The sequence below is a fragment of the Cyprinus carpio genome, chromosome B20 (genome assembly GCF_018340385.1).
Source record: "Cyprinus carpio isolate SPL01 chromosome B20, ASM1834038v1, whole genome shotgun sequence".
In the NCBI taxonomy this organism is placed as follows: domain Eukaryota; kingdom Metazoa; phylum Chordata; class Actinopteri; order Cypriniformes; family Cyprinidae; genus Cyprinus; species Cyprinus carpio.
This window is the reverse complement of record NC_056616.1, coordinates 6,742,533-7,246,665: the sequence shown is the minus strand read 5'-3', so window position 1 is coordinate 7,246,665 and position 504,133 is coordinate 6,742,533. Positions and strand designations below refer to the sequence as shown.

The 504,133-nt window shown below is 36.7% G+C and overlaps 24 protein-coding genes, 1 non-coding gene and 2 pseudogenes across 44 annotated transcripts in view; 15 read left to right on the top strand and 12 right to left on the bottom strand.

The window, feature by feature from the left end:
• The window catches only part of LOC109113311 (mRNA decay activator protein ZFP36L1-like), a 4,889-nt gene extending 168 nt beyond the window's left edge, over positions 1-4,721 (top strand). The window contains exons 1-2 of the mRNA XM_019126099.2: positions 1-66; positions 1,833-4,721. The exon at positions 1-66 is cut by the window's left edge and continues 168 nt beyond it. Of these exons, the coding sequence (XP_018981644.1) occupies positions 16-66; positions 1,833-2,837 (1,056 nt within the window). The 5' untranslated portion in view covers positions 1-15 and the 3' untranslated portion in view covers positions 2,838-4,721. The remainder of the gene's footprint in view (positions 67-1,832) is intronic.
• rad51b (RAD51 paralog B) lies at positions 3,945-50,768 on the bottom strand. Its single transcript, XM_042747077.1, is given in 12 exon segments — positions 3,945-7,230; positions 7,558-7,619; positions 27,138-27,216; positions 31,318-31,427; positions 40,872-40,944; positions 48,431-48,614; positions 48,876-48,993; positions 49,582-49,720; positions 50,130-50,234; positions 50,327-50,440; positions 50,527-50,578; positions 50,580-50,768. Coding segments are annotated over 12 exon segments (1,137 nt in total). The 5' UTR covers positions 50,609-50,768; the 3' UTR covers positions 3,945-7,158.
• A 3,259-nt stretch (positions 50,769-54,027) lies between these two features.
• LOC109113312 (cysteine-rich protein 2-like) lies at positions 54,028-63,512 on the top strand. Of its 2 annotated transcripts, XM_019126100.2 has the most exons (8): positions 54,028-54,204; positions 58,023-58,117; positions 59,911-59,968; positions 60,229-60,354; positions 61,083-61,151; positions 61,300-61,394; positions 61,798-61,855; positions 63,040-63,511. In XM_019126100.2, exons 1-8 carry the CDS (start codon positions 54,162-54,164, stop codon positions 63,102-63,104), a joined length of 609 nt encoding a protein of 202 aa, XP_018981645.1. In that variant the 5' UTR covers positions 54,028-54,161; the 3' UTR covers positions 63,105-63,511. The 2 variants fall into 2 exon arrangements, with proteins under 2 accessions (XP_018981645.1, XP_042603410.1); XM_042747476.1 differs by lacking the exon at positions 58,023-58,117 and having other exon boundaries at positions 54,063-54,204; positions 63,040-63,512.
• Positions 63,513-64,537: 1,025 nt separating this feature from the next.
• On the top strand, positions 64,538-68,413 carry LOC122141140 (retinol dehydrogenase 14-like). Its single transcript, XM_042747475.1, has 2 exons — positions 64,538-64,962; positions 66,788-68,413. The coding sequence occupies exons 1-2, from the start codon at positions 64,609-64,611 to the stop codon at positions 67,403-67,405; spliced, it is 972 nt and encodes a 323-aa protein (XP_042603409.1). The 5' UTR covers positions 64,538-64,608; the 3' UTR covers positions 67,406-68,413.
• Positions 68,414-68,423: 10 nt separating this feature from the next.
• On the bottom strand, positions 68,424-92,667 carry LOC109113309 (brain-enriched guanylate kinase-associated protein-like). The gene is made up of 7 exons (XM_042747478.1): positions 91,715-92,667; positions 86,971-87,055; positions 77,978-78,139; positions 74,932-74,998; positions 73,987-74,094; positions 73,788-73,868; positions 68,424-71,361 (listed from the first exon to the last, which is right to left on the bottom strand). Exons 1-7 carry the CDS (start codon positions 92,595-92,597, stop codon positions 69,976-69,978), a joined length of 2,772 nt encoding a protein of 923 aa, XP_042603412.1. The 5' UTR covers positions 92,598-92,667; the 3' UTR covers positions 68,424-69,975.
• Positions 92,668-102,240: 9,573 nt separating this feature from the next.
• Positions 102,241-107,459, bottom strand: LOC109098375 (cytosolic 5'-nucleotidase 1A-like). The gene is made up of 6 exons (XM_042746953.1): positions 107,230-107,459; positions 106,966-107,133; positions 106,048-106,177; positions 105,694-105,816; positions 105,307-105,491; positions 102,241-104,038 (listed from the first exon to the last, which is right to left on the bottom strand). Exons 1-6 carry the CDS (start codon positions 107,350-107,352, stop codon positions 103,673-103,675), a joined length of 1,095 nt encoding a protein of 364 aa, XP_042602887.1. The 5' UTR covers positions 107,353-107,459; the 3' UTR covers positions 102,241-103,672.
• A 5,711-nt stretch (positions 107,460-113,170) lies between these two features.
• Positions 113,171-123,868, top strand: LOC109098374 (annotated as a pseudogene).
• A 3,684-nt stretch (positions 123,869-127,552) lies between these two features.
• kcnk5b (potassium channel, subfamily K, member 5b) lies at positions 127,553-136,581 on the bottom strand. The gene is made up of 5 exons (XM_042746426.1): positions 136,242-136,581; positions 131,845-131,956; positions 130,907-131,073; positions 130,645-130,813; positions 127,553-129,767 (listed from the first exon to the last, which is right to left on the bottom strand). The coding sequence occupies exons 1-5, from the start codon at positions 136,425-136,427 to the stop codon at positions 129,061-129,063; spliced, it is 1,341 nt and encodes a 446-aa protein (XP_042602360.1). The 5' UTR covers positions 136,428-136,581; the 3' UTR covers positions 127,553-129,060.
• A 10,482-nt stretch (positions 136,582-147,063) lies between these two features.
• Positions 147,064-164,345, top strand: LOC109105242 (YLP motif-containing protein 1-like). 3 transcript variants are annotated; one of them, XM_042747338.1, is made up of 21 exons: positions 147,064-147,825; positions 149,350-149,550; positions 149,812-150,009; positions 150,159-150,727; positions 150,817-152,910; positions 153,017-153,143; positions 153,259-153,415; positions 153,498-153,587; positions 153,670-153,832; positions 154,046-154,200; positions 155,280-155,434; positions 155,514-155,576; positions 155,866-155,985; positions 156,074-156,250; positions 156,392-156,475; positions 156,593-156,676; positions 156,779-156,856; positions 161,873-161,924; positions 163,091-163,215; positions 163,494-163,674; positions 164,006-164,345. In XM_042747338.1, the coding sequence occupies exons 1-20, from the start codon at positions 147,358-147,360 to the stop codon at positions 163,638-163,640; spliced, it is 5,307 nt and encodes a 1,768-aa protein (XP_042603272.1). In that variant the 5' UTR covers positions 147,064-147,357; the 3' UTR covers positions 163,641-163,674; positions 164,006-164,345. The 3 variants fall into 3 exon arrangements, with proteins under 3 accessions (XP_042603272.1, XP_042603271.1, XP_042603273.1); XM_042747337.1 differs by having other exon boundaries at positions 147,066-147,825; positions 154,046-154,203; XM_042747339.1 differs by having other exon boundaries at positions 147,067-147,762; positions 154,046-154,203.
• A 6,948-nt stretch (positions 164,346-171,293) lies between these two features.
• LOC109087652 lies at positions 171,294-178,765 on the bottom strand (annotated as a pseudogene).
• Positions 178,766-179,337: 572 nt separating this feature from the next.
• On the bottom strand, positions 179,338-180,901 carry LOC109047314 (SAYSvFN domain-containing protein 1-like). 2 transcript variants are annotated; one of them, XM_042746777.1, is made up of 3 exons: positions 180,473-180,901; positions 180,200-180,380; positions 179,338-180,101 (listed from the first exon to the last, which is right to left on the bottom strand). In XM_042746777.1, exons 2-3 carry the CDS (start codon positions 180,362-180,364, stop codon positions 179,784-179,786), a joined length of 483 nt encoding a protein of 160 aa, XP_042602711.1. In that variant the 5' UTR covers positions 180,365-180,380; positions 180,473-180,901; the 3' UTR covers positions 179,338-179,783. The 2 variants fall into 2 exon arrangements, with proteins under 2 accessions (XP_042602711.1, XP_042602710.1); XM_042746776.1 differs by having other exon boundaries at positions 180,453-180,900.
• A 27-nt stretch (positions 180,902-180,928) lies between these two features.
• Positions 180,929-183,506, top strand: LOC109047312 (protein C10-like). 3 transcript variants are annotated; one of them, XM_042746778.1, is made up of 4 exons: positions 180,929-181,033; positions 182,456-182,544; positions 182,628-182,804; positions 182,877-183,506. In XM_042746778.1, exons 2-4 carry the CDS (start codon positions 182,493-182,495, stop codon positions 183,014-183,016), a joined length of 369 nt encoding a protein of 122 aa, XP_042602712.1. In that variant the 5' UTR covers positions 180,929-181,033; positions 182,456-182,492; the 3' UTR covers positions 183,017-183,506. The 3 variants fall into 3 exon arrangements, with proteins under 3 accessions (XP_042602712.1, XP_042602714.1, XP_042602713.1); XM_042746780.1 differs by having other exon boundaries at positions 180,994-181,012; XM_042746779.1 differs by having other exon boundaries at positions 180,994-181,130.
• Positions 183,507-185,094: 1,588 nt separating this feature from the next.
• On the top strand, positions 185,095-301,449 carry LOC109113829 (disks large-associated protein 2-like). Of its 8 annotated transcripts, XM_042747167.1 has the most exons (14): positions 185,095-185,404; positions 185,892-185,946; positions 238,473-239,626; positions 249,618-249,832; positions 254,043-254,199; positions 255,848-256,067; positions 271,547-271,582; positions 278,594-278,653; positions 283,080-283,438; positions 286,506-286,591; positions 286,756-287,159; positions 290,109-290,200; positions 291,998-292,150; positions 293,643-301,449. In XM_042747167.1, the coding sequence occupies exons 1-14, from the start codon at positions 185,387-185,389 to the stop codon at positions 293,856-293,858; spliced, it is 3,225 nt and encodes a 1,074-aa protein (XP_042603101.1). In that variant the 5' UTR covers positions 185,095-185,386; the 3' UTR covers positions 293,859-301,449. The 8 variants fall into 8 exon arrangements, with proteins under 8 accessions (XP_042603101.1, XP_042603105.1, XP_042603099.1 ...); XM_042747171.1 differs by lacking the exon at positions 185,892-185,946 and having other exon boundaries at positions 185,096-185,404; XM_042747165.1 differs by lacking the exon at positions 185,095-185,404 and having other exon boundaries at positions 185,763-185,946.
• Positions 301,039-302,639, bottom strand: LOC122141105 (potassium voltage-gated channel subfamily S member 3-like). The gene is made up of 2 exons (XM_042747173.1): positions 302,342-302,639; positions 301,039-302,227 (listed from the first exon to the last, which is right to left on the bottom strand). Exons 1-2 carry the CDS (start codon positions 302,490-302,492, stop codon positions 301,683-301,685), a joined length of 696 nt encoding a protein of 231 aa, XP_042603107.1. The 5' UTR covers positions 302,493-302,639; the 3' UTR covers positions 301,039-301,682.
• Positions 302,640-306,899: 4,260 nt separating this feature from the next.
• On the top strand, positions 306,900-314,417 carry LOC109045068. Of its 3 annotated transcripts, XM_042747095.1 has the most exons (22): positions 306,900-307,085; positions 307,161-307,213; positions 307,292-307,384; positions 307,467-307,591; positions 307,744-307,884; positions 308,091-308,144; positions 308,791-308,958; positions 309,035-309,131; positions 309,209-309,426; positions 309,500-309,650; positions 309,738-309,835; positions 309,914-309,946; positions 310,032-310,149; positions 310,443-310,644; positions 310,867-310,982; positions 311,058-311,227; positions 311,296-311,396; positions 312,956-313,086; positions 313,335-313,524; positions 313,600-313,762; positions 313,864-313,975; positions 314,044-314,417. In XM_042747095.1, the coding sequence occupies exons 1-22, from the start codon at positions 307,045-307,047 to the stop codon at positions 314,112-314,114; spliced, it is 2,646 nt and encodes an 881-aa protein (XP_042603029.1). In that variant the 5' UTR covers positions 306,900-307,044; the 3' UTR covers positions 314,115-314,417. The 3 variants fall into 3 exon arrangements, with proteins under 3 accessions (XP_042603029.1, XP_042603027.1, XP_042603028.1); XM_042747093.1 differs by having other exon boundaries at positions 306,901-307,085; positions 309,738-309,946; XM_042747094.1 differs by having other exon boundaries at positions 306,902-307,085; positions 309,738-309,946; positions 311,305-311,396.
• A 20,213-nt stretch (positions 314,418-334,630) lies between these two features.
• LOC109113317 (ammonium transporter Rh type A-like) lies at positions 334,631-343,757 on the top strand. The gene is made up of 10 exons (XM_042746392.1): positions 334,631-334,946; positions 339,489-339,672; positions 339,898-340,048; positions 340,346-340,493; positions 340,598-340,764; positions 340,863-341,000; positions 341,089-341,210; positions 341,305-341,378; positions 342,102-342,175; positions 342,305-343,757. The coding sequence occupies exons 1-10, from the start codon at positions 334,646-334,648 to the stop codon at positions 342,377-342,379; spliced, it is 1,434 nt and encodes a 477-aa protein (XP_042602326.1). The 5' UTR covers positions 334,631-334,645; the 3' UTR covers positions 342,380-343,757.
• A 1,415-nt stretch (positions 343,758-345,172) lies between these two features.
• Positions 345,173-347,454, top strand: si:ch211-22i13.2 (uncharacterized protein LOC553945 homolog). The gene is made up of 7 exons (XM_042746964.1): positions 345,173-345,396; positions 345,704-345,773; positions 345,848-346,003; positions 346,087-346,145; positions 346,370-346,459; positions 346,609-346,701; positions 346,932-347,454. Exons 1-7 carry the CDS (start codon positions 345,394-345,396, stop codon positions 346,980-346,982), a joined length of 522 nt encoding a protein of 173 aa, XP_042602898.1. The 5' UTR covers positions 345,173-345,393; the 3' UTR covers positions 346,983-347,454.
• A 2,959-nt stretch (positions 347,455-350,413) lies between these two features.
• Positions 350,414-357,116, bottom strand: LOC109045066 (protein RD3-like). Its single transcript, XM_019062942.2, has 3 exons — positions 356,314-357,116; positions 354,284-354,615; positions 350,414-351,954 (listed from the first exon to the last, which is right to left on the bottom strand). Exons 2-3 carry the CDS (start codon positions 354,568-354,570, stop codon positions 351,588-351,590), a joined length of 654 nt encoding a protein of 217 aa, XP_018918487.1. The 5' UTR covers positions 354,571-354,615; positions 356,314-357,116; the 3' UTR covers positions 350,414-351,587.
• Positions 357,117-370,731: 13,615 nt separating this feature from the next.
• On the bottom strand, positions 370,732-377,307 carry slc30a1a (solute carrier family 30 member 1a). 2 transcript variants are annotated; one of them, XM_042746487.1, is made up of 2 exons: positions 376,471-377,307; positions 370,732-372,417 (listed from the first exon to the last, which is right to left on the bottom strand). In XM_042746487.1, the coding sequence occupies exons 1-2, from the start codon at positions 377,081-377,083 to the stop codon at positions 371,525-371,527; spliced, it is 1,506 nt and encodes a 501-aa protein (XP_042602421.1). In that variant the 5' UTR covers positions 377,084-377,307; the 3' UTR covers positions 370,732-371,524. The 2 variants fall into 2 exon arrangements, with proteins under 2 accessions (XP_042602421.1, XP_018981651.2); XM_019126106.2 differs by having other exon boundaries at positions 376,480-377,305.
• Positions 377,308-377,893: 586 nt separating this feature from the next.
• On the bottom strand, positions 377,894-384,378 carry nek2 (NIMA-related kinase 2). Its single transcript, XM_042747465.1, has 10 exons — positions 384,176-384,378; positions 383,969-384,092; positions 383,433-383,650; positions 381,641-381,881; positions 380,900-380,982; positions 380,653-380,779; positions 380,160-380,382; positions 379,498-379,552; positions 379,276-379,352; positions 377,894-378,381 (listed from the first exon to the last, which is right to left on the bottom strand). Exons 2-10 carry the CDS (start codon positions 384,065-384,067, stop codon positions 378,170-378,172), a joined length of 1,335 nt encoding a protein of 444 aa, XP_042603399.1. The 5' UTR covers positions 384,068-384,092; positions 384,176-384,378; the 3' UTR covers positions 377,894-378,169.
• A 2,439-nt stretch (positions 384,379-386,817) lies between these two features.
• On the bottom strand, positions 386,818-412,146 carry lpgat1 (lysophosphatidylglycerol acyltransferase 1). Of its 3 annotated transcripts, none has more exons than XM_042747466.1 (8): positions 411,706-412,146; positions 410,283-410,535; positions 401,438-401,556; positions 401,203-401,298; positions 400,752-401,028; positions 397,722-397,848; positions 389,074-389,180; positions 386,818-388,973 (listed from the first exon to the last, which is right to left on the bottom strand). In XM_042747466.1, the coding sequence occupies exons 2-8, from the start codon at positions 410,518-410,520 to the stop codon at positions 388,822-388,824; spliced, it is 1,116 nt and encodes a 371-aa protein (XP_042603400.1). In that variant the 5' UTR covers positions 410,521-410,535; positions 411,706-412,146; the 3' UTR covers positions 386,818-388,821. The 3 variants fall into 3 exon arrangements, with proteins under 3 accessions (XP_042603400.1, XP_042603402.1, XP_042603401.1); XM_042747468.1 differs by having other exon boundaries at positions 411,577-411,716; XM_042747467.1 differs by lacking the exon at positions 411,706-412,146 and adding an exon at positions 410,671-410,826.
• Positions 412,147-426,518: 14,372 nt separating this feature from the next.
• On the top strand, positions 426,519-426,630 carry trnal-caa. The gene is made up of 2 exons: positions 426,519-426,556; positions 426,585-426,630. It is a non-coding gene; the product is annotated as a tRNA-Leu (tRNA).
• Positions 426,631-434,007: 7,377 nt separating this feature from the next.
• tagapb (T cell activation RhoGTPase activating protein b) lies at positions 434,008-450,605 on the top strand. Its single transcript, XM_042746321.1, has 14 exons — positions 434,008-434,173; positions 437,185-437,270; positions 437,567-437,737; positions 440,802-440,966; positions 444,770-444,811; positions 445,077-445,161; positions 445,358-445,408; positions 445,633-445,702; positions 445,982-446,130; positions 446,711-446,872; positions 447,001-447,110; positions 447,413-447,593; positions 447,963-448,071; positions 448,801-450,605. Exons 1-14 carry the CDS (start codon positions 434,126-434,128, stop codon positions 449,994-449,996), a joined length of 2,625 nt encoding a protein of 874 aa, XP_042602255.1. The 5' UTR covers positions 434,008-434,125; the 3' UTR covers positions 449,997-450,605.
• LOC109057964 (proline-rich receptor-like protein kinase PERK9) lies at positions 440,983-443,669 on the top strand. The gene is made up of 3 exons (XM_019075185.2): positions 440,983-442,451; positions 442,888-443,067; positions 443,161-443,669. The coding sequence occupies exons 2-3, from the start codon at positions 443,049-443,051 to the stop codon at positions 443,541-443,543; spliced, it is 402 nt and encodes a 133-aa protein (XP_018930730.1). The 5' UTR covers positions 440,983-442,451; positions 442,888-443,048; the 3' UTR covers positions 443,544-443,669.
• A 10,238-nt stretch (positions 450,606-460,843) lies between the features above and the next one.
• rsph3 (radial spoke head 3) lies at positions 460,844-465,624 on the top strand. 2 transcript variants are annotated; one of them, XM_042747133.1, is made up of 9 exons: positions 460,844-461,119; positions 461,574-461,661; positions 461,860-462,001; positions 462,489-462,634; positions 462,864-463,067; positions 464,801-464,963; positions 465,086-465,172; positions 465,266-465,348; positions 465,544-465,624. In XM_042747133.1, the coding sequence occupies exons 1-8, from the start codon at positions 461,007-461,009 to the stop codon at positions 465,319-465,321; spliced, it is 999 nt and encodes a 332-aa protein (XP_042603067.1). In that variant the 5' UTR covers positions 460,844-461,006; the 3' UTR covers positions 465,322-465,348; positions 465,544-465,624. The 2 variants fall into 2 exon arrangements, with proteins under 2 accessions (XP_042603067.1, XP_042603068.1); XM_042747134.1 differs by having other exon boundaries at positions 461,086-461,220.
• Positions 465,625-470,281: 4,657 nt separating this feature from the next.
• LOC109099227 (ezrin) lies at positions 470,282-492,039 on the top strand. Its single transcript, XM_042747464.1, is given in 14 exon segments — positions 470,282-470,469; positions 471,986-472,059; positions 476,218-476,301; positions 479,174-479,269; positions 481,349-481,623; positions 481,756-481,839; positions 483,342-483,488; positions 485,143-485,239; positions 486,420-486,583; positions 487,436-487,566; positions 489,213-489,373; positions 489,461-489,553; positions 489,742-489,897; positions 491,780-492,039. Coding segments are annotated over 13 exon segments (1,668 nt in total). The 5' UTR covers positions 470,282-470,469; positions 471,986-472,047; the 3' UTR covers positions 491,948-492,039.
• Positions 492,040-494,260: 2,221 nt separating this feature from the next.
• LOC109085147 (synaptotagmin-like protein 3) lies at positions 494,261-500,541 on the bottom strand. Its single transcript, XM_042747103.1, has 11 exons — positions 500,413-500,541; positions 498,031-498,212; positions 497,681-497,896; positions 497,495-497,562; positions 496,696-496,750; positions 496,499-496,580; positions 496,341-496,413; positions 496,113-496,231; positions 494,953-495,084; positions 494,554-494,720; positions 494,261-494,435 (listed from the first exon to the last, which is right to left on the bottom strand). Exons 2-11 carry the CDS (start codon positions 498,177-498,179, stop codon positions 494,276-494,278), a joined length of 1,221 nt encoding a protein of 406 aa, XP_042603037.1. The 5' UTR covers positions 498,180-498,212; positions 500,413-500,541; the 3' UTR covers positions 494,261-494,275.
• Between the last annotated feature and the right edge of the window lie 3,592 nt (positions 500,542-504,133).

Here is a 504,133-nt window from a genome sequence, read left to right as displayed (position 1 = left end):
ACCCCCGATTCGACAATGACTGCAACTGTTGTGTCCTCCTTCTTCGACTACGAAGTGACGAATAAGGTAATTTATATTTTTGGGAAGTCGATTTAAGCGTTTTAAAAGTTTAAATGAGTGAGTAACAGCTCAATATCTCATAATCTTTATGCACAAAATGTAGCAATTGTCTGAGATCCTGTTTTCTACACCGATGTCAAACTTTTCTGGCTTATGTGCGCGTGCGTGTGTTTAGAGAAAAAAAGTGGGACGGGAATCTTGCTTTTGTACTTTTATCTAGTCTTGTGCTTCTCGTGATCTGCGGTTATCGATTGCTAATCGATTAGGAAAGAGTAAGGAAAGCTAATAGATTAGAATAGTTTAATTCATCCGCGTTTATGCGTCATCAGTAAAACAAGTTGTGCATTATTTGCCCTGGATTCGATTAAACACAACACGGAGGAAGGTTTCATTTGAATTTAATCAACTAGTGATTCATTATGAGTAACATATTGGGGTTAGACTTCAACTTTTAATAATTAACCTTTCTTAACCACTGTAGGATTTAATCAGCAATTTTGGTTGATTTATGGCATATCAGTTTAGTTACATGTATCTTTTAAAATGATCTATAGGTCAGTTGTGAGCATATGAAGCTATCTGTAAGCAATGCAACATTGTACTGTGTGAACATGCAGCTGTTTTGAATGCAGGAACGCGCCCTGTGACGTAGTACTATGGTTTTCAGCAGAACGCTTTAAGGGGCATTCATGCAGGGCGCGTTCTTACATTCAAAATAGCTGCACGGAATGAAACTGAACACAAGGCTTAAACCGACGATAAAGGGGTTGTTAGCCCCAAACTTAAGAACAGTTTACTCACGAATGCTATTCCAGTGCAGTGTTGTATCTCTTTCTTCCAGAAAACACAAAAAGGAAATTGCATTTTGATTTAATTATAATGGATGGTGGTGTTTAAACTCGTAACAAAAAAAAAAAAAAAAAGTCATTATTGCTATTAATCTTACCCGCTGCTGTTGCTCTTAAAGGCCATTCATTTCAAACATCGGGTCGCTATCACGTGACATACGGGAACCAATAGTGTTTGGCATCAGTAATATAGATCAACCCTAATATGTCCCTCCATACTTTAATAGAATCAACTGCTAATCATCTTTGAGAGCTGTTACTGATGGGAATATTATCAGTCAATAATGACTTTAATTCCTCACAAAGTGCTGTTATTTGACCTAAATAGAACTGGAGTATTGTTCACTATTCAGCATGGAGTTTTATACGGCAAATAAATGACAATATAGTTTTTGTTGAACTATTGGCATAAAACTTAACAAGCCACCTGACACTTATTGAACAAGAAAAAAAATATAATACAACAAAATGGCCAGAGCTGTCCAACAGACACATATGTTGTCTATTGTGTTCTTATCCCCAATACATTTATAAAAAAACTAAAGGTTTTGTAACTTTATTACAGTAGAAAAGGGCTTTTGTAGTTACTGGTTGTGCAATAAATTATCATTGTATTGCGCACAATTTGTGCAGTAACTGGAGATGATACATGAGTCTTGTGCATTTTCATCTTTTATGACTTAATAAACCTTTTACTTTTTAAGAGATTGCTGGCTAGGTTAAAAGTTCAGGGTTATTAGTTCTCTCTCTTCAAAAAACAAGCCTTAAAACAGAATTAAATCCAGGCCCTGAAGACCTGACCTGTAGACAGACAATACCATCAACACATAATAAACTCCCACTGGTGGTATCTGGAGCAAAGGGAGTCATAGTCATGCCACATTTTTGAGACATTGTTTTTTTTTTTCTTCCCTTGACTTTCAGAACAATAAGGTGATGAGCTACAACAGTCCCCTCTCCAGTCCCCATTTACAGTCTGTCCCCACCACCGGTGCCAATACCCCTTTTACCCCCACCGGGTCCCTGCTGGACAGGAAGGTGGTGGGTACCCCTTCAGTGGGACTCTACCAGCGCCGCCACTCCGTGTCCATTACCAGTTCCAAATCAACGCAGAACCAATTTATCAACAGCCTCAAGATGGACGGCTCGGCTTCAATGAACGGGAGCAGCAACAACAAGGAGAACCGCTTCCGTGACCGGTCCTACTCTGAGAACGGGGAGCGTCTAAGGCCGAGCAACATCACGTGCATTAGTGCCAACGGAAACAGCCAGGTCAACTCAAGCCGCTATAAGACCGAACTCTGCAGGCCCTTCGAGGAGAACGGCACTTGTAAATATGGTGACAAGTGTCAGTTTGCCCATGGGATGCATGAGCTTCGTAGTCTAAATCGCCACCCCAAGTACAAGACCGAGCTCTGTCGCACCTTCCACAGCATTGGTTACTGCCCGTATGGGCCGCGCTGCCACTTCATCCACAATGCAGAGGAGCGCTGTGGACCCCCTCCTCTCTCCGCCTTCAACAAGATGGAGCGCCCCCGCCTTCATCACAGCTACAGTTTTGCTGGTTTCACAAGCTCAGGTGGCTCCCAGGACAGCCCGACCTCTGTCACACCTCCGCCCATATTTTCCACCGAAGACGTCAACGAGTGGCCCAGCAACCCCTTCACTTACTCCAGTCAAGAGTTTGCCAACTTGTTTACGCCCAGTTTAGGTGGCACCACTGTTCCTGATCTGCCTGGTCCTCATTCTCCCACCGCACCTTCCTTCTTCAGGCCAATGTCCGAGTCACCCCCAAGCCCTCCGGATTCCCTCTCCGACCAGGAGGGTTACCAGAGCAGCCTGGGCAGCCAGAGTGGATCCGAGTCACCTGTGCTGGATGCGACACGTCGCCTACCCATCTTCAGTAGACTCTCCATCTCTGATGATTAAAACGGAGGTTTCAGGTGTGAGAGAGAAAGCACAGAGAGAGCTGGCGAGAAAGAGAGTAATTTTCCTCCTAGCAATCCCTTCCTGTCCTTGCTTTGTTTACAGCAGAGAAGTGGACTAAAGTACAGTGTTCCCGTAGCCACTGAGTCAAATCAGAAAGCATTCTACCCTGTAGCATCCACCTTCGGCGTATTTCCAAGCCTCCCTAGATGTCTTTAACACGCATGATGTAATGCAAAAACAACGAACTGTTCCCCTCAAGGCCCACTGAATCATTGAGGTCTCAAAATCCTCACTGGAACGTGTTAAACAAATCCATATTTAGTTCATAATGTTCGAACTAAAAAGCAAGAGTTTTCAAAATTGTTCAAGGACCTTCTTGTTTGAAGAATCTACTGAATATTATAGCAATGACGTGCTTTACAGACCTGGAAGTGCCACTTTTCTTGCGGAAGACCCTCGCCGGTAGATCCTCGGGACTTTAAGTGCCTATCAAGCAATTAGTTTCCTACTTGTTCAATCACATTGATTTTGGGAGATCTGGGGTAGAAAAGATTTAAAGAAAAAGAATCAAACCCATCTTAGATTTGTATGAATCATTCTGAAAGATATTTGTACGTCTAGTGGTGCTAAATGCGCTGTCACCGTGGTAATTATCCCTAGAACATGTGATCCCTTGGGCTAAAATAGTGTGTTCTGGTTGTTGGGATTATGTAAAAGAGATGATGTGTGAGAGAAGATGTCCTTCCTGTTCATGTTACCACTAAAGATGTGACTTCCGTGGCCACTAATTGTTTCGTTGCAAACAGATCGTTGAAATGTTCTATCATTAATTCAATATTGTATTTCCCCCACCATTGTTATAATCTAGTTATTATTGCATCATTACAATTATTGTTGGTATTTTCTGTTTGCAAATGAGAACTTTCAAACGGAAAGTTTTGCTTGTCAGTGCTTATTTAACTTATCAAAATGTATTTATTGCTGATTGTAAGCATTTTTTATTTTGTTTGTATTTATCTGGATAATGAAACAATAGAATATATTTTCCTTTATATTAAATTATGATCTTCCGTATTAATCGTAAGATTGTGAAGACCTTTTTTTCGTTAAGTTTCAACAGTTAATATATTATACTGCAATGACATTTTGTAACTACATTTTGATTTATTTTTAAAGTGAAACTTAATTTAAAATGAGAATGCAAAGAGGATTGTTTTGCATTTTATTTATTATTTTTCTCCCTAATGTTGGACTGCAGTTTCAGGATGTTTATGCCTTTATAATCCTTTATTATTTGGCTCCGACCGTCTAGAATGTAAACCGAGTTGTCTTGACAATAACAGTCCTGTGCCTGTGATTTTAGAAATCTGATGTTTAGACTGGGATCCTCTCATTAAGACTCCTTTTGGTATGAACAAATCATAATCAATAAATGCATCATAGTGCAAATCTCATGACCCTTGCAGTGGTCCGAACCTCTGATCGCAGCAGCATTTCGATCTAAATGGACGGTTAATAAGGGAATTGTTAAATATGCATTTGTGTTATCTATTTTGCCCATTTTGAAACCATGTTATGTATACCAGCAAGCATGTGTTGTTTTGATTTGTTATGACTCAAAATTCTTATTTATTTACAGATTTTGGACCACTTCTACTTGCTAAGTGCCTAACAGTACATTCCAAGAGTCTTGAACCTTTTTAGGATTGTAATCCAGAGTCGTTATATAGATTTTAGTTGAAATTCGAGGTTAACAGGATTGACATTGAGCGAGCTACAGTCGAATGTGTCCTATGTTAGCAGCTACTGCTGTTCACATCAATATGTTTCTTTTGTAACGACAGATTGCAGTTTAAATCAATAAAATACCTATTTATAAGCAAACTGACCTTGTCTTTTTTTCTGCCTCAAAACGGTTTCAAAAAGTTGTTTTCTTTAGTTCATCATAGCAAGGCCACTGGCTCTGATACTCAACTCTAATTCAAACAGCTGTGCTTATTATTTCATGCCATATTTTGACATTCTCTCTGGATAAATTCTTATTCCTCCACAAACTTGCATTCCACACTGATCCCAATACAGCTGAACGCTATGAAACGTGGGGCTGTTAATGAACCAGCTAAACAGCTCAAACTGTTTTCCTGGAAAAGTGCTCAAACACAGGAAATCAAAATTCTGTCCCGGCCCAGTAGTAAGGATGTGAAAAGCCCCTGAACTATGTCTTTTCCTGGCACGGATGTCTATGGCTTTTTGAATCTCATTCAAAAGTACTGGCAATGACGGGACTACTAGATAGAAAGCACAGGCCCCTTGAGAACAGACAGTTTGTTACTGTAGTAACAGTCAGGAGGGGTCTTGTGCTGGGACTAGCAGTCTATAGTGCATGTTTGCTTCCTACGTCACCGAACAAGCATCCATGCTCTGCGAGCACTGTCAGTCTTTGCTTGGTTTTAGTTTAATTTCTCTTTTGAGAGAGAATTCCTGAGGAAAGCTGTGATCATGAATACAATCATAGCAGATAGGAGCCAGATGACCATATGTGTAGTACAAAGTTCAGCAGTTTCACTGCTTTAGCCTTTGGTCTTTAAAGAAATAGTTACCCAAAATGGAAAATCCTGTTGTCATTTACTAATCATATTAGATATAATAAAATTAGATATTACATTATGGTTTAAAAGTGTGGGGTCAGAAAGATTTTCAAAAATAAATGAATTCTATTAAATGGATGTAAAGTAACAGTAAAGACTTTTAGATTGTTACAAAATTGCATATATTTTAAATAAATGCTGTTTAATTTTCCAATTATCAAAGAATCTTTTAAAATTGTTCATGCTGCTTACTGAAGACTAGTCAGAAAATTATATAATTTATTTTTACTGTATATAATTGTCATTGGGTCTTTTTCATGAGGAAGTTAACAATGACATAATATAATTTTTTTATGTGAGGCAAACCTTTAAAACATTACATAGCAAAGCATAACAGCAATCAAGTGCTTGTCATTTTTGGGAAAAGTGCTGTAATTGTTAGTTACTCTTTCTAGAACACACACTTGACAGTCCGTGCCCATTCGCACCAGGGCTGTGGGTCACTATGCCTTTAAGAACAGACATGAGAAATAAGGCCAAAGTCGCAGTTGAGCAATACTCGCTTAGACTTTGTAATTCCTCTATCAGCTCTTTTTTTGTTGAGTGTTTCAGAGGGCAATGAATAATCAAAAAGAGCTCTGCTCTCGAGTTCACAGTATCAGAAGATTGAAACTATTTGCACTAAAAGGGGCATTTCGGGGAGTTTCAAGATTAGGGAACGTGTGGTTGTTGGTTTAACCTCAAGTCAGTGCAATAACTAAATAAGACTTTGAAAGCAGAACAAAACAAAAGGTTCTGAACAGAACTGACTTGAGGTCAAAAGCATCCAATTTCATCAATCCAAAAAAAAAAAAAAAAAAAAAAAAAAAAAAAAAAAAAAAGATTCAAGGCTAATTGAAATCTACTGATATTCGACATCAAGCAGATGTGTGCATGATCTTTTTGTGTGGCTGGTTTGGATGAGCACTGATTACTGTGGACTTTGCACCCACGTCAGGATCTCATGACTCTCTACTCTGATTTTTGCCTTCTGGTTTGCAGGGGAGGAAGGAGTTTCTTTGGAAGGAAAGAGTTTTTTCCTCCATTCGCTACAGGCAGCGATATCGCCACAGGTCAACCATTAAAAGATCTGTCAAAACATGTCAACTCTCAGCCCGCTTACGGGGGGAAGGGAGGAGAGATATACAGAAAGAGGATAAAACAAAAAGATAGACAGAAAGAACACCTACTCAGCATTGCGTGTTTGGCTGTCACAACTGACTTTATCTGCTGGCCGAGAGCTAAAGATGTCACCGCCGTCTGCACTGTGAGCAGAATCTGCTAATGAAATCAAAATAATTAAGAGTTTGGAAGACCTTGAGTTTGCATTTATTTATGTTGGAACTTTATAAAAGCTGTATTAGGAAGGAACAGGTCATAAAATTAAATACAAAGAATGTGTCAATGCGTATCTGTGCACATATACAACCAAAAGCAAAACAAGGCAAAAAAGGAGGAACCACCCAAAATAACACCATTGTTCATCTAATCAGACAAACTTCCCTTTAAGGCAGAGGAACCATGGGAACAGGAGTCATGGGAATAGAAGCCATGGCAACGGCCAGTCAGGGTCAAGAAGCGTTTGTCCAAGACTCCTGTCTTATCACACGAGCAGCGAGAGGAAAAATACGTCTGTCAATCAATAGCTGACTGATGTTGCAGTTTTCTAACTGGATGAAAACTAAGGTAATGTTCTACAAAGTCCAATCTGTCTGCTTTGTGTCTGTCCACCACATGTTCCTGCAATGTTTAACCATGGCTTGTACCTGAAAGAAACGATAGAGCAGTCATGGTGTTAGGAATAGCTATGGTGGATGAAAAATATTAAATTCTGTATACCTCATGGTAGTCACTATAGTCACCAAATGACAGTCGAAATAACCTTGATGTTCAAATGCATCATCACACATCGTTATCTTCAGATAATGGACGGCATTGAGAGTTGAACTGACATAGAAAACATTAGTCACTTCACATTTGTTTACTGGCCTTTAAATAGGGCAATAACAGCCACTGCATTCTGTGGCCAAAGGAAGTTCTTAACAAGTAGAAGGTGTGGCTTGGGAAAGGTTGTAGATCAACCCCGTCCTCACTCTGATTGGCTGAAGCCCCGGATCTGTTCCTTGGTTTAAAACACTTTCTGGGTTTTCGTTCCCTAGAAAACATAAAAGGATAAAGATTAATTTTGATATTTTTTGGTGTGGTTTAAACCATGAAAACAACTAAGAGACTAAAACTGTGAAGAGACTTCAATATAGAAAAATAGCTATTCTTTAAACAATAAACAGACAGTTTGTGTGGAGTGTGCAGACTTTTTTCAATTGTTTTACTTTTTGGGGGGAAAAAAACCTGCAAATGAAACAATTTTTAAAATTCCTTTAAGTAAGTATATATATATTAGGGATGTTTTGGAAGTTACTAAGCCAATGTTTTCTAAAAATAATATCAAATAGGAAAATAATATCAAAGGCATCTTTTACTCCGGGGCGGCTTTAGCCCCGTTGTGCCTTATATATATATATATATATAAATATATATATATATATATATATATATATATATATATATATATATATATATATATATTTATATATTAGGGGTGACCCCGAATAGTCGACGATTCGATGCTTTGATTCGAGGAGCCTGATTCGACTACCAATCTCACAGTCAAATATTTGCGGGGTGTTATGATTATGCCATATGGAGGTCAAATGTCTGATTTCACATAGAACTACCGGTTTTCTCCCAATAAGTTAATATACAGCCTTTATGATAAAGCTGTAAATAAGAATCTGAAAAGAAAGAAGCTTCAAATAAATATTTTAAAGTGCGTGAATAAATATAACCACCCCTATAGATTTACGTTTCACTTTCCATAATCCATGACCAATGGCGAAGCATCTTGGCGGAAGGGATTTAAAACTTTAACAAGACTCAAACTGACACAGGCAGAGACTGGATTTTTTAGATCAGATAGGGTACAAGTGATTTCAGCCAGTTTATATATATCGTGGATATATTATTTACCTGATATAAGATGCATTTGGTTGAGTCAAGCGCTTCATTGTAGTACTATGGTGATTATCTCTTCAGTGCGCAGCGCGAGCAGGAGCAGACACGTTCATGTGCATTTGGGCCCTTTTTGCAGATAGCCTATAAGTCCTAATATTAACTTTATGTTGTATAAATAACAAAGCGTATTCTATATGAAATGATGAGTTTAATCCCATTGATGAAAAACTTGCTGTCAAATGCGTCACTCTTCTGGTCATCGTCAGCACACGCAGCTCAAAACAGAAATGCAAAACATTAATAACTACTATCATATAGGCTAACATTATAATTGGGAATTGTTAGAGTTTCGTTGACGTTTAGTGTCTTTTAATCAAAACATAAAACATTATTTACCCTGTTTGTATCTGCGAGGCGTTCGTTACACATTTTCCCTGTGTGTTAACATCAGTAGGCTTTATGTGGCTGTTAAATGTCTGACTTGACTCAATGTATTTGCCCCGCCCCCAAACATATGATTCAACTATCAGTTGAATATCGGCAAGATTCGAAAATTATTAGCAATATTAAGAGTATTTGGCATTTTCAATTAATGTAGGCCGGTTACATTCTTATTTTATTAGGCCTGTTATTATTATGAAGTTACTTTTATTATTAAATTAAGATTACAATTAAATTATAACAAAATAATAACCAATTAACTAAAATGCTACAAATATAAAAAAAGATCATTCAAAACACTCCTCGATTAAAATGTTTTAAAAAAGGTCTTTTCACAAAAAAAAGTTTCTTCTCATTTTTTTTTCCACTATGTATGGGCCACAAGAGAAATATTAAGGGAATAAACTAAAACAGTTGTACCGTTATCAGTATATGTTGAAGTAGATCAGTAGTCTCTGAGAGAATATGTGCGTCAGATGCCGAAAGCTCTGCCATTACTCCGTCATTTCGTTTTTACTTTAACTTTCTGCATAGTGAATTAACTGAAATTAAGACGTTCACCGGGAAAACTCATGCATAAAGTTTGCACATTGCTTCTGTGATATCCATTGGCTCACCTTCTTGCTTTAAAACAGAAATATTTCCAACGTTGCACAATAACCAATTACCCCGCCCCCTGTATCGAAAACGTACCGAACCGTGACACCACTGCGCCGTCGTATAGAACCGAACCGTTACACCCCTAATATATATAATCACAGAGGACCCCTAATCACTGTCAGTAAGTACTATTTTATTATTATTTTAATTATAAGTACTTTATATTTTATATTTAAGTATGAAGACAACATGAATACAAATGATTTCTTTCTAAAAATTGCCATCTGCAAGATTTCTCTTTATCCCTATATTTGACCTATGAGCAATCCTTTGTGCTAACCACTGTCCCCCTAGTTTACCTTATTAGATTTAACTGGCTCATGTTTCTGGTAAACGCTACAAAAAAAGACTCCAAAACAGACGTGACAAGAAAAATAGGGGTTGGTTTTACTTTGGCACAGACTGACATCATGAAGGTATTATACTCATATATACAGTAAACACATAGACATCAATTTGAGTGAAAGTTTGCGGGAGGAAATAAGGCCTCCACAGAGCCCTAAGGTTGATCCCCCATTGTAATCTATGGTGCTTTAAGTCTTGGTAAGGAAACCCGAAGCGGTTAAACATCCAATATGAATTCCCATAAAACCCAAGCAAACATACTCCTAGTGAGCAGCTGAGGAAAATGAGTGCCAAATTTAATGTGGCTAGGTTTGTGGGGGACGACAATGTAGAACATGGCTAAGTACACGTCCAGCTATGTTTTGCTACTGTCATTCCTGTGGCCGTGACGCTCATTATGAAACCTCTTGATGCCCAAACTCTGGTTTTTCATGAGAAAAACGTCTCCCATGAGGCTGGATGCTAGTCTTGTTTCATTTTCAGTCCAAACCTCATGATGGGGCCCTAGAATAGAAGGCAAATACATGAACACCAAACTTCCAGTGAAGCCCCATCAGCAAAAATCTGTTCAGTTGGAAGATCACTGTAGGCACTCCCTGCATTGCTTATTTGTAAAAAGCTGTTGCATCAGGACCATCTCTGTTACATGGGCTTTCACTGAAAAAGAATGATGTCTGTCGCTTTGACATCACACATCGCTATCAATGTGAACGCCCTTAAGACCAATGTACAACCTTTGAGTGATATTAGCATCCCACACACTGGCAGCTTCCATGCTTGGAGTAATAACAGGCATGACTGATTTCTCCAGTACACCGTAACAATAACAACCAGTAAAAACACATGACACATCATAACGAGGGTTTGTATTGGATGAATCCTTCAGAACTGACTGCTGATTTCACGTGGCTGGTATTCCAATGTTCTAAGCATGAACATGCTGCTTACAAACATTATTATTTACTTCATCTGGTTGCGTTTCCATTGCATCACTCTACGCCGCCAAGACTGATCCCCTCCCTGTACTACGGCATCTATTCAATCTGGAGATAAGCAAACCCATAAACATACTTGAACAGAGTGTAGACGGATGTTGACTGGATCTCCCAACAAGCCTCTATATCAGACGCAACACATTAGTTTCGAGAGGCAGCGCCCTGCTAATACCATGAAGCAGAGTGGTTGGGAAATGCTCTCCAGCAAGTAGGCCACTCATACTCATGTGCTCTGCATTTTCCATTTGACTGCCTCTGTACAGTAAGGCCTCTGTAATCACACCAGCAGCTTCAGACAAACTGTAAATGTTTACATATGCCTTCAAGGGGGCCGATTCAAATTCACTTCATATCCAGTCTTTCTCTCACCCTTTGTCACACTCAGACAAGCGCACACTGTGCTGTTAACAAGAATAGATGAGAGCTATTACGCTTTTTTATTACTCCATAAAGCAGAACACATGGGGCAAGTCCTTGCTAGAGTGCCGAGACAGGAAATAGCGAATGGAAACCTGTAGCTTAGGAGGGGTGTTCATGGCCTGACGCTCACCGTTCTTCATGCTGCCCTTTTGGAAATGGCATATAAGTGCTTTGAGAACTTAGTAGCTGCATGAAGTATTTCAGATTTAAAAGAAGTGACCCGGTTCGCGAGGCCCAACTTGTTGAACCAGGACAAGCACAGAGCGAACAAGAGACGACTTTTCTCGAGGGCTCTCATATCGACCCCTGCGACTCTGCCTCTTTGATTTATGAAGCTCAGATGCAGTCTGGAGGGCTGGGAGAAGGAGATAAAAGGTTTCTTGAAATGAACACCTTAGTGAAACCTGCTGCTGTATAAGGTAACACAGAAAGGGCCCCCTCACCTGGAGCACCGCTGTCCAGAAAACTTCTCATTAGGGGGACACATCAGTCTGGGCACTGAGAAACCAGAGCTGCAGAGAACCTGTCAGCCCCATCAGAATCTGTTTCTGCACTTGAGTAGTATGTCTTAGGAAACAGAAATGATTTGCAAAACCCCCGAGCTATTCTGGGTTCAGTCGAAACAAAACCCCCACAATAATCAAACCAAACTGCTAAATTACAGAGATGAGCAGCTCGAAAAACGTCTCACAATCATGGGAGCCTTTACCCCGCAGAACCACAGCAGCTAAAGGCATCCAGATCCAACACTGATTGCTAATAATGAGTCAGTGCGGTACTGGCCAAGACACATGGTACAGCTCTGTAAAATCCCTCTACTCCTCACCCTGCTGGAAACATTGAGTCAGCCAAGGCCTTTTGTTTCAAGTTTATCTGTGTGAAAATAATGTGAGGCTTCAGCTTAGACACGCTGGGGGGAAAAATGCTACTTTCATGTTGTCCAGGCTTCAAATAAGTTGAAAACAGGCTGTAGGTCCAGGATCCTCTGCCATGCTTTCCTGACAGAATGAAGAGTTTCGTTGTTCCCTTGTTGTTCCTGCAGATCCCATTGAACTCACAAATCCTCCATGTGGCCTGGCAAAGGGGCAGCTAAATAAGGGCCTCGTTTTGTCCTTTGTGAGCCAAGGCTGGGGACATCAGCAAAAAATGTTCTGAATCAAAAATGCTCCATTTCCTCTGTGGAGATTTGAGGACACTGCGGCTTTTCAACAGAGCCAAAATATGAAGAACAAAAAGGGGGGATTGCAGTTGTGTAATTGCCCTTACATAATCTCGATATAAATTTAATGAATTGGATGATAACCATCATTGACAGTAAACACCATTGTTTGCAGGCTTGTTTTTCATTTGAGGTAGGGTCAGGGTCGTTCATGTAGCTCGACTTAACCTCATTCTTTATAGGCTAGGCCTTGGGGATCAGGAAGAAGAATCCAACTGACAGGGCTCTGTCTGTCTGGGTTTGACTGAAAGTTACTGAACAGCCAGTTTTACTTTCAGGGGTTTTGGTACCCATGCATGAAATGCCCTCTGCTGAAAGAGGAACACTGAGTCCTGGGAGTACGGACATCTGCAGCTGTGACAGGGTGAGTCATTCTGTTTAGCACTTAAATAGAAGGGGGTTTCTGTTCAACAATGACACTGACACACAAGTACAGACAGAAATCTGCACATGTGCTTGTGTGCACACAGACATACACTCAATGAGCACTGGTAAAGCACCATCACCTGTGAAACTAATTAATCTTAAGGGAAACATGGCTAATGCTGAGGCTTTCGTTTTGGTTTCTTTTCATATTCACATGGATGCACGTGTGGCTGGAATACAGAGCAGCAGCTGCAGTCCGAGATGTGAGCAGATGACAGTTCCTAGAAGAAATCCTACCAGTTCTTGCATGTCTTTTCACCAATTGATCAGGCAAGAAGGAATGAATTTCCAGAAATTACCCAACACCTGGGTAAATCAGTAACCGAAAATGAACCGCCTCTAAGCAGGACAATTCTCTCAATGACTCTCTAATAGGAGCTTGGGAAGTGGCTCAAAACATAACTAAAGTGTGAAGTTCAAAGTTGTTTTGGTTACAATTTGGTCAGGTTCTGGCTCCTCAAACTTTTGCAAACAGGTTGGTTCTAAGTTGGTCATCAATAACAATGCAAAACCCAATTTTGCATTAATGTATATCTGATAGTCTAGTCATTGAAAGCACATTGTAGATACGGTTCTCCAGTTGGGCGATGTAAAAAAGGATGATTTTCTTTATAAATCATAAAGATTTTCTTCTAGAGAAAACAAGCAATTACACAACATGAACAAAATGAAACATGGCAGTCCAGAAATATGATCTTCCAAACAAAATAAAAGTAGGGGAAGGTATGGGAAAAACCCAGAATCCAAGAAAAAGAGAGAAAGTAAAAGTGGAAAAGAGGAACACTGACTTACTGGCTGAGAGAGGGAAAGTAAAACTGGGATAGAGGAGAGCAAATGAGAGTTAGAAGGAGGCAAAGAAATGAAAAGTCGGGAAAGAGAAAGAGAAAAGGGAGAGGGGGAGAGAACAAAGCCATCTTTGTGTGAGGCGCTGAGAGAGTGGAGCAGAGCCAGGGCTTAGGGGGTGTTGCACAAGAGTACACTGACTGCATTCCTGCAATGTGATTATGGCCGCATTTAATTTATTCTCCTGCAGGAAACACACTTAACCCTTCACTGTCCATTGGCTCGCATCAACTGGCCTTGAACCTGGTATCTTTTCCTTTATAATTATCCAGTAAGTGAATATTATGCAAGCACAACAGTTTAGTTACAACCTAACGCGGCTTGGCAAAAGAACCAACAACAGACTCTGTAGTTCCTGTTGATTGCTTTACAGTCATTCATTGACTTTGCTTTGTGTTTTGAGGCGTCAGACTGCTCTAAATCCAGGCTAATTCGGCCTGAAGCTATAACGCTGGGGATTCCCAGCACTGGATATTCTTTAGGTACGCAAAGGCAGATCTGAAGTGAAACTTCAAACATTTTATCTGAAACTAAAAGTATTTAATGAGGAAATTTGTTAGAAAAACTCAAACATGCCAAAGCATGTTTAGGGAAGAACTTGATGAAATTTACCTGGAGGGCACAATTTTTTGGCTGGTCTGTAAGATTTTTGAGAATATGGTCGCAAAATTTCTTTCTGAAGATTTTTTGATAATTATAAAAATATGAAGAAAGAAAGAAAACTTGTATAAACAATGTAAAAATCTAATAATAAATATACTTAGTGCATTTTTATTAAGATCATAGTAAATTCAGAACAATATGCATTTTTAACCAACAATTAAGTATAAACTAAAATGCTTTTTCACCAAATATTTATGAAAGCATCAATGTATATACTGTAAAACCTTTTCTATTTTCACAAATGCATGCAAAGAATAAAAGAGTCCTGATCTGACACAGAAGCCCAACAACTGAAAGCCAACAGAGTAGACTGTGTGTTGAAAAATGTCACTAAAGGGGTACCCTGTGCATTAAAAAGTGACTCCAATGGGGTCCTGACCAAGCTAGATTTTTTTATTTTTTTTTTAAACAGCACCCATTCGGCCTAATAATGGAAATGACCAGAATCAATACAATTGTTCTGAATGATCTAATTTTAGGCAACAACAGAGAATTCTACATTTAAGTAATTTCAGAAGATCTGCATAGAAAGCAAGAAAAAAGTTTTGCAAAGTGTCTTGGGCAAAGCTTGATTTGTTGAGCCAAGCTTGATGATCATGGCTGCTGACCTCTTTGGTTAGGTCTGTTTCCCAAATCCTGGAAGACCACACACATATCTGTCAGCTAGAGAAGACAACCCCTATTTTGACGGGCCCACCCTAGCTCCCTCTATGATTCTGTGTGTTTACACCTAACACAGAGAGAGGGAAAATGAGATAATGAAGAGAGAGCAGCACATCATTGGGGTTGACCACTCCCTAAGGCCACAAATATAGTAGCCTACTCATTCTTGAGCCACCTTTTCATATATTCTTATACACTCCCCTCTTCAACAACTGCACTGATCTCTACCCAGTTGCTGGGAATAAAAAACAGGGGCAGTTGAGAGAGAGAGGGTGGGTGGGGGAAAAACCAATGCTGGACTAAATAAAATCTCATCTCCAAAGGATCAAAGTTGAACTTGGCAATTTAATTCCAAGAGGATATTGCCGTTCACAAAGGCTTCCCTTTGCCTCTAGCCATCTAGGCCCGTTACCCCTCTCATTAAAGGCACAGTCTTAAACTGTAGTGTAGCAAGTGGAGCAGCATTATCCCAGACCTGCTTTTCCCTGCCCATTACGGAAAGAAAGCTCTATCAGTCTAACCACAATCCAATGAGGTTGGACCAACACTACTGTCATTTAGATTTATTGCATAACAATTTTCCAACAGAACCTAATAGAGCATAGGCAGGGCTAATGACAAATATAAATTCTCATTGTTTTAGCTGTACCAGTACAGCTAAGTTAAACTTCTCAGGAAACATAACTTATTTCAACGAGGCTAAGTCTTAGTGCAACTGGAGCGAAGACTGCAGAAAATTCAGCTTTGCCATCACAAGAATAAGCTACACTACACGATTTTGTGATGCCTAAACGTAGCATTTTTCATTTTTTTTTAGACACAACTGAATAAATTAATAATAATAATTAACTTTATTACAATTTTAAATAATTAATTAAATTAAGAGCCATACGTGAGCTACATCACATCAACAAAACCAATTAGGCTACATTCACACTGCAGGCAAATGTTGCCCAAATCTGATTTTCTTTGCTCACGTGACTCAGATCTGTTTTTGTCATGACACAACAACACAAACCCCATGGAATCTAATCTTTTCAATTCTGATTTGTGCCACTTCCATATGTGGTACTAAATCCGATCCATGTCAGATGTTTTGCAATGCGACCGCAGTCTGAATGGTCAGGTTGAATTTCATGCAGCTTTTACGTCACTCTAGATCGACATTCGTCATAATTCTGAGCTGATGGGAGACACTTCAAAGATTTTACATACCCAAAGTTATCAAGACAGTAGCGAAAGGTAATCAGTGGAAGTATGATGTGTCAGAACTCATGTGTATTACAGTGACAACTCTACAAGCAAAACACATGGGCTCATATCATAAAAGTTTCAAAACTCTGCTTTCTTTTGTCACATCTTGTCTTTATTTTTTTATATTGCCTGTGCATAATTTTGCTGGCTTCTGCACCAGATCACGCTATAAATAAACGCATAATCAATTACATTACCTCCTCTGTGTTTACTTCCGTATGACGGCGCGCTGCGTAACTGTTGCCAAATCCATATTTTCCCCGCGGAATTGGGCTACTTTTTCCTCTGTTGCCGTGGGATGTTTTTCATCTTTTTAGGTTGACGCAACCCCACTAACGCGATGTTTACCTCCCTGAACATGATTAGGCTAGTTTTGGACTAGTTTTAAGAAAGAATTGGGAGGATTTTATTGTGAAAATCTGGAAACCCTGTTCATCATCACCGGATGTGGCACCACAAAATGGCAGCCAGAACACTGAGCCCTGCAACTCTTCTGATGTTTTTGTTTGTTTGTTCTGTTTTGTCATTCTTCTTCTATAAGTTTTACCGGAGACTAACTCCTTAACATTAAGCAACACATCCAAGACAATATTCCGTTTTTTGATTATTCAGACATTTTGTTGGACATTTTAGTCGGAGGTACAGCCGTGTTGTTCAAACGCGCATACAGATGCAGAAGAGGGAAATGCGCCGGTGCCCTGATTAAGCTCCGTGCTCGCGGCTTTCGAACTGCACTTCCAAGCATTCATCTCGCAAATGTCCATTCCCTTCCTAACAAAACGGATGAACAACTTCTCCTCACCTGCACCAATAAGGACTTTTCAAACTCATCATAAACTGTAAACCCTTCTATTCGCAGTGGAAGTTTTCCTCTTTCATTCTCGTGAATGTGTACATGCCTCTGGGCGTGTGCATAAGCGCCGCAATACAACAGCTGGATGAACAAATAACTGAAATGGAGCAAAGGTACCCAGACTCTATTTTAATAATTCTTGGAGATTTTAACAAATCAAATCTCTCCCGTGAACAGCCAAAATACAAGCAGCACATTACGTGTAATAGGAATTTGGCTACAGTTGTCGTATTCCTCTTGTTAAGCCACTCCTGAACCACAAACAACGTCAGAGGCATCTTACCTGGGCTAAGGAGAAGAAGAACTGGAGTGTTGCCCATTAGTCCAAAGTCCTCTTTTCAGATAAGAGCAAGTTTTATATTTCATTTGGAAACCAATGTCCTAGAGTCTGGAGGAAGGATGGAGAAGCTCATAGCCCAAGTTGCTTGAAGTCCAGTGTTAAGTTTCCACTGTCTGTGATGATTTGGGGTGCAATGTCATCTGCTGGTGCTGGTCCACTGTGTTTTTTGAAAACCAAAGTCACTGCACCAGTTTACCAAGAAATTTTGGAGCACTTCATGCTTCCTTCTGCTGACCAGCTTTTTGAAGATGCTGATTTCATTTCAACCAGCAAGGATTTGGCACCTGTATACTTTGTATGCGAAGGTCACATTTGCGCATTGAATTTGTCTTGAGAAATCAGTTGTTCCACAAGGACTTGGTTTAGAATAGAAAATGAAGAGACAGAACAACAACAGCAACATAGTACTGGATACTGCAACAAGAACAGATGCCCGTATTGACAAGCGCTTGTGTGAAGGAGTTATGAGATAGCAACAACTTAAGTTTAAAAATTCAAAAGACATTTTATTGGACATATCTTAAGGAGACAATAGGGCAGACACTGAAAAAAGATGAAACTTTCTAGAGCTCACATGTCGACCACCTGCATCCGTGCATGCTATCAAATGGAGTATACTTTGAAAGGCTTTGTGTTTGACTGTATGTCTTGGTCTTGTCTTGGACAAAGTCTTGACTTATACTCAATCCTCCTCTTGCATGCATCTCAATTCTGACTCTAAGCTACACTACAAACCAAAAAAAAAAAAACACTTTAACTACCTACCCCAGTGCACTTAACTGCTTCCTATGCTTTACGTCACCATGGCACTGTCCACGAGATAAGACTGTCCAGGGCACTTCAATGCTCTGTCAACTACAATAGTGGAAAATGTAAAGATTTTGAAGTTTTTTGCTCCTTGGTACTTCAGATGATTTGTGTTTGATGTCCTTACTCTTGCCCGACCAGGATAACATCAAGGTACACTATACATACACCATAGTTAGAAGGCTTTGCAGAAAGTTTCAGTGATTGGTTCAGTTAACTCTCTGTGGTTGACTATGTGGATACGCGTTTTGTGGCATATTCTCCTGATAAGAATATCGAAAAGAACTGAAATTACACTTTCAGTTTTGATCATACAGATAAGAGCAATACATCAATCGAATCTGTAAAGGGTCTACTTTTATTTGTATACACACATAATAACAAAATTTTGTGCATTTATAAAATAAAGAAAACAGAGTGCGCTGCCTGCCACCTTGGTTCTGCATGATCTTCATTTAGAAATGCATCATTAAAATGAACTGTAACTCAGCAAATACTCAACACAGAGACATGAGAGATAGATCTATGGAAAGCTTGACATGTCTACTTTTAAACTGAGCAAGTGTTATAGAAAACAAATATTCTGTAATAAAGTAATCCATATGAAACCAAATCTCCCTTCATTATATCTAATGCAACCAAGCCCACGCGCCGAGTGCGCTATTGATATTACAATCGTCTATGTGAAGCTCGCGGCGGGTAAACGCCCACCTCACAGCAAACAAAGCAGCGAGACTGTACTTCATGTTTTTTAAATGTTACTGTTCGCTTCGCGCTGAGATGAATAAGACATAATTCACCTCAATAAGACCGCTGAGAGGAATAAGATTTGGATTACCTCAGACAGAAGAATGAAGCGGCTTGACCCAGCAGAGATCATAAACATGAGTAAGTCTTTTTTAATATTAATCTACTTGTATTAGTTTTCATATAACTTGTACACATTTTACTAGTTAGACTTTTTCCAAACTATAATTCCTGACTAAATGTATAATCAAGTGAAACATTATGAAGTTTCATTTACATCATTCATTTCACGATGCCAAGATGTTTTTTTTTTTTTTTTTATGTTCAGGAATATAGCCTATATGTTTATAACTATATATATTGTATAGGCTCACATACAAAGCATGCTTGTGTTTTTAAGAATGTAACTAAGCTTCTGGTCATGAATATCTACTCTGGTGTAAATATTTTGAATGTGTTATACCCCGTCATTGGTGTTTGTGATCATCTGAGGTAAAAAAAAAAAAAGTGTATCAAGTAAGCTGTAAATATCACTGATAATAAATGTGCTATGTGGTAACTGTGTTCTTTTTTTCCCTATAAATTACTACTAGTATCAGTGACCATCATAATAATGTTAATAATGCAGTTTATTTGCGTAAACAGCATGCTTACTTTTTTATTTCAGATAAATGATAACCTGTTGCAAAGCGAGCCAATGCAAATAAGCAGCCCACTCAGGAACCTGGAATACAGCTAAGACCAAGCGAGGCACACACTCCCATCTCTTCAAAGTCTCTTCAAAGAAGTATGTCCTTTAGAGCACATAAACAATATACATTTTGGAAATGCCAGGTATATGATGTTCATTTATATATTTCAACATGACACAATACCAGTCCAAACTTTTGAACAGTAAGAGTTTTAATGTTTTTGTAAAGAATTATCTTTTGCTCACCAAGCCTGCATTTATTTGAGCCAAAATACAGAAAGTTGCATTTGCTAAAGCAGTAATATTGTGAAATATTTTTACTATTTAAAATAACTGCTTTCTATTTGAATATATTTTAAAATGTAATTTATTCCTGTGATCAAAGCTTAATTTTCAGCATCATTACTCCAGTCTTACTCCAAGTGTAACAATATACACTATACCATTCAAAAGCTGGGAATCAGTACATATAAAAATTAAAACTTTTATTTAGCACACAAGTGATGATAAATACAATAATCATGTTACAAACTATGCTGTTCTTTCAATTAATAATAAAAAAAAGAAGGATGAAGGATGATCTGAAGGATCGTGTGACTGGAGTAATGATGCTAAAAATTCAGCTTTGAAAGTCAGCTTTGATTGTTCCTAATAAACTGTTTAAAGGCACTCTTGGGTAACACTTCATTCTTCTCCACCTTTGCCACTTCACCCATTGTGTATGCACATGAGCAGACATGCAGTTCCAGTTGACTAGGGGTTGCCAATCCTGCTCCCGGAGAGTTTAGCTGCAGAGTTTAGCTCCAACACACCATCTTGGAATTTTCTAATAATCTGGAAGACCTTGATGATCTAATTCAGAATTGAATTAGGATTGGAGTGGAACTCTGCAGGATAGTGCCTCACCAAGAACAAGACTGGACACCTTTGCAACAGACTTAATTGCATGTTCAGGAAAGGGGCTAGTCAATTTTAAAATTGTAGTGGAGGAAAGCTAATGCTAAGGAAACCTGATATAGCAGCCCATTTCAGTAGAGATCTCTGCTGGGTGTTTATTTACAAATGAACAGGAAAATTATTGCCTTCAACACAAAGACAAGGTGTTGATGGTCCATGAAATAGTCTATGGAACTATTTCTAAATGTCCTGGAGGTGCTGCCCAATAATAATAAACCATTTAAAGACAATCCACATGAATTTAGAAGGGGTGCCAGTGTCAATCTCTGTGGTGGTGGATTGCCACATGATACCCAGTAGTGCTGCCACAATAAAAAGCTACATTCATATCCATCTGAATGACCGGGTTATGCCACTGGCTATGAACATACAGGAAACCTAGACATTCCGTATTTAGCTTAAGCTAATTTACCTTTGCCAAGAATTCAGGTGTAAGAAGTTAAATCATTTCAATTAAAAAAATATTGAGACCAAACTAGACTTTTAAAAAAAAGGTCAACTTCAGCAAATTGCACAACATTCATCATCATGTTGTACAGAATGCTGTACTCATATATTCAAATGACTAGCAAAGATACATGTTTTTTTTTTTCCAAGTTTCCCGGCAAGACATGAGTGGTACACCACAATACGTCCTCTTTGCCAAATGGCAATTCTACCATTCTTTAATGACTTGGCCTTGGGCCTTAGTTGGAAGCAAGCACAACATTTGATTCAAATATATTGGATTCCTTGGTAGAAATCTTCTAATGCGCATGCTTAGTACTAGATTTGAAATCATTAATAAAAAGCAAACCATGATAAACTGCAAGTAACAAACAAGGAAGGGAAAGTCATTCAAATCAAGAAGTCCCATTACAGAAATATATTTTACAATCCCTTAGCCGGAATAACAATTCAGCAATTCATACAGTGGAAATGGTAATAAAATACCTCACCTCATTTTTTTTTTGAGTAATGACAAATATATAATATGAATCTGATTCTTGACTCTGTAGTAACTGATCCAACACTGCAAAAGAGTATTTCCTAACAAAAATAAAAATCTTTAGCACTACTTCACACATGTATATTTCTCCGCCCACTGACCTCATTCAAACAAAGGTTTCTATATGCTTTAGACTTAAGGGTCAACTCTGGACTAGTTAGGTTTTGTTAGATAAATAAAGCTCAAGAGTGTTGTTCTCAAAGTGGCAATTTGCAAATCTTAGGTGATTAGCAGCTAATCTGTTACCATTATGAAAAGGCTTGTTTGTGATTAGTTGATAAGACATATGAGGCATAATTTTGTTCTTACCTTTTGTTCTTTTAAGAATATGATGTGGACAGTACACTGTATTACTATCCGCATTATGACCTACATTATTCATAGTGACACATTTGCACACACCTTTACTAAAAGTCTTAGTAGCTCATTATGTGCTGAGTTATTAAATGCTCCTGATATTTATTTAGGCATGTAGCTCTAAGCTCAGTTAAATGAATCAGCGTGTGCTGAATAAGACTGAGAGACATATTCATGATTAATGGCAGCATGCTCCTATCATCTGGCGCTACGGCGTTTACTGTAACGTATGAAAGCAGGTTCGAGTCACTTCTCGCTCATGGTGAGATGAAAAGGGCGACCATATGGAGACAGACAGACAGATAGACAGGCAGACACCAACACACACAGTGCCGTCCAGCTCTTCTATTCTGCAGTGACAGCATGTTCCATATGTGCTCCATGGTGAGTCCCAGCAGGCTGTTAAACAATCCTGTATCCATAAGTGAAATCCCAGACATTTGAGATCTAGGGTAATATCTCTTTTGTTCCTTTCTCTCCTCTCCATTTTGCCTTGAATTAGGACTGCATGATTATGACAACAATGATCGATTATTTATCCTAACATTACAACCAATATATTTTCATTAATAGAATTGACATACTTATGTAGTGGTCGACCGATATTGTTTTTTTGACAGTCGATGCGATATCTTGGAAAGCAGGGGGCCGATAGTTGACATAATTATTATTTTTTTTAATTAATATTTATGAAACTTGAAATCATTTGACAATGCATTAAAAAATAAATATGTAAAATAAACATACTTTAGATGACAAAGTATTTTTCACAAATAAATATTTAATAAAAATATAATTAAAAAGGAAGTAAACACTGTAATCAACAGGGCACTCAGTATTCTGGGAAGTTTGTGTGCTTTGGGAAAGATATTTTATTCAAATAAAGCCAGGCTAACATGCATTTTACATACAGCACACAGAGAAAATGACATGAATATGACAGTGGGCAAATGCATAAAGTGCAGCATAATTTGAAATCACGAGTTTAATGTTTAAAGCGTTCAATTCACACTGACCGACCTTCGGCCTTGGCAATATATCGATCAACCACTATACTTATGTAATTATTTGTATGGATCAACTGCATGTCATATTCTTTGCTTAGTTAACAAATCAGAAAAAAGCTGAGAAGTATTCCTCAATTTATTAATATTTCAGTAATTGAGTTATGTACAAATGCTTTGACTTATAGGTCACTTTTTTACACACAGACTATACCTTGCAATGAATCCAAACAATTCTAAATGAGCACCAATGCTCTCATTCTGGATCTAAAATTTCTATTATGCCACCATGAACGCAAGTAAAACATGAAACAATAAAGAAAAATATTACACTACCGTTCAAAGGTTTGGGGTCAGAAATATTTTTCGTGCAAAAAAAAAAAAAAAGGAAAAAAAAAAAGTATGCTCACCAAGATCTATTTTTTTTTAATAATAATAACTACAGTATAATAATTACTACAGTAAGAATGGTAATATTGAAGAATATTATTCCAATTCAAAATAACTGTTTTCTATCTTAATATATTTAAAAATGTAATTTATCCTAAAGCTGATTTTTTAACATCATTACTCCAGTCTTAAGTGTCCTTTAGAAATCATTCTCATATGTGGGAATAAATGTTGAAACATATCAGAATGATTTCTGAAGAAAAAAAAAAAAAAATAACTGACTCCAAATATTTCAACACTATGGGAACTATGGGAAATGTGACAGATGGTGAAAATTGTTGGTCTTGACATTTTCTGACAAAGTCTGATGTAAGAAGACCTTTGGTTTTGTTTCTTGCCAGGAACTTTAACTTTAGGCTTATTTGAAATTTTAAACACTGAGATTAACTAACCATCTCCCAACTTCCTTTAAAATCACATAAAAATGTCTCATGACATTTATGGAAAAGGAAGTTATGCAACATGGAGGGATGACAGCAATACATAATGAGTTAAAAGTAATGATATCATTTGTCGAGATGAGGCATCATTTACTGGAGCGGTTCAGTATTTAATGTTAAACATTCAAAGGTTAAGGGCCAAAATATTTATTCCAAGTGCATGTTTTCCCATCGTTTGTAAATGAGAGACATCTTGTGTTTTTAAGCAGTTGTTCCACTCTATCCAGCTGTTTTTAATGCAAGAATGCAATTCACATAATTTAAAAAAGTAATAATAATAATACTTTTATTAAGCAAGCACATATTAAATTGATCAAGAATGACAGAAAAGACTTTAAAATAGTTATAAAAAGTTTATATTTTAAATAAATGTTGTTGTTTTTTAAACTCTATATTCATCAAATAATTCTTGGGGGAAAAGTAATGGTTTCCACAATTACAGAAATTAAAAACAATATTTTAAATGATAAAAATATTTAACAATTACTGTTTTTTACTGTATTTTTTAATAAAATAAATGCATCCTTGGTGAGCATAAGAGACTTACTGTATACAAATCATATATGTCACAGCTGGAGGAAGAGATGTTTGTTTCAGATATATAGGAGGAAGTCAAGGTTTCTATTATTTTACTTATTTGAATTAGCATTTTTGTCATCACCCATACACCAGTAACCAACCATAATTATTTCTGGATTATAGTGAAGTGCAGAGACGTGTTGGGATCAAATATTGGCAGGACGCATTAGTGTATGCGTGTGTGATTGACTTGAGGACATTGTGTAAAGAGCTCAGAGAGAAGTGTGTGAATAGTGGCTTTTCTCATACAGGGGCTTTATTTGAAGCTGGAAGGCCTTGTGTGCCACACATCAAAGATGCACTTGTTGAGAAAGAGAGAGACTGATTAACACAACTGATGCAGAGAGCCAGACCACAGCCAAACTATTCAATAGCTGGATTGAACTGGACACACATAAGACTCTCTCACTCTCTGACACACAAACACTTCATAGAGAAGCTCTGTCAGTAAAATACAGACATAGAGAATTGCTTAGACATAGCCATGCATCAAAAGACAAAATTCTTGGCCAAAACTGAAAATTCAGGACTGAACTGGGCCGAAAATTGAAGGAAAAATAATTAAGTTAGACGTTTGTTTGGAACAAGTAAGCAAATTCGACAAAGTAATTACAAGTATTCTCCCTTTAGGTGAATGTACTACCATAATATCAAGGTTCAGCATTAAAATTATTGGATAATATTTGTAAATTATTACCCAACTATATGTTATATGTACTATATACTGCATGTATTATATGTAATTATTGATGTTTGGCTAATATAAACACATTTGTACCCTATAAAGTGCAAAACAAAGGATTTTTAATTTACTTATTTAAAATAATACCCCAAATGTCTGGGGTACATACCAATTGATTGATCAATTGAGTCATTGATTTATTGATTGAGATTTTTGATTGTATTTTTTTTTTCTATTTTACAGAATCCTGAAAAATTTACTGTATCTTTCTGCAAAATTATGCAGCACAGCTGTTAAACAAATGTATAATGAAGGATCATGTGACACTGAAGAAAACTGAAAATTGAACTTTGCTATCACAGAAATTCTATTTTAAAATAGAATGTGCTTTTCAGATGTGAGCTGATTTCATGTTGAATATCCAATTAACCAACAAAATGATTAAAAAAATTAACAGATTATCAGAATAATTGTTAGTTGCAGCTCTAACCTTTTTTTTTTTTACTACATTTCACATAAAAAATCTACAACACCTCTCAAAACAAAAGCACCAAATGTACTAATTTAGTACTTGCTTCCTCTAATAAAACCCAACAAAAACAAGAACAAGCTCCTGAATGTGAGCTCATATCAGCTGTGGCACAGACATTAACAGGAAGTGTGAGCTGTTTGACTATTCTTTGTTATTAAATTATGCTGAACTGATACCACTGATATCAATCATAGCTTTCTGTAAAAATGCATAAGCAAACAACTTCAATTCCAAACTTCAAAATGAACTCGGGTACATCAAGTTGAATTACTTTTGAATTCTCTTCCAAGTGCTGTTAAAAATCCACCACACATACACCACCATAAACCTCTGCCGAAGAGCCAAAACATCCCCACTATGTTTTTCCACTGATATCCTGTTTCCCATTAAAGTTTTGTGGTGTTGGGAATCCACACAAACCGCCGCGAGGTAAGCTGTGAAGCCCATGGATGAATTCAAATGGTCCTGACAGGACAGCCAGAGGTCCTGGACGTTAAAATGCAGTGGGCAGAAGTTCTGACCCAGAAGGTTTAACAACACAAACCACACACACAAATAAGCGTATTTGTCTTATTAGCGTTTTTCAAACCAAACGTGGTATTTTTTTATGATTCAGATTACTGACACTCAGTAAAAAAATAATTCAAATTTGAGTTGTGACTTTCAGTTCCTAAAATCTAGATTAGGCTGCAACAACTGAAATCTTGCATGACTAAGACAAAACTTAACCTTAAAAGATATATTTTATATCCCATAGACTGCCAAGTAAATAACAGTGTCAAGGTCCATAAAAGGTATGGAAGTCATCGTCAGAATACTCCATCTGACAACAGATGTGCAATCTGGGTTAAATAAAGTTACGGGAACACTTTTTGTAAGCGAAGAAAACAAAAATAACAACTTTATTCAACAACTTGCATGTCTGATGGCAGATGGAGTATTCTGATGACGACTTTCATACCTTTTATGGACCTTGACACTGTTATTTACTTGGCAGTCTATGGGACAGTCACAGGCCTCCCGGTTTTCATCCAAAATATCTTAAATTGTGTTCTGAAGACGAACAAAGCTTTTATGGGTTTGGAACAACATGGGGGTAAGTGATTAATGACAAAATTTTCATTTTGGGGTGGAGTATCCCTTTAAGAATCATTTTCATTTCCACTGGTACTTAGACCTGCACTTACCTGCCTTACATCGGTGTCATGTTTTAGCATGACATACTGTGATTATTTCAGGAGATTACATGGGCATGAGTTCATGAGGTTCAGTTTTGTCAGTATGCTGTCTATCTAGCACACTCACCCTCAAGACGGATGCCCTCCTTCTGAACGGTGTAGCTCAGCATGGCAAAAGGGGCCACAGGTGACTTGGCTATGACAATCTAAAACAAGAAACAAGAAAAGATTCAGAATGAGTAACGGAAGGGCTCAGCGCCACTTCAAAGCCACAATATCAATATAAGGCCAAAGTTTAATAACTAATAGATAAGGCGCATAATTGACTTGAATATTTTTATGAATATTCATACTGCATTTAGTAAAAATGTGATACTGTGAAATATTATTACAATTTTAAATAAAAAAATGTAATATATATATATATATATATATATATATATATATATATATATATATATATAACCTATTTTAATATATTTTAAAATGAAATGTATTTTTGTGATGGCGAAGCAAAATTTTGGCTAATATGATACTTTTGAAATAAGAAGTCTCTCACCAGGATTCATTTATGCTCTCAAAAATATAGGAAATTTAGTAATACTGTGAAATATTACTACAATTCAAAATGTTCATGTTAATATATTTTTAAAATGGAATACATTCCTGTGAATTTTCAGCATCATTGCTCCAGTTTTCAGTGTCACATAATCTTTAAGAAATCATTCTAATGCTGATTTGCTGCTCAATAAATATATATTTTTGAGGAAACTGTAATTTTATTATTATTATTTTTATGAATAAAAGTTCAAAAGAACAACATTTATTTAAAATATTTTTGGTAATTGGACCTAAAATTTTGAACAGTAGTGTACAAACAAACAAAGAGCCCAAATGAAGATATTTAAAAAGGGCTTTAAAAGATAATGTATTCTTTATTTTAATTTTATATTTTAAATAAATAAATAAATGAGACAACGCTTACATTTTTATTTTTAAATAACCACAACATTTATGTATAAGTCAGGAGACACTTGTTTTCCGCCAGCTTATTTTATTTACTTTATAACAATAACAATAATATTTTATAATACAATAATATTTAATATAATATAATATTTATAATATATTATAGTATATAACATTATTGTTTAGTAGACTAAATAAACAACCCTAATAATACTACTTGGAGTAAAATTTTCACATGACTGAACTCTTTCCCCCCAGGCAACAAATAAAGGCATTTATGTGGCTGCTGCGTCAATGGGCATAAAAGCAATCACAGGATCCTGTAAGAAAGCAGCAGCATTGAGTTTCCAGACTCAGCAGAGTCTGCCGGCAACCTGCGTCACTGCCTATTAGAGATCCTTGAGAATCTACGTAACTCTTTTTGTCATCAGCCTCTAATATCGAAACCCTGCACTGGGGTGTGGCATCTTCAAAATGAGACACATTAGTAAAAAACTTACTCATCAAAACTCAAAACAGGAAATGGGAGTGAGATGAAGGACGCAACTGTCTGCTTACTGTTGCATAAACACACGACGGAAATGATTCAGACTCCCAAACACAAGTAAACAAACTAAGCTTTAGTGATTTCTACTTAATACGACTGCAGTATTCCTTGGGACTTCATGAGACCTCTCAAGTGAACCATCCACAGACAGCAAGCCTCGCTCTAGGCTTATTTGCAGGGATATCCGGTTACCTGTGGTTAAGAACGAGTTCGTTTTTAAAAACCTGCTGCCAGTTGCTTTGTGTGAATGTAGTTCCTTACTGATGCACTGTGACACACAAACACAAAGCTTCCTGGTCACCCAAACCAGCCTAGTTCTCTTTACTTTAACCCGAACACACATCTTTCATGTAAGGAAGCTGCATGACTTTACCTCTAGTGGATAAATTCCTGAGTAAATGGCTGAAAAGCAGGGAGTTTCTGAGGGTTTTTTTTTTACTGAAGTGGCCTTGCCAGAGCTACTGAACCACACAAAAGAGCCAGGCACCATTACCTTCCTTGTGTACCAGCAGTTTTGGACCACTGCCTCTCTATCAGTGCGCTTTTCTTTAGGTGGGAGCTCAGTCGGAAAAGAGAAAAACAAAGTCCTCAGGGCTCTAAGAGTGTAGGGGCAATGAGGTATGCCATCATTTGACAGGATGAAAACAAGTAGGGCAGGCCTAAAAATCAGAGGGCTGGTGGAGTAAGCAATTTTCTTTCTTTTAAAGCTGGTCTTAAAGATGAAATCGCTGGATGAGAGCAGTTTTATTCCCTGTACTGACAACTGATCTATATATGACTGGATCGCTCATCACGTTCTAAACTGCCAGCAGGCAGTGAGGCCACCGGAAGTGTTCGATCCGCCATCTTACTAATCCCTACCGCCAGAGAGCACCATTGAGTCACATTCAAACCGCTGACCTAAAATCACCCGATTTGAAGCAAATCAGTCAAACGGGACTAGTTTTTATGTTATGTGTATGTAAATTAATGTTTACTTCAGATGTTATCTGCAGTGTTTACCGTCTTTTGGGGCAGTATAAGCGATATATTTAAACCGCTTAGGTGGGTGTGTCTGCTGCGCACTGATGACACAGGTAACGATCCATGAACATAATTATTCAGGAATTATTAAACATGAACGTATTAGTATCAGAAATGGATTTGAATATATTACAAAGAATAAAACAATTATGTTGTTAATGTTGCTCTATAATGAAATGAAAAGCTTAACTTACTATATTGGAAATAAAGCTTTATGTCTTTAAATCCAGACTGTATATAGTCAGTTATTTCTCTGAATAAATTCTGATTTCAGAATGAGCACTTTGTTGTTTGTTTTATATGTTGAGGTCGTGTCCGTCTGATGTTTATCATGTTCATGATGTTCGCTACTGTAATGAACGTAGCTTTTTAATAAGTAGGGGATATTCCCGACATTTAAAAAAATAACCGTTTACATGCCTAGGGTGTTTTCATTGTAAGAATGTACAGGGATACTTCAGATTTAAAAACGCTGACTTGTTAGGTGATGTTTTTTCATTAAAATCATACAATTTCCTATTAATTAATTGAACGTTTACGCACACTAGGGATTACCAATATGGCGGCGCGGCGGCTTCACTTTCATGACGTCATGAGCAATCCAGTTCTATATTATAGATCAGTGGTACTGACACATTTGCTGGAAGCAGGAAGTTTAGGTGGGACATATTGAAGATACTTTCCCTTAAAAAAAATAAAATTATATATATATATAAATATAAATATATATATATATATATATTATATATATATATATATATATATAAATAAATATGTGTGTGTGTGTAAAACAGCAAAATCATGATTTGCAAGTTGCTAATCAGCTACAGGTATTGGGGAATTGACATGATCATTCTAGAGAGAATATCATTGGACAAACAAATGGTGTGGTGCAAGATATCATCAATACTGATCATTAATACTAATGCATATATGTCTACTTAAAGGGTAAGTTCACCGAAAAATCAAAATTATGTCATTAATGACTCACCCTCATGTCGTTCCAAACCCGTAAGACCTCCGTTCATCTTCGGAACATAGTTTAAGATATTTTAGATTTAGTCCGAGAGCTTTCTGTCCCTCCATTGAGAATGTATGTACGGTATACTGTCCACGTCCAGAAAGGTAATAAAAACATCTCCAAAGTAGACCATGTGACATCAGAGGGTCGGTTAGAATTTGTTGAAGCATCAAAAATACATTTTGGTCCAAAAATAGCAAAAATTATGACTTTATTCATCATTGTCTTCTCTCCCGGGTCTGTTGTGAGCGCGTTAACAACGCTGCTGACGTATTCTCTGGTGCGCCCAATAACAAAGATAACACGTCGGCAGCGTCGTACGTCAACTGTCACAGCAGTCGCACTCACAAAAGACCCGGAAAAGAAGACAATGCTGAATAAAGTCGTAATTTTTGCTATTTTTGGACCAAAATGTATTTTTGATGCTTCAACAAATTCTAACTGACCCTCTGATGTCACATGGATTACTTTGAAGATGTTTTTATTACCTTTCTGGACGTGGACAGTATACCGTACATACATTCTCAATGGAGGGACTGAAAGCTCTCGGACTAAATCTAAAATATCTTAAACTGTGTTCCGAAGATGAACGGAGGTCTTGCGGGTTTGGAACGACATGAGGGTGAGTCATTAATGACATCATTTTTATTTTTCGGTGAACTAACCCTTTAAGTCATATCAAGTCTGTTTTTCGAAAATTTAAACAAAGTTTTGCTAACTCACGCAAAGGAGTAAGAAAGCGTTTACCTGTCTCCGTTCTGTGTCCTCGTACTGGACGATGAGGCGTGTGTTAACACTGTGACTCCATGTGTTTCCCAGCGCCGCTGTCACAAAACCTGAGTCCTCCTCCTTAGATACTGAAGGACAAAACAAACAAACCAAAAAAAGTCAGGGTTCGACCTTAACATTTGTGCCAAATTAGAGTAAAAACTCAGTTTAGTATATAAATAAAAAAAATATATATTTAAAATATATATTTTTTAAATAATTAATTGGACAATCAGGTAGTCACTTTATTATAACTTTTATAAGATGATGTTTTAAAAATTAATTGTAACAATGATCAACCTAATCTCTCTTAAAATTACTTGATTAAAATTAAAACGACAAACAAAAACAAACTTTTACTAAAAACAACAAATGCGGAAAACTGCATATGGATATATTTTGGATGCATAACATTTTTATTCACAATAACCATACATAAATTCCTTAGAACAGTTTCATTAATTTGAAGTTTTTTTTTTTTTTATTATTTTAAATAATTGTAATATAAGTGACCAAAATCTGAAGAAACAATTTTATTTTGTGCATCATGTTTTTGTTTTGGTAAAATATTCCACATTTGTTGGTTGTTAAAAAAAAGTGTTACACATATTACTATAGAAATATCCATATGCACTTGATTATATGTTGCTTATGAACTTGTCATTTATTTAGATAAATTAGCATTATTAACATTTAAGAATTAACATTTTTAATCTTTTAAAAAAGACTCTTTACACTCACCAGTGCTACATTTATTAGATAAAATCTGTAATACTGTGCATGTATTTTAAAAAGTAATTTACTGCATTTTCCACATCATTTCACCAGTCTTGTATCCCATGATCCTTCAGAAATCATTCTAATATTCTGATTTGCTGCTCAAGAAACAGTTATAACTATTATCGATGCTGTAAACAGTTGTGCTACATAATATTTTTTGATGAAATATTTAATACCATTTCATAATCAGAAATAAATATTCATTTCTCATTTCACCCGCCACTGGGAGGTTAATTTTAGACTCCAGCTGTTTCTGCATATTGCTCCATTTCACAATCGCCATAACTCACTCATCCACTGTGAATCACTTGAAAACTTTGAGCCATTGAGTCATTACTGTGGTTTAAGGATTGAGTGCAGAGCAGATGATAAGCCCGAGAAACAATGAAAACACTTTTTAGGTCACACACCTGAGGAAGTTACCAATGTTACTATTGACAACACTCATCCAGGTCTTCTTCAAACTGCTATGTAAACACACCTGTGTGTTTTTGTTCGCCTGCTGTGCCACAACCAGAAACAGTCAGGGCCTCTGAGGTCACGGTCTGAGAGACTTTCTCATGGTTCTTTGTTGTGCAACATTTAAGCACCATGCTGTAATCTGGCACTACCATTCACAACTGTCACTTCAGCAGGTCTCACTTCCTCAAAACATTTCCTGTGGAAAGTCGAGTGCGGGAGAAACCTGAAAAGGCTGGCACGGCATGTCAGTGAACTGGATGCCTGGAAGGCACCTCCTCTGAAAAAAACAACATCCTCAAACAACCTAAAAAATCTGGAAACAATAGACAACCACTTTACAGCTCCAGATCGGGTTGAGCTCTGTTTCACATCAACAGATAAAAAAGGGCTACTTTACTAAACAGTGCCACTTTTCACACAGAATTGCACACCAAATCACGCTTTATTTACTAAACACATGCAATCCTGCTTAACCGGGTGGTAACTAGACTGAAATAGCACCACACCTGTAAGACTTTAGTTCATCTTCAAAACACAAATTAAGATATTTTAATGAACCCTGAAAAATTTCTGCTCCTCCACTGAAAGCCTATATTTCACCAAAAAGTTGACGCTTCAAAAGGTTTATAAAAACATCCATATAAATCCAGTGGTTTAATCTGTCTTCTGAAGAGACACTATTGATTATACAATGAACAGATTTAATATAGGCTTTTATTCACATTTAAACACTGATCAATGTACTTACCTCAACTATGGTAAACAGAAGCTGCTTGTTTGATACGAAGAAAATAAATTTTTTTGCTCACATCAAGCAAGTGCGGTTGAGCTTCCGTGTTTACCATGTTTAACATGCTCTATGTATGTGCATTGATCAAAGACTTGCATGTGAATTACGTTTTTTTTTTTTAAATGTTTTTATGAACTTTTTGAAGTATCAACGTTTTGGTAAAATGGAAGGACAGAAATATTTCAGATTTCATTACAAATCTCCATTTGTGTTTCAAAGATGAACAAAAATTTGGATCATAGGGGTAAGTAAAGGCCCTGATATACTTCAAACGAAGTTCGTTTTCGTTCTTCATTTCGGGGCAAAAAGAAGTTCGAAAAGGCTGAGCGACGGTATACTGTTAACAAACTTTCCAACACCACTGCGCTGCTGGAGGCGGGGTGTAGATTAATATAAACATGTCTCACGACGCTCGCGTGTATCCACTAAACACAAGAATGATGAAATGATGAAGTGTAGGCAATCTAGGTGTGAGACGGGCCCAAATGATCAGAATATTATAGACAAAAGAATATTGATTAGCAGCAGTTCAGAGTCAAGTATCAAGTTTGAAATACAAAAGAACCATAATCAGTCCTTTATGGGAAGTGTGAATGGCTCATAGTCTGAAAACTTGAGCATGATGTGGGAAAAATATTGGAATCAGTCTGTTACTTTATTTTATTAGCGTTCATTTATTTTATTAAACAGGATAAATTGTTTTGATGAAAAACAAAGGTTTATTATTTTATATTCATTTGGCATTTCATTTATTGTATACCCTTTAAATTCGCTAACTGAAAGAACAACAGCAGCAGTATGGTGTAACATTTATTTGAAACATGTATTTAGTACTTGCTACCTTATATCTTTACTCTTTCCTTTCATTAATTTCATGGCTTTGGAAAACTTGTCTTCGATGTTTCTCTGTGTTGCTTTTTGCATAACACCAGGTCGTCAACACCAAGTTGAATTCGTTGCAATTTCTTTCTAGGAATGAAATACTGTCTCTACATCTTTAAAGTCTGTCCGCGAGGGATTGTACAGGTTTGGATATATTTGTGCAGCTCAGCTATTCGACACTCCAGTGTATTCAGGAGATGTTGCTCTCCTTAATGACCTCCGCGGAATGAGGAACGAACTCAGAAAAAAAAATTGCGCGTCAAAGAAGGTGGAGTTTCAGAACACACCCACCGATTGCGTAAACTTCACAGACCAATGGAATCTATAAGGTGTTTAGGAGTTTTGGTGAGCCATTTCGAACTGCCAAAACGAACTCAAAATGAACTTTGTTTTGGCCTGATTTTGTTCAAAATTATGTCATATCAGTTCATTCTTCGATTTCGTTTGAAGTATACCGGGGCCTTAAATGTTGACAATTTTGAGTTTTGGCTGAAATGACCCTTTAATGTGTCTATTCATCACATCTCGGACTCGCTCTGTCATTTCATACTAACACAACTGCTGCCATTTTGTAGGACTGTAGTGAAAATTATCTTTTAAAAATAACATGAAAATTAAGTATGCCTCTTGCTCGATTCGGTATATGTGGTCTAGTCAGTATGAGGAGATATGGCCTCATGTCCATTGTTGCACAAACTTTGTTAAATTCCTTGACGTGCTTTACGAAAATGGTTTGGTATATCAAAAAGCTTTTGATAACTTTTTGCCAATTTTGGTGAAAACAGAACAAAATGTGTAGGAAGAATCGGAAAAGTAAATATTTAATTCTTGCAAGAATTTAACATTGCGAGAAAATCTTGACCTGTAGAAATTTATGAGCCAAGGAATCAGAAGAAAAGCTAATTTTGCTACTAGACCTACAGTTAAAAAATTATTAGCAGTAATATGAGAGCAAATCTGGCCTATTGGTGGTGCTAGAGAGTTTGAGATAGACTCCAAATTTCCTATGGTTAATATTGAGACTGTCCTCTATCTGTGTGCCAAATTTCATGACTTTCCCACAAGCAGTTCTATGGGCTGCCATAGTCTTCCAGATCGGAGGAAGAGGAAGAAGAAGAATGACTAACGGATACAATGGGTGCCTAAGCACCTTTGGTGCTTGACCCCTAATTACTGTAAAGACCCCATATACAGCAAAGTTTCGCTTAGAGGGAAAAAGATGCTCAAAACACACAAGCAGCAATATATTGTTAACGAACATCCAAATGTCTTCCATGCTTCTGAGAGCAAAGTTTAGGTAATATAGGTATGTGCTCCACTCTTTTTATTTATTTATTTTTTTATTGGCAAGTAGCTGCATAAGAAACATTTTTGTAAAATAAAAACTTACATGTATCCAGATATGTGTGTAAATGAGCATTCATTTTAAAGAAACAAGTGCAAGTAAAATACACCAGATAGTGGTAGTATGCTGTATCCTCAGGGGCTGTTTACACGGCAACGTTTTCAGCAAAAAACGGGAAACTTTTTATGCGTTTTGCCTCTTCGTTTACACGACAACAGTGTTTTGAGGACTGAAAATGCATATTTTTGAAACTGGTTTCAAAGTGCAAGTTTTTAAAAACGCCACCGTTATCGTTTCCGTGTAAATACCCAATACGGGAATCTTTGAAAGCACTGATGTCATGTGTGTGCGTAGTACATGTTAGGTGTGTAGACATGCACAGTACGTGTCGATTTTAAAGGCAAGCGCGAACAAACACAACAATGGTGGAGTACATGGTACTGTTGTTGCTGTTTAAGAGTTTGCTGACGCTTCTTCAGCAAAGTGTGGATTTACTTCACCAATATTACAACCAACAGCGCAGACACATCATATACATCATATAATCGTCACTTCCCTACAGGTACTGTTTACTAACAAGGTGATAGCGCCAACTACTGGCCTGGCATACGTTATACAGGTTTTTTGGCCACTTTTCCCGGATATGTGTAAACACAAATCGTTTTGAAAACGCTGTTGTGTATATGTGAAATTCAACAAGCATCTACATCATTGTCGTGTAAACATAGCCTCAACCAGAAAGTTAAGGAACTGCACCGTGTGAATTGCATTCAACAGATTTTGTGGGCACGCCTGTGCTGTTATCTTATTTGCATAATTACTATAGTGACTCACGCCTTAAAACCGTGTTCAAATAAACAGCACTATGAGCAGGCACAACTCATTCTGATGTCTGAAAGAAATGCACACTAATGAGCATGCGTTTTAATGTAAGTTCATGGTAATAAGGTTGGAGAGGGCCAGACTAAACAAATGTGACGCCCAGTTAAGACCCAACTTCTTAAATCAATGCTCTGGGTTCCAGAACAATCCGCCTACACTCTCCGATCTCAACAGAAGCGATGGGTGCTTTCCCACACTGCGTGACAGCAGGCCTATTCACAGACTTCAATCAGTCTTTTTAATAATCCACAAATCAGTTATTACAGGATACAATTCTTGTTTGCATCAAATTCAGCATGTCCAAATATTTTTCTCTCATATACTCTCCATCATCTGGGGAAAATATTTGTGAATGTCTCATTGATGTTGTAAAGCTCACTTGCTGATTTGTTTTACACATACTGTTCTTTTCCTCAGTCACAAGTAGAATGTGCAAACCTATATGCTTTCATCAGTGGGTTGTCTGAATGACTAGTCGGGTTTAAAGATGCCTATGTAATTACACTGATTTAAGGTCAGATCCAGCACATTGATCAGATGTGTTTTTCAGGGGGCGATCACAGAGGATTCATTTTTGTGTTTAAAAACTGCTTTAAACTTTGCACAATCATCAATTTGCATTGGATAGGGGGTAGAAAGAGTCGTAAATTATCGTTTATGTGATGCACTCACATCAAAACCATTGTGCAGTGCATAATCTAGTTCCGTTCCTCATTGCAAAAAGGGCTACTTACATATGCCAATTTATACAGTAAAAAAAAATTAAAAGGTTACCTTATTATATATGGTGAAAAACTGTACGTTTTAACATCGTTAAACAATACATGCAATTTTACTGTTCATTACTGTCAAATCAATGGGTTTTACAAATAAATATGAAATATGAAAACTGCAATTCCCAAAAATCCCTGCATAACACGTTTTATATAAATAATGTTGTTTCTTCTTATTTTTGTTATCAATAATGTACATTTTGTGTTACATTTTCTGTTATTTAGGTTATATTTTTGCATTATTTTAGTGTTTATGTTAGGATCTGATGGTGTTTTGTCTGTCATGTGACCCTGTGCACTATATAAGTATTAGCTATGATTTATAGACTGGCTAATTACAATTAACTCTGATTAATTATGTGAAAGTGAAAGTGAAAGTGACGTGACATTCAGCCAAGTATGGTGACCCATACTCAGAATTAGTGCTCTGCATTTAACCCATCCGAAGTGCACACACACAGAGCAGTGAAACACACACACACACTGTGAACACACACCCGGAGCAGTGGGCAGCCATTTTATGCTGCGGCGCCCGGGGAGCAGTTGGGGGTTCGATGCCTTGCTCAAGGGCACCTAAGTCGTGGTATTGAAGGTGGAGAGAGAAACTGTACATGCACTCCCCCCACCCACAATTCCTGCCGGCCCGAGACTCGAACTCACAACCCTTCGATTGGGAGTCCGACTCTCTAACCATTAGGCCACGACTCCCTCCTGCTATGCCTCCTGTATTATTATGGTGTTAATCAGTACATTTTAAGGTAAAAGGTAAATTTAGGTAGTTTAAGTAGACTGGTATAATAAATATATTAGGTATCAACTGACCGGCAATCTCTTGTGAAGCCAATAAGGAAGTGACTAAAACTGCAATTCATCGACTGGCCGCTTGAGGCTGGCTGCAGAAGGGAGTCAGTCCCATAGACTCCCCATGTTAAAGTGCCCAACTTTACAGCAGAAAAAAACATGTTTACAGCCTGGTTCAAAAAATGATTTTGGTCTATATAGCTAATTTTGCCCTTCATGACAACTGTGTGGGGGGGGATTTTTTTTTTATAACCCATCCGTTTAAATTATATTTAATATATTTAATATTTATGTTTTCATTCAAAATATCTTAAATTGTGTTCTGAAGACGAACAGAGCTTTTAGGGGTTTGGAACGACATGGGAGTAAGTGATTAATGACAAAATTTTCATTTAGGGGTGGAGTATCCCTTTAACTACGACTTTTGCCTCAATAAACTCCTAATTTGCTGCGTATTAGTAGTAGTAAGGTAGTTGTTAAGTTTAGATAATGGGTAGGATTAGGGATGTAAAATATGGTCATGCAGAATATGTGCTTTATAAGTACAAATAAACAGCCAATATGTTAATAATAGGCATTCTAATAAGCAACTAGTTAATAGTGAGAATTGGTCCCTATACTAAAGTCTTACCAAAATATTTATTTTAACAATGTTTCAAACAAAATCAAGTCTCCAGAAATGGAGGAGATAAAACAAAGTGAAACAAAGTCTTGTTTTTTTCTTAGTGAACTACACAAAATAGCCTTCTTATCAATGTTCCAGAGGAGCTCAGAAGTGAATCACTGTGGCCTCTTTTACACACAGACGGTGGGGAGCCCAGGGCCTCACAACTGAACTGCTGTCTGCTCATGCTACAAGCACTCAAATCACATCTGACTCCAAAAGAAAACACATTCATCTAAAGCCAGTAGCTGATGTCTAATAGAAAAAATGGTATTTGATCTAAAGCGGAAATGGTCAGTAAAACTGCTGATCTGTTATGATTGTACGTGTATTGGCCTCATATAAATAACAAGCGTGAAGCAGTAGCAGAGAGCAACTACTGTACTATTCTGGACCATAGTCAACATCTTAGATTCGACTATGCAAAAAGATACAAACTGCTAAGGTTTGGCCTCTTGTCTACAGCTTCAACAAAATACCTCAAAGGGAGTTTCCATTCCCAAGGCCAAAGAAAAACACATCTGCTTAATAACTGGCTGTTTGAGAACCAATAAAACCCTGTCTTAATCAGTTCCTCTTAGCTACAAAGTAAAACAACAGCTTAAAAAGCAGACATCCTTATTTGAGGTGCTAAGAGACGTCCAAGTTCCTATCATCATTTATTCACCCTCATGTAGCTACAAAAGAAAATATGACTTTCTTTTGTGAAAAAAAAAGAGAGACTGAAGTAGGGATGTTGCAATATAGCGACAACTGTGGTATTTTTCTTATCAAAATTTCTATAGATATTGCAATAATATTTGTTAACGTGAATCATAGCGTTCAATTTTATCATGCCATTTTTCCAAAATTCCTATAGATCATTCAGAGCATTAGACTTCGTTATTACGGCATTTTCTTAAAAGTTCTATAGATATTGTCATTATGATATTGTTAATGTGAATCATAGCACTGGGCTTATTTATCATACCTTTTTTTAAATTTACAATAGATCTCACAATAGTATTATTAATATGAATTATAGTGTAGTTATCATGATGTTTTCTTTTCATTTCTTTACTATGGATATAACGTGAATTAACGTGACTTTGTAATGGCATTTTTCTTTTCAAAATTTCTATAAATAATATCGACTGTGAAGCTCCAGAAATGATAAAAGAGTACCATAATTGTAGTCCATATCGACTTTATTTCAAGTCTTTTTAATCCATGACATCTCTGTGAGATATCATAATAGAACAGACACAAAATTTAAGTAGCTATGTGTGAAAAATTCACAAAAAGCATTCATTTGATTTTAAGATTATCACTTGTGCCCATTCAAATATGGCATCTCAAAGATATTCAAGTTATTGGTTCTCCTGTGTCTTGCGACAAATCAAGATACTTTAAGCATCAGATAAAACGAAAAGGATGGAGAGAGAAATGCAGAACGAAGAGATAAACAGGGTGAGGCTGTATAAGGGCTATTCTTTCCCCACATAATCCCAAGAGATAGAAAAACAGATATCGTGTGCATGTGTGAGAGAAAGAAACAGAGAGTAAGTGAGTGGGAGAAAGAGTCACCATTAACCCCACCTTTCCGAGTGGAACAGTGGGATGTAAAGAAAGAGGTGTCTGGGGGTAAAGTTACAGGCCACAAACATGTGCCTGGTAGATAACACAAGAACAGAGCTTGTATCTCTTTCCTCAAAGCTTTGCCCCAAAACTAGACCCTTTCCCACTGTTCACCTGGACATACGCCAGAGGATACTTGCTCAAGACCATAAATACAGTGACAGAAGACACGGGTCACTGCACAGTCATGGAATCAGAGATGTCATGGGATTCGCAGAAGGCCCAGACAGGTTTGTAGAGCGGGAGGATTGTGGTTTCAGCCCCCTGGTTAGAGTAATACCATCTTCTCCAAGGCCAATGATGTAGTTCCAGAGAACCTACAACAGCTGCTTGTGTGGAAGGTCATAACTGATGCTCATTTGTCCCACATACCATCTCGGAAAGGCTCGGAACGATGGCTTCCATTAGCGAGATCAGAGAACGGCTCATCAGGGAGGGGTGAAACAGGGGTGAAATATCTGGTCTAAATTTCCACCATCAAAACCCTTTTACACAAAAACATTCTCCACAAACATCAGTGTAGACTCTAGTTCTTACCATCTGCCTGATTCCACTGAGCACAGTGAACCTTCTCGCTCACATGTGTGGTGATCTGGTTAGTTAAAACCACCTGAGGGAGACAGAAAGGAAACATCTGTACTTGAGTTCAGTCCAGTTTGAATGGATCACACAAAGATGAGAATAAACACATGTCACTATGGAAGTTCAGCGGACACTGAATTTATCATAACAATACTTAACAACTGTTGACATCACTGGTATATACAGGTGCTGGTCATATAATTAGAATATCATCAAAAAGTTGATTAATTTCTCTAATTCCATTCAAAAAGTGAAACTTGTATATTATATTCATTCATTACACACAGACTGATATATTTCAAATGTTTATTTCTTTTAATTTTGATGATTATAACTGACAACTAAGGAAAATCCCAAATTCAGTATCTCAGAAAATTAGAATATAACTTAAAACCAATACAAAGAAAGGTTTTTTAGAAATCTTTTCAGTTTCAATGCAGCTTCAGAGGGCTCTACACGATCTCAGCCAAGAATTAAGTGTCTTATCTCATGAAACGATCTGTCGTTTTCTAAAAAAAAAAGTCAACTCGTTTACACTTTAACCACAAATGCTCGACTTCACACATTACTAAGTCAAGTTGGATATGTCACATGTGACGCAGGCGGAAGGACCGACCCAGTATTTACAAAGCAAACTTTATATAAAAAAAAAGGTAAATGATGATTTTGAAGTTTGAGGAGAAAATTAGATGTTTTCGCCCTACCCTGCGTTTTTGAACCAAAGTACACAGACGAAGAACTAACCACGTAATGTGATTACGTAAAGTTTGAATGGATCACACAAAGATGAGAATAAACACATGTCACTATGGAAGTTCAGAGGACACTGAATTTATCATAACAATACTTAACAACTGTTGACATCACTGGTATATATAGGTGCTGGTCGTATAATTAGAATATCATCAAAAAGTTGATTTCACTAATTCCATTCAAAAAGTGAAACTTGTATATTATATTCATTCATTACACACAGACTGATATATTTCAAATGTTTATTTATTTTAATTTTGATGATTATTACTGACAACTAAGGAAAATCCCAAATTCAGTATCTCAGAAAATTAGAATATAACTTAAAGCCAATACAAAGAAATGATTTTTAGAAATCTTGGCCAACTAAAAAGTATAAAAATGAAAAGTATGAGCATGTACAGCACTCAATACTTAGTTGGGGCTCCTTTTGCCTGAATTTCTGCAGCAATGCGGAGTGGCATGGAGTCTATCAGTCTGTGCCACTGCTCAGGTGTTATGAGAGCCCAGGTTGCTCTGATAGTGGCCTTCAGCTCTTCTGCATTGTTGGGTCTGGCATATCGCATCTTCCTCTTCCCAATACCCCATAGATTTTCTATGGGGTTAAGGTCAGGCGAGTTTGCTGGCCAATTAAGAACAGGGATACCATGGTCCTTAAACCAGGTACTGGAAGCTTTGGCACTGTGTGCAGGTTCCAAGTCCTGTTGGAAAATGAAATCTGCATCTCCATAAAGTTGGTCAGCAGCAGGAAGCATGAAGTGCTCTAAAACTTCCTGGTATACGGCTGTGTTGACTTTGGACCTCAAAAGACACAGTGGACCAACACCAGCAGATGACATGGCACCGCAAACCATCACCGACTGTGGAAACTTTACACTGGACCTCAAGAAATTTGATTGTGTGCCTCTCCTCTCTTCCTCCAGACTCTGGGACCCTGATATCCAAAGGAAATGCAAAATTTACTTTCATCAGAACACATAACTTTGGACCACTCAGCAGCAGTCCAGTCCTTTTTGAATGGCTCCCATTTCGAATCGAGACGCTTCTGACACTGTCTGTTGTTCAAGAGTGGCTTGACACAAGGAATGCGACAGCTGAAACCCATGTCTTGCATACATCTGTGCGTAGAGGTTCTTGAAGCACTCACTCCAGCTGCAGTCCACTCTTTATGAATCTCCCCCACATTTTTGAATGGGTTTTGTTTCACAATCCTCTCCAGGGTGCGGTTATCCCTATTGCTTGTACACTTTTTTCTACCACATCTTTTCCTTCCCTTCCCCTCTCTATTAATGTGCTTGGACACAGAGCTCTGTGAACAGCCAGCCTCTTTTGCAATGACCTTTTGTGTCATGCCCTCCTTGTGCAAGGTGTCAATGGTCGTCTTTTGGACAAATGTCAATTCAGCAGTCTTCCCCATGATTGTGTAGCCTACAGAACTAGACTGAGAGACCATTTAAAGGCTTTGCAGGTGTTTTGAGTTAATTAACTGATTAGAGTGTGGCACCAGGTGTCTTCAATATTGAACCTTTTCACAATATTCTAATCTTCTGAGATACTGAATTTGGGATTTTCCTTAGTTGTCAGTTATAAACATCAAAATGAAAAGAAATAAACATTTGAAATATATCAGTCTGTGTGTAATGAATAAATATAATATACAAGTTTCAATTTTTGAATGGAATTAGTGAAATAAATCAACTTTTTGATGATATTCTAATTATATGACCAGCACCTGTACACATGTGAGTAAAAAACAGGCAAACAAATTCTAGCAGGGCCTCCAGCATGACCATCATTTTAGCACATATCACCTTAAAGGATTTAAGGTGTCATCCAAGATGTTAAAGTCTTTCTTTTTTCAGTAGACAAGAAACAGAGGAAAACATTCCAGGATTTTTCTCCATATAGTGGACTTAAATGGGAGCCAATGGGTTGAATGTCCAAATTGCAGTTTCAATGCAGCTTCAAAGGGCTCTACAAGATCTCAGCCAAGAATTAAGTGTCTTATCTCATGAAACGATCTGTCGTTTTCTAAAAAAAAAGTCAACTCGTTTACACTTTAACCACAAATGCTCGACTTCACACATTACTAAGTCAAGTTGGATAGGTCACATGTGACGCAGGCGGAAGTACCGACCCAGTATTTACAAAGCAAACTTTATATAAAAAAAAGGTAAATGATGATTTTGCAGTTTGAGGAGAAAATGAGATGTTTTCGCCCTACCCTGCGTTTATGAACCAAAGTACACAGACGAAGAACTAACCACGTAATGTGATTACGTAATGCGTAAAGTCACACATGCTCATCGAAGAGCTAATGCAAGACAAGCATTTGAGGTTAAAATACACATACTTTTTTTTTTTTTTGGTTTTTGGTTTTTTGACAGAAAATTATGAATGTTTTAGTAGATAAGACTGGCTAGGATAGTGTAGAGCACTTTGAAGCTGCATTGAAACTGCAGTTTGGACCTTAAACCCACTGGCTACCACTGAAGTCCACAATATGAAGAAAAATACTGGAACGTTTTCTCAAAAACCTTAATTTCGTTTTGACTGAATTAAGAAAGACATAAATATCTTGGGTGATATGGGGGTGAGTAAATTATCAGGAAGTTTTATTCTGGAAGTGAACTAATCCTTTAAGGCCAGCGTCGACAGCTGATCAAGGACAGTATGTCACCTCTCAGATATTCCAAGACCCGCCAAACGCAAATCAACATGTTCAATCAATCCCCGGCAAACACTTACAGAGGTAACACATTGATTAAAAAACACTTGCCATTTGTTATACATATTTATAGAGCGCATCAGTTGTGTTCCGGAAATAAAAATGCCATTAATTTTCTCCATAGGGAAATAGATTTTAACAATAACTGATAAACCTTTAAAAACAGACCTGTTATGGGCTCTAAGATTGCTTATCAATTGTATAATTTTTGTCGAACCCATCTGTTCACACTAATTAAACTTAAATTTAACAATCATGCATCATAGCAGAATTCATGGTGAAAAACTACATTACCCATGATGCTGTACAGAAAATCCCACCAATCAGAGAGTCAGTGAGCAAAGTGGGCTAAAAGAGATATGTAGCTCCACCCACTCCCATGAAGCGGTCTCCTTATGCTCTCAAAATACTTTGTATATGCATATTTTGCATAGAACTTAAAACATATTCTTTCTATAGATACAGCCAACATCTTTTAAATAATATTGTAGTTGTATATTTCTCCATTGTATATATACGAGAATATATAAAGTACAAATGGAAAATGTACTGGGAATATTAAAGTACAAAAGTCTCAACATGTAATTACATTGTAACAAATATAATTTATTAGTTATGTGATTTTCTATTAGGGCTTTTCCAGAAATATCCACAAGGGCCAGGCAAGGGACTGTTGCTTACAACATGATCTATTTTAACTATTAATTATGGAGTTCATTAAAATCTAGCTGTATGTCATTCACAGTACTTAAGCTTACACTGTAAAAGACAAAAAGATGGAGCGAAAATTGTTGTAACTAGGTCGATGTTCTGATTTGATTAAACGCGGTACTTGCTTGCACTGGTGTATATCTTACATGGCTCTCTTTCTCAAATATACACAAATAAAAACAACCAGCCAAAACCTAAAACATTTCAACATTCCTTTATATGTATAAGGCTTGGGAGAACAAACTTAATAACCTCATTACGGTTTGGCTCTAGGTGCTAAAGTGTAAGGTTTTATTTTGGGTGACCTATTTTACGGTTATGAGCTTTTATGTCTGTGAGGGGGGCTATAACATAGTTACCTACCTCTAGGAGTTATCTAGCATGTGGTTTCATGTTGAGGCCCATTTCTACTGCTGTGGAAAGCTGTATTAAAACTCACTTGTGGCCACTGGCAGTGTCAGGCAGACATTTATTGCACTGATTTAAAACACAAAAGCTATGTTTAAAATGAGCCTGGCTGGAGGGGGACCACAGGCAAACTGCAGATCAGATGAGCTTGTGTTTACAGCCTGGGATGTCCTCTGAGAACAGTCGACTAGTTATTTTGAAATAAGGGAATGCCCAGTATTTTGTTGTAGCACACTATTTAAACTTGATCCCAATGTCAACAAAGAACGAAAATAGTCACGTTCTAGTTTGCCTTAAGTAACTATAAACAAGACCTGTAACGCATTTGTAATGCAACCCAGATTAAATTATTGTTTGTTAATACAGAAGAGTACAAACTAAAGTCTGAAAATCAGAAATTTAAAATAGAGTTTGAGAAATACTATAAATAAGATTAAATGCAGCCATTAAAGCAAAAAGGAGACATGCAAAATACTAAAAAGCTTATGTTAACTGCTAATCTTTTGCCTTTTCAGCAAATTATATCATAATTTCATAGTTTATTAATTCTGTAATAAAACTGAAATGATTATCCATTGTTTAAAAAAAACAGTGAAATATAAGCAATTAATAAAATTTATATGGATTCCTTAGAATTCTATGCTTCTCTATAATAATATTAATAATTTAAATATTTAAAATCTGGAAATATATATTAAATACAAACTAAATTAAATAGAATCAATTAACAATCATGAATTTCTTAGTATTTTATATGTTTATCTATAATAATGATAATAATAACAATAGTAAAAATAATAGTAATACTTTAAAATCATGATTTGCTGAAAATATTTTTAAATAAACACAAAAATAAATACAAATACAAAAGCAATTAACAAATTAACATTAATTAGCATTTTATATTTCTCTGTAACAACAGCAACAGTAGAAGTAGTAGTAGTAGCAATATTAAGAATAAAAAGAACTTAAATGTTTAATTATTTGCTGGAAAAAAATTTTATTGAACAGAAGCTAAAATTAATAGAAATATAAAAGCAATTAACATGACCTTGTTGTTTTATATGTTTCTCTATATCAATCATTAACATTGAAATGATTAAAATATAATTTGCTCAAAATATGTATTAAATTAGAAAAAAAATAATAATAAATTGGACCCCACTGTATGCATTAATTTGTACTAGTCAGTCCCTCCAGGATTTTGCGATCGCAGAATTTATCGCAAAATCAAACAAACTCCGCAATTTATCGCAAATTTTCGTAATTGCCGCAAATTTTCTGCAGAATTTGGGCTAAGACGCGTCCCGTGACGTCATCGCAATTAGTAAAACGCATTCAGTCAAAGAAAGGTTGTTTTCTCAGTTTCAGAAATGGAATGGCGCAGCACAAACCGTTTATCTGCTCGAGCCGGACCCGCGGGCTGATCTCGATCAAGAGACACTGATATGCACAGCGCTGGGAGATCGAGCCGGACCCGCGGGCTGATCTCGATCACGAGACACTGATATACACAGCGCTGGGAGATACAGTGAAGAAAGCAGTCGAATTCGCCACAGAATCAACATCTCAAATCTTGTGAGAAGCATTCAAATTCGGCGCAGAATTCTGTTAAAGCTACAGATATCAGAACAAATGCCTCTGATGTGGAAACCAGGAAAAACTTTGTTCAATAAACACAAATCTCCACCATGGATTTAACAGTAAAACTACAGGAACTACTTGTGGCAGAAATGATCTAATGTTTTCAAGTGATTTTTAAATGCTTCACACAACCTTTCCCAGGACTTCAAAGCTTTGAGTATTACCGAATTTGAAAGTAATTTTTAATGTGACAATATTTTTTCATCCTTCATAAGTTTCTACCTATGAAGTTTCATAATGTAGGAAAGCAAACAATTATTTAAAAATAAAAAAGATATTAAATGCCCACTAGTAGATGGCTGCAGAGAAGTACTTATAGGCCATTTCCACTCCCTAATATATATATTTGTGTATTCATTAAATCATATTTAGAAATTATGAATCACAGTAATGAAAGTACATTTTATCAGATATAAGACGTATGCTAAAGATCTGGGAAACATCTGCTGTGTACTCTGATAAACGTCTAATAAATGTCTATTTGACATCTGATAGAAAACATCTTAGAGACGTACTGCAGATGAACAAGCACCCTTAAAATACATCTTGCATAAGTAAATGCAGACATTAAAAAGATGTTTCTGAGATGTACATGTGCGATTAGGGTCAGGTGCTGTGCCACCTTCTGTAGAACTTTATTGCACTGGCGCTGGTGTCGTCAAATGTTAGTCTGGAGACCTACAGTGGTTCTCAAAGTCAGAAAAATCATAACAGTGCTCGAAGAATGTTGTCTGTGGTATATTTTCACTGCAAAACAATAAGAAATGCTGCAAATTTTCCGCAAAATCAGTCATTTTAAGCCACAAGAATCAGAAAAAAGATCCACGAAATCCTGGAGGGACTGACTAGTGGATAAGAGGAATAGACAGAGCAAAACCTAATCCAGGATCGGCCCTCTAGCTGTTATACTCTTTATAAGCAGGAACCGGAAAACCATATTCCGGTGCAATCCTACCTTTCCTCTTCGAGATACAAGGAGGAGAGTAAAGGCTTTCATCTTTAAAGATCTTAGACTAGTGCGGAAATTCCCAAGATCAGATAACATGGACATGGAGCAGGTTTTGTGTGAATGATTTTCTGGAGTGTTTTTCTAATTTATCGGGGCTCTCTGCTGCCCTCTGCTGTTTCAAATATAGAGGTGACCTAAAATACAGCACTGAAACTCATAAACGTAAATCTGTAGCGACACCTTGTGGTTGAACGTACACAAGTGTAAGATTTGTGCAGAAGTCAGATATGCACATACACACAACCATGTAAACAGACTCACTGGGATGCAGAAGGCCTGCGAGAGGTACTTCAGTACGCCGGCTTCCTGGCCCAGTAAGTTACTCCTGAACGTTAGATTTCCCGGCAGCGACGTGTCAAACTCCTTCCTCACAACAGAAGCCACAGAATCCAAAATAACAAGCCCCGCTCGACACGCAATTATGTCTTCCTCCAGATGCTCCAGCCTGTGCAACATCAATAAAACGCCCCACTAATATGTGTTCACAAGCTTAAATACAGCCTGGCATAACTACAGAGACTATCATGACCTCATTACATTCATTTATGCAATAATGCTATAGTCAATCCATTTATAAGTCGGAGTGAAACTGAATTTAAAAGAAAAAATGACCGGATTCATTTCTAGGTTAACTGTTACTTTGAAAGTACAGTAAACTGAATGAAATATAATTAAATATGTATAGGTGTTTGGGAAGTGTTCCTACCTATTCAGGACATCTTGACAGGTCAGTTCCCTGAAGAGATGAACACGAGACGCCATCTCCAGCAGACGCTCCTTCACCGAGAAGAATTCTGGGAATCTGGCCTGTGCCATTTCCACCAATTAAGAGAGGTAGTCAAGTCAAGTCAAGTCTGCTTTATTGTCAATTCTTCCACATGTACAGTACATACATACAGAGAATCGAAATTGCGTTACTCTCAGACCCGCGGTGCATACACATAACACTAACAGTAGAGCCTAAAAATCTAGATTAAATATAAAATATAAGATACAACTATACAATAAGGGAATGTAAAAAAAAAAGACATAATAAAAAATAAAAATTAAGTTAAATAAAGCAGCACAAGGCACATGGCAGATTGAGTGCAAACCAGTGAACAAACAGTGCAGATAAAAAGATTTTTAGTGCAAAAAAAGCTCATTCAGTCTGATTAAAGTGACAAAAGGGCTCAAGAGCAGTTATTTTATTTAAACTGACTGATGAGGTGGTAGAATGACGTCAGACCAATGCTGAACAAAGTAACTAGTACACCAAATCTTAACAAAGTGACTGGTGCATGTCATCTTAAATTACCTGGGGATGTGGGGCAGGTGCAAGGAACCTGGGAAATTTCTTGGGGGGGGTGTAGATGGTTCATTTGAGAGAAACACAAAAAGTAGACGTGAGAGAGTGATCAGACGTTTTAAACACCTTTCAGCAGAGAATGCCGACTCTGTGTCGATGAAGATGACCCCACTGTCCAGACCTCCCATACTCCTCGGCAGTGTAGCCAAAACACTGAGCATTATACACAACTGAGTCTTTCCACAGCCTGACGGGCCAGTCACCTGACGAACAACACAGACATGTCACGATAGCGCACCCAGAAATCATGACTGGCATAACTTATGCACTTTCCAAACCTTTATAATGTTAAAAGTACTGTACTTGTGTGCTACATTTTGTCTTTTGAAGACATAAAATAGCTTTGTGCAGAGAAAATAAATCAGCCCTTAAACCAAATATTGCACAAGTCTGTTCGAAATGTAAATCAAACAAAAAAATATTAGTGTATGTTTTACAAGAAAACACCATTTCAGTTTTTCTAGGTCCGAATTCCATGTTTAAATCAAAATGTAACTTGCTGTTTGTTTTGAAAATGATTTGACATAATGACCAAAGACATCTGATTGTCACTGAATAAACACTTGAGTTCTGAGGGATCGGTGACCTAAATCAGATGCAACGGTAGACTACCTCAGTGAGAGCACCCCGTGGCAGTCCTCCACGCAGCAGTCTGTCCAGGGCAGGAAGTGATGTGGAGAAACACAGCTCTCCCTTCTTCCTCCACAAATCCCATGCCTGTCATCATCAAAAACACATCACTCACTAGTAATGAAAGACTCCTCGAGTTTAATCATCGGCAGGATCTGCTGATGGGGTCAGAGACTCACGCTGCTCACAGCCGGTGCGCAGGCTTTACTGAGCAGCTGCAGGAGATCCAGAGCCGCGGGGTAGCTGAGTCCAGCCAGGCGCATGAGCTCCACGGGTGTGGTGGACAGGACATCCTACAGGTCACAGAGCACACACGCTTACAGCAGCCTCCTCCATTCATATAATAACAGATCAGGAGGTTTGAGGCAGGGTCTCTCACCTGGCAGGTTTCCAGCTGATGGCGCTTGAGTCGCTCGCAGAGCCGTTGAGACGCCCGTCCTCCGTAACTTCTTGCTTGCCATTGACACAAGAAAACCGTTATAAGAGTTATGCTAACGTTATAAAACTATATAAAATGACACCCTTCCGTAACGAGTGCACACATGACACAGACAGCTTTAGGATTAAACTTTTCCATGAAAAAAAAAAAACGTTATGAGTTTTCAAACAGCGAAGCGCGCCCGGAAGCAAACGAAAAAATGTAGTGCATGTGGATTGTGGGTAATGTAGTTTATGATGTAAACAAAGCCGGGTTTTTTTTAACCTACAAAATTCATTTTATTTATTTTTTATAAAGAGAGTATGACATCTTAATTTTATTTCACATTATTATTATTATTATTATTATTATTATTATTATTATTATTATTATTATTTACAGCGCAAGACAGGGAACATACCAAAGATTGTAGTAGTGCTGTCAAACGATTAATCGCATCCAAAATAAAAGTTTTTGTTTACATAATATATGTGTGTGTGTGCTGTGTATAGTTATTATGCATATATAAATACACACATACAATATATATTTTGGAAATATTTACAATTATATACATTTATATATATTATGTTCTTTCATTTTATATTACATATAAATATATTTAATATATAAACATTTATTTTTCTTTTCGTTTTTGTTGTTGCTGTTAAAAAAAAATAAACATATTAATTTCATCTACTTGCCATAGCAACATGTCCTATTTCGTTTCATTTTACTTTAAGTAGGCTACTAAAATATCCAAATAAAATTAAACTAATAGATTAAAATGAATAATAATAAAAATAATAAAACTAAAAAAAAAAAAACCAAAAATACAGAAAATAAAAAAAAGAAAAAATAAAAAAAAAAAAAAAATAAAAGTTTAAAAAAAAAATACCAAAAGCCATAATCGTTTATCTTTTTATTTATTTATTTGCATTTAAAACTTCCCTAACTTAACTTAAATTGAATAGAAGAAAGAATGTAAAGTGTGTGTGTTCGGGGAGGTTTTATTTCTTCCATTTACATGTACTGTGTGTGATCAAAAGCATATTTTTCTTGAACACTCTTTATAAAAAAGGTGAAAAATTTGATGATTAATCATGACACTGAAAGAAATGATATTTATTCATTGATAAGGATATGCCATGAAGAGTATGACTGCATTAGTTACATTTATAAGGGAGGTTGTGGTTAATCCTAGCTAAAAACAAATAATATAAATCATATTTGCTATATTTTATGTTTGTTTTGGCTTGGTTAAGTGCTTTCCTCTAAACCTCTTAGTGTTTTGATAACCTTTGTGTTCCTCCCAAGTTATTTTGTCATGCCTCCCTGTCAACTCTTCCCTCCTAACATCAATACAGTGGAAGTCTTTTTTATAATTTCCTAAAATTTGAATAATCCAAATAATCTTGGGAATTTTCTTAAGAGTTTTAATTTACACCTGCATGGAGGAGAAGCAAGGTGTGACGGAATGCATCAAATTTCTGGAAGAAAGAGACATCATTGCATAAGTCAAAAACAAAAGATCTGAAATGAAAAGGTTTAGGTTTTTAAAAGCACATGGGAATAAAAAGTTCAAATGTTCATGTTTTTGCTAAAAAAAAAAGAAAAAAGAAAAAAAAAGCAAGGCAATGAAGATGACAAATTTAAATGAAAACCATTTATCAGACTATTTTAGCATGATAAATGTGAGGGGCCAAAGTCCCCATCCTCAGAAATAGTTTATGGCTTTTGAAAATAAATATGCTTTTTTAGAAGGCATAATGGGGAGGCCAAATCAGCTGACCAAGTCTCTGAGGACATATGTGTAATAAAATCAGCACCAAAATACAGCAGTATTTTATTTCTATGGTATAGAGAAACTCGCTGACCCGTCTTCAAGCTCACAGACTGTATGAGCCACCAGCTCTGCTCTCATGGCATCTGACGGCCGGTGTGAAGTCTGACTGAGACACACGGGAGGCCCATGTATGGACAAAGTATCAGGCCTGTCTTTCACTATCTCTGTACCTGCTAGAGATAAGCACCCTGCCTGTTCATGACACTTGGTGAGGGTCTGGATAAAATACACAGAGAGGAATGACTGCAGATAAATCCAGCCAATACAGAAAACATATTTTGTTAAAAGATTTATTGCAACAGAACAACCAAAACATAATGATGTCACTTATTAATTATAAATATCAAACTACAGTGTCTTCATCAGTTTACAGCTTAACTGTATACAGAAACACAACATGCAAGACTTTTAGAATGATAAATAAATGGCCCTTGTTGTTCATTATCAGTGGTTGCTTCATCTGTTGATGCACTTTATTTGTTCAGTTGTTATTCTAGTTCTGTAAACACTGTAATGGCACACAAGGGTCAACATGGATAAATGCAAACAGTTTGAAAAGCATCAGTGGCATTCTGTCCATCCTCTTATCCTCTGTTTGGCTTTGCCTTTTATAAGAGGGTCAACAAACAACATGTGTATGTCTTTGTGATTTATTCGGTCTGCAAATTAGGCCTTGTTTGCATATGTCTCGATGTAGGCATAAAATATGCTGTAGCCTTTGTGTGTGACCAATGTGGAAATGTAAAAAATAAAAATAAAATTAGGGCTGCAAAACGATTAATCATGATTTATCACATTCAAAATAAAAGTTATGTTTACATATGATATGTGTGTGTGTGTAATGTGTATATTTATGTATATATAAATACACATAGCTAAATGTATATATTAAGGAAGAATATGTTGGATTTATATATAAAATATTTATATTTATGTATAATACACATTATATACAAGTATAAATGTATATAAAATTTTTGTTTAAATATATATACATTCGTGTGTGTATTACACAGTACACACACATATAGTATGTAAACATAAACTTTTATTTTGAATGCGATTAATCGCAATTAATCATTTTGCAGCCCTGAATAATTTTTTTTTTTAAATCAACACAATGAAATGGTTTATCAAAAACGTGGCTATTGAAGTCTAAAAATGTAATTAGTGCCATCAAAAGAATAAAAAAAAAAAAAACAGTTAAATACATCAATCTGAATTAAAACATTGATTTATGACAAAGTAATAGGACGACTCAGTCATATTTGCATGAAATCTCAATTTTAAAATTGTATTCTCCTGAAAGTCAGACAGCATAAACTTGCATTGAACTTCTTAAAGTAACTAATTTAATCATTATATTATTTCTCATAATAAAAATTCATTGAAGTCATTGGCTATTGCATTATTATATAATGTAGGCTATTTGTAGATATGTATTAATAATATATAAATTGTTTTTCAGTGTAGTATTGTGATGAAGTAGGTATTGCCATATATTATACGGTTTCTATGAATGGCACGATGTCTATATATGACATCGATGTTTAATGAAATGAAGGGTGAGCACATTTCACGCGCCCGCTGCGCTGACGTCATCGAGGGAGGGTCCGCGCTGGCGATCTTGAAAGGGAGGATGCGCTCGCGCTTTTGAGCATCTCTACAAGAACGCGCGAGTCGCATTCACTCAGATCTGAATAAAAGACATCGTGCTTAAATCAAAGGAAATCCCAGCTTCGCACGGAACATGGCATCTAAATGTCCCAAATGTGACAAAACTGTTTATTTTGGTAAGTCTTCAATTTTTTTTTCTTCTATTTCGCAATGCAACGAATAAAACAATGCAAACGCCTGTCTGCACCGTAGATGTCTTGTAACCTTAGTGTATGAATGTACTTTTATCCTCGTATGCCTTATAAATAATCTCTGCAAACCACTCAGATAGTAGTGTGGCACGAAATTTTAGTAAATTAATAACGATGTATGATTAAGGTCCACCTGATTGCTGCATCAAGCTATTTTATCTGCTGAGTATTTTATTTGCATGGTAACCTATTTGAGAGACCAAATTGAGCTCGTGCAGTAAAATAAACTCAATGGAAATCACCACTGTATAGCTACAGAGAAGAGAGAGTTTTCTGATTTAATAATGGATGGCGCATGAAATGTAGGATAAAAATGAATGAAATATGACTGTATAATATATTACACGACACTATTAATGCTCATAATCCCATTGCACTAGAATAGCTATGCTCTTTGATTAAAACTGGTGACTGTAAAACATGAAAGAATAATAGCTAATTAGGTTTTCAATAGGCTATGATACTTTTTTTACGTGAACAGCCATGAGTGAAATAAGTATGCAATTAGCATAAACCAATAAAACCACCACAAATTGAAATGCAACCACAGTCAGTCTGATTTGACCCATTTTATGAGTCCTGTAAACATTCTCACTACCTTTACTTTCCCTTCATTCAAAAACCTAATTTGAATGGGGTGTGTAACACATTTTGATTTATTGGAAAATGTTAAACAGAGATGTTTTATCATGCTTTTATCTCATGATTAAATGTAACTAGGCCAAAATTATTTTCAGCTGCAGGTGTCATTGGCATTTGTCCCCACACTGTAATCAGTCATTGTATGAATTTATTATTTATCATTAACAGCAGACAGCTAAAATTAAGACATTTATTTATTCATTCATTAATTCTGTTCTTCCAAGGCATAAAATCAACATGCATGATTAGAAGATTAGAAATTTTTTGTTTGTGCTAATATCATATGCTGAGCTGACTCCCTCCCTCTGAACACTATAATAATTCAAATGTGAGATCCACTTTGTCTCTGGCTGCTACTCGCTCACTTGAGACTTTCATAGCTGTGACCTGAGAAAGCATTCTTGTTCTTTTGATTACATCAAATAACCTTTAAGTATGCAGCTTGTCACGCGGCTACTTTTAAATGGCTTTTAGGGAAAATGCTTTTTGCCCGCACATGTATTTATGCCATATATAAGAGCAGTTTGTGCAGGCCTTTCTCTTTCCAGTCAGTGGTTTTAGGGAATAGTTCACCCAAAAATGAAAATATACTCACCCTCAGACCATCCAAGATGTAGATGAGTTGTAACAGATTTTAAGAAATGTATTATTACATCACTTGCTCACCAATGGATGCTCTGCAGTGAATGGGTGCCGTCAGAATGAGAGTCCAAACAGCTGATAAAAACATCCCAATAATCCACACCAGAAAGCTCTCTGTTTTAGACAATTTACAAATTTATCATTAAGATGTTTTTAACTTCAAACTGTCGCTTCTTCTGGCTAAAATACAAGTCCTCTATCCATAATATTGAGTTTTCTGGTGAAACTGTTGTTTAGTCTGAATCAGGAGAGAAATATGCACAGATCAAGCACCATTTAAAAGCGAAAATAGTCCAAATTAGTTCTAAACAACAGAGAAGACAACAAAGGATGGACTTTTTCACTTGAGGAAGTGTTGTTATGGATTCTAGACTGGTATTTTGGCCAGAAGAAGATTGTTTAAGTTCAGATCGTCTTAATGATGTGTTTGTTTCTTACAAACATGCAGCTTTTCACATCACAAGACATTAATTGATGGACTGGAGTGGTGTGGATTACTTGTGGATTTTGTGATGTTTTTATCAGCTGTTTGGACTCTCATTCTGATGGCACCCATTCACTGCAGAGGATCCATTGGTGAGCAAGTGATGTGAATCTACATCTTGGATGACCTGAGGTTCAGTAAATTTTCATTTTTGGGTGAACTGTTCCTTTATTAACCTTTTTTGTTTTTGTTCCATGAAAGTCATTAAATTATTTAGATTATTTGTATTTCTAAAAAATGTTTATGAAGTGTTTGCAACCTCTGTAACTTCCTGTCAGACTGCAGTTTGCCACACATATCCTCACTATGGAAACAAGTTATTTGATACTCAGGTTAAGAGGGCACCATGAAAGCATTAAACAGAACTGAAAATCTAGAGACAAGGACTAATTATTGTCTGTTCAACTCTTGCACATTTGTCTGCAGCAAAAAAATAAATAAATAAAACATTCAGTTTTTAATCTTGTTACTGTCCTGCTGTGTTTGTGAGCACAAAGATGGAGAAGAAAATAGATCAGATTAAAGACAGACAGTAATATTGCATGGATTTAGCATGAAATAGTCGCCATAAAAGCAAAAAATACATTAAAAAATATATAAATAATAATCATGTAATTTTAATAAATAAATATATTTCCATTTTAGTTGCCTGGAAACAAGGCAGTGGAAAATTGTCAAATTGCTTGTATTTGTGATGGCAAAGCTGAATTTTCAGCATCATTACTCCAGTCTTCAGTGTCAAATGGTCCTTCAGAAATCATTTTAATATGCTGAATTTCTCAAGGAGCATTTCCTGCATATACATTAAAAACATTTGTGCTGGTTAATATTTAGGTGGACACCATGATATATATATATATATATATATATATATATATATATATATATATATATATATATATATATATATATATATATATATATATATATATTTTTTTTTTTTTTTTTTTTTTTTTTTTTTTCTGGATTCTTTGGTCAATAGAAAATTCAAAAGAGCAGCATTTATTTAAAATATAAATCTTTTATAACACTTTTATACCATAAAAAACTTGCATAACCCTTGAGTGTCACTGACGTGTGTGTATATACTGTATAGATAGACAGACAGACAGATAGATAGATAGATAGATAGATAGATAGATAGATAGATAGATAGATAGATAGATAGATAGATAGACACAAACACATGGTATATCATGCAGAGAAAGATTTTTTTAAGACAAATAGTCGCTAGAACCGTTTTTATAGGTTTATTCAAAGTCAGCCCTTCTTTATTAGCCGGTTTATTGCCTTATGTGCATCATGTGCTTGCAAAATGAAGAAAACTGATTTGTTACCCTGAGGCAACATCCTGCAACAGAACTCACAAAAATAAACACAGTTCCCTAAACATCCTTGAATGGATTTCACAAAGTTTGACCTGAAATGTTACTGTGCAGTTCTTCAGTCTTAACTCAGAGAGACGTGACACTGCTCTGTGGAGATCGCCTCATGAGGGTGTTCTGTGCTCCCTGAGGCACGTGCCTGGAATATTTTGGCCTCGATATGACAAGGTCAGATTTGATAAGAACCTTTCACTCTATGATAGTGTTTCGCAGTCATCCACATCTCCCAGACATCCTCTGTGAGACAGTAAACAGACGGACATTAGGCTTCACATTATCTCTCACTGGACTCAGTTAGACACATTAAGATGCGCACTGACAAAAGACGAAATGGATAAACACATTTAGATGGTCCAGAATAGACGAGACACCGTCAAAGACGAGACTCAAACCACCATTTCATAAAAGCTCTGATCTTTGCCAGGCACCATTACAGTAAGAGTCTCTACGGAGTAATTTCAGCTCAATTGCTGGCTTCAGGGAAGAGTTTTAACACTTTTATTAAAAGAGCCCTTTAAACCATCATCTTAATGTACATCTTCAGATGAATGATGATCTGAAAAGGGAATAAATCCCTTTGTGTCTTGTAGCGGAAAAAGTAACATCCCTGGGAAAAGACTGGCACAAATTCTGTCTGAAGTGTGAACGCTGTAACAAGACCCTGAATCCAGGAGGACATGCAGAGGTGAGACGAAGACAACAAAAAACACAGTAAAAGACCGTTGAAGATAAAGATCCTATTAAATGCACTTTTCCTTCATGTATATTTTCCACTGACTTGGAAGTTGCTGCATCATGACATTCAAATGTACATTTATATTACATCTAATGTCAGCGATGTTGATTTATTATGGAGCCCCGCACATGACATGCAAGAAAAAATGAATAAATCGTGCGCACGATTTACTAATTCGCTCCCTCGATGTACTAAAACGTGCACACCATTACTATTTCCCTCGTTTGCCAAATCGTGCGCACGATTTAGCAAATCGAGGGAACGAAACAATAAATCAAACCAAACGAACTAACCAATAAATCTCGCGCACTATTTATAAATCGAGTGAACGGAATAGTAAATCGAGGGAACGCAATAGTAATCGTGTGCATGTTTTAGTACATTGAGGGAACGAATTAGTAAATCGTGCACACGATTTAGCCTACAATTTTTTTCCTGCATGTCATGTGGGGGGCTCCATAATTTATAGTTTGCGAATTCAAATTTTTATTCTTATTTAGCAAATTTGTTATTTCTATTTTTGAGCCTAAAATGAAAATACGCAAACAAAGCGAAAAGCACAATCAAAGTGCTTCGAGTCTGTAAGTAAATCACAACAGTTCATGATGCTGTTCAATTGTGATCATGACTGAATCTGTGTTTCTGAACAAAACGGTTTAGTGAAAGATTCAATGACTCACTCATAAAGACAGTTCTGGCTGAATTTGGAAATGTTATTTGTTTGTTTAGAACAATGCATAAAAATGTCAGACGGGCTAAATAAATATGCTAAATTGCTCCTGAAAGTAGGTGTAACTTATAGAAAAGCAGAAGTACAGTACCCTGTTTACTATGGTACACACCTCTGAATGAATCAACTGGCATTAAATGATTCGGTTGAGGGAATGGTTGAATGATTCACTTAAAAAGTGACTTGTTTCCATTTGCTGGTGGATAAATGTAACCTTCAGAAAGGTTCTTTTGCAAAATGGGAAATTATATGCGCATGAAATATTATATTAGTGAGTGAAATAATTTGTTAATGTCAAACACACCTCATGATTCAAAACTTGGTGTTGCTAGGCTGGGGTTGTTATGGGTAGGGACAATCTCATTCTAGAATGTATGCATTTAAAGAAGTGCACCAATTGAATTGTTTTGACTAACAAAGTTCTTGCTTATAATAACAAGTACTTTGTTATTCGATATTACATTTAAATATATTTTTTAATGTACTAAATTTCAACTTTGCCATTACAAATGTGCAAATACAAATTATTTAAATACAAGGCACACAAGTTTTATTTCATTAAGGTATTTTCTAGTTTACCATCAATGCTTATCACTTCATTTGGCTGTATTGGGCAATCATATATTTTAAAGATAATAGAAGTAAATATGTAATTAAATATAAAGTCCTACTTAGTCCAACTAGTTGCATTTATTAAAAATTTAAATTATAATACATTTTTCATTTTACTGTAAGATTCCACAAAATAAATGTCAGAAAACATTACTTAAATTACCACTTAAATATACTCTTCTAAAGTGTATTATTTCCATAATAAGATTATTTTTAAAAGTGTAGCCTAATTCTTTTTCACAAGGGCTGGTGCAGTTGTTTGCTCTTTAGATGTTGAGAATATTTCATGCTTTAATCTCTGGACAGCATGAGTGTTAATTTTTGATGACAACAGACAAGTAAGACAGGAACTGGATGCCTAATTAATCTCAGTGATGTGCTTTATTCCTTCTGTTAACAGCATGATGGGAAGCCATACTGCCACAAGCCATGCTATGCTGCCCTCTATGGACCAAAAGGTGCAGTACATCTAATTAGTCCCTCAGATTCATCTACTCATAATTTGTGGGGCTTGCAGCAAATAGGACACTCTTTCCTTTGATGCTACAGATTATTAATGAGACGGACAGCCTGCACAAGAGCAGCTTAAATATCTGAAAAATGAAAATTCTGTCATCATTTACTCAGCCTTGTGTCATTTCAAACCTGTATGACTTTTTCTTTTGTGAAAAAAGATATGTTAAAGAATTCTACTGTACTGCCTGTCATACCCCTGTAGGCGTGAATATCGGCGGGGCTGGGTCATATGTCTATGACGCACCTGTCAGTGAAGACACTGCCCCTGTTGCAATGGAAACCAAGCCCAAAGCTGAAGAGAAAAAGGCTACTAGGGGCCCAGTGAAGGGTGAGTTTGTATTACTGTAGACAATAATGCAGAGACTTAATATTACACAACACAGCCTACTGTATTTGTTTGATAGGCCTCTAAATTCTCAACACGATCAAAACTTGCCTAAAAAAAATGTCTACTTCATGACTTCTGTTTATAGTTTATAGCATAATTCTAAAATTGTCCACCTTCAGGTCATGGTTTGTTTCTGCTGTGAAATCTTTAATGATTTTTATCAAATCAGTAAATGTATAAATCACTTTTATAACTGAAGCAAATTTTTCATAAGGGATAATTCACCCAAAAATGAAAATGACATCAATATTTACTCAACCACAAACTGTTCCAAATCTTTCTGAGTTTCTTTCTTCTGTTGAGCACGAAAGAAGATATCTTGAAGATTGTAGATAACTAAATAGTTGCTGGTAGACATTGACTTCCATAGTATGGAAAAAAAAAATAATAATATGGAAGTTAATGCCAACCAGCAACTGTTTTGTTTTTGGGTGAACTATCTTTAAATTTACTATATATGTTGGGTTTAAATACACCTTAGCAACCATATAGCAATGCAATTGTGACATTTGCATGGACAAATTCACCTGTGTTTTCTAGAAGAAAGTGGGTGGTGATACTGAGTTCTATATTATATATTAGGATTATTACATTTATGGTAATTAAATGTTAATGTCATTTAAATGACTGATATTTTTGAGAATAACTGTTTACTTAATATTCTCCAGCTGCAAGCTTCAGTTCGTTTTCTGGTCAGCCGAACATCTGCCCAAGGTGCAACAAAACAGTGTACTTCGGTAAGCGCTGACATTCAGACAGTAAAGTTCACCAAATGTGGACTTGTGCTGGAACTTGTGTGTTCAGCAGTGCCGGGACATACATTAGCATTTCCTGAGGTCGCCTGATGCTTACAGAAGGGCCTGTGTTTCCTTCTTTGTGTTTCAGCTGAAAAGGTCAGTTCCCTGGGTAAAGACTGGCACAGACCCTGTCTGCGCTGTGAGAGGTGCAGCAAGACTCTGGCTCCAGGCAGCCATGCAGAGGTGACACTTTCAATTGAAAGACCTGTTGATTCTCATATGACAAAAACAGCCCAAAAATATATAGCAAATTTTAAGTTCTACTGTATTTTGGGCATGTATTTTAATCTAAATCATTTATATTTAGCAAATTATAAAAATACATTTTGACATTCTCTTGCCCTTCAAAGTACATTTTGAGATCTATACGCATTTAAAGGTTTAAACTAAATATATTTTAAGTCTAAAAAACAAAAATACTTGCTTATATTGTGATATTCACTACATATATGTACATGTATTTGAAATATAATTTGGTCCAAAAAGAAAAAAAAATATCTGCATGGATGGAATAGAAATGTGCAATTCATCTAGATTTGATTTAATGTGATTTAATAGTGAACATGGGTTCTGTTTTAAACTACAGCACGATGGCCAGCCGTACTGCCATAAACCCTGTTACGCTGTTCTCTTTGGCCCGAAAGGTACATTTCCCATTGTTCATTTTCCAATTTCATTATCTTACACATTTTAAAGGGGTCATATGATGCAATTTCACGTTTTTCTTTGTCTTTGGAGTGTTACAAGCTGTTTGTGCATATACAAGATCTGTAAAGTTGTAAAGACGAAAGTCTCGAACCCAAAGAGATATTCTTTATAAAACTTAAGACTCGTCCACACCCTCCTAAAACGCCTCATTAAAACACGCCCCCACATGTCTATGTCACTGTGTTGGAAGATTTAAATAACACTGCCCAAATGTTTACGCAAAGAAAGAAGGCGTAACTGTAGTATTGTTGCTGCCACCGCCATGTTGTGGAGACGCTGTGTGTTTCCAAATATGGTAAGGGCCGTAACATTTCCGTCACATGCTTGAGGTATTCAGCCAATCACAACACACTGGATAGCTGGCCAATCAGAGCACACCATGCTCTCCAGAACAATGAGCTTTGTAAAAATCGGCATAGAGGAGAAACAATAATGTACAGTATGTAGAAAATAATATATTGTTTGAACCTTTTAAACATTGGTTTACACCAAATACACAAAATCATGTTTAGCATTATCATGACCCCTTTAATTGCAAGTGTCTATTTTAATGTTTCAACTTTCCAATTACATTTATGACAATAAAATATCAAAATATGAGGGAAATAATGTTATATTGTCATTCAGCATAACAGATATATTTCTGTAAAACAATATAGGCCTACTTATTCTGACCTGCACTTAAAATATTTAAAGGAATAAGTGATCATGCTACATTTTATTATCATTTTTAATGATTAAATTCTTACTGATAAAATACTTGGTTGAAGTGGTTTCAAGGATAGTGGCAAAGATTGGTAAAAAAATTTAAATTGAAAGTAATTAGTAATTTGGGGGGGGGGGGGGACTGCACTGTTATCCTTAAACAGGGCTTTTGTAATTTAACGATTCTTGATTTAAATATGCCTCAAAAGATTTTTTGAACTATCGTTACACTGAATGACATTTTTTTTTTCTTTTTTTTCTGTAAAATCATACACTCAAAAAATGCTGGGTTGTTTCAAACCAACCCAGTTTGAAACAACCCAGCATTTTTCTGAGTGTAGTAAACTTTCATTGTTTTAATGCTTGAAATATTCATCTCTGACCCGTGATAATATCATTTGCTGTTTTTGTTCAGGAGTGAACACTGGAGGTGTTGGCAGTTACATATATGAGGACCCAAATTCTGAGAGCCAGTCCTAAGAACCACAACCACAGCAGCAGTATATCTTTAGCAACCGTAGATTCAAGCCTCTTGTCTGCTTCCTTTAACTCCACTTCCTCTCTTTCTTGAGTCTGCACTGATCTTGTTCATCTACAGAGTGCCACTTAATTGTACTAAAATGAGCTAGTATTACTACTTACTAACAGGAATACGTGTTTAGCCTTTTTGCTGTATTTATATATGGTTTATATATTTTTAAGAATGTAGTTAAGGTATTGATTTTTTTGACTGTGACATTGAATTACAGGTAACACAACAAAATTCAGTTTTTGCCATAAGTTCTAACATATGTTTAGTTGTGTAGCACTTTAGCACACTTATTTATTATAGTTTACTGAAACTACGTGTATGTTTTCTGAACTTTGGACTTAAGGTCTGTTTATGTATTAAAAAAAAAAAAAAAAAAACTTTGTATTTGAAAAAAAAAAAAAAATACTGTTAAGTGTATTCAGTTGTTTTATTTCATTTCACTTTTGGGATGTCTATTTTTGTTTGTTTATTTTCTTCTTAACGCCATTCCAGCATCTATATTCATGACGAGAACTAGTTAATCCATACTCAAGTCAATCTATACACAAGTCTTCAATTCACCTAAACTGCTCAAACCGGGGACCTTCTTGCTGTGAGACAACAGTGCAAACCACCAAGCCACTGTGCCACCCTTGGATGTCTATAAGAAAACTACATTCACCAAAAAAGAAAATTATTCTGAAGCTGGAAACAATCAATCAATCAATCAATCAATCAATCAATCAATACCAACTCTTAAAAAATCAAGCATAAATGACAAATAATTGTGTTCAGTTAAAAGGAAGGAAATGCAGAGGCTCTTATATTACTATAGGCCCTATAATAATATAATTTAATCCCAGATAGCACATATACATCTGCAAGATGTCTGGTAAAGATCACTTGATCTGGAAAGCATCTGCTGTGTATAAACATCTGGCAGACGTCTGTAAGATTTCAGTTTTACATACATTCACAATCCTAAACATCTTAAAGGCATCTTCAAAACAACTATTTGACATCTGATAGAAAACGTATCATTACTCATTGTAAGTCTCTTTGGATGAAAACGTCTGCTTAATGACTAAATGTAAATATAATGTAAATGAAATGTCTTATAGACGTATTGCAGATGAGCAAACAGTCTAAAAACTATTGCAGATGTCAAATAGATGTCTCTGTGATGTACGCGTGCTATCGGTGATGTGTTGTTGCAGTCTATATATTATTTGTTATATCATAACATCAAAGTGTGCACAGAATAGCCTATCGAAGGATCTGTCACAAATCATGATGATAGCAATGAATGAATGTTGTTCAACTCTTTTCGTGTAATAAACTAGTAGGTTGAATAGTCAACCTCAAAAATATGAAATACATTTTAAGCATACCAAAGCAGTGCATTCTGGGTAATGTGGTCCGCTGTGCTCACGCGCACGCTGTCATTCAACACTCAGCAGCATTCCTGCACTGATGTCTGCTGCGGTCATTTTAGCCGCTGTCCTCGGCGGGGGGGTTTTCTGCATTGCCCGGAGAATATTCTGCAGGCGGAAAGCGCTGAAATTGCTGCGTTACCCTACGGGTCTGATGCGCGGAAAGACTGTGATAGTGACCGGGGCGAACAGCGGCATCGGGAGGGCGACGGCCGCGGAGCTGCTGAAGCTGCAGGCCCGTGTGGTCATGGCCTGTCGGGACAGACAGGGGGCTGAAGAGGCAGCTCAGGACATCAAGAATCAAGCCAGTCCGAATCAGGGAGAGGTCGTGATCAAACACCTCGACCTCGCGTCGCTCCAGTCTGTGCGCAGCTTCTGCGACGAAGTTATCAGGGTTTGTTTACAACGGTCTCTTTCTCTTTTAGTCATTGAAACTAGGTTGCATGTCATTAAATATTATGCTACAACACCATGGAGTATGAATTAATGAACGCAGAAATGGCTCTGGCAAAAACTATTGAGAAAATGGCCAAATTAGTTCACAAAAACCACGGAAAGTGCTTACACTTACATGTTGTGTAACTAAAGGTCAAGCACTGAGCCCCTGTGTTTCTGAGTGAAATTACCTATCCAATGTCCTGAATATGATATGAAATATGATATATTTTGTACTCTTCCTGTAATGTTAACCATATTACTACAAATAAACTGTGGCAACTTAGTTGTAGCCACCAGTCATGAAAAAATACAAATTAACTTGCAGTGTTCAAAGCACGTATTAATGGGATTGCATATTATTATCAGCACTTATTATTATGGTAATTATAGTAAATTCTATAGTGTTTTTGAACCATACTATAGTAAAATACTTGAATTAATGTATTGTGGTAATTCGGTTGCTGTGGAAAAATAACAACTGTAGTAATATAAACAAATTACTTGACCCAATACTGTAGCCTACTAAGTTTTCTACAACTATAGGGTCAATTATGGAAATTTTTTTGGTTAATGCGACCTCTGGTATTTTGGTGCCTTGATAAATTGTACATAAATAAATAATGAAAATAGGAGGCAACTGGGCTGATTGTGACACTTTTTAGCCCTGACAATATTTCACAGGTTTGATTTATTTTAAAAAGTACATTTCTGGTTAAGGACACACATTATTGTCTTGACAACAATGGGAACCTGCGATTAAATATCCATTTAATAGATTTTCATTAAACTTTAAACGAAACCGCAAAGGTGGAAAAAATAACACGAGATTACATGAAATTGTTACACTGTTATTTTGGCCAGCAGAAATTGTAATTAATGAATTATATGAAATTGTAACAGATTAGAAGTATCAGATAGATTAGAAGTATCACTTTGGTTGAGACTTGATTTTGAAGGGCAGACTTAGGGTATTTTCACAAGGTCTCACTCTCAAATCTGTGAAACAATCCGTCAACGGTTCGCAGTGAAATCTCAAATTGTTGTCATGACTTAGGCTCACTCATATGAGGGATTTGTAATATTTGGGACTTGCAGTGTGTATAAATGTGCCGACTGCCTTATTTAAAGCAAAATAAATCATTTCCAATTACATCAATTTTTCAGTCTTTCCATGGTGTTACATTTATTAAACAATTTTAGGTAGCATATTTATCAATAAAAACGTATTTGATAAATTAAATGAATCTGTGACACAACACATGCCAACAGGCCTAGTTAATATGTATCATGTCTTATTGGTTTTACTTAAAACCTCAAATCCTTTTAGTTACTGACATACAGCCATTGTAACAACTTCAAGTGACAATTTCCCATGACAAATTCACATGATTTCCCATGTAGATTTAATAGACATTTATATGAAGCCATTTTAGTTACATTTTCTGCAGCGAGTCAATATCTAGCTACACAAAATTCTATTGGATAGAATAGCATTCTCCCTCTTAATAGATATACCTCAAGTCCCATGAAAGCCTCCTCAGGCAGCCTCCTTGAGGTCTTCATATCCACAGTTTTTGCCTCTGAAACAGCATGCCAGAAGACTTGAGGATAGAAGTCTATCTGTATTTTTACATTTTAGTCTTAACCAAGCTAAACGACTGTACCACATAATTTTTTATGTGTCTAAAGTTGTTTGTTTTCTTTATTGCATTTGTACACAAAGTGTGATTAGATGTGGACAAACTAAAATTTCTAAACTCCTAATTGTGTTACAAAATTAGGAAGAGCCAAGGATTGATGTTCTTATCAACAACGCTGGTCTCTACCAGTGTCCCTTCAGTAGGACAGAAGAGGGCTATGAAATGCAGTTGGGAGTGAACCACCTGGGTCACTTCCTTCTGACAAATCTTCTGCTGGACCTCCTGAAACAGTCGGGACCCAGCCGTATCGTCGTGGTCTCCTCCAAACTCTACAAGTATGGCAGCATCAACTTCGAGGACTTGAACAGCGAACAGAATTACAACAAAGCTTTTTGCTACAGCCAGAGCAAGCTTGCCAACCTACTGTTTACTCGCGAGCTGGCCCGCAGGCTGGATGGTACTGGGGTAACTGTAAATGCCCTCACTCCTGGTATCGTAAGGACCAGATTGGGCCGGCACGTCAACATCCCCCTGCTGATAAAGCCTCTTTTCTCACTGGTCTCTTGGTTGTTCTTCAAAAGCCCACCGGAGGGTGCTCAGACCCCACTGTACCTGGCATGCTCGCCTGAAGTTGAGGGTGTGTCTGGAAAATGCTTTGCTAATTGCGAAGAAGAACAATTGCTGTCTAAAGCCACCGATGACCATACTGCTAAACGGCTCTGGGACCTGAGTGAAAGCATGGTGGGGCTTAGGGGTTGAGGGGATGAAGCACAACCACTTTTCACAAATGTGGCAAATGCAAACTTCGAACATCAGTGCATTGGATTTTTGGGGAGTGTTTTTGGCCAAGTACATGAGGGACTTACTGGATAAGGGACAGGAAATTAAAATGTCCATCTGTTCCCTGTATCTTTGCTGCAGTGTTTTCAGAGATGGCCTCAGGCTTGTGACTCACTTTTCTCTGTGAATGAGAGCCTGAAAGTATCGAGTCCGACATATCCCTTGAATACAAATGACAGGAGCAACGTGCCCAGGAAACACATGGCTCAGAGCTAACTTGAATACAGAATAGCATGTACACCACTGCATATCTCTCGATGTAGATTAACCGGTGATTTGTGACCAAGTTATTACAATACATCAATATAGTTTAATGTTGTTCAGCAATTAATTTGACAGACCTATTCTTCTCTGAAGTGAATTAGTCACACTTTAGTCTCCCAGAATATAATCTTCTCATAAGGCTGTGAAATAAACCTGGCAACTCCCACCCTGTGACTCATTTCGAGATGTATTTGAAAATGTTTGTGACATTTCAGTGTCCAAACGAAATTAAAAAGGAAACACGTAGGTTGTGGCTCTCCATATAGTGTGGTGTCACTACTCAAACAAAAAAGTGAATCAGAGTAATGGCTGCATACATTTCATTTCCTCATATACCTCTGTGCATTAGCTGTTATTAGATAAATTTCATTCGCAGTGGAGCTGTAGGGATTTTACTGGCTACTGTCCTTAATCACACGCACTATCATGAAATGTTTTGAGTGTAAATGCTGTGCTTCTGTTGTTCTGTAAAGACTGAATAAATTAAATGCTGGAAAGAAACTCTGTCATTTGTGGAGGAGGACCAAGGTCCTTCCTTTGTATGCTGCCATTGACATGCAACAAGGAAACATTTCATGAAGGAAACAGAACTCCAGATTATAAATTCTTCCCAATACACAAGTCTAGCTTTCTAACAGTAAAGGAAACAAAAAGAGAGTTAAAGAGACAGACATGGTGCAACTTTTGTGCTTTATTAGATATAGAAAGCAAAACAGAAGAAACAGAGTCATGCATCATTGTGTCAACTGACACAGGATCCCAGCTGATTAAGAAAGGAGAGAGGGATTGAATCGTGAGGTAGAGAGGGCCTGAGGGAGGGGCTTACAGCACTGAGGAACAAAAGAGAGAAAACATTGAAAAGAACAATCACCTCAGAAATCCCATCGCCCAACAAAACACATCAGAAGTTTAAAAAAATGCCCAGTGCTTTCAAGTTGTACTTGTTTGATGGTGTAATAGATTTGAGTTGAATCAAATCTGTTTGAAATAGCAATAGATTACACGTTTCACTTTGGTTGAGACCTGATCTTGAAGGGCTGATTTGGGGTAATATAAATCCATGCAGAGTTTATTCTCAAAAATATTTTCACAAGGTCTCGCCCACAAACCTGTGGAACGATCTGTCAGTGGGTCATTGTGAGATCTCAAATTGTCACCATGACTTAACTTCATTTGAGGCATGTTTAATTGTTTGCAGCTTGTATAATTGTGCTGATTGCCTTATTTATAGCAATATAAATAATTTACAATGATATAAATTTTTGAATCTCTCCATAGTGTTACATTTATTAAACAATTATAGATATAGCATACTTAACAATAAATACAGCTATTCATAAATTATATAATAAAAGATCAAATTTCTTGTTAAAATTAGCTTCTTTTTTTTTTTTTACATAGCATGTGCTGTCCATTCACAAACCTTTATGAGCCCAGAAGGCTTTTGGTAAAATAAAGTAAATCTCTCTCTCTCTCTCTCTCTCTCTCTCTCTCTCTCTCTCTCTCTCTCCAGACAAGTTTCCAAAAATTCATAATGCACCTAATGCACTTAAAATACTTTCTCACAAACCACACAGAACCATTAATAAACTGTCAAAATAGGCTATACAAATAGTGCTGAATGTTAGAGCTTCATATCAACTGTAGAAACATGAGCAAGTAATGTTCGATGTTTAGAAAACACTTTAACAGATACAGAAATAGAGAGAAAAATGATAAGAGAGCTGATGGACTAAAAATATTCAACAGAAAATCCCATCATGTGTTTGGCTCAAACTGTTGCTTAACATTCAAAACCTACTGACAAAAGAGAGTAACCAGGAAACTCTGCTCTTAGATTAGTAGAGTATCACAGAGCTGTAAAAGAGCGTAACCAGGAAACTTTGCTCTTAGTTTAGTAGAGTACCACAGAGCTGTAAAAGAGCGTAGCCAGGAAACTCTGCTCTTAGTTTAGTAGATTATCACAGAGCTGTAAAAGAGCGTAACCAGGAAACTCTGCTCTTAGTTTAGTAGAGTACCACAGAGCTGTAAAAGAGAGTAACCAGGAAACTCTGCTTTTAGTTTAGAGGAGTACCACAGAGCTGTAAAAGAGAGTAACCAGGAAACTCTGCTTTTAGTTTAGAGGAGTACCACAGAGCTGTAAAAGAGAGTAACCAGGAAACCCTGCTCTTAGTTTAGTAGAGTATCACAGAGCTGTAAAAGAGAGTAACCAGGAAACTCTGCTCTTAGTTTAGTAGAGTACCATAGAGCTGTGCCTTGGTGAGACTGTCCTTACGTGACAGCCCTAGTGTGCCAAATTTTTGGTATGGCTGTTGTGGAGGAGGTGGTGGGGTTGTTCCCTGAGGGGACACGCTGTGCCTCTCGGGTTGGTAATGCTGTAGCTCGGCAGCCATCTCCAGAGATCCATGGTCCAGTGACTCATTTGAACTATTGGGACTTATGTCAACATACTCCGTTGTCTGGCCCCCGGCTGCCACCCCACCATCCTTGGGGCTGTAGAGGCTGTGCTCAGACTCTTGGCTATCCTCCTTGGAGTGGTACAGGTGAGGTTGGCTTTGCTGCTGCCGTTGGCCTGGGCTGCAATCAGGGCTGGGGCTAGAGAAAGGATCTACTACCCCAGCATGATGGTGGTATACATCACTACCCTCCTGGAAGCTACTGTAGAGAGGACCAAGGCGAATTTTTGCAGGGCGGACAGAGAAGTGCTGCTCAGAGAAGCTGTAGGGTGAGGCCCGCCCAGGACTGCGGTATGAGTGGGCACTCAGATCTTCCACACTTAGTTGCCGCCACCGACCAATCAGCTCTTCTTCCTCAGGAGCAAAAGCACTTCCACGCCGACTGTCACCATAGGTGATGCTGGGTGAGGTGGAAGGTGGCAGGGGCTCATAAGGTTCACTGTAACAGGAGGACATTGTTCTACTGTAGATGGGTGAGCTACCATTCTGATGGTGGCTGGACTCAGGCGGTTGAAAAGTGTGGCCCTTGGAAAAGGCACTTGGACTCTCCCTCTCCCAGGAAGAGTCACTCTTGTGCTCATATTCACCCCCATCCCTCCAGTCCATGTAAAGGGCTTGGTGGCGTGGAGAAGATGCAGCACTGCTTGGGGGATCCTGACCCTTGTCCTCTGACCCTCCTCCACTAAAGCTGGAGTAAGAGCTAGAGCCTCCTCCCAGAGAGGTTGTAAACTTTTGGAAGTGGTCCCGTGAGAAGCCGGGCTGCAGGGACATGGATCCTTCTTCTGGGTTGCTATCAGTGGAGTTTTGGGGTTCATACACTGTCCGCTGTCCATGGACGTCCATGCTGGGTCTGCGCTCTCGTCTCCGTTCGTCAGGGCAATAAAGTGCTGTGTCACTGCTGTACAGGTCTGATTTGTAAGTAGCTCGGAGGCCAAGGCGCTCAGTGCTACCCACAAGGCTTGTGCCCACAAGGAATCCCTGGCGTTCCTGGGGTTGTGGGCTGGGTGAGCGAGAGGCTTGACTGCTGCAGACCTCATCCGGTTTCTCCAGGACCTTAGCAATGACAGAGGCAGGCACTGTGTCGGCATATGGGGAGTGGCAGAGGGAAGAACCCTCCATGTGCAAGCTTACACGCTCCTGAAACTCTGCAGGCAACTGAGAGAGAGTAAGACAGATTTCCATTAGATGGACTCAATGATCAATAAGAGATGAAAGACTCGCACACTTAGAGAAAAATGTAGGCTCTTATGGAATCCTATTTGGGAGGGATAAGAGGGAATAATAGCTTAGGTGAGGTCAATATCCTTAAGAGGCAGTAAAAAACATACAAGAGATCACTGAATGGAATCAAAGTACCCAGTGAACACGAAAGTACATTTGCAAAGCAGACAGCCAAAGATGTTGTTAAAGGCCAGTATTAAATCTTCAGACAAGTCTGTACTAATGGTCTTTATAAGTACATGGTTTTTAGTATTTCATTTAGCAAAAATTGGCCAGAGGGAAGAACCACCGATTTCATTGCCACTGACACTACACACGGAGTACTAGGCATCAATCCAATATCACAACTCTTTTTAACTCTCATTTCACCATAGCAACAAGAAGAAAGTAAATTGCAGCTAATTAGCTAGCAGAACATGTCTAATTATAGAAACATAAAAAGAGAAGCAAAGACAAAGCAAAAACTGTATTCCTTCAAAATCAGTAGGGTTGGTCTCGGTACAACAAATCCAATTTGATATCTAATTCATACAACATCTGTTGACCTTCTGAGTGTTGTCACTTCTGAGACTTTTTAAACTGCTTTTAAATTTCTCTATGGTTATTCAGAAAATGTTTCCTCATAACCACGAGACACCTTGTCCAGCTATGTCCAGCTATTTTAATGAATGCTTTCGTGCCTTTGGCATTTTCATATAAAACAATATGCAAGGCTGAATTCCTTGAACACATTGTGTAACAGACACATTGGTGTTTCCATTCAAATATATCTGCCAAATATGAACAGGTTTTTACTGCAGGCAGCATTCCAACATAAGTCTCTGTACCAGACATCATGGGAATGGCATAAGGCTTGGAGCAGATTTGAAGAATAAACTGCCAGGTTTATTGGCACAGTATTACTTAAACATCCTCCCACTTTCACCTTGCCAGAATAGTCACCCATTCTTAATTGGGACAGAACCTCAATATTTATTTAAACAAGAACTTAATTTACTATGGTTGACCTAAATATTAGTAGATTCCATTAAATAAAAATAACCCTACTTTATGATTTCCTACAGTCTTTCAAAAAAAAGTTTACTGGTTAAATGACATTGCACTAAAGGGGATAGTTGAGTTTATTTAGATAAAATATCTTTTGAAAAAGAGATTGTGTGGATGGTATCCAATTAGGCTATATAAAGACCTTGCAACAGAAGTTGTGCTATAAATAACTATTATCCAACACAATGACAGATCAGATTGTACATTTTCTGTTATGCTCTTTTGTTATTCATTGTTGTTAAATAGAACTATGCAATTACATTTCAGAATGTATATTTAATTTTTAGATACTTAATATTAGCATTTTTATTTATACATTTTATATATATATATATATATATATATATATATATATATATATATATATATATATATATATATATATTATTTTTTTTTAAATTTTTTTTTTTTAATTAGCTTGATTTCTGAAGGATCTGTGATACTGAAAGCTGAAGGCTTTAGCATGAGAGGAAAACACATTTTAAAATATTCAAAAAAAGAGAGCAGTTCTTTCAAATTGTAGATTTACGGTTTGCTGTATTTATTTATTTATTATTTTTTTATCAAATAAATGCAACCTAACTGAGCAGAAAAGATTTGTTTCAAAATCACAAAAAAACTTACTGACCTTTTTATTTATTTTTTTTTTTTTTTTTTAAATATATACCCTATTTTAAAAGCACATATTTGAACCCAAATATAACAGCCCACAATAGCTCATAAATAATTTTTAAAAATATGTCATTGAATGCCACATGAGATTCATGACATATTTGATTTGACTTGAAATACCATTATCATTAGTTTCCCCAGGAACAAAAAAGCCACGTGAATATAAATTAGGCTATATTTATGAGCGTTGAATGAACTCTTGAAATTTGGCATTCAAACCAACCGCAGCCAAACAGCAAAAAAAAAAAAAAAAAAAAACTTTTACAATAGCTGTTATAATCAGTCGTTCAGTATCTTGCCTTAAACTTGCCATAACCAAACTCGCCTTAACCAAATGCCCCCCAAAAACACCTCAGCACCCCCTGATGCTCTCCAAACGCCCCCTAAGGGCTGGTACCACCCCCGTTGAGAAACACTAGGATAGATACTTACAGGATGGAAAATTTTTTAAAATGTCTACCAGTTAACAAGAAAGAAACATTTTTATAAAATAATGGTTAATTAAAAATATTTTCCCTTGAGTAAGGAAATAATGAAGGAACTAACAAGTTTTTCATGTCACAAATTACTGCATACTGTAACACCCATAAACAAAACAATATTGGCAACATCTACTCAGCAAGGTTTGTCTGCCAACTTACCTCAGATAACTGGGCTCTGTAATGTGACTTATTACACTGCAAGAGCTGTGCAGCAAGGTTACAGTCCTTTCTGTACAAGTCCTGTTGAGAGTGGTAGAAAAGGAGCATTAGTTAACGAAAAGCTAATACACCAGCCTTTAAAATACCTCCATTAAGCCTCAGTGTGCAAAAGGAATCACATTGTCATTATTTCTCTTACATTGTCTTCTCTCAGTTTCTCAATGGTCATCTTAGCTTCCATGAGATGATTGTTAAGGACGATGATTTCTCTGCTAAGAGCCCGTTTCTCATCATCGTGGTGCTGTGACTGGATTAAAAGGAGCACATTTTCAGAAAAAAACCCTGTGATATGCATTTGCAATGATATAGGCCCTAAAAGACCACCAGTATGAACAGATTAGTATGAACAGACAGTTTCACACTGGGAGAAGTCAGTGCACGTTTAGTTATTCTAGGATACACCTGCAGCAGATGGGAATTAATTGGTATACTGAAAGGAACATCAATAGAAGGCCGATATCAGATGATTTTCTTTTCATACCTGAACCCATAACCTTCAGGGTCATCAATGACGTCTTTATGGGTGCAATCTGTTGCTAAAAGAATGTGTTTACTATAACAAACTCAGAGTAAACCCTGAGGGGTGGATCCTAATACAGACATGTAATGGTCATACAATGTACTGCAGCAGGCAGGCTAATTATAATTTGAACTTCAAATTAACAAACAGGCTGTGATGCAGATTTTGCGAGCATAATAGACTCACTATCACACTGTCATGTGAAGGCGGACAGGCTGCTTTAATGGACTATAATTAACGTCAGGGGCACCAGTGGCAGTGTATTGATATTCAAATAGACTCTTAGTGCACTCAGCGCTATTGTACATGTTTAACACATTCCCTAATCTGCCACACCAGAAAACACGAACACACATGGACAGAAGTGTGGACAGCGATGTAAACACTTTCAGCCGAAAACCCATTTAAACAGGAAAACACTTAAAGAGGGAGATGAGTACTCGTAAACACATATGCGAACAAAAACATTCGCACATTAAAACAAAAAGCAGTTTGTGTGCATTCACCCAGACACCTCTTGTATAATTTGTGCTTTTTTAGTGCGTGGCCGATGTATGCACTCACATTTCGGTGGATTTTATCCTCTAAGTCCTGGTTGATCCTCTGCAGTGCTGAGTAACTGCTCTGTATTCTGTGGGAAACACATGAGCAAAACGTGTTTTTCAAATCCAGCACGCACAGGAAGGTCTTAAATGCCTGCCTTATTTTCTTAGACACGTCTATTAGATAATCAAATGTCGGTTGCCAAAACTTTCACCACCTGTTCATCTTCCACATTATATTATGGTATCTGTTGTGGCTTCAATTCATAACATTTTATTTTACAATGGACCAAGGAGCCCAACACATGGCCAAGCTATAACTGTATAACTGACTCCTACGCACTTGGCAATGGCCAAGTGAAGTGAAACAATCTCTGTGTCCCAATTTGCTTACTATCCATCCACAATAGTAGGCCAGGTTAGAAACAGTGAATCCCAAATTGAAGTATGTTTAAATATTAGCGCAAATGCACCTTTTTAAATGAAAAAAAACAGGAACATGAGAGCAGCTGCCAAAAAAAAAAAAAAAAAAAAAAAGTATATAATGTGAAGAAGTCTGTGATATTATCTATTATTCACCGTTTCTACCTAAACAGTATTCAAAGCTAAATGGTTACTATTTTCTCCCCAAAGAGAATTAAAGAGACCGTAAAGGCATAATGCAGAGTTGTGATATGTGTGTGTGTGTGTTTGTTTGTTTTTCTTTTCTTGAAAATGTTGAAGGTTCACTGTAGTCAATATGGCAGGCATCTCAAATGGATACTGACACCTAGTGGTGTGGAAGCAGCAAAGCCAAACATTTTCGTTTACTGATGATAAAGGCCCTGTCCCAAATTACACACTTTATGTGCACTTGCAGTCTTGCAGATTTACAATGACCATCACGTGCTTGTGTCCGTCAAGTCCACCCCTGTCCACACAAATGCTAAACCACAGCTTTTTCTATGTGGATTTTAAATGGGTTTTTGGTTAAATGCCTGCATTTTTTAGGCAAAATACTTCGGCAATTCATCAGTGTTTTTACTCGTCTTGAAAATGGCAGTTGCAAGTGGTTTAAGGGAACTACATGGGGTTGTCAAAAAATTTAATGTTTTCATGCAAAATAGGTAAACTTACAGCATCTACACTGCTTCTACAGCCTTGTTGTGTTTCTAATTGCACTTTTGCAAACTATTCAAACTCAAACTTTCAGGCAAAATGTTTTTTGGATAAAGAATTGTCAAAAACTTAATGGTGGTGAAATTAAAGTCATGTGAATGTGGTGTGGTTGGTTTAAACAACTTGTTTGATTGTTTCATTTTTATGATCAGTTTTTGCAATAAATACCTGTGACTGTACTTTTAATTTCCCTGTTATGTGTTTTATAATGTTCAGAAGTGGGAAGGTTTAGGGTAGGGTGGGGTTAGGTGCTCCAATGAAAGAATACATTTATATAAAATGGTTTCTGTTTTTACAAATGTGTGCAAACCATTAAATTAAAGCAAACAACTCAAAAAAATGGAGTACCCTGCATGTCGAAAAGTGATGCTTAAGGGGTACCCTGAGCATCAAAAAGCGATGACAAGAGGTCCTGACCAAGCATCAATTTGTGACGAGTTGGGAGTGAGAACGTGTTGGATCTCAACTTGGCAACCCCCGTTAACTAAGTAGATGTAAAATTAAAACAGTCTTTGTCAGGTTACTGATATGATATTTTTCAAAAGTACTATTTATTTCTTTAGTAGTAAAACTTTTTTAATAAAGCAAAAAATACTAAGTGCAACTTTATAATACATTCAAAACACCACTGTGAAAATAGTTTCTATTGGATTAAAGTCAGGGATTTGACTAGGGCAATCCATAACCTTAATTTTGTTTGTTTCTAGCCATTCAGATATGGACCTGATTATGCATTGGTGTTGGATTCTGTGTGAATCATGCCCTGCAGCATTACCCAATTATGCTTTATATTCAGTTCACATGCAGATAGTCAGACATTTTCTTTAGGAATTATCTAATATATAGCAGAAATTATACTTCAGGGGTGTGTTTCCTGAACAACAATGTAACTCTCTTAATCACTGTAATACGATGCATTGTTGGAGAGACTAGCTACTGTTTCCTGAAAACGGGAACTTTGTCACATATGTCATTCGAAACCACATTAGTTAGAACTGTCATTAATGATATTAAGCCAATTAATGCTGTAATTAATGAACATGTAATATAAGGACTACTTCACTATTTTTGTTCTCCGTTATTTAGCTGTATTTCGCGGCTTCCCCTACATCACTCCAGGTTCCCCCGTAGTAGTATAGCAAATACATGCATATGCAAATTTCAGAAATTATGTTTTAATTCTGTTAACAAAGTAGAAGACATAAACAAATGTGTTAATATATGGAATGAACAATATAGATTACACTACATGTTAGCTTGTGTATTTTGCTCAAGTCTATGTCCTACTAGAAAGAAAATATGCTTCTAACCACAGGTTGAGAGCTGTAGCTCCAGCCACACAATTTTGTAATGCTGTTTGCGAATGCGAATGTTCATTGGATTTATAGATTTGGAAAACTATGTTGTTGAACTATGTTGGTAATAATGAAACTTTTGACCATAGTTGGCTAATGATGCTTTTGGGAAACACCCCAATTTGACAGCTGCAAAAATATCCCTATACAATAACAGTGTGGCCATCAAGATTTACTGTTTACTAACTTCTTTACAAGAAGACTTGCAACCTACAAAAAATGTAATTTTGATTATTACCTACTATATAGAAAAGAAGTAGGCATATTTGGACAGTTTGTAAATACTTTGTGTTTTGACTAAACATTAAGATTGTTAACATATCTTTATCGGCATCAGCTGTTGGCCAAAATGAGTTGAAAAATATCAGCCTACCGCCAAAAATCCAATATTGTGCTTCCCTAATATCTTTTGCAACAACAGCAGGTACATACTTAAAGAGCATAATAAACGTAGGCAAACTGAGAGCCAAATTGATAAATTGTTCAGTTAGTTACCATATGTGAATAGAAAGCCCCACTATATAGGCCAGATGCTATTGTATACGCTTGTCTTACCGGCGTAATTTGTCGGTGAACTTGTCGAGCTCCTCCTGGGCTCGGCGCAGCTCGGTCTCCAGGTACTGCCTCGTGGAGTCAAACTCACGCTCTAAAAGCTCCAGCTTATGAGTGGTGTAGGAGAGACGTTTGCGCAGGTCTTCCTTCTGTTCCTGCAGAGAGCTGCATTCATATGTGCATGTGATTACATTTGCTTCATATGACAAAAACTGACAAAATAGTCCCAGAATCTGTTCTGCATGGATCAGGCAGACATTCAGTATCAATAAAGGGAATGCAAAATCAGTTGTTTTGTATGAATTACACCCTTAGTTTGGGCCAGATTTATTAATGTATACTGCTTCATTGTTGCTGACACGATCAATAACTGTCAAACAACCCACTGATCACATTTAGTGCAACCCAAACACACTTACATTAAGAGTGCCTTGGTAAATCAGGTTTACTGACCTTTTTAATCCCTAACACTCATTTTTCCCATTTCCCACATTGATCCTTAGTCACATGACCAATGCCATGTACAGACGGTCTATTTATAGATCAAACACGCAAGCGGGGATGGGGTGGGAGAGAGGGATGGAACCAAACACAGCTTTTTACGATATGCAAGAGAACCACTGACAGCCCTAATGGTTTAATATTGATGAACAGATGTTTGGTGAACGGTAATGACTTTCTGGCTGTTGATAGAGCCGACGGCTTTCAGCATGCCACAAACCTCGCTTGATCAGATGGCCAGACAGCACGTGTCTAAAGCAGTGAGGATGTAACATGTCTGAGCGATAAATGTACTGGCAATCGATACACACATGTATGTGAAAGCAAGCACACACAAATCCAGCACAGGACAGGATATAGCAGAACACACAACACACACTGTTATCAGTGCTGATGCCTCAATACAGACAGGCAATAAGCCAAAGCATTAAGCCTGACTTCAAATGAAAGCTAACAAAATGTAGTATGGTGACACCTTGGTAATATTATGAAACTGAATAAATAACAAATTCAAATGTCATTGTATTCATGGTATTCCATGAAATGTCAATGAACACCATGGTAATACTAATGTTCCAAAATAATATGATACATTTCTAAAGAACAAGCTGGTACTATACTGTATATACTGTATGTATATATATATATTTGTAGCATACTGTATATATAAAGTTGATCACACTGAAAATAATTTTAGTCTGCACATGAACCAGTGAATTAAAAAGATGAAGATGAAATGGTAAAAACTAGGGCTGTCAAACGATTAAAAGATTAATTGAACAGATTTCTGTAAATAATTCTGAATAATTGAACATAACTTTGAACACTAAAAATAATTTTAGTTTGCAAGTGAACTAAAATAAACCAAAATTCATAAATTGAAATAGTAAAAATTGCACAGATTTCTGAAAATAATTGCATATAGCACTAAAATTTGAACATTAACTATAATTAAACACGCATACAATGAAATAGTTAAAATTAGGGCTATCAATTGATAAAAAAAAAAAAAATAGCACATATTTCCAATATTTCAGTATTCTAAATGTTTTCTCCAGTCTCTATATTTCATGGTAGCTTGCCATATTTGCATATATGCCAGTTTGTACTATTAATTCAAACTTTAACAATTACTGAGAAATATGTGACAATTAGCCTGCTCTCTTCTACATACGATGTCTACACTGGTCACAGTCCAAATATGACACTGCGTGATTTGTTCCAAGTGTTAGTTTGTATATTGGTTTAGTAATTTCTTTAAACAGCCCTATTCAGCACAACAATACTACATACATAGTCACAAGTGGATTGATGATGGTCCTTTATGTGTGTACAGTAGCACATTCATTGGTCAACACTTGTAGCAGCAGCACTCATGATGGTCAGTATGTCACAGCTCAGCACTTGATGGAGATGAACATGGTCGACGGGATGACTGTGGTTGGCAGATGACAGGGTTGAGAGAGCATCTTACCTCTTTTTCTGATGTTTACAACCATTTCGAGAGGTTTTAAGGGCTGTTTTCCCAATATATATCTTTTTCATGGTTTTTCGCAGTAGGCCACCTCTCATGAAGGTCTGTGTATAAATTCTCCGCTCCCTAAAAGGGATTCCACTTATTCCTGCTTGAGTCTGAGGTTACGTTTCCCATGCAGCCCTGACAGACCGCTGGAGATCCTGTCAACAGAGCAAAGAGAGTGGCAGGTGGCGCTTGCAATCATATTACAAAATAATAGCGACAGCAATTAAGAAAGTGTCATCAAACTTGCGATTCATCTCGAAGCTTCATGCGTGAAACTGTCACGGCGAGAATGAGCGTGCGGCGACAGGCGTAATTAACCTCTTTGGGTCGATGCCTCTGTGCTGATGTTTCGGTTTGACTGGAGGTCCCTCGCACAGGTGCGATCGTGAGCGGCGAGATGAATTAAGGTAGGAAAGTGATGAGACAGCTTGCGACTTCATCAAAAACATTCACATGCAGAACTTTACGTGTGTGTAGATGTGCCTAGTTAATATATAGAGTACTCCAGTTTGGAGAATATTTATACATTTACACATTTATGGCAAATTTTCCACTAATAGGGTTCGAAACAAGGCCCGGAACTATTCAAAAGTTTGAAAAGATGTGCTCAAACTTCAGAAAAGGATTGTCAGCCTCATTACATTTTATACTGGCTACTGAATATTTATTTTAGATGAGGTTTGCAATTTTTGCTGAATTTGTTACCAAGATTTGGAGCATGCTAAATTTGTTATTCTCTTGAAAGAAGTCTCCTATGATGAGCAAAGCTGTATTTATTTAATTGAATATACAGTAAGATTAATATCTCTTTCAGTGTTGCATGATCGTTCGGATATCATTCTAATATGCTGATTTGGTGCTCAACATTTCTTATTATGTTAAAAACCTTAAATGTTGAAAACACTGAGCACATTAGAATGATTTCTGAAGGATCTTGTGTCACAATGAAGACTGGAGTAGTGATGCTGAAAATTCAGTTTTGCATCAAAGGAATAAATTACCATTTAATATATATTAAAAGATAAATCTTATTTGAATTGACGTGACATACAGCCAAGTATGGTGACCCGTACTCAGAATTCATGCTCTGCATTTAACCCATCCAAAGTGCACACACACACTGTGAACACACACCCAGAGCAACGGGCAGCCATTTATACTGCGGCGCCCGAGGAGCAGTTCAGGGTTCGGTGCCTTGCTCAAGGGCACCTCAGTCGTGGTATTGCCGGCCCGAGACTCGAACCCACGACCTTAGGGTTAGGAGTCAAACTCTCTAACCATTAGGCCAATTCTACGTCTTTGTGGAGACATTTTGTCCCCAAAACATGGCTAGGTCCACGCACACACACACAAATACAAATACCTTTTATTTTGCACAAATACTTGCACTGAAAGACATAATTTTTCCAGTCTTCCTGTCGCCTATTTCCATCCAGTCCATCAGGTGAGGAAGGAGAGATTTTTGTGACAACTGATTATGCATTTCTCTTCGGTTTCCCCCTCCTCTGACTCATCGCACACTCCTTTTTTCTCTATCCCATCTGAATCACCTATATCTCCCTATATCCTCACCCACAAACATTTACCACATCACGAGGGGCAAGTATAACCCCTCAGCAGGCCACGGAAGTCAATGTGTCTTATATCACGGGGGGCTGCAGCCGCTGCATTGGCTGCATTTGATCTTTCAGAAAGAGTGGCTGACATCTTAGAGGCATGAAAGAAGTGGAGCTGGAAGATTAGAGGGGCAGGAGTGAGACGGAAGAAAGGAATGGGACTTTGTATTCTGCTCCTCTCAACGCAGAGACATTATCTCCCAGAAAACCCCCTCATCTTATGTGCACATATGGCTGCACTGACATACATCCCATGATGCACCACACATACACTCGTGGACCGACATACACCTCACAAAGTCTGTGGATCAACTAAACAAAATGGAATCAAATTGGACGAGGGTTGCCAGGTCTGCGTAACAAATCCACTCCAATTGTTAATTAAAATTATCCCTTTCGCAAACCCTAACCGTAACCCTGTCCATATAGTAAGTACATGTAGTTAATTAACATTAATCAGTACTTAAATGTATAATTACACTGTAACAAGGACACATTGGCTTAAAATAAAGTGTAACCCTGTGAATATATCTTTAGTTAGATGTTGTCATAGGAAAACCAAATCAGTAAATACAGTAGTTTAATGTAAGTCTTTCAAACCTAAAATATTCAAAACCGTTTAAATGTTTGGGGTCTCTTATGCTAGCAAAGGCTGCATTTTTTTGATCAAAATATAGTATAAAATCAGTAATATTGTTAAATATTATTATTATAAATATACATAATTATTTATCATTATTACCAATCTTGAAAACAGCTGCTTTCTTTCATTTATTGGAAACAGTCACTTTTGATCAATTTAATGTGTTCTTGCTGAATAAAAGTATTAATTAATTTGAAACAAATTTTACTGAAAATTGGTAGTGTACAGAACACAACCAGAAATTGATTCACGGTTCAGTGAGGTAGACAGTAATAGTACACTTCCTGAGCGAATCTAATTCAAACTTCTAACTCATGAGTAAATTTGAGTCTGTTTCTTGAATTTTTTCACTGATTCATGAAAAAGAACTGGTGCAGAATGAGGGCATTTGTTCAAGAATTTGATCATGCTCTGCGCGACCACATATAAATACACTCACAGTTCTCCCATGTGTCACCAATGCCGGCTAGATTTGAAATGACTATAATTATTTTAGTCACAGTCTGTACCTATTTATAGTATTTTCTCAGGTAATTTTTCTCAAATCAGTTCACTGAGGCAAAAGTCAGAGGAAAACTTTCTATAGGAAAGTTTCTTATAATTGTAAAATTCTGAAGCATGTTTATTTTAAAAATTTTATGTTTTTATAAGTAACTACAAAAGAACGTTTGGGGGTGTGAGTGTGCGCAGTTTGCGTTGTACACCAAAACGTCCAAATACCATCAAGTTATGTTTACCACAGACCTTATTTTACTTGTGAATTGAAAAAGCCCATTATAAATCCCATAGGAAAATCTTGAAGGGGAACGCATGGCGCGTCTTCTGGGTTTTAATGTCACGATTGCAGCACTCTATTAACATTGACCAAATACTCAGCAGGAGCAGCCTAAATAGCTATTTCCACATTACTTGAGGTTACTGTTATAGCCAATACAACCCATACCTTCAGTCTCCACGTTCCTGGCCAAAAAGCCTCCTCAAACGTCAAGTCGGAAGTACTCCTCCACAATCACTTGCAAACTCACATTCAGGTCTGGCTCCTTTCTGGCATAAAAAACGCCCACTTTTTACAATGTGCTAAATTCCCAATGGATACAATCAAGTCGTGCCCTACTTTATTTTTATTGTTTTTCTCATTGACTATTTTGTCTTAATCTGAAATACATCACATTATGGAAATGCGATGATTTGTGAATGCCATTTCATTCTGACTTTAAAAAGAGAAGCTATGAAATTCACACAAAACACAATGGAACAATCCAGTCATTTATCTGCACTGACTTGATTTGTTGTTACTCTCTCTGTCTCTTTCGCCCTCTGTCTCTTGCTCTCACTTTCAATCTCATATCATCCCTCCTTCCACCAGCCACCCACTTGCAAACAGCGGGGAATAATTTTGGCTTAAATGGATTATGCGGCCTGCAGATGGCAGATAAATGAAGAGGAGAAGAATCAGGACAGTCTATCCGGGCAGAATTGTGGATGAGCAACAGAAATCTGAGAAGCAGCAGCAACACGTCCCGCCGAGGGCCATGATAAAATGTGTCATGGTGCCCAGCGAATCAACTGGGAGTCATTTTTGCCGTGGGATTTAGATTAATTTTTGTAGAAAACTGCTTGAAAACTAGGATAGGAAACTTTGCGGGACGACATCTCGTCAAGACACCGAATGAGATGAATTGTGTTGTGTTCAGGTTTTCATCAGTGCCTAGCACCTACTGTTTGGTACTTTCGAAACCAATAATGGTTAATAAGCTATATCAGCATCTCACAATGGGTCATATTTTACATCAAAATTAAAATCAAATAAATAATACATAAATGACTTGCATTTATATTTAGGATAAATTATTGAAACAATTAACTAATAAAATAATTAAATAACCATTTTTAGTAGGAATTATTTTCATTTGTGAAAATAGTGTATATATGTTTATATAAAAATATCAGTAACACAATGCAAAAAAATTAAAAAAGCATCTTTTTTTCAGCAAAATATATTTATTTTGATTTAAAATACAACAAATTAAGTGACATACGTACACACACACACACACACACACACAGAATACCCCTGAGATGCAGGGATCTGCTAGTATATAAAATATTAAATCTGCAAGCCTGAATGTTGGCAGGCTGAATGGTACGTAGACATTTCTGAACATGCAGGGATATGTACACATACAACAGCAAACAGACGAGCTCACAAGTGTTAAAAATAGCAGCACCAATTGATTTAAAACATGTTTTAATAAACAGTTCTTCAGAATAGATGAGAACATCAGAGCCCAAGGCTGCAAAACATGGATTGTTTTCAGCCACGTCGCTGCGGATATCAACAGAATGATCATATGCAACAGTTTTGGACAGTCTTAACTGTGCTGCTGTATGATCAGAAGTCACTCTTTAGTGCTACACTGATGGCATTCAGTAGCCTGGGAAATAATCATTACGTTTCAAAGACCCTCGCCGTAATGTGTTTACACAATAGTTACACCGCAGATAACATGAAGCAAATTTCTGTTACTCTAATAATCTCATAAGCATCATTGTAACATAATATATGTATGTACTATATATGTTTCTAAACATATATATTGCAGACTGTATTACAAAACTACAATTTTACCATGTTTTGAAATGGCAGACCACGCTTGCATCCCTATTTTAGACATATCTCAACACAGTAAGTCTGAATCATATTTTACCTTCAAAGAAATTATGTGTTTTGTGTAAACTAAATAAAGCCTGTTTCATATTAAGAATAGTTTGCAATGCAGTAAGCCTATTCCACTAGTTCTCATGAATGTATTAAAAAAACCCGCCATATTTAAAAGACAAATTATTTATATATGATGTTGGTGTTTGTTGTACTTTCTTTTTAACCTAATTTTTAATAAAGAAAGAATGTGTCCAGACAGGATGAATTGCATTGCTGTGTAACAGTAATGAGAATCTAATGAGAATCTTCATTGAGAATAATGAGAATTACAAAATAACTAAACTAATCATTTGGATGTTTTACGGGCTGTGCTTAATTGTCATGAAAATAAATGTTATAAAAAAAATACAGTATATAATATATATATACATATATATATATATATATATATATATATATATATATATATATATATATATATATATATAGATAGAGAGAGAGAGAGAGAGAGAGAGAGAGAGAGAGAGTTATATTATAAATATAAATATAGTTGAATTCTAAATTAAAATAAAATTTAACAACAAATGTATACAGTAGTCTCTATTTTCTACTAGTTTTATTGGGTGAAAACTGATGTGCACGTTTTTGACAGGCTTTTGACAAGTTTCACTCATTTATATACAAAAAGATAGTATGGTAACTTGTAGAAATGTAACTTCCTGTCATTTTAAATATCATACCTGAATTAAATGTGAATGGATCTCGTGCTTTTTTACTGCGTGGAAGAAGAGAAAAGGACCGAGAAGGAGCGATTTCAGTGTATTACATCAGATTTGCTGCACTGAGGGGTCAAGGCCATGCTGGCCATTTGCAAAAAAAGAATGATAATTGGTGTTTCACCTTAGGTTTGCATATTCTGTCCATCAGCCCTCATGTACCACCTTTGCAGAATCATCGCTGACATAATGATTCAGACCTTCGCACCCTTTGCCTGCGCTTATTCCACACAATGCAGCAACATCCCCTATGGAGCCATTATAACAGAAGTTAACCAACAATCACTACCTTAATACTCAATTAAAATGACTTGTTAATTATTCAGTCCAGCACTGGAAATATGAACATGACAGATTATATTTTGGTGCACTGTTAACTTAAACCACCACCTATACTAGATTCTACGTTAAGAACTGCATTGTCCACATAGATGATTAGGTCTGCTTTTTCAATATTTGTATGCATTTTAATGTATCTATTGCAGTTTAGTTTAATTCTTCTAATTAGTTCCGACATGCAGGCAGGCAATGTTTTAGGAAATGAATGTTGGCCTGCTGTTCCGCAAACTGACATCTCAATCGAGGCGATCCACTGTGACAAGAGGCTTTCATCATGGATGCAGAGTCCTCACAAACACATTTACTTAGCACTTTTTCATTTCTCTTAGCAACACAAAGGTGAAATTCCATCAGCATGACTTAAAGCGTTTCTGTTTCGCCCTGTAATCTATTAATAATTCATGCGAAGGAGGGGGAACCCCCAATAAATCCGTCAAGCTTCCCCCACCGAGCTTGAGTCATACCCCCCCCCACCCCCCACATGACTTCTATACTTTAATATACAGCAACGGCAGTTCACACTTATCATGCTCATAAATAATATCCCAAGCCCCATCTGTGAAGTTGCCTTAGGGAACTGTGATCTGATGACAGCACATGCATGGCTTGAATCTTCTCCAGCCAGTGGAAAGGTGCCGTTCAGTTTGGGAATGGCCATTATGTGGCTTTCTACATCTCTTCATCCTCGGGATGCACATCGTAAAATGCAAATGTAACTACTCAAGAATACTCGGATGTGATCCACAATGCGTTACCAACCCAAACAATCCGAGCTTCCAGAACAGACTGAAGCTTTCTAAGCAGCTAAACCCCCATTTTCTGGTGGAGAACGCGGGCATTGTTGCGAGGGTGAATTCCTGCTGCAGTCCAGGCATCAGGGATGGGAGAAAGAGAGGGGTAGAGGAACAGAAAATCACAGAACGATGAAGCCGCTTACCTTATGGTCTGCATCTCCTTGTCCGAAGCCTGGAAGAAGGAAGAAGAGGCGATTAGTGAAAGGAACGTGCGCCTGGTTCCCGAAGCTGCCAAGGCATCACTGCGCAGTCTGAGGCACACACCGCCGCTCTCTCTCTCTCTCCTTCTGTCTCTCCCTTTTCTCTTGCTCTCTCTCTACCCAATGGTGCCAGTGTACTTCTGCACCGATCTCATGTGTGAGGAGGGGAGAAATCTTGACAGATTAAGTGCGAATGGAAAGGACAGTCGTAGCCAGAATGCAGATACACAACATCATACACGCCGCCCCCTCTCCTTCCTCCTCCCCGAGAGAAACTCACTCATCGACTTTGCGAAGATCCACAGGATGTGAGGACAGACAGCAGACCAGAGAGAGGGAGCGGGTGAGAAAAAGAGTGTGAGAAGGAGAGATGGTGAGAGAGAGAGAGAGAGAGAGAGAGAGAGAGAGAGAGAAGGAAACAGGTGGGCTCATCTGTTGATGAAAGAATCGGAGAGAGGGATGATCCACTTTCTCTCTCACTCGGTCTGTCTCTCTGCCGCCCCATGAATAATGCAAGAGTGAGATTATGTCACATTCTCATTCAGATTTAGTGTGCAGCAGTGACCAAGGACCGTTCCAGTCCTATTAATTCAACACCAGGCAGGCAGAACTTGATCCAATGTGGTATAACACATCCAAGCTAGTTTAATAGTTTACAGGCCAATCTAAATGATAGATGCTATGTATAGTATGATAATTTTGAAAAGCATTTATTAATACATGAAGAGTTTATTTGCAAAACCACATAACTTGGATAACTTAATCGTGTTTTTTTATTCCCAGCATTCTCATTCATCTCAATGGCAGCTGACTGGCTGGTGCAGGCAGCCCTGAAATAACTGGATGCGTCCATCTTTGCTGCTTAAAGACTCAGAAGTCAAAAAATTCTTCTGGGAAAAAAGTGCTCTAATATAACAGAGTATTTTTTTGCAATTTATATATTTCTTGCAAAAAAAAAAAAAAAAAAAAAAAAAAAAAGATTATCAGTGAATAAAGACACAGATTGTTCTTTTGACCCTGTGGACTTTTTAAAAAAAAATTACATAAAACACTTTTACAGTTTTCATATACTCACAACTTTACTGGTTTCATCACTTTTCTTACTTTTGTAATTTTTTCTAAAATGTATTAACTTTTTCACCACATCATACATGATGCATTTTGTTTGATAACATTACGTGACGTAAATGACAGCGGTGGAAATTATGTTTTAATCATTTTTGGAATCAAAAGCAATTCATTTGTCTTGGTGAGGCTAAATTCATAACCAGCAATTAATCTACCTCAAATACACAATTACATAATATTTTTACACTTTTTGCATAATTTGACTATATTACAGATTTTTTATTAAAATATTCTGTTTACAAGTGATATTCACATACTTTTTAAAATTTCCTTAACACATCTCATGTTTCTCATAACTCATGCATTTAATTACACTAAGTAAAAAAAAAAATAAAAAAAAATACTATACACATTTTAAAAAATGAAGGTTCATTATTGGCATCTATGGTTCCAGGAAGAGCCTTTAACATCCCTGGAACCCTTCCGTTGCACAAAATGTTATTTATAGTGGAAAAAGGTTTTTAAAATGTTTTCCCACTGTGAAAATAAAAGGTTATTTAAAGAACTGTTCACTGTTCATCCAAAAATGGTTCTTTATTGCCATCACAGAAAAAAAAAAAAAAAAAAAGGTTTTATGGGTTTACGGGCAAAAATAGCAGCAAAATGACAACAGTGGAAATGACACCACAACTGTATGTAATTCATCATGTAGTCTGTAATGAATTGTCATTTTGGTAAATTTTACAGACTTTGTTTTTTACACAATAAATGTGAGCCTGGAGCACAAAACCAGTCATAAGTAGCACAGGTATATTTGTAGCAATAGCCAAAAATACATTGTGTGGGTCAAAATTATCGATTTTTCTTTTATGCCAAAAATCATAAGGATATTAAATAAAGATCATGTTCCATAAGGATATTTGGTAAATTTCCTATCATTAATATATATCAGATCTTTTGATTAGTAATATGCATTGCTAAAGACTTCATTTGGACAACTTTAAAGGCGATTTTCTCAGTATTCAGATTTTTTTGCTCCCTCAGATTCCAGATTTTCAAATAGTTGTATCTCAGCCAAATATTGTCCTATCCTAACAAACCACACATCAACGGAAAGCTTATTTATTCAGATGATTAATAAAATCTCAATTTTGCAAAAAAAAAAAAAAAAAAAAAAAAAAAATTGACTTGGTTTTGTGGTCCAGGGTCACAAATGCAGTTTATTACACTCTGTCCATCTCACCCTGTTTAGATCATCATATCAACATAAAATATAATATGCAGCTTAGTAATAATAACTAATAACCAGTTTTATTATAAATCAACCCAGGACATAAATGTGCCTGAGTTACATCATCGCCAAACACTTGGACCCCAACTCACGCCAGTGTTGCCATGTTGGACTACTAAAACAAACAGCAGTGTTTAGACAGCATCACAGAGCCACAGTGTTCACTCAGTTCATGAAATACTATTAAAAATGACACAGTAACACTTTAGATTAGGTATCACATATTCCCTATTAACTAGTTGCTTATTAGCATGCATATTACTGGTGTCTTGGCTGTTTATTAGTAATTATGATGCACAAAAGAATTCCTTATAATACATGACCATATTTTAGATCCCTTAAAAATGCCTAAACATAACTTCTACAACTACCAGATAATGTTTTAGGTAACTCTTAGTGAATAGTGAATAAGTGTTACGTTTCAAGATCCATATTTAGCTTTTTGTTGAGGAGCCATACATTATATTAAAATGTGGCACTACTGTAGTTGATGACGTGAAGGTTTGCTTATTATCTGCAGTGTCCTTTAAAGCAGGAAATCGACTCAATCTTCTAATATAAAGATCAACCTCCTCTTCAAATGAAGGTTGTTTCTGGCAATGACTGGAAATCTCACTTTCCGACAAATGGCAAGGGAGCTCTGCAAGTTTTATTTGACAGGCACACACACACACACACACACACACACACACACACACACACACACACACACACTCTTCTCAGACACACACAGACTCGTCTCTCTGCCCCCTCACCGCCCACCTTTTTTCAAGCAGTTGCTAAGGTGACGGCAAAGACTGCATTTTAATCAGATAATAAATTAAGGCAACGATTTTTTGTGTGTGTGTTCCACAAATGAACGCTTTGTGAATTTAACAGGTAAACATGTTTAAATCACTTAAAAGTTAACAGGTTCAACAAGCACATCTGGAATAATGAAGCCTATTGAATAATATTCCGTTCCCTGTGTGTGTTTTGTGCTTGAAAAAGTGCACCGATTCAGCACGGCGTGATATAACCGCACACATGTTTATCTACACTACAGTTATGTAAAACTACATTGATCCAATTAGTTGCCAGATACAGTATGTGATCCATACAGACTAGTGAGAAACCTGCCTCCCTTAGCGTTGGATTAGTTATTGATCTGATTATCCTTCACACATACAAGAACAGAACGGGACAAAACCTGCATCTCGTTTACACTTTAATAAACTCCTATAGACTATTGGCTCACATGCAGTGAGAGCATAGGAGAGGATGTTGAGCTTCAGGAACATTACAAATGTAGCACACACTACGACATGTGGCTGAGTTTTGGTCTAATATGATAGTGAAGCGCCATGGCTCAATTCTGGAAGCCTTATCCTTTCAGAGCTCAGCTTGACTAAAAGCTTGATTCAGTAGCAATGCCTTCTGATATATTTATGAGTCAGGGACAGACTGCATTGTTTACTACTGCTGCGGTTTGTATGATAACGCATCCTACACAGCCAGGCCTTTATATCTCCAAAATGTCTGTTGAGATAATTGTTAAAGGGATGTTTTTTATTTTCTTTTTTTGGATGGCAGCAGTACCTAAAGAAAAAAAAAATATTGCTCAGAGGTTGTTCTTTTAAAGCGCAGGGGACTTTAAGGACTTTATTGATTTATTTGTAAATCAGCTCATATATTTTTACTAAACCTCTGTAGAAGAAATCTAGATAAGGTAACTGTTGTCATATAACAAGAGGTATTCAATGAATATTGATAGCAAAGCTTAGATCAGTGGTTCTCAAACAGGTGACTGGGGTCCATTTGAGGGCCCAACTTTCAGGGGGACACAAACAGGCCTATTTATTATTATTAAGTATAAAGTAATTATTATTATTAATATATTAAAATGGCAAAAAATAATAATAATAATTATAATCAAAATGTAAACTGATTGTTTTCACTCTCAATATTGTTTTTATTGAATAACATACAGTTTTTGAAACTTATGGAAACGCATAATGAGTAATAATGATCAATAATAATGAATCAACAATAATGAATCATGATTTTTTTTTTTTTATATCAACACTGCCCCCCACAATATATTATATTTGGCAACTATATATATATATATATTCTATGCAAAAAAAAAAAAAAAAAAAAAAAAAAAAATCCATTTAAAAATAATAAAATAATTAAAATAATTAAAATAATAATAATAAAAAAATATATTATAGTGATTATTAAAAACAAAAAAGTGACAGGAATGACTTACTATGTTGATGTCCCTGGGAAGGGAAACAGATCTGTAGGGGTATCTAGAGAGGGTTTCTTCTCTATAGAGCAGCGGACTCAAAGCTCTGGTTCTCTGGATGGGGTTTGGATGACTTTCTGAAGGACTCTTAACCTCTCTTCTCTCATTGCTCTCAAATGTGATGGCCGTCTCTTTCTTGGTCTCAACATCCTTTATCTGGTCTTCTCTTCGCACAGAGTCGATGTCCGTCTCCAGGTAGGCTTTTCCTACAGTCTCTGGTGTACCTTCTTCATGCATGCCATCCACGGATTGGATGCTCTGCAGGGAAAAATCCACGTCCCCTGGCTGCTGTTGAGTGTCTGGGATCCTGGACTTGCTGTTATTGTGACTAGAGATGGAAGAGTTAGACCAGAAGGATTCAGTCTGCCTGGACAACATGAACAGGCTGGTAGGGTGAAGGACTTGGCTGCTCACTTCATCCAGGAACTGCGAGAACTTCAATTTGGCTTCGATTTTTAGTTCTAGTTGATGCTGTAACTCAGCAAAATGCGACATGGCCTGTCCAGAGGTCACGTTGACAACTTTACTGGAGCTCCTCCCTTCCTCCCTTCTGGTCAATACTGCCCCCTGCTGGCAGCTCCCAGTTTCTATAAGGGGGCTATGCCCTTTTTGTTGGTCACAACTTTGCTCTACTTCATGGCATCTGTTGGTGTTGAGCTTTAGGCAGGTGGTTGCCTCTGAGCCCATACTATCCCAACTAGAGGCCCGTGGACTGCTGCTGTTGCTGGTGTTCTTTCCGCTGGGACTGGAGGTGAGGCTGCTTGACTTCCAGCTGGTGTGTCCGGCTGAAAGATACCAACCCACACGTCCTCGAGAAGAATAAAACTTCTGAGAGGAGGTGGATGAGTTGGAGGAGGTCGTGGAGCTGCATGATGTTCTCCTTAACTGGAGCTGGTGGTACATGCTGCAAGCGGGATCCATCGCCCCATCAAACTCAGTATTCCTGTTGGCCTGAGCCGAAGATAGGAAATGTCCACAGGATCTGGTGCCTAGACAATGAATGAGCACGAAACCCAGATTTTAAAGCATTTAGCCCTAATCACTGCCCACCGTCTGCATTAGCGGCTTGGAAAAACTCAATATTTAGGCCACAGAATCATTTGGTCCCCTGGCTGCCATATACATGGAAGAGCAAGTTTATCACCCAGATTAGAATCCAGTTCTATTTAGCTAACAACAATGGAGATACTGTTATGAATAGTATTTTGGTCAACGACAAAAAATGAGCATCCAAAAAAAAAAAAAAAGGGAATTTTAAAACAAATAAACAAAAGAACTTAGAAATGTACTCTTCAAGTTAATTACATATGAACTGACATTTTCAAGGAAGTTTAAATTGAATGATTCTAAAAATGTCATGGAGCAACCATAAATTCAAAATAACCTTTTCCTTACAGCCTTTCTTTAAAAATAATAATAATAATAATAATAATAATTTTAATAATAATTTATAATAAATGAGTGTTGAAAGCACTGAAATGTAATAAAATAAATGTAATTAATTATTTAATTATAATTATAATATAATTACTTATAATTTTCCCATTTGATGTTTTGTGTGTGTGGGTCCAAATGTTTTTCAAAAATTAACAATAAAAAAAATAATAAACTTTTCCTGAGGAAGGCAGAATTTTCTTTTCTTTTTTTTCTTTTTTTGTACTTTGTACTGCATTATAAAATCAGGACGTTAATTAACACATTTCGGACTTTATGCCGCCAATAAATCTTAAAATTAATTTTTACTAATTAAATTATTTAACTAATTAATTCTAACTGAGACATTTCATAGCAATTGCTTATTATTGCTGTTTTGTTGATTCGGATTGCTTCAATTGTCCTCATTTGTAAGTCGCTTTGGATAAAAGGATCTGCTAAATGTAATGTAAATGAAATTTTAATTCATAAATTAAAAACATGCTCCGTTGTATTCAAATATGACCCGCATTTTGCTCTAAAAAGCAAAGAGAAGTCTGTATTCAACCAATAAATCAAAGCTAGTCAGGCACATGCAGATCAAATGAGTAAATTTTATGAAGAGATGTGTTTGTCAGGTCATGAGAGAAATTGCTTTAGAAATTTGCCCTTAATTAGGTCAACTATTGATAGCACAACAGACTATATATATATATTTTTTTTTTGAACTTCTTTCTTTCAGGTCAATGCTTTCTACTGAAAACATTGATCACAGATGACCAGATAACCTCACACACTCATTTTAATGGCTGAGAGTTTAACATTTTCATTAAATGTAAGGGAATCTGTCGCACAAGCATTTGATTATTTGTTGTTAGTTGTGTAAACCAAATTCATTATTTCCTGATAATATCACCATTACACATTATCGACCGCTCCTCCCTCCACTGTTTGAGACTGAAGTGACGAATCACCGATGACTGGTTTTAATTAGGCTGCTTGTGTGGCTAATAAGTGTGGCAAAAGTTCAACACAATGAAAGATGGCCTTCTGTGATGTTACATCTGTTGAGTTTCCCATGCAAAAACACCCCAGCTGCAGTCTGAACAAATAATCTGGACAAATCATCGCCTCTGTTGTGCCTCACATGTCTTTGAGACATTTTTTTTTCTAAATCACCATGCAAATTACTTTACTGCCATGTGTTTTTACACAGACTTGAAGGTTAAAGGAACCTATTATGCAAAATCCACTTTTACATGGTGTTTGGACATATATGGGTGTTGGCAGTGTGTGAACAAAACCACCCTACAAAGATAAAAATCCACCCATTCCTCATTTTTTTAATACCCTTTAAATTAAGTCAGTCTCACTTGGCCTGCCATCATGATTCTCAAGCAATGTGACGTCACATTGCTTAGGCCCCGCCCACAGTGGCTGATTGACAGCCCTGCATTGTGATAGTTTCCGCCTTCAGCAGTTGTTCGCTGTCCTCCATTTTTTCCGTGCTCGAGCAGCTGTAACGTCAACAATGTCTCGCAAGCAATCCCGATGCTCTGTGTTTGGATGTAAGACATCTGAGCTGCTGAGGACGCTGTGGATTACTTTCAAAATCTACCTAAATACGTCTATCACGCTAGACTTCTTTGTGAATGTCACGTCATTATAGTGCTTAAAGTTTTAACCATATTTGTGTGTGTACATTAAGTATTTTTTAACTGATCAGCGCCGTGCTTGTGAGATTAGTATGTGCCATTCGTAGCGTGACATTCGTTCGGTAGCGCAGTACCGCACTGTTTTGTCCCACTTTTAATGCACTTTCAGTGCATTTGGCTTCCCATGTGTACAGCTAAGCACTGCTTCTCTCGCTCTCAGTTATGTTGCTTCTACCGGCTGTGTATTGCTGTAGATATGCAAGGCAGAGAGATGTATATGCGACGCCCTCTTCTAGAGAGGGGGTGGGAATATGCAGCTCATTTGCATTTAAAGCGATACACTCCAAAACAGCTCTTTTAGACACACCCCAAAAATTTAAATTTCCAGCTGTTATAATAAATGATATTTTGGGTGTTTTGGGCTGAAACTTCACAGACACATTCTGGGGACACCCAGGACCGATATTTCATCTTGTAAAAAGAGCACAATAGGTGCCCTTTGGTAGTGATCTAAGTGTATATTAACAATAAAATGCATGGTAAATCAATATTTTCTAAATGAGAGGGGCAGAGAGAGGGACTGGAGGAGGTTTGGAAATGAAAAGGGAGTGAGGGAAATAATGGCACTAAACCAGCTAAATGATTACAGGAGGCCTGTTCATGAGTAATTTTAATTTTATTGAGCAGAAATGTTACAGAAGGGAGAACACAGTAAAAGTGCTGCTGATCACGCTGACTTTTTCTACAACCTGCATCATTATGACTATAGCTAATGTTATAATATAACCAAAGCTAGAAAATGTATTGAAACCAAACCCTCACAGATTTCATGATTCTCGATATCATATCAAAGCATATAGTGCTGGGTAGATTACTTAAAAACTGTAGTCTGTTACTGATTACAGATTACATGATGAAAATTGTAGTTAGTAAAGTAATAGTAATTGTAGGGAATGTACTTTTTAGATTACTTTTTTAATCTAACTTCTTTTAAATACATGTAAAAAAGAAAAGAGAGAAAATGTATACCATTTTCTATATCAACATCAAATTTTGCCATTTTATACCTCAAAACAGTTGGGAAAAGTAACTTTTAAAAGTAATGCATTACAATATTAAGTTATTCCATAAAAAAAAGTAATTAATTGCATTACTTTTTGTGACCTGAACAGGGTTTACATGTTTATTTTTAATACCAAGAAAATTAAAAAAAATGTTGCAATTGTAAATGCCCTTTCGCACTAAAAAATTAAAGGGGTCATATGATGCTTTTTTAAAGATCATTATTTTGTGTATTTGGTGTAACAGAATATGTTTTAATGTTCAAAAAACAGATTATTTTTCAAATACTGTACATTATTGTAGGTCCTCTATGCCACGCCTCTCTCAAACGCGTCGTTTTCTACAAAGTCCCTCCTTCTGACAAGCGCAGACTGCTCTGATTGGCCAACTGACCCAGTGCATTGTGATTGGCCGAACACCGCAAGCTCTCGCCGGAAATGTAATGCCCCTTTCCATAATCGCGAGCTTCATGCTTCAAAATAAATGTAAAGACAGTTAATAATGTCCTTAGTTTTACCATCAGTTCAAGCCCGAAAGGGGAACAGAGTCACGTGACAGACACAGTGATGATGCTCTTATGTGTCTGCAGTACACAAGCTACTGACGGTTAAGACAGCTGACTCCACTGTGTGAAATCGCATCATATGACCCCTTTAATAAGCCTCAAGCTGAAGGAAGTGCCTCTGCACTTCACTCGCAATTTCTCTCAGTTAATGGGAAAACAAAGTAACGTAAATTTGCAAATTTGAAAATTTACTAGTTACTTTGGGGAAAAAAGTAATTTGATAACTTGCGTTACCTCCCATGGTTACCCAGAAAACTAACCCAAGTCCATGGTGCTACTTACTGCTGTGGACGTTGCTAAATATAGTGTTGGCTTGAGGGCATTTTCACGATTTCCCACTGGTGCTGTGCTACAAGCCCAGCCTTCTGCACACGTTCAGGCAAACAACTCCTTCTGGGCTCCTTCTCGCTGCCAAATGTGGGAAGAACCCGAGCAAAGGGGACCTTTATCCCACAAGGGCTGCAGATCTCTATTATATGAACTGTACTTCATAATAAGTGGACAGTTTTAGATTCTCCTATGATGAATGTCTTTAATAATCTCTCTATTTTCCAATGGTGCCAGAGGCAAATTTAGCCCCACACCTTCTGACAGGAAGACGATGAGGTGATGGGACCCTTGAGAGCCTGTAGCTGTGAAATTGATTCCTGTTACATCAGCACAAGTGGGGATAATTGGTGATGGCTCTGCAAAAAACATGCTCTCTGTTTTCTCCAATAGACAGTCCAATCTTTCACCATCAGGAATCCCCGGAAGCCTATAGGAGACCCGCTGAAACAGGCAGGTGTGGGATCCTGGACTGGGATTTAGTTCTCAACTGCTAAACATGAGTATATAAACTTCACTTGTGAAGATGTACCACTTGCTCTCTGTGGTGCACTGCAGTAACCATAAAACCTCACCTTTATTTACTCAAAGCTAAGCATTGACCGTCTCTACATTTTCCTCATCTGACAATCGGTGCTACCCTTTGGATTTTTACCTTTAGTCTTGAGAGATCTTGTCTTTCTGGGACCCAACAAATTCTATTTGTCCTTGACAGAAGGCATTTGTTTATCTCCAGAATTTTCATAGACCTGACTGAGGGATTTGGATATGAAAATTGCTCATCATAATATAAATTGTTATGGAAATAACAATAAAACGAATGTCATGGAAAGGGGAGCAGTTCTGATCGATACATACTGTAATTTATATTTGATTGCTTTTTTAAAAATTGTTTCTACTGAGTAATCAAAGGGTGATACAAGCAGAAAATAATTTATTTATTTATTTATTTATTTAGGGGTGTGTGTGTGTGGGGGGGGGCTGGTAATATTCAGGTTCAAATCCTAATATTCAAATAAATGATATTTGTATTAAAGGTATTAAATCTTATCAACATAAAACTTTTCAGGCATGTGTTTTTTTCACACTTAATTTTTTTTACATTTTTTTTTTTTTTGGGATGTTATATATGTAGAGTGTACATTTCTCAAAGTGTTATAAATCAAGAAGAACAACAATAATATTACTACTAATAAAAGTCAAACAATTATTAATACAATACAATACAATAATACAGATATTATTGTTAATAGACCAACATTATTATTATTATTATTTAATTTTTTTTTACTAAAACAAAAAAAGGTGATTTGTAAGTGAAAAACATATTTCATTATCTTGCATTAAACAGAGGACCAAAAAAATAAAAATTCATGTCTCTTATGCATCAAACTGTATAATGACAAAGCCATAAAATGGAAATATTTTTTTCTGAGTCCCAGAAGATTATTCTGTTAACACACTGCTTTTCTCTCCTCATATTGTGTGATCTGCAGAAACGTTCTTTCTTATATATGTTCAGTGCTCTCTTTAATCCTTCCTTTATCATCCAAAGTCTCGATCGTAAGATGGGTGCATTTGAAAACACTGGCAGGCTGATTTATTACAGGTAATGTTGTGGGAATTAAAACAGTAAATCATTACCCCCCACAGGAGCTCTATACCTTTCAGCATTGCCTTTACGTAGAAATGTGTTACACAATTAAATTAAATAGAAAACGTGGGAAAATGACAGGCAGGCGACAAGCTTCCCCAGAGAGGTGGGGCTTGGTGCTTTGGATCATAGGGGAGCAGTGGCCTTACTGGACTAGGCATGATGTTTTGTAGATGCCAAGAAGCAACATAGTCATTGTGTGGTACTGGGACAGATTTAAATATAATTCAGGAGAACCCAGCGAGCGCTGGAAACTAGAGCTGTCAATCATGCTTTTATGAATCTTTTAAAGGCTTCACTGTAAAAGTCATGCTGTCATGGTGTTTTACTGAGTACTGGTTCTGGCTCCTGTTGACCTGGAAACCATTGTGCTCTGGGAGTCCCACAGGCGAAACGAGGGTTGGTCTGACCTGAATGCATTTCATTACATTACATTACAGAAAATGTGAGGGAAAAACACTAGTGTGCTCAGTCTGTGGGTTTGGCTTACAGTGTAAACATAATCAACATGCAAGGGCTCACAGAAATAGTATTTCAGATCAGTTTTAAGATGCTTCCTCATCATCTTTTCTTGAAGCACTAATAACACCATGAAACAAATTTTTACAAAAGTGTTTTGCGTTTATTTAATATATATATTTTTTATGATGTTTGACATGCTGAATATGAAAATCACTACTTTTTGTGCATCATGAACAGTGTCACACACAAAAAAAATATTGACAACTTTAAAATGTTTTTACTCATGCATAAAAATTATAAAATAGCATGCATAATAAAATTATGAATTAAATAATTTAAAAATGCATATTACTGAGCTAAGAACAGTTTGACATAAACAGTTACTAAAAGTCAGTCGTGCAAAACTTCAGAAGTGTACACTGGATGATTTTTGGCTTTTATGACTTGTCCCACGATATTCTGGAATGTTCCAGAAAACACTAGAATATTACATAATATTCTAGAATGTTACAGAAACTTCTAGAATGTCCCCATCCTTGCGAAATCAAAATATCTTTAGCATAAAACATACAAAATTAGTACAAAAACGTTTCTGTACTAATGTTTCATAATAAAACATTCAAAAATTTACCTGATCTTCAAATTTGCCAAAATATTTATGCTACATGAAAGTAAATACTGTAGTACAATATTAATTAGCACCACAGAATTGCAAAAGAGCTTAAGTGAAACAAATTTTTGTTTAATCCACTTAGCGTTCACATTCAAACCGCTTTGGTAACTGGATCAGTTGAATCATTGTTTAGTCTTTTTTTTTTCAAACACTAACATGGTTCGAACTGATGCAATACCAAAGATGATTTATAATCACAAAGCGTGACCATTTTGAACACACCATACGCCGTATCAACATCACCAATAACACCTAACTAAAATTCATGTTTCACATAGAGTCTCAGTTACACTCTGAAATATCCAAGCGCTCAAGCATGACTTTCTAATGCTATTACACCCACGCGTGTCGCAGCCACACTTCTCCCAATCCCCAGAACGTGCAAACTGGCACATACACACGTCACCTCAGCCGCAGAAATATCACCTCTGACTGAAAGGATAGCACAATTCAGCCAGAACTGTGAGTCTATGTTTTATGTTTAGTCCTCTTTCATGAACACTAATTATAGTGTATGTGAGGTTAAGCTTCTTTTGCGGGAGCTCAGGGCGCTCACTGACTGTAATCCATTGTCATTAATTATGTCTCAAACATACTGAGCCCACTCACTTCTCCTGGAGTCAGTGCTGAAGTATCCATGGAAACTGGAGGACAGGCAGAGCTCATAAAGAGAGGCAGTCTGTTGCCCAACAGAAAGAGAACGGACTAATGCTTTAAGGGGCTTGGAAGGGACACTGGCCCCTTGTGCTTCAGTTTTGGCTATATTCACCGTTTGGAATTTCCTTTCAACTGTGATATGAAACATTTCACTAAATACGAAGGGTTTTTCATTTTTCATCTTGGAAGAAAAATTGTGTGGCCTATGGGATATCAAGGCTTTTGGATTAATGGCACAAACATACTTTAGTCTCATAGTGCCCTCTTCTGATTAGTACAGGGATTTTTATTGAAGCAATGCTGATTTTAAAGGTTAGTTATTTAAAGTGACCCAAAAATGAGAATTCTGTCAGTATTTACTCACCTGTTTGTCTTTCTTTCTTAGAACACACACACAAAAAATGATATTCTGAAGAATGTTATAGACACTTTTGAGTACGGCGCTCGTTGTCATCTGTCTTGAGACTATGTATTTCTACAACAGATTTTACAGATTTATGAATGAACTGCCTTTTTTAACATGAATGAGATTTTTTTTCAAGTAAAGTAAAAAATTGTATAAGAAAGCACATCGTACTTTTGGAATCAACATTGTCCTGTAAAAAAAAATGACATCATACAGATCAATTTTTATACATGTTCCAAACAACCTAAAATGAAATCAGAAACATCTAAAAAATTCACATAAGTTTTCAATATTCAAATTGAAACCTTCAAGCAACTCTTCGAAAGGGTAAATTTTGTGTAAAATTTTATAGGATACCTCTCTAATTTCATTATTAATAAAAACTTATTTGTTATTGACCATATTTTTTTCCAGTTAGCATTTTCATATTTAGTAGACCAAAACATTGTTGAACAAGGTAAATAGTTTGTTTTTAAAATATTTCTAATATATTTGTTACTGCATTTATCTATTACTATATTAATATCCCCAATAAATATTGTTGTTTAATTTTATATATATATATATTGTCGATAAATATTATCAACGTTTACAGGAGAGAATCCAGGATTTCAAAATAGTGATACAACTCTGCCAGGAATTGCATTAAAGATAATAGAGTATTATTTTGGCCTCACAGGGATCATACATTTATTGTTATTGAGCAAGACTTAATGACATTCACATTACTTGATTTGACTTATTTTTACATAGAAAGGGCAACAGCGCTCCGCATTCAAGGAAATGATCATTTATGTTTTCATAACCGCTGGCTAAATCAAAAGACGAAACTAAAATTAAATCATCTTTGAGAGGAAGGGGGCTCCTGGTGTTTCAGGGGCCCTACACAGCTTGTGTATTTTGTGTATAGGGAGGATCGACTCTGATAAAGCGTACGGATTGCTTTTTGGGAGAAAAAAAGAAAAAAGGAAGTCAATACCTTTGAACATAAATGGATGTTCAATAGTGTCAAACGCTTTATAGAAATCAATAAATAATATATATATATATAAAATTATCTGAGATAAGGTGTCTATAATCAATTAAATCTAAAATTAATTTGATATGATTTCCAACTCCAATATAATGGCCTTTCAGAAAACCTGACTGCTCTTCAATTATTGTATTTACATTTTTCTTAAGTCGTTTTGCAAAAATTAATGAAAATATTTTAGTATCATTTAAAAAACTAATTGGTCTCCAATGTTCTAAGAACAATTTGTCTATGTTAAGCTTGGGTATAAGTGTAATTACCTCTTGTTTTAGTGATGCGGGCATTCAGTTGCTTCTTTAAAGGCTGCCAATAAAAAGGGTGCAAGGTCATTACAGAAAGTTTTATAAAACTCCCGTCAAGCCATCATCAATGACATATTTTGGTTATTTCTACAATTCATGGGTATCATTTCATTAATTATTTTGTTTTCATTTTATTTATTTTTTTTCTTAATAGATTTTCCATACGATATTGTGAATTTCCTTATTTCAAATTTAGTTTGTTCCCATAATTTCCCATAAGTTTGAATCAAAGAAGTGTTATCAGTATTTAATAATTAAATTCAATGTCTAATATTTTAAAAATCGAAGCAGCACATTGTCACAATTCTGTAACTGCTTTGGAGCGAGGAGCAAGGAACGTGGAGACACAGGAGAATTCTCAAATAATAGTCTTTAATCATCCAAAACAGGGAACACAGGAAGGACACACACGTAGCACTTCGACGTTTAGACCCGACAAACACAGACTCAACAGACTGGAAGTAAATACATGGGGTAATAAGATAATTGGGAGGAACTCAGGTGAACAGAATGACTAATTAGACAGAACGAGAGCAGGAACATAACAAAATATGTAATTCAGTTCTTTTAAATTAAGAACAATAGTAAAGTTCTTAAAGTCAGAAGTTGTATGGACTACTTTTATGGCTCTTTTTGGCCACCATATCCTATATCATTGTATGGAAAAGAGCAGCAGAAACATTTTTTTAAAGCATCTCCATTTGTGTTCCAAGTAACGACTCTCTTTTGTTTTTTGTTTTTTTTGTCATGTAAAAACCTTTTTTTATCCCAATTACAAGTCTTGAGTTCAATTTTATCTCAACCCAAAACAAAACAGCCTTAAACCAAATCAAAACCAATGTAGCATAAAATGTAATTTAGTGAAACTGCTTGATCACATTTGTAAACATACAAATGGCAGTGCATTTACATGCAGGGCTTATGTTGACATCATGTAACAAAATGATCATGCAATTCAGTGACATGCAACATAACCTTAACACCAATCAATAGTGTTTCTGATCATTTTAATACAAGCAGAGACATCAACACATTATGTAACTGCCATTTGCAAAATGTGTGGAAAGCAAATTAACCCTGGAGAACATCGATGAGAACATAGCACCACAGTAAACGTTTGCAACCACGAAGCAGCATAATGGGCAGATGAAAGTCCTGAATTTCAGAGAATACTTTAATAATGATAATGAAGGCCTCACTTTAATGAATTCTGAAGTGATGTACTTTCCACCTCAAAAATAAGTGCATTTAGAACAGCCAGATAATATAAATTATGAAAATCTATTGACCAAAAACATTTCAAAGTGTTTGTTTAAATTTTCAAGTTTTAAAACAGGCCTCTGTTTATATATAAAGTAATTTTATTTCTTGTTATATGAACCCCATAAAAACAAATCTCTTCAAAATATTCCTTATAAATACAGCATCTATATATCTATATAAAGACTTATAAAAAATGAGATAGATAGATAGATAGATAGATAGATAGATATATTGTATAAGTATGATATGAGTTAAAAATGTATCAAATCACTAAACAGTAAGCCTGTGATATGTCCAATAAACTAAAAATAATTTTTCAGCATTATTGCTAATAAAACAATTTCATTAGCAAAGTTTTTGCGTGGAAAAAAAAAACACTTCTGTAGTATACTTCTGCACAGCAGTTCCTATGAAATGTTTGCATTGTACAGCATTGAAAGTAAGAGAAAGATGTCTTCATCTCAACAATATAAGCTATATAATGAACTCCCTTAGTGGCTGACCTGTGACATCATTACGGTCTCTTATTTCTGCTGCTTTTCTGGTTCAATCAGTTTTCCTTTGTTATATTTCTGTCCTATCCCGTATGGCACGTGGGCAGCAATAGTGCCCATCTCCTTGGCTCCCTCAATGTGGAACATCTGGTCGTCAAAGAATATGTGCGGGCGAATCTTCTGCAGCAGGGGCCCTTTAGGGGCCCCAGCGAGGAACAAAGCCTCATCGATCTCCAGGCCCCAGCTTCTGAGTGTCTTAAGCACACGGACCCCAGAGCTGGCTGCGCTTCTGGCCGTCACCAAGAAGGTGCGGATAGGGCAGTTCAGACGCTCGTTTTTGGCGTAGAATTTCTTCTGGAGCTTCCCTAGAGCTTCCAGAAAGCACTTAAGGGGACCCTGAAGAAGAATAAGAGGGGAGGAGTGTGTCAGCCAATGGGATTAGAGTGAACCTGATGATCTATTATTGGCAAGTGCTTATGCTGGAACAATCACAGCTGCCCATTTAAGAGTCTGCATTCAAAAGTTGAAAAATACTGCCTCCACAGACAGCATATAGAGGAATCCCACAATTGTGATTGTGTCACATCCTGTCTACTAAAATACTTTAATCTGTCGATTTTGAATGCAGCATATTTTTCTATAATATCCCACCATCCTGTGCATTTGATTAAAGACAGTTGAGGTCAAAAATTAAAGTGTCATCTGAAAGTTGCAGTTGGTGGTCAGTTTGTGTGTAAATGTATGTTTTTGAACAACGTTTTCCATTTTTATTTAATTTGTAGTGAGAAAATATCATACTAATTATATATTTGCTTAATAATCACCAAAGCTCTGTTTTGTTTTAGATCATAAGACAGTTAAGGTGCGTTCACACAAAGAACGATAACTATAAAAGTAACTATAATAGTTAGGAAATATGCTTTTGTTTCATTGTCTGCCACTTTTAAGGCTTGTCCATGCAGGAAGGATTCTGATTGGCTGTTAATGTTTTATTGTATATCAACTGGAAAAATTAGTTCTCAAAATGATTACAATGATAGTTTTTATCTGTGCCATTATCATTATAGTTGTAGTGTGGATTCTGCTAATCTTTTAAATTTAGAATGATTTTTAAAATCTTATCTCTATCATTGCTATAGTTATTGTCCTTGGTGTGAACGGGCCTTTATGCTGTTAGTTTCAGGAGGTACTTTAGCCTGCAAATCACTGCCTGTAGTTGCATCACAAGTCAGCTTTCGATGCAGCTAGACTCCAGAGTATGTTAAAAATGACCCTATGGAGAATCATGTGGTGTTGTATAAATAGCATGACCCTGAACCCATTAACAAAAATCCCTTGTACGGTATGTAAAGAATCTTCTATAAAGGGTTTGCACGACTGCTCATTTTCACTAGTTGATATTTATTTATTTATTTATTTTTTTTTTTGTAGAAAAAGAACATCAGCATCTTGTCCCAACCAGTGACTTGAATGCACATGACATTATAATTACAACTTCCAAATTCATAAATATAAACTTCCCAGGTGGACTGGAACACAACATACTGTATTCTATGTAATGTTACTCAGCTACACAAACACTGTGTATTTGAACTTCTGCTGCTGCTGTATAGAAGCAAAATAAAAGTCACGTTACCCACATCTAGTAGAAATACCTGACATACCTGTGCGAGTGGTTTATTCTCATGTTGTTTCTCATGCTCAAAGAATGTGTCCAGGCCATGCTGTTTCACTATGATCTCCGACTCATCAGAGAAGAGCACAGCATCCCCATCGAAAGCCACGCGCAGCTGAGTCTCAGACAGCTGAGACTCTACATCAGGCTTAAACATGATGGCTGCTGCTATTCCTGTCATGGTGAATGAAACATTACAGTAGTCCCTTTACTGCAAGCCAAAAACACTACAGTATGGGGAACATCATTACTCTGAATGTGCTGTAACTCCTTGATTAATCTTAAAACATGCCGTCAATTTACAAGGTTAAATGCTTCAGTTTAGCATGCATGCTGTAGTTGTTGCATTACATTTGCGTGTTCATCATCAATTTACCCTCCTCAATGGCCTCCTGGACTTTCTTGGAGTCTTTGGAGAGATACAGATTGGTCAAGTAGGCCTTGAGGTAGCCAATTGGGCTCTGACCTCCAGTCATGCAGAATCGCTCTATCGTCAGATCTGTAAAAGAAGAATTTTCATTTTACCACTCAACTACTGTCTCTTGTAGTAAAACTTCCTTGTTGTACATTGTGCTGTGTTTAAATGTTGGGTGTATTTCACAAAGACAAACTCCTGCAAGCTTACCTGGCCAATAAACTTTCAGTTCCACTTCAGCTTTTAACTTTTAGGGGTTGCTCAGAATTATGATGTAACATCTAGACCAGAATGCAGTGAAAATGACAGACCTACCATAGTGATTTATGCTGTTTATGAGTCGCACGCCAACTTGGGCGTGATTATTGGTCATGAGAACAATGTCAAACAGCTCTTCACTGTCTGGATAGAGATTCCTCAGCCGTTCATTTACAGCCATCAGTGCCTGTGTGAATATTACAAGAAAGAAACTCTTGTTTTCATAAGCAAGCAAGCAAGCAAATAGCGTATAGCAACATCAAGCAGCATAATGAACTGTATTTGAAGAGTTACAATAACTGAAACAATTGGCACCAGAAACCTTGAAACTTAAGACGAGCATTCCCACTATTTTATGTTTAAAATTAAGGTGGAAAGATAATAAAAATTTATTATTTAATCATGTAGGACATGGGAATGTGGTCCTGAAGTGCAGCCTCCAGTATTACAGAATAATACTATTGCAAATATAGAATGCTCCCATTATAACTTGTATGTCTGTAGTATTGACAGCTTCATTGTTTATAACTGCGGTGTTCTAGTCATTCTGAATCATTTCTGTAGCGAAAAGTTGGTTCCAAAGAACCAGCGATTCAGCGGTTTTATTTATTTATTACATGCTCTATGTGTTCCAATAAAGCTGGCACATATTCTGGTTTGGTGTGTTTATTGTAATCTCTTGTGTCCCAGTTTGCATTGCAGTCATAATTCGGCTCTCAAAATTATAAAGAAATTTAGAATGTCAGTTTAAAGTACTTTTTATTTTTCATAGCAAAAAAATAAATATAATATACTTAAGTAAAATGAATTTATGTGTTAAACAAGTTTAAATAGTAATATTTAATTTTATATTTTACATGTTTATAGTAATAATGTATTTCTGAAAAGAATAAATAAATACATTTAAACTTAGTCTACATACTGTATTAATTTGTGGACGATGTTATTCTAATGTGTGGATCATGTTATTCTCACTTTAACGAAAGGAAAGGCAGGTCCTTGTTTCAGAGGCTCATTCTCGTGCTCTTGCTGATGTTGAACATACTTCTCCAGTCCTTCTTCATCAAATATCTTCCTTTCTGCCACCATATCAAACAATGTGCGGGAAGAAACTGCGATGGTAACCGCATATTTCGGCTTGGGCTGTTCAAAGACACGTCCAAAAACAACGACAGTCAAACTGGCTGCAACTAATGGTGTAGCCTACAGTATGAGCATAACGCCTTACTGAACACTTACGGGTCTCGGTTTTGTTGATTTTAAGTTTTCAAAGTGCGCTTTAGCAGCTGCCCAGTCCTTTTCCTCTTGTGCAGCAGCCTTTTTGTCAGTTGAAGCCGCTTCTGTTTGTTTTATTTCGCTCATTGTATCTTATTAACTGTAAATTGTGTGTTAATGTTAGTGTGCGTGCTTGACTTCCTTTGTTGAGGCAGGGCTGGATGTCAGACATCGCGGAAATGTGAAGGGGTTGAATGCTGAGAAGGGGGCGTTCCGTTTGACGCAGGACTTTTGTGCTTTCACTCACAGCAGAGACTAGTCTGAGATCCACAGCCAATCATTTATGTTCATTGTAAACATGAGGGTTTTATCGCCAAGACCGTGTCGCTTATGTTCTTGTTATTAAAATAGGACAGCTTCGTTTTTTCTGTGACTAAATGTTTGGGTGTGTAATAGAATAGAATAGAATAGAATAGAATAGAATAGAGACTTAAATATCTATGTTTTTAATTATTTTCATTGTCTGATTAACACTGTTGATCTAATGATGGTAATAATGGTATAAAAATGTTATGTATTTGTAGGCTATTAATCATTTGCATATGAATCAATTATATTTTCCTCTTTAATATTTGCAGCACGAATTAAACATGAATATTTGAATGCATGCATGAAAAACGAATGTCTCATATTAACTATAGGCAATATAACATGATTTTATTATCATAATTTTGATTTTATTCTTTAAAATATTATGAAATATTATGAAATATTACTGAACAGTGTAAATAGAATCTATAGCTATCTGCACTTAGTGTATATACATTAGTATATGTAGCATATTGTTAAAAATCCTGGTAATTTAACTAGTGTAAATAAAATTCATTGCTATTTTCACTTAGAGTAATTAGCATCTATCGATAAGAAAATATGCTGTTTTCACTTAGTGCAAATAGCCGCTGCCGCTGTTTAATGGGTAAGAGAGAGAGAGAGAGAAAAGACACGGGCTCCAGTCGGACTCGAACTGAGAATTCTGATAAGCTGTCAGACAAGGGACATTCAGGGAAATTGCAGGGAAATTAATTTCCTCATTTCAATTAAAAGTTCTCAGCTTGGCGGGCCCCCAATCTTCCCGGGGCCATATGCACCTCCACACTCAGATGCTACACCACTGCCATAATGTATTTCCATTTGGCACAAGTGTTCAAATGGGCTTGAAGACCACAAGGCTGTTTAGAAATGTTCATTACCTGATGGGACACGTGATATAAAGTTTTTACAGTGCTTTATTTACACAGTACAATGGCGCAGGTGCGCTCACCACACACCAGCTACAGGTGGAGAGAAGAGAGAGATAGAGCCAATTCAATGGATGAGGATTATTAGGAGGCCATGATTGACAAGGGCCAGTGGGAGGAATTTGACCAGGACACCAGGGATACACCCCTACACTTTACAAAAAGTGCCATGGGATTTTTAATGACGACAGAGAGTCAGGACCTTGGTTTAACGTCTCATCTGAAGGATGGTGCTTGTTGACAGTGTCCCTATCACTATTCTGGGGCATTAGGACCCACACAGACCACAGGGTGAGCACCCCCTGCTGGCCTCACTAGCACCTCTTCCAGCATCAAACAAGTTTTCCCATGAAGTCTCCAGTCCTGGTACTGACCAGGCTCAACCCTGCTTAGCTTCAGTGGGCAACCAGTCTTGGGCTACAGGGTGATATGGCTACTGCTCCATATATTGCAACCAAAATCACAAATTTCCATAGGTGAAAAACAATATGTGAGTATACTTCACAGCACTGGTAAATCAATAAGTGAAAAAGTACCCAGATGACCTTCTAGTCTACTTCTGTAGTTTTTGAATTTGAGACAGGCTAATAATCAAAGACCCTATATGCAGGTTACACCAGTAGGAGGTGACAAGTGACTGCTTTACGCACTAATAATTTCATCAACCAATTCGTTCAAAAACATTCAGAGTTAAAAACACTGATTCATTCTTTCAGACAGCAGCTTTTTACAGTAGCTGGACAACAAGTAAAAACTCCTAAAGAATTTTAAGGCACTAAATGACATAATTTTTCTTACATCAGTCGAGCTCCATTGAGGCGCCAGACTCAAGCAATTCCACCTCCTCAGTTGTTGAGGCTTCTGCATGGTCTCTGAATAGAGCGTGGGATCAAATCCCACTTCTGACAAGACAATTTTGCAGTGAATGGATAAAAGTAGCTCAAACATAATTTAAACCAAAGTTATCATTTCAGTAGGACATTCTAAACACTGCAACCTTCTGCATATGACTAAATCACAGCAGTGCTTATATCTGGAACAGCAACTGATATCAACCAGCTAATACGAGTAATTTTAAGGGTTAAGATCATGTAGAAATAACTGAACATTGCCACTACAGTGTTTGTGTCACGCGTGCTGCAGCATGCATCGCTGTCCCAGCATCTCTCCTCCCTCTCACAGCATGGAAACACTTTCTCTCTACGCCACACCTTATCACGTCCCATTCACAGCGTCATGGCATTTGAGGGTGAGTATCATCACTGACCAGCGTGGGTAGAGTACAGCGTGATCTTTATAGGTAACAACATATGACAGGGTAGGTCTGAACGTATTTTTTTATGTGAGACGATTAGGAATGTTAAACGTAAGTGGTTTTATTTTTAATAGTAAGTTCTAACTTGGCTATAGCTGGTTATGTGCTACTTCACCAATGCCCCTGTTGAAAAAACAGCATATGCTGGGTAGGCAGGTTTTGAAGCTGGGATGCTGGTTTGAGTTGGTCATGTGCTGATCCTAAGCTGGTCAGACCAGCACATGGGATCAGCTTAAACCAGCTGAAGCAGCATCCCAGCTTCAAAACCTACCTAACCAGCATATGCCGTTTTTTTTTTTTTCATATGGAGTAATGTAAGCGTATTGCTTGGAAGCTAAATATAAGAACACAATAACGCTTTTTTATTCATGTAGGAAAAATGCATGTGTAAAGAGGGTAAAATCCTTAATTCATAGTGTGCTTAAGTTTTGTTTGTCTGTTTGTTTGTTTATATTATGTCGTGGCGTTATGGTCAGTGCTTTTATAGGTCTCCATCTATTTGAAAATCTGGAATCTGAGGGAGCAAAAAAATCTAAATATTGAGAAAATCGCCTTTGTCCTAATGAATTCTAAGCAATGCATATCACTAATCAAAAATTACTTTTTGATATATTTACAGTAGGAAGTTTACAAAATAACTTCATGGAACATGATCTTTACTTAATATCCTAATGATTTTTGGCATAAAAGAAAAATCTATAATTTTGACCTATACAATGTATTTTTGGCTATTGCTACAAATATACTCCAGCGACTTAAGACTGGTTTTGTTGTACAGGGTCACATTTATGCACTATTTTTTTTTTTTTTTTGTTTGTTTGTTTTTTACTTTTCTTTTATGTAAATTATTTAAAATTAATTAATTAAATTATTCATTTATTATTTTGGTTTTAGTTTTAGTATTTTAAGTTTTTTTTTTTTATAATCTAATCTAATATATATATATATAAATATATATATATAATATATATATATATATATATATATATATATATATATATATATATATATATATATATATATAAATATATAACAACACTTAAAAAACTCAAATTTAAGTTCTTAAGTCCTTGACATCTTCTCTAGCTCTCTCTAGTGTTCTTTTGTGAATAAACAATCTGTCACTATTAAGAGAAATTTAGGCTTTTTTCCCCCGAATCACTTGATAAAATTCACAAAACTGATCTGAATGATTCGTTGACAAATCCGGTAGGCCTGCAGTTCAGTCACCATTCATTTTAATTGCATAGAAAAGATAGACCAGGACATTCTTCAAAATGCTTACTTTTGTGTTTCCAAAGAAATATCAAAGTCATATACGTACGTTTGGAACAACATGAGGATGAGTAAATTATCCTTTTTTATTCAGTCATTCTTTTCTGGGTGAACTATTGCTTTAAGAATGGTATGTGACAATATTAATGGAAAGAAAATGAAAGAGCTTGCACCAGAAAGATATAGTGCTCTGCCAACCAGCACACTGTATACAAAATCATGCTCCTGTAGCTGGTTCAAATATTACAAAATATGAATACTCTGTTACACTCCTTCGAGAAAGCTCTGACTGAAAGTGTGTGTGTAAGAGAGATATGCATCATCATTAATCTGAATGTCACTGGCAACATTTTAACAACTACTTATTTTAAACTATGTCCCTGCAGTGCGCATATAGAATATGAATTGTCAAATCAGTGACAAATAGAAGAGAGAGTCAAAGAGAGTTAGTAGGCACTTTCTTGATTGCAAGAAAGATCCTGTCCTCAGGTGAAGGGCGGAACTGTGGTGGTCATGAACTCATCTGCACTAGAAGGGGTGAGAGCATCTTCCTCATCCACGATAACATGCACTGATTGCTCCTGAATATTTATTGTATAACTAATTTATACTTTGTAATAGATCAAATATTTTTGCGCCCCCTCACCTTCCTTGTCCCACACTTCTATCAATTATGAATGACCTATCAGGATTGGTAAAAACAAGGGTCATTATTAATTAAAGTCAAAGAACTGTAAGAACATCAAAAAAAAAACCAATTTGTAAAAAACACAATCTGCTTAACGTAGATACTGATATTTAAATAAGCATATCTTTGTCTCCCGCTATCACAGCCACAGAGCAAAGGAGAAGATTTTGTTACATAACAGTAGGCAGCAGTGGAAGATTATGGGTGAAATGTCAAAAATTCAGCGTAACGGCTTTGCCTTATGGGATTTGAGTTCATTTGGATTAGTAAATTGACATTTGCTTGCATTGTCACATTATGGGATAACTGTACTGTTAAGTACAATAAATTTTCTGTAGTGAAAAGATCTCTGTACAAAATGCTATTTAGTGCTATATAGTCTAAACTTGTTGGTGTTTCAAGTGAGCACTACTTAGTGGACGTGTCTTAAGTAAATTTCAGTGTCTCTGAAACGTATCTTCCAAATTATTCTGTATAATCTGTCAGCCTCATGATATCCCTATCTATCTATGGTCCAGTTAGCATGTGGACATGTGTTTGCCACTTATATACGAGTCAATCCAGTTTCAGGTTAACGTAGGGTAGGTTCCAATGGAAGGTCCAGTGGTTTTGTGTGCACAAAGTGTGAAGGGGCATTCAGTTACCTTAGACTTGTGAATTATTCATCACTGGGAGAGATAGATTCAAGACAGGTGCTATAGATTCACTCACTGCAAGAGATGGAAGGCAAACCTTTTAAATATGGCCTAATTGATCTATGAGGAATAAGGAACATTGGCAGATGAGATATAAATGTCCACAAACTGACTAAAGAAGAGATTATTGGATCTAGGAGATATCAAAGGACTCCTTGTTATCTGCAGATTGTGGTAATATTTGCTGGAGTGTTGAGTGCTTTTAAAGTTTTTATTTTTTCTGATAGTAATGCACAGGTTTAAATAAACTGTGACAAATGTATTTTTCATGGTCTGTTGAAGAAGCAGAGAAAGTCTGTGTTTTACTCTCATGTTTCTACTATAAGTTGGAGGTTCATTGAAGGTTTATATTCAAAACTTATCTTAGTATCTACTTTAAAAATACACATGAAAGATACATGAATGATTTTTATGAACAACTTATTACTGTGAAATTTTCTTTATTAGTCTATCTTTGAAGGGGTCCAAAAGTCTGAGACCACATTGAAAATATAGTAGTTTTGCTATGACATAAACTGAATAAATAATTTAGCTAAAATTTTCATTAATAAAATAAGGAAATTTGGCACTTCTGGTACAAAAGTTTAGATTACTGCTTTGTATTTTTTAAATTAAGGTTTCACTTAATCTTAATTAATCTTAACTTAATCTTTAAAATGTATAATATTAAAATGCAAATTAGAAACATCTTCACTGTTGGTCATAACTGTTAGTCCCCACATTATTTTGGTCTATACTGCACATTTAATTTCTTAGTGAGTTGCAGTTGTAAAGGTTTAAATTTAGTTAAAAATGCTCTCAGTGATCTTATGCAATATATAGAGGCCATTAGTCATCTGTATGTTTTTATAAAAACATGAAAGTAATACAACAATGGCAGTGTGATTTGTCCCATATTGACACTGAAAATAACTTTTCTTTTAAGGACATGATACCAAGGTTTATTGTTCTGTCATCATTGGAGGAAATCATGATAGCATCCATCACCATCTACAAAGCTTGTCTGTTATCTACAGTAGGTAGATCAAATTCTCAACTCTTGACCTTTACTTTCCTCAGCTTTTGTCCTCCAACCCTATGCTTTCTCTTTCTCTGTTTCTCTTTTTTCCTTTAGTATCTCCTGAACTGCTAGGTGTCCTGTCCTCCATTGCTGTCTTCATGGTCGTGATCACTCTGCATTTTCTTTACCTCAGCAGCAAGCTTTCAGTGGAGAGCCCAAGCAGTGAGCTGCCACGTTTTGAAGGTTTTAACAAAGGTTTGCAAGGTAAATACTTAAAGAGTTTTCAATGAATGAGTACATGTGTATGGCTGTGTATCAAATCCCAGTGAGCAGACCCTCTAGCATTTCTAAGGTCCATCTAAAATTGTAAATAAAAAATAAATAAATAAAAAAAAAATTATAAGAAATTGCAAAATCAAGCATAGCGTCAGTTCTGTCAGGCTGCGTTAGTTAAGCTTGCATCAGCTGACTCTAAGCTGATCCATGTCTACCTATATGAATGCGACACCTATCACAGCACTCATATATAAAGTCCTTCAGTATTATCACTAGCTTTCGCTTTGCTCAATAGCTAATTACCCACCTCCATCCCCAACTCCTCCTCTCGTCAGTCAGGATTCAGCCTTCTGATGCTCATTGAATCAGACTAATTTCTTAAATGTTACATTAACTTTTAAACCTTTATGATATCTGCAATACATTCATGTGGGTCCTGTTCTGTTTACCCTGGGGGGTTATTGCTGCTCTTGCCCAGAACGGAACCATACCGCCAATCCAAACTGTATGCTAATTGTAATTGGACTATAGTGGTCCTGAAAGAAAACTACTTAAAATATGATCAATTCAGATCCTAGAGCAAGAGCAGGTTTAGACACCCCTGCCTTTGACATCACAATAACATATTTCTGTTAATTATGGCAAAAAGAAGAAAAACAAAAAACAAAATAGTGCCTTTGGTTTTGAAAACAGCTGATTAAAAGCTAAAATTAAGGTATTATAAACTTAATGTCTAATGTTTTTTAGGTTTAACATAAGGTAGCTCCACACTATGTCCGTTGGAAGCAGTGACGTCATATGACACTTTGTTGAGGTTGGGGTAGATCAATCTGCCCCGAGTTCACAGGTCGGATATCCGAATTCAAGCGGTGTTCCAGACGTTATTTCCAAGTAGGAGGTGGGAAAAATCCTAATTTTGAGTTGTCTGGAATGCAGCATAAGTATATATACAGCCAACTTACAATTATCCCACAAGAGTTTTTTGGCATCCCTCTTCCACCCCAACTCCTCACTCCTAACTATTTCTATCCCAGCTTGGGATATGTGGGAGTCCTCTGAGTTCGGGCTAAATTCAGAACTCTGAGCCCTCCACTCAGACAGCATGTGAAATATTCATACTGTTTGCTCTATTTGATTATATTTAAGTGCGGACTCATGAATTTTGGTTAGAACAGGGGTGTCCAATCCTGCTAATGGAGGACCACTGTCCAACGAAGTTTAGCTCCAACCCCAGTTTAACACACCTGAACCAGCTAATCAAAGTCTTACCTGGCATACTAGAAACATTTAGGCAGGTATGTTGAGGCAAGTTGGAGCTAAATTTTGCAGGACAGTGGCCCTCCATGGCTGAGTTAGGGCACCCCTGTTTTAGAATGTTGGCCACATAGGCAGTAGATGTCAAGTTAGCTCACTAGGTTTTAAAACACTTGTATGTCATCCTTGTTCCTTAAATAAGATATGCTTATAAATGAAATGTTACTGGTGAAAGATCCTAAAGATTAATGTATGAGCTGACTCTTCAACAGAATTTGTGGTCAGTTAGCAGACACACCAAAGGCACAAAGCAATGGCATTTTTCAAGAGCTTCCAACAGAGCCTTCCTTCTGTCAGTTCCCTCCTGGACACTGTCTCAAACACTGTCTCTACTGCTGTGGATGATTTGTCCTCTGCGGTGAGTGATGTCACCTACACTGTCAGTGACCAACTAACAGAGCAGGTCAATACAATCATCACCAAAGTACAGACTGAAGAGGATGACAAATCCAGGAAAGAGGATGCTGAAGGTTCTTCAGAAGAAGTCCAAAAGGAGAGGAGGAACAGCAAGCTGAAGCATCAGGAGACAGAAGGTAATGCTGCAGACAGTGGAGAAGGAGAAGGTCGAAAAAGCCGAAAATTGAAGAAGAACTCTATGTGGAATATTGAAATAGTTGAAGAGGAAGTCCAGAAGGAGAAAGAAAGACAAGAGGAAGCAAGAAAAGCTGAGGAGGAGGAGTGGGAGTGGTGTTACGCTCCCTCTAAAGGTTGGTATCGTAAAAGGAGGGACCCAAACCAACAACAAAGCTCATCTCCAACCTCAGACAATCAGAAAGAGAACAATGACTAAGCATTAAAAGAAGCAGAGTCTGTCGCTCAGATAGAAAATGCTTCCTCATCTGGCAAACACAAGAATGAAGGTGACAAACACAATGAAAATGCTAATGGAATGCACCCAGGTAATAGTCAGGACTCTCAGGAAATTTCTGGTGATACTAATATATCAGCATCAAAGCAAGAAAAGAATGGAGAGCACAATAGTGTTGAAGAAGATGGTACAGGCAGAAGAAAATACCAAGGAGGTAAAGGTGAGACTGTATGCTGGACTTGTGTTGTTCTCTTCTGACGAGATGGATCTATATCACTGGTTCTCTTTGGTTTTTCATCACTCCCTTGATTCCACACTAGTCTTCAACCAAGGACACACAAATGAATCTTTCTCTTTATAATATTTGCTGTCTTACTCCTGACTAGGGCCGTCATAATGGGAGAACTTCTAAGAAAATTGTCTTGTGACCAGGATGGCCCACTTGGGTTCTCAATGGTAGTGTTTCCCATCCCAGGTCCCTGAGTACCCCCAACCCAAAACTGATTTGAGAATATCATAATACAATCGATTTTTTTCCTGCTTACATGTTCATAGGTGATATCCAATCTGTGCTGCATGGGAGAACAAAAAAAAAATGTAATTGGGCCACTTGAACCATGTGATGTAAATGCGGCCATAATGTGCAGAGTTGGGGGTACTCAGACTTGTACCTGGAGATCTATCTCCTGGCATAGTTAATCTTCAACCCTAATCAAATACACATGAACCAGCTACTGAAGACTTTCAGGAACACTTGATAAGTATAAACATTTATGTTATTGCAGGCTTGGAACTCTTTAGAAAGACAGATCTTCAAGAACAGGAATGAGCATCCCTGAGCTACTCATTGGACCCAGGAAAGATGGGGCTTAACTATAAAAATTTTGTCCCAGACCTTGTGAATTTTATTGACGGCCCTGCTTTTACTGGTGTTTTCCTATTTATAGGTGAAGTGTATAAGGTTTTTGCTGTTAAAATATTTTCATAACCAATTTTGACAATTAGAGATAACTTTAAGCCATTTATTGGCCGACTTCTCATAGAGAAAAACACTGTAGCCAACTTTTCAACTTCTAGCTCAACAAAGCATATCACATTTGTGGTGGTGTTACCTGTTTGCTCAAACTTTGAAAGTGGCTTCGGGGTGTGATGAAGGTTTGAGTGTGCGGGAAACCTGTTTGCAAACAATAATTATTTTGTGTTTGATACCAGTAGTTTGTTTGGTGCTGCCAGAGTCTCAGAAATTATACACTTCACCTTTAAAAAATTATGTTAGTCTTAGTCTTATTTTCATCAAATACAAATACAAAAGTTTTTAAATACCATATGCAAATACAGGCTATTTTCAAGCATCTGGGGAGAATTTGTAAGATTATAAGTTATTAATTACTTAAATTTCTATAGCTTCTTTCTGTCTCTTTTGTATTTTTTGTATACTTAAACTATCATAGTGATTATGAAGACATTTTTGTGTTTGTGTTTCTTTTTTTTTCTTTAAGAAGCTGTTAGCTTTGAAATCTGTGTAAAGATTTTTTATATATTTGTCTTAAAATACAAGCACATGGGTTTGAAATTATAAGAGGGCAAAAAAAAAGAATAAGGACTTCTTCTCCTCTTTCAAACAACTGGTCTGCAAAAGCTTTACTGTAAGATATTTTAGGGCATTTTTAGAATCTGAATTTGTAGATTTCCACTCTTTCTTAGATGGGTTTTTTTCAGAAAAAGGATCATCTGAGAGCGAGGACGAAACACCAAAAAGACACATGGACTCATCCTCTCATGAGCAAAGAAGTGGGTGGAGAGACAGGGATGCTGAGAATGAGGATTGCAGCAGTGAAGCCTATGCTGAGCAAGGTAAATATTGTACACTGACTGATGAAATACTCTTAATTATGCTGTAATTATCATGTAATCTTATTTCATTGTTTCGCTATCCAGTTAAAAGGAAAAAAGATTCAAGGTCCCTGAATGAACATCAGCCTCCACCATACCAGGACAAAGATGATCTCAAGGGTGGCTCAAGGGGCCGCACTGACTCAGCAGAGGGCAGTGGAATTGAGATCAGTGAGGGTAGTGAAGACCCTGAGGACACAGAGAATTACCTGAATAAGGGCTATGAGGAAGATGCACCTATTGACAGCACAGCTGTTTTGGGCCCGGAGGTGATCGATTCGGCCCATCGTTTCTGATGTATTCTTCTATGAGAATCATGGCCCCACCTTCAGATTCACTGATAAAACTGTCAAAATCTACAGTGATCTATGTCTCCAAGAGACCTGTTCACTGCAGTTTATGTTGAGAGAAATATTTGTAAAGGTTTTTTTTTTCACAAATCCTATGTTTTTTGACATGAGATTTTTTTTAAATTCATTTTGTTTTCTTTGAGTCAAAGTATGCAACGGCAAACTGATAAACAAGACACTTGTCTTCCATTTCTCTTTTTTACCCATTCCTGTCAGTTTGGATTTCCATTCACTGGTGTCCTCTTTTTAGACCATTGTGAAGTAATATTTTCAGTTGATTATTAAAATTTAATTTCATTGTCACATGAATGAGTCATATCACTGCTGGATTTAATTATGAGGAGCAAGGAGGACAGTTCAAGGATTCTCTGGCTGGGGTTTGGCTCATTTTGTCCACATCTGGTAAGTTTGCCTTTGAGTTTGCCTGTAATTGGAGACACTGAAAGCCTGAATACTGACATATACTACTCATACTATACGAGAAGCCAGGCTACTTCAGTGGGTGCCGTATCATGAGGAACCATATTGCTTGATCTTTGGAGATAAAATATCATAGTAAAACTTACGTACGAAACCCTCGTTCCCTGATGGAGGGAATGAAGACGTTATGTCAATGACGACATTAGAGGTCTTACTTGGGAGGCCATATCCTCTCTGATTAATAGAAATTGCCAATGAAATTTGGCTAGTGGATTTTGCATACCTGAGCCACTCTCCGTACAAACGGGTATAAATAGGTGACAAGTGCATCCACTCATCAGGTTTTATGCTGAGGAGCCAAGAACTTGTCCTTTGCAACCAGCGATGGTTCAAGATTGTGGCATGGGAACATAACATCTCCGTTCCCTCCATCAGGGAACAAGGGTTATGTATGTAACTGAGATGTTCCCTATCTGTCGGTCACTTCAAGTTATGTCAATGACGACATTAGGGGTCCATGGAAAGTGCCCCAACCTGATCCCCGTCACAACCCTATGGCATTCCAAATGTTGACAAGCAGCCGCATGTCAGACAAATGCTATGCAAAAGTCGTAACCTTCCCACCACCCCAGCGCAAATTCGCTGACCTTGGTATCCACAGGGACTAAAGGTGAGTATATCGCTGCTGGTGATAGCCAAGCCGCTGTTTCTTTCACCACAGAAATTTGTTAACAGAAGGGATTTTGACCTCTTCATTTGTGGTTACAGCTTGGCAGTAACAATGGGGAAGCGAGCCTTCCAAAGAAGGGTGCTACAGAGGCTACATCCTAACCATAGGGAGGTATCATGTGGAGACAATGATAAGGACTAACCCATGCCTGGGGCAGTTCTACATATGGGATGGTCTCTGAGGCAGGTCCTACCTCAGAGTAGGGATGAAATGAGTGCCAGAAGAGACTGACAGAATGATCTGTCAAAGGGAAGACATGGGTTCACCAAGAGGGAAACCTTACAGAGGAAGAATACACATATGGGATCTCCCGACGGGAATCAAGCAAGATGGACACCTAGCCCAGTACAGGGGCTGACTGGAGACCCGGGCAAGCTAACACCAATACCAATACCATCTGGGGAACTTTACTGGAGGAGGAAAAAGGTGCTTACATCCCCGGGTGAGGGGGAATGGCGCAGCAAGCGTGACACTGGCCAGCTCTTCCTGCCACTTACCTGTTACCCAACACACAAGAAGAAACTGGCTCAAAGCGGAGACTGTAAAATCTCATGAAGGTGTTCGGTGTTGCCCAGCCCACAGCTCTACAGATGTCTGCCAGAGAGGCCTTGGGATGGCATCCATTATCTAGTGGGTCAACCTCTGCTTGGAGACAGCATCTCTGAGGGCAGTCCTTGCAGGTTCACCACTTGATCGTGAAAAGGTGTTGTGGGAACCATGGGCACGTATCTCAGGACAACATGAGAGTAAGCCGGCCCGAAGACAAGGCACTCTTCGCTCACTGAAAATGCTATGAGGTCCTTGACCCTCTTGATTAGAGTGAGCGCTGTCAGGAGCGCTGTCTCTTAGCAGACAGGAATTTAAGCTCAACTAAATCCAGCGGCTCAAAGGGGCCCCTCTGAAGTCCAGCCAGGGTGATAGAGAGATCCAGGAGGGCACCAGGGGTGACCTAGGAGGATGTAACCATCTGGCAACCCTCAGGAAACTGATGATGAGATTGTGCTTTTCCAGGGTCTGGCTGTCCACTGCATTGTGGTGTGTTACGATAGCAGCCATATACACTTTCAAGGTGGAGGGTGACAGCTTACGCTCCAACCTTTGCTGCAGATAAGAAAGCACTACTCCAATCACGCATCTTCGTGGGTCTTCTCAGCAAGAAGAACACCAGATCACCAACAGACTCCACTTCAAGGCAAAAGCTTGCCTCGTAGAGAGGGCTATGGCCTGAGTGATAGTGCCTTCCACCCGCTGGTTGTCACTTCGGTCTGCTGCATCCTGTGATCTGGATGCGGGTGCCAATGGTGCCGAACCTCTGAGAAAAAAGGTCCTTCCTCAGAGGGATGCGCCAGGGAGGGGCTGTCACAAGGAGCATGAGTTCTGAAAAAAAGATCCGGGTGGGCCAATGCGGCGCAACCAGGAGGACCTGTTCCTCATCTTCCCTGCCCTTGCACAGTATCTGTGCGAGAAAGCTCACTGGGGGAAATGCATACTTGCGTAAAGCCCAAGGTCAGCTATGTGCAAGTGGGTCCATGCCAAGGGAGCCTCAGTCAAGGAGTCATACAACTGGCAGTGGGAGGTTTCGTGGGAGGCAAACAGGTCTACCTGAGGTTCACCAAATCAACTCCAGATCAGCTGGATCATCTCAGGATGGAGTCTTCATTCTCCAGGGGATGTGAGCTGTCATGAGAGCACATCAGCTGCACAATTGAGCTCACCCGGGATGTGGACAGCACACAGCAACTTGAGCCATGTCTGACTCCAGAGGAGATGATGGCGGGCGAGTTGTGACAGCCCTGCCAGTTGATGTACGAAATGGAACCGCCGGAAGGCAAGTAGCACTGCCAGCAACTAGAGACAGTTGATGTGCCAAAGCAGTCAAGGCCCTGTCAAGAACCCCAGGCTGCCTGTCTGTTGCATGTAGCGCACCAGCCCGCACTGGAGGCCCTCATGACAATGACATGCTGAGACACTTGTTCTAAGGGTACTCCTGGCCCATAGAAAGACAAGGTCCATCCAGGGGCTGAATGAGCAGCATGTAAACTGTACCGCAGCACCATGCCCATCTCAGGACTTGGGAGTCTAACCAGTGCTGAAGTGGTCTCATATGCAGCAATCCGAGCTGCGTGACTGTGGCTGCAGATGCCATATGCCCCTGGAGCCTCTGAAAGTGTTTCAGTGGTACCACTGTCCTGCCTCTGAAGGAACTCAGGCAGTTCAGCGCGGACTGGGCATGCTCGTTGGTGAGATGTACCATCATACTCACCGAGTCTAACTCCATATTGAAAAAAAAAAGATTCTCTGCACAGGGGAGAGCTTGCTCTTTTCCCAGTTGACCCGAAGCCCCAACCGGCTGAGGTGCCGGAGCACCAGGTCCCTGTGATCACACAATTGTTCTCTCGAGCGGGTCATGCTGGAGATATTTGAGGATCCTGATGCCCACTTCCTGTAATGAGGCAAGGGCTCCCCGAGTGACTTTTGTAAAGACATGGGGGACAGGGAAAGCCCAAAGAGGAGGACCCTGTACATCCCGACCCCCGAACGCAAACTGTAGGAATGGCCTGTATTCAGGTAGACACACAGAACCACCCTCTTTCTTGGGCACAATAAAGTAAGGGCTGTAAAACCCTGACATCATCTCAGCTGGAGGGACAGGATCGATTGCGTCCTTCGCCAATAGGACAGCAATCTCCTTGCAAAGGACAGGGGCGTCTGGGACTGCCACTAAAGCCTCAAGGATGCTGCTGAACCTGAATCGCTTAGCCGAGTCAGACTGTCCAAATGAGCCAGCGGGACGGGTTGGGCAGTGTGAGTCACGCCCACTAACTCTGTGCGAGTGGCACCAAAGTGACGATCGACATACCTTCAGTGGTGCAGCAGTGGGAAGTTGTGCTGGATGGCCTAGAAAGCACCGCATTCTCATCATGGGTCATCACGACAGGGCTCCCCATGTCCCTAAAGGTTCTCCACCTGGCCCTCCATGACCAGAAACTGCTCTTTTAGATGAAGCATCCAGGGGAATCGCTGAATTAACAGGGACGCTGCTGAATGTGCCTTAACGCCACCCAGAACAGCCTCTTCTTCCAGCAGCAGAGAGAACTCGCCTGGTGAATCTCGAACTGTGTTCATTCACTCAGCTCCGAAGCAAAAATCTGATGAGCGGATGCACCTGTTGCCCATTTATACCTGTATGCACGGGGAGTGGCTCAGGTATGCAAAATCCATTAGCCACATTGCATTGGTGATTTCTCTTAATCAGAGAGGATTCAGGCTCCCAAGTAAGATCCCTAATGTCGTCATAAACATAACTCGAAATGACCGACAGATAGGGAACTTCCCAGTCCAAGAAGAGCTTTTATTGAAACTAAGCTGCAAAAACAGCACATTCTAACCTTTAATAACTTTATGATGTCAAATTAATACATTTCAAAACATGACCATCAACATACCAATGATGACTATTTAGTGTTTCGAAACTTTTCATTGAAAGTCAGACAGACTTTTCACTTCTCCTGCATGTGTATAGTACCTGCAACTCTGCATATTTTTCTGAAGGTTCCTAACAAAGGGAAAGACCTGCTAACCTTTATTCTTAACAAGGTTCCTGATCGTTTATGTCTGATCTTTATAGTTACATTTCAGTGTGGATTATGATATACTGTCACAATATGAGACAAGACTAAATGGGCAGATTGGAAAACAGTCATAAAAAGTTAATGACATCAAGAAAAAGAAGATAACTAAAAAAAATCTGTGATATGACCTCCTTAATAGTCTTTAATGTACCACCTTGTCACCAACACAGGGAACCTCAAGAATATTGAGCCGTTCATTTTAAATGCATATGCATAATTTACAATTTCTGAACCCTCCATTTCCTCTATCCCACCTGCCCTGTCTCTCCCTTTCTCTGACAGGATAGCTTACTCCCACCCCTTCCAGAAACATATGAACCAGAGGTACTGGGGAAATATGGCACACTGGATTTGGCATTTGAATGTAACCCTAGTGAACAACAGCTTGCAGTGGCAGTGAACACTGCCACAGATATTCCAACCCTTAAGAGCACAGGGAACATTTTCTGGCAGGTCCACCTGGTTCTACTGTCCACCAAAAAAGCAAAGGGCCAAGACAGGAGTGCAGAGACATCTTCACAGAGACATTTTGCTTCTCATGTGTGGAGAAGGAGGCCTTGAGGGACTATGCAGTCCGGTTCCCTCTCTACAGTGTGAGCCGCATGAAGAAGGAGAAGGTCCTAGGGGAGAAGGTGTTCTACTTAACCAAACTCAATCTGCAGGGCAAGCTTGCTCTGCCTGTTACACTAGAGCTTGGCACATCTTTTCCTGTAAGCAGTGTTTGTGTGCATGCAGTATACATTGTCCATAACCAATCTGATTTCAGAGTCAGAGTTATCCATTTTATATTGGTAATCCTTTAATGTCACTATTCTTGAGGGCTGTGGATCAGTAGTGAGTGTCTCTCATAGTGCGGGAGCTCTGTCACACCGCTCCACTGGTGAATCCTCCACTCCAGAGCTTCTGCTGGGTCTCCTCTACAACTCCACCACAGGAAGATTGTCCACTGAGGTTATCAAAGGCAGCTAAAAACTCTGCCACCGATAAGCTGCCCAGTAAGGTATAGGGTTAGGTACCGAAAAACCGGTGCCAATATGGCTATGTAACTGGAATGAACCGAATCGAATCAGAACGCAGATTTCGGTGCCTCATTTCGGTGCCTCTTAAATCCCTGAGCGATGGATTGAAATATTTGTCCTGGTTATCCCAAATGTACACAAGAAGCATGGGTGTCGCTAGGCTTTTTAAGCGGGGCTATAGCTCCATAAAGTGCACATAAATTCGCGATCGCCTCAGAGTCAGTCTGCTTAAATTTCATATGAAAACGGCGGCAGACCGGTCTCCTCCCTGTCTTTCAGCATGCTCTTCAATCTGCAGACGACCACGGCGGAGCAGCACGAGCGAACTCAAAGAGAAACAGAGGACACAATGTGTGTTTATCTGTGCAGTTCTTTGTCATAAATACAGTTTATAAAAGGTAACGAGGGAGCAATCGGTTTCCCATCTATTTTAAAGTTTTCACTCCATTCACTGCTCATCACACCACAGCTGTTTCCTCCAGTGAAAATCTAGCCCTTAACACATATGAACACATAATTTATTTATACTAAGCCTATTTAAATATACTTAATTTAATTATACTTAGCCTACTTTATACATACACTACTGTGCAAAAGTCTTAGGCACGTCAATATTTTCACCACAAAGAATGGTATTCGGACAGTTATTTATATCTTTTGCTGTAGTGTGTGTTTGCTGTAGAGACATTTAGTTTGTCTCAGTTGTTTTCTAATAAATAATGACCCAGATAATGAAACACATGTATTAGCCTTAGAGTAAGGGAAGCACAACATGGGAAATGAGAGCATCCAAGGAGCGTGTGAATGCTACGGATTTATTTTAAATATTTTTAATGTTCTTTAATGTTATCCATAGTTTTTTGTGGCTCCTTTTTTATTTTTTATTTTTTTTTTGAAGTATCGGTTCAGGCACCATTTAGGCACCGGTACTGGTTTAAAAGTATCAAAATGGCACCGGTATCGTAAAAAACCCAATCGATACCCAACCCTAGTAAGGAGTCCACGTGTCCACCTGCACAATCCTCTTAAAAGCAAACTTGTTCCATGCATGTGCATTCTTAAAGTGATTCTCCATCTTAAAATGAAAATGTTGTCATTATTCACACATTGCCCATATCGTTCCAAACCCGTAAATGCTTTGTTCGTCTTCGGAACACAATTTAAGATATTTTGGATGAAAACAGGGAGGCTGCCAAATAAATAACAGTGTCAAGGTCCAGGAAAGTATGAAAAGCATCGTCAGAATAGTCCATCTGCCATCAGTGATTCAACCATGACGTTACTTGTATTTACGCTTTGGTTTGAAAGCAAACAGCGCATCGCCACCGCGCGGCTGACACAGAGGAGCGTACGCCATCTGCGTACAGCTCAGATTTGCCAAAATGGTGCTACGCTGATTTGGAGAGACACAGAAGAGAGGAATTGAATGAAAAGTCATTCTTTTTGTTTTCTTTGTGTACAAAAAGTATTCTCATTGATTCATAACATTACGGTTGAATCACTGATGGCAGATGGACTATTCTGACGATGCTTTTCGTACTTTCCTGGACTTTGACACTGTTATTTATTTGGCAGTCTAATAATTTTCAGTTTGGGATGGAGTGACCCTTTAATGCCTTTACTGTGTTCTGCTTGTGATTTAACTGCACTCATTTTATCTGTCAACTCTATTTTCTATCACATTCCTTTTTCTATGTCCTGTCTTGTAGTTGGCCTGTTTTGTTGTGTAAAACACTTCATTAGTGGGAACTACAGTATATATCATGAGAGGTAAGTTTACTGCCATGTCGAAAGTACAAAACCACCCACTCAACTGCATCTGCATTTTATTGATGTTGTCTGTTCAGTCAAGTCTCTTTGCACTGTTTTGAGATGTACAGAGATATGCAGGTATAATCCTATAGAATACATTTTAAAAGTTTTGACAATAGTTGGTCAATAGTAAATGATCACCATGTCTTGCTGGAAGGGTAATACCATTAGTAGCCCTTCAAAGACATGTCAATAAACTCAAAGTCATTAATTAAGTTAAAGCAAGTCCTAATGCATCATTTGTATTATCAACGTGAATGTTAAAATCTCCAACAATCAGCGCTTTATCAGTGGTAACCAAAAGGTCTGAGAGGAAATCTCCAAATTCTTCTAGAAATTCTGTATACGGCCCTGGTGGTCTATACAAAGTAGCTAGAGCAAGAGATACGATAGATTTCTTTTGCATATCTGACAGTGTAACATTAAGCAGAAGTATTTCTAATGATTTAAACCTGTATCCTGTTTTCTGGGTTTAAGGATTGGTTAGTTATTATGGTCCAGCTAGCCACTGCTGAACAATATTTATCTGTGGCTCTAGCTCTAGAATCATGTCAAATGGCTTTTATAGGTATAGCACAATTTGCCTGCAGAACACTGTACCCATGAGCTTCAAGAAGCAAAGATGGCAGATTTTTAATCACATTCTTCAGGGTCCCAAGAAACTGCCATCAAGATGAATGAGAAAGCTAACAGTTCTTTAGGTTTCTCTGATTAGCCAGAGCATGCAGAACACAAAGTGTGGTTTCTCTGGGCATCTATTTCAGTAATATCTATTAGTTGGTAGAGACATAAGAGACATTTATGAGTGGTTAACAATAACTACCTCACCAGTGGTGAATCCCAGTTTGCATACTTATTATAATTCTTCAACTTGAACTAACTGCATGCTGTCAAAGTAAGTTTAACTTTTTTACTGCCATTCTGGTTGTTAGAATCTTGCTAACTTTACCACCCTTAAAAATTCATAGTGATTTAATGTTCATACATGTAAACACTGCAAAAGCAGCTTTGCCTTGAATTCATTGATCATTTTTGAACAAAGCAAATGCTTGTTACAAACCCCTGAGAACACTTTTGTTGCACAAGGCATTACAGAATGTTAGCTCAAAATGCATTCATAAAATCATACTTTGCAGATCCACCAGAAACAGTGTTACCTGGGTGCCGATTTCCAGTGTGCTCCGATTTGGCCAATATTTACCCAGTATCTCCATGGCTATGTTTGGAGTAATATACAGTACTATCATGCTACTTTTACTTTTGCTGCAGTATAGAGTATGTATACTGTGCACAGCATTAAAATTAAGATTGTGGCTAGAAAAGATACGGCTAAAACCAGAAGCTAACTATAAATTACGTTTTCTACCTATTAGATTGTATCTACACCTACCTCAACCCTAAACCTACCCCTTACAATAATGCAAAAACAGTAATTATTGCTGTACAGTGTGACAGTTGTATATTGATGTGTGCATGCCCAATAGATAAATCTGTATACCATCTAGCCTTAAGTGAACATTAATGTGTGTTGAGGTACTGTAGAGGAATCCTGTACTGTATTATTGGCAGCATCCAAATTACTTGAGGTTTAGCTTTTGTACTTGACTTGCAAATATGCAAATACAAATATGCACTGCATGGTTACAGCTAAAGCAGAATAAATATCGGACCAAAGCGCAAGACCATAAACATGATTCTGCAAATTTGAGTAATTTAACTTGTGTAAGCAAATGCTGTATTATACTACTATTACTATACATTTAATAAAATATACATTTACAAACATTTATATAATAATGACATTCAAAAGTATGCTTTCATACATTATGAAGAATTTATGTGTTTTTAGAAATATCTCAATGCAGTTTGGATGGACTTAACTAAACTAAGAAGAACTCGGTTGTTCATCAATGATCAGTCATGATTAATTTCACCACTTCTGCCAACAGACCGGATGTGGTTTGGCAACAACAGATAGAGATATTCTGTGCAAAAAAAAAAAAAAAAAAAAAATTTTATTACCAAAAGTGGCTTTGAAAACAAAACCTAGTACAAAAAATATATACAAATGATATTCAAAGAGTCAAACAAAGGACAAAATTTCTTAAGCAAAATCCATCAATCAGGCGGTAAGATCAAGTTACGTCCCATAACACATCCTCCACAAATCTTTCAAGAGGAGGCAATTTTCTGGAAGCCTGAGTAGGTGCTTCCTCAGCAGGACAATTCTTAAAATGCTTCCCAAGTGCAAGTTAAACCTGAGAACAGTCACAGAACCGTTACAGCATTCAAGATAGAAGATATTCTCAGAATTTAATCTATAATTTTACTCCTTGGCATGTTGCAACCTTTTTGGTCAAACTGCCAAAATTTGCTAATTTTTGCACCAAATTGGATAAAATAACCATTTTTACATAAATTACAACTGGATTAAAACTCACTGATTTATGTGAGTCATGTGCCGACATTACAGCATTATTTTCATTCTGTTTCACAATCTATTTTCAAAGGGATGTTCCAGGTTCAGTACAACTTAAAGGTGATGCATGTAATTTTGTTAAATTACCTTGTATTCCAGCTATATATGACACATAAACACATGTACACACAATATCAACTGAATATTAAACTGGACATGGTGTAAAACACTGATGGTATCAAAACATTTCTCTGTTTGTTTCAGCATTCCGACACAGTGATATCAGCTCAACCAATAGCGTGAGTTTGGGGCAGGACAATCTGGTTATCTGACCAAGCCAGGGGTAATGTTTGGGAAACCTTTTTGAAAACTGCCATTATTATTCCAACTCCTTTGCTGGAGCTTAAGAAGCTTAAGAACCAGGAAGACTACTTTAAAAATAGTGCTTTAATCAGTCCGAACGGCAGAGTTAGCATTCATAGCTAGTATTCCATTCCAAACATTTCTGAGGATTTCTCCTAGCTGTCATTTTGATAACAAATCCAGAGAAAGAATAAAAAAAACCCATGGTTAAAACCACAGTAACACACTCAAACTTTCCAACGTCTGCGAAGTAAATCGGTTTCATTTCCTCTGCCAACCCTCACATCCTTATCTTGGTCACAGACTGGCTGCACAACCCTGTGTGATACCTGAATGTCTTTCAATACTGCGGAAACCAGTGAACACTTTTGCAGCTTGATTTAGGTAGAGCAACATTCTTTGGTCTTGAAATGTCTTTGTTGTTCTTCACATGCTCCTCCTTGTGTCACCTCAGCCATAGTGTCCTTCTCATCTGAAAAATCATGATTTAAAGCAGTGCTGAATTTTTTAGGACATTTCTGGTTTTAGTTCTAGTAGATCAGACTCTGTCAACCAATGCTTTTTCTCCTTTGTAACAACTGGTCTTCTGATACTTTGGACACTGAGAATCTTGATCCTCCGTTGCTGGTGGTAAGGTTAGGCCTTTGAACAGGGCTCTGAAAGACTGATGGGTCTGATTTTCTGGAGTCCCATGCACAACGTCCAGGCTTCTCTTCTCTCTTATTTTTAGTGTCTCCTTGGTGCTCTTTCAGTAGTGTCTGCTCCTCTTGGTTGTTGTTGAGGCCATCCGTTGACTCTCCAGACTTGACGGTGCACATGTTCATGCTGACGCTGAAGCGGCGTTTCAGACGAGGAGAGTGATCGAGTGGGATGACCATGCCGTGCAATAGGTCACTACAGCTCTTGGACCGTGTCAGTTCCTCCTCCGGCTGCTTTTTCTTCCTTCTCTTACCTGCACCGATGGCTTGGATGACATCACTGTAGTCTTCAACCTTCTCAGACATGAACTCAAAGATGTCAATGACGCCAGAGAGAGGTGATGGCTTTGGGGCTTTTTTGACTTCTTTTTTTACCGGTACATCATCGATGGACAGCCTGTGGCGTCTCAACCTTCTTTTCTTCAGGACTTTATGAGCCTCGACCACCATATGCACATTCCAGCTGAAGAAAAGTGACAACCAGGCAAGACCCAGGCAAATCCATAACTGCACAAAGAATTTGTAGAGAGTTGGGTAATCTTTATCTGGGTTCACACCTATATGGAGAAACAAAGTGAATTTCCTTTATTCAGCATAACAAGCTAACAGTTTAATTTGCCTATCTAGAGCTATTTTTACACAGTACAGAATCTGTTTTTAAGCTGTATATGTTTATACAGAATCACAATCACAGGAAACGATGCATCATAAGTTGGTTCACGTGTACAGCGGACAGAAAGATGCAAGCCGAGAGATTTGCACCAAGCTAAAATTTCCATTTGCAATGTACGCCTTCTCTCCACTGTGTTGAAGGTGTAGGTTTTTTTTTTTTTTTTTTTTTTTTTTAGATTTTATAAATACCAAAGACCACCAAATTTGATGAATACTCACTCAGCTATTTTCATGTACACAGAATGTCGTACTGTGTATGGAAAATAGTAAGCAGGGTAAAAAAATTATTAATTAATTAATTAAACTAAATTAGTTAAAAAATGTTAATTGAAATAATTGTTAACGGAAATAAAATTACAAAATATACGTCTCTGTGACAGGAGCATCTAGTGCAGAAAGTGCAGACATGCATATCATTTAAGGTAATGGAATATAACACTAATAATAAAGAGAATAAACAAATTAATAATAATAACAAAAATAATTTTAAAATGTTGTTCCTATGCAGCTTCATAGAAAAAAAGTGTTGTACTATTAGTTAGGCAGTGGTGATGAAAACATCTATCTCTTGCTGTTAAATGTATAAAAATACATTTAGTACGTTTTTTTTTTTTTAATCTGTCAAATTTTCATCAGACCACAAAGCACTTTTTTGCAATCTCTTTGTGGTTCCTGGACCACAGTTTAGTATAATCCCTGCGCTCCCTTACTCATATTTTCTTCAGCACAAATGTTAAAATCTATTTGCAATTGTTCAGTTACCTGCTACATAGTCACCAAAACCAACAGTCGTCAAGGTGGTGAAAGAGAAGTACAGGCCTTCTAAGTAAGTCCAGTCCTCAAAGTGACTGAATACAAAGGCTGGGAAGATCAAGTGAACCAGGAAACCCCATAAAAGGAATACAACTGTGCAGGTGAACTGTACTTTTTTCTGTAGTGAAAGAGAAAACATGAATGAGGGTGTTAATAATATTGTTTGTCTCTTTGAAAAGTGAAGGCTTTTTTTTGTTAATGATGTTCTTACCACAGAGAACCTCCTGTGGAGGAGCACCTGACTCAGGCGCTTTGCCCTGCCACCAAAAAATGTACCCAATTCACTTATCCAGGTGAGGCAAAGAGGAATGCCACAGAGCCCATACAGGATACAGAATAAACGGCCCCCAGATGTCTTTGGCGCAACATTGCCATAACCTGAAATTATCGAGTAGACAAGTCTGTGTAAAATATTGTTATTCTTTCTAAAATTAGATCATTAGGTATGAAAGCCTTTTTTCTCCACAATCAATAAATCAATCAAAGGTAACCCTTTTTTTTTATTATACATTATAATTTTTTTAATCAAAAAACCTTACGTTTTTCTCAGAATTGCAAAAAAAAAAAAAAAAAAAAAGTCATCAATATTTATGAGATACAATCTCAGAATTATGAGACATGGCTCAAAATAAGATGCAAGATATAAAGTCCCAATTTCGAAGTCCAAATTGTGAGATATAAAGCCATAAACCCATTGCAAAAGTTATTTTTTTCTCAGAATTGCATGTAAACAGGTGTAAAAAGGAGAATAACCTTTTCAATAATAATGATAATAATAATAATTTTAATAATAAACCTTAATTTTATTCTGTGTTGCTTCCATAAATAAGACACCTACAGGTCTGTGAAGTGAACCACTGTATTTCTAAATCCAAGAGGCATTCCATCGAGTCTGATAATAATGCTATGATATTAAAACAATAAGATTTGCTCTTTAAAATTGTTATTTTTGAGAATTATTGTGCTCTTAACATTGTCACAAATTAATAAACATGATGGAAGGTTGAATCACTGTTCAATGTTTCGATTTCGCAAACGCACATTTCAACATAAAGGGTCAAATATTATGATTATATGTGCCAGCTGGGTTTTTTTTAATAATAAAGAGATAGAAGTATTTCAAATTTCTAAGCAGTACAATGCATCTACCTATAGTAGTGATGACTGTGGCAGCAAAAATAACTGCGTTCTCCCAACTCCAGTTGTTGATTTTCTTTTCTCCTGTTACAGTCACACCTTTTCCAGCCGCCGCAGCCACAATCTGATGTTGAAACATAAAACAAAATATTAACTTAAATATGTTATTTAACAATAAATAAAAATGCCAAATAAGCATATTTGAACGTAGCATGAAACTAGAAGAGACATAAACTATGTATGCATGTAAACAAAGGAAGAAATAATTACATCTCTGAGAAAGACTTTAAAATAAGCAATTATATTTCATGAATGTGTCTTCATGTCATCTCAACTCACGATGACCCATTTTATTTTTTACTCCAAGGTGGAAACAGGCTTCCATACACAAGTCAAAACAACAGGAAAAGAGGAAGCGTGTTTAGTGTTCGTGGAGATATCAGCATGACGTCTTCATGTACACTAGTTAGAGTCAGCACCCTTAATTAGTGACTATACAAACGCACCCAACCCAAATTGACTGAGTATAGGACGCCCTACAGTTTCGATCTCCTTCTGACTTCAGTCCAGTCTGAGATTTCACTGAAACAACTTACTTTGAATGTACTTTTCATGTCTTTGAATAACAACAAAAACACTATCTTTCAGCTTGTTCATGTAAATATCAGTATTTAGCGTACACCACCACAATGGTGTTGCTTGAAAAGTAGAGGGACAGGCTTTCTTTACCACATCATGTTACATCATGCTCAGTAAACAAAAGTATTAATATGGTAAAAATTTTAAAATCAGCTAATTCAGTTTTAAACAATGCAATGTGTTTCAAATCAGCCTAAGAGATTTTGAATGTTGCAGTAGTAGCCTACATATAGTATTTCCACAATAACATTCATCCCAAGTCTTACTGTTTAAAGACTGTGACACCATTCATGGCATAGCTACTTTCAGAATCAATCCTGGAAATGACATTGCAAGAGTTGTAAAACAAGTAAAGGCACTGATGAACACAATGCCATTCACTGTATCCTGCATATTTACTGGTGCTGTTCGTAAAATGTTCTTCAAGAATACTGAATTAATAGTTGATGTTTTCAGATAAACGAATATTTGCAATACCATGTTCTCTGGTGACAAATCACAAATGCTCACACACCTTTGTGTGTATATAGTAAACATCTGTGGTTACAATATGAGATAATATTTCAAACTTAATTCAAACTTAAAACATAATTCATTTTTTTATATGATGATACATCATGAGCCAGTTAAATGTGTAAAAGAACTGGTTTGTTGATTAATCATTGAAATCATCTGGATCAGAGCCGGCCAAGCCACTAAGCGACCTTTGCAATTGCAAAGGGCCCCGTGGCCAGCAGAGGGCCCCCTAGAGTCACTGCTTACTAGTGGGTGAAAAAAAAATCATACATCAAAAGTAACATAAAATAAATAAATAAAAACAAATGGGCCTACCGCGCTCTTTATCAGGCATCATGATAAGCACAGTTGTTATTTATTTAGTTCTTTATTATGCCGAGTTCCCCGCGAATCTTGACCCTGACTGACCCCTATGATGTCACTCGTCACCTGGTCAGTGTCTGTCAGTCAGTTACTCCGACGTCTGCGATGTCTGACAAGAAACGAAAATATCTTTCTGGCCATGAAAAACGACAAAAGAAGAGGCTGGAAGAAGAGAAGAAGCAAGAAGATAAAGGTACGTAAAGCCGTAGGCTTAATTTTCCGATAGCTGTATGGATAATCTGCAGTCTAAAAGTCTTATATTGGGATGCAAACATTTACAGGGTGAGGGAGTTGTGAGGTTTTGCGCTTGTGTTCTCCGACTTCGCGTGCAGCCGTGCACGAGCGCAAAACCTCACACCAATCGGTGATTGGTTGGAACACTATTTCAGACATCCCAACCTGCAAAAAGTCATTTCAGGGAGGTATCCCGAAGCCCCCCCCCCCCCAAAAAAAAAAAAGAGGAAGGAGGACAAGGATATATTTCACCACAGAACATGACTTTACTAAAAGATATAAAAGCATAAAATATTATTTCTATAAGCTATAGGCCTATGCAATTATTCGTTAATTATGTTTAAATATGTAGATTATTTTTACTATTTATATAAGCTGCTTATACTATTTATGTAAACTGTTTTTATTTATTTTCCATTGCAACTTTAAACAGGTCTAAGGAGTTTGTTGTTTTCATGTAGCCTTGGCAACTAGCCTGAATAATATGCACATGAAATGAAACTTGTCAACTCGCCTCAACATGCCTTTTCAATCATTTAAACCCGCCATGGGCAATGCTGAAGTCGCTGTTACAAATAGTGCAGCGAGCAAGACTGTCATTATCTTTGACACTTATAAGACTTGTGTGTTAGACTTTGTTTTATTTATATATTTTTTATTTTTTTGTCGCACTCTCCCTCGGCCATGGCGCTCCTGTTTCTAGATAGACATAACTGATTAATTTGGTTCGGAAGAAGAGATAAAAGCCCGCCCACACTGACAATTGATTGGTTGATTTGCCGAAACAGGCCAATCAGGATGCTCTCTGTCTTACATACGGTTCGCACACACGCACACTTGCACACACACGCAAGGTCTCTCGCTCCCTCTCCCTCTCTGCCGTGCGCACGCTACACGGTTTGAAACACAGTCTCTGTCTCGCATGCGCTTTTGCTCGCTCTAGATTCCGGGAGATTTTAACTAATTTGCGGGCATCAGGGAGCCGCTATCATTATGCGGGAAACTCCCGGGACTTCCGGGAGACTTGGGATGTCTGCTATTTGTTTTGGTTTTGAGTGGTTGGTGAAACCAATTGTTTTTGTGTGCAGATCTCAGAGCCTAGGCTGCCTACAGAGACACATTTTTTTTTTTGACGGCCTGCTTATGGGGCAGGCACCTAGCGGATCGTTAGGAAAGATTAGATGAATGTGATCATTACGGTTGGGCCTTTTTTGGGCCTGAAATCGCTGATACAACCTTTAATTCAATGTTTTGTTTTCTAGCAAATTACTTTTTTTCAAGCAGACCATGTATGCATGTGCGCACACAAATACACAAGTTTGGATTTTAATAGTTCTATTGAAATGTTACCTAATTCTTATTATTGTTACTATTAATCTTGTTTGTGGTGTGTTTTAGATGTCATTGTTAATTTTGTTTATTTGAAAAATTCAAACATTTAAATGTTCTATTTATTATTTATTTTATATAATATTTTATTTAAATGTTATTCTATTTGCTCTATTTCATTTAAATTATATATAGGCTGTTGTTTGTGCCTCTTAAACTCTGGTGTCAATTAAAAATGTTTCTTTGATGGTCAGTGAAAATCACTTTATCAGTCACTTTATTCAGCAAGTTCATCAGTGTGTGTTCGTTGCACTGCACTGCCATTCAGCTCAGTGGTATCATAATTTTCCTGTTGGACATCAAACATGGAACTCAACTCAAGAACTCAAGGTCTTTTATTGTCATTCTGTACATGTTGCCACATAAGAACGAAAAACTTACTCAGGACCAGCAACGTAAAAAAGATAATTAACAAACAGCATACATAGAATAATTAAAACATAATTTAATAGACTAAAAAATTTTAAAATAACATAGTAGATATAATATGTACAGTATAGTTATAAGGTAGTCATTGCTTTTCTTTAGGCCTTACTTAAAACGGTCAAAGGGGCCTACAACCAAATTTTGCTTAGGGCCCCCAAAGGTCTAGGGCCGGCTCTGATCTGGATTGAATAGGGTCAAATGAATCAGAATGAGATTTTAAATGCATGTTTTGTGTGGATTTTAAAACTTTTAGGGTTTTTTTGTGCGCTAAGATTAGATCTAGAACTTTTTGAAAATAGCCTACCGAAGCGAAACAGCCGCTTGCTTTGTTTTCATATTCGACGGATAAAGCACGTGTGTGTGCGTTTTCTCGTGGTACCGTCGCGTTTGAACGAGTCCACAAATGTGGGCTATGACTGACAAAAGCACATTCCTAAGAATGACTTCGCCACTTTTATTGCCCACGGGGGAAAAGTCCACAAACTTGGAACAACTGCGCCTCAGTCTTTTTCTCCCGTCACCTCCAGAGATTTGACACGTTTAGGACAAGGTTTCGCTTTGTTTTGTTCATGCGCAAGTGCGTGAAACTGTTACAAACTAGGTAAAATTGTTTAAAATGCTCTAAACTTGCATAAAATTCAGACGAAAACTTCTTATTAGTCGCTTGTGTGTGAGACGCACCATAGCAAGGTTATATTAGGCTATTCAATAGCTGATACTTTGGCTAAACACTTGGAAACTTTTTCAAAGAGCTTCTGGAAATGTTTACCTAAAAAAAAATTAAAAAAATCTCCAAACTGTTTTTCTAAACACCAAATGAGGAATCAAATTATAAAGCCTACCTCAATTATCAGGTCCAAATCATCCTTTTTTAAGCAGGGATATTTCTGTAATAAATAGTCAGTGTGGTTTTTATAATCGTCCAGAGCTGCTTTTAAATGCGGCTCCTCGAGGATCTGAAATATCGCGGCTCCGATGGACAAGTAGAAAATGATGATTGAGGTCAGAAAAGATCCTTTATCTGCCATAATACTTAAGTAGATTCTTCTCTGTGCTCATTACATCAAGTAACAACCACTGTTAAAGTCTCCTAAGTTTCTGGTGATGTGTTACTGAAACGCAATGATGCGGGTGAGGAGGAAGTGAAATTCGGAGCCACGCCTGGCTGTAGGTGTGAACGCGAGAAGTGCCTTGTCTTGCCGTAAACTGCGTGGTTTTGCTAGAGGCTACGATTTTTGTGAACTTTTCTTTGGTTTTTAATATATTTTAAATTGCATTTTAGTTTTGAAGGAACGACTCAGTGAAACAACACACTTACAAACATTAGAGATCTTTTCTCAGAACTTATACCCACTCGTCTTAGCCATTTTTTGTATTTACTTTTAAGGTGTTTGCTTTTAATGGAAGTGTGTTGGTTCCTCACAAGTTCACACAGGTGCACTTGAGAGTACACACTTCAAAAAAAAAAAACGACGTTTTTTTTTTTTTTTTTTTTTTTTTTTTTTTTTTTCCAAATAGGATGTTTTCACACAAGTGCCACAGATGTTTCCTAAAGGACCATCCAGGGAACAGTTCTTAAAAGAACAATTTTTGTAGAACATTTTAATAATCAAAACTAAAGAACCCTTTTCCAGTATGAGGAAACTTTTTTCTAATTGAAATGTTCCATGGATGGTAAAGTTTCTAACCAGCAATGGCTATTAATCACTTTTATTTTGTGACTCATCACATGTACAGAAAAGTTTCACTTCCAAAATTGTGTGTGTGTGTGTGTGTATATGTGTGTGTGTTATATATATTTATTATGTATATATAAATGCACACACAAATGCTTGTAAATATTTCAGAAAATATGTTGTTGATATATTAAATATATTTATTTATAATATAAATTATATGAATATAAATACAGACGTAAATACATGTAAATATTTTCAATATATATACTGTATGTGTGTATATAATAAATATAAACAGAACAAACACATATATTATGCAAACAAATACTTTTATATTGTATCTGATTAATCACTATATATATATATATATATATCTGTGTGTGTGTGTGTGTGTGTGTGTGTGTGTGTGTGTGTTTGTGTGTGTGTGTGTACATAAATGTAACTTTTTGTTTTGTTATCTAATGAAATGTCTTTCATGCATTTCTAACTGTGGCAAAGGTCCAGTTACTTTGGAATCGGTGTGTTAACATTTCTTGCGTTTCTTTCACTTTTGTCTTGATCCCTTCGTTGAGATAAAAGATCATAGATGTGTGGTAGTTTGCCCAAGTTTCAGTCAGGGCTTTTTTCTATTTAATTTCTGTTACATTGCTTCTAAATTTAAATTACTAATCTTAAAAATCAAAGATAATCAACATAACAATGAAAAAAATGCAATAACTTTTACAAGACATGTTTACAAGACACATTTCATACTGAAGTTCTCTTCCTTCTTACCAAGTGACATACTATATATAGTGGTAGATATCCATCTTACTGCTTGAGCAACATGCTGTATCTGTTTTTAAAAGGAAATGTGCGTCAAGGTTTCTTCTCTGTGTGAACGCCGGACACCTAACACCATTTTTCCTACTTCACACCTGAAGAAAGCTATTAAAAGTTTAGGGATTTTTTTACAATATCCTGTGACCTTTAAATAGCAAATGCAAAGGCCTCTGTGAATTGAAAGTCAGATTCCCAAACAGGAACTCATGCCTACAGCAGAGTGGAAATCCTCCTCCTTTTGTAACGGGATGGGGAAGGGGGGCTCTTCGTGCATGCCTGAGCTTTGCCACTCCTGTGCAGATGTCAAAATATCCTCCTTTTATTGCAGGCTATGTGGCATGTTGTATCTTGTTGCATGTAACTCTTAAGCTTACTGCTTAAACGGATAGTTCACCCAAAAATGGAAACTGCATCATCATTTACTCATGTTTTCCAAACCCTTCACAAAAGGAGATATTTTAGTGTATTTATTTATTCATTCATTTAAATGAATTGCTTTGTATTTATTTATTCTTCATAAAATTCTAAATGATGCTTCCAAGTGATTCCAGATGATTAACTTTAAAGCCAGCTAGATAACATCACTTTGGTAACTTATTTAACTAATTTAACACTTCACAATAATGTTCAATATGTGCAGGGCAATCTTTTCTTATTGTCGAGCCCTTTTTATGTATTTGTTAAACATATCAGGTCAGTGCATTTAGAATTAGACGTACCACAGTCAAAAACACCACTTATTTACAACTATTGTTAAAAAATATCATTGCTATTTCAAAGAGAGTTATAATAGACACGGTCACAAAATACTTATAACAGAGCACCAGAATTGATTTCACTCTCAATTGCAATGGGTTTTTTATCACAGGAAAAGTTGGATGTGGAACACAGAATGTCTCTTTAGTAGTGGTAATTAAGTTTTTTTTTAAAGATATTAAATAAAAAGCGCTGATGCTTCATCGTTCTCTGTCTGTTGGAGCACCAAAAGTCCAGACCCACTTACGTCATCCAGAGGTTCCTGTTTTATTGTGATGGAAATTTTGGATGGCAGGGACTTCTCCAAGGAATGAGATTTGTCCTGTGCCAGTGTGCAGATGGATGCATGGGATGCCAGAAGCATTTTCAGCTGCTCTTTCTCCTGTTGCAGGCAGCTCACCTCTGCAGCACGATCTGCTCCATGTGCAGGCGCTCAGTCTCCTGAAAACAAATTCACAGCTGGATCCCATTAGCATGTGCTGCTGGTAAATACGTAACAGATTCCCCGAAGCAGAGTGTACTGCATTTTTAAAAATAAAGGGTGCAAAAGGAGGTTTTCATAGCAATAACATAGAAGATCAGGTTCCTTAAAGAACTCTGATTCTGACGGCACCCATTCACTACAGAGGATCCAACAGTAAGCAAGTGATGTAATGCTAAATTTCCCCAAATCTGTTCTGATGGAGAAACAAACTCATCTACATCTTGGATGACCTGAGGGTGAGTAAATGCTCATTTTCATTTTTGGATGAATTATTCCTTTGAAGGCTCATGGAAACACTGATGCCGATAAACAACTTTTGTTTTTGAGAGTGTGACTGTGCAGTGGAATTCTTGTTTTGATTTTCAAATTGAAACTTTATGGAAATGTTAATTTATGTGTTGTTAATACTTGGGTGATTCATTATTCATATGTCATTCTTAACAGACTCTTTGTACAATTACAGAAGTCTCAAGTTAAAACTGGACGAACAAGATGTATCAGAAAGGTGCACCACCCTGAACACAATATGAAAATAAAAATGGCAGTGCAGCCCTATTATTCACCTCCTGAAGAAGGTGAATAAGTTCTCGTCTGTGGTTGCGGGGCTAGTTGTCACACTGTATAACACACCTTTCAGGCAGAAACCATCTAATGAAGATTTTCATTTTGTTTTCAGGACAAGCATGTCTTGTATGTTGTAATAATTTATTTGTGGTATTTTATGAGTTTATTTTATGCCTCTATTCAGAAATAATAAAATGTTATAATATGTTGCATTTTACCTGTGCATTTCTTTTGAAGCTTTCTCTGTGAGCTGCTGTAGGTTCTCTGGTCTGCTCCAGACTCTCACTGGGCATCACAGGCTCGATTATCCAGCGCAGCTCTTGTCTCGATGTGACTGCATTGACAGTGGCGATAAAAGGGCTTTTGGAAATCTGCATCTCGACCTGGCTGAAAAGAGGAGAGAAACAAAAGAAAGATGTGGTAAATTAAACTAGAAAATATGGTAAATATTGTGTTTCTACATAGCTTACATATGGTTAGATATATGGTTAAAACATGCAAATTAATTGATCTAAATCATAATTACTCACCTGATAGAGCTGGAGATATCGCCTCCAGAGATGCAGTTTTGTTCATTTGCGTTATATCTCCAAATGAAATGGTTTGCCATGGATTTATCCTGGTTCAGATGTTGATATTCCAGTTCCACCCATGCACTTTTCAATCAGTGCAGCAACAGGCATTCACTGGCCTAGTATTGTAATCATCTGAATGACGAATGTCTCCTAAAAAGGGCAATTGCATCAGAGCGCAAGCGTTTCATGGATGTGGAATTACCTAACTGCATTACGTCATGTTTCCATGCACTATAGCGGCACACGCTCCATCAGAAAAAAAAAAGCTTAATAATATATGTGTGTATATATGTGTACACACACACACACACACACACATTCAGTGTCTTACTGTTATTAAACTTAGCCAGCATTATTATTATATAAATACAAAAATCATATAAAACAAAACATTATTATTCTTACATTTTTATTGTAGTATTTATAAAACATCTTAAACCATCATTAAGTTGTTTACTGTTTTTCCCCAGGAGTTAAAAGAGAAATTCTTGAGTCAAAAAAGTGTGTGTGTGTGTGTGTGTGTGTATATATATATATGTGATAATATTTTTGTGTTAAATGAGAAAGTATCAAGTAGACATTCCAAATTGTAGCTTTAGAACTATTTGATTTGATTCAACATAAAATGAACAGAGTTTGTGTAAGATGTTGCACTACACTTAGCTGTCATTGATATTGTTATTTCACATAAACATTTAGGCTACAGCCTAACATAAACTATGTGGAACATAAAAGAAGATCATTTGAGAAACATCTCAGTATTTTTTGTTGATACAATGAAAGTCACTGGTAACCAAAAGAGCTTTGTTACCAACAGTATTCAAAATAGGCCTACCTTCTTTTATGTTCCACAGAAGAAAGGTTTTAATTGACATGAGGGTGAGTAAATGATGACAGAATTTAATTTTTAGGGGGTGAACTATCCCTTTAATGTTTTTATTTTTATCATTATTATTATTATTAAATTATACTTTAAGTAAGAAACTAAATCTGCCAGCAATTGAAAGTACATATCAAAAATTGATTCACTTAAATCGTCCAATTCATTCAAGAATTAAGTAAACGGCTCTCTTTATGAATGGGCCTTTGAATCATTGATTCACACGATTCGTTCAAAACGCGGATTCATTCAGAAACTAAACACTGCTCTGTTTCTCAGAGACACGCAACAGTTCTGCTATGGCTTTAAAGTAATATGTTCTCTGCTATATTGAGCAAATCCATATTATTGTGTTTAAAATATAACACAATATCAACTTCTTATTTACTGTACTGCTGTATAAAATCACATTTAAACTCATGATATTCGGGATAAAATCAGCACTCGTGTGATATCGCTTATGGTATGATATAAATATGAGACAAAAACACATACAGAGGCATTTTTGCACCAATATCTTGAATTTTAGGGCATAACTGCATTTATGGAGTTATTGAATATTAAATGAATATTAAAACTATATTAAATGTGTGATAATGTACAGGTCTGGGGGCGGGGCCAGTGCGTTAACTGTGTTAAAATAATTTAATCGCGTTATTTTTATTCTAGAACTAATTCATTAATGTGTTAAAATGACAGCCCTAATATATATATATATATACATATATTCTTTACCATTCATTTCTGACTTCCTAGTAATTGCTTGAGTTATTATGACTCATGTCCATCTAGTGTTTCTATTAAACTCTAGGCAAAGTGCAATGTTATGACTAACTGAATCTAACAAACATGTTCTTTCGAACCATAATTAGCATGTAGTCGTGCTTGGGTTTATATGTTCCATATTATAGCCATGCTGGAGTTAATGAGCAAAAGCACAGAGCGTAGACTAAACACAGAGACCTTTGCCTGCATCTGTGAGCGCTTGAGTGTGTTTATGTATGTGTGTGTATGTTTTTAAGTGTGTGTTTAGCAGGGAACAGCATGTGCTCGACCACACGCAGTTGTGTAAGAGTGAATGTCACAAAAGGATATTCTCCAAGGCTCAGTATTATCACAGCTCAAATTACATTTTCTTGCTCAATAGCCTTTTCAGAGATTCAGAATACCTTACCTTCAGACTGAGATGCATTACACATAAGACAGGGAGTTTGTGTAAATGTTATGTTGTGTAAAATATAAAACTATGAGCCAAGAGAATTATGCACATCTTGCAACATTTTTGTGAACATGTTAATGGTTTATACAGCCATCCATATATGCTGTTCTGCATTAAATTATGTCTTATTTTAACGTCAGACTTCTGGTATATACTGTTCTGTTTGTTAAAGACATGTGATATAATGAAAACGTGTGTGGGATTGAAGGACATATTATATGTGAAAGAGATGCTAATTAAAGAGATCCGGATATGTGAGTAGGCATAAGAGCAGGCCTAAGTAGATCAAAAAACTTGAATAAGATAAGAAGGATGGTTGAAGATAATGGAAAAGCAAAATGTAGAGGAAAGGGAAATTATGTTTTCTTCATCCATGTTTATAGACCTGCTTGTAGCTCATTCGATTCTTAGCATGAATACAATAATTAAACACTAATGCATCCATTGGCAAAACCTGCATTCAACTTGTCACTTGGCAACACCACCAGCTCTCAATTACATAGAAGCACTGCGGTCTCTGTCCATATAGCTTGGCTGCGTGTCTGCAAACATGCAACAAGATGCAGCTGAATAATATAGGTAAGCAGCTGCAAACAATGAGAGTGAAACTTACATTTATGCATTTTGCAGACACTTTTATCCAATACAACATGCATTGCATTCAAAGTATATGTTTTTAGCAATTCATGCAATTACTGGGAATCAAACTCATGACCTTAACATAACTAGCACTGTGTTCTTCTGTTTAAGCAACATAAAATATAACACTAATACACAGTCATGATATCAGTATGGATCAAGCTCATAAAAAAATAAAAAACTCTGCACATTTGGATTCAATTTTACAGTTAATGAGTTAACTCAGTGGTTAAATATTTGGGCTAATAATTCAAAAGTGTTCGATTGCGTCCTCAGAGAGGGTGATTTATTAACTTGATCTTATAACTGAGTCACTGGATTTTTTTTCCCTCTTGAGCAAAGGACTTGACTGTCAAATGTAATTTATACTGTATATACCACTTTGAATAGCAAAATGTCTGCACGTGTTTGAAACAGCTTCAGTTTGTTAAAATGAGCGTAAAAAGTACAATGAAATGAAGTTAAAGTATGGACACTATGTATTTATTTTTTATTTTTTTGCTTAATTAAAGTCAAAGTACTGTACATAGGCAAATTTACTTGATTTACTTGAAACATGAGCCACATTTAATTGTATTATTTAAGTACTTAAAAGTAAAAAAGAAAAATGAACTGATGAAGTCAACATTTCATGCAGTTTGTAAAGCAATGATGCAACTTGATTAATCACATTTTTTAATTTTGTTTATATGACAGAACTTACTTTTCAAACATTCTTTTGACTTTTTCTTGTCTTTTTCTCTAGTCACTGCAAAAGATTCTTGTCAGAAGTGCAGTTTAAACAGAGAACAGAGACCATATGGGAACAATGGAACTTCTTGAGTCTGGTAGCCATTCTGAACAATTGTACAGTAATGTTCATATCAATGGAGCCTGAAATGTGACTCTATGTAGAATGCAAATGATAGCACTTAATGCATTTACATTCTTTAAGTTTTAATGTCAAGTTGCTCTAAAACTGTTATTCTGACACTATAGCGGACTGCAATTAATGACCACTCCTCAGTGGAACCTTCATGTATGCAAATGACACTTGCTTCATGTTTTTGTCTAGTGACTCTGTAACTTGGCATCAGAAGTGGGATTTGAACTCATACCTCCATTCAGAGACCAAAAACCTCATGTCCTGAGAAGGCTGAAAGTGCTTGAGTGTAGCACTCTGCCATTCTGACACCTAATGCTGCTATCTTGTTAATCAGTCATAACAGTAGAGCCTGCCTTATGGCAATGCAAATATGTAAAATGCTACTAAATAAATTATTTTGAGACTTAGCAGCTTGCTTTTAATGATCACTTCAGTGGAGCCTTCAATATGACACTGTGTAGAATGCAAATGAAAGCACTTAATGCATTTACTTTTTTTTAAATTAAGTTTTGAATTTTTGTTTGATTACTTGAAAACCTTTTTATCACAAGCAGGGTTTGAACTCACGCCTCCTTTCGGAGACCAGAATGCTCATTACAGTACCTGAGAAGGTTGCAACACCTTGAGTCTGGTGCCTAACATGTTGATCCAATCAGTGAAGCCTTCAGTATGGAATGGCAATGATAGCACTTAATGCATTTACGTTCCTTGAGCTTTCAATTCTTGTGTAGTCACTCTAAATTGCCAGTAGTGGGATTTCACCACAGTTCTCCATTCAGAAACCAGGAACCTCATGTCCTGAAAGCCTGGAAATCCTTGAGTCTGGCATCTTCTACCACTTGGTCATCCTGACACCTGATGCAAGTTATTTGATGATCTGTCCTATCAGCGTACACTGTGGTACTGTGTCGCATGTAGTTTATACATTTGTATACATGTAGCCTACATTCTTATCTAGTCACTCTGAAAGCTTACTGTCAAGACTGGGATTTGAACCCACAGCTCCATCAAAGTCCAGAAACCTCATGTCCTGAAAATTTGGTAAATCCTTGAGTCTGAATCTTAGACTACTTAGACATTCTTAAAACTGATTCTGCTTTTTTGATGAGCCATCTTATCAGTGGAGCCTGCCTTTTGGTTTGCATTCTTTTGAGTTTTGACTTTTTGTTTAATCGCTCTAAAAGGATCTTCTCAGAAGTGAGATTTGAACCTACAGTACGCCTCCATTCTGAGACAGGAAGCCTGCACTGGACTAATTTCAAAGTACCTTTCAAGGCGGTTGCAATGTCAGGATTTATCTCCTGTGGTATACCTCAGATTGTACCTTGAAAGGGACTTTGGGTATACAGAGTGTCCTTTACAAGAGGACAATAAAGACATACATGTGGAAGAGGAAACAGAACGTATTGTGGTTTACATCACTGCATCATAGCCTGGCTTTGATTCTCTTTATGAAGTAAATTGCTCTTTCTGTCAGTTCCTTAATGGAAAATACTACTCACTTGTTTTGGGTCCATCACATGTACACAGGAATTTTGGTCAGAAAATGTATTATTTTGTATTATATATTTGTATATGTATTATTTTGATACTGTCATGATATATATATATTTTATTCCAATGTTTTATTTTATTATTTTAACACCATCTCACAAAAGTTGCAGTACTTTGGACTGGTTTTGTTTTTGTAGTCTCTTATAAAGCATAACAAAAAATATATGCATTCATGACCTCTAGACTGGACTATTGTAATGCACTGTTAGGTGGTTGTCCTGCATCCTCAATAAACAAGCTACAGGTAGTCCAAAATGCAGCAGCTAGAGTCCTTACCAGGTCAAGAAAATATGATCATATTACCCCAATTTTACAGTCTCTGCACTGGCTACCTATTAAGTTCCGTATCAGTTACAAAAATATTATTACTTACCTAAAAGGCCCTTAATGGTTTAGCTCCTGCGTACCTAACTAGTCCTCTACCACGCTACAATCCATCACACTCGCTAAGGTCACAAAACGCTGGACTTTTCATAGTACCTAGGATAGCAAGGTCCACTAAAGGAGGTAGAGCTTTTCACATTTGGCTCCCAAACTCTGGGATAGCCTTCCTGATAATGTTTGGGGTTCAGACACACTTTCTCTGTTTAAATCTAGATTAAAAAAACACCTCTTTGGCCAAGCATTCAAATAATGCAAATGCACATTACTATTCTTTAGCTTGGGTTAAACAAATTTAATTTTGCTTGGTTGGAACAGCAGCATTGTAGAAACTTATTTTTCTGTAAAGTTGCTTTGCAACGATTTGTAACGTAAAAGCACTATACAAATAATCTTGAATTGAATTGAATATGCGAATATACTGCAAAATATAATGCGATGTTTTACATTATACATGACCATATATGTGAAACTATATTGCTTATATTTTTCAATATACAGCAATATATACATTGACAATATGGCTATATATTGATACATACAAATATAATGTATTTAGAAATGAAGACAAAATACATCTAAAATAATCTAATATTCATAAAGTTTGATCCTTTATTAAGTACATATATGTTCCCATATAAATGTGAATGTATGCACACACACATACACACACACACACACACACACACACACACACACACACACACACACACACACAACAAAATGAGTACAGCAGATTTCTAATCCAGCATGCTTTGCTTCTGAATGGTAATTCAGTTTTTTTTTTTTTTTTAAGTATTATTTCATGTGTTTTTGCTCAGTATTATTATAGGGGGAGATCTGTTAGTGTGTTTTTTTTTTATTTTATTTTATGTTGTATTATTTTGAAATTTAAAAGAGTATGTGTAGGTTTGTGAGTTTACTGTTCACGACTGGCCAAACACCATTAATACCAATTACTGTTTTAGTATGATCAGGTGTGTTTATGCTATTCTAAACTAGCTAGGCTGTATATTAAAATATGAAACCCATATATTGTAAATGATTGTTAAATAAGAAATATATATTTCCAGATGTGTAGCCTTTATGCTATATATTTAAAATAATTTTTAAAATGTATTACTTCAAATTTAAAGAATTAAATTCTGTTTGAGAAAAGAGTATGGTATTGATCAATCGCAGAGCCAGTGCGACAGGTGGTGCTAATGCGCCTGCCTTTCATGCGGAAGAGTAAAGAAATGCGGTGACGTATTACGCAAAGTGAGCGTCATGGTGACGCTCAGACGTAGTTGGGCATGCAAACACGCAGGCAGACAGGCTCGTCGAGGAAACGGCATTCAAACAATAATTATGTATTTAAACGTATTGTTTTTTGCACATCTGTAAAGATAGATTCAATTGTTAAACTTTCGTATGATAGTTGGAACCGGGGATAACTGTGATCATATTTGCAAACAGTAGTAGCGAAAGTTACAAAGTAGCCGGCTTTATGCGCTCAGGCGGCTAGGCCTTGTCTGTCCCGTAGTGTCTGGGTTCAAGCATGCATCCCTCCTGGGGCGCTTTCGGAGGCGCACACCAGCCTCCTCCACACTTCGGCCCGCGGCCTCATCAGTTTAGGGGACCTCAGCCTCCAGCAGCAGCAGCAGCAGGAGGAGGATATGGCGCTCCGTCTCTTCCAGCCTCGTCAAATTTCTCTAGTTTACACGAACAGCATTTACAGCAAATGCAGCAGTTGCAGCAGCTCCATCAGAAGCAGCTGCAGTCGGTGCTGCATCACTCCGGTAACGCTAGCAGCGGCGGCGGGCCTCCGTACTGGCAGACAGGCCCCAGCAGCTTTCCAGATCCGTCCGCTCTGAGAGGTCCTGCTGGCCCGCCCCAGCCTCCAGCCCCCGAGCCTTCATCATCTTCCTCCCCTGCAGTGAAGACCCCCGCTCCAGCACCACAGGTTAGCGAAGCCAGTGCATCGGTGGCGGATGAAAAGCCCGACTTTTCGTCGATGTCTCTGCAGGCAAGCTTCTGTGGCATGGTTTATTGTTAATCTCATGCTGTTGTATATAGTATATACAATATAGTAACTCCTTATCCAGCACATTATATCTCAATCTTGTATAGATCACTACAATACAATATAATTAACATATTCCTTATTAACATAGGTCATATGTCGTCAGTTGGCACTTCCTTAATTTACTGAATGTCATGTCTCTGCTGTGATATCATACACCATCTAAAACATCACTTTTCTAATAAGCATACAGCATACTTTTATATGGCTTTATATTAGCTTGACTACAATTGTTCGTTGATTTGTCAAAATGAACAAACATGAGTTTGTTCATCTGAACAGATTTTGGTGAAAAAAAAAAAAAAAAAAACAGTTGCCCACAAATGGATCTGTAGTGAATGGGTGCCGTCAGAAAGAGGGTCCAAACAGCTGATAAAAACATCACAATAATCCACACAGCTCCTGTCCACCAGTTAACATCTTATGAAGTAAATTTTTATTTTTATTTTTAATGAAATAATTCCACCAATTAAAATCTTTAATACATTGTTTCCAGCAAAAATGTGAGTAATGCTTTCAAGTAAAAACACCTGTTACAAAACATGCAGCTTTTCACTTCAAAAGATGTTAATTGATGGACTGGAGTTGTTTGGATTATTGATTTTTAGTTTTTTAACAGCTGTTTGGACTCTAATTCTGACAGCACCCTTTCACAGAGTCCTCATTAGTGAGCAAGTGATGTAATGCTACATTTCTCCAAATCTGTTCTGATGAATATACAAACCTTTCTGTTTGTTTACTTGGCATGAATTTTGAAAATTACATGAGGTGTTTGCGCTTTCCAAGGAAACATTGTTTTATCTGTATTTTAAACAGCCACAATATTTATTAATTGCAAACCAATCACCCAGCAGATATTTTCCAAGCAGCCCCTGTTACTGTGTCACAGTTTGCCTACTTTCACTATTCCTTAAAAGTATGTAGTCTTGTGTGAAGTAATAAATACATACTTTGTAATCTGTATCAGAAGAGAAGGCAAGTGTTGGGACACGTTACTGTGTCATAATTGTCTTTTTTAATGCACTATTGCATACTGTAGTTATGTGAATCCTTTTACTGTAAACTGGCCTGTCACTTATCATATCATAGTTAATGTCCTCATATTCACACTAACCCTTTTCAGTAAATTTACTTTATGCTACAGTTATCCCTAACATATTGTAGAGAAAATCAGTAGCTTGTTGATGGGTTCATAAAATTCTTTTTTTTTTCTTGTTTGAAGTCAGAACTGTGGGAGAGTTAATAGTTTTGTAAAAATAACTTTATTATTTTTATTTTATTTTATTTTAACAAGTTAGCTTCTTTGCCTGTTTGTTCAGATTCAAAAATGGTCACACTGCAGTTGTATGGTTTCAGCATCGTTGTCATTGGATTGTAAGATATCATGTGATTCTTATTTGAATTCAAGGAATATGGTTATTCAAACATTATAGAAATATTTGTAGCATTTGTATTTATTGTGTACAGGAGCAGCAGGAATATTGGTATCAGCAGCACCGTCAAAATTTGCAGAAGCTGAAAAACGAGAAGGCTAAGCAGAATCAAAATTCATCTAATGGAAGCAATGCTCCTGCTCCACCGCCTCCAGTTGAACCCCCAAAGAGCACCCCTCCACCCCCACCTCCCAAAGAGGAACCCCCTCCTCCCCCACCACCAGAGGAATCAAAGGTCTTTTTTTTTTTTAAAAGTAATATATGGTGTTTTGTTCATATATTGTATGTAAAATAGTCAACATTTGAAGTGGATCAAAAAAGTTCAAAGTTGTCCTAAGACAAGAATGTGTTTTAGGACAACTTTGATGAAAAGTTTTGATCCACTTCAAATGTTGACTGGTGTGTATGTATTTATTTATCAGTTCTGTACCTTTAAACATGTGGTACCGTATCAACTGAATATTCATATTGACTTAATTACTGATATTTATTACAGCCCAGTGGCATCACTGATACAGGAGACCCAGCTGAAGCCGCACGTCTTCAGCAGTTGCAGGCGGCAGCTGCCCATTGGCAGCATGTACAGCATCAAAGGGCCAGCATTCAGTACCAGGCACTGATGCAAGAGCATGCTCAACTACAGCATGTCCTGCAACAGTACCAGCAGGTTATTCAACAACCAGCACATCTACAGGTGCAATTATTATTTTTTTTCTATTAAATCTATTATTGGTTCTTAATTTGCGTGGTGAGCTTAGAAAATATTTTGTTATAGAGCAAAAACATGAGAAAAAGCAGCAAAATAATATCATTTTATTATGGTTGTTTAATTCTATCCACCAGACAATGCCCTTTGAGATGCAATTGCAGCACTATGAAATGCAGCAACAGCGATTTGCTCCCTTGTACCAAGAGTGGGACAGACACTTTAATTTGTGGTTAGAACAGTTTCAGACATACCCACACAAAGACCAGCTACATGATTACGAAGCCCAATGGAGACAATGGCAAGAGCAAATGAATTCAACTTCAGCTCATCTGCAAGAGAGAGTCGCATCTTTAAGAGCTATGCAGCATCAGTATGGTACAGCTCCTTCATATGGGGGCATAATGGGACCATATGGGCAGCATCGACTCCCTGGACCAGATGGAAACATGCATTTAGCCAACGCAGGGCTTCCATCTATGCCTCCACCAGTAAAAATGGATGCCATGCCAGGACCTCCACCACAGGTCCCACCACCATCTGGACCGGTTATTCCACAGGGACCATCACCTGCAGAACCTTTCCCATCTTCTGGGTCAAATTCTGTCTCTGAAACAGGTAAAACTGCTGGACCACCTGGACTAGGGGTTCGTCCTCCTGGACCTCCTGGGCCTCATGGGCCTCATGGAAGATTTGATGGCCCAAGGTAATGCATTTAAGAAGAATCAGGATTGCACACTTTAACACATTTTTTTTTAGCTAGATTACTGATTTTTCATATATTTTCTTTTTCAGGTTTGAAGGTCCTAGAGGACCACGTTTTGAACAGCCATACCAGCAACGGTTTAGTGCACCACCTAGATTTGACGGTGGTCAGCGATTTAACCGACCTCCCAGAGGTAATCCTCCTCACCCTGGGCCTCCAGCAAGACCTGAGAACCCCCCTAGGTTGAATGCACCTACACGATTTGAAAGACCCCCTGTACCTCCTCAACAACCAGGGTATGGAGCGCAATCCAGTCCTGTCCCTGGCGTTCAAACAAAGCAGACATCAGCAAAACCTGATGCGCCACCTTTTGCCCAATCTCAAACAGGCCCAGGAAAAAACAAAAGTGGTCAAGATCAAAATATCAAAAAAGATGGTGCTTCCACTGGTCCGTCACTGACAGATGACATATTGGACGCAGTGGATGGATTTTTTATTCAGAGTGGACCCATTCCTCAAACTAAGGGTAATACGTCTGATGATACCATTGCTGATACTGCAAAGCAGGATAAGTTAAAAGAAGATACTACTAAACCTTCCCTACCTACAGAAAGTCCAAACACCACCAACAAAAACTCTCAGAAGCCAAGCTCACAACCAACATTGTCTAAAACCAACAATGTTACTAACAGGCCACCACAAGAAGCGAAGCCTCCTCAAGATAAGTTTAAACCCGATACACCTAAGGAGGCTCCTAGGGGGCCACATGTGATGAATCAAACAGGTCCACCCCAGGTAACCCGAGGAAGGGGAAGGGGCCAAGGGCCAGTGCCTCTCAGAGGCAGGGGCCGTGCACGTGGCCGAGGACAATACGGAGGACAAATGGTTGATCCCAACTGTCAGAGAGAAATTATGTCAGAGGATCCCTATGACCATCAGCAACCAGAGGACATAACGCATGGAGAGGACCAGGATTCGGTTTGGAGAGACCCCTCTTTGGAAGGTCCTGGAGAAATGGATGACCAGGAAGCACCCCATGAGATGTGGCATCCAGAGGAGGAACACTTCCCAGAAGAGTACTATGAAATGCCTAGAGAGAGAAGACCTCCAGTGGGTCACAGGGAGCACCCAGAGAGCACTCATCCAGATGAAAACTGGGAAGAAGAACCACAAGAATACTGGGAGGAAGAAGATCCATACTGGACAGAGAGAAGAACTCCCATGCATGCTAGACCTCCTTTTCCTCCAGGTGGCCCCAGAAAACCCTCTTTTCATCCTCGATTTATGCTTCATGGTCCAAGGCGCCCCCCTCCTCCTGGTCCCCCACATGGACCTCCTCACATGGGACCGCGTGGGGTAATGGGACCACGGTTCAGACGTGGTCTAGGCCCATGGAGACCACCACCACCCCGCCATGACATGATGGAGCGAGAAATGAGAAAGCCACCAGCACCTCATGAAATCTTAGCAAGGGAACCAGTTGGTCCTCTTGGATATGAAGAAGAAATGGACAGAGAAACTGGATGGGCTCATCCTCGAGGGGGAGGGCTCAGACGTCCTCCAATGCCTCCCCATGAAATGGAGATTAGAAGACCTCCCATGAGACCCCCAATGCCAAGGGAGTGGTGGCATGTCCCTCCACCCCATGAAGAAGAAAATTATGAAGAGGAATACCCATATGGTGCTGAGGATGATACTTACAGAAGGCCAACTCGTGAGTATCAAGATTACAAACAAGACGATGAGTATTACGGTTCTCGTGAGGAATGGGGCAGGGAGCAACTTGACCAAGACTATCCAACACGTCGCCCCCCAGAGCACATTAGAGAGGATCAATGGTTAGAGGAAAGAGAAAGGTCATTCCCATATGATGATGAGAATCGTTTTAGAGAGGAGCAAAGAGGACCACCTTATCAAGAAAATCACAGGGAGCCTCCTTATCACTCTCGTTCTGAATGGGAAAGGAGCCCACCCCCACCAGCGAGAGCTTACTCTCATCCAGGTGGTGAAGCGGAGGCCCATTATGAACATAAACCAGAGCCGCTAGCTGGCCTGCCTGCACCTCAAGCCCTGGATAATCCACTTGATCAGTCTTCACCTAGTGCAACTAAAACCGTACTTGCTCTTTCTCAAAGGCAGCATGAGATCATTCTCAAAGCTGCCCAGGAGTTGAAATTGATAAGGTAAAAGGAGTTCCCATCAGTGTATCATTAATTAAACAACATTCAAGTCATATAGTCCAACTGGCTGAGGTTAAAATATTAACTTGGGTGATATGTTTGCTCATAGAGAGCTACAGGAAAGCAATAAGGTTTTGGGAGAAACTTTGAACACGGAGGCAGCCGGGTTGCCTTCAGAACTTCCCACTGGAATTCTTGGATTAGAAATTCCACCTGAAGTTAAAAGTGCTCTGCAGGTAAGCCAACCTTGAGTTTCAAGGTTCACTCCTTGATTCAGAAACTAATCTCCAATATTGCAAGAACATGTTTTTGAAAAACTACTGATTGCTTGACCATTTCTTTTTCTTAAAGGCTACCAATTTATTGTCAGAAACGGGACAGACTAATCAGCATTTGGAAGCTGGTTTGCCCTCTTCAAATCAATCTGCAGGCTTCCTTCATTCTTCTTCATCTCCTGCCCCTACAGCCTCATTCATTGCTAAAACAGTGGACTATGGGCATGGCCGTGGTCAGTACACATTCTACCTCTCAACTGTTTTGATTCTAAATGTATTTAGACAAACTACATTTGGTTTTTTTTTATTAAGCAGATGCTGGTTCAACAGTGGAAAGGATTTCTTATGGAGAGAGGATTGTGTTGAGGCCTGCTCCACCGCCATCTGAGCGATCTTATGAGAAAGGTTGGTTCTGTTCTGTGATTATGAAGAACACTGTGTTGGTTTATTTTAATTCACATCTGTGATCAACCTCTTTCCTTGGTAGAATTGCTTGGCCACAGAGACCCATATTATGACAGAAGAAGTGACCCATATGGTGGTCCCAGAGATTATGACAGGGATTGGGAGAGAGATCCGTACAGGGAGAAGCCACATTTGGATTATGAGAGAGACAGATATGAAAGGGACCGTTTCTTACGAGAAGAACGGTAAGTACTTCCAGACCATACTGCTGCAACCTTTTTCACAGTTGCATATTTTGAGTTTTATGCATATTATGCCCATATTACTTAATTTACTGGTAAACATTTCCTTATCTACATCAAAATATCTTTGCACCAGTTTGGACTGGAAAAAAAGTGTGGTGGCATATGTTTGGAATGTTCTTTTGATACGTTGGTTTTTTGTATGTCTGGTTTCAGACCTCCACTTGGGCCTCGTCCCGGACACAGAGACAGAGAAAGAGATCACCCAAGCCGCTCAAGCAGGGATCGTGAGGTTTATAACCGAACAAGCTATGACAGGTCTTCCTATGAAAGGAGTCTTGAACATTATGACCATGGATCCTCAAGCTATGGTAGTAAGTGATTTATAAAAGAATCCATCTCTTTATTTTTAAAGTAGTGCTGTCAAATGATTAATTGCGATTAATCGCATTCAAAATAAAGATTTGTTTACATAATATGTGTACTGTGTATATTTGTGTATATATAAATACACACATTTTGGATTCATGATTATTCATTTGACAGCACTATTTTAAAGCTGGTGCATGTAATTATATTTTTTTAATAGTTTATTTTATTCCATCTTTAATGCAACTCTTTGTAAGAACTCTACTGCTGATTACACTATGGCTTAATCAAACAAACTTTGTTTGTTTGAACAACCTGACCAACTCAACACCGCAACATTGGCTTAGCTAATGTTGTGACTTGGGATGAGAATATTTGTTTTTTCCAACCAAAGGTTTTTGGGGAAACCTATTTGAAAGCATTTTTTGGTAAAGCTAGTGGCACAGAAATTACACGATTAGGGGCCGTTCACATGTCGAGCCTAAAAACGCGTGGAAAACGCAAGGCACGCTGCTTTCTGCTTTTGTTCCAAAACCTTCAGGCGCTTGTGCTCCGGAGGCATCTGCCGTTGCTAAGCAACCATGACCTGCACTCTCCATGAAGACGTGGAAATTTCAGCAAAGGATAAATAGATTTGCAGCACTAAAAATTGCTTGCAGTAGCTCTGCTACTAAATTTATTTTAAAATGGCTTTCCATATACAGCTGTGATCAGCTGTTCCTTTATCTTGGCTGAGCTTTCAGTGTTGTTACGGAAAGGATGAAGCTGATTGGTTGGTTCTTGTCACATGAAATTCTGAAAAGTTGAAATGTTTTTATCTCGATGCGGCGCGGGCGCGTCTGGAAAAAATGAGCGTGTCGCGACCGCATCGCTTCCATTATGAGCCCGCCTGCTGCGCATCTTCATTTAAAATAACGAACGTGAGCATGCAAAAGACACGATATGTGAACGGCCCCTTAGAAGAGTCCTGTTCACACAAGCCAATTCAAAAGTGAATGCAGTTTACCATAAATAACAGAGTTATTGTTAAGCTTGAAAAATTGAGGACTGTGTAAGATGCCTGTATCTCTTACTTACTTAGGTGATCGAAGGAGCTATCCAGATGAGCGCCCTCCACCACCCACATCCCTGCCCCCTTCTGCTCCTGTTGCGCCCCCTCGTGTGGAGAGGAAACCAGAGACAAAGAATGCTGAAGACATCCTCAAACCGCCAGGTCGATCAGCTCGGCCTGACAGGGTATACCACAGTTATCTTCTGGTTCTCCTTTGAATAATCATCTTCTGAATACCATACTTACCGTTTTCTTCCTTTTCAGATTGTGGTCATCATGCGTGGGTTACCTGGAAGTGGCAAAAGTCATGTTGCAAAACTTATTAGGGTAATATGCTTTGTTTTGTCTCCACATTTGCTGCTTGGCATATACTCTTGTAGAAACAGACCTCAGCCTTGAGGGTGGATTAGGGAGTTGCTTTAATGTCTTTATTATTGTTAAACTGAATGTGTTTTTCAGCTGTAAACATGCTTACACACAAAATCAAGCTTGCATAGCTTGAAATGCTTGAGATGAGATGTTCTGAGCCGAAGAGACTGCATATAACCAAAAACGTAATTTTTGATAAATTTACTTTATTTAAATTAATCCATTAAATTTTCCTTTGTTGAAATAGGATAAAGAGGTTGAATGCGGTGGTGCGCCACCCAGAGTTCTTGGTCTAGATGACTATTTCATGACTGAAGTGGAAAAAGTTGAGAAGGACCCTGATTCTGGGAAGCGCTTCAAGAGCAAGGTTTGATCTGTTCGTAATTCATTTCAAACGAGAGATCCACTCACTTCCCTCAACTGATCGTGCTAAGCTTTCTGACCATCTTCATCAGGTTCTTGAATATGAATATGAGCCAGAAATGGAAGAAACTTATCGAAGCAGCATGCTGAAGACATTCAAGAAAACACTGGATGATGGATTTTTCCCCTTCATAATCCTGGATGCCATCAATGATAAAGTGAAGTACTTTGACCAGTTCTGGAGTGCAGCTAAGACAAAGGGGTTTGAGGTGAGCTTCCTTGGCATTTCAAGTAAATTTAAGTAGTTGCTAGGAATGAATGGCAAGGCTAGTCATATCTGTAGAGCAACTTTTTATACTTTTTATCTACCTAACTGTACTATACATTTTTTATTTTTTTTTTATTCTCAGGTGTACTTGGCTGAAATCACCACTGATCACCAAACATGTGCAAAGAGAAACATACATGGACGAACACTAAAGGATATTACAAAGGTAGTTCCTTTAACTTGATTTGTGTTTGGAGTTTGAGCCTGCCATTTTTGTTCTGTAGATAAACGGAGTTATATGACTGTACAGAAGCCTGGCTAATAATATGCTTGTTGCACACAGCTGGCCAGTGGCTGGGAATCTGCACCACCACATATGGTCCGACTAGATATCAGGTCTCTACTGCAGGACGCTGCGATTGAAGATGTAAGTGTTTGATGACACCCATTATGTTCATTAAAGCAATTGTAAATATTTGTCGTTATGCTGGTTTCCTTCTCATAGTAACACAAAGTGCTTTTGTGATAGGTGGAGATGGAAGACTTCAACCCTGAAGAAGAACCAAAATCTGAAGTGAAACAGGAAGATGACGACGAGACTGATCTGGTAGGACCTCTCTTTTCATGCATGCTTCTTTCATCTGATAACTGAAACTGATTTTGTAGTTACTTTAAACGTGACCCAGTTTTTCAACAAAACACGGTAAGTATTCTAACCATGCATCAAAGTAACAGGATACTCTTTCTCAATCCAAGTTGACATAAGTGAATCAAATAAAAACATATATATATTTCTGTGACGGGGCTCTCTGGGGCTATTTGGTATAATTGCAATCCATATTCTTATTATGGATTATTAAATGCTTTCACAATCAAATATATAGGCAACAGCAAATGTCACTAAAGGCAGTGACTTGATTTTCATTGAAGTGCTTGAAAGTGCTTGATCACGTTTTGCTGAAGTCTTTAAATACCCTGTAATTGTATATATAATGGAGAATATCTGTACATTTGTCATCAATATTCATATTAATGGATCTAAACATTTTAGCTAATTAAAATATTATTTTACTTGCTGTACATTTGAGACGTAATGTTTTTTTTTTTTTTTTTTGCGACAACAAAACTTTTATAAGAATGGACTGTAGTATAAAGTCTTCCTGAATACATGTGTTAATTTTGCTTTTGAGAAGCCTCCATATTGAACTTAAAGGTGAGTGACTCAAAAAGTGGTTTGGCTGCACTTGAATGTAGCTTTAATTATATATAAGTCAGCTTTTGTTTGCTGTATTCTAGATTTACAGTATGCAAGAATGTCTCTTGTTTTAGCCGTTTTTTCTTCATCATATTTTATTTAGCCGAATATTAAACAGCATCACTATTAGTATGCCATTTACACAGAAGCACACCAAAATAGTATGTCTTGCCCGATGTTATAGTTGAGTTCCTAATATGGACCTTTTATGATGGGACTTGAATTTGAATGCAAGACTTCCTGAAAGCTTCTCAGTTTTGTCTTGTAGGAAGCTCTGCATGAGTCTTATCTTTGTGGCTAATAATAAAACAAAGTGTGTGAAGACCTAAACCAAATAACCACCATGTCAGGAAAACCAACCTGCCTATTGTTCATGAAATATCAGTATAATATAAATGATAACTGCTGCATAATTGCTTGCTAAAGCCTGTTTTCTGTTTGTTCTTTGATCATTGCTAGCTTTACCTAGGGTTAATGAGTTGGAATTACAGTAGAAATGTAGTAGCAGTGTAATGCAGTGGATAGTTACAGAATATTGTAAGAAAGCAAGGAAGCTCTTACATAAGGCATTAAGATGAACTTTAACAGATGTTGGTCTGTCTTGGCATTAAAGATTGGGTTTAAAGAATATTTGAACTGAATTGTGGCCAAATTTTAAGTTTATCCTTTTACACATTCAAGACAAATAATTAATAGTTTCTTTGTCCATAATATCCAACATAACATTATAATGTAACATCCAGCTTTGTGACCATCTATTTGTTTTTTGATATCTTGCTAAAATAAAGCTGATAGACTTTGTAAACTAAGATGAAAGTGTATATGACTTGAAGAATATGACTTGGTTTGGCATCTGAATGAAACCTGGCTTTGAAAATGAAAGGCCAAAGCACACAGTGTTTATCATCGCAGCTGCCAAACACAAGAAATTCAGTTACCATTACTATTCTCATAATTTATTTTTATAAAAATATCTTTGTTTTAGTCTCCACATGGTCATATCGTTCCTCTTTACTGGTGTTGGTATCAGCCATGGAGACCTTCAGAAAGGCTTGTATTTCTGTGCTGTTGTCAGTACTCCTTTTCACAGATAACACTGATTATATTTGAAATTTAAATCACCTGGGATCTTAGAGACAATCGTTGAGATCTTTGTAAAACACTAGATCTCTAACAACCTGGCTGTTCAGTTCAATACCTTGTGACACTAATTCAGATCTTTAAAAATATTGGAAATCAGTGTATGTGTACATATATGCGCTTACAAAATATGCAGCATTCATGTTAACTATGTATTTTTTTTTATTCAGTGATTTGAATTTATGGTACTGGGTCAATTATGCCCTTTTACAAATTGATACAACCTTTTATGATCACACAAACATCACTTATTGGGACATAAATGTTCAAGTGTGTTTTGAGTGTTCACACTCTTATCAAAGAGAGCATATGCACAGCTTCAAACTTTGTCATGATTGATTGCACCTTTATGTATGTGTATTTTAATAGTTATATAGTTCTAAACTTATCTGAAATCTGACTTTGTGTATTGTTGCAATCTGTACTTTGTAGCAAAAATTTGTGGTTGTAAAAGCTTGAAAATATTTAAAGGGGTCATGAACTGCCTCTGTTCTGTTAGGTCCACTGCTAATGTTATCAAGATTTTTTACATCAAAAAATATAATTTAGAAGTAATAGGCTATTTTCTGTCCTGTTTTTGACCCCAAAACCTCTCCATTGACTTTGTATTGCGGGAAGCTGCCTCCTTGTCATTTCTGACAAAAAACAGAAAAATGTCTAAAAGATGCTGTGTGACAATGTGTACAGCAAATGAGCTAAAAAACCCAGAACTAAGTTTTTATAAGGTGTGGACCCAAAAAACGAGCATTATGGACGTGGCCTAAATGCAGTCTGTTTCTATAGTGACCACGTAATGAAAACAGTTACTCACATTTGTTTTGTGACACTACTGTCGATCCAATGTAATCGTCACAGCATCGTCTTTTAGTTTCAATCTTTCTGAAAATCCCACATCGAATTGTGCCTTTTTTGTAAACGAATCTGTAGTAAAATAAGGTGAACAAAGGACCTAGTTCTAACTGATGCTGTCTGGATCTTCATTAAAAATAAAGCTAATCCACTTTTTCCTAACATTGGAATCAGAAGGAAGGCAATGCAAATACTGTTTTTCCACAACTTGGCACTGCACAGCGTATTGTCTTCGGGGCATCTTTATCATTTGATTTCTGCTTAGACCTGTGTTCGCCTCTCTTGTAAACGCTACATGTGAGAATTTGTGGGCGGGGTTAAACAGGCAGTGATGTCGAAGCAGGCATTAATCATCTTCGGCGGAGGCGGTGCTTATCCACACTATTACATCATAGAGTAGAACATTCCACAAGTTGGTATTTTGGCAGAAGGGCTTCAATATAAGCTGTTTTTGGTCTAACAAGAAAGTTTTGAGTTCTGAAACCTATAGCACAGTGACCTCTTACATGTCAAAATACCAAGGAGATTTTGGTTTCTCAGTTCATGACACCTTTAATTCTACTACTATTGGATATAATTCTATATACAATTGGAAATAGAATGCATTAAGACAAAACATTCATACTTGTGCATTAGTAACATTAAAATCTCTTTGGTTTGTGTACTATCACAAATATTTAATGTGGCTTCAGTGTAGATGACTTTTTACCCAATTTTGTGTAATTGTCTTGCTTTTTGTGTAAACTGTAATTCTGATCCCTTAAATTTTAATTAAGAGATGAGCAGTTACATTTTAGTTTTCCATTTACAAATTTTAATTTAGTTAAGTGAGTTTTACGGATTTGTACTTTAACTATATTTATCATTTCTCTATCAATTGAGTATAAATTCCCAGTTCAAAAATTAATTTGGGGAAAGAAAAAAAAATTACTATTTTTATATATTTGTCAGATGAAAGTAAGGCTGCACAATAAATCGAAATAAATCAAAATCACGATTAGACAGAAGCTGTGATTGTCATGCGTATCTTTCAGTGAAGCACAGTTCTGTAATCAGTAGTGAATCTCCATCCGAAGGCCAGAGGGCGATCTCGAGCGAAACTCCAAATAAACACACGACTATGGCAATATAAGGTTTATCTGAGTTCGTTTTATTATAATTTTCCTTATAATAAAGTATATCTGTAATGCAATGCTAATCGACATAGCCTTTATCACTCCTTAGAATACTATTAAATATGTTGCGTGTCTTATTCTGTGTAAGAAGCCACATCATCTCACAGAAGGATTTATTTAAAACACTTGTCTGATGTTATGAAGTAAGTTTGGAGTAAAAACATTAAGTGTAGTATTTTCACGTGCTTTCAGATGGAGCAGCATTTACTACACAGATCCGTAGTTCACTGGGAAGCTACGCAAACAGCTGTCATTATCGCGAACGATTTCTTTTGATTTCATAATCGTACGATTATATCATCTGTGAATTTTTATTTATTTTTAGTTTTTTTGCGCAGCTTGTCAGTGAACTACGGCACTATGTAGTAAATGCTGCTCCATCTGAAAGCAGGTGATGGAGATTTACTACTAATCACAGAACCAGCTTTACTGACAAGATACGCACGACAGTCGCATTTGATTAATCCTGCAACCTTATATGAAAGGTCGATGTTTCTCAAACTTCCCAATTTAAATTTGTATTTGTATATATTTTTGTAAAATTACACGCGACCCTGAAAACCTTTTTATATGTAAGTACTGTAGTTTGTCTGATTTTTGATAAAAATGTTGATGAAGATGTGCATGACAAATCGCATTCGATTAAGCATGCAGCCCTTTATGAAAGGTCAATGTAACTCAATCCAAAGATCCGGTGTTAACATGATTTTCTCAAGGGTAAGATTGAGAAATACTCTTGAAGGTTGGCAGAGAATAATAATTTTACATTTAAAATGGACTCTATTTCAGTCTTGAGTATTTCCTGTGCATTGTGCTGTTGGCTTTTTGTCTTATTTCATAGTTACCAATTTCAGCTGCTAAAATAAAAAAAGGTTTCTTGGCTTTATTTACTATAAAATTAATGTGTGAAGCAGTCAATTTAGTAGGAATCTGGTTCATATACACTTCATGATGTATTAAAATATGCATGATCTTCTGTATTCAGTAGACGTTTCCTTATCCTGAATAAGGACTGTTTATCAGTTGTTGAGAGCTTGTTGTTGCCTCTGTGACTTATTAATCATCTCTTTTTCAAACTTATTCTCTCATCATCCAAAGCATCATCATTGCTCCCCAGCCCCTATTCTTTCCCTGTCACGCTATCTGTCCCCTCTGTCTCTCATCACCTGAGGATTAACCGTTGGAGTGTCTCTCTGTAATATAGGGATACCTTCCGAAAAGCAAATGGGAGATGGACACATCAGAAGCAAAGCTTGGTGGGTATTTATTTGTAGTTTACACAAAATATTCAAAGCAATATATGTATCTACTGTATGTTGTTGTTGTTGTTATCTTTAATACATTGTACATGGTTGTTGTTGTCTTTAATTGTTTTTAATATTTGGTGTCGTCATATATAGGTAATCTTTTTCATACTTTTTCCTGGGTTGATTAGTCTTTGATAGTTCAATAACTGCTTTTCCATCACATTATCATTTTGTTCTCAGACAGTTAAAGGAAACAGTTCACACAAAGAATGAAAATTTACTCACCCTCAAGCCTTGTAAGATACAGATGAGTTTGTTTCTTCATTGGAACAGATTTGGAGAAATTTAGCATTGCATCACTTGCTCACCAATGGATCGTCTGCAGTGAATGGGTGCCGTCAGAATGAGAGTCCTAACTGCTGATAAAAACATCTCAATAATCCACAAGTAATCCATATCACTCAAGTCCATCAGTTAATGTCTTGTGAAGCAAAAAGGTGTGTGTTGTTGGGTTTTTAACTTTCAGCGAAAATAGGAGTCCTCTATCCGTATAACTTTCACCAGTAAAAAATGTTGTTTCTTAGGGTAGGTTTACATGACAGCAATGTACTATAAAGACAAAAGGTTTTCCTTTGCATTTTGCGTACAGGCAACAACGTTTTCGGAATGATCCCTGTTCACACGTCACCGTTTTCACAATTTTTTTTTAGTTTACACATGTTGTAATAGTATCATTTTGAACCGCTTGCACTTTGGAACACATTTTCAAAAGCTGTTGTGTAAATGAATGGCAAAAACCCAAGTTTTCCATTTTTAGTTGAAAACGGTGTCTTGAAAATGCCCTTTTATTATTATGATGGTTTTATCAGCTGTTTGGGCTCTGATTCTGACGGCACCCATTCATAGCAAAGGATCCATTGGTGAGCAAGTTGTGAGCACATGAAAGCTTGTATAAATGTCCGAAGTGTGGCTGGTTTAAAAAAAAAAAAAGCTAACCCAGCAGTGTGAATAGCCCTTGAAACTGTGCACATGATGTACGTCTTTGGAAAGCTGTCGATATTAACACAATAATAGCTTTTATCATATTAGTATGTGATTTGCCAGGTTTTAGCAGTAATAAGTGTTCATCAGATGTAGAGTTGGTGATGACTTTAGATGCTGCTTTGTCCTTCCAGACAAACTGGATGGTCTGGCGGGTGGAGGCAAGAGAAAACGAGAAACTGATGTGTCTGGCATGGAGGACTTCCTTCAGCTGCCCGATGACTATGCCAGTCGCATGTCTGAACCTGGCAAAAAGAGGGTAATGTGCTGCACGTATTTCATAAAGTCGCTTTGAACTACTGTTTATAGTCACTTGTTGTTCAGTTTTTGTTTTGAATGTTCTTGAGTATTGCAGATTGAGACCCCTCTTATGAAAAGGCTTGAATAGTTGGTCTGTATTTTATTTTTTTTGTTGTTGTTGTTGGTCTGAACAAGACCTGAATTGATCTGAAATTTTAATAGCTTTTCTTGTTCAGTTTGGGGAGGGTCATGATTTAAATAACCATTTTGTGCTCATTAAACTTGCTGATTTTCCAGGTGCGCTGGGCTGATCTCGAAGAGAAGAAGGACGCCGACAGAAAGCGTGCGATTGGTTTTGTAGTCGGTCAGACAGACTGGGAGAAAATCACGGATGAGAGTGGCCAGCTTGCTCAGAGAGCTCTTAACCGCACAAAGTATTTTTAGGAGATTTTGTAATGACATTTGTACAGCATTTATGGTAAGTTTCTAATAATTGCGCTCTTTTGATTAGCCAAGATTGATGCAGATAGAAAGCTAGAGACACGCATTTTATTTCCCGTTTTGCTAAGTTTTAGAACATCAGCTTACTTATTTACATCTTAAACTGTTTACGTTTAGGAATGTTTTAGGTATAGATTCCAAATAAAATTCCTTTTGCAGTTATTTCTGAAGGGAAAAATGTAACATTTTAAGATTCACTGGGCCTTATTCAGTAACTGTGTAGCAGTAAATGTGATCCACTATCATTAAACAAACATGTTATTTCAATTCTCTTCATGTCTTTTTAACTATTCATCTTCTTTTTCCAGGACACCAGTTCATGAAATTTTTCATTTCCAAAGTGTACTGCCTGATGAAGAAAGAGCATCGTCTCTTCAGAAACTGGCGATTAGTCGTTGGTCGATCCCGTAGTACACACAGTGGCCTTCATATAATATCTGGTAAATGTCTAATGTAAATCCCAATCTTATTTTAATAGGTTAAGCATTGTGTGTTGTTTTGTATCAGTGGTGCATGTGATTGTAGGCGATATCCTTACTGTCTTTATTTTTATTCCATAGAGCTAATGTGTTTAGCCCTGAAATATTCTTGTAGTTCACACACATGTACACACTCAATAAAGCTTACAAAAAAAGTCTCATAAAACAATCATTTTTCACTTTATTGCTATTAAAAATCTGTCTGTTAAGCTGAATTGTGAAACTTTGGTTTGGTGGCTAAAATGTAATTAAATATTAGAAAGAAACTCTAAAGATTGACGCAAGACGCATGACTTGCTTACAAAATAGTTTACTGGTTTCTCGTGTGGCAACATATTGAATGACAGGTCTGTTCCAGTGGTTGTTTTATTGGCCTGCTTATTATTTGGTTTGCCACATAAGTTGCCAGGAAACATGGGCATGAATTTTGCATAAAATACATTTAACATATACAGAGTTTGGCTAGACCAATGCTTTGTGTCATGAACCTCCCAACTTACATTTGTATTTTTATATTTTTTTTGTAAAATTACACGTGACCCTGAAAACCTTTTTATAAAAGCAATCTGTTCACTATACTAAGAGCCAGAAATAAGCTTTATTAATAACAGAGATCAATATGCAGTTGTATGTATTGACATAAACCTCATTAGTTGGAATATGTAAAGCATTTAAGGCTTTAGCTTTTGCAGTGATAGTTGGGTTCTTTAATGAATGCACACTTGTTATTAGTGCACTTGTATTATCAAGGTGTCCACTCGACAGTGATGTTCATTAAATGCTCATAAAACAACATTCAATATATATACTCAGATACAAATATGAATGAGATGCCATTAAAGGTAAGTGTAAACAAACTGCAATCCATGATACATTTACACTTGATGAACCTATTATTTATCTATTTTAAAACAGTGTTTATCAGTATTTAATAGGGTGCTTTAATTTCCGTAATTTCATTTTCTGGCAGTTAATCGATTAATTATAGACATTTTATTGGCAATTTAAGGACTTGTGAATTGTGATATATAGTTCACTCAAAAACAAAAAAAAACACTAGTTGTTCTGTTGGACTTTGCACTTCTTTGCAACATGGTTTTAGTGAAAAATGAATTGAAGTCTACACCTAAAATAAAGGTTATACAGTATGGATTTTCTTCTAGACCTGGAATGTAATGCAGGAGTTGTAGGACTACGGCTCTATGGTACTTTTGTTGTCTTGAGCTTGATGATTATTGGTGGTTGTCTGTTACTTCAAAGAAAATAGTGTTGCAAAGAAGAAAGAATGTCATATGGTTTAGGAGCAATGTGTGGGTGACTGATTTTTGGGTGAACTATTCATTGAATGCACAATTTTTTAACAGTTTAACTGCTCCCTCTGGAGTATAAACTTGTAATATTCCTCCTGTTCAAAATTGATAATGTAGTTGCAAAAAATGCATCTAAACAAATGTATACTCATGAGAACTTTAATAATTTCAAAAGAAAAACCTCACTGCACCATTGAATTTACTTGTTTTGTGGCATCTTAAACCATCTTCTCGGAGGCAGATGTTGACATTTAAGGTGCAACACACGTAGTCTGTCATAACCAAAAATTTTTCATTTTAAACTGGTATTAACCAGGATATTACTTTGCCATATGATCCCATAAGACCTTATACTGTGCAGACTGCACCATTTATTTAACAGCTTGATTGCTGTCACCTAAAGACCTTAATTCACATAATTTTGTATTAAGTGCTTTTAATACAGGGCTGGTATAATGTGTAGGTCTGGATCAGACATTAATAAACTTGACTGAATTATATATTCTGATGATTTGTTAAAGGGGGGCATATGACGTTGCTAAAAAGAATTATTTTTTGTATTTGGTGTAATGCAATGTGTTTATGCGGCTTAAGGTTCAAAAAACACATTATTTTCCACATACTGTACATTATTTTTGCTCCTCTATGCCCCGTCTTCTGAAATGCGTTGATTTTTACAAAGCTTATCTTTCTGAAAAGCGAGGTGTGCTCTGATTGACTAGCTATCCAGTGCATTGTGATTGGCCGAATCCCTGAAGCGTGTGATGGAAATGTTACGCCCCTTAACATACTGTGATGCTGTCACAGTGGACAATCCTTTAAATATGAAAACATACTTACAGGCTGTGAGTCAGAAGTACCAGAATGTCCTTGCAAAGTTGAAATTGCCCAACTTTATAGAAACAACCTTTGTGCACAGCCTTCCCAGGTTCAGGAAACAGTCCTCCATAAAATGTGCTGCACACATCTGAATATTTGGATTTGAACTGTTCTGGAACCGTGTTGTAAATACAACTTAACCACTGTTTTCTAGTTGTCCTCTTTTGGAAGACCAAAGAAATTAGTTTCGCTTTCACAGTGAAACACACAGCGTCTCCACGACAATCTTAACCGGACAAGTCTTAACTAAGAATAAAAGTTACGCCGTCTTTCTTTGCGTGAACATTTGGGTGGGGTTATGCAAATCTTCCCACACAGTGACATAGACGTGGGGGCGTTTAAACGAGCCATTTTAGGAGGGCGTGGACGAGTCTTAGCTTTTAGAAAGAATATCTCTTTGGGTTTGAGACTTTAGTCTTTGGAACTAAACTGGGGAGTAAACTGTAACAGTCAATGTATGCTGTCTTTCAAGGCCAAGCAAAACATTTTGTGAGGGGGGAATGATATAGAAGTTACTGGAACTTGTTCCCTCTGTTATTCATATCTGGTTCATTACAGTGTCTTCCTAGCAGCCCAATCAACTCCAGGTTTGGTTGGAAGTGTCGAGCCTACTCATTGTTTTTGCTGAAATCTCCCTGTCATCATTGGAAGGCATGTAACTTGCCAATCAAAAATGGATGAGGGCTGTCTGTCTTAAAGTTATTAGTTGCCCAATCACCAAGGATAACAATCAATGAGGACAATTTTACATCTGATCTGAGCAGGGCAGGGCAGTGGCTTTTCAAAGAAGCTAATCGGTCACTGCCATTGCCACAAGAATCTGGCATTAATGGCAGAGTGATTAACTGTGCAGGGATTTGAGTTGTTGGGACTGGTAACACTGCCCCTACTGGTGAGAGAAACGGCCACATCAGAGGCAGTATAGAAAAGAGGCAGGCCAACCCCATCTCATAAGAAAACTTTCATGTTTTGGTATATTGGTGTCAAACTCGTCTACAGGAATATTTAAGATTTTTAGGGGGAAAACGAATTGTTAAAGAGATTACAGATTTGACATACCAAAAAAAAAAAAAAAAAAAGGACACGTCCATTACAATTAACAGCAAAAATTGGAATGCCCACTGTTCCATAAATAGAAAATTATTTTCCAGATAAGAAAGCCCTTCGACAAAGTCATCACTCGGTTTTATAACTTTTTTTTCTGTTTATTGACGTCAGCACAGTTACTGTTACAATCTCCAGATCAAGTGTAAATGAAGCTCACAGCTGAACAATTGCATTTATTCTGAATTGGCAGCTGTTTAGAAGTATTCTGACACCTTTCTCAAACAACAAGTAAATCGCTAATATTAAAGCAACCCCCCCCCCCCCCAAACCTAGTGAAGGTCTTGGGATTGTGGATGTTCATCAGCCAATCAGCATCATCATGATGTCATTTCCCTGCAGCTCCGAATTGATTAGTTACATGGTAGTTTACATCTCAGGGAAGACCATGAAGATTTTTTGTGCATCACAATCTTTGCGGTGGTCGTACTCCAGTTGAGCAACTTCTTTTTGAGAGAAGTGGAACTGCTAACGGATGACTCTCCAGGTATTTCACATCTCAGTTTAAGCAGTCTCCCACATTCCCATTTCCACCACCAACTGGGCAAAAAGTCTTACAGATAGAAGACAACCAAGGACAATTGGACTGCAGCTTTTCATTGGTCCTGGACGTCCAAACATCAAGCCATGTAAGGCTGTTACTTTTGTGCTAATTTTGTTCCATTCATGTATTTATGTGAATATGTTCTGCATATACCAGCAGTGTTGGAGTAACTAATTGAATTTCGCTACACTACTAACCCTACTAAACACAAATTGTCAGTATTCAGTAGCTCAACAAGGTCCAGCTACAGCATGCTACATTGCTGTTTTCTGTCGCATGAATCTGAATCATGAATGTTCCTGGATTTCTCTACCTGGCATTCATGAGTCCAATCCTGTTCCTGGAGATCTGCCTGCCTGCAGAGTTCTGTTCCAGCCCTGGTAAAGTGCTTCCTAAGATCTTAATTCGTTGGTTCAGGAGTATTTGATTAATGTTGGAGCTAAACTTTGCAGGAAGTTACCCCCCCCCCCCCAAAAAAAAAAAAAAAAAAAACTTTGATTGCAGTCTGCGTGTCAAATTGAAATTCTTGGCAAGCTACAATTTCTTAGTATTTTCCCCCACACTGTATGCAAGTTGTTCGTATATTACTTGTATAAACATTTTATTGTTTGTTTGGAAAATAATAAAATTGTATCCATTGAGGCATGAATTGAAATCAGTCTGCATATTAAAAAAGTGTTACACCAAAACATTTTGCTTTCATGCTTTTGTTTCAAAAAGAGCATCAAAAGAATATTTGTTCCTTTTAATCCTATTAAACAAAATGCAGATGTGTGGCTTTATTTTTGTTATTTTATGTTCTGACAAGTTATTGAAACAAATTAATGTTGCTGCATTCTTACGCCATAAGTGTTACAAAATTTGTGACAGAAAAAAAGTCAGTTCTTCACTTTTTTAAAATGGTTTCTTGTGATCATGAAGAAAAGATTTTTTACTTGCCTAAGCAAAATATATTTCTGTCTTATTTTCAGGCTTTAGGCACAATTAATATTCCTAGCAACTTCAGCTTCTTTATACGAACTGGCACTCTTCCTTCAGTAACTTTCTGCCTACCCCATTTGACATTACACACTTGTGAGACATTTCATACACATGGGAATCTGTTACAATTCATCGTACTAAGGACTTAGTGCATACATTTACTGTCAGGTGCTGTATTATGTTGCACAACATTCTTTTGCGTAAATTAATTGTCTCTCATAAATCAAACTTGAAGGCCAACTAAAGGAACACCACTTCATTCCTCATGCATAAATATATTACCCAGGAGATACTGCACAGGAAACATTTATGCAGAGTTATGCAATACATAAAGACAGCAATGATTTTGTTTGATTCTTATTTAAAGGATGATGAATAACATGATGGCAACCCAGTGTTTCAAATAAGTTGTGCGGTGTCCACGCCAAGGGATAGTTCACCTAAATATGACAATTTACATGATTTACTTATTTTCTCATGTCATTCCTAGCCTGTGTGACTGACTTCTTAATGTGAAACACTAAAAGAGGAATTTGGAATAATGTACTGACTTCTCGTTTCCACATGTTGAAAGTGAATGGGGATCTGGGCTGTTACAAAAGTAAATTATTTGAAATTATTTAGCCATAAATTACTCATACTGCACATTTGGAGTCATGCTCTGAGGAAGATTTATATTTAATTTATTCATTGACTGTCCACAATCAATTCAAATATGGCATATTTGGACATGTCATTGATGTGACCAATTCTCTTAAGATTCTAAGTAAATAGTGACTTAAATTTGGACATATGGCTATTGTAGGTCATATTAAGTTGTTTTTAACAATCTTATTTATTTATCTTTTCTTCATTTTGGAGCTTGACTGGCTGGATCTCCATTCATTTACTTCATGTGGAGTACACTGGCCAGTACATTCGTTAACATTAACATTCTTTGTTCCACATGTGGATTTGGAAAAAAACATGAGGTGTCAGTGAATGATGATGAGAATATTTTTCGAGTGAACTATGTCTTTAAGTCTCCATGTTTTGGTACTGCTGAACAGATGGTCTGCAAGCTGCCATCGGGTCTGCTTGGCAAATATGGGAAGGCGCTTCTGACAGCATAACATCTCAGGTAAGCCTTTTTCATACCATGCATTAATAATATGATTAGTACTTATGTTGTTTTCATGGCACATTTTCAAGCGTTTTTGGACATTTCAATAAAATATCTATTATTTTAAATAAAGATTATTTCCCATCCAATTCGTGGTCTTGTTTTCTATTGAACTGGTTTAACAGTGTCATATTATTAGCACACTTTTGTTGTCAGTTGTAATGCTTTGGTTATGGTTGGTGATCCAAAACTGTCAAATGGCCTAACATGAAAAATATATATATTATAGTTATAGTTCAGTCTTTCCAAAATTTCCAATGATTACAAGAATAATTTTAAATGTAATCAGACACACTGTAAAAAAAAAAAAAAAAAAAAAAACTGATATAACTGATATAATGTTAATATACCAACCTATGGAAGTACTGAAATCTGTTTTGTGCCTTTGTAAAACACAAATAACCACCAAATGCAGGTGGTGATGAGAAAGTCACATGATGAACCAAAGCCCATCACAAGCAGCTTTTAAATATTAACATATATATAAGGTGCACAGTGTCATTCACACAAACAATAAACACCATCATGGTAACACACATGAAACTGACATAATGCAATAAACATTCATTTAACAACATTAAGTGTAACACACATCCCTAATATACAAAACTGATAAGAAAAAACTAAGAAACATAATTATATTTAAAAAAAAAAAAACATCAATTTTGAAATGTAACGCAGGGAATTCTGGGAATGTCAATTTACAGTTATTCACCGTATACAGTAGAGGAATTTACCATTTTTACTGTAGCATTTTTACAGTCTTTTACTGTTAAATTCACATAATTTTTTACAGTGCAGAAGACACCCACTAAAATGTCATTCAGTGTAAAACAGTATTTCATATACCAAAACAATCTTGTCAGGCATATTAGAATCATTAGATGACATTAAAAGACTGTTTAAGGATCACAGTGCAGCCCCCCAAAACTCAGTTCATTGTCATTTTAAATCTTTACCACTATCATTCAAACCACTAGGTTTTACCCATTTGACAGCAAGTTTTCAATCATTTAAAATATAATAAAATTTAGTATGATCACATTTTCCTTTTATATATTTTACAGTACAAATAAGAATATGTTGTTTAATGTTGACATAAATATATCCATTATGCTGAATGATGACTGAACATTATTTCACAGATATTTTGACTTTTTATTTCAAACATTTAAACAGACATCCAAATGTTTAACATGTTGACGGCTATTTTGATTCAAATGACCTGTATGTTATATTATTATGAATAAAAAAATAAAAAAAAAACTGCATAAAAACATTTAGGGTGCGTCTCAATCAGCTCCTTAGCTCCTGAATCAGTTGATCATATCCACGAATTCGGTCACTGGTAAGTTCCCTGACTCACTGCTCATTGGGACAGTGATCACTCGAATTCCAGTGACATGACTACGTATAGCGTCAATGGACAACATAGTAGAACGTCACCACTTGAATTAATAAACAACAGAACGGGCCGATCTCTTTTTGATACTATTTTTTATTCACTTTAAACACATCGTTCTGTTACATGTTCTTACAACATTTCAGCCAAATATTAATTATAAATGTGTTCATTACCTGTCTAGTAATGTGTATTTATGTTGAAATATACAAATTATATTGAAAAAAAAAACGATTTGTCTTTTCAAATCTTCTATAGCGGGTCATTATATTTGAGTTGACTTGTGTGATTTATGTTTTATGCTTCAGAAATTTGCTGTTATTTCCTGTAAGGGAGCACAGTGACCTTTGATGCGCCCTAGTTTTTGCAGTGCATTGTGGGATTTCCCTGATCAGTGCCCTGACTACTGAACAAGGGAGCTGATTGAGACGTAGCCTTAGAAAGGGTTTATTTGGTCCTCTACTGGAAATGGATCAAAACATTTTCTGAATGTACTCTGTAAATAATGAACTTTTAATCATTTAAGTTGCATGAAATTAAGAAATAATAAAACCATCTTTGTTTTTAGATGAATTAAAAATTTATGACAAGGACATATCACAGCTTTGAGGCACAATGGTTTAGAGTATGACTTCATATCCTGCAATGGTTCAGTCAGAAGGAAGTGCCTGAAGGACAGCCTGTGGCACTCTGCTTGAATAGTACTCATGATTCCTCAGTGTTGCCAGCACTCCAGCAGAGTTCATGTGCTTCACATTGGCATCATATCTGTATGCATTACCATGCATGTCTGTCAGTTTGCCTGTACATCAAAAAGAACATAAATTTAGCCTAAAAAATCAAGCACATTTTCAAGAATGGATATGCAAAAAATTAATGTCACCTCCAACTGCGTGCAAAATGGCTTCAGGCGCACATGTGTCCCACTTTTTACATCCTGGACTGGCAAACACATAAGCAGAGGCCTTTCCCTCCACCAGCTGGATGATCTACCAGGCCAAGAATGAAGATGCAATTAGTTCAACTTCTACACCAATACTAACTCAATCAAATCAAAGGCTAGTGACTCACTTTATTCCCAGCTCCTCCCACTCGGATGACATCATGAGGCTCCATGGCTTGCACTGCGTCAATAACAAGTTTATTGCTATGGGACCGTGTAGTAGTGATGATTCTTTTCCCATCTGGGACTTCCTGGAGCTGAAACCCAAATGCGCCCAAACCTAATACTCCCCATAACGTTCTGCCCAAAGAAGCACCTGCCCCCATCTGAATGAATAGAGAGAATAAAAGAGTTCAACCAATCCCAGCCTCTACCAAATGTAGTGTAGCATATGTGAGCAATCAACAGGTTGGACCTGGTAGTTGTAGAAGGGTTGATTGATGACTCCAGCTGTCTTGATAAGCAATGCCTATTAGCACTGTCACATGATCCAAAAGCCCTGCAATAAAATGGCACACAAACAACATTATACAAAGTATTTATTAGTCAGCTCTGGCATTAAAATACTGTTAACCCCACTATGGATTGGACCTTAGGATGTGTTCACACATGGTAAGATTTGTTCAGTTAAACAAACTGGTTCAAAATGTGGTTCGTTTGATAAAGTGCATGCTATCATCAAAACTTTGGTACACACCAAACAAGTGGACCAAGACCCACTTTTTTAGCTTTTTTGCTGGTCAGCTTTGAGAAATGGTAAATGCCCAACTTAACAACACTTTTTGATTGACTACAACCTTTTACAACCTTTCAAAAGTGACATCTCATGCCCCAAAAAGAAAAACATTAGATCACCGTACGGTAAGGGGCTCTGTAGGGCTGCTCTGCCTTCTGTATGTAAACTGGGCTGTAGAAAACCCTTGCAGCTACAGCAGAGACAGGAGAGCAAAGGCAGAGAGAGAAATAGGAGGAAGGAAAGAGCAGATCACCATGCGACAGCACCAGATGTGTTGGACAAATGGACGTCAATTAGAGAGAGAGAGAAGAATGAGGCATAGAGGCAAATGATAAAAAATTCCTCACTGTGCCACTGAAGTGGACATGCTCGCAACACTATCTCCTAACTAGATGGCAGTGCTGGATAGTAACTGTTTACATGTAATATGGATTACATAATTAGGTTTAAAAATTAAGGTCTTGTAATTAGAGTATATTACACTATAAAGGTCATAATTAGATTACAGTAACTTTTTAATGGATAACATGATTACATATTATTTACACAATGGCAGTAAACTCAAAATTTATTAATTTTCCCATACTCTTCTTTTTATCTTAAATTATCCTTTCTAAAAATCCTACTGTGTCATACCATTACTAAATTGATAATATAGAATGGTCATGTAAATAAATTTGCAAACCATGCTTCTGAATTTGGGTGAATGAGGCATAAAGCAATTAAACCATGTTTTCAAAATAACTATGCAAGTTTCTAAACAATGGTGATGTATAGCCGTGAAACACTACGTATTCATCATATCCAGTAACCCTCAGTTATTGTCAGTTCTGCAATTATTCAAACATGGAGGACTTTGGGTGTGTAAATATCATGTTTTTTTATTATTATTATTATTATTATTATTATTGTTTGTTCATGTAATGCAGCGATTTACAAATGTTTTTTGCCAGCCAAGCCCCGTTGACATGAAATATTTACTTGAAATATTTCTGGAAAAGTTAATATTTCAGTAATTTAACAATACATTTGCATGTATACAGGTTAGTGTCAGTTAATGGTCACACTGACATAAAGGTAAACAAATAAAATATTTATATTTTTGTTGTTCAAGTGTTTAATTTATTTCATTTTACATTTTTATGATGCTGCAATGGCTACAACTACTAAAATAGAATTGAATTGCTCTAGACATCACTACAAGTGAAGCCACCGCGTCATTATTTCATTGAGTAAATATTTCCTAACAAGTCCGCATTTTTATATCTGAAGTCTCCCGGCACATTCCCATGAAAGATTTCTTTAAACATTAAAAATAAAGGCGACGGGTTAAGAAAAATATAATGAATGTAATACAATGCTTCTCTCTAGTTATTTTTTTTTAAGTTTATGTGCAATGAATGCCTTTTCTAAGGTAAATGTTATATGACATTGTTCACGTGTTTTTATGATGTCTTTCTGTGGCTGGAAACCCACATTTACAACGTTAGTTTTTATTTTGTGATAAAATTAGCCAAATCTGAAAGCTGATACTTTATTTCTGATTAAAAGTAACAAAGCACTTAGTGTGATTTTTGGATGGCAGGCACTTTGCAAATAATGAATAGACTTAAAGACGTGAAATATTTCCAAGCATTTATACTGTCCTTCCAAGCAAGATGTCGAATGGTACAGTTTCCTTTTAATAATCCCAGATCATATGTAATTTTTTACTGCATAATTACATGCTGTACAGAATATATATGTATTAAGTCAATTACTATATATTAATATCGCTTAGCCTGGCCGAAAAGACCATAGGCATTACAGTTCACGTCTGCAGTAATAATTAATTAACAGAAATTAATTCTAAAAACTAATAATGTACTAATAATTAATAATGTCTAAAAAACTAATAATGACTTTTCACTTTACACCTACCTTTAAATAGGTATAAGATTTAGTCTCAGAGGTAGCACTACGCCAAGATGGTGCTACGGGTATTAATTCTACGCATGATTTAAAGCACATTTTACGTCCAGCCTAGTCTTACAACCGGATGTACGTCCAGCTCGTGCAACCGGCCCATGGTGACTTTATTGCACAATGATGTTTACAACTTCAGTTGGACAAGACTAAAACTTAAAGGGGTCATATAATGTTGCTAAAAATAACATTATTTTGTGTATTTGGTGTAATGAAGTGTGTTTACGTTGTTTAAGGTTCAAAAAACACATTATTTTCCACATAATGTACATTATTGTTTCTCCTCTATGCCCCGCCTTTCTGAAACACATCGATTTTTACAAAGCTCATCGTTCTGAAAAGCGAGGTGTGCTCTGATTGGCTAGCTATCCAGTGCGTTGTGATTGGCCGAATACCTCAAGCGTGTGACGGAAATGTTACGCCCCTTACCATCAGGGTTCTAAATTAACACCCACCAACCCACCAAATGCGGGTTAAAATTCATTTTGGCGGGTGTTAATAAAAACTTACTAGCCAGTTTGGCCGGTGATGCATGAGGCTCTGCTCTGGGTCATTTATCCCCCTGGCAGCACTTCCTACATTTCCCATGAACACTGTGTAGTAAAGCTACGCAATGATGTTTCATATGCCCATTGGCTCCACGCAGTTTGCAGTGAAACAAGTGCGAGAAACCATGGAAACAAACGGAGCGTCCATCAGAAAACACAAGGAAGAAGAATGAACGGAGACAGAGGAAGGAGCATAGACTGAAAGAGGGAGTTATCTATTAAAGAAAAAAGATAGGTAAATGCGACGGTGGTTGGGACAGATTTCTGGGGGCGAGAAGAGGAACAAGGTAGGGGATGAGGATATCCACAGAGAAACAAAGAAAAGAAAATTTAATGCCAAATGGCTGATGGGTCATGAATGGCTTGTGTTTGATCACGAGAATGTCATAATGTTTTGTCAGGATTGCCACTCACGCAGGCCTGACTTTGTGCGCAAACATGGAACAAAAGGAACAGAGGGTGGCTCAGATTCTGATGGCACCTCTGAAGAAGAAGAGCTCTGAAGAAATTTATCTGCTCACCTTCTGTATATTCTTTAGTGCCATCAAGAGGATCAACCCACACAACCAGCTAAAAATAAAGATTAAACTTTAGTCAAATACAAAATAGAGTTACTTTAATATTCTATTAGATATTCTTTTCAAAACTGGTTCAGAATAAGTTAATTTAAAAACAGTATATTTATTAAACAGTTATAGTTTTTCAAGCATTATGCCCATATTCTGTTTCCTCTTCCTCTTTACCTCTTCCTCCTTTAAGCTGGCATATTGATCCGGACAAGACTTCTGCAGAATCAGGCTGTTGTGCCCGGTCTCTAAAAGCTCCTCTTCAACATCCTCAGCTGGTAATTCCTGCACAATTAGAATAAATTCTCAATCAAAATATAATGTTCCACTGGTTGGAGCCAAAACAGGCTGAGCGTCCTCATAATACAGGATGTACACACCTCCTCCCCGATGATGGTGACTTTAGGGAAGCTCTTCGACAGGGATGCACATATACTCTTCTGAGCAAGCCTGTCAGCCAGAGTCTGTAGATCATTGGCTCCTGTCTGTGCCCAAAAGAAGCACAGGCTACAAATATCAATTTTAGCAGCTAAATTAATTACTAAATTGACAGTAATGTTATCTTCAACATATTTGTTCAACCAATCAGATTTTAGGGTCTTAATAGAAGTTAAGAGTTTAGGATTTCTCAAGTGTGGTGAGATCATCCTCCTTGTTGGGAACATGTCTCTACTTGCCGTACCTTTTCAACGATACCCAGCTCTCCACTTTGAAGCACTTTTTGGACAATAGTTCCAGCCTTTTCGGCCACGGTGTAGGCTGAAGCCACCAGCCGCATCAACACTGCAGGGCTGCTTGCCATCACACCGGCTGAAACTGAAAGACACGCCTTCTGCAAAGAACCAGGGGAAAGGTCCGAAGACAATGGTTATGCAAGTCACTTCTCTGATCATTACGAGGAATGAGATTCTTGCCAAAGTAAAACTTGAAATAATGATTTACTACTGATCTGTCTTTTTGGTATCAGTGATTTTTTTCTTTATTTTATCACCATCATGACACTGACATTATCATGCATTGTGTGACATATCATGTGGATGTTGTGTAGATTAAAACAGATGCTTATGAAATTTTATTCATTTATTTGTTATTAAATCATCCTGAATATTTTCCTTGGCATATTTTAACAGTTTTGCACAAAATGACTCAGGCTCGAATTAGATTTTATATATTTTTATTATAGTGGTGTCAATTATGATTAATCGCATCCAAAATAAAAGCTTTGTAAAATAAAAGAACGTGTGTGTACTGTGTATATTTATTATGTATATATAAATACAAATACATGTATATATTTAAGAAAAATATATAATGTTTATGTATTAAATATATTTATATGTAATATACATTATATGAATATAAATATATACATGTAAACATTTTCAAAATATATACTGTATGTGTATGTTTTTATATATACTTAATACATATACACAGTACACAAACATATTATGTAAACAAAAACTTTTATTTTGGATGTGATTAATTGTTTGACACCACTATTTATATATATATATATATGTGTGTGTGTGTGTGTGTGTGTGTATTAATCACATTATTATTATATTGAAATTTTTAACTAATTACTTTTTTTTTTTTTTGCTTATATTTTTTTTCCATCTCAGCCATGATGTCAGTTGTAAAGAATTTATTGTAGATTTAAGAACTTCTTGCTAACTAGTCTCAATTTTTATTTTTATTTTTAATGCTAGATTTGTTCATATGTATAATAATTGACACATTATCTTTGTGTCTAACAGTGGTGACCCATACTGAGGGAAAAACAAGTAAAACACGTTTTGAGATAAGACTGTAGGTGATTTTTTTTCTAAACGTTTGAAAATATTAATTCAATAATCTTTTATCATTTGTAAGTCGCTTTGCATAAAAGCGTCTGCTGAATTACTAAATGTAAAGAATTATCAATATTCATAATTCTTCTTTTTTGTTTGTTTGTTTGGTCGTTTTGTTCCAATTATAAGAGTATGAATCAGGTATTTATTTGATCACAAAACACAATGATAAAGCACATCAACCTTCAATCAATCATGAACTGTGTGGTTGATGAGTAATTCTGAAAACTGGCAGAGGACTCATACTGTCTGAAGAGACCTGCTGAAGAACGATTAGAATGGAACCAAGGCACTCATTTCCACATCATTCATCATTCGTCCCCACAACTCTCATACTCCTTGTTACCACACTGACACATTTATTTATTTAAAACACACACTACTTAACATTTTAACCATGGTATGATATCAAGGTAACTGACTATCGGTTGAATCTAGCTGAGGTCTTACTTTAATCGCAGTCTGTCCAGCGGGAGACGCAGCGGTCCTCTGCGCGGACTCCTGTCGGACAGCAGCACCGCGGCGCAGGAAGGCGTCACGAAGCGTCGCGTCGTGGTTCTGGTCTCGCAGAGTCTTAGTGCCCGTTGTGTTGTGTTCACCCAAAATTCAGTGAAGATAGCCTTCATGTATATTATGGCAGGATTTTCTGTTTTAAGGGGTGAATTACTTCAATCACAGCTAAACTTTACTGAAAGTTGATAGTTTTTTATGGTTTACATCCATAGACTGTTTATATCCCGAAGGTCTGTTTTCTTACAAAAACGTCAGAATTATTGTGACTTCAGAATTAATTCTCTCATTTCTGACCTTTTCTCTGAATTCTGAGTCACGTCGGTCTTGCAATTAGCTTTATCAATCTTCCTTTTTCTTCCAACAAAAAAAAACAAAAACAAAAAATCTTATTACTTTTATACTACTAACACACACAAATATAAGACAAAAACCATACTTTTTTTCACAGTAATATATGACAAAAATCAGACTTTGTACTTTATTTTACTTAAGAGACATTTCAGTAAATCATAAGTGCCCCCCAAAGGTGTGTACAATTAGGCCCTTATCGTTATTTTAGTGATGTAAACTATCAGTGTACGCCTATTTGTGATTTCTGACAAATTACTAAACCGATTTAAGACAAAGAGCATAAAATAAATCTGAAATCATGCAGTCACATGCAACCGTCAATCCTTTAATAGAAAATAATTTCAATAAATGCAATGTTTACAGAAAGAGGGATTCAGTTGATTACAGTACAAAGTTTTAGTGATAGTCCAGCTAACTGGGAGCAACATGAGGACCTTTGTCTTATCTCTGAACTTTAATTAGTAAAGTATGTTTTTTGAATCCGAGAATCCTTCCTCGAGGAAGTCCAGTCCATGAATTAATTTGGATAAGAGTGTTGACTAAAAATATGTGACATATCTTTATTTGTTGGATAGATTAAACTGTAAATGATTTATTCAAACTCAGAAGGAGGTGTACATCTTTATATCAACAAAATAAAGAATTTTGTTTCATGTGAATACAGGTAAACTGATCATTACTAAGACACATTAATATAATGCAAACAAGTTTTCCAAGTGCACTTCACAGATCTACATTCCACACACACGTTCACCCGTTGGCCACTGGCCTGTATCCCATCTCTCCTTCCAGCTGTTCGGCTGTTAAAGTTCCCAGGATGGGCTGACAGTCTGGATTAAACACGGAGTACGCACTCATTTCTCCAGGTTGTCGGGCTTTTGGGCTTCGAAGGCCCTCATAGAGCCAGTAGAATAACGATATAATAAAAAATGGCAGGCCGAACTCAAGTTCTGAAAAAAGCCCCAGCAGCACGAGCCACAGCAGCACTTTAATCAGGGTCAGATGGGCGAGGGCCACTCGCTGAAGCCAACGAACACATGTAGTATTCAACAAATAATGACTGTGATCCTAAAGTGACAGGGAAATACTGGATCAGGTTTAGGTTTAATTTGCAGGTTTATATGTCATTTTGTTATCGCCCGTGTTCTTCAGAGCAGTTCTCATACCTGAGTGTGTGGACTCTGAGGGCAGGTGTTGGGCTTCTGTTCTGGGGTGTCAGGACACACTGCTGGAGAACCATCGCTTAATGCTTTCGTTTCTCTCTGGATCACACGATCAGCAGGTTTCTGGGCTTTCTTGCGTGCTCTGAACTCAGCCAGCTTACACTCCATATTTCACACCTGAAAACTGTAAACACAGGAAAAATACATTAATTCATCTGCGTTGAAATCGCTACTACGTTCACGTGTCAATATTTACCAGACTTCCGTATCACTCACTGGTCAGCAAGCGCTTCTGTCTGTGACTGTCTGTTTGTGATTACACTGAAAGACTGGTTCCTCCAGGGGGCGCGCGGTGGCTCAAAAGCCAATTTTCGGACGGTTTTTTGTCTCAGTGAAAACATCATCACATTTAAAACGTATATTCATTTAAGTTTATTAATTCCAGTTAATAATACAAGACATAAACGAAACGGTAAGTGCGCATCAATCTCTGTAAAAGCAACGAGCACGTGATCTCTAGCGATTGCAGATCACTGTTATTGGTCCAGACTGACTAGCGCTGTGAAAAGAAACTGTTATCACGTGACACATTTCAGCAAAGAAACGCGAACAGTGATTTGACTTAAAATACACAGTAAAGAGATTAAATTAGAGAAATTTCTGGTCGCCAAGCCTCGCTATTTTTTTGTATGCCTTGAAGGGTCCATTGCAGTTCATCTTATCGCTATGGTAACATTAGTTGTTGTTGCACACGGACACGTTTATGGCTGTACCCACCGGAAGTGCGCGGGAGCCGCGTCACAAGAGAGGCTGTGGGTAGGTCCTGGCATCATCGATGTAAGTGCAAAGAAATGTGTAAAATATTACTTAGGTATAAAATAATAATATATTAACATTTGAAACTCAGAGAGAATGATCCGTCGGTGATTTTGCGGTAAGCGGAACTAACGTTACATTGATAGATGACAGCTGGACCCAGCATAGCTTTAATTCCTCATAACAACAACAATAGCACATATCAATATTACATGTAGAATAATCTATGCAAGGAATCAGTGCAGCCTTTTATTCATTATTTTTAAGTATTATTTATTGGGTATTGCGTATAACCAAAGTGTTGATGTGCTTTTATTATTATTATTATTATTATTAATTGATCAGATTTCTTAAATGTAAACCGGGGAATGTTATTATATATCATAATATAATCTTACTTAATAATTATCTGACTAAAAAACGGGGACCATACGTTTTTTAATTGTTAAAGTAGGCTCCATTAACTTTTATTAATTGCAGTTCACATTTTGATTTATTGAAAAATCACACTTTGACAAATATTTAATAACCAACACTGCAGATAATAAAAACAGGTCAAAATGTTATATTATTACACTTTCTTGATTTTACAAAAGCACATTACAAAAATAAATCAAATGTGAGAAGATATGACAAATGAGACTGTTTTTAATGTTTTCACAAACATATGTATATAGATATTAAAGCTTTTAAATTTTTCAAATGTTTCGTTTGTGCTTTTGAAATTGATCATTACTCTCTCTAATTATGCTTATTATTTCGCATTTAAGCTATTTTTTTTTAGCACAAACTGTGTGATTTTCAGCAAATGTAACTGTCTAATTGTTTCATTCATATTTGTATTCATATCTCTGTGTACTTTCAGCATATGATATAGTTAACACCTGTGTGAAAATAACTGGTTTGTGATGTTTGCCCAACTTTTGGGGATATTTAAAATTGTGTGCTAAAGAATCCTGCACAATATTATCTTATTCATACAAATAGTCCTACGTTAATTTAACACACATAGTCAGTACGTGACTACCTTTGAATCCGATAACAGTGTCTCTTTATTGGTCGAGGTTTTTTTTTTTTTTTTGGCATGCATTTGTAGGCTGCTTTGAACATGCTGAAAAATGGGGACATTTCTAGGGACAGGACACCAAAAAACGGGACTGTTCCTGACAAAAATGCAAACTTTTGGTCTCCCTATTGTTTATATGACAATGAAAACAAAAATACAGATAGACAACACAATATCAATGATGATGACTTTTTGTTTTCTTCATTTGTTTATGAGTTTTTATGATTATAGTATGTTTTGAAACCCATAATGATGGTATAGAAAATGTGTTCTGTCAGAAAGAAAGCTTATGCAGTGCTCTTCATTGATTAGTGTATGCATAAATCATCCTATAACATGCTGCAGCAGAGTTTAATTCCTCAAAAATGCCTTTGCAGATATCGGCAGTGAATCTCCCCTGCGGAGTGAGCCAGCATGGCCTCTGCCCCAGCACAGCAGCCCACGCTCACCGTAGAGCAGGCGAGAGGTGAGAGGTCAGTCCTTTAATCATATGCTCAGGGGTCATGGCATGACTTAGACTCAGCCAGACTGTTGTCCCGTCCATTGCAGTTGTTCTTACTGAGGTGATCCAGGCCTTCTCCGTGCCTGAGAACGCAGCACGCATGGAGGAAGCCAGAGAAAGCGCCTGCAACGACATGGGCAAGATGCTGCAGCTTGTGCTTCCTGTGGCCACTCAGATCCAACAGGAAGTCATCAAAGCATACGGCTTCAACAATGAAGGAGAAGGTGAGATTAAATGTGCAAACATGCAAACACAACCAAATGCTGTCATTTCAACTGCTGCCTTTTGCCTTTCAGGAGTTCTCAAATTCGCCCGGCTGGTGAAGATGTATGAAACTCAGGACCCAGAGATCGCGGCCATGTCACTGAAACTCAAGAGTCTGCTACTGCCACCTCTCTCCACTCCTCCCATTGGCAGTGGCATCCCAACCTCATAGAACAAACTCTCACAAACTCTCAGTTCATCAAGTTCAAAACCGGTTCAACTATAAAAATTGTCTAGTGCAAAAACTTCCTGTTTTAACTCTTCTTTCAAGGGTGATTTAAACTGGGATGAAGTACAAATTGCACCACAGAAAAATATTTGAATAAAAAGAAAACAAGTTATTGTTGAACTTATACATTCCCATTTTTTGTAAGCAAAATTAGTATTTAAACCATGGTCTCGCTCACATATTTATTTTTTGTATTCTTATTCATTTTGCCTTGTCGAATGTGCATATTTATCAAGCGTAACACTAAATTGTTGATGCCTTTTGTTTGTTTTTAAAGCTTTTCATACAGTTTGGTATTGATTATTGTCTCATTTGGTCATATCGTCATAAATGATAACCTGTGACATTGTTCTTGTGATCACTACTGTATGAAAAACTGATTAGTGTCACATAAACACTGTTCACCAATAAAGAATTTTTTTTATAATTATTATTATGTAATGGAAAGGTGTTTGTTATCATGAAATGACTGCTTCTATTCATGTCTTTCTCAGTATTTTAGTTTTTTTGTCTTAGTCCACCAAAACATACAAACAGCATTAAGGCCGGTAATTTATGTAAACTGCATTTTTCATGGCCTGATTGGGCTCAAAAGTTCAGAGGCCAAGTGGGCCACATTTAAAATGTGAAGGGCCATAAATTACAATTTGCAAATCATCAGACTTTATTGAAGACAATGTTTGCAGTTTTACTGATTTAGAAATGCAAGTCAAAGTCTTGCTTGTCCTATTTAAAAAGAACATGAAAATAAAATAAAAAAAGTAAAATTAACAAAACATTGGATTAAAAGTTTATTTTGCTATATTGATGCAAACAAGAAAATGCATTCATACTCAAGAGTATTGAACAAACTCAAAATACTAAAACTCAACATTCTTGAGCAAATATTGTTCATACATTTTTTGAGAAATAAGTTACTTTTCATATTTGAAAGTGCACATCACTGAGCACTAAACACATGTAATTTGTTTCATACATACTGGACGCCAGAGGACTAGCTTGAACTGATCAAACATGAAACACGAAGACGCGACAATATAGGGTTTATATGTGTTCTTCAAGCCATCTCTGTTATTTTCATAATAATAAAGTATATTTATAATCTGACATAGCCTTTTAATGCAGATTATATTGTCTGCCTCGTTCTGTGACAAAAAGCTTTCTGTTGAGCACCCCGGGGTTAGGGAGTCTAAACTAACTTAAACTAACAAGTCAACATCATTCAATCAATTACATCAGGACTGCCTATGCATAGGGCCCGGGATCTTGTGCAACGCCCCTGCTCATAGCACACATTTACCTATCCCTGTTCTCCATCCCTGGATATTAAAGAATAATGTTTAATATTGTCTGAACTTCTCTCTCTCTCTCTCTCTAAGAAACTGCACTCATTATTTGTATGTTTTGTAATGTACCTGAGTCTGAGCCACTCAACCTTAAAGAAATTGCATATTCTCTCTATGTGTGTGTTGGGATCTGTGTTTGCAGGACTAGGCCTCAGTAAGGTGAGCAACTACTCCCAGGATAGAATGGACATCTGCAGACGACCTGATGCTAGAAGTGCTGACATGTATATGTGACCCTGGACCACAAAACCAGTAACAGGGGTCAAGTTTTTGAAATTGAGATTTATACATCATCTGAAAGCTGAATAAATAAGCTTTGCATTGATGTTTGTTAGGATCGGACAATATTTGGCTGAGACACAACTATTTGAAAATCTGAGGGTGCAAAGAAATCTAAATATCGAGAAAATCGTCTTTAAAGTTGTGCAAATTAAGTCCTTAGCAATGCATATTACAAATTAAAAATTAAGTTTTAATATATTTAAAGTAGGAAATTTACAAAATATCTTCACGGAACAAGATCTTTACTTTATCTATCTATCTATCTATCTATCTATCTATCTATCTATCTATCTATCTATCTATCTATCTATGGCTCCCCCTCGTGGACGCAGCGCCTCAAAAGTTGTCAAGTTATTTATTGCAATGACGCTTTATTTGAATGTCTCTCCACCATGGCCACTTTCTGTCTTTGCAAGCTTAATTTAAGTTTCTTTAATCAGATGAAGAAAACGGCTGTGATAAGGCAGTCTATGTGGTAAGAGAAGCAGCAGTGCGTTGCAGGAGCGTCCAGCGCATCATGCGGAGGGTCTGCGGGGTTTCTGCTGATGCGAGCGCGCTGCAGCTGAACACATGTGTGTGTATTAAAACCATGGGCTGCTGATACACACCTGCCCGGTCCTGTGTGCTTACAAACACCATCCGCATTCACATCAAGGACTGAAGCGATGCTACGAGCCTCTGGAGAATGTCAGCTCTGAAAAAGGTATTGCAGCTGGCGTTGATGGAAATAAAATAGTGCTGTAATAGTCTTCTAATCATCAATAACCTATAGCCAAGACCGTTTAACTTATTAGATTATGGAAATGATTCACGTGCCATTCCAAAGACTACAGACGTTTCTGCTGATGTCATAACTAGTCTTAATTAATGTTTTAACCCACCTGCTGTTGCCAGTGCTTAACAGTGATGACGTCATGTGCTTCTCACATAGGCTTTGTGTGATTTTACCAGAATAAGTGCAGATAGTATTTATTTGTATGCAGAGGGTTAAGGAGTAAACTGTGGATTTTGGAGATGCATGTGATTTTTCCCCCCTCTCCGTTAACTTGAGTTAGCATGGCCCCTGTCTCAGGGAAATGGTTTATCTCATCTCTTCATCCTCTTCCCTCCATTCACCGATTGTCTCGTTCTCTGTGTGTGAAATTTACTCCATTGTACTATTTCCATCTTCATTTCTCCATCTGCCACAGGTGTTACCATGGATACTGCAGACACATTGCTGCCTTTTCCTTGACAAGAGTCCAGGTAAGAGACAGGATGGGATATTTAGGGTCTTTCCCCCGTCTTAACTCCAGACTAAGAGAGATTTGCAGTGATTTGTGGATTTAAAGGGATAGTTCACCACAAAAATGAAAATTATTTCATAATTTACTCACCCGCTGTTCTAAACCTGTATGAAATACTTTCTTATGTGGAACACAAAAGGAAGGGTTTTGAAGAAGGTTTTTGTTCATACACTCAAAGTGGATGGTGACAAAGTGAAGCTCCAAAACGAAAACGAAAACAAAAGTATTCCATACAACTGGTGCAAAATAACAGCTTAAACAATCTGTGGTAAATACAGTATTGTTCAACAGTTACATGAAAGTATATATATATATATATATGTGTGTGTGTGTGTGTGTGTGTGTGTGTGTGTGTGTGTGTGTGTGTGTGTGTGTGTGTGTGTGTTTTCTTAAAAAAAAATCACTTAATCATTTTATTCAGCTGTAATCCATTAGATGGTCAAAAGTGAAAGTCAGTAAAAGTGGAAGTCATGATGTTTCAGATAAAGATGTTCCTTTAAATTCTGTATTCATTAAAGAATCCTGAAACAAATCAAGATTTCAGTAAAAATAGTACAACTTGCACTAAACAGCACAACTTTTGCAACATCGATTTTAATAGGCTTTTTTTCATTTTTTTTTCATTATTTGTACCAGATCAGCATAGAATGATTTCTGAAGCACCATGTCACACTGAAGAATGGAGTAATGATGCTGAAAATTCAGTTTTGCATCACTAAATTAAAATCAGATCATTCAAATGGGGATTTTTTTTAAAAATTATAATAATATTTTGGAATATTACTGGGGTTTTATTCCAGGTGAGCATAATCAACTTTATATGTTTAAAAAAATAATTAAACAACTTACAGATATCAAACTTTTGAACAGCTTTTTGTGTTTAAAAAAAAAGTCACATGACCAGCTTCAGTAGACTTAATTAAGACACGAAGATGAAGAAATGACTGCAGAATTTGAATGTTTGGGTGAACTCCTCCTTTAAATTTATTTTGTGTTGAATTAGTTTAAACTTACTTTGAAAATCCACCACAGAATCACTCAGAGGGAAATCGTTTTGTTTTTCCTGTAGTGTTCCTATTCCTTTTCCATGCCATTTACTTAATTATCATTATAAAGTTCAACTGTGATGATTGTCTTGTGTTTGGAAGTGAATGTCTTTTGTCCATTGTGAACTTATGCATGATTTGTGTTACATCAGAAACATCAAACTGGACTTTCTGATGCATTCGTACAGTGCTTGCAAATACATTCTTCAATACATATTGGATGTATATGCTTTTTGGATCTGCTTTGCTCTTTTGAATATAAAGGCACATCTTCTATCAGCTCTTGGGATGGCCCGTGTTAACTTACCCCTCTCTGTGAGGGTTCAAACACCCTCAAGGTTGCTGATGAACCACTGTATGCAATTTTCTACATTCTTAAGCCCACATGATTGATGGCAAGCTGTCCAGCTGACTGTGTATCAGCCCACAGTGTCCTGCATGGCTATAGTTTACTTCAGTGTACCAGTGAATATTTTGAGAGCCCTGCTGCTGTTTCTATGGAGACGAGGGAGGCTGATGTCATTGGAGGTTATCCTGAACATGCTCAGATCTGTTTGTTGGAACCAGTATCTGATGCTGATTATGTATTCAGCGGTGTAACCATCAGTATTCATAAAGCAGATCCAGCAACAATCCTCCGTGAAAGCATTCGGACTGATTTCTAATAGCACGCTTTAATCAGTTCATTCATGAAGAGGAGTGCAGAGAATATCTCAGAATGAGACAGTTCACCTTTTTTAATTCATTCATCATGGCTCAGCGTTTTCCCGAGGTCACGGCTGACAGCTCATGTTAATGCTGATTGTCTCTAAGGACATTTCAAATCCACATCTGCCTCACTGTCTCATTAAAACCATGCTGTTAAACAAATTTAGTTTAGTGCCAGACAGAAAAGAACAGAGCTGTGTCATAATTTTGCAAACTCATCTGGTTTGGTTTCATTCTTGAATTGTTTTCACATTTCTCAGGCATGTCTTCGTCAGGCAAGATTGTGACAGTTTGTTATTGTCACTAGATGGCGCCGATTTCAGATATTTTGGGTTGTGACTGGTCTCAGTCATCTCAATGGAAGTTGCTCAGTTAGCACAGGACTCTTGTAGGTGAAGAAACTTTTCTCAGACAGAAAGATAAGCAGGATGGGACACCAGTGAGGGAACTACACGACAGGGAAAACGTTTAGCTGCGACACAATTCATTTTGATGGGCAGTGGAGAGTCCCAAATTCCAGTGACTCTGTGATAGGATAAAAAGAATTATGCATATGAAGCAAAATTGGCAGTATCCAGTGCTTTCTCAAGATACATTAGAACTTTGTATATGGATGGATTTGTGTAAATATCACGTGACACACTGTTCTGAATAAGGTTTCATCGTGCCACCAGAGGGAGACAATTCCTTTATTCTATTCTATTCTATTCTATTCTATTCTATTCTATTCTATAGAACTGCTGTTGTTGGTTTGGGATATAGCATATACAATTTTGGGATATTGCATAAAAAAATGCTGGATGGAAATGCCAAGATGTGCATGGATTCTAAAAATGTGCATAAAAAAAAAAAAAAAAACCCTTGCTCTCAACTGGGTCTGAGGATTTTTTTTTTTTTATCTGATGAGAAAACTTATGCATAAAATATGCTGTAAACCCATTTAAGTAATGTCTTGATGTGCATCAAAAAGTCACATGATTTTGCCTTAACAGACCATATGATTGAATAACTGAACTGAAAAGCACACTGATGTCATTACACACCATATTTGCGAATGTTTTATGTGATATCTAATTTTGGGCATTGTGTTTAAGGGATAGTTCACCCAAAAATGAAAATTCTGTCATTAATTACTCACCCTCATGTCGTTCCAAACCCGTAAGACCTACGTTCATCTTCAGAACACAAATTAAGATATTTTTGATGGAATCTGAGAGCTCTCTGACTCTCTGTAGACAGCAAGGGTCCTTACACGATCAACGTCCAGAAACTTAGCAAGGAGATCCGCGTGGCACAGCTGACACAGAACAGCATACGCTATTTGCATTCAGTGGATGCTCTCCAAAATGGCGCTAGGTTGATGTGGAGGAGACGAATTGTTGAATAAAGTTTTTTTTTTTTTTTTTTTGAGCACAGAAAAGAAGACACCTAGAAATTAGAAATTTGTCTTAGTTGAAAAGATAGATTATTACATTTAGTTTCAGATCCTGTGCTGAAAAAGGTGAACTGGGGTTATTTATTTAAAGGGCATTTTGTATTGGTCTAATAGAAAATCGTGGTTTACATGTTTTCTTCATGTTTTGTTCAGTTTGTCTAAAACCAAATACAGTGAAAACATTTGATGTTGGAACAATTTTCACTCATTAATTGCTGGTGTATGGTCTTTACAATAAATATGGATCTTTTGTGAAAATAAATATTTTTTGATTAATATTAAATTAAAATGTAAGGTTTCAACTAAACAATTTGAGGAAAACTAATACTTTTGGGGTTTTTTTTGTACAATATCCTTATACAGAGAGAGACAGAGAAGAAAGCATTGGGCTTCCCCTGGAGCAAACAAAATTGCTCGGTGCTCAGTGTGAATGCCAGCCCTAAAAAGCCTCATGTCAGGCAATTCAAGAGATTCAATTGGCTGGACTAAATGGGTTCAGGGATGAAGAGCCACCTGTAGTGGATCTCTCAGCTGTTCCCATGGTGACAGTGAGACCGCTGGTTTGAGGGGGATTCCTGAACCCCTGCAGCTGTTATCTTCATCTGGGGATACCTGTGAGCCACGGGTCAATGGGCTTTGGAAGAAAAATATGCTGTGATCTTTGAAACTGAAACTGGGTGAAGTCATCAGTGTTCATCTGAAGATGAATTAGATGTGCATTGTAACGTCCGAAGCTGATGTCATGAATGTCAGTAGGCTGGGAAATTTTTAAAATGAGTGGTATATTCATAAATTCGTAACCTGTGGAAATACAAACAGTGCAGTTCGTTGATGGAAGACAACGAGTGCAGTACTGAAAGGGGGCGGAGCTACATAACCAATCAGATTCTGGCACTTTCAGCCAGCATTGGCTATTCTTCTGCTATTTAGAGGGTCAGGAAAATTCACATTTGACATATTAACTGCAACAGTTTATTTTTTTTTCCAGTTAATCTGATGTAGCTTATAATGAACAGCAGAAAGTGTTTCCTCCTTTGGGATAAGAATAAACTGGTCACGTTTTGGTGTCCCTCCTTATGTTATTTCTCGGCTTTCTTCCAGAGGTCGGTCAGGTGCTATTAATGGCTAACTAATGGTCATATGGTGCTGCACACTGATATTTGGCATCTCTCCATACTGTCCATACTAGCGCTAGGCAATATAGCAAATTAAAATCACACTATTTTCCAGCTTTTCGAGTATTTTCCATGTATCTCTTCATTTATTATATCCTTTTTTTTCAATAAAACAAATATCAGATTGAAAAGAAAAGATTAATGGAGTATGGTTTACAAGAAAATATTATTTTGTCTTTCTACTTAATGCATTGTTTGTCAATTCTTTATAATTATTTGCAAAATTTACTTGCAATTTCTGAGTGAAAACGGTTTGAAAGTAGTGTTTCAGTGTATTTGCTCAGATTTTTTTTTTCAATAAGATGAACTGTCATTTCGATTAAACAGCGACTGTTGCCAAGTAAATGTTTAATTACATAAAATAAAACATATTAAAAATATAGTTAAGAATGAAGAAGGCATGTTTTCCCACTTTGTTTTCCATTAAATAAGCACAATTAAATATTATATTTAATTATTTAAAACATTTTAATATCAAAATTGCCACATGGAGACTATGACCATTTTTTAAATTGACGTACATAATTCATTAAACAGATTCATTATGATTCATTAAAATATAAATTAATCAAATACCAACTATAATGCCATTTTTGATATTGAAACAAAATATGGAGAATATTTTTTGTGAATTTTCTATATATTGCCTATAGTAGTCCAAAATATAGCCTAAATGTTATTTAGGGGTGTAACTGCTGGAAAGTCCTCATGGTTTGGTTTGAATCACTGTTCTATGGTTGTGGTTTTCATTTAGAATATATTAATATATGATTATTAGGGTCAGCGATTTGCACCGTGGTAGTTGATTGAAACAGAGAAATCAACAAAATATTAGTAACATTCCTGTCACAGAAGTGATTTGCAGGGTACAGCATGTGTAGAGATATTTTTGTGTGGATGACCTGTCTTTGAATTTGGCTTGTGACATTTCCTGACCCCCTCCACATACACTTCTTTCCATTGTTTTTTTTTTTTTTTTGTCTCCACTTTCAGTTTCTATTAATTAAAAGGCACCAGAGTGAAAACAGCCTTGTGTCCCTATTACCTGTCAGTTATCACTGAAATAGGCGTCTTGAGAAATCACACCTGTCTGAAACAGCAAAAAAGTCTCAGGACGACATCGAAACCAGCTTGTACCAAACCATGGGTAGCGAATCGTACATTTTGTCTGATGTAAATTCACAGTCCTTTTATAATATGTCATTTTCATGTGCAGCACCTTCCATTGGACACACTCTACATAAGTGGGAGGGGCCTTAATCACAGAGATCAGCCAATCACAGGCTTCAACCAATATTTAATAAAGATTAAGTTTAGAATTTTTGTATTTTTTTATGAGGTCTTTAAAGGGTAAAACAACAAATTTATTGATATCATTATAAATCAATAAATTTGTTGTTTTACCCTTTAAAGACCTTATGAAAAAATATAGAAATTCTAAACTTAGAATGGTGTAAATATCATTGCTTTTAGATCTTTGATAGCAAAATTATGGTTTCAGTAGAATTCCTGTCGAATTCTTTAGGTTTCTGTAGAATTTAAACCACAAGGTGTATACTGTATATATTGCTATTATGATTTAAAATGCAATTTAAAAAAGCTTGAGGTTTGCTGCACCAGTGTTATTTTAGTAACACTAGTACAAATGTTATAGTTTTTGTGCTTCAGTAATTTTTGCGAATCAAAATTGCGTTAAATTATTTTAACGCATTAAGGACTGTAAAATTAATTGCATGCGTTAACACGTTAACGTTGACTGCAGTCAAGGTAAAGACGATTGCGGTGGCATACAGGAGTCGTGCACGGGTCGAGTCTGTTAATGCATGTATGAGTGCTCTTGACGCACTGATCGCACATTGTATTTATGCACAGGCACAGAAATTTCTGTACATTCACGTTTCCACACACATTCACGATAATGTTTTGATTTGTCATGTGTATTTTGCTGTGTTTAATTATACTGAATGGATCCGAGTACTGTAGTAGATACATGCAGTCAGCAGGCGGTTGGTTTAGGTTTTTTTCCCACATCTTCATTTGGTTCTGTTCGGTATCACAACTTGACTTCTCTAAAATGTAAAAAAAGCTCTTTGCTGTTGCACTGTACACATACTATACAATTCAGATTTTTTTCTTTCATTTGTTCTTATATGGGCTCCTTTGGTGTCCTTTTGGAGTTTGCAAGTGTCCTTTTTTATCTTGAAAAAAGCTTGACAAAAATATTGATTTTTGAGAATCACCCTTCAAGCTTTTGGTTTACTTCACTGGATATAGTAAATGATGACAAAATAAACATTTGAAACAAGATAAATGGTCTATGCTTAATTTCATGAAGTATGTGTTTAATCGCGATTAATCACAGAAAAAAGGGTGTGATTAATTAGATTAAAATTTTTAATCGATTGACAGCCCTAATATAATATCTATAAACTATAAACATATATATATATATATATATATATATATATATATATATATATATATCATTTTATTAGGGCTGTCAAATGATTAATCACGATTAATCACATCCAAAATAAAAGTTTTGTTTACATAATATATGTATGTGTACAGGGTATATTTATTATGTATATATAAATACACACACATAAATTATATATTTAGAAAATATTTACATGTATATACATTTATATATTTATATTCTTATATTTTATATTATATATAAATATATTTAATATATAAACATAACATATTCTTCTTAAATATATACATGCATGTGTGTGTATTTATATATACATAATAAATATACACAGTATACACACATATATTATGTAAACAAAACTTTTATTTTGGATGTGATTAATAGTGATTAATCATTTGACAGCCCTAAATTTTATTTAACAGCACAACTGCCTTAATTTCTTCATTTTCAAACATTAAACCATAAAGCTTTCGGTTTATTTTTATTTATTTATTTATTTTAGTTTTTTCATGAACTGGTATTTTCAGACAGTTTGTTTCAAAGAACCAAAGAAATGATTCACCAATTAATTTTCATAATCACACAGTCATGTCACTCGATGTTGTTATCAAAACACCCAATAATGATTTGAATTGGGGATGTTTTACATTTACAGCATATAAAGTGATTAAACTAGCCTTAACTCTCCATTTATAAATCACGTGTAACCATAGAGACTTTAATTTTTCTCCTTATTTGTCTCAACTGCTTGGTTCAAGCCCTCGGCAGTTTACATTTCAGACATGTCTGAAAAATATATCGCTATTTCAAAGCCATATCACAATTTCAGTTTGATTTTGATTAAACATGCAGCCCTAATATATTTGAATGTTGTAATTGACCAATCGGAATCGAGTGTTCCAAAGAGAAACAAAATAATTATTTTAATTAGTCCATTGGAATTCCACTAAAGCTAGATGATCAGTCCGATAATGCTTTGTCCTTGAGCTGTGTATGGTAACAGCAAGTAGTTACCCGAAAGGCCCTCTTTTTGCCCTCTGCTGTGATTAAGATTCACCTTATTCAAATGGGATGCAGCAGCAAAATAATGAGCAGCCCGATAGATCTGCCCTCTGAATAAATGAAGCGAATCACACTGAAGGGTAGGCTGTCATGAGATGTCTCAAACACTCTCACACACCCTACCAGTCAAAACAGTTTATTCATTTTAAATCATAAAGCAAAGAAAATGTGACACCTTAAGGGCATTTTAACATTTCTAATGCACCTTTTTGCTGCCTGTGAAAGTGAATGTGATCTTCATAAGGAGTGTTAATGATATACTTGGCACGGTGGGAGTGTAAACACACCCTGATGCTAATGATGCTAATGAGTCTGATCCTTAGGTGTTATGACAGTACTAAGCAACAGTCTCTCGGTTCAAACTCACACTTTTGTTCCTTGAAAACAAACAGCGGAGCTTTGAACTAAGGTTATATTTAACCAAACTACAGACTTTGTTCATGTGAAGCACTCCAGTTGCTGTAACAGTCAGTTTATACTATGAGTGTTAGCCAAGGAACAGATAGCTGACAGGCAGTCAATTTTGTTGAGGAAGGTTTGGCTGCAGTGGGCATTCAAAAGGCTAACGCTGTCTTATATGACAGTGAGGTAACCTAGCATCCAGTGAACCAAAAACACCTCTCAACAATGTGTGACAAAGCTCCACATTCTTACCAACCCTTACGAAAAAGAAGATTATTCAAGTGTGCTATTAGTATAGTTCTTTTAAACTAAAAATAGGAAAGTATGCTTTTAGTTTACTTTTTATGTACTTCTCAGAAATGGGCTTTATGTACTCCTCAGAAATATACTTAAAATGACATTTAAGTATACTTGACTTATACTTACAAAAAGTCTTAATATACTTGAACTTTACTTAAGTATACTTAATAAAATAAACTTGAAGTATACTACTTTTTGGTAAGGGAAACTTTAGAGGAATGTACTATGAAACTAACTTGCAGCTGAACTCAGCGTAATTATAAATGTTTTAGTGTTGTTTCCATACAAGGATCCTCTACTGTCGTCACCAAACTAAATTCAGTTCATGTACTGTATGTACAGTATTCAATTAACTATTTCTCGTGGTGTGTGTTGTATAAATACAATCCGTAAATATAAAGCTGCTTTATGGTAAGCCTTCAATGTTAGCAAAGAATAAAAAAAGGCATAGCCTAAGGGTGCTTGGAAAAATCTGAGACGTGAGCAGGGGAATGGGGGAAAAAAACATGAGACCTCAAGACCAAGTGTTTTTTAAAAGCTGAACTTCCTATAAATGTGTTAAACGCTGTTTTTTATATCACTTTCATTCGATAGATGCTGCAAAATGCTCGAGATTTGAGCACTATGGTTAAAACAAATCTTTCTAGTGCATGTTTACATAGAAAAACAATGGCCCCTTACACTGTGGCACACAGGAAAAGAAAGCAGAAGCCTATTTTGGATGGATATCAATAGAGGAGAGGATTTAATGCGTTGCCTAAACTGCTTTTGTGGGAAAACAAGCTTATCATTTAATGAATTGACAGTCTTTTGGCTAATCTTCAACATGTTTGCCATTAAACATTTGTTTTGGATTGACCTATTTATAGAGTTTACACCAAAAATATTGCAAAAAATAAGTTTTACAAGAGAAAGTCATGAACAATTTTGCACTTCTCATTCATTTCTATAATTTCTACAAACAATGATTGACTGTCGCCCAACTCTGAGAGAAATTCAGTGACGTCAAGGCTTTAATGTGATTGGTTATCAAGGCACTCAATCCAAGTTGACTGTTGGGATTTCTCAAATGGTAGAGTCTAGCAAGTTGGTATCTCGCAATGTTAAGATCATCTCAGATACAACATCAACATTTTGGAACATCATGTGACCTACAGTATGACATTGTTACAACCACTTGGGAGGTCAAACATAAGAATAAAGTTTACGTAAACTTTTTATCAGAAATGAATCCTTCTAGTTAATTCCAAATATGACCATTTTTTTTCTCCCATGGCCTCATTGGATGGTAAAGTGTCAAATGGATGCATCATTTAGAATCTCTTTGGGCATTCACACGAATATTGTGTATTTGGACATGCTAAACTTTTGACTTATTCATATACATTTATTTATATAGCGTGGTAATGTGATTCAGAAAGGAGCTTGCCTTCCACTGTCAATCAAAAACTGTTCCATTTGTCTAATTTCAGATTTATTTGAGATGAACAACACCTTGCCATATGTTTTATGTTTCTCACTCTTATGTATTTCTCTTGGTTCAAGCATGTATGCCAACAGACTCTTGTGAAATGGTCAAGGACTCATTTAAGCATTCATACCCACCAAAGGCCAAATGGTCTTGGTGAAGCTCACTGCAATGTTATGTAATCTTGAAGTGTCTCTTTTTGTCTGTCTTTGCCTTCTAAGAATCAAAGTTTCTTTGCTTTTCTTTTGAAGAGGATACCAAGTGCTTTGTTCACACTGCATCCAATTCCAATTAGTTTTTAAATCTGATTGGCAGGACTGATTGCCCATGCTGTCATTTTGGAAGTGATGAATCAAGTCCATTTGTTCAGACAGTGCAGTCAACATCTAGTATATCTACATCGGTTGCCATAGTAATGGCAAAAGCCAAGAACAATGCCAAGAGACTGATGTACAGTAGCTGTCAGTTTGGAAAAGGAGAAAGGAAAACATTTCATTTTTCATTTTCATTGACATTTCATCTTGGAATTGAACTTATGAGGTACATCAGGCAATATAAGAGTCACAGGCAGTATTGTACTTTACACATCCATGCATATATTGCATTCAACAATTCTTCCATTCACTCTACTCACTATTCACTGCCGCTGTCACACTAGTCTTAGAAAAGCATTGAATTTTTTTTTTTTTTATCATAAATACCTAGTATAATGAATTCAAAATGTAAAAATATACCAACGAATTCACTTTCTTGCAACACTGCAAGTTTATGTCTCACCAAACAATTATGTGTCAGAGTTAATCGAACTTCATAAAAAAAAAAAAAAAAATCATGGAATGCAGAGCTTCTCTACAAGTGTTTGCCCCTCTGCTCTCCCACATTTGCATGAATCAAAGTCTAAAACCAGCAAATGATTTCAGACACAGATACAACAAATAAGCAACACTGATTCTTGAAAATCATACCTCTACCTACTTTTTTGCAAAACTCCAAACCATACCTATGTATACAATTCACTGCAGATTCAGCTGAAATTAACGGCAGTAAAATTCCAGTAACTTTTTTTTACTGTTCAGTCATATGAAGTTTACAGGGGTAATTATCGATTAATAAATACTTATTTTTTGTGTGGCTCTTTGAACAATACTATGTTATACACTTTTACCACAGTGCATATTAATTTTGACGTTTGCATCAAATAACCAGCTCCATATGTATGACTTTTCTGAAAAAATAAACTTGCTCAGTAGCACACCTGGTACAGCATTGCACTTGTGATATGGAGCAGTCGGGTATGAGTCACATGAAACACAAGTCACAATAAAGTAGATCAAACACTTGTAGAAGCAGGCTAAAATGGTATGGTTGCTTCAGCAGATGTGATTTTATCTCACGTTTGCACTGACGGTTAGGTTTATCGTAAGATTTAGTGTTGGTGGCATGTTATTTTCAAACGTGACAGAGCATTAACCTTTCAGCACCACTGACCTGACATTTCATTTCCAAACTGCCACAATAAGTAACTTAAAACATTACCAGATTCACATTCATCTGCTTTGTATAAAATTGATTGTGCTTTTAGCACCGACATTTCACAATAACAATGTTTCAACACACACACATACACACACACACACACACATTTATGTATAAAATAATCTAAATGTTATTTCTCAGAAATGTCGCCACAATCACATTTGAAATGCATATGGTGTTGCACACCAAATTATGAAAATCATTTTCAAAAGCTGATTTTAATTGGATTTCAGATCATATATGTACATGGTTTATGGATTAGGTAATTGGATTTCATGTGAATTTTAGCTGCTGCTACTAGTAAATGAACTAAAATATTTAAACTATACCTCTCAGCACTACCAAAATATCTTGTGAAGCAAAATACTAGGACAATATCTGCTAGAGGCCAGACTTGATCATTTTTAAATTTGACAGTATAATTAAAGTTAGTACGGAAGTTCAATGCTAAGATAACAGACATATATTGGAATGAATTGAAGTATAGAAAAATCAATAGCAAATTAATTTGGACACATACACTCTTAAAAATAAAAGTGCTTCACGATGCCATAGAAGAACCTTTTTGTCTACATGGTTCCAGAAAGAACCTTTAACATCTGAAGAACTTTTCTGTTTCACAAAAAGGTTCTTTGTGGCAAAAGAAGGTTCTTCAAATTATAAAAAAGTAAGAAAGAGATGGATCTTTAAAGAACCTTTGACTAAATGATTCTTTCTGGAACCAAAAATGTTTTTTCTATGGCATCACTTGAAGAACCTTTTGAAGCACCTTTATTTTAAGAGTGTATGCTATATAAACTACACAGATTATTGAAAAATGTGCCTCTACCTAAATTTTTGCAAAACTCTTATACATACCATTCAATGCACTTTCCAGCTGAAATGAACACTTTAGGCAGTAAAACATGTACCTTCCTGCACATTTTCAAAGATGAACTGTTCAGTAAGTGTTGCTAAAACATTTTATTCCATTGGTACAGGCACGTATTATGGTGGTTCACTTTCAGGGAAGTGTCGCTAAAAGGCTAATGCTCTATCGTCTTGGAAAATAGCAAACCCCTTACACCAAACCCAACCCTTAATCTACCAGAGAGTGTTTACGAAAGCAAAAGTGATATGAAAACACAATCATTGATGCAACTGTACTATTTTTAACTTGCTTATACACAAGTCAAACTGTAGTTTCACAGGATTCGTACCAAAGTGCTTCACCTCGCAAGTGCAACTCGGTATCGGGGGCCTACTGCCCTTACCAAAAAGTAGTATACTTCAAGTTTATTTTATTAAGTATACTTAAGTAAAGTTCAAGTATATTTTGACTTTTTGTGAGTATAAGTCAAGTATACTTAATTGTCATTATAAGTATATATCTTAGAAGTACATAAAGCCCATTTCTGAGAAGTACATAAAAAGTAAACTAAAAGTATACTTTCCTATTTTTTTGTTTAAAATAAGTATACTAATAGCACACTTGAATAAACTTCTTTTTCGTAAGGGTGAGCAAACCTACTGCGTTAGAAAATCCATATATAAAGATCTATATGTGACGCTTACATTCAAAAGTACCAATTTTCAAATCTAGCAGCATATTAGAGTTGTTTTGAATTCTAACATAAAATAGTGAAAGGAACTGTGCAAAAATAAGGCTTGCTTAATCAAAACTTTGGCCTCGTAAATCATACGTTGTGTGAAAAGGAATAAAAATGGTCAGTTTTACTGCCTCTAGTGTTCATTTCTCCTGGAAACTGCAGTGATTTGCACATACAGGCGTGTTTTTTTTTTTTTTTTTAGTTTTACAGATATACCTCCCAGCACTACCAAAATATTTTGTGAAGCAAAAATAGTAGCACATGTAGTATAACTGAATTATAATTGAAGAGAGCACAGAAGTTCAATGCTAAGCTAACAGTAAGATGCGAACCTGCTCTCATATTAGCAGCAGACACTGTAATCAGCTGAATTCTGTTTTAAAATTAGATCCTACAATAAGCTTGTCAAGACATTCTATTCTTTTTTTTTTTCTCCAACACACATTGTAATTGTTAACAACCTAGTGATTAGCATCTCTCCTGCGCACTAATGTGTATCCCAAAGGGAAATTATGGGCTTCCTAATGCGGTCATCTCAGGTTGCGTCCTCTTCCATCTGTGGTGACAATGATGCAGAAATGAAAAAACTGAAACAGTGACATCATCACCATCATCATCATCAGTGATCATACGAGAAAGAGGATTCCTTTTTTAACAGGATCGATTTTTCCCCTCGAATGGATATAAGGCATGGTTTTGACATTTACAGTGAGAGCAGAATAGGATGACAGATGATACAGATGAAATAAGAGGAATACAGATTAGTATTCCAGAGTGAGCAGGGGCCAGTGACAATCAAGAATCCTGAATCCGGTATCTGGCTCCATGTTTTGCCGTGTGCCAGTGGAGTCCGTGGAAGATGCCGAGATCGCTGCAGAGGAGCTCTAAACGTACAGCTTAACACCAGCGCTGGGGAGATCGGATCTCCTCTCCTCTCCACTCCTCTGCTCTTGGGGAGGTGACGGGAAAGAGAGACAGCAGAGAGAGAGAGAGAGGGGGGAACAACGGAAAAACGGGAAAAGACACAGAGTAGCTATTTTTGTTTTTTTTCCAGGCTGCTTGGACTATCAGCCCGTGTGTATGTGTGAATTTTCCTGACTCTCTCTCTCTCTCTCTCATAACTGTCTTCTGGTTTTCTGGGATGGTTTGAAGACTTGTATGTGATGCTCCCTGCACAGAGGTAAGTCCAATCAAAACAAGTCGGTATCCCTGAAGAACCAGTTGCTCTGAGAAATGAATGAACATGTCCTGAGGAGTTGGTGTTGTGCTTGGGACTTGATCCAGAACGTCGTTTTTCAGTTTGACTTGTAAACTGCTATAGGTTTGTATCTCGTGTGTGTGTTTCTACGCGTGCAGGATTTAGGTACAGGTGTCTGTGACATGATCTTCTAATTCAATGGAGACATTAACATCTGCTCAAGTGTGGCGGGCACAGGTTGTACCTCTGTTTTTAAACCGGAGAGGCCAGGAATGTTGCCTAGCAATATTGCAACATTCTCCATGTGGAGAGATGTGATTTTATGCTCTGCTGCCTGACGGTGGGGCATCCTTCACGCGAGGACATGCCAGAAGCTCACGGAGCACATTGAGTACCCGTGCGTTTGTGTGTGGCACGGTAGGAGGCGGAATTGGGGTTTTCTGCGGTCCTCAGTCCAGGCTTGCCATTATGCAAAGTGGTGTGGAACGCTGTCGCTGGGGTTCGCTGATGAAGATTCACGGTTTCTCGCTCTGTCTTCTCCCTTGACCACTCTGTTACACACTGAGCTAAACGTCTGCTGCGTCTACAGCTCACTCAAAACTCTCCACACTGCAGGGGCCGAGCATCTTGACAGCCATCAGCACCTCTCACACACTTGCGTGTGTGTGTGGGTGTGTGTGTTAGACTGTGTGTGATAGTGTGAATGAGATTATGTGTCCAAGTGAGCAAGACTGGGTAAATATTGCCGCTCTACCTCTGTTATTGTGTAACTCGCAGGATAAGCAATGCTTGTAGATTGAAGACTCTGTGTGTGTTGCGCTGGACTTGTGCTTTTCTAACCGATAGTGCTCAGAATCTCAAGCACACACTCAATCACGACTCAGATCAGCCGGAAACACAATGTTCTCACCTGCATGGATCTTAGTGTATGATGCTGGAAATTAAAATTAAACCAAAATGAAAAGTCATACACGCAATATATACCAAAATATGTGCATGTTATGCACACAATGAAACTTTAAAAACTGCACAAAAATTAAATAGTCTGCCAAGAACAAAAAGTAATACATATTACCATGTTTTTATTTTTTTAACACTGGTAATATTTTTTTTTCTCTCTTTCTCTTTTGGGTATGTACCATAAAATAACATTTTTGTATAGAACATGCACCATGGTAGTGCAATATACTTACATTTATTTATTTTTTGAACATATACCATAGTAACATAGTGTAACAGTGTTTTGGACATGTACTGCACCATGGCAGTACAGTGGTTTTAGGGTACATATCATTGTACCCTAAAATAACAATTCCCCCAAAGTTCCCCCAAAATAACAATTCTTCATGAATGACTGACCCTCATGTTCTTCAAAACCTGTGGGGACCTTATTGACTTTCACTGTATGGTCAAAAATACTGTCAAGTTTTTTCAAAATATCTTCAAGTATTCAAGTAAACTTTTAAATATACAATTTCAGTCAAATTTTTCTGAGACAGAAAAACTACAATAATGGGAGAATTAGCTTCATTGTAAATTACAAGGTATAATTCACAAATCTTTTTTTTTTTTTTTTTACAATTCAGATTTGAGATGTCAAATCTCTCCACAGAGCATGTGCGCAAACACACGTCAGCAAAAGCTGTTATTATTTTAGTATCGACTTAGTACCAAAGAAACATCCCCGTTTTTCGGAAACAACTACTTTTTCCAGTGAGTAGTGTGACAAAATGATTTACAACCTACATTACTCTTTGATTATCACATAATGTGTGTAATTGCATGTGCAAATCAGGTTTGTCAAATATTTTTTAATAAATAATAATTATAAAAAAATATATAAATAATAAATAAATAATTTTATTTATTTATTCAACTGTAATTTTATATATATGTGTGTGTTTGTGTGTGTGTGTGTGTGTGTGTGTGTGTGTGTGTGTGTGTGTGTGTGTGTGTGTGTGTGGATACACTTTATTTATGATACATTGTACCCGTTTGTTTTTTTTAAATACAGGTAATTTGCTCCAACCTGTCCTCCAACTAATACGCTCGTATAGGTCGTTTGTCCAAATCCCTGAAATACGACCCATCAGAGCGTATACTACAATTGCGCCCCTATCGGCAAAAGGTCGTGTTCATATTAATGTTCTGAACTCTTTTATTTGCACCGTGATTTGCGTTTCGTGTAGCTCAGTTGGTAGATTATTGCGTTATACCTTGAAATGCAATCATGCTATCATGGGTTCGATCCCCGAGAATGGACGTGCACGTAAAATGTATATGCTCAAAAAAATCATAATTTAGCATGATTTCTGTGAGGGTTAGGTTTAGGGGGTGGGGTTAGGTGTTTTCATTCGAACGAATAAGCCTAATAGTAAAATATGTACGAATTACTGTGAGATCGGTGTAAAAAGTCCACACATTGCATTTAAATAAACGTGCGTTTTGATTGGTAATGACGTTATACGTCATTTCATGACGACAGACGCAACACGATACTGTCATTATTTTTACGCCCGCTAGAGGCCGCTTAACGTTAAAACGTAAAAAATAGGTCGTAATAAGGTGCTTGCACAAACGACCTATATGGTCGTTTTTAGTTGGAGGACAGGCTCTTATTAGTATTCAGTGCACACAAGAGGGGGTTTCCTGGATGCTGTATACATTAGTGCTGTGGTGCAGTGCAGTGTTTCCCACCGTTTCAGCTGTTGGGTGTCAAGGCAGCGTTTGGCTTTGAGTTCTGATCGGGGATACCAGTCATACACACGCTGAACTGTGCGCTGATACTGTCTGTAACAGAAACTGAGCCTGATTTCATGCGTTGCAGCTCTTTCTGGGTTTCTCTGCTTTATTTCTGTATGCTCTGTATTTTGCATCTCTTTCATTCTTCCTCTCTCTTTCTCATCCTCTTCTATCGGTCCACAGAAGAGAGTGGGACTGGCCGCTCTCCCGCTTGTTTCCATGGATACCGTGCGCGCGTGTGCGAGGGTGGGTATGCGCATGTGTTTCCCTTTTCGTTTCAGCACATTCCTCAGAATGGTGCTGGTGTTTCTGGGATTCAGGAAAGATCATGGATTCTATGAGTGTGTGTGTGTGTAGAGGTTTTTTCAGTGTGTATAGTCACTTCAGCAGCCTGTTTGCCATTCGATAGAATTGTGATTAACTGCCAATAATTAAGCCTATGATTGTGTGTGTGTGTGTGTGTGTGTAGATGGGTGGGTGGCAGCTAACAGGAGTGGGTGGCGACCAGCTCCGCTCCACTCGAATCCTCTGTAATACTATGAATCTCCACCGTAATGAAGCAGATGATGCAGGCTGTTCTCTCCTCTCTGTGCATTTATATTTAGATTAACAAAAGCCTGATGACACATCGGGCCATAGATCGTGACATCTGCCCTTACCTCGGCTCTTTTTAATGACTCAGCAGATAATTACCAAGAAGGGTCAGTGTAGCTGCTTCGATTGTGTCAGATCAAGCTGAAAAGAAGCACTAACATTCTTCAACCAGCAGCAGGAATTGTAAATTTAGTGGTATTACACAAATATTTGAAAATATTAACATGAAATATTTTATAACTGCATCATTCATAAAATGGACTACTGTTTATTCTAAGAAGAAAGAAATGCATCAAGTATACATTTAGATATTGGTATACATTTTAGTCAGTGACAAATTGCTTTTGTTCCTCTATTGTGAGTCGCTCTAGATAAATACAAATATAGTCAGTCCATTCCTTGGGGATCAAACCCATGAACTTATCGTTAAAATGGAAAAATATAAAACTGCAATACTTGCGATCTTGTCGCTCTCACTAAATATAAATGTAGTCAGTTCATTCCCTGGGAATCGAACCTATGACCTTAGCATTGCTAGTCACGGTCTACTATTTGAGCTACAATAATACAACTCTTCAATCTTGCTTTGGATAAAAGCATTTGCTAAATGCATTATTAGTCAGTTAATTCCAGGAGAATCGAACCAATGACCTACCATAATGCAATGAGTTACAATAATGCAATACAAAACTTCGATAGGTTCCTGTAAATTACAAGGTCTAAAACACCAAACTAATCAAAAATTCAAGACATGAGAACTCTCCACAGAGATGTTTTTGTTTAATTAGTGGACTAATGGACTATTGATTATCGTAAATGCATTCAACATTTAGATATTGGTATACTTTTTCAGTCACATTTTTCAGCTTTTGTTAAATTGTGGGTTGCTTTGGGAAAAAAGCATTTGCTAAATGTATAAATGTATATGCATAAAATCAGGCAAATGATATATGAAGAAATTCCTTTGTAAAAATATCAGCATATAGATAGGAATAAAATGGTAAAATGTGTGCTACACTGAAGTAGTAATTTCTGGCTCTGTACAGGAAAAAAATATAATTTTGAGAAAACAGCCCTTTAAAGATGTGTAATGCAATTCAAAAAAGCAAACGCAAATAGAACAAGTGCATAAAATAAACACTTTGAGTATTTTGGATGTTTACTTTCCACTGGTCTGAAAAAACACATTATGAATAGACCAAAATCTCAAAATTGAACAGTCCATGTAAAAACAATGTTTTGCCTGTAGTGTCTTTTTATTTTTATATATTTCAAAGGAATATTTTTGGCTTAATAGATTAATCATCATTTACTATAGTGAATATAAGACCCTATAGTGACAGAAAACATATTCATATTTTTTTTTTTTAAGATTAAACAAACTCTGAAGATACATTTAATTTAGGTATACAGTCACATATAAACATTATGATTATAATAAATTTGGTAAACATGAAAACTCAAAGCTAATTTTTGGGTGAACTATCCCTATACAGTATGTGCAAATCTGAATCTTGTTTTGGAATTGAAATAATAAAAAAGTAATAATAAAATAATCCGACTGTCTCTCAGTAGATGTGTATTAATAAAGGTACATATTTGGTAGCATTTTATTGTTGTTTCACTTGAAAAGAAAGTGATTAGATGAGAGAGAGTGCATCTGACAGCTGTGTGCAGGGCAGCACTCCATGCCGATCTTTGCTGACATGTCATCTATGACTGTGTCCACCATTTAGAGAAACATAATACTTCATGCAATGAACTTTAATACTGGTTAACAACTTTTAATGGGAGGTTTCAGAATAAAGTAACCTCAGATTTGAGGTTAGTTACTGCAGCTGCTGTTTTCAGCAGACATGAATAGAGATTACATAATCACAGATTTTTCTTACAACTGAGTTAATTGCTGATTTTTAGGGGGGCTGAGATCAAATTCGAGGCAGAAGCCTCTCTAAATAGGGTTTAGCAAAGTCTGTGACTGCTTGGCAATACATCCCTTACTTATTCAGAAAATGTCACATAAATATTCCCTTTAAAATAAAAGTTCAATTGTTAGCTCACAAATATCCAACTCAGCGCTGCAAGGACGTAGTTCATGTGTAGTAACGTATTTGTAACAATATTATTACATTGTAACTAAACACAAACATGCAGTTTGAACAGATATAAGAGTAAGTGTTTAATGTATAAACACTTCGGTTTGACTTGTTGATTTCATATTGAAGCATGTTGTGCAGCTTTAAAGATGTCAAAAATGGTCAATTCTGTCTTCATTTACTCACCCTCATGTCATTCCAAACGTATAGGACTTGCTTTTCTTCTGTGGAACAGAAAGAAGTTATTTAGCAGAATGTCCAAGCTGCTCTTTTTTCAGTAAAAACTGGATAACAATCATATGGCTTTAGAGGATGGTTGCATTGTGTTTTTTTCTTTCTTTTTTTCTGTATGGAAAGAAAAGCTCACTTTGTATTCACAGAAGAAGGAAAGTCACATAGGCTTGGACTTAAATCATAGTGCAAAAATTATGACAGATTTTTTTTTCGTCTCCCATTTTTGAATCGCTTTGAATTTTTATTGGTGGAGTGGAAAGACAGTTTCATGTGGGTTAAAACAGGCCTGTGCTTGTCTGTCCTTTGGCCACAGACTGAAGAGTCCCCTCCATCTCCTGCTCTTTTGCCAAGTGCCCTGCCCGTTTTCAATAGGCTGCGTGTCACGTTCACCCGGGAAGACAAGATTCCACCAGGAAGTGGCCATACGAGCGAGGACTGTTAGCGGGACAGGGCTGTGAGCAGTCAAATGTCAAGCAGGCAGCAGATGGTAGAGCTTATTTACTCTTTCTTGAGACATTTTCAGCATTCTCTTAATTACTGATTTTATTGATTCTCTGGAGTCTTTAAACATGTTGTCGAAAAGATCAGTCTAATATTTTATTTATTTATTTATTTTCCAGAAATGTACTTTTTTTTCTCCCCTGAAAAATATGGTTCAGAATAGTTTCACAAGAGCAGAAACCAGTTTCCTCATCTAGCCAAAAAAAAATAAATAAATAAATATTTAATTCATTTATGGATTAAGCCAATATTTATCTGGAAAAAAAAAAGAGAAGAAATGTTTAGTGAATTAAAAAAAAAATTCATTATTATCATCATTATTTTTATTGGAAGTACACCTTTACCCTCATGTTGTGTTTCAGTCGTTTTGACCAAAGTTAATGCATTTTTTCCCTAGTTAATGCTAATTAATGTTATTGTATCAGACTAAAAAAATAATATAGCATAATGAGAGATTTACAAGCAATATTTTTCTTTTTTAAGTCAGTTATTTTTGACCAGGAATACCAAATCAGGTAACAGGCTTTCAGCACAGCACAAGGACTATCAATAAATAAGCCATTTCTTGGATGATTTTAGGTTATCTCTTTATTTCTTTCATTTTAAATGAACTGTCCAAACAAACTGAATTCGATTTTCAGTGCTGCCTGATGGAGAGTGTACTAAGAGAGCGTGTTTGATTATTGCTTCTGTTTGCTTGGTTTAAAGCTGTCTGTGCAATACAGTGTAACATTAAAAATAGCAATAGCTGTTTGTCACACAACGCTGCTCATTGTTGGAAAAAATAGCTTGTTACTGGAAAAGCCACACTATTTAAAAATGAGTCCGTCAGACCTCGAAAACATAGTTAAAGTGATAAAAATGTGAACATCTGTCAACACAAACAAATTATATGCATGTCTATTGTCATTATATATCATTATTATTAAACTGTTTTTACTGTACATGTTTAGCAAATTTTAAATAGAGTTTGAAGTTCAAGGATTGGGATAAAAGACACAGAATAAGATGTTTTTGATGTTTTCTTTGGGCTTAGGATTTTTCTACTTGATGATGCTGAAGCTATAGAATAATAATAGTAAGATTAAACGATTTGTGTGATATATGAAGAGTTGTTTTGAAACTGGTTGTTATCAGATGAATGTACCCAGAAGCATATAACACTGACCTCAAAAGAGCAGTTAGAAATGTCTTCAGTGCCAGACACTTATTAGACTCCTGTTGCTTCTTCCAGGATATTTATCTGTGTTCCATCAGACAGTACAGATATTGTCACCTTCAGATTCTGTGAGACTTGAGACCTTTCGCCAACATTTCTGGAGTGACCCATCCTGCTGTTATTGCAACATTATAGGCTCTAGGGATGAAAAACACAAAGATTTTTCACATTTATACATTTATAAAATAACTAAAGCTGTAATTCATGTAGCATTGGGCTTTGCTAGAGGGCTTGATGTTTCGCTCAAATGTGAGCTGCAAAGTCTCTCGATCTTAATGTGACAACTTCATTACATTGCTCGCATGGGTGGACTCCCAGGAGTGCTGGCTTAGGTTTTTTTTTTTTCTTTCTGGCTATTGAGACACTACAATTCATTGCCTAGCGTAAATACACTAGATCAGCTCATGGGGAATATTGGCTATATTGTAAAGGAGCCAATTTTTGCATGTTGTACATATAGCCATTTGAAATGACAACACTTATTACAAACAGAGTCCATATGTTCTGTGAAACTCTATCTTTGTTAGATCTTATAGAAAAACAAATTAAGGTTTTAAGGTGGATTCTTAAGCTAGCAAACTATAGCAATAATACTGTCTCTCTACTGTATATGCTAAGCTTTAATCATGTTTTTGACATTTGATATCATGCTGTGTTTGACATTCTATTTAGTATTATTGTCATTATTAATACTTTACTATAACCATTAGCACAAAAACACTGTTTTCATGATTTACTTTGACCAATATGTAGGCTGAGGTCCACTTTTATGTCCTGTGTCTCTCACATTTTGGGCCAAAGATCAGAAAGAGAATCTTAAATCACAGAGTGACTCAGATTATTGTAATTCATCTTTGTGCTCTTAGGATGATGGCTTTTCTTTTTAAATAGAACAACAGTTTGGTCACATCAAGGCAGTCTATCCTTTATAAAATATATATATATATATATATATATATATATATATATATATATATATATATATATATTAGAATATTGAGATGCTTGTTTTCTCTCTCACAGGCAAAATGTTTACATCAAGAGAGTTGCAAAAGATGGCTTTGCATTGAGAATTGGTATGCCATGTGCTGGGTAGTTGCTTAGCTACAAAAGCCAGAGATTGTCTCAGTGCTATAATAGTTTTGACAGAGTGCCAAAAGCATCAAAGTTTTTGTCAGTGTGCAATTATAATCAACTAGAGGACATAAAGGGTTAGTTCACCCAAAAATAAAAATTAGCTCATGTTTTACTCACCATCAAGCCATCCTTTCTTCTTTCAGACGAATCCAATCGGAGTTATATAAAAAATTGACCTTGCTCTTCCAAGCATTATAATGGCATGGGCAGGTGTTGTTGTTTTTTAGCAGTCCAAAAGAAATGAAATAAAGTGCGCATCCATAATAAAACATGCCTCACCCAGCTCTGTGGGGTGAATAAAGATGCGTTTTTGTAAGAAAAATATCCATATTAAAACATTATAAACACTTTTCTCTCACTTCCGTTAACTGTCGTAGGCACAAGCCGTTCCAGACGGATGACGTGGTATGTATGCACAGCGCATGCGGTAGTGATTAGTGATGAATGCGGAAGTGCGGAGGAAAGACAGTAAAACATATCGCCGGTCACGAATAAGTAGTACAAAATGAGGATTTGTAAAGCAAAATGTCATCAGAGTTCGATATAAGCCAAGAGGAGACTGGTTTTCCTTTGATAAATTAAGGAAATTTTGCTTCCTTTGCTCCTGGAAACAAACTTGCAAGATAAGCTTTATCCACCCTGAACTGCTTGCACGTATGACATTTAGCGGAAATGAGAGAAAAGTGTTTAGAATGTTTAAAAAAAAAAAAATTATTTTATTTTTTTTTTACAAAAACTACTTGATTTGTTACAAGAGGCCTTTATTCACTGCCCGGGAGCCATGTGAGGCACATTTTATTATGGATGGATGTGCTTTATTTGACTTCTTTTGGACTGTTGAAAATAAACAAAACACTACTCCGGGTGTGTGTTCATGGTGTCTGTGTGTGTGCACTTAGATGGGTTGAATGAAGAGCACAAATTCCGAGTATGGGTCACCATACTTGGCCACAGGTCACTTCACTTTCACTCACTTCGCTAAAAACACCCACCCAGTTGCATACTAAAGCTTTGAAGAGCAAAGACAATTTTTAATGTAACTCCGATTAGATTCATCTGAAAGACGAAAATCATATACACCTAGGATGCTTTGAGGGTGAGTAAAACATGGGCTAATTTTCATTTTTGGGTGAACTAACACTTTAATTAAAGTTTAACTGTATAGCACATTACGATTTCTAATCATGTATTGTACAATTGGTGAGTATTTGTGAGTTCAAATCTGTCTGGTCATTCATCCTTGTGAAGAAATGTTTCAATAAATCACCACAACAGATGTCATCATATCAGCAGCCAAAACAGAGCTTTTGTTCTGAAGCAATGCATTTTATGATGGGCGAAATTGGCTCGAGTGTCTGAGCAGTGGTGCTGAAGTAACTGCACTTGTTCTTGATAAGAACTGGCTCACAGGGTTTGGGGTTCATCTTTGGACTGTGTCATCATGTCCCAACCCCATTTTCCCTTTCTCCCGTCCACCTCTATTGTCCTGATAAAAGTAAAAAAATGGCCAATTTACTTTACTTTTAAAATACATTTTCTTGAGTATACAAAGTACAAAGTCACTGAGAAATTTAGGACATTGGGAAATCTTGGAGATCTGGGTTGCTCTGCAAAGTTTGTGCAAATCTCCTAAAGTATGTCTCTTGATTCCATCTGAAGACTATTTCTGAAGCTGCATTTATACGCACTGTATCAGTCAAAAAGTTTGGAATCATTAAGATTTTTTAAAGACTCTTATGTAAAAAAAAACAGTACTACAGTGAAATATTATTACAATTTAGATAAATGTTTTCAATTTTAATATATTTTGAAATGAAATTTATTTTTGCCATCTCAAATCTGAATTTTCAGCATCAATACCCCAGTATTTAGTGTCACATGAACCTTAGTGTAATATGCTGATTTGCTGCTCAAGAAATTATTATTGGCATTGTCAATGTTGAATTGTAATAATATTTCACAGCATTGCTGTTTTTCCTGTAATTTAAATGAGACTTATTTTTTTTTTAATAAAATAAAAAATAATTTCTCTATACTTTTTACACTTCTACATTTGTCACATATTAACAGATATCTTTTGTGCTTAATATCCAGTTATACAAAGCTTGTATCCACTGAAATACAGCACTGGTGTGACATAACCTCAACCTGAATGTGCTGGAGCCTGATTCCAAAGTGTGGGATCCGGGGATAGACCCAGCTGGTGTGTGTGTGTGTGTGTGTGTGTGTGTGTGTGTGTGTGTGTGTGTGTGTGTGTGTGTGTGTGTGTGTGTGTGTGGAGCAGACAGGCATGATAACGTCTTCAGTGCTCCCCAGCAGCTGGTCTGAGAGAAAGCAGGACCACTGAGAGACACTGAGTAGACACACATATCTTCCTTGTGCAGCCACAGAGCATATAAAGCTGTGGTGTGCTGACACAGGTCTCCAGTCCTGCACTTCTATTTGAGTGTGAGTGTCCTTAGAGATGACTGAGTTCTTCTGATCGTTCACTACTTGAAGCCGTTATATTTCATTTATAAAAAAAAAAAAAATTCCCTTTAAAATTAGTAACAGGAAACAATATTGAGAAACAAGGTGAAATTATTCAACATATGAGTAATGTTAGAAAAATGTACAATTCATGCAGTTGCTTGCACAGTACTATGTTAATACCTCAGAACATCATTACCATAGTGCATGACTTGTAAACTAATACATTTTGATGTTTGCAACACATAAACAGCTGCATATGTAGTACTTCTGACATAGTAAACTTGCTCGTGAGCTCACCCGGTACACATGGCATTTGAGATGCAGGTCACATGGGTATGAATCCCATGCAACACAATTTGTTGTAAAAGAGATCAAATACTTGTAGAAACAAACTAATATGGCAATTTGTTATAGCAAATATATTACTTTTGCCACAAATTATGAAAATAGCAGATTATTGGTTAAAAAAGATTGTAGGAGTCCTACTGTAAATCAAAGCTACAATGCCACTGACATACAGTACCAGATCCTGTGTGTTGCTTAGCAACCGGTTACAGCTCTTAGAGGAAGGATCCCCATGTCCAAAAAAAGACATAGTGAGAGCGATTCCTTGATCTCCCTCTGTGGGTGTTTACATGCAGCATGTATTATATGTGCTGATCAAGGCTTCTCTCTCCATCCTCACTCACCGAACGCTTTCGCTCCATTGTGGCCCTTGTGTGGGAGGGGCAGATTCAAGGCCCCTGGTGGGACTGAGGTTACATCACTGAAACAGCTTATTAGTAATGATAAATGGGTGCATCTTCAAGAATCCCCTGATCTGACCAACCCACATCTGAGGGAGCTTTAAATATTTCAAAGAGAATTTATTGTTGAAAACAAGGGTAGTTAAGAAATATTATATTCAAGCAAAGAAAAAATGTAGATTTTGCTTTTTAATATGCTTAATATCATGTTCCAACAAACTTTTTTCTTGATTTAAAAATTGCTGCACTACATTAAAATATACGACAAGACGGTGCTTAAGTGTTTATACAAACAGCTTCAGTTGTAAAAAAAAAAAAAAACCCGGAAATGTAATATATATATATATATACATATATATATATATATATATATATATATATATATATATATATATATATATATATATATATATATATATATATTTATATATATATATATATAAATAAAATAGTGTAATATATAACACTATATATTATATTAATACATAGTAATAAATAATATATAGTATTAGAGACTTTTATTACATCTTTTATTTTATTATTATTATTATTATTATTATTATTATTATTATTATTATTATTTTGAATGCTATTTATCACTTAAGCTATTTAACACCTGTACATCGCTACTGCTATTATTTTAATGTCTAATTATGTAATTCAATATGATTTGATGCTGTTATTAAGATCTTATTTTAATTGATAAAAAGAAAACTTGACACAGATGATGCATTATAATATTTCCAATCAACAAACTAACCCCTATCAATATAGTAAGAAAAACAATTATATATATATATAATTGTATATATAGATATATATAAATAATTTTATATATATATATATATATATATATATATATATATATATATATATATATATATATATATATATATATATATATGCAACAATATTATCTACATGCTTTGAACAATATTTAGCACTTATAAGTGAATTGAGAGTTCAATTACTTTTAATAAATACATGTTAATCATTGTTTATTTATGTGGAAATATATTTACATTTATTTATAGAAAATAAATGAAATTATTTTATAATTTAAAAAATAAATTAGGTATGTTTGGTGTAGGATTGAAAGTTCTTGAAAATTTAATAAAACCTTTTTAACACTTTAGATTTCTGTTTTGAATAAATACTGCTCTTTTGAATTTTCTGTTCATCAAAGAATCTTGAAAAAAAATTATCACCAAAAATATTAAGCAGCACATCTGTTATCAATCTGTATAATAAGAGGAAATGTTCCTTGAGCAGCAAATCAGCATATTAGAATGATTCTGAACAATCATGTGACACTGAAGACTGGAGCTTTGCCATCACAAGTAATATTAAAATAGAAAAGAGATGGATCAAATATAGTTATAACGTTTCACAATATTAATATTTTACTATATTTCTGATCAAATAAAATGCTCCATTGGTAATCATAAGAAACTACTTTCAATATCAAGTTCACTCTTAATCCCTTTAGTTCTGATGTTTATGTTGCATGCCAAATTACTTTTGAACCCCTCGCTTTACATTATTGGGAACAACATTGTCTGCTGAGAATTTGACACAGCTAGTAAAGATAGTTAGTGCTAGAGAATTAATCCACTTCTTAGCATAACTGTTTTGTGGTTTTTAATAGCAACAGAATGCTTCTCTGAAACTCTTTAAGCTTGCTGAATTGTACCTCAGCAAACATTCAGCTCCTGTGGCTCTATGATTAAAAGCTTCTCTAATTAGATCAAACTGATAGCACCCTGGCATCATTCCAAAGCACAGCCCCTTGAGAAATCTCTTGTAAAGTCATACACAAGCCAAGTGTTGGTGGTAATACTCGAATGTGAGCACATGCTGCGATTCTGCTTGGCTCAATCCTGTTAGACTGTTATATTCAACCTGAGTATGATGAGCCCGATCAATTAAAAATGGGTCGTGTCTCATTGTTGATGCCTGATGCTTGATGCTGTGCTGCTCCTGGGGCGTCTCACTAATCGAGATAAATCGCTATCTGAGTCGCTCCGATCAATATGTGCTTCACAACACAGCCATTGACACCCACAGTCACGGCCGGCTCCATGCTGTGCACGTCTATGGCTCACCGGATTTCATATTTGATTTGATCTGGAAGAGGATGAGAGGAAATTAACAGTGAATTAGGTGTGTGATGTTCTTGATATATTGCCGATTACTCGCATTCATGCACACATGTCCTTGCAAAGGTTTCAGGCCCTTGTCAAATTCATTTTTTAATTGCTTGTAAACACTTTCATGTAATTTTGTTCTAAGAAAGTGTCTACAATAAATGAAATAATAACAATAATAATAAAAAAACATCTTTAAGAAATCTAGTTCATGGTCCCTTTTTTTTTTTTTTACAATTTTCTAGAAAACTTTAAAAGTACACATACACATGTCCTTGTAAAAGTTTCAGGCCCTTGTCTAATTAATTTTATTGCTTTATAAACAATGTAATGCAATTCTGTTTAAAAGGTCAATGACCTGAATGTGTCCATAGTAAAGAAACAAGGATTTTTTTTTTTTTTTTAAATCTAGTTTAAAACACAAGTTCTTAATTTACGGTTCAAATTCATATTAGTTTCATATCATGTAACCATCAAGTAAGAAGAGTATAACCAAGCGGCAACCTCCCGCTCCCTCTCTTGAAACCAACACGGAAGTGACTAAAACTGCAATTCATCGACTGGCCACTGGAGGCTGGCTACAAAAGGGAGTCAGTCCAATAGACTCCCCATGTTAAAATAACCAACTTTATAGCAGAAAAAAAAACGTTTACAACCTGGTACAAAAAATTATTTTGGTCTATATAGCTAATTTGACGTCACGGACACTACATCCTTGATTTTATACAGTCTAATGCCGTGTTTCCACCGAAATTACCCGGAACAATTGTACCAGGAACGTTTTTTCCCCAGGAACTATTTTCCCCCCAGACCTGTTGTTTTTCTGCTTTTGCACCGTGGTCTAAAGTACCGTGAAGATTAGGCAAATAGTCTGGTGACATAGGTCTTTGCGCGTTTCTCAATACAAAGTAACATTACGCAAATTTCAGACTTGCATCCTCGGTAGTTCGGACTTTGCGAGTTCGACTCGGGAGTGTGCCTTGGCTACTGCAATTTTCCTCACTGTTTATTTACAATAAGACGAAATAGGATATTAAATACCACTGCCTCCTTTCGTTTTCATTTAGACATAATAATAGCCGCAGAAATGTACTTAGTTGAGGGAAATGTGTATACAGCCTACATTACAATGAAATGAAATATTATATCAATTGCCTCTTTTTATTTTCATTTTAACATATAGATAAATTGAATAAAGACCGAAGATTTACCTGTTAGATTTACCCAGAATGAATTATATTTTATGTTTAACCACTAAAAAGTGCCAGCGGCAGCGGCAAATGTCAGAAGGACTAGCCGAGTTGAGAGTGCTCTCGGCGGATACATGAGCACCTAAAATACTCTTAAAACTACAATCCAAACGTCTCCGGAATCGGCGAAGCACATTTCCAAATAAGCGCTGTCTTTATAAATAAACCGCAGATTTGAGTTTTAAACAACTACATTCTCACCTGAAATACTTTTAAAACTACATTTCATGACACAATAACAGTAATATTTAGAAAATTATCCAAATAAATGGTGGTTGAAATCACAATGTAGCGTGAACTCAACTAATCAGCATGTTTAGCGCCCAAGTCCAGTCCCCAAAAGTTCCGGACCTTTGAAAAAGTAATACCTAGCAAGCAGGGTCTTTCTGAGGGGCATTTTTTTTTACCCGGAACTTTATTTAGATCCTGGTTCCTGCGGTGGAAACACACCGAGTACCAGCCCAAAGTCCCTAGTTCCTGGGGAAAGTTCCAGCAGTGGAAACGCGGCTTAACTAACAAAATAACTAACTAAATAAACAAACAAACAAATAAATAAATAGTTTAATTTAGTTTATTGGGTAAAAATATATATTTTTTAAACATCATGAATTTGTAATTCATAACTATAATTAAGCTTTGTGGAGTTGCACCACATGACAATTTTACAACCTAAACTAATCTTTCCAAGTCATAAAAAGTAAAATGTATTTGATATTCAGGAGACTTACCAACATCGGCATAACTTCCTGTTTAATCCCCCCCACCCCCACCTCCCGCATATTGGTTGCACTACATGACTTTGATTTGGAGGGAAAATGTTTTTACATTTTTTTCCCTCAAATAAATAATGATAAAAGATTATGCTAATCTGCTAAAGGTTTTCTTTTAAGATTTTTCTTCACTATGATTTATCAGTTTATCAGTACTGACCTTTACAAGTTGTATCACACTGACATTATTTACTAAATGCCCTCTATGATGAAAGAGGTGTATTTAAGTCATTGCATATATGAATTGCACTTTAGATAAATAAATAAAGATGTTGTAATGCCAGCTTTAGGTCTTTTGGGATTGCTATGTACCTGCTTTGCATGTTGTTCAGTCGCAATATGGTCGAGTGGTGCGTCTTTAAACCATTCTCAAACACTCCTCTCTGTAACTCCTTCAAAGTGATCACTGGCTTCTCTTTTATGTTCCCACTGAGAGTTTGGAGTGAAAGCCTTTCCTAGGCACTATCTGTGTACCTTGATGTAACTTCCAATTTCTGATAATTGAAAAAATCACGCCCAATGGGACATCTCAGCACTTGGATACTCTTTCCTCAATTTGTGCATTTGTAGTTAATCTCCAACTACTTTATGCCTCATTTTCACAGTTGTCCTTCATGTTCACAGCCCGAATAATGATCCCTCAGCTGTGGGTTTTTAAACTGAAAATGGGATAGTTATTTTAATGACTCACAGGTAAAGACCATTTGCAACATAATTGTGTTCACTTTACTTAGAGCTCCTGCAGCACAGCCATGGAATATCTAAACAAATATTTTGTTTTTATAACAGTTATTGTTATGACCATCTACTATTTAAAGCTAAATAATCATTGTTAAGTCCAGTTGCAGTACATGACTTCAGTCTTGAAAAACAAAACATTAGTTAAAGACCCCATGAAATATATATATATATATATATATATATATAATATATATATATAATAATGTTTTTTTTTTTTTTTTTTTCTGTGCATATTTTCTGTTCAAGTCAGGGCATCACAGTTCAGATAACCTTTTTCTAATTTTAATTATCCAACAGACTGGATCATGAATTTTCAGAGGTGCTACTTACAGTATAGGACATGTACATTCTAGAATGCATTTTATTGGACAAAAAAAAAATGTATTTAATTTTAAATGATCTGGGGTCTCATTTAAAAACATTGCGTATGTACGAAATAGGCATAGAAATTGCATATGCAATTGTCCACGCACATATCGGGATTCATAAAAAATAAACTTGGCGTAAATATGTACGCACTGTACGGACATTTTAGATCATACATACGCACTCTTTTTCTTGGTGTGAGAAAAGTAATGAAGTAAGCAACTATTTTAAAAACTGTTTTCATTTTGATATACACATTTACATTAAATATTCCACTCTCATTAATGGAGATAAGTATTGAAAATACATAAAGTCATCATGCAGAAGTTAAACAAAAATGTAATGAATTTAGACATATTTTGTGGGATGCGCTTGATCACTTTTCCTGTGGCATGCTGTTTTAATGACAGCGAGGAGTGCTATAGGTGCAGAATAATTCATCTTTAAACTAAACTGCAGATCTCATGCTATGCAAAAATATTATAGTGAGAACAATTATCAATGATGCACACTTGCTTCGATATTATGGCAGACACTGCTGGCTTCAGTGGTTGAACGGTCCATTGTCTGGTTTGAATATGTCCATTGATAATAGCTTGCTGTACAACCGCAGCTGCATGTGCCGTGTGAAGGCTTCTTCACAACATTATGAAAAATACCACTGTATTTCAAGTATATAACTTGAAGGAAATGGTAATTTGCATGTTTTCTTTTTAAAATAGGCCACTTTGTCAGTAACGCGCCGAGTCAGACAATTCTATTTACACTGCAATAAATATAGGCTAAAAATAGCTAAAAGATGTTCACCTTATCAGCAAAACTGCATACATTAAATTTGATTTGAATTGTTTAAAACAACTGTAATACTATTTGGCCAGTGGAAAAGAATGAGACCAACTCTATTCTAAAATATTTATCTGAGAACTATTTTAAACAGTTTTGTTTTAATGGATTTTTATTTTTATATATTTATGCTAAAACATAACAAGGATACTGGATGATCTTTAGCAATAAAAATTGTGTATGGCACAAATGGCATTTATAGTCCGTATCTCATATTTCCTTAATGTCTTGTACCTTTAACGGTGTTAAACATGGTGTCACGTGGATGGGAATATGATATGAAGATGAGGTTATGCATAGTAAAACTAGGCGTTGTAAGCTCCATATATCATATGGTGATTTCAGGGAGGAGTCGGTGTGGAGATGCATGTACGCACAATCTTCCCCTGACTGGGGAAGATTGATAAAGGGATTTTTGCGCAGGTTCTGGCATACGCATGGTTTCATAAATCTGAAAACTTTTGTGCTTACGCAAAATCTAGCTTTTGTGCATACGCCCACTTTTAGGATGAAATCTACGGAGAGTTTTATAAATGAGAACACTGCTCTGTTTCAGGAAAAAGACTGTAGTGTTCTTCTCTGCTTAAATATAATTTTGACAGCTTCTGCTGGCACATAGATTACCTCAATGCAAACATGAAACAAAAGCCACTGATTTCCATTTTTGATTGCATGAAATATTTAATGCCAAGATGACTATTTGCTGAAAATGTACTTACCATCGGCTCATCCAAGATTACATTTCTTCATCAGAACTGACTTGGAGAAATATAGCATAGCGAATGGGTGCCGTCAGAACGAGAGTCCAAACAGCTAATAAAAACACTACAGTAATTCATAAGTAATCCACACAAATCTAATTCATCAATAAACTTTATTTTTACTTCAAACTATTGCTTTCAGCTAAAATTTGTAAGTCATCTGTCGTAATTGTAAAAAAATAAATAAATAAAAAAAAATAAAACTTGTCTTCTGAATAAGGAGAGAAATATGCTATCTGCTGGTGAGCAAGGTATGTGATGCTAAATTTCTCAGAAATCTGTTATGGTGATGAAACAAACTCATTTACATCTTGGATGGGCTTAGGCTTATCTCTGTGTTAGTTGTAGTGGATGACTTACCATCCACCAAGCTTTGGTATTAAACAAGCTACCAAACAAGTTATAGTAGGTAATGTTAAAATCGCTAACATAGTGGACTCATGGAAAAATGCATTGGTTATAGTGCATTTCTTTGGGTAATTTTTTTTATTTTTTTTTTTTTTTTTGCTGTGACTAATTTACTGTATTAGTGACTCAGCATCATCTGTAATAAAGAGAAAAGAATCACTTCATCTGAAGTTTAAAGTAAATAAAATGGCCTTGACAGCCTACTTGCTGCAGTTCCGTAACCACTGAAAAACTTTGTTCTCTCCCACTGGACTCCTGTGTGTGTGTGTGTGTGTGTGTGTGTGTAGGTGAGGTAAAGGGGGAAAGCAGGCAGTGGATCAAAGCACTGTGAGGCAGGAGAGGGAGGCTTAAAACATTTCTAAAATTGAAACAATTTTTTAATTATTTTTTGCCCTGTTTGTGTTTGCATTGTTTTACTACTTACACAATTAATTTAACTATATATAATTATGTGACTTACAATACACAGCATGATTTTTAATTATATTTTTAAGTGGGGGGATGACAACCCCCCGACCCCGCACAATTTCCGCTTATAAATTAAGCTGCCAAAACCATTCAGATGGTTTTCAATAAGCTGTACTTTTAGTATAAGAAAAGACAGCATGAGGGTCAGATTCTGTAATCACAGTTAAACAGTTGTCATCCCTGCTAATTGAGTGATTTACAGAATCTTGCAGCAAATGTAATGTGTCACTAGCAGTTCAATGAAGGTGACCAAAAGACAACAGATAATGGTATAAAGTGTATTATTGTGCGTGTGTGTTTTTTTAAAATGGTGAGTATCTCAAGGTCATTCAATATACTTGGCTCACAGATGTTGCAGCAGTGTCCACTCTATAGATTATATAGTGATGTGGATTGTTTTACCATTCAGTGCTATTGGTAACATAAACCTTCATCAATTATTGTTATCGTCTACCCATGCCACATGCCAGATTATGTTCACAAACATCAATCCCATGAAATTTGAGAATCTTTGTATAAAAAACAAAAAAAGCCTCCCTTCCTCAATGCAAAGTTCTGATATTACAAAGTTATGTTATTAATCTCTAATGATAGTTGACTGCACCTTCCCTGTAGGCAGAGTCATGAGTTCATGGGTTTTAAGCATTGTCCTATAATGTATCCTTGTAATATAATCACTGAAAAAAAGTACAAGAATAAACTGTTTTTGTTAATCATAAATTTAAATATTTTTGAAAATATTTATTTAAATCAGTTGCCTTAATGAACCAACTCATTAAAATATACTGGACTTCAAAACAGGAGAAAGGACATTCTAGAAATGTACTTGACTATAACCTCAGTTTTCTTGTCTGTAAAGCTGCAGTTGCAATACAGTGTGGGGGAAAAATAGGGAAGTAGCCATTTGTGATGCTGTTTAACTAATTAGCTTGTTACGGGAAAGAGAACCACTGAGCTACTGTCATGCCGCTGAAAAATCTTGTTATTAGCATTGCCACTTTTAGTTCATTTCTCGCCAACATTGGTGACCATGGAGTGAAATTTCTACAATATATTCAGTCAGAAAGTCAGAAAACAAAGGTCTTCACATTTCCGATGCGTATGTGTATGATTCTCTTATACAGTATATTCAGTCTTTTACCTTTGTATATATTCTGTGGATTTGAATTAAATACATTTATAATTCCTATGTAAATAAAACTATTTTTAAAATTATTATAATTAGTAGTAGTAATAGTAGTATTGTTGTTAGTAGTAATAGCAGAAGTATTATTATTAATAATAATAAGTATTATTATTAAGTAATAAGTAATATATTAATAATGATAATAATAATGTTAATAATGGTATTTTTTCTTGTTAATAAAAATAATAATAATATTTTGTTAATTTACCTTGATTTTTTAGAAAGGCCCTACATAAATAACACTTACAAATTAGCAATGTGTTTGTTTTCATTTTTATTATCATCATCATTTATAATAATTAAAAAATAATACATAATGCTTGCAGTAGTAGTAGTAGTAATAATAACAATATGATAAAACAACATTATTATTATTATTATTATTATTATTATTATTATTATGTTGTTGTTGTTGTTGTTGTTATTGTTATTATTACTCAATAATAATATTAGGTCAACTGACAAATGATGATGATAATTGATATTATTGAAACTGACCTTAATTTTTTAGAAAGGCTCTAAATAAATAAAATGTAATTATTGTTGTTATTGTTGTTAATAATAATAATAATAATAATAATAATAATAATAATAATAGTAATAATAATAATAACGTCAACTTTTCAGCACTGCTGCTGCAGTTGTACTATACTTTTGGATTATTTGGTGTATAGGTCAGAGTCTATGTTCTTAAAATCCATCATTGTCAATGTTTCTGTGCTTTAAATGTCTAGTGGTCTCATTTTACTCAAACCTGTGTGATGCTCTTGTTGGAGTGACAGTCTGTGGAAAGCATTCAGCTGTTTCGAGCTGTCTTGGCCTCACAGGTGGATCCGAACATGACGGAACATTCTAATGAACCGCATGAAGCTGCTTTGAGATCTCAGGGGTGGAGTCTCATTTTCAGCAACTGTATCTGTTGCTTGATAAGAAAATGTCAGTTTCATATCATCAGAAGAACATTGCCCTGCGGGAGGCAGAAGAGAAAAACACTCTGGGCCATTAGAGTCGAAGAGTCTCTTTGCAGTGCTGCTACCACAAGATCATATCTGTTTCTCAGGACTCAAGTGAACTCAGGGGAAATAAGGCACACATTCATTTAAATAGGTAAATAGTTGAGAGCATTTCATGATGTTGTAGACCTAAACCATCACACATACTGTAATAGGGGCCAGATTTACTAAACAGGGCAAATTAGCGTTAGAGCGCAATTCCATAAAAGCAGCGATGGGAAGGGGTGAGATTTACCAGCCCGATCTCATGGCAATTCGTACATGTTTTACGAGGTGGCTAATTTGTACAAATTCGTACAACCTCACTCATACAAATTCATATGATTTTTGCTAAATCATACGTATTTTACGAGTTGCACAATTCGTATAAATTTGTACGAATGACCTACACCTAACCCTGCCCCTAAACCTACCCGTCACTGGGGTGTAGACAAATCGTACAAAATCGCACGAGTGAGGTCATACAAATTTGTACGAATTAGCCACCTCATAAAATACATACGAATTGGTCATGAGATAGTGTTGGATTTACTGACGATGCACACATTAAAGAACACAGATGAAACATCTCATTTCCACAATGACCAGCGCAATCTACCAAGAGCAACGCAAATTTACCGCCTGCTTTAATACATGCTTTTTTTGGATACTACATAATGACGCAAATAAGAGTAATTTGACGAGTGTAAACATTAGTAAATTGTATAGCGTGATTTATTTTAATAGCCTACTCTCCTCCCATAGATTTTGCATCTGAAAGGGAAATTCATACGAATGCAAAATAGGTGAGTGGCAAAAATAACTGTGCTAATTCTTTACTGCACGTCTTTAGTAAATCCTGACAATACTATTTTAACGCCAAACAACGGTTTGAGGGGGCTTTTCACATTTGCCAAAAGTAGAACGTTTTATATCAAAAACAAACAAGCAAACACAGCCCAGATGAGGAAAAGTAACACAAAAGTGAAGTATTGCATAAAAAATCTCGTAAAAAGTAACTAAGTAACATAATCAGTTACTTTTTTTGGGAGTATAACACAATATTGTAATGCATATTAATGCATATTTCACAGTACAGTACAATCAATGAATAATAAATAATAGTTATGTAATTTATTTTGTATAAAATTATAGTTAAAATCAAGTCACAATAAAATCTTACTTATTTGTTTATTTACACTGCTTAATAAGAATAAAATAAGTATTTTATTAGTATATTATACTACTATTATTCAGTCACCTTTTCAGACCATAACTTAGCAAATCTAAAGCAGTTATCATTAAAGGATGTGCACCATTAATCTGAGCTGATGGCTTGCTAAACCCCATCGTTTCAAGTCATTTATGCATTTGGTAAATGTTTTAAAGCTGCATACCGTTTATTTAAGGTGTAGCCTACATATTATGAGTTCACACATTCCCTTCATTGGGTTCAAACCTATGACCTTTGTGTTAATAGCACCATTTCTACTGTATGAGCTAAAGGAACCTTTCAATGTGTTTTTATTCGTACATGGCTGAAAGTGTTGATGAGCTGTTTCCTCTGCAATTAGTCCTTTGATAACCACCAGTTTGACCCATTCATGCAAGTGCAGAACTGTTTTAATTGAATGACAGGGCAGTGTACTTTCTCTTTTCAGCATGTAGATATGAACAACGCAGTGCAGGACGGAAAAATGAGAACTGCGTCGGGCTGAAACTAGCAAAAACACTTGCGCTGCGTTGCACGGGGTGTATAATAGGGCCCTTTATTTTGATGGGTCCACAACATACAACATACTGACTATGAGACACTTTGCAAGTATGTGTCAACTAGGGCTGCACAATTAATCGATTTTCTAATCGCGATTACAATTATGGATGCCACAGTTACATAATTGTTCAAAGCGGCAATTAATCATTCAAAGTCCACTTATGTTATTCTGTGTGCTTAAGATGCGTTTTTTCTTTCTACATGTTATCTTAAGGGTTTTTCCCATTATTTTGATTTAAGTATAACATTATAGTACCATTCATATTTTTACTTTTTTATCATTTAAAGAAGAAACCAATCCGATGTATAATTGACATTTGAGACTTAATACTGTAGAAAAGCACTGAAGGTTTTTTCAGTTAGAGTGTTTTCAGCTTGTTTATTTTCATACAAAAATACGGCATGCAGTTGTATCAAACAATGGCATAAACATGAATTGTGATAATCATAATTAATAATGGCAATTACAAATTCAAGGAAATAATCAATGATAATGATTTTTGTCATAATCGTTCAGCCCTATTGTCAACTTATTCTACTAACCCTAAACCTGACCAAACAGTCTACTCTGAGAGTTAGTAGACATGTATTTGTAAATAAATGAGAATTAGTTGACATTGCAAAGTTACTTATAGTTAGTAGAATGTCTAAAGTGGACTATCAAAATAAAGTGTAACCCACTGTTTTAGTGATTTATGTGTTGAATGGTAAGCACAGCACACACTGAATTTTTCACTTTGGTAATTTCCTTGTCAATATATCATTGGGCTAAAACCCACGAATCAAGCCTGCAGTTGTTATCATGGAGGAAATGATTACTCTTAAAGTGAGACTAAAGTGTACAATGTGTACAAATTACCTGCATGGATCAATAAGTAAAATGTATTAATTTAGCTTCATATGCACAGTGAAGTTTATCAACACTTGAGCACATTGAAATCTTTAAAAATGTACTTTAAAAAATCATCCTTACTTACAGGAAAAGGCACCTGTTTCATAGAACGACCTCTAAACAGATGACAACGGGGAGCATTTTTTTGACTCTTGTGGGTTTTCCACAGTGTGCCATATGTGAACCACAAAAAATGCTACTGGGATCTGAGTGTTATTATATTACTGGGACTGTCCTGCTTACTCACTGAACTTCATCCAGCATGAGAGAAGTGCTCAGTATTGGACTAGACCTTATGTCACTATATGAAATCAAAACAGACTACTCTTATAATTTATTGAATATTGCAGTGTCTAGAGAAATGACAATGTTCAAATCAATTCACAATGGACAAAATAAAGCCCTGTACATTTTATTCTTTATTGTTCGAGAAGCCATTGCAGTCAGATATGTTATAATATATAAATGAAAAAACTATTAAAGTTGCCATATATATATATATATATATATATATATATATATATATTTATTTTTTTTATTTAACAGTTCAAATTGGTGACACTAGTGACACGCTTCACCTTTAAAGCATATAAATAAAGATTCTAAAAGATGGAAATGCTCCAAATTTGATAGTTTTTTTTAAATGTTTTTATTATTTAATATTAAAATCTTAAATATTGTTATACATGGTATTTTTGATGTGTGATTCACAGATGATGTTGTTCTCCTCTTTGAAGAGAAACTAGGTGTCAGTTTAGAAGAAAAAAAGAGATGTTATAGTTCCCATAGAAACAATATCCTTTAAATACTCTCAGTATTACTAATCTGATGGACTGAGTGAACCTTGCAAGAAAAGACAGAAACATCTTCAGTTAACATTTATCTCAGGTTTGTATTAAAGCAGTGTGTTCATTATTTTTGTTTACTTATCTGTGTGTAAAATTTCTATGTATTTAAAGGTTAATTTAGCCCAGTGGCAGCAGCTGTTATCTGATATACTTCTTTTGCATCACATGCTTTAGAAACAGGGTTTGCCTTGCATTAGAGAAAAGCCATTCACTTTTTTCTTCTTGTAATTATGAATATTTAGGTTTAACATTTAGCTTTATGGCAGTATGCAGTAGTTTCCATGGTGATATAATGTCATGTTCAACTATAACTTGATAAGGACATCTGAAATGTCCAATTACATCCTTCTTTATATGTATTATACTGTATCTTTATAGCACTTATTCATTTTCTTCATTTGCATTTAAAATTTCACTCATTTTGCAGAAATGGAAGACAACTTAACTACCATTAGTACAATTTTAAGGTTATATTAGTTACTATCAACACAACAAAAATAGTTGCTGTGTTTCATGATATGCAAAATATTGTTATTTTGTTAACAACCAGTTTCACATAGCACATTTGTAAAAAGTTAAAGTACACATGATATATTATGATTATTTTTATTGATTGATTGATTACAGTCTGGAGTCCCATTGCTTAATTAAGAAACATTTTTTTTTCTTTTTGTGACGATGTAATTATTTAGCCATTGTTTTGTCACCTATTAGTGTCTAGTGAAAATGCACCTCACATAAAATCCACAATTAAGACTTAATGTGTGTAATAATTCATGTTCCTAGACAAACTTCTGGTGGTAAATTGTCAACTGAGGTAAAAATGAGTAGTATATCTTCGTGGCTCAAATTTGCTAAATTCTTGCAAAGTGTTACACTTGCAATGCAATCCATGTATTATTATGCAGCCGGATGGCCAATAGCTCATTTTTATTTACTTGTCAAAACCAAATTTCACTTACTCGACAAGTGTCAGTTTGGCCCTTTGTGTACTGTATATCTGTAGCTCTTGAAGTGTATTATTGCTAAAAAGCCTTTTATTGCTATTTTCTACCAAATTATTGCCTGAAACTGCTCTCTATTTAGTAATATAATGGAAAGTGTTCAGTTCATGATTAATAATGACCGCACATTTGGACAGTTGAGCAAGTTTTTTTTTTGGTACAACCTAAAAACGGTTGCTTATTCAGACTGGATTTGCAGTGAATATAAAAATGTTTTTAATGACAGCCAACCCCTATAATCTGACGAGGATATGAGTTTTCACCGTCCCATCATTTTGGTGATTTTTCATTTTGACCTTTTTCTTTTGTCTCCTCTCTGTCTGTTATGAAGTGAGGAGTTGTTTATTCGGTGAGTCGTTCGCTAGCAGGGGCTGATGGGTCCTGCCATCAGAGCGCCACCGTCCTGTGTGCGCGAGGGCAGCAGTGGGCGTGAGTGGGAGACTGAATCAAAGGTGAGCTCCTGCTCAGGCATCCAGCGCAACTCTTTTCTCTGGCATTCGCTTCCTTCAGCTTTATGTAACAGTTTACTGGGACCAAACATGAAGAACTGACTTAATTCTTTCTCAGGCGTTGATTTGTCTGAATGTAAGCGAAAGCCAGCTGTCTTTTCTCTTTTAGGTGTTCGGTTAGATTACCGTCATTTCGGTGAAGAGGAGCTTAGTGCCTGAAACCTCTTGTCTATCTTGTTGAAGGTGAGAGTCGAGCTCTCCTGCACTTACTCCATTAGCTGTTTGCCAATAGCACAGTGCAACACCAGTATTTACACTAATGGAAGGTAATTTTGAGGGACCTCGGTTACCTCTTACAGGAAGCCGGACCCCTCCTTTCAGTGATATTTTTAGCAGCACGACTCGCGTGCCTGTGGATTGATGCCTGTTACTCTGCTCTCGTCTTCAGTGATCTTTTGTTTCACTGGAGATTTGGTGTGGAGGTGGAAAGACTTGATAATGCCGAGTTATGCAACTGGCATTGGAGAAGATACAAGTGCAGCTTTCCTTAAGTAAATGCAGTTCATTTTCTGTCTCATCTGTCATCTCGTTCCATCCTCCCGGGTCATTCCTGTTATTTAGTGCCTTTTGAACTCTGTAAGTTCTATAAAATGAATATGATTGTGTTGTAATTTAAGGAAGCATTATAAAAGGGTATTTTTTCTGAGTGTTCTAGCTCAGGCACTTTATTAATTAGAACATGATAATTTTTAAGCAATTTCAAGAAAATTAAGAGGATGGAAATAAAAAGCAGGAGTAATAAAAATTCATTTTTCAGAATTAGCTTATATTAGAGGTGAAGTTAATTTTGAACATTTGTAAACTTTGTTAAAAATAAGTGTTTTAACCTTCTGATTTCTGTAATTTTATCAGAGGAAATGGCATATTTGAGAACAGTGGTTCTTAGTCTTTCTAATTCCATTGTCCACAACACAATTTAAAGGCCCCATGACTTTTTCAGAGGTTTGTAATTTATTGCTTAATAATTAAAGTATAATAAAAAAGGATAAGGATAATTTAGAGCTCAGCAAAACCAGAAAAAAACAATCATATCCATTATGAAAATGCCAATGGAGTTTTACTTCTTAAAAAAAAAAAAAGATTAATTTAGATAATTATAGTTGATAAGTAGATAAACTTAATTTAGATAATTTAGTTTTTGTTTACAAAATAGGTGTATGTGTACTATGTTTATTTTTTATGTATATATACAAATACACATAAACACATGCATTATATATTTTGAAAATATTTACACGTATATGGATTTATATATTTATGTTATTAAATATTATATAAACTGCATATTTTTCTTAAATATATACATGCATGTGTTTGTATTTATACATACTGTACATAATAAATATACACAGTACACACTCATATATTATGTAAACAAAATCTTATTTTGGATGTAATTAATCGCGATTAATCGTTTGACAAACAGAAATACATAAAATACATAGATGCCAGTGTTTCCTTTCATACTGTAGCTATGCGAAGAATTCATTTCAAAAACAGTATTATAGCTATTCAACTATATCTTATGATTTTAAATCTGTATTTAAGCTCAGAACAGTCTCCAAGCAAAAGTTTGATTTGTGGTGACTGTGCTTTAAAAAGAAATTATTATAAGCTTGATTCAAGTGATGAAGGATTTTGAAAGTCTGACAGTAATCGTGTTGAGTACTGAGTAAGGATAACCCTGCCTGGTTTAATTTTTTCAAAATTATTAACAGTCGAAAACTTAATGAAATTAATTCATTAGAAAGAGAAATAGTTACATTACTTAAGTTATTATATTTTAAGTTAGGTAACTTGTAATCTGTAACCTATTATATATCCAAAGTAACCTTCCCAGCACTGTGTATAGCATTGTATAATCTTATTTAATACAGACATAATTCATAGAAAGAGAGACCTGTACCTAGAGGACTGTAGATTACATAACAGCCTGTATTAGTGTCAGTGTACTAAAATTTCTTCTTTAAATGCCACATTCTGTGACATCAGTGACACATATATTTTTGTTCCCTAGAATCACACAATTCAACATATCTCTAGTTGCTCAGGTAGTGACCCTAAACGTGTCATTGTGCGTAATTGTGTGTCAGGAAGATGCTAAATGTAAAACCCACATGGTTATCTTTCTTTGACTCATTTAGTTGCCAAGGCAACCACATGTTCTTTATCATTTTCAGTAGTGATGTGTTGTGAAAATAGAGAAACAGTGGAGGAAATGTTGGGAATGTTGCATATTTAAACCTCGCTGGATTCATTTTGTGGATTCCAGTGGGTTGCTTTGACTTGGAGGCTCAATAATAATTTTACAGCAAGATCCATTTACTGTACCCTGAAGTCCTTGAGCTTATGAGCTCTTTATCACACAGACATCAGGTATTCAGATCTGAAGTATACAGATGTATAAATTGTTATAATTCTTGGTTGAAATCCAGTGACGGCTGCGAACAGCAGTCCTGCTGTGAATTACTGTCATCCCTGTGTAACAAACTCTGAAATCTGCTTTTCATGGTCAGAGTTCCCAGCAATGGTTACCATGACAACTCTGTGTTATATCTCATTCTCTTTGATATACTGCAATGGATTATGGGCCCCGGGCATTATGTAAGAGGAGATTTAACGCTAAAGGTGTTTCCTGCTCTGATTTCTCCTCTGGCACGTTAGCATCTTTGCTTTAATTTGTCATTTACTGATATTAAGCTGTTATCCCAGATGATGAGAACACATGGTTTGGATGATGCTACATTAGACTGGCTGATTGTATATCTCTTACACACTGAAAAAGAAATAAGTGCATTTTAATATTGGTCTAATCAAAAACCATGTTTTCTTTTTAGTTTGTCTAAATCAAATTTGTAGTTCTAAAAAGTATTTTATTGGTTTTTGTTGCTTTAAATAAAATGAATGGGAAAAAGACTTCCGGAACCAGTGCCACTGAAAAAGTTGGTGGGCACTAATGCACTCCATAGACAATTTAACTTTTGCTTACAGTGAAATCACGGTGTTTATACATACAGTATATAACAAATAAGAGTATTTAAAGGGGTCATGAACTGGGAAATCAAATTTCCCTTGATCTTTTGAAATTTAAAAGGTCCCTGTACTATAAAAACATCCATTAAGTTTCAGAACTTCAGAAAACCGGTTATATTGAAGCCGGTCTGCTAAAACGACAGCTTGTGGAGGGTACCATTCTATGATGTAAAAGTGTAGATAAGCAGCTCCTCCGCAGAAGAAGATCAACACCTGTTTCTACATCGCTGCCCCACCCACCGATTCACACATAGGTAACTAGGTCTTTTCTTTTAGCTTCACTTTACTGTGGATTCGTTTACAAACAAGGCAAAATTCGACGCAGGATTTACAGAAAGATTGAAACCAAAAAACGATTCTATGCCGACTATATTGGTTCTGACTGTAATGTTCCAACACACAAGTGTGAGTTATTATTATGTGGTCACTGTTGCTTTGTTTGTTATTATAGTTTGTTTATATGTACTGAGAATTTATGCGTTTTTAACCTTGATCACAGAAGCGCCCATCTATGAAGGGTGTACGCTGTCAAATATACACAACTGTTAGCCAATCGTAGCAGTGAGCGTTTACTTCCGAGTCTACAATCCGTCACGCCTATTCAAACAGAGCGTTCTAATTAGGGAGGTTAAAAACAAGACAGAAAATAGCCTATTACTTCTCAATTATCATGTTTTTTGACAAAAAAATCCTGATTACATTATAAGTGAACATCAGAGAACAGTACAAAATATTAAAAAAGGCAGTTCATGACTTAACAAATGAGAGTATTTTATTTTTATGTTGGTGCAAAGTATTTTTATTTTATTTTTTCAGTGCATCCTGGTGACTGTTTCTCACACAAAGCTTTCTACGGCTTTAGAAGTCTCCTAAAACAGACTTCAGTGCTACATTTTTCTTTGAAAAGAAGCTGAAACAGACCAACAGAGTGGTTGGTTAAAATTGTTCTGTCAGTCATAAGACTGCGGGTTTCAGCCACGATCCATGCAAATCCATGTGAACTATCGCCACTGTGCTCTTGAGCAAACAATTTAACCTTCTGCTTGATCAAGGTGAATTTCAAGGTGTGTGCTGTAAGTTGCTTTGGATAAAAGCATCCATACTTGTAACTAAACTACTGATTTGTGCTCTCCAGGGAGTGCAAGGCATCTCTTTTTAATGTGTTGTGCTTGTTGAATTCAATTTGATCAGGTTTCCCAAATGTTAAATCATAAATATGCAAACCCCTTTTTTTCTTGTGGTCACAATTATTTTTAAAGAATTGAAAGAAGATTCCTTTTTCTGTCAACATTAGTTTAACTCACAATCAAAGCTTATAAAATATCATGTATTGCAAAGAGAGAGAGAAGTTTCCTGCAGGATCCCATTAGTAAGAACAAGAGAGTCGATCTGAAAGACAGTTAAATATTATTACCTTTTTTGTGATATATTTGGACATGGTTTCACATTAGTATAAAGCGAGGAGCTCTTATAATACGTGGAGAGAGATAACTATTAGCATTCCCATTCATTTCAGTGTCAGTGGAACAGAAGTACATGTTTGGTAATTAGGCATTTTTGCTCATGGGCACTTAGGTATGGATACATGTGACTAATCATTGTAAATCTGCAGGAAAATTGCACCCAGTTCTGATTGGGTGATGGCAACACAAGAAATTGCACATTTCCAAACCCTTTACCAACAAATTTCCTGTAGTGTGACATAAAATGGCAGTCAAAGGGGTCATATGATGTGATTTAAATTTTTCATTTCTCTTTGGAGTGTTACAAGCTCTTGGTGAATAAAGAAGATCTGTAAAGTTGCAAAGACAAAAGTCTCAAATCCAAATAGATATTCTTTATAAAAGTTAAGAGACAACCACACCCCCCTAAACTCCTCGTTTAAACAAGCCCCCACGTCTATGTCAGGATGTGGGAAGATTTGCATAATGCCACCCAAATGTTCACGTAAAGAAAGAAGGTGCATCTTTTATTCTCGCTGTTGCCGCCACCGCCATGTTGTGGAGACGCTGTGTGTTTCATTGTGAAAGTGAAACTACTTTGTTTGGTCTTCCAAAAGGGGACACAACTAGAAATCAGTGGTTAAGTTGTATTTACATCATTGTTCCAGAACAGTTCAACCCAAATATTCAGATGTGTGCAGCGCATTTTACGGAGGACAAGGAATGTTTCCAAAGACCGCGGGCAGGGTGGCCACTCATGACCGCACCTCAGCAGGTGAGCGATGCGTCCGTTGCTAGCGTTACACGGTGACAAGGAGCTCCCAGCACCGGGCCCTGATTCAAGAACCAAAGTCTCAAACCCAGCTCCCCCATGTGGGCAAGAATGACATCTCGATGTCGAACTGCCATCTGCTCTGATTGAGCTAAATTCAACCAATAGTCGATATAATTTAGTATGCGGATGCCCTGCAGTTGCAGTGGAGCCAGAGCAGCATCCACACACTTCGTAAATGTGCGGGGTGAGAGTGCAAGGCCGAAGCTACGCCCCCTAAAGCGAATCTCAGAAACTTCCTGTGTTGTGGAAGGATGGAGACATTGAAGTATGCATCTTTGAGATCTATCATGACAAATCAGTCCTCGGACCTGATTAGAGATACAACATGCTTGATGGAGAGCATTTTGAAATTCAGCCTCATAACTGAGCGATTTAACTGACGTAGATCTATGATCGGACGAAACCCCCCATCCTTCTTTGGAACTATGAAATACCGGCTGTAAAACCCGGATTCCCTGTCTTGAGGAGGGACCACCTGGATGGCATCCTTCCTTAATAGGGTATTCACTTCTTGTTCCATAACCAGAGCCTGCTCAGGTCCAACTAACATTGGGATAACCCCGTTGAATATCGGCGGTGGAGAGCCAAACTGAATGTAATAACCTCTTTCTACTGTGTGCAGGACCCATTGAGATACATTTGGAAGTAGTTCCCACGCTGCTAAATAATCAACTAAGGTTATCAGTCTCTCGAGACTGACCTCTGGTGTTATCTAGGCAGGGGCCAACGATCAAACTGGTTTTGAGACCCCCAAAGGGGTTGTGAACCTCTCAGTTCCGCTACGCTCGCAGGTGGAAAAGACTGAGAGCAGCTCTCTTGAAGCCGCTGCGCCTTGGAGCTCTGGCAGGGTTAGTAGACCGACTTCCCGAGGGCACTGAGGCGAGACGGGCACCCTGTGATGCGGTGTACCCTGCTCTACCCCAGCAGGGGCTGCCCTCTGAAGTCCTGAACCCCTTATGTCAGGACCTCCTGGCCGAGGACTTCTTCGCTTCGATGACTGCCCTTAGATCTAATTTGGGCTTAGAAGTCCCTGACCCAGAGCATCGCTGAGACTCTCGGTCCCGACACGGAGGAGCACGAGAGGCAACACTCTGTTTTTGTGCCTCGCGGTATGAGGAGCCGGTATGTGGCTGGGGCATCTCCCACCCAGATGCCCCATGAGAGCAGCGAGGGAGGAACTTATGGAACGCCGCCACTTGCTTGCTCCCTTGAGAGCCGACTCAGCATGCTTCAATCCCAGGCAGACCACACACAGACTGTGTGTATCCCCGCTTGTAATGTAGCGCGGGCAGGGAGGAACACACAATCTGAAGCGCTATCTGGAATCGCTCTTCAAATGTTCTTCTTTGCCTTGCTCTTAGACATGTTTCTGGAGCTCTAAGTGACAGACAACAGATTGCACACAATATTCAGAGTTGCTCACGCTAAAGGCATTCCCCATAGCGTTTTTGATGGAGCTCGAGTTCCTGAAGAGGAACAATAATGTACATTATGTGGAAAATAATGTGTTTTTTGAACCTTAAACCACATAAACACAATTCACAATTTCTAGATATTTGCCTCCAAATACACTCTGCACTTTGATATTTGGAATGAATGTGCACTTACAGGGCCCAATTTTAACAATCTTAGTGCACTTAGGGCATGTCCGAATCCACTTTTGCTGGATTAATAATGGGGGGGGGGGGGGAATGGTTGGCACACCAGGCACATGGTCCAAAAGGGTTGTACCTTGTCTCTTAAAGAGTCACTGTCTAACGTCATTGCATATTAAACAGTATCAATGCCTCCTCATAATTGCAGGTGAGTGCTTTGACAACATGAAAAAAAGGTCATTTCCAGACAAAGCATTGTAAAATCATTTACTTACAGTTTGTGATGCAGCTGCAGTCAGCTGTAGTACCACTTCATCTTTCAACACCTTGACACTGTTTCAAAAAAAAGAAAACTATCCACTTGGCCCTTACAGTGAGATCCTTCCAATATTTGTAAAAAGATTAGCTGTTTAAAAGCAAACGCATCAAAGCAAACATTTTTTTTAACTCCATTTGTCCTCTTGACGACTGATTTAAGCATGTGCACTGTGTCAGAAAGTGAACGTGCATCTGTATACTGTATCCATTGTAGACAAGATAGCAGCAGTGATTGCAATTTCTATTTGCTTTTGACGTGACACGACAGACACTCACATTTAGTGTAATCAAGTCGTGTGTTAGCTGGGTCAAGCCATTAAGCGACTAAACACCAGTGGGCGGGGACTATGGTGAGAAGATGACTATTTGTCGATTCGTCGAGTGTTTATGCAAATGTTTGTGCCCGGGAGATGCCATCTTGCACCTCACATCCAAAACGAGCTTGATTAAATAAATGTTTTGTTTATAATGAGGAGGTTGTTTTAAGCTATGAAACTTGCATGATGTATTAATGGTATAAAGACCTCTTATATGCCAAAAGATCAAGGCAAATTTGATTTCTCACGTCACAACCCCTTTAATATAACTTTAAATTATAAAACATTTTCATTTAATTGTAAATAAGATGCATGCAATTAAGTATCTGAAAACATTACATTTGTTTCACACTTAAATATTTTCTTTCAAATTATATTATTTCTGTAATAAGTAGCCTACTCTATTTGAAAGTACAGTATGCTAAAGTGTACTTATTTTTTCATAAGGGTAGGCTTAACTTAACTTAAAGCAAATAAAGATGTCTGGAGCTCTTTGGAAGTTTAGACCTGACCTGATCAGTTGGTTGTATGGCTGATATTTTAGGCGGTGGTGTACCTCAGCATGTGGTGTGCAGTAGCAGCATTCTCTCGGCTTCTCTGTGGTGTGTGTAGACAGATACACTTAAGACTGAGAAAGGCCTTAGGGTGACAACTCGAATCACGTATGTTAGCTGCTAGTTCAATACAAGGAAACCTTACTTTTTATCCCAGACCACCAAAATGTCACTCTTGTGACTTTCTCACCTTTGAGGACTTGGAAATCTTTGTACACTATCACATTTTGAATATCACAAAACACTGAAGTAGATCCAACTACAATAGGTTTGATTTCAATGTCAAATGATTAAAAATGTAATAATTCATGGACTTAGTGACAGTGATTTGTTCAGAACACAAAATCAGTCAGGAGCTAAATGAGTCATTGAACTATTCATTCATCCGTTTTGTAAAAAGAAAAGGTGACTTTATGGCTGATTCATTGAACTATTCATTCAAATTATTCTTTCAAAAATGCTGATTCATTCAGAAATGAGTCAAGTGTCTGTCTGACTGAGTGAGTCATTGAATAATTCACTTAACTGATTTGTTCAAAAAAGTAATTCAGAAACCCAACAAGTGACTGTCTGTGTCCGAAAGCAGAGTAGGTACTTCTCTGAGCAAGTAATAAAATATGTTCTTTATCAGGGGTGTCCAGTCCTGCTTCTGGATGGCCAACATCCAGCAAATTTGACCTCTAACCATTTCTAGCACACTTGCTTGGAAGTTCGTAGTAATTCTGTAGACCTTGATTAGCAGATTCAGCTGTGTTTTATTAGGATTGATGCTAAAATCTACTGAAGGCCTGTTTCACACTGCAAGCTTGATCTTTGCGTCAGTTTTGCATCAACTTCACATCAGCGTAACTACATCGTCACTGCAGCTGCAGACTCGCGAGAGTATTCACACTGGAAGTGTTTGTACAGCATCACAGCAGCAGCTTCAAAGTTACATATTTCTTTACAAAGACACCTATGAATTTGTTTTTAGAAATTGGTCATTTATAAACTTGATAGTCATGAAAGTTTGTTAGGGGGATTCACCTTAATATGTGGATTTGCATGTAAATGGTAAACAACTAACACAGCCAAGAAAACAGATCCGATCATGTAGTTTCAGTCATACTGTACTTCGATATAGATAAGTTCTTCTTTTATATATATATATATATATATATATATATATATATATATATATATATATATATATATATATATATATATATTTATATACACCATTCACATAAACTTTCACACAAACTGAATAATTAAAAAACAAGTTCAAAAGGGTAAATGCTCTATACATATTTGATTTTTCTTTTCTGTTCTGGTATAGTCCAATTCTTGTTAAAACACACTAGACATGTTTTTTTTTTTCTTTTTGTGTGAAATCATATTTGTTTTGTTCATCAAAAGTGTGCTTTCATTTTAATTGAGCATGAACAGTGCAGCAAAAATAGATTTGGCATTGAAATATTCCTTCACTGCTACGCATGCAACGCTCCTGCTTGATGCTCTTATTTGTCACTGAAAAAAATATGCACTGCTCACATTTGTGGTGTGAAACCAGCTGAACAAACCAGAAACAGGTTTGAACACCCTTGTTCTATATATTATAAATGTGTAGTACAGTATGAATGTAATCCAGACGTTCCACTTTTTCCTGTTGTCATGTTAACATGTATTTCAATCTAGCTACTGCATTCAACTGATTCAATGAAAATCTATGTCCTTCTTACATAAACTACCTTTTATAATCCTTCCAAGACATTGCTAGTAACGCAATGTTTTTGAATTAGTAACAGGAGCTTGAATTAATCTAGCAACTAGAGTTTATGAAAGGTTCAAATCACATTGTTTGCATTAGCTGAAGCGAAAGTTATTTTCTTTCCAATATCAAAATGCAGTTATACAGGTTTTGAATGACTTGAGTGTAAGTAAATGTTGACAGAATTCTTATTTTAATCACCTTGTGTAAAGTAATGAACTCTCTGAAAGAGATAAATGCTGTCTTGAAAAAAAAGTTATGTTATGAAACTCTAGATGGCACAGGCCGATGATATTCACAGCGTTAAACTACTTGGCACAAGCTGATTGGTTCATGTTGCATACACAGCCAGTAAGTTTACTGCTTTACATTTTAATGGCTGGTTAACATTCTCTAGAGCAGTGGTTCTCAATCCTGGTCCTGGAGAACCCCCAGCACAGCACATTTTAGATTCAAACACACCTGATTCAACTCATCAGCTCATTAGTGAAGACTCCAAGACCTCAAATATGTGTGTCAGATAAGTGAGACACCAAAAATGTGCAGTGATTGGGGTTCTCCAGGACCAGGATTGGGAACCACTGCTCTAGAGCATTTTGCAGCGCACCTTCAGAGTTCCTCTGAAATCCTTCACCTTCCCCAGCTTCACTTGTGTAGATCTGCTACAGGTTATTATATATGCTACTTGTGCAGCAGCATTATGCCTTAAATACTCACAGCCATATATGCAATGGCAGTAGCAAGTAGCGATGTGACGTTTGACATAGAGGCTTCGAAGCTTGTATCAAAAAAACGAAACATCTCACAGTGAAACACTGTAGCGGAACTTGATTCGTTATTGCACACAACCACGTGACTGCTTCGAATTCTGCTTCAAATAACGTGAACCACTTGCTCAGTGTCAAATGTCACTCATGTCTTTGAAAAGAATAAATCATAATATGAATAAATATGTGCATGTTTAGTTTTGTGCATGTTCATTTTGTATTAATTCCTGGTTCACAGACATTTTAACTGACCATTCTATGATAATCTTTGTTTATTTTGATCATATGCCCACATCCTTGCCTATTTTTTCCACAAATTTATTCACAGACTCATTTATTCATATTGTGTAATACAATGACTGACATGCAGACTTATTTATATAGACTTCATGCTTTATACAGGTTTCATAGCACAAACTAGTTTATTATCTGAAACAGTCCAAAAATGTCCGGGCCGTCTGGGACTCAAAGGCAGCTTTTTCCACCTTTTGACCACAAGATGTCATTAGTGTGCACTGTCTTGAAAAGCTTTGCCTAATACGATAGACTTATGTAGAAAGTTCGGTGCTTCGCAAAGCTTCATTTGTCCATCACTAGTAGCAAGTTCCTGTACTTGCTTTGCAACAGCAACAATAATCTACAACAACAGCAATGACCAACAGCAGTATAGCAGATCTATTCTGCCAAGTCCAAGTAGATTAACATTGTCATATCCATTTCCATGCTGAAATCTTTTGGGAGTTGTCAAGATAGAAATAAAGTTGAGGCTAATCTAGTAAAACTGCTCACCTTTAATGTCCTTCTCTTTATTCCAGACCAGCAGTATTCCCCCTGGTCACCATCCCGAGATTTCAATGAGGATAGTAGCCTCACTCCACCCAGGAACATGAAGGGCTTATCAGGTGGTCGTGCACCGCACCAGATTCCCACACTGCCCCCGTGTGGACTGGCGGAGTGCGAGCATCTCCATGACCTACATGGCATGCATGTGTCCGATCTGCGCCACTCCTACCTGCTCAGCCCCACGGAGACCTGCGCCATGGACTTCCATCACCGTCTTTCCCCCCGCAGCTCCATTCATTCCGACTGCATGATCATGTCACCCGTGGCGCTAACTTCCACTGCCCCCACCGACCATGTCTCCAGCAGCACCTTTCCCAGAATGCACTACAGTTCGCAGTACTACGACCCAGCTGCCCGGGAAGACTGTGCAGCCATCACCACCTCAGCCACATCCGCCGCCATCGCTGCTGCAACATCTGCCTCTCACCATGTCAGCAGCAAGAGCAACCGCATCCCCGCAAACCTGCTGGACCAGTTCGAAAAACAGCTTCCACTTCATCGTGACGGCTTCCACACACTCCAGTACCAACGCACATCTGCCGCCACAGGTGGGGAACAGCGCAGTGAGAGCCCTGGTCGCATCCGACACCTGGTGCACTCCGTCCAAAAGCTCTTCACTAAGTCCCACTCACTGGAGGGATCGTCCAAGATGAATGGCACCAAAGGTGACAGTGGAGGTGGGGGAAGCCATCACCATCACCACAGCAATCATCACTCATCCAAGCATGGCAGCAAGCGCAGTAAAAGCAAGGAGCGCAGGCACCGGTCAGGGACAGGGGGCTGGTGGAGCTCGGATGACAACCTAGACAGCGACAGCACCTACCGCACGGCCAGCGCCTTGAGCCGCCACCATTATGAGCACGTCGGCCACAGTTTCCCAGAATCCATGCACACACACTTTGGAGACCACTCTCTCAAAACCTCCAAAAGCAACAATGACGTCAAGTGTTCAGCCTGCGAGGGCTTGTCCATGACACCTGAGGGGAAGTTCATGAAGAGGAGTTCCTGGTCAACGCTCACCGTCAGCCAGGCCAAAGAGGCCTACCGAAAGTCCTCCCTAAACCTAGAGAAGCCCATGATGCATCAGGACCTTAAACCATCGTTCCGGGCCTCACACTACCTACAGGTGAGTCATGGCTTTCTTAAACATATCCACTTCCATCCTTGAGAAGATGATATGATGGTGCCCCAAATGCCTTTCAGAAATGAACCAGTAGTTATATGATGGGAAAGATGTACAGTTGGTTTAATGGTTTCCTTTTACATGACAGTGTCTTCATGGAGGAAATTAGTAATTGTATTGCAGGTGTCCAACATACGTATATCTGTTTGATTTGGGGGTAGATTGTGACAAAACATTCCCTTAGAAATTGAATGACAAGATGACAATATGTTCATTTTATTCATATGTAATGAAAATCATTTTGTGATATCCTTCCTGTAGCTCAAACAGTAGAGCATGGTGCAAGCAATGCCAAGGTCTTGATTTCACTTCTGAGGAAAAGCAAGAACTGATAAAAACCTACCCCACAATACTGGATTTTGGGTCCAAGGTGCGGCTATAAACCCAATGCATACTCAATGCAAGTAACTAAATGCCACTGAAGTGTAATTTCATTTATTTTTATTGCATTTTAGCATTGTTGCAAGGGGTATAAATTGTTATTAGTGTAAAATCTCACATTATTAGTGTCTTCTTTTAGAGTCACTTTTCTCTATTAGTTAAACCACTGTCCTGGTAGAGCAACAGTTTGATGAGAATCCAGGCAAGTGAGTTAAATATGTTTATGGCAAATTGCCTGAATAACAACACATTTTGTTTAATGGCACATGTATTTGAAAGTAACTCTATTGAGTACTGTGGTTTGTTACCAATGGTCAGACCAATTCAAGACCATTGACACGCAGACTGTTTCGTCACTAGTTTAAACCCAAGGGGTGATTCATGAACTGGAGATTTCTGATGGTGCCCTTGAGCAAAGGACTTTACCCCAGGTTACTTTATGGTGATTGTTCTTATAATAAAATTAGTCTTTTAATGAGAAACACATGAATGTTTAATTTATAATGGCCCCTTAGATGACAAATCTGCTTGTTTTGAGTGTCTCTAAGGAGAAGCTGTCTGTATCGTCCAATTTCTTTTACTGAAACAGATGTGTGTGGGGCAAAATGCAATTGAATCCAGTAACTGATTATCTAGTGTTATTGTTTAAGGCCTATGGGAACCATTGATGCCTAAGGAGGGATCAATAGAAACAGGATCCGTGATGTAGTGTAAGACTGAGCCGTTAAAGCATGTGGTAGTGAACTTTTATTTGATAGATGGCTAGATGTTTGAAATATTTTTCATTAAATAAATGCTATGATATACATTTCATTTCAACGTAAGTTTTGTTTTGTGCAATAATGCCAGAGGAAATAATTAGGGGAAATAATTAACTGCATTGGCTTTTAAGTTTTTTTCTGTTTTGTCGGTAAGTGCCAGAAGAGGGACTTTTATGTTGACAGTGCAAAAAATGCCAGCATGTCTTAACAGTCAAAAATATCCATATTAGTATAACACTGATTTAATATAGGAGATTTTAACATATCTGTCAAAACAGATGTCGTACTGGAATGTAAGGACAATTTGAGTGCATTGCATTGTGGTATATATTATTTCACACATGTGCTTTGTTGTATACTGCCTCTGATTCTCATTCTGAATTATGGCATGAAGCACACACATAGGTCATGCTGACAGCTATACAATTATTCAACTAATATGTTCCTGACATCTAACTGACATCTTCCTCCTTGAAGGTTAATTATGGCATAAGTACCAGTGGTCTCCTTGTTCTGAGGAGCTATACCTTGTACAAATCATCAGCTCATACAGTACAGCATTGTCATGTTTGCATAGGAAAAAAATGAAGCCTGTCTTCTTGCTGACCTTATCAGAGACTGTCAGTGCTCAAGAGAGATGACAGACTGGCTGAGTTGTAAGTGACATGAAACTGGATACACTGACTAATTAACCATTCAGGAATAACCGTGAACTTCAAATGTAATTTAATTATAAGTCAGCTGTGTTCCAGTGTGCTTAACCAGATAGATGTGTTTTACATGCATGGTTTGTAACAGTTTAATATGAAAACCTGTAAAGGTTAGGCTTTGTGGGAATTTAAATTAAGCTGATAAGTAAGAAATGTCCAGGCAAGCTGTCTCAAATGTTTCTTCTAAAATCCCTCTTTCCCATTGTCTAGCCAAATTCTTACCTGTTTCATTTATGTATGACTGACAAATACGAATCACATAATCAGATAAACTAATAAATCAAGTTTATTGGTTTATTTTAAAACTGTGTATTCAAATAGATTTCTGGAACTAGAAATCCACTGCCCAGTTTTCAAAGTTATCAAGACAGTTTCATTAAGTTACTAGAACGTTGTTATTATTATTACTGGTTGCATTTTAAATTATCTTTCATTAATAAATCATCATTTATTTAAACTGGTAACAGGTCTGGCTCATTCTTTAGAATGTGGATGGGAAGGCAATTTAAATACTTAAATCTTAAAATCAGGCCTAAATTTTATTTGAGTGTGGTGGTTTGATCTTGGAAGCATACTGTTTGATTTAACTGTTTTGCATATTTTGTTATCTTGGCAAATCTGAGAACAGTTTGGGACATTATTCAGATCTGTTTTGAAACTCAAGATTATCAGGGCCTTTCTCTCAACTGTACTGAAAAGACCAGTTTGGCATGAATTTTTATGCTGGTGGAGCAGCACAGCCATGTTATTCACCACCAAAATGTAGTCTGTTTTTGGTAAAGCTGGTTTACCAAGGAAATCTGGGAAAGAAGAGTTAAAATGTCTTTGGCTAAACAGCCCCCTGATTAATCAGCTAGCTTTACAGCTCTGTGAAGTGAATGAATGATGCAGTCATCATTTCAACATCTGATGGTTTTATCTCATTTAGATTCTTCTAATCCTGCTCTTGAGTGGAGTTATATCTTGATCTGCACTTCCTCACTGTCAGTGAATAATAAATGTTCATTTACAGTTTATGAGTGTGTTGTCTGTAGTGCCTCCTTGTGTTAGAATAATGTACTGAAACCCGGCTAACACTCCTCTGGAAGAAGATAAGAAAATTAATGATATAAATGTCCAGTTAGAGACGTTCCAGTTTGTTCCTGTTTTACCAGATTTAAGGTTGATTTGTGTGATATACAGAGAAATGCTGAGGAACAGCAAATAGCTTTTATGCTTTTGAAATTGGAGATTTTGCTAACTGACTCGATTGAATGCTAATTGACTGTGTCAGTCTTGAAATAATGAAATAAAACAACAGCACATAGTGTGCTTCAGTTCTTAAAAATATAAAAATTTACTTGCAGGTGATATTATATTAATGAAATAAAAGGCTACTTAAAGGGATAGGTCACCCCAAAATTCACTCTATTGTGCTCAACAGAAAAAAAGAAAGAAAAAGAAACTCATACCGGTTTAGAACAACTTGAGTAAATGATGACAGAATATTTAGTGAACTATCCCTTTAAGTGGCCTTAAAGAGTACAATTTGTGACTATGCTTTATTTATTGACTTAAGTAGACTTTTAAAATTGCACTGTAATAATGTCACTTATTTTGATTTGTTTACTAAACTAAAACTAAAACACATACTATAATATACTATATTTTACTAAATTGCAATTACAAATGTGTAATCACAAGTAAATTTAAATGCATGACATACAAGTTACATACATCAAAGTATATTTTAATTCACCATAAAAGACAGCGGAAGTAACTATGCAGTTGCATATAAAGATGAACTGAAGTCCTTCTTAAGCAGGTCAGAGAAGCACTCTTATGTTTAACTATTTACATTTAATATAAATTCAAACTATATATTGTTATTTAATTGTAAATAACATGCAGTTAAGTGTCCAAAAACATTATATTCAGTTTGTACTTAAGTATGTGTTATTTCCCTAATAAGTTACTACTTATTTTTCACAAGGCACTAATTTAATACATTCCCTTTCTTCGTAGTTCAGTGTTAAAAGTGTAATGTTTCAGGCTGACTTTTTAAGAACTTAAAAGTCTCATATCATGAGGAATCCAATTTTCGTTCATCTTTTGAAATGAAAAAGCTTGATGTATTATGATAATATACTGTAATTTTCAGGACTTCCTCCCTAGTTTATTGGAACTAAACTGCAAAAATGACTGTTAACTTCACACACAGACATCACACAGATAAATGCATCAACACATCATCCAAAAAGTGACCGATAGGACAGGGTGGGAAATTTTAAGGGTAAAAAACTAAAAAAGTGAAATGAAGCATATGAAAAGAGATATTCTAAAACAATTTGAGGTAGAACAAAAAAACCTGTTGTCTGTCACGCTCTGCTGAAGTGATGAATTGGTGCTTTTCTCATGACGCTGTCTAGACATTGTCTTTGATTTGATCACAGTGATGTGCTTCAAAATCCAGTCAAGACACGGAGAACATTAAACTGCCAGCTGAATTAGTCTGACTCTGTTTAAAGGAACATTCTGGGTTCAATATCAGTCGACTGTATTTGTGGCATTATGTTGATTACCACAAAAATTATTTTGACTAATCTGTTCAAACCTTTGATAGAACTCTTGTTTTTAAGAACAAAAAATTGAGGTTACGGTGAGTCACAGTGAATTGGACCTATTTTTGGGGGGATTAAAGAGCAGAAATGTGAAGCCTGTAATATTATTTAAGTACATTTAATTCTTCTGTTAAAAACTTCTGTATTATTTGATTTGTAAAGCTGTTTAAGTAATCATTTTAACAGTTGATTTAAGCCTCTAGGCCTGTATTTGGGCCTCTAGGACTGTAGTTGTAAAATTTGATATAAAAGGTTTTTATTTTTCACTCTAAAATCATTTTACCCACATATCATTTACATCTTAATTCTGTACCACTGTGAACAGGAAAACTATCTTTGAGTTCATTTAGATGTCCAAATGGATTAATTGTTTATTCCATCTATTTCAACCAATTTGACCCATTTAGGGCGATTTGTGACCTGATTGTGTACATGATAGGTTAGCATTATAACATTGACTGATCAGCCAAACTCAGCAACTTGGAAGCACTGACTCCTCTCATGTAGCTTTGGGTTGTATTTTGCGGTTACAGCGTTCACAGTCATGCTGAAGCACCACCCTTTGACACTTCATCTGCTGGTGGCACTGCTGGAAAATTATGGAAAATTCATATCTATTTACTTTTTCACATACTTTTTTGTGGATAAACATCCATTGACATGCTTGCTGGCTTACATCCAGAAAGTATAATGCATTTTAAAGGATGTAGGCGTATCTACCCACCACAATCCAGTCTGATGCTCTGTGCTGAATTTTAATGTAAATGATTCTATAGGACCATATGAGATGGAGTTCTACCGGCGATAGAGTCTACTACTGTACTCTATATAGTAATAATAATTTTGGGTAATCATGGCTAAATGGTGTTGTTAGGCATGACAGTTCAAAGTATTCACTAATGTAGCAAATTATTTGGTATCCATCCACTAGAACAATTTTTCCAAATGAGGGAACTTCAGAGGGTTCACATAAGAATGTAAAATTAAAATACGCCAATGTGGCTCTTAAAAGAACTCTTGGAAATGTTGTTGTGATAAAGCGTAGTGTGAAATCAAATTAAATAACTGTTACATGTTCAGCTTACAGTGTTTCCAGAGTCTGTGTGCTTCTCATGAACTCTGTGTGAGTTTAACCTGCATTTTTTTGAGAACGCAGTGTGCTCCAGGTTCATCTCATTTATGCATTTGTAAAAATTTCCAATGTTTCTGTGGATATAAGTTTACAGCATTTCACCAGTATTCCACCAAAATAAAAGTGTTGACCCCAAAATTAAGATTCTGTCAACAATTACTCACCCTCATGTCGTTCCAAACCTTTAAGACCTTTGTTCTTCTTCAGAACACAAATTAGGATATTTTTGATGAAATCTGGGTGCTTTCCATAGATAGCTAGGCAACTAAAACAATCAAGGCCCAGAAAGGTAGTAAGGACATCATTAAAATAGTCCATGTGACATCAGTTGTTTAACCATAAGTTTATGAAGCTACGAGAATACATTTTATGCGCAAAGAAAACAAATAATGACTGTATTCAACAATTCTTCTCTTCCGTGTCATTCTCCACTGCATTCTAGACAGTAGCATAACACATGTGTGTGATGCTGCTGATGCAGGAGCTGTACCTGGTTTACAAGCAGAGAAATGCCCATCGTTGTGACACTGTCGTGAATGGCAGCGGAGACTGACCAGAAGAAAAGAAATAATTGAATAAAGTCATTATTTTTTATTATTATCATTATTATTTTTTGCGCATAAAAAGTTTTCTTGTAATTCTATAAAATTAGAGTTGAACCACTGATGTCACATGGACTATTTTAAAGATGTCCTTTTACCTTTCTGGGCCTTGAATATGGTTATAACATAGCTTTCGGATTTCATCAAAAATATCTTAATTTGTGTTCAGAAGATGAACGAAGATCTTACAGATTAAGAACGACATGAAGGTGAGTAATTAATGACAGAATTTTCATTTTTGGGTGAACTTAATCATAATGACATAAATCTTAGTAAGGTAACTAGTCAAAACCAAAAATTATTCAGACACCAGATATATATACACACACACACACACACACACACACACACACACACACACACACATATATATATATATTGTGGGTGCAGGACACTATAGTTCATTTATGTAAGTGAGGATAGCAAAATAAAGTAAACTGTGACATCTCATACCCAAAAATTCTTCATACAGTGGACGACTACCAGTAAAACTGATAAAAATTTGGGACCAAAAATCATGACCTGACCATGTTTTGCTTAAGTGTTTTTTGCTTTGATTGCTAATGCTATCTTTTTACACCACAGACTGAACAAAGCATTTTTTAGTAATTGGTTGATCTAAATTGGTATTATCTAATGGTGTACTTAAATTTAACAGCTGACAGCTGACAGCTATTCAACCAAATTCATTCTCGATTCTTATTTTTGTATTTTATTACCATTTTCTACCAACATCAGAGAACCATCAACATGCAAATGTGTCAGGGAGTTGGGTGGTTAACCCTATGCATGGGTTATTGTATGTTTTAGCATTGCTGGAAACCTCTTCTGACCAATCAGAAGCCTGTTTTGTAATGCATATGAGCTCTTTTTCATTTATTTCAGATGCACATTTATTTATACTCATTGTGTCATCTTGTTGCAGTTCTGTATTTATGTCACTAAGTCTAGTCTTATGCAATATTTTGTAATCTACATTAAGTTGCTCAAAAATACAAACAATAGTATAATGCGTAATGTAATGACTGATGTGTCTGATGTCTGAACTGCGAGGTGAAATGTTTACTTGGATACATGTTTGCATAAATACTTTGTATTTAGGACATGATTTCATCTTATTACACAGTATAGTATGCAGATTATGGTTTGTGCGATGCCATTGGCCCACCAGTCTGTCACATGGCTTATAACCTGTTTGGGGTGTCCTGTTTCTAGAGAAAGTCATAAATAATGGCAGCACACATTACATGAATATGCATTTTATGGCGCTCTCAGAAATGTTTCCTTCTTAATCAATTGTCCAGTATGAACAATATCTATTTCTCATCTGAAGTCTTAGCTGCACTGTTGCATATGCATGCTGTATTCATACTTATTCATGTGTGGTTGCTATGGCTACATCCTACACAAATTTCTACCGTTATCCCTTGAAAACAAAACTGGAGGTGTTAACAAATGCTGTGTTCAGATGTAAGAGAATTTTTAAGGTTAAGAGGTCTTTAGGTTGCCTGACCCATTTTTTTTTTCTCACTGCAGATTTACTGCCAATAAGCTTGAGCACAGTGGTTTTATTATAACCGTGTTCTACGGCCAGAATATGACATTTAGAAAGAGCCATGAGCTGCATTCAGCAGAATATTTTAACCATATTATTTTAACCAAAGACAGTAGACGTAATTATGAAATTACATATTAAGATGTACTTATTGAGCACTCTAAAGGTCAGCTAATATAAATTTAAAATACAATTTTGTTTAATTGCATTTAAGTATCTAAAAAATACTACATTCAGTTCACACTTGAGTATATTCTTTTAAAGTGTATTATTCCAAAAGTGAAATTTTATATTGCTAAAATGTATTTCTTTTGATTGAACTATAGCTTCAGCATCTCATGACTGTAAATGACAAACATGAAGGCCAACAATTAAACGTGTTTAGTGTAAGATATTTTTAGCCATTTCTTGTAAAGCGCTGTTGCTTTTGAATTCCATGGTTTAATGTGTTATTTCACAAAGAACCATGTTCTGTATACAGAAATGGATTAAGCACTTAGACAACGAGTGACAACCTTCCGCAGTGTGTATGTGCTATTGCTAAAATTAATAAAATTACATAGCAACTCCAGCATCCCTCTATAAAATAATTGGCTTCCGAAAGCCGAGATTCATCACAAGCAAATGTTCTCTTACTGACATCGCCCTGAGAAACGATTACCGCCCTAATAGAGCTTTAGAGTATTTGAGAGTAGCTTCCGCTAGTCATTTATATCACTTTATATTCTCTTTGAACCTGCAGAATACAACCATGCTAAATCCCAGTCCATTTACTGACCTGATCGCTCTTTGATTGCCTCACAAAACAAACATATCTTTTCTTTTACGATATGTAGGTCGTGATGTATTGACATGTTAGTTAAAGAAATAAGTAAATGAGTTTACATAATTACTATCAAGAGACTGAAAAATTAGCTTGTGTGGGATCCAGGTTTTCTGTGGGAATCTGATCTCTGACTCAGCTCTTCATGTCCTCTTGCTAATTGGTCTCTGTTTTTGGAGGGCTATGAATGCCACTTAAAAATAAAATGACATGAAAAATATCATCTATCTATCTATCTATCTATCTATCTATCTATCTATCTATCTATCTATCTATCTATCTATCTATCTATCTATCTATCTATCTATCTATCTATCTATCTATCTATCTATCTATCTATCTATCTATCTATCTATCTATCTATCTATCCATCCATCCATCCATCCATCCATCCATCCATCCATCCATCCATCTATCTATGTAGTGTGTGTTCATTTGAAAATTAGTTTAATTTTTTGAATATTTTATTTATTTTTTATTTTAGTGTTTTTTTTTTGGTAACACTTTATTTGAACCCTTTAAATATATGTTATATAAAAAGTGTTTTAGTGCATTAATGCACCTTATAAAGCATTTTATGATCTCATGAACAATTGTAACCACAGTTATAATACTTTACTGTATATTCTACTTGTATATGTATTACAATTATAATTATAATTTATATATTCATTGTTATGCTTTTAGCATAATGCTTTATAACATATGACAAGCAAACAAATCTAGAAAGAAATGTGTAAAGTAATTAAATAAGTAATGAAAATCTGTAAATATTATAATGCATTTTATATTTGAATAAATTTCATTTATGAAAAGATACTGTATAATGCATTAAAACATACATTATAAATACCTTTATAATGCATTATACATGAGTAAATGTGTTTTTACTATAAAAATAATAAAATAACACATAAAATTATTTTAAAAGCAACTTCTTCAACTTCTTAAACCCATTTGACAACTTTTCTTTAGCTTATTTTTTTTTTTTAAATGTATTGTTAATTTTTTTTTACATCAATTTATTTATTTTATTTAAACTTGTTTATTTATAACTGTATAAACTTTTTTGGGAAAAATATATTGTTACATTTAATTACATTTTTTTTTAAAAATGTAAGTAAAAGAAGTTCAATACTTAAAAAAAAAAATCTGTTTATATATTTATTTACATTTTTATACTTGTTAATAATAAAGCCACAGGGAGTTCCTGGAATTCCTGGCTAATGGTGATGGATATATTGGCGGAAAGTTAGCTGCATGTGGCAGGTTTAGCAAACAGCTTGATGTGATGTGTGATGAAAGGTGCAGTATTCTCTCGCTCCGCGTGCGAGAACAGGCTTTGATGCGGTGTGTTTGTATCCCTGCAGGTGCCTCAGGATGAGTGGGGGGGTTATCCAGGGATTGAGAAGGACGAGGAGATCCCGTGTCGCCGGATGCGTAGCAGTAGTTACGTCAAAGCCATGGGAGACGATGATAGTGGTGAGTCTGATACCAGCCCTAAGACGTCGCCTCAGAAGACTGTGCGGTCCGATGCCCTTGTCCTTAAATCAGCCATGCAGAGGCCACATATAGACACCCAAAGGTAAGTCTCAATAGATCTTTATTGTTCTCATTTTCAACGCTGAGTTGCCTACAGACTGTCTGGCCGTTGTTTATCCTCCTGCTTGAGCTGTTTCCAGAGCGTTTGCAGAAACCCTCATTAGAATCAGCTGGGTTTCTCTAGTTGTGAATTGTAGTTTCTGTGGTGTTTGAGTGGCTCACAGCATCGCTGAGGACAATATTAATGTGCAGAGAAATTGTGTACTGTACGTTCTCTTAATAGTCTTATTATCGTGCTTTAGACCATATTCAGTTCAGTCAACAGCTTATGAGGCCTGGCCACAGGGGTGTAAAAACGTATTGTAGGGTTATAAATTGTGTAAAAGAGAAATTACTGTATAGTTATAGTTTAATTCAAACCCTATATGACTTTTTTTCACAAAACAAGATACTTAAAAAAAATGTCTGTTTTTTTGTCCTTGCAATGAAATTCAGTGTGGTCCAGTGTTGTTTTATGCTCCATTAACTTTCACTGAATGGTCATAAAAGTGTTACAAAACAACAAGAATAAACTTGTACAGGTTTGGGTGGACATAAGGGGGTGTGATAAAATTGACACTTTTTTATTTGGTGAACTGTCCCTTTAAGGATGAATATTTTTTATTTCCTCAGAAATAGTCTAGCTGAAGCCACAGAACATTTCCTGATAAAGTAACTCTGATGCACAAATCTGTTTAGTTAGTTCTTCTTCTTATCTGAATGATATATTAGCTCAGAAATAGGTGAAACTTAGAAATTGTTTGTGGCTCTGGTGGATCAGTTTAGGCTCTGGATGATCTGGAATATGAAATGAAATATTTAGTGATTTTTTTTTTTTTTTAACAAATAGTTGAATCCTGTGCTCTATTGCACATCACACCTTAATACATTTTACTTCTTTTAACACCCAATTACTGTGTTGTCATCAGCATATTTGAGTGTGGCTTTAACTATTGGCCCTTTTGGCCCTCGAAACACAGGTGTCACACGTTCAATAAATTCCTATTTCTTAAAGGCATATACAAGAGCAATATCCAAAATTTGTTTGCATACATTACAGTAGAACAGTAAGGAATTGTATAAATTTCCATACAGTATTTCTTTTTGTGTTTAGATTATCATAACTTTTTATAGTTATACTTTTATTTTATTATTATTAATTAATTTTTTTAGTTAGTTGGTGTTGGGTTTTGTAGATCTGGCCCCATACAGGTGTGTTCCAGGAGCTGGAGAGTTGCTGAGATCATGATTATCACCATGGAGCCCTTCCTGAAAGACGATTAACCCACATTTCCCCAAAGACTGTGCCTATAATAAGTGCACTATGAGATGTTATGGGCAAGAGACATCACTAAATAACAATAGGGACACTTTATTAAGAGATCTCAGGGCTTAATTATCATCGACTCTTATCTAAATGCAATTGCTGGTATGACATTTTCTGTACTCTGCAGAAGAATATTGGATTTTGATACTAGGAGCGTCTCAAATATTACAGCTAAAATATTTAATATTGCAATCCATGTAAGAATATTAAGGACAACATGATCAAATCAGAGTTTGTTGATTGCATTTTAGTGAATGTCATATCAATGTTGTCTCCCTGGTTTCATAAACACTGACAATACATTTTTCAAGACAATTTTTTTTTTTTATTTATTTATTTTTTTACAATTTTTTTTAAAGTAACAGCAAAGTAACACATTGTATTAAATTTGAAGTTTTGAAGTGATCAAAATTGTGCAGTGACCACATAAAGACAGAAATAATGCATAGTCTATTTTATCTACAACTTGTTGAAAAATTGTTTACAGTGTAATGTGGTGATTTGGCTACTTTTTATATTTGACATATTCAACCTGAATGATGGTTCAATAAAAACCTTCAAAAACCTTAATTTAATTTAATTTAATTTAATTTAATTTAATTTAATTTAATTTAATTTAATTTAATTTAATTTAATTTGATTTGATTTGATTTGATTTGATTTGATTTGATTTGATTTGATTTAATTTAATTTAATTTAATTTAATTTTTTGCCTTTCCAATATTTACAGACTGAGAATGGCAGTACTTGCAATCAAATCATAATAATAATAAATAACAAAAAAAAAAATCTTTCACTTGATATTGTGACATGGACATGTAAAATACGTAATATGTGAAATGTACTGACAGAGTATATAAGGCCATTAAGTGATCTAGAAAAAGTTATTGGCAATCGACTACTTCAAGTAACTTTCCCAATGCTAGCCTACAGCTAAAAGTTTGGATTTTGTTGAGACACTGTCCAGACAGTCGTTTTTATTTGCTGTCAAACTGATGATAAGAAGGGCATCTGTTTGGGTGTGAGGCGACATTGCTGAAAATGGAAAACAACATGAGGCACAAGGTGTCTAGGTTGCTCCAGAGACACCATCAAACTCTGTATTTCCCAAAATAGTTGCTCTGTGTGTGACTTTGGTACCTACAAATCCTGCACACTCAGAAACCCGCGAACTGGGTTCATATAGCTGCTGATGACACAGTAAAATACATTCATTTTTACATTTGTGTTCAGAGAGAGCACTTTCTTAGCAAAGAAAGGTATCAGTTACCATGTCAATTACCCATTCTAACTTATCCACAATTCTATGCTGTATCTTTTTGAATAATTGGATAAACTTAGAGTAAACTAATCTTTTATGTACAGTAGGTAATAGGATGTTTTAAATCATTTCTTCACTTAAAAATTAATAGTTCACTGTTTTTTCCCCTCTCTCAAGGTGTTGCAAACATGTTTGACTTTTTATTGACTCTTTTATTCTGTATAACAGAAGTTTTAAAGAAATTATTGGTCTATATTATGAGAGTAAGTAGGAAATGGCAAAATGACCAAATTGTTGGGATAAATTGATATCCTTGATATTCATTAGTAGAGAGTTCTGTCGGCCGTAGCTCCTCGTTTTATCATTTAGGTGCATGAAAATTAAGCACCAACATCATGTTACTTTCTCGTTTTCAGTAATTTCAGTCTAATTAATCAGCTAACAACTAGGGAATTAATGTCTATTATTACAGATAATTACATATTTAAATCACAGCTTCTGTTTTATTGCATTCTCGTGCTGTTCCATGATCTCCATTTAATACACATTATTAAAAAACAACCTTCATGAGTCACTTTGATATCTCAGAATAACTCATGCAATAAGTGCACTGATTTTGACTAAGTTAATGTGGTTAAATTGGGTTATATTGTATTATGATGGCTGAGATGAGTTTGCATAATCAAGGAAACACTATGACCATTAAGTTCATCATTTTTTTTCCCTTTTGGCATCCATTGATTAAAGGATAGGGGCTCACAGGCATAAATTCACTGTAAGGATATTTCATAAAAATTTAAATGAGCGGTACAAGTCTTGGCTGCTGTGTGCGGTGATAAAAAATAGTGAGACAGAATTTGAGATTATGCCTGCGTCTTTTGAATTATGTACATTTTAAAGGTGAAGTGTATAATGTTCTGAATGCCTAAAATTTCTTGTCATGTTTATGTGAAAGTAGTTGAGAATTCACACATTAGCTGGTGATGAGAGAACTGAGGATGAAGGGAACGCTGTCGATGTTTGAGATGTCTTGGCAGTGAGGAAGTGTTAGAGGCTTCAAAAATGTCATCCTTTTTCTCTTTCGCTCTTTCTCTCCTATCCATATGGTTGCCTGATATTTTTTGCTGACAGATAGTTGCTGTCTATGGTTTTGGATTGAAACTAGAAGCACTGATAATGTGTGTTCTGAGGCCTCGCTGTAACATGTCACATGATTTTTCCCACAACAGTTGCTCTTTGTTAGGCCATCATACCATGAAAAATTCCTAGCAATAACCGATTTGGAAAAATAGTGAAAATAAGATGGTTGATGTTCATTATTGTCCAAAAACAACCAATAATGTATGATTTTTCCTTCGCGCCTCTGGGAAAAAAATAGTTTGCTTGCTGCTTTTTCATTTTGGTGTGTATCTGTCTTCATATGTGGCTTATAAGTTTACAAACTGAAAATGTCTTACATTTGGGTTCATGACGGCAAAGCTGTTAACCAAGTCACTTTATCTTAAATCATATCCTCAGAGTTTGCCAAGAGTTCACTATTGGTGGTTATTGCAGAGTGTCCCTTCAACTAATATTGAATAGGTTACTCTTTGGCTACATTAGTTTTTGGTTGTTCCCTCCATTTAGCTCTGGCTACCACTTGCAAACAACAAGAGATATGCGCCCTCACCCCAGCGTGTCTCTGGACCCAGCAACCAACTTCAACCCTCCACAGTTTCGCTCCAGAAACCAGAGCTACATGCGTGCAGTCAGTACCTTCAGTCAGGCAAGCTGTCTCAGCCAGGTGAGTCCAACCACTCACAACACCACATGGCACTGACACACAAGCAAGGACTATCTACACACAGTAAGTGGTTTCAAGGCTTTAGTCTGAGATGCTCTGCTCTTTTCTTAGATTGTGTCTTGAGTTGATTTGGAGAGCAGACTTTATGCTACCTTAAGTCGAATGATCTATGATTAATTAAGGGGTGTTGACTGATCATTAGATGATCCAAGTTTGTCCAAGTTGGTTTAGGTGGAACAGTTGAATACTTTTTCTGGGGTTTTGTACAATCTGCTAGGTTATCTTGGTCAACCTGGTTGGAGTTGATAGATGACCTAGGCCAGTGCTTCCCAAACCTGTCCTGGAGGCCTCCCTGCCCTGCACTTTTTGTATTTCTCCCTTATCTAACACACCTGATTCCACTCATCAGCTTATCAGCAGAGACTGCAAAAACTAAATTGGGTGTGTCTGATTAGGGAGACATTCAAAATGTGCAGGGCAGGGGGTCCTCCAGGACAGGTTTGGGAAGCACTGGCCTAGGCTAAGCTAGTGAGGAATAGGTTGGGCTGATTAAATGTTCCAAAACCTAGTTTAATTTAGGGGGTTTAGGTGGTTGACCAGCTTAACATACATTCTAAAAGCCAGCTTGATTTGGGTGGCTAACCAGCAGAACTACCAGCAGGGTGGACCAAGGACAACTTGGGAGGTCATCTTGGTCAACTGGATTAGAATTGGTTGACCGCCTTGGCTAAGCAAGTGGGGGATATGTTGAGCTCATTAATCATGTTCAAAAACTTGATTTAGGTGGTTTAGGTGGCTGGTCCCCCATATTACCAACTGACAGGGCCAGAGAGACTTAGTACCTGCCTGGTAAAAGCTGGTAGACCATCTTGGTTAAGCTAGTGGGGAAAAGATTGAGCTCATTAACCTAGCTTGATTTAGGTGGTTGACCAAAAGAACTACCAGCTGGGTAAGGCCAAAGAGACAATTACTTAATGTGGTTACCTTTGCTAAATTCTGTTCATACAAGCAATTGTTAAAAAAGGATGTCAGAAAGCTGAAGTCAATGTCTTTTGAGCTGTGGTAGTTCATTTGGGCTTTGGGTAGGTGGCTTTTTACAGAACTTTGTTGATGAGTAGGTTACAATTGAGATGTTTTATGGAGGTTTTATAGAACATGCAAACTGTCAAACACATTGCAAAATGTTTTAATTAGGGTAGGGAAAGTGTTCCAATTTGTGTTGTAATTCTAGGAAGACTTAAAAGCAGTAATTTAACAGTTACATAGACTATATATCTTTTAGCTTAATACTGAAGTCGATTTAGGAAAGTTAGCTATCGTCTTCTTATGCTCTGTTTATGAAAATCTCTGTTTTCTTGCTGTCTGCTGCTGTTGACTGTTTGTCATTTTTTCCCTCCGAAAGTTCTTCAAACAATCTGCTTTTCTTCATTTACCTATTATGAGATTATAATCCAGTTTGAAATGTTTTCTCTTATCTTGTTGCTTTTTGACATAATTCTACTGAGACGATCAAGGTCGGAAATTGCCAGTGGTATATTCCTCCTGCTAACACTCCTTCATATTTACTGTGCAAAGGGGAAGAATCAAAGTGAGAAAGAGAAAGGAAGAGGAAAAATTAAGGACTGCTATTCCTGTTTTTGTCTCTCAGGTGAGTGAGACTGAGGTCAATGGCCAGTTTGAGTCAGTTTGCGAGTCCGTTTTTAGCGAAGTAGAATCCCAGGCCGTGGAGGCCTTGGACCTGCCCGGCTCTTTCCGCACTCGAAGCCACAGTTACCTGCGTGCAATTCAGGCTGGGTATTCCCAAGATGACGACTGCTTGCCTTCAATGACATCTTCTACTGTCACTTCAACTCTCAGATCCACAACAGGTAACCGTATGCCTCAAATCCCACCTGAGAGAGAGAGAGAAAAGGCTTAGAGCACATACCCGCCATACATTCAGCACATGCTGAACTACATACTCTGGCATACCTACATATGTACAGTGGGATTCCCTTGTGCTTGAGAGATGACTGACTTGAATGTCGTTTCCGTCTGCTCCTGTCTGTTGTGTGTGTTTGCTTTTCTGCGTCTGTGCTCCCCGAGTGTTGAGAGACGGTTGCCTGCAATTTCCTTTGCACGAGTCATGCGTCCTTTTCTGGGCTTCTGATTGGTTGGGTCCGGTGGTAATGACAGGCTAGACTGGGGGTCAGAGGAACTTAGGCAGAGACACAACTCAGCATGCTTTTAACTAGCACAGCTGTCCAGAGCATGCAACACACCATGGGCAAGTGTTTTCACGCAGCACAGAAAGTCAGGTTAAGGTTGGGCAGGAAGGCTGGCTTGAGACATGTTCACAGTCCTTAAATTTTAAAAATGTGTGTATTTTCCATCTTCTAAATATTGAAATGAATTAGCAATTTAAAAATACATATTTTGGTTTGGTTTTGTACATTTTAAATGCCGTTTAATGCTGCACAAAGCAATGACTGTGAACTACATAATCAATTTTATTTGATATTATGTGTTGCATAAAACATCTAAATAAGTCAAAAGAAATTCATAACGCTTCACTACCAGAAAAACTAGTGAAATTAAAGTTTTCATTTTTCAATGAAATTAATTAGAGCAATATGCATTTGTTTTTGAGCTCTTTTGGAATTAAATTTTAAAAACTAAAATCTAATGCCTAGTGTTTAAGGCATAATATTTAGTGAATGTTAGATGCTAAGCCAATCTCTCCACATGGTTAAATGCTTTATTTCATAGAAAATATTAGTTCATTTTAGAAAAAAAAAAGTCTGTTAACCACTTAAGGGCTTGGTTTATTATTTTAATTATATTCCACAATATATAAAACGGAATATTTAGTAGAATATTTTTCGCATTGTAAACAAGTTTTAAAAAGTTTCATCGTAATATTGCATGTAAGCAATTTTTCTGTCACTGAGGTGAAACTTTGGTTGGTTTGTTAATGTGCTAATTGAATTATGATTTTATAATCTCTGTTTGAATTCAAAACCTGGAGGTGAAAACAAATCCTATTATCCTAATCCAGTTTTAACATTAATCTTAACTAATGAGTAATTTTCACAACCTAAATGGGTTTAGGAAGACCTGACAGAGCAAGTGTGGACGTTTTGTGCAGCACATACTCATGAGAAAGTGTGCATCACGTGTCACAGTTTCTTTGTGCAAGCAGAATGCCGCCTCCGCACCCTGTCCCAACACCCCTGCTATGTTCGGTGTACACATGGAATAAAAAGCTATGAACCCTATTGAAATGCCACAAACTGATGTCAAATGACACGAAAAAACTTCTTTTTTTTTCAGTTGTTTACATTTGAAAACCAAAATGCTAATTTGTTTTGTATGATTTGTTTGGTCACTCCAGTCAAACTTTGTTTCTTTCATTTAATGTGGGCTTCTTTGTGTTTGTTATTCAAACTGGAGTTTGATTTGATTGGACCTTCATATTGTCAAAAACTCATACTGACAACACACCGAGGACTCTAAGGAGAAAGGAGAGCTCTCCAATCCCACCGTCTCACTCTGCTGAAGTGCTTTCACCACATATGGCTCTGTATGCAATCCCTGTCAGCTCAAGTCAACCGGCTGTAGGACAAAACCATTTTCTCAAAAGGATTTCATCCACTATGTTTCACTCTGGAGGGCTTCTTGTTTCAGCAGTCCTGTACTACTTTGGATTTACAAAGAGAACCATAATTTGTGTACGTGTAGATCCTAAATTAGATGCTTTCTTCCCTTAAAGACTTTTAAGAAAGTTCAGATAATTGCTTGAGCTCTGGTATCGATGCTCTCTGGTTCTATAGTTAATTCAAAACCAATGACCAATCAAAGTAATGTTATCAAGCATATCCCATAAATTCACGAGTAGATGATGCTAAATTTAGTCACCGCTAAAATCATTAAGTAAGGTGTTGGGTGTTCTGTGATGGTGGAGAGGGAAGGTGGGCGTCATGACCCCTCGTTGGCCATCACAGGAAGGAGATCCAGGGGAAAAAAGCAGCTGGAGAGATGCCTGTCACAGGTATTATAATGTCAACACGCATACATCTTTCAATGGATATGTGTGTTTTTGCACTGCCTTCTCAACTAAATCAGGATTAGACCTTTGAAAGACACATCACTAAAGGTCAGATCCTGCGTTCAAGCGCCAAAGTAGCAATGCTTTTCTCAAAAAAGGCATTTCAAAAGTATTTATTTTATTTCAGAATTAAATGTTGTTGATTACCACAGAAAATAATTTTGATTATATAACAAAAAAATTAACCAAAAGAAAGTTGTGCACTTACAATGAAAGTCTATGGGGCGAGACATTCTGGAGAGTTTAAATGAACCATTGTGAAGATCAAGATTTTAGCAATATTATCACACTAGTGTCATGTTGACGTGTAATGTTTAAGTGTTGTGGTGATGTTTTTGCAATACTTTGTATTTATATTGGTGCAATGCCTCGCCCCATAGAAATCCATCTTAAGTGTAATAATATACCTGTAAATGCATTATTTGTTTATTTTTACAAACTGAGGGATGAGTTTAAATTCTGTGGTAATCGACATCATGTCACAGACATTCTTATTAATTTTTATTTTTGTAGTGGTTGGGTCACTTTTTACATTTCTCTTAATTTTTATACCAACCATGGCATCCTTGGAGAACAAACGTGGCCAGCAAAATGCGGTTGGAAGTAAGAGCTGGTGTGGAAGATTTCAGCTGTGATGGACAGTGGGATTGCAGCCTCTGCCTGGTGCAGCCCTCACAAAGGACTTTATTGGATCGTGTTTCTTCTTAATCCCGCCCCTATAATTTCCACATGGTCCAATCAGCTCGATAGATGGGCTTTTTAACATATTCAATAGGGTTCATATCTCCTTGCCTGAATGATTGCGTGACATTTTTTTGCCTTTTCATCTTTTCTGTTGCACAAAAACCATGCAATCCTTAAAATTAGCCTCCACATTAGCCACAATGCTCTGTGATTTGATAAAAGGATAAAAGGTGGTTAATAGCATTGAGATATTGTTTTTTATTGGTTATGCTGTGAAGAGATGGAAAGGCTGAACAGACGTGAGTGAGAAGGCAGTGTAAACACATATCTAAAAGCTAAATGTATGTGAGTAAAGAAAGTGAGAGACCCTGACAACACAATCTGCAATGAATTTCATTTAGTCCATTTTTAACATGAACACTTATAAACCAGGGGCGCTTCTAGCCTTTCATCTTTTTTGGATATAATTGGATAAATAGTCTTTCCCTGCAGCACAATGTCATTCACAAGTTGCACATGCAGGACAGATCTGCTTTGTTGTTGACAACTGATAGCCAAAATTTTGGTTCCTACAGTGGAGGTAAATATCCACCTCATCCAGTCTTATGAAATGTCCCATTCAGGGGCATAGCTACCAGGGGAAAAGGGGGACAAAGTGCATAGGGATCAGAGGTTGAGAGGGGCCCAGAACGATATACTCTGGGGGGCCCAAACAACCCCCCCCCCCCAAACTATTATTTTGTTGAGACAAACTTCTGCAAACGATTCCAACCCAGGCTCATTGAAAATACAAGCTTGTAGCACCATTTCTGCAACACCAATATTACAGTACGTACCTCACTGCATGTTTTGCAGCAGTTTTAAAAGTGAAATGTTCAGTGAGTGGTGCCAAAATGCATGTTTAATACATGACCATAGCCACGTTTTATTACGTTGTTATAGGCACATATTGCAGCATATTTATTACGTTGTTAATGCTCTAGTAAAGTTAATGCTAAATATAACATACACCCTACACCAAACCCAACCCTAAACCTACTAGATAGCATGTTAAAATAGTTTTAAGTCATAACATAATATTGTGCAAGGAACTATGAGAAAATTATGCTTTCTTAATTGACACTGTCTGAAAAGGAGTACAAATTGTTGGAGACAAACTGGAAACTGCAGAGATTCGTATATATACACTTTTTGAGTTTTGCAGAAAACGTAGGTAGGTACATGTATTTTCAATGTGCCTGGGTAGAATGATTCAGTGCATTAGTGAAGTGTCCAAATTAATCAAACTAAATCACAAACAATTTCAGACCTTTTTGCAAAACCATTTGACAAGTTGGTTGAAAACAGATTAGCAAATCTGGGAACACTGATTCTAAACAGCTGATATAAACACATGACTTGATTGCTGAAATATTATCAGTGAAAATGATTATCAAGATGATATATATATATATATATATATATATATATATATATATCAATCCCATTAACACATAAGAATTTATCAGTAATATTTTATTTGGACATAGTGGTATTTAACTTGGTCTCATGCCTCAGGAAAAAAGGTCTAGCGACGCCCCTGCATTAAACTTAGTTGGAAACCAATATTTGCTTGCTTCCTGTGAAAATCAAACAGAAAAAATCCACTAGCCTGCAATTAAACATTAATTGGAATTTCTTCCTCATCAATCTAATATACAGTTTTGTTCTTCAGTCTCTCTCCATACACTATCAGAAAAAAAAAATGTTGAAAAGTTGACAACAGGGGTACAACCCTCAAAAGAACACATTTGTATCTTCTTTACGAGTACCTTAGAGTAATAATATGTACCCTTAGAAATATATACTCTTATGGTGCTATTATGAGCTGCTTGGGGGTAAAGAAGGTACAAGGGTGTCCCTTTAAGTGTACTGCCCTAGTGACAAGCTGTTTTACCCCTAGAGGTACGATTTTGACCATTATTTTATTTATTTATTTATTTTTTTCTGGAAGTGTACTTGATACATATGAAAGTTCCCGAATTTACTCCCAGGAACAAATGCAGTGTGCAATTAAAAATTCTGTGTACAGGGCATTTACTCACATACTGCTAACATGAGACTCAAGTGTTGACATTTGATAAAGTGAGAGGCTTCGCCGAATTCCACAGCTATTCATCCCTTTGAATTTCCCTATCTCCATATTCAAATTTGTCTTCCAGAAGGGTATGATGCAATGGATGGCACCTCATTGCTAAATGAGGATATGATTGAGGATGATGATGGCGCCAGCTCCTCAGCTTATCAGGAAATCGAACGGTTTGAAAGAGAAAACGCTGCACGTAGTCAACACAGCACCAGTTCCACGGTCACGGCTATCTCCATTCCTCCTACCTCCTCGCATGCCTACAGAGTCCCGTGTCCGCCCCCGTCCCAGCCCCCACCGGATCCTCCTGTCCCGCAGGCTATTCAGGCTTTCAAGGAGTCCGCAAACATGGTGGCTGCCTTCAACATGCAGTGGAAGGAGGAGATATCGGCGATGCGCTACGAGCTAGCGGAGCTGCGCAGGGATGTCTGCGGAGAGCTCAAGACTTTCAACAGCAACTTCTTTAATTTCACCCAGTGCTATAACATGTGGACCATGTGCCGGGAAGCTGCCACTGGCACCAGTTCCAGCCCCAGCGAGAGGGTGTCTGTTGGCGTCCAGACCGGCGCTAATGGTCTGGTGAGACAAAACACTGCAGACGCCTCAGTAATGTGTCAGCCAGAACCGGCTGCCTTCAACATTTTCGACCTGATGGAGCCTCCGCGCATTGAGATCACTGAGGGATCTCCTGAAGGAACCACGGCCACCAACAGCCCAACCAGTCCTGCCAGTCCAGATAGACCCACCACCGGCCCACCACTGTCCAAGCCATTGGGACGGTCCAAACTGGACACTGGCAAGAAGAAGAAGAACTGCAATCGAGCGGACGGTCAAAGAAGCGCCAGCCTTGAACTCTGGTGCAGAAAGTACACTAGTGGACCAATGTCCTACTTATCTCTATCCTTCTGATCATTCTCATCACTGGAACAGACATTAACTTTGTTTCTGAATCAACAGTATACACCTGCATCCAGAGAAGAGCTTGTCCCTTTTCTCTTGGCAAAAAGATGATAGCTTGGCTCAAATGCCGAAAGGAGAAGGTGTCGTTTTGGCATAACGGGGATAGTGTAGCTTTTCTAGATGGAACCATTTGCTGTGCCGGATCATAAAATCTGTTTACATCACCACGGAAATGAATCATGAATGTCATTCACATTGTAAGGAATGTCGCAATTTGTCTGACTGTCACCGTCAGTGTTTTGTCCATGGCTAAAGCAGTTTTTGTGACAGTGGTGAATTATCTCACTGCTCAGTCTGACCAAAAGAGGTTATGAATATAGTTGAAAGATGCAAATTTTTTGGCTTATACTTTTAATGTTTTTCAAATAAATCTAAAAAAATTTAATTTGGCATATTATTTTAATATACTTCTTTGCATTGTTTTTAAGTTAGTTATTTTACTTTTTTGTAGACAGGTGAAAATATGAAATACCGTTAATTTTAGTGACTGAGTTCAGTTTGTAGGCAATCCGTGTATCATTCATTCATTCAGTTTTTGATTTAATATTGAAAGTAGATAAAAGGCTGCTTTTTTTTTTTACGAAAAACGAGAATTCAGCTTAAATATTCGTTTTTCATTCAGGGGTAGAAAAAATAATAAACAGCTTGAATATTTGATTTCTACAGATGGGTGGGAATTTAATGCCCCTTTTTGCTGATTGGTCAGCCGAAGATCAAACCATGCCGTCATCTGTTCTTCCGCAGTATCATGCAGCAGAATAATAGTCCTCCACTGCTGCAGTTGTACGGATTCTTAACGCATTCATTGCAACTACATTTAATATATATATTTTTTTTTTCATCAAACAGACTAACGAATAGCTCGGCACAACTCATACCGGGGCAAAGTCTAGACAGGGCTTTCTTCTGTGTAGATCAGCAGTTTTTAAAGTGATAGGGGGTCTGCTAAATAATTTGCTATAGCCTACCGTATTTCCAGACTGTAAAGTCGCTTTTTTATCATAATACATAGGCCTACTTTGATTTATTCCAAATTGACTTATATGATGCATTTAACATCAAATAATCTAAATTAAGCCTTGTAAAAGACAAGTATTCACTGTGGTTCATGTTTGTGGCGTGTGCCAAAAAGAAGCTAAAGGAGACCGAAACATGTTAAAGCTGTTGTTCTCTTTATTTTTCAAATGCATGACATGTTGTAGTTATTTTGAACGTAATATTACACAAATTAAAATATACATTTTACCATATGACTAAAAATGACAGAATATTAAGTTATTTTCCCTCAATGGGGAAAAAATCCAAGTGAACATCAATTAATACTCAATATTAATTTAAACTGCATATTTAAACTGCTTTAAATATGACTGCTGCTTATTTCCTGTGCACTTCAATACTGGTCTGCCCTTGACTTTAGTCGCGAGTCTGTCTGCTTATTGACTTTATTTAACCCATCGCAATTTATTGGAACTGTGTGGACTAGAGTGACTATTCACCTTAATGTTGTTCTAAAGATGTCCTGCTCTCACTTGCCAATTTAATGGCAGAGAATGGTGATTTAAGGCATCATATCTGCATATCTGTCCTAAAATAATCCTTTGCATCTCATGGCAAATATTCCAAGGTATACTGTGGGTTTGGTGAGAAGGTATACTGTGGGTTTGGTGAGAAACAAACCAGAATGGCAAGTTGTTATATTTTATGAAAATCTTGCATTGCAGTCCTGTGTGCAAGTGTGCAGCAGCTCATGTACACATTGCATATCCTTTTGAGATAGCCTGTCAATTATAATCAATTTTAGTAAAACACAAGACTACATTATAAAACTCTTACAGGAGGCTATTTAATATCTGTTGTTCTCCGGTTGTCAGTCAAAATGACAGTTCTTGCATGAACATTATAGGCCTATATATACCCAAGCCAATTTATTATTCTTTCCTTTTTTGTCTTAGTGTTTAAAATATTTATTAGAAATAAATTAATTAATTAAACAAACAAAATTACTGGGTGAGCAGCTGTCATATCATACACTGCCATGCCCAGCTGATACAAAGAATAGAATTTATATCTACACAGAAGAAAGCCCTGTCTAGACTATGCCCTGGTATGAGTTGTGTCGAGCTACTGATACTGCGGAAGAACAGATGACGGCACGGTTTGATCTTCGGCTGACCAATCAGCAGAAAGGAACATTAAATTCCCACCCACATGTAGAAATCGAATATTCAAGCTGTTACTTACATTTTCTTAAAAAAAAAAAAAAAAAAAAAAAAAAAACTAAAAACTGAAAAAAAGAAGCATTTATTATATTTTTTTTTTTTATTTTTTTTTTTAATTGATCTTTCAAAATTAATAATAATAAAAAAAAAAAAAAAAAAAAAAAAAAAAAAACGAATGATACATAGACCGGTAAGCCAAAATGAAAGGCTAATTTGGATTTTTATACATTCCTAATTGAGTTTTATTTGAGTATAATAACTTATATGGTTAATATTAATGGTTGTGCTACAACATAAATGGTTAAATCTAATGTGAACTTTGAAACAATTGTGTGCTTGCTATCAAGTTGCTACTTGAGAACTACAATTATCTGTGTACATGCTATATTAACTGCTATGCACTAACATTTACTAAATTTATCATCTTACACAAAGCACTTTTAATTACATTGACAAAAATACCTGCATGTAATTACATATGTAATTACACTGTTGTAACAGTGTAACTGCTACACTTACACAATAGCAGCAAAAGAGTTTTGCAACACAACATGAAAACAATAAGAGCATTGTTGAAAATAAAATGTGAAAAAAAAAATTGTACCTTTAGGGTTACAACAGCTTGTCACTGGGGCAGTGGCCTTAAAAGGACACCTTTGTACCTTCTTTACCGTTTCTTTACCGTACCATAAAAGTACATATTACTACCTTAAGGGTACTGTACATATTACTACTCTAAGGTACTAACATGTACCATTTAGAGGGTAAAAAAAAGGCACAAAGGTGTTCCATTGAGGCTACTGCCCCTGTGACAAGGTACTATTTTTATGCATTTTGTCCTTAATGGACCACCATTTAGGGTCTTATGTAGCAACTTTTCAAAGTTTAAAAAAATCACATTTGAACCGTGACTCTGTAATTTATGTTGTAGAACAATATATTTTAACTTATTTGACAACAAAATCATCTATTCTAAAAGCCTTTTAAAGGAAACCCATTATATTGGTCTGAACAACAAACTGAACAGCTCTATAGATGTCAAGCAACGCTTTCGCTTTTCATGCCAAATGAATTTGATGGATCATGCACAGCAATCATGTTGAGCTTTTTGTCCTCAGTTTCTCAGGAGAGTCGCATATGGATTTAAAGAAGTTAAGAAATTTCAAGAAATTCAAATGGTATTTTAACTCAAGCATAAGCCCTTACCATATTTACTGTAACTCTACATCTGCGGTGTAATTACTAGCTAGCTTATATAGAAAGCATTTGTGGACTATTTACAAAGTAGTGCTGAGTGGTACATCTTTTTATTATTGAAATGCTTTAATCAAGGATGGAAAAGGAAGCAATTTATTTCACTGAACAATACAAAAATGGGTGCCCCCCACAATTACAGATTTCTCTATAACTGTTTTTTGACTCCCACAATCCTAAAGGTGTAGTTACAGCTGTGCAAAGTATCAGTAGTTAATCATTACAGATGCTAAAACACTATAATTTTAACACGTTAGACTAGATGACTGAGTAAACATTTGTTGTGCCCTGTACTAAATCATTAATCATAACCAATAACATTTTTATTGTACAAGTATATCTGATTAAGACTGTAATTAAATCACAGTCTAGAAATATGATGTCCCTTTTATAAATGTGATATGTTTATTTGTGGGGGGAAATAATGATTAAAACCATTTAAATTTAATAATTTCATGATTTCCTGAATATGACCTGATTAACACAACTTTCCCCTGCTCAGCAAATACACATTTGGTATCCTAAATACATTTAAAATATCTAAAACTTGCTTTTATGAAAAACAGTTTAACAGTGTACAATTCTCAATTACAACACCGATTAGTCCTAACTAAAATTATTGACTAATTGTTATTTAGTATTAAATATCAAATCAGGTAATGGCATTTTAAAAATCGCATTGTTATGTGCTTTTCTGAAACTATGAATTTAGTTTCGGATTATATTGCATTTATATTATTTTATATTAATTAGTCCACTACAACTTATGTTTCATGATTACATGCACAGCCTTCTTTTATTCTGGAATACAATCATTTTATTTAAACATTTCACTGCATTTGTACTATCAAAGCTTTTGCATAATTCTGCTGCTCTTCTGCACTCTGTTAATTAAATAGTATATAATGTATACATTATGTAATAAAGGTAAAATTTATTTATTAATATAAATTTTCCAACACAAATCATTTTTGTTATCTGAATTACAGAAATGAAAATCTATCACTCAGCACTACTGTAGTTTTGTACTTTAAACGTAGCTTCACAAAATGACTGCTCCTGTAATTCCCTTACATTTTTTCTCATAAATGTTCTATAACTGTGACCTTGACTCCCACACATACTCACAAACTTATTGATTTATTTCTTTAAATTAAGAATACAAAATCCAAAACAGATGCTGTATCTCCCTTTCTATTATATTTCAGTTTTTGGGGGGATTTGTCCCAATAATCTAGTCCCTGGATATTAATTTTACTTTATTTTCCATTTTAAAGTGACTTGTTCTGTATTTAAGTGACCATCTGAATTTGTCTCCACAGGACACACACAGCATGTGGAACCTATATGTACAAAATGTGCATACACGAAAAAAAAAAAAAAATATATATATATATATAATATTCATGTAATTAAATCAATCAATCTATCTATCTATCTATCTATCTATCTATCTATCTATCTATCTCTAATCTAATTTGTTGATTTATTTATTTACAGTATTTATTTATTGGTTTGCTTTCAGGACATTCAATCTCCATGTGCCACCATAATAAAAAAGAAATGAGACACTGTGACACTTGTGGAAAATTACATTTATGCTCCATATAGTTAGCATTAAATAAAAATAGACATTATGTTAAAACAAAAATAAGATGAACATTCCTTAACACAATATATTTTTTATGTACAAGGTTTAAGTAGTTTATTTAGAACAGAGGCTATATTAAACTATTTTGTTTACTGAAAATAAATATCACCATGCCAAAGTTTAAGGCAATATTTGTCTGTAAAACTGAAGTTCATTTTAAGCCACTGAAGAGAAGAGGAATACAAATCACTTCTGAACTAGTGTGATTTTAAGAAATGTTGGTGGAAAGTTTCTTGTTAAATTCCATTTGTTGTTGCAGGACCACTTTTCTTTATATATAAAACCATAAAACAATTTAGAGTATGATACACCATTATGTCAGTACGATTATGAAAGAGTGTAAAAGATCAGTTTAATATACAATATTACAATAAAACTTATTTATTGAGATTTGCCAGTTTTTTGGCATGTTCCCATTGAGTGGAAACAAAGGTTTTCATTCTGAACTATCAAAAGTAATTTCCCAAATATTCAAGCAGTAAGACATAACTTCATTTACATTGAGTAAATTATGAAATTCACTATTTATGATCATTATATTTTATAGCTGGATTTTGTGCATTTGCATTTTTAACTTTAGTTTCAAACTTTAAAAATACCAATAATAATAATAATAATAATAATAATAATAATTAACAACATCATCCATCCATCCATTAAAACAGCTATCCACTGAAAACATCTTAAATCCATTAACTCTAAGCCTAGCCAGTGATTTGGCATTAAAGACACTGTCAACTGCCCTTGCTCCTTTTGTGACGCACAGAGTGGCACGGTTTGAATGTACTGACACCGTCATCACTAGTGATGTAATTATGATCTCATCAATCTGTGGGTGGGCTCTTGCTGATGTGTGTCCTGTTACACATGGGAGATATTGATTTATATAGTTTAACTGATCTAACAGTTGACATAATTAGAGAGTATGATATGATAGCCTTCAAATGTTAAAATTATTTTAGCAGTGCTTAATGAATGGATGCTTTTGTTTGTTTGTTTGTTTTGCTACATTAAAGGGATAGTGCACCCAATCCTGAAAATTATTTCTGGTCGGTTATTTACCTTACTTTGTCTCAAACCTACATGACTTTCTTCTAAGCCCAAAAGAAAACACACACACACACACACACACACACACACACACACACACACACACACACACACACACACACACACACACACACACACACACACACACACACACACACACATATATATATATATATGTTTTGTCCATATAATGAAAGTCAGATCCACTACAACTTTTGTGATGAAAGAAACATGTAGGAATGACATGAGGCTGCACAAATGATGACAGAATTTTCATTTTTGGGTGAACTATCTTTTAAATTAGTGATGATATATTGTTTGGGCCTCTTAACTTGCTTTGTGTTTATAGAAATTTTTTAAGAGATTGACATTGAATGTCTGAGGATTTTAAATGTATAAATTGATTTTCTGTTATTATATTCTAAATGTCCATGGTGTGCAAATCTACGATATGCTATTTCATGATGAGCTTTATCCAAGAAAGGTGTTTTAGCCATAAGAAAACTGCTAAAAGGGAACCAGGTGAATGTTAAAGAAATGATATGATGCATTATATTTTTGCGGTGCGAGAAGGACCTAGGAACTGTTATTCAACATATAATTTATTGGTTCAGGCTCATGTTTATTATAAATTGCATCATCAAGAGCTTATACATTCTTCTATAAATCAATTGATCCATACTAAATCAAGGTGCAATAGACTGATGAATTGCTCCAGTTTTCATTTGTTTTTGATTTGCTAAGAGACATGTTCAGGGAATGGAAAGATGTTTTTAAAGGTGCTGAAGATATCGCAGATGTTCTCACGATCTTCATTCATTCTATGCAAGTCCTGTGTTTATCTGTACCTGTCACTGGCGTGTCGATTTCATTTTAAACAGCACTTATAGTGCCATGAAAATGAAGCCCTTGGATATTTTTTGACAAACATTGCATGGATCTCAGGCATTTATTGTAACCCTTTGCCTCTTTTGTTGCTGTTACCATACTGTTGTTATATGTATTTGCATTTGTTTGTTATGCTAATTCATACTGTTTCAAAGTAGCAGCTACATTTTTTACCACTGTCAATACAGTAAGTAAAGAAAATTATGTAAAGTATGGTTATAAACGAATAAGGCAGTGTGTCCTCTTTATCTGTGAAATGTAGATGCCATGATGATGATTTATTTGGGATAATGGGATTTAATGGGATCACCAAAAACCAAAAAGTATTTTTTAAAATGTAGCTTGCTTATAATTTAATGCCAAAACTACCATGAAATCACACTTCCCCTCTATTAACAGATGTTACATATGTCCAAAACTATATTATTTATATCTAACGATATGGCTATTCAAAATTAGGAGGATTAAATGCTCTTAATTTTCAGCCCAAAATGACAATTCTGTGATCATTTTCTCATCCCAAACCTGTATGACTTTCATGTTCCCCATAAACCAAGGGTTTGGAATGAATTGAGAGTGAGTTGATGATCACTTTTTTTTTTTCTTTTTCATTTTTTAAGTCCTTTAATGTTTCAAAACTTGTTATATGTGCTTCTCTTTCCAAAATAACTGTGATTTGTTTGTTTTTCTCAGTAAACATGCCTTATGTAATATTTTTCTTTTCAGAGATAAATATAAAAAAATGAAATGATTATCAGATATGACATGGATTGTGCAGGTGTTTTCAATCATTTGACATCAGAATTTCATGTGGGATCATAGCTACACTGCTGTGCTCAAAGAAGAAAACAAGTGAACCATTTTGAAAGTATGTTTCTTCTATAAGCAAACATATTAACATAATAGGCAGAATTAAAAAAAAAAAAAAACAAATAAAAAGAATATTACAAATGCATACACCTCTCGGACCCTTTAATTTACAAATATTTAACCACATACATAAAGTCGATTGCAAATATGTCATTAACATGGACGTCAACTCTAGCTTGGCATTTTAGAATTAATAAAAGGAAAGTCCCTTACAATACCCCAGCCAGAATGATATGCTACAATTTTTAATCATACTTCTGTGAAATCCTGTGAAATTCTCAAAAACTAATGTATAAATACATTTGTGGCAGAAGCTCATTTTTAATGATCATAATTAAGTTTAAATTGTGAATGTTGTCTGTATATTTTAGTTACTGTATATTTTGGGTACTGTTGATGAAGTTTAGCTGTATAGCCTCCTAGAAAATGCAACCTGAGTTTATGAGGGGACAGGATTTTGCTATAAAACTATGTTTCCCATCTATGTAAGACTGGAAATGATGATAACATTTCTAGACAAAGCATTAGTTACAGACTTACTCCACATCCATTGACTGAAAATTTGCTGAAAATATACTCCCCCTCAGCTCATCCAAGATGTAGAATTTAATTTTTTATTTATTTATTTTTTCAATCAGAGTAGATCTCAAGAAATCTAGTATTTCATAATTTGTTCACCAAACGGATCCTTTGCGGTGAGTGGGTGCCATCAGAATGCCGTCCAAACAGCTGATAAATACATCACAATAATCCACACGACTCCAGTACATCAATTAAATGCTATTCCTTTAAAGCTTTGCATTTTGGCAATAAAACTGAGAAAAATTATTTGCCAAGAGCACCCAAAATCGAGAATTTATATATTTCAGTGTTTACTTTTTATGTTAGATTTTTTTTTTTCTTGCTAAATTTGTGCATTTTACATGTTTAGGCAGAATTTCACAGAATAAAAGTGGCTTGCTAGATGCATGATGAGAGATCCAACACATGATTTACCAAAATTATTGAAATATGATTAATACAATGGAATTATTATATCTTACCACTTTGTTAGTTATGGAATTCTAAAAATAAAAAAATAGCATATGCATATCACTTACAGTAATGATCAATAAATTAAACATCCAATTTTATTTACTCTATTTATAAAAACTTTAGACCTATTTTGTTATTTATTTTATATATGTCACTTATGTCATCATTTACAAAGCATACAATTGTAAATTAATTAGTATAAGGTTTTTATGTAACTTTTTTTTTTTTTTTTTGCCAAATACTATATTCTAGCTTCTTGCTGTAGTTTAGTACACTAAAAGCACCTGCACTAAATTCTTTGTGAATTCGCCTAATTGTGTTTGTTTGTTTGTTGTTTCTTTGTTTATTACAAATAAAGACACATGCATATTATCACTGCAGAGAGCGCATGACACAATGCATGAGTTAGGGATAGTGTTTAGGTTTTTTTTTTTTCTATGTTTATTTAATTTAAATTTACTTCTTACTAAGCTATCCTTTTTTTCTTTTTTCTTTTTTTCTTTTTTTTTTTTTCTTCATTTTAGGGGCCCGTAGATTAGCTGGGGGGCGTAGAATGTACGGTAGGTCTGACAGGGCTCCTTTGTAATATACCTGTTGTACTTCATTTCACATCATTGTTTTGTCTACTTTCATATTATCTAGCAAAAGATTTACACTTACAAATTAATTACATAAAGTTAAAATACTTCATTTCAGCTTTTTTTAACCTTAGAAGGATTTCTTTGTTCTTAAACACATTTATTTTTATTATTATTATTATTATTACTCTTGGATTTTTTGTGTTGAAGTGTTTGATTTGTTGTTTGAATTCACAGGGGATTGTGCATGATTACAGCATCAATAGCATAAATTAACCCAATTAACTTTTTAATAAGTATGTGAAATAACTGTAGTGGTCCTAAGTAAAAGTCTTAACATATTTATAAAGTCTTAACATATTCATCCAATAAGAATGTGTTATTTAAAAAGGGATAATTATTTTTTTAAAACAATTTAATATTTCATTGAAACAATACAATGTTTAAATTAAAATGCTGTGAAGTGGAATTGTAATCATTTAAAATCTTATGTTACCTCAATACCAAGTGACAGCAGATTTTTACAGTCACTAATTACAGTAGGACAGGGTAGCTGTATTTGCGAATGTACTGATATAAATTTATAATATACTGTAAATTATATAAACTGAAAAAAAAGTGAGATCTTCACTAGAATGTTGTGTGGAATTATTTTAGTTAATTGTAGTTCCCTATTAAATTGTCTCTTACATTGTGTTTATGACATTTGGGGGAAACTCAGTTTTCCTCAGTATACTGAAGCCTGATTTGTTAACATTTGTACTGCTCCACAAAGCTATATCATTTCAGCCCACCAAAATGGGTGGAGCCAACTGCCTATATAAGTTGGTGCTAATTGCCATTTAATCAGAATCTTTCTCCTTCAGCGTGAAGTGCAGCTCCTCACTGAGCTCTGAAGACAAAAAACAAGAAGCACACTACTTGCTGTAAGAGAGCCCTTGCAGAGGAAAGACACTGTCGCACTTAGCGCTTCTCCTCTCCGGTCATCCAGCAACAACTCAGAGCAAATTTCCTCTTCTAAACAAACAAATTTCCTCACAAAGGCCTTTGAAGAGCTCAACTTGGATTGGTCGGCTCTAGGCTCCCGTCAGAGACCAGAACCATTCTTTCCCAAAATAAGCGTCTCCCCTACTTTGCTCAAGTCAATTCTTCTGAATTGACCTCCAATGATGGTGCTGAGCAAAAGGGACATGAGAAGCTCCCTCCTCTTGAAGAGACTGTCCCTGGCTCCATGCACTTGGCATGACTCTCTCCCATCTGAGGCAAACTGGAATCCACGTTATGAATTACCTTGATGACTGGTTAGTTTTAGCCTGGTCAGAATACAAGCTCTGTGCTCGCAGGTCGATGCTTCTCAGCCACCTGGAGCTTTTTGGGCTCAGAATCAAGAGTCGTCTGTTTCCCAACAGGCAAGTGGCTTTCTGGGGGTCGTTATCGACTCAACCCAGATGTGGGCATGGCTCTCACTGGAATCCTCACAGAGGACCCTGGGCCTAATGGCATCCACTGTGATACCGCTGGGCCTGCTCCACATGTGACCCCTGCAGTACTGGCTAAAAGCCTGTGTTCTGTCCCATGCCTGGGGTCTGGGACACTTTTGCCTCAAGGTGGACCATCAGTGTGTCTCAGCTGTGGCCCCTTATAAAGGCCCTCGCCTGTATCAGACAGGTGTCCAATTGGGACTGACTTCCAGAAGGAATGTTGTTACGACCTCTATCTCAGGTTGGGGAGCTCTGTGCGAGGGCAGCTCAGCGTTCGGCTTCTGGTCCAGCCTAGAGCAAAGGCTACAATTCAACTGACATTTTTCTAGGCCCTTAAAACCTTGCTGCCAGCTCAAAAATGCCACTATGTCCTTGTCCATTTGGACAACATGACAGTGGTTCCCTTCATAAATTGCCAGGGTGGCTTATTTGTGGTTTCTTCATAAGATGGTGAGACACCACCTTCTATGGGCTAAGTGCAACCCGGGCCCATTGAGGGCAGTGCACATTCCAGGCAGACTGAACCAGGGATTGGACATGCTGTCCAAGGGGAGTATGTCTCCAGGAGAAAGGAGATTCTTCGGAAGACTTGTTTAAAACTCTTATTGCCCAACATTTTTCTCTGAGGAACAGAACACGCTGGCTTAGGAATGGCCAAGGCCTGCCTGTATGCCTTTCCCTTGGTCACTCTGCTCTCTCATGTCATCAGATGGATCAGATGATCAGTTCTACTGGTGGCTCCACTGGTGAAACCAGTTGTGGTTCCCCGATCTGATTCAGCTGTCATTGACAGCTCCCTGGTCGATTCTGCTGAGCAAAGACCTCCTCTCGCAAGCGATGGGTTACTTGTGGCATCCCCAACCCGAGATGTAGAGTCAATATTTGTGGCCCCTCAACAAGAACCTTTGCATTTCACTGTGAAGGTGGCCAACACTATAGTGGAGGTCAGAGTGCCATCTACAAGATGCCTTTATCCCATAAAGACCAGTCTGTCTTCTCCAATTGGTGTGCAGTTTGAAATGAAGACTCATCCTCTTGTGAGGTAGCAACCATTCTGTCCTTTTTACAAGAGCTGCTGGATAAGGGTTACACCCCTTCTATGCTCAAGGTACTGTATATGTGCCAGCTATCGCGACAAACCTTGCCCTTGTGGCTAGCCAGTTTGTAGGAAGAAATGTTTGTCAAGTGGGGAGCTAGGAGACTTAACCTGCCTTGCCCCCATACTGTTCCTACTTGGGACCTGTCTACGTTCCTCAGGGACCTTTAAGGCAATTCTTTTGAACCACTCCAAGTGGCTAACTTACGGCCCCTGCCACTTAAGACTGCCCTGCTGCAAGCTTTAGCATCTGTCAAAGGTGTGGGTGACTTCTTGTGAGCACTTCCTGTTTGGAGTTTGGGCCAAAAGTACCTAAGGTGCTCACTACTCCGTTTAGAGAACAGGTCAACATTCTATAGCTCTTCATCCCTCTGAGGACAAGCAGGGAGCTAACTTAATTTGCCAAGTCTAGGCCTTATGAGGAGCGCTTTAGCAATTTTTTGGAGTGCTCCGACTGATGGCCTGAACCTCACTAGTTAGCCTATGTTTCTTAGGGCCCTTATGTCAGTGCCCTAGAGCTGGGCTCGCAGGACGGCTTTCGTTCTGCGCTTATAGCATGGCATTGTGGCATATTGTTCCCCCAAGCATTATAAATGCAACATTAGAGACAGGGAACACTCCAGTTACTAATGTAACCTTGGTTCCCTAAGATAACAGGAATAAGTGTTGCATGCCCTGCCATGCTGTACAGCTGCATGCGAGTCGATGCTAATCAGTTGAAATGCTCCTCAGTTGAAATGATTCTGATGAAAATGCATTCAAGGGTCAACTTACATAGTTAACTCTACCCTATTTTGGTGAGCTGAAATGGCATATGTTTGTGCAGCTGCACATACTTTAACAAATCAGGCTTCAGTATTCAGAGGAAAACAGCTTCACCAAATCATCATAAACACAATGCTTGTTATCTCAGGTAACCAAGGTTACATTAGTAACTGGAGCGTTATACTATGATGACATCCACTCTACATTCATGGGGGCATTGCCACTGTATGTATGTATGTATGTATGTATGTTGAGAAAAAAGGTCATCAGGCTCTAACCTCAGTTCTCCATCAAGAGGTGAGATGTGCGAACTCGCCCTCCACCTCCACGGCTCTGATGGACAAATGACATCTCTCTCTCCATTCACCTACCTGTGTTTTAAGCCATCTATTCAATCATTAATTCATTCACCACATGTCTGATTCACCACACAAGTATCTCTGGAATTGAAATCCGCTGATATAGAATATTAGCCTACTACTTGTACTACAGCATATGTATTGTGCACAGTATGCAGAATTTATATATGCATGGAATATCCAGATGACCTACTTCTGTCCATTCACTGAAATACTGTATGTAGCTTTTAACAGAACACATTATGTGAGGGACTGTATCCCCCAATGCAATGTGTATTGACTAGGAAGTTTATCAACCATTGTGTGTCTCATTACTTGATTGGACTAACTAAAAATATCTGTACACGAAATCGGTTTCTAAATATAAAATAACAATATTTATATCTTGGTCATGTGATACTCCAGCAAATACATTTTTGGAATGTTTATAATTGCATTTTGCATACCGTTGGATACATTTAGCTTAGTAGGGCATGAAGAAAGTGCACTTTAAACCAATGAAATTCAATGAAATTTCATGAAGTATTTGTTAACCAGGCCGTTAGGTAATATTCTGGTGCGAATGTCTTGATGTAGGCCTACGTTTGTTCTTGTGTCTCATATCATCCTTCATCCATGTCATCACAGTTATTAAGCATATCACCTTCCACACTGTCAGAGTCCATGCACACATGATAAGGACGACCCAGACGAAACGCTCAGGATCAAGCAACACTCTTACTGGAATCTTCAGTCAATGACCTGGCAGAATGGTGAATTTTAACCCCTTTTCCAGTTATGGAAGCACTGGAACTGAAATCTGATACTGGTCCAATACCTTTGAATGATTGTGTAATTCTTTTAGACTGTTGTTTTTGTGTAAATGTAGTCATATATCATTTATATACTTGTAACTTTTTTTGATTGCTACATTTTCATTTATAGACTTTAGACAAAAATCATACTGAAATTCATATTGTAAGAATGTTATTTAGTTTGTTAGTGATTGACATTTTTTTCATAAAAACTTCTTTTTCATTTAACTTATTTAGTGCTTTGCAAATTCTTTTATGCGTTTAGTTACATTTTAATTTTGAATGTTTAAATTAGTTTTTGCCTTTATTTATTTATTTTGCTTTTTTTTTTTTGCCTTCGTTGCCTTCATTGTTCGTTTTACTTACTTTCTGAACTTGAGTTAGTCTTAAAGTTTAATTTAAAATCTAAAATATGTAATAAAATGAAATTGTGTATAAAAGTGTATATTATAATGGTTTGGTTTTCAATGGTTTTCTTACCAAGGTGGCAAATGACCAAGTGCCATACATTGCAGTGCTTTTTCCTTGTAGACACAACTACAATTGGTGGATTATATATAATGATGTTTATATGAACTGATTTTGAGCATAATTTTAATTGGCAATTTGAGGGAGACAATACCCTTGTAAAAAAGAAGCATGCTTAATTGTAATAGTAGTGTACTTACGATCTTAAAAATGTTTATAAAAAAAAAACACTTGAAGTGCAGATAATGTAATATCAAAGAAATAAAATGCCTTTCTCTTTTCAAAGAAATACAATACTTTCAGAGTTCATTTTCATGACTGTTTTGCGTTTAAAAAGTGGATTTCACTTTATTTTGATGGTCCCCTTAACACATTCTTTTGACTATAAGTAACATTGTACCTACATATCTACTAAGTCTCACTAGAGTGTTAGTAGAGTAGACTGGTAGGGTTAGGGTTAGATTAAGCTGACGTACTTTCAAAGTTACTTTTACTTATAGTCAGTAGTATATCTATTGGGGAGCATCACAATAAAGAGTTATTAAAGGGATATTAAAGCAAAAAGCAGATATTAAAAGGATAGTTCACCCAAAAATGAAAATTCTGTCATTAATTACTCATATGCACATGCTTTCATCTGAACGTAAACAAGGTGCAGTGCATGTGTACTACGTCAGCAGAACCATGTGCATGCGTTGTTTATTTGCAGATCAAAGCGTCATACTCTCCAAAATGGCGTATGAACATTTGAATCACTCAAATGTTGGACTATTTTGTCAATGTTCTTGGTACCTTTCTGGACCTTGAATGTCGTACTTGTGTTGCTGTCTATGGAGGATCAGAGAGCTCTCGGATTTTATCAAAAATATCTTAATTTGTGTACCGGAGACAAATGAAGGTCTTGTGGGTTTGGAACAACATCAGGGTGAGTAATTAATGACAGAATTTTCCTTTTTGGGTGAACTATCCCTTTAAGCAGACAGGCAAAAAATACTCTAATAAGAGTTAGTTGACGTATAGGTGCATTGTTACTGATTGTAAAAAATAATGTTCAAAAGGGACCATCAAAATAAAGTGTTACCTAAAAGTGCACTTTGTAATACTTCAAAGTACATTTTAAATAATAATTTTTTTTTTACATTTTGTCATGTGTTAAAGAAGTGCATATATTTTGATGTCTTGACTAAAATTCTAAAGCACGTCAAATATTTAATTATAATTTTAGCTACATTTAAGAAAATGTTGGTTTAACAATGAGCTTGTCAGTACATTTGGCAGAGCATATTAACTATAGTTAATTAATTATAGTTTCAGAGACAATAGTAATGAGTAATTATAAAATTATGCAAGTCCTACTTAAGTGTCAAAAACACTCTAAAGTTCAGCTAATTGCATTTTAACATAAATTTAAACTATACTACAATTTCATTTAATTCCAATTACCCTGCAAGTAAGTGTCTGAAAAAAAAAATCAGTATGTTTAGTTCACACTTAATTGTATTATTATTATTTTTTAATATATTATTTCCATAAAGTACACTTCATTTTCACAAGGGTAGAATTAAACTAATACTTGCATCAAGAGCTACATTAAAGATTATGGTGAGAAAATCATAAATAATAAGTGCTTAGTTACGTGCCAGAACCTCTTTTGACCAAAAATTCTACCAACCACCAATTCTTTATTCATAACTAAATGTTCTGGCCTGTTTGTGGTTTTAAATACGTGATTTTTTAGATGTATGTATCTTTGTTCATTTTTAACAATCTGACAACATTGATTATAGCTTAATTGGCTTTTGCAAACATTTACTTTAAAATGAATTACTTATTAAGACAATGCACAAGTGAAGATATCTGGAGACCCAAACAATCAGTGTCAGATTGAGTAATATTGTTCACTGTTTAAAATGTCTTATTGATTTTTATGAATATGAAATGTTGGGAGATGTGCCTGGGTGCAGTGACTGTGTCCTAACACAATTAGAGGTTTTTTTTCAAGCTCTACTAATGACTTTTGTTCTTTTCAGGGATCCAGTTTCGTCTCCCCACTGCCTGTGGTGTGGATCGAACAGAAACCCCCACTCCAGGTAAAGCCACACATCCCAGTGAAGCCATGACACATGGTTCGTTCATGTTCAGAAGCATCACGCCTATTCAGACCCTCTCAGATTTTCATGTCACTCCAAACTTATATGACATTTTCTCATGAAATAAAAAACAAAATGTTAAAGATAGTCTTTCCCACACAGTGAAGATGCATGCTGATCTGAAGTCTGGACTGCCAAAACAATACAAAGCCAAACAAAAACAAAACAAATCAAAATCAAGCACAGCAAAACAATGAAATAACAGCAAAACAAGCAAAGGCCAGGCAAAACAATGAAACAAAGCAACAAAATAGTAAAACAACGTAAGCCAAGGCAAAACAACAAAACAAATAAAAGCAAGACAAAAAATGCAAAACAAAACAATGAAAGGCAAAACAATGAAACAAAGTAAATCAAGGCACGTCAAGAAAAAATGCAAAAAAAAAGAAGCAAAGCAAGGTAAGACAAGACTAAACAAAAAAACAAAAAACAAAGCAAACCAAACAAACACAATGAGACAAGACAACAAATCAAAACAATGCAAGGCAATGCAAAACAACTAAAGAAAACAAAGCAAAGAAAGGCAAAAAATCAAAGCAACAAAGTAAAACATAGCAAAAGTAAGACAAGACAAAACAACTAACAAAACAAAGCAAGGTGAAACAACAAAACAGTAAAGATAAGGCAAAACAGTAAAACAAAAAAACAAAGCAACAAAACACAGTGAAGCAAAGCAAACCAAGGCAAAACATCAAAACAAACAAAGCAAAACAAAGCAAACAACAACACGTGATATTCAGCTTGTTTTCTAGGGAAATTTTGTCAGTAATGCAGATAAGGCTACAGTATGTACACACATTATTAGAATATCTGCTCTTATATCACTGGGCTGCTGTTTTACTGTCTCTTATCATGCACCACATGCACTGAATAGCTGATTTTAGTGGAGACTGAACATCTGTTGTTGATTAAACAGTCACACTGAAAGTTTTATAACTCATTCAAGCTGGCATTAAAATGCAGAACACGCAGCTTAACACATGCACTGATAAACAGTTCAAGGTTCAGTTCACAACCTGATGTGATATGCACAAGTTTAGGTAAAACACCTAACAAATTAACACTGCTATAGCATCAGATATGTTAATAAGTAATTAGTGTGTAATTAGTTAAGTAATGTCATAGTAGGCTGAAATCTCAGGATACAGCCTGAGGCTTTCAGCAACAGAAGTGTCTTCTCAGTGTGCAGGTTTGTAATGAAGAATACATATGCACCTGAGCTAATGTAAATGAATGATTATTTAACAAGACTTTACTCATGTTTCTTCAGATCATGTATGATAAATAGGTGAAAATCAACCAATACATATAAATAATACTGTATATTTTACACATACTGTATGTATTAAAATGTATTAAGATATATCTGTGTTCTTTGAAAATAACAAATTCTAATCTTCACTAGTGATTCATGGATTTGATCATGCCTGCTATCTTTGTTTCTGTGTTTAGCACCTGTGTGGCATTTGATACCCCCGTGATAACTGTTGCCAAGACACCAAATCATTCAGCAGCCCTTCATTGACACACTGGGCTTTCGGAAAAAAAAAAATGGGCCATTCAAGATGTGTTTTTACAAGCTAACAAGTCACTGCTTTCTCAGAGATATGAGAAAAATAAACCTAAAATCATTCTCACACTCCTTTATTTTAAATAAAATGTAAATAGAACAGATGGAATTATTTTTTTTATACAGTTAATAAATACATATGGCATATACATATACACATCATTTATGCTGATAATGTGTTAGTTAAATGGCAACATACACACACACACACATATATATATATATATTCAGTTTTGCTTTGTGTGTCCGTATGGCTGTCTCTGAATATAGCCACGATAGAAGAAAATATTTTCACATTCGAATTCAGTTTTAAATCGTCCACGCTTCCAGAGAGTGGTTGCAGAGATGAGTCATATTCTGTTGCTCTGGGAGTTTTTATATTTAATCACAGCTGATGAAGTGTTTGACATGCTGATGACAGAATGAATTATGACACCGAGCATCAACACAACAGGTCATGAATGGATTATTGTGTTCCTCTCTTATACAACCCTACATTCTATTTTTGGAAGTGTTTTACTCCTCTGTATGAATCACACGTCTCTCTCCCACATTTTTCCCTTCAGTCTGTGACTCATTCAGCAGTTTTATAATAGTGTGCTATTTGCAGCCTGTGGTTTTGATTGGTACATCATATGTAGACTGTTACATTTAACCACACTGAGGTATTTTGTCATGTTGGCAAATACAAACACCCTGCAGGTGCTGCAAAGTAGGTCTGTATTTCCTTCTTTTTATTTTTATTTTTTTATTTTTATTTTTTTAAGCATTTATCCTGTTTTAGGTCAGGGCAGCTTGATTTTTCCAAGGCTTCATTGCTTTCGAAGAATCAAGCTGGATTAGCACCAGGGTCGGGTTGCACCAGCCAGAACTGACCAGAGCAGGAGAGCAGCAGCACGTCATCTCAGTACTGTCAGCAGTAGCAAAATAACTTTTATCAAATTGTATATTGCATTAAACTTGAATGATTCACACTCTCTGCTTCCTACTTTCTATATATGGTCTACTCAGTGAATGTGTAAAATGATTGACAGGTAAAAAGCAACTCAAAATCTCCTGATTGGCTAAGTGAAGTCAGTCTCAAAGAAATGTGATTATGTTTCATAGAAATTATGCCGTGAGATCAAAGAAAATTCAAAATATTTAGGAAAATATTTTCAGGATCTAAAATGAAGAGGTAAATATACAAAAAAGTAAACACTGTAATTTTTGAATATTTCCTTTTAAAATACCCATTTTTTATTTTAATAGATTTTTATGTATTTATTTTAAATAGATTTTAAATAATGTAATTTATTACGGATTTATTTAAAACTCTTTGGTAACATTGCATCCTTGCATGATTAAAAATATGAATCTCTTAAAAAAATAGTAACACAATATATATATCTTATTAAGTAACTTATTAAACTAACCACAACCTTACAGTTGTCTTTTGATGACATTGAATATTTTAAACATATTCAGGAATATCATTCATGGAAGATACGGTAGTTGCAAGTAAATGAGAAACATTTGCCAAACTAATACCTTTAATGCACAGTGTTTTGCCCCACTCTAAACATCCCTTAAAATTAAATCAGAATGAACTACTCTTTGCCGGATTAAGAAACTGTATGCATCAGATTTAATGTGGATCATCAAAACATTGGCTTGCAAGACAAACCGTCTTTGTCTAGTGAGACTGCATTGTCAAGCAGGAACAAAAGAGAATATCTGCAGTTTATAAGAGCTGCTGGGATGCATGAATAATACAGATACTGTGAACACAAGAGCACAGATTTGCAGAGTACCAGCTCACTTCAAGCACTGGAGTGTCCGATTTGCTCACTATACACATTATTCCATTTTCAAAAGATTTATTCTTGAAGGTTATGGTGTTCTCTTGTTATTAAAGCTACACTATGTACACTAACTTGTTTTTTGGAAATTAACAAAATTGAAATAAGTTAAGGTAAGCCTATAGTATATTTTAGAGCTGTCAAGATGGATTTAATAGCACACTTTTCTGATTTATGTTTACATTATATCTATAAATAAAGGAAAGAAGGTCAGGCTATAAAGTGGAAGTAGCTTGAAGCCACAATAACTGAACCTTGAACCGAAAAGCATTTGCAAGCAAAAAGGAAAAGTGACAGAGTTAAACACGGATCAACATAGTTTGCATAGCATTTGCTGTGCATTGACTAGGTTCACAAAACAGTCTTTATGTTGGTGACAATGCCAGACCAGTTACTACTTTGCTCTGTTTATCTACAAATAGCCTTTCCAAGTTAATGTTTCTGCCATTATCTGATGTAAATAACCATTGTTATGTTTAATGTCAGGAGTTAATTGGTCAAAACAACAGGACCATATAAGCTACTCACCTACTCATGAGAAAGGTTTTTTTTTTTTTTTCATATATCCGTCTTTTGATGTAGGGAAAGTTCTGATGTAGTTAGTGAGATTCCTATTGTCTGTAACTGTGAGTAAAGCGGTGCTCCTCGGGAAGCTAATGCCCAACTCACGTAAAGTAATTACCAAAACAATGTCCCTCCGTGAATAGCTTGAAGTTTTATGCTTCAACCGATAGAGGGCCAAAGGTTGCATAGTGAAGCTTTCAAATGGTTCCTAGAAAAGTCAATGATCAGACATCTGCTAAACAACAGTGATGAAGGTTGAGTTTCTCTCTGATCCATTGCTCTGTTATGATCAAACCATCTACATCCGTTGTTTGGAAGCTTACAAAAAAAACATCTAGCAAATGCTTTTTTTCTATTTAATCTAACATATCGTTCATCTGTTTCGTTATAGCAGTAGTGACATATACACCTGACTACAAGAAGACCCCTCCACCTGTTCCTCCTCGTTCCACCACTAAGCCGCTGATTTCTGTAACAGCCCAGAGCAGCACAGAGTCGACGCAGGATGCGTACCACGAGGGTCGGCCATCACGGGGAGGGCTTTGGGCACCAGATAGCCTCGGCCGGGTTATCTACACCTCCACCGACAGCCTGGATAGCGCAAAGGCGGTGACCCTAGCAATGGAAACCGCACCCAAGCGCCTCACTTCTGCGGGGAGCTACAGCTCCGTTCAGACCTGCGATAAGGCCATCCTGGTGTCCAAAGCAGAGGAATACCTCAAGACTCCACGCTCTTCCATCGGGATACAGGTAAACCTCCCTCAAGGTTTTAGGTTTGTGTCATTATAATCGACTCTGTAAACCCAATGGCTTTGTGTCTCGCCTCAAATCCAAAAATAGCTGGCAGCATTCAGACAGTGACTCACCCACCCAGAAAGTGCACACAAAGACTCCTCATATAGCCAGATTCTGTGGCGGAGAAGATGAGATTGCAGATTGACCCTGAACAACAAAGATTAATGATGCTGCTTCTCTCTGTGGGCTTGTTCCTACACAGGACCAACAGTCAACCGCAGCACGCAGCTGTTGAGATGAAGAAAATATTACACCTATAAAGCTATGGATCATTAACAACCAAATCCACAAAGGCTGGAATGACTTATTTAGCTAAATCCGGAGCTCAAACCACCCGACCATTAAACCTGCCTCTGCGACACCTAACAAATACAAACAAGGCTCTAAATGTGATTCTTGTTCTGATGAACCACTAGAAATTTCAGCCTGTTTTCACTCCCAAAGCAAACGATACTGTCCGAAAGCACCCTACATGCTTTTATCCAAAGCAATTTGCATTGCAATCAAATTTTACATATATTTCTATCAATTCAATTGGTAATCAAATCCAAGACCTTGAAGTTGCCAGCGTCATGTTCTACTGTTTGAGCAACACTTTACTGCGACGTAGCTCGTAAGACTACTGTATTGCTTTCAGTGAGAAACCTTTGGTGTCAATAAGCTGATACAAAGTTTCTAGGACTTTTATCATCATATATCTATTAATGGTATTGTTGGGAATGCTTTTGTCATCATGATATGTTGGGTTATTAACATCAGTTTGAACAGCTAGAGTAATCACTTTATAGTATACACCTAAAAGGGATAGTTCACCCAAAGATGATATTTTCCTGAGAGATGTCTGTCCATCCATTGGAATTCCATTCCATCAAAACATTGACACTTGAAAAGATTGTAAAAGTAAAAATCGAGCAGTTTAATCCAAGTTTCCTAAAAATCGCTTTATATGAAAAATATTTAGCCTTTTATAACACACATGTAAAGAGCACATCAGACTATAGTAGTCAACATTTGAGGTGGATAAAAACCATTCATCAAAGTTGTCCTAAGACAAGAACGCATTTTGGTTTTAGGACAACTTTGATGAATGGTTTTGATCCAGTTCAAATGTTGACTAGTGTAGACGCTCAAAGGCACTTACTTGACATGCAAAAACCAGTAAGGTGTTGGTATGGGTTTAGAATGATATCAGGGTAAATTGACATTTTTGGGAAGACTCTCCTTTATATTTTAATATTTTAGAGCATCTAACACAACCCCCTACCACTAAACCAAACCATTTCTGAACATAAACACTATCAGTATTGGGCCCCATGGGAGTGAGAATGAGTTGAAAAATTATAGATGCATTTTAGTGAGTTTAGATGATTTTAGCCACGATACTAAAGACATGTTTACAGCACTAGCTGAGAGAGATGTGGAATACTGAATATGCATCAATAAGTCATAAACCTCCAGAAAACTTTGAACTTGTTTAAAATGCATTACTGTATGTTAACGATGCAATTTACAGGGAGTCATTACTCTGGATGCTGAAGAAGCTAGCTGTCACCACCACAACTAATAATATGAAATGAGAAAATCAGGAATCAGAGGAAGGTCAATTTACTGTATGAAAGGCTTATACTAAGCAATAAACCATTTCTCCAATGTTTGCAGTTTACAGTAGGTTAGCAGCGTTGGAGAAAGTTACTTTTAAAAGTAATGCGTTACAATACTGTGTTTCTCCCTAAAAAAGTAACTAAAGGCACTGGTTAATAAAATGGGATTATTTGTGTTATTTAACATATTTTATTATTGCAGGCTTGAGTTGGGAAAACAAAGTAACTGGTGTTACTTTATTGAAAAATTAACTCTAACTCGAAAAATTAAAAAATGAATATGTTATTTTACTAGTTGCTTGAAAAAGTAATCTGATTGCATAACTTGCGTTACTTGTAATCTGTTACCCCCAACACTGGTTACTAGGATCCTGTGTCTCCATTGGGCTCTTGAGCAGGCTGCTTTAAGGGGCTGTGCTTATAGCAAGTGTGCTATAAATTGCCTCAGATAAGTGTTTGTGAGATGACAGCTCTTTAAGGGAAGTCTCATATGTGTGCCTCTAAGCTGTTGTTTTCTCTTCTGGGTCTGTGCTAATGTGTTAATGCCACCCACAGGACATTGTATTACATTTACATTTAGTCATTTAGCAGACAATTTCATCCAAAGCGACTTACAAACGAGGACAATAGAAGCAATCAGAACTAACAAAGAGTGACAATATGTAAGTGCAAATGACAAGTCTCGGTTAGCCTAACGCAGTACACGTTATATATATACACACACACACACACACATACAGAGGTATTGAGAGTACCTCTGCACGTAAAGGATGCATGCATGTGGTGCTGCATCATGGTGCTTTCCATAATGGCGGAAGACGTGATTTGGAGGAGAAGAATTGCTAAATAAAGTCATTGCTTTTGTTTTCCTTGTGCACAAAAAGTATTCTCATTCAGAAATTATGGTTGAACCACTAATGTCACATGGACTATTTTACGATGTACTTACTATGTTTCTGGGTCTGGGACACCGTTGCTGTCTATTCAGGGTCAGAAAGCTCTCGGATTTCACCAAAAATATCTTCATTTGTGTTCCGAAGATGAACTAAGGTCTTACAGGTTTGGAATGACATTAGCATGAGTAATTAATGACAGAATTTTCATTTTTGGGTGAACTATACCCTTAACATGGAAACACACCCTTTGAGATACCAGAAGAGTTTGGGGGCAGAATTACTTGTCAAAACTTGTAATGGTTAAACTGCAAACTCAGCAATAATTGACATAAAAGTCATAGTGCTTTTTTTCTTTGGATCATGCTTAATGCAATGTACATAATATTAGCGATGTCCTTGGCCCCATAATTTCAGCTTGCAGCAATATTTTCTTACTTCTTACTTCTCCTCAGATACTTATTACTGTGTGTGTGTGTTCTCATTCATTCTGTGCAAATTTGATCTCTTCATTTTCTTATTCTTCAGGTGGAAGCAGCCACAGATTCTGAGACAGATAGTAAAGGTCTCCCACAGTATCAGTCTGTGGGTATCCAGGTAGAGGACGAGAAGAGGTAAGTTTACGGGACATTTGGTCCGTAGAACTAAGGTTATCCTGAATTAATAATCCCTTTAAATCCGGTAGCTCAGAAAAATAAGCAAAGTGAAATAGTATATGTTTATATCTTTTCTGTATGCAAGCTCTCTTTAATATTGTCACTCTTATGTTTGTTTTCAGAATTGGCCGCTTTAAACGGTCCAACAGTGTGACGACGGCAGTTCAGGCCGATTTGGAGCTGGAGGGGTTTCCTTCGACCGAAGACAAGAGTCTGCAGTTTGGAGGATTTCAGCGGCATTCTGAACCCAGTACGCCCACACAGTACAACGTGGTTCGGACTGTACGAACACAGGGCCTTTTTAGCTACCGTGAGGATTACCGACCCTCCAGCGGGCCGCCCAGTCCACAGCCCGAGCCCTGGCTGGTGGAGCCCGCTCATGAAGCAGCCGAGTCCGGCCGTGTGTCGCCACACCACCGCGACGGCAGCTGGTTCATGCAGCTTCTGCACAGTGAGACCAAAAGGATGGAGGGATGGTGCAAAGACATGGAACGTGAGGCGGAGGAGCACGACCTATCAGAGGAGAGTGAGTGTGCTGGATATCAAAGAAACAGATAATGAATCTAAAACCAACACATTCTCAGTTTGTAACAATTTGGTGACTTATTCATATGAATTCATACAACCTAATATTTATATGATTCGAATTGGACAAATTCATACAAAATTGCCACCTTGTAATATAGTTATGTGTTCTCATGACATTGGGCTGCTCTAATCAGTATGTATATATATATTTAAAATAAGTACTGAACACATAATTTTTCTCAGTAAATATATTTCTAAAGGTGCTGTTGACATGAAATTTACACCAGATGTCGATAACAATCCAAGTAATCCATACATACAAAGAAAGCAAAACAAATAAGTTCAGAAATTAAAGTGTTAGTTCACCCAAAATTTTATATTAGCCCATAAATTACTCACCCTCAAGACATCCTATGTGTACAGTATATGACTTTCTTCTTTCAGATGAATCCATTGGAAGTTATATAAAAAATTATCTTTGATCTTTCAAGCTGTTTACATTCACATTTAGTCATTTAGCAGATGCTTTTATCCAAATGAGGACAATGGAAGCAATCAAAATCAACAAAAGTGTAATGATATACAAGTGCTATAACAAGTCTCAGTTATCTTAAACGCAGTACACGTAGCAAGGGCTTTTAAATAATATAATAAATAAAAAGAAACAGATAGAATAGGAAAAGAATAGAGCAAGCTAGTGTTAGAGGTCTTTTTTTTGCTTTTGTTAATTGTTAATAAATAAAAAGAAAACGGATAGAATATAAAAAGATTAGTTAGATTTTTTTTTAAGAATAGAATTAGAATAGTGAGTGCTAAAGTTAGAGGGTCAAATAAAGATGGAAGAGATGTGTTTTTAGCCGATTCTTGAAGATGGGAGGTCATTCCACCAGGAGGGAACATTTAATTTAAAAGTCCGTAAAAGTGACTTCGTGCTTCTTTGGGATGGCACAATCAAGCGTTTTTGTAAGAAAAATATCCATATTCAAAACATAATAATCACTTTAATCTAGCTTGCACCAACAGTTGTACACGGAAGCAGCTCCGGGGCGGATGATGTATGAGGTCAGCATTGTGCATGCGCTGGTTAATCTCGTGAAAACCAACGTTTGTTAACAGGAGCAAAGGAAGCAAAGTTTACTTTAGCTAAGGAAAACCAGTCTCCTCTTGGCTTAAATCGAAATCCTCTTACATTCTTCTTTACAAATCCTTGTTTTTTACTTCCAATCAGTGTTTTGTTTTGATCTCTCCACTGCGCTTCTGCTTTCATCACTTCTGAGCGGCACATGCGAAAAGCCGACCTCCATACATCATCCGCTTGAAAGATCAAAGACAATTTTTAATATAACTCTGACTGGATTTGTCAAAAAGAAGAAGTCATATACACTTAGCATGACTTGAGGGTGAGTAATTTATGTGCTACTTTTGGGTGAACTAACACTTTAAGTTCTGTGTAATAAAGTAAAATGACACATGGAAAAAGTATTGAATACATGAAGAAAAGGAGGTGCAAAAAAGGCATGGACACCAGCAGAAATCTATCAGTAATTAGAAAGCAATCCTGCCCCTTGTCAAGTGGAAATTAATATTAGTTGGTTCAGTCCCAACTGATGGCCTATAAAAAGGTGTCTCATGACCAACATGTCACATAAGAAACATTTCATGAAAGATAAGAGCTCTTTCAAGACCTTCACAAACTTATTGTTGCAAAACATACTGATGGCAATGTTTACAGAAGGATTTTTATACTCCTGAGAACTGTCAGGGCCATAATCCGGATGTGGAAAGAACATTATTTCACAATAAACCGGCCAGGACCAGGTGCTCCTCACAAGATTTCTGACAGAGGAGTGAAAATAATTATCAGAAGAGTTGTCTAAGAGCCAAGGACCACTTGTGGAGAGCTTTAGAAAGACCTGGAATTAGCTTGTACTATTGTTTCAAAGAAAATAATAAGTACAATAAGTAAGTAATGCTCTCAAGTGCCATGGCCTGTATGCACGTTCACCACGGAAGGCTCTATTGCTGAAAAGCATGTTGAAGCTCATTTAAAGTTTGCTGCACAACATTTAGACAAACCTTTGAAATACTGTGAGCATATAGTCTGGTCAGATGAGACCAAAATTAAACTCTTCGGATGCCACAATAAACACCATAAACATGTTTGGAGGTCAAATGGCACTGCACATCACCCCAAAAACATCATGGTGTGGCACTGGCAAAATTCATATAATCTTAGGAAGGATGAATGGAAAAATGTACCAAGACATTCTTGATAAAAATCTGCTGCCATCTACCAGGATGATGAAGATGAAACAAGGGTGGACATTTCAGTAAGACAATGATCCCAAACACAGCCAAGGAAACTCTCATTTGGTTTCAGAGAAAGAAAGTAAAGCTGCTAGAATGACCAGCCAATCACCTGACTTGAATCTAACAGAAAATCTATGGAACAAACTAAAGATCAGAGTTCTTAGAAGAGGCTCACAGAACCTTCAGGATTTGTGGAAGAATGGGCCAAAATCACACCTGAGCAATGTATGCGACTAGTTTCTCCATACAGGAAGCGTCTTAAAGCTGTCATTACCAAAAAAGGCTTTCATACGAAGTATTAAATACATTTCAGTAAGCGTGTTCAGTACTTTTTCTCTGGGTCATTCCATTTCATTACACATAACTTAATTTCTGAACTTGTTTCTTTGTATGTATGGATTACTTGGGTTGATACCGACATCTGGTGAAAATTTCATGTCAACAGCACCTTTAGAAATATATTTACTGAGAAAAATGGTGATGTGTTCAATACTTATTTTACCCGCTGTGTATATGTGTGTGTGTGTGTGTGTGTGTGTGTGTATTTTTAATTTTTTTTTTATTTCAAAGAAAATGATGTATATGTACATATTATAATTTAATAATGCATATATTTCTTGGGAACAATGTCTTACAGTTCTTGGGAAGATCCGGAGTGCTGTGGGCAGTGCTCACCTCCTCATGTCCCAGAAATTCCAGCAGTTTTACTGGTTGTGTCAGCAAAATCTGGTATGTGGCATTTCTATGATCCCCATGAGATATGCATTAATGCCCCTTTTGCCTCATAAAATACATCAACCATGCACCAGTTCTGTCATATTTGATTCAGTTTGCCTCTTTGACAGGTAGTTCATCATGAAGTATTTATGAGAGTATTTACCTTTCATTTATTAAATACAGAATATTTTCTTGTAAGTCGTTGTTTTTAGGTGAAAAATGAATTATTTAAGGTTAAATACCAGCTTTTCAGCACCTCATATTGTTTTAACATTAAACATATATATATATATATATATATATATATATATATATATATATATATATATATATATATATATATATATATATATATAAAGATCCTCAAAAGCCAATGAATTCTGTAAGCGATATTATTTTAATGAAAAAAAGTATTTTTTTCACATTGCCAGTTTTATTTTTTGTATAGTTAACTGTACTAAATTTGATCATTATGCTTAAAAACCTTAAAAACGTACTAAAGCAAGATATTATTTAATAATAGATCTAAATATATTGTGCATTTTTGCATCTCAAGTAAATGTATCGTTTTAATGAATAAAACAAAAATTGTCTAACAAGTATGTTTACTCTGTTTAGTTCACTGGATTACACATTGATTAGTTTCAATGTCATCTCCACTAAATATAATTTCAGCCTGAAAGGAGCTGTGTGAAAGTAAAAGATCCTGACATTAATTGGTACTTTGTGGGTTGAATGACACTTTAAAGGGTTTGTTTAGTGGTCAGTGATTGTTTCTGTCTCTCTCTCTCTCTGGAGATTGTGAAATGATGGATGTTGTAATACATTCACACGGACAGGCAGAGACCAGCTTGTCCTCTCTAGTATGAGCTTCCACGAGAATGAACAGATTAGCTTAGCATTGTAAACAGAGAAGAGAGGACATAGCCAGAATAACAACTATAACAACTATTATGTTTGTAACTGAAAAAATGGTTCATTCAATCATTGATTGTTACTATTTTACGATTTACTCCAGTTATGATGTAAATGTACAGAACATTGTCAGTTAATAGCTCATCACACATCAATCTTTTATTTTTTATTTTTTTAAATAGGACATTTTATTGTGCAATTTTTAATGAATAGTATTCATGACATTGGCAAACTGTTTGGAGAGGAGGTGATGAAAGTGAAGCTGGACCACAGTGACCTCTAGTGATTATTGATGATAATTTATTAATTCATGGCACTTGGTGCAGTGAAGCGTAAATAGTGATCAGGATCCTTATTTTCAAGGGGTTATAAGTTTATACTCCTTTCTCATACGTTTTTATATTACTATTATTATTATTTTGTAAGGCTCTGAAAAAAACTCCATAACCCAAGACTAAAGTAAACAAATGATTCTCTTCAAAAAGTTACAGCTCTGTATTGCCTCCTGCTCTTTGGTTTTTGTGATAATCGATAGTGTATGAGTGTCAAGAAGTGTCAAGAACAGTGGGCAGCTTCACTGCTCAGGACATACTAGAGACTCACACAACTACTGTTTAAACAGGCTAAAAACATTCATTTACACTCAATATGCAACATATGAACCAAGGTAATGTACATATGCAAATATATGCATACATGTCAAATAGCTTCAGAACTAAATAAAAAGCAAAATGCATTATCATCCCTCTTATTTTTTAAATTGATTGTATAATTTTTTTTAAAAAAAGATCCCTGAGATTCTGCAAGGGGTGTGTAAACTTACGAGTAAAGCTGTGACTTATAACTGTTGTTCTTCTTTGAGAAGTGTGTGTAACATATAATGGTTGTGTGCAGGACCCCAGCGCTATGCCCCGTCCCACAGCTCAGGACCTGGCTGGGTTCTGGGATCTCCTGCAGCTCTCCATCGATGATGTCACTGCCAAGTTTGATGAGCTGCAGCAAATCAAGAGTAATGAGTGGAGGATAGTGGAGAGTCCAGAGAAGAAGGTAGATGGGGCATCACAGACTGTGTGTGTGTGTGTGTGTGTGTGTGTGTGTGTGTGTGTGTGTGTGTGTGTGTGTGTGTGTGAACAGTACTATGTTCAGATAAAGGATCACAGACAACAGAACAACTGAGAGTTGAATGTTATTGACGAAAGTTGTTGGAGATTAAGGATGTCTATGAATTACATGTATGTAATTAATATAATGTTAAAAATTCAGTATTCACGGCTGAATAGCTGATGTGCATGAGCATAAGCAAAGCACTCTGTGTGAGTGTACGCTGGCAAGGATGCACAAGCTCCTCGAGCGAATAGCCTTTTCTCACAGACATCACTGGAATGTTTGTAGTTCGGTCACATATGTCAAAAGCAAGTAAAACTATATTCGTTTTAGAATACAAGTTGTAGAGAGTTTCAGACGAAAAAAAAAAGTAAATTAAGTTTCAGAAAATGTGTTCATCTCTGTTACAATGTTTATGTATACGTTATGAATGTATTCATTTCTCAAAATCAAAAAAACAGTGAATTATTACGGAAACCTGGAATGATTACATTAACACAAAAATCCTTTATGTCACAATATAATCCTTTTAATCACAACCAGTTCTGACTCAGTGACCCATTTAAACCATACTAATTCAAAGATTTTTTAGTCTTGAACTTTCTTCTTGTGTCCTTTTCTTTATTTGGAATCCAGAATGGCAGCACAGCTGAAAGATTTGTTTGAGCTTTTTGAATTTCACATTTCCTTCAGCCTGAGGCTTATTCATTTCACTTTTGTTGTGAAAGGGCTTTTATATTTGCCCAAAAATAGAACTTTTATCAAAAAACGCAATATTGTAACGCATTACTTTAAAAAATAACTTTCCCCAACACTGGTAGTATATGTGAACCTGGACCACAAAACCAGTCACGAAGGTCAATTTTTCGAAATTGAAATTTATACATTATCTGAAAGCTGAATAAATAAGCTTTGCATTGATGCATGGTTTGTTAGGACAATATTTGGCCGAGGTACAACCATCTATGAAAATCTGGAATCTGAGGCTGCAAAAAAAAATATATTGAGGAAATCTAATGAAGTTCTTAGCAATGCATATTACTAATCAAAAATTACGTTTTTAAATATATGTACAGAAGGAAATTTACAAAATATCTTGATGGAACATGATCTTTGCTTAATATCCTAATGATTTTTGGCATAAAAGAAAAATCAATAATTTTGACCCATACAATGTATTTTTGGCTATTACTATAAATATGCCCCAGCGACTTATGGGCCAGGGTCACATATATATTTACATAGCAAAAAAATGTGAAAATCACTAAAAAAAAAAAAAAAAAAAATTTTTTTTTAATTATATATATATATATATATATATATTTTTTTTTTTTTTTTTTTTTTATATAATTATTTGCACTAAATTGATGTGTTGCATTGACACACATTCTAAAAAACCAAGGAAATGATCATGAACTCTACTTCTTTATCTCAGGAAAGAAAATGGCCGCCTCCTGTTACAAAGAGGCCTCCTAAAGGTCGTGGAGCTGTCATGCGTGAGCGATCCCTGGATCTGCAGGACCGACAGAGGCAAGAGGCCCGCCGCAGGCTCCTGGCTGCAAAACGGGCTGCTTCTTTCCGTCAGAGCTCAGCTACAGAGCGGGCCGACAGCATAGAGATCTACATCCCTGAAGCCCAAACCCGTTTATGAAACACATATATACTATGCCTCACCAGTGCGCTTCACCAACAGGGTACACCCATTCTGCTCCATGTCACCACTGCACTCACATCTGTTACAAGTATTCTTCCTCTGCTCATCATCTACTCTGAGCTGAGAATAGTGGTGAGTTTATATATGCCTCAAACAGAGCTCAATGCAAAGAGGTCTTGGCAGTCTATGCACTCCAAGACCTGCAGCTATTGCAACCCAGTTTGTATATCAGTTTTAGTACATTCAGAGGCCAAAACTAAGGCTTTGTTCACACTGCACACAAATCCGATTTGGTTTTCACATCCCATTTTTAGGACACAGTTAGGAGGCAGTTGCAATAGTAGTGATATAAGCATCAGCATGATGCAAAGAGGACAGTTATCATGACATCTTGCCACGGTGCTGAACTCATGAGATGTGTGAGAGCGATTAGCTCATATTAGCAATTCTTATTAACATTCACGCATAAGCTGTGTCTGAAATCACTTACTCACTATTAATGACATGAATGTTATGGAGCCCTAGGGACATGCTGATGGAAATTATAATTCAATGCTTTTTTGTTCTCTCGCCAAAACTTCTTGCAAACTTTACGCTCCCAACTTTGCATTTTATCACAACACTGTTGTGTGCTTTTTTTTTGCATGCGCAAAACGTTTGCATTTCCCTGAGGAGCTTTGAATTCTCTCTAAAAATGTTTTGTTTTCTCACAGAACTTTTGCGTTCCCTTTAGAAACTTTGCGTTCTCTCAAAAAATGTTTGTTTCTCTAAAAAGCATTTTTGTGTGTGTGTGCAAAACATTTGTTTCTCACTAAACTTTTGCTTTCCCTTAAGAAATGTTGCTTTTTTTCACTAAACGTTGCATTGTCTTACAAAACCTTTGCGTTCCCCTGAGAAACTTTGCATTTATTTTTTAAACGTGGACATTATGATTTCTTGCGAAACATTTGTGTTTCTCACAAAATGTTTGCGTTTCCCTAAGAAATGTTGGTTTCTGTCACTAAACGTTTGTATTCCCTTACAAAACATTCATAAAGCGTTTGCACAAAAAATTAGCATTCTCTCAAAGTTTTGCGAAAAAAATTCACATTGTGTTTTTCTCACAGAATGTTTGCGCTCCCCCAAATTTTGTTGCTTTCTCTCACTACATTTTTGCTTTCTTGCACAAAACTTTTTCATTCTCCTGAGAATTTTATTTTTTCCCATTCACTCGGAAAACATTTGTGTCTGGGGGGAATGCAATACTTTATTTTGCTTAGAAATATAATTTGTATTTCCATGTCCCCTTTGGGGCTCCGGTGAATGTCATATAATTTATTATAAAAGTAAAAGAAAAAGAGACATACAATTTGCGATACTTCTGGAATGACAAAAAACTACTTTCTTTAATCTTTAATGTAATCTATCTGTTCAGACACATTCTAAAAGATTTTCAACTGACTACATAGGGATGTACTTTGGAAACATCGGATTGCAAAAAAAATTAATAAATCAAAATTTTGCTGCCTGTCTGAACAAAGCCAAAGTCTAGCCCTCAGCATAGGCACAGTTAACACTCCTTTCAGAAAATGTATTCTATAGCATTGGCACAAAACTAATGTCACAACGTAGTCACTTCATCCACACAGAAAAATAAAACGACTCTAAACTTGACTTAGTATGGAGTTTAGATTTAAATAAGGGAATTTAAGATTGCAAAGTCTTTACTGCTTAAAAGGTTGTGCAAAGCAGTTCTACTTCTTAAATGATCCACATTTGTATTTCCAACGGAAATGTTGATCTTGATCCTCATGATGTTGTCGCAGTTGGGGATTCGCATGAAGGTTTTGCTTCTAGACTTCAATTTAGTTTTAGCTTCAGGGTTTACAGAGATTAAATCTAGTTCTGGACTTAAATGCACTGTCAAAGAGAAGTCCTTTTATTTAACTGCTAAGGTTTAAAGTTCATTCAGCCCAAAAAGGCCTCGATATCATTCAGTCATAGCTTGACTTTCATTGACTGACCGCCGGTTTTACACAAAAACATTTACAGAGAAGTATTTATAACACCAATCTTCCTCAGTGTTCACCACTCAAGGTAGTCTGTGACATATAAAGGTGCAAAAGAAACTTTAATAATATTACTGTAAATGGTGCTGCTTTTTACTCTAAAATGTAGAAGCCCCCTCCTCTCCTTTCTGCACAGCACTATAAACCACCTGTGGACTTTTTAAAGGGAGGTTTAACACGGTGTCTCAACGCATCTCAGATTATCATATTTACGGTCACTGGTTTGTTGAAAAAAAATTCATGTATTTTAGGTTAGACAGTTATGATTTTTGTATATCACAGTTTTTCGGTCCAGCATTTGCACAACATTGTGCCCATCTGCCACTTTTGAGAACAGAAACATGGGTGTGCAATAGGGGTCTCTATGATGAATTCTTGAATTCAAATACCATATTTTCAGTTGGGTGGCAACAACTCAGTTTTTTATTTTGAATTTGGCTTTAAGTTCTTTATTACCTTTATTGTGGACTAAATAATAACCAACAGCAGCATTAGATTCAGCACCTTATATTTGTAAATACAGCAGCTATTTAACAGCAGTTATTATTTATTTTTACTGGCACAATGATGAATTTTAACTGTCCACAACTGTGATTCCGGGATTTTTCCCCTGGTTCCAGGCCTAACTATCCAGAGATGGCGGTACTGTCTATCCTCTTAGCATAACTGCTGCTTAAATTCATAAGGCGTTAGAAAGCAGCATATAAATCCCTGGCTTTTTTGCTATTTCCTTTACCTGGCAGCCTTACAGCATCTTACGCAAAAAGCATTGTGAATGTACTGCCCTGCTCTTGCAAAAAAACAAAAAAATAAAAAAATATTAAAAATTAAATAAAAAGGAAAAAATAAAACAAAAACAAAAAAATGAAGAAGAATCAGAAGAAGAGAAGGAATTGTCAATAAATGTTTCAGCTTGTTTTAGAAGTACAATCAGTCTCATTGTACAGGAAAAAAAGTCAATTGGGTAATGATTAGTTTTAATACCACAGTTAAAGCAAGGGATAGTTCAACCTAAAATGATTTACTATCATCTTGATCTCCATTGGTATAATCCTCATATTGAGCACAAAAGGAGCTCTTTAGTGAATATCCAGGCAGCTTATTTCTACACAGTGGAAAAAGATGATGCCAAAATTACTGGCAAGATTTTAAAAAATACATAAATAAATCAGATGGTAGGACTAGAGCTTGAAAGGTTGGGTCTCCACACCTCACTGCAAGGACAAAAGCAGCCAGGACATTCTGCAAAACATCTTATTATGAGTAACTGCTTACATTTTAGGGTGAACTATCCCTTGGAGAAGTGAGATAGGTTGAGTGTGTAATACTGTGCTTTTACACACTGTAGTGGCTCAGTATTGCTGTCTCAGTTCTTCTTTCAATGTATTGTAAGCACTGCATATACAAAGAAATTATAAATGCTTTACAATTAGTCCAAATAGTTTGAGAGAGAGTTATTTAAACTCATATAAAAGGTGGATACAGAATATTATTTTTTATTTTTTTTTTGCTTGAGGTTCTTCTTCACAGCTGTTGCGTTTCCTTTCATGGCAACTGTAAGTCAGTGGGAAGGCATTGACATGCTACCAACTGCTGCTAAATATGTACACTGAGGTACAGTTATCATCTTGCACATTTTATAAGGATGTATAACAGCTAAAATATGATAGCCCACAACACAGATGTCTTTTTCCATGATTTGCATATTTTAGTCCAACTTAAGAGTACTTTACAACTAGGTCCTTTTTCAGAGAAACTTCCAGCCCTGTTTTAAAAGATATGGTCATAAAATAATGTGTTCAGGCAGTGCTGAAAAGGTGTGGCTAGATGTATCGCTGCTTGTGTAAATGTAAATAGTTGTAGAGTGCCATCAACTGACACATGCCATGTGTCTTTTTTTTTTTTTTAAGTAGAGATCTAGATATTGGTGATTATAAAAGGTGGAAACATCCATAGGTGCCTTATAATCAGTGTTGGAGACTTAAAATGATTTGCATGAGATACGACTTATGCAGAGGAAATGTCAAAGACTGGCGAAACCCTGCAGTATTATTTCTCGTCATGCATTTCTGATCATCTGATCATGTAGGGGCTCAAAAAATGTTTAAACAGATGCATGATTGGTGGGAACATTGATATTTTGATGAAATGTATTTTGATTAGAACGTCATCTCTTGGATTATCTTGTGCAAATTTGGGTTCTGTACTTCATCAGGACTGTGTGATAGTGATGTGTTCAGTATAAATATTGACAGCTATTAGGGGTATTAATATAGTGTTTTATCAATATGGAAGTCTAAAGGTGCGGTCACATTAAAATTGGAAAAACGTGCCTACTTACATTTTTCCAAAACTCCAAAAATGTTGGGGCGCAGTAATGGGGGGAAGGGCCCTGATTTCCGATTTCTATCGAGGGAGGCCTGAGTCAATATTGCAGTTTCCAGTTGATTACGGTGCAGACTAACGATTAATAAAGACTTATTTGTGTGTGGTTTCTTGTGCAATAGTACTATGTTACGACCTCAGAACACTTTTACCATAGTACATGGTTTGTAAACAAACACATTTCATAACCAGCTCCTTATGTATGGCTTTTCTTAGGTAATGAATTTGCTCGGTAGCGCACCCGGTATAACATAAACTTAAAGTTACCATAAATTACCATAAAGTTCATAAGAACGAGTCCTTTAAAAGACAAGTCTCAAGAGAATAATTGAACAAAAATGGCATGGATGCTTCAGTGTTTTTATCTCATGTTTGCGTTTGTTAACACTATTGGTTGGGTTTAGTGTAGTAACGTCTTACTAATGACAGAGCATTAACCTTTTAGTGCCATTCAACAGATATTTAATTTCAGAACTGCTGTGATACAAAATACTGTGTGTTATTAATTCATAACTATTTTGGATAAAACTAAATGCACTATTACCGCCACTCACTAGTCGTCACTTTGAAGTTACAGTGAAACAAGGGAGAAGCAACATGATATCATTTTGCAGAAATGTCACCACAGGAACGGTTTTCCAATAAGCCTGGGTTGATTAAAAACGTGTTTTTTTCTGATTTATTATTTATTATTAACTATATGTGACATTATATCCTGTTGCCCATATTCATTGCACCATCTGAAATTTGGTTAGTGTGACCGCACCTTAAGACTGAGGAAAGTGTTAAATGCAGGTAACTTCAGTTTTGATTTATATCTGTCCTCTGTTAAGACGGACACATGAGGGCTTCACATTGTTCATCTCTACGAAACAATACACAATATCAGACTAAATGCCAGTGTCCAGCTCTCGCGTGCTTACACACTCTACCAGACTTGCCAGAATGTGCAATAGTGTATAAATACATGGCAGGCACATGGTGTCATTACCTCTTAGTGTGTGGTATTAATGGCAGGACACTACACTAGTGCTAGTAAAGTCTCTCTACTAGCACTGAGTCTCTCTGCAATCAGTTCAAGGCAAACAGAGCGATTTGTCATGCCTTTCAACTATGCAGCAGCTCTAGTCTGACTTTGAGTTTCAGAAGAGACGCTTATTCACAGAAACTATATGTTTACCCATTTTTGTGAATAGATTTTATTGAGGAATAGCAAAATATGCCATGCAACCCTGTTGAAAAGATGATTTAGAGCTGGTATGATGCTGGTCTAGCTGGTGGACCAGCATAGCTTTGCTGTTCACCAGCAAGAAATACTACATAGGTTGGCCTACAAAGGCAAAACGCATAAACAACCTTTTATTTCCAAAACTGATTTAGACCTGGACTTTTAGACTCTGATCTGTACATTTGGCTCAACTATCGTCAGATTCAAATAAAAAATTATTTATTTAAAATTGCTGTAGTAACTGCATTTGCAGCTATATAGCAATTCTGCTGGTTAAGCTAGTTAAAAAGGACACTTCACACATGCTGGTGACCAGCAATGCTGCTTTCTTCAACATGGTTGCAGTTTATTTATTCATTGCATTTCCAGAGGATATTTCTTGACTATAAAAAACATTTTATAAAGTTGTGGCCAGTGTGTGCACGGATATACAGTAAAGCCGCATTGCAAACGCATTACATCATAACAAAAAAAAAAAAAACTGCGCTGCCACTTTCAGTTTACTGACGTACTGCAGGGAAGCCCTTTAATAGGTTATGTTAGTTTCTGATTCTCCTCTTTGAGGGTCAGCTCCTCCATAATGCAAAGACAGCTATTGTTCTATGAACAATGCTGTTATTTCTTTTACTGAAAATGTGAAAATGTAAACAACTGTTTAAAATACATTGAGACAATTGAGAGGTTAAAACTGGTGCTTTTGTCATAGAGGTGTGCTGGATTCATATAGGCATGGATTGGTTTTACCAGGACAATCAACATGCATATACTCACACTCATACAGAAACAATATGTTCAGTAGAGTATAGGCCTCACTGCCTGCCCTCCAAATGGCATGATAATCTTTTTAAGATATATATAATTGCTTATAATTACAAAATGAAAGATTATACCCTTTATCAGTTGTTCTCTACCCCAAGAGAAGTCAGTTATCCACCTATTCAAGGCTTCTCTGCAAAGAAATCAGAGTATTATAGGCAGTTGAATCAGTGTTCAGCTGTAGAAATTAAGTACAGATGTTTCGCTGCCTGTTCAGCAATAACCTGAAGGGTTTCATTGATCATGGAACAGACACAATTTGACATCCTTTCTTTGGCAGGCTATGTGAAAATAATGATTCTTTAGGATGTTGAGGTCTGTCTGTGGTGCTCCGTTGACTTTTCAGAGCGTGAGGTGGGATTCAAGGCAGTTTTGCTGTGTATTCACAGTTTTTGGTCTCAAAGGTCAACCATAATCCCAGTATGAAAATATTTTGGTCTTAGTTTCTCATGACTAATTTGTCAAGGGGAGGGATTTTCTCTTTTTTGTCTTGTTTTCCAGCACATCTGATGTAATGTGGTTTGAACAAGTGAGACCTCTCATAAATGGGCTATTAACAGTGAGTTTTTGAGAATGGTTTGGCTTCAAACTTGTTTTGAATCATTAAATATATCAATAATAAGGATGAATCTAATGCCAAATATACATTGTTTATTTAGAAAAAAATACATATACTGATAAATGAATATATGCTTAATTCTATTTATTTATTTTTTGCTCTAACCCATGTTTATTTGAAACTTGTCAAGATTATTTTATAGAGCTATGACAGCATGCAGGATCGTAAAAGAAAACAAAAAATGAATGTATGATTTGATGTTTCATTGCTGTTAGTTGTTTTGGCATTTTACAAATAGTTTGGTATTTGTACAATTAATTTGCTTTTTTATTTAGAATTCATCGAGTCATATTCCCATATCTAAATATGAAATGTTGGGTTTTTTTGCAGATGAGGATTTTATGAAGGGGTTGGTCCTTCTCTGCTTTAGTTTTGCTTCAGTATTTTGCCTCATTTCAGATTTGATCAATCTGCCTCTTTGAAGAACTGAATATTAAGTATGATCATTTGTTGTACATAGAACTACTATTAAACTTTTTTGAAGAAAAGAAAGAATTTTGTGGTGCTCGTTTTCATTTGTCATGTTCATTTGTTGAGTTGTTTAGAAATGAAGTATTTGACACAAAGATGTTGGATGGCTTTATTTCTTTTTTTTTATAAATGTCAAGATTGTCAAAAAGTTTAGATTGCAAAAGCAAACCAACATTTTAAACCACAAGGAAACTGTTGACATTTTACTATGTTTTAGCTTCTGAAAGGCGACTCTTAGGTGTATTTTTATCAAATTACTTTGAAAAGTTGTTCATGATGATTGTGATGGGTAAAGAAACCACAAGCAACCCAAAGGGAATGCAAAGTGTAGCTACAATCCTCCCAGCTGCTGTCTGTGGATATAAATCCCCATAGCCCACCATAGTCATTGAAATAATAGCCCACCACCAACAAACTGGAATAGAAGAGAGTTTGGACAAAGCGTCTTCCTTTTCAGTGTAGTAGATAAAAGTCGAGAAGAATGATATTCCAACAGTGATGAAAAGAACGAGCAGACCCACCTCGCATTGGCATTTCTTTAGAGTTTCTCCAAAAGCTCTTACTCCTTCTGAATGTCGAGCAAGCTTCAGGACCCTGAAGGCCCTCATTAACCGGAGAACCTGAACCACCTTCCCCACCATAACCAGATGTTGGTTTTCCTCCCCATCATCTTCATCCACACTTTCAAAGGCCAGCGTCACATAGAAATGCAAGATAGAAGCCATGTCAATCATGTTCAGACGGTTTCCCAGAAACCTCCATGGCTGAGAAGCTGCTATGACTCTTAGGACAAACTCCACTGAGAAGAAAAATAATACAAATGAGCTCCAGAGAGTCCAGGACAGAATGTTCACTATCGGCTGCATGGCCACAATATAGGTTAAAATGTCCAGGACGGAAACCACAGCTACACCTTTGGAACACTTGGAGTGATTGGGATCTTCAAGAGTTTGCCACATGAACTTGCGCACATCTGAACACCACATGCCCTCAAACCTCCTCAGGTCACTGCCCACAACCAAGATCTTTCCAGACAACGCTGCATTACTAGACTGGCCAGACATATTCTGCTCCCACTCATCTTTGCACTCAAGGAACAATTCGAGACAGCAGGCTTCCAGATCCAGTTCACCAATGCCCCAGTATTCGATCTCCTGAGGACCAAATTTTTACACAGAAATTGAGGGTGAAAATAGGTTTATGGGCCGAGATGTGTATGTGTATAAAATCTAGTCTTAAAAAAAAAAATACAAACTACATAAACTACCAGTCAAAAGTTTTTGAACAGTGAGATTTTACATTTTTTAAATGTTTAAATATTTTTTGTTATTTAAAATAACTGTTTTCTATTTGAATGTATTTTAAAATGTAATTTATTCCTGTGATCAAAGCTAAACTTATAATATTCTGATTTGCTGTTCAAGAAACTTTTTTTTATTCAGTTGAGTAAATTTTTTCAGGATTCTTTGATGATTAGAAAGATCCAAAGATCAGCATTTACATGAAATAAAAAGCTTTTGTAACATTATACACTCTACCATTCAAAGCTGGAGTCGATATTAAATAGTAAACATATTTCAAAATTTTACTGTTTTGCTATGGCACAATAAAGACAATAGTGTCAATTTACTGTTAAAAATAAAATTATTTCAGTTGAAATTACCTGTGTTGTTCTCTTTTTATATTGGCCCATTTTACCTGAATGTTGAGCCGTAGCTCAAGAATGTACCTGCTGATACTCTAAAGGCCCGTTCACACCAAGAACGATAACTATAAAGATAACTATAAAGATAACGATATTAGCGTCCACACCAGCGAACGATATCTCCTGTTTATTCTAAGCGCACGCTCGTCTGCCGCTTTAAATTCTCAAACGCGTTACAGCAGGATGGATTCTGATTGGCTGTCAATTTTTTATCGTTCATCAGCTGGAAAAAAATCGTTTTAAAAGTGATTCCAACCATATCGTTTTTCTTTGTCTTTATCGTGGCAGTTTTGGTGTGGACTCTTCTGTTCTTTAATACTGAAAACGATTTTTAGAACTATATCTTTATCGTTATCTTTATAGTTATCGTCCTTGGTGTACACTGTTTTCACGTGAACGGGCCTTAACTCTCATAATTTGAAAACAGTTATATTTTTTGACATTTAAAAATATATATAAATATTTAAGAGACCCATGCTAATTTATAAAAATATCATTAGATCTCATGCATAGCTTATTTGATGGTATTATAAGTCATTTACCAAAACGTGGCCCATTTTAGCTGACTTCACCCTAGTCTTAATGGGTCGTGTTTCAGTCACTATTTCATATTCATCCCGTTGTCTGACAACAGAAACAGTAAAATATATCAATGAAAACAGTTTTGAGAATTTAGCTATATCAAAATACAGTATGTGGCACTGTCACGACCGAGACTCCCGCAGTTCCTCCCGCTCGACACCAGAGGGAACTCTCGCCCGAGTTTTGAACTACAATCTGGACCACACACACACACACACACACACACACACACACACACCTGGCCCTGATTACTCCTGCATCTGACGCTCATCAGTGGACTATTTAAGCAGCTCCCAGATCCTACCTCATTATTAAGTCTTGCATTGCCCTGGTGTACACTTCTGAGCGGTTTCCTTCCGTGTCTGAGCTCTCTGTGAAGTACGTTGGACTGTTTCTCTCATATTGATTGTCTGCCGATTTCCCCAAACTCTTTGCTCTTGTTTTATTGACTACGATTGTTTGCTGCCTGCCCTGACCCTTGCATGTCCCTGACTATGATTTGGATTGTCTTCTCTGTTGTGTTTGCTGGTGTATGACTTTGCCTGTTTACCACGATTTGAATAAAGATGCAGATGGATCCTCACTCTGCCGATGAGTCGTTATAGGCACCGAGAGGCAAACAAAGGTAATAATAAATAATAAATGTGCATTTTGCATGTTCAGAAGAAGTGACCTGCCCTGTCGTGTGAAAATAAAGTAAATTGTTCAGTGCAAAGAAAGAAAAGTAATAGGAACCTGGTATTTCTATGTTCTTTTTTTTTCATGAGTCTAATAAACATCTATGACCTATGAAACATGTCTACTCTTCATGCTCAATGTTAACTATGATTTCACTAATAATAAACATATATTGCATAAAGCATCCATATTTGTCCATGCCCATGTTGATTAGATTAAAAACTTGAAGGCCCAGTTTCACTGACTAGGCCTTAGTTAAATTAAGATATTTAACTTTTACAAAAATGCCTTAGAAGAAAAAGTTACAGGTATGCATCCTGACACACAACAATGACACTGACATTTTTTAAGATATGTCAGAGCAAGATATTTTCAGTTGAGACAGCTAAAACATGCATTTTAGTCTGAGACTAGCTAAAGCCTTGTCTGTGAAGCCGGGGGGAAAGTATTAATTTAAGGTACATTTAGAACAAATAAAAATGTGCAATTAAGTTGCGATTATTCACAAGTTAACTCATGACAATCATGCGATTAATCACGATTAAATATTTTAATTGATTTACAGCCCTAAGTTAAAATGACTAAAATTAAATGTAGGCTTATGCTGGTAACTCATCAGTAGACTTTTCTCGTCAATATAGGTTATATTTTTTCACACTTTTCTCATTCTCACTAATTCAGGTTTTTTATGAATGAACCTCTGAAGGGAACTGATTCAGAAACTCTTCAGAAAAGTTTCAATCACATTTTCATTTTACCTGATAAAGTATAATTTATTAGCTGAGCTGCTTTGTTTACAGCCAATACCAGGGAAACCACTATATTTCTGAAGTTCCAAAAGCACCTCCTACTGGCAGAGAATGAATGTGCATTTTCAATAATCCAGTCTGCAGTTTTTGTTCAGACCAATTCACCCACATAAATCCGTTTTAAATAATATAATAATTTATACTTCTGATCCATTTTCTTAAAAAATGGTTTAAAGGTTCAATTTTGAGTTTTTCTGTTAAAACTTGTATCTCAACAGGAAATTAATTGCTATTTTGTGGTCTACAACATGAAATAATAAAAGTGTCTGCTAAATGAATAAATGTAAATGTGAATGAAAGAATCCCATTATATATTATGTACATAAAAAAAATGTAGAAACATTGGACACAACAATGTGGAACCATTGTGCAGCAGTAAGCAACACGACAAAAAAGGACCTCAATGTTGATCTAAGTAAACGTGTGCAAATGTATAGTGCCCCATTCCTATATTTGCCTGGGGTCCCCAATTCACTAAATCCGCCCCTGATCAAACACACCTGAAAAAGCTAATCAAGGTTTTCAGGATTACTACCAATTTGCAGGTTTTGTAATTGGAATACATGCTACTTTAAAATATATGTCACATCACAGGACCAGTGAGACAAAGCACATCATACAAATACATATGAATGAGATAGGAATTAGCCACCAATTCACCAAAACTTAAAATAGTTATGAATTGCCTTGAGATTGTGTTGGAAAACCCACACAGATTCTTGAAAATTCAACAGTAAGCTTTTCAAATAAAATAAATGATTATGGATTATGATACAAAATAATTATTTTAATTATATACAACAGCATTTGGACTGATGGCCTCCTTAACTTAAACTACACTGTCACTGCTGTAAACAGATTCTCCCAGACAACCTAGACTGAAACTTAACATCAGAGTGTACATGTTTATAATTGTATTACATTATATTATAGTTTCGGGACACCCCCTTCTAATGAGCAGGTTTGACTACTTTAGTAAATTCCATGAGTAATGATATTCTAGGGAATTGTGTGCTTCTAATTTTATAGCAGCAGTTTGGACAGGACCCTTTTCTATTCTAAAATGTTAATGCCTCTGTGTATGAGGCAAGGTGCAAAAAGAAATGAATGATTGATTCGGTCAGTGTGGAAGAACTTAGATAGATAGATAGATAGATAGATAGATAGATAGATAGATAGATAGATAGATAGAAAGATATATAGATAGATAGATAGATAGATAGATATAAGTTGACACTTGCCTGGACATATTACATTATGGATTTATTGTTCACTCCTTTATTATAATACTTATTTTTGTTTGCACACGAATTGTCTTACTATGCGTCCTAGACGTTTGAGACGTACAAACTTACTACTAAAGAAACCGAGCTCTAAACATTCCGTTATTAAGAAAAAGTCCTTTTAAAACCTTATAGTTACTGAGATAAAGCCAACGTGACATCTAAACCCAGAGTTTCCCATGAGTCATAACTACACTCAGACATCAGAGAGAAAAAAATGGTAAAAGAGAGAAATCTTACCGCGAATATAAAATCAACTGAGGATCACATACCCACGCACGCAGCTTCAAATCATTTGCGCTTTTCCGCACTGACGCAGAAACAGTCACTTTATCAATAAAACATGATCGCTATAGGCACAAAGAGCCAGCGGTTTCCCGTTTACCTTTAAATCCAGGTCCACACCTAGCAGGGCGGAAAGTCAAGACCGCAGGAAGCTGCGCGAGCTGTTTGAGTAACTCACCTGCGCGCAATACTGTGCAATCAGACGAAACGCGCACGAGACACAGTTCATTAATCACCTGCCGCATAGGTCGGTCGCGCGTTTCTGTAGAAAACAATGGTTAACAAAGATTTCATAATGGGATGCTTTGAAATAGGGTATGTTTCAGAATATGGAAATATGAGTGTTTGAATTCATCAGGAGATGTGTTGATTTATTTATGATATTTGCAGGGCTTTATGGCTTATGGTCACTATATTAAGCATTCATGCAGATACCTCTGCAGGTAAGCCATGCTGTGCGTTCCCTATTTTGTGTCAAGTCATGTAATTCATTACTTAACGGACACATTTCTTGATTGCAGATGGAATCCAAGCTGAATGTCTTGGAAATAGAGTACAGTTTATCCTCCCTGGTTCTTTGAGTGCAGGAGGTCGTTTAGAGATTTATGCAGTCAGTAAGTTAATTATCCCTTTGTTCGTGTGCCGATGAGTTTAATACACCCAGGAATCAATTCAGACCTTCTCCGGGTGTTTCAGATGACACACAGACAGTCCTTCTCACACCTCACCTGGCGGCTCAGTGTGGCTATACACAGAAATCTGATCCTTTGGGGAATACCATAGTGTCAGCTTCCCTACAGAGTTGTTATGCAGAGAACCAGGTTTGTGTCTTTATAAATTAACCAGCTCTAGTTCTGGAGCTATAGTTTATGTAAATAATTAAGAAAATATGAAAGTTGAAATGTGTGAGTGGATGTTTAAGAAGGGAATTGTTTTATTTCTAATTGCACCTAACTAATAATTTTTCCAATAGGGTGACCAGGAATTTAGAGTAGCCATGCAGTTTAAACTGTATGAATTCCCCACGCTATCTGAGAAAGTCCATGAAGTGTTCAAGTTCTGCAGTCACACCATGACTTCACGTGAGATTTTGTGTGAGACAAACTTCATGGAGGCAACTTATTTTCTTAAATTTTTTTTTTTTTACTTTTGATAAAAACGTGGACATTTCCGAGGTTATGCATCAATTTTGACCAGTGGCAGCTGGATAGTTTATAGTATCTAATTTGATGATAATCTAAGACTAGTAATCTAATGTGTCAATGGAAGTGCAGTACTTGTGTTATTGCTACCTGCTTGTGCATGCTTATGTTCTGTCAGGTATCCGTAAGAAATGCGTTACCAGAAATCAAGACTGCATCAGTAAAACAACTGGTATGTATAATAATCTTTGTAGTAGTGCTTCAGTAAGTTGCTGGTGTCCCACACATTACATGAATGATGTCTAAAATTGTGTGTTTTTAAGGAGTGTGTGCCGTTACTATTCTAAGCAATCGCACTGGAAGATCTTCACCTGGAAAATAAAAATTTTAAAAATCTCATTAGTTTAATTTAACACTTACAAACAATATAGTATACAGTGTTTGGAAAAGTTAACATTTTTTTTTTAAAAGTGCTTTTGGCAAATGTAAAAAAAAAAAAATAGATAGAGATAATATATTATGTGTGTATGTATGTAACAAAATAAGTTCCTTGTGAAGTATCTACTCCGATGCTATGCAATTCCAAAAGCAGCTAGACTGAAGGGAATTTCCCACAATAGGGAATGGGGTGAGATCCTATTTTTGCCTAGCAACCACTAAAAACTCCATAGCAACCATATTACAATGCACTAAAAAGACCCCTATCACTTTGCAAACCATATAGCAATATCCTGGCAACTACCCTAGCACTGCTTGTGCAAGTACCACTTACACTGTATTTTTTTTTTCTTTTCAAAAAGGGCTTCATTTTCACATTCTTCATAGATAATTTCATGATTTTCTTTGATAATGAATATTCTGTTGTTCCTTTTTAACAGCCTGCAGTTATACCTAACCTGCAACTCTGGAAAATCCTACTGTATACCCCTGAAGAGAAGTCTTTTGATAAAGAGACCCTACAAGCGATGGGCTACAATGTTCAGAGTTCTCCAACACGACTGGTCATGCGAAGCCCATACAACATGGTCGAAACCTTTGTCCAAAATGTATGAATGGTTTCACGTGCCAGCATATATGACGCTTTAATTTCTCTGTAGTTTCTGAAGTATATTTCCTTGCTAGGTTGACAGTGTTGATATGATGGTGTTCAAATCAGTGGTCTTGTTCCGAGATCGCTGGATGATGGCATTAGTCGAGTCAACAGCTGCCTGTCCAATCAGTGAGGTTTCATTACACACTTGTTATTTTGCCATTTTGGTGTTCTACAACTCGTATTGCGCTCTGATGTGACTTCAGGTGGAGCTTCAGTTGTGGGTCAAATGATTTATTGGCAAGTTCCTCTGCACATAACTCCTCTGATGTCCTTGGAAGTGGAAATCCTGGAGGTGCACATGGGCATCAATGGCAGAAGGCTCACACCTGATGAGATGGAAAGCCGTAACTATGCTGTGACCTTCAAAGAATCCCATGTAGTTGTTGAGATTCCTATTGGGGCTTCTGATGGATACTTCAAGGTGAAGTTGTCAACTGTTTTCTGTTTTCCATTTAACTTGAAGGTGATGAATAAGACATTTTTGTTAATTACAGAGTCACGTTCTTGAGGACCAGTGCCATGTCAGTTACACCATTGAACCCATGCTTGAGTTGCTGTGGAAGGAGGGCCAGGATAAGACCACGTATAAGGTCTTGTTCCCCATCACCACTCCTTTGACACCATGGTCACCCCAAGTTAAAGACTGTGAGTGTTGAATTTAAGGGCAGAAAGGCTTATTTTATATATATGTATGTAGAGAGAGAGAGAGATTTTTGTTTTTTATGTGATCAGACACTCAACTCGAGCAGAGGGTATTTGATGTATTGCTGGGTTACCTCCTTCCTGATGTGGAGCTGGTCAATATCACCTTTGGCTCTGAATTGCTCACGGTCTCTGAGATCATTATTAAAGGCATTAACCTGCAAGAGCACAGCTTTCCGAATAACACCAAAGCCTTTGCTCTCCAGGTTCCCTTCTCTGAACCTTATGTGCAAATAAAGGTATGCATTTCAAGTTTGTCTATGCAGCTGTTATCCCAATTCATGTGATTTGCTTTGTCTTAAAATGGTTTCATCTGTAATGCAGACGGTTCGCCCTGATTTAAGAACCTACGTACTTGATTTGGTCTTTGGTTTCGTCATCTTGCCTGAACGCACAGCATTTTCACACTCCGTTGTACTAGAAGCTTCTTTAGCTGACATTGGTAAGACCTTTAGACTGAAAAAGTGGAACAAGGTCCTGCTCCTGGAGATCTCCCTTTGTGCCAGGAGCTCAAGTTTTGATTAGCTTGTGTGATCCAGGTAATATATAAATACAAAATTGTGGTAATAGTGCCTTATTATGGTTTTATCAGCCAATCAGCATTGTCTGGATAATTTTTTTTTGTTACCGTTGTCTGGGGGATGGGGGACAACAGTAAACTATGCAGATCTCTAGGAGCAGAATTGTGCATAACTGGGTTGTGCTGATATTTACCTTTGTGTTCTTTTTCTGCAGTCCTTCCACGTGTAGGGGGAAGTTGCAATGAGGACAGCTTCAACATTTATGTCAAATATGGGAGCACCCCAAGTTCCCAAATAAAGATCCATCTGGGACATTTGAAGCTGAATGATAAGATTTTACAGCAGTATGAGCATCATTCGAATGAAACCCATTTAGAAATCATTGTGCCATTCCTAGCTCCAGTTGTGGCTTTTGAGGTATTCTTCAGATTTTCTGGGTTGCACTAATGATTAGCACAGTTTACCAGTCATAAGTTATGCCCACACATATACAAAGGGGTAGTTCACCCAAAAAGTTAGTTGAATAACTTTAATTTTTTTTCAGTGAAAAACAAAAGTAGAAGTTTTCTAATAATCTCTGTGGACCATTGGCTACCACCTTCTTAGTTCCCCTGACTGTTTTTATACCTTTATTTTTCGTCTGTTCAGTTGGCTGGAATCATTGGAAGAATGGATGTGGAAATTTACGATTCCTTGAATAACTGGAGCTTCAGAGAGTTCTCCCTTTCTTGCCCCTTTTTTATAATATTGTCAGGTTGGTTTGTATTTTACATTGTGATGATGATGTCTTGCTGTTTAACGATTGTGAGTTTCTTTGTTTTTGTGGCAGAGTGTTTTTCTAATGGAACAATAACTGTGGTGCTTCCCAAACTGGAATCAGTCCCACATCTTCTTCCTGGTGAACTCTCTCTAAGAGACCCGTCCTGCAAACCCTCCTACAGTCAAGACTACTACGCTTATTTTCATTTTGGTGTCACCACTTGTGGAACCACGCGAAAGGTACAAGGGTGCTCGCATTAAATATTCACACAACTTTTATTTAATAAGGTGATCCGTTAACTCTTCAGCTTGTTCAGTTTGTTGAGGATACCATGATATATGAGAATGAAGTCACCTGGAAAAGAGATAAACCTTTGACAGAGACCATACTCCCTGAGCAGGAATACAGGTTAGCTGGGTCAGGGATTTGTTTTTGTTTTTTGTTTTCTTTAAACAATGCATGGCTCACAAAACTTTGTCCATTGAAACAAGGATGTAGTGTTTAACCCTTTGCTAAACTGAATAAAACAACTATTAAAAAATAAGATTACGTTTAATAAGTGCACAACAAAATGTCTGATGCCCAGTCCTGTTAAAAATGGCCTGTTAGGTCTGCATTATCAGTAATTCACAGTATTTCAAAGTATTTCATTATTAACGAAGAATTTGAAAATTCACTTAAAGGGGTCATATGATGTTGCTAAAAAGAACATTATTTTGTGTATTTGGTGTAAGGCAATGTGTTTGAGGTTTAAGGTTCAAAAAACACTATGCCCTGCCTTTCTGAAACGTGTTGATTTTTACAAAGCTCATCGTTCTGAAAAGCGAGGTGTGCTCTGATTGGCCAGCTATCCAGTGCATTGTGATTGGCCGAATGCCTCAAGCATGTGATGGAAATGTAACGGCATACTTACCATACTGTGATGAGTGTCCCGGCACGACGAGACAAAACTAATAAAACCCATTACAAATGAAGAATTTGTTGTATCCAGTAGGGACATAATTACTGATTATAACGACTTTTACTGTCTTTTTACGCGTTGTGTATTGCGCTGCGTAAACAAAACCATGTCTGGATTTGTGATCGGGGAAATGACAAAAAACAAGCGCTACTCTACACTGCTCAAAACTCGCGTTTGAATAAGTGGCAAATTCTTTAAATATGAAAATGTACTTACAAGCATTTTCATACTTAAATATGAAAATGTACTTACTTTGCAGACTGTCCTTGCAAAGTTGGAACTGCCCAACTTTATAGAAACAGCCTTTGTGCACAGAAGCATTGTAGGCTACTGGTTCAGGAAATGGTCCTCATCCTAAAATACGCTGCACACATCTGAATATTTGGGTTGAACTGTTCTGGAACAGTGTTGAAATACAACTTAACCACTGATTTCTAGTTGTGTCCTCTTTTGGAAGGCCAAACAAAGTAGTTTTGCGTTCACAATAAAACAAACAGCTTCTGTGTGAAATGGCGTCGGAATAAAACAGACAGAATAAAATTTACAACTTTCTTTGCGTGAACATTTGGGCGGTGTTATATAAATCTTCCCACACAGTGATGTAGAGATTTGGGGGCGTGTCTAAACGAGGCATTTTAGGAGGGCGTGGACAAGTCTTAACTTTTAGAAAGAATATCTCTTTGGATTTGAGACTTTAGTCTTTGCAACTTTACAGATCTTTATGCAACAAAAGCTTGTAACACTCCAAAGAAAAAGGAAAACTTGAAATCATATGACCCCTTTAACATTTAATGGGCATACCAGGTGTTTGGCAGATGTTTGTCCATTTAAAGGGTTAAATTCACTTCAGTTTCCTTTATTGGTGTATCAGTGTAAGCTTAGTAATGACTTTGAGTAATGTCTTCTATATTGTTATCACAATAATTCAAGTTGTAAACATTAAGCAGTTGTATGGTGAAGTACAACAATGACTGAAATGTAAATGAAGTCTACTCATCTCAAACAGGTTCATGGTATCCTGCGTTTATATCGCAAATGCCACCCAAAGCATGATCTTTCATGCGGTTTCACACTTTAAAGAACCGCACACAGATGTTGGGAAGGGTGAACTCACTGTTAGCCTGAGGCTTTCCAAGGGTATGCAAACTACTTCTGCTAATGGTTTCTTTGTCCAGTGTTTTGTTTTTGGATCCCAAAGTAAATTGGATCCATTATAATTACATTGACTTTTAATTACATTGATAAGCCAGGGTTGCAGCAACTTTTTTGTGAAAATTAACTAGATGCTAACTTGATTAAGACACATGTCTGTTAGTCTGAGCAATGCATGGTATAATTTGAGGGGGTTTTGTGTGTGTGTGTGTGTGTTTCTTTTCCCCCTCTAGATATGGTTTACCGGCTCTTCTATCATGATGGCGACTACCCTGTTTTAAAGTTTCTGAAACAGCCTCTATATTTTGAGGTGGGTATGGATCACTCCAAGGACTCCAGGGCAGCAGTAGTCCTGGAAAACTGTTGGGCAACATTATCCAAGGACAAAGAATCCAATCCTAGATGGGATTTAATAGTGGATGGGTATGTTTGAAACATTGTATGCATTTGTGGAACATTTCTACTTGATGCAGGTTCTAATTCTTCATCTCGAACCAGATGTGCCAGTCCTAAAGACCCTGAACATACCATCTTCCATCCTGTAACTGCAGATGACAGAGTGGACATCCCCAATCACTTCAAAAGATTTGAAGTTAAAACATTTGCGTTGAAAGAGGATGATGAGAGTTCTGAAAGTGAGGGTGACATCTTGGCCAGAAGGGTAAGTTGAAAAGTTTCCAGAATTTGTATTGTTAAAAATTATTTTTGTATTGTGGCTTGAACTGATAACCCTTTAACAGTTCATTTACTTTGCAAATGTAGGTTTTTGTCCATTGTGATGTCATTATTTGTCATGTCGAGGACACTGCTGATGGACGTTGCTACAAAAAGTGTCCAGAGGCTCAGAATCTGGATGGGAGCAGTTCGAATAGAGGTAACGATGTCAGTTCAGTCAGGTGAAAGTGCAGTTTCTCATCTGTGAACGTTCTTACTCTTCCACAGTTCGCAGAAGTTCAGGCTTTTCAGAGGAAGCCCTGCAGCATGTGTCTATAGGCCCCATTCTGTTGATATGAACCTGTAAGTTTAAGATTTCCAAATTATCACAGGAAATGTACTTTGAGTAACTCTGAAGGCATCAACACAAGGAAACTTCTGGTTTTGAACACCACTTGGTGCAATATGGAACTCGAATGATGTCATATATCTGATGCAGATGATGATGTGAGCCTGTGGACATTCTGCGTTGAATAACTCCTGCCTTGTGGAATTTTCACGAATAGATGTCTGTAACAGACACTCTACTGTTGCAATTTCTTAATGTAGATGTTGTGATTGTCCACAAGATGGCGTCTCAATTGCAATAAAGCGTTTTAACCCAATCGACTGAGTGGAAATTTAGCGGTTTCAGAACATTTACCACATAAAAAATAAAAAATACGAATGCAGTTAGGGGAATCCTATGTGACTGTTAAAAGCAATTTTATGTATGTATGTATTTTTTTTTTTTTGGACCATTTATATCAAACCAGATGATGTCAAATAAATGGTGAAAATCATTGATTTGATTCCCCATATTTTTGGATGAATTTCAGATTAATCACTCTGATAAATAAAAAACTGTAGAACAGTGAACTGAACGCTGTAGATACATGAACAGTGGAAACTTTATAGATGTGAGGTCAGCGTATGACCCTTCTGCATGAAGATAATAGATGACTCTTTATGAAATGTTATAATAGCAAACATATTCTCGGTGGAAAGAATGTTGACATTATTGAATGTGAAACCTGAAAAGTACAGTGTAGGATGTGGCCAAACTGGTTCCTTACAGAATTTGTCTGCCACAAAAATAAACTAATCCTGTATTGAATATTTAGTTTTTTTTTTTTCGTTTTTTTTTTTAAATAAAAATAAAATAAGGATTTGTTTATGAAGTGTAGCTTGCTAGCAAAGTACCAATTGAACAAAATGCGATAATGTGCTTTCTGAAAAGCAAAAGTAGAGTTTATGTTCTAGACTAGGATGGTGGAAATCAGTAGTTGCAGTTAAAAATTTTATTAAAATAGGTTTTCTATATGTAATATATAGTATATATAAATTAATGTTTCTCGCAAAAATATTTTGTCAGAATGTATGGCTACTTTTGAATGGCCTTCAGTAGAAAACCCTCATTTTGCCCCTATGATGGTGTAGTTATAGCATCAACCAGCAGGGCCAAACTGGACCATGCAAACCAGACAGAACTTGAAGTTCTTGGCAGAGATCAAGATTGTAGACATGCTTTATTTTCTCAGGATTTCCATTCTGAAAAAAAATAGCATGTATCACATTCACACCAGTCAGACTATAGCTGGTGTTTAAACTCATACAGTATTTACATTAAAAACAAACAAAAAAAACGCTTGGAAGCTGCTGGCAAAATCAGACCTTTCATTGGTTAGCTCCACATATCCTGATGCTGAAGAGTGTGAAGACCTTGTTGCTGATGTTTGCTGAATTGTACCCTAACAGGTTATACATTATATAATGTGCGCAGCTCTGTGTCCAAGTTTGGAAGAGAAGAATGAACTGTGCGTGAGAGCTATCTGTCCAAGAACAACATAACACACTGCTGCCAGGAAACAGATATACAACATAGGCTTATATATTTGCAATATGTAAGATTCAGCCAGCCTCAGTTAAGTGAAGTATGCTTTATTTAGTTTTCTGTGATATAGGTAGGAATGTAGGCTACACAGGGGTTTTTGTTTCCCAGTGTTTGACAGCTTTTATGTTTATAAATGATTAGTTCACGCCAACTACATTGTTTACATCTGAACAAATTATTCTTGTCAGTCAGATCTTTCCAATTAATTGATTGAGCCGGTTCACAAAACCATTGTTTCGTTTATGAATCTGCTCCACTTCTGCAGTTCACTGATTAAATGATCACAGTGGTTAACAGCTCACTGGAGGGAAAGGTTATTAAAACCACTGACAGGTGAAAAGATCAACATTGATTGTATCATTACAATGGTGCATATTTGATAGCAGAAATCAAGAGTTCTTCATTTTTATTGGTTGGAAGCAGGAAAACTATGCAAGAGAAAACATCTAAGTGACTTTGACAAGGGCCAAATAATGATGTTTACATGACTGGGTCAGAGCATCTCCAAACAGAAAGTCTTGTATGCTGTTTCCATTATGCAGTTGTTAGTACCTACGTAGAAAGGACAACCTTCGAACTGTCATCAGGATCATGAGCTCCCAAGGCTCACTGATGCATGTGGGGAGCGAAGGCTAGTCCATTTGGTACAATCACAATGAAGAGCTACTGTAGCTCAAACTGCTGAAGAACTTAATTCTGGCAATGATTGTAAGGTATCAGAACACACAGTGCATTGCTGCATATGGAGATGCATAGCTGCAGACGGTCAGATTGCCCAGACTAACACTGGTCTGTTTTATTCTAATTCCGAGATCAACGTAGCCACCGAGATCCAGTCTGTATCCAGAGCAGATGGTGGATCAGCACCTAGAGACGACCTCTACATGTCAGCAGAGACCATGTCATCTAGATGAGCCCTAGAGACAGGTTCCCTGCAAAGACCTTGTCGGCCATCGGCACAAGACCACGAGAACCAGAGGATTCCTCTGCACAATCTGACTTGCGTTGCAGCCTGGAATTAACACGCCATGTTCGTTTCGTCTAGCCAGAGGAGAACTGCCCACTCAACTGAGCCCAGTTTCTCACAAGGTTTTTTCCCCTCAATTTCTGTCACCGATGGACATTTGCTTCCTTGACCTTGTCGCCTTTGGCTTGCTTGGTTGGGGACACTAAATTTCTGTTGAAATATTCTGTTGAATGCTGTTGACTTGATTGAAAGAGAATCAAGTAATGATACAAGAGACACTACTGAAAGAGAACTGAATGATTAGGATGACATCTTCCCTGTTTAACACTGTAAAATGCTTTGACACAATCTGTATTGTATAAAGCACTATATAAATAAAGATGACTTGACTTGATGACCCCTGTCCAACACTGGAAGTGCCTACAATGGAGACGTGAGTGTCAGATTTAAACCATGAAGCGATGGAAGAAGGTTGTCTGCTCTGATGAATCATCATTTCTTTTAGATCAGGTGGATGCTTGTGTTGTTTACTTTAGAAAGAGATGGCAGCAGATGCACCGTGAGAAGAACTTCTGTGAAACCTTGGGTCCTGGTATTCATGTGGGTGAATCCCACCTACCTAAAGATTGTTGCAGACTTGTTGTAGATTGTTCAGGAATACAAAGAGTTTAAAGTATTGCCCTGGCCTCCAAATCCCCCAGATCTCAATCTGATTGAGTATCTATGGGATGTGCTGGACCAACAAATCCCATCCATGAAGGCCTCTCCAAGCAACTTGCCTACACTATATTAGGCAGGTAGTTTTAATGTCACACACATTGTTTTTTTGTTGTTGTTTTTAATGGTTTACATGGACTCTCCATAGGCATAATGGTTTTTATACTTTACAAACGTTATATACTCTATTGCCTTACACCAAACCTACAACTAAACCTACTACTGTGTGCACTTTTTTTTTCTTTAGATTTTCAAAAAAACATCATTCTGTATGATTTATAAGCCTTTTTGAATTACAGGGACACAGAAAGTGACCTCATAAACCACCTTCACATTGTAATACCCCTGTTATCAGAATCAGAATTAGCTTTATTCGCCAGGTGTATGCAAACACACAAGGAATTTGTTGTGTTTTTTTTTTAAAGGTGCTCCTGGTACATACATACATACATGCATACATACACATCTGACATGAGAACAAAAAATAAAAATAAATTTAAGACTGGAACTGTGAAGATTGGAAGACTGTGAAAGAATCTGGAACAGTATATTATGTATAGATTTGTGCATTTTTACTCTATATAGAACTGTATAAATAATAGAGATATGCATATGTATTTACATAATACTTGAGAAAGGCAGTCATTTAAGATGTAGAATGATTTACAGTGAATTACAGAACACAGGTAATAATTCATTTGTTATCTGTTTAAGCTGGAGATGGCAAAAAAAAACTGTTTTTATGCCCAGATGTTCTAGTGTACAGAGATCTGTAGCGTCTGCCTGAGGGGAGAAGTGCACACAGGTTGTGTCCGGGGTGAGAGGGGACTTTGATGATGTTACCTGACCATTTCTCCACTCTGGAGTTGTACAAGTCCTGAAGACTGGGCAGGAGCACACCAATGATCCTTTCTGCTGCCCTAACAGTCCGTTGCAGTCTTTTTAAATCTTATTTGCTGACTGACCCAAACCAGACAGTTATAGAAGAGCACAGAACAGACTCAATAACAGCTGAGTAAAACTGTGTCATCTGTGCCTGTGGCAGGTTGAATGTCCCACTTCAGGTCCTGAGAGATGGTTGTGCCCAGGAACCTGAATTACTCCACTGCAGTCACAGTGCTGTTCATGATGGTGAGTGGAGGGAGAGCAGGGGGTTCCTCCTGAAGTCCACGATCATCTCCACAGTTTTGAGCATGTTGAGCCCCAGGTTGTTGTGATACCACAATACACCAACAAACTCAACCTACAGACTATAAGCAAAATCGAAAACAAAACAAACCAACAAAAATAACATAGTGACGACAAATAGGTAACCAAACCAGACAGAAAGGTCTTTAGAGGTGCAGTCATTTGTGTACAGGGAGAAGAGCAGTGGGGAGAGAATGCAGCCCTGAGGAGCTCCGGTGCTGGTGGTGCAGGTGTTGGATGTGAGTTTTCCCAGCCTCACTAGCTGTTGCCTGTCAGGAAGCTGGTGATCCACTGACAGATGGAGGTGGGTACAGAGAGCTGTGTGAGTTTATTCTGAAGGGTGTCTGGGATGATGGTGTTGAAAGCGGAGCCACAAACAAGTTCCTTGCATAAGTCCCTGATTTGTCCAGATGTTACAGGATGTAGTGCAATCGGATATTGACTGCATCATACACACACAGGGGGTCCAGCAAGGGTCCATTAATGTCCTTTAAGTAGGTCAACACCAGTGTCTCAAATGACTTCATGACCACAGATGTTAAAGCAACAGGTCTGTAGTCATTAAGTCCTGTGATTTTTGGTTTCTTGGGTACAGGGATGATAGTGGAGGTTTTAAAGCAGGAGGGGACTTCACATCTGTTAAAGATCAATGTGAAGATGGGTGATAGCTGGACAGCACAGGCTTTGAGAGTGGCTGGAGAGACACCATCTGGGCCTTTGGCTTTCCTTATCTTCTGCTTCCTAAAGACTTTGCATACTTCCTCTTCACAGATCTTGAGTACATGCTGAGAAACAATAGGGGGGAGGGAAGGGGAAGATGTTGATGGCTGTGTTGTGAGATGGTCGGGGTGGGTGTGGGGTGTCAGACCAGGCTTTTGCTTTTCAAACCTGCGGTAAAACTCGTTCAGGTCTTCAGCCAGGTGTTGATTGGCCTCAGTGCTGGGGGATGGGGTCTTGTAGCTGGCGATGGCTTTCAGGCCATTCCACACTGATGTAGAGTCATTACTTGAAAGCTGTTGTTTTAGATTTTCGGAGTAGTTTATCTTTGCCACTCTTATCTCCCTGTTCAGTGTGTATTTGGCCTGTTTGTACAAGTCTTTGTCCCCACTCCTGTAGGCGTCCTCTTTGGCCTGGCGAAGCTGTTTGAGTTTTACCCATGCCATTATACAAATTTGTGTCCTTATAAACCACATTAACATAGTATTCAAGACAAATTACAGTATAAATTAGTCATTCAAACTTACAAATGTTTTATTGTGAAGAACTAGATATATTAAAATACATTTGTATTTATTAATTTATAAAGCAATAAAATGTTTGGGTTTTTTTTTTAGAAAGATTGTATGTATACACTACTGGCACAACTAAAATACTGTTTAACTTCTCACATATCTGCTGCCACTTGTGTTGCTACAGTATTCATACTGTGTTCCTGTTATTTACACGGAGTGCTGCAGTTGAGTTTTCAGCTCCAAACACTCTCATTATGTTTCCTCAGCAGTCAGGAAAACAATCCTCCTTTAAGACCCTTGACATCAAACATATGCTACTTATCAGGCTGAAGATATAGATTATCTTAATGTTTAAAGAACCCTCTGATCTCCAGCTCTAATGAGGCAAATATCTGCTAAAGGTCTTGAAACTGTATAATGATGTAATACTATATAATGTAACATATATATATATATATATACACAAGAGTACACATAAATATAATGCATATCTTGCTCATGCTTTTTAATGATTAGCTTTTTAGTCACAAAAATGTCTTTGATTAATTGATCAGCATATCAATTAGTTAATTTATTTAAGGTTTATTAATATTTTAATTGAAAACAAAGAGAGTGCAGTAAACATTTGTGCACAGTGGAAACAGGATTCATAATCATGCAACAGGCAGTATAGATAATAACTCAACTGGATAAAGTGTGTTGAGACTCATTACTGAATCACCCACAGAAGCCTGGAGTGTTTCTGCTTGGCCTCTGTTTGATAACACTGACTCGGGGCTTCTTTTCACAAACAAAACATTCTTGCCGTTATTCTTCAGATGAGAACTTTTGGTGGCACGACATGCCTGCCGTGAAGTCTCTTAATGAATTCAAAAGATTTAATGTAGCCGAAAGATGAATAGTTAATCATAATCAGCTGGCTTACAGATTTAGTAAAATATATTAATCAATCAGCTTGTCGTATGTTCATCTGCCCAAGGTAATTTTGTTGCACAAAAAAAAATCATTAAAATTAGTCCAGTTGGGAGGTAAACTACCCAATCTGGAAACATTGATTGTGCGGTGCAATCAACAACAGTATATTTATTAATATTGCAAACATATGTGTAGTCAGGGATCAGAATGTGGAGTTTTCTTAAACATAAACTTTTATTTAAGTTTTTGTTTTTCTTCCTGCACCTGGGTCGTTTGGATGTGCACACTTTTTTGCACCTTTTCCACTTACACCACCAGTCAAAAGTTTGGAATATTTATAAAAAAAAAAATTCTCTAATAAATCTCTTATGCCCACCTAGGCTGCATTTATGTACTCAAAAATATGATAAAGAGTGTAATTTATTCCTATAATATCAAAGCTGAATTTTCAACATCGTTTCTCCACAGTCTTCATTGTCACATGATCCCTCAGAAATCATTCAGATATGCTGATTTCTCATTGTTATTAATGCTGAAAAAGTGTTTGATGCTTAATACTTTTGACCTTGATACACTACCAACCAAAGTTTATATTTATATATATATATATATATATATATATATATATATATATATATATATATGTTGTGTCAGTACTTATTAAATATGCCAAAGTGTGTGTGTGTGTGTGTGTGTGTGTGTGTGTGTATGTATATATATATATTTATATATACATATAATATATATTTATATGTATTTATTTATAATAAAATTAAAAGAAAGAAAGGAAGGAAGGAAGACTGAAAGATTGAATTCTTTTATTCAACAAATAAGGATTAAATTGATCAAAAGTAACAAAAAGACATGTATAATGTTGCAAAGGGCTTCTATTTTAAATAAATACTATTCACTGAAGTTCTGTTCATCCGAAAATTCTGGGAAAAAAAATCAGTTTTACATGGTTTTAAGCAGCAAATTTCAGAATTTATAACAAACCATAATTAATAATAGAGCAGCAATAATAACTGATAATACATGAGCACCAAATCAGCAAATTAGAATGATTTCTGAAGGATAATGTGACACTGAAGACTGGAGTAATGATGCTGAAAATTCAGCATTGATATCATAGAGAAAATATTTTAACATAAATTAAAAATAGATACCAGTCATTTTAATTTGTACTTTTTTAACAAAGAGTGAAAAATTTAAGGGGGTCTGAATACTTTCCATACCCACTGTATATATATATACAGTGGGTATGGAAAGTATTCTGACCCCCTTAAATTTAAAAAAAAATATCATAATTAATCCACACACAAAAACAAATTAAGTTCATTTTTTTCCCCTCATTAATGTACATACAGCACCCCATATTGACAGAAAAACACAGAATTGGGGACATTTTTGCAGATTTATTAAAAAAGAAAAACATGGTCCTAAGTATTCAGACCCTTTGCTGTGACACTCATATATTTAACTCAGGTGCTGTCCATTTCTTCTGATCATCCTTGAGATGGTTCTACACCTTCATTTGAGTCCAGCTGTGTTTGATTATACTGATTGGACTTGATTAGGAAAGCCACACACCTGTCTATATAAGACCTTACAGCTCACAGTGCATGTCAGAGCAAATGAGAATCATGAGGTCAAAGGAACTGCCTGAAGAGCTCAGAGACAGAATTGAGGCAAGGCACAGATCTGGCCAAGGTTACAAAAAAATTTCTGCTGCACTTAAGGTTCCTAAGAGCACAGTGGCCTCCATAATCCTTAAATGGAAGATGTTTGGGATGGCCAGAACCCTTCCTAGAGCTGGCCGTCCGGCCAAACTGAGCTATTGGGGGAGAAGAGCCTTGGTGAGAGAGGTAAAGAAGGACCCAAAGATCACTGTGGCTGAGCTCCAGAGATGCAGTCGGGAGATGGGAGAAAGTTGTAGAAAGTCAACCATCACTGCAGCCCTCCACCAGTCGGGGCTTGATGGCAGAGTGGCCCGACGGAAGCCTCTCCTCAGTGCAAGACACATGAAAAAATACCTGAAGGACTCCAAGATGGTTAGAAATAAGATTCTCTGGTCTGATGAAACCAAAATAGAACTTTTTGGCCTTAATTCTAAGCGGTATGTGTGGAGAAAACCAGGCACTGCTCATCACCTGTCCAATACACTCCCAACATTGAAGCATGGTGGTGTCAGCATCATGCTGTGGAGGTGTTTTTCAGCTGCAGGGACAGGACGACTGGTTCCAGTCGAGAGAAAGATGAATGCGGCCAATTACAGGGATATCCTGGACGAAAACCTTCTCCAGAGTGCTCAGGACCTCAGACTTGGCCGAAGGTTCACCTTCCAACAAGACAATGACCCTAAGCATACAGCTAAAATAACGAAAGAGTGGCTTCACAACAACTCAGTGACTGTTCTTGAATGGCCCAACCAGAGCCCTGACTTAAACCCAATTGAGCATCTCTGGAGAGACCTGAAAATGGCCGTCCACCAACGCTTAGCATCCAACCTGACAGAACTGGAGAGGATCTGCAAGGAGGAATGGCAGAGGATCCCCAAATCCAGGTGTGAAAAACTTGTTGCATCTTTCCCAAAAAGACTCATGGCTCTATTAGATCAAAAGGGTGCTTCTACTAAATACAGAGCAAAGGGTCTGAATACTTAGGACCATGTGATATTTCAGTTTTTCTTTTTCAATAAATCTGCAAAAATGTCAACAATTCTGTTTTTCTGTCAATATGGGGTGCTGTGTGTACATTAGTGAGGAAAAAAAATGAATATATATATTATATATATATATATATATATATATATATATATATATATATATATATATATATATATATATATATATAAACATAAATGCAGCCTTGGTGATCAGTTTTTTTTTTTTTTTAAACATTAAAAAATGTAATTATTCCAAACATTTGTCAAGTGCATGTTCATACATGAATCAAAGAACTTGCTAAATATTATGGATAAAAAGTGTATTCACCCAGGACCTTCTGAACCTCTTTATGGTATACATACTCTTAAGACTGTATTTTCTACGCTCACATTCACTACTAAATGACTTTCTAGGCTTCTCTGATATGCGCTTGATATGTGCCTCATAAATTATCATGTTCTAGGGTCTTTACATCTGCCTCTCTGAATCTAACTGTAATTTGACCCAGACGTTTTCCAGGTTTTCCCTTTTCTCCATCCTCCAGGATCTGTTTGCCATTATGGAGTTACACAAGGAGCCATACATAAACTTCACAGAGAAAGGTCACATGCTGGTCACACACATGTAGTTTACAGTGTTCATGTCTACACTGATATGCCTCAGTACTAACAATTACAGTCTGCTGTTTCTGACCAGTATAAGTTTTGTCAACTCTCACAAATTCAGTAATAAGAATCATTTTAAAAATCACTTTCAGTGACAGTACACTTTTACACCTCAATTTTTTTTTTTTATAGCCGAGATGAGAATATTTACACCTATGCACATTGTTCTAATTTGATTCATATTTGATTCATTTTGATTTTTAGTCTTATGATTTATCTTGTGTAGATACTGTAACATTTATATTTTGGTTATATTTGCCGATGTTTAATGTTTAATTCTACTCTGTAAATTTTAATTTATTATTATTTTGTAATTTAATTGTATTTAATTTATAACTGACTGTTTTCTCCTTTATTTTACTTAATTTTCACAGTTTAAGCAATGCAAATTCCAAAACAAATTAAATAAATATAAATGATTTAAACCTATTTCTATTTTTCTCTATCATTTATTTACAACAATGCATCACTAATCGCTGACCTCCTGTACACACATCCTGATTTCCTTTTGTTTTTTTTTTTTGATTTTTTTTTGTTTTGTTTTTTTTTTCATCTGGCAGGTTGGAGCCAATCCTTTTGGTTTTTCAAAGACATCCTGATTGATTAAAGCTCTGGAGGAAAGGGTGGATGAGACCACTTCGATTAAGTCCAGTTTAAGGAAACTAACATTGTAGACTGCAGAACTACTCTAAAGCCCTACTCAGCTCTATTGTCCATTAAAATGAAGTAATCGGTCTTTCAGGAGGCATTACAAATTGCTGTTTTGCTGCAATTTTCTTGCAAAACTAAGTGTAGTGAATGTTTTGCTGAAAAATATTTTTATAAAATTGTTTTAAACAAAAAAATTAAATATTTTGAAAGAGTTCAAGATTATCATACATTTCTAGTTGGCAGTAGACTGAGACAAACTTCTGCTTTTGTTATCTGCATAATTGAGGAAAAAGAATTTAAAGATACTATCTAATGCTTTACTATCAGAACGAAAAAAAAAAGAACACAGATTTAAAGAGTTGAATATGGCTGGTACTTTGTGTTTGATCTGGTGCCAAGTTCTTTCAGCTTAAAAAAAAAAAAACATTTATATAATCACAAAATTAATGTATTAATAACCAGTGTGCTAATTTTGCTCCACACAAACAAAAGTCTTGTGATCTTTGCAGAAGGGAGGAAGACCAGCAGATAAACCAGGAAATAATTAGGAAAACGTAATTAGTATGAGTTTTTCTGTTCTTCTTGTCTCTCTCACTTTGAATAGAATGCAGTATGAAACCCACTTTCAATATTTTGATTCTGCATGACAATTACTCTGAATTCATTGAAAAGTACTGTATGATCAGAATGATACTGATTTTGGCCATACTTCTATTCATTTCATATTCTATTTTAAAATTCGCTGTGCAAAGTTATGCTTCTTGCTTATCTGAAGAAGAAAAAACATCCCCAATGCAGCACACTCTTGACTTCACTTCATCGGCTGAAGCATTGCGTGTGAGTCGAGCAGTTGCGCTCACAGGCCATCCCTCTCTCCGCCATCAATAACGCGCCTGTTGCACATACCACAGCACTCTTACAAACCCAGCACTAAATCCAGACCCTCCTGCTGTCAGACGCTCACAAATGATCTCAGGTGCTCTGAGTTATTTTAAAATGGATTCTGATTCATGCATTCATATGCAGTCCAACAGGCAAAACATATGCAGAGATACATTCTAATATATGCATGCAGTTTATACGACATGAAGAATGTAAGAATGAAACAAGGAGACAGTCAACCAGAAACATGTATGATACTCAAATCGCCATAGATTCAAATTCTATAGTCAAACTACCAGAATTTTGGTAAAGATGGTAAAAATACTACTCCAATTTTGGACAAACTAATTATCTATGGAATTTTCTGTAAGCATTACGTAATGGTTAGGTACAGTATATGGGAGCCTGATGCTAAACAAACAAGATGCTGACTTGTGATTGTTCTTGATTACCAACATCCAACCTACTGATTACTTGCCTGTCTGTGTTTCCATCCTGCCCACCTTATCAGACGGCACAAGATTTCCCACAGCCCCTTACCACAGGAAATGAGGGTGTGGTGGATTTGGGAAGGGGTGCTATTGCCATCTAGAATCCTCCAGAAATGACAGAGGTACCACAACAGGATCTGTTGTCAACTCTACAGTTTTTGTACAGACCCCAGCGCTCACCGTCCAATCATGTGTACTGTAGCAAATCAGGAATTTTGTTGGACCATTAGGCTTTTATATAGGGATTGATAAAAATAGTTGAATTCTGTGAGAAAAGTGGCAGATATCATGAGTAGACCCAGGTGAAATCTTTTTCTTTTTTTCTCCAGCATTTTTGCTACTAATTTTGGGGGGAGATTTGAATGAAATTCTACAAAATGTGTTTAAACAAACCTGACCATACTTATTACAAACTGTAATTATTTAATGATGTAGAAATTGCGTGCAATGAATCATACAAAGATATACGATTAAAAAAAGTACACATAAAGGTCTACCACTTAACCTAAATGATACTAGGGTTTAAGCAGATCTTACGAAAATGTATGAATGAGATTATGAATTCATGTAAGAATTCACATAATTTGCCAAAATGCAAAATAACTATGAATAAAAAAAATAAAAAGAAAGAAAGTTTAAAATAACACAAATAAAGTTACATTGTGAGGATATAAAGACATTATGCTTTATAATATAATATAATATAATATAATATAATATAATATAATATAATATAATATAATATAATATAATATATAATTTTGCAATTGCAAAATAAAATTTCAACTTATAGAAATACTTGTAGTAGATATGAAATCAAAGTTATGAAAATTGTAACATATAAAGTCATTTGATATAAAACATCACTATTGTGAGATCTAAAGTCATAATTTTGAGATGAAAAAGATATAATTGTATAATTGCTAATTTTAACATAAAGCTCAGATATAAAGTTGCAGCTGTGATATGAGGTCAGTTTTGAGATAAAAAGTCACAAAAAAAAAATCCATTGACAAAAAGTTGGTAACACTTTATAATAACTTTTATTTATAAATCATTATCAAACATTATATAATGTTTAACTAATCATTACTTAATATATTTTCACATATCTAGAAATATGAGATAATGTGCTTGTTAATGTTAACTAATGATCTTATTAAACATTACCAAATGATTAACAGATCATTATTTAATGTAAATTAAAACGCTTACATACGTCATTAAACTTTTAATTCATATGATCATGCATTTTTTTTTTTACATCTTCAAATGATTTTGTCAGATGGTTTACAATGATTAAAAGCTTCATTAATAAATTGTTAACAAACATTATATAATGTTTAACAGATCATTAGTTATTAGAGTTGCAGTTATAATAAATAAAGTCATATTGGAAGACACAAAGTCCCAGTTATGGGGAAAAAGTGTCAGCTGTGAAATGTAAAGTGACACTTTTGAGATTAAAAAGGCACAATTGTGAGAAATAATTGGACATTTTGAGAAAAACAAAACTTGCAAGCATGAGATCCAAAGCTGAAATTGTAAGATTTAAGGTCACATTTGGGAGATATAAAATTGCAATTACGATAAATAATTTAATACGATAAATAAGTTAATTTAATATTTTATAAAGAACACGCAGTTAGCAGAGGATATGTAAAACTGTGAAAAATCAAAATTTAGCACTATTTTTAACTAAATATCTACAGAGATCTGCATTCCATGTCCTTTCATTCAAACAATAATGAAGCACACTGTTTATGTGGGACCACGTACAAAAATCATAATTACTGTTGTTCAGAGCATAATCATACTTTTACAATTTACAAAAACTGGAATTCCATCAAACCACATCAATGGTAAAATCTTCTAACATTGCCCGAGTGGAAAGCCATCAGTGTTGAACGGGGCATTTATGGCCAATACTTTCTTCAGGGGTTTTCAGCATTCTAGAAGCAGATGGAAGTTCTAGTTGGAAGGCCTTCGACGAATACATTGCGAAACTTTGTAACTATAGTTGAACACACCTAGCATTTCTTTGAGTATGCAGAGGCCCAGGGCTCCTGCTGACAGACCTGGGCCGGCGTATGTATTGATGCAGTGGAGCAGCTGTGGGATCCTTGGGGTGATGAATCGGTGGACAGCTGCAGGTCAGCACAGATTCGCTTTCACCAGCCTCAAACACACAACATGTGAGCTTTGGGATGAGCTTGTTTTTTTCATGCAATGATAAATATGCAATACACATTCTGAAGTACCGGCGGGAGTATATTCTAAGAGTGCTGAATGGAAAAGATTGATCTATGATAGATCTTTCATTCCTAACAGATCACTTTACAGTGATTGATACCTGCTGTCTCCATAAACCCCTTACTTTTACATTTTCATTTGCATAAAATTTACGGTAAAAAAATGGCAGCTGTGGTTGCTGGAATTTTAACCGTAAAATAATATGGTAGCAACATTTCAGGTTTTACGGTTTTAACTTAAATTTACAGTTAAATACCGTAATTTCATTAACTGATATTAACTGATGTTGGAGTCCAGGGCCAAGCTTTGCAGTGGTTCACCTCATACCTAAAGGGGATAACTTTCTCTGTGAATATTGGGTCATTCACTTCTCCCGCCATGCCTATTCAATTCGGTGTTCCGCAGGGATCCATTTTTGGCCCTCTTTTATTCTCCCTCTACATGCTCCCTTTAGGCTCAATATTCCGGAAATATAATATAAATTATCACTGTTACGCTGACGACCTTCAATTATATCTTCCAATCAAATATGCCAACGACCTTTCCTTAGACTGTCTGTTCTCATGTCTAAATGAAGTTAAATCCTGGATGTCAAATAACTCACTGCAACTAAATGAAAATAAAACCGAAGTGCTTCTTACTGGGTCCTGCTGCTACCAACAACTCTGTCAAAACACATTTAGGTTTTTGAAGTAATAATTTGCACAATCATGCCAAAAATATTGGTGTCTACTTTGACCCTCTTTTTCAATTTGACAAGCACATAAATGCAGTTGTGAAGAGTAGCTTTTTCCAACTTAGATCTGTAGCAAAAGTAAAACACTTTCTTTCTAGAAAAGACCTTGAAGTAGTGATTCATGCACTAATTTCCTCTCGACTAGACTACTGCAATTCGCTCTATATTGGCCTACCTCAATCTACACTTTCTCGTTTACAGATGGTTCAAAACTCGGCAGCTAGATTGCTGACAGGAACTAGAAAAAGAGACCATATCTCCCCTGTCCTTGCCTCATTGCATTGGCTTCCCATAAAATTTAGAATAGATTTTAAGATCCTTCTTTTTGCATATAAAGCATTGCATAACTCGGCCCCGGATTACATTTCTGATCTTGTAAAACCTTACACAGCTGTTAGGCAATTAAGATCTGGAGATCAGTTACTTTTATCGGTTCCTCGTTCTCGCTGCAAATCAAAAGGTGATCGAGCTTTCTCTGTAGCTGCCCAAAAGCTCTGGAATGGTCTACCCTTGAGTATTAGGGCTTCTCCATCACTGGATGTTTTTAAAACTAGCTTAAAGACAAATTTTTATACCTTAGCTTTTTACACACACTTCTAATTTAAATAAATTATTACATTAACACTATGTATATATAGTTGGTGTTTTATGTATAATTTGTCTGTTGTATATGATATTTGCTTTTATCTCCACTCTTTTCTATTTTAAATCATGTTTTACTGTAAAGCACTTTGGATCAGCTACAGTTGTGTTAAATTTGTGCTATATAAATAAACTTTGACTTGACTTGACTTGACTTGATATAATGTTAATATGCCAACCTATTGAAGTACTGAAATCTGTTTTGTACCTTTGTAATATACTGATAACCACCAGATGCAGGTGGTGATGAGAAAGTCACATGATGAACCAAAGCCCATCACAAGCAGCTTTTAAATAATAACCTATAGAAGGTGGATGGTGTCATTCACATAAACACTAAACACCATCATGGTAACACACATGAAACTGAAATAATGCAATAAACATTATTTTAACAACATTAGGTGTAACACACAACACTAATATACAAAACTGATAAGAAAAATCTAAGAAGAAACAGTTATTTCAACAAAAAAAAAACGTCAAATTTAAAATGTAACGCAGGGAAATTTGTGAATGTCAATTTATGGTTATTTACGTCTTTTTCACTTCCAAAAAACATATACTTCTGTAAAATTATATGTAATGTGCAATACAGTTTTTACCATATAGTAGGGGAATTTACTGTAAACCATTTTACAGATTTTTACTGTAGCATTTTTACAGTCTTTTACCATTAAATTCACGGTCATTTTTTTACAGTGTAGGAAAGCACCAATGTTTTGAACTTGATGTGAGCCACAACTGGTAATGCAGGGAGACAGAGGTGTGACATGGACTCTCTAGGGCTCATTGAAAACAACACATGCTGCTGCATTTTAAATCATGTGATTTCTTGATTTCCCAAGATTTCTGGCTGAACCCGATGTTATTATCCTTGATGAGCCCAGTTGGATGGTAAACTGATGCTGTACTGATGGGGTGGCTGGGAAGATGAGATTCTCTGTCTTTGCCAGGTTGAGTTGCGGGTGATGTTCTTTCATACATGCTGAGATGTCCATCAGGCAGTCTGAGATCCGAGCAGGAACTGTTGGATCATCTGGTTGAAATGAGAGGTAGAGCTGCATGTCATCAACATAGCAAAGGTAGAAAAAACCATGTGCCAGTGATGTATATAGAGAAGAGGAGCGGCCCAAGAACTGACCCCTGAGGAACCCCAGTGACCAACTGATGTGATTTTGATACCTCCCCTCCCTATGCAACCCTAAAGGACCTACCTGTGAGGTAAGACTCAAACCAGCATAGTGAAGTTGCTGTGATGCCCAGCGATGAGAGGGTAGACGAGAGGATTTGATGATTAACAGTGTCGACTGCAGCAGATAGATCTATCAAAATGAGAACTGAAGATTTGGACTCAGCTTTTGCACTCTGGAGTGCTTCAGTGACTGACAGCAAGGCAGTTTCACCTGAAAGGCCAGATTCATTTAACCCCTTAATCAAATGGGATTTGAAGGAACAGTTCACTCAAAACCAAAAAAAAAAAAAAAATCTGTTCATATGTTCAGTCATTCTTATTGATCCTCATGTTGATTTGTCTGGAAACCTAAAAAACAGTTAATAAAAGTTTCAATATTATAAAATAAATAAACAAACAAAAACTTTGCTGTTTTGTTATTCTTTCTAAAACTGCTTAGAAAATCGTGAGAAAAAAAAAAAAACACTGGATGGAAGAGCAAAGATGTGCATAAAAAAAAAAAGCGAATCAAAATTGAATGTGACTTTGCACGATTGGACGGCATAATTAGACTAACCAGCGGATCTCATTGCACTACATCTGAAATATTGTTTTAGTCATTCTGAAATGCCTGTGTCGAAGTCTTTCATCAAAGTGGTTCGTTGTGATTACCTTCCAGAACTGTTTTACACAATGTTCCCAAACAGCAGGCATCCATCTCCAAACATCCAAGATAACACATGTATTGCATTTCGTCTGTGCACTCTGAGGCACAAGAAATTTATTTGAACCAAAAAAAACGACCCACAGCTGCTTCTCCTACTGCAGCAAATTACCTTTTTCGTAGTGATATTTGGCGCCAATTTAAAGAACAAGGAACAATAGTAAGAAAACGATGACAGAAATTCCCCAGTGACAAATCTGGGTGAAATATACCTTTAAAGGGACACTGTAAAAACATGTCTTGTCTGTTTGTTCTGTAATAATAATCAATCAGTAACAAATACAGACTACCTACAATACCATAAATTAGAATGTGTTTTTCCAAGAATTGTTTCTGTGACAAACACACAGGAATGTTTAAATTGCATCTCTCTCTTTTCTGCATACATTCCTCCAGAAAGGATACAATAAATCAGAGGCGATCCAGTCTACAGGGTGATGCATGATGTGTGATATAGGAGAGCCGCTCATATAGACATTCCATTCCCACACCGTGAACAGTGATCTGGGATGCTGGGTTATGTCACATTCACCCAACTAATCTGCTGTTAAAGCTCTGACTTTCCTCAACTAGAGTCTAAATTTTATACCAGTCAAATGTTTACCATTTAAAGAGTAAATATCAGTGATGATGACAAGGCTTCATTTAAAAAAAAAAAAAAAAAAAAAAAAAAAAAAAAAACCCTGACCTTCATGATCTAATCTTCATATTGTAATCTTTTTACATCCTCTTGAGTGCAACATTATCAGAATTCTATAGAGAGGAGTATGTGTTAATTAAGTCAAGATGGTGAGATGCCTGTGGTACTGTGCTATATGACAGTCAACACTAGAGGAATGAGCTCTGATTCACTTATAGAGGTCGGGAAACCCTGAGACCTTTGCATGAGGGGAGTGCTGGGTATGAAACAGGAGAATCCTTTGAAAGAGGCTACTGGTTAATGATTCAGTGACCCACAGTGTCTGTACAGACACCCAAAGCTTGGCTCAAAGCTGCCATCATCCCATCAGGTGCAGAAATATGCACAGCTTTCTTTCAGATCTGGCTAACATTATGATCTGATGAATGTATGATGGCAGAAGTCTTTAAAAGTCTTCTAAGAGCTTGTGCTTATCTTAAAAAGTCATAAAAACAATAAATGAGAAGACTCTAAGTTTGTAAATCTACACTGACCCTCCATAAGTGTTCATTACTAGCAACTTCATTATTATTGATCAAATGAATATTACTGAACGTTATTCATTGCTTATGTGGAATTTTGTTTGCCATACTTAAAAAAAAATGACCTACAGAAAGAACATTTAAGCAAAAACTGAATATAATGTTTCCGGGTAAGTAACTTTAGGTTATTTACAACTAAATTAAAATGTTTTATAGTTTACATTCATGTGCAACCTCTGAAATTAGTTGAACTTTGGAGTGCTCTTGGAAAGTGAAGATAATATTGTTTTTTGAGTTGTTTAATCATCCTCTGGTGAGATCTTAAGAGATTTAAAATGTTATTTTTTTTTTATGTTGGTTTCATCTAAAGCAGTCTCTGCTTGTTCTCATTGTTCTTCCATCTTTCCTGATGCTTCAGTGTTGCGTTTACTGTATATTCAATGTCCACAGTCTTAGGGTACAGCACTAAACTAAAAAAAAACAGAAAAGGTTTCCTTCAAGTTTTTTTTTTTTTTTAAGTAAATGACAATGTTGTCAAACTGATCTCTGTATACACAGTTCTGTGAAAATTACTAAAATGATAATTTTTTTTTAATTTATTTTTTTTTATGCCAGGCCAGCAGAGCAGTTGGCAATTTGCAAAGAAACACTACATAAGAGTTTTTCAACAGAGTGGTGAAAACAAATAATCAAGAGAGTAAAAGTCATGTTTTTGTAGTTTTGTAAACTGTGATGATAACAATAGCATTTTCAAAAAACATTTTTAAAGCTCTGTGCTTAAATTGCAGAATATGTCGCTATAAAGTAAGGGTTGGGGCTGTAAGGTTGTTGGGGCATATTAAATGCATGCTAAGCACATCACTATCCCAAGTTAACAGAGCCCACCTCCAATATTCTAAGATATTCTGTTCCATCGATACATCTCAGGTTACGATTGGCCCTTTAAGTGGAGCCAGAAATATTATTACCAGTTCCAAGCACATAAATGTCCAAGTGAAGTTGCATTGGAAACTTCTACATGATACGCAAGTTGCTGAGTTACGATGTTTGGTCTCTCTCTCTCTCTCTCTCTCTCTCTCTCTCTCTCTCTCTCTCTCTCTCTCTCTCTCTCTCTCTCTCTCTATGATCTATCTAGTGATATTTTTGAATATTTTTCATCATTTTGAATTCAGATGCAGTTGGGTTTATTGTTTACAATAAAATTATTTTATAAGAAATAAGATAAAATTTTAAGACTGATTGTTTTCTATATTCTAATTAAAATGTTATAGGCATTTAAGAGCGATTTAATATTGTCTCTTTTCATCTGTTTTTAAAATCATACGTCCCTGTTTGTCACTCCACAGATCTTTACTGTTAACATTACAAAAAAATAAATTTCTTTATTTAGGAAGTGAGAACCAAATAACATTAACAACAATACTTGCTTGCTCCATGCTCTACTACTCAGCTCTCAAGCTTCAGGGTGTGTCCAGTCTAAAAGAGGAACCAAAATATATAGATCCAAAACAATATAAAAGCAAATTAAAAGGCAATAATGAAAAAAAAGGTAAACCCATGAAACTTTTTTAAAATTACAATGTGTAACCAGTCATGTGGAAAAACATTGAATTTCCATATAATACAAACAATGATTAAAGTGTTGTTACATTTATGGTTCACTAGGGAGACATAAAAGCCATATATGCTTCTGTTGTTTTTGTTTTTTTTTGTCTGTTTTTTTTTTTTTTGTGTGTGTGTGTGAATTTAAAACATGGTTCTTCATTTAAATATGTAGGAGGAGAAAGGAAATCCATTCCTACAAGTACAGTGCAACAGGGGGTGTGACTGTCCCCACCTTAATGATCTCTCTTGTCATTGGTCTTCCAAAGCCCACAGCCAATTCAAAACCACATGCCACTTTCTGCACTCCCCCCACAAGCCACAGACAGCGTGAAGAGTGAGAGAGGTAGAGACAAGAGGGAGAATCACCCAGAGAGGAAAAACAGCAGAACAGAGAAGGTGTTAAGCATGCCAGCATATGCCACCAACATGAGGCTCAAGTTCCCCATTCTGGCCTTAATCCTGGAAGCCGTGACCATCGTCCTGTACGCTTTGCTTGTGGTATATGACACCGGTGATGCTCACGGACATGATGGGACTCATGAAGAATCGAATACAACTCATTCAAGCGGCCCAATGACCCTTTATCCCAGTAAGTACCCCCCTGTCAGATTGGTGTATGTGTTGTAGATGAGTGTATACATGCAGTCATGTTTTGACATCCAAATTGACTGGTTTCAATTAAGTCTAAAATTGTATTTAAATCTTATTTTATTGGCTAAACTTGAACACATTATGTTATTAGGAACTTTAAGGGTTAGATCACGTGGATGCAGGAAATTGTTATTAAGTTGTCATTGCCTTCATGCTTTTGGCCATTGTCTGAATAAAATATTTTCTGGATGATTTGCAAATGAATTCGTCCTTTTTAAGACTGATATTTACTCTAGTCAACTTTGCATTTAAGTTTGATGGTGCTACTCACTCATCAGTCATCAGTTATTTCTGCAAAGGCTTTGGCGGCAATATTTCACTAATGTTCATTCAGCACGCAAGTCCCTAAAAATACTCCCTCCGAAGAGAAGTCAATGCCACAGACTCTTGCACTCTCAGGAGCCAGATCTTACACTGGACAGGTGATTCAGTACAGTACATGGTTAATGTAGGCTACAAATAGGGGATCATTTTTTATATTTTTTATATGATCAAACACTTACATTTATTCATATTACAATAAACATTTTCATTTCATTTACATATAAAATTATTAACAAGACATACTGTAGACTGAATAGGTAAATTGGCCAATTTGGATTGAATTAAACTGAATCAGCTCCCAAGAGCTGCACAAAATGCATTATGGTTGGACAAACTGTGTAAATTTCCATTTTAAGTGAAAGTTTCTATCTTGCATAGTTTTGTTCATGCTTTTCCGTGTTAAGGATATGTCCATGTTGGCATTTCTGAAGAGCACTATGAAATGACACATGAATTTGCACCAAAAAACTGATTGGATGAACATAATTTGATGTCAGCAGCTAAACAAATGTGAAACATTCTCTCTTTCCCTTAAAAAGTTGATAAGCCTGGTTTATTTTGTGTCGTGACCCACCAGTTGACAACCACTGATCTACAGAATCTATTATAAAAAGGAATTATTCATTCAAGCAAATAGAAACACTGTGTTTCCTTTGAGACCATTTCAAATTCAATTGCATTCCTTTCATTTTCTCTACATGCTTTGCTTATTTGCAGAGATGACATGCATTGGTTGTAAATACCCTTGTTTACTTTTATCTTCAAATTGCACAGCGTTTGGGCTGAAACCAACTCTGGGGTGTGGAGAGTATGAACATGCAAGATTAGTGTCAGTGTCACGTGTCTTAAAGGTTCCTTTGAAGAGCATAGCTCTTCGCCCTTTCAGTTGCAAAAGTAGTTTTCAAAGACTGTCAATTTAGCCACTTTAATGCATTTTTCATCACTCAACATTCTTAGTAACTTAAGTTTAAACATGTTGAAGTGCTGGGGCACAATGTGACAATTGAGACAATTGTGACAATTGTGTAAAAAATTATTTACCACCCAGTGAACCTGATGGCCTTTAAATAATTAAAAGCATATGTGAAAAGGAAAGAAAAATAAAAAGCATATGTGTTTGTAGAATGGGAGAATTAAGGCCATCTGTCGCTTTGGTACATAAATGCAAAGCATTCCAGAAATGAGTGAGCAAAGCTTCAAAGAAAAGAAAATAACGGTTACTTTAATCTGGGCAACAAAGAAAACATATGTAGCTAAGTTATGTCACTGCGCTCTTAATTAGTGATGACAGAATGTAATTAAGTCACTGAACATTGGCAAAGAGAGGAAACTTTCCACCCATTAGTAAAGTGGGACCTTTGAGATTTTATCAGCAAATAAGTTGCAGATGGGAAATGCGAAAACTTTCACTGGGAAAATGATTCTGTTTGTTGTAGCATCCAACAGTTGGGAAAAATGGACTGTGGACCTCTACTCAGCCAGCAAAATGATCTGTATCCCCCTATGATGCTCTTCCAAAGTTTGCATACATGAAATAACCAGTAAAAAGTCCTTTAGCCAACCCTATCATTGCAAATATGTATTGCTTAAGAAAGATCAGAGGAAAAGACTTGGGTCATGCAACAGCTGATAAGGGTTGTTTACCTCGGTTTCAGCTGTGTCAGAGACCCACATAAATGTTTTTGAGGGGTTTTCAGCAGGATCACATTTTATCACTCAACAACCACCGGTGACTAGTGACAATAACATAAAAGACTGGTCAAAGAACACTACTGTGGTACCACGGGAAGTTTTTAGGATGGGAAGGGCTGTGATGATATAACAGAATCTATCTTTATCACATTTTTGGTATCCCTCGTTGAGATTTTTTTTTCCATGAAACATCAAAAATGACCATTGAGAATTGAGTATATGCAGTAAAAGATCACATTCAGTACTTTGTTTGTTTTAAGATGGATTGCGAAGCAAGATAAGACTGAAATCTGATGATTTTTAATCATCACATATTTATCTGAAGATTTCCTGTTTAGTCTTTTACTGTATCATTGTACAGTGATGCTTTAAGTACAGTCTGCTGGGAGCATGGACTATGTCATAAAATAAGGACATGATCATTTCTAAAGACAGCAAGCTATAAAATATATACATATAGCCAGCTATAAAATTATGCAGCGAGCAAAGAAAATTCAGTTCAGTTTGAGTCCTGATCAAAGTTCCTCACCACTAAACGTAGTTGGTCGTACTTACAGGGGTCATCGGTTATCTTGATGAGCTTAGCAGATGTCAGACCATGAGCACTATGATTGATGACTATTTGGGTTTGTTCCTGGCAAGTTTAGATTTTGTGTAAATTACTGAATGGGTGGAGGGTTTTGGAGGCATTCCGAGGGAAGTCTGAATGTTTGCCTATTCAAAGGCCGGTGCCGCACCTTTTGGAGGATCACGCTTCGTAGTTCCACTTGTCTCTCTTGGGACTGACAGTGAGACCCTTTTTAAACTTACTGACAATCGTTAATGTGTCTGATTGTTATCAGCAGGCACAATGATCGGTGGTTTGTATTGTGTAGTCCGAAAACAGACTTTGCTGATGATTAAGGTGTTCTGGGCGGTATCCTATCTCTGTGTCCAGGGACTGTATAGCTTCCTGAGTTGGACAGTCTAGAACTCATTTCCTTTCTGCAGGAAAGATGGGAAAAGGCCAGCAGTACAGGCACTATGCGCTGTGAAGACAATCAGTGTGCACATTTAGTTATTGCAAATTTGTAGAAATTGTTATCCTTTAACTCTTTGCATTTCCATTCATCCACCCATGTCTTGGCAGGGGAACACTTTGGATGCATTCATTCAAAATGCAGCAGTGTAATACACATCATAGAATTGGATTTTTAATCCATGAATCAAAGTCACTCATGTGTTTCCATCCCCAATGGTGAGTATCATACATGAAAACTAATGACTTCAGGTCACTGCAAATTGCTGGGTATTTTTTGCATGCAGTGCTTTATCAATCCAAATGAATCCAGACAGATTTTTTGAAAATTGTCTTCATATGTACCCTAAACTTTGCAGTCTGATTCACATATTTGTTTATATGAGCATTACATCTATTATGAATGAAATTTCAGGCCATATGCAATGACTAGCCGCCACGTTCAGAAACTGAGAAAGCTACAAAAATGCTTTATGATTTGTCAGTTTGCAGCCAGTTGGAGCAATGAAGAGGCTGGATTGCTCTGAATGTGACGTATCCTGAAATAAGTATATTCACTAACACTCATTAGAGTCATGTGAAGTGAATAAAATTACACACACCAACAGGGTCACTAAAGGAAACTTCTTAACCTGTCATTCATAAACTAATAGAAGAGCACACAAGACCTTTGTACAGCGATGGAAGAACATGGTTATTGAATTGTTCTGGTGATTTTGTAGGAATTAAATAGACTTAAAACAGAAATGTGTAAATATGTTGCTTTGTAACTATTCTGGTTGTACAGTTGTTCATAAACAATTATTTTACTACTAAAACTATTATGCATTTACTGTGATCTGCACATGAACAGTTCACCCCAAAAAGTAAATTCTGTAATTTCCTCACCCTTATGTTGAGCATTGTTATTGTTTCCCATGGAAAACATAAAATATCCGACAACAAATGAACATATCAAATGAGCAAACATATCATAAGCAGTCCACCTCTGTGCTATGTTTCCAGTATTCTTAGAGATAGTTCAACCAAAAACATAAATTGATACTGTTCTTACGCACTCATAACGCACACATCTGTGTGTAATATGCACTATTAATAAATGAGGACCCAGAACTTTTTGAAGCATCAAAGTGATAGTTGTGTAGACTGTCAACGGAGGGACACAAATCTCTCAGATTTCAATAAAAATTTAATTTGTGTTCAAAGTCAAATATGACAGAATATTTGTGTTTTGGTGAATTATCCCATTATGTCATACAATAGCTTTGTGTGAGGAACAGACATACATTTATGTTGTTATTCACTGATATAACACAACAGTGCTTCCTTTCATTGCTGACCTGTTCAAACTAAAGTTGAACTAAATGTGGTTCTAGAGTGACTAATTTCGGGCTTGAGGTGTGCAGAAACAGCTCTTTCTCATAAACTCTTTATCCATGTGTCCAGTGTTTCAGGATGTACACGTGATGATCTTCATTGGCTTCGGTTTCTTGATGACCTTCCTAAAGAGATATGGCTTCAGCAGTGTGGGCATCAACATGTTGCTGGCTGCCTTTGGCTTGCAGTGGGGTCTTCTCCTCCAGAACATCTGGCATATGCATGACGGAAAAATAACAGTCACCATTGAAAAGTAAACTTAACTTTTTGGTAATGGCGGGGGGGACCATGGGTGACTGACGTAATAAAACTGATCATTACTTCATCATCTATCAAAATAGTTAAATGCTAGATGTTCAGCTAATATGCCAAAAGAATATATATATATATATATATATATATATATATATATATATATATATATATATATATATATATATATATAATTTTTTTTTTTTTTCATATTTCTTCTCTGCAGAATGATTAATGCTGACTTCAGTACAGCAACTGTTCTGATCTCATTTGGAGCGGTTCTGGGAAAAACTAGCCCTGTCCAGCTTCTCATCATGACCCTGCTAGAGATCACTACCTTCTGCATCAATGAGCATTTGGTTGTGGGACTCCTTGAGGTTTGTAAAGGCTCAAACGATTAGTTCATATACTTAAATCAGTGCATATATATTATTTGTTTTGGTATTCTGGGGGAATCATTGTGAAGCATCTTCTACCCTCAGTTGATCATTAAGTTGATTTGCACCAGATTATTATTATTATCTTGATTGACTCACAACAGCATAATCAGTTCTGAAACTGAACAGTGGTGGCATCTCTATATAGGAAATTAATCATACCTTAAACGTACATTAACATGATGGTCATTTACCTTTTTTCAGCCGGTATTCATGAACGTTCTTATCTCCTAACAGGTTTCTGATGTTGGTGCCTCTATGACTATCCATGCTTTTGGGGCTTACTTTGGATTAGCTGTCGCCCGTGTTCTTTATCGCCCTGGTCTCCGGAACGGCCATGAGAACGAAGGCTCAGTCTATCACTCAGACTTGTTTGCAATGATCGGTATGTGTAGACCTTTCAGTCAGACTTAAAAAGAAACTCTCTGTAATCAGAGTGTCTGTAGGTACTTGTAATCATTCACCATTCCACTCTTCCTGCGTCTTTAGGCACAGTCTACCTGTGGATGTTCTGGCCCAGCTTTAATTCTGCTATTGCTGAACCTGGTGATGCTCAGCTAAGAGCTGTCATCAACACCTATTTCTCTCTGGCTGCTTGTGCCCTCGCTGCCTACGCTACCTCCAGTCTGGTGGAGAAGAAGGGGAAACTTGACATGGTGGGTCATACCAGTCTTTTGTTAATTTTACTAAGTCTCACATTTTAGCAGTCTATGATCCTTATGACTTAGTAACCTGAAGCTGTTTTGTGGCACAGGTTCACATTCAGAACGCCACGCTGGCTGGAGGTGTCGCTGTGGGTACCTGCGCTGACATGAACATCCAGCCGTTTGGAGCAATGCTGATCGGAATCACTGCAGGCATTATCTCCACCGTTGGATTTAAGTTCCTCACTGTATGAGTTTCTATCATATCACAATGATTCTAATATTAGAACTCAATCACGTATTAATCCATCATGGTTTTTTTTTTTTTCTCCTCAGCCCATACTCGCCTCTAAACTTGGAATCCAAGACACCTGTGGCGTGCATAACCTCCACGGCATGCCAGGAATCCTAGGGGGCCTTGCTGGTATTGTTGCGGCAGCACTAGGAAAGAAAGACAAGTATCTGGCAGTTCTTTACATTGTGTCTTTAGATTTTCGCTATTACCAGTGTGGCAACAAGTGGGTTTAATATCTCTGTGCTTGTTTATCCTAGTGTAACTGCAACTAAACAAGCATGTGGTTTGGCATCATCTCTGGGATTTGCTTTGGTGGGTGGGTTGATCACAGGTAGGTATTAATACACCATAAACTACAAAATCTGCAAGATATTATAAAATACACTGCCCATCCAAAAACAAAAAAAAAGGCACACACTCTAATGTTTCATTGGTCCGCCTTTAGCTTTGATTATGGCATACATTCACTGTGGCATCATTTCGATAAGCTTCTGCAATGTCACATTTATTCCCATCCAGAGTTGCAGAAAAAATGAATTGATGAAATAACCTGGTCATTCAGTATATTCAGGTAGTCAGCTGACTTAATTCTTTGGGCACATAACATAATCATCCATGCAGTAATTATCCAAAGGGAGGATCTTAAATATTTGCTTAGGTAAATCCAGGTGGTGACTTTTTTTTTTTTTTTTTTTTTTTTGGACGGGCAGTGTATAAAAGTGTTCTTTTAAGAACATGAATCCAATTTCTAAATAAAATCTTTGACAAACATTATATATACTGTACACACACAAACACACCACATGATATTATGTATGAATGTAGATTGAAAAATGTAAATATCTAAAATGTAAATTGAAAACTGTATTAAGATTTTTCACAACCATGTGAAACCAACGTGAATTCAAAAAGAACCTACAGTATGTAAGAACTTGCCACATGGATGTTAAACTATTTCTGGACACACTTATTTGTCGTTCACCCAATTAGCATTACTCTGTTGTATTACAAAAAAAAAATACAAAATTGTACAAAACATTTTTACCTTCTTCAGGCCTGATTATGAAGATTCCATTCTGGGGGCAGCCACCTGATCAAAACTGCTTCGATGACTCAGTCTTCTGGGAGGTACGTCAAAAAGATTGATATGTTAATGCTATTTTGTAATGCAAGGACATGGTCACAACTGTTTTTAATTCTTTGGAAAATGTCTTACAGCTGATAAGTTTGACAATTGTGGATGTTTTTGATATGCAGGTACCTGAGGAAGAAGAGGAAAACGAAGAGCGTTTGACTCACGGCGATTATTCCAAGACCAAAGAGGAGGCTTGAAGCTCTGCTCAGATCCAGCTCACGTCACAAATCAAGAGACCCAGTCCAACAAGCAACTCAGGGGCATCTATTCTATTCTCTAAAATCCTCAACAGTGAACACACCAGAAGTACTAAGAGATGTCAATTTTTTATTTTTATTTTTTTGTAATGGGTGCTTTTTTTTTTCTAAATACATGTAGCTAAATAATAAAAAAAGACACCTGCAACTCATATCATGACACTGAGAAGTGGCATCTCAAACCTTCTATGTTATAAAATTAAATGTAAGAAGGTTTCAAATTATTACCAAAAAGTCACAAAGCTAACTCAATTTTTTTCGTCGTCTGCTGAACTACACATAACTGAGTAGTTGCTCACTGTAATGCACCAAAAATCTGAGCCGATTTTGCTTAAGTGTCTGTTCTCAAAGTAGCTCATTTTACTTTGAATAAGCTTTTTTATTATTATTTTGTACAGACCCAACTTTTATCATCACTAGAGATTTTGACCAACGCTCTTTTCATGTTTTTAACGGTCATACATATTAGTCCCCATCCAACGAGAGATCCTTCAACTTTCTGGCAACAAGTTGCTTATTACTGTGATCAGTAACAACCCTTTATGCAACGATATATGAAGTATTTTAAGCTATTGTATCCTAAAGAACTAACAAATATATTGTCGACTTTTATATTTTCACACAATTTCTAATACTCTAATATGAACTCAGCCAAATACAGTGGCCCCGGAAAGTAACTAAATAAGTCACATTTAAAATTCTATATCAACTATCAAAAATACAATATTAGTATGTATTTCAAAGAAAGATAATAACTAAGCACACGTTTTCAGATTAGTGGAACGTGTTCATGGTTTGTGTGATTATCTTCAGCTGTTGTTGGACACCTGAGTGAACTTGAAGAACTTCATACTTCCATTAATGGACCCAGGGACCAGCTGATTAAAAGTAATGACATAAATGACTAAGAAATGAAATTAATTCATCTTTCATCATTTGTTTGTCAGTGTAGCGTCAAAAAAGAAGTGTCCAAATGCATTTTGGGGCCACTGTACATTTCCATCTTTGAAACGTATTATTGTAAAACTGATCTCATACAGTTAGCCTTAAATAAAAGCTCATTTACTACAGTACTTGAACGTTCAGCTCAGTACAAATAAGCAGACGTGATCAGACTGTCACAGCTTGTACTTTGTAAGACTACTAAAGCCATGTTTTTAACGATAAAGAGGATGTTATCCTTGCAGACAGTCTTACTGCAAGCTGACTTACTGATTCAACTTTTGTGAATGTATGTGTTCTCATACGCCTCACCTCATCACTTAATTGTATTTGAAAAGTCTGTGAATGTATTAAACTTTTAATGTCGTTCATAAAACCAGCTATCTGGATTCTTTTTGGTTAGAATGTACTGAAGGCTGTTATGTTTAATCAGGTTTTAAATCATTTTTGTTTTTACACTCGCTGGGGTATATTTGTAGCAATAGCCAATAATACATTATTAATTTTTATTTTATGCCAAAAATCATTAGGATATTAAGTAAAAACCATGTTCCATGAAGATATTTTGTAAATTTCCTACTGTAAATATATCAAAACTTAATTTCTGATTAGTAATATGCATTGCTAAAAGCTTCATTTGCACAACTTTAAAGGCGATATTTAGATTTTTTCTTTTGCACCATCAGATTCCAGATATTCAAATAGTTGTATCTCATCCAAATATTGTCTTATCCTAACAAACCATACATCAATGGAAAGCATATATATATATATATATATATATATATATATATATATATATATATATATATATATATATATATATATATATATATATATATATTTAAATTATTTACAATTACAGTTACATGTTACATGAGACAACCATTTAAAATAAACAGACAAAATAATGGTGAAAAAAAAATTGGTAAAAGTAACTGTTCACCATTCAAAAGACCTTAAAGCAAGATTTTAAACCGTATACGATGTTTAACAGAGCCAGCGCAGTGTTGACTAATAGGGTCATACTTCTTGGTTCTAGAAAGAACTCTAGCTGCTGCATTTTGAACCAGCTGAAAATATAATAAAACTATTGTGTCCTGAAAAAAACTAAAATATATATTGTTGACTTATTTTTAGGCAAAAGAGATAAAATGCAATAATGACAATTCTTTCAGTGACCGTGCGGGGGCAATGTCCAACATTTAGTAACATTTAGTCGTGGGCGCCCTCTGTAGGAAAAATCATGTATTACAGAGGAATCATTCCCTCTTTTTAGTGCTACATTAAAACTAAAGAAACTTATAGAAATACATATTCAAATGTAGTAGCATTAGTAAATAAATAAATAAATGGTAGAATATCTTGTCTGTAAGTAGTATCTGTTTTTCCATGTACCTGCAGACCAAGAAGCGGCAGAAATGTTCTCCAGGGGGCGCTTGAAGGCCCAGAGAGCCAAAACCTTCATTAAATCACATTTCAGGTTTTTTTTTTTTTTTTTTTTTTTTTTTTTTTTTTTTTTTATGTAGGTTAAATAACAAGGATTTTTCTTCTCATATAAAATTGGCAATTCGCTAGAGAAATACATACAAATTATTTATGTTAAATCAATAATGGCTGTATTGGCCCAGTCTCACCAGCGCGTAGAAAAGTAACCGTCTGCGTGCTGCTTCAAAAACGAGCTTAACAAATTTATACCTGATTAATGATTCTGATACACTTTAATATTCAGTACACACATGAATCAGGAGATTTTATTTATTTATTTATTGCTTACGTCGGTCACGCGGCTGCGCTGTGAAACAGTACCCGGATAATGACGTAAACAAGATGGCTGCGCAGTGGTGTTTATCTTATTGATTCACACGCACTGATCACAGAAATAAAACAGTCATTTGTATTCCACGCAGTTTATTTTCAGCAACGATTATATTCATAACAGCATTCCTCTGATTTTTCCGAGTTTTGTTGCGGTCGGAAGGACCACATTTGGAAGACAATCTAATATCAACATGGTAAAGTGTTACATTAAAATCAGCGCTCTCGTCAAACCTTCAGATGAAGCTGTACATCTTTTGTTGATGTTTACAAACTGTTGTTTCTAAAAATGTTATACGGACGAAGTGTAAGGTATTTGTGAAGTAAATGAGTAGCTGACTGTGGGATGTCTACACAAACAGACTTAATTCGGCTCGTGTCTTTCCTTGACAGCACTGACGCTGCTCTTCTTGCCTCTGATTCTCATAAAGAACACAGAACACAGTCCATGTTCTGAACATTTCAAAACATCTCGATGCTGAGGTTTTATTTGTTATCTTTCAGTCTGCCAAAGTGGACACTGTGGAGAGAAGTGAGTCAAGTACAAAAAGCAGAAGTAGTTCTCACAGCAGAGGTGAGTTTCTCTAGACATGTGTTCTGTGTTAGGAAAGGAAATTTTGCTCACAAATATGCTGTATATATTGACAGGAAGAGACAACCGGAAACGAGCAAGAAGCCGAAGCCGATCATCCTCATCATCTTCCAGTTCTTCATCTTCCTCCTCCTCCTCCTCCTCCTCCTCTTCTTCACATTCTTCATCCAGCAATTCATCATCACATAGCAACTCCAGCTCCAGTAGCTCAGGTAAGTTACATCAAAATTATTACATTTCTTTTCAAATTAAAAATGATGCAGCAGATCAATGTGTTTTGTGCTTTCACTGCTAGATCCTTGCAAAAAACGACGAAAATCTTCGAAGAAAAGGAAAGATAATCACGGCAAAAAGGTACCTGGCTCTGTTTTTTTAATTATTATTTCGTTGTTTATTTAGAACACAAAACCAAGGGCTGTCAAACTCAAAAATAAAAATTATTTTTTGACGGAACTGTTCCAATAAGAAGTTTGTTTATTGTGTCTTTTATTTAGAAGCTGTTACATGTTAATTAATTAACTGTTGGTTTGGAATACATTTTCACTTATCTGTTTGAACTATTATTATTATTATTATAGAAAGGAAAAAAAGAGAAAACGCATAAGCGGAAGAAGGAAAAGGGACACAAAGAGCAGGACGACAGCTTTGGACCTGTTCAAATTTCAAAGGTACTCAACTCAAAACTTCATAGCTGGCATTACGTTTTAGCAACGTTACGCAGTCTCTTTTTCTTTCTTTTTTGAAATTTTATTCAGATTAAATGTTTCTGTAATTATTGCAAAGTTTAGTGATATAACAGAATTTCTGTCTTCCCCAGTATCTTAAGGAAAAGAAGAAAACTGGCAAGTTCAGTATGATTTCAGGGAAAAAGATTAAAATGAAAGTGAAAAAATCAAAGAAGGACAAGCAGGTGAGTTTTTCATTGTGCAGATTACACATAAATACACTAGAGAAAAAAACAACAAATTATCCGTTTGATTTTATAATAAAAGCATGGAATTTCCTTCTCTTGCTTTTATTTATTTATTTATTTATTTTATTTATGATAGCTGGTGAAAATAGTGTTAGAATGTAAATCAGATCAACTGTAGTCAGGTTTTGCTCAGATCTTTCATTGACTTACCCCTTTTTTTTTAACAGAGGGACAAAAACAGAGCTGAACTGCTGGAGTTCTTAAACTCAACTTTCTGATTCAGTTCATTATTCACCTGGCCGCCACTCAGGGAAGGACTATCTTCAACTATTAATGGGTTTGCCTGATGTTATACATTGACAGTTCCTTACCATAAACTATGTGGATGGTTGTCCTCCTTTTTTTTAATTCCAGACTGTGTCCTGAAATACTTATTTTACGTCTGATTAACTGTATCCTATAAGGACTGTAGCTTGGATGTAACGTTGTTACATGTTACTGAAATTGTCAAAAAACATGAAGGTTGTATATCTAAAAAACTATTCAAATTTGAAACAACATAGTAGTCATGTTGTTCCAGTGGCGTGTTTCTTGTTATCCCATGATAATCTGTGTATTTATTGTGCTGAGCCAAATGCAGAAGCACCACTAGCGGGTAGTTGAAAGCTTACGATCTTCCTTTGTGAGACACGTGCATCTGACATAACTCATGACAATGCTGTTAAATAAATTTCCAGTTTGTGTCCTTTATTTTTTTGGTGTCTTAACAGAAATGGTGGAAAGAGTACTAAGAAATTGTACTTAAGTATTGCTACTCAAGGAATAAATTACTCGAGTGCAAAAAAATATGACTCAAGTAAGAGTAAAAAAGTAGCTTGCTGAAAAACTACTCAAGTTACTGCATTGCAAAGTACTTTACTATTATTTTTTACCCAAAATGAGGCCATGTGAGCATTATAGAGCATTAAACACTCTCATGTACTATAATGCCTGTTTCACAAGTGAGACTCATAGAAGTATTAAACTTATCATATTCCAGAAAATCCCTTATATGGACAAAATGCATCAGATATCACTACAGCAGGATAACATGCAGATAGAGATGCTTTGACTGATGAAACATTGAAGACAATAAACACACAATCGCAAAGCAAATTTAATTGACGGCTTGTATCACAGTATAAAATTTTATTAAATATTTATGTCTCACTGTGATAAGAAGCAACATGGAACCACAAAAGCTAATTGTTTCAAACATGACTGATGTTATATAGTGATTTCAGAGCAAAACATGATATTAGTCTCATAAATTGTCATGTTTGACACTATGCTAAGCAAAAATACTAGCTATCCCTGTTGCCAGGAGCAACTGTTTTATAATTAATTTTGAAAAGTACATTCACATATAAAATTATGTGGTTGTTTTTAAGAAGGGCAAAAGCAAAGAAAGGTAAGTGAGAGGTTCTCAAAGAAATGAGGGATTAAAACAGTGTGAATAGAAAGGTGGCAGTAAAAAAATAATGGGTGAAGTGGGGCATCGTTTTCATTTTAATGATTCCGATTCTTATTCATTCATAATTCCGATTCCAATAAGGTAAATAAATAAAACATCTTAAGATATCATTCACATTTATTCCAACACTTTTTGCTAAATGATTCATTGTTAGCTGAATACTATGAATGAAAATCAGCAAGCTAAAGAACACTTTCACAAGGATGTGTGTGCAGCAGAGAAAGCAGCACACAAGTCTTGACTTGAATGGTTTAAAAATCTAATTAAAAGTGTAGTTTGTTATAAAAGCAATAAGGTGGACTCCAGGCACATTTTCGGTAACAAAAAAGCTTTTTATTTAACATGTTTAAATATACCTAGGCATGGGAATCCAAAATCGATTCCAATTCTGCAATAGGACACTTAAGAACAGGAATCAACTACTCTGGTGACACAAAATAAAATTTGGCGATTTCCTAAGCGGATAAAAAATGATGACTATAACGTATGTCGGAAAAGCACTTTGCAGCAGTAATATCATCACTCCTGAGAGTTTACTGGTAGCTTCTAAATTCATCCCTGTTTGGATCCTTAGGAATGAATGGAAAGCTAAACGCTAGCATAGTGGCGCAGCGCGCTACAGCGACTGAGTGCACACACTGAGACAGGAGAGTTACGTATCTACTCGTCTAAGTTGAGGAAAGAACATAGTGGAATATGTAAAAACGGTGGCGTTTTCCTTTAAGCAGGCTCGGGTAACCCCACTGCTTAAGAAACCCTCTCTAGATCCAGCACTTTTTTTTTTTAGAAAACTACAGACCAATATCCCTTCTTCAGTTCATTGCAAAGACACTTGAGTAAGTTGTGTTCAACCAACTCTCTATGTTCCTTGACAGACGTTTCTGGCTGGATGAAGGATCACCAACTCAACCTTGCTAAGACAGAACTGCTCGTGGTCTCAGCCAACCCAGCGCTTCATTGCAACTACTCTATACAGCTGGGTTCGTCAAGAAGAAGGAATTTTTAGGAAGATTAGCCCCTACCTATCAGAGCAAGCTGCACAACTCTTTGTCCAAGCACTTGTTCTTTCCAGACTGGACTATTGTAATGCTCTCTTGACAGGCCTTCCCACATGTACTATCAAACCTCTGCAACTGATCCAGAATGCAGCAGCAAGACTGGTCTTTAGCAAGCCGAAAAAAGCTCATGTTACACCTCTCTTCAAAGAACAACTGGTACTGTACCAATATACCTAAACTCGCTAGTTCAAATTATGCACCCTCCAGAAGCTTGCATTCTGCAAGTGAATGGCACCTTGAGGTGCCATCCCAAAGAGGCCCAAAATCACTATCACGGACCTTTTCCTGGACTGTGCCAAGCTGGTGGAATGACCTCCCTCAAGGTCACAATTCGAACAGCTGAGTCTTTGGCCATTTTCAAAAAACGTTTAAAGACACATCTTTTTCGCCAGCACCTGACAAACTAATACTAGCACTTACCTATTCTATTCTATTCTATTCTATTCTATTCTATTCTATTCTATAAAAAAAACCTAGCTATGTGTACTGTGCTAGACTAACTGAAACTTGTCACAGCACTTATATACTGTATACTGTTGCTCTCTCATTCATCTGCTTGCTTCTATTGTTCTCCTCATTTGTAAGTCGCTTTGGATAAAAGTTTAAAGCTTAAAAGGCTAAATTATTAAATATAAATGTAAATGTTATTTTTTAGAAAGAACATGAGAGGTAAAACGACTTTTACAATAATCAGAAATGGGTATCAGAAAGAGGTGAGGCATTTGTTATAAAATGTAGGATACCATGTCACTGTCTCAGAATCACAAACTCAAAAGAATATGTTCAGAAATGTTTTTTTTTAGCTCAATGAAATTAAAACATTTATTGACTTAATACATTTACATTCTACAGTTACACTGATTGTAACACAACTGACAAAGGAATTAAATACAGTTAATTTAAATGTTATGCAAACAACTCATCACTTAACACTTGCACATACACTGACAACAAGAAAAAACAACAATCACAAGCATCTGAACATTTCCACAACAAATACAGCACCACCTTGTTTTGAAAAATGGGGCAATCTTACAAAAGTTGGCCTGCACTGGAATATTTTATTATTATTATTAAATTTTTATATCAATTGTAAAACAGAAGGGCCATATAAAACCCTATTTTTTCCAAAGTTCACAAGTTAAATTAGGCAACTGTACTATTTCAGAATAACTTGTCATACAAATTGAATCTGATGATGAGTGATCAGCAAATATCTGGTTTCCTGTTTTAGGAATTTACTGCATATAGGCTATGCACATTCAGTCAAAAATGAAAGGTGTGGATCCAACAGGTTCTCACTCCCAACTCCTCACATATTGATACTTGGTCAGGACCATAAAAAACATGGACTTAGTGTCCGTGACATCACTAATAGGTTTCTGAAGTGCATTTTTGAAGCCTAAAGTGGGCGGAGCTGACCGTCGCCATCTTGGCAGCACGCCACTCCTGGATAATCGAAAATGGAGAAGGGTCTGGCTGCAGACGTGCACTTTCAGACACACACAAGCGCACTGTTTTAAGTGCACGCACTAAATAAACAACCCTTTGGAAACTCAACTTTGCTATTGATCCTCCTTGTGACTGCTCAGGTCGTTATCACAATAGCACAAAATAAAAATCAAGACTGAAAGTGACGTCACTAGCGGAAGTGCAAGTGACCTGTCACTCAAGTGGTCACACCCTTAATTACGCAGAACTTTAAGGCTTAATATACGGAGATCACATCAATTCCTTTCACAAATCAATCGTTTTGCCTTGGAAGACTTGGAATATTAATACTTTTTGAATAAATTATGACTAGTTATATCTGTCTGTTACATATTGTGTTTTATTGACAAATGGTAGGTTTAGGGGCAGGGGTTGCGTTATGTGCTCATAAATGTGTGAATAGTTTAATGTAAATAAAACTGTTGTGACTGTTTTGAAAAGTCACACCCCAACATATATGCAATAATGGCAATATAATTATCCAATATATAATTTAATCACAACGATAAAATTCCCAGTGCCTTTTGCTTCGGCATACTGATGCCAAAGTTTTCTTATTTAAATCAATGGAGGACCCTGTGTGTAAAAAATTATGCCTAAGAGTCCTGACCAAGCAGCAATATGTGATGAGTTGGGAGTGTTGTCCTTGTAGCAAATGCATTTATTTGCTTTGCTAAGACTTAAGTTTTATTTCCCAACATCATCATACCTCTTACCTCCATATTTCTGGAAATATAAATACACTGACAGTGAAGGTGATGCTGGGAATATCAGGCAGTCGTTGACTGGACCAGATCCTGCTGAATCCCGCTCCCAGACACTCAAGCTTTCCCATTGATTCCCTTGTGCCGAATCTCCGGCATGCTCCACACGCGCTGCGCTTTCTCCGTTGTCTGACCAAGACCCTTCTCAACATCCCCACACACAGTCTTGACATCTACTCCATCTTCCTCCGAGCCGTAACTGTTTGATTTCAGTCCCAAGGTGCTGCCGAAAGGGTTGATCCGCACGCGAGACTTGAAGCTCATCAGCGACAGGCTTATGGAGCGTCTGTTGTTCCACTGGTGGGTCAGACGCTGCGCCTCCTGCTCCTCATGAACACGCTCAAGTGTTTCCACAAGCACAGAGCGGAAGAGTCCGGAAACCTCCTGCACCTCAGGCTCATTCTCCATCAGCACCTGCCGAAACCTGTGAAGACAGGAGAGGGTGTGGAGAGTTTTGCATAACACTTTTGTCAATGGAGTATCGTAAGTCATAGAAAAAGTTGAATTCATTACTTGTACTAGGTCTATATATTACTAACTTTCAGAAAGCAAAACTTCCAGTCCATTCAAAACAAGGCATTTATTGTAACAAAGCTGCAACAACGACTCACTCTAAAAATGTAACTTGCTGAAATAATATTATTGTTTATATAGAAGAATCACAACTTGACAATATAAAGTGGCAAATGTTAGCTATAAAGGCACATTGTGAGATATAAAGTCATAATTACAACAAACAAAGTCACAATGGTGAGATTTAAAGTCACACTGAGAAATATAAAGTCAATGCTGGAATATATTAAGGCACATTGTGAGACATAAAGTCAGAATTACAAGAAACAGTGTCACTTGCACAAGATTTAAATTGATACTGAAACATAAAGTTGCAATTAACTTCCCAATGTTAGAATCCTTTAAGTAAAATGTTATTACTCAATTCATATAGCCAGTGATAACTGAGGTTAAGTACAGTCACAAATATTAACCACTGCTTTTTTTTTTTTTTTTGTAAAAAGTTAATTAAAAAGTGGAAAATTGTCATGTGTAGGCTAAGTGGACCTCAAGGAAAAAATAATGATTGCTAATAAACAGCATTCAACAGCCATTTCCAGACAGATTTTTTGGTAGTGTGTCTGTGTTAATCACCCATTAAAAAAGATTTTACACAACACAAAAACACCAGACCTGTGGTCCCTATGAGAGCAGAACATAAGCACTTGACTCATCAGAGTAAAAGCAGCCTCTAAGGAGCCGTGCGCTCTTGCTCCTCAGACTAAGATGTTCTTAGGGAGTCTTAAAATAGGTTACCAAGCTAGGTTCTTATCTTTCCAAATTAAATCTTCCTTCTCCTTCTTTGTTTAATCAATACAATCCTCTCAAAACTCTCACTTTTTTAACTAGTGCTCATGGGAAGGACTAGATCATCCTTCTACTCTTCTTTCAAAAAAAAGATTCTCTCTGACAAGGAAAAAATAGTCTCTGTCATGTTGTTCCAAACCTGTATGCAGCTATTTTTATTTTATTTAAAAAAAAATAATAATTCTTCAGTGACCACAGGCCCCAAAAAGTACCAAAAAAAACACCATAAAAGTAGATAATATAATTTGTGCAGTATATTCCAAGTTGTTTGAAGCCATACAATAATTTTCTGAGGAATCAGTGTTACTTTGGTATCACTTAGATACTGTTATAGTTTTATATTTTCAATCAGGTTTTATTTTTATATTTTCATTTGAACTATATTTTCATTTTTGCCATTTTTAGTAGTTTTACGAGCCTATAGTTTTATTATTTTTTCTTTCGTTTTAGTTATTTGAGTAAATATATGAAATACATTTGCAAAAGACTGAAATGACTATATATTTCAGACTGTTCCTCACGCAAACATGCTGTATTTTGTTGGAAGACTTGGAATAAAACAGAATACAGTGCTTTCATAATATCTCTCTTTCCTCTTTAATGCTTGACAGCCCATGATTGCTATGAATTGTTTTTGAATGGGCAAAAATATGTGTGAAATTTCTTTATTATGTGTGAGTCTGTGTGTGTGTGTTCCATATAGGATAAAAAATAACAGCATACAATTTGTAATGACATGAAGACATAAGTAAATAATAAGTAATAATAGTTCACCCAAAAAATGTAAATTATGGGATTATTTACTCACCAGCATGTCATTACAAACATGTATGTCTTTCTTCTGAAGAAAACAAATATATTTATAGAAGTGTGTTGGTAACCAAACCATTACCAATGAATTCCATTGAATGAAAAAATGTTCCACAGAAAAAAAAAAAAAAAAAAAAAAAAAAAATAATATATATATATATATATATATATATATATATATATATAATTTTGCAACAACATGAGGGTGAGTATATGATAGAAATTTTGTGGTGAACTGGTGTTGGTTATCATGAGGGGGCTGAACAAATCAGTTGCTATGCAGTTGCTACCTGAACAAAAAAAAAAAAAAAAAAACAGCATCTGTTTGGGCTCATCTGAATCTGTCAGGTGTGCATCCCGTGAGGCCTGTGTGCGATTTACAATCATCACTCCAGCAGGTTAGAGCTGCTTAGTTCACCTACAGAAAAAAAACATGGGTGTCTTTGTGTGTTTCTTAGCAGTGACATCACAAAGACGGCTTAGTAAACTAATCACCCAGATCGCCCTCTCCTGAACCTGTGGTGATGAACATCCTCACGCTGAAAACAAAGCGTGCAATGAGGAGCACCCATCGAATGTCTCACCTTTGTATTACAGATCCGCAGTATGATGGTGGCACTTTGCTGCACAGGTCCTCAAGGCCGAGTCTCTCTCCTTGGCTGATGTCAAATGAGCTGCGTGGGGTGCTCATGAGCCAGCTGTAGTCCACGCCGCTCTTCAGCCGCTGGTACTCATTGTCTCGCTCCCGCTGCTGTCTCTCGGCCTCCTTCATCTGCCAGCTCAGCTCCAGCATCAGGGTGTCCGTTACCACTTGAGACGCCTCACGTCTTGGGCTCCGATAGTACGGCTCGTTCCAGCTGAACCACGACATGCTCGCTGCTGTCACCGGCCCTCTGCTGCTCACCTTGAATTTGTTCTGTTAGAGATGGATCATGCATCATGGATGCAAAAAACAAAAAGCAATTTAAACAAATGTTGGGTGTGCAATGGATGATGGATCTTGGGATTTGTTTTTTGTAGATTTAATGCCTTTTCTTATTCATTTCTCCTTGAAATTTGGCATAAAGTGCTTGTGCACAAAATTCTGTGATCATCTGCTAACAGTTTTGGGTCCTGTTGACTTGCGTGGTACTATGGATCCAATCCACTTGCAGCAATGCCATAGAAGAACCAAACATTTCCTAAAAGAACCACTTAGTGTAAAGAACATTTTCATAATCTAATGAACCTTGTTCTTTTGATTACAAAGAACCTTTTGTATGATAAAAATGTTCCATGGATGTTTAAGGTTCTTCATGGAAGCATATAGATGCCAATAAAGAACTTTTATTTTTAAAAGTGTTCTTATACTACTTATACTAAGTTGTGGTTTGGAATGACATGGGGGTGAGTAAATGACAAAAGAATTTAGTCTACTTTGGGACTGTCCCTTTAAGGTTATAGCCTACTCATTTATAACATCATAATGTTGTTGGGGATGAATGTTAGCAAGCCTAAACCTCAAAGCACAGATGCTCTTTAACACCTGACAGACATCACAGCACTGAGCTCTCGGCTCATTCCCAACAGTGAATATGCTCTGATGTGAATTAGTGAAGGACGCTGACCTATATTTTGACCAAACATGGTAACCATAACTTCTTATCATACAAAAGTAAACATACATCTATAAATTCAAACACCTAAATTCATTGATATTACCATGTATCATGCATTGATTTTTACTCTAAACCAGTCTCTAGTAAATTTCAAACAAACAGTAACAATTTTGAAGTGGAACGACTTTACATGTATTTTCTTGTAAAACATACTTTAATGATCATTGTTTAACTTACAAATTAGATTTATTTATTTACTTATTTATTTAATTTATTTTTTTTGTACCAGTTGAGAACCACTTTGCTAAAAAAAAAAAAGAAGAAAAAAAAAGCATAATTTCTTAACTTACTAATTTGATTGTCACATTTGGGTTTACTGTCCTGTGATAATGAGTATACAGAATAAAGAGCAGTTAAAATAGATCCATAGTTGACCCCAAAATGGAGTGTTTTTCAAAAACTGTATGACTGACTTTCTTTTGAACACAAACACACACACACAATATATATATATATATATATATATATATATATATATATATACAATTTTTTTTTTAAATGTCTCATTGTTCGTCCATTCAAAGAAAGTCAGTTGTAAACAAAACTTTTTTCTGTACTAAAACACATGCAACAGTTATAGTTTAAAAATATGTCCAATATTTTAGGTACATTCATTTAGAAACAATAGCCATTTCACTACTTCATCACTACGCAGTAAAGTTATTAACAAAATGTATGATTTGATGCGTCAAGAAGAGACTATTTTGCCTTGAACACTGTACTGACAAACATTACTAAAAGTAATATGCTCGATGTCCACCTGTTACCATTAACATCACTTTAAATCACTGCCAGTGATCCTCAAAATACAAAGTTTGACTTCTCAAAACGTGCTGAATTTGTTAGTCTTGTGTTTTTCTCAGTATTGTCTTCCTCTATGCCCGTCCACCCACTCCTCCCCCATTCTCCTTTGCTATCTCCTCTTTATTCATTCCTCATTTGCTCGATCTCCTTACCTTTAGAAGTGATCCAGTTGTCTTGTAGTGCTTGTAGACGTGTAATGGCCCAGGTCACATTTCCTCTTTGAGACTGCTCTGAAGTGCCTCGCTGTTTGCGGTTGCTATAGCAATGCTCGCCAAGCCTATTTTATTCTGCCACATGCATCATCAGCTGAAAGGCAGACGGGATGGGAGGGCAGAAGAGAGGGGGAGGACGGGTCATGCGCTGCATAAACAGATTACGAGCATATGTGGGCTATGAGGTCATGTGACTAAGACGAGTTATCTGGTACAAGGCTAACGTCGAGGCTTTATTTTCTTTCCCCCCAATTAAAGCTTACAAACCTCACGATCATATTTTCCAGCATGATGTGAGGATGTTTCAAAACTCATAAGCTTCAATGCAAGCAAGGAAAGCTGAGCTCTTGTTCAAAGAACTCACATGCTGATTGCCACAAATTTGCTTATTTGATTAGTGGCCTAGAAATAATGTTACATTTCCATGTTTACGGGTTTAATCGATACATAAATAAGTAAATAAAAATTCCAAATGTGTGGGGCTATATATATTTTGAAAATGTATGCATATAAGTTGAGATGTTTCCTCCACAGATGTGTTTTATTAGTGAGCTAGCAGCTCGGCAGTGGACTGGAGGACAGCAGATGGAAGAGGTTTAATCCAAGCAGCTGTCTCAGTTTAGCTGTAAAACCATGACATGCATGAGGCCAGTCACTCAGTTTGGTCCCTTAATGAGTCAGATGCACTCACACAGCATGCCGATGGTCTATCTCGGCTGTAAATAGCTAAAGTTATAACACTAGTCCTCGAATTTGAGCATACTCTGTTTGTCAGTGTTTCCAGGCTGACTTTTCTTGGTCCTTTTTTGCAGGTTATATTGTTGCGCCAGTAGGTGGCGACAAGTGATTGAATTATTCACTCAAACGATTCGTTCCAAAAACTTAATCCAGTACAGACATATTTCCTATAAATAATATTGTACTATAAATATAGAGATATAAATGTATTATAAATAATAAGCAAAAAAGACAGAAGTGATTGGGTCTACATTGTAAGTTTCTCAATATGAACTTTTGTTTCTGATTTCAGCTCCTAAGAGGAAGGAACAAAGGTGCTGTTACTCGTGTGATATTGCTCATAATCCTCAAATAAGGCAAAGAGGAACCTCAGTCAGAGTGTAGTTATTTAATTCATTTCAGAAGCGCTGAAATTGTCCTGTTCCCTTCCTCATGTTCCACACTCTTCAGATATAAATCCACTTAAGGCTTTATTTTAACAGATCGGTTCGACCTCTAATCACTCTTCCCTTCTGAGAGACTGACAGTTTATCCCTCTGCAGAATTCATTTGCAGTGATTAGCTTTAATCATGCATTTATAGGTGTACATTAAAAAAAAAAAAAAGCCTTCTCTGTCTTCCCATCATTTATTAACTATTAAAGTCCTTATATATAAAGTGGCTTATCGATTGGCTCAAGGTTTGAACGTCTAACTGTAGGATTACCCAATAAACGTGCTTTTCTACCTTTTAACCACTAGAGGGAGACTTTGACCACTGTTACACTGCAGTTACTGTGGGCGCTTACAGACCTGCATAGCCCACATTAGATATTATGTTAAAAGTGATAAAGTAAATCATTAGGCCTATGTTGTGGAGTGATAAAGATTGGATGGCCAATAATTTTCTCCTATTAAATTCAGACAAGACAGATATATATATATATATATATATATATATATATATATATATATATATATATATATATATATATATATATATATATATATATATATATATACAGGTCCTTCTCAAAAAATTAGCATATTGTGATAAAAGTTCATTATTTTCCATAATGTAATGATAAAATTAAACTTTCATATATTTTAGATTCATTGCACACCAACTGAAATATTTCAGGTCTTTTATTGTTTTAATACTGATGATTTTGGCATATAGCATATTGGCATACAGCTCATGAAAACACAAAATTCCTATCTCAAAAAATTAGCATATCATGAAAAGGTTCTCTAAACGAGCTATTAACCTAATCATCTGAATCAACTAATTAACTCTAAACACCTGCAAAAGATTCCTGAGGCTTTTTTTTTAAAACTCCCAGCCTGGTTCATTACTCAAAAACCGCAATCATGGGTAAGACTGCCAACCTGACTGCTGTCCAGAAGGCCATCATTGACACCCTCAAGCGAGAGGGGAAGACACAGAAAGAAATTTCTGAACGAATAGGCTGTTCCCAGAGTGCTGTATCAAGGCACCTCAGTGGGAAGTCTGTGGGAAGGAAAAAGTGTGGCAAAAAAAACGCTGCACAACGAGAAGAGGTGACCGGACCCTGAGGAAGATTGTGGAGAAGGACCGATTCCAGACCTTGGGGGACCTGCCGAAGCAGTGGACTGAGTCTGGAGTAGAAACATCCAGAGCCACCGTGGACTGGACTGTTGCTCAGTGGTCCAAAGTACTTTTTTCGGATGAAAGCAAATTTTGCATGTCATTCGGAAATCAAGGTGCCAGAGTCTGGAGGAAGACTGGGGAGAAGGAAATGCCAAAATGCCTGAAGTCCAGTGTCAAGTACCCACAGTCAGTGATGGTCTGGGGTGCCATGTCAGCTGCTGGTGTTGGTCCACTGTGTTTTATCAAGGGCAGGGTCAATGCAGCTAGCTATCAGGAGATTTTGGAGCACTTCATGCTTCCATCTGCTGAAAAGCTTTATGGAGATGAAGATTTCGTTTTTCAGCACGACCTGACACCTGCTCACAGTGCCAAAACCACTGGTAAATGGTTTACTGACCATGGTATTACTGTGCTCAATTGGCCTGCCAACTCTCCTGACCCGAACCCCATAGAGAATCTGTGGGATATTGTGAAGAGAAAGTTGAGAGACGCAAGACCCAACACTCTGGATGAGCTTAAGGCCGCTATCGAAGCATCCTGGGCCTCCATAACACCTCAGCAGTGCCACAGGCTGATTGCCTCCATGCCACGCCGCATTGAAGCAGTCATTTCTGCAAAAGGATTCCCGACCAAGTATTGAGTGCATAACTGAACATAATTATTTGAAGGTTGACTTTTTTTGTATTAAAATACACTTTTCTTTTATTGGTCATATGAAATATGCTAATTTTTTTGAGATAGGAATTTTGGGTTTTCATGAGCTGTATGCCAAAATCATCAGTATTAAAACAATGAAAGACCTGAAATATTTCAGTTGGTGTGCAATGAATCTAAAATATATGAAAGTTTAATTTTTATCATTACATTATGGAAAATAATGAACTTTTATCACAATATCCTAATTTTTTGAGAAGGACCTGTATATATATATATATATATATATATATATATATATATATATATATATATATATATATATATATATATAATTTGCAACTTGACAGATGTACTGTTACTTCCTCTAAAAAAAAAAACACAGAGAATCTATTGGATTACAATTTGCAACTAGACAGATGTACTGTTACTTCCTCTACAGTCAAAAATCTGGGTGTTATATTAGACAGCAACATATGTTTAGAAAATCATATTTCCCATGTTACAAAAACAGCATTCTTCCATTTTAGAAACATTGCCAAACTACGAATTTGTTACCTGTTTCTGATGCAGAAAAGCTAGTCCATGCATTCATGACCTCTAGACTGGACTATTGTAATGCACTTCTAGGTGGTTGTCCTGCATCCTCAATAAACAAGCTACAGGTAGTCCAAAATGCAGTGGCTAGAGTCCTCATCAGGTCAAGAAAATATGATCATATTACCCCAATTTTACAGTCTCTGCACTGGCTACCTATTAAGTTCTGTATCAGTTACAAAATATTATTACTTACTTATAAGGCCCTTAATGGTTTAGCTCCTGCGTACCTAACTAGTCTTCTACCACGCTACAATCCATCACACTCGCTAAGGTCACAAAACGCTGGACTTTTCATAGTACCTAGGATAGCAAAGTCCACTAAAGGAGGTAGAGCTTTTTCACATTTGGCTCCCAAACTCTGGGATAGCCTTCCTGATAATGTTTGGGGTTCAGACACACTTTCTCTGTTTAAATCTAGATTAAAAACACACCTCTTTCGCCAACCATTCAAATAATGTATCTCATAATTTTGTACTGCAGTTACATCTGTTCAAATGCACATTACTATTCTTTAGCTTGGGTTAAACAAATTAATTTTGCTTGGTTGGAACAGCAGCTACGCTAATTATGTCTCTATTTGTTTCTCTGTTTTAGGATTTAAACAAGCTTCAGTCTGGATCCAGAACACCAGAGAAGAGATGATGTCAACCCTGAAACAACATACAGAACTACCAAATGTTGCTATAAGTTTGATTGCATCATATAATAATTGCTGCTAATAGTGTTCATTGTCTGTTTGATTACGTCTTTTATTGATTTTTCTGTACATGTCTGCCATATGTACATAAACTGACAGTCATCACTGATAAGCTACTGCTAAATATTGTAGAAACGTAATTTTCTGTGAAGTTGCTTTGCAGCGATTTGTATTGTGAAAAGTGCTATACAATTAAACTTGAATTTAACTGAATTGAATTGATAGCCTACATGTTTTCACAGCGACTTATAGGAACAAACCTTTGCAGTTTCTACTGTAAATCATTTGGTGCCTTATATATTTTACTTACTATACTTTTATTAAAGGGGTCATATGATGCAATTTCAAATTTTCCTTTCTCTTTGGAGTGTTAAAAGTTCTTGGTGCACAAAGAAGATCTGTAAAGTTGCAAAGTCTAAAGTCTTAAATCCAAAGAGATATTCTTTATAAAAGTTAAGAGTCAACCACACCCCCATAAAACGCCTCATTTAAACATGCCCCTACATGTCTACATCACTGTGTGGGAAGATTTGCATAACACCGCCCAAATGTTCACAAAAAGAAAGAAGGCGTAACCATATTGTGGAGACGCTGTGTGTTTCATTGTGAAAGCGAAACTACTTTGTTTGGTCTTCCAAAAGAGGGCAGGACTATAAATCAGTGGTTAAGCTGTATTTACAACACTAGAACAGTTCAACCCAAATATTCAGATGTGTGCAGCACATTTTATGGAGGATGAGGACTGTTTCCTGAACCAGTAGCCTACAATTATTCTGTGGCACAAAGGCTGTTTCTTTAAAGTGGGGCAATTCCAACTTTGCAAGGACAGTCTGGCGCTTCTGACTCACAGCCTGTAAGTATGTTTTCATATTTAAAGAATTTGCCACTGATGAAAACGTGAGTTTTGAGCAGTGTAGAGTAGTGCTTGTTGTTTGTCATTTCTCTGATCACAAATACAGACATGGTTTTATGTTTACGCAGCGCGATACTCAACGCAACGCAACGCGTAAAAAGACAATATAAGTCATTATAATCAGTAATTATGTCCCCACTGGATGCAACAAATGCCTAGTTTGTAATGGGTTTTATTGGTTTTGTGTCATCGTGCCAGGGCATGCATCACAGTATGATAAGGGACGTAACATTTCCGTCATACGCTTGAGGCATTCAGCCAATCACAACACACTGGATAGCTAGCCAATCAGAGCACACCTCGCTTTTCAGAACAATGAGCTTTGTAAAAATCGACCCATTTCACAAAGGCTGGTCATAGAGGAGCAACAATAATGTACATTATATGAAAAATGTGTTTTTTGAACCTTAAACCATATAAACATTTCCTTACACCAAGTACACAAAGTAATGTTCTTTTTAGCAACGTCATATGACCCCTTTAAATATTTTACTGCAAATGTAAAATGTTAAAAGGTTTGAACGGAAATTATGTTTTTACTTTGTTCTCACTATTAACTACGACTTTTGCCTCAATAAACTCCTAATTTGCTGATTATTAATAATTAGCAAGGCAGTTGTTATGTTTAGGTATGGGGTAGGATTACAGGATCTAAAATATGGTCATGCAAAATAAGGCATCTTTAGAAGTATTAATAAACAGTCAATATATGCATGCTAATAAGCAGCTAGTTAATAGTAAGAATTGGTACCTAAACTAAAGCGCTACAGATAAATATTTAATAGTATGATTATATGTATTGCCCTTAAATCCAATTTATTTATTTATTTTGTACAGGAGTGTAATAATGATAGCCCACTAATAATTCTCTAAAACTACAGTAAACCTCAGTTTACATTTTATTCAGGTATTTGATATCTTTAAGACAAACTGCCTGTAAAACAGAACTACATTTTTAGGTGTGTACGTGTGCCTCGACAAATCTCCCTAAGGATGAGTGCATCTCTCCACGTCTGGTCACATGTGTGGTGTGACTGTGATTCAGACTTGTGCATAGTAACAAAGACATTTTGACTGTAACACAAAGGTATTGTGCTGCACTGCTTTACTCTAATTTCAAGACCTGAAATCATTAAAGAAAATTACCTAGTCATCCAACGTCCTCTCGTTAACCAGTTCTGACGTGTACAAGTTATAATGAGCCCCCATTCCTGCCATTTCTACTGTGAGCTTTAGAAGAAATAATTAGAGAAAGCAAGTAAAATGGAGCGTTTCTTTTGAACACTTGAACATTTTTTTTTTCTTTTTTGAGAAAACACGTTTCATCACTACACTAAAATAGCGTATTTATTCTTGCAAACAAGCAATATGCGAATCATAATTATTCTCATTTAAAGCATTTAAAAAATTATATGTTTATTAAATAAAAATAAAAATAAAAATAAGATCTTTTCAAACAATTATGTAAAAAAAAAAAATAATAACGAAAGGAAAAAGAAGTGCAGTACAGATCATGTGAGCGGTTTGTACCAGTGATGGGGGTTTCCAGCATTTGCTTACATAAGCTTTTTTAATGACCTTTGCTCAAAGACCGATTTCATCTACCAACTAAACGATTTATGACCCTGGACTGTACCACACTGCTTATCGATAATGGGGAATGATTACGAATCCACACATTGATAAAATATGTATGTAATTGATCATGTTAAGCTATAATAGGCCTCATTGCTAGCTTTTTTTTTTTTTTCTGCTTTTGGGTTTTCAAGGAATATTTTTCCCAAAAGTGAAAATCACACTTATTTAATCAGCTACATGTCCAGACTTGTATGCCAGTATCTTTTTTTTTTTTTTTTAATATCTTTTTCGTGGAACATAAAGGCAGAAATCTTTATAAAGTCCTAACTAAACTATAACAGGGGCTCACAAGCTCTAAGAAGGCCATGAAGACACCAAGTAGTTCATGTGGTTTGTGCACTACATCTCAGGTGAAGAACATTGCTTCTAGCCTGTGTTTAGATCATGGATTTTGTAATAGTCAATGATGGAACAAATTTAACTGTTCTTTAGCCATCATAATGTTCGAACTGAGTACTTTTATGATACTTTTATAGCACTTTTTTTGCTTTTTGACAGCCCCATGTTTAAGCCCCAACTAAATGACAGGATTTAGATTTTTGAGAGAACTCAAAGGGTCAGTGGAGTTTTACATCATCTGATGAAGTGAAAATTAATCCGTTAGATTCCCCCCTTCCTTTTTTTTCAGGATTTCGCAATTCTTTCTGACTCACTAAGTCTGACTCATGTAGAAGAAAGAACACACTTTTCTTCAGTGTTTCTTTTTGTTGCAAACTCCCAGAAATGTGATTCTCAGAACAAGAAAAAATCATTTCACTTTATGCCTAAAAGTTTATCAGTGAAAGTGGGTTAATGGCTGTTTTATGGCCACTGCAACAGCGTGCTGATGCTGGCACTCTCAGAGCTGTTTTCCACTGGGATCTGGCCATATTCTTGGGTTCTAATGTTTCAAGTCAGCAAGTTCAGAGGTGATTGTTTTTATTTCCTTGTTTTGGTCACATGTAGAAGTACTGATGTGCAATGTCTTATCTCTGCACGTGTGTGGCAATAGACTAGTGTTTATGGAGATAGAATTGTTGCTTAATTCCAAATAAATAGATTATGATCCACAAATAAATGTAAAGAGATTAACAAAAATTAAACATTGACAAATAAATAGAATGAGATCCATAAATAAACCTTAAAGTTTCACAAACATGAATTAAATTCACAAATAAATTGAAAAAAAAAAAAAAAAAAAAAAAAAAAAAACATATTCACAAATATATATTTATGTCACAACCACAACTTTGTCTGTTATTTATTTGTGAATCGCGTCCTGCGCATTTGTAGATAGCTGCGTGCATTTGTGAATCGCGTCCTGCGCATTTGTGAATTGTGAAACATTTCTTGCATCAAGACTTGCTGACAATCCACAAATAAGTGGACTCCACCCATCGTCTACTCAAGCCAATCAGATACCAGCCACATTTCGCTGACCAATCGTAGCATGATCTCGCTATAGCAATCGCATTTTGCTTTACAATCAGGGCGGTCTTGTCCTAAGATAACTTCATTCATCTGCATTGGCTCAAATAGGTAATAGCCTAAGGGCCATAAATGGGTACAGTAAAACATGTTTAAAACTGGATTTCATTAGACCATTAGACTGTGTATCATCCCAACCAAGCCACAGTATTTTATGCTACGTGCCTTTGAAAATGCCAGAGAAACAGTGCGTGATGAAGTCTAGTAGGTTAGACTAGTGCGCATTTACAGTGCATTCTTTCACTATATGTTTCAGTTTATTAAATACATATAAATTATAAGTGTATAAAAAGATGAATTTTGAATGATCACAAAATTCGGGATATGGGAGCAGAAAATGTCTAAATTTATATAATTGAATATAGTTTATATAAATATCATTGTCAATGTCAATGTCGTTTCTTTTCTCCAAAAGTCAACATGATTTCAAATTTGATATTAAAATTATGTGATATTAATATACAGTTCAATAAACAAAAATTTAATTAAGAGACTTAAGTTTTAGACACCATATTGCCCTTCTTTTGCAACATGACAGTGTTTTTGTGTCTGGATGAATCAGCCGTTTAAATGATTCGGTTCAATCGCAATGACTCACTTATTAACAGTGACTTGCTGCCACCTACTGGTGGTTTAAATATCACGTTTAAAGTATCTTTTCTTTTTAAATAATTTCAAATGTCATTATTCGACGTTTTTTTTTTTTTTTTTTTTTTTTTTTTGTCTAAATTATGCATTTGTAACTGCAGGTTAAAGAATCCCATGTCCCTCTGCTGCATGAAACAGTGTGACATCTAAATGCCACTTCAGATGCGCTTCTGTTTTTCCTCTGCATTGCAAAGATTAATTTCATTGATATTTATACCATTTGCTTGGGAACAGCTCAAATGTATCATTATTCTAATTGACAAATTATATGCAAGAATTTGACTGAAAAAGATGATGCATACTTTAAGAAACAATGGCTTTATAAATGTAAAAATGCTAATAAAAGGTAATACAGGTGCATCACAATAAATTAGAATGTCATGGAAAAGTTAATTTATTTCAGTAATTCAACTCAAATTGTGAAATTGTGTAATAAATTCAATGCACACAGACTACAGCTACAGCACTTCTTGACACAAGAAATGTTTCACAATTCGCAAAAGCGCAGGACACGATTCACAAATGCATGCAGCTATCTACAAATGCACAGGACGTGATTCACAAATAAATGCCAAATTTGTGGTTATGACATAAATATATATTGGTGAATATTTATTTGTGAATTTAATTCATGTTTGTGAAACTTTAAGATTAATTTGTGGATCTCATTCTATTTATTTGTCAATATGTTTAATTTTTTATTTTTATTATTATTATTCTTTTTATTTTTTTTTAATATCTTTACATTTATTTGTGGATCATAATCTATTTATTTGGAATTAAGCAGCAATTCTATCTCCATAAGTGTTTCCCAACCCTGTTCCTGGAAGCACACCAGAAGTTCACATTTTGGAATTCTCCCTAATTTAACCCTTTCACTGTAGGTTGTGGAAGTGTGAAAAATCAGGAAAGAAATGTATTTGATATAGAAACAGGAGAGCAGACTACAACTAATTAACAGATACAGTGAAATACAAGAAAGGAAGAAAACAATTAGGAGGAACAGAACACAGCTAATGGACTAAAAAGAGATTATGCTGCCTTCATGTTCTGTTGGAATGATCATAAATATATGAATAAGAATGAACATGAACGGCCTCTTAAGTCTTATTTAAGACTGGGAACTTTCAAAGTGGCAGGCCAATATCACAGTGGAGCAATGAGGAATGACTGTTAATGGTTTTCCCACAACATCTGTTGCTTTCATCAAATATTTGACGCATATTGTGTTCATTTTACATTGCATACTTGAAATTCTAGAATAGTCAGCAAGCTGCATATCTAGATACCGCGGTGAATGTATATAATAGCCCATGTAATGTTTAAAGTTGGGGTTCAGCTCTGGCCCTCGGGGTCCACTTTCCTGCAGAGTTTCACTCCAACCCAAATCAAACACACCTGAACAAGGTAATTAAAGCCTTTAGGACCACTAGAAAGATCAATGTTGGAGCTAAAATCTGCAGGAAAGTGGACCAGAGTTGTGAACAAATTGGACACTACATTTTTTTTTTTAGATCTGTGCGAGATTTATTTTCAAGATGCTTTGGCTTTAATAAGATTTCCCCATGAAATAGTTAATAATGGACCTGGTGCCCTTCATGATTTCCATTCTTTCTGACAACAAAGCACTTGAACATGACAAACTTGTAATTATGACTTCAGAAATGGAAATCTGGACATTTCCCAGAATAGCACCGTGAAGGCAGCATTCCACCCAGAAACATCTTCTCAAGCACTTGTCTCTCCAGGTTCACACCCTTTCTGTATGTGATCTGATCACCATGAACTTTATAGTCCTGCTGTGATTGGGCTGTTGTTTTAATCTCTGTTTCTTGTATCATCTGTGAGAGGAATGTGTGTGTTTTGGGTGAGGTTCTATAGCTCACTAAGTTATGTGCATTGCGTTTGAATGAACAATAAGTTAGTACCAATAAGTATAAAGTTGAAAAACATGAACTAAAACTGAGAAATCACAAATTTAAAGATGCTAATGTCAGTCATGTCAGCATGAAACATGTTGCAATCAAACAAAAAAATTGGGAAGACTTTTCTGAATTTCATCCAACGGTTGTTGACTTAATCATGAAAAGATTTGCATACTTTAAATGCAGTTGTCTTAAGTGCAGTGCAGCCAGAGAGAAGTGAGTCATATCACTCAACTTATGATATTTTGATGAAAGATTATGAGGTTAAAAATGTAACACTTTAGTATAGGGACCAATTCTCACTATAGTTGCTTTTTCACATGCATATTGTTAACATATTGGCTGTTTATTAGTTCTTATAAAGAACATGACCATATTCTACATCCCTAAACCTGCCTAATACCTAAACTTAACAACTACCTTACTAACTATTAATAAGCAGCAAATGAGGAATTTATTGAGGTTGTAGTAGCAAAAAGTTGTAGTTATTGGCTTGTAATAGTGAGAATTAAAAAAAAAAAAAAAAAAAGTACAGAAAAATATATATGCATTGATGAATTCTTTACCAGCAACATACTTTAAGAAAATAAAAATGTGAAATAAAAATATGGAGCAAACACGCAGTCAGTGAGGCTTGGGGGAATGAAATAGCTGGAATTCATCTTTGATTCATCTGAAATCTGGTGTTATTGCTTGTTACATCATCTGAAGTACATGACATTGTACTTATTGACCTCAGTGAGATCAAAGTCTGCATATGACTGTGGTTCGCAGCACGCAGTGAAGCGTAATCTCTTGCCACATTATTACTCTCCTGATCTCACCTTCTACTGTACTAAGGCCACTCTCAGTTCTACAGAATTGATTCTCATTTAACTTGGAAAAACTTTTGTGTTAAGATGTGACATGCACATATAGCTCTTATAAAGGTCTTTTTTCTGAATGATTAACCTAAAATAAAGATACATACTCCATATTTGGAGTATATTGGAATATGACTGCATACTCTGAATAGTCTTTAAATGGATATTTAGCTTCTTGTGTAATATTTAGGAAGATTTTGACTGTTCCTCACACTGAAGGAGGTTTTACATTGAAGGAGATTGTTTTATAGGGTTAATGTGAATCTTTTGGCAGGGAAACAGGTGCTGGGTCATTATGAAAGCAGGCTTTTGCTGAACCTCTCGGTTAGACTGCAGAGTCATGTGACGGCTTTGATGAGCCAGAGTGCTGCTGTGTGGGATTAATTAACAGGCTGCATGTGGCTTTCATGAAATGGAAATACCTTTCTTTCTCTCTCCTTTTTTCTTTTAATTGAGCCATAGCTAGTTTCCATCATGACTAAAAGTTCTGCAATAACTGGCTGAATGGAGTCTCTGTCTTTTATCTTTCAGCCACATTTCCTCAAACTAGAGTTGTGTTGAAAGGCTCTTCAACCACAGACCTTAGGCGTTATCTGGTATTTGTCTTTAAAGTTATTAAAAATTAGCCAATACTATTTATCTTTCCATTTCAAGGATATTATGTTCAAAATACAATGAACGTTTGTGGCCCACTGAAACACCATTGTAGAAACAAAAACTTTTCTTTTTTTTTTTTTTTAAGCTGGAATGTAATGTCAAGATAGATATACAGCACACAGACTTTTTCATAGAAACTGTTTTAGCAAAAAATGTAATTTTTAGTTGAATGGTCACTATTCCTAAAAACTAGAACACTTAGCCAAACATCTTCCACCATCCAACTGTCCATTGTTTGCAGATGGCAAGGTTTTTTGTAGCAGAGGTAGAGTTGTCAGCAGTTATAGCAAAAAATGACAGAATCAAGCCAGACTGAAGTCTTGTTTGAAATGTTAATATTGCTATACATTTACCAACTGGAGAATAAATGAGTCATAGTGCATCTGACAGTAACTGAGTTGAATTGTCAAGGGAATGATGCAAGAACTCCAGAATAAGCAAGTCATTCTGCATTGCTGAATGTTGTTAAACTACAATGTAATACAATTTATTTGTTATTCATTTTATTTTTACTTTAAATTTAAGTTTACTTCATGTACTCAACGTGGAAGGGTCAAAATAATTAATTGTGAAGGGTAAAACCTCTACTCTAAATTTATTTGTTATTCATTTTATTTTTACTTTAAATTTAAGTTTACTTCATGTACTCAACGTGGAAGGGTCAAAATAACTAATTGTGAAGGGTAAAATTAACACTGTAATTTAAACAAATTTCATTTATTTTTTGTTAACTCAATAACTGGTGCATTCCCTGTTACATACTATAAGTTTTATAAATTCACATTACACCATATTGGTATAATCTATTTCTGGATTCATCTGCTCTTTGTTTGAAGCAAACAAAACATTTATTGGTTACATATTGAATTGACTTCTAAGCTGATAATTTCTGTTTACTAAATGTGATCCGCATTAGAATGTCTTTGTTCTAAAATAGTTTTATCTCTAATTGTTTTCACTTTGTATCTCTTGGTGGAGTTAAGGCTGAAACTGAAATGAAGTCTGATGTCCCCCAGGGATATATACTGAGACCGCTGCTCTTTAGCATTTACATGTTTCATCTTGGCCAGCTTTTAAAGATGACTTGGCCTGATTTATAATCTTCATAGAGCTTTTCTACTCATTGTACGGTGTTCAGGTATCCTATTCTATTCATTACTTGGTCAAATCAAAACCTCAACTCAGTCAGCTTCCCTAAAAAAAGTGACAAAACAGACATTAATTGAACAGTACCAAACAAGCATGTTTAATTCACAATGACACATTTGACAGTAATATATCAAAAAAACATTTCCGCTGGCATGGTACTTTTAAAATCCTCAGTGATACAAACACTCCGTCAGCACATTTATACTGTAAGCTCGTCTTTCCTCTACAGATTTCTAAAAAATTCACCAAACGACTAATAATAAAGACTAGTAGTATTTCTGTTTTACATAAATTGCATATTTTCACCAAATGCTAAAGTTTGCAGATATAAATAATGTTGTGAAGAGTGGATATCATATGTTTTTCCCCAATGAAGGCCACGGAGTAGATTGCGCGACACTCCAAATGATGTGTTCAACCCAAATCTACTTCGGTGTATTTCAGAAAGCAACTCCCTTGTCTTTTGGTTTACAAATTTTGCTTGGTTTCTAAAAGCTTTCCATATAACCACAAGTATATTTGGTCATGCACAAATGAATGTTTTCCACAAATCTGAGGAGGCCCCTTCACTTTTATGACAGCATTGACAAAACATGTCATCCTCCAGCAGTATGTATTTATGTATATGTATGTATATATATATACACACACACACACACACATACATTTTTTTTTTTACAGCATTTTCACCTTTTTTGATTGACAACAACAGAAAAAACAAGGTATCAGCTTTTATATATATACATATATATATATATATATATATATATATATATATATATATATATATATATATATATATATATATACAATAAGAGAAGGTTTGTCTAGTTCCTACACTGACTAGATTCAGTGCTATAACACAGCAGTTTGAATTATAGGCATGGTGAAGTACTGTCAACACATCTTCTGATGTCTAATAAAAGAGATCATCTAAAAAAAAAAAGTGAAAGATTGAATAGCAATCTTTGAAAACTTCATCTAAAAATACTCTCGGTTAAAGCATAGATCATTTGTTGTGAAAGAAAAAAAAAACTTTTTTTTTCTAAACCTCTAATATCATATCAACTAATCTTATAAAAAGCTATTAAAAAAAAAAAAAAAAAAAACTTAATTACCAATAACTTAAGTACATAAATTATTACAGCTCTCAGAAAATTGAAATTTTGAATATGACTAAGAAAACAAAGTGTGAAGAAAACAAAACAGAAAAAACATGAGTAGAAAAAACTGGTCTAGACATTTCTACTTGGTCCAGCAGCTGAACATTAAAATTGCTTGTCATTGCATTACATCCACAGAAAGGACACAAATGTCTAATGTCCCATATGAAGAGAAGCTTTGGCACGGACACACCAATCAGACGATGCGGTAAACACACATGCAGAGGAGGCCAGCCTTGCTCTCCAGCCTATTTATATTGTCTGTATGTTGGTGTGGTATCTGAGATATAGGACTGTGTGGTGTATGTGTGTTATCATGAGTGTGTTTGGGCTCAGTTCTTCTCACAGCATGGCAGAAATCAGTCAGCTGATCCAATACACATTGGTACCCTTAACAGAACCGAATGTTCTGTGTCTATCCTGCTTCTCGCTCACAATGATGATTCCACCTCCCTAGTCATGATCACAATGGATTCTGGCCTGCTTGTTTCCTCCACAGACTCGCTGATGATCTCCAGAGATGTAGCAGAAGTACTGGTTACAGTTGGGGTTTTGGCTTCACACGATATCTTCGCATCTACAGCTTCATCAGGAGGCTTTACAGCATCAGCGGCGCCACAGCAGAGCTTCGGTGCACACTGCGTTCTACAGGAGAGCTCGCAGAGTGAAGTGCGAGAATCAGAGTTCATCGTTACGAATTCCGGTTGAATGGTTGTAGCGTGGATGCCCTCATCGTGGAAAAAGTCCTTGATACGCTTGGCTACGTCCATGTAGGATGTGGGGTCGTGGCATTTGATATGCGCAGTGGCGATTATGCGACTGCCCGCCAGCTGCCAGATGTGCAGCTCGTGCACTGCCAACACGCCCTCCAGTTTCCGCAGGCGAGCGTTGAGCTGATGCATGTCGATCTGCTTTGGCACGGTCTGTAGCAGGATAAGTGCAGATTCCTTCAACAGTGGGTATGTGGTGTAGAGGAGGATACAGACCATAATGACGCAGAGCGTGGGGTCAAGATAAAGTACCCAACAGGGTCCTGCTATTTTGGCGCCCTCAGTTACTTCACTGCTGTTATTGAGTGAATGGTCTGCGCAATGCTGGCCCACACAAGGGTTCTCACAGACTTCGCCCGGCTTGCATGGGTTCCATACCAGTATGAAGATGATGGCGTTGATTACCACGATAACCGAGCCGAGAGCGTCGCCCAGCACGTGCAGGAAAACACCCCGCATGTTGAGCTGGGATGCCGAGTCGTGTCCATTCTCGAGCTCTTCGTACGGAGCGCTGCCGTTAATCTGCAAATCCAGGCTGTCACTGTGACACATCTCTACAGAGGAGAAAGCAAGCAAGCAAGCATGAAAATTCCAAAGAAATCTGCACAGAACAGCAGTTTGTAGATTTGAATTGAAATTAATCAGCAGTTATACTTTCCTCCATTTACCTCGGAAAGACAAACTTTTCAACTTCTGAGGAAATTTGTAACAAATTTGAGGAAATGTGGGTGTATAAAAGCACTGGAATGTTTCACTATTTGTACAACTTGCTTGTATTCACAGCATTCCAGATAACAGTATGGGAGCAGTGCCAAGTGGAATGTGGTGTGGAGTTACATTTTTTTTTACTGGAGTGAGTGTTTTTTTTTTTTTGAAAGGCCGTGTTTCTCTGGCTTAAAGAGTGTCTCATGCCAACTAGCAGGGACCAAGTGGAGAACAGAAATTTGTAGCTGGAGGAGCAATTACAGAACACTTTGAGAGACGAGGGGAAACTAACATACTCTGTTCCAGACCAGCTTTTAAATTTGTGCTGATATTTAGTAAAATTCTGTGGAACACAAAGGAAGAGATTTAGAAGAATGTTTATGTTACCAATATAATTAATGCTGATGGAGACCCAGATCAACACCACTGACTTTCATTCCATAGACAAAAACAGTATTCCACAGCAGAAAGTATAGGATTGTTCACACCAAGAATGATAACAGTAACTGCAACAGTAACTACATTAACATCTACACCATCGCACAATAACATTGTTTATTTTAAGCACACGCTGCAGTCATTTCCTGCTCTTTAAAGTCTTAAAAGTCCCCTTTAAAGAGGATCCACAGAGGTGCGATATATATTGCGATATGAAAAAAAAAACAAACAACAAAAAAAAACACCAGATGACTTGAATTGCTCTATTTGGATTTTTTTTTTTTTTTTTAAATCAATGATTGGGGCTTATTTTGTAGAAATCAGCATAGAAAATAAGTTACAAGCATAGATAAATATAATAACAATGACACAAATTAAATAAACAGTGCTATATTATATTTTTTAGGTAAGTCTAACAATATTCAGGTACTGAAATTGAATAATCAAATGTAAAATAACACTGCATAGTCTTCGCTGTATGAATTAAATCTAATAAATCTGGGTTAAAGCTATGAAAGTGATTTTTCTCTGTGTTTTGTTTGATTAACATTCATGACACAGAAAGCCTCAGGAACATTAAACTGCTGGGAATATACTGTTACACATCCATTTTCTTTCTCAATTGTTTACCTTCACCTAAGCCATAAGCAACTGTGTTTACAAGGATACTTCCAGAGACATGCATTTTGACATAATTTTGCGTGCATGTGTCATTTCAGACACAAATAGACACGGAAGTAAACGGAATTCAGTGTTCACGTGCATCTGCATGACACTTACCGTGTCTACACCAGTGTCCTGACATTTTATCCTACCTGCGCACATGCACATCAATATTGCATCCTTTTTCTCATGCTGAACAACAATATTTAATATATATGCATTACTGTAACGGTAGGTTTAGTGTTGGGGTAGGTGTAGACTTTAATAAAATACAATCTAATAGGTAGAAAAAGATTGGTTTTCTGTAGCTGTATCCCTTCCAGCTACAACCGCAAATATAACACATGATTACTGTATTTGCATTACTGTTTTCGTGGTCGAATTGTACTACCCACTGTTTTAATGTAATGTAGCAAAATCTGACAGGGTAGCATAAATTGACAGAACTACAGAATACTGTAGTGCCGAAATTTGCACCCTGCCAGATTATGCACTCCCTAGTATTGGTAGGTTTAGGAGTAGGTGTGGGGGAGGGGTTAGGATTAGGCAATCAGGTAGCGACTTCAACGAGGGGTGCAGAATCTTGCAGGGGTGCAGAATTCGGCACAACACCGGACGCGAGTGGTGCGGTGACACGCGACAAAATACTATAAAACCCATTATAATCAGTGATGCTGTCTACACTGGATGCAGCGCGACAAATCCCCGACAGTAAACTGATGCCATGTTCTATTTATGACATACTGACACAAAGTTAAAATAATTTGCAACGGACTCTTTGTCGCGTCCAGTGTACAGTAGACAGAATTTAGCGGTGCGGGGCAGCACGACACAACTGTGGCGTCTGCTGTAGACATGTTGTGTGAGTAAACGATCAGTATATAAATAACACTCAGTATAGTTAACATCGCACATCCTGCGATGAGACTATTGCGGATGTGCACATCGCGATATCGATGCTGAAACGATATATCATGCAGCCCTAATTTACAGTTTGTATATCCGCAGTTCTACTTCTGGTTTCCCTTTTTGAATAATGAATACAGACTACTGCCACCTGCTGGTACAGATAGCTAGCCTATTTCCTAAAATGCAGGCACAGAACGTATGCGATAGTTGGCTGTTGGTGTAGGCGTAGTTAGCCTCTGCAGTGTGTTCAAATGTGGTATCCACCTTTTTCCTCAACGCGGAAGTAAGCCAATAAACGGTAAAACTATTTACAGTACAAACCAGTGTGTTCTTAATTAAGATAACAGATTAAAATAATATGATAGGCCTAGGGCTGGGCAATATATCTAACGATATGATTATGCGCATCTAGTCAGTAAATCTGGTTCCGTGATTGCGCTAAATCGCCATCACCTGCTTTCAAATGGAGAGGCATTTAATAGACAGAGCCGTAGATCACTGACAAGCTACGCAATATCGTGTTGATTATCGAAGGCGATTCATCTTCGATAATGAACGCGATATTGCGTAACTTGTCAGTGATCCACGGCTCTGTCTGTTAAATGTCAATGTCAGTTATTGTCAATATCAAGCACCAAAACGAACTGTTTTGTACAGCTAAAAATAGCTGGACGCAAATGAGACCGGAAGCTAGACCCATAGAATTTACAAATGGCGGCACCCATTTTTACGTCAAGAAAAAGGTGGATAACACCCAAAAGAAAATCTCAAAGGAACCTCAATTATCATTATATCAACTTCAGATTTGGAACATAACTTATTTAGACATAAGGCTTTAATTTTATAGCAATTTTGGATTCAAAAATATTTTGAAAAATATTTAGTTTATATAAAATTTAAAAAATGGTACAGTGCATTGTCTTTAAAGTAAATTTAAACTTCTATACCTTAATATTTTGAAATGATTTCACTTCTTCAATGATCTGCAGATTGTCTTTAAAAAAAAAAAAAAAATCCAACCATAAGTCTGTAATCATGAATTATAACAATTTAAGTTTGGATAGTGCATTTTCACATTCACGTTCAAAAATGGGGGTTGGCACTTAAGGGGTTAAGAAACTCCACTGTTAGCTGATCACCTACGTGTCTTAGATTGAAGGCTATTTCTGACAGTCCCCAAACAAAGCCCAGAACCGTTACCAGAGCTACGATCAGCATGATACAGTGATCAGGTCCAACAGCTTTGTGACCCCAAATTCCTACACGGTCTTCATAAAGTACCTAGCTACCGATCTCTGCATTTATCTATAAAACACAACAAACAAAAATAATAATAATCACAGTGACAGCTAATACAAAACCACCATAATTCGACTGTAGAAATAGTATGTTAGCAGAAACCTTGTAACTATAGTTTTTTTTAATTTAGTAAAACAAAATAGTAAATTTAGTATCCTAAGCTGGTTGACTAGTTAGTGCTGGTCTTCGGGCTGGTTTAGGAAGAGTTTTGACCACTTCTTGAGCTGCTCAGGCTACCACTGACTTCTACTGTAAGGACAAAACCCCCACGGAGACATTTCTCAAAATATCTTCATTTATGTTCCACAAAACAAAGTCATACAGGTTTGAAATGACATGAGGGTGGCATTAAAGATGAAAGAATTCATTTTTGGGGTGAACAATCGCTCGAGCTCAATGAGTTTGTTGCCAGTGGTTGCATATTAACAAACATGCCCAGCGAAGTAAGTTTTGCACACGTTTCTCCAGTTACACCCGTAACTACATCATCCTACTTGAATCTGATTAATACAAACCCGATCCCGCTTGTTCTGTATAATTAAGAATATCTATAATATCTAGTGACCATATGAATAAGTTTTAATGACACAAACCCGATTTACCGGCGGTGGTCCTGTCCGGATTAACGCCATTAGGGCTGTTGTTCTGATTCCCCACCAGATTATTGGTCTCCTCGCCCGCGGACCGACTATCCTCCAGCGTCTCACACCGGCGCACCTTCCCGTTCTTGTGTTTCTTGTGCCCCCCGTGGCTGTGGCCGTGTCCTCCGTGGGAATGGCCGTGTCCGCCGCCTCCGGCGTGCCCGTGAAAGAGACAGAGCCCAAACAGGTTGACCAGCAGCCCCGCAGCCCCCACCCCGATCACCACCTCGGGCTTCTCGATCTCATGGGGCTCCGTGAAGCGCTCGATGGCCTCCAGGATGATGGTGAAGCAGAGCGCGGTGAGGAACACGGCGTTGACCAGCGCGCCCATCACCTCGGCCCGGATCCAGCCGAACGTGTTTTTGTTGGTAGACTGGGTCTGCTCCGCGAAACGCACCGCCACCAGCGCAACGACCAGCGCGATCACGTCCGACAGCATATGAAAGGAGTCCGACAGCATCGCTAGAGAAGACGTGACCCGGCTCACCACCACCTCCACGATGAAAAAGCCGAAGGTGAGCGACAGCATGCAGAGCAGGCGGACCCGGTTCGGCGCGCAGGCCATGATTCCGCCGCGAGACGAACAAAGCTGTACACGAACACGATACCGCTTCGGGTTAATAGCTCATAACTGAACTCGTTCAAGCCGGCAGACGGTGAGCGACTCTCTGATCCGGTTATGGTGCTCGTCTTCTGTCTCCCGTCTGCAGACGGCTGAAACTTTGCACCCGGACCGGCGAACTTTCCACACGGAACACGCTCAGCGTCAGGCCACGCCCACACCCGCCTGCGATTGGCTGAACGCTTGGGATCGAGGAAAATTTAACTCATTTCAGGAAAGGCGAAGAACCGCATTATTACATTCAGACCAGTCTATGATTTAGACCCCTTGTCCAAATACCCACACTGCCCTGATGGCACACGTACATCACGGACGTTTATTTGACGGCTGCTTTTACATCTGCAAGACGTTTTTTTTTGTGTGTGTTTGATCATCTGCAATGCGTCTATAGGACGTTCACTTCTAGATGTCAAACAGATGTTTATGTAAAACTGACATCTTTCATCTCAAGTGGCCAAGACCGCGAGTGTGGGTTTTGGACAAGGCCAGAGTATCCCTCGAGCCGTGATAACACACACATACATCTGCAAGAAATCTGTTAAAGATCTCTTGATCTGGAAAGCATCTTTTGATACCTCTATTTGACATCTGATAGGAAACGTCCTATAGATGTATTACAGATGAGCAAACACACATGCAAAAGAAAATGTATGTGTGATGTACGTGTGCAAACCTGAAATGCTGATTATTACGCTTATGAAGCCCAAAACAGCCATTATTTTCAGCTTCAATTAATAAAAATAAAACAGATAATATTATCAACCCTTTATTTCAATAAAACAGTACATCCAAATAAAACATTAATCCCAGTAATAAAACATCTATAAAATGACAATACAACACATTATCTTTGATAAAATAATCCAGTGTGATGACCAAAAATGAAGTGTTGTTCCACTGTACTGTACAAACTCTCCAGCAAATAAATAAAAGCAGAAATCTTATTTCCTAATATACACAATATTAAAAAAAACAACAACTCTTGATCAGACTAATGCACCACTTTCAGTAGTAAATTGTGGTTCATGGTTAGCGGATGCCCTGCATTTCTCTATTCTTTGGTGAATAAATCTTTTCTTCTTCACCAAGAGCCTGTATACGCATGTTAGCCCACTGATGCCTCTTCACAAGACAGTGTTCTTGAGGTTTAGTGACCAGTCTGCTCTCAGGTCGGCTGTTCTCCTTGCCATCTCCTGCAAAGTGAACCCTCTTCTTTCCCGGAGAGACGTTCTCTTCATTCTCTGTCAAAAACAGAATTATGTCATTCTCATGCTTTTAAAGTGAACATATACAAGTATTTTCTTTCATTAAGGATCTGAACCCAGATCATGTTGGCTAAAAAGACTAAATTCAGTCATGCTTTCCTTGTTGCTGCACACTGCCCTCCTCAGCCTTCACAAGTGTTGTTTGTTAGCCTCATTACTGTCAGACTTTCAAAATCTTTCATCACTTGAACGGAGATTATTATAATTAAATTTTAACGCACAGCCAACACAAATCAGACTTTAGCACCTCTTTTTAGTTTGAGATTGTTCTGATGTTAAATACAGATTTAAAGTCATAACAAGAAATAGTTTAATAGCTTTAATACCATTTTTGATTTTTTTTTTTACATAGCTATGACAAGAAACACTGAAAAAAAAAAAAAAAAAAAAAAAAAGTTAATCTTAAAAATATACCTAAACATAAATAAGAAATAAAACAGTTATCGAATAAGCATGTCTTATTTTGTGTCTTAAACTACTGAAATATTGGTGTTTCTCATTTTAGAGCGTTCAATGCAATTTGGGAAAGAAACCAATTAAATATATATATATATATATATGTGTGTTTATGTGTGAAATTATTCAGATGTAGCCCCTTTTGTAATTGTTAGCATTTTCATAAGTAACTAATTTAATTACACTTTTTTCTCAGTAAATGTAACAGATTTAAGTTACATTTATTTTGTAATTAAATTATGTAATGCTGTTACACGTTATTCTAAACGTTTGACAAGTAGCATATATAAACAAATACCAGGCACTAACACTGAGCATTGAAATTACACTGAAAGCACTGAAATAAGACAAAAACAATACATGCTCAATCATCTAAACAGCATTAATTTTTTATATAGAAAAACGGTTTCATACCTGTGTCACTGGCACTGAGTAGAGACAGTGCCCTCTGCTGCCGGATCAAATTATAAGCCTTCAACAAGCTCTCAGCTCTGTCCGAGAACAATTACAACGACATATTACTAACATTACCTTACGTGAACAAGTGCTCAGTAGCTGCAGCTAGTTGTGCAGCACATGACTAATGTTTAATGTATTCATATATGACCAGTTCAGCAAAGAAGGCTATTTATTTACCTGGCCAGCTTTTCATTTGATTGCTGCTCTCGGACACACAGCTCCTGTTCCCTTTCTGGGGGAGAAAGCGTTTAAAGGGTTAGTTCACCTAAAATGATAATTCTGACATAATTTACTCATTGTCATATCATTCCAAACCCATAAGACTTTTGTTTAACTTCATAACACAAATGAAGATTATTTTTTAATGAAACCTGGAAAGATTTCAGGCCCATTGAAACCACAATCTGGTGAAACACACCGTGAGAGTAAACTATCACAGTCTTCTGAAGAAACACTATTACTTTATTTAATAACAGAATTCATTTAGACTTATAAAAATTCATCAATGCACATACATAGAGCACATCAGATTTGATAAACAGAAGATCAAATGTATTTGTTTGACAAACAAGAACCGAAGCTGAAGTTTGTTTTCAGATGTTAAGAAAGCATGGTTAACCACATCATTTGTGTTTCGAAGATTAACTAAAGCATTATAGGTTTTAGAATGATGACAACTGATGTTTTTTATCGAATTTTTGAAATGATCCCTATTTATTTGTAAAACCGTATTTTCATCTGGGGTTAAGTATCTCAATGTTTATCACCCGACCAGCTGTGATTGGAGGCAGATGTTAGTTCCAGGTGTGAAGAGGCCTAATAAAACAGAGTAGACTTACGCTCTAGTCTCTGCTCTCGCTCTTTGAGGGTCTGTTCACGCTCACGTAGAATCTGCTCCTTCAGCCGCAGCTCTGCTAGAAGCGACGGCTCTGGATGTTTGGGCTGCTCTGCGTCTTCTGATCTGCGCCTCTGCTTCTCCTGAAGCCTCTTCTGCTCCTGGGCTACACAGCCCGAGATCAAGCTGTTCTGCAGAATGGACTCCACAGAGGGCCTCAGATAGTCCTAACAAAACAGCCAGACACAGTGTGACAAAACAGCACACAAGACAATGTTGAACTTTTTGTCAGGCTTGCTATATTGAATGTTCAATTCAAATCTTACAATTCCTTATTTTCACTACGCTGTCATGCAGCGGACCAACAATGACTATTCAGCAAGCGTTTAATCAGTTAATTTTGGTCAGTCAAATTCACTTTGACTTTGGCCTTCTGACACAAGATCTAGAAATAAATAAATACAAACTCATGGTTCTTCTGACAAAAATGACTTTACCTTTAAGTTGAGCATTTTTGAAAGAATTGTGTTCAGATCATTAGAGTATCTGTATGGGATTCTTCTGAACTTCCCTTCTCTGATTTTTCCAGCCAGTTCTGTTTGATTGTATGCTGTAAATGGGGGTTGGAAAAAAAAAAAAAAAAAAAAAAAGTTTCACTATTTCGTATAATCACACAACCAGCCTGTGCGTAACTGAGGTGTAATCATAGTAAAAATATATGGACAATAAGACATGTATACTTACGATAAAGCACATAGTTCATAAAGTAAACATCCTAAAGACCATATATCTGATTTTTCATTGTAGGACATGCGGTTAATTTGTTCCTGTGAATACAAAAGGTGGAAAATATGAATAAAACAGAAAAAGCCAAGTCTTGGCGGTAAGAATATAATGATGAAGCTATGGCACACATAATTACTTATGCATGCCATGACAAGATCATTTAACAACAGTTTCTCTGCTTTTCGAAACTTGTTTAGATAGGTTGGACTCGTTCCAGTTCTTCAGGAGGGTTGGGTCAAAAAGCAGAACATGCCAGAACATCAGTGTATAATAACATCTGTCAGTAAATATGCACTTAAATGTATATTTTACCCCAATATTAAAAATACTTTTGCAGTATGTAAAATATATTGTATATGTATCTTTATGTACCACAAATAGTCAAATGGTAATTAAAATTGTTCATTCGCTTAGTATTTCTGTTCAGTTATACACTGTAAAAACTGACAAATAAAGATTAATCGAGTACAGCTTACAAGAAAATAATATTTTAGCCTTTCTACTTAATTTCATGTTTAATTAAATGTTGCTTGCTATGTCTTTTTAATTATTTGTGAAATTTACATGCAATTTCTGAGTGAAAAAAAATAAATAAATTCATTTTCAGTTATAGGTGCCCATTTTCTCTCATCACAATCCCAGTGATCTCTATCTTCTCTCTTTTAAACACATTTAAATGAAAGATGAAAGGACACTTACCGGCGACATGTAATATGGAGTTCCAACAAATGTTTTGGCAAAGCTTGTATCATGGTTCAGTATCCGAGCTAAACCAAAATCACCAAGCTTTACATTCTGTTTGACATCCAAAAAGATGTTTGCAGGTTTCAGGTCACGGTGCAGTACTGTACTGCTGCCGTTACTTCTACCATGGCACTCTTTTAATGCCAGGGACAACTGTGCCATCACACGCAGGATGAATTCTTCTTCCAGGTATCGTCTGCAAAGACAACGTAAAAGAAACAAACATTGCAGGAAAACAGCTTAAAGGGATACTCCACCCCAAAATGAAAATTTAGTCATTAATCACTTACCCCCATGTCGTTCCAAACCTGTAAAAGCTCCGTTCGTCTTCGGAACACAATTTAAGATATTTTGGATGAAAACCGGGAGGCCTGTGACTGTCCCATAGACTGCCAAATAAATAAAACCATCAAACTCCAAAAAAGGTATGAAAGTCGTGGTCAGAATACTCCATCTGCCATCATACGTGCAATCTGGGTTATATGAAGTAACAGGAACACTTTTTGTAAGCGAAGAAATCAAAAATAATGACTTTATTCAACAATTCCTTTGTCAACAGTCTCCTGTGTGTCTCTTCATATCACCGTATGCTGCATATGCTCTTCTGTATCATCCGCACCACAAGGATGCACTGTTTTCTTTCAAATCAAAGCTAAATACATGTAGAAACAGCGCATCCTTGTGGTGCGGATGATACAGAAGAGCATACACAGCATACGGTGATATGGAGAGACACAGAGGAGACTGCTGACAAAAGAATTGTTGAATAAAGTCATTATTTTTGATTTCTTCGCTTACAAAAAGTATTCTCATCGCTTCATATAACCCAGATTGCACGTCTGATGTCAGATGGAGTATTCTGACCACAACTTTCATACCTTTTATGGACCTTGACACTGGTATTTACTTGGCAGTCTATAGGACAGTCACAGGCCTCCCGGTTTTCATCCAAAATATCTTGAATTGTGTTTCGAAGACGAACAAAGCTTTTACGGTCTTGGAACGACATTCGGGTAAGTGATTAATGACAAAATTTTCATTTTGGGGTGAAGTATCCCTTTAAACAACAAAATAACAGTAGCAGGGTTTCTGCAGTTTTTATGGAGGTAAATTTAAGACGTTAAGACCAAGTGAAGAAAATTTAAACTAATAAATTCATATGTCAATGTGTTCTCTAAATGTAATTGAGTTGTATTTTTAAACTTTGAAGTGTTGCTAATAGATCTATATTACTTTTAAATTTATTTAACAAAAAATAGCTTGAGGCTTGAATAGCTCTGCTCCCAACTTCTAGAAATAAGGAAATAACTTTTATGGTACCTTCTGATCACACTGCAAGAAAAGTGATATTCTTCTTCTTCTAGATATTCTATTATCGTATTTTCCTCAGTTTTTATCTTATCAATGCAAATGTCTAAAGATTCTTAAATCCAGATACATTTACTTGAGAAGAAAAATTATCAAAATTAAGTTAATGAAAAAAAGAAATATCTGCAAGTGGACTTATGTTATACGTCTTTAAACAAGTTTTCATTCTCCATTCACAGATACAAGACATTCATTTTGCACCTTAAATGTATCTTGATTTAGGAATGTTTAGATATTTGTTTTGGAGAACAAGACATAAATGCTGAGGAAGATATTAATTTTAAGCAAGGCATGCAACATTTAATAACACAATATTTTACCACTTTCTGCTCTGATTATGACATTTATTTGTGAAAGGGTGAGTTAAGCTTAATTTTACCGGTCTTTGATGCATCGGTTGATGAGACTGGCCAGATCTCCACCCTCACAGTACTCCATCACTATATATAATGTTGTGTTCGTCCGATCTATAATTCTGTCATAGTATCGGACGATATTTGGGTGCTTCAGCTCACGGAGCAAATTGACCTCAGACACCAGCATCTGTTTCTCTGCCTCGGCCATGGTGCCATAGTCCAGCACTTTCCAAACCAGAATCTAAGGAGATCAGATGACACGGTCCAAATTAACCAGCCGGAGGAGACAATGGCATAACTCACAGTACTCTAACTTCACTATGAAGTTTATTGCACTAGAACACAAAATGTCACAGCAAACAGCATCTAAAAACAAATGCTACTACGTAATATAAACTGATATTTTGTTGTCTAATAAGGACATTAAAAAAAAAAGTGTTACTTAAATATCGAAATAATTTTTAATTTGCTGATATTGATTTAGGCTCCTAATATGAAAGCACAATACAACAACACCATCCTGTTCATGTAAACAGAGTTCAGTCTGTATTTTACTGACCTTTCCATCTGATTTCCTCCTGATTTTCTGGCATTTTCCGTAAGATCCGCATCCTATGGTGAGCATCACCTCGTAGTCTTCAGTTCTGGATGGCATCATGCACACAGCAGCTCCACACTTCAGACTAACACAGCAGAGCTCGATTATTTATCACGTGCAAACTCTACTAACAAACACAACAGGGTTCATTCATTCAGTTTCACTTACCGTAATACATTCACTTCTCGTCCTTTGTGCTTAACTCCCTGTGTCTTGTATGGTTTTGCGTGTTTTAGTTTTAATAAACCGTTACAGTCTCTTGTTTGTGTTGAGATTGAGAAACAAACAGACAAGGCAGGAGCAAGCCGATTTTCAAACGTGCGCACAAACGCTGGATTCTGATTGGCTGGATTTGTTCGTTGGCGGTGATCTCATTGGTCCGTATGAGAACACAGCGTGCACGTTGCCAAGCGCTGAAGAACCGCGAGAACACGCGGGAACAGTTTGGAAGAGTATTTCTTAAAGGGACAGCGCGAGGAGAGAGCTGCGTGGAACGGTTAAGTTTCAAAACGGAATTCTAAAAACTAAACCTGATGTAAACATTTTAACTTTAAATCATAAGTTAGAATTTCTCCCGTCTTATTTTTGGACACGTTTCTTGGAATATGTGACCCTGGAACACAAAACCATAAGTAGCACGGGTAACTTAACGTTATATTAGTAGCAACACACCGAGCGACACGTGTCATAATCTGAAAATCACGCCCTTATTATAATAACTATAATTCTGAGATGCCGAGATATTTATTTATTCAGCTTTAAAGTGATGTATAAATCACAATTTTAAAAAACTGCGTCTTATGACTGGTTTTGTGGTCTAGGGTCGCATTTATATTTTGACGCCTATGATATAGTTTCCATAATTTTATTAAAAACAGGCCACTTCTGAGAGACGGACCGTCTGCAGATTGACCTCTGCGCCCGGTACTTCGTTATTGAAACGGTTCACTGTAAGTGTACTGTGTGTTCGCTTGGTGGCAGCAGTGTTTCTCGTGCTCGACGGCTCTGGGTGTGGCAAGGCCAAAGTTCACCTGAAGCCCTTTCCCTTGTTTCCATTAGAAGCCTTTACAGGGTATGAGCTTTGCACATACAGACAGAAAGACAGGAAATAACTTAATTTCACTGGGAAAGATGCATTGATGGAGCTAAATTCAGTTATGAGGCACAGGTGGGTAGTTAATGAGAATCTATGTGCTCCAAATGTTCTTATAAAGGCCACCCTATAAGAGAAAGGACAGTATGGGCATCTGGAAATGGACATGACCCCTCAAAATGTAATCCTTTGTCTTTGGAAATGCACTTTTATTTTATTCTTTCTTCTTAATTTCCCTTGTTATATTTTCAAGCGTCTTGCTATAAACTTTTTAAAAAGGCATTAACACAATCTTTCAAAAGCTGAAGGTTTGTGGAAAAAAACAACAACATAACATATACTGCTCCTGCTAAAGGTGGAAAATCTCTCACTGATGTTCTTATTATTTTTATTCTTTATTTTTAACACCTGTGTGTGACCAAGTTTGTAGCAAGTTTTATATTTCTACATGTTTAAGACTACTTAATTAAGATGTACCGAGAAGACAGATGTATGTACTGTATATAATAATGACACGTTTGTTACAGTCTATGAACAGTGACTGAGAATGAGTGCTAAAACCCTTATTTTCTTCACATACACAACGAATAAGCAGAAAATGAATAATAAAAAAGCCGAATCTTAGGATAAATGCTTTATTAAAACTGTTTGTAAACTAAAAGAGAATCAAATATGATCATGTACTGTCTTAGCAGCATTCTGTCGACTCAGTACAGACAGATTGATATACCGTTATCATTTGCTTTAGTGTTGATGTGTTTGGTGAACGAGCTTCATTCTGTGTCGATTATCTAACATATTTCTCTCAACATGGAATGGGATTTGTGATTTTATTGCTGAAGTAATGGAACCAATTTGTACCCTATTCACAGAAAGGACCGGCTCTGTCTGTTCTTCTGAACATAAAGTGCAAAATACACAGGCAGCCGAGGCATATGTTTAAATATCAAAATTGATCGAATGCATGATCCAAATGTTACTGTGAATGATTCAATGGTGCATGTTATTCCAGAGAACAAAAACTGCAATTCACATCAACTTTAAAAGCCTGATCGGAATCATTGAGGGGCCGTTTACACGACAATGTTTTCAGCCAAAAACGGGAAACTTTTTGTGCGTTTTGCCTCTTCGTTTACACGACAACAGTGTTTTGGGGACTGAAGATGCATATTTTTGAAAATGGGTTTCAAAGTGCAAGTTTTTGAAAACTCAGACGTTATCGTTTCAGTGTAAACACCCAATTCGGGAATCTTTGAAAACGGTGACGTCATGTGTGTGCGTAGAACATGTTAGGTGTGTAGACATGCGCAGTACGTGTTGATTTTAAAGGCAAGCGCGAACAAACACAACAATGGTGGATTACATGGTACTGTTGTTGATGTTTAAAAGTTTGCTGACGCTTCTTCAGCAAAGTGGGGAGTTACTTCACCAATATTACAACCACCAGCGCAGACACATCATATACATCATATAATCGTCACTTCCCTACAGGTACTGTTTACTAACAAGGTGATAGCGCCAACTACTGGCCTGGCATAAGTAATACAGCTGGCTGTTTTCGCAGATGTGTGTAAACGCGAATCGTTTTGAAAACATTGTCGTGTATACATGAAACTTTTTTAAAACGCATGGGAAAAAATTTTCTGTTTTTGACTACATTGTTGTTGTGCAAACGTAGCCTCAGATGAACAATAACACTCAGAGAAGAGCCTGTGGGTCACTGCTGCGCATGATTTTTATTCCAGCACAATTAATTTGTGTTGTAAAATGGTTGGGTAGCTAGGAAGAGAAACAGGAGTACAAAATGAAAATAATGGACCATTCTATTGTAATTTGGTTAAATTGCTAATATATAGATATATCTCACACTTTTTTTAAAAACATAAAACCATACTTAGGAAAACAATGTTATGTCTCAATCTGACAGACAGCGAGAACGAGACAAAGAACCCGGCGTCTGAGATCCTCGCAGTGATGTTCATGGTGACGTAGCCTGCTCTGAATGCAGTCCGCATCTAACTTGGCTTTAGTCTTCTGGCGTCATTCACATTTCAGCCTGGCAAGCTACAGAAACAAAGTTCACTTTCACAGATGACATGGCTTCGGTTAGGGGGGGAAATGACAATGTTTTCATCTACAAATGTGTAATTTGTACATCTAAACATCATTTCTTTAGAACGCCACAACATGGGCGTTTATTTTTGAGTACATTATTGCTGGACCTCGCCCATATTCCCTTCCGACACGATGAGAACACGTAGATGGACTCGAGAACAGCATTCTTCCCCACCGACACACACAAACAGATCCAATTTCACACATGAAAATCACAATTTTGTCTCAAGCTCGAGGAGAACGCTTCCATTTTCCTCAAGATAGTCTAAAGCTAGTCTAAAATATCTACGCCTATGATCCCTTCCACGTGGCAGCAGTTTTAAGACTGTTTCTTTTGATGAACAGAAACGCCCACGCGATCGCCGCAGAAGACAGCAAATGGCAGACGAGGTGATGCTCAGATACTGAGAGAAACGTAAGCACCCGCCGGGACAGAAGCTCCTTACTGCTTCTTCTCCATCTTTCTTAAACATTCATGATATTTCAGAAGTAAAAACGTTGAGAGTGACTCCTTTCTGTACAAGATTAACCACAGAATGAGGAAAAAGAACGTAAACTATTAAACAGATATTTGCCAACACTCTGATATAACATGAAGCTACCAGACATTATGTGCATCTAAAAATTAGAAAAAAAGCAACGGGCAGTCGCACACAATCACACAGGCAGGTTATGCTGTCACATTTACAGAAATGAGACTCAAAAATCAACAAATTCAAATGTTTTTAGGACAATGAACAAACACAAAAGTTCAGTCAGTAGAATGTCCGCCCCCTTTTGACCCGAAGATAAGCATATGGCTTAATATTTGCAAAACTTTGGAAGTGAGGAGTGTTTGTCCAATCGAATCGCTCGTGTGGCAGTCATGTGGTGCACTTGGATGTGTCTGTATGGCGTTGATTGTGTAAAGTTCTCCTTGTTTTAAAACAAGAACCAGGTTCGTCTTGGAAATTCGTCATCAAAACCAAATCCCCCTTCAGTCAGTGTAAACATCACAATCGTTCTACCGTCTCTCAATACTGACAAATCACACAGAAAACAGAGACGAGACGGCCACGAGGAAGAAATGACATGAGGGCAGCACACAACCGAGGGTCTTCTGCTGGGGGCGACAAGGATTCATAGTGCAATGAAGGCCAGAGGAGGCTCTTCCAATGAGGACAGCAGTCTCTGAAAAAAATTTCAGTCATCCTGTTTGGGAGTTAACGATAAAAAGTGGGGGGACATGAGAAATAAGAGGACGTGACAGATCTATCTCTGGCTTATTCCTGAGCCTAATTTTGATTGTAAGTAAAAATAAAGTAAAACAACAACAAAAAAAAAACAAGGTGTGTCCACATGTGCATGAGTAAACATTTAGATGTGCATAATCTTCTCTCTGCATGTGAGCGCGCATGTGTAAACATGTTGAACTGGTTCTACGCAAATCTAAAGGATAAACGCATGTCTGGGACTGGGTGGATGTGTCTGGACCGCGATCGGATACAGCAACTGGAGTCGTCCTGCGGGGTACATTCAACCATCCGGCAGAGGAGAATGGCAATCAGGGCTCTTGGTCTCTGGCATTCCCTCCTCCATCCTGCACGCTACGCTCTCCTCAGAGCGCTCAGAAGAACCAGCAGTAGACGTGATGTAGAATGCTGTACCACATGTAGCCTGAGGCGAAGGCCAACGTTTGGACGAAAAACAGCCAAGTGTTGTCAAGGGTCATGTTTCGGGAGACCACCTCTTTTTGGCCTTCTAGTGGCGGGAATGCTCCTGCGAGATGAGGGAAAGATAGAGACTTGTCAGCAAGTTTGGTTTTAGCTGGAGGATGAATCAATCGATCTCTATAGTAATTTGATGGTTATCAAACTACCTGTCTTGTAGAAGTGAGCCAGAAGTTTCTCCTTTTCCACAAATCGCTGATAGAGCCAATCTGTCAGCGCTTCTGTTTCTACCGGGACGTCCTTTATGGGGTATGTCCTAAAAATATAAGAATAATAAGAAATTGTTATACAGAACTGAGAAACATTCAAAAGCAAAATGATAAAACTGTACTGACCATTGGTCAATGCAGCATTCTAGAGACTAAAGTAATAAAAGTTTCCAAGATTAATAATAATGATTATTATTATCACATTTACAAAACCTAAATAATAAAATATTTTAAAAGCAGCAGCAATACTACTACTACTACTACTACTAAGAATAATCAATCAAATATCAATATTTTATTACGATTCTACATTTACATTTATTATAAATAATAATAACTGCATATTAATGTTTTATGAGAATGCAATGTAGACATTATAATGTATTTACAAAAATAAAATACTACTTTAAATGTAGAATGTAGTAACAGATTGTATTATAATACATTGATCTGCAATTATTAATTCATATAAATTTAGACTACATTTATATATATATATAAAATTAGCAAAACTAAAATATGACCGATATAAATAGTAAATAAAAATAAATTAACTTAATTAAATACTAATATTATTAAGTGTAATAGTAAGCAGAAGCGTTAATAATAATAATAACAACATAGATTCTGTTTACTGTATACACAGTACTGAATATATTTGAACCATTAATTCACAGTTTATCTGTACATTTGGATAAACATTGTGTTAATAATTATCCTGTTGTTGTTAACAACAACAACAATAATAATAATAATGATTATTATTATAACCACTTTAGACATGTTGAGCAAATGTAGCCCTCCTGACCCAATACTTTCCCGTTCTTTCATTTAGGAAAAACACACACACACACACACAAAACAAAACAAATTGATAGGTTGGGAGTAAAGTTAGCATGTTGAACACACCAAGACAGAGGGGCTGATTAAATGAGAACAGTATAAAAAGCATAAAACAAATTTGAAAATGTATGAAATGAAATGTACAATAATGAAGGTAATTTAGAGAGGCAATGAAGACAGCTTGAAGGAGAAAATCTAACAGGCACTGAAAAAACAGATGAGCATGGAGCACAAATGATCCCAATTCTCAGTCTTCATCAGATCTCCCACAGTTAGCTCAGCTCTTCAGGCTTTGAGCTGCGAGCAGCGTGACAGATTCAGTGTTTGTGCTGATGAGACGCTTCATCTGATGACAGCAGTTTTCTACTGAAACACTGGCCGAGGTCTGCACAGACAGCGGAGACGTACAAACCCACGAATGACTGCAAATGTGTGTTACGAAAACTAACAGTAGAGAGGCTGTGCTCAGGAACAATATTACAACATCATGAATTTAAAGTTTCCTGACTAATCCAGCTTCTGCTTTTCCCTTTGTTTAAGAAACAGTCGACTTCCCTCAATTACTTTACTAGTAAATATTTAACCAAATTCAGTACAGTAGATTCACATTAGGCTATGATAGTGTATCACTACTGAGAGACTGTAAATTGCATCTGAATTTTTCTTAACTAACAACCTTCCTATGGTACAAAAATGTTTTCAAAAACTTAAATTAATACATTTACATTAGAAGAATCCTGCTTATCAAAAGGACATTAAGTTGAAATAAGCTGATGTGAGAATAAAGACTGATATGTAAAAACTACTACAAATATGTTGGATATCAAAAGTGAAGTATATATCTATAATCAAAAATACAGTAAAAATTTTTACAATAAAAAAAATTCTATTTGGATATATTTTTAAATCAAAATTGATTTCTGTGATGCAAAGCTGAATTTTCATTTTTCAGCATCATTTCTCCAGTCTTCAGTGTCACATGATCTTTCAGAAATCATTCTAATATGCTGATTTGCTGCTCAAGACAAATTTTTGATTTGGAATATTCCGGTTATTATTAATATTGATGCTTATTATTGTGTAAACCTTTTTAAGGTTATTTGATGAATGGAAAATTCAAAAGAACAGGATATATTTGAAATAGATATCTTGGGAAATTAATGCAAATTGTATAAGCCCTATTGTATAATCTTTCTCCTCATATATTACTCTATTTATTACTATTATTATTATTATAACTTCTTTCTAAATCTCTGGTACCACCAAAGCTGTTCACTCACTAATCCATCCATCCATACTGTACACTCTTAAAAATAAAGGTGCTTCACGATGCCATAGAAGAACCTTTTTGTCTAAGTGGTTCCATAAAGAAACTTTAACATCTGAAGAACCTTGACAAAAGAAGGTTCTTCAGATTATAAAAAGGTAAGAAAGAGATGGTTCTTTGAAGAACCTTTGACTGAATGATTCTTTGTGGAACCAAAAATGGTTCTTCTATGGCATCGCTTGAAGAACCTTTTGAAGCACCTTTATTTTGAAGAGTGTACATCTATAGCTTACTCTCTTTCGACTTAGCTCACTTTCCATCTACCACACACAAATCAATGGGTGTGGAGTAATAAGGCCCTTGGGGACAAATTCCAGAAAATGCCTAGCAATAACATGAGATAAGAGCCCTGGGAACAGAAGTCACCCAGAAGCATCTATCGGACAGATCCGTGCATCAGATCACACGTTTCTCATTAGGAGGACATACAGCTCCATAAAGATCAGCACCGCACACGTTACTGATGCATCCCACAAGCGTTCGTAATGCCATGCTTGAAGGTTTTATGTTCTATAGGGCAGGTCAACTAATGAATAGGAATATATAGATACAACTCTATTTCTTTTTGTTCAAAACTCTAATGATTTTGTTAAAATAGTGAGAACTGCGAAAGTCTTGTTAGAATAGACTGAAAAAAAAGGTAATGCTTTGCACTGTATGCCATCAGAGAAGTGTTTATGAATACTCAGCTTTCATTTGAGCTATACAATTGCAAAGAAAATAAAATAAAGACTTTTTTTTTTTCTCCCCTGGTGAAGCAGGTGAAAATTATTGAATGATTGTAATTGAACACAAACATAGACGTGTTATTCAGTATACTAAGGTACCTAGTATAAAAATCCTCCTGACACAGATAAAACAAGGACTTAACCGATATTTCCAAGATAGTTCATGTAATCGTAAACGGTGACGTTAATGTGCTGAGGACTGCGATACGTTCCCTAGAGGCTCCGAAAGTCTTGCTTGAAATGGAGCATTTCCACCAAACCAATTAAACCTCTCTGTATCTCAGAGATTTGTTTCAGGGGAATTTGAGTGACCTGGTAGACTCTGTATCCACAGAGCTAAACTCTGCATTCTGCTTTGTTTCCAGAGCATTGTCTGTGAAATAGTCTGTACTTCTGGACAGTTATGAATTTATTCATCCATGTCAACTATTGTTGATACTACTTGTTGAACTACTTTGTTAAGTGGAGTATCTATTTTGTCTATTTACGTGACATTGTGTAGCTTATCCGGAAGTCCAAAATTATTCTTTTTTTTTCAACAATCAACTCTATTCTTGTCCTTAACCCTATAAAGACCACTGTATTATATTTTCTAGCAAATTTCTAAGGCCTCTAAATTACCAAAAAGTAAAAGATCTTTTAGTGCAATTCTAAAATAGTCCACCTTAAGGTTGTTTTAAGTAATTGGTCTGTCATACTGTTATAAAATTTTGTTAGTACATTACAAACTATCAGAATGTCATCTGACTTTCATAGAAATATCAGAAACTTGACCAAATTGCAGGAGAAATCTGAATAAAATTGAGGTGTTTTTTCTTCAAGTATGAGCTCCATACTCTTCTATATGTGAAATGAAATGCAATCAAATACAGTACTCAACCAAAAAACAAAAAAAAAAGTTTAGTAACCGTTTCTGACAAATTTTTTATGTCAGGCTTAGAAGAAAAAAAACCCAGTGCTGTCAAATGATTAATCGCAATTAATCGCATCCAAAATAAAAGTTTTTGTTTACATAATATGTGTACTGTGAATATTTATTATGTATATATTAGAGCTGTCAGTTTAACATTAACTTAAGTTATAAAACTGTTACCTGATTAAAATATTTTAATGCAGTTAATGCACTGGCCCCGCCCCCAGAGTTTTTGTCTCATATTTATAATCATAGGATATCACACGCCAGAGCAATATATCAGACGAGTGATGATTTGGTCCCGAATATCACAAGTTTAAATGTGATTTCATACAACAGTTCAGTAAATATGAAGTTGATATTGTGTTATATTTTAAACACAATATTATGTTTTTGCTCTATTTTGCAGAAAACATATTACCTTTAAAGCCATAGCAGAACTGTTGCGTGTCTCCGAGCAACAGAGCAGTGTTTAGTTTCTGAATGAATCCGCGTTTTGAAGAAATCGTGTGAATCAATGATTCAAAGGCCCATTCATAAAGAGAGCCGTTTACTGAATTCCTGAATGAATCAGCCGTTTAAATAAATCAACTTAAGATATATACTGCCACCTCCTGGCAGATTTAGTTTCTTACTTAAAGTATCATTTAATAAAAAAAAACTAATAAATAAATAAAAAAAAATAAAAATAAAAACCTTTAATAATTTCTTTCAAATTATCTTCTTTCATATTCCATAGTTTTATTAGGCCATTGTAGCTTAAATGTTTATGTGTAGGTTAATAAATTTTATGATGAATCAAATAACATTTTTCTTTCTAAAGCTACAATTTGTAATATCTACATGATACTTTCTCATATAACACAAAATAGCTTTAAATCTTTTGTGGATATTTTCAGCCAAATTTATTTTGCGATTAATTAAATCATGTAATTAATTAGATAAATTTTTTTAATTTTAATCTTGTTTGCCTCTGAGGCCGTTTCATGGCAGGTGTGGGGATAAAACTGATGAGAATGTAAACTGTAAGGTGCTCATAAATCACAGCAGTGCTGTCTGGACTGAATCAGCAAACACTGCACAGCAGAATAAAAGACAGTTTGCAGGGAGGCATAAAAAAATAAAATAAAAATATAAGGTAGTTTGTTGACCCAGTGTGATCATCCATCCACCTGGCACTATATTCACAAAGGGCTTAAACTCAGTTTCACAGCGAGGGTTCAGAAATGGGGAGTAACACATGGAAGGAGATTACGAATCATTCCCCATCATTTTCATCATCTCTTGTACTCGTTTAACCTTTCTTAGTTAGATCATGAAATGAATGTACCATGTAATGAAAATAGTTACTCACACTTGTGTTGCGACATTACTGTCGGATCCAATATAGTCAATATATCTACTTGAAAATACATCAAATTGTGCCTTGTTTGTAAATGAATCCGTAGTAAAATTAAGTGAACAAAGGACCGCGCTCTTACTGATGCGATCTGGATCTTAATTAAAAATAAAGAAAATAAAAACGTTGGGATCAGAAGGAAGGATTAGCTATTGAGATCAAACACTGTTTTTTTACAACTTGGCGTGTTGTTGTCTTCAGAGCCATCGTTATCATTTGGTTTCTGCGTTAGCCTCTCTCATAAACAGTACATGCGCAAACCGGTGGGCATCCGTGCTTTTTACATGAGTGTGCATGCAGCATAGAGCAGTGTTGTGCATTGTGATTAGTTGATGGAAAAAAGTATTCTTAAAATGCATTAAAAAATTCTGAATAATTTGTAATAAATAATTATTTACTGAGCTTACTTTGAAGTGCCAATGATAACTAACAATATCGTGCATATTCATAATTGCGATATCGCATTATCGAATATTGCCATGTCTAATGGCATGGCTGTCTTTATTTAGCAATGTCATTAACTACATTTACATGCAAGTTAATATCCAATTACCGATCTCGATTATCCAATCTCAAGCTGATGACGCGCCTGCAGTGAGAGGTTTGGCACGACATGCAGTGGTACCATCTCAGTCTTCGTCTGGTGCAGGTTAAATAATTATAATGCTATATTTCTTCATTAAATAACTTGTAAAGTAATTTGAAAACCTTGTGTGAGAAGTAACTTTACAAACAGCGGGAGTGAATCACCGCATGCGCTCTCTTTCTCTCTCAAAATAAGTAAATGGCTTCAAATCACCACACATCGAGTCTGTCTATAAGCGAGCCGCACAGGTGACACAGGAATTGTCACTTGCACAATCGAGGCAGTGTCACATCGCCACTAAAGTTTTATAAATCTCATTAATTCTTAACCATTTCCAACCATTAACCACTCACTCACCCCCCACTATACTCTATACTATATCCTAATTCTCACTCACAGCGCGCACGTCAGGTTCACATCACTCCGTTTGCAGTATGTATGCGGTGCATATTTTTTTCCTGCACTCACGTTAACGGAAAGCATTTACACTGCACACATGGTTGCGGTCCGGCAGCTGCACTTGCTGCACTGCAAGCGCTGAATTAAAGTAACAGTGCATTGTTTTCATTAAAAATGTACATTGATTGACACGTAAATGTAGGATAATACACCATACATGCATATTATTAAAGTCTACTGTGTTTCACAGTCAACACATGTCTTTTTGGCTAGGTTTAAATTTAAAAAAAACAATTAAAAAAAAAAGCAAAAGTGAATGAACAAAAACAAAAATAAAAACAAACTACATTAATGAACTACAATAAATATTCTAATAAATATTTTTAAAAAGGAGAGGCAGTAGAGCTAACTATTTCTGTCAATGGTAAGTTTGTGATAATGTAAGAAAAGTAGTTTAAATGTTTTGATACTTGCTTGAGCAGATTAATATATAAATCTAGAAGTAAATGCAAAATTATAAGTATTGAATAATGTGTTGCTTATATTTATTGTGTTTAAACATGTCTGTTAAAGATTGTTTTACTGTACTGTGTAAAAAAAATTTAAAAATTGCAATGCCGAAAAAGCAATTTCAGTGTCAATGTTTGGATTTGAAATCAAAATAATGGATAAATGTTGTGTTTGTGCCTTTGTGGTAAACAGCCAAGGATCAGTAGCTAAATCTCCAAAAAAACCAAAGTCTGTGCTGCTTCCCCTCTCACAATAGTCACCTAAGAGGGGAATTGCCCCCATTTTCAAAAATTAAATTCAGGCCCTGAGTATCAAAATATATAGTTCTAAATGATAAAAAGAAGCCTTTAAAAAGATCGGTATCGGTGACCGGATCAGCAGATATTGCTTTATGTGATCGGCGATCGGCCTCAAAAATCCTGATCGTAGCACCTTACTATTTTTTATCATGTAGGATTATTTATAGTGATAATCCAATCAAGATTTTTAGACATTTATTCAGGGCCTAGATTTCATTTTTTGAAAATGAATTCCCCTCTTAGGTGACTCCTGTGACAGGGGATTTTTTAATTTGATGGGTGGAGGAGGCATTTTTTAGACATTTTTCAAAAATATATATTTATCTCAACTAAATGTTTGATCATGCACTGCATTTTCATTTTGACAATTGTGTAATTGTTGCACAACAGCTTACACACAGCACAAGCCTGATTTCGTGAGCTGTATGTGAGGCGGCCTTGTGCCAGGTTCACACATACTCTGTTTGCAGTCCGTGTGCTGGTACATAAGTGGTGCAGAAGCAGCACAGACTCATTGTGCTTTCAAACAGGAGTCTGCAACTGATCCTTGGCTGTTTGCCACAAACATAACATTTATCCATTATTTTGATTTCAAATCCAAACATCGTAACTTAGAAAGCTTTTTCAGCATCGTGATTCTTTTTTACACAGTGCAGTAATACACTCTTTCATAGATGTGTTTAAACACAATAAATATAAGAAACATTATTCAATTAATGATTTTTACTTTTGCATTTCTAGATTTAAATATTCAATTTCTCAAGCAAGTGGCAAAACATTTAAACTACTTTTCTTACATTATCAAAAACATTCTAAATTAAAACTTACCATTGACATAAACAGCTCTACTGCCTTTTCTTTTGCATATAAATCTTTCAAACACAGGATAGATGCATGTCGTGCCAAACCTCTCACAGCAGGCGCGCCATCAGCTTGAGGACGTTTTATTGAGATCGGCCTTTAGAGACCACCGATCAAACATCCCAAAGTGATTATCGGCCGATAATGATCGGTAGCCGATTAATCGGATCACCCCTAGTAAAAAGCTTTTCTTTTTTGCAGTGGCATTTTCACTCACTGATAAGTCAGGTCACGTGACCACTAAACAGCACTGTGAGATCCATTTAAACTGGTTTAAATCTGGATGAAACAGTGCTGACAACAGGAGAAAAATGAGTGCAATGATACAGTCAGACGGCTTTTTAATCTACAAATCGCCATCATCTACCATGGATTTCAAAACCTTGATCACAAAATCTTGGATTTTATGATCATTAAATAGTTAAATTTAATAGACTGAATCATGCAGTGAAAGAACACACTCTAAATGCGCACGGCCGCATACGCACTTGTCTAACCAACTAGACTTCATCACGTAATGAATGTGCGCACTCTACATTTACATTTAGTCACTTAGCAGACGCTTTTAGAAGATGTGTTTTGTTTGGTTTTTGCGATATACTCAATGTCAAATCGCACATCGTTAAAACAACAATTACGATATTACTGCAGACGATGTATATTATACACCCCTACCTTTGAGACATTTGCAGATACAAAACTATATTACAGAACAGTTCTTACCTGTAGTGTACATGTGTTACTGTTGGATCTCTGTAACCAAAAATCCATGTCTGAATGTCCATGGGTCTTGCATTAGGGTAGGCTATGGTCATATCTATTACCCACTGTAGTCCATTTGCTTTGTTACCTGAAGGTGAGCAGACACAGAGACTTGAGTCAGAGAAAGAGCTGTACCAATTTCCAAACTTCAAGGACAATTCACTTCAATAATGAAACAAAAAAGCACTATTCCTACTCTTCCCATCCAAACACAAACTGTACTTGATAGCGATCAAGAATATAGTGCACAGGTCATACAGGTCTATATTATGTTATATTAACATTTTTTATGTTTCACTGAAGAAAGTCATTCAGACGGGTTTTACACACATTGCAATGACACATTTTCACAGTTATTAACAAAACAAAACTAGATTTTATATTTTGACCAACTGAATGCACAATTTTGGTGTAATCAATAACTACAATTCTCAACATGAACTGAATGAACCACTTTTAGTCCTTGAGTTTAAGAATTATAAATGTGCAAAATATTTTTTATCTATTCATTACAACTATTCATTGTATTGTTTGGATGACAAGTCGATCTTAAGAAACTCTGTGTGATTATGGTCCACCAAACACCGATTAGACATGTTTCTTAGGAGACGTTCAAATAAGATGTGTTCATGTGTTCAAAAACACCTGTATTGGAAAAGACAGAATGGATACAAATGAATACGGTTGTTTAAAGTGGAACTGTATTTAACTTGACACATTGTCTGTAAGATGGTGTGGGATCTCTAAATAAAAATCCAACCAAAACAACAGCATGAGAAGTTACGCCACTGGCTGTCTAAATTAATTAAAGAAATAGTGCAGACAGAATTCAAGAACACACATGCCTTCAACAGGACAACATAAATTTTTTTTTTTATAAAAATAAATAAATAAAAATATCAAATGTCCAACTATCAAATGTATTGTATATACCAGTACTGTTGACTAAAATGGAAATAAATCTTAAATAAAATAAATATGCCGTTAAACTGAAATAAAATGTTTACTGAAAAAAAGTTGAAGTTCTCCGCCGATACCAATACTCCGCCGATACCGATACTTTTATTTTTGATACTTGCTGATGAAGAGTACCAATACCGCTTTTTTTTTTTATTGTATTTGTAATTTTTTTTTCAAATAACGGGTACAGAAATTAAAAGAATATGTATAATGTTAGTTGACTAGTTAACTTCATTTATCAAAGTGATTTAAAAAGTGAAGTCTAACTTGAAATGTGTTGACAGTGAGAGATTTATTGGCCGAGCAGTGTTGTGATGGCGATAAGAGAGATCAATTTTGGAGATGTAACTCCTAGAGAGAGGAGCCACTGCTTAAAATAATACAGCCAAAAATAAAAAATAAAAAACACAGAACAAACTAAATCTAGTCCACTTTAATAGCCAACTAGTTGAAACACTGAGTAACTACGCTGCTTTAATCTCCTTAATCTCTAAAATAGTTGTTTACTGGTTCAGTTAACATATCTTCATACTGTACTTACAAATCTCCAAGAGGAATTATTAAAATGAAGATGTGCAATCTGTGTGGGCATGTCCTCTGATACATTCTGAGAGACTGTGACGGTTGTCTCTACATATTTACTGAGAGACAATACTAGCAGCTTATTATCTTGCTTAACCAGCCTTAGTGTTTCTTTGTTTTGAATCCATGCCTGTCAGAACACAACATCTCTGTTAGTTAACCCAATAACAGCAAGTCCACCATTAAGCAGAGCAAATATATGCACTGCGTAAGTGGTGTGAGGAGACAAAATGGAAGATCCACCCAACAAGGAAGTTCAAAATGTACTAGGTGTGGTGGGAAAATGACACAGTATAGTATTACGATATGAAAATGTGTTCTCTAAAGCATTACAGTTTTTAAAAAATGTGTGTGTGTTTTATCAATACAATAAAAGTCATTGAGTCCACGGTTGTTTACTTCTAATATTTAATCAGCCCAATCAAATGAAAGAAAACAAATCACCACAAAATATTTATATTTTTTTATTGTTTGGATGCTGAACCATCCATTTAGCTCTCCAGACGTTATGACAATGACAAATATTTGCACTGAAATTAAATAATGCGAACAGCTTTGGTGCAGTAAACTGTTTGAAAATATTTTATATTGTTTAGTTTGACATTTAATAAACTGGCCTTTACATCTACTTAAAAAAAGTTAAAAAAAATTGTATATATATATATATATATATATATATATATATATATATATATATATATATATATATATATATATATATATATATATATATATATATTTAGCTTACGCTTTAATATTAAAAGTTATTTGACCCTACGTCTGCATCAAATGATTATTTGGATAGCCGATTAACTGATAATAAATAATCACATAACTTCTGCTATTACACTTGCAATGTTTTATTCAAAAATTCTCATTAAAATACTTTAGGAAAAAAAAAAAAAAAAAAAAACATAAAAGGCCAAGAATTAAAAGTCCTCTATTAAAGGGATAGTTCACCCAAAAATAAACCTTCTGTCATTAATTACTCAACCTCATGTTGTTCCAAACCTGTAAGACCTCAGTTTATCTTTGGAACACAAATTAAAATATTTTTGATGGAATCTGAGAGCTTTCTGACCCTTTCTGTCCTTACATGATCAAGGTCCAGAAACATTTAATTTCTTTATGGTTCAACCGTAATTTTACGAAGCTACGAGAATACTTTTTGTGTGCAAAAGAAAAGAAAAAAACGACTTTATTCAACAATTCCTTGTGATGTATTCGTGTGACGCATATGTAAACAACATCACTGATTCCATCAATGTTTTGATTACGCATAGTTTTGTTCCTAGTAGATACCATAATACAGATTACTTATTGTTTCGAAAAGGACAAGGGACTTACTGTAAATGGTATACAATTTTGGCAGTTCATACACAGAACCATGGGAAAGATAGTGAAAGACCCTATCTGTTTAAATATAAAAGAGCTGATTTTGTTCCTTACTTTGACTGTGTGGGCTTCCCTCTGTTCCCAAGATGCCGTTTTCCTGCTGGGGTCCTAAGGTCTTTAGGATAATCTGTGTGGCGCCCAGTCGTGGCAGTGTTACATGAGTCAAGGAAGGCAAGTCATTCTTTTTGGCAAAGGACTGACTTATCTCTCGCCTCTTTCTTAGGAAGCCACCCTCAGGAAACAGCACAATCCATTTCCTGTCTCTGCTGTAGTAATACTTGTCTAGATGATCCTTCAGGTAAACTAGCTGCATTTCTCGATGTGCTTTGCCCTGTTAGTAATGACATATCTCGTCAATGATGGCTAAATTTCCCCTTGCACTAAAAACAATTTAGTTTTTTTTAAATAATAAATACAGACAAATGAATTTAGAATATCAGCTCACTATCCTTGTCACATTACATTACAAACATCTATATTTTCTTTTTAAGTAAACAGATCTTACCTGTCTGATGAAGAAATCTCCATGAATCAGGGACACAACCCCAAAATTGGTATATTTAAAAACATGGTCCATCAACCACAACATCTTTCGTACAACCTGGATAAGAACATGAGAATTCGTTTTGTTGTCTGACTGTGATCTGAAATATTATCAATGTGATATCAGCCTATATTTAATGTACACTTCACAACCATGAGAGCAGTACTGGCCCCAACCCAAGCAGAAGCATGCTTACCGTGCCCTTGTCCTGCAAGCACATCATTAGGGTGCACACGTCTCCTGTAGATTGATGGTTGACTATGACCATGGCTTCATCTTCAGACATTGGTCTCACGTCATCACCCCATTCTGTCACTAAAAAAAAAAAAAAAAACACATAACACACATTACTCAGAAATCTGAAATAGGTATTTCTTGAATAGAAAGTTCAGCAGAACACTTTTTTTTTTTTTTACTTTTTATGAAATTAATGCATCCATGCTGAGAGATTATACATGTAAAAAAATAAAAAAAATAAAATAATAATAATAATAATAATAAAAATAAAATTTTACAGACCCCCACAACATTACACCATTGTATTAAAATAACAAATTTTAAATAAAACGTAACATAAATTTTAACACAATTAACAGTCTAAATTTGTTTATGTGTATATCCCATTTATCATGAAGCTGTATCTTGTGTATTAGGAATATAAGTCAGTCATTTAATCGCAGTTCTTTTTTCTCATGATACTGTATCAACATTTCAGATCCTTATATCAATATTTTATTTATTCACTGGTGCATTCATATAATGTCATACTGTTCAAAAAAGAACAAAGGTCAACTTAATGAGCACAAACTCTGAGGCCGATGCTTTCCAGTGCAGTCAGAACCGCTTCTAGAAGTCACAAGAGGTTGAAACTGACCCTAAAGATATTCCCTCTCACAGATACACAATCACAATCTGATTATAATATCATTATGTACTGGACTGTGATTTATGTACAGCTATGTGTATCATACATCATGAGGTAGCTGCTGATACCAATAATGTGTCTGTTGGTAATATCGGCCACCCTACTCTCAAGATATCTCACTGGTCTTTAAAAGAAAATGTTGGCAACCACTTAATAATAATAATATAAAATCCTCAAAAATACTAACATTACAAAAGTAAGTTATAGGAGTAAATAAAAGACACAAGATGCACTTGCACAACAGTGTGTAAATCTCCCCTCTGTCACCACTGTACTTTGCCCTTGATGGCGAGTTTAAACAACCCTACGAAGAGCAGGAAACCCAACGGATCTCTACGAGAGGTCACGCTGAGCCATGGCACGGGTCACAGCCTCTGCTGTTACCAACAGGTCAAAGAATACAAGCAAAATAAACCATTACAGCACCTCCAACGCATCAAGCTCAGGGGTTGAGGGCACCTGACATGACAAGTTACGGGCACCCACGCTTGCTAAAAGATACCACCAGACCTTCTAGCAACAGAGTATTTGCTTACAGACTTCAGAACAACAAGAGGGGCTGCTACGATTTCAGACCGGGACATTCAATATCACAAAACCCTGTAAACAGCTCTAAGAATGATCACCGACTGCTTCTGTGAGGAAATCGATTACGAAAGGTAGCAAGCACAAAGTACATTGTATAAATGTGTTAGTGAGCACTTCTTTGCGGAGATAAACCATCCACCTTACAGGTGTGGCATATCTAGATGCTGATTAGACAGCATGATTATTGCACAGGTGTGCCTTAGGCTGGCCACAATAAAAGACCACTCTAAAATGTGCAGTTTTATCACACAGCACAATAACACAGATGTCGCAAATTTAGAGGCAGTGTGCAATTGGCGCGCTGACTGCAGGAACGTCCACAAGAGCTGTTGTAAAAATCACGAGTGCAAATGTGATTTTATACAAGTTTAGTAAATAAGAAGTTGATATTGTGTTATATTTAAACAAAACATTATCTGTTTTTGGTCAGTTTTGCCAACAAAAATATTTCCTGTAAAGCCAATGCAGAACTGCTGTGCATCACCGAGCAACACAGTGGTGTTTCGTTTCTCAATGAATCTGCATTTTGAACGAGTCGAATGAATGAATTAACGACTCATAAAGACATTTACCTTTTACCATAAACCCTAGTTCATCCAACTCTTCATTTTATAATAAGTACGATAATACATATAATTGGTAATTTATGCAGAATCTACATACGAGAACATTTTTGTTTCACATATTTTCTATTCAAAATTAATAACTGCAATTATAATAACTGTACAATTACAAAATAAATTCTTGTTTTTGTCATAAATATCAACCAATCAAACATCAAATATTATCTGCCATTTATTGACACTCATAGCGATTACACCCCTAAGCTCCTGCTTCATGACAAGCTCAGCAATATGTTATTCAGGAACAAAACTGGGCCCTTTGACAGATCAAGCCAATGAGCTGCATCAGGTCTCTCATAATCTCATTCACAACCAGTGACTGCTGCCCGTGAGATCGACGATACACGATATTATCATGCATGGGTGGAGCAAGAGAGAGACTCTCTGTACTTGTCATACTGTAACATAACGATTTATTTTTTTAAACCGAGCAGGTGCACAAGAGTGAGCCTATGAAATCACCAATTATCGAAAAAAATTATACTTTCAAACATACTGATAAACTAACGTTAAATATAAAAATACTATATTTAAAACAGCTAGTTCATATATAGTTGGACGCAACTGTCATACCGTGCGTCCTGTGACAAATTTGCCATATTTGCGCACGGAAGTTATCAGTCTAAATGTTCTGCAAAATCAGTCAATGGTGAAAATCAATAGTAGATTTCAATTAAAGACCAACAGTTTAACACTAAATATTGGACATAAACGAACACGTTAAAGTATTTAAAACAGGTACGTTCATATATTTGGAGTAAAGTTCAATTGAATAGATGCATCAGTCATACAGCGCTCCGGACGAGCCCGAAGCAACCCCAACAGAAACGAATGAGATGCATTCTAACATAACTGTGGCATTAAACTCAGTTAGTGAGGGCTTGTTCAAAATATTGTACATATATAAGCTGTACAGATTACTTGTTAAAGTGCACTGAAATACCTTATATCTGCAGAGGATGTAGGCTACGTCTGTTTGTGGATGGAGACTTTTTCACCGGCTACAGGCTCTAATCCTCATTTGCGCACGTGTGTGTGAAATCTGGTGCTGAGGTGAAATAGCAAGGCAATTTGATAGCCGAATTATAATAGGCTGCCAAATAAAAAATTATAATAATTATTATTATTATAATTTAATACATTAATAGGAGAATGAGCCTAATATCGTCTTGACTATCGACAAAGACATCTGCTATCGTCAATATCTCTGACTATCGCCGATACACGATACTATCGTCTATCGGCAAAACCCTACTATACAGTGTTATTTTCAATTTGATTATTTAATTTCTGTTCCTGAATACTGTTAGACTTACCTGAAAAATATAAAGCATTGTTTATTTAATTTGTATCTTTGTTCTATTATATTTATTTATGCTTGTAATTCGCTTATTTTCTATGTTGATTTTTTCACCTACAAAATCACCTCAATCATTGATTATTTTTTTCCAAATAGAGCTATTCAAGTCATCTGGTGAGTGCAATATATATCGCAGAAAAACTAAATTTTCCAACATTGTGCAGCCCTACTGGAAAGGATATTTTGAACCTGCTTGGTGTAATTCTCTCATATCAGCAAAACAACTTAGAAATCTGCTTTTCAGAGAACAATACAATATCCCTCCCATTTTTTTGCATGTAAAACAGGATCCTGGTCATACAGACCTTGTGGGGAAAACCCATGCAAACCCAATGCAAAGCAGCTTTTACTTTCTTGTTAACTATGATATCATCAACAGTGTAAGAACAATCTGTGAGATAAAATACATAAAAGCTGGACAATAATTAAAATGCAGAAAGGCCAGAGAGAGAACTTTAGCTGTATATTGCTTAGGGCTGGACAATAATTCAATATCAATATGTATCGCGATTTTTTCAACAACGGTGATATGATTTTTAAACATTTCCGATATTTCGATACATTACAGGTGTTTCCCATACATTGATTTATTTTTGACATTTGACTTCGTTGAATAAACATGAGCACTGCAGATTTCAAAATCATAACATGTTTTGCTGAATGCAGGCTTGGTGAGCAGAAAATAATTCTTTAAAAACATTAAAAATCTTACTGTTCAAAAACTTTTGACTGGTAGTGTAAGTTAGGCTATAGTTTGAAGTTAAAGATATTAATATTAATTAGGTGAGTCTGAGATGATTATTTGACAGTGATTACACATTTATTGTTTGTATGAAGGCTAAATACAAATAAAATATGAACATTAATTTATTTGTGCTGTTTTTTCTTTTTTTTTTTCTAAAATATTATATGGTTTATATTCACTATTATTAGGTGTCAGACTTGGCAAGTTCAAGTTTGTATGCACAGACATCTGTTGTTTGCATTCTTGGCAGTGTTTACGAGGCATTTTTAATGGTGTTCATTCATATAAAAAACATAATTATATAAAATCGACCGAAATCAATAAATACAATTTGATATAAATATATGAAATTCAAAACAGTCCTAATATTGCTTCAACCAAATATTATGTGACATCATGCCCATCTATTTAAGCACTGCATTCTTATCTTGCCCATGTCATCTGTGCTGCTCTTTGCAGATGTCAATTGCAGTAGTGGTTAGTTTGACTTTCATTGGGCTTGCCGAACTATTAGTTTCTAGCATGAGTTCCTACTCTACTTCTGCATCCAACTGTATCAGCCAGTGGTTCATGGTCTCCATTCCAGCTGTGAGTCGCACCACTCCTCATTTACATAAAGCTGCTCGCAATGCCAGCGGTCACTGACACTCACGTCACTACAAACTGGTAACTCTCAATGACAATAAATGACTTCAGGACTTTTTGTCGCAGTTGATCATTATGTGAAAGCCACTTCATGGAATAGTTCACTCAAAAATGCCATATTCTGTCATTATTTACTCAACATAAACACGGTTTTTCCATCGTTTTCTATGCAAGCATACATTAGATAGACATGTTTGACCACAAATCTTTTACAGCATCTCACCCTTGACAGTGTTCTAACAACCAAAAAAAGAAGACCTTTAGTAGTTTTTATTTATTTTTTTAATTCCATTGCCTGGCGTTTTGCTACTCAAACTTGCATCATAATGAAATTTTATTTGCAATATTTTTGGTCAGGTGACCTAATAGAAAGCCTGAAATGTTGGTAATAAAATTTAGTAATGATTTAAGTAGTGCAGGATTTTATCTTTTCAGTGGAACACAAAAGGAGAAAAGGAGAAGAAGGAGTCACTGAGTCAAACTTGAGAACCAGGGGCCGGATTCACGACACAGTCTTAAGAAGAAATTTCTTCTTAACTGCTGTTTTCTTCTTATTTTTTAACTTTAGAAAAAAAGTTAAGAATAATTTGTATACCCAAAAATCCATTTTAATAATATTCTTATCTTTTTTCTTAAGATTGTTCTTAAGACAAAACCTAAGAAGAATCTTCTTAAAAATCATCATAAATAACTTCTGAAATTTAGGACAACCCCAGACTTGTCTTAAATCCCAAACAGTAAGAATTATTTAATCAATTTATTGGGTTACTAGGACTAGGGATGTGCACGAGTTTTCTGAAGTGACAGCGATGACTGTTAATGTAAACATGATCGGTCATGATTAGCCTGTGTGTGACGCTACTTTTTGCTGATTTCAAAACTCAGTGGCAACTCTAAAATGAGTCCGGAGCTTTAATTGAACGCTTTTAATTTTAGCTTATAAATGCGGCAATCTTTGGCAGTATTCAGTGCATATGAATGCACAGGACGCATTTGCTTTAGAAGTGCAGACACGCATACCAGAAGCGTTCACTCGGATGAGAGCACAAAAACACAGCACACACAAAAAAAATTAAACATCGCTGCAGCTTGAGACAGGCTATTTTAAAAGTACCTGTTCAAAAACACGCTGTTATTTTCTTCTAAAGAAAAAAATTAAGATGTTCTTAAGAATATATTATGTAAGTATGTTTTGTTATTAGAGTATTTGCTATTGACTGTTCAAATGCTGAGTTTTGCCAATAGTATCTGCGCGTTGTGTGTGTGTAAGAGAGAGAGCGAGAGACAGGGTCACACAGTGGAGTCAGCAGTCTTAACCGTCGGTGGCTTGTGTACTGCAAACACATACGAGCTTCATCACTGTGTCTGTCACGCAACTCTGTTCCTATTTCAGGCTTGAACTGATGGTAAAACTGGGCATTACATGGGCGTTACATTTCTGACGAGTGCTTGCGTTGTTCGGCCAATCACAATGCACTGGGTCAGCTGGCCAATCAGAGCAGACTTCGCTTGTCATAAGGAGGGACTTTGTAGAAAACGACGCGTTTGCGAGAGTCTTTTCAAAAAATAAAAACAAAAATATACAGCATTTGAAAAATAATCAGTTTTTTGAACAATAAAGCATGTCAACATATTCTGTTACACCAAATACACAAAATAATGATCTTTAAAAAAAGCATCATATGACCCCTTTAAATGAATCATTCTTTTGAGCCAGTTCTTTTCATTGAACCAGTTAACTGGGTTCAGAATTCCAACTGAATCAGCTGCACTCATTAACTAGCAACACTTTTTGAGTTAACTGACTGGAGAGAGAGATTTTCAGTAAATAATTACTTGAATTTATCAGTTCCTCATATATTATGAAGAACAGTGCACAAGAAGTATGGAAAACTAGTATGATACTTTGAATGGTGCTTGACATTTCTTTTGTGTTTTACTAAAAAAACAGCATACGAACTTGGATGAATATAAGAGTGACTAAATATTAGTTTTTGAGTGACGTGTTCCTTCAAGGCACGTGAGGTCTGATCTTTGTGCTCTCTTTAACAGCAGGTAAATGACACACAGATTTGACCTCTGCCACACATATTTATCTCCACCTGCTTCATCCGGCCAGCCTCTTATCAGCATGGTGAGGCATCTTGCGTAAAATACTAACCTGGTGAGAAATCACGACAAGCGACTTTATATGATCATTTGCACCCTTTTTATCATCAATAGTTCATATTTTGCTGTTTTTTCCTTTTAGGGTTCAAGAACAGCCTCTAAACTAAAGACGCCGTGCACGTGACTTCCAACTCAGCTACACATGAGCAGGTTTTCAAAAGGAAAACCACCATTAATTATTTAACACTCTTGTTGCTTTCCAAACGCTGCTCATCCCAATTTGTGAGCATTTAGCTCACAGCTTAGCGTAACCCAAAACTGTAGGCAATTCTCACGCTGTTCCTGTGAGAAGACAAATTAAAATAAAACAGATTTTGATTTGGTGCGCTCTTCTACTCCAAAATAATCTTCCACTACCAGATTCAACTGAAGAATTAAAGCATGCCAAACAAACTCCAAACATGACAACAAAGAATTAAGGATTGAATTAAGGAAACATAATAACAAAAAAGAAACTCCAGCTGTGAATGTGAAAGGGAAGCCTGTCTAACCATAACTTCAGTTTAAGAAATCCAACTTTTGATCATCATCAAACACATAAACAATGAGCCAATTCAATTAAACACTAATCTAATTTTCCAATCAGAATTATCCAATGCAGCATGAAGCCAAGTTCAATTCATGGCTTTTCCGATGACATCAAAGAGACCTGCTAATGGGAAATCTCTGATATAGGCCTATAATTTTACAGATTTATATCTCAGTGTTTGATTGAGCCAATTTGATTCTTTTCTGTGAGACCGTTCAAAATAATTCCAAACTTAATTTGTGTTTTTACTCAAAAAAAGTGTCTGTATTGAATTCTTAATGCATTTATGTGTTTTTAATAATATAGGTAGACAAATATAGCCATTTATTACATTGTTTTGTGCAGTGAAAAACATCCCTAGATTATTTCCAACTATTACTATTACCATTTTGACAAAATGTTATATTAAACATTCCAAATTTACGTGTCCACAATAGCTGTTGGTTCAAATGATGATCCCATTAACTGAAAAAAATAAAAACAGCATTCTTCGAAAACATAACAGCAAATACTTTAGTAGATACATAGTTATGCATAGTTTTACTTTTGTCAGGAATATCACCTAACCATAGAAACTGGTCACTTTATCTTTATAGGCTTTTTTAAATAACATTTTACCTTTTAAAATACAAATACGAGCTCATAAAATCTGTACACATGAGAAAATTGATTAAAATAAATTGTGAATAAATACAGCATGTCAAAATGTGGAACACAGCTAAATGTCACGTCAACTGCCTTTATCTGTTATCTTGTAAAAAGCTGACAAATCGTCTTATCTGTCTTCACGATCGTCTGACTGTTCCAGCCCTTGTACTTCCACCTCATGGTCCACATAATCAGTCAACACCCTGGTTACTCTTAGTACCAGCATGCAACAAATGAAATTACTCATGAAATGCTCGTGAGTAAGCAGACAGTGTTTCACCTCTCGTAGATTCAACTAGTCATAAATTCAAATCAGCTTTACGAGGAAAACCCGAAATCTCTTTCTAACGAAAAAGTTAAATTCATGCAATTCGATACTTGTAACAAACTACACATAAAGTAATACAGGCAACACTTCCAGTCTCTAATGAATGATGATGTGGATTCATCAAGAGAGAAGTGAGGTAAACAAAGACCTCCCATGAGGTTCCCAGTGTATAATATTGCCCAAATACACTCTATTAAAGCAAAAGCGTAACAGCTTAATCAAACTTGTTTCCCAATGAAAATAAAGAAATCAATCCAAACACAGGAAACCCTAGAGTGTAAGAGTCAATAAAGATGAAAAACAGTCAATAGATCTGCACTCAGCAGTCAAATTTTGGCGCCACTAGATGATATACTAAAGATGCTGACTGAAGTCTAGTGTCCTGTGTGGCTTGTTTTACAAAGACCTGCAGTCAAATTTTACATTTAGGGCCTTTCACTGGCATTTAGAAAGTCAGAAAAGAGAGGTAAAGCTGTCTTACCCGTGTAACCCGCACACCAGCCCCAAGACGCCACCATCGCCAGCAACCACCTGAACATGACCCCTTCGATGTACCAGTACGTGGGGGCATCTAGAAGTCTTAAAGGCTGCAGGACTATCAGGTAGAGGCAGTATGACGGGATCGCCACACAGTTATTGACAAACATGAAGGTGAAACGCAGCAGCGACTTCATTAAGATCCAGAACAATTTGCGGGCCGTGTCCAGATGGGGAGCCATACTGTACTGTCCTGCCTGCAAAAAAGATAAAAAAGGCTAATTAAATCTCAACACTTTAGCTGATGTGATGCATGCTTAAATCAAGGCAGTAAACGCAAGACATGGAGGTGAAAACAAACAATAGACTCAATGTACAGAGATGCTGCTTACGCTAACAGACACTCAAGTAACCGCAGATATAAATGTGCAGGTTCATACTGACACCCTTTAAGCCCGTTAGACTTTGATATCTGTGGTTCAAGCAAAACAAACAATGAAAAACTTTGTTTCAGATTAAATAGCGTCTATCTTGATAAGCATGTTGAGGAGGAGCTACTTCAGCTTAACAAAAGAAACCAGTAATACCATGCTCAATCCTATATTTGTTATATTTGTGAATGTGTGATATAAAAATAACCTGTACAAAATAATAACGATGAAGAGTACAATTATTCACATCATAAACTATGATATTTATCATAACAATAAACATAACGTTTGATAGGACACCGAGCCTGATTAAGCGTAACACGCTTTAATTCAGTTATTTGAGTCTAAATGGTTATCATTCATGTATTTTAAAGACACTTAGAGCACAAATCTTTTGAATGTAGGTGAAATGTTTCAAATGAAGTGTTGAACGGAGCGCTAACGCGGCTAATATGCTACATACAGCTTTAACTGCTGCTTAAACAGCACTGCTAATTTATACCAAAACGTGTATATTTTTTCTAACAATTCAAATGTAGACATGTAAATTATAACGTGATAATATATACAATCACTGTTGGTAAATAAAGCAGAAACATGTCTGTGCTGGCGCTGCTTTCGCTAGCATGCTAAGCTAACGCGAAGTGAACCCCGTTCATAATTCAGTTTAACGGTCACTTCATCATATGATTGTTTATTCTTCAAATGATCTCTTTGTTTGAGTGGTTGTTTCGTTAGTTGTGTATTTTCATATTTATATCATCCCCGACTGTCTGTCCTTCATACAAAGTGGCTGGTGTCTGGCTGATTTGGTGATTTAATGAGATTTGGACTAAAGTCCTTGACGGATCCGTTAACGTTACTCACCGGTGTCGAACCGGATCAGAACAGCGATCCAGATCTAAGAAAACGCTTCGACGGCTCAAATGACATCGATGATCTGAAACGATCTCATATTATCAATCCTCTAATCTTCACGTGAAGGTGTTTTCTCACCGTGCTAACGCGCAGAGGGGCTCGGTTCGGTCACATGTAGCGGATGGAGATGATCGGTGAGCCCGAGAGCTTTAGGTCGTCTGCTCCACGGCTTGACTCGGTTCCGAGAGTCCGTGTCCTGATCGGATGCATGCGCTTCAGTTACACACGCGCATGTTTCTGGAGTCTCGCTGCCGAACCTCTGGATCGCACTCAGCAGCGCGCGCTCGAGATCAGACTCGTAAACCCATCTTTCCGCTCCGGATGAGGCGTGTCGTGTCGGCCATGCATTCACTGGGCCTCTCCTCCGGGATGAGGATGAGGAGGATGATGGTGATGATGATCTTTGGCTCCGTTATTCTGGACCTCCCACAGGCCGCGGGCACGCGCACCGATACCGACCCAGCTCAGTTGCTAAAGATACCGACCCAGCTCAGTTGCTGAAGAATCTAGATGTGTAAGGAACAAACTTGCATCTTTGGAAGTGTAGGAAACTAAAGTGTCCACACAGTAGACTCACTTTAGAATAAAAGAAGCTTAAAAAGAAAGATTTTTTTCCTAACCACATTCTACAAACAAACTGAAACCAAATAATATTAAGGTGTTTTTGGAAGTATTCCGTGGTAGCTGTTTTTGGAAGAAGTTAGTAAACCATGACCTCCAGTGGGCAATTCAAAAATCTTCCCTATCTATCTATCTATCTATCTATCTATCTATCTATCTATCTATCTATCTATCTATCTATCTATCTATCTATCTATCTATCTATCTATCTATCTATCCATCAATCCATCCATCCATCAATCCATCAATCCATCCATATATCCATCCATCCATCTATCCATCCATCCATCCATCCATCTATCTATCTATCTATCTATCTATCTATCTATCTATCTATCTATCTATCTATCTATCTATCCATCCATCCATCCATCCATCCATCCATCCATCCATCCATCCATCCATCCAACTAGTTAACCTCAGCTACTATTTTGTTTATTACTCCACCTTATGAAATAATCTGGTTAATAGATAATCTTTATAACTGGTTAACATTTGCGTTTCCATTAGCAAATCTGATTTAAAATAGCCCCATGTAAACCCAAAGTGGAAGCAAGTGAATTTTTCAGAAGTCTCTTTTGTGAGATCTTTGCACTAGAATGCAAAGAGATATTACATTTATTATTCACAATTTTGTTGATACTTCTTACTATAATGAGCAAAAATTTATAAATAACACACACACACACACACATATACTGTATACATATATATATATATATGTATACAGTATATATATATATGCAGGGTACAATACAAAAACTTTAAATAGTATATTTAGAAAAGGAACTGCTGTTATATAATACCAGTAAGATTTGTGAAGATTTGCCTGAGGCGAGTATAAAAAAAGTATCATAACAGAATGTTCAAGAAGGCATTGGAAGTAGTGGAAATTGTAGAAAGCTGATTCAAATGGTCACTGTTACGGGGTCACTTGAGGTTGAGATGAACTTTATCTGTCTTTTTAATAAGTTACATCCAAAAATACCTTTGAGCTGGAACATGACAGACTTGCCAAAAGAAACATGCACCTTTGGTACCAAATGTAGACTTATCAGTTAAAGGTTATATTGAAGTCATGCACCCTAACTATGCAGTAAAAGCATTAAATTCCTAAAAAAATAAAAAAATAAAAATAATAATAATAATAAGGGAAAGAACACAATCCACTCTGTTAAGTAAAGCAAAGATCAGTTGTAGTTGTTGCACAGAAAACACTGGAGGATGGTGATAAGACATCCATGACCCATTTTAAAACACAGCTACAGTTTTGAACTTTATTGTGGTTTATTGAGTTTTGTAAAAAATTAAACCACAAAGGTAGTTTATATGACTCATGAGCGCTATAGAAGTAAAGGTCACCTGACTTGAATATTTCATGTTTTCTGAAGACATAGCATGATAAACAAACCGAACATTTTGTTTATTTGTGACAGACATGATCAGGCTGAACTGCTGTATGCAAAAAAAAAAAAAAAAAAAAAAAAAAAAAAAAAAAAAAAAAGAAAAAAAAGGTCTTTATCCCTTCAAAGTCCAGACTGTCGTATATTTTTACACCACCAGAGGCCTCTGTTTTGGCAGGTGGGAAAAAATCTAAAGTTTTGAATAATGAATGAATGACGGTTTCATTATAACTAAACAGACTCCAAACACAGTTGCACCTTTTCTCTAATATTAAAAATTATTTTAAATCTATTGCTACAAATTATAGTGTGAATCACAAAAGTATATATAATTATTTTATTAAAAGTAACTTTAATAATTAATAATTCTAATGAAGGTTCTGTTACACATAAAGGATATTGATTGTCCTAAGACAACTTGGTATAATATATGAATAAAGTGTTTTATCAAGTAACCTGCTGAAGAAACCTTTATTTGTTGCTGAATGGTGAATGGTGTGCAGTGACAGCTGCATATAGATACTTGCATTTACATTTACTTGTTTCACTACATTCACTTTCATTGCCGTGTTGTGTCCACTATTACCATCACATTCATATTTGAATAAAATCAATGGCTTGAATAAATAAATGTTAGAATGGAGTTATACTGTGTGTGTGTGTGTGTGTGTGTGTGTGTGTGTGTGTGTGTGTATAGAATTTTTTTTTTTTCTCAAAAACCCTTCAATGTGGCTGAATTAAAGCAATTCTGCAAAGAAGAGTGAGCCAAAATTCATCCACAGCGATGTGAAAGACTCCTTGCCAGTTATCACAAATGCTTGATTGCAGTTGTTGCTGCAAAGGGTGGTACAACCAGTTATTAGTTTTAGGGGGCAATTAATTTTTCACGTAGAGCCAGGCAGGTTTGGACAGCTTATTTTCAATTAATAAATGAAATCATTAAGTGTGACAAATATGCAAAAAATAAAAAAAATAAAAAACAGAAAGGGCAAAAACCTTTTCACACATATACATACATACATATATACAGTACTGTGCAAAAGTCTTAGGCACATTAGTATTTTCACCCCAAAAAGGGTTCTAAGCCAGTTATTTATATCTTTTGCTGTAGTGTGTCAGTAGAAAATATCAGAAAAACATTCATTTTGCCATTCATTTTAATAGTAATCTAGTGAGAGTTTTGAATGCACAAGCAGTCTGACAACAGCCGGTGCTCCACACAGAGATCTGATCTCACCATCATCAAATCTGTCTGTGATTACATGAAGAAACAAATGAAACTGAGACAAACTAAATCCATTGGTATTAGTGAATTGGTGGGTTTTGTTAAATGTGAGCCATAATAATCACAATTAAAAGAACCAAAGACTTAAACTACTTCAGTCTGTGTGCATTGAATTTATTTAATAAATGAGTTTCACAATTTGAGTTGAATTACTGAAATAAATGAACTTTTCCACGACATTCTAATTTATTGAGATGCACCTGTATATAACAATTCACTGTATCAAAATCATTTAACAATTAAATGCTAAAATTGCGAAGAATTAAGATATAATGCAATGTGTAAATGGACATCTTATTTCATATTCCAGCAAGCTCAGATTAATTTTGTGCAGTCTACAACCTTGGCAAACAAAACTGACATTTTTTACTCTTCAACCTTTAAAGCTATAAGAAATGCTGTACTAATAGACCCAGAACTGAAAACAAGTAAAGAATCGATAGAGCACTTGAAGTACCATTGAAGTTAGTGATACTGATTATCTCTGGAGGATCTACAGTATGGAGGTTTTAGTGAGAAGGAGAGAAAAAAGGAAGAGTGAATGAGTCTTTAGCTTTTACAGGGATTGTATGAGCCAATAAATAAAATAAAAGAACTTCTTGCTTTCTTTACAAATGTAATATCACTCAGTGTAGTGGCTTTGGTACATATTTGGTTCTTTACTAACAGCAGGCTAGCGCATGACTGACTGATGCAGGTCTTTTGCAGTATTTACATATTAATGTTATGTGGCTTTGACTTTCTCTGTCTTCTGTCACAATGATACTGTCAGTACTTGGGAATGAAGTGGTATTAATTTCTTATCACCACAGGAAGAAGGTTATTGGTTCAGAGCTGCTCTGTGTCAGTGTGGCAGTGGTTTGACTTTTTTGCTGTATCTGCTTCTACCTGCTATCATCTTTTAGCCACGTTTAAGCGGGCCATCATGCCACTTGTGTGTCTTATGACCTAGGCTGCTTCATCTATGGCCTGTGTGGAATGTTCACCATACAGCCATCAGTGTCATCTGCTACATCAAGACTTGTTATGGCCAGTATTTTATATGGTATACGAGAACTGTGAGTAAAGTGAGATAAAACAGCTTATAGAGTTTTAATAAATAATTTTTATTTTTGTATAATACATTTTTTATATCACTTTATAAAATGGTTTGAATTCTCCACCATTGCTTTCCTCTGCTGATTATCACAAACATAAATCTAATATAAATAATGTCTTGAATACACAATCTTGAAGATTTAAACCTAGAAAGTTTAACTTTAGTCTAGTCAAGTCATCGTTATTTATATAGTGCTTTTAACAATACAGATTGTGTCAAAACAGCTTTACAGTATTAAATAGGAAAATAGTGTATCAATAATGCAAAAGGACAATAGTAAACACTCAATTTTTAGTTAAAGGCAGTTCATCATTGAATTCAGTGATGTCATCATCCAGTTCAGTCCAGTTTAAATAGTATATGTGCAATCAAGTCGACAATATTGCTGGAAAATAAGTGTCCCCAACTACGCAAGCCAGAGGTGACAGCGGCAAGAAACCAAAACTCCATCGGTGACAGAATGGAGAAAAAAACCTTGGGAGAAACCAGGCTCAGTCGGGGGGCCAGTTCTCCTCTGGCCAGACAAACCAACAGGTTGTTTCATGCTGCAGCAAAGTCAGATTGTGCAGAGGACTCATCTGGTTCCTGTGGTTTTGTCTTCACTGGGGATTTTTCTCTGGGGCTTGTCTAGTTGTCCTGATCTCTGGCCTCATCTAGTTGTCCTGACATTCAGGGCTGTTGAGGTCATCTCTAGGTAAGTAAGTAAGTAAATTTTATTTATATAGCACATTTAAACATAGAAAAGCTATCCAGACTGCTGAACAATGTAAAATAAAATTAAAAGAGAAAAGGAAACACAGAAAAGAAGCAAACAAGACAGACAATAAAACAACAATGAAGTGAAATTAAATAGGAGAAAAGATACATTTTCAACCTTGTTTTAAAAATGGTAATGAATGGTGCAAGGTGGCGGTCTATAGCCAATTGGTTCCACAGATGGGGGGCCAGTGACTGAAAAAACCCTTAGTAAAGGGATAATAAGATCTTTAAGATAAGATTGAGCTTGATTGTTAAAAACAAACAACAGAATCTTAAACTGAACTCTAAAATGGACCAGAAGCCAGTGAAGTGAATCTAAAATTGGAGTGACATGGTCCTATTTCTTTGCCCCAGTCAGCAGCCTTGCAGCTGCAATTTGTACCAACTGGAGGCGAGAAAGTGATTACTGAGGAAGACCTGAGTACAGTGAATTACAGTAATCTAAACGTGAGGTAATAAAAGCATGAATAACCTTCTCCAAATCCTGAAAAGACAAAAATGATTTAAGTTTGGAGATGACCCGTAATTGATAAAAACTCTTCCTAACGACATAATTGATTTGTTTGGACAAACATAATTCTGAGTCAATGATAATGCCCAGGTTTCTAACCTGTGAGGAAATGGAGGGGAAATTATTGCCCAGCTCCTTAATAATATCCATTCTCATTTTTTGGGGACCAAAAACAATAATTTCTGTTTTGTTCTCATTGAGTTGGAGAAATTTATTTGATAACCATTTTTTTCCATAGGTCTATGGCAGTGTGCGGTAATCAGTTCTGAAAAATATTTTGATCTAGCTGACTTAGCAGCACGCTGAAACTTAACCAGACAATCTTTAAAAATCTCAAGAGACACAGTAAGACGATCATGCTTCCATCTCCTCTCTGCTTTAAGTGCCGCCTGTCTAAGAGAGCAAGCGTTGTCATCCAACCAGTAATAAGATTTTATCTTTGGTTGTTTTATTTTAAAAGGAGCAATAGAATCTAAGATATTAGAACAAAGTGTGTAAAACAGAGAAATCAAATCCTCAGGCCCATAGGACGCCTTTGCAGCATGCAAGATAGATTTTTCAACAAAATTAGCTAGATAGTCTTCATTGAACAGGTCCTGATCCACCATCAGGGCTGGATACGTACTAGATCCAGGTGTCTGCAGTGTCTATCTGATCTGGATAAAGACTGGATCTGGTGGCTACAGTGACCTCGGAAGAAGAGAGAAACAGACTAATATTAATGTAACAAGTACATCGGATGTTATTGGAAGTGTTCCCGATTCCGGTTGACCTAATTAATGCAGCCTAACAATCCTTTAACGGATTTGAATATTAGTAATGTGTTAGTGTGTTATAATCTTTAATCTAGATCACTGAAAAAATTCAATCATCCAATTAAAAAAAAAAATAGGGTAATGATTCACATATATATTTTTTAACTTGAGCCAATGAAAAATAAATAACTTGCTCTTAGGGCAATTTATTTTTTCCCCATTGGCTCAAGTTAAAAAAAAATAGATGTGAATCATTACCCTATTTTTTTTTTCTTTTAATTGGATAAATGAAACATTTTTTTTTCAGTGATTTAAACTGACAGTGTGTGTCTGCCTCCCAAACAATGTTCTGTAAATTATTCCAGAGTTTGGGTGCTAAATAGGAAAAGGATCTGCCACCCGCATTTGATTTTGATATTCTAATTATTATGAAATTGCCAGAGTTTTGAGAACACAGCAGATGTGGAGGGCTATAATGCAATAAGAGCTCACTCAAATACTGATGTGCTAAACCATTCAGGGCTTTATAAGTAATTAGCAAGGTTTTAAAATCAATACAATGTTTAATAGGGAGCTAAAATCATCACTCATTTCACACTACAAGATATTTTTCAAGATTATTATGCCAGAGGGAGAACCTCATGAGATCTCACATAGTCTCATATAGCAGATCATCAATGACATTTCAACAGCTAATATTTACATTTGCTGGCTAGTGTGCTACCAGCTTTTAACATTGAGCTGGTATGTTCATAACTGAGGCGATTTCTCCCCGACTCCCTCATAATCATCCCAATTTGAAATCCTTCATATCAAACATTTTTGATATGACTGGGGCAGCCCGGTGTGTCAGTGAGGTTTAAGATTTGATCTGAAAATGCTGAACATTGGAACCAACCAGTCCTGGACAAGATTTTTTTTTTTTTTTCTCAGACTGCAGGATGTGTAGATCAAGGATAAATTGGCATAAAACTCCTGAAGTGAGCAATATCACCTTCAGATAACCAGAGGGCGCTGGGCTCCAATTTTTGGAGAACATCACTCTCAAAGACATTATTTATGTTTGTTTTTTAATCAAGGCCAGAATTGAAAATGTTAAGTTTTGAAATATTCTGTTCACACTGCCACTTAACAAAAGCTTCTTGAATACTGTCTGTACAAATGTGCTATAGGTGAACTGTAACCATAATGACAGTGACCAAAGTTGTATCAACAATGGCAACGCAAATGAAACTTTAAAGTCTTATCACATTTGAAATGACAAAAGTCGAGATGTAAGTTTATCTGTCAAATTAACTGACAACAGCTTTAATTAGGTTGGCCATTTCAGTAACACCAAAAAGGATGACACGTTGCAGGATACAGTGAAGCCAGGATAAAATATTTCCAAATAAAATAATCCCAAACCTACAAGCAGAAAATTCTCTAAGGTGTGATTTCTCTAATGTCTAATAAGGTGTGATATTTAAATTAATTTCCAGGGATTTCTTTCAACTTAAAAGGCAACTTCTCCAACCTTTTTAGATCTCTGTGTCCCTTTTCATTAAATTTTTTCAATCATTTGTTCAAAACAGTTTGTTCATTCAGAAAAGAAGCAAGTGATATCTTTATGAATGAGTAATTGAACCATTGACTCAGTGATGATTTGTTAAAGGGGTCATCGGATGCCCATTTTCCACAAGTTGATATGATTCTTTAGTGTCTTAAAGTGCCCCTATTATGGGTAATGAAAGGTTCATAATTTGGTTTTGGGAGTCCCCAACAACAGGTTGACATGCATGCAATGTCATAAAAAACACTTTCATTGTCTTATAATATGCATTTATTTTTACCTTATTTGCTCAACGACTCACAAACTTTGCAGGATGTTTTCATTATCTTAGAGTTGTGTTACACATTGCATGAAATGTAATTTTCAAAAATCCATAATAGGGGCACTTTAATGAAAAGTCTACACGTACTTTTGTTACAATTTCTCAATAGTGTAAAACAACACCCTTTTTACCTTGTCTAAAACAGTTCTTTTCACAGCAACTTGTTTTGTTGCATGTCTCTTTAAATACTAATGAGCTCTGGTCACCCCGCCCCTCTGGGTGACGAGCCAGATACTGTTTAATTTAGCTGCATTTAGCTGTGAAACTTGCTAACTAGCACATTAATAATTATGAATGTGTTAGGGAAAAATACCAAGTACACTGCATTAACGTTTAGATAATTTATTGTTACACTAGTGCTTTCTGTTTTCGGTTAAAGAGAAGAAGTCGGCGACACTGACTCGTCATCTCCGCAGCATGCTCCTGTATCCATGTTTCATACGGATTACACAATTTGAGAATATTTGTTTTCTGTTTGAATTGGTTCATTTAAATGTTTCACTCTCTATAGATATATTTTTCATGTCTGTAATAAGGCAAGCATACACAGAGTTTCGAAGTGACACGCTCAAGTTCACAGTGTCTGAGACGGCAGAAAGCGCATCCTGTTTGCTTTCATTATTTTACAAAAATGTAACGCTTCGTTGTTATTCTGAGTGCACGTGAATAATATAGAGTCTTTACAGATACAAAAGATGCATTACTCTTATCTGTATGACCAAAAATGATCCATCTGTGATGCAGTAGCCCAAGTGCGCTACTGTTCAGCTTCCACACCCCGCACAAACACGTGAACTGCTGAACTTTTTTTTTCTAGGCTAACATTAGATTGAGCTGCCATGTAATTTGCTACTACATACATATTTCAGATAATAAGCATTATTTGAGGTTGATGAATGTTAGGTGAGCAAATGGATGTCCTGCCTGATTTACTATATTACCACATAGACTAGCCGTTAACGATTTGTCCATCACAGACTGCGTGATTTCGCCACTTCACGTGGAATTTTTTATTAATTTTTTTCTGTGAATAAGTGACTAATAGAATGTTGGTAATATGCATATAAACAGCCTTTTAATTAGCAGAGTAAAATAATCATGGCTGATAGTAAGACATGCAAACATAAAAGAAAACCAAACTGGACGCGAGAATAGCTAGGCATTAAGGATATAGCCTAATAAAAAACTGGAGTTGGGATAACCGCCAAACCAAAGCTGATACCAATTTGAAAGCTCATTATCGTTAAATGTTTCTGAAATGTTTATATTCTGAAGTAGATTGCTGGCAACAGCCATTTTAGTGCAGATTTGGTCTTAGTGATTTAGGAGTCCACTTCACTACTCCTAACATTTCACAGATTTAGGAGCTAATTTGTGTCTATGATGGTGAGTGGGGGGAGTGCAGGGGGGTTTCTCCTGAAGTCCACTATCATCTCCACTGTTTTGAGTGTTTAAAAAAAAAAAGTGACATGACATACAGCCAAGTATGGTGACCCATACTCAGAATTCGTGCTCTGCATTTAACCCATCCAAAGTGCACACACACAGCAGTGAACACACACACGGAGCAGTGGGCAGCCATTTATGCTGCGACGCCCGTGGAGTAGTAGGGGGTTCGGTGCCTTGCTCAAAGGCACCTCAGTCGTGTTATTGCCGGCCCAAAACTCAAACCCACAACCTTAGGGTTGGGAGTCAAACTCTCTAACTACTAGGACCCGACTTCCCCCAGTGTGTTCAGCTCCAGGTTGTTAACACTGCACCAGACATCTAGCTGCTCAACCTCTTGCCTGTAAGCAGACTCATCAACATCCTGGATGAGACCGATGACTGTAGTGTCATCTGCAAACTTTAGGAGCTTGACAGAGGGGTCTTTAGAGGTGCAGTCGATGGTGTACAGGGAGAAGAGCAGTGGGGAGAGAACGCAGCCTTGAAGGGCACAAGTGTTGGTGGAGTGGCTGTTTGACATGAATTTCCCCAGTCTCACTAGCTGTTGCCTATCTATCAGAAAGCTGGTGATCCACTGACAGATAGAGCTAGGAACAGAGAGCTGGATCAGTTTGGGATGATGGTATTGAAAGCTGAACTAAAATCCACAAACAGGATCATCACATAAATCCCGGTTTTGTCCAGATGTTGCAGGATGAAGTGCAATCCCATGTTTACTGCATCATCCACGGATCCTGTTTGCTTGGTAAGCAAACTGCAGGGGATCCAGTAAGGGTCCAGTGATTTCCTTCAGATAAGCCAGAACCAGTTTTTCAAACGAATTCACGACGACAGACGTTAGAGCCACAGGTCTGTAGTCCTTAAGTCCTGTTATCTTTGGTTTCTTTGGAACGGGGATGATGGTGGAACGTTTGAAGCAGGAGGGCACTTCACACAACTCCAGAGATCTGTTGAAGATCTGTGAAAAGATGGGGGCCAGCTGGTCAGCACAGGTTTTCAGACAGGCTGGTGTAACGCCATCTGGGCCTGGGGCCTTTCTTCTTTTGTTCTTCTCGAAGACCTGGCGCACATCATCCTCGCTCATTTGAAGTGCAGGAGGTGGGGAGAGAGGGATTGCAGGAAGTGTTAACGGTTTGTAGAGAGATGGTCAGAATGGGTGTGGGGGGTTTCAAATCTACAATAAAACTCATTCAGGTCGTTAGAAAGTTGTTGATTCACCTCAATGCAGGGGGATGGTGTCTTGTAGTTTGTGATGGCTCTCAAACCTTTCCACACTGAAGTTGAGTTATTGGAAGTGAACTGATCTTCCAACTTTTTAGCGTAGGTCCTTTTAGCCGCTCTAATCTCTTTATTCAGTGTGTTCCTGGCCTGACTGTATAAGACTCTCTCCCCATTTCTCTAGGCATCCTCTATGGCCTGATGAAGATGTCTGAGTTTTGCTTTAGACCATGCCTTATCATTGTTGAATGTTAAATAAGTCCTGGTAGGAATGCATATATCCCCACAAAAACTAATATAGGATGTTACAGTCTCTGTGAATTCGTCCAGATCGGTGGTAGCAGCTTCAAAAACACTCCAATCAGTGAGGTCGAAACAGGCTTTTAAAGCACATTCTGTTTCTTTGGTCCATCTCTTTACAGTATTTACTAAAGGTTTAGCAGATTTAAGTTTTTGCCTGTTGGTTGGTAGGATGAACAACATGAACTAGGCAGTGATCAGACAGCCCCAAAGCTGATATGCAGTGATATGCATGTTTTAATGCTGTGTAACAGGGATCTAGTATATTACTGTATCTGGTGGGACATGTAACATGTTGTCTGTATTTTGGCAGTTCACGGGAGAGACTGGCTTAATTAAAGTCCCCAAGAATGATTAAAACAGAGTCCAGGTATTGTTGTTCTGTCTCTGTGATCTGATCAGTGAGTTTCTGTAAAGCCAGACTCACGTGCGCTTGTGGAGGAATGTAAACATTCACAAGAATGAACGAGTGGAACTCCCACGGCGAATAGAATGGTTAACAGTTAATGAAGAGCATTTCTAGATCAGCACAACACATCTTCTTTAACACAGTAGGGATGTGTCGGTACTAGTATCGGTACCGAATGGTTCCCGGGCAAATTACAAGTGGAAGTGATCATCCCTATCCCCTTGGAGTGGAGACTTTGGAGTGAGCAACATTTCCTCATTATCTTCAGCTGGGATGTTCCCATGACAACGCTGCACGTGTCCATCAGCAGATGTCGCTGTTTTACTGTCATAAATGTCTTTTTACTGTTGTAAGCATAACTGTTGCAAATAAACATACATTTTATATTTAAAAAAAAGTTGTTAAAATATGCTATATAATATATAAAAACGAATATATATAAAACTTTTTAAAATATAAAATGCATATTGTTTTTATGTCGGTGTCCATCAGCGAATCTGCTGACGGACACGTGCTGCGTTGTCATGGGAACATCCCAGCTGAAGATAATGAGGAAATGCTGTCGCTCCTTTTGCCAAGTGCATTCCTAACGACTATTTAATTGCACGCAAGTGCCCTGCTCACTCCAAAGTCTCCACTCCAAGGGGATAGGGATGATCACTTCCACTTGTAATTTGCCCGGGAACCGTTCGGTACCGATACTAGTACCGACACATCCCTATAACACAGTTACATCTGTACACCACCGTTCATTGATGTAAAAGCATGTCCCGCTGCCGTGCAATTTCCCCGTTGATTCTGCGTCGCAGTCTGCTCTAAACAGCTGAAAGCCGGGCAGATGGAGTGCGCTGTCTGGAATGGCCATATTTAGCCAGGTTTCCATGAAACACAGAGCAGCAGAGTGTGAGAAATCTTTATTCGACCAGGAGAGCAGAAGACGCTTGTCCGTTTTGTTGGTTAGAGAGCGGAGACTTGCCAGATGGACGCAGGGCAACGGCGTTCGAAATCCGCGCTTTCTGAGCTTTACTAGCGCGCCGGCTCTCTTCCCCCGTCTACGCATCCTGAAGCGCTTGATCAGCACCGCTGCTCCGTCGACTACAACGTTCAGTAAAACATCTGAATAATTGAAATCCGGTAGAAGATTTTGTGGTGTGTTCTGCCAAATGTTCAGCAGTTCATCCCTGGTGAAACTGATCGTGTTTGATAAACAAAAAACAGGAAAAACGAACAAAAACAGTACAAACACTGGAGAGCCAAGCACTGAAGCAGCCGTGTGCGCACCATCACGAGCCTTTATATCATACTGAGTTAAATTTTATTTGGTGTTAAAATATGTTCTCTAATCTCAGTACTTTTTTATGATTTAAAAGTAGCCAGATTCAAGGCATTACCACCTTCTCAGTTGTTGAGATTTCTGGTCTCCAAATGGAGGCATGGTTTCAAATCCCACTTCTGACAAAGACTCTTTTAAAATTGGAAGAAATGTTCAGACTGTAATGCACCTTTCCTTTTGCCATCTGACAAATTGCATTCATAAAATTATTCCTCACAGTTTTACGCATACTTGTCAGAAGGCGGCAGACTCAAGACATTGCCACCTTCTCAGTTGTTCATGTTTCTGGTCTCCAAACAGAGGCATGGATACAAATCCCACTTCTGACAAATAATCCTTTATAAGTGTGAAAGGAGTGAAATTATTTCCTTATGAAATTAATTCTTTGTGAAGCCAAACATTCAGTAACTCTCGCAATGCAAATGCAACAAAACAATGGGCTTTGATCTTTTTGTGAAGCCAAACACTCAGGAACTCTCGCAATGATTTGATCAGATAGGAAGATCTAGAAGAAAGACCATTTACTCTTTGGTCCCTTCACCCATCCTTTCCCCTTGGGTACATGGTCCAGGTCACTAAAAGTTGACAGAGAAATGCCAAGAACTCAAGTTACTATTCTCACATGAAACATTTACTATATCTTCAGGATTCATGATCGTAATCTTTTCATGTTTGGTATCATTTTAAAGGTCTCTGTGCGATTGGTAAAATGGTCTCAATTTCACAGTAGTCATTTATATTATGAGAAAGATTGAAAACTTTTCTATGGTTTGAATGGTGTTCTGCTGAGGAATGGGTGTATCCCCCTATAGGGGTCTGTGATAATGTTTATCTCCAGCTAGGTGTGACCCTGATGTGATCACGGGAACCTAAAGAATCAAAAGGTCTTTTATGTTTTTACAACTGATCTGAAGATTTCTTTGTTGTCTGGTCTCAGTATATAAGGGTAGTGACAAAACATTACGGGGCGATTCTGTAGTCAGATCAGCCCGTAGTGTGTATTTCATATGCTCCATACCATGTATCTTCCTGAAGTCAGGTATACTATTATTTATTCAAAAATGTAATTGTGTTAAACACATTGTGCCTACAGAGCACACTGTATAGTTGTTTGTGCTACTACATGTGCACATTGGCTAGTTAAGTTTATTCTCTAAAACACCTGAGTGTTTTGCTATGCATTTTAGACCATGTGTCTTAAATTAGGATAACTGTTACATGTGTGACTATGTTAAATTTGTGTGCCTCCTGCGTGGATTGCTTGGCCGTTCCCCATATGGCTACAGTGTCTATGTGCAGGAGCAAAGTTGCAACACAACTACAATGTGATTCACAATTACACTATCCTTTCTAAATTGGCTTCTAGTTGTTTCATTATGTAATTGACATGATACAATTTTACCTGACTGATAATAAAATGTTATATTTCATGTATTCTGAACTCTCCTGAAATCATTATGACTAGTAAACTGTGAGGAGGCTTTTGTTACCGCAGATTTACAGCCAGGATAGGTCAAACTGAAGGCTCGAGAATGATAGGAGCAGTAGGCACGTCATCGGAGAGAGTAAACATAATAGACCCTATCGTTTACTTTGCCACCTGACCAATGCCAGTAATTTAATTGTATTTAAAATCGTTGTGTCCACATGTCAGAATGGCCAAGTGGTCTAAGGCGCCCAACTCAAAACATTGCCACCTTCTCAGTTGTTCATTTTTCTGGTCTGCAAACAGAGGTATGGACACAAATCCCACTTCTGACAAAGAATGCTTTATAAGTGGATGTAATGTTGAGATGGTAAAAATTATAGTTCCTAGTTTATGTTGCCATCTGACTAATGTCAATATTATAATTGTAATTAACATGCTATTGTCTACGTGTCAGAATGGCCGAGAGGTCCAAGGTGCCAGACTCAAGGCTTGACCCTCTTCTCAGTTGTTGAGGTTTCTGGTCTCCAAATGGAGGTGTGGGTTCAAATCCCACTTCTGATAAAGGCTCTTAGAATTGGAAGCAATGTTGAGACAGTAAACATAGTTTCAATTATTTATTTTGCCATCTGATCAATGCACCTTTGCTTTTGCCATCTGACCAATTACATTCATAAAAATATTCCTCACAATTTTAAGCACAGTTGCCAGAATGGCTGAGTGGTCTAAGGTGCCTGACTTAAGACATTACTACCTTTTTGGTTGTTGAGGTTTTTGGTCTCCAAATGGAGGCGTGGGTTCAAATCCCACTTCTAGCAAAAGCCTTTTTAAGAATTGGAAGCAATGCTGACACTGTAAACGTAATAGATTCCGTTGTTTATTTTGAGATCTGACATATGCTAATGATGCAGTTGTCCCTAACATTCTTGTGTCCACAAGTCAGCACGGCCGAGTGTTCTAAGGTGCCAGACTCAAGGCATTACAACTTTCTTAGTTGTTGAGGTTTCTGGACTTTGAATGGAGGCAAGGGTTCAAATCCCATTTTTGACAAAAGCTACTTTAGAAATGTAAGTAATGTTGAGAAAAAAAAATTGTAGTTTGGATTTTATATTTTGCTTGCTGATCAATTAAATTTCTTGAATTATTTTCCCCAACCTTGTGTATAATTGTAAGATTGGCCAAGTGGTCTAAGGCGCCAGACTCAAGTTATTACCACCTTTTCAGCTATTGAGGATTCTGGTGTTCCAATGGAGGCATGGGATCAAATCCCACTCCTGACAAAGGAGGCTCTTTTATAATTGGAAGCAATGTTGAGATTGTAAACATTGTAGTTTCTGTTGTTTATTTTGCCATCTGGCCAATGCAAATAATAGAATTGTCTTTAAAATCCCTGTGTCCACATGTCAGAATGGCCATGTGGACTAAGGCGCCAGACTAAAGGCATTAACCCTTTTTTTTACGTGGTTGAAGTTTCTGGTCTCCAAATGGAGCCGTGAATTCAAATTCCACTTCTGACAAAGGCTCTTTTAGAATTGGAAGCAATGTTAAGACAGTAAACATTATAGTTTCAATTGTTTATTTTGCCATCTGACCAATGCACCTTTGCTTTTGCCATCTGACCAGTTCCATTCATAAAATTATTCCTCACATTTCTGTGCATAGTTGTGAGAATGGCTGAGTGGTCTAAGGCACCTGACTCAAGACATTATCATCTTCTCAGTTGCTGAGTTTTCTGGTCTCTAAATGGAGGTGTATCTTCAAATCCCACTTTTGACAAAGCCTCATTTAGAATTGGAAGCAATGTTGAGACGGTAATGCACTTTTCCTTTTGCCACCTGACCAATTGAAATCATAAAAATATTCCTCACATTTCTGTGCATAATTGTCAGAATGGCTGAGCAGTCTTAGGTGCTAGACTCAAGGCATTACAACTTTCTCAGTTGTTGAGGTTTCTGTTCTCCAAATGGAGGCTTATGTTGAAATCCCACCTCTGACAAAGGCTACTTTAGAAATGTAAGTAATGTCGAGAAAGAAAATGTTATAGTTTGCTTTTTTTTATTTTGCCCTCTGACCAATTCAATTTATTGAATTATTAAATTATTAAATTGTCAGAATGACCGAGCAATGTAAGGCGCAAGACTCAAGGCATTACCACGTTCTCATTTGTTGAGGTTTCTGGTCTCCAAATGGAGGCGTTGGTTCAAATCCCACTTCTGACAAAGGCCCTTTTAGAATTTTAGAATATTTATTTTAGAATTTAAATAAATTAAATTTATTTAGAATTTTAGAATATTCAAAACAATCATCCCTCCATCACTCAACAGCTCATCCACAAACTGGTCCAGCTGGGGCTTAACTTTTCGCTGTGCATCTGGCTGTTAGACTTTCTGACTGGAAGACCTCAGGCAGTACGGGTCGGCAGCAACACATCCAGCACCATCACACTGAACACTGGGGCCCCCCAAGTATGTGTGCTTAGCCCCCTTCTTTTCAATCTGCTAACCCAGGACTGCACACCGTCACACAACTCCAACCTCTTTATTAAGTTTGCGGATGACACGACTGTAGTGGGTCTCATTAGCAACAGAGATGAGACAAACTACAGGATCGAGGTGAGCCGTCTGGCTGGGTGGTGCAGTGACAACAATCTCTCTCTGAACGTGGAGAAGACGAAGAAAATTGTTGTTGACATCAGGAGAGTGCACACTCAACATGCTCCTCAACCATCAACGGTGCGACTGTGGAGAGAGCAGGCAGCACCAAGTTCCTGGGTGTGCACATTACAGAGGACCTTTCCTGGACCGACAACACCGCAGCACTGGCCAAGAAAGCACAGCAGTGTCTCTACTTCCTCCGCAAACTGAGAAGAGCCAGAGCCCTGGCCCCCATCATGTGCAATTTCTACAGCTGCACCATCGAGAGCATCCTGACTAGCTGCATCACTGTATGGTATGGTGCCTGCAACGCATCCTGTCGGAAGACTCTTCAACGCATAGTGAGAGCAGCTGAGAAGATCATTGGTGTCTCTCTCCCCTCCCTCCAGGACATTTATGGAACCAGCAAAGCCCTCTGCATCACAGGTGATCCCACCCACCCGTCACACAGCTTCTTGCCCTCCCTCCCATTAGGGAGGAGACTGCGGAGTCTCCAGGCCAGGACCAGCAGACTGAAGGACAGCTTCATCCATCAGGCTGTCAGGAAGCTGAACTCCCTTCCGACCTTGCCCTCCCTCCCCTCTGAACTCTTCGCATTTTCACCTTCTCAGTTGTTGAGGTTTCTGGTCTCCAAATGGAGGTGTGGGTTCAAATCCCACTTCTGACAAAGAATCCTTTATAAGTAGATGTAATGTAAAGTGGAAACGTAATACTTCCCATTGTTTATTTTGCGTTCTGACCAATGGCAGTAATATAATAATATTTGAAATAATTTGGTCCACATGTCAGAATGGCCAAGTGGTCGAAAGCGCCAGACTAAAGATATTGCCACCTTCTTAGTTGTTCATGTTTCTGGTCTCCAAACAGAGGCTTGGATACAAATCCAACTTCTCCTTGGTCTCCTCCCCTTTTTTAAAGCGCAAACGATGATAAAATACTTCATTCATTCATGCACGCTGCAAAAATGCTTTTCTTACTAAGTATTTTTTTTTTTTTTTTTTGTTATTTCAAGTACAAATATAAAAAATTCTTAAATCGAGATGGATTTTCTATATAAGAAAATTATATAAGATATTTAGTCTCTTTTCCTGGGGGGATCTAAATTAAGTGCATTTTACTTAAGTAAAATTATATGCCAGTGTGGTAATAAAAATAATCTTAATGCAAATGGAAAACAAGATTATTCTAAGTGTCTATTACTAAGTGGAAATCTACCATAGCTCCGCCCTCCAATGTCATACAAGGTTAAATACGACACATGTGAATAATGGCTTCAGTGGTCTTCAGTGGGGACATAATTACTTATTATAATGACTTATACTGTCTTTTTACGTGTTGCGTTGCGTAAAACCAGTCTGCATTTGTGATCGGAGAAATGACAAACAACAAGCTTTAACAGTTACTCTACACTGCTCAAAACTCGCGTTTGAATCATCAGTGGCAAATCATTTTACATATGAAAACATACTTACAAACAATTTGGAATTGCCCCACTTTATAGAAACAGACTTCGGCATTGTATGCTACTCTCACAGGAAACAGTCCTTGTCCTCCGTAAAATGTGCTGCACACATCTGAATATTTGGCTTGAACTGTTCTTGAACAGTGTTGTAAATACAACTTAACCACTGATTTCTAATTGTGTCCTCTTTTGGAAGACCAAACAAAGTAACTCCACTTTCACAACGAAACACAGTGTCTCCACAACATGGCAGCGGCGGCAACAGAGAGAATAAAAGTTACCCCTTCTTTTCTTTGCAATTTGGAATTGAGGTGTTTGTTCAAATCCCACTTTTGACAAATGTTGCTTTAGTGCAGTGGTTCTCAAACTTGTCCTGGAGTAACCCCTGCCCTGCACGTTTTGTGTGTCTCCCTCAATTATCACACCTGATTCAACTCATCAGCTCATTCTTGGAGACTGCAAGACCTGAAGTGGGTGTGTCAGATATAAGGAGACATACAAAACATGCAGTGCTGGGGGTACTTCATGGAGAGGTTTGAAAACCCCTGCTTTAGTGTGACCAAACTAGATTAAGTGTTTGAAGTAAAGTTGAGGTTTTAAATCAGGGGTGGGGAATGTTGATCCTGGAGGGCCACTGTCCTGCAGAGTTTAGCTCCAACCCTGAAAAAAAAAAAATACCAACCTGTAGCCTGAAGACCTTGATAAGCTTATTCAGGTGTGTTTGATTAGGGTTGGAGCTAAACTCTGCAGGGGTACTGGCCCTCCAGGATCAACGTCCCCCATCGGTACGGTTCACTTTTGGGGGGTTTTCCACTGGGTACAGTACCTGATACCTGGTACTTTTTTAGTACCACATCGGCCGAGGTTCCAAGTGAACCGTATCGTTAACAAAACGTGATGTGTAAACTCTGCTGATCACTGATTGGCTGGAGAGAATCGTCACTAACTGCATCACTGAACTTGCGACACAAACACAACAGAACCACTAGATTTAAATCAGCACAGCCAGCGAAGGATCGAACTCAACTGTTTTGAGCGAGCGCACCTTTTTTTAACAACCAAAAAGTTTCGTTGTCTGTGGAGAAAGTACAGATGCTCCTCTCGTTGAAAGCAGAGTGGATACACTGAGAGCTTGATGGGGCGACGCGGAATGAAAAGTTTTTCTGGAGTCGCGGTAGTAGAGGCGGTGCAACTATAAAGACATGTGAATAATCCCACCCACTCTAAAGTGGTATTAAACTGCAGTGGAAACTCAAACCGAACCAAGCCGTGCCGTACTGAGTTGTGCGTACACACAAATTTGTCCATGATATCATTATGAACATTTTCTTGAAGAAATCATTATTTACCAATAACTTTTATACTAAAAAAAAGTGTAGAAACCAATGAAACCACATGTATGCAAAAATTATGTCCTTATGGTGTTAAAATTAAATTATATACATATATAGGTTGTCTGAAACATTTAGCAAATACAGAGAATTAAAAAGCTTCATTATAACTTGAGCATTGAGGTTCCTACACATAAGAACGCAGATGTAAAACTGACTAATGAGAGGCCTATATAAAAGGTGTTCACTGTGTTTGAACTGGTTTCGAGGTTGGCACAGTTCACAATGGCCTGAGAATCTTTCCATGCATGCTCTTAGGCCAGAGAGCATCTTTAGAGGGCATCACATGTTTGCTGAAGGTAAAAGGCTATAAACGAAAAGTTGTGCTGAATGTTCTGATATATGGATGGTTTGGGCTTGTTTTAACATCGGCCACATGGTTGCTTATTTAGAATACTCCAAATTGTTACTATCATTATTATTATTAATAACAACATTAGAACAAGGTTAAGATCAAATCAAATCAAATATCAGATCATATGCGTATGCACATGTGGTAAATTAGGCTGCACTTTTTTGGACAACCCGTTTAGACCATGCACCTGGGCATGCCGACCGTTTTCCTGTAGTTAAACTAGCAAAAGTGGATTCAGACACGCCCTGAGTGCACCTGTACCGTGTGCTTTAGACCATGCGCTTAGATTGTTAATATAGGGCCCTTATATGCAAATTGCAGAGGATCTCTAAGATGCTGTGTTGTGTTAGTGACTACTGAAAAAAAATCTAAATATCAAAATAAAGCTCTGTGAAGACTTTTTCTAAAACTAGAAGTGCATGTCAATGGGTAATGAAAAGATCTACACACACTTGATACACGCCAGCTTGAACACTTTGGCCAAATACAGGAAATATGTCATGTAAGCAGACAAGTGGTCAAGTGCAAAGACCACAAGGGTGGGTATTTGGACAAGCCCTTTATCTCTGTAGAATGCTAGTTGGTATTACCCATTCAGGTTTTCAGACCACAATGTTTATTAGATCCATGTTGCACAGTGTGATTTATAATGACCTTATAAGATTGCTGAAATCGCACAGTCTGTAGAGGGCATTACTTCTAATTTGCATTATTTGTGACTGGATTGGGCAAATGTCCAATGTCCACTTAATTGTTACTTTGTAATGAATATTTGTTGTATTGGTATATCTTGTAAAGTGTCCTTGAGACTGGAAAAGGTGTTATATAGGCTAAATTAAACATTATTATTATTATTATTATTATTATTATTATTATTATTATTATTATTATTATTATTATTATTATTATTATTATTTGGCCAAAGAAAACTTGTTGAAATCTACATTTTTTTCTATAATAATTTGTGCATTTTTCAAATGTTTATTAAAAGTGCAAAAATCTGAAAAGAAGTCAAGATTTTACTTTTTCAGGCAGAATTTTGTGTGTACGATTCTAATTTCAATTTTGGTTTTCAGCATAGCATTTAAAAAAACAACAACCATTCTTTTTTAGTTTTTTTTTTCATCATGATTAAAAAACTAAAAAAGAATGGACGCAAAAGTGCAAGTACCATAGTTTACTTTATTTATTTATTTATTTATTTATTTATTTTTTATTGAATATTATTTTAAGATTAACTGAGGGTCAATAAGCACAACATCGTCACTTCATAATGTTGTTTAAATGTCAGTACTATAGATTTTTTATTTTTTTTTTTTAATTTCCCCATTGTTTCAACATTAATTGCATGTGCAAAAGCTTTAATTCAATGCAGTTAGCATTGACGCATCAACATTGACTTAACATTGATTCAATGGTTGCTTGCTATCTTGGACAGGATCACATTTATCCAGCTTTGTCCTCTATCACATCATTTCATCCTCTCAGGCAATTTTGTGTCAACACTTGCAGGTTAGACAGTAGTCAGTTGTCTCAGCTTTAATTATTACATAGAATTAGTTTGACTACAGAGGGTAAATGGTACTTTTAAATAATTCAAAAGCCACTATAACTTGGAATTTCTATGTCTCAACACACACAATTGGGTACACATCCTTTAAAGTGTTTGATTTCTGTTTCTTTAAAGTTTTTACATTTTTGTCACCAAACAGAATTGAAAAAAATAATGATTGTTTTGCATATGCACACTCTGTCTCTTTGGCTGTACCCTCAATTCAGGTGGGGTTTCCTTGTTGGGTGGGTTTAAATCACTCTTATTCCCTTGTTGTGATTTTAAACCACAAGTGTTGTTCTTTTGAGAGCGGATCATCATTAGCTTGTAAACAGAGAAGCAGCAGGTTCACTTGTGGCAGGGCAAACGTGGCCAAGAATAAGTGGCGGCCACAGCGGGCAGGTTTGGCCCAGGTCAAGTGGAACCGCTCTCTCCTCCCCATTTGTCCCCCCTGGTCCTCCATTGTTCTCAGGCTCATTAGTTCCTGCTGAAGATGCCAGTCAAGAGAACCCAGTGTTCATTTTAAACTGGATCGCAAGTAGGGTGCTGAAACTCCTCTCAAAGAGTCCGGTTTGGGAACAGGACCTTCGGGATAAACAGTGTGAGACTCTGGACGTGGGCTGCGCTGGTGAAAGAGTGCTCAGGATGAGGAGGAGAGGAAGTTATGATGGCACTACTGCCCCCATACAGCCAGTGAGTAGCTCTGAGGGTGGGGATACCCAATCTCTTGCATTGCTGTTAAAGTTACAAAGTTTATTTTAAAATATTTATTCATTTATAGCATTTGCATTCACTACAGTATGACTATATCAGAAAGAGACTAATCAGAGACTACAGCTTCTCTGTCTCAAGTTTCACATTCAGAATAATATGGATAGAATATTGCCCAAAAATACAAATTACAGAATCTTTTGGTAGCACTTTATTTTAAGGTGTCCTTGTTACATGCTAGATGGAATATGCTACATGTACTTACTATTATAATAACAATAAATTATGCACAATTACATGCAAGTAACCCTTACCCTAACCATATAGTAAGTACATTAGTTAATTAATATTACTCGGTACTTAAATGTACACTGTAACAAGGACACCTTAAAATAAAATGTAACTATTTTTTCTGTTAGTTATATTAACTTTAATATAAACTATTATAGCATAATTAGATGTTTGTGCCATGCTTTATACATGACGTTTATGCTAGTTGTAGGCAATAATTTAATTTGTAATATATGGCCAACTTTTTAAATAACTAAATAAATGAATAAAAAGGTGACTTCTATGTTACCTACAGTAACAAGCACTGGTTAAAGTGGGAAATTAACATAGAAATCTGATGGCATAGAATTGACTTTGCTATGAATAAAGTGCCTGTTTCTCCTTTTTCCAGCCAGAGTTCATTGCCAATCTCAGACAGACTGATAAATTGGCTCCATGCTATACAAATGACACGGTCTTGTTTTTCACTGGCTGCGTGAACAAGTGATCATTGTTTGGGGCCCTATAATTGCCCCAGAATGCAGTAGTGCATAAAAAGGTTCCAGGAAGGCTCTGTAGTTATGCCATGTTGCATTAATATATACTAAATAACTGATGCATGCTGTGCTTAAATAGTTTTGGCCTCTATAGTGGGACTCATGTCAAGTTTCTAAAACCCTGATGATATGAGAATATTAAACGCATACTAAAGGGAATGCTTAATATATGAAAACATAATTATGTATGCAATGACAGTCTGCACAATCACTTTAGAAATGCATCTTCATTATACAACATGCTTGCTTTAGAAACCTCTTGACGGTGCTCTTTGTATTTCATAATGAATCGGATAGGAAAATTGTTTGCCAGGCTTATAAATAGTTTATTTAGTAAAGTGAAATTTATTAGAAATTTTCTGTGTGCAAAATAGCTCCGAAACAACTTTCTAAGAACACCTCCAGACTCATTTGTTTGCATTTGTTTGATATTTTGTATCTCATCCCATTCCATTCAGGCATTTTTAAATGTGACCTAAGGGACCAAATGCTTTTCGGGGTTCACTGTGTGTTAGAATTTAACCTGACTGTCACTGAAGAAGCCAAAGCGGTGAAGATCAGTAAAGAGTTTTGTGATGAAAAAGAAAAGAAGGTGAAAGAGGAGGTTTAATTTTGCATAAAGTGTAAATGACCCTTGCTCAGATTAATGAACTTTTACAAACAAAGAGTGTAAAACCGTGTTCAATCTGAGCCAAGTCTGGTCCTAATAAGGGAACAGAATGTTCTGTTTCATTTTAGAGGTTCAGGGGTTTACAAAAACTGATTTATATGAAAAGAAATAATGAGACCCACACTTGAAAGATCAGAGTTTAGGCCTGCTTTCTACACTAGAGATCATTCATTCCTTAACCAACAGGAGGTGCACAAACAAAGCAGTTGTGTAAAGAGTGAAAAGATGATTGCAGAATCATCAGTAACTGCTAACGAAAAACACAATATATACGAGTGACCCCTAAACTTTCTTATGCTCTGAATCCCTGCTGAGTTAAAGATACTAAACCACAGAAGTGCTGAATTGTCCTTGTATTACTGCTGTGCATTTTGAAGTTAATTCAAACTCTGTCTTTTATATTCTGCTCTGATGCAGAACTCTGCCTTTAAAGACATTGACAGGCACGTCTCTTAAAGGTCAGTATGTTTACCTCTACTGGCCTTAGTTACTATGGAAATGGGCACTCAGCTGGCCATTTCCTGTCTTAAGTTACCTAATTTAGTTTGAATGAGCTGTTATGGAAAAACTGACAGGATTCGCGCAGCTTTGACAGGTCATACTCTCATTTATATATGCTTTACAGAAGTAGTAGAATTTTAGTGAATACTGTCTGATGTTGTATGTCTGTGACTGCAGTCATCCAAAAAATTGCAAATGTGAAATATGATTAAAATTATGCACAATCACATGATATTAGGAGTTAATGACCTAAGAAGAATCTTACTCTCTTAAAAAAAAAGAAATAGTAAATAGTGAATTTTTTTATCTTGCATTTTGAGTTTGGTCTCTTCTTTCATCCTTATAGTGTGTAGGACTTTTTTTTTTTTACTATTTTGCCAAAGCATAAACATAAAATGTCCAAACAAGCAGTGGCAGCTGTAATGCTGAAATAACAAACCGCAGTGACCCACATCTCCAGTCGCACAAATCAGACATGAATGCCAGGACATCAAACGCAGAGCGTAAAAACACAATGACCACATCGTGACCTGCTTCAACCAAAACACAGCCATGGCAGAGAGAGAAAGAACAACCTACACAATAGAAAAATTAACAAAACAAACAGCCGTACATGGCAGAAGTTAATAAACAAACTTCATTCTTTACACCAGTAGATTTCAGTGTAAAATTCAGTACCACTGGGAAGAAGATCCAGGGAAATGAAAAGCTTGTGTTAATGTGTAAAAGGTTGCTAAACAACAACAATTATTTATTTATCAATTTTTTTCAGATATTCACTAAGAAAGATTATTTTTTTGTTTCATTATTTAACATACAGTTGTGATGACATAACTTTAAATAAACAGTATTTGATCACTTAAAGTACACTTGAAAGCTGAAGATGTGAATTGTCTGAATCTTTTATCTTTAGCTTTTTATTGTTCAATAATATTTAATTAACCAAAGTAGTCAAATGAAAGAACGGTGAATAAAACGACGACTGCTCTATACAGCACCTGCGGGGTCTGGCTCAGAGGAGACGTTCTGCACCAAACCTGGTGCTGGGCAAAGCTTTAGGGATGACTTGGAGTCCAATAAGGTATGTTTTATAAAATATAATGTTGTTCTTTTGTGACATGTAATGATCTTTCAGTACAGACAGACCATGAAACAGAAACTTAGAAACTTTTAACTCCGGAAATTGTGACACATGCAAACAATAATTCATGCTTCTCTTTCAGATATCCCAAGTGCTATTGTTCATTGATATTTTACAAAGTGCTTTTAACCCAAAGCAACCACGCATTATTGGATTTTGCCTTTTGTACTATTTTTCATTCATCTATGGTCATACTGTAGTTGGTGGTTTATTTTGAGAAGTTTTCTGGTTTTCAGGGAAGAAGCTCAGTGTCTGGTGGCAGTGGATCAGTGTCCGTTCGTGCTGGGATTGACCAGTGAGAACTCAGAGCTGATTCTGGATGAATGTGCTCAGCTGACCGAAGGACTAAAGACCAGAGATAGACACCTCTTCCTCCTCAGTGACGCCCTAGTCATCGCCAAGCTCAAGTGAGAATCCTGAATCCTGCTGATACGCATGCATAAACATACTTTTACAAACTAAAAGTGTCCATAAACCATTCTGTTACATTTAAAGCTGCTTTCATTTTTGATATGATATGGGAATCACCTAGCAAACAAAGATTTGTGATGGGATTCCCCCATAGTCTAGTTGAGGCTAAATGTGTTATTTTGATCTCTCTTTATATTACATATCTTTGGATTCTATATTCAACATTTAAATGACTCATTTAATGCAATGCAAACAAAACAACATCTGCAAAACACGTACGTTTTATAATCATTTTTTTTTTTTATAGACTGAAAGCATATCTTTATTACAAGGCTTTAGGTCTTATTGTTTTTATTATTTAATATTTATTTAATCTTTGTGCTATTGGACTTGTGTTTTCTCTGGTAAGCACTTTGGTGTTTAAATGTGCTATATAAATAAAATTTCTTACTATTATTTTTGTAATTATTTACAGATAATTACCCCAACCCACCCTTAAACGTAATTAAACAGGCAAGTTTTTATGATGCAACACAACTCATTTAATAAACAAATTCACAAATAAATAAGGATTCTTTATTGTTATTTTATTATCTTTACCTCACCTATAACACTGCGTCAAATTTTACCTGCATTGATTCACATTAACAAAACATCTATAAAATTATGCATTCGTGACTGTATACCTATTTATTCCAGGTCTTAAAAAAATAAATACATAAAAAAAGGTATAAGGACTTACCTGAAATAATATGTGACCCTGGAGCACAAAACCAGTCATAAGTAGTTTGTTGCAATAGCCAATAATACATTGCATGGGTCAAAATTATAAATTATTATTTAATGACAAAAATTTTTGAATATTAAGTAAAGATCAGGTTCCATGAAGATATTTTGTAAATTTCCTACCGTAAATCAAAACTTAATTTTGGATTAGTAATATGCATTGCTAAGAACTTCATATGCAACTTTAAAAGTGATTTTCACAATATTTTGATTTTTTTGCAACAAATGTTGTCCTATCCTAACAAACCATACATCAATGGAAAGCTTATTTATTGATCTTTTTATTGTTATTATGAATGTTATGACTATTTTTGTGGTCCAGGGTCAAATATGTTTTTATTCTAGTTTTAGAGAAGAATTTTAAGGAATTATAATGCTGCATATTTTGGGGTCAGATTTGATTCCTAAATTTATTTAAAAAAAGGAACAGAAAGCTGCAATGTGAAAAATCTCAGGCACATGTCTAAATGCACTAGCTTGGTGCTGGCACGCTCTTATTTCATTGTCATATGTAAACTTGGTGACCTTTATCTGTTATTCATTCCTACACAGCAGGTTTGATTATATCAGTCATGCACACATAGTTCTTCTGCTGCTACAGAATGCTCATTTTTAAGTGAACTATCCCTGTAAAAATATATTTCTATATCAAGAGCATTTTCATTTGGTAAATAAATTTACCACGTCACCGGGGGCCCAGGTGTAGGGTAAAGGCAGAAGTGTATGGGGTTAAGACATTTAAAGATGATTGCCTTCTGTATCGGCTGTTTGCTTATTTATTGACTGTTTGACTTTAATGTGATAAAGAACAGAGAGGATGCTTGGGTGGTTCTGCTGGTAAGTCACCACCTGTGTAAACTCCCATTTAGGATCCGGGAAAGCCAGTAATCTCAGCTGCAGTTATTTAAGAGACCATTCAAATACTTCAGTGAGTTTTAATGGTCAAAACAAGTGACTCAAGATTTAATGCTAAAATACTAGAAGGTCCTTTAATCTGCAGAGAACTGTTACTATTACATAACACATGACCCATGGTGCTTACCAATCTATCTGAAGGCACAAAAACAACAAATAAAAAGTCTGAAATCATAACACACTGAATGCACAAATGGCTGTGCAGCTTTGGTTTCTTGTGAATTTGTGTGATAATATTAATTTATTTTAAATGTTCAGTTTTTTGGAAAATTAGCCAACCTAATGAAATGAATGTTTCATTGAAATAGGGAAATTCAGCTACTTCCTTCTTTTTTCTAAATGTGGCATTTAAAGTAAATACAGGTGTTGCATCAGTTTCATTCACTAAACACATTTAAGAAGCTATTATACATAGAAATAAGTATTGAATAAGCACTTACCATCAAACTAAGTCTAATCTTATGGTGGTGGTGGTGAAGATGATGTTTAAGGTACACCAGGGCTAAGGCCATTTTGGTTGTATCTTCTCCCATAACAGTAAATAAATAACAACAAAAACAACTACATAACTTTACTTATGTTATGAAGTGCAATGACAGAGTTTACACATTTGTGAGCTGATATTCTGATTTGATCATTTGTAAAATGATGCCAAGAACACTTCTTTTTTCATCTCTGTCTCAAAACATGTGATGGTTTCAAAAGTTTCAGTTTTGTTTTGAGCGTGATTAAATCAAAAGTTTTTTTAGGTTACTACGTTGTTTGGGTCGAGGTCACAAAGGCAGATTTCAGAATGCCTATAAATAAGCAATAAACTGTCTTCCATAATTTTTAGAGAATAGATTTGTTTTGAGATGGGCACAGTTGTCCCATAGTGACTGCTTCAATTCACATATGTTCAACCAAAGCTCAGTCAAGCTTGCTTGATACACGAGAACCAATGAGGTTTGTTCTCGCAACATGAGCAAGTACAGTTGATCCTCCATTTCCCATATTTGATTTATAAATATTTATATGTGACATAAGCCTAAATTAAATCCGTAAATTATAGTGATTGTGCATCTTCAGAATACTTGGAATGAATCTGTCAATTCATATGAATGTCTTTTTACAATGTGTTTATGATGTTTGATAAAGGCATCAAACTAATTTTCCTGGTTGCATGGATTTTCAATAGAGAAACAGAAATCTGTCAGGTTTTATTAAACTATCTTAATTTGTGCTCTAAATATAAATATAAAGGGGTTTGGAACAAAATGAGTGCGAAAAACTGATGACAGAAGGTTCTGTTCTGTCCAAATTTAATATACATGTGCCTGGAGATCATCACCATATTGCAAAACATTTCTGTGTTTACAGGTCAAATGCAAGTTACAGACTGAAACACAGGATTGATCTGAAGGACCTGTGGGTGTGCGGCTTTGAAAATGACGACGACGAGGCAGAGGATGAAGATACAGATGTTGATCTAAGAACATCTATCGTATTGGCTTGGTCTGTTTCTCTTTGCTTGGCCTCATTCTGGTAAGCTTTTATTTATTTGTTTTCATTTTTTTATGAAAAACAGTGCACGTTTGGAACTGAGCTTTGCAAGTCAATAGATCTCCAGGAGTATGACTGAACACTCATGAGAGCATGTTCACACGATCATGTAACAAACAGCAGAGCTTGTGGGTAGTCTGTGGGCATGCTGCTGTCACTGAAACTAGGTTGCTTACCAAAGACCTACGTAGCCAGGATGATACTGTTAGCAAATGACGGGGGCAATTAGAGCAGGTGTATAAGGTCTTTGTGTAGTCATTGCGAGATAGTGAGTAGGTGTTCTCCGTAGCCTTGTTTGAAAGTGGTGCATGTAGGTGTTCTCACAGGTGTTGGTAGCTGGTTGCAACACTGAAGAGCAAGTTGTAACACAAAGTTTGGCCGGCTTGAACTAGTAGAACCCATTAATGTAATAAAATATGAAATCAGAAATAGCAGATCATTCACACTGGTTTGCACAGCATCAATATGTGGTTTTAGGCAGAAGCCATTAAAGGGAAGTCAGTGATGATCTTCCATCAGCATTAAATGGCAGATAGTATAACAGGAATAGTGAAGTTAAGCTGCGGATTCAGTCACATGATTTAAAAACCGACAGAGGCTTTTCAATAATGCCGCAATAATTAATAGGAATCAAGACAATAAGAGAGAAGAGAAAGAAGAACTTTTTAATTTACCTAAAGGAGCTGGTTACTAATTATTCTGAATGCACACTTTAGTGTACTTCATATGTGTCACAGTTCAGTTCTGTTTTAATCTTGTGACCTAGCTCTTCTTGAGTTCCTGTCTTTAATTAGTTAATTTGCACACCTGTTTTGACTTTTAGTAGATTCCCCTTTGTATATAGCCTCTGTTTTCCTCATCCTTGGTTCAGTCTCGTCGTTGCTTTGGTGTTTGTGTACATTAATTCATTCTCATTGTTTAAGTATTTGAATTCTTCTTCTTCGTGTCATCTGTGTGGCTACACCGCATGACAGAAGACGAACCATTCCTAATATGAAAAATAGATGCGCCATCGCTGCCACCAACACTTCACCACCCAGTTTGGGACTTCAGGGAGATGCAGTGGTGGTGTTCATTATTCGGAATAGCTGATGTTTGGAGGACTACACTGAGGAGTTTCTGGACACCTGCCACCTCACCTCCTGTTTGATGGAGGGATTACAGGCTGGACGACGACATTTGCTTCATCATGCCCTGGGGAGATCCATGCTGGACTTTAAAGAGCTACATCGACTTTGCCCTGTGGATGAAAGGTTCTGCATTCACGGTCGGCAAAGCAGATGTCGAGGATTTCATCAGCATCCAGCCTTACCACACAGACTTCTCACAGCATTTGCCCAGAGCTCAGCCTGCCATCATTCCCACGCAACACAGATCGGAGGTCGGCTACACCGATCATACCTGGGGGAATATTAGTGGTGTAAGAAGGCATGGAGGAAAGCCCCGCCCACATTCCTACCACTGAGGGTGAGTTGTCACTGGCCTCTGGAGATCTGTTGGAACGATTACATCCTCTCTTCCTTCTAGTTCTGTCTGGTCATCTTATTTGCTTGCTCCATCCAGCCCTTGCCTTCAGTCTTCGCTTTTTCCTTCCAGTCTCAAGTCTCTCTGCTGGTTCCGTCCAGCCCTAAATCTTCTGTTTCTCCGCTGGTTCCATATGGCCCTAAATCTTCTGTGTTTTCTATGTGTCCCTCCAGCCCTGACCCTCCTATATCCCTCAAACTCCCACCCATCCTCCCTATCCCACCTCTGCTGTCTAGTCCTTCTGGTCTAGGACTTCTATTGCCTGTCACTTCCCCTGCTCACTCTTTGCTAGCTGCAGCTGATGCTGCTTATCATCAACCTCAAGTCCCATCATCTCTACCATGGCATGTTACCCTACCTGCTCTTCCTCGTCCCTCAGGCACCACTTTGGACAAGCATCCATCTACCTCCACCTTCCCTGCCAGCCAAGCACTCAGTCCTGTCTCTGCTGCCACCTGTCATCCCCTCAGCTCACCCTCAACCTGACATCACCTATGTGGGTTTGAACTGGGTCTTCCAGTCACCAGTCTCCGCATAGGCATGAGGACCCCTGTCTCTGGTCTCACATTTCACTGCTGGTTATATATTCTCTATATAATCGTGTACGTGACGAATAAAAATCTTGAATCTTGAATCTTGAATCTTCCTCTAGCCACTGGATCCCTGACTCCACCTCAGCCCTTCGACCCATCAGCTCTGCCTTGGCTCCAAGCTCCCTGGTCTCTACCATGGTCCGTCATCCCACATGCTCCACCGGGCTCCCCCGTTCCTCCGGCTCTACCATGGCCAGTTGTCGACCATCCACCACCTTTTGATTCCACTCTTCTGGCTTTACCTCATCCCTCCATCTCTCTGGCTGTGTCAGGCTCCTCCTTCCATCTGGGTGCACCTTCATCCTCAGTTGCTCTGGTCTTCGTCTTGGTCACCAGAGCCTGCTGCTCCGCCTTGGCCTTCCGAATCCTCGGCATTTACCCAGGCTCTGTGTCTGCTCAGCTTCGATTGGGTCTCCATGGTCGCCATCCTTGCTGGAGCTAGAATTGTAGTTATTACCCTGTTTATATAGAGTCCTCTGTTTTCCTCGTCCTTGGTTTGGTCTCGTCACTACTTTGTTGTTTGTGAACCGTAATTCATTCTCATGGTTATTAAAGCATTTGAATATTCTTCTTCATGTCATCTGTGTAGCTACACTAACCATGTGACAATATCTTAAAGGTATATTTAAAAAAAAAAACTATGTTTGCAGATAATATAATCTTAATAAAAGACCACTTAATCTACTAAAACTGTTATTTCTTAAAACACTTTTAAAAACTGCACTTTTTTATGTCAAATTACAGTAAGTTTTACTTTAAAGTATATTTTGAATTATTATGTTTTAATAGTCATTTGTTGTGATTTTAAGAAGGACCCTTAATATGATGTGTTCATGATTACAATTTGAACTTGAACTTTTAAATGTAATTTAAAATGACATTTTTCATAGACAGTAGAAGTAATTATGAAATTACATATTCAAGTATTCATTATAACTCAAGTAGGTCAAGAAAGCAAAAAGGTAAAGTTCAGCTAATTGCATTTAATGAACTATAATAAATTATTTAACTGCAAATGACATGCAATTAAATGTTCGAAAACATTACGTTCAGTTTGCACACCTGTCAGATATCACTAAAATAATTGCTCTGAGAAATTACAGTGTTGTCTAAGAAAACTGCTAGGCTGTGTAACAGCAATAAATTAGATAGATAGATAGATAGATAGATAGATAGATAGATAGATAGATAGATAGATAGATAGATAGATAGAATAGTAGGTCTGTTTGCTATTTCACCACACAAATATTCAGTAGATAACTCTACTGAATGTGAAAGTGTGAAACAAGATGTGAGAAAGTCAGAACATAAAAAATACTTTTCTGCAGAAAGGACCCATGTTTCATACTAATCCAAAAATATAAATGAATACACACATTTCACAGTCGCCCATCCTATGCATCTTATTAGGCCTAACCTACCTTGCATCTATGAACTGCAAGTCACACAGATCAACTTTCCGCTTGTCGCCAAGCCACACTCTGAAATGAGGAAGTGGTAGCTGTAGCTGTGATGCTGCTTCCTGCTCTCATGACTCACCGAGACTTTCCTGCCCATTTTGTTGTAAAGAGGTCGAGAGAGTGTGGCCTCTTCATATTCACAACATATTCACGCGCATGCACTCTCTGTGGATTACTAACTCACACCATGCTGTTCTCTCACTTGCAGTTTGCCTGAACTAAAGGACCACTGGCTAGATACTCTACACAGGTGAGGTGTCATTTAGTACCTGTTATAAATGCATAAGTGGAGCATAATAAATATTAAATTCTGAAACTGTCATTCAACTTAAATTGCTATGCTAAAAATATGACTATTACAAGAGGATTTAGACTTCTGAACCAAAATGAAAATGGAAATCTTTTGAGTTAATTACAAATGGTAACTGGCTGTGTTTTTGTGAACTGTTTTTGATGTAAGTCACTATATGTGTGGCGCATAATAGAAAATGTTGCAATTTCAAATGTCATGACAGGAAAACTGCAGAGGCAAGATCGAGAGCAGGCAGCACTTCTCCACCGCCCAGCGTCCTCATGAAGGTGCTGAATGGCAATACCACGGTATGCGATTCTGATTCGTTAACTTTAGTGATCAGCTTTCCAAAGGTCTGAACGCATAAATGCTTGGAATGGGATATTTTTCTTCTGTGGCTTTTATCTCAGATGATGTAAGTCCTCTGCCCTGGTCTGTGTATGGAAATATCTTTTGGGTCTTACATTACAGATACTGAACTGACATTATTTTTCTGTCTTGCAGAATAAAACTCTAAGTGGAGTTGGGATGGACTCTGCAGAGTTGCCTTTTGATGTGAGCACTCAACATTTCTCATTTTCATCAATTCATATTAGATTTACACTCTTGACAAACAAAAAATTACTTCCAATGACACGAAAATGGCTGCAGCAACAAAACTAAGGATGCTAAAATGAATGAAAAGGTCTTCCATAGTTTTGACAGTTGCGCCGTGTGTATTTGAAGTCACACCCTACTACTTCTTCATGTCCTCATGACAAACATGTGCCTGTTCCCAGGGCAACGGCAAAATCTCCACCCTCTCGAAGCAGTTTCATAACCAAGAGGCACATGCACAGCAGCCCATTGGTGAGTTTAAACTAGTCAAAATGGCTGTTCGAAATCACATGTTGGGTTGCGTGCCCGCCAGAAGAAAAAAAAAACAGAGAAACTAAGTGGGAGTGAGAAAAAAAATAGTGCAAGAAAACAAAGGTGTGAAAAACTAAGGTCTGAAGACTAAGTTGACCATCACTGTTTCACTCTAGTAATAAATCTTTTAAATAAATTGTAAACAGTCTTTATTGGTCAACTCAACAAAATGAAAATCATTTGAAGAATTACTAATATTTGGCTTTTTTTTGGCCTCAGGGGAGAATGGAGGCAAAAGGAACTTTTTCTTCAAGCTGAAGAGAAGCTCCACCAGCCCAAGTGTACCTGTTCATCCTGAGTCCAATGCAAAGAACTTGCTGTTTGGACGACATCTCCAAGATGACGCCGCACTTCCAAAACCAATTACTGTACGTCAGTGTATTGTATTGATGCATTATTGTTTACTTCATGATTTGATGAAGATGATACACATGATTTTTTTATTTTTTTTATTTTGTCCAAGAACAAGTAATCTGTCTACAAAAACATCTGCACCACAGATGCAATCAGTACAGTAGCACATGTAATGATTCTATTTACAGGCGTTGTGCAGTTTCTTGCTAACCTTATCCAGACCTCAATCAGAAGTGTTCAAGATGATTTTGATTAAAGACAAAAACACTGGCAAGGCTTCAGCAGGTTTAGTAGTTTTTGTAGAATCACTCAAACAGGTCTTGGAACTGATGGAATGCAAAAAAGTGAAGCTGCCTTGATGTCATTCGAAAAGGAAAATTGTTTCAGACATGTAGTGAGTCATTTTGATGAAAGATTATGAAGACATACATTTTTCGTTTTCTTTGGAATAACATGCACTGATGAATCATGAGCAGGACCAGGAATGTGTATTTAAGAAAGTAAACAGGGCGCTTTTTGGATACTGACTTTCATCTTTAAGTCGGTGGAAGGTTTCTGTTCCTCAGACTTCTCATGTTTTTGGTCCTCCAATAGGAAATACTCCTGTTGTTGTTCAGGAAGGGTCCATTTACTGAGGGTGTCTTCAGAGTCTCGTGCAACAGCAAAAACCTGAATGCCCTCAAAGATCAGCTGAACTCTGGAGCCCAGGTGGACATGGAAGCCCTGCCTGTGACGCTCCTGGTTGGATTGTTGAAGGTGAATAATACTCCATGTTTACAGTAGGCTCAGCTTTTGCCTGTATATGTCTCATGTCAACGCCCCTTTTTCCATTCTGACGTGTCTGTGAAACAATGAATCATTTCTTTATTTTTATGTTCTGATAGATTTTCCTAAAGGAACTCCCTGGAGGCCTTCTGGTATTTGAGCACTATGAAAGCTGGATCAGTGCTCTAGAGAAAGAAAGGACAGAGGATGCTCAGAGAGAGCTGAGAAGGTGATCTCGTGACCTAGCAATAAACTCACTGTATTTTAAGAGTGAATGGTAGAGAGAAATTGGCAGTAGATGTTGGGGCTATTAAAAAGTCCCTGGCAAGGTGGTAGAAATGGGGCTTTTCTGTGGACTTTCTATGTACTCTACAGAGATTTGAAAATAGGGAAATTAGAAGCTGAAGTCTGACCACAAAATGTCAGAAGAACAGTTCTGTTTTTCTTCTTCCACCCTCATCAAAAAAAAATGGAAGGAGCGGTTAACAGAAAAAGGACCTAACATTTTTTTCTTTTGTTCTCCACTCTCAGAATGGCCGAGAAGTTGCCCAAAGCAAACAGTCTCCTCCTGCAGCACCTGCTGTGCCTGTTTCACCACATCAGTCAGCATTCAGAAACCAATAAAATGGATGCCAAGAACCTGGCAGTGTGCATTGCTCCAACCTTGCTGCATCGTGACAGCCAGCCACTAGACAGGGATGATGTAGCAAAGGTCAGACACTTGGTCCTTTTTATAAGAAACTTTGAAATAATAATCTGTTGTCATGAAATAATGTTTCTTTAAAGTCTGCTTTTTGTTCTGGCAACATGAGCCTATAGCACTAAACTTAGTCTGGATCCTTGTCTGAGCAAGAATGTATGTCAGAAGTGTCAGTAATGTTTTTTTTTTTTTTTTGAGACACCTCTGCAGTCTCGTTTTGACTAATCTGTCGATTTAAGACACACTGTCATTTGCATGATGTGGTTTTAGATGCATAGAAACCACAACACTAAAAGCACTGTGACACTGGGTTGCATATAAAACTCAATACATTACAGTATATGAAATAGACATTAATGTTTTTCTTTTATGTTTTTATTGGCCACAAATCTTATCCAATTCCTAATTGAAAATTGCTGTGAGGTATTTGGAAATGCTATCCTGAAGCTTTTTGGGGATTTAGAGGATCAGGAGTCCATAGACAAATCAGGTAAATAATTAACTATTTATAACTATAAAAAAAAAAAGAACCGAAATATCATTCTTAAATTTACATTAACATCTATGCACCATTTATGAGCCCTTTCTGAGGTTATTTTACTTCCCAATATCTTTACTTAACATCTTCCCAACCAAGAACTCCATTTATGATTTTCGAGTTTGACCGCAACCTCAAGTCTAAACAGGATGTCTGACGATTTTTGCATTTTCAAAAATTTTCTGCATACCTAGTGTGGCCAAATCGAACTGCATTACCTCAATCACTGTTAAAAAAGTCCAGTTTAAGCTGTTAGCTGTGTTTTGGAACATGACAATTGGTCTATTTGGTCTGGCCATTAGCTATTGCAAGCTTAGCAGAAGTTAGTTTATCAGCTACTTTGTTCCAAAAATCAGCTTGACCACCTAGAGCTGGTATGACAAACTTTTAGCTGGTTTGTAGCTGATTCATGAAGTTTACCAGTTTGAACAAGCTAATGATCAGCTTGGACCAGCTAAAGGCCATTTAATTAACATGTTAGACCATCTAGCGGGCTTTAAAACACAGGGTAAAGTCTCAAATTTACCAAGAGCAACACCAATAGTCTAGTACCAACTTTCATGCCATTGGTTGAGAAAATGTTGCTGTGTTGGGCTGGCCGGGGTGCTCTAATGAACAGAGCATTGTTTTGATAGGATGACACAGCCACCTAGACCTTTAACTTTGACTTATTTTCTACAGATTCAGCCTCTCTGATGTCCCCTGATATCTCTTTTGATGTTCACCAGCATGACTCAGCGTACGACAGCACTGATCCTGATGTCGATTGTGATTGTGTAGAAGCTGAGAGCCGGTCTCAGGAGGACAATATGATGCCACATGGGAGCCCAGGTCTATGCAAACTAGAACGCTCTGACATTCATTCTTGTTCCTCTGAAGCTATATTTGATGCTTTCACAAATCCCTTCAATCGGCGGTGCTCTGAGCCCTCGATCTTTCTTTCTGCCCCCATGACGGGTTTAAGAGAGCTTGCCCGTAGCCATGACAACTTTTCAACAGAGAAGGAAGACTTTGACAACCAACCACTCAAGAAGCAGAACTCAGATGACTCTTTCTTGCATCCCCACCACTGTGAGAACAGAAGATCCCAGATGGCCAAGACTTTGAACATGGACTTGCCAATTAGTGTGTCTTCTCCAGCATCTAAGGCTGGTTCCTGCCCATCGTTCTGTTCCTCAGATAGCACCTCCTCAAATCTTTCAGAGCAATCAATAACCACGTCACCCCAGCCGTCCCCTGCAAGCCCCCGCAAGTCTACTAGGCATTCATCCTTTATGAGTAAACCTAGACATAGCAATGCCCAAGGAGACCTGGAAGTGACCCGACGATCCCTCTCAATGAGAGCCAAAAGCCTTGGAAACTTTACGTTTAACAGAGGCAGTCTGAAGAAAGGAGAGTCCCAGAAGGAAGTGGTCTTCCCATGTGAAACTCTCCAAGAGGACTCACAAAATGAGACAGAGATCATTGATGAGCTTGTTCGGCGTCGACGGCCTCTCTCGGCCATCGAGGTCTTCCAGCATGTGGATAGTCGTATGCCATGCAGCCCCCCATCCTATGAGCAGGCGCTGCAGACCGGAGCACAACCGGCCCCTCCGCGGTACAGGGCCATGACGGTCCAATACGCCAGAGAGCTTGGCAGGAAATCTCGCCCCACATCTATGAACGACTACCTGCTGGACAGTTACAAAGTTAACGAACCCACAGAATACATAGAAACTTTCACAGAAAGCATTCAATTAGAAGAACCACAGCCGGTCTCGTTCCGGCAGAGGGCCATGTCTGAGTCAGTGTCCCAGTCGAGGCATGAACAAGTGTCCCGCAGGTGTAGTCAGCCTGTGTTTGAGGAGTTCTCCTATGCAAAGGAATCTTATGTGTGAGTGTTACTTTCTCAATTGCAATACTGAACTCCTGCTAAGATTTAAAGACGAAGTGTGTAATTTGTTTGTGATTAGCATCACCAAGTGAAACTGCAGAAACAATGATTGTTTTCAAACAGGTTTCCTAAACACTCCACCCACTTATGTAATTGATTGAACCATTTTTGATTTGTTGGGCTGGACAGAATGATTAATCAAGCAGAGTAATGCCTTGATAGTGCCACAATGTTTACACTTTTCAGATAAATCAACCCATAAAATGGCTTGTTTATAATTACATTAAGCAATGATAGGAGAATGCATTTTAACATAGAAAATTGCACACTTCAGCTTTAAAATAACCTGCAACTATTAAGCTGTTTAATTTAGTGACACATAGAATTCAATGTGTTACAGTCATTTCATATGCTAATATTGAATCATTTTTAAACTCTTGCCAGTGTGAAGCTATGTAAATAGACAGTTAAAATAATTAAATTGTATAATATAGTAAAATAGTTGGTGGTAACTGAAGAATTTTGATGTAGTAAGAATGTACAGCTGTAAATTACATGATTTCTGTATTATTTCTACTCTTTATTTCACTACAATAAAGAATCTTAGAGGTCACATTGTCTGAACTCATCTCTGACGGTCTCAAAAAGTTGTTAAGTCTTATGAAGTTTATTTCACTATATGAACACTGGGGTATTTGGTAACATTCATTTATTTGATTACCTTCATGTTGTTCCAAGTGAATAATGAACTGGTTGCCTCACAATTTCCTCACGATCATAATGATTGGTATCTTTATTTCAATCTTTAAAAAGTGGTATAAATATAACATCATCAAAAAAGTAGTCAATATGACCTTTGCATAATATATTCAAGTCTTCTTTGTGTGACGAATAGACTGATATTCTCATGAAATCTGAAAATAGCTTAAACTAATGATACTTTTATTAATTATGCTATTGTTAATTTTTTAGATACTTAAATTATGTGTATGTGGCCTGGATAAAATTCAAAAGTTTTCCACAAGAAGAAAGGCGTACTCTTTGTGGTTAGAACGACATGAGATTGAGTTAAAAGATGACAGAATTGACTTTTTTATTTGAAATATTCCTTGTTTCTTTGGGATACCAATGAAAAATAGTTAAAAGAGGTTATGAGGAACCTACAGAAACCAGTACTTTCATACATATGGCATTTTGAATAGTACTGTTCCCTATGCTTGGCAACGGGTTGCATAACATGCAGAACAAATGTCATTGAGAACAACATGTTCTGCATTAGAGAGGAAGTCAGCGATCATGTGGACTGATTTGGTTTTTCTCTGAATTTGGTCTGTCGTCTCACTTGTCTATAGATATGCCCTATTTCCTCCTCTTTCAGCCTTACTAAGAAACAGACTGCAGTGTGTCAAATGTCAGTGAGCATGGTTTCTGTAGCGCAGTGTGCACACACTAACATTAGTCTGTAAATGGGTAATGTGGGTACATTTTCTAAAGATACTTATCAAGGCACCACACTTACTAATGCTCTGAACAGCCTCTTAGATGTCTGACACGTGCACACATATGCAGCCATTAAAGGAGAACTTCACCTTTAATTTAACTTTATTTACTCACCCGCACCACCAAACAAAACCTTAAGCAGATATCTATCCTGTGAAACTAAAAAATAGATTTATTTTATAAAAATCATTATGAATCAGTTGCCATTCAGTGACAAGAAGACCATTATCTACTACATGGTTTACATTATTATATAATATAAAGTCATTTTTAAATTCAAGAATCAGAATCAGCAAGTGCAGTAAACATTTTGCGACATATTTGTAAAGCCAAAATGCCAAGCAGGTTAAGGACTTCTCCAAAATTGACCATAAACATGGCAATGCAAGCCAGTAAACATTCATTAACAGAGACAAAGCAATGGATAAATGTTACATAATGAAACTGTGAATGCAAGCATGTGTTCATGGACAGAGTCTCTTACAGTTACATAACACAGTGGTTCTCGCTCTGTTGCCATTGCTGTGTCCATTATACAGTGATGAATGGGCGCTTTATGTAATGAATGTTTTAATGCTTAAAGTTAAATTAACAATCAATTAGTGACTATTCAGCGACACAAGTATAGGATTACCAACAAATCTAAATAGGGAACAATGATATTCAATTTCTCAAACAAAGCACACAAAACCAATGACATAGTCTGAACAGGCAAATGTTAAAATTAATTACGATGACTCAAAAAGGATGCTCTAAAAATAAAATGAATGACAGAGTTGCACATAGGTTCAAACGCAACAGATCGCACATGCAAGGAATTATGTAATTTGATAAAACAGGACAAGTATGCATAATCAATATTAAGTAGGAAACGTTTGTATGTCATGGTTATGAGAGTGACAGCAAAAAATATAGGAATATATGTAATAATATTCTAGCGTGCAACCAACAGGAACCCCAACTGTGAGATCTGCTGAAGTAATCAAGTTGAGGTTACCCATGATGGCTCAGTTCCTCTCAATATAGCAAAGAGAGTTCCTTAAAGAAATAGTTCACTAAACAATGACAATTTTATCATCATTTAATGACCTGCTGCTACAGCACCATATTCTATAATTGATCATTTGGCACACTATGAACTAATTTCATAAAATCTTGTGCTTCACAGAAACATTTTGGGTGAACAAATCATGTAGATGACAGAAAATAGTGTGACAGAAATTATGTAAATACAAATAATATTATTGACATAAAGGATATTTTACAAGACACAAAATATATTACACAGTGTATAACATAAGCGTTTTTCAATCTCTGATACTACTATTTCTGACTATCTGGAAGTTCGCATATTGATCAGACAATGGAAAGGTATTTTATTTTCGATACCCTTTTTCTCAGATCCATGAAAATGACAAAAAAAAAATTGTATTATGCATGCCAGGCCAGTAGTTGGCGATGTCACATTGTAAAGAAACACTACATGTCTGTACACACGTATGATGTCACTGGTTTCATAAATTTGCGGGGGTGTTTTATATTTTAATGGAAAACCATTTTCAGGTCCCTCAACGCTGTCGTCCTGTAAATGAATAGGCAAAATGCATAAAAAGTTTTCAATTTTTATTTGAAAATGGTGTCGCGTAAATATAGCATTAGAAATCATTGAGTTGTTGATCACTGGGCATCTGTTGTAAGCCTTTATTCCCCCCAAAGTCTCTTATGCTCACTATAGATGTTGGCTTAAAGGAATACTCCACCCCAAAATGAAAATTTTGTCATTAATTTGACAAAATTTTGTTCATCTTCGGAACACAATTGAAGATATTTTGGATGAAAACCGGGAGGCCTGTGACTGTCCCATAGACTGCCAAGTAAATAACAGTATCAAGGTCCAGAAAAGATGGTGCCACTGAGTTCGGATGCAGTTCAGGTCGCTCCACTTAGATTGTGTTTTTATATACTTTTGTACTTTCTTTTGCTCTCTCTTTTTACACACATATCATCTGCACTGTTCACTTATGACAAAGGAACACTTTTGGACATTGGACACCGCTTCACTAACCTGTTTCAGGACACTTTATCCTCCAACCCATCGTGGCCATCTGAGATTCTCCGGAATGCCGAGATGAACAATGGCCATCTGAATAACCACCCGAGGTGACGGATCAAGAAACACCGCGGGAAACTAGCTGGGATTCGCAACAGACTGAGAAAAAGAGCACACAGCCCTCCTCTGCTGAGCATTCTGCTCACCAATGTCCAGTCTCTGGAGAATAAGATGGACGATCTTAGAGCCAGGATAAGTTTCCAACGGGACATAAGGGACTGTAACATCCTTTGTTTGTCTGAAACATGGCTCACGCCCTCGGTCCCGGACACTGCTGTAACGCCGTCTGATAACTTGGACAGAACAGCCGAGGCCGGTAAATCCAAAGGTGGTGGAGTGTGTTTCATGATTAACAAGAAATGGTGTGACCCCAGGAATATCTCCACTCTGTCGCGCTCCTGCTCGCCTCATCTGGAACATTTATCCATTATTTGCCGCCCATTCTATATGCCCCGGGAGTTTTCATCGATCATCGTTACTGCTGTTTACATCCCACCACAAGCTGACACTGGCTTGGCTTTGTCTAAGCTCCACGATGTGCTCAGCGGCTACATCAACAAACATCCTGACACTGCTCTTATCATCGCGGGGGATTTTAACAAAGCCAACCTTAGGCAGGTCATGCCGAACTTATACCAACATGTATCCTGTCCAACCAGAGGACCGAATACACTGGATCATTGCTACTCTCAGTTTAGGAATGCCTACAAAGCTCGCTCACTACCAGCTTTCAGCAAATCAGACCATGCTGCCATTTTCCTCACACCGGAATATAAACAAAGGCTCGTTCAAGAACCCCCGGTGCAAAGGATAGTGACGCGTTGGTTCAACCACTCTGAAGCCATGCTACAGTCAGCTCTTGATGACGTAGACTGGGACATGTTCTCAACGAGTTCCTCTGACGCCAGCAAGTTCATGGATGTAGCATTAAGCTTTGTAAGCATGGTAACCGAACAAGCTATGGATACAATAACTATAAGGACCTTCTCAAATCAGAAACCGTGGGTAGACAGAACAATCTGTGCTGCAGTAAACAAACGCACTGCTGCATACAACGCTGGGCTCTCATCAGGGAACATGAGTAAGTACAAAGCATCGTGCTATGCTCTCCGACGCGCAGTAAGAGCAACCAAACTCCATTACAGGGAACGAATAGAGTCGCATTTCCAGCTCAATGACTCCTGATGTATGAGGCAGGGACTAAGAACCATCTGTGCCTTTGGAAACAAATCCTCTACAGCTGTGAGAGCAGAACCGTCGCTGGCTGATGAGTTAAACTCTTTCTATGGCTGCTTTGAATGCAACAGCGGCAACGCGAGTCTGCCGATCAGCGCGTCAGGAAACAGCAGTCAGAGCAGCGATAATCATGTGATCACCCTGTCTGAGGACAAGGTTCGGAGGGCTCTAAAGCGAGTGAACGTCAGGAAAGCAGCAGGTCCTGATGAGATTTCTGGCCGTGTTCTGAGGTCCTGTGCTTATCAGCTCGCTGGTTTGTTTAAATCTATTTTTAACGAGTCCCTTGCTACCTCGGGGGTTCCCACCTCCTTCAAAAAATCTGTCATCATCCCTGTGCCTAAAAACAATAACCCCTCTTGCCTGAATGACTAGCGTCCGGTTGCCCTCACGTCAACAGTCATGAAGGTCTTTGAGAAACTTATAAAGAACAACATTTGCTCCTCCATCCCGGATAATTTGGACCCTCTTCAGTTTGCCTTTCACCTAATAGATCCACTGAAGATGCCATCTCTCACATCCTGCAGTCTTCTCTCACGCACATTGACAACAGAAACGGGAACTATGTAAGGCTGCTATTCATCGACTATAGCTCAGCTTTCAATACTATAGTCCCCATCAAGCTAGCTTCTAAACTCCTGGACCTCTGCCTGAATTCTTTACTATGCAACTGGATTCTTGATTTCCTCACCGGCAGACCTCAAGTGGTGAAAGTAGGCCAGTACACCTCCAACTCCATCACCCTGAACCTGGGAGCTCCACAGGGCTGTGTCCTGAGTCCCCTGCTCTACTCTCTCTACACACATGACTGCATGTCTTCCCACAGCTCCACATCTATTATCAAATTTGATGTATGTCAGTGTATCTCAGTGTGGTATGGGAACAGCTCCAGTCATGACTGCAAAGCCCTGCAGAGAGTTGTGCGCTTAGCTGAGTGCATCTCAGGGTCTGCTCTCCCCTCTCTGCAGGACATCTACCTCAAACGCTGCAAAAACAGAGCTGTTAAAATCATCAAGGACACAAATCACCCTGGTAACTCTCTTTTCATTTTTCTGCCATCTGGTAAGTGCTTCCGTAGCCTGATGGCAGAAACTGAGAGACTTAGGAGGAGCTTCTTCCCCCAGGCCATCAGGCTCCTAAACTCTAACTCAGTCTCTTAACCTCTACATGACTACATTTAATTAACAGTAAGATACTGAATATACTGACATTGACACTTGCACACAGTAATTTCTATAATTTTTATATTTATTTATTTATTTTATTACCTCTATTGCTGCTATGTAAAAACCCTGTACAACCTGTTTGCACATTCTCCTCTTGTACATTCCTGCTCATCTTAATATTTATTAAGTCTACAGTATACTGTCCTGCACATTTTTTTCTATAAGCATCTTATTTTATTCTTATTTTTTATCTTACTTTTTCCATATCATATTTATTTGCATAATTTTCATGTGTTTGTGTTCTATAATAATTGCACTGTCCATGGAGCGGACCTGACTTACATTTCACTGCTGGTCATATGCTCTCCATATAACCATGTATGTGACAAATAAAAATCTTGAATCTTGCATCTTGAAAAGGTATGAAAGTCATCGTCAGAATACTCCGTCTGCCATCAGACATGCAATCTGGGTTATATGAAGTAACAGGAACACTTTTTGTAAGCGAAGAAAAGTAAAATAATGACTTTATTCAACAATTCCTGTGTCAACAGTCTCCTCTGTGTCTCTCCATATCACCGTATTCCACATAAAAACAACAAAAAAAAAATCACCAAAATAAACCAATATTTACATTCAAATCAAATCTAAATACACGTAGAAACAGTGCATCCTTGTGGCGCTGATGATACAGAAGCGCATACGCGGCATACAGTGATATGGAGAGACACAGAGGAATTTTTATTTATATTAAGTTTTCTTCGCTTACAAAAAGTGTTCCTGTTACTTCATATAATCCAGATTGCACGTCTGATGGCAGATGGAGTATTCTGACGACGACTTTCATACCTTTTCTGGACCTTGACACTGTTATTTACTTGGCAGTCTATGGGACAGTCACAGACCTCCAGATTTTCATCCAAAATATCTTAAATTGAGTTCTAAAGACGAACGGAGCTTTTACGGGTTTGGAACGACATGGGGGTAAGTGATTAATGACAAAATTTTCATTTTGGGGTGTAGTATCCCTTTAAATATAATTTGATCATGTTAAAAGTGCTACAAAATGAAACATTTTTTAACTGAACAGAATATTTGAATGTTAACAGAAAAGCACACCACACCACAGCAGTGCATGGCAATCAGACCTTCTTCTTTTAATCACAATTATTAAATGATATATCTATTGAAAATTCATGTTTCAGCATAATGCTTGAGAGAGTAAATGTGCACTGCAATGTCTGTTCAGTGACATATGTTTGGCATGTTTAACCATGACCACAGGGCTCATCACATGTGCAGTGTCTAAATGATTTCTGTTAGCATTGGTCGCTTGTTTTTTTGTTTTGTTTTTTCAGACTGAGAACCCAAAACCACTTCCTTGTGTCACAAATTTCAACTTGTTTACTCAAAAATTAACTTTCTTATTTGATTTAGGGAGTGTAAGAATAATGCTATACCATGTGAGTTAAAATAACCATGACAATATATTTTAAGGTTTTAAATAAATGCTCTGAATGTATTATAGACGCCCAAGGTCCACAAGTGAAAGTGCCCCAGAAATCACAGTGCAAACTCTTTTTCTAAACATAGCAGATGGAACAAACTGAAAGTCACAGAGGCCTTTGAGCCCAACAATGATTTGTTACAACATCAAAGAAAGACAATAGTTTTGTCAATATTTAGTGCACCTTTTCTAAGTAGTGCATTAGTAGGCTACATTTCTGATCATGTTTGCTATATTATAAAAACTGTATGTGTGACGTGTTTCATGTCAGCGTGTGTGCAGCACCTCTATCTGTTTAGTTTTGTTCACAACAGGCAGAAACATGCATCTGTCTCCCCCTACTGGTTGTAAAGATGTTTTACACTACAGATTTATTGCACTAAAGACTTTAGCAAGCATTTATAATTTGTTTTTATCTAAATGCATATTTATGTGGCAGCAGAGTCTACTAATCTTAAAGAATTACGGGTTTGTTACTAAAAACACATATTTCCATGTTTTATAGGAACATTCCATAGACTTGATTTTTATTTTTTTCTGTATTTCTGTATTTTTCTGTATAAACTGTACTGTATTTTCTATCCCTTCTATCCCCCTTACTCCAACCCTTAAGTCTCCACAAGGTCAAAATGTACTGGTATTACTATCCTTGTAATACTGGGACATTTGATAATGTAGGGAATACCAGCTACTCTCTCTCTCTCTCTCTCTAATGCCACCAAACTTGCACGCAACTGCTTTGTGATTTTTCACTGAGGAGTTTCATACAAGATTCAGTTTAGGTGTGATTTATTTCATCATATTGGAAGTGAATCAAGACAAAAACACAAAGATAGAGTTTCAGTTCTGAGTTTATTATGTCATTGAATATCAATGTGCCTTGCATAATAGTTTTAAATGAAATTTTTAAATGAATTTTTCTTCTTTATGTCGCAAGGTTTATAGCAGGTGCAAACAGTGATTAACAATCATTAATCTGAAGGGGGGAGTTGGTAGGGTTGCTTTAAACCAGTTGTCTAAATCTCAACTGATTAGAGAGAATCGCTCGTATGATCCCTCCATGCAGGGTCAGATGTGGGCCAGATGTGGCCCGGCACTTGTTGCTGTCTGGGAACTGGCACATTATTAGGAAAGGCGAATTAAGAAAAAAAAATAAAAAACATTTAATTCAGTTCTGTAAGTGAGGATCACGAATGATTCGCATGAACATATATGCATTTAGGTCGATCGGGGGGCACAAATGTGATTCACTTCGTTTTCAGTGGCTCAGATGTCGGGAGTAAATGATGACTGCTATATTCATTATTACATCCAACAAACAAAACACCTCAATCGCTTAGGAGACATTCTTGTCTACTCATGCTCCAGCTTTGAAACAACAGTGGACTGATGATAGCTCACTCAGGGCGGAGCTGTGATAAAACCAAAGACTGATGCCACTGTCAATCAACAATCGTGAGAGGGGCCTGTGCAGAACTACGTCATCCTGCCAAGAATCTGAGCTCGGCCTGATATGAGAAAGGGGTTTGGATTTATCGAGATTTTTAAAAAAGCACTGGGTGGATTTTTATCATTATAGGGTGGTTGTGTACAGACACTGCCAACGTACATTTCAGTTCTTCAAACAACATGTAAAAGTGAATTTTTGCATCCGATGGCCATTTTAAGAGTGAATGTGGTTCCTAAAGACAGCGCTGCTTAATGCATCTGTTGGCTGCCTACAAGTTTTTGAAAGAAAAAAGAACTTCCTTGCTCAAAACTGCACTTTAGTATTTTTCAATTTAAAAGTCTTTACTGCTGGCTCGTAAAAGCAGCTCTTGTTGCCATCTAAAAGCAGAACAGTTGTAACTAAAATCACCATCACGAACACACCCACACTGTTTCCTAATACTAAATACTACTATTTATATAAAACATGATTTATTTAATAATAATATTTAATAAACAACAAAAAACAACAACAAAAAGCATCATAAAAGTTGCTAGTCAATTCAGTCAAAAGTACAAAGGCAGCGCTCTGTTATACAGCATTGTTACATATACATGATGAGATTTTGCCAAAACTATTTGCTCTGGAACAAATAATAGATCAATGAGACAAAAACTGCCCGTTAGATTTACCCAACATGAAATATATCTCATGTTTAACCACTATAGAGACATCAAATTCCAGAAGATCTGGCCAGGGTGAGGCTTTCTCAGTGGGTTTATGAGCGCTGAACGGCCGCTGACGTCCTGGAGCTCACATCTGGAGCACATTTCCGTCGAAGCAAATTTTCAAATAGACATTATCTTTATTAACAAACCGCATATTTGAAGTCCAAACAAATATACATTATCGCCTAAAAAGCTGCTAAAACTTCAATCCGTGACACAAAACAGTATTTTCTGATTGGTCGAGCCTCATTCAAAGCTGTTGTAAATTACTCTAAACATACATCGGCACCAGTGTGTATGTTGCTGCATCTGTGTATTGCTCCGCAACCACTTTGTTGCAACCACAGCCCTTTCTGAGGAACTACATTGTTTGGCGGAAGAATAATGATTTTATTAACATCATTACATTTTATTTGCTTTGTTTGATTTTTTGTGAAACCTTGCTGTATATGGAATAACCGTTTTATTAAAGCAATAAGCTCCACTCTGCATCATGCCTAACAACGCCCCTTAGCTGTTACAATTTCCCTCTAAACCACTGTTATCTTGGGGCTTATTGCTATATATATATATATATATATATATATATATATATATATATATATATATATATATATATATATATATATGCTTCATTATATTTATATATTTATTATATTTACTTTACCTGTTAGTGATGTCTAATTATTTAATGTAGCTACATGTTTAAATAAATATTTTATGAAACATGCTATCACTCTGTAAATTACTATATTTCAACAACAAATAGAAAATTGTATAATTTAGTTAATTTAAAAACAATTTACATGTCTGCATACAAGTTTTAATTTGAGTGTTGATTATTATAGTTCAAATAAATAGTAGTAATTTAATTTAGTTTTGGTCTAATTGTAACCTTATAGTAATGTAAAAGGGCTCCCTTATAGTTTAGACCAGAGCTGAGGTAGATTTTTACCTCTAAGAAAATGTTTATTATAATTGAATTTATTTAAAGAAAGAGCAATTTGTTCAGTAAAACACTGTTAAATTTGATTTGATAGCTTATAATTACACAGGCCTAATAGGGACACCTTAAATAAAGTGTAACCAAAATGTTGTATTACAATTGAAAACATGACCCATTTTAACGTGTATGATAGATACTGGTTTGAATACACACACAAATGCCTAACCAAACCGGAAGTAAACAAAGCGGACCACAGTGGTTGGATACAGTCGCCACGGTAACAGTAACAACAACTGCAACAGTTACAGATGGGGAAACGACTCCAGCTCTCAACAGCCAAAAGTTAATGATTTTAGCCTTCAGTAACGCTTTTGATATCACAGTTAAAAAGAAAAATGGCATCTAGTTTACAGACGCAACACGAGACGCAAAGCGGAGTTTATACGTTCTCCAGTCGTCCGCGTGCGGTTCCCAACCGCCCCAAATACAGACAAGCCGCTCCGCCGCTGTGAGTCACACACCACATCTCACAACACGCTCAATATCAGTCATATATTTAAGATTTATGGCTATGACGTCTGTTCATTATAGCGGTCCTGTGAACATCAGGTAAACATAAGCTCTCTGGTGTATTTATTTTTTAATTTTTTAATTTATTTATTTTCTCAGCTCTCTTTTTACACAACGTAACATGAAACGCTGTTTTACTGCAGTAAAATAATTGTAATAATTACTAGAAAACTAAGATTTACATTGGTAAGGCTTTTTTATGTTGGGCTAATAATGTGACACGAAATTTATCAGGGTTGGGGACTTAATGTAAATATTATTAAAGTAGGCTACATGATGTTTGCACATCGTTTTACTTATGAATAAATAAATAAAAAATATTTTTTAATAGATAAAATATGCAACATGCTTATCATTTTAATCTATTTATTATACAATTAAACTGTATGCAGAAATGAAGAACAGAGCAGTTATGGAAACATCATGTATGACCGACGTGTTGTCAGAGGAAACACATACGCTCAGCCTATCCTACCCATTGTGAGTATCAGTAGAGATAGGCTAGAGAACTCTCTTTATAAGCAGATTGAATTGTGTGTGCTGGTGTAGTCTGACAGCCAAAAGCTCATTAATATTACCAAACATACACAACACAGTGTTGTTTGCTCATGTGGTTCTGTGACGAGAGCGCAGCTGATGCATGAATAGAATATAAATGTATATAAATATGTTTAATAGACATCTCAGCCCGATCCGGTTGAGTTCCTGAGACAGCAGGAGGCCAGAAAAAGAGCTTTGTCCAGAAAACGACTGAAGGAGCAGTTTGGATCGAAAACACCAGAACCACTAGAGGGCAGAATGAACATAGATGTGCAGACAGGTATAACGATTTTGCACAATAAAGTAGAGTGCTGCACAGATGACATATCTTTGTGGGCCAAACCCCAGAAATCAGTTATTATTTTAGCACTTACATTTCCATAGTCCTGAACTGAATGTATTTTTGGTTAAATGCCTGAAATATATAACGTCTGTGGTTGACACAAGCTCAAGATATTGTCATTTAACGACATAAACTACATCAGTTATACTCCCCTGTGATTTTAAGTCATCACTGCAGCACATGTCTGAGCCAGATGTTAAACCTCTGTGTGTGGCAATAAAATGTGGCAAAAAGCTCCCCAAAAGAACCTTGGCCTACTTTCATTGTATAACATTTTTTATAAGCGACCTTCTATAACAACACAACCTAACCAAACCATGCGCATAAGTGTAAATCTCAGAATGCACATGCATCTTTCCATCTGATAATACTGTGATAAATTCAGAAATCAAGTGATGAAATCTCTCGCTGATGTGTATTTTAGAGATGTATCTGGAAGAGCTGAGCGATCACATAGAGGACGTCAGTGTGGAATGCCAAACAGATATGTTCCTGGATAAACCAGCCACTCCCCTCTTCATCCCAGCCAAAACTGGACGAGATGCAGCCACACAGATAGAAGAAGGAGAGGTGCAGTATGGATGCTCTCAAACGGCTGTTTTTGCATGCATATTTTTCTGGTCTGTTCTCACACCCATATCTCTGCTCATCACACTTGTAGTCCTGTTGCATTTAGTAAAGCGAATCAATAATAAATAAATAATAATAAAATCTGTAAATGAATTATGCAGATGACTAATTCTAAAAATTTTTTTAAAAAAAATGGTAGTGGTAAAACTTGCGTGTGTCTTGTCTGTAGCTGTTTGATTTCGACGTGGAGGTCCAGCCCGTGCTGCAGGTGTTGGTGGGAAAGACAATCGAGCAGGCATTGCTGGAAGTGCTGGAGGAGGAGGAGCTGGCCAACCTGAGGGCTCAGCAGCAGGTGTTCAAGGAGATCCGTGACGCTGAGCTGGTGGAGGTGCAGAGGCTGGAGGAGAGGGAACGGCGCCTCCGTGTGGAGAAGGTGAGAATCACTAGAAACAATACCATGACATGATGCTCAGAAAAAAAAAAACAAGCAAGGTTTTCAGGTGATGCTGCGGCTTTAATTGAGTCAAAGGTAAAGACTATGGAAACAGGCCACAAAAAAACCATTTTGTTTTCTGAAAATAAAAGCACAATTTAGTGGTTGGAGGTCAAACTGGTACAAAGTTTATTGATGGGTGTGTCGTGGTCTTAAAGGGATACTCCACCCCAAAATGAAAATTTTGTCATTAATTACTTACCCCCATGTCGTTCCAAACCTGTAAAAGCTTAGTTCGTCTTTAGAACACAATTTAAGATTTTTTGGATGAAAACCGGGAGGCCTGTGAATGTCCCATAGACTGCCAAGTAAATAACAGTGTCAAGGTCCATAAAAGGTATGGAAGTCGAGTCAGAATTCTCCATCTGCCATCAGACGTGCAATCTGGGTTATATGAAGTGACGGCAACATTTTCTGTAAGCGAAGAAAACAGAAATAACGACTTTATTCAACAATTCCTTTGTCAACAGTCTCCTCTGTGTTTCTCCATATCATCGCTGTGTATGCTCTTCTGTATCATCCGCATCACAAGGATGCGCTGTTTTCTTTCAAATCAAAGCTAAATACACATAGAAACAACGCATCCTTGTGGCACGGATAATACAGCAGCATATGGTGATATGAAGAGACACACCTACAAAAAGTGTTCCCTTCGCTTCATATAACCCAGATTGCACATCTTATAGCAGATGGAGTATTCTGACAAGACTTTCATACCTTTTATGGACCTTGACACTGTTATTTACGTACTTGGCAGGCTATGGGACAGTCACAAGCCTCCCGGTTTTCATCCAAAATATCTTAAATTGTGTTCCGAAGACGAACGAAGCTTTTACGGGTTTGGAACGACATGGGAGTAAGTGATTAATGACTAAATTTTCATTTTGCAGTGGAGTATCCCTTTAAAATAGAATTTGATTAGGACTTATATTAATCTAAAACTACCAAAATGTGTTTATTAACATATTTATTTTATAATTATTTACCATAATATGTACTGATAACCACCATGACAATATAAACAATAAATCAAAAAGTCATGGCTAATACTCACATATAGACAGTGCACAGGGTCAAAACACCATCAGAGTCACACATTCAAAATTATGAAATAAACATTTACATTTCACTACACACCCTAATGTTACCAATAATAACAAGAAGAAAATATAATTTTATTTTATGTGTAATGCAAAGACTTCTGGGAATGTCTTTTTTATATAAATTATATGTTTATATAATTTTTTATTTATTTATTTTATAGATTTCAGACTCTGTAACTTATAAACACTCATTTGAAATCTTCACCATTTTAATTACCTTTTAACTTTTTTTTCGTTCACTTAACTTGTCCTTTGGTGAGACAAATATATTTTTAAAAGTAAAAACAATCCATTGTCTCAATTCATATTCAGAAAGTTGATAAGCCATATTTGAGGTCGATGATTGATAGCCGAACATTTGGATTTTCTGCCCAAAATACTGTAATTACGTCTTTTTGTTGATTTATATTCAGAATCTGAAAAATCATTTCTACTTCAAAATGAATTTTATTCCAATCCATTTCGTGATCTTTTGTTTGAGCAGAGATCTAAGAGATTTAAAGTATATTTTCTTAGTTTTAATACTTCTTGTGCTTCAATATATTTTTTAAAATTGCTTCCTCAATGCAGGAGAACCGGATAAAGCAGCAGAAGGCAGTGCTGGAAAAAGAGAAGGAGACAGCAGATAAAATAGCTGCCAGAGCATTTGCTCAGCAGTATTTGTCTGACTTGTTGCCCTCAGTCTATTCCAATCTAAAGGATTGTGGCTACTTCTATGACCCTGTGCAGAGAGGCAAGTGTCCCAGCATGTCAATTAATCTCTGTATTAATTCATTTTAAAATGTCTTTAATGAATGAATGCATGAATTATCAGTCTACTGTCTAGCGAATGAACGTTCATTATCTCTGCTCCAGATATAGAGACCGGATTCCTCCCTTGGCTGATGGAAGAAGTCACCAGTACTTTAGAACAGAGATATGTAGCAAGAACAGTGCTTGACAGTGAGTTCAATTGTTTTCTCAGATATATATATATATATATATGCTCTGTAATACATAACATGGGATTAATCTATCAAATCTGTTGTTGTCTAGTGCTCATTCAAGACGTCACTAACCAAAGACTTGAGGCCTTTGAGATGAAAGAATAAACTCCTTCATGCACTTTCCCATTAGAGGTAAACAGGATCAAACATTTAATAACTTTTAACCCTTTTTTATTTGTAAAATAAAATATAATAGAAGACATTATTATATTGAATGATTTCCATTTAAATGTCAGAAGATCAATATAAATGTTACTGTTCAATCTGTCTAAGTTATATCAGTTTAATTAATAGTTGAGGTGAAGAGTTAACCTGTTTTCATTTCAGGTCATACCAGGAAACAAGTAAAATCTGGAAAAGTTCGTGCATTCTTCATAAAAATCTGAATAAATTTCTTATTATTATAAATGTATTGTTCATATATTATTTGAATAAAATTTCGAAAATTATGCCCGTTGTGTGTTGAACTGCACTTCAAGAAGAACACTGTAGGAGGCGCCGCGGAGTCTGAAAGGACTGACCTTCACTCAAAGTCCTGTTTAATCTTGGCCACATTATTGCTGTAATGCAGCTGTACTGTATGGAAAAATTGTGACGACTCTCGTTAATATGTAGTCTATTTAAATTTTGTAAAAGTGGCATTATTGAATTTTGAGGGGTATTATGAATATATTAATTCTGATTACATGTCCTCATATGCTGTATAGCACAGAGGAGTTGTCTTCCAAACTTTGACCGTAATGCTGTACTGTTTAACTATAAATAGATGCGGTTAATTTTTTACAACCTAATAACTTTATAAACACCATTGTCAGTGGAATGACTGTTTCATGTGTCTCGTCTGGATCTTTGACTAAACACTGACGTGATCTGCATGACGGCTCCGCTTCGGTTTTCATACACCTCGTCTATATACGACTCTATTTTAGTCCTGCTTCTCGATTGGTCAACTCCCACCTTTTAACCACGCCCACTAGGTGCATCGGAGTTTCACTTCCGTCGGTGCAGCTCTGGCAACACAAATAGAAACAGGCGTGTTGATGTGAATACATCATTAAGGAAAGACCTCTCAGTCACATGTATGTACTCATTCAGACCTCGACGTAAGTGTTTGAATGACCTAATTACTATTGTAGATCGTTCAAACATGAGGTTTCATTACAAAATAAACACGACATAAAAGATGGATGTACTCAGAGACCTTTTATGGGCAAAAGCTCCATCTGACTGAACAATATACGATTCAATAGAACTCTATTCTCTCTCTCTCTCTCTCTCTCGCCCTTAAATGGGATTTTCAATTGTTTTGATGAGTTATTTTCTGCAGAGACATTTATTTTGGGTTTTAAGTACAGACGTGACATGAGGTTCACTTCTCAGTTACTGAATTTCATTTTGGGTGAAGCTAAATTTGCAATTTATATCAGTAGGAAAAACAGAATTGAGGAAAAAGTCCTGTCAAAGTGTTGTTGACTGTTGTGTTGATTCAGTTTTATAAAACTATGGAAGATCTGACAATTTTTGAAATGATTTGGTGCAATCAAGGAGCATTATGCAGGCTACTGTTTTTGAAGGAAATCTGGTGTTCTTATAATGTTTTTTTTTTATTCTCTTTCTCTCTCTCTCAGATTGATTAGTAGGCAATGACTAATGAATTACATTTACTCGTGTCACTATAATTGAGTAGCTTTTTTGTGTACTTTTACTTCTGTATGGCAGATTATACCAGTTGCCACTCAGTCAGGTGTGCCGTGAAAAATTATCCAAACTTCATATAGACTGCATAGACTGCAGAAAACTACCATGTTTGCTTTCTTTATTTTACAAAAGCACAATGTTTTGTTGATATTGTGAGTGCACACAAATAAAAGTAGACACTTTACTTCGCAGTTCCGAATGATGTATACTCTTACCTTTATGAGGAAGAATTAGGCATATTTTAAGTTTCCACTCTTATTAAGAAAAAAAATTGCAAATGATCAGCCGGCGCCTCCACGTCTTTCAAAGCATGTTCAAAGTTCAGAGGTTTTTGTTGTTTTTTCTCAAATCATGTTGATTTGAGACGGCTAAACTGATCAAACATGCTCAACTTACTGTCTGGTGCTGGCCGCTTGGTATTTAAAAAAAATAATAATAATTGAATTTAAAAAACATAAAATGTTTCAATCATATTTTCATATTTGTAAATTAACTTAATAAAGAAACAAAACGAAATATAACCACTTTGCCATTAAAAATCAAAACTGAACTATTTTATTGACAGCAATAGCAGCTGTGTAATGGGCCGTTTTTTCCTCAAAAAATCATCATGATCACATATAGATTTATTTACAAACAGTTCAATAAAAAAAAAGAAGTTAATTAAGAGACAGAGTTTTTTGACACCATATCGCCTGTTTTTGCTCTATTTCGACAACAAAAATAATTGCAAACACAGCCACCATAGCATGGAGTTTCATTCCTGAATGAATCAGCCGTTTAAATGATTCGGTTCAGTCACAACGACTCACTTATCAACAGACTTGCTGTCACCTGCTGGTGGTTTTATTTTCACATTTAAAGTATCTTTTGATTTTTTTTAAAAATAATTTCAAATGAGTATTCAACACTTTATGTCTTATATATCCAAACATTATTTCTGCATTTGTAACTGCAGGTTAAATGCATTCATGTCCTGCATTAAACTGTGTAAATCTAAATGCCACTTCAGTTGAAGCTTCTGTGTTTCCTCTGCATTACAAAGATGAATTTTGTTGATACTGATTTAATTTCTCTGGTAACAGCCCAGATGTCTTATTATTCTAAATAACTGATTTAATGGAAATGAATTTAAAACAACTAGTTTGAGATGTATAGGCCTATCCCAAGGATGTCAGACTCAGTTCCTGGAGGGCTGCAGCCCTGCAGAGTTTAGTTCCAATCCTGCTCCAACACACATACCATGTAGTTTTCAAATAAACCTAAATGATTAGATTAGCTGGATCAGATATGTTTAATTAGGTTTATATCTAAACTGTCAATTTCGGAGCTGTTGACTCTGTGCTTAGCCTGTAGCAGTGAGCTGTGTTATGCAGCGGTTCTATCCCACTCTACCGTATAGTCGCGCTCCACTCTTGGATTATGGCAGAGGTATGTGTGCGGTGGATTATGTTTATCACATTGATGTGGATTGTGTATTTTCAGTGTTTATAATGCTGTTGCATTTGTTTCGTGGCAAGTGTGTTATTTGTTAATGTTTTGTATTTTATTTGCATTTTATATTTATCTAGTTAAAAGCATTTGTATTTTGTATTCACGTTTTGTTTTCTTTACTTGACAGATCTTTCTTTGTGGAGCTCTTTGAATATGAAACTCTGGTGTCTAGGACCTGCTGTTTTGTTTATGATTCATCTTTGTCATTTAAACTTTGTTTATATTTATGGTTCTGATGATTTTTGTATTGCTGTAAAAACTGGATCTGGTTATGTTTAATTGTTTTTGCTAGCTTAGTCTGGTTTTTGCCAACTGTTTAGGTTTGTTAATTCAGTTCTCTGTGTTATAGGAACCAGCCTGCATGGAGGGCTTTCCTCTGGGGTCGTCCGGGTTTCCCTGTTTTCTCTGCATGGTGGTGTGAGATTTACTGCACTGCATGAGTATCGGGTTAAGAGTGTAATGCTATTTGCATTATTCACTACAACCTTTTTTAAAGCTGTTGGTTAATGATTTGTATATCAGTGCACGTGTGGTGTGTGCTCTTACGTCTGGGTGTCTGTGGCCCTGTGATTCACCCTCTCCCTCCAGCAGGCTTGGTAACCCTATATTTTAAGAATGGTGGGTTATGATTTTAAAAATTGGACTAAAGCCCAGATCTTTTAAAGTGTGATTCCCTTTTTTAATACCATATTAAAGTTGATCATCCATCTAAATAATGCCTATTGCTTATAAATGTTGAACTTGAAGGTCACGTCTCTGTTCTTCCTTCATTTATGGGCCATTGAACTTGTGTTGCTGTGTTCAGTTATTTCCGTGGGTACAAAACCCTGGTGGTGTAGTTGAAATTTAGAGTGATCGCAGAGTAGTGCTCGGTTACAATATAGACAACGTTTTACCTTTTTTTTTGTCAGATTTTGTTAACTTTAATTAAGTCTCCAAAAAAAGAGGCCTATGTAAGTAAGTAAGGCCACACTCACATCTCTCTCTGTCAGACAAGCAAGATCATTATTATTTTTAGAATAAGAAGAAGAATAAATTGCTCATATAAGACAATCCCCAAAAGGTGTGGAGGTGGCATGAGGATCATTTTCTCAGCAGAGAGCACTTAAGCAGAAACATATAGCCTAATGTTTTTCTTCTTCTTCTTCTTCTTTTTACCCAGCTGTCCTATATAGCACATGCAATTAGAGTTCAGCATATTTTTAAATTTGTGCTCAACATGCTTAGGTTGGGTAAGCGAAAACCCAGATTCCCCAAATTCCGATTTTTGAACTTGCTCTCAAACAGCACTATAATAAAGTTACCAGCAGAAGTGAAAACATGTAGGCCTATATATGCATATATGCTGTGAGGTGTGTTGGTTCACTGGTCAAACGCATTGATGCCAAATGTGCTTCAAATCAGGGGTTTCTTTAAAGCATATGCATATCAATATAAGTCAATGCTTTGCTATTAAACTTGTGATATCTCCACAATATATTTCATTTCCTGAAAAATTACTAATTTAGAGGATGTGATGTCAATAATATCTTCAACTGTTTTGCTCAGTTCCTCTGTCACACTTTCGCTTTACTGACATATAAATCCATCCATGATTTATTTATTTATTCATTCATTTTTAGAGTTGGGATTTAAGTTTGCATGGAAATAACTGCCTCCAGTGCAGTGAAGAATTATTACAACCAACCAAAAGGTGTGCAAAAGAGTAGGCTATGCAGGGAAATCATTTATTGACAGTTTGACACAAATGTGAGACCTAGGTATAACCAATTACTTAAAATCTGTAAATGTTTCTGTCTTTGCATTCATTTTTTCAAGTAAACGTATGTCATTCAGCTTGGATGAAGTGAAAGGCTTTGAAGCTCAGGGCGCGATTGTGGGCGTCGCAGCGCGCCGCAGCGTGTCTGGAACAGGAACTGGTCTGGAGCCGCTGTCATTCAGCTGAGCGCACAAAGGTGAGCGCACCGTCAGCCATATTCCCATCGCCGGACTCTGTGCTCGTTTTCTCGTAGGGAGGGGAATTTTCGACCGAAGCTAGACTGGACTGACTCACCGGCTCTGGTAAGATCTGCTCCGATCGATTATTGCCTGGGTCAAAGAGCACAATACAGTTAGTGCGTCTATAATGCATGCGTTTCTCTTTGTTCTGACGCCGCCCAGTTCAAAGAGAAATCTCCACCAACAGGTGTTGCTCTGATTATCGCGGTGGGATAGTCTGAATCTTACTATAGCTACAGATGGGACTTTTTACAAACATAACAAGGAAAAAAAAATAACAATCTTCCCATTTTAATAGGTATGACTAACATGACTATTTTATAGGTGGACAAAAAAAAACTCTTATGCAAATTTATGTTTAGATTTAGCCTAGTGAGAGACTAGCTACGCATGGGAAAATATCGAAATCCGTTAACGCTTGTCAGACTTGCCTTCTTTTGCCGGAGCGAATGAATCGACCTCTAGTTTAATACTCTGACACAATGTCAATCTTTTAGTTCGAATCCCCTGACTCTATATGAGCCAGATGGCTTAGTGAACACACCTACAGCCTGACAAATGTAGCATAATCCACCTCCCAAGTGAGTGATTCATATGAGCCGGTTCTTTTTTGTTTGTTTGTTTGTTTTTAGGGAATCATTAATAAAGCGCGAGCCGTGAAATGATTCAAGAATGAATGACTCTCATGAACCGGATATTTTTAGTTAATCAAAACACATCACATGAAATACTAACGCAATCTGACTCACTTAATGAATTCTTTGCTATTAATTTTGTAATGTCCGACTCAAATACACCAGAACTGTTAGTGTTATATTGTAGAATAGCCTATAGAGCCTCGTAAGATTGTAATAACGTTAGTTAGGACATATTGACAGGTTGAAGATAACGTATTAGCCTACACGATTAAATGAAATATCCTAAATACCGCATTTTCTTTTTTTCTTTTTTTTTTAAATCAGTATTTTTATAATGGAAAGTCATTGTGCAAGTATAACATTTAAAATGTAATGCAATTTAATGTAATATTTTAATAAAACATCATCGTAGATAAACAGCTGAGTGCAGCAAATGCGACAAAAATTCTTTCTTTCTTTTTAATTGTTAGTGGGGGTGTCAAAGTTCTCCCCTACCTAAAGATGATCTACCTAACTTAGTCTGACACCAATTTGCTCTCATAAACTTTAATGCAAACATATTTCAACTACGACAAATGTCCAAACCTGTATGCTATTCGGCGTCGTCTCATACCCACAATGAGTTTTATTAGCTAGTTTGATATTTTATGGGAATATCTTAAATATCTCGCATGATTCAGCTACCGTAATGTTTAATAGGCCTAAGCGAATATTTGACTTCATTCTCTATCAAGGGTCGGTGTTTGGGAGACAGAGACTGGAGCAAATATTTGTAGAATGGGGTGTGGAGTTAAAATTAAAAGGCGGTGTTACCTCTTTTGGGTGAGGCTGTCACACTCCTGAGTTCCAGTGTTTAATCGTGATTCACATGGAGTGCGACCTTTAAATGACAGACAGACTGTTCTTGAGTCATTCTCATAGCTCTGCTCTTTCTGCTTCAGAGGGAGGCTCCGTGGAAACACACTATATTCTTTGACAGAAGACATCTACAACAGGATACAAAATGCCTAAACCTGTAAGTATTTCCCGAGTTTTATTTTATTATTGTTAAAAGTGTTTATAGGATCAGTATGCGTGTTTAGCATGTTTTCAACTTCTGTTCAGTGTTTTGAAATATTATGGAGGTTTTCTGGTCTGATAAAACTTTTTTTGTATCGTGACTTTATATTTTATTTTGAAACGGAATGAAAGTTTGGTTCTTCAAACAGTTTCTAAATGTTGAAAAGAACATGTTGCGAGCGAAATTATGTCAGTTGTCATTAAGTTACTTCTTAGAGGCACATTGGTTTGTTTTAAGGCAGAGTTTATAAGGTTTGGGTCTCGTTTATACCTGCTTTTGGCTCGTTTACAAAACAAAATAGTAGTACGTGTGACTTTTATGCAGTTTTAAACACGGCATTGATTGCTATCTGTGTTTGCTTATAAACACTCTTAAAACAGCAAGTGTAGTTTGTTGTCAGTTAATTTAAGATGGTAACAGGGTTGTCAGGAAGAGGACAGAGGAAATGACATCATGATGCTTTCCTTAGAGCTTCTCATTCATCCTGCTGAAATTCTGAATACAGAGGCTTGTTCTTGGTGCCATGGTCTGTTTAGATGGAAGTGGTGGATTTGAGTACAAAAGAGTATTTTTGTCAATATTGTTCAGTCATTTAGATGCTTTTAAATCAAGCAATAAAGTAAAAATGATCAAATTAAATGATAGAATTTTGTAAGTTACACTTTTTTTTTAGTTCTACACTGAGCCCCTATGAAGATATTTTAAGAGTTTCTGTTTTCTGTCTTAATATTTCCCCTCCTGTTCCATAGCATGTTTCAGGTGTGTCTATAATCAGCACTTTCAGCAGCTGAGGGTGTTTCCTCTAAAATCTTTGTTATCGTTTGTTCTGCTGAATAATTGATAACTAGACAATGTCTGTCACGCCCGTTGGTGATGTAGCACAAAAGCTCATTGTGCTGTAATCAATCCTCATGTGCTCTCTGGCTTTAGCTCAAACCAGCTCAATGAAGGACGAACAGTACCATCATTCTGAGCAAAGAGAAGTTCATGCAACTCAAGACATGCAACCCTCAACAGAAGTGTCATTTAGTTTTTGCCCCTACTTTTATAGTACATGTCATCATAGCACCATCTCAGCATGGGCTCCTTGTGCTTGTGGCTACTGTACATGTTTTGCAAAAATGCATACAATTTACATACAATTCACTGCAGTTGCCAGCTGAAATGAACACTAGTGGCATAAAACACCAACACCTTTTAATCCTTTTCACACAAATTGTGATTACAGAAGTAGTTTATTGATTAATAAAAACTAATTTTCTCACAGTTCCTTACCTATAACATGACCTCACAACACTTTCACCATGGTGTGTGATTTGTAAACTAAAACATTTTGGCATTTGCACTATTCAACCAGCTCCATATGTATTGCTTTGTTATGTAGTAAACTTGCTTGTTACCTCACCCGGTACAGCATTGCACTTGCAGTGTGCTCGGGTGCGAGTCCTGATAAAAAAAAGCTCGAAAACTTGTAAAAGCAAGCTAAAGTGGCGTGGTTGCATAGCAAATGCATATTTCTGTCACATTCTCTTTTGTTAACACTTTCGTCTGCATTTTAGAATTCAGAGTAAGTTATACATTATTTGCGCAATAGAGCATTAACCGTTTAGCGCCACTCACTAGACATTTAATTTCCAAACTGCCGCGATACATACAATCAAAGTTAAACATTGCCAGATTCACTTTTTTCCGTTTTCTGACAAGACATGCTTTTATTGCCACTCGCTGGACATTTCACTTGGAAAGTGTTGTGAAATGTGCAAGAAGCGGTGAAATATAATTTTACAGAAATATCGCCAGAGGCATGTTTTTTTTTTTTTTCTTTTTTTTTTTTTCCAATTTGCCGGGGTTGGAACATTTGCAGATGATAAATATAGGTTTTGAATAATTAGATGGTTTCTTGGCTGTTGTTTTGGCCCAGCTACTATATAATTCAGGAGACACTGAAAATAAAGGACTGGTTAGTAGATTTACTGTTGCAAGAAACTGTAAAAATCTCCAATTTAGGTTTGGTCAGTAGCTGACTGGGTATGTTGTCTGTAGATCAACAGTAAATGCAGGTGTCTGTGATGACAAACAGTTTTTAGTAGTCAGAATTTTACCCGCTGTAACATAGATTATTTGGTTTGATGAAGTCTGTTGCCCAGTGATGCTTATCGGAACCTGAGCTTAGGGACCGTGCTCGATTTCACCTGTATATTGCAGCCAAAAAAGATTGTCGGTCAGCTAAAACCATTTTGAGAGCAATGCAGAGAAATGCTGAGACTCTATTAAAATGCAGGCTGATGCAGGAGGTGGACCACTGAGAAAGGGTTTCTGAAAGAGACCCTTTGTTTTGCTGGGTAAATGGATACCCCTCCGTTTCCCCCTCTTTGGCGAATTGGATGCCAGTCTTTAAGCTGAACTCTTCACCACTAGATTTCAGATGTACACAGCAGGCCTATGTTTCTTTTTTTATTGTCAGTGGAGGGTCTATATCAAGTTATTTATTAGTGTTGATTATTTGTAATTGTATCAATGATGTACTATAGTTTTGGTTAATGTTTTGAATTAAATTGTATATACATGTATGTGTGTATATATATATATATATATATATATATATATATATATATATATATATATATATATATATATATATATATATATATATATATATATGACTAAAGTGAATTTTTTCTATATTATGTACATTATTATAACAGCAATTGCTGTCTTTCGAATTATGTTTGAAGTAATTATTTTATGAATGAAGTTGTATTTTTATTATTCAAAAAATAATACACAAAATTCACCATATGACACATTTTCTCTTTTCATATTCCATGGAAGAAAGTAAATACCTGTTTTTTTTTTTCATGGACTTTTTATTCAAGGTGACTGGTGCTATGAAGCTTCAAAAATGACACAAAAACATCCCCTGAATTATCATAAAAGCAGTCTGTATGGAAAATAAATTACAAGCATTCTTTAAAATTCCCCCTTTTGTGTTCCATGGAAAACAGTAATTGAAAGTGTGAGTAAGTGAAATGATGACAGAATTGTCATTTTGACGTGAACTATTCCTTTTTTTTTTGTATTGCTGAAAAGGTGGAATCTGTGTTCTCTGCACTGCTTTGGTCTGAACATTTGTGTGAGTTTCTGTTTACATAGTTAGGAAATTTCATAGTGGAGTAATTGTTTTCAAAGCAGTTACATAATTAGAAATGGTTATTCTTTCTTACCAGACAACACACTCATTGCACATATCCAGTATGGTGTGTTTGTGATTCTCCACCAGTAGTCTCTTCACTTATTTTTGTTCAGCCGCCATCATTGCTAACAGTTCACATGGTAATCACATGAATATGGATCATTGAATCAGATGTGCGCTTTATGATTGTGCTTTACGATCTCAACAATGGCAATTCTTGTCATTTGGAAACTCCTCTTAGACTGCTGTCTTCTTTTCCTGGATGGGAACTAAAATGAATACTTTCAATTAGATGTTTTTTTTTTTTTTTTATTCTCACAAATGATTCCTTGTTCATTGATTCTGTGAGTTTGTTGTCTGTTCATTGTGAGGAAACGCCTCTGTTTCGTATTTGTTGGGAAAGTGCTTTAAAATGACTCTTTGTTGTCCCATAAAATGGTACAAATTTGATTGTAGAGCAGTTTCAGCCTTTTTCTTGTTGACTTAGTCCTGTCAAACATTAACAGTAGAATAGATTGGCATTTCCCCTTTACAAATAGTGGCTGAGGCACATTGTTCTGTGAAGCCACTCCTTCTGTTTTCCCAGTTTCTTTCAAGCCATGTCTGCTTCAAGAACGATAGTCTGGGTCATCAGCTTGCTACACAATCAGACTAAAGTTATCAACATAGATCAGTACTGTATTCAGGGTTTTTTTGTTGTTTTTGTTTTTTTGGCCAGCGTGCTTGTGATTGTCTCATCATTGCAGAATTTCTTTTATTACCTTTGCTTCTGAAATTGCTTCTATAAAATAAAAACAGTAAAATCTAAAGTTGTAACCATCTTGTAATAGATGACCATTTTCCTCTCAATTGCTTTTTTTTTATTTAACAGAACATATGTCAACAGTGGTTGCTAATGTAATTTTTCTCCCTCTCTTTAGGTAAATGTTCGCGTCACTACGATGGACGCGGAGCTGGAGTTTGCCGTTCAGCCCAGCACAACTGGCAAGCAGCTATTTGACCAGGTCTGCAACTAAACATCTCGACAAGAAATAGATGAATTAACAAGCATTGGTTAGGATTCATGTGCATGAATACTGAAATATGCTTTACAAACAGTTTTCAGAGAGTAAGCGTAAACTCTTAAGGTTTTCTGCCATTTGTCTTAAATTGTATTTATTATTACATGCAAGTCACTGAAAATATTCAGTATTTTTATTTTTTTGCCAAAATTTTAAATATGAACAGTTGATGAGGTATGCGCCTCCACTCTAATGTGTAATGAGATGCATGCACAAAAATGCAGACTTGTTTTAAAATTCTATTCACAGTTATAATCCACTTTACCTAAATGGGTTTAAGGCAATGGGTTCCATGAAAAAGAGACAACTGATTTGACTCATTTCATAGCAGTTCTGCTTGTGTAACTAACAGACAGTGTATACCTGACATCTGCAATCAATTATTTTAATCCCTCAATGACCCCTTCTCATTCTCTTCCAACAATTCCTTGATCTTAAACAAATCCATGTCCCTCAGCTGAAGCAGAGAGGAAAAAAGATTGTAAACAGTTATTCAGAGAAATGTTAGAAGGTAAATCAAGAATACAAAAGAGAAATTTACATTTGTTTTCTTAGTCAAATACTTGTTGCTCAAGCAAAAGCAGGAGTGCAAAGTATACGTTAAGCACACACACACAAAAAAAGAGCAGGAGGAAAAAATGCATAAATCTAAATTTACAGTATATTGGTTTATTTGAATATAAAATGTATCTTTTTTTTTTTAAATAAACATTTTATTTTAAATGATAATTTTATACATATAAATGTATATAAATAATATTTATTTTAAATAATGGTAACAAACAGTTAAGGATGTCACAGAACAAACTCAGACTTCACTGGCCATCCGTCAGTAGCACCGATGCCTATGACCTAATTTAATTACCGGCTTGGTGACATGGGATAATCCCCTGCAAATAGAAGGCCCAGAACACCACAAAAACCTCACAGGAAGGGTTTTTCTTCTTTAAAAGAGCATATCCCTTGACTTATGACTCACTGACCATTACCATGATGGTGCTCATTGACTGCCACGACTGTGGAAACAGTGAATAATGGCTGTTCCTCTATGATCACACTCTAGTTTTCCCATTCATAACAGAACCCACAGCTGAAAAAGTCTCTACTTCAGAGTAAGTGCTATGAGCCATTCATGAACTGTGGATGGCACACGGCATAGATGAGAGGTTTGCACTGAAGCCTCTGGCAGTCCAACTGTCCACGCTGGCATAAAAAAAAAAAAAAAAAAAGTTCTTAAAGTCCAGAGCATTATGGATAATTATGTAATGTTCTTATTAAATAAGTCTTAGCAGGGTGTTTAATTTAAATAAAGCTTATGTTAACTAAATTCAATCTTGGAAATTGGTGCCGTGACCCGTGTCTGGTTGACTCTTTTATTTCTTCTCATTGGGTTGAAACACACCTATTTTTAAAGCTGGTTATTGCTGTTTTTTAATGGAAAAAATAAGTATAAATACATTCTAGGTAATACTCTACTTAGGTTAAACCCACTTTCTCGAATAGCTTTGTCAGTGAGCTTAAAGATGCTTAGAACCTGTTGAGCTGGTTAACAGCATTTGTTACGTCCTTGTCACCAGCTTTTTTGGATTTCGTTTTCTTTCTTTTTTCCAGGGATATGGTATGATTGTGAATGGTTATATAAGGCAATAGAAGATCTGATTGGTTGAAGAAAAATATTTGTTTTTATCAAATGCAGATCTGTAAAACATTTGTCATGAGATGGTTTCTGTTTAGATTTTCTTCCATAATTTTTCCCCTAACTGAAGTGTTCTTCAGCTACATTCACACAGAAGAAAAATACTGTTGTCAGTCCTGTACAGTTTGGTTGGTTACTAGTCTGACAAGCTCGTTTTGCTGACAGGACTAATTTTTCAGGACAACAATAATTTAAAGGTGAGCGTGGTTGTGTGCTTTATAAACGGAATCACACTTGGAAACTAATTGTCTGTCATGTCATTGACACACATACGTGCACATGCTTTGGGGGTAATTCCCTGCTGCCAACCACAATCAAACTCAGGAAAACTCTGAAAAAAATAAAAACCTAATCTGATGAAACCTATTAGTAATTTCCTGCAGTGCAGTTTTTGTGTTTCAGAAAGTTACAGATGGCACATGTTCTGTGTGTATTTATTTATTTATTTAGGTTATTTATTTGGTTATGCATGTGTGACACTTCATAGATCAATACTAGATCAGTACATGTTTTATTCTAAACATGTATTTTTTCATATTATCACGTAAAGAGGACAGGACCATCATAGCTCAGTATGTTAAAAAAAAAAAAATTACTGACCCAAAACTTTTAAACAGTGGTGCAAATGTTGAAAATTCAATAATTTTGTATACTCTCAGGGTGTTAATCTAAACTCCTGTTGGACCAGCAGGTAACAGCGACTGCAAGAGAGCTGCAACATTTGCCAAAACAGTAATAAATACCATCTTGCACAAAACATCTGGGAAATTGTGTACGTGCATGTATACCCATTGAAATCTAAAGTTTTCCCTTCAGGGCTGCTCGTTCAGAAACTAATCAGTGTGAATGAGCTAATGACTTACAGTACTTTGTGATGGAAAGAAGGCCTATATATATATATATATATATATATATATATATATATATAAATATATATAATATTATTCAGTATATTTAAATATGGCCTTTATTCTGTTTTCAAGGAAATGTAACCCTGTGCTCTGTTGGATTTCAAAGCACTAAGTATACAATAGTCGCAAAGCAGTCAGCAACAGCTTAATAATTAATTCATCTGTTTATTGTGTGCTAAAAGTTTTTTTTTTCTTTTCTTCCTGACAGGTGGTGAAGACCATGGGGGTACGTGAAATATGGTACTTCGGACTACAGCATATGGACAGCAAAGGGTACCTTACATGGCTGAAACTTGATAAAAAGGTAATTGTACATTTAAGCACAACAATGATATTCTGACTTTCTCTACAGAATGTGTGTTTTCGCTTTCTATCCTGACTGCAGTCCAGTACTTTAAGGAAGTAGTACTCTGTGTTTTCATAAATGCATTTAAGTATTTGATATTTTTGATGACATATAGATTCCCAAGCATAGATTACTCATACATGCCCTTCACCTGTTGGACTGTGACATAATCAGCAACGAGGAAACACATAACTGAAATGTTCAGCCTACTGTCTTCGTATACCTGACACAATATACTTCAGAGGAAAGCTGATTTACTCATACATGGAAATTAATTACTTTTTGTAAGATTGAATTATATTTTTTCCTTAATTGTGCTAGTCTGATTTTTGTAGATTGATTGTTTTATTAATTATTAGGCAACTTTGTGCGATAAAAGGTAAGGAAGCAGGGGCCCATGGCTCCCATCCCTAACCAGGATTTCCTATTGAGAAGGGCAAATAATGTGTGACAAAAAGGGAAGATGCAAGGTTCCTGTGTGCGCTGGAACACCCAAAGTGATGTGCAAAAAGTGTAACGTGCACCTCTGTTCCACAGCAGAGAAGAAGTGCTTTTTGGAGTAAAATCTCATTACATGAAGTACATAATCAAAGACATCAGAACCAGCTAATGAATGTATTTTAAGATCACTAGAAAGCTACAGGCAGGTAGCTGCTCTGCTCTGCAGGACAGAAGTTTCCCAGCCCTGCACTACGATTAATGTGATGTTACATTATGATTTTACTAGCTATCTACAGCCAGAACTATACTGTATGTGTCCTTGAAGGACTGTTATTTTAAAAAGGTGTGAAATATTTAATGCAGCTCATAACTGAGATTTTAACCCACCATAAATCAGGAGCAGTCAAAGAAACTGAGATTTTCAGGAAAAGAAACTTGTTTGGTTTCATTCCACTTGTAAACACTTCACAGATCAGAGCTTGAAGTAAAAAATATTGTTTAACCCTGAAACACCCATATTTGAACAAAAAAAATTGATTGGTTTGGTGTTTATGGCTGAATGCGCAAAAAATAATAATAATAATAATTCCTGCTCCAACTTCATTCAGGCTGCATGATTAATCGAAATCATTTGGAATTGCAATATGGCTTAGTGTAAATATCAAATCGCAAAAGCTGTTATGTAATTAAATGAATTCATGTGCTGCATGTTTCAGAGAGAAGCACAGCACTGTGTTCATTTACATGTGAGCAGATCACAGTCTGATGTTTTCAGTGTCTCAGAAAGGCTCAGCTGGGAGAACGCAGCATGCACCAACTGTCTTCCAAAAAATTGGAATAAGAAGCTTTTATGAACTAGACGTGGTCAACTAAAGAGAAGCACCGTGTCTATACCAGATGCGATAATTGTTGTCATGCCACAACAGCTAAAGTCTGTCTACAGTGGACACAACAAAGCCACCGTTAAAAATCATTTGAACTTTGTGTCAGCATATCGTAAAAAAGAACGCGGCAGCAGTTTAGTGTCAGGGATTTGTCGTGCTGCACCGTATCCAGTGTAGACTGCATTATTGATAATGAAGGGTTCTATTGTTTTTTGTCACACCTCTTGTGTCCGGTGTAGACACGGTGTAAGGGCTCTCTGTGGTTTTGCTCCAGAGTAAAAGCTGGCTGGTTTAATGTTTGAAAATGAATTAAGCCATAAATATATTAGTATTAATTCCAGAGTTTTATTTGAATAAATAAAATGTTTATTGTATTATTTTAAAGTGAAATATTACAAAGTTGAATATCTATTACCAATGTACCAATGGAGTTTAATGAAACTTGTGTCCATTGTTAAATAATGATGGTTTTGGGAATGCACACCAGATTAGAGGACAAAAACTGACTGGTGAATAAATAAATAAATAAAAACATTTATTTATATAATGGTATATTCATAATATTAATTTAATGTTTTTTATATATATATGTCCTACAAATATTTCCTTGGCTGTGGCCTAAATGAGCTGAAACCTATTTGGAGTAGTAAAACATTCATGAGTAGTCAGCAAAAGCTCAGTATATAATACTAACACCCCCCTTTTTTTGCAGGTCTCCGCTCAGGATGTGAGGAAGGAGAACCCTCTCCAGTTTAAATTCCGTGCCAAGTTCTTCCCAGAAGATGTGTCGGATGAGTTGATCCAGGAAATCACTCAAAAGCTGTTCTTCATGCAAGTGAAAGATGGCATTCTGAGTGACGATATCTACTGTCCTCCAGAGACTGCGGTGCTGCTGGCCTCCTATTCAGTGCAGGCCAAATTTGGTGATTTCAGCAAGGAAGTGCACAGGCCTGGATACCTGACCTCAGATCGCCTCCTGCCCCAACGGTGAGAACTGGCTTAACTGGGGCATGTGCTCCTGGACGTATAGGATTTGAATTCTGCCATCATTGCTCACCAGAATTTGGTTTTGGACAACATTTAAAAGGAGTCTTTGTCCCTCCTGTTGTTTGATTGCAGGGTTCTAGACCAGCACAAGTTGTCACGGGACCAGTGGGAGGAGAGGATTCAGGTGTGGCATGAGGAGCATCGAGGAATGCTCAAGTAAGTTGACGACGTCCTTTCAGATATTGTTGTTGTTGTTGTTGTTGTAGTATCTTTATAATTAGCGTTCTTGGTGTGAATGGGCCTCAGTGCTTAAATGTAGATTTTAAAATGTCAGTTGATTGTAGAAATAAGAAACTAGCACTTCTGTCAGTTGGTCAGTCAAGCACATTTATTGACTGGTGCCTAAATTGACTTGCTTGATATATCAGTCTATAGGCCCTGGTGGTTTGACATATAGAGTATCCATGCAATTATAAATGTCACTGTAGGTTGTGTATGGTTGCTAAAGTCTCAACTTTCCATATCAACATAGAATTAAACTGAAGTGCAGTCACAGGTGTGCCTGTATCAGCTGTTTTGTGTCTAATTTTATCTTTTGATTTATAGTCAAATTTCATAAAAAAAAGGAAATAATCATTTGGGGTTATTTTAGTATTATTTATATATTTTTTTCAGTATTCATTAATATTTTGCATGTGTTTGATTTTTTTTCTTCAGTTTTCATTTTAATTTTAGTTGTATTTATTATTGATTCATTTAATTACTTATTAATTTATGTGTGTATTTATTTATTTAACTCATTTAAGTGTTTCAGCTAAAATGTCTTTCAATTAGTTATATGGACAACATTTTTATGAAGTTGTTAAATCTAATATTTATATTTTATTAATTTTTTTTTTTTAATTTAAAAAAAAAAAAAAAAAAAAAAAATAGCTTCAGTTTTAGTTTACACTAGTCCTGTCAAACTATTAATCGCGATTAATTGAATCCAAAATAAAAGTTTTGTTTACATAATATATGAATGTGTACTGTCTATATTTATGATGCATATAATTTAATGAAAGTTAAATGTATTTACACACACAGTATATATTTTGAAAATATTTAAGTTTATACATTTATATATTCATATTCTTATATTTTATATTATATATAAATATATTTAATATATAAACATAACATATTCTTCTTACATTTACATTTACATTTAGTCATTTAGCAGACGCTTTTATCCAAAGCGACTTACAAATGAGGACAATGGAAGCAATCAAAAACAACAAAAGAGCAATGATATATAAGTGCTATAACAAGTCTCAGTTAGCCTAAAATATATTTCTTCTTAAATATAAACATGCATGTGTTTGTATTTATATATACATAATAAATATACACAGTAAACACATTATATAAACCAAAAAAAAAAACATTTATTTTTAATGCGATTAATCGTTTGACGGCACTACTTTACACTAAATTATGTGAAATTAAGTGCCTTTAGTATTTAATTTACTGGATTATGTCATTCTAAGCTATACCGTATGATTATGTAATATAATATAATATATTATATAATGTGTAAAACCCTAGTTATGACAACATTATTATATACTCTTATTACTATAAAAAAAACATATACTATGTTAAAAGATTTTGGTCCCATCGTACAGCAGTCTATTAGAAACTGAAAGTGACCGTTCTGTTTTATTCTCTGTTCTTAGAGAGGACGCAATGCTTGAGTACCTGAAGATTGCTCAGGATCTGGAAATGTATGGGGTGAACTACTTTGACATCAAGAACAAGAAGGGAACAGAGCTGAGGCTGGGTGTGGATGCCCTGGGCTTAAATATCTATGAGAAAGAAGACAAGTGAGTTCAGTCTTTCCCTACATTCATTTGACATTATTCACATCTCAAGTGCCATTTCAACTCCAACGTGTTTTTCTCTTCTTTTGAATGCAATTTAAATTCTCACCCTTTATATTGTGGCAGTACTATGTCAAAATAATGGTATACGATGGTAATACTTATATGTACTGTATGATTGTGGTAATACCATGGTAATTTTGTGGTATGCCAATCTAATTGGTAATACCTTTGGCCTGCACTTCCATCATCATTACTTTCATAATTTTTGAAATTCAAGATATTAAGGAGTCTGTTTGGGAGATTCCTCTCAAATTACATTTGTTGTGATTTAGTTTGGTTTGAGGACATTGTTCATAGAACGGTGCTCGTCTTTCCACAAACAGAGATCTGTGTGTGTGTATGTGTGTGTGTGTATGTAAGTGCAGTGGCGACTAATGGCTTTTTCCCCACAATGCCCTCTATTTTAACCATAGCAACAAAGACTGGTTTTTCAAGTTATGCAGTCCTTGGCAAGGATTTTGTATGTGACTGAGAGAAGGCTTCACAAGTACTCGCATGTAAAGATAAGAAAACCATGTTGCAAAACAACCTGTGAAATAGTTCACATTCGTTGGATCTTTGTTCGTGTTGTTGCGTTTGCTGTGCTCGTTCAGCTTCAAGATATCTCCTGAGTTGGCCATATCCTTCACATTTGTTTCAAATGAACCATCTTAACAGTCTCCAAAAGCATGTAGTCATAGTTTAACACTGAAGCTCCATGAGAAGTGATGGAAAATGTAATAGTCAATGCCAAAATGCAGTACAAAGTGTTTTTGTTTACTTTCTTTTTCCATTATCCCCATCAAAGCAATGTTCGGACAGTAAATGCTAGAAGGAAGAACAAACAAGATTCTATTAGAATTCTAATCTTTAAAAAAAGCATTATTACTAATGTTACTAATACATTCAAATCAAAAGTTGTATCTGTAGACATTAATTAATGGAAATGAGTTAACAATGAATGAATGTGAACAAATAAATGTACTGCTCATTGTTAATGCATTAACTAATTTGACCTTACTGTAAAGTGTTATTGTTCAAATATGGTTATTATGAATTTCTTTCTTTTTTTTATAGATTATTTAATGAAAATAAAAAAAGAACAATTGATTGAGTTACAAGTGCAGGAAGTTACATACCATTTTTATTACCATCATTAAATATTTTAACCATTTATGTCATAGGTTTCAGGGAACGTTTGTGGTGTGTCATGCGAGGTGGGCCGCGGTAGCTTTGTGTGTGACATGCACGTTAGAAGGCGTAGTTGTAACGCCACTCCCATGAGCTCCACAAAGAGATCACACGGCACACTCCTCACTGCGATGATGTCATCCGCTCACGTTAATCACAGGCCCGTCCTTGTCTTCACATTCCTCGAGTATTTCAGCGTCGGACCGTCATGCCTGTGCTACAACATTCTCACCGCATTACAAACCCATCTCAGTGCCAATATTTAGATTTTTGCACGATCAGCAACCAGAGATCTGATTGTTGTCATCCACGTTTTCAAAATCAGGATTTCATGTTCCATCCAGACTACAGCGTTTGTCTTGCGTGACTGTATGTTTGGAATGAATATAGAACGCCTCTCATGATTTCATCATTGTCTTTACAGACTCACTCCGAAAATTGGATTCCCCTGGAGCGAAATAAGAAACATTTCCTTCAACGATAAGAAGTTTGTCATCAAGCCTATAGATAAAAAAGCTCCAGTAAGTGAATCTGTGATTGTCTTCATACCTCACAGTCCCACCTTAAAACTGAAAAACTGCCTCAACGAGAATAAAACTTGTTTTATTCCATTCTAATATACGATCATTTTATGTCACACTAATGTTAGAACATCTAGGATTACATGTTGGATACAAAATCTAGTTTAAACAGAGTTTTCTGATTAGAAGTGTTATGATGAAAAATTAGTAAAAAACATTTCATTGGCTGCATCATTTGTAGGTAAATTTTGACATTGAGCACATAAACAGTAACAAGATGATCTTTAAATTTAAATTTATTTAACTCTAAAAAAAGTTATTTTATGGGAGAAAGTTTAAAAAAGAAAATAAGAAGTGAATTATTAGTAAAATGACTAAAATTTAAATAAAAATCCTTTTAAAGCTAGAAAATGATCAAATATTAAAACCTAATAAAAATTAGCTTTAACTAACATTAAAATTAAGAAAATGTATAAATAAAAGCTGATTCAAAATATTAACACTCATGTTGTGTTCCCAGTCAAAAATGTCCAGCCTACAAAAAAAAATTGCTTGTAAATTTCTTACTATGCAATATTATTACCAAATATTGGATTTAGTCTCTTTTTATTAACTTTTTTTCAATTAGATTGTTTTGTATTTCTTTTTGGACCTGGTTGGTCGTAGGCTATGACAAAACCTGTGCTAACTGAAAGAAAACAAATTGACAGAAATGCTGAATCCAGGATTTGGTGATCATTTTTAAAAGGCTGGCCAATTTTGACTGGAACTAACAAACTAGATTAACTATTATAAATACTATTAGAGTGTATAAATAATACTGGAACGACACTGCAGTGTGACACTTCAAAAGATGCTGAGATGCTCTCTAGGGATGCTTCAGACTTGTTTTGACACACAAACACTAAATCACTGTAACGTCTGCAGTTTTACCATTAAGAGTCATTAGTTTTAGCAGGGCTGTTTTGGCTGATAAACGCCAGGCTGGCTTTCACAGAGCGTTATCTCTGAGCGTCAGAGCCAGCTGCTCAGAACAACAGCTTTCTGTAGGTTTTACATTTACATTATCACAGGACTTTATTCAATAAATACACAGTTAGTAATCTGATCAAAGATTCATAAATTGACTGATTTATAACCCCTGCATTTACATCTTGCATCTTTCTTCTTAACCCTGCAGGATTTTGTGTTCTACGCCCCGCGGTTGCGCATTAATAAACGTATCCTACAGCTGTGCATGGGGAACCATGAGCTTTACATGCGCCGCAGGAAGCCGGACACCATCGAGGTGCAGCAGATGAAAGCACAGGCTCGAGAGGAGAAACAACACAAACAGATGGAGAGGTGAGGATGAATCACCATGGTGACGTGAGGAGTGATGCTGTCTCATCAGCAGATGCTGCAGGATATAAAAGAGACCATATTCTACACTTGCTCGGTTCTAAACTTTGGCTTGGCAAAGCCTTGTATACATTTTTATTTTTTTATTTTTTTTTTTTTTAATTCTTCGTTTTTTTTTTTGTTCTGTTCTGTTCTGTTTTGTTTGTTTGACCATATTCTACACCTTATTTTACACTAAGGATCTTAAATCACAGAAACTTTGGCTTGGCAAAGCCTGGGCCTGTTTCATAAAACAAGTTTACCAAATAAGCCTGGCTTATTTCACTTAGTCGTACTTATTTTGATCCAAATCAACTGAATCAACCAGGATTATTTGGTAAACTTTATGAAACAGGTCCCTGGTATGAATTTGAGTTGAGTTGAGTTGAGTTGAGTTTAGTTTAGTTTAGTTTAGTTTAGTAAACTAGAATCTATGGCTTGGCAAAGCATGGCATTAATTGAATTGAATTGAATTGAATTGAATTGAATTGAATTGAATCGAATTGAATTGAATTGAATTTATTTATATATCTTTAGTCAACTCCAGTTACTTTGTTGCTGCAAATTACTTTCCAAATGGCTGGCCAAGATGCTGAATACTGAATAGACACTGATATGTAAACATGAGTGGTCCTATGTCAATCTGCTCATGGTTGTGACATCAGGAAACCATAACGATTTCTGAACAAGCTGTTTTTGCAGCTGGTCAAGGAACTATGAGCACCTTGGGAAGGACAGTATGAGAGATGAGTTTTGTGTGTGGGTATAGAGAAGCAAACGTCACTGTACTTCTCTTTGGTTGTGTCTTATCTGCAGAGCTCAGCTGGAGGGTGAGAAGAAGAGACGAGAGGCCATAGAGCGAGAGAAAGAGCAGATGGAGAGGGAGAAACAGGAGCTGATGATGCGACTCTACCAGTTTGAGGAGAAGACCAAAAAAGCGGAAAAAGGTAAGAAGCCGGGATCCAGCGTGTTTGTTTTTATTTGGAAAAAACTTTTTTGATTTAAAATATTTTCATGTCTGATGCAAGGTGATTGTATTTATTGACTGCATTCACATAAGCAAATAAAACAATCAACATTTAAATTGTTTTGACTGAGGAATTTCAGAAAAGACATTTAATTTTAACGGCCGGTATTTAGTTTTATTAAACAACACAATATGGATTATAGTTTTTCAAATCTTACAATCATTGTGACTGTTGTTTTGTTGTGAGTCCGTATGGAAAATTTGACTCATAATTGGAAACATCAAGCCAAATACAGTCACTTTGGTCTTTTGAGTTTATGTAACCTTTAAGCTTGTTATCCTATAAAGCAGAGACACTATACTTTGATCATGACTGTGCTCCAGCGGACAATACCATTGACTGGAAATACAAACACAAGATGGTGTCATACTGCACCTGTTACTCTGTTTCTGCTGTTCGCATGTCATATTTCTTTTGTGTGCGCCATAAAGCTTGCCTTTCTGATATTCAGTACAAGACTACATTATTGGACAAAGAATTTTTCATTCAGAAATTAGTAATATGTGAAAACAGTAATCTATGTGTTGTTATTCTGGATTAAATCTTGTGGCCATGCATGCTAAAACCATCAGCCATCTCTAACTATACACAGTCCAGCATGATCTCTGTCTCAATATGACATAACTTCTGCCTTTTTCATCAGCTTAATGGAAAATTGATTTGAAAACTGGTCATTCTGTGCTCATTTGTATGTCTTTTGGGACCTATATGATTGTGTTTCATGGAATCATATGTAGCAGCAAGTCCAAGCTTCTCTTTTTACATAAAATGAAAGTGAATGGTGTCCACCGCTGTCAAACAAGAGTTCAGTGAATATCAGCTGTTCGACACAGAAAGCTAATGTACAGCCTCACATATTTTGAAATATAGTGCATGAATCATAAGTACTTTAATCATGCTTCAGTGGGTCTTTCTGGAGATTGACAGCCCTTGGTTCCCATCAACTTTCATTGTATGGAGAGGAAACGCTCTGTTTGAATAGGCGTGACGGATTGTAGACTCAGAAGTAAACACCCACTGCTTTGATTGGACATCCTTCACAGATGTACGCTGCTGTGATTTAGGTTAAAAACTCATAAATACTCAGTACATATCAAATGATATGTAATAATAGACAAAGCAATAGTGATCACATAATAAAAAAAAGTTACTCACACTTGTGTGGTGCGACATTGCTGTCAGATCCAATATATTCGGCACAGCAATGTCTCAGTTTTAATCTTTCTGAAAATCCCCGTCGAATTGTGCCTTCAAAGCCATCTTTATCATTTGGTTTCTACGTAGACCTGCGTCAAACTCTCTCTCTACACTATATGTGGGAATCGGTGGGCGGGGCTAAACAGGCAGCGAGAACGTTTTGAATTCTGAAACTTGTAGTACAGAAACTTTTTATAGTACAATGACCTCTTATGTGTCAAAAGATCAAGGGAATTTTGGTTTCTTAGTTCATGACCCTTTTAACATCCCAGATCTGTAACTGTTCACCATCCACAGTGAGGCCCAGACCCATACTTAAAATGCAATGATGGTTGCACTTTAAATTAAATCTGGATGCGTGTTTGCAGACCTGCAGGAGCAAATGCAGAGGGCCATGCAGCTGGAGAGTGAACGGAGGCTGGCCGAGGAGGAGGCAGCCAGATTGGAGGCAGAGAGGCAGGCAGCACTGCTCGCAAAGGAGGAACTGGCCCGTCAAGCCCAGAATCAGCTGAAGAGTCAAGAACAGCTGGTGAGAACCCAACACTCTTTCTCTGAAAAATTACTTTGCCTTTATCATTTTTTCCCCCATTAACAATCCTCCCTTCATCTCTCTCAGGCTGCTGAGCTGGCAGAACATACTGCTCGTATTGCACTCCTGGAGGAAGCCAAAAAACGCAAAGAGGAGGAAGCCATGACATGGCAGCACAGAGTAAGACCGTTAAGACATAACCCCCGTCACCTCAAGATCTTTGTCACCTTTTTCACCCCTGATGAGTTTGCATTCCTGCAAATTTGTCTGAAAGCTTTCTGTACATCCATAGTTGTAGTGCACTCTTAAGTTCTTCAAGAATTGGATTGTTAGTCTTATATTTGTGGTGTTGGATTGTGTTCTTCCAGGCACGAGAGGCCCAAGATGACCTGGTGAAGACCCGCGAGGAGCTTCACATGGTGATGACGGCGCCACCTCTCCCTCCACCACCACCTGTATATGAACCTGATGAGAATGAGTATGACGATGGCGAGAGCAACTGTAGTCCAACACCAATGACCAAAGTAACCATCCCTAACAACCCTGAAAGACCTTATATAAACTCATCAAAACTTCTAAAGTTACATTAAATTTGACATCCCTGTTCTAGCGCCTTCATGTAGTCCAACACCAGTGAGCCAACTAATCAAGGTCTTTACCAAGTTTGTTTGCTTCAGAACTAAACTGTTCCTGCGCTCCAGAAAGCTACCTTCCTGTAACGTATTATAAGACCTTATTGGTCCTGGATCAGAGGTATTCAACTGGATCCAAGTAATCTTGAACACCTTGGTTAGATGATTCAGGTGATTTTGATTATAAATTAGAGGGGTTGAATAACCCTTTCCCATACAACGCTCCCATAACCTATCACTAACCTCTAAATGAAGGTTAATCATACAGAAAACGTTCCTATAACCTGTCACTGCTTTCTGATTTTAGGTTTAGGGTCTAGAAGAGGGTCACTCATTCTGACTCACGGAGATCCTCTTTCCTGCAGAATTTAGTTGTGTAGAAGTCCCTGAACCAAAATACCAAGAACCATCTTATCAATAAAAAATCTAAAGACATAAAAAACAAAACCAGGCTACAATCAAGCATCCCACTAAATATTTCCCACTGAAGGAACTAATCAGAAATTGATCGAGTAGATACTTGTACATAAGTTAAAACAACAAAAGCTCTGATTCTGTAAATAACCTAAAACCAACAAAAGCTCTGATTCTGCCATCCTCTGTCATCTCTATCATAGCTGGGTTCCCATTGTAGGTGCAAATGCAAGAGAACAAAGGCCTTCTCAGGGAGTACTGGATCAAAAAAAAAAAAGCTATACTGTGTGTCAGAAAGTGGTGGCTTAAAGCTCTCTGTGAGTAGGAGAATGACTTAGCCCTGCACAACCCAGCGCCCCCCCCCCCCCCAAAAAAAAAAAAACTACTAGCTATTTGCCTTTCTTTTTAGTAGAGTGTTGGGTTTAGGGTTGGTTAGACCTAGAGCTATTCTTGGTTGAATAGTTAGGGCAATACCCACCAATGATTATAAAAAACAAACAAAACACCAACTTTGTTCAACAAGGTTGTCTTATATGAATGAATGAGGTGCTCCCGCTAACAGATCTTTGTGGTCCTTGGGCAACATACTCTTTCAACAACAGATTTTCCCTCTGTCTGCAGGGCTATATAAAACAAAAAGTTATGGAATGGTTAAATAGTAATTCTTCAAAAAAGGTCAATTTGATTCTGCCAAGTAGGTCATGTTCCTGAAATAACATACTGTACTTTATCTGTCCTAAAACAACATAACTATCAAACAGTCTAAACACTGTTATCCCAAAACAGTTCAAACACTATCCCTCCCCCAAAACCCAACCGTAACACATTCCTAACCTAAATCGGAGGGAACTATAGATTAATAAGATTGTTGAAAACTAGATATTCAGTTATTCTGAATGGGTTTAGGGTTTACACTGGGTTAGGCATGAACAGTTCTAGGTTGTTAATGCAAATTTATCCTGCATGAGGATGTAGGGTTGTGACTTATGAACTTATGGTTATATGACATGGATCCAGCTCTTATCGCTCTCTTCAGTCCGATCAAGCAGCATCACTACATCCGCTGACATTATCTTCTTACAGGGCTCTGACCTCAGGTTGTCCCGCTCGTGACGACACCCAGAGACTTATAACGACCTGTTTGAAAACTAGAGATTCAGTTATTCTTATGGTTGTTTACATTGGGTTAGGCATGAAAAGAACCAGTTCTATTAATTTAAAATTAAACCTATCATGACAATATAATGTAGTGACTTAACAACTAACTTATGGTTATATGACATGGATCCAGCTCTTATCGCTCTCTTCAGTCACGGATCAAAGAAGCATCACTAAATTGCTGACATTATCTTCTTTACAGGCTCTGACCTCAGAGTTGTCCCAGGCTCGCGACGACACCAAGAAGACGAAGAACAACTGTTGCAAACAGAGACGTTCTGCGCGGTCGGCCGACGACAAATACAAAACTCTCCGCAGATCGCCAGGGCAACACTAAACAGAGGGTATTGATGAGTTTGAGGCATTATAAAATATCTGGACCAGGAAACTTTGGGAGGGAGGGAGGAAAGGCGTCTCAAAGCCCTTGTCCATTTTCTTTCTGTCCCTACGTCTGAGTGGTCAATGCAAATACAAAAAAAAAAACACAAAACAATAAAGAAACATTTGATTCATTTGATATGAACACTGGTTCAACATGCACAAAAAACTAAATTATTAAAAAAATGCACACTTTGACACATATGTTAACCCCTTAGTGGTGTACATTGAATTTCACGGTAATACTTTACAGTAAGGTTCTGTACTGTAGCATTATTTAATGTATGAGGAATCATCAACAATCAATGAACAGTATCATTTATTAATGTTTGGTCATTTGTTCATTCTTTGTTTGCAATACTAATTAGTGATAACTTCTAATGTTTATTTATACAGTATATGTAGCCATAAACATTAACAAATTGCTAATTTAAAAACACAACAGACTTACCAAACAAAAACCAACCTACACAGAATGTACTGAAATAAATCTGCTTTTGCCATAAAAATATGAAGCTAATTGATATAAAAAAAAAAAATTCTGCTTTTTGCCATAAAAAATCCTAAGCGCTAATTGATATTGTAAACACACGTGCCAACACTACATCCTCCTTCAATAATCTGGCCAAAATATAATTTTAATTAGTTTTGGGTTGTAATAAGTGGTACTTTTTCTCCCCCTTTTTCTTATTAATCATCCACTCAGCACAGGGCTTGCTTGCAGTATGATTAATTTGATGTATTATCTGATATTAAAACTCTTAATTATTGATCAAGTAAAACTCTTAATTCAGTGATTGACTTTTGCTTTTTTTGCCAGAATATTTGGTTTTATAGTTGTGTTAGTGTTATTCAGTCTTTGGGTTTATTTAAGGTTTCTGGGTATTGAATTCTTTACTTACAAAAGAAGAGATCAATATTTAAAATATACTTATATGTATATTATACTATAATGTATTAATTACTATATGAAGAGATTAATATGTAAGTTATACTTTTATATATATATAAATATATTGGATTATGTTCAAAAGCATGTTAAATCCTTAGATTTCCTACATTAGCTACAAACTGATTTTTATGACTTTGAACTAGTTACTGAATGTTTATGGCCATGACAGTGGGATGAAGGAAGATTTGTTTAATAGACTTTTGTAATCTCAGTAGGTATCTAAATGGATTTTGACATATGCTGTGTTGGTGGATCTGTGAGCGGAGTTTTCATATTTTAATTAAAACTATTAAAAATAGCACAAATCACGTAGTGTTAAGACACCTTTACTTCTGTGATGAATGTAATTTAAAAAATAACCAAAAAAATAAGCGAATATTAAAGTATAGAAAAACAAATTCAGCGAACATTAAAAAAATTATAATGTCAAATTAATAAAATCAAAAAAAAATTATTAAATGGAATTATTAAAATCCATTACACTACAGTATTCCGATGATTATTAAAGGTTAAACTGTTTTTTACACTTTGCTGTCTGGTTTTGTTACTGGTTTAGATACTCAGTATCTTGTACTCAGCATCTGTTTGTAAATTTTCTTTTCTTATTTCAAAATTGACTAATTTTGCTAATTTATTGTCTCACTAATAATATTTGCTTATCTCACCACTTAAATGTACAGTACACTTTCATTGCAGAGTTATTATAGATAACTAAAAAGTAACTTGAAATAAAATAAATATGAACTGAAATGAAATAACATAAAAACCTTAAACTTACTTTATTTCACTTTGCTGCCAAAGGCAACATGTCTCACTTTCATTTAGTTTAACTTGACTAAAACTAAAATAACAAAAATAACAAAAACTAAAACTAAATAAATAATAAAAACTATATTGGCATATTACAGTTTGTTTCAACTGCTTGCACACAAAATCTTTACTTGTCATACAGTTTCTAAAACCTGACACTCAAACACCAGAACCACACACCAAATCTGCAAAACCATACACTAATTCTCAGTCTTCAGTTTCATAAAACACTTATTACGAAACACAACACACAATTCTCTGTGCAACACACACAGATCTAACAGGAATTAATATTATAGCAAAGGTGTTTGAGAAGTGTTTGTGATATTTTGAATGCAGTGCTTCATTTTGCAAGAGATGTGAGATATTTAGCATTTTGTGTGTGCAATTCTTGGATTTGTGTGTAAAGTTTTGAAGAAAAAAAAAAGACAAAGTTTTAATAATGTGTGTAAGCAGTTGAAAAAAAATCACAACAAAATGACTTGAACTTACTAAAATTAAATTGGAAAAAAAATTCTAAATAATAACAACTATTATAGTATCTCAGTTATACTAAAATTACACTGATTTTTTTTTATAAGCAGTGTTTACCAGTAAACTCTGGTTGTAAATACTCACAGTAAAGGTTTCATTGTAAACCGGGTTATTTCCCCTCTTGACTGCTGTCTTCATCTTATAATCGTGGTATTTCTTTGGAAGCAAACAGACCTTTACATACCTGTTTGTTCAGAAAGAAACTATTTCTTATTAGGCCAACTGTATATGAACCAAATGTTCTGCTAACATTGTTCAATCTGTAATACACAGCAAACATGCACTCCATCAAAACTACTTACGGATGACATTTCTTCTTCATATCTCCAAACATCAGCTTTTTGCAGGCTTTGATAGTTATCTCCAAGCAGGACGTCCTGTTGTTGTAACCGAAGGCAACCTCTACTTCTCCAGTCACACTATTGCTTTCAAAGATCCCACAGTCCATTCCTGTGCTACTGTTGCTGTCCTGTACAATTCACATTTATTAACATTACACTTTTTTATGTTGATGTTTAAAATCGTGAGAGAGAATTAAGACAGAATATACCACTCATCCCCATGAGCCTGGAAGCGTTATCTAACAAACATTTTGCAGAAAGTTATCTTGCAGAATTTTGCAGACCTTAGGCAGTTTGCTTCCTGAGAGATCTGCACTCATCAGTTATCTGATCAAACAGAATTAAAAATGGTGTGAATACCCTCTGATCATCGCTGTATGCAGATGTATATGAAGCGTCGTCATCTGTCAGGTAAAGTGTACTTGTTGAAGCATACTGCTCTGTGCCTCTGCTGTTCTGGGATAGATTGGGAAGACTTGGTGCTTTGCAAAGCTGTGAGGAGACAAAATCAATCAGGACGCCACACTAATGTTAAATGTTTAGTCAATCTCATTCTTAGTTCAAATTAACCTTACACAGTAAAACAGTGATTATAGAGGGTCACAACAAACTCCCAGAGGGCCTCAAGATGACTTGAAATGATTTAAATTAAGACAAAACAACTGAAAGTTAAGATATTTCTCATTTTGATTCAATTTTTTATTTTTATTTTTTTACTTTTGAAATATTGGTAGCACTTCACAATACGGTTTCATTTATTGATCATAGTTAACATGAAATAACAAGCATTTATTAATTAATGTTTATTTTGAATTTTATTACTAGGTGTATCTATTAATATTATTTAATGAACCTGGGCATGAACTAATATAGCATTGATTAACTAACATTAATAAAGAATAATGCTGTAATAAACATGCTGCTCATTTTTGGTTAATTAATGTTTAACTAACTAATGTTAACAAATGTAAACTTAGTGCAAATTAACAGACCTACGTTTAAGAAAATCTTTTACTGGGTACAAATTGTGAATAAAAAACAAAGTGTCTAAAATTGCTTTAAAAATCAGAACCACTGGAGAGTTCAAACAATAAAAACACTTCATTTATTATGTATATATAAATAATTATTACAATTTTATATATATATATATATATATATATATATATATATATATATATATATATATATATATATATATAAACAATTACATATAAATATATTGAATATATAAATGTAACATTTTTCTTAAATAAATACAAGCATGGGTGTGTGTTTATATATACATAATAAATATACACAGTACACACACATATACTATGTAAACAAAAACTTATATTTTCGATGCGATTAATCACGATTAATCGTTTGGCCACGCTAGTTTTGACAACAGCAATGAAGGACAACACCCTTTTCTCTTCATTTGAAGTGAATTGGTCACGTCCCACATGCCACTGAATGGGAATTACAGGAAATAAACTGCAATATAAATGCTTGATGACAATACCACATAGACCTACATTGGCTTTGTTGATGGCACTCTCAGATCGGCTCTTGTGTCTTGAGTTCTGCAGGAGTCCGTGATCCACGGTCAGCTGACCCGCTTCCACACTCAGATCATTCTGAGATTTGGAGAACTCTAAAAACAAAACATCCCGGATCAGGCTGTTGTAGAGACTCTTGTGGATATATTAGTTATTACAATGTTATTACAATCAACAAAGAGAAGGCTTGTTTTGTTCTCTTACTTTTTATGTGAGCACTGACAGACACCATTAGGTTCTCCACAGATTTAGTAAATGGCTTTGATTTTTTGAGGTCCTAGTTTAATACACAGACACACAAATACATTATTATGTGATGAAGAAATGCAAAGAAGAAAAAAAATCCATATTACTGTCTTCACCTGTTCTGTTAAATGAATCAATCTGTTATATGATGGGGCTTCATAAACCGGAGGAGGAGTTGGAGGCACAACTGCAATAAAACTAAAACAGGAAATAATGACAATAAAAACACTTTGAAATCATTGATTAAAAAGAGCATGAATTGTCATAAAGTAAATGTGATTATTATATTGATTATCATAACAAGGTTTCCAACCTGAGACGTCGATAAGACTGTAATAGTTTGTCTCCGATGGTTTCATGACTGTTTTCTAAAACCAATACAGAAAGACAACATTCATGGTTAATTCCAGACAAACCATCAATTGTGTGTGTGTGTGTGTGTGTGTGTGTGTGTGTGTGTGTGTGTGTGAATGTTATAACATAGGATGATTTTTATATGTATCAACTATATGTCAACAATATACATTGTATATATATATATGCAATTTTATTAAATCTACATACAGTATATGCAAAAATCTGATATTTTATATATATATATATATATATATATATATATATATATGTGTGTGTGTGTGTGTGTGTGTGTGTGTGTGTGTGTGTGTGTGTGTGTGGTTTTTAAATGCATGTTTATCTTTTATATTTACTTATATAATATCATATATGATATTTATTCACTTATATGATGACTGATTTTAGGATGGAGCTTCATATATGTGTCCAAAATACATAAACATATATATTTGTTTTGGCTAGGTATAGATGTTAATATATGAAATTGTTCTCATTTCTAATAGGTTTCACATATGTTTTTACTTTATATGACAATATATTTAATATATGAAAGTTTGATGTAAATACACTACATATGTAGTACCAGTGGATAGTAGAGAGTGTAGAGAATGGTCAATTATACAGTAAAACCATGAATATTAAAACATTTTGGCTGAGAAATGCAAGTGTCATTATACAGTGAGCCATGTAATAGTATTTAAAAATTTGAAAATTATTTAATTAATTTGGAAACAATCAGCTAATGCAAAGAGACGAACCTCTGAGATCTGGAAATTTCTTTGCTTGCTGTTCCAGAAACCATTCACCAGATTTGATCTTAAATTCCCTGGAAAGAAGTTATTATGGAAATGCATCTAATTTATGTCATTCATTCAAAGCTTTAAATAACGTATTTCTCACAGATTTGAATATTTTAGTATAAATCCATGGGGTTTTGTCTTTACCTGTATGCATGACACAGTGTGCACTTCCACTCCTGTGCAGAGCAGACGACCCGACAGCGCTTACATATGCGATGGCTGCACCCGCAGCACACCGAACCACAGTCCCAGAACTTTCCCAGAAGCCTCTGACAGCGTGCACATGATCTCTGACCATAGGGACGTGTGATGGTCTTGGCACCCTGTCGACAGATACCCTGAAGTTCTACCTTCAGCCTCCTAAAACAAATGAGTTTGAAATGTTGTTTTAGATTTCATAATACAAGGCATTTCTATTTTTTCTGCACACCGGCAAAACAAGTACATGCATGTTCTAAAAAAAAAAAAAAAAAAAAAAAAAACTTCTAAAGAACCTGATTCTGTCTGCTTCAATGGTTCGAAGTGCTTTGTCTCTCTGAAGAACCTCCAGGACTCTTTCTCTCTCCAAAGCCTGGAATAACCCGAGATCCATGGGGCAGAGGTGATTGTACATGATTTCCCCGTTTTTCTGTTCAAGTTTCATTTCCTCCACAGCTAAGTTCACTTTGCTCAGATTCTGAAAAATTGTTGAATGGTCAATATGTTTTGGCTTTTCATGAACTACTGGTTTCAATAAATATGAAATAATGTGTACAATTTGTCAAATTAATTTTATCTAAATCAAAAGTGCTTATAAGGCATGTTGGCAGGGTCAGTTTGAAAGCCCACGTACATCACGGAGACATTTATTTGACATCTGCAAGATGGAATGCTCATCTGCAATATGTCTATAGGACGTTTCCTATCAGATGTAGACGTCTATTAGATATCTTAAAGATGTTTATGATTTAAAATGTATATAAAACTGACATCTTACAGACATCTGTTAGATGTTTGTACACAGCAGATGCTGTCCAGATCAGGTGACCTTTAACAGACATCTTGCAGATGTACGTGTGCTATCTGGGACATAATAGGGTACAGATTAAATATAACATGCTGTACATGTACATACAACATATAATAATTTCTGGAGGATGAGGAAACCCCCCCCCCCCCCCCGCCCCCGACTCTATGTAAACCGGTTTGAGTAAAAGCGCTTCCATATCATGTTTGCGACCTGAATGTGTGGCGTGTTGTACTGACAAACACTCAAGGTTTCTCAGCAGCTGTGATACAATTAAGTTGACATACATTCATGATTTTTTTTGCCAATGTTGCCTTCACCTCTTCTAATAACTGAGAACATCTAACCACACGACCCACCAAACCAAACCATATCATGAGCAAGCAGAGTAAGTTCAAAAATAGCTAGACAGAGTGACTATGACAGAGTATGACGTTCTGTTTTTAACAGTGTTTTAATTTGTCACACGATTTAAAAATATATTCCTTGAAAATAAACTTCGGTTTGCACACACAGTCCACAAAAATAGCGCAGGTGGAATGTAAGAATGCATTCTGTGTGAATGTTTACCTCGGATGGACAAACTGAAGGTCGACTTAAATTAGTTAATTTAGTTAAAGGGTTGTATTGAGTTGTAAAGCCACTTTTTTAAACATTGTTAATGTAACAATAACATTGGGTTAGGCTACACAAATTTTTTGTAGCGCTATTCAATAATCTGTAACAATAATGTCTTGGGGTTTTCTCATCAAACATTGAATTAGATATTAATCACATGTAATTGTACTAAAATGTTTGCATCCCAAGTTAAAATGCATCAGAAAATATTACCATGCAGGCAGCGTAGTGCTGGTAACAAAACCAAATCATAAGCAGATTTTTTTTATATAATTTCATTTTGACAATGTGTGAGGGACCTATAGGCATGGTGAAGCTGAGTCAACAGACCTACATTGAATTCAGCAAAGTGTGTGAAATGTCTGCTGTCATTTCCCACGTTCTTCATGAGCTCAGTTACGTGAAGTGTCTCCGGTGGACAGCGCCAATCATGCAATGACTGGGTTATGTGGGAGCCCACAACGTCTGAGCCTGACAGCTCTCTGCAAGGGGCTTTTGCTGCAAGAGCAGCTTCCAGGAAAGGTTTATCTAACAAATGCCACATGTATCTATTATATACGTAGCTGTGAGATGACAATCAGCTTTCTATAGATCGGATGTTTTCAGTCAGATGGCTTGCGTGACATTCAGTTTTTTTTTCTTTGAGTCATGTATATGTTTGAATTGCATAGCACTAGACACTAAAATGATCTGTAGTGACTGATTGAGTTCTTTTAACTGAGCTACATGCATCATGCACTTAAAATCTCTCTCTAGCAGGGACATCACTAAACTTTGTGATTCAATACCCTATAGAGGGAATTTTCGTTAATATGCTAAATAAATCTGTTATGCTGAAGAAAAAAGAATACACCTTTTTGTGCTACAATAGTAGAATCAACTGAAAAAATCTTTTGAAAGCAGAATGACATTTAATCAAATTTTGGTTTTGAAGACATTTCAAATTTCACAACTGTCATTGGACACATTGACAGCCCTAAAAAACATTTTACGCCAGTATTGGTTAACAACATTGACAATGCTTATCTTAATATGACTTTTAAATGTTATGTAACACAAGAACTAAAACAGCAACATTATTTACAACAGGTCTTGCAAATATAAAAGTTTATGGACACTAATGCACTTCTCTGAAACTTGTTACACTTTGCTGTTAATAAACTTCACCTCATTCAAATTTGGTAGCTTTGATGACTGTATATTATAATAATTGCCACACTAATGTGTGATAAAATATTGCTTGCAGACTTACCTTCCAGCCAGTTTGATGTGATGTGGTGTGATGTGAACTGACAGCTCAGAGACCTGCAATCTCAACTCTATATAAAGAGACAGAGTTGTTCATCATTTTCCACATCCTTCCTGTTCACATGATGATGACACTCATCTGTGAAACTGAAAAAGAACAAGAACAAGAACAAGAACAAGAACAAAAGTATGTTCAGTTGAAGAGTGCTTTGCAATAATGCATGTAATGTGAGTGTATACATGTTAATCAGTATTTTACAAAAGGTTTTTAAACATTTTAGAATGCAAAAAAGTTTTTGCTTGATTTGTTTTTAAATCATGAAAATAAACGTAACAACCTGAACTAAACTTGTGATATCATGTGTCACACACCATTGGACTTTTGTTATGTTTATTTCCCCCATATGCTCTGTGTGACCTAGGCCCTGTCCACACATACTATACACATTAATTCCTTTATTTAAAAAAAAAAAAAATCCACAATAAAAAGCATGCCGCAAAAGCATGCTATAAAGCACTGTCAAGAGCATGCCAAGCCAACAGGTGGTGATATTATCTCAACTGTAAAGCCATGTTGGCTAATCAGAAGCCTGAAAAAGTTCCAGTAGACGGAGATAACAGTGCATGCTCCGACGTCACAAGCCAAAAACTCGCTGTCTACACGATAACACTGCAACTGGAGTTTTTGAAAATCTTCACCCTGCCAGGAGTTTTAAAAAATGTTTGATTCCAGTGACCTGGTGTTGCATTTGTGTATGAAAATACTCGCATCCGTGTGGACAGGGCCCTAGTTTCCTTTCACTCGGTCACTCTCAACGTCACGTTTCAAGAGACCAATCTACTTAGAGTATAAACTAAACAAAACAATGCACATTGGCATGCAATTATTGCATCCAGCTGCAGCTGATCACAGCGTGAGCATAAAAAGGTAGCAGGTGCAATGCATACCTGCTTTACGCTTCAGAGCTTAGCGACAATATCGTTCTGCTCCATCCAGTATCTTCAGTGAGCTACGAGTTCAATGCACTCTTGGAAGCTTCTGGTGTTGGCGGCACGGCGGTTCAGCGGTGGTTGTTCCTGTGTCGAGTGGGTTGCTCACTTCAGGTTGCACTATCCCCTGTTGTGCTGCCAGCGGCCATTTCCCCTGTGCGCCTCAGCACTAAAAGTGCATTTCCCTGAAAGAGCAATTTCTCTAAAAGAGCTTCACAGGTGCGTCTTTGTAAAGACGATGGACCGTCTTTTTAAAGATGCCGTTTCACCCATGCGTTTCTGGATGCAGTCGTGAACTGGCGCCGGGTGATGGTCACGATCACTGGGCATTAAACACGCTGAGGTGGCATTCGCGGATTAATCATGTTTCCATTGCGGGAAGATGACCTCCGTTTCCTCCAGTGGGGTTTGATGATTGGTTTCTTGAGGTGGCTCGTGCTGGTTCTCAGCTCTGAAAGAGCACCGAACCGCCACTGACCTTGCGCTCTGAATGACAAAGGTCACCGCAAGTTATCTGGGTCGTGTGATGTCCACGGCCACAGTGCCCCAGCCTGCTCGTCACCGAGGGTGGACCCCTGTGTCCACCCCCCGCATCAGCAGCAGCCTCCAACAAGTGGGGCAGTGGAGCTAGGCTTAGGCAGGCCACCCCACCCATCCTGGCCCTCATCAAACCTGGCAGTGGCCCTCATCAAATCTGGGTCCCAGGAGGGCACAAAGAGTCACTCATCCTCCTCCTTTGCCAGCCGGCAGTTTGAGAGCATCAATAAAGGCCCTAGTCACGAACCCTCTGCCAACCTGTGGAACCAGGTAAGGATTGCACCGCACACTCAGACCCCTCTTCGGTCCGCTCACAAGCTGCCTGAGTTGGATCTTGGACCTGCGCGTCTTGAACCGAGCACCCTTCATTGGTTACCATTCAAGATGTTAACGCAGAACCGCATCTTCAGGTGGGGTTTGCACCTCAGCCTGTTGGGTCTTCGGGTCAAGTGGGAAAAGTGCAACCCCCCCCAACACAGAGGATCTCTTTTCTCGGTATGGAATTGGATTCGGTCAAACAGACAGCATACCTCACAGAGGAACATGCATGGTCTGTGTTGACCTGCTTGAATTCATTCAAGGGCAGGACGGCGGTCCCACTGAAACCCTTTCAGAGGCTCCTGGGGCATATAGCAGCTGCAGCAGCACTTACACCGCTAGGACTATTGTATATGAGACTGCTTCATCACTGGCTTCATGGCCAAGTCCCGAGGTGGGCGTGGCAGCATGGCACTCACTGGGTCCAAGTTACACTGGCCTATTGCCAAACCTTCACCCCGTGGTCAGATCTTACATTTCTCTGGGCAGGAGTGCCCCTGGAACAGGTCTCCAGGCATGCTGGGGTTTACACGCCTCCACCACCGCCTGGGGGGCCACATACAATGGGCACGCAGTGTCGGGGGTTTGGATGGGCCACCATCTGCACTGCCATATCAATTGCCTAGAGTTGTTAGCAGTACACCTTGCCTTGAACCGTCTCAAAGGGCACTTACGAGGCAAGCACATTCTGGTCAGAATGGACAACACAGCAACCATTGCATACATCAACCGACAAGGTGGTCTGCACTCCCGTCGCATGTCGCAACACGTCCGCCACCTCCTCCTTTAGGAATCGGAAGGTTCTGAGGTCACTACATGCCATTCACATTCCAGGCCTGCACAACCATATGGCCGACGAGCTGTCTCGAGCTACACTCCCGGGACAGTGGCGACTCCATCCCCGGATGGTCCAGCTGATTTTGAGACCTTTCGGAGCTGCTTGGGTAGACCTGATTGCCTATCCAGAAACCTCTCACTGCCAGTTGTTCTACTCCCTGACAGAGGGAACACTTGGCACAGACACACTGGCACACAGCTGACCACAGGGCCTGCGCAAGTATGCATTTCCCCCATTGAGCCTTGTCGCACAAACACTGTGCAAGGTCATGGAGGACAAGGAGCAGGTCTTGCTTGTGGTGCCATATTGGCCCACTCAGACCTGGTTCCCCAAACTAGTGCTCAGAAGGTTAAATCCTCCCCGGCCCCCCTCCATACCCTCTTGGAACCTGTCTCTAGTGCTTACAACATCAGGGCCCATTTGATCCTTTGCACTCAGTCGAGCTAAAGTTACTTTCATTGAAAACTTTGCTCCTGCTTGCACTGGGCTCCATCAAGAGCTTAGGGGACCTGCACACATTTTCGGTCGACGATTCATGCCTAGAGTTTGGGCCGGCTGACCCCCAGGTAATCCTGAGGCCCCGGTCCGGCTATGTGCCCAAGGTTCCCACTACTCCCTTCGGGGATCAGGTGGTGAACCTTCAATCGCTCTCCCTGGAGGAGGCAGACCCAGCCCTAGCTTTGCTCTGTCCTGTCCGAGCCTTGAGATGCTACATAGACCGGACACAAAGCTTTAGGACCTCAGACCAGCCCTTTGTCTGTTACAGAGGCTGGCAGAAGGGGAAGGCTGTCTTTAAGCAGAGGATGGCCCACTGGATTGTGGATGCAATCACCCTGGCTTCTCAGGCACAGGGTGTGCCCTGCCCATTCAGGTTGCGAGCTCACTCTACTAGAAGTGTTTCATCCTCCTGGGCACTGGTTCGTGGCACTTCGCTGACAGATATTTGTAGAGCTGTGGGCTGGGCAACCCCCAACACGTTTGCTAGATTCTATAGCCTTTGTGTGGAGCCGATATCCTCTTGTGTTCTCACCTCAAATGGGTA

Coding starts and splice junctions, on each gene's coding strand:
- si:ch211-22i13.2 (XM_042746964.1), top strand. Junction 345,774..345,847: donor AAGTAGTTCTCACAGCAGAG/GTGAGTTTCTCT, acceptor ATATATTGACAG/GAAGAGACAACCGGAAACGA. Junction 346,460..346,608: donor GACCTGTTCAAATTTCAAAG/GTACTCAACTCA, acceptor TGTCTTCCCCAG/TATCTTAAGGAAAAGAAGAA.
- tagapb (XM_042746321.1), top strand. CDS start 434,126: ATGAGGAGGAGAGGAAGTTATGATGGCACTACTGCCCCCATACAGCCA. Junction 445,703..445,981: donor ACATGCACAGCAGCCCATTG/GTGAGTTTAAAC, acceptor TTTTGGCCTCAG/GGGAGAATGGAGGCAAAAGG. Junction 447,111..447,412: donor GCTCAGAGAGAGCTGAGAAG/GTGATCTCGTGA, acceptor CTCCACTCTCAG/AATGGCCGAGAAGTTGCCCA.
- LOC109113312 (XM_019126100.2), top strand. CDS start 54,162: ATGGCATCTAAATGTCCCAAATGTGACAAAACTGTTTATTTTG. Junction 60,355..61,082: donor TACTAGGGGCCCAGTGAAGG/GTGAGTTTGTAT, acceptor AATATTCTCCAG/CTGCAAGCTTCAGTTCGTTT. Junction 61,856..63,039: donor TGTTCTCTTTGGCCCGAAAG/GTACATTTCCCA, acceptor GTTTTTGTTCAG/GAGTGAACACTGGAGGTGTT.
- lpgat1 (XM_042747466.1), bottom strand. CDS start 410,520: ATGGCTCCCCATCTGGACACGGCCCGCAAATTGTTCTGGATCTTAATG. Junction 401,299..401,437: donor GCTTGCAGGACAAGGGCACG/GTAAGCATGCTT, acceptor GTTCTTATCCAG/GTTGTACGAAAGATGTTGTG. Junction 389,181..397,721: donor GTAACACATGTACACTACAG/GTAAGAACTGTT, acceptor TTATATTTTTAG/GACATACCCCATAAAGGACG.
- slc30a1a (XM_042746487.1), bottom strand. CDS start 377,083: ATGGCCTGCGCGCCGAACCGGGTCCGCCTGCTCTGCATGCTGTCGCTC. Junction 372,418..376,470: donor GACCACCGCCGGTAAATCGG/GTTTGTGTCATT, acceptor TCTCCTCTGTAG/AGATGTGTCACAGTGACAGC.
- LOC109047314 (XM_042746777.1), bottom strand. CDS start 180,364: ATGGAGTGTAAGCTGGCTGAGTTCAGAGCACGCAAGAAAGCCCAGAAA. Junction 180,102..180,199: donor CTCAGAGTCCACACACTCAG/GTATGAGAACTG, acceptor CTGTCACTTTAG/GATCACAGTCATTATTTGTT.
- LOC109113829 (XM_042747165.1), top strand. CDS start 185,778: ATGGTTTATCTCATCTCTTCATCCTCTTCCCTCCATTCACCGATTGTC. Junction 271,583..278,593: donor TGGGGGGCGTAGAATGTACG/GTAGGTCTGACA, acceptor TGTTCTTTTCAG/GGATCCAGTTTCGTCTCCCC. Junction 286,592..286,755: donor CAGGTAGAGGACGAGAAGAG/GTAAGTTTACGG, acceptor GTTTGTTTTCAG/AATTGGCCGCTTTAAACGGT.
- LOC109045068 (XM_042747093.1), top strand. CDS start 307,045: ATGGTTAACAAAGATTTCATAATGGGATGCTTTGAAATAGG. Junction 309,427..309,499: donor CTTCTGATGGATACTTCAAG/GTGAAGTTGTCA, acceptor TGTTAATTACAG/AGTCACGTTCTTGAGGACCA. Junction 313,763..313,863: donor GTGACATCTTGGCCAGAAGG/GTAAGTTGAAAA, acceptor TTGCAAATGTAG/GTTTTTGTCCATTGTGATGT.
- LOC109045066 (XM_019062942.2), bottom strand. CDS start 354,570: ATGTCGTGGTTCAGCTGGAACGAGCCGTACTATCGGAGCCCAAGACGT. Junction 351,955..354,283: donor TGCGGATCTGTAATACAAAG/GTGAGACATTCG, acceptor CTGTCTTCACAG/GTTTCGGCAGGTGCTGATGG.
- rsph3 (XM_042747133.1), top strand. CDS start 461,007: ATGGCATCTAGTTTACAGACGCAACACGAGACGCAAAGCGGAGTTTAT. Junction 462,635..462,863: donor CACAGATAGAAGAAGGAGAG/GTGCAGTATGGA, acceptor TCTTGTCTGTAG/CTGTTTGATTTCGACGTGGA. Junction 464,964..465,085: donor CTATGACCCTGTGCAGAGAG/GCAAGTGTCCCA, acceptor TCTCTGCTCCAG/ATATAGAGACCGGATTCCTC.
- LOC109113317 (XM_042746392.1), top strand. CDS start 334,646: ATGCCACTTTCTGCACTCCCCCCACAAGCCACAGACAGCGTGAAGAGT. Junction 334,947..339,488: donor CCCAATGACCCTTTATCCCA/GTAAGTACCCCC, acceptor CCATGTGTCCAG/TGTTTCAGGATGTACACGTG. Junction 339,673..339,897: donor ATAACAGTCACCATTGAAAA/GTAAACTTAACT, acceptor TCTTCTCTGCAG/AATGATTAATGCTGACTTCA.
- nek2 (XM_042747465.1), bottom strand. CDS start 384,067: ATGATGCCATCCAGAACTGAAGACTACGAGGTGATGCTCACCATAGGA. Junction 380,983..381,640: donor CTCCATATTACATGTCGCCG/GTAAGTGTCCTT, acceptor TTGTATTCACAG/GAACAAATTAACCGCATGTC. Junction 378,382..379,275: donor ACTCAGTGCCAGTGACACAG/GTATGAAACCGT, acceptor TGTTTTTGACAG/AGAATGAAGAGAACGTCTCT.
- LOC109047312 (XM_042746778.1), top strand. CDS start 182,493: ATGGCCTCTGCCCCAGCACAGCAGCCCACGCTCACCGTAGAGCAGGCG. Junction 182,545..182,627: donor CACCGTAGAGCAGGCGAGAG/GTGAGAGGTCAG, acceptor CGTCCATTGCAG/TTGTTCTTACTGAGGTGATC. Junction 182,805..182,876: donor CTTCAACAATGAAGGAGAAG/GTGAGATTAAAT, acceptor TTTGCCTTTCAG/GAGTTCTCAAATTCGCCCGG.
- LOC109085147 (XM_042747103.1), bottom strand. CDS start 498,179: ATGAAACTTGAACAGAAAAACGGGGAAATCATGTACAATCACCTCTGC. Junction 497,897..498,030: donor ATTGAAGCAGACAGAATCAG/GTTCTTTAGAAG, acceptor CATTTGTTTTAG/GAGGCTGAAGGTAGAACTTC. Junction 496,751..497,494: donor GAAATTTCCAGATCTCAGAG/GTTCGTCTCTTT, acceptor TATTGGTTTTAG/AAAACAGTCATGAAACCATC.
- LOC122141105 (XM_042747173.1), bottom strand. CDS start 302,492: ATGTCTGGCCAGTCTAGTAATGCAGCGTTGTCTGGAAAGATCTTGGTT. Junction 302,228..302,341: donor TCACTCCAAGTGTTCCAAAG/GTGTAGCTGTGG, acceptor TTTTCTTCTCAG/TGGAGTTTGTCCTAAGAGTC.
- LOC109098375 (XM_042746953.1), bottom strand. CDS start 107,352: ATGAGCGAAATAAAACAAACAGAAGCGGCTTCAACTGACAAAAAGGCT. Junction 107,134..107,229: donor AATCAACAAAACCGAGACCC/GTAAGTGTTCAG, acceptor GTCTTTGAACAG/CCCAAGCCGAAATATGCGGT. Junction 105,492..105,693: donor CCAGGAGGCCATTGAGGAGG/GTAAATTGATGA, acceptor TCACCATGACAG/GAATAGCAGCAGCCATCATG.
- LOC109113309 (XM_042747478.1), bottom strand. CDS start 92,597: ATGGATCCCGCTTGCAGCATGTACCACCAGCTCCAGTTAAGGAGAACA. Junction 78,140..86,970: donor AAGGAGATGCAGACCATAAG/GTAAGCGGCTTC, acceptor ATATGAATGCAG/CTCTCTGCAGGAACAGAAGG. Junction 71,362..73,787: donor ACAGAGCCCAGTTATCTGAG/GTAAGTTGGCAG, acceptor ACTCTCTCTCAG/TTGCCTGCAGAGTTTCAGGA.
- LOC122141140 (XM_042747475.1), top strand. CDS start 64,609: ATGTCTGCTGCGGTCATTTTAGCCGCTGTCCTCGGCGGGGGGGTTTTC. Junction 64,963..66,787: donor TCTGCGACGAAGTTATCAGG/GTTTGTTTACAA, acceptor TTACAAAATTAG/GAAGAGCCAAGGATTGATGT.
- LOC109105242 (XM_042747337.1), top strand. CDS start 147,358: ATGCATCCCTCCTGGGGCGCTTTCGGAGGCGCACACCAGCCTCCTCCA. Junction 153,144..153,258: donor AAGTTAAAAGTGCTCTGCAG/GTAAGCCAACCT, acceptor TTTTTCTTAAAG/GCTACCAATTTATTGTCAGA. Junction 161,925..163,090: donor CACATCAGAAGCAAAGCTTG/GTGGGTATTTAT, acceptor TTGTCCTTCCAG/ACAAACTGGATGGTCTGGCG.
- kcnk5b (XM_042746426.1), bottom strand. CDS start 136,427: ATGGCAGATAAAGGATCTTTTCTGACCTCAATCATCATTTTCTACTTG. Junction 131,074..131,844: donor CACAGTCATCACTACTATAG/GTAGATGCATTG, acceptor CGATAATTTCAG/GTTATGGCAATGTTGCGCCA. Junction 130,814..130,906: donor TCCACAGGAGGTTCTCTGTG/GTAAGAACATCA, acceptor CTTTCACTACAG/AAAAAAGTACAGTTCACCTG.